Source organism: Epargyreus clarus, unplaced genomic scaffold (genome assembly GCF_041222505.1).
Source record: "Epargyreus clarus isolate Ecla_fem2 unplaced genomic scaffold, WU_Ecla_fem_2.2 ptg000032l, whole genome shotgun sequence".
Lineage (NCBI taxonomy): Eukaryota > Metazoa > Arthropoda > Insecta > Lepidoptera > Hesperiidae > Epargyreus > Epargyreus clarus.
Genome location: NW_027332237.1, coordinates 3,329,125 through 3,861,348, shown reverse-complemented (window position 1 = coordinate 3,861,348; position 532,224 = coordinate 3,329,125). Strand labels below are relative to the sequence as shown.

The 532,224-nt window shown below is 36.4% G+C and overlaps 12 protein-coding genes across 23 annotated transcripts; 8 read left to right on the top strand and 4 right to left on the bottom strand.

The window, feature by feature from the left end:
• Positions 1-34,106: 34,106 nt before the first annotated feature.
• On the top strand, positions 34,107-53,612 carry Rcd6 (Reduction in Cnn dots 6). The gene is made up of 7 exons (XM_073090293.1): positions 34,107-34,302; positions 47,771-48,205; positions 49,738-49,881; positions 50,949-51,044; positions 51,431-51,543; positions 52,025-52,137; positions 52,433-53,612. Exons 2-7 carry the CDS (start codon positions 48,074-48,076, stop codon positions 52,996-52,998), a joined length of 1,164 nt encoding a protein of 387 aa, XP_072946394.1. The 5' UTR covers positions 34,107-34,302; positions 47,771-48,073; the 3' UTR covers positions 52,999-53,612.
• Positions 53,613-55,251: 1,639 nt separating this feature from the next.
• Positions 55,252-124,567, top strand: cyst (rho guanine nucleotide exchange factor 18 cysts). Its single transcript, XM_073090076.1, is given in 34 exon segments — positions 55,252-55,732; positions 58,474-58,535; positions 77,346-77,455; positions 80,012-80,128; positions 80,631-80,751; positions 81,201-81,312; positions 82,048-82,153; positions 82,703-82,875; positions 84,147-84,290; positions 85,083-85,149; positions 85,575-85,680; positions 88,408-88,481; positions 88,672-88,757; positions 93,325-93,384; positions 94,090-94,230; positions 94,596-94,692; positions 97,319-97,532; positions 98,182-98,300; positions 98,728-98,862; positions 101,477-101,635; positions 102,713-102,985; positions 103,728-103,894; positions 104,833-104,954; positions 105,336-105,449; positions 108,717-108,838; positions 108,977-109,172; positions 109,893-110,043; positions 110,572-110,732; positions 112,936-113,043; positions 113,340-113,432; positions 113,809-113,927; positions 118,332-118,427; positions 120,929-121,008; positions 122,726-124,567. Coding segments are annotated over 33 exon segments (4,092 nt in total). The 5' UTR covers positions 55,252-55,732; positions 58,474-58,492; the 3' UTR covers positions 122,832-124,567.
• A 7,959-nt stretch (positions 124,568-132,526) lies between these two features.
• Positions 132,527-134,733, bottom strand: LOC140755044 (uncharacterized). Its single transcript, XM_073090223.1, has one exon. It carries the CDS (start codon positions 134,554-134,556, stop codon positions 133,054-133,056), a length of 1,503 nt encoding a protein of 500 aa, XP_072946324.1. The 5' UTR covers positions 134,557-134,733; the 3' UTR covers positions 132,527-133,053.
• Positions 134,734-135,026: 293 nt separating this feature from the next.
• p47 (NSFL1 cofactor p47) lies at positions 135,027-144,417 on the top strand. Its single transcript, XM_073090184.1, has 8 exons — positions 135,027-135,315; positions 136,525-136,744; positions 138,498-138,603; positions 139,018-139,162; positions 139,546-139,664; positions 139,996-140,133; positions 143,028-143,154; positions 143,891-144,417. The coding sequence occupies exons 1-8, from the start codon at positions 135,211-135,213 to the stop codon at positions 144,104-144,106; spliced, it is 1,176 nt and encodes a 391-aa protein (XP_072946285.1). The 5' UTR covers positions 135,027-135,210; the 3' UTR covers positions 144,107-144,417.
• A 2,565-nt stretch (positions 144,418-146,982) lies between these two features.
• LOC140755012 (uncharacterized) lies at positions 146,983-158,776 on the bottom strand. Its single transcript, XM_073090183.1, has 13 exons — positions 158,618-158,776; positions 158,005-158,152; positions 153,892-154,095; positions 152,082-152,268; positions 151,831-151,973; positions 151,364-151,455; positions 150,113-150,223; positions 149,855-149,951; positions 149,330-149,516; positions 148,820-148,912; positions 148,236-148,348; positions 147,744-147,837; positions 146,983-147,453 (listed from the first exon to the last, which is right to left on the bottom strand). Exons 1-13 carry the CDS (start codon positions 158,623-158,625, stop codon positions 147,371-147,373), a joined length of 1,560 nt encoding a protein of 519 aa, XP_072946284.1. The 5' UTR covers positions 158,626-158,776; the 3' UTR covers positions 146,983-147,370.
• A 4,213-nt stretch (positions 158,777-162,989) lies between these two features.
• LOC140755182 (uridine phosphorylase 1) lies at positions 162,990-173,848 on the top strand. The gene is made up of 7 exons (XM_073090401.1): positions 162,990-163,095; positions 164,671-164,794; positions 165,304-165,453; positions 166,576-166,761; positions 172,234-172,369; positions 172,740-172,933; positions 173,702-173,848. The coding sequence occupies exons 1-7, from the start codon at positions 162,992-162,994 to the stop codon at positions 173,801-173,803; spliced, it is 996 nt and encodes a 331-aa protein (XP_072946502.1). The 5' UTR covers positions 162,990-162,991; the 3' UTR covers positions 173,804-173,848.
• Positions 173,849-178,206: 4,358 nt separating this feature from the next.
• On the top strand, positions 178,207-396,353 carry Mctp (multiple C2 domain and transmembrane region protein). 8 transcript variants are annotated; one of them, XM_073090395.1, is made up of 20 exons: positions 178,207-178,469; positions 226,704-226,853; positions 268,411-268,568; positions 278,637-278,793; positions 352,625-352,725; positions 354,517-354,628; positions 357,483-357,625; positions 363,231-363,422; positions 385,333-385,484; positions 386,307-386,465; positions 387,429-387,615; positions 388,178-388,374; positions 388,982-389,195; positions 389,827-389,972; positions 390,540-390,685; positions 391,979-392,046; positions 392,136-392,242; positions 392,575-392,684; positions 392,959-393,056; positions 393,398-396,353. In XM_073090395.1, the coding sequence occupies exons 2-20, from the start codon at positions 226,823-226,825 to the stop codon at positions 393,473-393,475; spliced, it is 2,556 nt and encodes an 851-aa protein (XP_072946496.1). In that variant the 5' UTR covers positions 178,207-178,469; positions 226,704-226,822; the 3' UTR covers positions 393,476-396,353. The 8 variants fall into 8 exon arrangements, with proteins under 8 accessions (XP_072946496.1, XP_072946489.1, XP_072946490.1 ...); XM_073090388.1 differs by having other exon boundaries at positions 357,471-357,625; XM_073090389.1 differs by having other exon boundaries at positions 178,210-178,469; positions 391,979-392,055.
• Positions 253,161-257,612, top strand: LOC140755048 (uncharacterized). Of its 2 annotated transcripts, none has more exons than XM_073090231.1 (2): positions 253,161-256,355; positions 256,681-257,612. In XM_073090231.1, exons 1-2 carry the CDS (start codon positions 253,484-253,486, stop codon positions 257,367-257,369), a joined length of 3,561 nt encoding a protein of 1,186 aa, XP_072946332.1. In that variant the 5' UTR covers positions 253,161-253,483; the 3' UTR covers positions 257,370-257,612. The 2 variants fall into 2 exon arrangements, with proteins under 2 accessions (XP_072946332.1, XP_072946331.1); XM_073090230.1 differs by having other exon boundaries at positions 253,161-256,358.
• Positions 396,354-400,131: 3,778 nt separating the features above from the next.
• On the bottom strand, positions 400,132-402,084 carry LOC140755176 (uncharacterized). The gene has a single exon (XM_073090386.1). It carries the CDS (start codon positions 401,761-401,763, stop codon positions 400,630-400,632), a length of 1,134 nt encoding a protein of 377 aa, XP_072946487.1. The 5' UTR covers positions 401,764-402,084; the 3' UTR covers positions 400,132-400,629.
• A 998-nt stretch (positions 402,085-403,082) lies between these two features.
• Positions 403,083-422,267, top strand: ReepB (Receptor expression enhancing protein B). Of its 4 annotated transcripts, XR_012103726.1 has the most exons (6): positions 403,083-403,315; positions 403,383-403,615; positions 410,636-410,759; positions 412,490-412,602; positions 419,228-419,264; positions 420,882-422,267. XR_012103726.1 is itself a non-coding variant. In XM_073090171.1 (5 exons), the coding sequence occupies exons 1-4, from the start codon at positions 403,186-403,188 to the stop codon at positions 412,573-412,575; spliced, it is 573 nt and encodes a 190-aa protein (XP_072946272.1). In that variant the 5' UTR covers positions 403,083-403,185; the 3' UTR covers positions 412,576-412,602; positions 420,882-422,267. The 4 variants fall into 4 exon arrangements, 3 of the variants coding, with proteins under 3 accessions (XP_072946272.1, XP_072946274.1, XP_072946273.1); XM_073090171.1 differs by lacking the exon at positions 419,228-419,264; XM_073090173.1 differs by lacking the exon at positions 412,490-412,602 and having other exon boundaries at positions 403,084-403,315.
• Positions 422,268-423,166: 899 nt separating this feature from the next.
• Positions 423,167-425,684, bottom strand: mRpS16 (mitochondrial ribosomal protein S16). Its single transcript, XM_073090238.1, has 3 exons — positions 425,477-425,684; positions 424,891-425,050; positions 423,167-423,347 (listed from the first exon to the last, which is right to left on the bottom strand). The coding sequence occupies exons 1-3, from the start codon at positions 425,594-425,596 to the stop codon at positions 423,226-423,228; spliced, it is 402 nt and encodes a 133-aa protein (XP_072946339.1). The 5' UTR covers positions 425,597-425,684; the 3' UTR covers positions 423,167-423,225.
• Positions 425,685-430,188: 4,504 nt separating this feature from the next.
• On the top strand, positions 430,189-517,693 carry LOC140755011 (uncharacterized). Its single transcript, XM_073090182.1, has 21 exons — positions 430,189-430,454; positions 483,536-483,685; positions 483,934-484,030; positions 484,127-484,182; positions 485,116-485,379; positions 486,642-486,809; positions 488,105-488,251; positions 491,416-492,161; positions 495,392-495,602; positions 497,376-497,528; positions 504,643-504,831; positions 505,332-505,471; positions 505,584-507,753; positions 508,600-508,866; positions 509,311-509,516; positions 509,896-509,959; positions 511,158-511,841; positions 512,602-512,762; positions 513,244-513,391; positions 513,918-514,040; positions 515,010-517,693. The coding sequence occupies exons 1-21, from the start codon at positions 430,332-430,334 to the stop codon at positions 515,037-515,039; spliced, it is 6,297 nt and encodes a 2,098-aa protein (XP_072946283.1). The 5' UTR covers positions 430,189-430,331; the 3' UTR covers positions 515,040-517,693.
• Positions 517,694-532,224: the final 14,531 nt, after the last annotated feature.

The following is a 532,224-nucleotide window of genomic DNA, read 5'->3' as shown; positions in this document are numbered from 1 at the left end:
AACAGGTTAGTACCCATGAACGGGGCTAAATAGCACCCTATTTCTTGTAATGTAGGTAAATATCCAATATGTAAGGGTCATAACCTTATTTGAACGGGTGAATACCCTTTAGGTATATTCTACTCAATAGTAGATTCTTTTATGTGAGTAAATACTCAGTATAAACGGGTTAGTACCCATGCTCGGGGCTAAATAGCACCCTATTTCTATGTTCATAGCTTTATATAAGCGAGATTTATATAAGGATTTAAATAAGCGAGATCACCTAAATAGGTGACAAGCTTAGTTAATGAACATAAGACGTCAAATTCCTTGCTACAGAACAATATGGTAATCTAAAAATCCTTTGCTTGGAAAAATATATATGTAAAAATTTACCTTGTCATTCCTCATGAATATATAAGATTATCATCTTATCTTTAATAAATGAAAATAATACATTTTCAATTTGCGACGGCATTCGTAATGGCCGCCTAGTACAAGTCTTCAGAATAATTTCGTCAAAATTCTTTATTTTCCATTGTAACTTTTCTGCACAATATATCACACCTACGTCTTTTATAAATTATTAATTGAAATATTTGTTATAAATTAACAATTTTTACTATAAATTACTTATTTTATTTCTTATTTTGAAAAATCATAAATGTACACAGGCTGCACGAAAAACGATAATGACATTTACCGGTAGGGGGCGCTATAAGTAGGTTGGATATTGTTTTAAATTATTTGAATTCGAGGTTTTTAGCTCTGAATATACGTGACACAAGGCTGACGACTGGCGGTGTACTACATGTCAACATTATCATTGAAGAGACTATGCAGTGAAGTACAATTCTAATTAAGTGTCTTAATTTAGAACAGGCTTTGGTTGAGACGAGGCCTTCGGTTTTAATTGGATTTATTTACAAATAGATTGTTCAGACAGGCCTATACTTAATTACTTTCAACTCAACTTTGAAGACTTACTTTTATGTTACAAGACTAGGGGAATTGGTTGAGTTATGTGATACAAATTCACCTATTTTTCGTAGCTTTTAAGGCTATAAAAAGTTTGTCTTAAACGTTTTTAGCTTCATTTTTCACATGTTTATGAGTGTTGCGGCTTCGCGTCTGTGGCGATGGAAGGGGATGATGAACGGTCCGTGAGTTCTCACCATTAATTAAAGATTAAAAGCAATTCAAATTAAAACTGACGTTAAATGCGTCATTACATTTATAACACCTACGAGAAATATGATTTTGATGATGATATTCTGTCTAATCCTTAGTTAGATAATAATATGTTCAAATTACGAAGGTATGACTTCGTAGTTTCTTCTTAACTAGAAATTAATATTGTGTCCTACTGAAGGGTACACATACGTGTGTGACATCATATTAATGTACCTAAGACTCAACGACTATCAGCCGAACTGCCTCACATAATAGCACCAATCCACATTTCCATTACTAAACTGATTATTCGAAACAATAATTATATATATGTAACGATCCCACGCGAAAGAAAATTTCGTTACGTGGGTGCCATTTGACGTAAAATGCTCCGTAAATACGAACCTTTGACATTCAGGCTCTGCCCGGGCGAGCGTGGGCGGGACTTTGTACGGGAACGGTACAAAAGGAGAATATAAGGTTTTGTCTGCTACAAGACTCGACCAAAATATTATTAATACAAAAGAAAGTAGTAACAATATTTTTCCTTCATTACTGAGTGAAAGTCTCAGTTTTATGCTGCAAGACAACTACATAAATTTTAAAATGTTAAAATTATGTTTTGGTATAAAATATGTAAGGTACGAAGATATGAATTTCAGATTTTAAAATGTTGTTGATTGTTATGAGCGCCATATCAATAAATTAATACAGAATTGTAACATAATAAATTAAAACCACTTTACATCAGTTGAATACCTATTTTCAACTCGATACCAGACAGTAAGAGCCCAAAAAAGGTTGTTCCTTTGTATTGTTTGGTATCAAAACGAAATGTCTTACCTACATGGCCTGTACCTGTCCTTAATTAAGTTTGGAGCAAAGAAGCGCCCTTGCCCTTCTCCATAACATGCGGCCAACCTTCTTTCCAGACCGCGGATGTGCCCTTGATACAAATTTCAACTTTCGCTACTCCATCCAATGAATCGTGCGGCACTGTGATTGATTTAGATCGTAACTGACCTACAAAGTTAAGTAACGTCGAACACGGTCGGCATTAGGATGGGTGACCGGTAGTGGCTAGATTTCGTGCGCACTTCCGTGTTTTGTGGAATACGTTAATCAGGTTTTTCTACAAACCCATATTTCGCCCAGCGATGGATATCTGTAACCAACTCTAGAACACTGGTTGTACCTGAAACCGATCACGTGTATGTTGTCACTTCAGAAGACTAAAATGGTCACTTCATACGTAAGTCACGGGCATCCACAATCCTCCACTGAAATTAAGGCCTACTTTACGCTATAAATAGAGTGGTACCACCCCGGTCGCACTTACTGTTTCTGCCACCTGCAATTGCTTCGCAACCGGAATAAGTACCTAGCTAAATTTCCTAGTCATTCATAAAACGCACACGATACTTTAATGATTAAATTTTGCTAAAAGTACGTACCCAATTTATTTATAAAAGAGACTTAATTATGTGCATCTGATTAACTTGATTATGTTTAAAATATCTCCATATTGAACAAGCGATTAGTAGTAGCTTCTCGTAACAAATATATGTACATACATTTGCATGGTTGCGAAAAGAATTCTGCTCTTCGGAGGAGAAAGTCGGTTCGTATTTCGTAATGTTACAGTTATGTGTGAAAGGAAATGTTACATTTTGGCGCCGGTTGTACATTTCACTCGTAATCATCGTGAATTTAGTGTCCTACTGCTGGGAGTAATCGGCATTTATATAATTATAAGATGCAAATTTGCACGCGACTGGAGTTTCTTTCGCCGCTTCTTCTCCGTAGCGAAATACCTTCCGATGCGGTGATAGTTTGTTGATGTTGAAGTGGAGTTCTATATGAATAAATTTTAAATGAGATTTGAATCAGAATATGAGCATCGTTGGATGGTTGGATGAGGTATGATATGATGCCCTCTTAAAGTAATCTGAATTCTAAGCGCGCACTTTTTATTTTTCGAATTTAAGTGCTTATTAGAAATTAATTTGTCACATCCTTTTCGGTGTAATATCGTAACAACTGCCTGACGTGCCTCAGAGTTTGAATTAATCAAAAAATTGACAATTCTGTCTACAAAACAATTCGGAGTCGACTATGGCATAAATAGCAGAGATAGCCTAATGGTTAACAAACTCGGCACCTTAATCGAGGGAAGGTTCAAATCCCAGGTACGAACCTCTGGTTTTTCAAATTTATGTGCGTGTTTGAAATTTATTATCACTTGCTTAAACGGTGACGGAAAACATCGTGAGAAAATCTGTATACCTTATAAATCTAAAAAAATAAGTTTTCACATTTTTGAAAAGTCTACCAAATCGCATTTGGCCAGCTCAGCGGACTATCATTTTCATTCTGAGAGGAAACCCGTGCGTAGTAGTAGGACCGTAATGGGTTGTTGATGATGATGGTGTCGAGCATATGATTAATTGACAGATTTTATTGATTCAGCCCCTCCTAAAGTCATTCCACGTTAAAAGTCGTTTAATCAGATGTTTGTCAATTCCAGGTTCTACGACGTGAAGCTACAAGAAATGGTGTTTGTCGGAAACAGCTACATGGATCAAAACCCACACGCACCTATCCCAGAAGTACCTAGGTATTATTGACGAATAGTTTTTTTTATAATATAGGAGTAGCAGATTAGCATGCAGTCCAACTGATGGTAAGTGGCTACTACTGCTCATAGACATCTGTATCATATCCTACCTGAGGTCGGCCAAAGATGCGCTGCTACCCCTGTGGACTAAGCTGGAACGCCTCGGAAAAGTATGTCTCCCTTACCACACCCTTCAAACCAGAACACAGCAGTGCTTAACACTGCTATTGTGAGGCAGAAATAGGTGTGGCGGTGGTGCCACCGGAGTCGAACCACAAAGGGTTCTACCACCTTGAAATACAGATTTCCTTTCATTTTTTTTTAATAAATGTATTTTATTTTGAAAAGGCGCTCTCTACACTCTGCGCCCCACACTAGGACTCACTGTGTCATTGACGCATACATAGATGAATACACAATCATCCAAGCTCAGAACATGAATCTAAATTCACCCTTCAGATATCTGTCTGGCTGGGGATCGAACCCGGGAACCCGACGTTCTTTATCGCGTAATGAATTTCTTCCAACCGGCGCAAAAAACAATTCCACACATTCGGTGATGTATTTGCCTGTTGAAGGACATTTGTAATTAACCCCAGATAAGATAAGAGTATAGTGGGGTAAGAAAATTGTAGGACTTAGTTGGAATGCTTCTGAAAAATATGTCTCCAGGTGGTAAGACACTGGCAAATCAGAACACAACGGCGTTTAACACTGCTGTTATTAGACATAGGTATGGCGGTGGTGCCGCCGGAGTCGAACCATAAACAACAAACAACAACAACGCTTTCTACACACACAGCCCCACACTAGGATTCCCTGTGTCGTGAGTGTCATGGACACACACAAAGACCAATACACAAGCACCCAGACCCAGAAACAGAAAACTAAATTAATCATTTAGATATCTGTCTGGAAAAGGTATCAAGCTCAAACAAATGTCAATACAATGATTTTGCTTTTAATATTAAAGTACTTATGATTTCAGAGCAACGGTTGAGAGTATGGTACCACACATGCGAAGCCTCAAGAGGTTGGCCTTATTGGGCTGCAAGTTAAGCACAGCTAAGAACATGAAGCTGGAAATAAAAGACAAAGACTCGGCAAGTAATATAGTTTTTTAGTTATAAGAGTTTATCGCGCGGCTTGTCCACGTGTACTAAGAATAATAATATTAGTAGTCACGCAGAATAGATTTTTTGGAAGTTATACTTCTTTTGGGGCATTTCGGAATAATAATGAAAGTGATATTTTACAAACGTATATCTAAATAAAATTAATACTTTGAAGTTGGCTGATAAATATTGCAAGTGATGCAGGAAAAAAAAAGTATTTGTTTCATTTCTTCCGTGTGTACATAATGGTTCATGGATTTTTTTATACAGGGTGAATCTCCATAAAGTGCACATATTGAAACAGGTAAAATTAAACCGCATTTTGTCGACAAAAAAAATATAAAAAAAATAAAAAAATTTTTTTTTTGGGTTTTACGACCTTTTGAATTTTTTTTTGGGAATGCACCTGAAGTAAATAAATCGCTATAACTTTTAAACTAAGAGGGTTATCAGGTTCAAACAAAAATAACAATGATTGCCAATAATAGGCCGTACTGATCCATGAAAAAAAAAAACAAAAAAAAATGATCTTCCCAGGAAAAAAATGTCAGATTAGTGCAAAAAAGCACTTTTTTTAGGTAAAATTTTCAGTAATCATCAATTTCCTCAAAATAATCTAGGCATTTTATTTTTTTATTATTGTTTAATGCAATTCTACGTCGTATTAGCTTTCAAACACTAAAAAAACCACGCCTCTAACTCAAGTATAAAGTTTGCTAGGAACGTTTCAAAAAAGATACTCATGACGCGACGCACGTGCGCCCTAATAAAACTGGTATAGTCCGACCCATAATTAGATGTCCAAAATATAAACAAAGAAAACTATCAAAAATATGTTTCAATGGTAAATTCATGGTAGTTTCTTATTTTTGACGATATTAAAGTGATAAAACAGTAATAAAATAAATCTTTAATAATTAAAAAAAAAAACACTAGTTTGTATTAAAAATGTTATTTATTACCAACACCCTTAAAAACTGCCTTTGTTTAAGCGCTCGTAGGAAACTTTATACTTAAGTTAGAGGCATGCTTTTTTTAGTGTTTGAAAGCTAATACGACGTAGAATTACATTAAATAATAAAAATAAAATAAAAAGCCTAGATTATTTTCAGGAAATTCACGATTACTGAAATTTAACCTAAAAAAATTGCTTTTTTCACACTAATCTGACTATTTTTTTCTGGGAAGATAAACTTTTTTGTTTCTTTTTTTTCATGGATCAGTACGGCCTATAATTGGCATTCATTGTAATTTTTGTTTGAACATGATAACTCTATTAGTTCAAAAGTTATAGCGATTTATTTACTTTAGGTGCACAATTCAAAAAAAAAAAACTTCAAAAGGTCGTAAAACTCAAAAAAAAATTTTTTTATTATTTTTTTTATTTTTTTTGTCGACAAAATGCGGTTTAATTTTACCTGTTTCAATATGTGCACTTTATGGAGATTCACCCTGTATAATATAAAGTAGTGTTACTTCTTACAAGCATACATATGTAAAAGGTATTCAATTTGTTGTTGTTTTGTTGTAATGAATAGTCTTATTGACATCGGTTCAAATAAAATTTTCTTAAAAACATTTTTTAAAGAAGATTTACTTTTTAAATTACAAAATATATAGTATATGATCCTTATATTTTTTACTTTCAACATATAAATCACGTATTTACACTTAATGTGAATAAGATTAAATGTTTTCTTACAGATCCGTGGCACAGAGCGAGTGCGAATTCGAGAGTTCGTGAGCGACCCACTGCCCTGCGATTCCGTTTTATCCCGATGCAACACAGATCTTATGAAGTATTCTAGTTTACAAGTGAGATACGAATAATATATTTTATTTTTATTGTTCACACACACACATACTGAGACATAAATAGTTAAAAAGCCCAACGCCATCTATTGTTGTTTCATATAACTAAGTATTGTTTAAAATAATAAAATGAATAAAAACAATTAAAAAATAATGAACATTTGGTGGTACAGGAGCCTCCATGAGCGAGTTCGACTCGTACTTGGCGAATTATTTAATAATATAGGAGTAGCACACGAGCATGTAGCCCATCTGATGGTAAGTGGCTACTGCCGCACCTTGGCGTCATTAATCATCTCTAGATAGGATTAGGCATTCCTACCTGAGGTCGGCCACAATGCGCCACTATTCCTGAGGACTAAGCTACGTAGAGAAAAGTATGTCTCCCTTACCACACTAAGCACGACGATATAATTTTTGTTAATGACGACCCGCGTGGCGGAGCGGTCACCATACCGGCCTGACGCGCAAAGGGTTCCAGGTTCAACCCCGGCCAGACAGATATCTGAATGATGAATTTAGATATCTGTTCTGGGTCTGGGTGTTTGTGTGTTCGTCTATGGGTGTGTTCATGGCGCCCACGATACAGGGAATCCTAGTGTGGGGCTGTGAGTGTAGAAAGCGTTTAATCATTTGTTTTTGCCATTTGTTCCCAGACAATGATCCTAGACTACGAGCTGATAAACACCGAGAGCCTGGAGACGCTGTCCAAGCTGATGATGTTCAAGTACCTCACGATGGTCATCCGCGACAAGCCGCACTTCGCGCTGGAACCTATTGATTGGCTCCATCTGCAGACTGTTTACGCGAACCCACTAAACGTCACCGTTTGTTTGGTAAGCAAATACACGTAAACACACATAAAGACAATCAAAAACACATAGAAAGCAGCAAAAGACACAAAGACAAGCAAAGAACACACAAAAAGCAGCAACACACACAAGGACAAGCAAAAGACACACATAGAAGCAAATATACACGCGCAAAACTACAATAGCACACATGCACTACGAAACAGTACACAAAATCACAAACATGCTTGCAGTATTTACCCACTCACATTAAACATTTATTCAGACTCTCATTGACAAAATCGGTCGGTTAAACATATTCATTTCAATTTTTTTTTCGTTTTATACGAGCATCAACCTTAGTGTGATTACACTACAACTTTCATGAACTATATTTATTTTTACATTTTGCCAAATTAAGGTAAATAGTTCGCTCTGTAAACATGTAACTAACGCTTCGCCCATGTAACGTAATTCAAGTCAAAAATAACACTTTGGATATTATTTATATAATTTTGGGCTAATATTATCGCGGTATGATTTTATAATATAGGAGTAGCAGAAGAGCATGCAGTCCACCTGATGGTAAGGGGTCACTGCCGCTCATGGACATCTGTAATCAACCCCAGATGGGATTAGATATTTTCACTTGAGGTCGGCCAAAGATGCGCCGCTACCCCTTAGGACTAAGCTGGAACGCCTAGGAAAAGTATGTCTCCCTTACCACACTTCAAACCAGAACACAGCAGCGCTTAACACTGCTGTTATGAGGCAGAAATAGGTGTAGCGGTGGTGCCGCCGGAGTCGGACCACAAAAGTTTCTACCACCTTCAAACGAGACTTGGTCGACATATCGGCAACAAAAAATTAAAAAAGTCATATCCATGTATGTACATTTATATAGCAATGTAATATACATTTACTTATTCCAGCTCCAACTGCCACACGAGAAAATCGAGGAGATTATGGATAATGTATTCGTTCAAGGCCTGAGGCTTGTATCGTTCAAAGCTATTTTCTGCAAAACTGTAAGTATAATATTGGTATCACTATCACCAAGGGTTGACTGGTGGAGAAAATCTTTAGGTATTTTTATAGTTCATAGTTTTAGAACTTTATTACTTAATCCATCTAATTTACCCTATAAAATGTACAAGGATTGAAAATAAGTATTTTCTTACGACTGATATAGCAAGTTTAACTGCGATCATATTGCGAATTTTCTATAAGTTCGTAAGTATTTTAGCCGTGTAGCAATTTTTTCTTATTTTTAGTTGATTTTAGGCCAAAGATAAAAGGAGGAAAAAATTGACTCATTCAAAAAGTTAAATTTCTAATTATAGTTTCTAAAGAGTTAGAAAATAAAAAGCATATTTGTGTTTCGTTTCCTCAAAAAAAAGAACTAAATATCTTATTATGATAAATTTACATGTGTTTAAAAAGTTTGAAAATTAACACACACACAATCCCTTTTATGTACCATGTGAGTCCAAAAACATTAGGGAACCATCAGTAACTAACACAAAGATAACCCAACCCCCAAAACTTTGAGAACCTTGTCCACGTGACCCAAAACTTTGAGAACCTTGTCAACGTGGCCCAAAACTTTGAGAAGCATCCATAACCGCGCCCCACTTGCAGATGCACATGCAAGCGATCGTGCAGATGGCCAACATGTACAACAAGACGCTGCAGGAGTTCGTGTGGGCGGACGCGCCCGCCGCGCCGGACGCCGGACAGCGACACCTCAAAAATGTGAGACTGCCTGAAGTAAGAGATTCGTTTTCGTTTTTTGTTTTTTTACTCGCGTTGGTCGGGAAGCGAATGGACGGTATAGCGTTAAAATTATTATTAAAATTGAGAAAGAACTATAAAATGAAATGCATTATACTACGAATGTTATGATTGTCAAATTTAAATCTCATTTATTCGAGTTTGGTTGGTATAGAACTGTTTTTGAACGTCAACAATTTACCATCGCTTCGGAAGGCGTTTTGTATGGAGACGTTGGAAACCCCATACATGTCTCTTATACATACTCAAGTGATAATACATAACAAAATGTAAAAATATTGCAATAAAATTGAAACGATTAGCGTTCTAGTGCTTTATGTTAGAATGACGGAAAAAAACTTCATTAGTGCGTTCTTCAAGAGAAAATTTTGTAAAAATTTGCTTCGTAAAAGTAAATAGAAAAAAAGCTTATTATATTTTTTCATCATCACATATTAGAACTCAAATTGTGTTTAAGAAAATAATTCAAATTAAAATATTCTGAATTAAAAATTCTAACAATTCTCATTATTTTACTACAACCGACGTCCACTTGTTTCTAGATCCATGTTTTATTTTATTTTTTTACCAACTTTCTTTAAAAGAGGAGGAGGTTTTCGATTGTAAACTTACTTTATATCCAAATTATTGTTGAACTCTTATAAGCCTAAAATCTTGTAGCGTAACTTTCTTAAGGCGGAGTTAGGGGACTCAAGACTCCCAAAACCGTCCCCTTTATATGTTTTAGGTTTCCACAAAAATTGCGTAATGAATCACGCATTTTCCTGATATATTCCGACTGGGCGTTACGGTTTAATAGAAAAAAAATACGAATCTTATAGGCCTTTTATACATATTTTTAAGATTTGGTGACTTGATCGAGACTCCTCCTCTTTTAAGCTCTCTTTATAAATTACCTTTTTATTATTTAAGTATTATTAATTTGATTATTTTCACATACTTTTTTTGGTTCTCCATTATTTATAAATGTTAAGTAGATAAATGGTATAAGCATTAAAACTATATTTTTGCTTTTCAATTGAGTATTCGGTGTTGCATGTTAAAGCATGTAATAAATGTTTTTTTTTTTTTAATTTTACGAAAATCTATTTACTTTGTTTATGTGACTATAGTATACTGTAGAAGTATTGAGTTGAGTTTAGGAATGGCGATCTGAGATTGTTTAATCGAAGAAACGATTTTTAAAGCAAATAAATAAAGCAAAAATTGAATCGATTATCTCACTTCGATCGATTCAAGAATGGATCTTATTCAAAAATAATCTCCTCCTCTAGTTGAGTTATCTCCCTTTTCTTATACGCGTAGATGCATTGCATGTTTCTTGTTGGTAATGGATTTTATATATAAAATAATAAAATGTTGCAAAATACTGAGCAACAGTTGTATTTTTTTTTTATTTCATTTATTTTAATTTTTGTAGAATAAATACTTTCAAATTCGTCTAGGTTCATAATACTTAGTTTTCTTACAGGTACCTAGGCTATTTATAGGTAACTTTGTTTAAATAATAATATTCGATGTTAGTGGTATGCAATAAAATTTGATGTTGTTTCTTATATTTTTTTGCTGTCAAGATATATCGATATCGACTATGTATGTAATAGATGAGTTTTTACGCGGCAATAAAGTTTTTTGAGAAGAGTTAACCGTTTTTTAGCCGTTATTGGTTCAAATATACATATATTCGCTACTTTAAGAATGAATTGCTGAAACAATAAAGGAAAATCTCGTTAAATAAGAAACATTTTTAAAACGTATAAATAAAGCTTTAAATAATACGGTTGATTATAACTTTCGTGCTTTATTATCTTTGACCAAAAATTAAATATGAATCATTACATAGGTGATATAAAGATTGACAATAAAGATAAATAAATAGGAGTGATATTTTACTACTTTATGAGCAGGATAACTTCAAGCCCATAAAATATAAAGTCACCTACTGATGTTAAGTAGCTAGTGCCGTCCACAAATATCTGCGATCAACTTCAGACAAGACCAGATGGATTTATTTCTACCATTGGTCGGCCACAGATGCCGCTACTTCTAGGACTAAGCTGCAATGCCTCGGAAAAGTATGTACCACATGTACCACACCCTTCAAACCAGAACATAGCAGCGCTTAACACTGCTGTAAAAAGACAGAAATTATTGTGACGGGTGTTCCGCCGCAGTTGAATCTATTCTTCCACTTTTATTTATTTTTTGATAATGATAAAATATATTTTGTTTCAGTTGAACATGTGCAATGTGAACCCGTTGATACTAATGTGCTGGCAGTGCGAGCGTCTCAGACGTCTCGTCGTACACGGTATGTTATTATTTTAATATTATTGTTATCTTTACCTAATATATTTCGTTATTTTCTAAATATATATTAATACGCATTTTGTATTCGATAGTATGGTTTAATATGTACTTTAATGTCATAACTGTTTTGTATTATAAAATTGTAATTTTAGTGTTTTTAATTGTTATTTTTATAACTATTAAATATTAAAAAAAATACATTTTAGTAACTATGTAATATTAACGCAAATAAGAAAGAAATATTTGAGTGTTAAAACATAATTTTTAAATGATGTGTATATTTTCTTTAACTTACTATTTTTTGCGATATGTCTTAAAATAACCTCGTTGTATACTGGTTTATTTTATTGTACAAATTGTCTCGGATAAAAATATTGGTTTGTTTCCATTCAATAACGGTTTATTTCGGTTATAATATTACGATATGCTTCGTTATGTTTCTTTATTTATTTTGTAGTATGAACATTTTCTTCTGTATGACATAACAGGTTCATTAGTTATAACGGCTTGAATTCATTATGATATATAACGTTATAGTTATTATTATAACCGTTCGTTATAACGTTATCAATATAACGTTGGCGTTGTCATCGCGCGCAGGTTACTGGATCTGGCAGTACGACGTGCTGGGCATGGTCCGCCTGCGGCGCGGTCTCCGTCACCTGGAGGTGTCGTCGGTGTTCTCCCCGCAGGGCCGCATCGCGCGCGTGGGCGAGGGCATCTCGCGCGTGCTGCGTACGGACCCCGCGCAGCGCTGCGACGTCGACTTCCTCGAGGTGAGCCGTGACGTCACGCCCGGTGTCGCCCGGAGCTGACGTCGGTGTTCTCCCCGCAGGGCCGCATCGCGCGCGTGGGCGAGGGCATCTCGCGCGTGCTGCGTACGGACCCCGCGCAGCGCTGCGACGTCGACTTCCTCGAGGTGAGCCGTGACGTCACGCCCGGTGTCGCCCGGAGCTGACGTCGGTGTTCTCCCCGCAGGGCCGCATCGCGCGCGTGGGCGAGGGCATCTCGCGCGTGCTGCGTACGGACCCCGCGCAGCGCTGCGACGTCGACTTCCTCGAGGTGAGCCGTGACGTCACGCCCGGTGTCGCCCGGAGCTGACGTCGGTGTTCTCCCCGCAGGGCCGCATCGCGCGCGTGGGCGAGGGCATCTCGCGCGTGCTGCGTACGGACCCCGCGCAGCGCTGCGACGTCGACTTCCTCGAGGTGAGCCGTGACGTCACGCCCGGTGTCGCCCGGAGCTGACGTCGGTGTTCTCCCCGCAGGGCCGCATCGCGCGCGTGGGCGAGGGCATCTCGCGCGTGCTGCGTACGGACCCCGCGCAGCGCTGCGACGTCGACTTCCTCGAGGTGAGCCGTGACGTCACGCCCGGTGTCGCCCGGAGCTGACGTCGGTGTTCTCCCCGCAGGGCCGCATCGCGCGCGTGGGCGAGGGCATCTCGCGCGTGCTGCGTACGGACCCCGCGCAGCGCTGCGACGTCGACTTCCTCGAGGTGAGCCGTGACGTCACGCCCGGTGTCGCCCGGAGCTGACGTCGGTGTTCTCCCCGCAGGGCCGCATCGCGCGCGTGGGCGAGGGCATCTCGCGCGTGCTGCGTACGGACCCCGCGCAGCGCTGCGACGTCGACTTCCTCGAGGTGAGCCGTGACGTCACGCCCGGTGTCGCCCGGAGCTGACGTCGGTGTTCTCCCCGCAGGGCCGCATCGCGCGCGTGGGCGAGGGCATCTCGCGCGTGCTGCGTACGGACCCCGCGCAGCGCTGCGACGTCGACTTCCTCGAGGTGAGCCGTGACGTCACGCCCGGTGTCGCCCGGAGCTGACGTCGGTGTTCTCCCCGCAGGGCCGCATCGCGCGCGTGGGCGAGGGCATCTCGCGCGTGCTGCGTACGGACCCCGCGCAGCGCTGCGACGTCGACTTCCTCGAGGTGAGCCGTGACGTCACGCCCGGTGTCGCCCGGAGCTGACGTCGGTGTTCTCCCCGCAGGGCCGCATCGCGCGCGTGGGCGAGGGCATCTCGCGCGTGCTGCGTACGGACCCCGCGCAGCGCTGCGACGTCGACTTCCTCGAGGTGAGCCGTGACGTCACGCCCGGTGTCGCCCGGAGCTGACGTCGGTGTTCTCCCCGCAGGGCCGCATCGCGCGCGTGGGCGAGGGCATCTCGCGCGTGCTGCGTACGGACCCCGCGCAGCGCTGCGACGTCGACTTCCTCGAGGTGAGCCGTGACGTCACGCCCGGTGTCGCCCGGAGCTGTCGTCGGTGTTCTCCCCGCAGGGCCGCATCGCGCGCGTGGGCGAGGGCATCTCGCGCGTGCTGCGTACGGACCCCGCGCAGCGCTGCGACGTCGACTTCCTCGAGGTGAGCCGTGACGTCACGCCCGGTGTCGCCCGGAGCTGACGTCGGTGTTCTCCCCGCAGGGCCGCATCGCGCGCGTGGGCGAGGGCATCTCGCGCGTGCTGCGTACGGACCCCGCGCAGCGCTGCGACGTCGACTTCCTCGAGGTGAGCCGTGACGTCACGCCCGGTGTCGCCCGGAGCTGACGTCGGTGTTCTCCCCGCAGGGCCGCATCGCGCGCGTGGGCGAGGGCATCTCGCGCGTGCTGCGTACGGACCCCGCGCAGCGCTGCGACGTCGACTTCCTCGAGGTGAGCCGTGACGTCACGCCCGGTGTCGCCCGGAGCTGACGTCGGTGTTCTCCCCGCAGGGCCGCATCGCGCGCGTGGGCGAGGGCATCTCGCGCGTGCTGCGTACGGACCCCGCGCAGCGCTGCGACGTCGACTTCCTCGAGGTGAGCCGTGACGTCACGCCCGGTGTCGCCCGGAGCTGACGTCGGTGTTCTCCCCGCAGGGCCGCATCGCGCGCGTGGGCGAGGGCATCTCGCGCGTGCTGCGTACGGACCCCGCGCAGCGCTGCGACGTCGACTTCCTCGAGGTGAGCCGTGACGTCACGCCCGGTGTCGCCCGGAGCTGACGTCGGTGTTCTCCCCGCAGGGCCGCATCGCGCGCGTGGGCGAGGGCATCTCGCGCGTGCTGCGTACGGACCCCGCGCAGCGCTGCGACGTCGACTTCCTCGAGGTGAGCCGTGACGTCACGCCCGGTGTCGCCCGGAGCTGACGTCGGTGTTCTCCCCGCAGGGCCGCATCGCGCGCGTGGGCGAGGGCATCTCGCGCGTGCTGCGTACGGACCCCGCGCAGCGCTGCGACGTCGACTTCCTCGAGGTGAGCCGTGACGTCACGCCCGGTGTCGCCCGGAGCTGACGTCGGTGTTCTCCCCGCAGGGCCGCATCGCGCGCGTGGGCGAGGGCATCTCGCGCGTGCTGCGTACGGACCCCGCGCAGCGCTGCGACGTCGACTTCCTCGAGGTGAGCCGTGACGTCACGCCCGGTGTCGCCCGGAGCTGACGTCGGTGTTCTCCCCGCAGACAAACTTTAAAGATTCAAATTAAAATCACTTACTGTTTTTTTTATAATATAGGAGTAGCAGACGAGCATGCAGTCCACCTGATGGTAAGTGGCTACTGCCGCCCATGGACATCTGTAATCAACCACAGATAGGATTAGATATTCCTACCTGAGGTCGGCCACAGATGCGTCGCTACCCCTGAGGACTAAGCTGGAACGCCTCGGACAAGTATGTCTCAATTACCACACCCTTCAAAACGAAACACAGCAGCGGCTAACAATGCTGTTATGAGGCAGAAATAGGTGTGGCGGTAGTGCCGCCTGGTCGAACCACAAAGGGATCTACCACTTTATCATCTTAAAGTTATCTTTAACCGGCACAGATGTTGAAAGCACCTTCGGAAGCATGAAAGCTCGCGTGAAATAAAGCCACAAGCAGATTCCCATCCGGCACGTAATTGTCTCTTATGTTTATTGATCTAAAATATCTATTCGAGCCACAGGACTATGAGCCCATCATTTTATTTATTTTTATTAAGCTTCGAATCTTATTAATATCTTACCTTACATTCCAACATTATAAATAAATAAAATAAAATAAAAAATGGGGTAAATTCATCTTGATGCAACAAATCAATTCATTTACACGTATTCTTCCAGCAAATCTGCTCGTTCTCGGAGATGGCGGGCTGGACCCCGGTGCCGTGGGAGCGATTGCACCCCGGGCTGCGTAGCAACGGGACCCGAGCTGAGCGCGCGGACTACTTGCTGATGGAGACGCGCATGCCCTTCGGCGTCACGTAAGCGTAGCGCTCGTAGCACTCATAGCACACGTAGCGTGTGGCCGTAGCACGTAGCGCACGTACACCTTGCCGCGCTGTGGTGTTATCTTTGTTATAAGTGAAAGTATAGTCCGCGCCAAATTTCTAGTCCGCTGTTTAGTTAGCATATACTTCGTAATGTAAGGGCACTAACGCAGCGATGTAGCCGTGGGGGAGAGCGGGCAGTGAAGATTGCCGCGATGTCTTCGTTCCGCTAATATCTACAATTTGTTATTGCGACGCGACTCTTTTCTATATTCGGAGCGGACTACCAGTTTGGCGCGGACTATATCATAGACGTTACGTAGTTATTTACAGCTGTTTGGACTGTTACACTATATGAAAAGTTGATTGTTTACTGTGCACGTTTCAACGTCAAATTATTACATTATTGTATTATTCATGCTGTTAGAGACGCACATGCCCTTAAGCGTAGCGCTCCTAGCATATGTAGCGTGTAGTGCGTACCACGTAGCGCATATAACTGTAGGCATACACCTTACCGCACTTTACTATAAGAAGTATAACACTATAACCAAACGAACTGTAGTGTAATAGAACAGTTACACGCTATAGTTGTCTAAGCAGCGATATAACGCAATATACTGCTATTTAGACCATTATAACGTAAATAACTTACTTATGACTCGATATTTTAACTACACACCCGTCATCGTCAAAATATAACTGTTATGTAAGAACGTTAGCATACCTATAGCCTAGCATACTGTACCTAGAATGGTGAAATCGTAATTACCGGTACTGTAATTTGGTACAATAATAACTAAAGCTGGTGTTAATAAATAACGGATCTTCACAAGACAATCAGTTGTAATGTTGTTGTCAGTTGAGTAGTGATGTTGCGTAGTGAAGTGTTATGTGTAGATTTAACGATATAAGATGTTATATATTGCACTGTATCATAATATGTATTATGCATCTTGATTTATACTATTACATATCGTGTCATAATCATACGAAATGGTATCATGTAAATGTCTTATAGTGTAAAATGAATCCTGACGAACATATCTTAATGATTTAAATACGTAAAGAAAAATTATGACAATAATCAGTGTAATAATATTTTTCTAAAGCAACATAATATGTTAGCCTTTTAAAGGTTTGTAAATGTAACCAGTTATTTAAAAAGCCAATTCATATTATCTTATATATTTTCAAATGTAAAATATAGTATAAGCTGCATTATATACGTGGCACATATAAGTGATAGTATATTTTTAGGCTTCGCATGTCATTAGCGATAACCAGTTTGCAATTAATATTTGCTGTTCTGAAATTCAATATCTTGCACTATTATGCATTACTACACGAAAGAAATTCCAATTTATAGCATTTTTTTGGTTTCCGTTTGATATTCGTTTCCGTTTCCATTTGATAAGCATTTTTTTAAGATAAATTGTAACCCTGATTAGGTTTGGTACATGAAACTGTTTGTAAATGAAGTTCGACTCAATAATCTAAAATTGCTTAAAAATAATTGTCTACCTACAAAACACCTATATTTGCGAAAAAAAAAACTGCAGAATAATAACAATATAAAAATACTGTTCTATAAAAAATATTTTTCTATAAAATGAAATTATCCATTTGTAAACAGTGCCATGTATTTCGAACCTTACACTTTAAGATTGACGAAGAAAATAGATAGGCTCTTAGTGCGACATATTTTGTAATTAAAATCAATCAAATAGTTCCTATAAACACCACACGTACAAGTCGTTTTTGGTCTCATGATGAGCCAATCAGATCTCTATATAAGCCAGTAAGTCTTTAATTTCAGCCAATGAGCGTGCAGTATTCCGTCCATACGTACGAATTTCACAAATCCGTGGATTAGGAGTCTATTTAATTACTTCGTCTGCTTACTGAATAAATCTTTTGCAGGTATCCATACCCGTTCTGGCGTAATCGTTACTATGAGTACCTCGTACCGGCAACGACACAGAAATTGATGCATTAACTGATTCTCTTAATACAGTAAATTGAACGGCGATTCTTGTAACAAACAGTTTTGTAACATACTAGCAGAACTTCTCGGTTTACTTTGTTAATAATAATTAATCTAGACCCATTTTTGCCTACTTAAGTTCGATAATTTTAATTTTTAGGCAATAATTATCAAGAATTCTTTGGCAAAAATTGGTTAAAATTATTTTTTACTAACAAGTGTAAAAGTGTAATTCTAAATCCATTTTTTGTCTCACATTTATTTGACATAATCGAAAAATAACAATATATGCACATTGCACATGTCAATAATTATGAGAAACGTCTACTTAAACGGATTAACAGGATGTTCTATTTTGTTAAAAAAGTGTTTATTAATAATTTATATATTTAGCTTATACTAAAGATTATCTTTGAATTTAGCACAATTACACTTTGAGACCGATATTTGACAGTGAAGAGAATACTAATAAAGTGTTCATGTATTATTGTAATTATTTCCTCAAGAATGCAAATGTTGCAAGCTATTGAAGTGAATCTAAAACGCGACATCATATGGCGAATATTGGCAAGACTACTAATTGTCCGAATGACATCAGCTGTCTAACTCTAAGATATCGTTTTATACCGATATTGCTATATATTTTTTTAACAATATGTCTATTGATCTTATACTTTATGTGACAATATTATATCAATATTCAAATAACGAAATTTGTAACAAAATAGCTTAATTTTACTATGAATATACGATACAGATTAAATAGCAATATCGTTATAAATACTTTAATAGCCATTTTGATTTGAATAAGGGTTCGGGTCCCTAATACGAGTTTCTAACGAAAATCGCTTAAAGAACTTAATCGACGAAATAACTCGTTAACTAAATGTTTAAAAAATATTATTCTCTTGATGTGGTAGTGTAGTTAAAATATATCTTTGCTTTTAATGATCTTAAATGTTGCAGATAATATAAAAATATATATAGTAATGCGGGTAGGTATAAGGTTTTAGTTGTTAGGATTATAATCGTGTGGTGTTTTCGCATTGCGATTAACGGTAGTTAGATTAATGTTAAGTTCATTATAATCTTTGATTTTATTGTTTCAAGTTTAGTTACCTCAGCTGTAGCTATTGATGCTGATTTTGGCAAATTTCTACTAAGTTTTATTGTAGTTAAGACAAATATTGGCAAATATTCTTCGGTATTTGTGACAAATATTTAAATATATAATATATTCCAAATAAAAAATAAATTGCAAGCAGTAGTGGCATATTTATATATTCAATTATTTTTTTTAAATAAAAAGTGATATTATGTTAACTATGTTGGATATCTTTCCCGTAGTTACTTAGTGAACCGGAAACAGAGTCCCATTTTTAAGTAGTTAAATAATTAAATAAATAAATCTAATTCTTCTGATTAAATAGTATATTATGTATTCTATATAACTCTCCCGTCCTTCAATATACAATAAATATATAGTTATATTATGTTGCTAAAATGAGTACGCAGTGGCTACAGCTGATATTTTGCGTTTAAAGTCATTCTTTGTGCAGGTTGTATATAATGATATCAAAATACAAATAAAGGTTCATTCAATCATTCATTCATCAATCATTCCAGCTCGTATATTGGCATATTATACTTTAATAGGAAAAATCTTATGATTGAAATTTGAAAAAGATTTGATTACAACTTGTACATAGAACGTCATCGGTTTCAATTTTATAATTTGATTTTAATTTTTATAATTTTGATACGAAACTCACTTTTCAATATTATTTTTAAACAACTTTAAAGTGAGGTATTGTTTATTCTATATCTAGATTTAATGTTATTTAAGGGTGTAACTTTGAATTTAGGCTTCGACTTTTAATCTCTCATAAGTTTAAATTTTTTAACGTGTCTTTTTCAATTCAAACGACAATGGTAACGCCAATTTTGATTCAAAGGCCTAATTAATATCTCGAGTAACATCTTGTACTGTTAGAATCGATTCAATTTTTAATCGATATAAAAGAGAATTCTTTCTCACATGTGAATGTCACATACAAAAGCATTCTTGTCACCAAGTTCCTGCATAGTATGCATATATTATTGTTATATAAATGAAATATTTAAACCATCCACATAGTCATCAATTCGTGTTTACATATATATATTTTAACGCACTTAGCAATTGCAAAATGTCCTAGATTAACATCACTTGTACATGTTTCATAGCTTTAAATACCGCTTTCTTTAAGCGTTACTAAAATTGCATATATCATTGAAATGTACCTATTGTCAAAACTATAAAAAATGTTATATAATGTAGATAAGATATAAAGTCAATTTTCACCAAATTACTAACTGAATACTTGATAGCTGAGCCGTTTTGCGTTCACACATTGGTCTTTCGTAACAAATGTTTAAGAAATATATAAAACCCACCATACAAGACCAATGTGTGCACATGGAACGGTTCGTTCAAAAAATAGTGTCCTAGCGTTTGTACTATAATGTGTATAAAAAGTAAAAACCATTGAGAAAGGCCGAATGATATGTTTACTGGCAACATCTCAAAAGACGAATTTATCGCGTAGTTAATGTTGATCAAATTAACGTGAAACATCTTATGTATCTGTGGTTAGGGGTTATACGTAAATTGCGTCGCATATTTTACAGACAGATGGCATTTTAGCTGCCCCGAGGGTAGGTAGGCGGAGTTTAGTTCGTGATGTCAGTGATAATCTAAAATATTAATACTTCGGGGTTCAAACAGAGCAAGAGGCATTTGAAAATATGAAAGAGGAAATACATATATGAAAACGGATTTATCTAGTTTGCAAACAACGCAATGACAACTGCTTCGTGCATTGTGGGACGATGTATTGATCTTAGTGCGACATTACGTAACCTTTAATCAGCATACAATAAAAAGGTTTCCAAAAATACATTATTTGCTATAATATCATATGCAATTTAAAATAAACATGGGTGCAGATAAACATACATAATGTACACATGCTGAAATCATAACCCTCCCTTTGATGTTGCCTCCTAATCGAATAATAATAAGTAATCTTTACGCTTTGAGCCCCGAAGTGTCCATATATCTATGTGTGATAGCTATAAAGAAAGAAGTTATATGAGTATGTGTAGGTATTATAGACAAGAAAAGTTCGAATAACTATAAAATATGTGCGACGCAATTTACGTATAATCATAACACGCGCACGCCAAGAGAATGCCCGCCTACGTTCATAATCGCACAAAATAACCAATTGTCAATAATATTTTCTGAATGACAATAGCGCGATTTAAAACTATAAGATGTTGATTTTTTATTCAATCGTGTATATAAATAAATAGATGGATAAATTTATAGTCATTCCAATTTTACGAGGGAATTAATCGTCGTTCCTGTTTGATATATATAGTCTGCGGCTGTTTCGTGTAGCCACTGGTAGCCGAATTGCATGGGGGATATTATTAATGAAGAGCCGTTTTTTTTTAATATTTTATACGGTAATTATATTTCATTAGTTGAATACAAATGTAGAGTTCAATCTATAAATTGGTTTGGTTCAAAAATGTAATAATCACCTTTGTAATCCGAGATTCGCTTGGATTTCCTTGTTACGATACTTCTGTTAAAAATAATAATATAAAATGTCTAGAACTCAACGGCCTGTTAAATGCATTAATGTAAATAAAATAGGGCTCTCATGCACAAAAAGAATCCCCAGGGGACGAAATATTAATTGACATAAAGTTTTACACACGATGCGTCCATATTCTCTTTCCTTTAGAAAGAGAATATGGACGCATCGTGTGTAAAACATTAAAATGGTTTCTCAACCGATACGTAATCACGTTCAAAATATCACATTATTTGTCACTTTAAGTAACCTCTTTGAAAATTGTTTTATATTTTCCCTTCACTACTTTTCTTTATATGTAATACTTTGAATCCCATTTCTCCATTATGCTATTCTATGTAATTACCATTTAAAGTCCACTTATTCGTAACCCCCATGAGAAACAGTGCACTACAGCCAATAAACTCGTTAAAAATGTTCCCCATACGATTCGTGAGCGTACAATTATCGATAAAACAATTTAGAGAACTGAATTTAATTCCTTGGACTAATCAAACAACAAACTGAAGCTTTAAACATCTTATTAGTAGTAAAGTTATTGGTGTGGAACGCGTGTAGACTTTAACTGGAAGGGGTTATTGGAGGTGATTTCAGTAGCATCAGTATATCAGTGATATTCGTAATATACCGACGTGACATTAAATTTATGAATGTTTCAGCAGTATTCGTTTATTGTCAGCACATACATACACATTCATGGGTCTAACTAGAAATCCCTGTATCATGAGAACTATGGACATGCAAGTTTGAAAAATCGAAAACTTAAGATTGAAAAAAATACTTTAACGAATCGATTATGTGTAAACATCTACAATTGTTGAAATCTATTGCAGACCAGCGTGCTGGAGTAGTATCATATCATATCGATCTATCATGCAGAGAGTTATAAGTTCGATTACCGGCCAGGCAGATACATTAATAATTAGTTGAGATTTCTGTGTTGAATCTCCGTGTTTAGACACTCCTTGTTGTGTATGCCGATAATACTACGGGAATTCTAGTATGATCCTATGAGAGTAGAACTAATTAAAAAGAGAAGTATTTCGCCTCCAACCATCCCTTAACAGTTTTAACATCTAGTCAAGATCCGAGGGACATTGTATATATGCAGACGCGATCCCTGCGGCCGCTTACACTATCATTGCACAAACTTGTAACAAAGTATTAAAAATACATATTATAATTTATATCAACTATAGCTTTAAGAGAACAATCTCGCGACACTGTATGAGATACAGTTATTGTAAAGTGCCACTACTGTGAAAGTCTAGTTATTATTTCGAAACGAACGAATTGATTTGTTATGTATAAAACGAGTGAGATTGAGATTTTATTGTAAAGAAATATAAACGAACCTATAGAGGTTATGGGAAGTTGCGCCCCTGCATTTGTTGCTACCCTAAAAGCGATGTAACGACAACATGAGTTAGTATTTATACTATTTGTTATTATATAAAAATGTTACCAACACATTTAATGAACGAATTATATATGATAGGTTCTTGGAGTTCACATTTTGACTTTTAAGTAAACGAAAGTGATTTACATTTTTGTCAATAGTCTACACATCCGCGGCATTCCAAATTAGTCCACAGAAATGTGTCCGTGGTCAATCTCAGGGTGGAGTCCAGTCCAGTGTATTCGGTTATATACCGATGACCAAAGTGAAAAAGACACTTACATTTAGGTGGACTGCATTACTATTTATATATAAAAAAAACAAATCTCACTAGATACTCATAATGTCGTTAACGACAATACGACTTGCTCACATTGTCGTTACACCTAGCGCCTGACACCTCTATAGGTATATAATACTGTGATTGCTACGGCCAAGTCTACGAAGCGCGTGGAAGCTAAAAAAGATATATTAATGTAAAAATGTACATCTTTTATTAGTTTGACATTCGAGAATCGATCGTTAGTTGCGTGTGACGAAGAGAATCGAACGAAAATTGATCAAGTACTGAGATATTCGGCATGAATCGTTCGTTATATTCAGTATTCGAATTTCAGCAATAATTTACTTAGCAAATGAATAGTCCGTCCCCAGCGAAAAAAACTATTGCATTTGAAATATATGTATAGACAGAGATCATGCACTGGAGAATCGCTTTTCCAACACTAGAGGGCGTGTACAGTCAGCCGCAAATATCTTGTTTGAAATTATGTTTTGTTTGCAACTTGTGTTCAAAGTACAATCGGTGGCGAATTATAAATATCAATCTGGCTTGATGTTGACATTTGCTGCTCGAAGTCTAAAATGATTTTTCATTTGATCATTCGATTCAGTTATTTACATTTAAGGTGACATATCATTTTTAAAATGACCAATTACAACTTTTGCTAAAAAAAAAAACAAAATATAACTTAATTTTACTACAATTGTATATCAGTTTTGAACACTGACTGTATGCTGACCTTCAACCCTTAATGTCTAGATGTGGCGATCACATGGTATTAGTGAAATGCGAATGTGTCTAAACATTTCTCGATATATAGACACGCACAAAACAATGTGATCTTTTTAAAAGCAAATAACTCGAACATGCCTTTGAATAAAATGTACAAACAAAAACAATCGAAAATTTATTAGAGAGTTGATAATAAAAAATGAATAATTTATTGTCGATTTTGATTATATCGATTAGTGCTATAATGTGTAATCGAATAAATATTTTACTGTAGAGCAAGTGTAAGCTAAAAAAAAAGTGAAAAAAATGTAAAAAAAAATATGCTTCAAATAGATTTATAGTACTAAGTACTCTTATAATGTATAAACAAATTACTCACTATGATTATTCGAAAGCAAAATGAATAATTTTCTTCAAATATTTTTTATGACATTTATAAACGTTCGACGTGATGAACATATTTTGTAAGGCAACGAAGAGACTTACCAACAAACATTCCCTGAGACTGAGAATAAATACAAGAGGCTAAGATCAAATGCAACATCATGTTACAAAATAATTATAAGATCGAAATGTATCGACTGTCGATAGCGCAACTGAAGGACATTGAACGCTAGAAGAAAATTGGATAGCGTTTCTTTTTAGGCAGTTTTCAATTGTAAAGATCTATATTAGTAAAACTTTGTTTGATAAAGATTGTAAATCAAAATGTGGCATTTTTTATCTCTATCTGTCTCTTTTTCTCTTTAATGGTCCACGATGGAAACATACGTACTATAGAAAACCATTTTGGATTACATTTTTATTAAACAATTTTTATATCACGGCGTGCGTAAATGGACGTTTTACGCACGCTTCGCGTGCGCAAAACCCCCATTTCCGACCCCGTAATATAAAATTTTATACAACACGCGGACGAAAAATGTTTTTCTGACTCGTGTGATTGCAGTCCTCGCCTGCGGCTCGGCCTGCAAACTCACACTTGTCAGAAAAAAATTTTTCGTCCTCGTATTGTAATGTACTATTTTGTACACTGCTTTTGATCATAACAGATCAAATAATAATAAGGTCAAAACACAAAGAAAATCCATAAAACTGGTGTAAAAATGTTCGTTTGCGCTATCGACACATAAAAAGTGACATATTATGTATTAAAATGTGATACTAAATACAAATGACATCGTATTATAAGAATATTAACAACTGAACATCAGTTTCATTCCCGCCTCTTATTTTAATACTATCATTGTATCTCTGTCCTATGTAAAAATATATGTGAAATGATACACAATTATGTACATAACATATAGGAGCGAAAATTGCAAAAAAATCGAAATCTTTAATAGTATTCGAAGAATGTTATGAATCTCGTAGTAACTGTTAATTGTACAATACAATACAACATTAAGAATACATGACAATATGAATGAACATCTATATATTAAAAAAATAAAAATTGATATATAAATGATTTCGATGTATACTGTAAGATATCAAATAACTTGCAATATCGCTCACTAGTAACATATATCTTCATAAATAAAGTTATCATTAATGCAATCTCATTAACTTGAGTCTTAACGTAAAAATATGTCTGTCTGTATATAACAGTAGGTAATCTACAGTAACACCGCCAAAGATATGACAGGCATGTTTTTACATCTTAAAAATAGGACAGAGAGTGTATTATAAACAACCAAGACTTTCAAAAGGCTGTGAAACAACTTGAATTCGGTTTGGCGGCTAATAGTGAATTTTTTACTAAACTATGTATTTTAACATAAGAACATGACAATATACTAAGAAATACTAAAGAATTCTATTAAAAAAGTTTGAGGACTCGTGAATCAAACAAATATTACGTAAATTAGGTCCTAAATTGTTCTACTTTTGAAACATTGAAAATTTAAAAATTCGTGTCAATATGACAAGGTTAAAATTATTATAATATTTAAAATATAACGTATAAAATTATTTGTCATTTTCTTATGTATTGTATTTTTCGTATTCTGTACATTATACACCTTGTATCCGTAAAGCTCCGATTTTTAATTCAAGAAAGGAGACTGTAGTGACATATTTATATCGGAATCGTGTTGCCCTGTTCACAGTAAAAAGTTGCAAAGAAATATTGAATAGAGAATAGGTTAGAAGAACAAAAGTTATTTTAAATTTTTTATATTCGGTCTTTTAACCATTTACAACGCCACCTGTAAAAACATTGTAAGAACGTATGTATTATAGTATTTTTTGTCATTACTTATTTTTGGGATAAACAGAAATGTATGACACAGGCTTTCGCATTTATGACATTAGAAAGAAAGTTATATGTCAGTTTTCTCTCTTGAATTAAAAATATGTATTTGTTATGTAGCGAAATCAATACAATTTATTATTTAATATCACTTGTCATGTAAACAAAAGAGTCATCCATATTGTACCTTAAATCATTAACATGATTGAATTGAAACTCTCTAATTTAAAATTTATTGAACCGTGCTTTTTCTTTTTGCATTTATAATATCATCTGTACAGATAAATCAATGTCTAGCAACAGACTAGCGTTGGAAATTAATGTAAATACGATATTATCATTTCAAAAATATCTTTAGGGATCTAAGAATGCTCACAAACGAATAAAATAGGTAAATAAGCGTCAGCTAGCATTTTTCAACGCTAGTACTAAGTATTATGTGTATTATATAACGCTGAACCGAATTCGCTAGACATCTAGTGGTAGACCAAAATTGTTGTACTTATCCATCTATAGTGATAAAGGGAATGTGTAGGAGTGTTGAGGCCGTGGTTAACAGCCGTTATCGAGTGTGTTACGGGTCCACTTTGTTATATTTATTTTAAATCTGTTACAATATTTTTGAGACCGTATCATGTATGTGGACCCTTGTTAGTGGAGTATATTTTGATAGTTTATTTGTGTTTGAAGATCTTAAAAGTTGAAAAATTATACTTACGTCGTTTTTTCAATTGAACGTTCAATGTATATGTATGTGATTTTTGAACACAAAATGTTTTAAATGTTAGTGTATGTTTATTATTAAAATTGATGTTTTTCTGTCTTTGTCGATTTTATTCTGATGGTAATTGCATCGTAGTTTATTAATATATTTCTTATTATATAAATGTTTAATCGATACACGTGACTTATTCAAATTTTATTGTATGTAATATTATATTCTTGTTCACTCCTTTTGCCTTGAATCGCTTGTATTTTAGAGGTAATAGCTATTTTGATATAAATGTGGTTTGCCATTTGATAATACCTTTTAATAGAATGTCGGTGCGGATTTAACAGTTTTATGAGCGACCCTTTTTAACCGACTTCAAAAAGGAGGTGGTTATCAATTCGGCCGGTATCTTTTTTTTATGTATGTACACGAATTACTCCGCCGTTGGTGAACCGATTTTAATAATTTTTTTGTAATTTTAATTTTATTGTGTAGTACGCTGTCATATTAGACACGCTGTTTACATCGTTATCCAACGAAATATATAGAGCGCCGACTTCAGAAATATGTACTAATCCAACATTTATTTGAATTGATTTTTACTTTGTAGTGACATAGAAGTCGGTTGTATTTTTTTGTTAATTTTTTTTATGTCCCACTGCTGGGCGTAAATCTCTACCCACAACTAGTGAAGGTTTAGTATACGCATAAATGGAAGACAAATAAAAATAAAGTTCTGTCTCCTCTAAGTCTATTATTTTTATTTTTGGGTTTAAATCGTATAACTAATTAGGACCTATTGGACCCTTTTCTAATTAATAATTACAAAAGTAAAATAAATAACAAAAAAATATTTTAATTCGTAATATTAATATGTTATAATACATATCTATTATCTAGTATATGATGAAAAGATGCAGTCTAGTTATTCCCAATTATGTAAAGCTTGAAGTAATTCCATGAGAAATTTCAACATACTCTATTAACATAAATAAAGTAAATGAATCGCAATTTTACTATTCATTTTATTATGTATTCTAATCGAAAGTACTTGTAAGCGTAGATACCAATCAAGGAAATAGCAGAGCGCACTTCAGTCATACATAATGGGTAGAGCAACATAGGCAGAGAAAATATTTAGAAGACGTTTTTTTAAATTTGTATATGATTCGCGTTTGCAAATATGCCCTATTTATATCAAAAATCGATTATGATTTGAGCGGTTTGTTAGTACAATAGTGGTACTAACAAACCGCTCAAATCATAATCATAAAGTGGTAGTTAGTACAATACCTATTATTATCTACATTCAAAGTAAGACTGTGAGATATTTATTTTTTCATCGTGGAATTAATAATTAAAATAGAAAGGAAGTCGAAACGGCGTCCAAAAATATTGATTTATTTGTTATATACGAATTCTATATAATACTGTATTCTAAAAAGTGCACTGTAATGTCAATATCAAGTGATCTCTTATGAACAGTACCGAGGTACTATAATTTCCCTTATATGGAAGAGTGCTGAATAATTAAGATGTAATCACATCACTTTATACAGATGTTAGTAGGTTCCGATCAGACTCGTAATTAAGTAAGTATTACGGAAGACATTTGTTTGCACAGAAACTATAATGTATGTATGATGTATTTTTTTAAAATGGGTGGATGGCGTCTCTAAGAGTCATGTACCCTGACAAGATATAAAGATTGCGCTCTCTATGATTTTTTCTGGGAAAATAATTAACCTAATCAATTAAGATTGAAAATCTTGAGTAACAAATTGTAATTTATATGAAATATATATGATATTGTAGTAACAATTTCATATAAATCCGGCAATATTCGAGTCGAACAATGCAACAAAAATGGTACTAATAACCGAAACTGTGTTATGATATTAGAAATAAAGTGAAATCTATGAGAATCCAGTCTAGTAATTAAATTCATACATTTTTTTCTATGTAAACAGTAAAACAGGCGCTTCTCCATTTTCCATAAACCTAATGGATAAATAAAAATGATTTCATCAATAAGACCGGTAGTCCAAAATTTAACGATTACCGTTTACCGAGCGCTAAAAAAACTCATTAGAACAAAATTAATGTGAACTGATTATTGTACTATCGTGCAGAAAAACAGAAAATAACCAATAATACGTTATAATTAGTTTTTGAAACTGTTAAATTCGCACCGCGGTAGTTATCGCAATGTTATATTTCAAGGCCTGTACTTATTCTGATTTCTAATTCCAATGAAAATAATTTGTTGTTATTAAATGTATTTTCTGATATAATATAGAATATGTATGTCATGATTAAACATGTTCGTATGTGTAGCATATGGTGTTTTTATTTCCTTTCCTATAACATCCCTAAGAATTCCTTTTCATACCTATGTCTTTGTTTATATAACTAGAACAATAACAAAAATGTCCGTACTGGTTATTCTTGAAAACTTAAAAACACATTTTGATATAACTTCAACGCGAAGATATAGGCTTTTTTGTGACGAATATGGTAACACTAATGTTACAGGGAACAAATATACTGATGGTAACACCTGTAAAAGATGATGATGATGATGAACACCTGTAAAAGGTGGTAGAACTTTTCTTAATTAAACTGTGTTGACGTATCATTCCTGCCTTTTCTTAGAAGTCGTCATCTTAGCTACTGTAGCTTTGAATTTAACTTTCCTTTTGGGTTTGGAGAATCTGATCAAAGTAATTTATTTTTTTGAGGTACTCCAGTTTGGCTGCCAATGGGCGCCAATCAAAGATGCATTAGCAACCTAGATCCCAGACTATGGTTTATTTAGAAATGTTTTAATATCAAACCAACTGATTAAGTATTTCACTTGAGCACATAATTCTCGTGCTCCTTTATAATAAGTCATAGCTTACCTGACGTCATCGTATTTTTAATGAATTAATTATCTAATTAAGATTTCATGTCAATTACCTACAGTACTACCCAAACAGTATTAGAATGAAAAGGCCACGTCAGTAGTAGGCACTGTAGGCAGTAATCACGGACGCAGCCTTCACGTACTACAGAACTCCTACATGAGATCTGAGTGTTTAATAATAAACTAGTGTTTACTTGCGACTTTGTCTAAGTCTGTAAGGTAAAAAAATAATAGTGATAGAAGGTATAAGAGGAGAATTGCATCATACTTATGAACGTTCAATAATATTATTTTTTGGAGTCTCTAATAGCAAATTAGCCTGAAGTCCATCTAAAAGTAAGTGCTGCCGTCCATGGACTACTATAATCAACCCCAGATAAGATTAGATTCCTACCTGAGTTGGCCACAGATGCGTTGCTACCCCTAAGTACTACGTTGGGGTATCGCGTTGTGGTGCCTCCTGGTGTAGTCTCAACAAAACACAAAGTATCACAAAGGTCTCGCAGTCTCACAAAGGATTCTACCACATTTATTTATTTTCTGAATTTGTAATACACATTAAATACTTAAATTAAGTGATGTATATATATTGTAGGTATTGTATATATATTGTTAAAAAAAAACAAGGAATAACAGAAATCCGAAGGTTTAATTAATGTTATACGTATGATAAATTAATTAACTGAATTATCATATCCAAATATTTTTTCGATTCATTAATTAATCTGATTTAAATTAATAAATACAACACGTTATTTACAAAGGTACCAATTAAGATGCATAAGTGGATAAAATAATGTGAGCTTAGAAAATTATAGTAATTTTGAACCGACAAACTCGTCAATTTATTGTAAAGCTATGTATAATATAAAGATAAGATGGATAACATACAAACAATAGTTACTCGGCCTAGCCTTAACCCAATGGCTGCCGTGGGTGAATATTTTCACGTTCACAAACCGTAAAGATGCACACCTGTCTCCTACGAGAGTTGACTCACGATGAATGACTCAATTATTTACTCTGCTCCTGTGTTATTCCTTCATACAATGAATATTGGAGGGATTCCGCCAAAAGAAAAGAAATATGCATCATCATGCGTATAAGGACTCCGAAAATTATGAGACAATTTTATTATTTCGTCGTAGACTAAACATGATAGTTCAACAGCAAGGCAAATGCCTTCTCTTAGAGGGAGCGGCTAAGCCCATAATTCATCGCGCTGTTGAAGTATGAATTGATAATTTCCACACATCTTTTATAACTTTTTAACACTCAGGCAGGATACTTCATGATGTTTTCCTTTACCATTATAACAAGTGATAATAGGAGGAAGACTTGTGTAATTATATTTATTTGTGTATGGTGTGTGATTTGAAGGGTACGGAACCCTTCAAATCCCACTAAAGCGGTCAAAGCAATATTAAAAAGCACAAACTAGGATACTGTAAGGTCATTTAGGCGGTCCATTAGCCTTCATAAATCCGTAATATACGACATTACAGAAACCTTGGAGCACAGTAGGTACCTATTAATCCTCATTGTCGACAGCTAAGTGGGTCGCACGCTTAAATCATTTCTAGCACAAAGGAAGTGATGGATGTTTTCTTTAAAACATACCATTTTGGGACCTCAAGGCTTTGGGGGCGATCATCAATGCAATTGTGAATCCTATCACTTACCTGTTCTTTTAACATGGGATGGAAAGAGATAAACAGCTCATTGTTCTTCGTCGTGGGAAAACTACTGACTCACAGCCTCTGTACTTGAAGTAGGAAAACATTACCTTCGCACCAAATACGGATGAAGCAATACGCTTAAAAAATATGTGCAATGTGTTAGATAATGTATATATCCTAAGCATTACAAAAGACGAAAAGATGCAGTAACAGTATTTAATCCATCATTTTTAAAATGAAAATTAATTTCTAACTACGTAATTGTTTCATATCTTACAAGAGATTCGGTGTTCGTGGAATCCTTCGGCGGTTTTCCCCTGGATGTAATTTTGAATAAAAATGCAGTAAGCATTTATGTAGATAGAATCTACATAGGTAATAGTTTATATCATAATCTAAGAATTAAAAAAATGAAAAGACAATAAACGGAAATAGAAAATACTTCAATTTTTACTCTCAACTAAATAACAATTATGACTTTTCATTAGATTTATAATTGCTATACACTGTCAACTGACACTTTCTCTAAGTTATGTTAGCAATAAACCCGGAAAGTAATGCTTTTCTACATATTAAAAGTGGCAATGATTCTATGATGATGATATAGCTGTACTAATTACTTGTAATAATTAAATATTATTGTCATTAGTGGAGTACATACCCCACATGGCGGTAAGTAGTCACGACACGATATTTTAAGTACCTACTTAAGTTACGATTGCATTATTTTTTATAACGGTAAGTCACATGCTCAATGATGTGTTTAGTCCTCAGGGGTAGCAACACAAATGTAAGTGACTGCATTCTCGTTTACTAGTTCTACTCGTATTAAATAAGAAAGAACCTTTAAGACGTTATGCCTCATAGTTACCGTGACATTATGGACGTTAATCTTTGTCTAACTTACGTATGTATGAAGAGTTTAAATGATTTAATCACAGGTTTTTTTGAATAGCTCCATGTCATAGTGCACCTGGAATATCTCAGGAGGAAAATCATTCCAGATCGTGCACGATCGTTCGTGGCAAATCAACCATGCATACCGAACCGTTGAGGACCACCACGAATCCAGTTGGTGAGGATGAAACTTCATCCTTTGGCAAATGCTGCGATGGAAGAAGGACGACGTAGGCTTCAGTTCAAATAGTTTCTCGAAATACTCATCTTAATACTCAATACTTTGAAGGAACCTATGCCCCCGTAGTGGTTTACGTTTAGGTAGTGGTTTACGGTCTAGTCATCCCTTAGTTCAAATACCCATGATTAGCAGCATGTCATAAATATAAGAAAACTGGGTCCCCCAGTATTTCTCGAAAGCATTGCCGAGACAAACGAGCGACACAGACAGCTCATGACTCACCGATTTGAATATTAAACAGTTGTTCATACAATCGTATTGTGAGGACCCATTTTAGTTTGGAACGTTTGAAAACACATTCTAGTAACGGGAAAACTTCTGAATTAGTCACTGGTTATTACCCAATTTAGGAAACAAGTTTAATAAAATATTAATCGAATAAAAGAAAGATTTATACCTATATGTGACCGACTTCCAAAGCCTGTTGTATAAGTACATAAGCAGGTACCTGGGGACATAGACTTACAAACACCTTTTTTATGAAACTGAAGCAACAAACGACTTCAGTCCATCTATTGGTAAGTGGTAATTACTACACATGCAACTTTGTAAGGAGCCCGAAATATGATTAGTTTTTTACCTGATATCGGCCACAAGTAATAAATCAACAATATGCTAGAAGGGCAAATTGTTAATTGATAGGTACACGTTCTGTAAGTCATCATCAACCCATTACTGTCTCACTGCTGGGCACGCGTCTCCTCTCAGAATGAGAACGATTAGGCCTTAGTTCACCACGTTGGCCAAGTGCGTATTGGTAGACTTCACATACCTTTGAGATTATTTTTTTTATAAATATCTCAGGTATGCAGGTTTCTTCACGATGTTTTCCTTCACCGTTTTAGCAGGTGATAATTAATTTCTAATACGCACATAATTTCGAAAAATCAGAGGTGCGTGCCTGGGATTTGAACCTCGGACCTCTCGATCTAGAGGCCGAGTTTCTTTTTTCTGTAAGTATCTTACTGAAAGCTACACATACCCAACATACTTTACTATATCGATAAGTATTTGTAGATATGTTTTTTCTTAAACGTAAATACCGACATCTGTTGCATTAATAATCACGAATCAAATTCCATACCAGATTAACAGAGCATAACACTTTTTGTTTCGTTATTAAATATCTACATAACGCAGTTTCATAGTTCAATATCAAATCTATTAATTCTAAAAGTACTTTTGTATATAGACATTCTAAAACCATTCACGCGATTATTTTGCAAATAATTTTCAATCACGATATTCAGTTGTAGGTATATTAACGCTGCTTTTAATTAAGTATTTTTGCACTAATGCAATTAGTCCAATACAATTAGTTATCTGTAACTTACTTGCTATTGAGCAGCTAGTAAAATAATAAAGTAGTACTTGTAATTGCAAAACCTGCAAACATTAATTGCATTAGACGCTCCAATTAAATCATAGGAAATTCAGTTTAGATCGCAACACCTAAATTATAATTTTAAAGTTGCGCCATATCTGTATTTACATACTGGCCGCTGAGAACCTGTTTCAAAACGTCATATTGACATGCGCATTCCCGCGCTTTGATTACGAGAACCAATCACAAGCCAGTATCGCGTCGAGAGCCCGCGCAAGCGCGCGCGTTCTTATTTCAAAAGTTTTGTTTGCGTTCAGAAACAGCTGTTTGCTTAGGTGTTTTTTTTAATAAACAGTGACAAAGTTTAAGCGACATATTTGGTTCTATTGTTCCGTGTGTGACAATTAGTATTTTACTATTTACAGGAATTTAAACTACTTGCAGCCGAAGGTTTGTGAATGTTTTTCTTGATCGTTTGTGGGTGTAGTAACTCTGGCAAATATAAACTATTCCGATGTTCTTGCAAAATGTTTTTTGTTGGGATACCGGTGTGAAGCAAGAAGTTAATGAAACCCAATCACGGAATTTGACCTTACGTTTTTATTCTTGGAATACCTTTGCTTAGGTCCTTTTAAAAATAAATCTTGGATTTTACCTGTTGTTTAGTCAATCTACTTGGGATCTTTCCAAGTTTTTTTGTTCTCGTACATTTTCATATAAAAGACTTCAACGAGCGCAATGATAACTGAAAATTAAATTTTAGGTATTTTTTTTCAATAAATCATTGTTAATTACGATAATTATAGATTTTTTAGTAAATTTTATAAGAAATTGGTATTTGAATTGAATAGTTTCATTAAAATACAGCGTTTAACACTAATTATTATGTACAAATGTACTTTTACGTAAATTATTACATGTAATTCATGTTCTATTAGGTATTACCGAATCTTTACACAATGCAGTTCAACAAACATCAAGTTACTGACACAAGCTGCTATTATCAATACTCAAACCCTATGTATGAATGTCGGAGTTTTAATTCTAGACTATACTCGTGATTTACACCAAGTTTAATTACCCCAAGGGTGCATATTATTATAAGGTAGATCCTATTGTGATGTGGGGGTTGTGACCCCCATTACCTACACTTACAGAAAATATTGAAAACACATTTTGGCGATCAATTCTTGATGGCAGAAAATGATTTCCTTTAAGGCATTTTGCACAGTTAACTTATATGGTATTCAATACTGTATTTTAACTGTGTATCTTTAAATTTTACTATTACGTAGGTACCGCTTAGATATCATAGAGAAAAATTGGACATTGACCATTCCTAAATCAATTATTTCTAGTAATTATCATAAAATTGTAATTTATTCTATTTCTAATAACCATAGTAATTTATTCTACAATCGTAGTACATATTTTCCTGCACAAAACATGTGGCAACGTATTGTTCAAGTCAGAATGTAGCTGATCACTAGCGGATGGTCTATTAGGTCACTTACCTTCCATTGTTTTTAACTTTGACGGACAAACCTTTTTATGTAAGGATTTTTTGTCGTGTTAAATGTGTTTCAACGACCTATTCCTATTCCTTTTATTTCTTCATATTACTTCTATGACTTTGTCTTAATTGTTGATTCTTGAAAATGCGATCTAAAATACGAATAATAAGAATGAGTTTTCCTTGTAATGTTGACAGCAAAAAGGATCTCCACTATTAAATGGTCATTCATGTAGACCATCATGGTCATTCATGTAGGTCATCATCAGTCCAACATCGAATAGAGCTTCTGTATATCTTAATATAAGCTTTCGTGCGTGAGTCGTCCTTCATTTTGATTTTCAACATTTGTCGAATTAATAAATTTTTTCCTTAACATGAAAATTTCATTTTTTGTTACATTTGCGTGAGCAGACATAATACAAATACTGAAAAAGCAGAACTTTTATCGACAATTAAACATTATCTCTTATCTAAGTAGGTATTTCCATGAGTTAAGTATGAGTAATAAAACTTAGATTCTTCTGTGAGCTCTACATTTATAAAGCAGTTTAATAAATCTCTCGTCATTTTCCGTAAAGTTATAGTAACTGTTTCGTTTTTATTACTTACATATCATAAGAGGAAAATCTATTCCTAAAATGTAGGTTTTCTGGGTAAACTTATTTTTTGAATTGACCTTGGCCAGTTTCTCCACGACAGTTTTTACCCCTAAAACATGCAGACAAACATGCATTCAATAATCTTGCGTGGGGTGCAAACATGCAGAGCATCGTGATATTCGTGTTAGAATAACTATGTTTGTATGTCACACATCACATTGATGTCTACGTCGTCATACGATGAGTGATGAATGATATAACATTACTTGTATTGGTGTACGGGACTGCGCAGTTTAAGAATTATGAGTCCGCTACTCGATTTACTAACATTCTAGTTGTTGTATACGACAGTAATTGATGATACAAACATTACTATGGTACTTTTTATAAAATAGTAGTAAAAGAGCACGCAGACCACCTGATAGTTCTCGTATCTAAGTGCCCATTACCTCCCATGGACATCTAAATAACCTCAGAAAAGTTTCACTTGGTTGATGGTGGGTAGGATAAGAACTAAGTTTGAAACCTCAAATAATTATGTCACCCTTACGACACCCTTCAATACAGAACACAGCAGCGCTTAACATTGTTGTTTGATAGGCTACTTCGTTATATATCGTTGGAAACTTGGAAGTTCTAGGTTCTAGGATGGAAGTTCTATGTGCGTATCAGAAATTCACATACAATGTTCAGTTTTCAAAGGCCTTTTTTCCTAACTTTAAAAATGTTTAAACATCGGACAGAAATGTAAACATTGTTTCTTTACTACTTATACACAAGTCCTTTTATGGCACAATATGTATTAGAATGCTTTAAACAGACAGGAGCGCGATACCACGGCACAAATTATAGAACCTTATACTGTGGCGATACTTCATGACTTATTCTAATTGGAATGCGCGGCAATATTCTAATGCTAACGCGCACCGTGCAACGATTATGTGCAAATTTGTGATGGAATTCTGTCTCTAAATAAAGCAGCTAATTACGGTAAAAAATCAGAGGAATTTTATTTAGGTACTGTGTATACTTAGTTTTTTATAAAACTGTTGTAGTGCGTTGTTTTATGAGTATCTAAGTATAACATATAAGTAATTATGTTAAATATTAGTATATTTTTAAAATCCAGCTATCATTTTTCGAGAGATTGGCGTATTGCAATACTTGGAAGACCCTGGCACACAAAGTTATGTCGTGACTATGTTTTACTTCTCTACCACGTATCCTAACTACCGATAGAATAAATACCTACTTAAGATTCCACTTAAGAAGCTAAATTGGTGCGAAGTGATCAACTGTTTTCCATCATGCTAATGATGGTAATCCTCGTAGTTCGACTACGGAGACAGTATCACCTCATCTACGTCTGCCTTCACCTACTAACATACCAAACATTCTTATTAAGTTCTTGTTTGGAGAATGTGGTAAGGATGTTTTCGTTACGAGGCCTTCCAATTTAGTCTTGAATGGTAGCATCACATCGGTGTCCGACTTTAGACAGGACTGTATCTTACCATCGAGTAGACCACATACTAAAAAAATCTTCAACGTTGTCTCTATTCACTATCGTGTTATAATTAGAATTGAAATCCCAAATTAACGTTACAACAGTTACGTCAAAGGCATTTTCAATGTAACGCTGTGTACTTACTTTGTGTCACGGAATCTGGTGCACGCGGTGTTCGCGATTGAGTAAACCTTCGGAACGAGGGTAATGTGTTACGTTAATCCAGGCCGGCTAGTGCGTTTTCTTGTTTCCAAGTACCTACTGAGTTTTTTTCAGAATAACAGCCGTGAATTTGTTCGGCTTAGGCTTTTGTACATGGATTGTCCATTTAGATACTCGGCACTGCTAATGTATGTTTACATTGGGTAAATAGATAGGTACTAATTTAGTAAGATAAGAATCTCAGTTTAGAGTAGACCTATGCTGTAAACAATACTGCGTCATAAAAAGTGTCAAGTCGTGGTAAAATCGCATCCAATCAGGTTTATCCTTGTCCAAGGTCCAATCCGTATCTCATACAAACAGATGGACATTTTTTATAATCGGATTTATATAAAAATGTGTTTTAAAATCAAACATGAATGAATAATTATCAACCAAAAAGTTATCTTAAAAATATCTATTAGACCAAGGTATTAAATAAGGACTACTTAAATTCACTTCCATCTATTGAAAATCTAAAACAAAGAACAGTAGTTTCGCAGTACTTACATAAAAATACAAATTACAAATCGACAGACTTATACTTACATATTTTTTAACAATCTGCTAAACCTCCAACAGTTGATTACAGAGTGATTACAGACCTCTTGCCGATGCTATTAATACTTCATTATAATTTTAATGGCTTGATGACTCACCATATTGGTTGTCTTTGTAAGTTGCGATGTCATGTATATGATCAGTTACACAAAAAAATAATATTGATGTGGTATCCGGAATGTGAGAAATTTAGTAGCGATTAAAAGAGGTTTTGATAATGATTTATTTGTATACCCTAAAATTTTATATTAGTATATTTACTTGTTATGTTTTACACAACACGATGTATTAAGTAAAAGGCAGGTCTAAAGGCTTCAGCAGACATGCTATAATTAACATCGGCAAAAGACGACTTAGTTAAATTCTACGCGATGCATCTGTTTAACCGTCCAAAAATAATGCGCGATGCAGCATTAATGCATTCTCTGAAAGCGTGATCCAGGAACAATGAAATCGCCAAAATGCCAATCCCTGATGCTAAAAGTAAAATGTCTGCTGTGGCCGTTGTCATTAAGTACACTTTATTTGTCTTCGCTGAAAATTTTTGGACACAATTTATTCCTCACTTTTTATCAAGATAAGAGGGAAATCTTGTAGCATAGGTGAGAAAAGCAACATTAAAAATAACTGCAAAAGTTTCCGCAAGTTTCTTGGACCTATTAACAAAGCTATAGCTATGCCCATGGTAATAATATTAATGGTTATGTAATATTATGTATTCTATGATGTTACCAGCATCTCTGTAACAAAGATCTGATATGATCACATTATGAAACAGTTGTACATTACATAAAGCTATCTCACACTGATCTTGCTATCGTTCTCTGACCTTGCTTGTGAATCTAACATTGTTTATTAAATCAAGAATTCAAACTATTCTACTAAACCTGTACTGTATTGTAAAGGTGTGTAGGGTAAAGGGGTACGGATGACGAGTATAGTGTGATATAGTTAAGTTAAACAAAATCCTTGAAAAAGAGGACCTTTGTTTTTCAGCGAACAGAATAGTCCAAATAGGACAGAAGCTCTACCTGAAGCTGATTACGGCGTTACCACTCCTGAGGGAACGATGATTGCCTCATATGCAAGTCAGCCACCATCCACACCCTTCCACCACATTGCATGAATTGCTCGCGTTTGAAATAGGCATCATCATCATCAACCTACCGTCCCGCTGCTGGGCACGGGTCTCCTCTCATAATGACAAGGATTAGGCCATAGTCCACCGCGCTGGCCAAGTGCGTATTGGAGACTTCACATGCCTTTGAGATTTTTTTTTATAAATCACTCAGGTATGCAGGTTTCCTCACGATATTTTCCTTCACCGTTTAGCAAGTGATAATTAATTTATAATACGCATTTAACTTTGAAAAATCAGAGGTGCGTCTGGGATTTGAACCTCGGAACCCTCGATCGAGAGGCCGAGTTTCTTAACCACTAGGCTATCACTGCCTTGAAATAGGCGTGATGGTGGAACCTCGTTACTCGAATCTTAATTGTTTTAATTAAAGTACCTGCTTACTATGCCGACCACAGTCATATCTGTGGTGCTGACATTAAAACGGCTATAAATGCCATAATTGCATAATTGAGTGTCTGTACCTACTCACCTACCAAAATACACCTACCTTTTTCGATATCCTTAATAGGACCATAACGGTATCATTTGAAGTAGATTACATTAGTAAACCGAAAACTAAATTGGAACATTTTATACAAGTGTAATAAGTCAACTAGTTACCACACCCTTCAAACCAACATATCATACCTCCACGCTGAGGCAGAAATAGGTATACAATATTGATTTAAACGCTAGACTAGGTTACTTACCTTGAAATGCACATAATTACACATTCTCATATAAAATACTATCTACTAAATCCATTCACAGTTGTAGCAATTTACGATGTCGTATTGAAATGGAAATAACTATGAGTCAGCTGAACAGAATCTCGTGGGTATAAGTAGTAAGTTTTTCTTTTTTATGAATAACTTTACAATCAATACGATCGGTCGCGAAATTCTTCGAAGCTTCATGTGTGGGTGTAGTTTACTACTTAGGTACGTATGAACCTATCTTTACCTACGTAGCTATAACGCAGACAGAATAACAAAAGTCCATTTTTTCTTACTAATACCACAGTATAAGGATATATCCTTATACTGTGCTAATACTGGCTATAATATTTTACTAAATACGAGTATGTAAAACTTTTTTTTTACATCAATTGAGTTATCCCATCCAGCATAATCCCTATTTACTTGCTTCAGATTTTCAAGTTAAGTACTTAGTGTTTGTTTAATAAATGAAACACAATATATAGTTACGGTTATAATACATGATAAAAACGAAATCATAAATTTAAACAAAGTGATTTGTTTTATTTATAGCAGAAATAACATAATACTAACGTAAATTAAATATTTCCGTACTTAAATTCTAGTGGTTTGCTTCTAATAGTTCCACAGCTATATTTACTAACCAAGTTAGTTTTAAAAGATATTTTTACCCACAGGCTTATCTCCGTACATGTACTTTTTGGTTCAGTCTGATGTTATCAGTACCCACCTACACCCTCAGCGAAGTGGAGCGTAAAAACACAAAAAGTACACAACCTGCAGGCTTTATGAGGTTGTTAACTCTCGTGTGAAACTCGGGATAAGGTTTTAAAACGACATTGTTTGCGAAGTTTTTAATGCGTATAGTTTTCTCATATGAATATGCAAATGTCTAATTGCGTAAACAGTATAAAAACTGATCGATTATTACACAATGTTGTTGTTTTAAACATTTATTCAAATACATTCAAATGCAGATATAAAAATTGTTGTGTTTGGTGTAAATTAATTTACATTTAGCCGGTCATTATCATAGTATTTGTGTATGTCTGCAAGCCATATAAAATTGCACTTTCAGTCATTTCTAAGTGTTATATTTAACTGGCTTTAATATAAGTAATCAAAGTTGTTAATTGTTCTAATAAAGTGGAGACCGGACGTGTGTTTCACCAGTTATTATCTACTAATTAAAACGTTGATTGCTATATTTTGCTATGTTTGGGTTTAATTAAATTAAATGTAATAGACCAGTTATTTTTCGTGAGTACTTTTCTGATTACATTTCGCTGTGGCTCAGAATAATTTCTTTTTTATTTAAACCTTACGAAACATTTACAGTTTTCCATTCCCGATTGTATTTCGGGATAAAAAGTAAATATATAAAAACACTCTCATAAAGAAATGCAATGTTGTGTAAAAAAAAATATCAGCAATTTTTAATATTTTGCAAACACAAACATACAGTAGCAGAATTTTTATATATAGAGATGAGGATACAATTTACACAGCGTCACGTACTACCAGTTGGTACACACTTTAAACAACGGATCGATCTGCGTCGGCCTCGTCATGAAAACAGGGAAAGTCCTTATCTCGGTCACCGACCTCGGCTTTTACTGAATCTGATTATGTCCTACGTCTCTTTAAAGTCTCGGTAACTTTGAATATAACAATATTCAGTTAGCTATTTAACGCCAGTTCGTAATAATAATATCAATTCTAAATAACACTTAGGTATATACCAAAGATTTAAAATTGCAAATTTTTGCCTTCATAGATTGTGTAAATTCGGACTGTGTTAAGTAAAACTTGGTTAAGACGGATCATTACTTAACATCGGGCATTACTTAGTCAGTCTCAAAGTTACTAAGTAAGAAATCTTATTCGATGTAAAAAAGAAACAAAATTGTAGCCCAAATTCTAGGTTCAAGGAACATTTGAATTCTTTAATTGAGGTACTTGCCATTCATACAGGTATAAAAATATTAATTAAGGAAACGAATAATAAGGCATGAGTAAATGTCAATGTTAGCTGAGTGATTCATCTTATTCTTTACCTTAAATACCTTTGAAAGGTAAGGTAGGTATAGGTATTTTAATTCAAGTTTATATCGATCTGGTAGCAAGTCTAGTGGTCCAGGTTGGATTGACATCTTCTAGGATTCTGGAGGGTCACTAATAGCAGGAATGTGGTGGAAAAAACAAATCTTGTGCTAACTTCACGTAATTTAATGTTATTCAATCTTTACTCTACTCTAGTAGCCTAGTGGTTAAGAAACTCAGCCTCTCGATCGTGGGGTCGGAGGTTCAAATCTCAGGCATGCCTATGATTTTTTTAAATTGTTATTTACGTGTTAGATATTAATTATCACTTGCTAAACGGCGAAGGAAAACATCGTGAGAACATCTGCATACCTGAGAGATTTATAAAAAAATAAAATCTCAAAGGTATGTGAAGTCCACCAATGCACTTCATGCAATGCAACGCACTTGGCCAGCGCGGAGGACTATGGCCTAATCCTTCTTTTTATGAGAGGAGACCCGTGCCCAGCAGTGGGACAATAATGGGTTGTTGATGACTCTACTCTAAGAGTTCTGGTTCGTATGGCTCCTTACCTAATTAAAACAGTCATAAAAGACATAAGTACCTGAGTATCCATATATTCCTAATTTTACGATGACGCTAAGAGTAACGGTCTTAAAATTTTCTACCATCTAAGATTATACCCACGTTTTTGGCTAACATCTCGTATGTAGAAGATGCTAATATAAATATTTTCGCACTTACTAGAAAATTTAAAACAAAAGAAATCATAAGCCGAGCGCAACGGTTTCCAAAGAATTACCCACATTCAGCTGAACCGGTTAATTGGCCGTATTACAGCTGTTACTACACGTTTTGCCACAGAATGGCTATTTACTAGAAATACCATTTTTAAGATCGGATATTATAATATTAAGTATTTTCTATGATCATCATCATTATGCCGTTTCATATCATACATGTTATACCTAAAAGACATAAAACTCTACAATAAGTAATAAAAAATGTTTTTCTATATCAAGAAAACAAATATAAAAGAAATGAGAAATTACAAGAATAGAAATACAGTAAATAATTTAATTGACCTTTGACGCAGCCCATGTCTCGCAGTTTAGAAGTCTGCAATCGTAAACGGTGTCTTATAGATATAGCCTTATTATCATCAAATGGCCTTTCTATCGCATATCACTGCTATCATTGGTATTCGATGGCAATTAAATCGCAACACGGAAGGATGTTATGCGTCGTACGCTCTATGAGCTGCGTAAGATGCTTTCCACGCACGTGGTAGCTACAAAATATTGTTTTACGTTACAACTCTGTGTTTACGCGACTACGATATTCTATTTAAATTTACACATATTTTAAACATTTATATATTTGATGTTTTTATTTTACTGTACAGAGTACTGTTGTACAGCCCCTTGTGGGTCGGTTATAAAATTAATCATTTATTTATGGCCCCAAAATTTATAGTATTTTATGCAAAATTTTGACACTGTATTATATTATTCGAAAAGTGCATATTAAATGTGCATGGTAAATGAAACAAGTAGATAGGTATTTGTCTCATTTCCGAAGTACTTGAATAACTTAAGTACCTACTCCTATAATCTAACAATAAAAATGTTGTAAGAATTTTTTTACGAAGATGCTCAGTTATATAGGAGACAATATTATTACTCATAAACAAAGAATATATAATATAGTTAAGATAACTCCACATCTGTCTGTCTGTTGATATCGCACGTGACAGTGAAATTTCAGCCCACCACGTTTTAGGTCGTTCGGTTCTAGGCTTACGCTTTCTAACCTAAATACGAAGACAATTGAGTCCAGTTTACTAAAACGATGATTTTACAGTTACCACGACTTCCGCAGCACAATATTATGGCCGAGGACGTGGATAGAATCTAATGCTTGAAAGGTTCATTGAAACCGTGCTAAGGAACTTCACACGTGACCAGAATTGAGGGAAATAGCAAATGTGTCGGCTAGCTAGCCTATTGTCAGAGGACTTGTTGAGCATTCCCGCGTGGCTACGCTCGCAAGCACCAATTTGTCAGTTAATCTGTCAATTTTACGTAGAAACCAAGAAACCAGAAAGAAATTAATTAGTTCTTGTCACTCGCAGTAAAATCTTTGCGTGTCCAGCTGTATCCGCAATGACAAAAAACCGCGCAGAGTAATGAAACTTCAAAGTAAATTAAGATAACTATTTGGCAAAGAGCGATTTCCCACCAGACTAAACTTGTAAATATCCAAGTTGTTGAAAAAAGGTCGATACCGTGATTCAGAATTTTGTGTGGAGCCGTTTCTCGACGAGTTTAAAGTTGTCACCAAAGATTATAGTAACCTATGTCATCACAACTATTACCTATTAGGTTTGGTACAATGCAAATAAATATTTTTTTGTTTATTACAAATAAATTGTATTTTTTAACTGATACAATACAAATCTTCATGTAATTATGGATTATGTTATAACATATAGTCACAAGAAACGCAAAAAAACCTACAAGAAAAGATTAAATATCAGTGACGCGTTTTCTAAACAATACATATTCTATAAACTGCATTACCCGCCCAAAATGTGTAGGAAGTACACTTCAAGTATTTATGGCTGTGTTTTAGAACTTCCGTGTCTAAAATCACTAAATGGTATGACATTCTAAAACATTATAAGCGACATATGTACCCACTTATCTTGCTTATAAATGTTAAAAAGTACCTACTTATTTTTACTAAGCATTACAAAGTAGAGTAGCACTTTACCGTAAAACGTGCTAATTACGATTATTACTTAACACGTAAGAAACGGTGCGTTAATTACAATCGGGTTTGAAATCTATAACAGTCATAAAACTGATGGATGGTATTATAATTATTAGTGGCGATTAATTACGCGTGCATATTGTGTTGTAAGTTGCAAAGTGCGCAAGGGTCCACGATAGGCTATCGGATTATTTTCTAGCTATTAATATGAGTATGTCCATAAGGAGTACACCTATAAGTAGGTATTTCTGGTTTGAAGTGAACGTAAAACCCATATGATACATCTAGCATAGTTTCTAACTGTTGTGTTTGTGGTATACCTACGCTCTTCGGCGGCACCACCGCCACACCTATTTCTGACTAGAAACAAGTGTGGTGGTGGTGTAATAGGCATTAACAGCAGTGGCAAGCATTCCAACAGTCCTCAGTGGTAGCGGCGCATCTGTGGTCAGTCAGGTGTGATCTGATCTTTTTTGAGGTTGTTTGCAGATAGTCATGGCCGGCAGTCGCTACTTAACATGGACTGCATGCTTGTCTGCTATTTCTATTGTATATTTTTTTAAATGTAGTCCAAGGGCTTCATTTCTTAACTTATTGTACTTATATCAATTTTCGTTACATAGAATTACATAGAAAACGTACAGTTATAAATAATAACTATCAAGTTAATTGTTATGTAAGAAAGCCCTTATCTTTGTCGCCCGTAGAACCTAGTAGCGGTTCAGGAAGTTAACAACTTTCACAGTTAACTGGCACTTCCCGTAGCTTTTACTCTTAACCATAAACTACAAAATTTCATTATACTTAAATAGCTAGGTAAACATAATTATTATACATATGAAGTGAATATGTAAAACTTTATTTTTATGTCTGGCTGTAGATACGTGTGCTCTAGATATAATGGCAGAAGTAAATGCGATTAATTACGGTATGGTAACTAATTCTGGATCTGAAGTCTGAAGAGAGTAACCAAATCAAGGATTTTTAGAATTTACATTATTACAAGTACCCTTTGACACAGAACATAAAGTGCTAAATAATCTAAATATATATAACTCAAAGGTGACTAACTGACATAGTGATCTATCAACGCACAGCCCAAACCACTGGACAGATCGGACTGAAATTTGGCATGCAGGTAGATGTTATGACGAAGGCATCCGCTAAGAAAGGATTTTGATCACTTCTACCCCCAAGGGGATAAAATAGGGGATGAAAATATTACTTCGTAACGCGAGCGAAGCCGCGGGCAAAAGCTCGTTAAACATAAGAGGCAATCATCCTACAATGAGTTTTATGACGTCATAACTCACCTTAAATTCTAAAATGAGCAATGTTTAGGTGTTAGTTAGTAGCATTAGTGACTGATTAATTTAAATTAATAATAGCAGATTTAAGTACCCACGTATGCCAATGGCCTACGTGTGCTTAATTTGTAACATTTTCTAAAGTAGTTGCGATTAAGCAATCATATTAATTATGTTGGCGTGAGATAATTATTTGCAATTGAGAAATCTTTGTTTCCTCTCGGTTTCATTTGGCAGAAGATTAGTAAATGAAAAACTGAATTGGATTTCACTTTTGTTATTTTTGTGTGGCTCTATCGCGAAATCGAACAGCGGCCAGACAGACATGTAAATGATGAATTTAAAATTCTGTTGTGGTACTGTGTATTCGCCTTTTTGTATATCGGTTGCATCCAGGACAAAGTTATCCTAGTTCCTCATAATAGTTCTACTTAGTGTAGTGTAGTGTAGTGAAGAAAGCGTTTTTGTTCCCTTTAAATATGTACTTACTTAAGTTTTGTTGAAGAACTGCCGTCATACGTATAAGGTACCTACTTGCAGTACCTACTTACTACTTAATGTTGCGTTATTTGTTAAAGATGTGAGAAGCTAAATAAAACTGGCGTAGCATCTAGCGCATTATTTAAATTCTAACATATGAGGCAATCCTTCAGTCTTTAGTACAAATCATGCACAAAATTAATATAAATCTGGTAGAGCCCCCTTCATGCCGACTGCATCGGCTCCGCCGCAACTATTTCTACCTTACAATGTGTTTTGTTCTGGTTTGAAGGGTGTTAAATACATACACAAGAAGCGTTACAATTCAATTCTGACCGGACTTAGTCCTGTTTGGAGTTGATTAGTACCTATCTATTATCCGCCAATGACGACTTAAGTAATATTAGGTACCTGGAATTCGTTCTGTTACTTTAATTCCGTAAAAACTATGCTATTTATACGAACGTTATATTGTAGCAACGTCTAATTGTATAATAGAATCCCGTTCCCAGGATTGAGCATGCGTCAATCAATGGTTCCCATGCAGTCAATGGCGTTGTGTGACGCGGAAGAAACATTAAATGCATAGGAAGTGCAGATATACTGTTGTTAGAACATTGTTGATTAATGAAAGGTTGTTACTTGGAGGGCAATGTGTGTAGTAGGTACATTGTAACGTTAAATATAACCTACGAATATAGAACCTACGACCTGCTTCAATTCTGTTATCATTCTTATCAAACAAGTAACATTCTCGTGTTTATCGCTTACTTGCAAGTTTAACTATATGTATGTATGCAACTGACAGAGAATAGAAAATTTAAAGAAATTATGTAGATCGCATTCGCATAGTTGAAGCAAATTTCGTCATATTATGAGACAATATCATAGTACTGTTTTCTAAGAATGTGATTATGAAAACTGAATAGGTAATACGTGTATGATACAGAATCACTTATTGTTTTTTTACGGTACCAAATTCTTCTGAGTTTATGCAAAACTTTGATTACAATAATAAATGAAGTACCTATACTAAGTTGAAAGTCTCGTAAATAACAAAAGATTTAAAAAGTTATTTTTCTTTTAAAGATTCCAAGCCAAACGTTAGAAAAGAAACCGCCTTCTCAAGAGGATTGAGAAGATATCGTTTCCGGCCCATGACAGTCTTTCCCAATGGTTTTTGAAACAACATCACATAACATTAAAACCTCCAGAATGAAAACCGAAAACAAAAACTGAATATGAAAGTTAAGGCGCTGCAACGACGACTGAAATGATTGAAAACACAGAAAGTACACACGTTTTGAATATTTTCGACTCTTTGCAAGGGAGTCTAGTACATCTTCATTTGTGTTATATGTGGTGATGCGTGGTCTATAGGAAGTTAACAAGATGTCAACGAGCAATGAACTGAGTGACGTCGACTCGGGCTCTGGCCCGAGGCTGCGGATGAAGCCTGCAGTCAGTAGGATCTTTTGCTGCAGCGTCACGGCAGCGTCTGGATTCATCGCTGCATATGCTTTGGTAATTATTGTTTTCATAAAGCTATTTAATCACCAACCCGTAGTTATATCGATATAGTATTTTACTTTATGTACGGGGAAAACCGGCATGTAAGCCACTTGTTGTTAAACTGAAAGGTGAATGAAGCTGTTTTCGAACGAAAGAGTACCACCATCACAGCTATTTCTAGTACCTATGAAGCAGTTTTTGCCTTTAAGTGGAAGGGTGTGGATGCCGATTGATTTACATATGATGCGACCGCACGAGGCGAGTGTTCACTACCACTTATTATCAGGTGAATTCAGGTGGACTAATATTAGTATTACTACTGTATGAATTTAAGGTCGCTGGTTTTGATCCGAATTATAATTTAGATTCTTGTGCGCTAGTGACAATAAGTGTAGGTGAAAACAATAGATAAATACTGAAGAGTGGTGCTCTTTGCTCCCTTTGGCGACCGGTTCAAATTTTGAATTTACTCTTTATTTATTATTAGTATTTTAGCCGGACCGAAATACTGAAACTACCTTTATCTATACTTAGAAACAGTTGCTATCAGAGTTAATTAGAATATAGGTCGCACTCAAGTCAATGTCGTGATTGAATAACACTAATGCTTTACTTCAACCAACAGACATTAACCAATGAAACAAGAACCACAGTTCACGCCATCACTTCTAATATTATTATTGTTTTGCGAAAAGGAAAAGGCCTAAGTAGAGTGGGCAAGTCTAAGGCCACATACAAAGTTATCTCACGAGATGTCGAAACGAAGTGAGAGTACCGGATAGTTATCGCAACTGTGCGGTTAGGAATGCGTAATAAAGCTCGTTGAACGATTTCTGTACCTACGACGAAACAATACTGAGAATGACAAGTTACTTAGAGATCTTGGGCACAAAATGGTATTGTTATTTGTTTAGAAGTGCAGTAAGTAGTACTGAAGTTGTTTCATCTAATTCAGGGCAAGATAAAAGACATTTCACAGTGTGTCGCTTACTACAAGTACTTAAACATATTTTTGGGCGCATTTTAAGAATAAGTAGATAAGCCCGCGCTATAAATGTGTAGAGGACACAAACAACCATGAGCAATATTTGATGTTGTGGTCTGTTGTTACGAGTATTTGGGCCGTGGCGTAGTAGCAAGCAGGACAATAATATCCATGCCACTAATAAACATTAGTACTTAATCTACAATTGTGAAAAAATGTTTGACTTACAAGAAATGGAACTTTTATGATTGATTCGCAATACCTTGTTGTCTTACGCGTGTTAATAATAATCAAGATGAGTAAGTATTTGATTTTTGTCTACTAGAGATGGAAAATTGACAATTTCTTGTAGGCATAATTAGATAGATTAGATAGATATTAATAAAAGGCCTTTATCTATCGTCATCGATCGCTACTGCACCGTACATTTTTTTCTGGCTTATGAAACTTAAGAAATGGATTTCCTGCCAGTCAGTGTTAGAATTTTATTAATGAGATATTGTTTCGAAAGTGATTTACTTTGTTAATTGGTATTAAAGGATCATTATTCTCATTCCAGGTGGCGTACGCAATAGCTCTGATATACGAGATCGTGTGGGTGGTTGAGTCTCAGAGCGGGCTGCCGGTCGCCTCCGCGCTGCTCATGATCTGCTACTGCGTGATCATCGCTGCCACGGTCACGTTGGTCCATGGGCTCATCTCTGTAAGTACATACTACTTTCTATACTAATAGACTTATATTCTTTATTTTTCTTTGGTGACACTAACATATAGGTCCTAGGTAGAGTTAAAATAAAAATTCTGATAGATCTGTCTGGTCGAGAATTTAACCCGAACTATGACAATTTTAGCAGTGTGTTTCGCCTGGGCGCCATTTATTTGCGTTATCATAACGTTAACGTTAAAAACGGTTTATTTTTCTTATAAAAATGTTAAGTGAACGGCCGCGTAATCGATCGGTAATTTAACAAGACCTGCGTACGAAGATCTGACGACAGAAGACAGAATGCAGAATTATACTCGTGTATAATTCGGCATGCAAACATAACGCCTTTACATTAGTATATGGCACAAATAGTTCAAGTGGTGGTTTCATGACCGTCGAAAATGTTGAAGAAATCTAGGTATTACCAACTTCAGTTTTGCTAAGAATTATCTTATTTAGTTGCATTAGTTATATCATCCGTCAAACCACAATACGACTCAGATGTTGATTTTATTGTCGTCACCGACTAATCAAGATTATCTACAGATATTGATTTCATAACACACTAATGTTTACATTGTATTAGTAACTCAGTAGGAGGTATGCGTAATTATGTTTTTGTAATCATACTTATATCTTAGCTGGAAATCTAAACGTATCCGTGTTAGACAATTAACACGCAATTTTTTTTATAAAAGTTACACGTCAATCCTAAATTTAAATAAAGATTAGTTTTTATTTGTGATATTTCGTTTATGGTAACAAAATATTCTTATTTAATAAGCAGGTAGTTATAAATTTATTGCAAGAGATTTTAAGTTTAGCCTAGAGAAAAAGTACCTAACTATATACAAATCTGATTTAGTATAAGTAGGTATTTAATTTTATTTAATACATATTATTGTTTGTGTTCGTCTCCTCTATAATTTTTAATATATTGTATTTTGCATCCAACGAAATGATTTCGTCATTAATTCAATTTTATTTATGTTTAAACGTATAAACATAGTTGAAAATTTTAAAATTTCCATTTTATTAATTATTTACATTATTTATGTTTGCAGAAAAACAACACATACCTTTTGGCGTGGTTGATGGCAGTTATCCTGGTTCTAATACCAGAATGTGCTCTAGTCTTCTACATGTCTATAAGTCACTGGGTGAGTGTGTAATATAAAACTGTACCTACCCAATGAATCGGAATTGCTAAGCATAGGACATTACTATGGATGGTTTAGGTTAACCGCACATACTCACGATGGGAAAGCTTTTAATATCAAATACGCTGTTACGAGTGCAGATTTTACTATCGATCTATTAGTAAAAAAAAATGCCCAAAAATATGTCTTGCACATACTGGTGTACTATGTATTGCTGACTTATCCGTTATGTCATTATAAATCTTTTTTTTTCTATAATAATGGAATCAACAAATACTTATCCATTCGGAACTAATTTTATCTTTATTTTCCACTGTATACAGCAGAAAATTATCCCAAAAAGATTAAAACCAAACTACTTTACAAAGGATTTTATGATATTACAGGGTCTACAAGGAGTATACGGCGGTGCAGAACTAGCGTGCTATGTAGCGCGGCTGCCCGCCATCGTGTGTGGCGTGGTGCTGGTACAGTCAGCATATGCTCTAAGAGAAGCCAGGTTAGATTTTTATTCAATTATACAAGTATAGTCCGTGCAAAACTGCTAGTCCGCTCTGAATATAGAAATGTCGCGTCGGCATAGCAAATTGTATGACTACACCTGCTCGTAACAACTTCAATATTATATAATATTAAGTTCTGGTAACTTGCCGCAATTCGTCAAGAGATGGCGGCACATGTATTCTTGAATCACGCTTTGGAAGTTGTTTTTATCTATAGTATTATACATTCAATATCTATAGTATCATACATACACGCTCCGAACTCGTCCCCGATGCATGGCGAAAGAGAGTCCTACTCTCTCTATCTAAAAAGAGATCTCTCTATCGGGAGATCTCTTTTTGCTAAACATCGAAGCCAAATACACTCATTTCAAATTTTACAAAATGTGATTTATAAAGGTACAACATATATAGAGTATCTACAATATCAACACTCATGTATACTTATTATTATATTTTGTCTATTATATCTTCCAGGAAAACAGGGTACGGGAACAACGCAGCGGTCAGTGGCAGCGAGTTCGACGCCAGCCACTATGTACCGGACGCGCCCAGTGCGTTTACCAACGATGGCTTCATCACCGACAATGGTGAGTAGTACCTACTTTTGTATGTAAAGAAGTATAATATAATACATATTACTGGTTAAATTACCCCCTAAGATGTGTATCAGTAACCACTAATTCACATTCAAGCAACTGTTGAAGGATTCTCTAAGCTTCCCAGTAGTACAGAAATACGTACTCCCAGATATAACTTTAAATAGTCCATTAGTCAATTAGAGAAACCCAATGATAAAGGAGCCAATTAATCAACTTTCCAAATAATAACATTATGCAACGTTTTTAGTAATTGTGTACTTACTTTTATATTGTCCTTTTTCAGGTAAATCAGGTTCCATGCCAGACTTACGTCGGCATCTCGCAGCTCGACAATCGATGAGCTTAGGCTACCCGCCAATGATGTTGCCACAACCCCCTCCTGCTTACTGGCAACACCTAGCCGACCGCCAGTACGCCGCTAGCTTGCGGGGCTACCCTAAGTCCTACGCCGCTCCCCAAAACTTCGGTACTTGGGTAGGACCAAGATCCGGACCTTACGACAACCCTTACAAACGAAGACATTCAATAGTCGGCGCCTTCGCAACTGATGAGTACCCATCAAAAGCGTACGACTATCCCGAAGACCGTATGGACTGCAAGAGCGAAATGGCATATCCTTACTGTAGACAGTATTCGTATGACCCAAGAATGTACCCACCAGACTATGACCCCAGATTCTATCCAGAGTATAAAAGAGAGGATGCAGCGTACGGGGTCAATCTGCTCAGACATGACCCGTACCATTTTAGCGGGTCCAGAGATCGCGTGTTTTATGGCCTAAGGAACAGTCACACGTCGGTAGGAAATGAATCTGATGACCTCACGAAGTATAAAGACGTTGCTTTATAAAAACACTACTTAGTACATATTATAATCAATGTTTGTATATAAAGTGTCTTACACAGTTATTTATTAGTTTATAATGTGTCGTAATAAATTGACCACCAAATGAGTTGCAAAATTATTGCGATGTTACAAAAACTTTGAGTTTCTTGTTTTTACAGCTATCATTTTTGTTCTTGTAAATTTTACGTATTTGGTGCTATTAGTATTGTTTTCTGTAGAATTAAAATTTAATATATACTATATTATAATATGTTTTTATTTATGTATTCATTTTATTACAATTGAACTTATTTCATAAAATATCAATCTGTAGTAAATTCTTACATATGAACTCAGTTATATGTATGTAAATTGTAAACTATATTTTTTTCGTCCTATCTATGTATTTTCTAGTTTTTCTTAATAATGTCAATTATGAATAGAATAATATAATTTGTATTGTTTAAGATATTGTACCCACATCGAATATTATAACTTGATAGAAGTTAAGTTGTTTTAAGTAGTTAGTTACCTAATAACCAAAGGTTTATGATTGTGCTCGTATAAACGTAAATTTAATGATTTCCAGTCACTATTTTTTGTAAGAAATTGAATAAATATATTTGAGTATAATAAAATTATGTTCTTTTATTTCGCTTCTTTTTGTAGTTTTTACCGATAAAATTGTGCGTTTTTCATTTAACTACATATCTATATTTTTAGTGTGATTAACTTTTAGAAATTAAGTTTAGAGATGGCGCAACATATATAACGATTTCTTCTACACTCACATTCCTACAAAATTTCGTGGGTTATGTCTAGAAAACAGACACAGTTTCCCAAATCAGTACACCTGAACAACAACAGAACTTTTCTCTTCTATGCAACAGACAGATCCGAAAAATAATCTAAACTCTTCATTAATGATGGCCTGGTCAGGAATCGAGTCTGGTACTTATTACGTGTCAGACCGGTATGGTGCAGCACCAGGTGGATCTGAGGATCCACTAACATTTACTATTACGGCCCATAATGTGATATTTGTGTTATTTTTACCTTGTCTTGTGGCGTCATAGATTAGTAAAGATACTTCGCCGCCTTGAAATTGAATGAAGCCACAAACGGCTTAATAGTAAGTTCTTTTTTGGAATTCTTGACAAATAAAAACATTTTTAAAGAAAATTTACGAATAAATAACTAATACTGCGTAATTTACATAACAAATAAATAATTATTTGAAATATTTTAGGGACATTTTAGCACGGAGACGTGGCAAAACTTTTTTACGCAACTATTTCAATTCTCAAAACTGGGTACATTTTCTTGTTAGGAGTGAGTAATCTTTACTAATCTATGTGTGGTGTATGAAAATATAATAATCTATGACAGTATATTAAGATTTCAAAGTAATGGTTTCAGTATATATGAAAGTTCTTTGGGGTAAAAATTATGCCAATCTCATAAAATTACACATCAAATAATTATTATTAATCACATTTGTTACCTTAACTGTTGTAAATAAGAGTACACACGCTGCACTCAAAGAAAAATATTTTTAAAGGAATTCTACATACATTACCTTAAATTGGTAAGTACTACTTTCATATATATATTGTATAAGTAGTATAGGTTGGTTTTCAGGTATTTATTCCTTTTGAAAAATCTAAATCCAAAATAATCCAATCCATTATCATTAACTTCTTTTAATCTTTATTAACTAACTTTTAATCTTTATTCTTCTGTTCTTTTTCAAGTTTAGCGCGTAACAGCGCCTTGCAATTTCTGCATTGCACGTTTCGTTTGTGGAACTCAAGGTACTAATTAGTGAAATACAGTTTTTTATTAAAATAATTTTTCTAATTACTTTCAATAAAGAAACAAATATTGTATAAAATTTCGTTTATATAATACTGTCATTTACAACGAAATCTAAGTGATATTTCTATATAATAATATCTTAATTTAGTTTTAATGGATAATGTAAGTGCATTAACAAAAATCAATATTTAGTGTTGCCAGAACAATTTAGAAAATACTACTGGAAAAAAAATCACAATATAATATTTTAAAAAAAATGATGTGCTACATAATATAATAATCTACTTGTATTTAATTTTAAACCCTTTATTTTTTTATAATCATTTAGTTTAAGACGTTACAGACATTTTAAATGTCAAATTTGTGTTAGTTTTCCAACAATAGGCACTGTGTTGAAAAAAGACCTCTAACAGTGGCACTGTGTTAATTTTTTCGTAGTTATTTTGTTCAAAATTCGTTGTGCATTCTGTCCTTCGTTTCATATTTGTGTCGGTCGTCGGTCCGGCTTCGGCTGGCGGCTGTCGGCGTTCTCGCTCTCGTGTCAGTCAGATTTTTTGGAGTGAAGTCGTCGACATTATTTTGTTCAAAAGTTTTTGAAGTTTTCTGACATACAAACTTTTGTTTAAAAGTTATATAAAGTGTTGTAAGTTAGTTGTGGTGTAATATGAGTGTAATTTTGATAGTTACGAAGTTTTTTACGAAAGTTTTTGTGAAGTATCATGTAGAATAACTGTTTATTGTTTTGTGTAGGTGGCTATGTGGATAGGATTGTCCCGATGTGAAAGTGTATTTTCGCATAAAATTTAGATCCCATTGTTTAATTCTTTCCGGGTGGCAGTTGGGAAAAGACTGTGAGTTACTTGCGTAAGAGTTGATATGTGCTTTGTAACGTTTTGAGGAGGCGTATTTTTTGAAATTATTTCACCAAATTTCAAAATCGGTAAGTTTATTTGTAAGTATTTACTAATACTGTGTGCTTGACCGTGAGGTTTTGAAGTATTGTGTGGGATTAAGATATAAAATATTGATAAACCGGGACTACATGTTGGTTATCACATTTCTATGAAGATAAAAGTTTTCCTTAGCATTATGTATTATTGATAGCATAATTTCAATAAAATAGCACAAAAAATCCGGCAATCACAATATTAATGAGACCTTAATGAATATGTAACACAATTACTTAATTAATAATTAACTTGCAATAATATGCTCTACTGCAATGATTTAAAAATACACTATGTAATGATACATTGATACTTATTCTATTTAATAGAAAATAAAAATAAACAAATCCATAAAGATACTTACATAAAAGTGTTATCTGATTAGTGAAGATGATCTTATCTTGAAAGAGATAATGATTAAATAATATGTAGGTCAAATCTTTCAGTTTAATATGATTTATAACTTTAAAAGTTATTCAATTATCTTCATTTTATGTAATGGATGTACCATAAAAACTTCGTGAAGATAAGACATAAAGAATTTTTCTACACTTATAGCCCCACACTAGGATTCCCCGTATTGTGGGTGCCATGGACACACAAAGACACAAACGCCTAGATCCAGAAGAGATATCCAAATTGAACATTCCAATGTCTGTCTGGTCGGGGATTGGACTCAAAACCCTTTGTGCGTCAGACCAGTATGGTGACTGCTCTGCCACATGGGTCTTCAAGTGCAATTCTCTGATGTCCTGTATTTATATCCATATTTTGCCAATTTACTTAGGTGACTGTTTAATGATACCACTCAATTCCCTATGTCCGCATTTCTCAAACTGTGGTCCACGTACCCCTGAGTGTCCGCGAGTATATGTATGGGGGTCCGCCTTGTCATCTCTGGAACATACATAAATCACTCATTAAATGCAAAAGGGCTGCAAAACGAAAAATCAGCAAACTAGTTTTATTAGAAAAATGTGATCTAAGCACACGGTATTTTCAAAAATTAAAAAATTATCTATTTGATGATTATATAACAAATTGGTTTTTCAAATTTTGTTTTGGCTCTCCTGTAAAATTTAAATAAAAAAGTTATTAAGATTTAATGTAAGATTTAAAGCACGTTAATGGCAATCACCAGCCCACGGCCCATACGTGGTGTGCCTCAATTTACAATCTATCCTGCAGCATATTATAAGTCCAGTCCCACCTGATGATAAATGGCAACTGCTGTCTATGGACATCTTTTATTTACCCCAGATAAGGGACCTGTAGACCTTGTGTCCACAGGTCCCTTATCTGGTCCACAGGTCTTTAAGGACTAAATTAGAACAGAACTTGAACGTATTATGCATTTCCCATATTATATATATTTCATGTGTCTCCTGATCCCATATGACACCACTGGGCAGTAGATGTCAGTAGTGTCTCTAGAGTAGTATCAGAAAGGGTTTTACCACCTATAAAAAAATTCATAAATAAGTAATAGTATGGCATATAATAAACCATCTAAAAGCATCTGACAATATATAAGTGGCTGTAATGCAATATTCCATAATAGATAATTTATTTTATCAGTTAGAGATAAGCTCACAATTACATTGAAATAAACAGACAATTATCTGATGTATTTTTGCAATGTTTATAAATATTTTGTATCTTATTTTTATTGTCAACCCATTATTGTAACATTTCTAGATACCAGTTTCCTTAAAATGCGAAAAAGGGTAAAGATCAAAGTCATTCACCTTTTACTCTTGACATTCCTCTCCATAATTGGTCTATTGCTAATATTATATGTTACTAGCTGACACAGCAACCTTTATGTTGCCCTTATCACTTAGGGGTATGAAAAATAGATAGTAGCCGATTCTCAGACCTACTACATATGCATATAAAATTTGGTGAAAATCGGTAAAGCCGTTATGGAGGAGTACGGTAACTAACATTGTAACATGAGAATTTTATATATAAGATTATTATGTATTAGCAATACTATTTAAAAATATTGTTTTGAAATATATTATATTTCAAATGGTAAAAATAAGAAATGATGTAGTTAGGATGAAAATTTCAGATGAAAATTCAAACTGTGCACTCTATAGCGTTATAGTAGTCCCAAAGTGGTCCAAGTGGATCCCCAGGGGTCAACGTGCAACTCAAAGGTGGTCTATGTTGCTTTCAAAAAATGAGTGTCACAAGTTATAAGTGGGATTCCCAAAAAATTTATTCGATTTTAGGTAGTAAAGAAGAAATATTGACTCGTCTCTACCTATCAATGTACTATGGAGGCTTCTTTAATAATCTCTTTAGTTGTAGTACGCGCCTAACTGCTAGTCAGCTCTGAAGTTGTTGCGCACAACTACAAGCATATATTCCATAGAAACATAAGGGCATATTAACGCAACTATGTAACCATGGGTGAGAGCGGACAATAGACGGGTGCCGGGGGGTGCCCGTGCTATCTTCGTCCCGCTAATATCTACATTATAACACCATATTTAATTGACGCAACTCGTTTCCATATTCAGAGCGGACTAGCAGTTTGGCGAGGACTATAAGACACTACATATAAAAAAATATCAAAATGCCTTGCTGTCTTGATTTTGTCAGTAAAACCTTGTTTTAGCAGCATTGTGCATTTCAATGAAATAACCCCATAATTTAGTATTGATTAGTTGAATAATTATGTATGTGTAAGCGTTTATTAAAAGTTTTGTGATTTCTATTCCAGCTGTATTTCTGAAGAAACAATGAATGTGCCATCACAAGAGAATGCTGGATTATTGTCATCAGGTATGTAATTTTTTATATCTTATTTATTTATTTATATTTTGTGTCCATTTATTAATGATCAGTCTATTCAATATTTACCCGTCAAAGATAAAAAAAATATAATGTCTAGTAGAACCCTAATGTGTCTAGTAGGTCTAATGTTTTTCTTACCAAAGTTTGATCTCTGGTAGGAAATATTAACAAAATAAAGTGCTAAGTGAAACATTAATCAGATCAAATCAAATCAAAAAATTAAAGGTGGTGGTGGAAGGTCGTAAAACCCTTTGTGATTCGACTCCGGGCACCATCGCCACACCTATTTCTGCTTCATAACAGCAATGTTAAGCACTGCTGTGTTCCGGTTTGAAGGGTGTGGTAAGGGAGACATTTTTCCGAGGCGTACCACCTTAGTCCTCAGGGGTAGCGGCGCATCTGTGGCTGACTTCAGGTAGGAATATCGAATCCTATCTGGGGTTGATTACATATGTCCATGGGCGGCAGTAGCCACTTACCATCAGGTGGACTGCATGCTCGTCTGCTACTCTCATATTATAAAAAAAATTAAAACACAAATTAATATTAAACTTAAATTTTAAGTCAGAATGAAAAAAACGATACTTGTGATTGGGATTTTTTTTCTGGTAAAAATGTTCTTACATATGTTCGTACAATCTGAAAAAAGCAGTGATAGCCTAGTGGTTAAGAAACTCGGCCTCTCGATCGACGGATCCAAGGTTCAAATCCCAGGCACCACCTGATTTTTCAACGCAACCACGCACCTCTGATTTTTTCAAAGTTATGTGCGTATTAGAAATTAATTATCACTTGCTAAACGGTGAAGAGAAAACATCGTGAGGAAACCTGCATACCTGAGAGATTTATAAAAAAAAAATCACAAAGGTATGTGAAGTCTACCAATACGCACTTGGCCAGCACGGTGGACTATGGCCCAATCCTTCTCATTATGAGAGGAGACCCGTGCCCAGCAGTGAGACAGTAATGGGTTGATGATGTTGATGATGTACAATCTGAGCGTGTATTTTGGAATTCTTAGTTAGGATTTTTAATACATATTTCAACAACCAGAAGTATGTGGGTTACTTCTGACGACATAATAAACAAAACCTTTACTATACTTAACGCAATCCGCGCAAAAACCAGTGAAACCGAATACTTGTACAATACTATGGGAACACTGTCAACTATCATAGAATACTCTGTTACAGAAATATAGACCTTAAGTGATTAGTTCTACATTATACATAAGGCTAAAATTGCCCTGATTAATAACTGATAATGATTGACGGTGATTGTACTTTACCACCGTATTCAATACAGATAATGGTGATATTTCAAGAATGCAGCTCTATTGTTTACAACGAAACATATGGATTGCGTATTTACATGACCTTCTGTATTTTCCACACCTAAAACTATACTAAGTCATACAGGATACGACAGACCTGTGCTATGTTATCGGCATCTGTGCAAATAATTCGGGTATTTGAATATTTTGAATGGCTGCTTATAAATAAAAATATTTAGTTAGTATTCAAAAGTACCAGTATGGTTCGATTGGTGATCTACTACCGCCACAATTATTTCTAGATTGAAGCAGGTGAACGGGTGTGGATCTCTGCTGACTTACACATGAGGCGAGCATCTTAGTCTTCAGGATTGGCAATCTGTAATCGGCTTCTGTACCCTTACCATGAGTTTTCAAAATATCCCACGATTTTACGTTACGTTTACTCAATCCATTATTCTGTTCTGTTTGCTTCAGTAGACTGAGTAAACGTAACAATAAGTAAGTGCTCAAGTCTTTTTGTTTGCCTCACATGTTGGCAAAAAAGAGAGACGAAACATAAAGCGCCATTTTGTCAATTTAGACATTTAATGTTACGTTACTGACACTGTAGTTCTGATACAATCCGCTAGGGGCGCTGATTGGAATCTGTATGGGCAAATCCAAAACAGTCATATTTGTCAAAACGTAAAAACTCATATACGGTACTGATAGAAACCTCTGTTCTGTGTAGAGTTTGTTATTGGTTTTCATTGGCGATAGTGATAGTTTACCATCAGGTTGACTGTATTGCGTACTACTTCAGTGTTATAAAAAGTTATTTTGGCTATCCATAGGGAGTAGTCTTGAAGGTGGTAGAACTCTTTGTGGTTCGATTACGGCGGCACCACCGCCACACCTGTTTCTGCCTTATAATAACAGTGTTAAACGCTGCTGCCTGCTGTTCTAGTTTGAAGGCTGTGGTAAGGAAGACATACTTTTAAAAGGCGTTCCAGCTTAGTCCTAAGTAATACGTAATCCTATCTGGGGTTGATCACAGATGTCCATGGGCGGCAGTAGCCACTTACCATCAAGTTGACTGCATGCTCATCTGCTATTCCCATATTATATAAAAAAAAGTCTTAATATTACGGACATTTTTCACTTGTTTCACTAGAGACAACCAATGTATGACCGACGTTATGATCTGCCGTTATTATTCAAATAAGCGTGAAGATGATGCAAACAGGCATTGTTAGACAATGATGGTTTGATGTGTGTTAGAATTAATCTTTAGAAATCTCCGTAGTTCTCAGCCAGCCATTTATAGGGTACTAAATGGTATTTTTTTATTTGAGGCGCTACAGTTGGAATATATGGGTAGTACTTAGTACCTCTGCAAGAAACTGTCCATGTTAAGTAATGTTTTACTATATTTTAGATTGGCTATACTATACATGTAAATCTGGCGAAGATACCGTCTCTGGCCAAGCGCGAATGAACTTATTTATCTAAAATAAGTTTTCGTTAATAAAGTCTACTACATAAATCTCGTATTTTCTAACCACGTTTTACTATTTTCTTTAGTGTCATTAAACAAAAGGAATTTTTGATTCAATCTAATCTGAATTTTATTGCCGATCTCTATTCTTCTTAACATTTTACTACTGCGAGCGTGATACAAAATTTACCCGCAAACTTTACCTACACCGCAGACGTGAAATCGCAAATCTGGACGCCTTGACTAATTCATGGGCGAACATCTCTCTGAATTTTTCATGAGGCCGTGTGCATTTAATTTCGAAGCAACAGCGCCCTGTCCCCGAACTGGATGTGTGTCCAACTTTTTTGGAATACAATGTGGGATACATAAACATTGATGCATGCTACCTTGATAAGTGAAATAGAAAGATACTTCACTGCCTTAAAATTGAATGAAGCTACAAAAGCATAACATTATCATTAATTTTTTGAATAAAAAAGTACATTTTAGAGAAAAATTACGTATAAATAACGAATACTACGTAATTTACGTAATAAATAAAAAAGTGTTTTAAAAAAAATAGGGACATTTTAGAACGGAGACGTGGCAAAACTTGCGTGACAATTACAATTCTCAAAACTGTTTACACTTTCTTGTTAGGAGTGATCAATTTATGTATTTTATTCATATAAGCATGCTACTTTTAGCGTCGATGATTTGCTTTTTGCCGATTGCATTGATGCTGGGGTCGCGTTTTCGATACCACAAGGTATCGAAAACGCGAATATTATCGACTGCGTTGATGCTAAATCATGTTTTTACCATCCAGTTATAAATCCTTATTCCGGGCTACTTTCCTAGATACGTTTAAAAAATAAATAAATAGAAAGCAGCATATAGTTACATTTCTATTATTTTACGTACATTTCCTGCAGGACACGGGACAGTTGGTCACTTTGTTGGTGGGCCATTGAATAGTTCAGTTCGGTGTGGTTTCACACACTGACCAATTGTTGGCCCAAATGAGTTCGTCGTCAACGCAGGGTTGGCTCCAACGTTTGCGCCAACATTAGGACGGCCAGACGCTACAGTTTTTTGTGAGACGTAATAATTGAGCATGAAAATCATATTAGTTATCAAATTTATCGTTGCGAAAGAAAACATTTTTGACATCTTAAATCATAATATGAAACTGGTATAATAAAAACTTAGTTTAATGAAATTATTCTAGAAATTCTTGTAGGTATTATTAGTAAGTATGTAATAAGTATTCTAACTTCTCTAACATTCTAACAAAGGACATTACAGCATCGTATGAAACCACCCTAAAACGTAGATCAGACAGAAGGACCGTCGAACACGGACGAAGCCTATACACGAGACGTACCTAGCGACGTGAGGCACCATATGTACAGCCTGTGTGACCCTCGCCTTACAATGTGCGGTACACGAAATTCTAGTCTAAATATGACCTACCTTGGCTCGTCGTTGGCGCTGTTTGGGGCCAGGGTGACGTGGGCTTGGATCGATGGCGCGCCTGCGTAGCAACCCCGGCCCGTACAAAGGCTCGGCGGCCGCCAACTGAACTGCCCCTGTCAAAATAATACTCGGTTTTCGCGAATAAACCACGCGAATTAAACCAACTAACGTTTCTTTCGTATCAGTTAAAGAAATTAAACAGCAAACACAATAGTGGTTTATTGCGTTTGCAGGTTCACTTAATTGATTTACGCGAACTGCACTTGCGGGAAAAAAACACAGTTTCGTTAATCAATTGCTATGTGTGAGATTTAGTTGTTGCAGTGTTTTGATGTATGACTGATTGTTTCCGTGTGTCGCAATCGAAGATGTAGTCGGTTGGTAGTTCGGGTGAGTACAAAATCTACAAGTATCGTTTACTTGTTGCGCCCCGCGGTGTTACGTAATGCGACATTTTTATTTAGTGTAATGACCGTAGGTACTTGGAGTCGTAATAGATTTCTTATTGCCAACTATCTTTGTTAGTTTTGATTTGGTGGTTTAATTGATTTATTTGTATTGCGACCTCGGTTTTATAGTTTTTAGTTTAATTCAAGATTATTTATTACTCAATTAAAGCCATCTTGATGTTGTGTTCAGCCAATATTATTAATTGAAATTATTAATATTGTAACAGTATTAGTGTGCTTAGCTGTTGGAAAAATTAAAGCGAGCATACTCTCTTTAAAGTATGTCATAGGCAGTCCCCCCTTAAATGAGGGGGGGGGGGGGCATTAAGTTTCTACGACGCGTTTACCACCTTCCAAATAGGAGTAAAAGTGGAGTTGGCTGATTTGCGAATTAAAGTATCGATATGTGGACGTAGACTTGCCGTGCTCATACTTCGGTAGAAGACTAAAGAATTCATAAGCAATCAAGTTTAGTCCCAAAGGTATACTAACATTCGCGACAAGTGATTAATCCATTATTTATTGAAAAACAAAGCGATTGCATAGGTTAGCATCGTAATAATAAATAATACTAGCTTATTTATTATTATTATGTACCTTCAGGAGTTTATGTTTTCCATTTACAGGTATTTACAAGCCGTTGTATAGTTTGTTTGGAAATAAGCTAGCGTCTTTATATTTATGTTATTTAATACAATTATTGTTAAAACAATCATAATAGTTTTAGTCTTAAGCGTTTTTATATGATTATACCGAAGGTTAGAATGAAAGACAAAGGTGATGCCGCACTAATGTAGCGCTGCTCTTGAAGTGGCAAGCGATTAGAATAGGGGCTCTGGTAGTTGACTTTGCGAATCGAGATGGCGATAATCTGTAGTGGTCCCAATTTGTCGTTGATAATCGGAGCTGCTTGCACCGGGACGGGCCTAATGGACATCAAAAGCATAGTACGCCCACAAATTAGGTTCTTGTGCGTAGAAATCATACATAACCCAATATTTCCCTCAAAATATCGGGTACCTTTAGAAGATTTTCTCCCCGAAACTAAAAAACAAAAGAAAAAGGAAATATAGAGCTGTTGTGATAATGCTTTCGAACTAAGTCTTCAGGATAAATGTAGCTTTCTGTGGTCTAATTTACCTATACTAGACTTCTCTATTTGAGAGTACTTTAGCGTCCATTCGTGGCACTGACCACATAACATCAAGCGAATCAACTGCAAGTTGCTTGCTACTTTAGTTTCCAGATATTATGTGTAATTAGTATTTCAAAATTATTTATAATAATTATTTTAGGTGAATCAGTATTATATTATCTATGCATTTTTTGACACATTAGGTTCAAGATAAGCTCGGCCACGTTATTTTACCAGCAGTCATAAAACATGTTTACGTTCATCGTCATTAAATGCATTAAATAATGATTATAATCCAGAACATCCTACACGTGTAGTAGAACACGCCTATTTCTACCTAGTAACAGCAGTGTTAATTGCTATATTTCGGTTTGAAGGGTGATAAGCGAAATATACTTAGAGGCGTTCCAACTTAGTCCTCAGAGGTAATAATACATCTGTAGTCGAACTCAGGTAGGACTCTTTATCTTATCTGCGGTTCATTAAAGATGTCCACGGCAGTAGCAGCTTACATCAGGTGGCCTGCACGTTCGTTTGATACTCATTATTATAAAGAAAATATAACAAAAGGTCATTGATCCGACCTTATCAAGGATAGGATGAAAAATGAGTACCTTATAATCGTCGAAAACTACTTTTTCAAGTTATTGTTATTGTTGGTAAATGACTAATCGTCAGGCAGACTGTAATTATCCTAAGCACTTTAAAACAGACACCGTTATCATAAAGTACAACTAATAGATATGAAAAACGTCCCTCAGTGACTGCTACTGACCTCAAACACGAAGTTTGAAATCGATTCTGTACAAAATTCAGGCGCTGAACTCAGGAATACATTGCGACCTAATTGCATCGACGTATTCGAAGCTACGGATATTAACTTTGTTTGTGTACGTAGTTGAAAGTGACGGGCTTGGATGAAAGATACTTAAATTGGAGTTCTATTTGATTAGATAATTCCTATAAAGCAGTGATAGCCTAGTGGTTAAGAAACTCGGCCTCTCGATCGAGGGGTCCCAGGTTCAAATCCCAGGCACGCACCTCTGATTTTTCAGTTATGTGCGTATTAGAAATTAATTATCACTTGCTAAACGGTGAAGGAAAACATCGTGAGGAAAACCTGCATACCTGAGAGACTTAAAAAAAAAATTCAAAGGTATGTGAAGTCTACCTATACGCACTTGGCCAGCGCGGTGAACTATGGCCTAATCCTTCTCATTATGAGAGGAGACCCGTGCCCAGCAGTGGGACGTTAATGGGTTGATGATGATGATGATGAGATAATTCCTAGATGTGTTTCAGTAGAAAGTGTATTGAGGAGTACCTCAACTCATTGTTGTTTTGCTGCTGGGCGTGGGGCTTCAGATCTTAGAGTTTAGGACATAGTCCACTAAGTTTATGAAGTGCCTATTGCTACTTTGAGATAATTGATTGAAAGGGAAGTAGGTTTCCTCAATTTTTTTCCTAATACGGTATTCCAAAGTCGAAAGGAAGTTGCACGTCCAACAGAGAGGACGAAATTCATACAATTATTACCATTTTGACAAAATTCGCCCATACCATAATTTATATATTTTTGCGTACCTATTAGTGTTCTGAGCGACAAAAGTGGAGTGTCTAATATGATCAAAGTGGCATTTCTTCTTGTATTACCCGAAAAAGCGACGCTTCTCTGCTGCTAAGACAGAAATTGTGATGACAGCACTTGTGAAACAATAGTGTATAGTTGCCTGGGGATATTGAACAACTTTGTCTTTTTCATAATATAGGAGTAGCAGACGAGCATGCAGTCCACCTGATGAGAAAGTGGCTACTGCCGCCCATGGACATCTGTAATCAACCCCTGGTAGGATTAAATATTCCCACCTGAGGTCGGCCACAGATGCACCGCTACCCGTGAGGACTAAGCTGTAACGCCTCGGAAAAGTATGTCTCCCTTACCACACCCTTCAAAACGGAACACGGCAACGCCTAACACTGTAGCTGTTATTAGGCAGAAATAATCCGTCTATTAAGATACTACTCTTTCAAGTCACTACGAAAGGGTCTTTCGTTTAAGATAAAGATAAAACGTAATATCATAATCGGCCTTACTAGGTACATCCTTTTAACTAAAACCCGAAAGCGCTTCACTGACCACAAGAAAACACTAGTTGAACACTAAAACCTTTAGTTAAATATAGTAACGCCTCCAATATACTATCAATACCCGTTCTACGCTACTTTGAAATATCGATTTATGTACCAAAAGCGCTCTGTAATGTTTCAAAATGGCGGACACTTCTGACTGCACTTAGATATAACTATCCCATTCATTCCATTAGTTTTCTTGCCCTTAAGGGTCCTTACCCTTCTACAAGGGTTCTAGAAGGGTAGATAGATCTCTTTCTGATTCGAATTCGAAGGCACCACCGCCACACCTCTTTCTGCCTAATAACGTCAGTAAGCTCTGGTGTGTTTTGAAGAAGCGTTTAAAGGGTCTGGTAAGGGAGATTCACTTTTACATAACCTTCTAAATTACTCCTTAGGGACAGCTAAGCAACTATGGCATTTTTTGTAAACGAGGGCGAAACCTTCGAAAGGTAGCCGGTGCCGTGGGAGCGACACAGGGTTATGTGGGTTTCTGTCTGGCATTTACAACGCTATGCGACCACACATACTTCCTTCCCGGGGTCAGTTGCTACACGGTTCGATCTTCCACTCTCGCCGCAACTCGCAACCCCGGAGCCCACATTTAGTCGCCTCTTACGACAGGCTGGGGATACCGTAGCCCTATTCTGGTCCTAGTGCTACAGGGACAACTGTGGCCTACCTCTCTTAAGACTCGTCTTATCTGGAATTTAATAAAAAAAGACCTTGGACAGTTGCCAATTACCATCAGGTGGACTGCATGCTCGTTTGCCACAACAGTCTATAATATCAAAAAGTACTTCAGGTGCCCCTAGTTGCATAGTCAATTAAAAGGTATGAAGGTAAAAATCCAATATTGCCTCGAATCCGCTACGTAAGCTCCCGTTGGATTTTATGAAGGCTCGCTGTGTGCGCGAGTGTATCATAAAAGTGTGTGTACAATGTACGGAATGGCTTTGAGTTTTCATTTCGTTGGAGCAACAAAAAATTTTTCGTAAGCGTTTACTGAAGTATATTTTTGGTTTATGAAACACGTTTTTTTTATAAATAGGATTTTTATTCGTTGGTTTTGTAATTACGTAAATGATGAGTAGATTGATAATTTAGTTGGGGTTTTATGCAGTAATGTTCTACATAAATATTTCTATCTATTCAGGTACAGATAGATTTATAATACAAAACTTACATTACATCGAAAACTCGTCTATTTTTTTATATAGCCAATTTGCATACCTACTAAAATTATAATTACAGTTATGACTTAATAATACAAGAATGTAAGTTATCCGGAAATGATTTAAAAAGCAATGAAGTAGTAATAGCCTAGTGGTATCAATTTTGTTCTCTCCCAGTGATTTTCAGACGATCAAATCTCACACAGGCACTTAATTCGAAGCTATCTACAAGTTTATTATCTTAATTATAACAAGAATAACATTTTAACTTTTACAATATTACTTTTTTTTAAGAAACGCAGATTCGTAATAGTTTTTTTGTTTTGTGAAATGTATCCACTCGCCTTTTGCCAGCTTATTGGACTATGGCCTAAATACTCTTCAACAAGCGCTCAGGACGGCCACTGGGTTTTAGTGCGGTAAAAATCCCACGTAATTCGGCGTCGCTCCCACGTCGTCGGGTACCTTTTGAAGGTTTCCCCCTCGAAAACAAAAAAGATATGCTATGGTATTAAAAGTAAAGTAAAATAAAGGTATGTTTGCATAGCGTTTATTGACTGAATGTATAGTTAAAAACTTTACAGACAAAATAAGCTGTCTGTTGTTTGTCTTCTAGTATTTGTTGACTATAAACGATCGTCAGGGTTAAAGGTTGCGAAAAAAATGTCCCCCGGCTGTAACTTTCGTAACAAAACGTCGTAAAGATATAAACTCGACCATAAACAGAGACGTGGCCAAACCGCTTTCAGTTAGCTCACTAACATTAAAATTCTATTAAATATCACTTAGATCCTCTACTACATTGTTCCCCTGACTTTTTATGATCGAAGCTAACTATTTTGTGAAAATAGATTTTTATGGAATACTAAACTCTATTTTGCTGGATATTCGCTTATAGTTTTAACTACCGAGGCCTACAATTGTGTTCACGATTAAAGATCTAAAAAAATAAACTAGTAGGTGTTAGAAATTTTCGGCTATTGACTTTGGAGGCACTATCGTTAGGTTTATTTTTGTATAATAACTGCAATGTTGAGTGCTGCTTTGGTCAGGTTAGAAGGGGGCGTGGTTAGTGATAGTCTAGTTAACCACTAGTTAGTAGTTTTTTAACCAAAAACTCAGCCACTTGATCGAAGGGTTCGAGGTTCAAATCCCAGGCACGCATATCTGATTTTTCAATGTTATGTGCGTATTAGAAATTAATTATCACTTGCTTAAAGGGTGAAGGAAAACATCGTGTGGAAACCTGCATACCCGAAAAATCTTTAAAAAAAGTTTTTAAAGGTATATGAAGTCTACCAATACGCACTTGGCCACCGTGGTGGACTATGGTCTAATCCTTCTGAGAGGAGACCCGTGCCCAGCAGTGGGACAGTAATGGGTTCATGATGATGTTGATGATGTGGTTAGTGAAACCCGTGAAACCTACTTATACGAAGAATTCCCACTAAAGTCTTCAGGGACAGCAACGCATTTGTCCATAGGCGGCAATGGTCGCCTACCAATAGATAGTCTAAAGGTTCGTTTACTGTCTCTATATTGTAAAAGTTTGTAATCAAGGAGAATAACTAATAAATTATTCCGTAGTATTTTCTGTTATGAATTTATACTACATTTCACTACGTTAGATTACCGTGGTTTATAAAACATCACCACACTGTTTTTTCTACCATCAACAATTCTATGGAATCCATAAAGCCAATGGCTATGAACATCACAGTATTAACGAAAACGGAAAATTGCTACATCGCCACAAATACGTTTAATGTCACGTATGTCACGGAACAAAAGGGTAAAATAACACTAGCAGTAATGTCCATGTGGCACGACAAATTAGGCATGTCGGATTACGACGGGCGGAGAATGAACGCACGAAACACTTACTTAGTGAATTGTTACCAGGTGCCGCGTAATTAGGCTTAAGTGGACTAATTTTATACGGAAACCTCCGAAGTTTTTTCGAAAATAATAGACGTAAACTTCTTATCCATTTATATAAATATTTTTTTCAAGGTTGACAAACGTTTAAGACGATAATTTAATTCGAACGAATGATCATAATAAGGCATTATCTGATTATAATGCACTCATTATTGAGGAATGCAGTGTAATGAAAGACCGATACGCGACAGAAAGGCTTGCTTTACAGTTAACCGATAAGACAAACGCGCGGACGAGTGATAATGACCAGCCTTACGTAAATGAGGACATATTTAATATATGTACACTAATATGTATAGTGAAAGAACTGTAGACAATATATGAATCACCTTTGAGTAGGTTTGACCGCATAATTGACATTGTAATCTTTTGGGACTAAAAAAATCTATGAGGGCCTTACATTATAAAAATAATATTAAACTGCTGCATTTTAGTTTAAAGGAAGACATATTTATAAGAAAAATTCCAAGTTAGTCCTCAGGGCAAAGCATGTTTGACGGATCGTAGGTAGAACTTTAATCCATATTGGGGTTGAATATTAATGACCATGAGCTGTAGTTTCCACTTCAGATAAATTGCATGCTTGTCAGCTACGTGAAGAAATATTTTTGCTTTCATAACAAAAATTCAACTTTATCACCCGGTTCAATTAGACAAGCGGATAAAGTTGCATATGTAAATTGAGATAATTAATCTTGTAATCTTAAGCCGTCAGTAACGAGTGGTGTTTGTTAACATTATATATATTTAATTGGACCAAAAATTATAGGAGCTAGCGTACGATCCTGTGAAACGTTTGTTAACATTATATATATTTAATTGGACCAAAAATGATAGGAGCTAGCGTACGACCCTGTAAAACCCCTGCGTGTGAACAGGATGCTGGTTGTTGGTTTCGAGTTTCACGTCGCCGGTTTGTAGACTTATTGCCTTTGATTTAAAAACGTAAATTAATATTATGGTAACCGTTTGTGATGATTACTGATAAAATGGTTCCTTTATAGGGGTTTTGTGTAGAAAACCTATACTTTTAATAATTCTACGCAATTCGATTGTTCTGTATGCCTTATTTGTGAGTCTTTTGAATAGATAACAAGAACCCAATATTCATACAAGGAACGTATTTGTTTTAGTATTTTAAATTTTTGAGTCAATCGTAAAAGCGGTGAATTTACATCAGATTTCATATTATTTATAATCTGTTTTTGTTTTGTTACTTTATTTGCGAGTTTGCAATATATTCAAACTGCTAATACAAAATAAGTATCTGTGTATGTGTCTTGTTTTGCTACGGATCCGGAAACTAATGAAGGTGTTTTATTTAAATCTTTGTTGCGCCAGTACGACTCGAAGTTGTCCAGTTGTTTTTAGCTGAACTTATTACTTTTCTCTATTTTATATGTAAGATCAAATCTTAGTGTAATTAACTTTTAATCGGTACTTTCTTGACAAAAATGAAATCTAATATCTAAGTCATTAGCAAATTAAAGGATCATGTTTCCAAATCTATGTGTTTTCGTTTATATACTGAAATACGTATTTTCGTAAGCCGATATTTGCTTGCCGTACGCCGTAATCCGTAATATATCCACACTCGACAATTTCGTTAATTGGATCTCAGGAATCAATCTATCGGAAAATGGTTGGTATGCAAATTGGTAAACATCGAGTATTCTAATTAATGTCTCATTGCGTTACATAACTCGATAAACTGGATCAGAGGTGTCATGTCAATGGAATTGCTGATTGCAGATTAAGGATCAATCGGTCATGATCTCAGATAGACTCGTCTAATAAATATTTATGCCGTCGACTCAATCTAAATCTAAACGATCCATTATTTTATGAGCGAGAATGTCGTGTTAATAAAATATATCTCGTTGATAATAATAGAATTCTCTTAAGGTTGTGTGGGATGTTGTGGGACGATCTGGGTGTAAGACAAGGATTCGTCGTGAAAGTATAGCACTGAACTCGTAAGATTAAATTTATATAGTTTGTCAAGTTGAGTGAAGATTATGTGAATAGCGAACACAATGGTTTGGGGTTTTATCTCGCATCAAGTTTATAATACGCATTAGCAATGAAATTTAGTTACCCGACTTTCTAGTGTCTGCTTTTCTCGAATTTGATTGTGTGAAACGTTGGTTTATACGCCTTCGCAAATGTGATGCTTTACTTTTAGCTGCTTCTGTGTTAAAGTTACGTTATAACATCTTTAAAGAAACGACGTTTATTTGAGTTGTGAATACAAAAATTGTAGGGCATGAATGAGTATGAAAGGAATTACTATTTCTTTAAAAAAGACTTTTTACACTCATGGCCCCACCCTACAATTTCCTGTATCGTGGATGCCATGAACACACACAAAGGCGAATACACAAACACTCGGGCCCAGAACAGATATCTTAATTCATCATTAAAATATATGTCTGGTCGGGGATCAAATCCGGAACTCTTTGCGGTGACCGGTCCGCCACGCAGGTCCTTGGCATAATTGCATCGGTAATGAAATTTTAAAGTACTGTCGCCCGACGATATCGGTACAATTTTTAACCGATATTACCACTCACATTAACTTTGAAATGAGTGTTATCTGTATTACCTTACGTAACCATGTCTATATAATTCGATTACAATAATAGAAGCTCCAAAATCACATAAAAATACCGTTTTATGTGATTAACCTACGGCTACTAATTAACCACTTTTACATTTAATGTTGCCAAACCAAACAATTCCATTACGATTTCTCTACAAGCATCTTGTTTTGTATAAAATTGTAATTTAGATACACATTTCCTGACCGTTAGCTATTAAGTGATAAGAGTCCATGATCGACAAGATTTAGTCGCAGCTCACTGTTCGATAGAATATAGTCTTTCGCAGGACATTACGGTATGCTCAAATCTACTCGATCTCGAGATTTATTAGAGTTACAACGGAAATTATGAGTATTTTTGTAGTGTTTCAATTTCAATTTTTTCATAGTTTAACCATAGTTTTGATTTGCCTAAAACTACCTGAATACTGAATGATTTGTTGTTGTTGTGCTGAAGCTCTGTCTTTTATGCATAATCATTCATTATTTCATTATATGATCTGAAAATAATAGTTTACTTACCTACCAAGCCCAGGATTCAAAGCAGGCGTCCAATATTGAAGGCTTTATTTCATACTACTACACGCTTATTCCTTCTAACAATAATAGTGTTAAATTATGTTATTTTAATTGCATCTAACATAGTTTACCGTTTCATTACCAGATCGCGTCGCGATGAAATTTTATCGCCTATATCGTGTTGCGTGATACCCCTCTAAAGTTCCCATAAGAAAACTAGATATTTATGACATATGTCCCACTGTGGCCATTCCTGCGTCGTTCGAATGCTTTTCATCTTTATCGAGCATGTCACATTATAAAACCCTTGTCAAATAAGGTCTTGGTCGAGAATGGTTACAGTAAAATGTATTAGGTTCTGTTTTGCTATTGACTTCAAGAGAATAGCAAGGATGGATGGATTGATTTATATTAGCGGTTAAAAAAGCATATTAGATAATGAATTTACTTAGACTAATGAATTAATAGATAACCTCATTATACTCTTTCTAAAAATCTTTGTAAACATTTGTTATTTCCATCACATCACTGAAGATTCTTTGGAATATTTAAGCAAAGTGATGATTACATAGTAAAAGGGAGAGTTTGGGAGTGTTTTAAGTTACTAATTACGTACAGTTTTGCGCGTTTAATTGGGCAGTAGACACCTTGTTAACTGCTGTCGTGTTCAACAAATTTCGCTAAGTTCCCTATTTTTATAACACGATACCAAAGGGAGATATGTAAATTTACCTTATTGATTTATTCATTTATTTTTAATTTTATCTACTCAAAATAACAAATAAAGACTACGTTTTGTAATATCAAAAGAAATGACATATTTCTAATTTAAAGCAGTTTTAAATTTTTCGTTAATCTATATGCTGTAAATGAAAAGTATTAAACTGAAAGTCCAAACGGATATTTTAAGCAATGAAACAGGAGAGAAACATAGCCGATTTTTTATTAATTTGATAAATTCTATAGACTGGCATAAAAATGAATTACGCGAGGAAGCTGGATTTCATTAAAAACTAATCTTGATGAAATCAGCAAACAGACAGACAGAGCTTTCAGAACTCGACCCACGTAGACTTAGATAGTAACAAAACACATTTCATTCGGACAATTGTTCTATAACTAGAATAGAGCGCCACTAACGGAAGCTTCATAAAGTCAGTGTCCCGTTCTCTCGACCCATGAAAGGTTTTCATTTCTGATACAGTTTGGTTAGAGAATCATTGTGCTCGGAACATTGTCCACTTGACACGATAGCAGTGTTCCACTCGACAGAGTTTTGTATGGCTCGTCTTGATTTTTAGATAGCACTAAATGTAATGTCAACTTTAATACATTTAGGTTTCAAATACCATTTATGGGCATTTCATTAGAGAATGATATTTGGAAAGTTTTCAGGATGCGTTATGCTTTTTGCAATGATTGATGAATTGATCAATGTTTTAATTTATCATAAAAGCAACGCTGACTTTTAGATTTGCATCTTTTTTTATAATGTGCAATGTATTATACAAATATCACGTGATACATCGGCCAAACTAATTAATCGTACTTACTCTTATTTGAATTCAAAATATTTTATAAATCAACCAAGATAGAAGAATTATGAACGTCATTACTAAACAAAATTGATTAAAAGAATATTTATGATTTTTTCTGACGTCTCATACGCTGCTCATAAGTATATCACTGCTTTATTCGATTTGACGAGGGTCTACATCCGCTGGTCATGCCTTTACGTTTAGGGGTGTTCGTTGCAACCTTGACCCGCGTTGTAACCGGGTCATGCTCTGCCCGCTCCGTGATTACGTGCTTTGTTTGGTGTTAAGGAAGCCGAGGGGCTGTCTCGTTTGCGTTGCTAAATGGCGCACATTAGCGAAATGAATGCAATCGCTGGTAACGCTTTGTGAATTGAATTTCAGCTTTTGTAACTTTTGTGGGTCAGATAGGGCTGCATAAAGCGGGCAATGTACTTTTTTTTTGGAAATAGGCCAGCGTTTGACCTCTCGTTTGGTCTCTTACTTGATAGATAGATATTATGTGGACTAAAAAGAGGGACGGTGGCCTACAAATACTTTATTCACCCTTGTCTTAAAGGAATCCGGCACACGCCTTTTAGCAAAAATGAGAATTTTAAACTTAAAATTTATGTATTTTGCCTTTTTGGTTTCTCCATAAATCGACATAGGTCTTGTCGGGTTAGGTCTTGTCTACTCATGGGGGATTTATGGCCAGCAATTAAACATAAAAATAATTTGTTATTGTTATACCCTCATAGGTATAACAATAACATATTATTTTTATCGTACGATACGTAAAATCTTTTCAAAAAATATCCTCTACCGAAATTAAACGTCATCTACGAATTAAGAATGTGATATCGTATATCACGCTTATGCTCGGGAATACTGCAGGTATATCTTCTTACTAGGGTCGTCTTCATTGAAGCACAATTAATGACGACATCCGCTATCGCTGCCTGTCTCGTGGACGTGCACATCCGACTGGACTCAATATCCTGTTCCCGGTACTATAGCCTTGCTTCGTGACAGCAGGTGTACTTCTGAACCACATTTATTTTTGCCTAATAACAGCAGTGTTAACCGCTGCTGTGTTCCTTTTTAAATGGAGATATTCGAGGCGTTCCAACTTAGTCCTCAGGCGTATAAACGCACGTGGAAGGAATCTTATGTGGAGTTGATTATGTCCATGGGCGGCAAAACTGCCTGGCTAACTGAATGCGAACTAACGCTTAGAAGATGTTGGTGACCAGCTTTGCTCGTTGCAAAAAAAATAATGTTTTCCCAATCTTGGATATGTACAAACATTGATATGTGGATAAGTGCAAATAAATTGTAATTACGACCGCGCACTTTAACTATATTCACCTGTTTAGATTGAAAACAGATATTAGTTTCCGCTTGACGGTTGCTCCCGTCGGATAACTTCCCACCGGAGATTGCGAGGTATTATGGATTTATGAGCATCCATCTTATGGTTGTAAGTTACGCCATAATCCTTGTTTCATATCGGTTAATGCAGTAGGACAATAATGGAACTAAATTCCGTTTTCAACTATGTTTTAGTTTTCTGAGTTGTGATTGACTGAATAGAGAGTTATGGAAAAAAAGTGTTTCTTAAAATGTAATTACATCTTAACATACGATTGCTGATACAAATTAGATATGACTTTTATACGAAAATTGTGGAATTGATAGAAAAAATGTTTTACTTCAAAATATTTAGCGTTCTTGTGAAGATATCGAAAAATCGCACGGGGATGAGCGCTGAATAACGGGATGGTTACGTTTATACCCTTTGGGAGGCTTTGGGTAGGTACAGAACCCTTAAAAATTAACTAATGTCTAAACTCTAAAGTAATGATAATATATAACGCTTACTAGTTTCTTAGCCCTTAGGAAGACCTTCCTGTTCCTAGGAAGACTCAAATCCATAATTCCAAATCGTCATTTAATTAGTGCCTGACTGAAGATTAAATAATAATATCTTTACATGTACACAGTATGACGTCACGGGATCTATAAAAGTAATAGACTTTTATTTACAGTATTACGTGCTCATGAACTTCGAATCCGGAATTGTATTCAACTAGTCAACTCGGAGTTATCTGTGGAAATGGCAGTTGTTTGTCGTTTCGATACTGGCAGCCACTCTTTGTGTAACGACAGTCTACCGACGAACTTTGTTTCTTGAACTTTTGTTGCTTTGTTTGGCAGAGCTTTGTGCTCTGATGATACTCGTAGCTAGATGTAAATATGTTTTACATATCTTTATTTAATACAAAAATAATAATCCTCATCAACCCATTTAACTGTCCCACTGCTAGGCACGTGTCTCCTCTCAAATTGAGAAGGATTAGACCCTAATCCACCGTTCTGGCCAAGTGCGTATTGGTAGACTTCACATAACTTTGAAATTTTTTTTTAAGATTTCTCAAGTATGCAGGTTTAAGTAAGTAATAATTATTTCTAAAACGCACATAACTTTGAAATATCACATATGAGGGCATGGGATTTGAACTTCGGAACAGGCCGAGTTTTGAACCACTAGGCTATTACTGCTACTAAAAATTGCCCCGAATCTGGATCATTTCTATCATAATCGAGAAAGGCTTCTTTTAACCCTGAAGTTATCTGAGTTAATTCACTCAGAAAAGTAGGTTATCAATTCTACCCGTATAGATTTAATATTGCTAGATTTACATAATATTTCTAATTGTTGAATTTCAACAATAATCGCTGCTTCATTAGAGAATACGAGCAGGTTTACAAGCGTGCTCGAGTGAGTACTTGCGTGCGTGTTTGCGTGTGTGCCACCACGTATGCATGTATCAAACAAACTTGAAGAAGCGAGTAGTTTAACAGCTACCCAGGAATACAACAGGATTGGACGGATTGATATCTTCTTAAAGATGATTTATTTTTATTATTTTCAATTATAAACGGACTTTTTCGCTGGGCGAACATATCATTCCGTAAAACCACAATACAGAACAATCCATACATCATAAATTAATTATATGTACCACTATGTAAAATTATATAATATTTACGATGTAAATAGCGATGATGACGATAAATAATGTTGATTTAAAAATGAATTTGTTTGTTCGCAGACGAGGGCGGCGGCAGTTCGGACTCGCGGTCGGACAGCAGCGAGGACGAGGTGACGGAGCACGTGGCGCGCGCCACGCCGCCGCCCATCATGGCCGCCGCCAGGGCTCAGGTGATGCACCAATACTACCACTACCACTACCAATTGATTAAAATATTAGGAACAAAGGAAGTTGTAGAGAATTGCAGAGTCCGTGCGGTTAGCCACCCCCGCGGGTGCCAAGTAGGGGATATACAAAGTGTTATACTAAAGAGTGTTTGTTTAAGTGCTTTAAAAAGGGTGTGTGATGTAGATTCTTAAGGAGGTTCACCGAAGTTCCCGAGATTGATGGTAAAAAAGGGCAAATGCAGTCTACAAACAATATTACTGTTATTATTTTTATTGCCAAAATGTATAAATGGTAGGCCCAATGGAGAAGGATTTGATCAAAATAACACAACTGGTCCGCTATTGTCCGCTGTATAGCACTATTGCCACTTTGTAGCACATTGAACACGGAGGTATTAATGCGCAAACCATAAGTCAATAGTTCTAAACATTGTTTCATACGTGGGTACCATCTGACCATCTGACATCTGACATCTATACAAGTGTGACCTAGCAACTAGCCTATTCCGTGAACAGCTGTAATATGCCGGGTTAATGTCATGCTTGGGGTATAATATTAACAGCTCAACGAATAATGGGAGAACTATGGCAAAGTGGGTTTTATTTATTGCCTTAAGGACGGCCTTGTGGCGATATCGTCGCCATCCATATAAAAAGCAAAACGCATTTCTCAGAAATAGCCATTGGTTTGTCGGTGTGATGACTGCAGGCAAGAATATAGTTTTACCTCTTTGCTGATGTCCATGGACCCTGAGAAGGTGGTAGAACCCTTTGTGGGTCGACTCAGGCGGCACTACCCCCACACCTATTTCTACCTAATAACAGCAGTGTTAGGCGCTGCTGTGTTGCGGTTTGAAGGGTGCGGTAGGGAAGACAGACTTTTCCGAGGCGTTCCAGCTTAGTCCTCAGGTGTAGCAGCGCATCTGTGGCTGACCTCAGGTAGATATATCTAATCCTATCTAGGGTTGATCACATAAGTCCATGGGCGGCAGTAGCCACTTACCATCAGGTGGACTGCATGCTCGTCTGCTACTCCTATAATATAAAAAAAATGTAAAGACTGAATATAAAAATCAACCAGGCAAAATTTACTCTGGCGCAATTTTAATTTGAAAGTGGTACCTATAATCCTCTGGTTCGACTCCGGCGGCACCATCGCCACGCCTATTTCTGGCTAACAACAGCAGTGTTAAAAGTTGCTGCGTTCTAGTTAAAAGCGTGTGGTAAGGAAGAAATACTTATCCGAGGCATTCTAGCTACGTCCTCAGGTGAAGCTGCACATTTGTAGGCGAGCTCAGATAGGAATCTTATCTTATTTGGGGTTGCTTACAGATATCTATGGGCGGCAGTAGCCACTTACCATCAGTACTGGATAATCATCTGCTACTCATATATTATAAAAAAATCAAGACTCGCAAGAGGAAATGCAAATAGACTATAATTAGAATAGAGATAGAGATAGGAATTTACTTTTTTTTTAAAATCCAAACAATAATATGGCTTATATATTCAAAATATAAGTAATTTTTGCCATCTTCATAAATCAACTCACTTATAATATGGAACTAATAGGATTTATAACAATTGATAGGAATCGAATAAATTAGCTACCATTCAACGTGCATTGGTTTCATTAGAGTTATTGTATCAGAGATAAGTATTTAGGTCGATGCATTTTCAATGACGTAATAGGCATGCCCTTTTGGTTTGGTTAATTATTTTCAATGGCTTTTGATTATTTGGAATTAGTTCTCTAGCTCATGAGAGTTGTTTGATCTACTTAACTCATTATTTATTTGACGTGAGTTTGCATTATGTTGGTTTTCAGATAAAATTTAATTCGAATAATTGAGTAGTTGGGTATGGTTGGTAATGGTATATGGTATAAAATGTAATTAAGGGGTTAAAGTTAAGATTTACTGTAGGTACTCGATGGATCTATAAATGACATGTTATTTTTGAAGAACCACGCTTCAAAGCTGAATAAAGAACACTACTTGGGAACTTCTCGCAACTCATTAAGAGATGGCGTTACATGTTTCTGAATCACGCTATCAAAGTTTTGTCAACACCTTGAATATATACATGTTCTTGGACTTTTTGTTAATGTAATTACATTAGGCAAATGCTTATATAAAAAGTCATGAATTATCTTTGGAAGTAGACAAAATAATGGTATCGAAGTAACTTTGCCACATTCATACATACTTAGTTTAAGAAGAAACGGTGGTACAAACTCCACAATATACTATTTTTGAGTGTCTTGAAATACGAGTTATGTTTCACTTATCATCATCAACCCATTACTGTCCCACTGCTGGGCACGGGTCTCCTCTCATAATGAGAAGGATTAGGCCATAGTCCACCGCGCTGGCTAAGTGCGTATTGGAAGACTTCACCTACCTTTGAGATTTTTTTTTATTATAATTCCCTCAGATATGTAGGTTTCCTCACGATGTTTTCCTTCACCGTTTTAGCAAGTGCTAATTAATTTCTAATACGCACATAATTTCGAAAAATCACAATTATGTTTCACTAATAGTTTATCTTATTTTCCAGGTGCCCACGATAAGCGTGACGCCGCACAGTCCGGGCGTTTTGGACGACAGTCTGCAGCAGCTCAGGCGTCTCCATGCAGCTGTGCAGCGGATGCGCGCTGCCCCATTGCCCTTATTGGTGAGATTAATATATTAATTATACTTACATGATAATTTATAACGATCAGTAATCCATTATTGTCATACTGTTGAAAGCGGGTTTTGTGCCATATATCCTGGCCATGTGCGTATTGGTAGATTTAACACACTTTAGAGTATATTCTTTTGTAGAACTCTCAGGTATGTAGGTTCTCTCATGATGTTTTCTTTTTTTAATATGCACGTAACTGAAAAAAATAGTTGTCTAACATTTGAACATCATACCCTCGGGGCGAGAGGAAGAAACCCATTCAGGCAGTTTTATTCCATTGCTGGACAATGGCCTCTCCTAACGTGCGCCTCTCCGACCTGAGTATTCTCAATCTAGCGGTTTCCCGCCGTCCTCTTCAGATTATCAGTACTGTACTCCTGACCAGACGTCTGAAGGAGGACAAAATCCATTCTACTATGTTATGATTTCCTATGTACTTCACAGTGTAGTGCAGATTAATGTTATACATATAAAAACGATGTTATTGCAGGCAACGGGAACAAGCAGGCTCAGTACATCCTGCCCGTCTCTATGCAAGGACGGTGTGGTGGAACAAGAGTGCGCCTCGCCCACACACCTTGACTTTTACCCGCAGAGCAGAAAGGGAAGCGGTGAGTAACTACTGGGTCTGAATTCTGTTGACCCACTGCTGAACACGGGTTACCTTTCAGAGTGAAAGGAGTTTCGGCCATAGTTCATCGCGCTGGCCAAGTGTTAATTGGTAGACTTCATGCACTTTTGATAACTTAAAAAGTACTCACAGGCGTGCAGGTTTCCTAACAATGTTTTACTTTATAATTAGAGGAAGTGATTATTAATTTTAATATGCAACCATTTTCTGCTATGTTAATACGCACTGAGTATAAGACAGATATATTGAATTAAATAACACTAACACAAATTAATGTGGAATTAAATTAAAAAAAAAATGGTGACTGACAGATAATGCGTATAGACTGACAATATAGCGTTAAGTCTATGTGCCCTTACATTTGTGTAATATGTTCATAAATAATATATACTAAAATCACAGAATTCTCAATAAATTTTCGTTTTTCAGGTGAGTCCCGAACGTGGGGCATGTGGGAGCGGCGCGACGAGGGCCGCCGCAGCTCGTGGGCGGCGCTCGAGCCCGCGCCCAGAGTTGACGCACAGAGGCCGAGGAGCTCTGGGTACGTAGCCTTGATGGTACATAACTATTCTCTAGTTAATAAATGAATGAAAGAGAGTGGAAAATGAGTTGGTTAAATGCGAGTGGAACTAGCATCGCTGTGACGAAAGCCGCCGCACCTCGTGGGCGGCGCTCGAGCGCGCGACGAGAGTCGACGCGCAACGACCGAGGAGCTCTGGGTATGTAGCATTGATAGTACATAAGTTTTCTTTAGTTAATGAATAAATTAAAGATAGTGGGAAATAAGTTAATCAAATACGAGTCGAATTAGCATCGCTGCGACTACGGGCACCGGAGCTTGAGAGGACATAACTAGAGGAAGAATGAATGAAAGAGTGTTTTTTTTATAACATGGAGTAGCAGACGAGCATGCAGGCCACCTGATGGTAAATGACTCCTGCCGCCCATGGACATATGTAATCGACTCCAGATAGGCTAAGATATTCGTACCTGAGGTCGGCCACAGATGCGCCGCTACCCCTGAGGACTAAACTGGAACGCCTCGGAAAAGTCGGTCTCCCTTTCCAAACCCTTCAAAACGAACACAGCAGCGCCTAACACTGCTGTTATCAGGTAGACATAGTGCGGTGGCGGTAGTGCCGCCGGAGTCGAACCACAAAGGGATCTACCACCTTCAAAATATTTTTATTTCAATGGCTTAAATTACTTAGAACACAAATTATACAATCAATAAACACCAATTATTTTTGTTATATTATAAATATATTGTTAACAGTGCTCTAAATGGACATAGCGCGTCGTTGTCGTCGATGGAGTCGGAAGGGGAGGTGCCGCGCCCGGTCCGACACTCCACACATTCACTCAATGACAATGATCTCGCTGTAAGTAAATTTATATGATATTATTGTGATGTATTATTTTTATAATAAGGAAGGAGCAAACGAGCGCTCAGTCCCCTGATGGTAAATGGCTACGGCTGTCCATGGACATCTGACGTACAAATCACAGATATTTTGTGGTACAAATGCTTAAAATCATTTCTATTGTCTATTATCTTTTTTATATGTCAGGAGGCATAAGTACAAATAAAAAGGTAACATTATTCATCATTACATTACATTTTTACAGGTTGAAATATATGAGTATCGGTTGAATGGTAAAGACACGTGTATGTTTTCTAATAATCTTTTTTTCCTTCCCGGGGTCGCTTACGGTCGCGTACGGTTCGAGCCCCCACTCTTGTCGCCCGTAACCCCGGAAGACCTCTTTTACTCGCCTCTTACGACAGGCAGGGGATACCCTAGCCCTATTTTAATTATTTATTCTTTATGAACCTTACAGAAATGTAAAGGCCGAATATAGCATTTTCTATTCTAGTCCCGGAACTACAGGAACAATGTTCTCTTATAAGCCAATACACGAACCCCCAGAAGGAGTTCGAGAAGGTGACGGCCGCGCTCCGAGCGGGCGCGGCGAGCGGCGTGGCGAGCGGCGCGGTGGGCGGCGCGCGGCTGGCGGCGCGCCTGCCGCTGCAGAAGTCCGTCTCCACGCCGAGCATCGTCGCCGCCGTGCAGCCGCCGCAACCCCCGCCCGCGGCCAACGCGTACGTACACACACACACACGCACACACACACACACACGCTCGCTCACACACATACACACACGCGCACGCATTACACAAACTTAAACAAATCAAGTGCGTAGAGCCCTGGTATACGATAGGTACACACTCTAATCTGTACCCTTAGTACGAGTTTTAACGTTTGCTCGAAAATGGTCACAGTTGACGTTTTCGGACATACAGCGCCCCCGTGGACGGTCCACGGGGGCGGGGATATGTATATGTATGTCGGAACTAAAATTTTGCATTAAAAGTTTAAAAGTGCTGAATAGTTAACTGTAACGACATTTAATGTTACAAATATAAATACAATGCATTTATTGCATGACGCTGTGTGAACTGAAACGTGAACTGACAGTTTTCGAGCAAACGTACAAAATCATACTATGGGCACTGATTCGAACTCACGCTCGTGTACAGTGTACACACACGTGTACATAATACGAATACGAGCACGGTGCGTATGAGTGTGATATCACGCTTTATTACATGTGTCGCGTCATAAAGTTTGTCGACACCTCTATTTCCAGGATTATTTTCACTGTTTTGAAAACTCATTCAACATGAATTATACCTAATTAATGGACATGATAAAACTATCAATATTATGTATACTATAACTTTTAATTGCTTATCAAAAATATTAAATGTAATGTAAACGTCTATTTATTAAACAATTTTAAATTGTTTTTCGAAACGAATTTTAGGTATAGATATTAAATTTATCGCATGATTACTGTTATTATTATTTTAGTGCATGTAAGAGTTAAATTTTGTAAGCACTATTTGCTTCGCTCAAAACAAATGCACTAGTAAACCAGTTAAAATACTACAACTGGCCCTGTTTTTATGTTCGTTTTTTGCACTAATTAGTGAGACGTAGCCAGCCATGTACTGAATAAAATAAAGAAAAGTAATCATACCATTTTTTATAGTATGTTTTTGCTCTCTGGTATTTTTTGTCCTACATGTATTTCAGTAATTACTACGGTAAAAGTAATAATTGGCGAAAAACGTAATAATTACATTCTTTAAAATGACTGTATCGGTATCAATACACATAGACGCAAAAAAATCATTTTTAATGGTATGTGAAAAGGATATATGAATAAAGAAAAAGATAATTATTTCAAAACTACACAAATATAGCATATTAATAAAATATACACTTGTTAAAAAAGTCTCAAAATACCTCAAATACCATGGCTGGTACGTCAATCACGCACGCATTGTACGTCCCGCTCGGTGTCAGCCTGTCGGCGGGCGGTGCGAGCGAGACGGAGAGCGACGAGGACGCGTCCGCGGCAACCGAGGGCGCCGTCCCACAACTCCCGGGGAGGAGGAACAACACGCATCAGGAACACCTGGGCTTGCACCGGCTGGCATTCCTCGAACAGTAAGTAGACGTGGTATCGTGTGTCCCGCTCGGTGGCGGGCGGTGCGAGCGAGACGGACAGTGGCCGAGGGCGCTGTGCCGCAGCTCACGGGGAGACATAACAACACGCACCAGGAACACCTGGGCTTGCACCGACTGGCCTTCCTCGAACAGTGAGTAGATGTAGTATCGTGCGTCCTGCTCGGTGGCGGGCAGTCGGCGGGTAGTGCAAGCGAGACGAACAGTGGCAGAGGGCGCCGTCCCACAACTCCCGGGGAGGAGGAACAACACGCATCAAAAGCACCTGGCCTTGCAACGGCTGGCGTTCCTCGAACAGTGAGTACAGTATCTTAGAGTCCAGAGATAGTATCACGCACACACAATACGTCTCGCTCTGTTATAGCCCCTCAATCGGTGGAGCGAGAGAGACAGAAAGTGACGTGAATAGTGACTTGTTGGTAAAGTGAAGCTGGCTTGGTGTAAAGTTATACTAGCATAATTCATTAAGCGACATAGATCTGGACAAGTTGTTTTTGTGCCATATATTTCTACACATTTCTACACTTATTAAAGGTAAGATATTAAATCGTAATTGAAATTAAAAAATATCGATTTAATTTAATCAATTACAATTAAACTTCATTAAATTGTATATCAATGTAAGCATGTCAATTTCACAGAGCTTTGCTTACTGTTTGTTTTATTTTCACCATTGTTTTTATTTTGTTTGTTTTCAATATTATTTGTGCATGAGGTTAGGATATAGTGATTTAATAAAAATGTGTTTTTATTTTATATTTTTTTTTCTCACAGAGCCGCGTATGACCATCATGCCGAAAAGAGGCGTAAACGAGGCAGCTTATTCTTCAGAAAGAAGAAGGTATGTAATTACTAATTAATATAAAGTTATTATTAATGACGATTTTGTTTTTGCAATTGCTTACAGTTTCCAGATATTCGAATTGTTAAGGATAAATAATTGTGTTTAATTTTTGTGTTTGTATATTTTATTTTTATATTATAATTGAGCTGGTTAAAGATGATTAAATTCATAGTTCATTGTAAAATATTATTTAAAAAATAATAAAAAAAATGTTAGCTAGATGCGAAGCATATTTACATTTTTTAATTTCAACAGCAACATATATTTTATCGTTTTTTTATTGCTAAACAAATATCGGATTACATTCAAAATGATTACGTTATATTAGTTAAAATTCATACCAGTTTTCTCATTAAAATTATTGTATTATTTTACGAATTAATTATTTAAAATTTCCCACTGATTACGGTAAACCATTTCAGGACAAGTCCCGTAAGGCGGCCCATGCGTGGCAGGCGGCGGGCAGCGGCGGCCACTGCGACTGGTGCGCGCGGCCCGTGTGCGACGCGCCCGCGCTCTACTGCGACAGTATGTATCGCGGGAACCGTTGCAGCACGAGGCGGCGGCCACTGCGACTGGTGCGCGCGGCCCGTGTGCGACGCGCCCGCGCTCTACTGCGACAGTATGTATCGCGGGAACCGTTGCAGCACGAGGCGGCGGCCACTGCGACTGGTGCGCGCGGCCCGTGTGCGACGCGCCCGCGCTCTACTGCGACAGTATGTATCGCGGGAACCGTTGCAGCACGAGGCGGCGGCCACTGCGACTGGTGCGCGCGGCCCGTGTGCGACGCGCCCGCGCTCTACTGCGACAGTATGTATCGCGGGAACCGTTGCAGCACGAGGCGGCGGCCACTGCGACTGGTGCGCGCGGCCCGTGTGCGACGCGCCCGCGCTCTACTGCGACAGTATGTATCGCGGGAACCGTTGCAGCACGAGGCGGCGGCCACTGCGACTGGTGCGCGCGGCCCGTGTGCGACGCGCCCGCGCTCTACTGCGACAGTATGTATCGCGGGAACCGTTGCAGCACGAGGCGGCGGCCACTGCGACTGGTGCGCGCGGCCCGTGTGCGACGCGCCCGCGCTCTACTGCGACAGTATGTATCGCGGGAACCGTTGCAGCACGAGGCGGCGGCCACTGCGACTGGTGCGCGCGGCCCGTGTGCGACGCGCCCGCGCTCTACTGCGACAGTATGTATCGCGGGAACCGTTGCAGCACGAGGCGGCGGCCACTGCGACTGGTGCGCGCGGCCCGTGTGCGACGCGCCCGCGCTCTACTGCGACAGTATGTATCGCGGGAACCGTTGCAGCACGAGGCGGCGGCCACTGCGACTGGTGCGCGCGGCCCGTGTGCGACGCGCCCGCGCTCTACTGCGACAGTATGTATCGCGGGAACCGTTGCAGCACGAGGCGGCGGCCACTGCGACTGGTGCGCGCGGCCCGTGTGCGACGCGCCCGCGCTCTACTGCGACAGTATGTATCGCGGGAACCGTTGCAGCACGAGGCGGCGGCCACTGCGACTGGTGCGCGCGGCCCGTGTGCGACGCGCCCGCGCTCTACTGCGACAGTATGTATCGCGGGAACCGTTGCAGCACGAGGCGGCGGCCACTGCGACTGGTGCGCGCGGCCCGTGTGCGACGCGCCCGCGCTCTACTGCGACAGTATGTATCGCGGGAACCGTTGCAGCACGAGGCGGCGGCCACTGCGACTGGTGCGCGCGGCCCGTGTGCGACGCGCCCGCGCTCTACTGCGACAGTATGTATCGCGGGAACCGTTGCAGCACGAGGCGGCGGCCACTGCGACTGGTGCGCGCGGCCCGTGTGCGACGCGCCCGCGCTCTACTGCGACAGTATGTATCGCGGGAACCGTTGCAGCACGAGGCGGCGGCCACTGCGACTGGTGCGCGCGGCCCGTGTGCGACGCGCCCGCGCTCTACTGCGACAGTATGTATCGCGGGAACCGTTGCAGCACGAGGCGGCGGCCACTGCGACTGGTGCGCGCGGCCCGTGTGCGACGCGCCCGCGCTCTACTGCGACAGTATGTATCGCGGGAACCGTTGCAGCACGAGGCGGCGGCCACTGCGACTGGTGCGCGCGGCCCGTGTGCGACGCGCCCGCGCTCTACTGCGACAGTATGTATCGCGGGAACCGTTGCAGCACGAGGCGGCGGCCACTGCGACTGGTGCGCGCGGCCCGTGTGCGACGCGCCCGCGCTCTACTGCGACAGTATGTATCGCGGGAACCGTTGCAGCACGAGGCGGCGGCCACTGCGACTGGTGCGCGCGGCCCGTGTGCGACGCGCCCGCGCTCTACTGCGACAGTATGTATCGCGGGAACCGTTGCAGCACGAGGCGGCGGCCACTGCGACTGGTGCGCGCGGCCCGTGTGCGACGCGCCCGCGCTCTACTGCGACAGTATGTATCGCGGGAACCGTTGCAGCACGAGGCGGCGGCCACTGCGACTGGTGCGCGCGGCCCGTGTGCGACGCGCCCGCGCTCTACTGCGACAGTATGTATCGCGGGAACCGTTGCAGCACGAGGCGGCGGCCACTGCGACTGGTGCGCGCGGCCCGTGTGCGACGCGCCCGCGCTCTACTGCGACAGTATGTATCGCGGGAACCGTTGCAGCACGAGGCGGCGGCCACTGCGACTGGTGCGCGCGGCCCGTGTGCGACGCGCCCGCGCTCTACTGCGACAGTATGTATCGCGGGAACCGTTGCAGCACGAGGCGGCGGCCACTGCGACTGGTGCGCGCGGCCCGTGTGCGACGCGCCCGCGCTCTACTGCGACAGTATGTATCGCGGGAACCGTTGCAGCACGAGGCGGCGGCCACTGCGACTGGTGCGCGCGGCCCGTGTGCGACGCGCCCGCGCTCTACTGCGACAGTATGTATCGCGGGAACCGTTGCAGCACGAGGCGGCGGCCACTGCGACTGGTGCGCGCGGCCCGTGTGCGACGCGCCCGCGCTCTACTGCGACAGTATGTATCGCGGGAACCGTTGCAGCACGAGGCACGCGTGGCAGCCAACGGACACGTAGTGTTGACGATCATAGATGCGTTGCCAGTCGTGATGACTAAGATTGTCGCCTCATATGTACGCCAGTCAGCACGTTATTGCTGGGACAAATGTGGACCGATTGAATGACTCAATTGAATGAACTGAAACGGAATCCATGAAGGATGCTGTATCTCTACAGGTCTCATACTAGTTTTACAAAAATGATAATTCTATAATCTAACAATGTAATATTTTTATTTACAGATTGTACCATGACAGTACATCAAAACATATGCAAGGACTACATTGTTGAATGCAACAAACCAAAATCCTCAAAGGTATATAAATATCCTTTTATACAAGAAAAAATTGATTCATCACCCTGAAGTCGGCATATCTGTGAAAGAATCATTCGCTGATTTATATTTTTTGACCCAGTTTTGGACACGAGTTTTTCTCAAGTCCAGTAGGCTTGAAATCAAATAGTATATTTCTAAATACTAAAAGTGATATTGGTTTTTATTGTAGAGTTCAGTTGGCAAATCGTTGAGTGCTAGCAGCGGCAAAAGCAGCAAACGAAGCTCCGTCTCCGGACAATCACAAACTTCTAATAGGTAAGTACATTGCGACAATAATATATGATTCATGAATAAATTTTAGTTAATAAATATTCTAAATTTTAACTAATATTACGAGATATGTAAACTAAATGAGCCTAAAAAACCTTGTACATACAAACATAGTGGGACTAAAATTTTTAGAATTATTTGTATGAGATTTTAAAACATCCTAAATGTAATTGTAAGTAAAGTGTCGTAATTTTGACGTAATTATTTGAAATATATTGGTTTTAATTTCAAATGAACTGAAAGTAAATTAGGATTGGGGAGTCATAGTTTTAAGTATAATTTGTTTGGCATATGTTTTGCTGCTTTATTTTTTAAGTGTCGCAAGGATTTGCAAAGGTAACGTGGATTATGCCATCGGAAAACGCTACTGCATTACAAGTTTATTTGCGTGAGCTAATGTGCAAAATTTATGTGGTAATCGATTATGGAATCGATGTGTACGAGACATCGATTTTTTACTTACACTCGAAGGTTCAAAAGAAGAGAATATCATAAATGTTTTAGGTCGTCGATGTGATTTTTTATATGTTTTAATTATAAGAAGATACACAAGTATGTGACACTTTTGTTATAGAAATAACATCCGTCGCCTCTTTTAACTATATTTACACCTTCGTCGATATCTCTACTGACTATACAGTTTTGCTTTAAGTCATTGCTAGTTGTCGACATTGGTTCGTTATTTTGCCTTCTTTATTTTTTTGTTTTCGTTCCTCCTACTTTTCTTCTCGCTTTATTTCTCGTATGCTGTCGTTATGTTTGATCTATTTCGAGGTGCGGAATGTCTTGTAACGTAAAGCGTTTGACTATGTGGAAGGATTGAGGTGGTAATATGAAAAATATGTTTAAATGTTGAACGAAACTATTATGTCGCAAAATCAAATTCTATAAAAGCTAGTATCATTGTCACATTCAGAAAATATAATATCACTACTTGGTACATATATACAAGAAGTCTCAAAGGTATCTGTATACATTGATAATTACTGTTGCAGTTAGGATTTTTTGTAAAAGGTACTAGACAATATGTACGTAACCTCACTCCGTCCACATACGGTCGTACACGTCGCACGCGCTCGTACAATCGTATCGGTATCGCCAAACTCTATGGCCGCTCGGTGATTGCAGTTTCACTGCCTAGTAGGCAGTATGTATTTAGTCATCAACTCTCAAACTGCTGTACATTCTAAACTTTTGTTTAACTCTGAAGTTACAATAAAAGTGAGTTAACATATGTAGGTGACACATAACGGTAGCATGGATGGCCAAATTTGAAAGAAGGAATAGAAAACATGCTCTAAGGAGACACGCGTTTTCTTAACGATTTCATTTCTTTAGTTTGTCATTTATTATGAGTTTCCAGAATTCAATCTTTATAAGTGACATTAGATAGATAGATGAAATATTCTTTATTGCACAATTCAGTAGATCATAACAATAATACACAATTCTATAGGTTAATTGTATGCAATAGACGCCCTTATCGCTAAGCAGCTCTCTTCCAAACCTATGCATGGAAAATATATTTTCCGTGTATAGGTTGTCTTGTTTCGATAGCCTGAAAAAAAAATGGATGATTCTTTTTTATCCGACTGTCAAGGAAGAGTTACGTTTTTAATTAAATCGTCAGTTTATGTTAATTTTTAAAATGTTATTATACATTTTTAAATTTAAAATCTCAGTTTCTTTGAGCACTTTTTCGCGTATTTCGAATTTGGCTGCCACTCACTTAAAACTCCGCCCATTAACGGTCATAACGTTTGGCGCGTACACTACGTACATACAACGTGCGTACACGCGTACAACGTACAAGTGTTGGTGTTGGTTGGTCGCGCAGCAAGAAGCAGTCCTCCGGGTGCTACTCGCCGTGGCGGCGCGTCGCGACCAAGCTCGGCGTCCAGTAAGTGATGTCGCGGTACTGCTGATATCATGCAACATGACATCGGGGCTGGGGATGCTGATGAACGGTGTTGGGGATGATTTTTGTAGTCTGTTCTGTTAGCAGACTAGTAGCATCGATTCTGTTTTGTTCTTAGCAACTGATTGTAAAGCCAAGTTACAAATCAATAAAAAATGAATGTGTTCAGAGCCAAGTGACAAGTCAATATACATCGAACTAATTATAAGATCCCGCGTGAATAGGAACTGAACGCTCAATGCATTGTTCTATAAGTAAATGATGTATTTTAAATAAATAAAAAATAAATTTCCTGGACATAATGAAAAAGCAGAAATGAACATTTTACAGTGATTTTATAATCTCAAATTTAAATTTAACCATCATTTTTTAAATGTTTTATTTTATTTTACATTAATATACTTTTGATAATAGTTTTTTTAAGAAATAATGCACGTGAAAATGTACTCGTACTCTTTTAATATTCCCAAAGTCTTTACATAGCTAAGCTTTGGACATGACTATGAATAAAACGCTACATAAATCAGCCTTAATAAAATCGTGTTATTGGACATCGCCAGCTCTTATACCTTTTGTTACGATTCGCCATCGCTGTCATCTGTTCCGAATATTCCATTATCAGTAATCGATATATCGTTGTTATGCCGAATCTCAGTCATTCTCTTCATGTATTTATTTCAGTTTCGTCTGTTCTTTATTTATTATAGCTATATTGTCATATGATATGTCTTCGTTGTCTTCCTTACCTGTTATCGTGCTGTTTCTTTAGTATTTTCCGATACACTGATCTGTTGTATTATTTCCGTTCAATATTTCATAGATACACTTTTATGTAGCTCTCTAACCCTCTTTATCATTCAACAACAATGAATTACTATTTCTATATTTATATTTATTAGTAGAATTGTTAACTATGTATATTACCTATGGGATTATTTATCTGTTATTATGTAAAATAATATCTGATAAAAAGAACCGTTGAAAATTTAATAGGTTTTAATGACCTTATTTATTCTGGACATATTTCTAAAATCTCACGTCTTGTATGGTCTATCTCCTATCCTAATTTTTTTAATATCATTTTTGAGTCAGTTTTTCTTGTCTTACTATATTACTATTACATTGTTCCGATTGCCCCCAATCACTTTCGTTATATTTTTTTGCCTTTTATATTATTGTATATTTAGTTTATGTCTTCGTTTCATTATGTATTTACAAGCAGTTACGTATTATGTATCTTTGTAGTCCTTTAAATATGTAACATTTGGTGCTGTAAAAAAAATCTATAAACAAAAGAAACTATAAAGGATGGACAAATATTTAATATTGAGAAAATATATAAATAGATCAAATCATACATATATTTCAGGTCAATCGAATTGATATGACTCAAGTGTAGCAATAATATTCTAACCTAGTTAATCTTCCACATCAACGTTACTTGTTTAGAACTATCTAATATTCTTCTATCTATAATAATTATATCGCGCAATTATTACTGATATTATTATTCTACATACCATACAAATCGTGATCACACATCAAAACACAGAAACTCTTCTAGATAGTTCTCGAATCATCCACAACGCCTTACTTGTGTATCTTTCTATCTATTATGGAGGTAGTTTGACATCTCTCTTGACAACTGTTGTTGTAGTACTTGATATTACGGTTATATTTTGTTTTTGAGTTTTCGTTGAGCTGACGACTTTCCTCTGTTAAGTGCAAACTATTATGTGGTTTGTTTTCTGAGCAAGAGAAAAGCGGTTTTTTTTTAAATATTTATACTTGTAAAAAGTAAAGAAACGTATTGTATGCCTTTAGAATTAAAAATATATTAAAGAAAGTTATACAGATATCTGGAGGCACGGCAGTGCCTGCGCCAAGTCGAGCCATTTTATATATAGGTACTTTTTTTTTAGAAATACCCTATGACTTTCTTAACGTTTTCAACCGCTTGTCTCTTTGCTAAAAATCGGTCTATTAGATTTTTATATCGTGATGTAAATGTTTGTTTTCCTTGTTGAAAATGTGACGTGTTTTCTATTTTAGTTGATTGAAAAATTTACGATTAGTTCCTTAGCTGTTGTGTTTCAAAATTTGCATGTCGTTCTATCTGCGATATTACTGTGAGCGTCTGATCGAATGCTTCTTTTTATTATTTAGGCTTTGCTGAACATTGTTGAAGTTTTACGAGAGTCGAATGACTCTGCAAAGTTAGGTCTTTGTATGTGATCAAATAACTGTTCAGAGGAGTTGAAAATGTATGAAAACCTTGAATCATTGTAATCATTTGTTGCGTCGATTGAATTTGACCTTGTCTATCTTACCTTAACTACCCTACATATGGCAACACAGAATAATATTTATTTAACTCTTAAAAAAAAATGCCAATGTATCTGGAGGCACGGCAGTGCCTCCGCCAAGTCGAGCTTTATATTTTTCATGACAATTTAACCAATTTATTATGTAATTTAGAAATTTATATATTCATTTATATTTTTTTGGATATGCTATCCATAGGTTTTTTAAAGTTGCACTTTGTTACCATTTTCAAAATGTTATTCTGCAGTGTTGCCATATCATCGAACCTTATAAATGTTTAACGTTAATAGAGTACCTTTGCGTTTCTAGCACGAGTCACGCGTACAACGACGACAAAGACGGCTCCGATCATAAGCATGATCAAAGCAAGTGAGTAGACACACACACACACACACACACACACACACACAAACATACACACATACATGACCTTATCCTGTCATATGATATCAGATTCATTTGCCTACTACCTGTGTAGTAGTAATGTCTATATGTGTTGTAGTTTTGTATTAAAATTGAAATGTTGGTACATGTAATCTATGTGTAGTTTAAGTATTTGGAAAAAAATGATTGTGTGAAAAGGACGCGTATACAGATTACAGGTATAAGGAGAGATTATAGAGTACGGAAGTGACCGCTTGATAAGTTGTTATATAAATTTTTAGTCTTGTAATGTACTATGTAATGATGTACTAAGACTGTATCTAAGGTATTGACGGTCAGGAAATCAGTATTTGAAGTTTAATTTATGAAAGGTCAGATATCAATGCCGGAGATCCTACCTACAGGTGTTTAGTTAAACACAGGAAGCCGTTCTCAATGCCATGAAACTTCGACTTTGTGTTTTGTTACTGTGCCAATACTATCAAAAAATACTTTTCTATTACATTACATAGTATACCACGGCTTCCATTTACAATGTTTGATTTTACCGTCAAATGTGCTTTTTTCTTTTTTTTTTTTGCAGTTAATTTTGCAATCTCGTATAATTTGATAGAAAAGCGAAAGGATACCTTGATATCTAAGACATATGTGTAAATAACGTCAATTTTATTCAAAATATCTGTAACACAGTGCATCAGACGATGCGGGCGCGGCGGAGTGGCCCGAGGTGTACATCACTGCGGACCAGCTCGGCGAGGAGGCGATCCTGCTGGGCTTGGGCGCCACGGAGCCCGACACCTGGGCTGCTGGGGCGCCTAAGGGACTTGCTAAGTAATGTTTTTTTGTGTTATGGATGTGTGGTGGGGATACGTCATATTAAAGCGACAAGATTCTGAGGTGTTTGATCTACATGGTTATTAGGGGAGTAGAAAAAGAGAATTATTTTCATATTTTTAGTGAGAATTACGACCAGGGACTCTTTGTCTCTATTACAAATAGAATAGGGTTACTTGAAATTGATTTTAGATTTGTTGAAATTTCACTCTCTAAGCTTTTGTTGCATGTTGCATTCCCACATTTAGTAGATCTAACTTGCTGCTACGGGACGGCATTTTTGTCTTAGGAATGATAGCAATGAACACGTTTATAATATTGTAGTAATCGTGTTTATTTATGATATTGTATATTTTTTTCAGATCCCTAGGAGAAAGAGAGACAAAACGACAAGAACACATATATGAATTAATATTGACGGAGAAGCATCACTGTCTCACAATACGATTAATGCAAAAGGTAAATTGACATATTTGTATATTTTTTTAATTAACAATAATTTTATAAAGAATTTCATTATTAATAACTGCAGTTAAAGAATTAACGTGTTTTTTTAATTATTGACTGATATTAGAAAATGTTATTAGGTAGTTAAATTTAAATGTTATACGATGTCATATTCTAATACTATAACTACGAACTATAATAGCTATATGTTAACATGCTTTTGTGTGCGTGCAGATGGTCAGGGAAGGCATGAGTTAAAATTAAGTACGTTGTTATATTTTGTAATTACGAACTATAACAGCTGTACGACATAGTAAAAAAAGAGTAGTAGGTTAGCTAAGGCCTCTCGGCGAGATAATTACCTACTCTTGCAGTGATGCATAGGGTTGTCACTTTTATTTTTAGTTAAATACTAACTGACCCGGCAAAATTTTTACAGCCAAAGCATTTATTTATGAAATATATTTCATTTTTACTCACCTTTTAAACCTTCCCTGGACTTCCACAATTATTCTAAACTAAAATTAGCCAAATCGGTCCAGCCGTTCTCGAGTTTTAGCGGCGAGACTAACGAACACCAATTGATTTTTATACAGGGTGAATTTTTAAAACGGGCCTTCAGGGCCAAATCCGAAACTATAAGGATGAGCGAAAAATGCTGAAAGGAGTTACGAGGCCGATTTTGATAAAAACTAAAACTGCATCATTACTTTTTTAAAATAACTTATTCCCTAGCCGGGAATCGAACGAGTTCATTTTGAAAAAAAATTCACCCTCTATATTATTTCACTATCTGATAGTGTTGCTTATAAGGATCTAAATCTGGAAAGTAATGATAAATGACAAACTAAAGGAAAAGCCTCAATTTTAAGAAAATACATATTTTTTCATATAAATTTGGCAGTTAAGTTCCCGCCATTCATTAATTTAAACATTTCGTGTATTAACATTTTTTTTGGCTCAATGTTTCTAATCATTCGAAATGGACGTTTTGGTTCCCAATAATTTATATTTTTATGTCCGACTTAGCTAAGGTTATTTTTAGGACCAATAAAATAGATTTACTTGCTATGGGCGGAGTTTCGTTTAATACAGATGTAAAGTTGAGAATTTGCGAGAATTACTTTTTAGAGTTAAATCCTTAATCAATTACTTAAAAAAAGAGATATAGAAAATCATATTTAACGTTGAAACGAAGTTGTAAACAACAAACAATAGGAATTTACTATTTAATCAGTTATCTATTTTCATCAAAAAAATAAATCCTAAAAACGGCGGTAACTTATTTGCCAAACTATTACTTTCTCATACTAAGCCGTATGTCATAGTCATAACATCGAATAATTACTTGATTAACCAACAAATTCTTCAATGGTATGACTTATGTCTGTTTCTAAAGAATTATACATAAATCATTTGTTATGTATAATCCTTAAGGATTAGTATGCCAATGTATGGAAAAATACGTATTTTCTTCAAAATTTTCCTTTTCCTTTAATTTGTCACATAACATTACTTCCCAGAATTTGATCCTTATAAGCGACACTATCAGATAGTGGAATAATATAGAGGTGTATTTTTTTTCAAAATGAACTCGTTCGATTCCCGGCTAAGGAAAAAAATATTTAAAAAAACTAATGATGCAGTTTTAGTTTTTATCAAAATCGGCCTCGTAACTCCTTTCAGCATTTTTCGCTAATCCTTATAGTTTAGAATTTGGCCCTGAAGGCCCGTTTTAAAAATTCACCCTGTATACAGGGTGAAGGTTTTTCAAATAGGTCCTTCAGGGCCAAATCCGTAACTATAAGGATTAGCGAAAAATGCTGAAAGGAGTTACGAGGCCGATTTTGATAAAAACTAAAACTGCACTATTATTTTTTTAAAATAACTTTTTCCCTAGCCGGGAATCGAACGAGTTCATTTTGAAAAAAATACACCCTTTATATTATTCCACTACTATTCCACTATCTGATAGTGTTGCTTATAAGGATGAAATACTGGGAAGTAATGTTAAATGACAAACTCAAGGAAAAGCCTCAATTTTAAGAAAATACATATTTTTCATATTAATTTGGCAGTTAAGTTCCCGCCATTCATCGATTTAAACATTTCGCGTATTAACAATTTTTTTAGCTCAATGTTTTCATCTTGTGTAATTTACGCATTTTTTTTTGCGGAATCATGGGCAGGGCATTAGAAATAATTTAAGCTTAAATAGCTTTTATTTTTCAAATACTGAGTAAGCATTATTTTAATAGTATTGCAATGTACCTATCTAAACACCTTGTATGACGAGTACTTTTATTTACTGTCGTGTCATTGTATACATTATGTTAGTAAATATATAACTTTACGAAGTAAATATACACTCATAATCGGAATAATTACATATCTGTGAGTCAAATCCTAAATTCAGAAAACGGAATGCGGGCGATCTTACGCGGGGCGCAGCCCGTACTGAGGCAACTCTCGGCCACTCTCCTCTATTTGATTGTGTGCGTATAAAGTGCGTGCTTACATGGCGCCCGCTACTTACGCACATATTCAAACCGGCGGAAGTCGATTTGTATGAAGCTGTGCTACTACTGTTTCTTTACTACGTATACGGTGACATGCGTGTGTGTGTGTGCGTGTGCAGATGTTCGCGGAGGGCATGTCGCGGCTGGCGGGCGTGTCGGGCGCGCAGGTGGGCCGCATGTTCCCGCGCCTCGGCGAGCTGTGGGCCCTGCACGCCGCGCTGCTCGCCCGCCTGCGCGCCCGCCAGCGCGCCGCGCCCGCCGTGCCCAGCGTCGCCGACATCCTCGCCGACACCTTCGCGCCGCCGCACCACGAGCGGCTCAAGGCCGCGTACGGTGAGTGTGTCCGCCGCGCCCGCCGTGCCCAGCGTGGCCGACATCCTCGCCGACACCTTCGCGCCGCCGCACCACGAGCGGCTCAAGGCCGCGTACGGTGAGTGTGTCCGCCGCGCCCGCCGTGCCCAGCGTGGCCGACATCCTCGCCGACACCTTCGCGCCGCCGCACCACGAGCGGCTCAAGGCCGCGTACGGTGAGTGTGTCCGCCGCGCCCGCCGTGCCCAGCGTGGCCGACATCCTCGCCAACACCTTCGCCGACACCTTCGCCGACACCATCGTTAGCACCACGACAAAGATGCGCGCTGTCTTGGCTGTGGGTTTCTTTGTCACAACGCAACGTTACGGTAACGTGCCTGGCTGTCGCAATAATGACATCAGTGCCTCTTATGTTACATCGTCAAGTATTGTTCTAAATGCTTTGCATAATTTGCTACACGAATCAGCATTATTACTTAGTGTTCCAATAAATAAAACCAACATTTTGTAGCACTTTTAGTTTAGTCATATTTGAACGTATAAAGGTTATTTTATAGTATTTTTAGTATTAAATATTTTTGTACTTTTTTCTTACACTTTACACTGGACGACTTGCAGATGCTATGACAATTAATAGGTCGATAAATTCATAATAATATTTTCCGTTCGTAGGTGAGTTCTGTTCGCGGCATCGTGACGCGGTAGAAGTGTTCAAGGAGTGCTGTACGCGAGAGCCCCGCCTCGCTCGATTTATACGCAAGTGTCAGCAAAATCCTCTGCTTAGGAAAAAGGTAAGAAAAGTTACGAAGACAAAAGAGACATAGGAATATACAGTTTTCAAATTAATATTATTGTGGAACTGAGACATTTTATTATGTAACGGGTATTTTCGATACGCTGTTTCGGCGTTCGAAATATCGGCAATAAAGAAATTCAAAATCTTATCGTGTGTACCCGATACATATTAAAAATAAATATGAATGTTTTAATTTAAAACAACACACAATCAAACACTTCTAGAATTTAGACGAATGTAACGTTATCCATATTATGTTAAAATCCGTCAAGCCATTGGCTATAAGGCGTGTTAAATAATGAAACATACATACATACATACATGCATACATACATGCGCACATACATTCATTAATAACTACGTACATTCATACATACATTTACTGGAAAAAGATTACCCTTAATAATTTTTTTTTTTTTTAGGGTGTACCAGAATGTGTGCTATTCGTGGCACAACGGCTCACAAAGTACCCGTTGTTGCTAGAGCCGCTGCTAAAGACCGCGGGCGATGACGTCAACGAACGAGAGCTGTTGCAGAAAGCGTTGTGTGGTGTCAAGGTGTGTTCTTCCTATATATTTACTTATTTATTATATATATGACTTTTCTAACGCTTTTAACACAGTCGACCACGATATTCTCCTAGCTATTCTTACTCACTTACAGTTCTCGCCCTCTGCCCTGAATTGGTTCTCTTCATATCTTCGGGGGCGCCAGCAGTCCATCCGTATGGGTAATGCCTCCTCGGACTGGGCTTATTTAGATGCTGGCGTCCCTCAAGGCGGTATTCTCTCTCCTTTATTATTTTCTCTATTTATTGACTCCATCACTTCTTTCATCAACTGTTCGTATCATCTGTATGCGGATGATTTACAACTGTATGCTCAAGCCGATATTGACAATCTCCACAGTGCAATAGGTAAAATAAACACTAATTTGAGTGCTCTCCGAAGTTGGTCTATGCGCTATGGGGTATCAGTCAACCCTGCCAAATGTCAAGCTATCATCATAGGAAGCTCTAGACTGTTGGCTAGGGTTGACCGGAATTCTTTACCAGCAATAATTTATGACGGCACGCAAATTCCAATTTCGGAGTCGGTGAAGAATCTTGGACTCTACATTGACAGGTCTTTAGGATGGAGTACTCAAATTACAGAAGTGTCTCGTAAGGTCAATGTTACCTTGCGATCGTTATATCGCCATGCCTCCTCGGACTGGGCTTATTTAGATGCTGGCGTCCCTCAAGGCGGTATTCTCTCTCCTTTATTATTTTCTCTATTTATTGACTCCATCACTTCTTTCATCAACTGTTCGTATCATCTGTATGCGGATGATTTACAACTGTATGCTCAAGCCGATATTGACAATCTCCACAGTGCAATAGGTAAAATAAACACTAATTTGAGTGCTCTCCGAAGTTGGTCTATGCGCTATGGGGTATCAGTCAACCCTGCCAAATGTCAAGCTATCATCATAGGAAGCTCTAGACTGTTGGCTAGGGTTGACCGGAATTCTTTACCAGCAATAATTTATGACGGCACGCAAATTCCAATTTCGGAGTCGGTGAAGAATCTTGGACTCTACATTGACAGGTCTTTAGGATGGAGTACTCAAATTACAGAAGTGTCTCGTAAGGTCAATGTTACCTTGCGATCGTTATATCGCCTAAAGCACTTCCTTCCCGTGAAGACCAAAGTAATGCTTGTGAACACCCTTATTTTGCCTATCATCGATTATGCAGATGTGTGCTACCCAGATCTGACCGAAGCCCTTCTCAATAAACTAGAACGCCTTCTCAACAATTCTATCAGGTTCATATTTGGCCTTCGTAAATATGACCACATTTCGGAGTTTCGCAGCCAACTCAAGTGGCTTTCTATTCGTCAGAGGCGTAATTCTAGGATTCTCTTTATGTTTTACTCTATCTTGAATGATACAAATACTCCTCCTTATCTGAAGGATCACTTCCAGTATAGGTTTTTAACGCATGATAAAACGCTTCGGTCGTCTAATAATTTAAGAGCCGATGTTCCTCTGCATTCTAGCGGTTTTTTTCATTTCTCATTTTCTGTTCAGGCAGTACTGCTTTGGAACGCCTTGCCCGTGCATATCCGTAAAGCCCCCAGTAAAGCTGTGTTCAAAAAGCTTGTCCGAGAGCATTATTTAAATTCCTCTTCGAACTCGTAATCTCCTGTCGTTACTATTTATGTGTATTTATTTAATTATATATATAATAAATTTGGTTTATATAATTTAGTTTATTTATATGTATTTATATATAGGTATATATACATATATATAGGTATATATACATATATATATATTTTATAATATATACTTATTAAATCATTTTAATATGTATTTTTTCTTACTTCTAATACATATTTATAATATCTGCTGTTTTCACTATTGTTTGTCGTTTTTTTTTTTTATTTTTTCTTGCTTTGTAACACCTGCTGCAAATTCTCTACATCCACCCAGGGTTGACTGGTAGAGAATGCCATCAGGCATTATGTTTGCCCTTTTGCACATTTTTTAGAGGTGATGCAATAAATTTTAAATAAATAAATAAATATTTATGTAAAACATAAAATTCATAGGCTTGATCGGTTTCCTTTTTTGTCGTAATTTAAAATGACTTTTTCGTAATATTATACACATTTGAATTTGCACAGAATATGCATAATGTTGGCGCTAAAACATATACTAAAAATACGATTTTTTTTAAATAAATGGTCGTCGCCATACAAGAAACTGCAACTTTTCGGCATTTTTCGCTATGTATTGAATCGTACTAGGTTCAAATGTTAACAATGCATTCACTTCTATGCCTGCTATGATAAAAATACTGAAAATAAAAAAAAAAACCTTAATGACTGTTTTGTGGTGGTAATCCTCCGAGTTTTACACACTAGACCAATTATTTTGTTTGAATGATTTTTCATTTATAATTTTGGCGTTGTAAGGTGCGGATTAAGTTAAACAACTGATCGGTTCCACGTCTGCTTTATTACTCTCTTCGTTACAATTACACACTTAAATATATATATTAGCATTATAAAGGTCGTGTCACACTACAGCGTGTTGGTGACCCACCGTGTTTAGTTTGACGCACTTGGCCAATTTTACTTTAATTAAAAAAAAAAAAACATTGAAAACTGTTGCTGTCCGCAGGAGATCCTAGTGGACGTGGACAACCAAGTAGCGGCCAAGGAGCGCGAGGACCGCAAGCTGGAGATCTACCACCGCATCGACGCCAAGTCCTTCGCGCACTACCGCGGACGCAAGTTCAAGAAGAGCGACATCCTGCAGGGGAACCGGAGTCTCAAGTGAGTGCCGACGTTTAGAGATTATTATAATTGATGTACAGGCAGTCCTCGAAATAAGTCGTTTCGATTTACGTCGTTTCAAGTTACGTCGAACAATGATTTGACACTATTCCTCAAGTGTACGTCAATTGTTTCGATTTACGGCATAGGAGGATTCACTTGTCGTGAGATCAGTATAATTATTTGAAGAACTTTTAATAATAAAGCATGTACATCCTTCGTTATAAATACAGTTTTTTTTTATTTCGAGTCCGTGAAGATCCTAACCCTTGAGTTTTACATTTAAACATAATATGAAAAAATATGTCTCGACTTATGTCGTTTCGATGTAAGTTGCATTTTTCGAGAATCTAATATGCAGTAAGTACGAGGACTGCCTGTACACCGCGTAAAACTGCTAGTCCGCTCTGAATATAGAAATGAAATGCGTCGCTATAGCAAATTGTACAACTACACCTGCTCGTAACGAGTTCAGAGCGGAATACCAGTTTGGTGCGGACTATACTAAGCAGGACTAGAGGGTATAAATAAATTTCACCAATGACGCAGTGGACATCTATTCAACTTTATAGATCGATTGATGTCTACACTACTGGATTGTGAACTGGGGTTTTAATTCGATGGCATATTTATTGAGGAAGATCTAAGGCTGTTAATTATGGAAATGGAAATCGGTTATCCAGAGATGCAAAATCATATGTATACCCGATTTCAATCTTAATTTTTAATGTTTTACATATATAATAGCCTAATGGTTCATACGCGCCTCTCAATATCGATGTTCAAATCTCGGCACGCACCCCCGATTGTTATGTGCAGTTATGTGCGTATTTTAAAATATTTATCACTTGCTCTAACGGTTAACGAAAACATCATGAAAAAAAAAATGCATATCTAAGAAATCTTAATAAAAAAGCTTCCACACACCTTATGTGAAGTCTACCAATACGCACTTAGCCAGTGCGGTGGACTATGGCCTAATGCTTCTCATTTTGAGAGAAAACCCATGCCCAGCAGTGGGACAGTGATGGGCTGATAATGACTTATATAATATAACGTGTGGGAGTAGAGATTGTAAAAGAGGGGGAGGCGCTGTGAACATTTTTAACCGGTCGTGAAACGCCGCGATTTTTTTAATTCCGCTTATATTTTGGAAAATGCAATTATTTTGAAATAAGAAGTCTTTGTTTGTACTCATTTTATTCCTTTTTGTTTGTCTAGATTCGAAGGTTACGCGACCTTGATGCAAGGCCGCAGCAAGATGCAGTCGCTCATCGTGATAGTTCTGACGGACGTGCTGTTCTTCTTGCATGATAACAACAACAAGTATACTTTCTTCACGCCTGATAATAAGGTATGTAGGGTGTTTTTATAACATTATAGTAGCCTGTAGTCCATCTGACAATGAAGTAGGTAACGAGTATGCAGTCCACCTGATAGTAAGTGGTGGCTACTGCAAATGGATATCTGTAACAAAATTTATATAAAACATATGCTTCGCCTGTAATATCGTGTGTTGCAGCGTACTATGTACGCAAATGATGCTCTGTCTCGTTTTACAATGGACGATGACGAAAGACGGTGCGAGGTTTCCGTGTATGTCCGTAATAAAACCCGCCGTGGAAAGCCAGCTTTACACTAACACCGTCGCAGGTGTTACTTGTAGGGAAGGCAACATATCTTACCTACACTAGTAGTAGTAGTAGCCAAAAGTAGCAGGTTGAAGGTGGTAGAACTCTTTGTGGTTCGACTCGGGCGGCACCACCGTCATACCTATTTCTGCCTTATAACAGCAGTGTTAAGCGCTGCTGTGTTCTGGTTTGAAGGGTGTGGTAAGAGAGACATACTTTTCTGAGTTGTCACAATGTTAGTTATCGCACTCCTCCGAAACTGCTTTACCGAGTCACCAAATTTTATATGCATATTTGGTAGGTCTGAGAATTGGCTACTATCTATTTTTCATACCCTTAAGTGATAAGGGTTGTTCACGCTTAATTTTTTTATTATTTATATGGCAACACAACGTTTGCCGGGTTGCCGGTACAGGGAATACTAGTGTGGGGTGGGGCTGTGAGTTTATGTTGTTCGCGTTGCAGACGGGCGTGGTGCCGCTGTGCAAGCTGCTGGTCCGCGAGAAGGCGGGCGGCGGCGGCGCGGAGGGCCGCGGCCTGTACCTGCTGTGCTCGGGGCCGCAGGAGCCCGAGATGTTCGAGCTGCGCGCGCACCGCCCGCGCGACGTGCACGCCTGGATCACCGCCATACGGTACGCGCCGCACACGCACACAGATACACATGCACATTACACTAACGCGCACAGGCACACGCACACAGGCACACGCACACACACACGCACACACACACACACACACACACAATATGCGCACAATATGATGTTTTTTTTTTTATAATATAGTAGTAACAGACGAGCATGCAGTCCACCTGATGGTAAGTGGTTACTGTCGGCCATGGACATCTGTAATCAACCCCAGATAAGATTAGATATTCTTAACTGAGGTCGGCCACAGATGCGCCGCTACCCCTGAGGACTCAGCTGGAACACCTCGGAAAAATCTGTCTCCCTTACCACACCCTTCAAACTGGAACACAGCAGCGCCTAACACTGCTGTTATAAGGTAGAAATAGATGTGGCGGTGGTGTCGCTGGAGTCGAACCACAAAAGGATCTACCACCTTCATACATTACATTAATACACACACACACATACACACACAGATAGAGAGAGAGAAAGAGAGAGACAACCCACACACGTACACATACACGCAAGATTACACACGCATCCGTATACACACACATATGAGAGTGAGCGCGCGTATTCGCCCGCATCCGCTCGTGTGTAATGCGCACAGACTAATTAAGACACGTCCACTTACAGTTACATTATTAGTTACAAGTACTATGAACGTGCTCGCGCTTATTCGTATGCAATACATTGGGAAAACTGGTGCACTCACTCGCTCATATTCACTTGTGAGTAATCATTAATTAAATAAAAAATGTACATAAATATTACTGGCACACTCATAAAGGACTTGAGAATAAACTTCTCATTTGCACTTGTACTCAATTCACATAGCTTATATTTTCGCTCATTAAAATTATAAACAATCTCGCTACGCTGTTTCTTAATAAAATCAAATAAAAATATTTAAGTAGAAGTAACAGATAGACCTTTTTAACTAGATCTGCGGTGCAAAGTTGTCCTGAAGAAATAGAGGAGTCGGAGGCCGGAGCTCAGGCGATATCGGCCGAGGAGAGGCAACGCCTGCTGGAAGCGCGCCATGAGAATATAAGACTGATTACGGGTATGTGCTATGTTAAACACAGAAACATGACTTTTATGATTTTGTTACATAATTGTATAAAAAGATAAATATTTTATTATATAATACATTTATATTCCATTATTCATTAAAAAAACATAATCACAATACATACTTTATAAATAAAATAAAAATATTAGGATTTCATCTAGTCTCCTTCAGTTTCCTCTCTGAAAAAATACTCCACTTGTCCTTAAATTTTTGTCAGTCAAGTTCTCTGGTCCAAAATTACAGATTTTTATAAATTATAGCTTAAAAATTTCATAAAGTAATGAATTAAAAATTACTTATTCAAATATAATATCTGCGGCATTTTATTATAAGAGTACATGTGTTGTAATATAAACATTTACAATCTTGCAGAGGCGTTACGATCGAAGGACAAGGAACATGCTGTTCTACTTGAAGAGAAGATGGCGCTTCACATGAAGATGGTGGGACACACCGGCGCTTCCACGCTGGATATACCCAGCACAGGTGAGTCAATATAGATAATATTGATATCACAGTCTAAGTAAAGTATTAATTTACTATAAACTAGCTGACCAGGCATTTCACCCTTAACATTTTTTTATTTATATGGCACGTTGTGTTGCCATATAAATAAAAAAATGTTAAGGGTGAACAACCTTTATCACTTACGGGTTTAAAAAATAGATAGAATATTTGAAACTTCGATGGTAGCGAAGTCTGCCGAAGCTAATATGAAACATTCCAAAATCAACAACTACTTACGAATTAAAAATTAATTTAAAAAAAAAAACCTGTTCCCACGGACTAATTTGTGAATCTAAACCATTCTCAAGTCCCCTTGAACACACACAACAAATATCATCAAAATCAGTCCAATCGTTTAGGAGGAGTTCAGTGACATACACACGCACATAAGAAATATATATATAAAGATATAAAAAGATGAGACATGTCAAGGGATAACTGGCTGGAACGAAGTTCCTTTCGATTAATTAGTGAAGGAATTGTAATAAAATTTCTGTTCAATGTAGTGTATTTCACTGTTCAATGCGAAATAGAAAGACGAAACGAAAATACCTGGCTTGGCTTGCTTTCTATGAGAGACAATGAGACAGACAGAGAAACACGCGCACGCCGCACGGCTTACAACTATAGCAAAAAGTGTCGTTAAAACACAACAAAGTAACAAGAAACAAAATCTTTCACAAACTCAACAAAAAACAAAAAATAACTAGACGCAATTTAACAAACGAGTTATGAAAACAAGAAAACATTCGAGTTCGACCACGATCACGAAAATGAATAACATCAACTAAGAAACTTAAAATTGGCGGCACAATAGTACATTACGATACGCGTGGCCAAAGTAGCCTATTTTTGCACGGCGTGAAGTTAGCGCCCGAGCGCAGCGAGGGTGCTAAACGCCGTGCAGATAATAGGCTACTTTTGTCACAAGTATCGTATACTATTTTATAGCTCGTGTGACATAAACCCGCTTAACTTGTGAAGAAATATGAAAAAAATATGATAATTATTTTGAAACTTATAAATGATTGAAACTAAAAATTATGAACTAAAAAAGCAATAAAAATGTGACACAACAAAAACCATTGAAATTTAGAAAATTTAGTAATTATTCTGCACTTGTGATAAAGACAAATCTAACACCACACATATGTCGAAATCTATCAAGCCATTTAGGCTTACATACAGGCGTATTAAAGAAACATATGATAAGCAATCACATAATGTACTAATACATAACTAATACTAGTGATACAGTAGAAAATCGATTATCCGGACCTTAGTTATAAATATTCGCGATTGTTCGGATTGTGAAACGTGAACAAGTAACTTTGTTATAACCCTTACAGATCAGCCACATTTTGTGTGACTTGTGCATTTAAATTCCGGAAAGTCGCCAAATCGCAACAAAATAGTTACTATAAAAAACAAAAATCCCGATTGCTAAAAATATAACCTATGTTATCGCCACAATTTAGACGAATTCAGCGACACATCGTGTATCAAAATTAATGAAGTCGTTTGAGTTTGCCAAAGAATGAAAAATACATACGTAACTAGCATATAGTCGAAAAACGTCACCTTCCTAAATCGGTTTAAATAGCTTTTCTTCATAAACTCAATTATCCAAATTTTCGATAATCCGAATGCCACAAATACGACAACAAATAGGTCGCCTAGTCGAGATTCTACTGGAGTAGTATTATGGCTATTTTTGATGACGATTCCTAATTTAAATATCTCCTACTATGGTGTGTAGCGAAAATAAAACAAACACAGTCAAAACAAACAATAAAATTCGATAAAGCCCAATAGTTAGTCTTATGTGATGCTATTGCTTAGTATGTACACAATGGCAAAAACATTTATAAATACGTCCAAAATAAAATATTAAAATAATTATAGCTTTAAACAAAATACTCATTACTCACTTTTAATTTTTAAATGGCATTTAAAAGTATGAAACGTTCATAGCTATGTTTATTTTTTCCAACTGTGAGGGTAGTGTATTAATATTCGTACGGTGTAAAAATCGGCTACTTTGGACACAGAAATGCGTGGCTAAAATGCGGGTTTAGGTCTCAGAGTGTTATAAAAAATGTTTTGTATCCCGATTGTGTTACCATTATCGCATTTTAATTTTGTACCATAAATCTTGTTTTTTATTATTTTTGCCGTACGAAACAAAATTGAGTTCATATCAATATTGAAAAATGTAAATTGATGTTTATTTATTTAGATTATTATTTTATTATCGTTGTATTAATTTAATATCGTCAAAAATAAGAAACTACCATTTGAAACGTATTTTATTGATAGGTCAACAGCTATGTTTACATTTTGGACACCTAATTATGAATCGGACTATATAATGGGAGTGTTCAAATCTGTCAAATTGACAAGTGTCAGTTAATCTGTCATGTTTGACGGCTTGTAGAGCAAGATGGGACTTCATACTCACCGGTCTCTCATATGCCGCGTCTGCGTTTGCAATATGGAGGTGAGTAGGGATTATTCGGATCTCGAGGGTACCTTCTTTGTCCGGGCACGTTCTCAAGGGGGTGAATACCCCCCGGATTTTTTTAATATTCTTTCATAATAATATAATATTATAATAATAATAATATCATAATATAATGAGACAACATTAAAATTATACCAACCCCCCTGTTTAGCGGGGGGGTACGGGACTCGGTCAAATTACCAAGCTGGCAGTCCCCCTCCTGATGGTCGGAGGCGGAAACCAACCCTGGGAGCTCCCGCGGAAGCACCCATTTAGGTGGCACCGAACCCCATTTAGGTGGGAATGTGGTCCGGCCTCATCCCGCTCGTATATAGAGCGAGCTATTCGGACCACAAACTCCTCCACGGACTGCATTTTAAGGTCGCGCTCCAACAAGTCGTTCCTGACGTAGCGACCAGCCCCAACGATCGCTCGCAAGGCCAGGTTCTGCTGCGCACGGAGACGCTGCCAGTTCGACCTAGAGACCAACGCGTGTTCATAGTGTTTTTGCTTAACAATATATCTCCTCGGCCTTATACCTACAAACTGCATTTATCTTCGTGACAAATTAAGTATCTGAAGAGGCACCTGCCGTATTGCTTACATATCTACTGGCTGCTTCTACAAACAATTCTCTGGTTTAAACAAATGGTTTTGAGCCTAGGGAGAATTTATTTAAATATGTAAATAATTCATAATGTAGGTGTGAATGAGTGTAAGACGGGTGTGTTGAACGGTTCCAGGTATAACGGGTGTGAGCGGCGGCGTGTTCCCGGGCGGGCTGGTGTTCCCGGAGTACGTGCGGCTGGCCTCGCCCTCGCAGGACACGCACGCGCTGTGGCAGGAGGTCTGCCGGGTCGTTAAGGTGAGTGGCTCATGTGTTTCATGTGTTGCACGGTTTAACCTGCGGTGGGCGGCGCTGCTCATTTTGACTATGCGGCACTCCAAAGCTGTTTTGTGTCGGCGGCTTGTTTAATGTCAATATGTTATGTGGTGGCTCCAGGAGGCGTTGGAGGCGTCGAGCGCGGCGGGCGCGGCGTTGGCGGGCGGCGGCGCGCTCGGCCGCTCCACCAGCTCGGCGGGCGAGCGCCACTCCGCCGCGTACACGAGCCCCGCGCTGCCGCGCCGCGCCGACACCTTCGCCGGCTTCGACGCCGCGCGGCACCGCGGTGAGTGACACACGCACACACACACTGCGCGCACTGCACTGGTGTGTGTGCTGTATACATATTAACAGTGGGAGGCGCGACGCTGACAGAATGACACGTAATGTTACAAGTACATGCGCTCACTTGTGCTTATAGGGTGACACGTACACAAGTACATGCACACGTTTAGGCGCACGCGTACCACACGTACACGCTCACGATTCGCGAAGAGACTGCATTTAATTTATTCAAGAGTGCGACTGAGCTGCGCATGCGATCAGACACAACAGAAAAATACGTCTTGACAGATACACACATCCACAAGTAGACATATTGAGATATTAAAAAACAATTATAATTAATTGCCTGTATAATTCAGAGATTGACAAATTTTGCGTTTATTTAAATTGATTTTTAGCTGTCACATAACAGAAATGAAACACTTCACGTGCCTCTTAATTCTCTAACTTGCTGGAAATTTTATTCTTTAGTTATGAAAAAACTTAACCGTTAGTAAAAACCGCACATAACCGTGCACGTGTAATATACAAAACAGCATCATATCATTGCAGACTGATATATAAACGTTGTTCATGCCTATAATTGGCACTCATACGAACCTTATTATTATTAATACTACTATAGTGTACTTCTAAGTACTAAATAGTGTATTGTGTGTGTTGCTGTTGGCATGTTAATAAATAAATAAATTACTAAAATCGCGCACACCCGTGCACGTGTAATATACAAACGCAGCACAATTTGACGCAGGCGCGCCCCGCTTGTCGACAGAGTGCGCGGAGGGCGCGGCGGCGGCGGGCGATGCGGCGGGGGAGCCCGGCGCGGAGGCGGCGCTGCGGCTGCACCACGCCGTCTACACGCTCGCGTGCATCGTGTGGCAGCAACTCACCACTATACACAGGTGAGGGGTGTGTTGTGAATGAAGTGTTGAAAGGCGTTTATATTGAATGATGTTTTTTTTTTATTATAACTGTCGAATACTAAGGTTATCCTAACTTATGTAACTAGGAGTCAATTTTAATTGACTCCTAGTTACATAAGTAGGTAAAGAGTAGGTATTTTTTTTTCCAATAAACACTTTATTGGAAAAAAATCTGACTATTTCACAAGTGTTAAGAATGCTAGCTTTTTGTAAGGTGATGTATGTTCAGGAGTTTAAGACTGGAATGTTGTGTACCATATATTATTGTCCTTTCCATCGTAGTAGTTAGTAGTCGGTGGAGTTAGGTGACATCATTTGTTGTGAATGAATGCAGTGTAGAAGTGCAGTTTTATGTATGGCAGCATTTCGATAACTGTAACTTTGTATTGTGTGCGGTCGTAGCTAGGAGGTGCAGCTGTACGTGTGAAAATGATCGTCACGTAATATGTATGTGTGTTTGCGTGTTATACAGATAAACATTAATAATATTTGTGTGTGTGCGCGCAGTCTGGAGGCGCAGGTGTGCGCGTGGCGTGCGAGCGGCGGCAGCGCGGCGCGCACGCACGACGCGCAGCTGGAGGAGCTGCGGCACGCGCAGGCGCGCCTCACCGCCGACAGGCAGCACTTCGAGGCCACGCGCGCCGCCGACCGCCAGCAGCTCGCGGACGGTCAGTGTGTGCGCGTGTGCGTGTGTGTGTGTGTGTGTGTGTGTGTGTGTGTGCGCACGGCCGCACGCACGACGCGCAGCTGGAGGAGCTGCGGCACGCGCAGGCGCGCCTCACCGCCGACAGGCAGCACTTCGAGGCCACGCGCGCCGCCGACCGCCAGCAGCTCGCGGACGGTCAGTGTGTGCGCGTGTGCGTGTGTGTGTGTGTGTGTGTGTGTGTGTGTGTGCGCACGGCCGCACGCACGACGCGCAGCTGGAGGAGCTGCGGCACGCGCAGGCGCGCCTCACCGCCGACAGGCAGCACTTCGAGGCCACGCGCGCCGCCGACCGCCAGCAGCTCGCGGACGGTCAGTGTGTGCGCGTGTGCGTGTGTGTGTGTGTGTGTGTGTGTGTGTGTGTGCGCACGGCCGCACGCACGACGCGCAGCTGGAGGAGCTGCGGCACGCGCAGGCGCGCCTCACCGCCGACAGGCAGCACTTCGAGGCCACGCGCGCCGCCGACCGCCAGCAGCTCGCGGACGGTCAGTGTGTGCGCGTGTGCGTGTGTGTGTGTGTGTGTGTGTGTGTGTGTGTGCGCACGGCCGCACGCACGACGCGCAGCTGGAGGAGCTGCGGCACGCGCAGGCGCGCCTCACCGCCGACAGGCAGCACTTCGAGGCCACGCGCGCCGCCGACCGCCAGCAGCTCGCGGACGGTCAGTGTGTGCGCGTGTGCGTGTGTGTGTGTGTGTGTGTGTGTGTGTGTGTGCGCACGGCCGCACGCACGACGCGCAGCTGGAGGAGCTGCGGCACGCGCAGGCGCGCCTCACCGCCGACAGGCAGCACTTCGAGGCCACGCGCGCCGCCGACCGCCAGCAGCTCGCGGACGGTCAGTGTGTGCGCGTGTGCGTGTGTGTGTGTGTGTGTGTGTGTGTGTGTGTGCGCACGGCCGCACGCACGACGCGCAGCTGGAGGAGCTGCGGCACGCGCAGGCGCGCCTCACCGCCGACAGGCAGCACTTCGAGGCCACGCGCGCCGCCGACCGCCAGCAGCTCGCGGACGGTCAGTGTGTGCGCGTGTGCGTGTGTGTGTGTGTGTGTGTGTGTGTGTGTGTGCGCACGGCCGCACGCACGACGCGCAGCTGGAGGAGCTGCGGCACGCGCAGGCGCGCCTCACCGCCGACAGGCAGCACTTCGAGGCCACGCGCGCCGCCGACCGCCAGCAGCTCGCGGACGGTCAGTGTGTGCGCGTGTGCGTGTGTGTGTGTGTGTGTGTGTGTGTGTGTGTGCGCACGGCCGCACGCACGACGCGCAGCTGGAGGAGCTGCGGCACGCGCAGGCGCGCCTCACCGCCGACAGGCAGCACTTCGAGGCCACGCGCGCCGCCGACCGCCAGCAGCTCGCGGACGGTCAGTGTGTGCGCGTGTGCGTGTGTGTGTGTGTGTGTGTGTGTGTGTGTGTGCGCACGGCCGCACGCACGACGCGCAGCTGGAGGAGCTGCGGCACGCGCAGGCGCGCCTCACCGCCGACAGGCAGCACTTCGAGGCCACGCGCGCCGCCGACCGCCAGCAGCTCGCGGATGGTCAGTGTGTGCGTGTGTGTGTGTGTGTGTGTGCGCACGGCCGCACGCACGACGCGCAGCTTCAGGAGCTGCAGCACGACATGTGCTTCATATGCTGGCTCGAAGGACCAATCTGCTAAATGCAAATGAAACTGAAATACAAATAAATTCTGAAGGTGGTAGAACCCTTTGTGGTTCGACTCCGGCGGCACCACCGCCACACCTATTTCTACCTAATAACAGCAGTGTTAGGCGCTGCTGTGTTCCGGTTTGAAGGGTGTGGTTAGGGAGACATACTTTTTCGAGGCGTTCCAGCTTAGGGGTAGTCCTCAGGGGTAGCGGCAAATCTGTGGCCGACTTCATCCTATCTGGGGTTGATTACAGATGTCCCTGGGCGGCAGTAGCCACTTACCATCAGGTGGACTGCATGCTCGTCTGCTACCCTTATATAAAAAAAAATCCTTTTCCATTAGCTAAAGATCCTGTTTATTCATGGCATAACTAAGATTGATGACAAATGTGCGAGCTGATCATAATGTTCCTCTTATGCAACGTAAGTAAAGAATTATTTTGAGACTACAAGAAAATTGTCGTTATTTAAAAATAAATACATGAACTAAACTTTACAATACATAGATACTTATTTAAGTTTTGTTGTTACCTGTAGAACGACGACAGTTGCAAATAGCGAGACAAGAGCTGGAGGAGCAACAGAAAGACGTGGAGCAACAGAGGGAGAGACTGTACAGGAGGCTGGAGCTGCTACAACAACATGGTGAGTGCCAATTCATTCCAATACGGAATAAAAATAAAACGTACGTATATTAATGGTATTATCCATTTTAAAATGTGTTCATGCCTCGTTTTTAAATTTGTCAACAATAAACAATAAAGTATTCATAATAGAATTTAAGGTAAGGTTGATAGGATACAATACAAATATTAATTAATAACTGAATATTGCTTAATAATTATTAATTGGATTAAATATTTTATTATAACTAATAGGTTCATATAGTTATACGCTCAATATATTTAAATAGATTTTTAATTTTTGTACGAATATTCCAGGTGGATCTCAAGAGGAAATAGCGAGTGTTGGGACGCTGTCACCTGATTCCAGTGTTAGTGATACCATGCGACGGAAGGAACCGAAATGGAGAAGTGAGTGTTGCTTTATGTATATGTTATTAGTATTATTGATGGACACTCATAGTTTCACGTATATCTGTATTGTAAAGATAGACACTAAGACTAGTACACAAACAAATCTTGCACAGAAATTTTGTTTCTTTTTTGTAGTGACGGGTTGCCCACGCGATGAGGTTAATTTAAAAAAATATATTTTGGTTTTGAAATGTCGTCCTTTAGTATAGGATGAAAAAAATGGTCGTTGTAAATAGTCTACGAAATTTGTCAGTTAAAAACAAAACGTTCTGTCTGTCTGTTTGTCCTACGCTAAGGAGAGGGGGTGACCCCCTACCATTCTTTTCTCATATATGTCCACGTCCACGTGCTCAAGTTAACCTGCTTCCCCCAGATAACCGCGGCTCGACGGGCTCGGAGTCATCGGCACCGTCGTGCAGCGCGCTGCCGCCGCCGCAGCTGCTGTCGGCGCACAACGAGACGCGCGCCACCGTGCGCGCGCCCGCCATACAGGTACCTGTATACCGCTGCCGTGCCCCCGCCGGCAGACACAGTCAGCGGCACCGTCGTGCAGCGCGCTGCCGCCGCCGCAGCTGCTGTCGGCGCACAACGAGACGCGCGCCACCGTGCGCGCGCCCGCCATACAGGTACCTGTATACCGCTGCCGTGCCCCCGCCGGCAGACACAGTCAGCGGCACCGTCGTGCAGCGCGCTGCCGCCGCCGCAGCTGCTGTCGGCGCACAACGAGACGCGCGCCACCGTGCGCGCGCCCGCCATACAGGTACCTGTATACCGCTGCCGTGCCCCCGCCGGCAGACACAGTCAGCGGCACCGTCGTGCAGCGCGCTGCCGCCGCCGCAGCTGCTGTCGGCGCACAACGAGACGCGCGCCACCGTGCGCGCGCCCGCCATACAGGTACCTGTATACCGCTGCCGTGCCCCCGCCGGCAGACACAGTCAGCGGCACCGTCGTGCAGCGCGCTGCCGCCGCCGCAGCTGCTGTCGGCGCACAACGAGACGCGCGCCACCGTGCGCGCGCCCGCCATACAGGTACCTGTATACCGCTGCCGTGCCCCCGCCGGCAGACACAGTCAGCGGCACCGTCGTGCAGCGCGCTGCCGCCGCCGCAGCTGCTGTCGGCGCACAACGAGACGCGCGCCACCGTGCGCGCGCCCGCCATACAGGTACCTGTATACCGCTGCCGTGCCCCCGCCGGCAGACACAGTCAGCGGCACCGTCGTGCAGCGCGCTGCCGCCGCCGCAGCTGCTGTCGGCGCACAACGAGACGCGCGCCACCGTGCGCGCGCCCGCCATACAGGTACCTGTATACCGCTGCCGTGCCCCCGCCGGCAGACACAGTCAGCGGCACCGTCGTGCAGCGCGCTGCCGCCGCCGCAGCTGCTGTCGGCGCACAACGAGACGCGCGCCACCGTGCGCGCGCCCGCCATACAGGTACCTGTATACCGCTGCCGTGCCCCCGCCGGCAGACACAGTCAGCGGCACCGTCGTGCAGCGCGCTGCCGCCGCCGCAGCTGCTGTCGGCGCACAACGAGACGCGCGCCACCGTGCGCGCGCCCGCCATACAGGTACCTGTATACCGCTGCCGTGCCCCCGCCGGCAGACACAGTCAGCGGCACCGTCGTGCAGCGCGCTGCCGCCGCCGCAGCTGCTGTCGGCGCACAACGAGACGCGCGCCACCGTGCGCGCGCCCGCCATACAGGTACCTGTATACCGCTGCCGTGCCCCCGCCGGCAGACACAGTCAGCGGCACCGTCGTGCAGCGCGCTGCCGCCGCCGCAGCTGCTGTCGGCGCACAACGAGACGCGCGCCACCGTGCGCGCGCCCGCCATACAGGTACCTGTATACCGCTGCCGTGCCCCCGCCGGCAGACACAGTCAGCGGCACCGTCGTGCAGCGCGCTGCCGCCGCCGCAGCTGCTGTCGGCGCACAACGAGACGCGCGCCACCGTGCGCGCGCCCGCCATACAGGTACCTGTATACCGCTGCCGTGCCCCCGCCGGCAGACACAGTCAGCGGCACCGTCGTGCAGCGCGCTGCCGCCGCCGCAGCTGCTGTCGGCGCACAACGAGACGCGCGCCACCGTGCGCGCGCCCGCCATACAGGTACCTGTATACCGCTGCCGTGCCCCCGCCGGCAGACACAGTCAGCGGCACCGTCGTGCAGCGCGCTGCCGCCGCCGCAGCTGCTGTCGGCGCACAACGAGACGCGCGCCACCGTGCGCGCGCCCGCCATACAGGTACCTGTATACCGCTGCCGTGCCCCCGCCGGCAGACACAGTCAGCGGCACCGTCGTGCAGCGCGCTGCCGCCGCCGCAGCTGCTGTCGGCGCACAACGAGACGCGCGCCACCGTGCGCGCGCCCGCCATACAGGTACCTGTATACCGCTGCCGTGCCCCCGCCGGCAGACACAGTCAGCGGCACCGTCGTGCAGCGCGCTGCCGCCGCCGCAGCTGCTGTCGGCGCACAACGAGACGCGCGCCACCGTGCGCGCGCCCGCCATACAGGTACCTGTATACCGCTGCCGTGCCCCCGCCGGCAGACACAGTCAGCGGCACCGTCGTGCAGCGCGCTGCCGCCGCCGCAGCTGCTGTCGGCGCACAACGAGACGCGCGCCACCGTGCGCGCGCCCGCCATACAGGTACCTGTATACCGCTGCCGTGCCCCCGCCGGCAGACACAGTCAGCGGCACCGTCGTGCAGCGCGCTGCCGCCGCCGCAGCTGCTGTCGGCGCACAACGAGACGCGCGCCACCGTGCGCGCGCCCGCCATACAGGTACCTGTATACCGCTGCCGTGCCCCCGCCGGCAGACACAGTCAGCGGCACCGTCGTGCAGCGCGCTGCCGCCGCCGCAGCTGCTGTCGGCGCACAACGAGACGCGCGCCACCGTGCGCGCGCCCGCCATACAGGTACCTGTATACCGCTGCCGTGCCCCCGCCGGCAGACACAGTCAGCGGCACCGTCGTGCAGCGCGCTGCCGCCGCCGCAGCTGCTGTCGGCGCACAACGAGACGCGCGCCACCGTGCGCGCGCCCGCCATACAGGTACCTGTATACCGCTGCCGTGCCCCCGCCGGCAGACACAGTCAGCGGCACCGTCGTGCAGCGCGCTGCCGCCGCCGCAGCTGCTGTCGGCGCACAACGAGACGCGCGCCACCGTGCGCGCGCCCGCCATACAGGTACCTGTATACCGCTGCCGTGCCCCCGCCGGCAGACACAGTCAGCGGCACCGTCGTGCAGCGCGCTGCCGCCGCCGCAGCTGCTGTCGGCGCACAACGAGACGCGCGCCACCGTGCGCGCGCCCGCCATACAGGTACCTGTATACCGCTGCCGTGCCCCCGCCGGCAGACACAGTCAGCGGCACCGTCGTGCAGCGCGCTGCCGCCGCCGCAGCTGCTGTCGGCGCACAACGAGACGCGCGCCACCGTGCGCGCGCCCGCCATACAGGTACCTGTATACCGCTGCCGTGCCCCCGCCGGCAGACACAGTCAGCGGCACCGTCGTGCAGCGCGCTGCCGCCGCCGCAGCTGCTGTCGGCGCACAACGAGACGCGCGCCACCGTGCGCGCGCCCGCCATACAGGTACCTGTATACCGCTGCCGTGCCCCCGCCGGCAGACACAGTCAGCGGCACCGTCGTGCAGCGCGCTGCCGCCGCCGCAGCTGCTGTCGGCGCACAACGAGACGCGCGCCACCGTGCGCGCGCCCGCCATACAGGTACCTGTATACCGCTGCCGTGCCCCCGCCGGCAGACACAGTCAGCGGCACCGTCGTGCAGCGCGCTGCCGCCGCCGCAGCTGCTGTCGGCGCACAACGAGACGCGCGCCACCGTGCGCGCGCCCGCCATACAGGTACCTGTATACCGCTGCCGTGCCCCCGCCGGCAGACACAGTCAGCGGCACCGTCGTGCAGCGCGCTGCCGCCGCCGCAGCTGCTGTCGGCGCACAACGAGACGCGCGCCACCGTGCGCGCGCCCGCCATACAGGTACCTGTATACCGCTGCCGTGCCCCCGCCGGCAGACACAGTCAGCGGCACCGTCGTGCAGCGCGCTGCCGCCGCCGCAGCTGCTGTCGGCGCACAACGAGACGCGCGCCACCGTGCGCGCGCCCGCCATACAGGTACCTGTATACCGCTGCCGTGCCCCCGCCGGCAGACACAGTCAGCGGCACCGTCGTGCAGCGCGCTGCCGCCGCCGCAGCTGCTGTCGGCGCACAACGAGACGCGCGCCACCGTGCGCGCGCCCGCCATACAGGTACCTGTATACCGCTGCCGTGCCCCCGCCGGCAGACACAGTCAGCGGCACCGTCGTGCAGCGCGCTGCCGCCGCCGCAGCTGCTGTCGGCGCACAACGAGACGCGCGCCACCGTGCGCGCGCCCGCCATACAGGTACCTGTATACCGCTGCCGTGCCCCCGCCGGCAGACAGTCGACGATACAGTGGACGGGTTCGGAGTCATTGGCACCATCCTGCAGCGCGCTGCCTAAGTAAGTGGTAAGTGGCTACTGCCGCCCGTGAACATCTGAAATCAAGCTCTAATAAGCTTGGCCAGGGAGATGCTGACGACACCACCTCTACACCTTTTTTTGCCTAATAACAGCAGTGTTGAGTGATGCTGTCTCCTCGTTTGCAGTGTTAAAGGAAACATACTTTTCCGAGGCGTTTCAGCTTAGTCCTCAGGGGTAGCGGAGTATCTGTGGCCAACCTCAGGTAGGAATCTAATTTATCTGAGGTGGATTAAAAAGGCCCATGGGCCCATTTTTTTATCCCTCTTCCATTTATGCATCTTCATAGCACCATCCAACCCGACCTTCTAGACATAAAAAATATTTTTATTTGGAATTTATTAATAGTCACAAAATTCCAAAATACGTAAACATGTAGTAAAAACGAACATTCCACTCCAGCAGATGGTGAAACAACAGCTGCCGCTGAAGCTGGCGAGCGGCAAGGGCCAGCAGCCGCCGCCCGGCTACCATCGTCTCCACGAGTCGCCTAGCGAGGTGCGTATGTTGTAGCTATTGTGGTGTTGACGGACTTCGTGGCGGAATGGACTTCTAATGAGTTAAGCCCACTTTACATTCTCGCGGGAACGTGAGAAAATCACGAGAACGCGAGAAAAACCCGTTTCGTATAGGCTCCACATTCTTGTTTCTCGTGCTTTTCTCGCGTTCTCGCGAGATTCTCGCGAGAATGTGGAGCGAGATTAATGAGTTAGGGCGTTTGTCCACCACCGCCGTCACCGGACCGTCACCGAGACCGAGATCATTTCAGGCCAACTTTAATATGACATGACGGACGTGCGGTGGACACGGGGCTATAGTAAATGTATGTACCGCTACTTCGGCGCCGTTCTCTCGTTCTTGGTGACGGTCCGGTGACGGCGGCGGTAGACAACCACTCTTAGGATTTGTCATGTGAAACATACTCTTAATATTACCGACGGGATGTTCGGAGCTTTTAGTTTTATTAATTATTTGTGACAGATTTATTTAATTTTTTTAACCGACTTCCCAAAGGAGAGTTATCTAATCGTCGCGTGTATATATTTTTTTTAGTTCATAGAATATTGTGAGGATGATGATAAATGACTACGATGATTGGCTTCTATAGACGCGTTACAATATAAGATGACAAAATATTTGCATATCAAAAAGTACATTAGAAGTCTGTTTTGTTACTTAATCCTTGATCTTCAACTTTAAAATGTCGTGTTGACTAATTTTTAAATACTTACAATAATTGAACACTATAGAATAATAAAAATATATTTTTTATAATATTTTCTAAACTTTATTACGTAGTTTTATGAAATATATTTTTAATCTGAAACAGAATAAATGGTTGCATTTTCAGGATGTCGACTATCCCAATGTATTTTAACGTACCGCGTAAGTAAATAATTGGTGTCGAGTAGTTGTGATATTGTTTATGCATTTTCAAACGTGACGTATTGATGTTTGTGTTATACAAACATTTATGTTTTATTATAAACAACTAGAGTTTCTATCTTCTAACTACATCTTATTCTTACTGTAGGTTACATAAGTTACTTTTAATAAAGACATGTCCTCTAAATAATTTTTGCTATATTGTTAAGGTTATTGGTTCCTTAATTGAGTCAGAATTTTAGTACCAAAAATATTATAATTTAGTTACCTCTTTAATTCTTCGATAAGAACTTATCGAGTACATATAATAAGTTTATTTCACTTCCTGAAGAATTCATGAATAAATATCTGAAATAAAATTACTTTAGGCTGTCTATAGTGTGTATTAGATCGCTGTCGGTCGTGTGCTACCTTCTTTATTTGTGAATAAGGTAACATGTCGACCGTTGACTGTTAAAAGAAATATTTAATCACTTATTCCCTTATCGTGAATATAACAATCTTATATTAGAAGCTTCCTGCTTTGAAATTCTAAAAAGGTATTAGAAGTTTTTTTTTCGTTTTATTGTATTTCTTTCTTTCGTTTGATTGTTTTTGTTAATTTAAAATTGAAAAAATGGCTATCGCGTTTGAAAATGCATTTCAAAATTTACTGTTGTCTGTACACTTAATTGGCTGTCGCTTTAGTAGAAAATATATACAATAAAACACCATAATTTAAGGAGTATTATGTGGCTTCATTTCTACTTGGTTATACAAATCTATAATAAAGTCTACTAAAGGTGTAATCTTGAACTTTTTGGTGCAAATTGCATAGATGTTGTTGAAATTCTTGATATATAATCAATATCTGTATATACAACCATTTTTTCTGTTACTATTTTAGTATGCATGCTTTTTCTAATTATTTAGTGTTGTGTACATATCTTAAAGAGCAAAGTAGAGAAAGTTCTTTATATTAGAACAATCTTCTTTTATGTGGTATTGTTAAATATCTATGAAATACTTTTAAGATAAACTATAGCAATTCAAATTTTCTGAATATCGATTGTTTTATCCTAATGTGTTTAAATATATGTATGTTTTGAATTATTTTGTAGTTGATCGTTGTCGTGTGGCGTCACATTATTGGCATATGCTTTGCCGACAACAGTATTAATATAATCGCTTTATATTTCAATTATATTTATTTTTTAAGTATAATTTAATATTAACATTTTTATTTTTACACGCTTTTTATTAACTTCACCTGTATGTTTGTTTGTATGTTTGTAACCGACTTCTTTGGGCGCGATTTTTTATTTATAATGTTATTATTCCATGTTACGTAAAAGTGAATTATCATGATCGTAATCTTTATTTGTTAAATGAAGTACGATAGGTAAAGATTGAAATTATAAAGATTCATTATTTTTCAAATTTAAGTTTTAGTAATTGTTATAATTTAATATTTATTATTTTAGTTACTATGTTCAGTAAAGTTATTGTTTTTTTTACATTGTTTTAAGTTATTTCTAGAGTTAAATAACACGATCACAATATAAATATCTCCGCGTGCACATTTATTTTGGTTTCCATCGGTTGTTTGAGTTGTGTTGTGTTGTGGGTCGCAGCCGCCGCCCGTGCTGCACGCGCGCGCCGGCAGCTCGCCCGCGCCGCTGCCCGCCACACACAACAACAACAAGGCCACCAGGTAATAACACCTATATACCATCACACCTTTTTTTTTTCTTTTCGAGGGGGAAACCTTCAAATGGTACCCGACGACGTGGGAGCGACGTCGGGTTATGTGGGATTTTTACCGCACTAAAACCCCCCCGGTGCACGTCCTCGGCGCTTGTTGGAGAACTCCGGGATCTCCAACGGAACACAACCGGAGTCCTCCAAGCGCGATGCCCGAATCGGGCTCTGCCCTAGGGGAGCGTTCGCTCCTCCCACAACATCTGGTGATTACGACGGTATGCGACCACACATACCGCCGTCCTTCCCGGGGTAGCATACTGGACGGTTCGAGCTCCCACTTTTGCCGCCCGCAACCCCGGAAGCCCCCTTTTAGTCGCCTCTTACGACAGGCAGGGGATACCGTAGCCCTATTCTAATCCCGGAACTACAGGGACAACACCATCACACCTAACACACCCTCACACCGCACACACTTTGCGGTTTTATGATGTAGAAGTAGTTGCTAAGGATGCTGTCCACCTGATGGTATGGTCCGCGCCAGGCTGCTAGTCCGCTCCGAATATAGAAACTAGTCAACCCCACTCGGGGCAGCGTGAAGGCACAATTTATTCCGAAGGTCCGCCCAACAGCGGAACATAGCACCGACCCCTTGAGAATTGCTCGGGTATAGAGGGTCACCTCCAGACCCGTATACCCCACTCCTGGAGGCCCCCAGGCCACAGAGTAGGACGCCCACTTTGCTTGCTGTAGAAACGAGTCGCGTCGAATAGCAAATTGTAGATATTAGCGGGACGAACACAGCGCGGGACCCCTCCCGGCACCCGTCCGCTGCCCACTCTCACCTGCGGGCACATAGCACAGTTAGTGTGCCCTTACATTGCTACGTAATGTATGCTTGTAATTGTGCGCAACAACTTCAGAGCGGACTGGCAGTTTGGCGAGGACTATATGTGGCTACTGCCGCCCCAATCGAGTGTGTTTGACTGGTAGATGAGTGGTGTTGACAGATGTCACATTTGTCATCAACACCAGATGAAATTAGATTTCTACCTGAGATCGGCCACAGATGCTCTACGCCGGAGCACCATCGCCTCTCCTATATCTTCCTTATAGCAGCAGTGTTAAACACTGCTGCATTTTGGTTTGAAGGATGTTTATATGGGAGATAATGCTTTTCTAAAGCGTTCCAACTTAAAACTCCGAAATAGCTACACATCTGTGACCTGACAGACATCTGACAAGAATCTAATAGTATCATTACAGATGTTCTTGAACGACAGTAACCATTTACCATCACATAGACTGCATGCTCTTTTGCTACTTCTATATTATAAAAAAAGTATAATAACTTACTTCACTACATCTTATTCGAATCTTTTTGCATTACTTTTATTAGTATATCTTCACAGGTATAGTAAGGTTTGTTGAAAAGAGAAGTGTACAGGTTTGCTTACGGAATGTTTAAAGATTTTTATGATTAGTTTGTAACTTTTTTCCGTATGTCTCAGAAGTTTCATAGGACTTATTTTTTTGAGTAGTAGTAATTTCTCTAAAATCTTAAATTTTGAATGTAATGTACATAGCTAGTATAAATGAGAAGTAAGTGTAATTTTAAGTAGCATAGTCAAATCTCTTGTGAAATATGGAAAACCGATCTAAAAAATCGGTAAAAGTGCCTCACGCAATCAATACTAATTTTGCCCCTAATTTCGATTGTCCATTTCCAGAACAAACACATACCCTAAGCTGCCGGACAAGTTTCGCGTGAGGTCCCCAGAGCCGGGGGCACCCTCACCGCCCGCGCCTCCGGAGGAGGAGGTTATATACTTCTGACGCGCGCGGGACTCCTGAGACTGCCGCATCTCCTAGACGATATGGACGCCTGGTACTCTCATATCGGTATTGACTGTAAAACCTACTGTGTTGTGTGCACTTTGTATGGTGAAACATTGAATTAAGATTCCTGGATTGCCGTATTCCTTCGACAATATGGATGCCTGGTACTCTGAAATCGGTATTGACATTACATTTTGCTGTGTTATGTGAAACATTGAATCATAAAAACAAACTATATTACGCGACGGACTGAGGCGGCCGCATCTCTCCGACAATATGTACGCCTGGTACTTCATATCGGTATTGACTTTAAAATCTATTGTGTTGTGTGCGTTTAATACACATACATATATGGTGAAATACGCTGGACTCCTGAAACTGGCTCAACTCTTTGACGATATGGACGCCTGGTACTCTCACATCGGTATTGACTTTAAAACCTACTATGTTATGTGCACCTTGTATGGTGAATGAAACATTGAATTATTATACGCCGGACTCCACTCTTCGACGATATGGTCGCCTGGTACTTCATATCGGTATTGACTTATCCTACTGTGTTGTGTGCACTTTGTATGGTGAAACATTATTGAATTACGTGTCGGATTCCCGGAATTACGGCATCTCTTCGACAATACGGATGCCTGGTACTCTCATATCAATCAATATTGACTTTACATCCTATTGTGTTGTGTGCATCTGCTACTTTGATAACATTGAATTATTAGGATACGCGCCGGACTGACTACTGCTGCATCTCTTCGACAGTATGGATGCCTGGTACTTTCACATCAGTATTGACTTAACATCAGCTGTGTTGTATGCGTCCTGCTATTTTGAATAGTGAATCTAATAAATAGGATAGTACTTTGTTTACTGTTGATATCGTACTGTGTCATGTTTGCCTGGTACTTTAAATAGTAAACATTGAATATATATTAAATTAAGATTCACTATTATTATTAATTCCGACGCACACGGCACACCTGAGATTGCTGCATGTCTGATATGGACGCCTGGTACCTTTATATCATCAGTATTAACTTAACATCCTACTGTGTTATGAACACCTGGTACTTTAAACAATGAATAATTAAAACCATTGAATCATTCTATTGAGATTTTAACTATCAATCTATGCATCATATAAAAGTGGTAGATGCAAATACATACTTTAAGTACTTATCATACCATAATATAGTATATTATGTGACCCTAGTACTATTATAAATAGTGAAACATTATATGTCGCAAAACTTATAAAGACCGAATTAATAGGTGAACATAGGTTGCAATTACATCAACTTACGATTGTATTATTATTGCCAACAAGTTAGTAATTCATGCATGTAAGAACTTTGTCAAGATATTGTATGACATGCGGGCAGCTGATTTAGTATCACACCTTAAATATTATGTAACCTTGGTACTTTTAAATAGTAAAGTAGTATTATCTTCAGAAGAAACTTATCTTGTTTTTGAGGCTTCCCGTACTTTAAATATACGGCATTTCTTTTGTATTTATTTAAAAGAAATCTGATTTTGAGATGGTTGATTAAAAGTTTACACTCTATAACGTCATTGAGTGTTCTCAAAAGTTTCTATGGACTGCCTAAGTCGTTGCAATAATATGAAAAACAATAATTTGTATTTAATTTCACTAAATAACTAAATTTGTATCACTAGGTTTATCCTTTTCCTTTATTAGAAATATCTGTAGTTCAAATAACTATCCTATTTAATCTCTACGTTCGAACAAAATTTACAATTAAAGAAATAAATTGAAGGTTAGAAATATGTACAACTCAGACTCCACTGTATATGGCATTCAATTTGTGATTTTTAGGAGTATAACTCGTTTCAGTAAATGTTATATACTAAAATGACGGCATTTCTATTGACCTCTCTATCGTTGATAATGTTTGAGAGCAAACAAACAGCATTAATTGTCATTTTCGATTACGTACTTTATTGAACCGAGTTATATCACTACATCTTGTAACTGACCCTATCATAATTGATAACGAATTAACAAAAATACCTTAAAATAATAAAAATGATCTCTTTTCTCTATTCGTTAGTCCAATTTACGAGTGACCGTCGTCTTCCTTACATATCTTTAGTTTTATTACTATAAAAATTAATAACTTTTATCGATATTTTATTAATAAGTAGAAATTTTAAAGTCCTTATTTACTAAGCATAATATTAATTGGCATCTCTTTACAAACGTATTTACACTAATTCTTTACACCTGTATTATTATTTTATATACAAAACCATATTGTACGATGCGATGATGAGAAAGAGTTTTTACTATAAATTGTAAATTATGATTTGACGATATAAAACATGAAAAGTTATTGTATGAAATATTAACAAATATGCAAGAATATTACGTTTTTTTTTTCACTAGAATTGTAATCTAAAAATATCATTTTATTTTACTTAAAAAATATAAAATAATATACTACATTAGGTTTCCACGGTAGTATTCAATTATAATAACTGATTTTGAATACAAAACGATTATTATGTATCGACGAGACTTAAATTTAAGAGTGACACATTGAGGAACTATTGTCAAATTTGATTGTACTGGTAATGGTACAATATCCGCCAGATTGCTCCAGCGCGGATTGGTGGATACTGCTAAGCCTCGTTATTAATACTCAACCTATCCGAATATTTCCTACCAAAGATTGAAATTTGTCAACTTTTAGTATGAAGTAATTGTTGTCAAATGTCGATCTTTGGTAGACAAAACAATGGATAGATTGATTATTAATAATGGGTGCAATAAGATATTTCATTAACGTAAACGTCGTTAAAATTAATAAAAAAAAATCAGATAGGTTGAGAGAGTCGAAACGAATTATTTACATAGATCGCAACGGATTAAAATAAAAAAAAAATACGCGGACGGAATTTATTATAGGATGTTTTAAAAATAAAATATTGAAATATATATAATATTTTAACCGTAGAGATTATGTCTATATACTAGCGGTCTACATAGCTGTTGTTATAGATGTTTGAGACTTTGTAAATAACTTGTTGTTGACAATTATGAAGTTTTAACGTAGAATAGAATTAATGAAAAGTAATTAAAATTATAGGAAAAATACGAAGATATACATCTATGATCTTCTAGAATAAAATGTATTTTTAATCAGTTTCGAAAACAATATGCACGATAACCACTTCGAAAAATATTACATATTTAATGTTAAAAATTATTGATAAAAATATTTTTGCTATCTGAATGTTAGACGCAATAGTTTCAATAAATTTAATATAAATGCAATATTTTAATCACATTTTAATATAAAAAATAACTGTTTTTACTTAGATTTTCATATATTTGTTCAAGTACAAACCTACCACTTAAATTATATTTTTCCTATAAATTAATATACACAGAGCTTATAATTATTGAAGTATACCCACTGAAATTAATACGCACTTGTTGGATGAATTTATTAAATTAATATTTTCTGAACTGTTAGCCCCATTAGCAGCATCTTAAAATTTATATTTTGTTCAAAATCAAAATTATTTTGTAAAATAAATCATTGTTTTGTTCATATTACCGAACTGTTGTAAAAATTTTTATAACTATAACTGAATTTCTTCAACTGTTCTTAACATTGTAACAGCATAAATATTGCTCAATTTACTATATATGTGAAATCATTTTCAAGAGTTTATAATTACGTGTCTCTGAAACTGGCTTAAAATTAAATTGATATTTTTGTCAAGAATAAAGTTCTACTAGCCTGTTTTGCCGTGGACTTTACAGAAGTACTCGCAGGATTTTCCTTGGAGCTGCTGTCAAAAAGATTTTCGGAGTATAAGGATTTTTTATGCAATACAACATTCAGCTCTGTTATATTATAGGTAAATATTATTTTATGCTGTATCAATCCAAATCTTCGAGTTGAATAAAATAAAGTAAGAGCTTAATAAAATTAAGAACGTTTTAAAATTTCGTAATAACAATAAACAGTTAATATTACTATTTTAATATTACAAAATTTCAAATTTTCAAAACTTTCTGTATTTTCGACGTCTAATATAAACATTTGTAAAATAAAATTTTAAAATTTATTTTGAGTATGACAGAATCGTATATTTTTGATGCACGCCATTTCGAAAGATTCTACGGTTAAATATATTTTATTTATGTAAATCTTTTCCAAATCTTGAGTGTTTCGTAACTTAAAAATATGAAATATACCTAAACCTAAATATTTAACTCTGAAATCCCGACGTATTAATTATATAATAAGAATTAAAAACAGTACAGGTTAAAACTGTTAAGAGATCTTAATATTTAAAATAATTTCCTTGAAAATAGCGTTTCGTAACATGTAATGTTATATATGTGAATTTTGTTGTCACAAATAGGATGGGATGTTAGCATTCTCAGTAAGGAAACCAATTCTACATACATATATACGCTCAAAAACATTAACGATTGCAGTCGGATTACACTGTAATTGACATTTATTTACTTGTTACATAATAACTACATCGGGATTTCCACTTTAATAATCATAAAATTATGTAAATATGTTGAAACGTATGTATTAAAAATTATATATTATCATAACATCATGTTATACCGTTATATTCACTTTTATCACATCTACAAGAATTGAGAATGGCAATTGGATGTTTGTTGTGTACAGAACAGAGTGATAGCCTGTGATCATGTGTGTCTACATCTAGGACGTGAGGTATTGTAGGATGTAGTGACATACAATTGCTAGTCTTATGCATTTATTCTAGGTCGATTTGCAGATAATTTGTCAATATACTTCTTAAATTTAAATTTTAAACTAGGACCGACAAAGGCCGTATAATTTTTCGCAAATGAAGAGCTATTCACCGCAGACGTTCTAGATTTGTTGTATATTTTAACGGATTTTATATCATTAAAAAACAGTAGTTACTGGAAAATTGCTAGTAAAAAATAATTCATTATTGAATTAAAACATTCGAAGGATAATTTTGCCCTTATACCAGCAGTACGGGCGATAAAAAATGATACTAAGTGTAGCAGACCACGGTGTGTAGTGACATACCGTGGTCTAAGGCTTGGCTGGAGATCAAAATGTTGCTGGTACCATTGTATGCCCATTTAAATGAAGTAGACTACATGTTCTGTTACATTTTATAGTAAAAACAAGATTGCTGAAGGCAGCTCTAACAGCTGTAGCACTCGTTAAAGAAATGATATGACAGAATTTATATTTTTTTGGGCTTAAAAATCAGATGACAGTGATTTTTGTATAATCTCAGCGATTCAGTAAAGGCAAAATATCTGCAAATTCCGATTGTTTATTCACTTAGAATACTGTTATTACAAAAACTCATAAGACTATGTAACTATTTTTCGTGCATTTACTGTAATCCTTTTTACTATTTAGTCTTTAGAAATGGTGATATTTTAACTACTGTCTCGTTAAGGACATCTTTTCATACTGTATGTATATAAATATATTAATGTTGACGTTTTAATATTAATAAAAATATGTAAGATATTATGTCTCATTAAAGTTAATTCTATACTTTGTCGCAATAATGTTTGGCATAGATCAGCAATCTTTAGACATATTGTTCGTGTAATGTTTAAAAATGTGTGTCTATAATTGTTATAAAATTATAATGTTTATATTCATTACTCTACGGTCGAAGGGGCGTTTCAATTTCGACTTCAACATCATGACAATAAAACATAATGTTCTATTTTTCTGAACGATTGTGGCTTCCGGAAAATCTAGAACTATATTTTGCACTCAAAAATCACATACTACGACTCGGTAACAAATTATATATTTCATATATTCCTATACTCAGATTAATAGTATAAATAAGCTTTTGTGATGTTATTCAAAGTTGCAACAGAAATAAATTTTCAGATATGCATTTAAATATAACTGTTCCTTGTAAGTTGTAAATTTTCCCCGCACGTTGGGAGTTTTTGCTATTAGATATAAGCATAACGTTGCATTTAGCGGAAATATGAGACCGATGTAAGTTTATTTATATTTTTGAAGACCTAATTGTTGAAACAGATTGATAGTTGTGTAAGGGATTGTGACTGACTAGACTGTTGAATAAACGTCTTTGTTTTGTGTAGTGTGTTAACGTTAGTTCACAAGTTGATAGTTTGTTAGGGCCTTTTTCCCGTCACGCGTGTGTACGCATGCATTTCCTACGCACCTGTGATAACTCGCTGCAATCTTTGCAACCGACTAGCGTTTGGCATGCATGACGAAAAGTATCTATGATGATACGATAGGATTGAATTGACATGCGTGTGGGTTGGACATGCATTCGGGCGTAATCATGCGTGACTGGAAAAAGGCTCTTAATAGAGATGTTTATTTAGTAGTCTTGTGTGTATTGTGATATGTAAATATTGAGGCCCTAAATTCCTTAACCATTGTGTTGAAGTAAACCTTTTCTCTTTCGATTTTTCATTTTGTTTGATAATGGTTTTAGTAATTGCTCATAATAATGTTTGTTAAATTAGTTAAACGAATGCATTCCCGTTTTTAAAATATTGTGTTCTGTAAATGTTAAGTGAATTATTCTAAATATATTTCTTTTGCTCTGTAGTAGCAGTATTATTCTTTAATCTGTTTCGAAAGGGTCTTGGGAAAGTGTGATAAGGTACATGAAGCATTCCAATTTCTAATTTAGTCCACAGAAGTAGCAGCACATATTTTATTTGATTTTAAAAGGACTCTCCTGTCCTACTTAAAGTCGATAACATAGTTGATAGACATCAGTGGTCGGTAGTAAGTAATAACTCATTGCCTACTTCTATTTTATAAATGAATAATGAAAGACTCAATTATCCTCAAAGTCGTGCCAAATGCATACATAACCGACGGCTTACTCCTTTACAATATTATGTGACTGTAAGTCCGTTTCTTTCTATCCTGTACAACAACATTGTATACCATTTAAATTTTGTGTATTGTATGTATAATTTGAAATGAAATCGTAACATAGATTTTGATTGATTGTATGTTTCGAATGAAATTAGTTGTGGAGCCCTTGTGGTATGGCAAACAAAAGTAAATTTGTTATAATAATAAATTTAGTTTTTAATTTTGTCTTAAATTAAATATGTTCTTCGACATGTAAAGGTCTCTGTAATAGTCAATAAATATTGAAGCGTATCACAGTATTTTTATCACTAATAACTACTGTAAGCCTATGTTAGTTAGTGAGATGACATTCAGTACTTATTTTAGGTATTAAGTATTAATTTTCGTGGCAATATTTAAAGGATATGTAAGCTTTAATTGATATTTATAATTTAATGAGTTGTCAAACTCGAAATCCCTCCAAATTGTTTTCTCTCTTAATTTGTGGCAACGACAATACTAGCGTATTGCTCAAGGTTTGCTCATTATATTCCTTGTATTTAGTATTGATTGATATTAATGTTTTGTCGTACGTGTATAAATGATTTTTCAATGTGCTTGACCTTTCATTCCATTGTTTTCAACTGATCTGTGAAGTTAGCGGGCGATGTCCGCAGTGTACTTAGAATAGATGAATGAGAAATAAACATTTACTTAGAGAATAATTTTGTGTTTTATTTTTTGTTTGTTGATTAATTAAGTAACTTATACCAATTTTAATCGATTATTATTTTTTCTTAGTGCTGTAAGCAATTTCATATTATAATGCACTTTAGTTACAGTGTCTTAACAGAAAAAACTACAATAACAGAGTATTTCTTAGGTATTATAAGTAGTTGTCAGTCATTACGTTGACGGTGGTGAGGTCAATAATGCCAATTGACCCTAATTTAATTTGATTTAATAGAGCAAATTGGAAATCTACTTTAAATTAAAGGCAAATATGTTAGGAATAAAATAACTTGATACGAGTAATAAAAACATTTTATTATGTAAACATACAACTGAACAAGTGCTAACTAAAGAGTTACTATTTTACTATAAACAAAATATAATTAGTAATTAATGAAAAAGAACAAAATCTTAATTTTAAAAATAAAATTATTCATGTTCGTAAACTGTATTGTTAATTGTAACGCTTTTTTATCTCCACACATATAAATCAGTGTTGTGGGTATAATAGACAATAGCTAATAATAGACCCAGATTAGTTCATATTGTTAATAATATTAGTTTTAGAAGCAGCGCTTTAAAGCTTTTAATGATTGCCTCAGTCATAATTTAAAATGTTAAAATTTGGCGTCATTATAGTTGTACTAAAGGGACAAGTTAATTCCGATATAATTTTACTACAAGGTTTTAATGTAATCTTATTAAATAAATTTGTTTTACAGCTTACAAAATGAGCTGCTCTTTCGCCTTATTCACACATAGATTAGTAAAGATTACTCCTAACAAGAAAATGTACCCAGTTTTGAGAAGTTGCGTAAAAAGTTTTGCCACGTCTCCGTGCTAAAATGTCCCTAAAATATTTGAAATAATTATTTATTTATTATGTAAATTACGCAGTATTAGTTATTTATTCGTAAATTTTCTCTAAAAATGTTTTTATTTGTCAAGAATTCAAAAAAAGAACTTACTAATAAGCCGTTTGTGGCTTCATTCAATTTCAAGGCGGCGAAGTATCTTTACTAATCTATGTATTCACAAAACAATATTAACTAATCGAAAACAAATTTTGTGTCAATTATACTAATTATAAAAAAAAATCATACATTTTTATTTCTTCTCATTTTGTTCCTATATACTAAATAGGTATATTTCTAAATTCTAGTTGTTTGTAGGTCTGCTAGACATATCTTAAAATTATAATGATTGGTGAAAGGATGGAACACAATAGCGAAAGTTTTATGGTACGTATTTTATGAACAATATTTGTTTTAAATCAGCAATTTAATTATTTAGCCTACGTACAATCTTTAACGTAATATTCGGCTTTTGCTTGTATATATAATAGACAAAGTGAAATAGAAATCTTAAAATTGCTCCTAGATACAGTATATTGGTGATGGCAATTTGCTCAATTCGGCGATACCTTCTAATGTATATTTTTCAAAAGTAGATATGCCACAGCAGTATAAAGCTTCTCTTTTTTACTAGCTACTATTTTATTATTAAAATCTTAACATACACCAGATTAAATAATAAGGAAAGATTGCTACAATAGCCTGTAACTGTTATCACTTTAAATTTGGCAATAAAAATATTTAAAGTACAAGATTTATGCAACAAAGAAATGTTTAAAATACACCTAATGCTATGGCAGTAACAAATGTTATATATACAATTTTATTTATTAATGAACATCAATAGATCTATGAGTGCATAATAATTCTAGTTGTGACTTACATACTAATAATGAAGAATAGTTAATAACATGTTAAATACAAGCAGTCTTATGTTGTTAATAGCAAGGTATAAATAACATTATAAAGAGGATCAATTAATTATTTACCCTCAAAATTCAAGGCACAACTTTTATGTGTACAATTCACAAAGCACATGTGTTATCACAAAAGTAATTTAGTAATCTTGTTTTGGATAATACCCAACTTTTATTCTTTGTTTCGAGTGCTGTGCATATGCTAAAGCAAGCATGTCCACAAAGAATCAGCATTTCCTAATTTTGATTCTTACTTCAAAAGTTCTTTAGTAGTAGTAGTAGTAGTAGTTCTTCAGTTAACAAGAATAAAGGTTAATTAATGTAGATTTTAAAACATTAGACATGGGCCAAAGTAGACGTAATCAACACATTTTAAAACAGCTGTATTATGCTGGATATAGGTAAAATACACATTGTATAAGAGAATGCTTATGTCTACTATGACACTCATTTGACACACTTTATGTAATTGAGCTTGTAAACTTAAAATCCATGCATATCATTGTTAAGTAACGATTTTAAACCACAGTAAGTTATTTAAAATGATTAAAAGTATACCATGTAATTATTATAACATATGTTTTGTGAATTATACAACAGATATTTTCCAACAAATTATAATCAATTGTAACATTATTATTTGTAAATAACAAAATTACTTGTAAAACAATTTGTGATTTCTGCTTAAAGATTTTGTCAACAATGTATATCACAAAATCAACCCTATGTGTCCTAGATTACATTGAAAAATGCACTAATTTTGTAGAGCTACATTCTATAATATTTTCATAATGAGTATAACTTGAACAATGAACATATTATAAATAAATCACAACATATCTCTAACATTCTCGCTGGCGGTCTTTTCCCATATTTGACCTGATCTGTATAACCTGTAAATCTTATTGCTGACGAGTCGTTGACCGAACTTCATCATAGCACCTTCAAATTTATGCTGGAATACTTGCATCTGAGTTTCATTGTACCCAACACCACTCGGATGCAACTGCTTAGGATCTCTGCACTCTGTGTACTTATGAGCTCCTAAAATATCAACCGACATCTCCTTGCTACTCGACGTCAAATTAAAAAGATGATCAAATGACGTCATAGAATCTAAATTCCTGATGAGAATTGTGTTTTTCTCCAATGGGATTAAATAATAGTGTGTTTTCCTCATTATGTCTGGATATCCTAATTCTGCATTGTCATCGTCATTCTGATTCAAACAAAACAAAAGAGGCTGGACTGATGTAGTTCTGATTGATCTTGTAGGATCAAAGTCTCCCAAAGCTGCCTTAATATCATTATGTACTCGAGGTACCAAGAATTCATCCCACGAGAGTACTGCAACATGACTGACTTTATCAGCCTCCTCCTTATCGAACCTGAAATGTCTAAATAAGCAGTCAAGTTCTATGGCACTTCTCACAACCTCGTATGACTTTGAGAAAATAAATGGGTAGTTTAGAGGAAAGAATTGTATATTCCACTCAGTTATGTCTGAGGGGAAAAGATTCAGCCTCCGTATAATGTCTTCAGAAATCATGCTGTCATATATTGTGAAGTAATTGACACCCATCATATGGTGGAAGACTAGGAACTCTATGAAGGCATCTCTGGACACAATGGGCACATGGTTAGGTATGACACACAGTGCAAGTTCTATGTTATTGACAAATTTTATACTAACGCTATGTCTTGGTTTTCGTTTCGTGTTTACTTGGATCACTTTACTTATGGGCGCGTGTATGGGGTTTATGTTGTAGTCATTGACATAGAACGAGATACCTCTCGGCTTCCCCAGGTTCTTGTTCATGGAACATTGGAAGACATACAAACGGTAATTGTTAATGGGTTCAGACTGGGTTTTGTAAGTGAACCGGCCCGCTTTCGGCTTTGGCGAGTTCTCGAGCCAAACGTTGCAGCGGAAGTTAGGTGGCACGTTCGCTTTGCCGATCACTATGGTGTCGATCACATGCGCGTGAGCGGGAGTCAGCTCCCCATACTTTTGATACGAACGTAAAAATGATGAGTAAGAGTAGAAATTCTCATCTATCTCCTGGAATAACGGCGGAGTTTCGCGCACCTCCATCGACGAGTTGCGGAGAATCTCGGATAACATCGTAGCGTTGAACCCCGGCCCACAAAACTCGATCTCGGACAAACCCGGCTTCCCGAAGAAGTTAAGCACTTCCAGTACATAACGCAAGCGGTAGTATTCATGCCGGTATATCAATAATGTAATAATACTTAGAAAACACACAACCACAAGTATTAGCTGATAATATTTCCTCATGATGTTCCCTGATGATTTACGAGGAGTCTTCATTTATGGATCATTTGTAATTAAAACGAAACCGATAATGAAATTACGATCTCTAGTTACTTATCACAGTAGTTATACACTATACATAATACGTTTTATTTTAGTGTATATTTTATTACTTTAGCAAATGTCTGCATTTCATAGCCGCAAAGCAGCGATTTAATTTTATCTGTCAAAAACTTCAATGTCAAAAATATTGATTGATTCGAATTTGTTTTTAATTGTTGTTTTGTTTGCTTTGCATTCGGCCAAAAGTTATGTATTATAGTACCATTATATACGATTAGTATATTTTATGTTCATTATACTTTTTTCTATCTAATTAAATAAATAAAAATACACAAGAAAAACATTTTTAAAATCTATAAAACAGCTCTAAATGGTATACCTATCTTAATTGATAATTTATCTGTAAGTCTACACTCTATGAATTCATGCTTTCTAAAGGAACTTTGAACACTCTGTGGTTTTGTCTTCTGAGTTCTGTCAGTTTTAATGCGATCGAAAACGCCAATGATGACTTGCTTGCTTTGCTTTAAAAAAAATAATATTTTGTAATCTTGAAAATTGATAGTACATCGTTTATTGAGTGTTACGGTAAAATAAGGTCAATAAATTGGAGGATTTTACTGTTAAATACTAAAATCGTCTATAAAAATGGACGCAAACAAAGAAGATACATTGAGACAATTCTGTGACGTGACCGGCGCTGATGAGAATCGGAGTAGATTCTTCTTAGAATCGTCGAATTGGCAACTTGAGGTAAGTTAAAATAATGATTAAATTAAAGATACATTTCTGTTTTGGTGTTTGTTGAGGTCCTCACAGTATCTTTCTAAGTAGCGCCATTGTTATTATGGCCACTAAGTAAAAAGTGCACGCTACTATAATACATGAACTGCATTTAACCAGTGTGCAACACAACACGGTTACCAGTACAGCGTTGTAATGTAAGCTTTATAGTATGTTTAATCTTAGTACTTTAAAATATATTTTTTTGTTTGTTAAGACTTGAAGTCCAATTTAAATGTTTTTTTTTTTAAAGATTTTTTATCAAATTACATTAGAAATGACTTCATAAATTTATTACAAGTAGCTGTATTTAATCACAATGATTTGCTTCATTCATGGGTTTTTGTACTATACCTCTCTTACCAAAAATTAGTTATGAAGATGTTATAACTTATCCTTTTTGCACACAGTAATCACTTGTTAGATTCAGAGCACAACACAACAATTGATTGTTGATTGAACCATCATACCAACATGAAAATGATGAACTTGAAATAAATTACCATAGATTGCTATCGGCAACATTAGTCTTAACAAAATGTATTCAATCTAATGTTTGATTATCCATAACATCTATGATTGATTTATTTTTGTAGACGCTCTTGCAAACTTCTTTATATATAGTTATATAGTTAGAAGTGACCGTGGCTTCACCCATGTTTTAAAAAAAATAACATTGCATGCATATAACTGAAAATTTGTATCATCATTGAAATGACAGTGGTGCCATCTGTTGAAAATTGGTGATGCCAACTAAGAAACCTTCATGGGCTCATGCTTAACAACTTTGCTAAGGATCTTCACTTGATCATAATTATGTATATTTTACGAAACTTTGCTTTTTTATATTTGATATTTGATAAACTGTCATAAATAAAATAAAGGCAGTGATAGTCTAGTGGTTAAGAAACACTGCCTCTTGATCGAGGGATGCCAGTTTAAAGGTGTATTAGATATTGATAATCACTTGCTTAAATGGTGAAGGAAAACATATTGAGAAATCCTGCATACCTGAGAAATCTTAAAAAAAAAATTTAAAAGGTATGTGAAGTCTACCAATATGCACTTGGCCAGTGCGGTGGACTATGGCCTAATCCTCCATTATGAGAGGAGACCCGTACCCAGCAGTAGGACAGTAACGGGTTGATGATGATGAAATAAAATATTTAACAATTTCAGGTTGCCCTATCAAGTTTTTTCGAGCACGGTGGGAACATGGACGAAGGGCCCGCTAATCCTGCTCCGGCAGCGCCCTTGCCTCCGATGTCTGACAGCGACATGGAATCTCCACCAACCTCACCCGCTGCACAAAAGAAAGACAAGAAGAAGAAGCCTGCCAACACCAAGTTTGCTACGTTGGAATCCTTGCAGCATGAGAGTTCTAGTGAGGAGGAGGAAGGTAAATAGAAAATATTTTCTACACTCACAGTCCCACTCTTGGATTCCCTGTATCGTATGTTATGTATGCTATGGACACGCAGAGACATAAACAATTAGGCCCAGAAATAAAAACCAACTTCATCATTTTGATGTCAGTCTGCCGAGGATCGAGCACGGCACCCTCTGTACATGAGACTGGTATGTTGGCCGTTCCGCCATGTGGGTTTTAATGTTTTCATATTGGCTGTAGACACACAAGTCACGAAATTCTTGTTAAAGATATTGTCTAATGAATATTGATTGTATTTTGCAGTACTACAAACTTCTTTTTTCTTTGTACTATTATTAAGCGAGCAACGCACAAATTGCAGGGGCAATCTAGGGTGTAAGAGTGGGGATGATTGGCATTACCACCAAAACTGTGGTGTGTAGGAAATCTGGGGCAATTTTCTAGGTCAGCCCTGCTGCAGAGTGTCAGGGGTTTGAGACTATCCTTGGTACCGAGATTGCGCCTGGCGCCATAGCCTAAGCAAGTCAACATACTCTGGAAAACTGCACGTCATGCAAGAGTGTAGATATACTCCCGATATCTCCACGGTCCCCATGCACTCTAGATTGCCTCAGGTGTGTGAGTAGCCCATATTAGATAAGTGTTATAGGTAGACATTTGATGTTAAACTTGATGTTTATCTGAAATTTATATTTAGTTAAGTATAGCTTATAATGTATATGCCAGTTTCGTTCAGATGGATAAGTGCAAGACTAAATGAAATATTCCAAGATTATTTTTGTGATCAAGCAATGTGCTCGAAAAGATCTAATAAAGGCAGTTCAAAGTCAAAAGAAGATGTAGAGAAGGAAATAGACTTCCTAAAGAAAGAAATTGAAAAATTAAATCATGAAAATTGTGAACTGAAATGTGAAATTTCGAAATTGAAAAAAACACTTGATAATTCAGGTGTGTGTACAGTGAAAAGTTGAAAAGTAATTTGAAATTACCGCCAAAATTATTATTTTTTGTTTGTAAAATTTTTATTTTCTCATTTTCTTTAATATATTTAAAATCCAATATGTAAAATCCTTGTCTGCTCCTACATACAGTCTTATATATTAAAATGCGCTTTGTCTCATACATGAAAAACATAATATTGCTGCTATGCTAGAATAGCCATACAATTCGAAAATACATTCTTAGGTTTTTTTTTTTATAATATAAGAGTAGCAGACGAGCATGCAGTCCACCTGATGGTAAGTGGCTACTGCCGCCCATGGACATCTGTAATAAACCCCAGGTTGGGATAGATATTCCTACCTGAGGTCGGCCACAGATGCGCCGCTACCTCTGAGGACTAAGCTGGAATGCCTCGGAAAAGTCTTTCTCCCTTACCACACCCTTCAAACCGGAACACAGCAGCACCTAACACTGCAGTTATTAGGTAGAAATAGGTGTGGCGGTGGTGCCGCCGGAGTCGAACCACAAAGGGTTCTACCACCTTCAAAATTATTTTACAATTTGATCCAAAATATTTCCTATTGTATTGTGTCTACTGCTGTGGTTACATATATAACTCCTTATAATTATAACCACTTTCCATTATTTTAACTTCATTTATTAAAAAGATTTTGAAATAAAAACATTGTTTCATTCTAAACTGGCTCTCCTGGAAGTTACCTCTTTTGTGTTGTATTCTTACAAAGCAGAAATATGTTATGTACCCATTAAAGGGTTATGAGTGTTAGACAAGTATTTGAAGGTGTTTCTCTTGTTTCAGGGCAAGCATTTTATGCTGGAGGTTCTGAAAGGTCAGGCCAACAGATCCTTGGACCTGGTAAATCCAGAAAGGACATTGTTAGTGAGATGTTCAAGAGCGTTAGAGAGTAAGTTCTAAATTGTCTATTTGCTTGTTAAAAATATACTTTTAGCAAAAACATTAGGGGTCATCAAAGCATTACCAAAGAGAATGGGAGTGTCTTAGTTTCGTTTATTTTTTATGACATAGGGCTCAGAGATCTGTATGGTTACATCAGAAATATTTATTAATTATTTTTTGCATTTAGTACACTTTATTATTCTAAAAAATATGGATCTCCTATGTGTATTGAAATATACAAACAATTTTCTTGATTAAAAAATATTTTAAATGTGCAGTATATTCATATGAATAAGTAAACCTGAATTTGAGTTACTTAAATACTATACATATTATAATACTTCAATGCCCTCTGATATATTTTCAAAAATCATGTTTTTCTAAAACAATATATTTCAAATCCATATTTGAATATTTCCAGGCGTGGAGCAGTGATGTTTGACGATGAGCCTTCAACGGCCAGTAGGGGGCGTGGCGGTGGCGCCTTCAGCGGTGTGGGATATCGCTTGGGGCAAACCGATGACGATCACGAACAGGTCACACCTTCCGGAGCCGCTCAGAATCAGGTAATTTATAACCAGATATTTTTTTTCGAGAGTATGTTTTAGAGAGAGTATTGTCATACATTTTTAAGCAGTTTATATTTTCGTTTTTATAATAATTCTCAACACTATCAGTGTAAATTATTGAGTAAGTGTTTTGTAGCCCTACATTTATTAGTGGTTTCAGAAAGAGTAATTTATGTGGGTAGGTAGGTATTTGTTTCCAGTACATACGTCACTACTATCATATGGCGAATGCCGGCAGTGAGTCAGTCTGTGCTCGACCGTCGGCCCGAGCAGACATGGTGGTCCGGTAGCGAGTTAAATATTAATGATATGAGTGTCAGTGTCAGTTGCTACTATGGATTACTAGTCTTGTAGTCAACCAATTTTTTTTCGTCACACAGGAGCAAGGCCGCTCAGTGCGTCTAAGGCTGTACCGCGAGGGATTTACAGTGGACAATGGACAGCTGCGCCTGTACTCTGACCCACTTAATGCTGAGTTTCTCACTTGCATACGCCGTGGGTAAGTGTCATATGAAATATTTATATTATTTACAGGATTTTTAGATTAATATATAATTGATCTTTCGTATGTAATATTATTTTGTATATGCAAGGTAACAGATAAAACTCCTATCTTGAGTGATAATAATGGTTTGATATAACCTAATTTCATATTTTTTTATTTATATGAAATACTGATTTTCCAGCATCAGAACAGTTGTTAATGATTTTGTACTTAGTTATTTTAATTACAAATGCATGGTTTTGGCACACAGCAAAATTTAACAGCTTTTTTCCTTCTGCCCCGAGAAGCGAATGTGTTTAATTGTTACAATTGATTTCGTTTGCAGTGAAATCCCTCCCGAGCTGTCGAGCAACGGCGGCGGCGAGGTGCGGCTGAGCCTGGAGGACCGGCGGCTGGAGGAGGGCCCCCGCGTGCACGCGTCGCGCGCGCAGGCCTTCAGCGGCAAGGGGCAGATGCTCGGCAGGTGGGCCCCTACACACTGTACTGTCGAGCGACGGCGGCGGCGAGGTGCGGCTGAGCCTGGAGGACCGGCGGCTGGAGGAGGGCCCCCGCGTGCACGCGTCGCGCGCGCAGGCCTTCAGCGGCAAGGGGCAGATGCTCGGCAGGTGGGCCCCTACACACTGTACTGTCGAGCGACGGCGGCGGCGAGGTGCGGCTGAGCCTGGAGGACCGGCGGCTGGAGGAGGGCCCCCGCGTGCACGCGTCGCGCGCGCAGGCCTTCAGCGGCAAGGGGCAGATGCTCGGCAGGTGGGCCCCTACACACTGTACTGTCGAGCGACGGCGGCGGCGAGGTGCGGCTGAGCCTGGAGGACCGGCGGCTGGAGGAGGGCCCCCGCGTGCACGCGTCGCGCGCGCAGGCCTTCAGCGGCAAGGGGCAGATGCTCGGCAGGTGGGCCCCTACACACTGTACTGTCGAGCGACGGCGGCGGCGAGGTGCGGCTGAGCCTGGAGGACCGGCGGCTGGAGGAGGGCCCCCGCGTGCACGCGTCGCGCGCGCAGGCCTTCAGCGGCAAGGGGCAGATGCTCGGCAGGTGGGCCCCTACACACTGTACTGTCGAGCGACGGCGGCGGCGAGGTGCGGCTGAGCCTGGAGGACCGGCGGCTGGAGGAGGGCCCCCGCGTGCACGCGTCGCGCGCGCAGGCCTTCAGCGGCAAGGGGCAGATGCTCGGCAGGTGGGCCCCTACACACTGTACTGTCGAGCGACGGCGGCGGCGAGGTGCGGCTGAGCCTGGAGGACCGGCGGCTGGAGGAGGGCCCCCGCGTGCACGCGTCGCGCGCGCAGGCCTTCAGCGGCAAGGGGCAGATGCTCGGCAGGTGGGCCCCTACACACTGTACTGTCGAGCGACGGCGGCGGCGAGGTGCGGCTGAGCCTGGAGGACCGGCGGCTGGAGGAGGGCCCCCGCGTGCACGCGTCGCGCGCGCAGGCCTTCAGCGGCAAGGGGCAGATGCTCGGCAGGTGGGCCCCTACACACTGTACTGTCGAGCGACGGCGGCGGCGAGGTGCGGCTGAGCCTGGAGGACCGGCGGCTGGAGGAGGGCCCCCGCGTGCACGCGTCGCGCGCGCAGGCCTTCAGCGGCAAGGGGCAGATGCTCGGCAGGTGGGCCCCTACACACTGTACTGTCGAGCGACGGCGGCGGCGAGGTGCGGCTGAGCCTGGAGGACCGGCGGCTGGAGGAGGGCCCCCGCGTGCACGCGTCGCGCGCGCAGGCCTTCAGCGGCAAGGGGCAGATGCTCGGCAGGTGGGCCCCTACACACTGTACTGTCGAGCGACGGCGGCGGCGAGGTGCGGCTGAGCCTGGAGGACCGGCGGCTGGAGGAGGGCCCCCGCGTGCACGCGTCGCGCGCGCAGGCCTTCAGCGGCAAGGGGCAGATGCTCGGCAGGTGGGCCCCTACACACTGTACTGTCGAGCGACGGCGGCGGCGAGGTGCGGCTGAGCCTGGAGGACCGGCGGCTGGAGGAGGGCCCCCGCGTGCACGCGTCGCGCGCGCAGGCCTTCAGCGGCAAGGGGCAGATGCTCGGCAGGTGGGCCCCTACACACTTTTTGAAGGTGGTAGAACCCTTTGTGGTTCGACTCCGGCGGCACCACCGCCACACCTATTTCTACCTAATAACTGCAGTGTTAGGTGCTGCTGTGTTCCGGTTTGAAGGGTGTGGTAAGGGAGAAAGACTTTTCCGAGGCATTCCAGCTTAGTGCTCAGGGGTGGCGGCGCATCTGTGGCCGACCTCAGGTAGGAATATCTAATCCTATCTGGGGTTTATTACAGATGTCCATGGGCGGCAGTAGCCACTTACCATCAGGTGGACTGCATGCTCGTCTGCTACTCTTATATTATAAAAAAAAAATGTGAGCCGTCACGGGACGCCTGGCAGATGTGAAACATCGACATTATTTTGTAAAAGTAATATGCAGAAAAGAACATATTGTGATAGGAACTAAATATGTCATAATGATAAAATAAAATATTACGATTTTTTTCCAGATAACGATGACTATTTATTGAATAAACATTTATTTTCATTAAATACAAAAATTTACGAATTTATTTCAAATCGTGACTACTTAATTCGTTTAATCAGTGACTTCGGTAATAGTTATATTCGATGTTGCCTCTGAGGACGGTATTACTGTGACAATGTATGCCGCCACGGCATGCGTCGCCACGCCAGAAATCGGTTTTACGTGCGGCTATAGATGTTTCACATCAAAAAATAAAAAATAAAACACGTGCACTGTCGAGCGACGGCGGCGGCGAGGTGCGGCTGAGCCTGGAGGAGGGCCCCTTAGGTCCCTGGACCAGAATAGGGCTACTAGAGTCTAAAAGATTCCAGGATTGCGGGCGTGTCAAGAGTGGAAGTTTGATTCCGGCCAGCGTTCCCGAGAAGGACGGCGGTAGGTGTGGTCGCAAACCATCGTACCAGGTGATGCGGCGACCGTCTAGTTCACCCGGGCGGAAGCAACGCGCTAGGATGATTCCGGTTGCGTTCCTTTGGAGATGGCAAAAATAAATTGATTGATGGAATTTTCCTCTTTATTTTAAGTTTATTTTTTTAAGTTTATATTATTAATATAATTATTATTTTGTTTTTTAATAAAAATATCCGATTGCTCGTTTTATATTAGGATTAACATTAACATATATAGTATTTACTAATCGAACATTTTTATTAATATAATATAGGAACCCCTCTGAAAAGTATTTCTCCCTTACTACACCCTTCAAACCAGAACACAGCAGCGCTTAACACATTAGTGAGAAATACGTGTGGTGGTGTATTGGAGTCGAACCACAAAGGGTTCTATCACCCTCAGTTTTATTTTATAATTATTTCAACAATGTACGTTTACGTTAGCAGCCCGACGCCGGCGACAGTGGGCGCGACGGTGCCGGTTGCTGCGGCGGCAGCAGATCGCGAGGCGAACCAGCGCGCTGCGCAGGAGGCAGTAGCGCTTGATGAGACCCGACCCATCACCACTGTGCAGGTAACGATACGACACGACACGACACACGATGCGACAGGATATGATACGTCTCATGACACGACACAAAAAAGTATGCAACTCGACGAAACACACGACATAACACGTCGTGATATAAGAGACAATGCAACGCGATGTGAAACGGTACGATATGACAAGATATGACACGATTCGATTTGTCTCGATATAATATGAAATACAATATATATGTCGGATGGTCAGAATTATTGTCCCTCTCTTTAGACATTACATGGGCGTTTAGGAAGGTATTCGAGCAAAGAGATACAGAAAATAAACGTAATAAAAGTGACTTATAGTCATCATTTTGTAGCACGAAGTTTCGTTGTTGATTGACGTGGCGATGGCGATGTGCTGCCATCTACCGACACTCGTGCCACGCTTCGTTTACCGACCAAAGTAATGACCGTTTCCGACATATATGATAGATATTTTATCTTGATTCTAGACGACACGTTAAGAATGTAACACTACTGTACCACACTATAATACGATAGGGTTTTATAAAAAACGTCGTGTAAGCAAACAATATATGTCACGAAACAATGACTAATAAATCACTATACAACATGACTTCACAATATGTCGTCACATACACTATACGACGACATATGCTATAAAATTACAATATACAGCAGTTTAGTTAATTCTGTATATCATACTACTGTCTGTGGACATTTTAAACGAATTCAATGCGACAACACGCCACGTCTATCCACAGTTCCGCCTGGCGGACGGCAGCCGGCTGACGGGCCGCTTCAACCACACGCACACGGTGGCGGACCTGGCGCGCTACGTGTCGCGCGCGGAGCCCGCCTACCAGCTGCACGCCTTCGCGCTGCTCACCGCCTTCCCCAGCGCCGAGCTGGCCGACCCCGCCGCCACGCTCGAGCAGGCGCGCCTGCTCAACACCACGCTGCTGCAGCGGCTCAAGTAGCGGCATCGTATTGCATACAGTGTCTACGTCGGCTGTTTTACGATCAAGAAGCAAGTTTCAGGCCAACGTCACGCTAATGCAGCGTTACGTAGCTAACTTCAGATCAACGTCACGCTACCGCAGCGTAATGTAGCTAAGGTCACGCTGTCGTAGCGTTATGTAGCTAACTTCAGATCAATGTCACGCTTCTACATAATCAAGTAACTTCAAGTATCTTCTGACGTCATAGAAAACGTCACGTTGATCTACGACACAAACAATCCGCAACTAAATCTAGTATACGAAAAAAAAAATGTTTTTTGTTTTGTTTATTTCTTTCCTTTTTTCATTTTAAATAACGTTACTACAGTGGCTTAAGTAGCGTTCTTTATTCCGGTAAGAAACAATGCGATTTGGTTATAATGACTCAAGTGCGACTTTTACCGCGTTAAGAATCCACGTCACTATTGAAGCAACTAAGGCAGTCGTCTAACGGTCGGTCCAACCACACCCACACTGAGGCGCCGAGCTGGCCGACCCCGCCGCCACGCTGGAGCAGGCGCGCCTGACCACCACGCTGCTGCAGCGGCTCAAGTAGCGGCGCAGCGCCCGCGGTGTCGTGTCGCATAGTGTCTACGCCGGCTGTTTTAGTATCAAGAAGCTACTTTCAGACCAACGTCACGCTAATGCAGCGTTACGTAGCTGTCTTCAATTCAACGTCACGCTGCTGCTGCGTTGTGTTGCTAACTTCAATTCAACGTCACGCTGCCGCATCGTTATGTAGCTATATTCAGACCAACGTCACGCTGCCGCAGCGTTATGTAGCTAACTTCAGATCCACACCACGCTTCTATATCTAATAACGCCACAATATCAACTAAGTTCAAGTATCTTCAGACCAACGTGACGTCATTCTACGTCACGAAGTCCGCAACTAAATCTAGTATACGATAAAAATAAATGTTTTTCGTATCGCGTTGAGTGTCTACGACCGCTGTTTTAGCATCAAGCAGCTTCTTTATATCAACGTCACGCTGCTACAGCATCCATTAGCTACCTTCAGACCAATCCAACTTTGCACCAGTCCTTCAGTCTCTGACGCAGATGACTCCGACATCTGTTTACCTAATTTGGTAATTTGGTATCAGTTGGAAAGTTATAACGTCTTCTTGAGCGATATCAGCATTTTCCACGCTTACACGGCAGTGACGTAACGTAAAGTTCATTTCAGTACCCAGTACCGGTCTCCTACCAGTATATACTATACAGATGATAAATGATGACCTAAATGATAAATTTTAGATATTTTAATGTTTGGGTGTCTACTATACGAAATACGATTAGAATGTCAATATACAATTAAATTTTAAAATTCATAATCCTGTAGAATTATAAATAGTAAGAGCCTTTGTTATATTTAATTTAATAATTATATCGCTAAATTCGTATTAGTTTAATATGTACAATGATATAACAAGTTTTTGGTAGTGCGATTTTTAGTTACAATTTTAAACGTTTCTACTTAAGTGTTTTGAAAAAATGTCAAATTTGTCATTTTGCTAAAACTTAATGCACTCTACGTATGGTTTACTATTTAGATCAAATGTATTGTCTATCTAAATAGTTGCTGCTGTAAATAGTAGTATTTGAGACCTAATAAATAACTTCTATGTTATGAATGTATATGATTAATTTGTCAACCTACTTTTGAAAGTAAATGAATGTAAGTAAAAGCTGAATTTTATTTAATACTTTTTCAGAGTAATTAATTTGGAAGGTAAAATTATATATGTGCTTTTCAACGCAATCAGAATATCTTTTGTTTCATAGCCTCATGAATTCCATTAAAATAAAGTCACACAATTTATCCATACATAAGGAATCAAGTACACGTTCCTAGAATCCCATAATTTAGATTATTCAGTTTATTCAGGGCTTTTTTCTTGTCACACGCATTTATGACTGCATGTCACAAACACACGCGTGTCACTCGCTAGCCTCCGTGTCTTACATGACAAGAAAAGTAACTATGAAACGATAAGAAGCATAAATTACGTATGCCGACCAGATCAGCATACAGACACTTGTTCGCGTGACAGGAAAAAGACCCTAATATGTCGTAGCACTATCATTAAACATTATTTTCATTGAACTTTAAATTTCTTGTAATTTGATACATCTTGTATTTATTACAGTTATTGTATTTACTTAGAATTGATGACGTGCATTTCAGACATTTAAATAATCTGCAATAGCAGTTATTACTTAATAGTTGTAGTGTAGCAATCGAGAATGTTATCCACCTGATTTTGTAAATAACATGTCGCTTTGTGATCTGTATACTATATGAAGAATATATTCGTCTAGTGTTTGTACGAATGCTTCGTATTACTTCGCTTTTGTTTGAAGAACTTCGTACACCTGGGTACTCAACATTGTTATACTTTTGTATATCGACCAGTGCCATATTTAATTGGATGTTGTGTAATTAGAAATTAAATAAATGTATCGTGCTAGTCTACGTCTAGTATTGGCGAATACAGTTTATAATTATACCTTTATATTATATAGCACGCTATATCAACAAAGAATATCAAATCCATAGCTATCACTACAGTTTACAGCATTTATCATGTTATAATTGTACTAAATAACGGTTATGAGCTGTTATTTAAATAATTGTTTAAATAACGTCAATAGATTTGAAAAACACTAGTCGAGATACAGAGAATAAAGAGTATCCATATGGACGAAGTTTTCAATCACATTATTCTCCTAAATAAGATAATTAAGACACTTATTTAAAATTATTTCTATATAAAATACAGTAGTGTTATTCTGCATTAGTATATTTGTATGTAAATTTTCACTGGGCCGTTTTAAAATAAAAAAGTGAATAATCGAAATACTTTTTTATTTAAATAAATCTATAACAAAATATAATTTACCAATTATTTCTCAAAGAATTTTAATGTCTCAAAAGAATTGTGACAAATATAAATAATACTAGAACATTAATATAAACTTTAATTTAAAAATTCAAAACGGTAGAGTAGGTACCTACTCAAAAAGTTCATGTAATACCTAATAGTTTTAAATATTTTGGAAAAAAATCCTGGAAAATGATATTTAAAAAACTCCACATAATTTTGCCTTATCAAGAATTTTTAAAATTTGTACTTCAAATACAAATAACTAATTTTCGTCGCCAAACTCATGGCAATACTTACAAGACGCCATCTTGTAAACACTCGAATTTAGACCAACAAAATGGCGGATAATACGCTAGCTGCAACACGCCGCTCTTGGGAAGTTACACGCGCACGGATCCGTCGCTATGCATTCCGCCGGACATATGCAGTCGCAGGCTGGAAATAAATTAAATAATTGTTCTTAAATATATTGTAATGTTTACAGTACGCCGTGCCATCTTATCAATTTCTGCCTACAAGACATTGGAAATTTCGTATTTTTTAGGCAAATATGAATAGAGTTGTATATGCTCGTGTATTCATATCTGCCTTGTCTACCAGATTCTCCAGATCATAATACCAAGTTTGAACGCTGCTGTTGTAAAGCAGATGTGGCAATGGTTCCTCTGTAGTTGAATTTCAATTTTATACTTATTTTTGTGTGCTTATAGGGAAAAGATAATTACGTTTGCAGTCCCCATATGCGCAAGGGTCCATGTACTCCGTGCAGTCCTCTCCGGGTGGCAGGAACGATGAACGGTAAACTGTAGTGCTTTCCAACTGAAAATTAATTTAAATCACGAAATTGTAGAGTGCATAATGTAAGTATTTATAAATAGTGTTTTAACATCAAATTGTAGATTTCGTGAATTTTGGTGATCGAAGCTTAGACCTGAGTATTGAAGCGTCACACACCCGAGTCACAGGTGTGTGCGTCAAACGCCCGAAAATGATATCTGTTACCATAATTATATCTATAATCATATTATTTACCAGAGTTTTACGTCAGTAACTTCACTGCTCGAGCGTCACATATAACTGTTACATGCCCGAGTATCAAATGTCATATGCCCGAGTGTCAAATGTCATATGCCCGAGTGCCAATTATGTCACATGCCCGAGTGTCAAATAGCTTAGAAGTATTAGGGGGTATCGGTATGTCTCAAATTATTGTCTACCTTCTGGCAAGGCTGTTGGTACTGTCCCTTGCAAGCCCAAGGCGGGCGCTGCGGCTGCGGCGCGCACACCGGCTGGTACGACATCTTCTGTGTCGTCTCGCTTTCCATACGCGCTGGAAATGGTAAGTAACACTAAACGAAAAAAATACTTAATATTATAAATAATGAACGTTATTTAGTAATTAAGTAATTCACATGCGGTCCATCTGATGCAAGTGGTGAATACACATTCTAGAGTGCTGTAAGCAATTTCAAATATAAAAACAATCTTGAAATTTACGACCTCGCGTGGCGGAGCAATCACCATACCGGTCTCACGCGCAAGAGGTTCCAGGTTCCATCCCCGGCCAGACAAACATCGGAATGATGAATTTGGATATCTGTTCTGGATCTGTGTATTCGACTTTACGTGAGTCCATGGATCCCCTTGTCTCTTTATGCTGATTGTTACGAGAGCATAGGACAAATATAGAGAAGAAGCTTTGGGGCCCAGCTGGAGCAGCAATAGATCTAGTACTACATAATCGAATATGGTGCTTTTTAATTTAGTCAGAATTAGGTACTGTATGAATATAAAGGCATACCAGCAGGTTTCTCGTAACATCTGTGAGGAGCAAACGACTCTGGAGGCGCTATGGGACCAGGGTTCAAATACGACATGCGGTTTACTGTGCGATCTGAAATTGGTTATCGATAAAAATAACAGTCTTTAAATATCTTAAGATGGTTACGTTCACAAAACATAGTTCAATAGCATGATGTTTATTATTCGGTATAAAGTAGGTAATCTTGAAATAACTGATTTTGACGATATTTTTTGGAAATGGGAGATCTCCCGCCGGTATAGGTGATCATGCCCGGGGAGCGGCCGTGCCCCGACAGTCTCAGCTTGAAGCTTGTATATATACGAGATATTGAGAAAACTTCGATAGCGTGATTTAGAATACGCATGGCGCCATCTCTTGACGACTAGCGGGAAATCGCCACACTTTCATTACAATTTCGTAGTCGTTGCACGGGTAATGTGGACCCATTTCTTTGAAGGTTTGAAACATAAGACTAAGTTTCCAAGTCACCATTAATTCTTTACTCACTCTCAAACGGCTGTTCAACGCAGTGGAACTTATTCGGCGGCTTGCAAGACTCTCGCACCGCGCCCGGCTTCGGCACGTAGTCGTGTCGTTGCGTCGTGATGTTCTGCATCGGCCCCTGCCCCCACATGTCGTGGTGGCACGGCCTGATCGCCTGCGTCACGCACACCGGGTTCGGGAGGAACGAGAGCTGGGGGGCAATTGGTGGTGTTAAGAGGCTGACTTGAAATGGCGCGAAAGGAAATAGAACGCAATGCAATTTCAAATTAATTTTATTTATCAGATTACACAACAATAAAACTGTTATTAAATGGCCAACATATTAATTTTTGTAGACTTTAGCGACACTAATAAATTATCAGTTATTTTCTTATACTTCTACCGAATCTGCATATGATCTGAGTGAAAAGATTCTGCAAGAAACTTGACGGTTTTTTTTATAATTATCAATTCAAAGCTCACATCATTATCATGACATAGTTTATGGAGTTTAAGCGATGCGCTTAATGTGTTTAATAGCTTTCTTACTCTGTGTACGGTATCTCCCTCCATTTGTGCAGTGGAAGGCACCAGATTAGGAGGCGGCTTAACAGGTTGAGGAATAGGTGCCGTCGTAGGGAGATAGCTGAAAAAGACCAGTATTATAAAGGCTAAATTACAGAGGCCTGAAGAAGTCTGTACTCTCAGAAATAAGTTTTAACGCGTCATGTACCTAAGTAATTTTTAGCAACATTTCAATTCACATAGCTGTCATAATAATAGTATGGCTGTCATAAAAATAATCACCTGTTCTTGTACACAGTTTGCGTTTCGAATCTCTTGGATGGGGTGACAGGGTTTGTGCAGGTATCAGGGATGATGGCGCGTCGGCGACAATCACTCCCGGCGTCCAAATAACTGTACAGGAAATTTTACGTTACTTTTATATTATTTAACTCTTTTAAAAATTATGAGTAGGTACTTATATGGAGTGGTTCCTTTTGGTGGGTAGTGTCGGGATAGTAGTGTCACTTAAACCCCATTTGGCTCGCTGATGCACCAATACACCCGTCCTCACAGACGGTCTAGCATGACTACCCCCACACAGTCCGCTCTCATTCAGTGTCGTGTGCGCTCGAGATAAACTACCCACAAGGTATTCAGAAAACAGCTTTTTTTTTTGGTATCGAAGGGGAAACCTTCAAAAGGTACGGTATTTGACCACACATACCGTCGTCCTTCTCGGGGTTGCTCTCCGGACGGTTCGAGCTCCCACTCTTGCCGCCGGCAACCCCGGAAGCCCCCTTTTAGTCGCCTCTTACGACAGGCAGGGGATACCGTAGCCCTATTCTAGCCCCGGAACTACAGGGACAATGATGTATGATGTACCTACCTAGTTATTTCGAAAACATATTTAGTGGTAAGTTGTTATTGTTTTTTACATATTACAAAACCATTTTATCCTTTATTTTAGTTACGTGATAATCACATTTTAAACTAAAGTCAAGTCAAATTGACGTTCCGTGTGGTGGAGCGGTCACCATACCTGTCGGACACTGATGAATTTAAATTCCTGCTCTGGGTGTTTGTGTATTCGTCTTTGTATGTGTTCATGGCACCCACGCGACACGGGGAATTTTATGAATGTGAAAGTTTTTTTTTTAATCCCAGCGACGCTACAACTGCAAGCCGCAGTATTGCCGTAGATTTGTAATCAAAATCGCGCAACGTAATGCCGCAATATTAGTATACTCCGTTGATACTGTATTCATTTTATTTTTATTTATGGCCACACCGTGTTCAATATCTAGCGGGCTACATTGTAGTATACCAATAAAACAACACATTAAGAAAGTATCATTGGGGCAATATTGCCGAGTTGAAATTCTGAGCAGGATTTCCAGCTAAAAGAATCTAATTTTATTTTATAGTTCTATTAGCATTATAAAGTGGATTAATTAACGCACTTATTGAAGTAAATTCGTAATTCGTGTGTTAGTCATGTTTATAGATTTAGTTACATTTGTGTACCTATATTGAATAATCATAAATTATTACCTCATTGTGTAAGTCGTATTGCTCTCCAACTTTTGGCAAGGTTTCTGGTACTGGCCTTTGCATGCCCACGGTATTGGCTCCTTTGCTTGAATCTAGAATTGATTTTTAAAGAAGTACACTTATTTGGTTAAATAAAATCGAACCCGACAATGTTCGTCCGACAATGTTCATTAAAATGTATTGAAAAACAAATTTTGGTATTTGTTATGTTATTATATACCTAAAAAATATATTTTTGAGGCGATGAAATTCAATTACCTGCTTTAATGGGATCACCTGAAGAGCAAGTATTGCAACTAGTTGCATCTCTGTGTAAAAAAACAGGTGCAGATTTTTTATATCGATATAGCCATCGAACATACAGTTCTACCTTATAATTGAGGCCATTGCAGCTCACAGACATATTCAATTCCAAAAATAATCGAGTGCCTCCTTGAAGTCGATCCCAGAAATCTTGGTATTCTAACCTGGTTAGGCATATAGCTCATCTTTTGCGTCGTGGTGCCCTCCATCTTCGCAGCCGGCCGCTCGTAACAGCGCTCAGGTGCGAATGACTTTACCGGCGCCATTCTCTCCGGTGGTAGGTAGGACAACTTATTCACTGTTCGATCTGGAAATGCACAAGCAATTCATCCGCTTAACGAGAAAATATGCTCCGTGAATTTTAAAAGCAGTAGCATCAGGTGGACTCTACGTGCAATTGATTTACAAAAATTACTCTCAAAGGGTTGCTCCACGCAGTGAAATTTCGGCGCTGGCTTGCAGCTTTCTCGGAGCACGCTTGGTTTCGGCACGTAGTCGTGTCGTTGCGTCGTGATGTTCTGCATCGGCCCCTGCCCCCACATGTCGTGGTGGCACGGTCTGATCGCCTGCGTCACGCACACCGGGTTCGGCAGGAACGAGAGCTGGCGAGAAAGTAAAATAATTCAGCACTAAGTTATCATCAAAAGATGCAAACATTTTGCAGACAAAAGACAGATAATAGATCCGATAAATTCCTTGGTAAAAAGATAGCGGCTCCAGCAAATGCCAACTGAAGACTCAGATGAGTAAATAGTGGAAAACGGAAAATAAAAAGCAGAGAAGTGGCGCCGAAATAGGCAAGATCAGCAGTTTGTTTTTTCAGTTGAGACAGACTGTAGATGGATGTAAAATTGCGGATCTCTGCAGAAATATTGCCATTAGTATATAGACGACCTTATGGAGTATGTGATGTTCCGAAGGTACCCGCGAATTGCGCTGAGAACTAAATCAATCTGTACGAGTATACGTCTATATTGTTATGCTCTTCAAAGCTGAACACAGCAGAAATGTGCAATTGCTGCAGTTTGAAATGGGCGTCGTGATGAGGCTGCTAAGGATCTTCCTACAGATTTGTATCTCACGATAACTGCAAATCAAAACAAACAATACAACAATAAATGAAACAATACAATTTAAGTGTATTCAATAAGTTATTCAATTACTCTAAAACAAGATACTCAACTTCGTAGTAGTGTGTCGACACGTCTGCAATCTCTCGTTCATTCCTCCAGCGTGGTTCGTAGTAAGTATTTCGACAAGTTAATGATTGCGTCGAGTACATGGTACCGATCTAATTCCGTCGCAATTCTCGTATTTTGTTACCCTCTCGCCTCTCGAAGGCATCCGAGCATAAACACATCGCTTGCTAAGGTATTCGTGATTTTAGAGATTAATGAAACGTTGACAAATTGTTTAGTTTCTAGATTTAGCGAAAAGATGATTTGGAGATAATAATGGAAAATTTAGGAGTCCGAGGGCACGGCGCAGGGGGTAGGCTTCTATTTAACTATTCTACCCAATTAAATGCACTTCGATACCAATAATCTTAAATATGGATGAGCGTTGCTGGCTAAGGTTAAATTCTGTACAGTAGTAATGTTTAAGTATGCAAATCATGCCCGGAGAATTGTAGTTAAGAGGCTGATCTATTATTATGCAAACCCGGCATAACCACTTATTCAAAAAGGCAGATTATAAATAACCTAATTCATGTTTGCTCGTGACGTCACCAGTCACTTTGTTTAGGATTCGAATATTATGTAACAGTGACGCAACAGCCATTATTTGTCTTCTTGCTGTTTGGTTTGGCATCCTACCTTGAGTGGTAATATTTGAAAATAGTTTGTATTTATTCGTATACTTTGAAGAACATTATATAAAGTCACACCTACTTATTTAAACAACCGTGTTTCTTATGTGCACTTCCATGCCTTATTCTCTGAAGGTCAACTGTTAAATAGAAGCTTAATCTAATAGGCTCAACAAATTATGCGCAGCCTTGTACACACAAAGTATTAATGAATTAACTGCCACAACCATTTGAAGGTGGTTAAACCCTCTGTGATTCGACTCCGGCGGGACCTCCGCCACACCTATTTCTGCCTAATAACAGCAGGGTTAAGCTCTGTTGTGTTCTGTAAGTCTGCAGTCGGCAGCAATAGTCACTAACCTCAGGTGAGCTTTACGCTCGTTTGCTAATTGAATATTATATAAAAAACCTATACCTTTTGTATAGTGCCTCCTTCCATAGGTTCACAGCTGGGGACGAGGTTCGGCGCAGGTTTCCTGGCGATACCTCTCAGGTTCTTGCACCCATCGACAGGCAAGTACGACAGGTTGTAGGTGGTACAGGACTCCACTGGAGCTGAGGGCCTCATGTAGCATCGACGAGGTGCGTAGGAGTCGGGTATGCGTGGTTGTTTGTAACACTAGAAAAAAAAATTACTTGATTTTCCTATTATTCCTAGTACAAGACGATAAAACAATTTCTACGATACGATACGATACGATACGATACGATACGACGTACGATATTCCTAGTACAAGAAAAATAAAACAATTTCATTTGATTGTTCCTCTCATCGTCATTATCTACGATTTATTGTCTCACTGCTTGACACAGATTCTCTCATAGTGGGAAAAGTTTACTTATAGACCACCACACTGACCAAGTGCGAGTTGGTAGACTTCACACACATTCTCATAAAATAAATAAATAAACGCTTTCTACACTCATAGCCCACAGTAGAACTCCCTGTATTGTGGGTGCGATATACTTGTGTCAACAAAGACGTATACAAAACACCCAGACCCAGAACAGATATCTAAATTCATCATTCAAGTATCTGTCTAGCCGGGGATTAATCCCGTAACCCGTTGCGCGCCAGACTGTTGACCGCTCCGCCTCTCAGGTCGTCACGATGATGATGTTTAACTTCAGTTAAGGGATTAATCATTTTCAATTTATAATTAATTGTAGTAATATGATTATCACATTTTTGAATGTTAATATGTCCCCATCACAAATTTTCTTATGTAGTGAGCGTTTAGTACGTAAGATATTATGACGTAACTACAGCTTATAGACTAGGGTAGAAGCCTTTAAAAATAATAAAAAGTGAAATAAAATCGTAGTAGGATGAAACCCATTAGAAAAGGAGGGGAATATTATAAAAATGAAGGGAAAAATAATTTACGGGCGATCTGAGGTCGGGAAGGGGATGGGGGTGAGTCTTTAAGGGTAAAAAACGGTTTTTCTCGATTTCCGGCAAAACTAAAAGTCCTATCGAAAAAAGTCAAATGGCAAAGTTGTAGGTAATAAAAAGATCTAAAACTTTTGTATTTACACTTTTTTCACATAACCTCAAAATTTATGTGAAAAATTCAAAAAACCAAGTTTTTGGTTTTTTATTTTTATCTTTTACAAAAAAAATTTTTTTTTAACGAAATTTGGCGAAAACTTACCTTTTTATGTCCCAAATACGCTGTAATTTATTTGATTAAAAATATTTATTTTTTCACCTTATTTTGAATTAATATCGAAAAAACACCCTAATTTTCAATCGAAAACTCACCCGTCAAAATATCAGCTTTTTTCAAAAAGTTGGTATGTTTTCTGTTCGTTGAAATCTCTACTTTTTGATGGTGAAAAAAAAAAATATATGTTACTATAGTAAATTCTCAGAAAATGTAAAAAATCAAAAAAAACTCGAATTCGATTTTCTTTTTTAATTTTTATAAAAAATTTTGAGCTATTTATTAAAATTACCACTTTAATTACTCGAAAAACATTAGATTACATGTTACATTGATAAAAAAAAATTGCAAATAAGAATATACTACTATAATTAACAAACAAATCAGTTAATAAAATTAATATTTAATAAGACATTTACAATATTTGGAGAAAGTTGTCGAATCTTCTTTAAATTATATGCGTAGATGTCTATTTATAACTATTTTAAGAAAAATTATATACCTGAGTGACCTACGAAAAATAGTAGCCCATCAAAAGGTATTTCATGGAGAAGTGGGGAAGGGGCTAGGCGAGTCTGGGTCTTACTACATACATACCTACTATTTCGTAGCAGCTGTTACAACCGTTAGCCTAACCAGTATTCGAAATACAGTACAATATACAACATCGTTTATAAAAATACACGTGCACGCTGAGTTTCTTGAAGATAATTGTGAAAAGTTTACTTAAAAAAAAAAACTTTTCGAATCTGCATAGGAAGGTAATTACTATATCTATTTTTGTCTGTATCAATCAACTCAAACATAAAAATCGTAATATTTTCTTTAAAAAATAGTATACTTAACGTAACGTAACCTAAAGATTGAAATTAAATGATGTTTTAGTACAAGATAAAAAAATAATAATCTCCTTAATTTTGCACAAACAAATTTAGTTAATCCCATGGAAAAAAAATATTTCAAAATACATAAAAAATATTTTAAAAATCTATAAAAAATATATAAAATATATATCATAAATATATTTGTAATAACAAACTTTTGGCCGATTTTCATATATATTTTTTACATTTCAAATATATTTCAGATGTATTCAAAATATATGAAATATACTTGAAAATCAGCCAAAAGTTAGTTATTAAAAATATATTTACTATACATATTTTTTATATATTTATACATTTTAAATAGATTTTTAATATATTTTTTAGACATTTTGACATTTATTTCTTTAATACATTTTTTTTTATATTTTGGGGTATATTCACGATAAAATAGGGAAGGCATTATTAATTCGATTCTGTCTTTTCAGATTATCAGTATGGATGAATCTGTTTGTATCGTCTGCAATAAGGCAGATGATAAGCAAGTGTATGAAATAAAAAAAAGCAGCTTTGAGTCGTTTAGCAAAGTCCAGCACTTCCAAATTTCAAATTCAAATCCAAATTTCGAATTCGAGTTTTTTTTTATTTTTTGCATTTTCTGAGAAGATTTACTAAAGTAACATATATATTTTTTTTCACCATCAAAAAGTAGAGATTTCAACGAACAGAAAACATACCAACTTTTTGAAAAAAGCTGATATTTTGACGGGTGAGTTTTCGATTGAAAATTAGGGTGTTTTTTCGATATTAATTCAAAATAAGGTGAAAAAATAAATATTTTTAATCAAATAAATTACAGCGTATTTGGGACATAAAAAGGTAAGTTTTCGCCAAATTTCGTTAAAAAAAAATTTTTTTTGTAAAAGATAAAAATAAAAAACCAAAAACTTGGTTTTTTGAATTTTTCACATAAATTTTGAGGTTATGTGAAAAAAGTGTAAATACAAAAGTTTTAGATCTTTTTATTACCTACAACTTTGCCATTTGACTTTTTTCGATAGGACTTTTAGTTTTGCCGGAAATCGAGAAAAACCGTTTTTTACCCTTAAAGACTCACCCCCATCCCCTTCCCGACCTCAGATCGCCCGTAAATTATTTTTCCCTTCATTTTTATAATATTCCCCTCCTTTTCTAATGGGTTTCATCCTACTACGATTTTAATTGGTTTTAAAAATTATCGACCCTGGTCTATTAGCCTACTCGACATAGTAACCAACTCTAAATAGTATTTACAAGAAAACAGGTAAAACCAATTTCGGTCCAGACAAATCAAATTTAAATATCCCTAGGATTGCTCCTAAAAAGGATACGCTCAATTCTCTACCGTTGATCCTATCCCGTGTAACGACGATGGTTTTATTAAATTTATTTGACCCGCAAACAAGAGGACATGTACCTACGCCAATCAGAATAGAACGAGATGTACACACACGAGATGGACATCACATGCACACAAAAATGTTTTCGGGGTTTTTGTGAGATATATTTGTACCTTATATTTTAATCCAACTATTATCCTATCCTGTTAATATAATAAAGTAGTGCTTTCTACAATCATAGTTTAGAAATAGTCTTAAACTAATCCTAGTTTATCTCTCTATCGTGGATGCTACGAACGTACACAAAGACATATTTACAAATGTCTCGACCGGAACAGAAACTTAAATTTGCTATGACATTTTGATGTTTGTTTCACGGAATATCGAAAAACAATTTCGCTGGTTTCGTGTGTGCAATGTAAACATACGAATCTTCGCATATTTACATATCAACGATGTTACAGAAACCCAAAATATAAATCTAAATATTAAATCCCTTATTTAGACATGTGCCAGGCAGAAGATAGAATTGAGAATTCTTAGCATTGGTTTCAATAAAATTAACATTTTTAAATAAAATTTGAACTCTCCACAGATTGACAACATAGATTGTAGAGTCATCAACTTCAAAAATACATTGTGTTCAAACGATACCAACCGGTTTGACGGTTGGTGGTTTACCGCAGCAGCAAGATCGACAGGGACAAGGGTGTTCTTGCTTGCCATCAATGGGCTTTCCATCTCGGGGACCGGACTTGACGCCGGCGGAAGCTGCGCATGGTGCCGCCGCCGGGCATGGTACACACCTGAAGAATGCAAATTTTGTTAAGAGTTTTATGAAGAATAAAGCCTCTGAGGTTAGGTTTGAGATTTTAGGATTATATAGTATATTTGCTTATTTAAAATGAATTATTATTTTCTAGACATGGTCTAAAGCAGTGCTTGACGTATATGAAATTGAAATATTAAAGGAGCATGTAGTTCATCTGATAGAGAGTAGTTACTGCTACCGATGGAAATATGAAACAAACCTAAAAAATGGCATTTCTGCCCCACTGTGCTGGGCTGGGCAAGTGTCCCGCAACTGAAGGAGGCCTGAGGCGTACAACAGCAGGTTGTTGCAATGGATTTTATTCCAAATATTAATAATTACAAATTCGATTGTAAATGTGATCCTTTAGGTCTTTTGTTACGTATTTTTATTTGATTTCGATGATTTAGTTTTTTTTTCATAAAAATACTAAATAATTAATAATTTAAAATATACTTACTCGGGCATGATTTATAATTAAGTCCTTATTGGTCTAATTATTATGATAAAAAATTAATCTAAAACCTAATTCTAATTTGGTAATGAACTGAAAATAATTTTAGAAAAACATCCCATCAAAAAATCTATATAAAACTGACAGTTTTTTCGGAATTACTTCATTTTGTTATTATTTTTTTATTTATTATTTGCGTTGATTGATTCTGTATTCAAAATAAGTTGCCAATATTTTTTTAATTGTTAAATACTTTGTTGCACATTGATACAATTATAAGACTAAATTGACACGATATAGTGTACGGCTTATAATATTAGTACATGGTAAGACGTTCTAATTTAGTCTTCAGTAGAAACGACACATATAGTTAGATATATTGTGAATATTATATAGTATGTTGAAATTTGAATATGAGGAGGCCATCTTAATCTTCAGAAATAGCAACACATCTGTAATTTTTAGGTAGAATCCTTATTCTATATGAAATTGGTCACAACGCAGTGTTCCGGGTTCAGCCTTTAGGCACACATCTAAGTAAATTATAATTTTCTATTCTGGGTCTGTTGTGGAATTTTCTTTGTGAGATATCTATGTACATAAAAAAAGAATTCTAGAAAGCGTCTGACGTTCGTAAATATTTTCTAATTTACTTCTTAAAATTACAACTTGAGTTTAAACTGGAAATAGGAATCTTCATCTAAGAGAGCAATCTTATAACCACTGATCTATCTTTTAAGCAAAAAACTGTTACGCATGTCCTTATCAGTTTATTTGTTCAGATACATGTCTCAATGGGAGTGTATCGGTAATTGTTTTGACAATGACCTTTTTCGATAAGAACACGTTGGCCGCGTATCTGTACTAATACCATGAGTTTTCAAAACCTCCCACAATTTTACGTTACGTTTACTCAATCCATTATTCTGTTCGGTTTGCTTCAGTACACTGAGTAAACGTAACAATAAGTAAGTGGTCAAGTCTTTTTGTCTGCCTCACATGTTGGCAAAAAAGAGAGACAAAACATAAAGCGCCATTTTGTCAATTTAGACATTTAATGTTACGTTACTGACACTATAGTTCTGATACAATCCGCTAGGGTCGTTGATTGGAACTTGTATGGGCAAATACGTAAACAAATACCAAAACAGTCATATTTGTCAAAACGTAAAAACTCATGGTAAGGGTACTGATGATATCACACTTCCTATTGACTATGTTGTACAATATGAGAGCGCGTAAAATAGCGGTGTACGGCTTATATAGTCGTTTTATAGGTGTGTGAAAACAAACAAACACACCTTTGAAGGTAAGAACGCCTGTTTCTAGTCAGACTGCGAAAATACGAAGCTACATATTATATTTTGACGAGCTTTTGACCGCGGCTTCGCTCGCGTTACGAAGTAATATTTTCATCCCCTATTTTATCCCCTTGGGGGTAGAATTGATCAAAATCCTTTCCTAGCGGATGCCTACGTCATAATATCTGCATGCCAGAGTTCAGCCCGATCCGTCCAGTGGTTTGGGCTGTGCGTTGATAGATCACTATGTCAGTCAGTCACCTTTGAGTTATATACAAGTATATTTAGAATTTTAATGGGAGTGTATCGATAATTGTTTTGACAATGACCTTTTCGATAAGAACACGTTGGTCGCGTATCTGATGATATCACGCTATTGACTACAAAGGTATGTGAAGTCTATCTATTCGCACTTGGCCAGCGCGGTGGACTATGGCCTAATCCTTCTCATTCTGAGAGGAGACCTGTGCCCAGTAGTGGGACATTAATGGGTTGTTGAGGATGATGGTTATGGATCATACTCTTTTTGGCCACCTATTTCAGTCCTCAGAGACAATAATGTGACCAATTTGGAGCAAGATTGTTCTATATAAAGTTGGTTTCAGGTTATTAATGAACGAGAGTAATCACTTAACATAAGGTGGACAGCATGCTGGGTTGCTACTTCTATATTTTATTTGGCCAAGTGCGAGTTGAATTCGAACACAATTGAGCATTTTGTACTATTAAAAATCATTTTTTTAATTAATTTTAGTATTTGTTGCCATAGCAACCACCGTTATACTTATTTTGTAAAAATTCAAGTGTCTATCTATTATGGTTTACGAGATAGAGCCTTGTTGCGGACGGAGAGACGTTGGGATACCGGAGGCTTAGTATAGTTATCGCCAAACCGCTAGTCCGCTCTGAAGTTGTTCCGAGCAGGTGTAGTCATACAATTTGCTATGGCGACGCGATTCATTTCTGTATTTAGAGGGGACTAGCAGTTTTACGCGGATTATAATAGGGTTCCGTTTTATCCTTGGGTATAAACCCTAAAAACAATCAGAATATATCGATAGTTAATTGTATCAGGCGTTACTTTGCGGAAATCCATGCTATTAAGTTAAGATTAAAACTACTTCGCAACAATCCGCTACAAATATGTATGATGGTATATATTTTAAACCATGCAGTATGTACCACCCTCCCTCCCTCATAGGATGCATGCAGATGCAAAAATATACACCACCATACATACCACCACCAACACGTGTTTCGCTCCAAAACGGAGCATCATCAGGGTAAGTTGACTCTACGACGGTTAATCGCTAAGTAGCGGATTGTTGCGAAGTAGTTTTAATCTTAACTTAACAGAATATCGGTTGATACGCACACTGTTGCGTAGTATTATAAAGTGTCGTACTACTAATCGATGCGCCAGGTGTGTGAGCAGACCTTTAATAAGTACGTGAGTTTCATCCACAATATCGGTTTATCACAGGCTTAGTTAGGATTTGCGGGCACTAATTGAATCTAGATAAAATGACAAGTACCACAAGCCTTTTAGTTGCGTTTATTATTTTATTTATGTATTCCAGACACATTATTTATTATGTTATGGTTTATTATAATGTAAGAGTAGCAGACGAGCATACAGTCCACCTGATGGTAAGTGGCTACTGCCGCCCATGGACATCTGTAATCAATTCCAGATAGGATTAGATATTCCTACCTGAGGTCGGCCACAGATGCGCCGCTACCCCTGAGGACTAAGCTGGGACGCCTCGGAAAAGTCTGTCTCCCTTACCACACCCTTCAAACCGGAACACAGCAGCGCCTAACACTGCTGTTATTAGGTAGAAATAGGTGTGGCGGTGGTGCCGCCGGAGTCGACCCACAAAGGGTTCTACCACCATCAAATATGATGATATATTATACAAATGAAACAATACAATTTGATTTAAGGTAATAATTGATTGCTAAAAGATAGAAAAAGAATAAAATCTCATTGGCTGAGGAACGTTATTAATAATCAATCTATCCAATTTTTACATACCAAAGATCGAAATTTGACAATGTTTTGTATTACCCATTATCGATAATCAATCTATCCAAATTTTGTCAACCAATGATCGAAATTTGCTAATGTATTGTTTATAGAAATTGTCCACGAGTGGTGGATGATACATTGGATAGATTATCAATAATGAGCGTAAGTAGACTGCATACTTAACCACTTGGCAGTGATTTAAAAACAGAAGTGTCCTTGCCTGTGTTTGACAGCGTGATAATGTCCTGACTAGACTGTAGTGTGATTTTGAACGTAGTGTAGTTAGAACGTTATATTAGCTGTGGAGATTGAGTAAGAACTTATAATAAGTGAGTAGTTTATTAAAGTAATGCTTTTTGTTAGAACTAATTGGTCTTTTAACCTAAGAATAAAAAAAGTTTACTTTTAGTTATATCGATGCCTTTTTGTTAAGAAAGTGTATTTTAATTTAAGAATAAAAGAAGTGTTTATTTTTAGTTTCGTTTCGGATAAAATAAGGAAAAAAGTGAATTATTTTACATACCGTAGCATGTTTTTATCTTACAATACGGTATAGAACACGATATATTTTTAAATAACTGAATATAAATAAAAAATAATATCTAAAGGTCTTCTTATCATTCAAGTTGTGATATCATAAGTTGTAATTTGCAGACAATTTATAAGTTGTTATTATTATATATATTATTATGCTAATTGTGAAGATAATATCAGACGGATAGAGCCAGAGTGTGTATTATATTTAGCACATAGAGATGCGTGGCGAAAAAATGTAAGCCTATACCTTAGCATACGATAAATAATAAATAACATAAATAGGTAAATATCTAGGTAAAATAAAACATTAATACAAAACACAAAATGTAGAGAGAACGAAGTTACTTAATAGATAAAAGTTACTTTACAATTGTAGACAATAAATCGTAAAATTAATTAAAAAGAAACTTTAAATTTATTTTTTAATTTTTTTTTATGTTATAAGTAATTTTATCCCTTATTCTCTCTCGTACTTGTTATCTTTTATCTTATTTTTCTTCTTTTGTAGTAATGTGTGACTGCGACTACATGTTTCCCTCTAACGACGAGTGGGAGAAACATTACGACAATTGTAAGCTGGTGTGGGAAGAGCTTTATGATAGGACGTGTCCACGGTAAGAATCTACATTTTTGTACAATTACGTAAAATTAACTCATTTTATGTTAAATGTTTATCCGGGACTTTCAGTTTTTTTTTTATAATATAGGAGTAGCAGACGAGCATACAGTCCACCTGATGGTAAGTGGCTACTGCCGCCCATGGACATCTGTAATCAACCCCAGATAGGATTATATATTCCTACCTGAGGTCGGCCACAGATGCGCCGCTAACCCTGAGGACTAAGCTGGAACGCCTCGGAAAAAGTGTTAGGCGCTGCTGTGTTCCGGTTTGAAGGGTGTGGTAAGGGATACATACTTTTCCAAGGCATCCCAGCTTAGTCCTTAGAGGTAGCGGCGCATTTGTGTCCGACCTCAGGTAGGAATATGTAATCCTATCTGGGGTGGATTACAGACGTCCATGGGCGGCAGTAGCCACTTACCATCAGATGGACTGTATGGTCGTCTGCTACTTCTATATTATATAAAAAATGCAGTATAAAATCAAATGAAACCCATTATATTTCTAAAACAAGTGCAAAGTCGTGAGTCAGTAACTCATAATTATTTCAATTGGCACTGATAGTTATCTTGATATGTTAATACTTTATTTAAGTGCAATTATAATTGACACGACACACACTGGACACTTAGGAATGTACTTAGTGTATTTAGCACAGATATATGCAATTATTAGAATGTCTGTAATACGGTAGTCCGCGTAAAACTGCTAGTAAGCTCTGAATATAGACATGAATCGCGTCGCCATAGCAAATTGTATGACTACACCTTTATTTTTTTCGTGGTGAGACCCTTCATGGGTTCCTCTCAGCTGAGGGCAGTGAAGAGGATTGTAATGTTGTAGCAGGTTCTTATATATTGAGAGGCGTGTTTATAGGTTGACGTCTTTATTGTTACTAACTTAATACTACTCTAACACTAACTTATATAACATAAGGCTCCGCTCTACACCACACCTCCTGGGGCATCCAAACTTAAGTTTAGAAATTTGATTTTTTAACTTAAACTTTAAAATTTGATTTTTAAACTTCAACTAAAAAAATAACAAAAGAAGAAAAATATATTGTAAAATCCATATTGAAGTTGATGTAGAACAGGCCTTCTTAGACATAAGGTAATAAATGTAATTATAAAGTAATATAACATATTTAAGAGAATAAACATAATTTATAACCTTATGATATAAAACTTACAGTTACAATTATATGCCGGACTCATAAAGTTAATGTAAAATACTTTCAAAGTATTGAAAGTTATTGGATTCATCGGTATTATAAATGGTCGACTTTTTTTTTAATGCAAAATAATAAGGTCTAATATATCAAAATAGTGAATGCAATGCAATGCAATTAATACTACATAAAAATATAATCATTACATCGTATACTATGCTTTGAATAAAAAAATCCACACATTTACATATGATATCATAATAAGAATCATATAGTATTGTCTCGCATTTATATTTTTGTATAGCGTTTTTTATGTTCCATTGTCTTCTAAATAAACCGTTATCATTGCATCATACATTTACTTTTAAATAATAAGTATCTCTTTGTATTTTATTTCAGAAATAACGATGGCACATTACGCCTTTGTAATGCAAATCTTTCAAAACTAGAAACCGATTTCCTTTATCATCTGGGTTTTGACACAAAGACCCACAATCTCCCAGCTCTATTCGGAGACGTAAAGGTGTGTTTTATTTCGTATATTGCATTTAAACATAGATATTCTTTACAATGAATTCTATTTTATTATAGTGCCTTTGTTACGAGTATATACCTATAAAAATAACAACTAGAGATTTATCACAAAAATAAAAAAAAACGACTGCTGAAGAATATAATCTATGGCCGCTCCCACAATATAGATTTTTCCTATGTATATAGGAGTAGCAGACGAGTATGCAGTCCACCTGAGGGTAATTGACAACTGCCGCTCATGGCCATCTGTAATCAACTCCAGATACTATAGATTCTTACCTGAGGTCGGCCACAGATGCGCCGCTACCCCTGAGGCCTAAACAGAAGCGCCTCAGAAAAGTGTATCTTCATTACCACACCCTTCAAACCATAACACAGCAGCGCTTAACACTGCTGTTATCAGGCAAAAGTATTTACTTTGGCGGTAGCGGTGGTTCCGCCGGAATCAAACTACAAAGGGTTCTTCTTCATAATTATTATGTGTATCATTACTTTCAGTTTGTCTGCATGGGTGGAACGAAACACAGGATGCGGGATTTTGCGAAACACATAGCTAAAGAACTCAAGATAAAGTCCGATTTTGCAAATATGACAAAACAGTCCCACAGATACGCTATGTATAAAGTTGGTCCTGTGTTGTCTGTGAGCGTGAGTATACTTTTTAATTTTTATTTATTAGACTAATTTTATATGACAGACTTTTCCTGTGTTGTGTGTGCTATGCACACATACAGATAAAAGCATAAACATTCACACAAAGAACCAGAAATCTAAATTTATGATTTCGACATCTGTCTGGTTGGGAGTCGAATCCGGAAACCACTGCATGACAGACCGGTATGGTTGTTATTTTTTCTGTTGGTTTTTACGATAGAACAAACTTTTGCCCGCGGCTTCGCTCGCGTTACGAAGTAATAGCTTCATCAAATTGATCAAAATTCTTTCTTAGCGGATGCCTACGGCATAAATCTACCTGCATGCCAAATTTCAGCCCGATCCGTCCAGTGGTTTGGGCTGTGCGTTGATAGATCACTATGTCAGTAAGTCATCTTTGAGTTATATATATTTAGATAATGAGCGTGCAATCCAGGTGATAAGTGGCCATTGATGTACACGAACACTTGTAATTAAATAATAGGATTAGATTTCAACGTCAATCCGGCGACGGGTGCATATCTACTCTTAATCTATCTTTACCAATTTTTGCGTGGCAAATATAATAAAAAATTGTACATTGTTTGCATACCTAAATTGTCAAATTTCATTGAATTGAATTGTGGAGTTGACAAAATTTGATTACGATTGATTATTGACCAACAAATTTACATTACTAATGGGCGGAAGTCTCATAATTTACGAAGTTGCCACTAGATGGAGTTAGCAGTTAAAGCGGGGTTAACGCAATTAATTTGAATAAAAGGGGTATACATTTAAGGAACATTGCAGAGTATCTTGTGTAGACTCATTATTCCTGAAAGGCTATTTTATATAATAAATGATTCAATAACAACTATATTTTTTTATTTTCTCTGACAATCCATTCTATGACATCTTATTCTATAAACAGTCTTATATCCTTCTTTCTTTTATGTTTATAGTTTCCCGCTAGATTGCTACTCTCCAGCAATTAAATAGACTCTTATGAACATAAAATAATTAAAAAAGTATACTAATAAAAATATACCTTCAATTCAAACTTACATTTTAGAGGGCTATATAACAGTGTTTTGCAGAACTATTCGACGTTAATAATTCACGTTTTAATTGCAGCATGGCATCGGCATTCCATCAATGACGATTCTTCTCCAAGAAGTATTAAAGCTATTGCACTATGCCAAAGCTAAGAACCCCATCTTCTTCAGGATAGGCACGAGTGGTGGACTAAAAATACCCCCCGGATCCGTCGTGATATCGTCGTGGGGTATGAATGGGACTTTGCAGAAGACATATGATATTGTAAGTGTTATAGTTTTATGTGGAAATATAATGAATTTATCTTAAGTATATATAAAATTCTCGTGTCACAATGTTAGTTTCCGTACTCCTCCGAAACGGCTTTACCGGTTTTCACCAAATTTTATATGCATATTCAGTAGGTCTGAGAATCGGCTACTATCTATTTTTCATACCCCTAAGTGATAAGGGTTGTTCACCCTTAATTTTTTTTTATTTATATGGCAACACAACCGGGTATTCGAGAAAATGCGGTGAAATTTTCGAAAATTACCAAAAATAACAAATACCAAAACAGTCATATTTGTCAAAACGTTAAAACTCATGGTAAGGGTACTGAACACTGCAGCTCATGAATAAGGTGGACTACATGCTCGTTTCTACTTCAATCTGATAAAAAACTGTTGTAATAGATTTTTCGAAGATATGCGAGTTAGAAATTAATCATCACTTTCTTAAACGCTAAAGGAAAATATCGTAAAAAGTAATGGATTATGAAACTCTTAAACCATTAGTGAAATAGTAAATTAAAATATTTCTTGGTAGACTATGGAAACCAGCAAATAATTATAATAGTAATATGAACTCCTTACCAAACGGAAACGCCATTAATTTTAATGAGACCTTTTGTTTTATTTGGTTTAAGCTTTAGCCCTTATAATTAAAATACGTGTTGTTTGTTAATTATACTAAGTTTTAACTCGGTTAAATATTAAGTGGTGAAAATCCGGGATCTTATGTAAGCTAGAAGGTTCTCCATATTTTTAAAGTTATTCCACAGATTAATAAATAGTTACTACGTAAGTTATTACTACCTATTCTGAGGAGTTTGGTAAATTTATGATAGTGATTTTTTTGTAACGACAAATAAATAAACAAACGTGTCATATGTTTTATGTCTCTCACACGATAATAAACTCATTCGTATTTGTGTCTCACACGCACTTTGTTATTACTATTAAAAACTGAGTATATGCACGCCTTTTTGTTCTTTTTTTGTTTATAAAATATATTCAAAAACTTACATTTCATTATATTTGAAGGTGGTAGGACTCTTTGTGGCTCGACTCCGGCGGCACCACCGCCACGTGCGCCTATTTCTGCATAATAACAACATAAGGGAGACACATTTTTACGAGGCGTTCTAGCTTAGACCTCACGTAGAAATGTAAGATTTGGGGTTAGATGTCCATGGGCGACAGTAGCCACTTACCATCAGGTGCACTACATGATCTGTTACTCCCATATTATGAAAAAAAAACACTTTTTCGTTTTATGTTTTTTTAATACACCCAAGAAGTATCTTTAATACACCCAAGAAGTATCTTACGTGCCTACAAAAATAAGTACATCTATTTTTATCTATTTATCTATTTTTCGAATATCGAGACTTCATAAAGTCTTTACTATCGCGCTAAAATCTAACTTTTGTTCTATTGTGTCTGTTCCTAGAAGATCAAGTTTCCAAACGGAAGCTAGAGTTAGAGTTGCCGGAATGAAAACTATTTTGAACTAAATAGATCTTGCGTTTCGATGGATTTATAGAACTTGAACTGTTCTTTGAGATTCTAGTCTGGGCTATGCAGAGTTATGTTATATTCTAGAATGTTTAAATTAGTTTGTTATCTTCACAGACGTAGCTTTATCTTTTCTTGTCATTATTATATCTTTATTGAGCGGCAGGAGGGAGAGGGAGGTGTCTAACAGCAGTGTTTTAGACGAGGATGGCAGATTTTTTTTCTCTCTGTACAAATGCCATCGAGCATTATTAGTCTTTAAATTTATCTGACAAAAAATAAAAAAAACATGTCTTGCTGTAAAGAAATTTTCTTTTCTTTTCTAGAGGTGTTCCAACTTAGCCTTCAAGAGTAATTAATTTGTGACCGATCTCAGGCAGCACTTCTGTTCCATTTTGAGTTCATTACAGATGTGCGGCACTAACTATACCATATCTGGGGGATATGTTTCTCTGTTACTTCTATAGATTAGTAAAGATACTTCGCCGCCTTGAAATTGAATGAAGCCACAAACGGCTTATTTTAGTAAGTTCTTTTTTTGAATCCTTGACAAATAAAAACATTTTTAGAGAAAATTTACGAATAAATAACTAATTTACGTACCTAATAATTACGTAATTTAAGTAATAAATAAATAATTATTTCAAATATTTTAGGGACATTTTAGCACGGAGACGTGACAAAACTTTTTTACGCAACTATTTCAATTCTCAAAACTGGGTACATTTTCTTGTTAGGAGTGAATAATCTTTACTAATCTATGGTTACTTCAAATAAAAAAAAATCCTAAGACGAAGTCGTAGTCTTTACTAGGTTTAAATTCAATGACTCATTTACGCATTAGGAAATAGGGTACGCGTAAATAAGTGAAGTAGGCACTCGTGTCACGCAATTTTCATTTTTTAATTCCCTTTGCGTGTCGATATGCGTGATATGAGGTCATCAACCTTTTGAGTAATCGCGATACAAGTACCGTAAACAGTAACATAAAACAAGGAGAGGGAAAATAATTTTCCCTGAAAAATATTTTTCGTGAAAATATTTTCCGTGAAATATTTTCCTTAAAAATATAATATTGTTCAGTTCGCGAACGCTTCAGAGATGTTTACAGAGACCGAAGGTTACCGAGATAGCTCTTAGAATTCTGAAGTTTATCGAAATTTACTTTCAGAACCTAGATTTTTTTACTAGAACCATTTTTACTAGCTTGAGGTATTTTCACCAATGTGGATTACGGCATGGAAGATTATGCGTGACCAATAAGCGTCAGCAATAAAATGGTCGGCAAGATGAAATAGTCTTTTTATTTGTTCGCTCAGGTTGAGTACAACCATTATCATCATCATTAACCCATTACTGTCCCACCGCTGGGCACGGGTCTTCTCTCATTATGAAAAGGATTAGGCTATAGTCCGCGGATTGTTTTATAAATCTCTCAGGTATGCAGGTTTCCCAACGATGTTTTCCTTCACCGTTTAGCAAGTGATAATTAATTTCTAATACGCACATAACTTTGAGAATGCCGCAGAGGTGCCTGGGATTTGAACCTCGGACCCCTCGATCGAGAGGCCGAGTTTCTTAACCACTAGGCTATCATTGCCTCGTTGAGAATACATGTGAAGAGAGATGTGAGATTGTGGATTGTGGTGTGTTTGAAGGTGGTAAAACCCTTTGTGGTTCGACTTCGGCGGCACCACCGCCACACCTATTTCTACCTAATAACAGCAGTTTTAGGCGCTGCTGTGTTCCGTTTTGAAGGTTGTGGTAAGGGAGACAGACTTTTCCGAGGCGTTCCAATTTAGTCCTCAGGGGCGCATCTGTGGCCGACCTCAGGTAGGAATATCTAATCCTATCTGGGGTTGATTACAGATGTCCATGGGCGGCGGTAGCCACTTACCATCAGGTGGACTGCATGTTCGTCTGCTACTCCTATATTATAAAAAACTGTGAAGACAGATTAATGCTGATCTGTGTGAAGCATGCAACCAGCACAGAATTTGTCATGCTATGCAAAATTACCTGTTTAGTATGCTGAAAACGTCTCGACCTCGCATTTGCTTGCCTTCGAAATCTATGGCACTGTTAGCTGATGCCATCTACTTTGCACCTGAAATAGTAGGGATCGGTTGCACCGAGGGCCCATTTAAGGTTTGCTATATAGTTAACTATAACAATAATTTTAACGATAGCGATGCAATGTAACAATTATGTGTTGCACCAAGTTATTTGTCATTAACTTCATTAGTGTCATTGTCACCACGATTTTTAATGGAGTTAACATGTATGGAAGTTGACAAAAACAATAAATTTAATCGACCGAAATCTACCGGTTATTGTAAAGTGTTAGTTATGACGTCATCTCAACCGTAACTAAAATAGTATTTTTTTTAGATTGCTATGTCAGAGGTTGGCTACAAATGTGCCGCTACTCTTGAGGACTAAGCTGGAATACCTCGGAAATCTATGTCTTCCTAACCACACCCTTCCAACTAAAACACAGCAGCGCTTAACACTGCTGTTATAATCCGAAATAAACTAATGAATTGTTTAACCGTAGATTTAGTGTTTGCTTAGGCTTTTGTTAACGTTAAAGTTACATGGTGCCACCTTAAGCGTTGTTCCAATTGCAATTGTAATTTCCAATTTTCGTTTTCAAAAGTCCCGTTGTTGCAGAACTCATTCCGTATCTTTTGTTTTCTATTTGTATTTGTTGTTCAAGTTTCACAAGAGACTGTGAATTTTGTTACTTTAGTTTTTAATTTACAAGTCTAATTTTCTTGTTCGTATGGTAGATAATGAACCAATATACACTATTAAATAATAAGTACACATATAGTCCGCGCTAAACTGCTAGTCTGCTCTGAAGTTGTAGCGAGCAGGTGCAGTCATACAATTTGCTATGGCGACGCGATTCATTTCTATATTCAGAGCGGACTAGCAGTTTTACGCGGACTCTACTTGTATAACAGAAGAGCTGGCAGTCCATTAGAGGGTAGAATTGATCAAAATCCTTTCTTAGCGGATGCCTACGTCATAACATCTACCTGCATGCCAAATTTCAGCCCGATCCGTCCAGTGGTTTGGGCTGTGCGTTGATAGATCACTATGTCCGTCAGTCACCTTTGAGTTATGTATATTTAGATGGACCATGGACATCTGCAATCAACCCTAGGCAAGATTAAATTTAAACTTGAGATCTAACACAGATGCGTCGCTACGCCTGAGTAGCTTAACGCTGTTGTTTTAGGCAGAAATATGTGTGGCGGTGGTGCCAACGTAGTACCTAGGTATTGAAAGGCAGTGTCCCTGTAGTTCCGGGACCAGAATAGGGCTACGGCATCCCCTGCCTGTCGTAAGAGGCGACTAAAAGGGGGCTTCCGGGGTTGCCGGCGGCAAGAGTCGGAGGTCAAACCGTCCGTAGAGCCCGAGAAGGACGGCGGCATGTGTGGTCGCATGCCGTCGTAAACACCAGATGTAAGGGAGGAGCGTAAAGTGCTCCCCTCAGGGCAGAGCCCGACCAGGGCATCGCGCTCGGAGGACTCCGGTTGTGTTCCATTGGAGATCCCGGAGTTCTCCACCAAGCGCTAAGGACGGCCACCGGGGGGGTTTTAGTGCGGTAAAAATCCCACATAACCCGGCGTCGATACCACGTCGTCGGGTACCTTTTGAAGGTTTCTCCCTCGAAAACAAAAAAAAAGGTATTGAAAGGCAGAAATGCTCCCCGTTAGAAATAATAATAATAAAGGACTGAGATGGTCACCTGATATGTAAGTTTACCCGGCATCGATAGGTACACATTCTACCGTGAGACAGAATTGCTTCATTCTAGAAATAATAGAATAAAGTGTGCTTTGGTGCTTCTCCAGTCAAACCCTACTACATAGTTCCACCACATTTGCATGCTTTAAACTGTAACATTTTAAATTTCGATTTCTTTATTACCTTTTGAATATTTTAGCCAATCCTAGGAAAAGTGAGGCAAATACCGTCGTTTTTCGACAAAAGGCTGAGTCAGGAAGTACAGAGTCTTGCTTCAGATGTCGGCTTCGGGACATACATCGGAGGCACTATGGCTGCTGATGATTTTTATAGAGGTACACAATATTTACAATATATTTTTCTAATCATAAATGTGTTTTTTAATGAGCCTTTTACATTCATTTCTCGTTTATCATTGCTTCCCTGAATTCAATCCTTATAAGAGCAATACAGGTGGAACAATACAGGATGTACCTTTTTTTAAATGAAATCGCTTAATACCTGTCTGGGAAAATTAGTTACATTATTAAAATTTCTCAAATGAGCAATTCCTACTTAATCATAGGGATAGCAATGTGTGACCTTAAATAGGAATATAATTCTATCTGGGTTTGTCGTTAGAATATGTCTATCGACGTAAGTTGTCACTTACCATTATATGGATTACTTGCTTATTTTTCAATATAAAAAAAACGTTATTTTTAGGTCAAGCACGCCTCGACGGTCCTATCTGTGACCACACCGAAGACGAGAAGTTAGAGTTCCTAAACACTCTCGCTGAGCTCGGCGTGAAGAACATAGAAATGGAAGCAACAGCGTTCGCAGCGTTAACGAGCGAAGCGGGCGTGCGCGCGGCCGACGTGTGTGTTACGCTCCTTAACCGGTTGGAGGGGGATCAGGTAGATGTGAAGTCTTTGTTATTTACTAATCATTTGGAGGTTAGAGTTTTTCAATATTAAAGCAATTGGTGTGAAGAACATAGGAATAGGATCGACAGCGTTCGCGGCGCTGACGAGCGAAGCGGGTATGCCAGCAGCCGACGTGTGTGTTACACTTCTTAATCAGTTAGAGGGGCTGATAATATGTCTGGGGGAGACATATTCTCTATCTGAATTTTTTGTTGCTGTTTTTTTTATAATATAAGAGTAGCAGATGAGCATGCAATCTGATGGTAAGTGGCTACTGCCGCCCATGGACATCTTTAATCAATCCCAGATACGATTAGATATTCCTACCTTAGGTCAGACACAGATGCGCCGCTATCCCTGGGGACTAAGCTGGGACGGCTCAGAAAAGTATGTATCCCTTACCACACCCTTCAAACCAGAACACAGCAGCACTTAACGCCGCTGTTATGAGGCAGAAATAGGCATGGCAGTAAGCCATTGCGTTTTGGTTTGAATTATAAGGCATATTGAACACTTCATTGTATACCTTTGTCAGGATAATAATGCAATATCAATTTGTTATTTTTATTTTGTAGAAGATTTTTTGATATTATGATCATGAAATGATTAAGTATGAAAAAATGCGAAATGAAAAGCTTGTTTTTGAAAAGTTTTACGATAATTCATAGGAAAGTCAGTTTAAAGGAACATAAAGTACTCGTACATTTTCTTACTTATACGTTTTATTTTTTACATTGCATGACATTTTATTTTTCTCAGGTATCAATAAGCAAAGCAACGTACGCTGAGTACCAGGTTCGACCCATGCTGGTGGTCGGAAGGTATATTACAAAGTATTATGTAGATAAACTAAAGAGATAAGGAATATTTTAAATGTTATGAAAATAAAAATTACAGTTAAAAATATTTATGCATATTTATTTATTAACTATACTTTTTTAATTATATTGGAACAAAAACGTGCAACCCCGTTACTTATGTGGCGAGTTGTTACTTATATTTGTATTCATCAAGAGATGGCGCTACGGGAATTCTGAATCAAACTATCCTTGTTCGTATTGTCTGTAATTAATATTCAATCTGTCTATGTTTTGCATATCAAAGAAAAATATTTGATATTTATTACTACACATCGTCTTTGGCAGGTTAAAATAAGATAAATGTATTAATAATAACGGGCGTATATATACATATGAATTAGTTACGATCCGCGCGCCTTGCCTATCTAAAAATCTCTCTTAATCAAGTCTATCAAAGATAACAACGCATTTTGATGTGAAACATCTATAGCCGCACGTAAAACCGATTTCTGGCATGGCGACGCATGACGTGGCGACGCGCCGCCACGGCATGCGATGGTATATATACAGTCTATATGCAGTAGTGTGTACGGTGTGGCGACGCGTCGCCATGCGCAAAAATCGTAATATTTTATTTTATCATTATGACATATTTAGTTCCTATCACAATATGTTCTTTTCTGCATATTACTTTTACAAAATAATGTCGATGTTTCACATCTGCCAGGCGTCCCGTGACGGCTCACATTGTTTTTTTTTTCTATAAACCCTTTTCATTAATGTTTTTGGCAGTTAATTAAAATGTGGTTACGATGCGGATAGACCCCTCTTTGTATAATCATCAGTATGGAAATCGAATTACCCAAACAATTTATCCTTTTCACTATGGATATAGGAATAGGTATTATTTTAATATTAATTGAATAAAATATGCATATTAATGACGAATTGAAAAACGATTACTAAAATATATTGGTATATATAATACCTAATTAGTTTTATGGTAACTAATTAAATTTATTTTATTTTAACGAAATTTGTGCTAATAAACAAAATCGGAGCTCACAAAATGCTACACAGTAAAATAAACAGAAATTTATCTCTTCACATGAATATTCATTTAGGATTACGGATTTAAAACGTAAAATGTACTACACAATCTGAATTGAAAATTTAAACTTAACATTTATTTGAAAACTTTAGTAATAATTACTCGATTTTATTTTAAAGTCCATAAAACAATTACAAAATAATACATTAGTTTATAATTTAATATCACTATTTTTTTAAAAGAACATTTTATACGGTCCCTTGTATACATTAGATTTAAAATTTGTGCTAAAGTTGACAGAACTCTTTGTGGTTCAACTCCGGCGGCACCACCGTCACGCTTATTTCTGCCTTATAACAGCAATGTTAAGCGCTGTTGTGTTCTGGTTTGAAGGGTGTGGTAAAGGACACATACATATGCGAGCAATTCCAAATTATCGGTTTCAGGTAGAACTGCTATTTAATATGGAGACCACCTACCATAACGAGGACTACATCTTCTACTTTCTCTTCTTTCCTCATTTGCTATTTAATTTAAATTTAGTCTAAATTAATTTAACTCTTAATTAATTTTAGTTTTACTTAATTTAATTTTAGTCCCACTTAATTTAAAGTTTAATTATAATTAAAAAACTCCCAATAATTGAAATAAGTGATCAAGCTTCTATGAAATATTCTGATTCGAGTATATTACGATAGCATTCAACCAATCCATTTGTTGATTCCAATCTTCCCTTTATGGAATATGATCACGAAATCTGAAACATAATTGCGAAGAGTTGAAATTGAAATTGGAAAGTTTCTGCAAATCATTTTCAGATACTGAAACGGTACAATGAACAGGAAATATTGAATTTTCATTATATTTTGTATTTCAATGCCCTTTTCGTAAATGCTCTCAACTCCATATACGGTTTGTTGGTTTCGATTTATTTTCCTGTTAACGATAACGACACGAAACTATTTTTATGAATATGAAGTTTCATATTAAATTACTATACTCCTTCGTATTTTATAGCATACTAGCTGACCCGACAAACGTTGTGTTGCCATATAAATAAAAAAAAATCAGGGTGAACAACCCTAATCACTTAAAAGCAGGTAGTAGCCGATTCTCAGACCTACTGAATATGCATATAAAATTTGGTGAAAATCGGTAAAGCCGTTTCGGAGGAGTACGGTAACTAACATTGTGACACGAGAATTTTATATATAAGACGAGCTTTTGCCCGCGGCTTCGCTCGCGTTACGAAGTAATATTTTCATCTCCTATTTTATCCCCTTGGGGGTAAAATTTATCAAAATCCTTTCTTAGCGGATGCCTACGTCATAACATCTACCTGCATGCAAAATTTCAGGCCGATCCGTCCAGTGGTTATGGCTGTGCGTTGATAGATCACTATGTCAGTCAGTCACCTTTGTGTTATATATATATAGATTATTGAAATCTATTATGACATTAAAACAAAACAAATAAACGGAACCATTGATACTTTATTTCATTCATTGAGCTTATTTCTCCTCCGTCAGAAGATATTTATTAAAACCGCTGCCGTAAATAATATAATTGTTCACTGAGTTAATTGAATTCTTAGGATTCAGGTTTGAGATGAATTAATCTTTGTATTCTGTTACATTGTCTGTGAATTTAACAAATGAATTTTAGCTTAAATTGTATGAAATCAAATTAACAAGATGCTTTGTAATTTTTAAGATGCACGATATATTATTTAATTTTGAAGACTTTGCGGTTTGACTTTGGAGACACCACCGCCACACTGCATTCTGTCTTTTAAAAGCTGTGTTAAGGGCTGCTGTGTTCTGGTTTGAAGGATGTGTTAAGCGAGATATACTTATGCCAAGCTTTACGACTTAGTTCTCAGGTGAAGCAACGTATCTGTGAGACTGTGGTCGACCTTAAGTAGAATTATAGACTTAACCTTTTTTTTATAAAAAACTTGCGGCCTATCTCTCCGGTTGTGTTCCATCGGAGATCCCGGAGTTCTACAACAAGCGCTGAGGACGGCCACCGGGGGGGTTTTAGTGCGGTACAAGTCCCACATAACCCGGCGTCGCTCCCACGTCGCCGGGTACCTTTTGAAGGTTTCCTTCTCGTAAACAAAGAAAAAGGAACCACTTACGGCTTAAGTGGACTGCATGCTGAGCTGCCACTTCTTTGTTATAAAAATGTTTATAAGTACAAAAGTGATGATATATAGGCTCATGTATGTGAATCAATAATCTATGTTAAGCATGTAGATTACTGAATAGGGTGTGGATATGTGTTTAAATTAGGATGCTCATATAAAAAGTATTACTACGCCTGAAAACTAGGTAAGAAATTTTATTAAAGATAGTTAAATAATTCAGTGCTGTTATAAATTCAAAGTAGCTAAACCAAGAGGCGCTCTGATTAAAAAACAAACAATAAAATTATATAAGGAATTTCAAGAAAAGTATAAATGTGAAAGGAAGCCAAGTTTGATAGAAACGACATTGGAGGTAGACGGAAAGCTGAGGTGTAACGGATGCCAAGGCACATAGCAGTTCCTTTTGTTATAGCTGTAGGAATGTACGCTGTTCAATTTACTTACAAAACAATTTGTTCATTTTTTTGAAGGAAAATTTCTAACTAATAACTTAGGAACTAGGATTGCTTTGTTCGTGCAATTTGGGATTCTAGATTAACATCTAAGAATGATTAATTAAAAATACATATATACATTTTGAAATGTAAGTGAAATATTTTTTATTTTTGGGGGGATCAAAAGCGCTTTAAATAATTTCGTGTCATACGCACACTGACTGTTAAAGTGCTGTTATGTTTTTTCGAACTTGGCTGACACACTGTCGTGTGTCTAGGTGTAATTCTAGATTTTCTCATATTCTGGCAAACAAAGACAAAAGGTATAATTTATTCAGAACTAATCTGGACTAACCTGGTTAGTTTAGGACTTTGTACTGAAATATAATTAATTTACATAGTTATGTAGACTTAGTTATTTAATTTAAGACAATAGTACAGATAATTCAATACTAACAAAGTTAATCACTAAATAGATTGCATTTTAAATCTTTATTATTATTTTATTAATATATTAAACAGTATTATTATATTTTTTGCCATAAAATTATATATTGGTTGTTACTACATACATGAATTAAAAAATATATATATTGCACAAGTAACACGAAAAAATACGGTTCAGTTCTTTCTGTGGTTGAATTTTAAAATTTGAACAGTATCAAAAATGTACGAAAATCCCACATTTGAGCAGTACAAATGAAAATGACTCACACATACATAATTCGCTATAGCCGGGTTTATGCGCAGATACCTTTTCCCTCCAAATCGCTGCTACGTCAGTCCGTAGCATTGCTTCGTAGCGGACGGAGGGCTACGCCGTAGCGGGTTACGAGCCCCTGTCATTTTAATCACAAAATTATTTATTAAAAGTATTGTATTACAAGAAATCGACTAGTGAGTGCATATTAATGTCAATTTTGTGTATATTTTTGAATAGAAAAGTTAAAAAAGTGATTTGTGTTGTGTTTTTGGTAGCCGACCTAATCGTCGCGTGAGATTACTTGGTGGAGTGTGAAATTTTGTGTTTTTTTTATAAATACATGCAAGTATTTTTGTGTTAATGCCTGCGTGCGGATTGGAGCGATGGCGTGTAAGTAACGAGGTATTTAATTCCGTTTTTTTCGTCGTTAACTCTGTTAAGCCTTTTGTACAATGTTTTACATAATGCGTGTAGTAAAAACGTGACTTCTGATGCTAAATAACATTAAAATATTCGTTGCACGTCATATATTTCTTCGAGATAAGATTTTTTATGAAACCGGTATACGGTAGTCATAAATGAATTTTGTTGAAGTGACATAATACTGTTATATGACAGAGTATAGAGGAATTAAACTATAAAGCATTTTGTTCATGTATATTAATTATGTATATTAAATAAAAAGTATCAGTTTTCGCATTTTATTATGTTTTGATAACGAAGATACATACATCATACACGTGGTTAGTTGCTTGAGCTGCATGGTCAATATCAATATCAAATGCTGTTGACAGCAAATGCAATATGAATTACCGTGTCATATTGCAAGTTCAAAGTCATTGTTATGGTACGATGATGTTTAATACCGTGACAATATATTCACTATTGTCGAATATATATCCAATATCCGTTCATATGATACCGTTATCATTAATCTGCCTAAGTAATCACACTACCGTTAGTGTCATTACTTAGGCAGATTAACCTCTAGAATTCAGTGGGTCGTAATATTAAATTATATCAAGTTGCAATATGAATAATCATTTATCATATTGTGTCTGCAAATTTGTATCCAGGTGATATTGATGTCAAATATTTAGTCAGTCGTAACATTAGTGTCAACTTCAAATTTAATAAACCATCGATAATCATAATATATTACGCTAGTAAAATACCTGAAGCATATTGACGCCGAGTTGACTGAGTCGTAAAACTATGATGTGATCTAAAAATAATATATTCATATTGCTTCGACAATATCGTTCCTAAGTTGTAAAACTATCGTTATTGCTAGTTTAAGGCAGGAACAGATGTGGTTCATGTAAGTGCAGCTGATGTATGAAGAGTCTTATATGTGTAAGTTTAAGTTTCTTATATGTGTAAGAGTCTTATATGTGTAAGTTTAGCTAAGTGGAATAAATTTCAACTCTCATTCCGTACGTATGAAAGATGGTACTAGTATTGTTTGTCAGCAGTTCTTGTATTTCAATGGAATGGTGCAAATTTTAGCAACCTTCCACGGCGGATTCCTTACATATGAGCTGACCATATTAGACGTGGCGACACTTTGTGATTGACTTTGGATAGAGTCCTGTGTCTATAAATGGGAGATGTTAAAGGGCGACAGTGACTGATTATTGTTAGATCAACTGTAAGTTGGGTTCCTACTACTGCATCGATCTTAAAAGACCCTATATCAACGGTACATTCTAATTAATTCAACTCATTATTTATTAATTCTTACAAAAATGTTGCTGTAAATGCATAATAAACGAATTTGATTTGATTTGCTTATTTTTTCAAAGTCATGTATACATTTGACAGTTAAGTTATATATCTACAGTAATGTATGTATGGAATGGGGCCGTTACCATTTGCATAATTTAAACACAAAACACAAAATGGTCTCAAATACTTATTAAATAACATTGATAATAAAATATACTCGACTAATGAAATGATATAAGCAAATTTTCGGGACACATTTTAAGGAAATCTTCGAGGCAGAAAAATTCTTTATAATTCTTAAAGGTATGTAAAATCTACCATGCTTTACTTGGCCACCATCGCAACCCCTTCTTAGTACAAAAGATACTAGTAATAGGGCAATAGTCACATAAATTATGTCTCAAAAACATTATATTTGCAGGAACTGGAGGTTTTGCGACGTAATGTCGAGATGCAAATGGTATATTCGATTATACATGCTTATAAGTTATGCATGTTTTGAATACTAAACAGGCTTGACGAGGTATTACTCCGGCATTAATAGTCTGGCACACACATATGTATATATATACAATACACACATAAACATAGATATATGCAAATTCACACATACATTCTCACATTTACTTCTGCCTTATCTTTGCTGTGTTTTGTTTTTAAGGCGTTTTTCTTACGTCTATACCAGTGCTCTGTTATTATGTAGAAAAGGTACTGTATCTATATTTTTTGAAGTTATTCTTTTTTATTTGTCAAAATAATATATCAAAAGTTATTATTGTAAGAATGAATACGGGATCTGATTTATTAAAACAACTTCAGAGCTGTTTTTACTTCTTATTTACACAACTGCCGAAAAAAGTTTATTTTTATATGTTTTACCAGAGTATAGTCCGCGTAAAACTGTTAGTCCGCTCTGAATATAGAAATTAATCGCGTCCGTAGTAAATTGTATGACTACACCTGCTCGCAACAACTTCAAAGCGGACTAACAGCTTGGTGCGGACTATACTACATACCATAGATGCTTGAACTATGAGCTATAATTCACAATGTCTATGATTAAAGTAAGTAAAGTGATAAATTAAAGTACTAACGAATTATTTTCCGACAAAGTTTGAAGACTGAAATAAAAAATATCAATCGTTCAACCCGAACACTGCCAACTTATACATTTGTATACAAGAACGTTTCTGCAATTTTTATAGTCGGTATTCGCTCTACGAAGTTTATCTGTGACAGTCAAATCTTCCGAGATCATATGACGGAGTGAATACGAACTCGTTTATATTCTGCAGAATATTGCACGTTGTACGACAAATAAAAGATTCCTTGCATTCGTAAAGAAGGGTGAAGGTTAGAGTTGCAAACGAATGCAGTCCAACCGATGGACATTTATAGTTCGTGATAAGAGTCTGAGGTCAGCCAGAGTAGTTGCTACCCTTGAGGACGAAATTAAAATGCTTCGAAAAAGTGTGCTAGTAAAGGAGCTACCATGGAACCTTACCATCTTATCTTACTCTTACCATCTTCAAATCCGAATGCAGCAGCATTTAATATTACTTTTCTATACTAATATTATAAAGAGGAAAACTTTGTTTGTTTGTTTGTTTGATTGAATAGGCTCAAAAACTACTGGACCGATTTTAAAAATTCTTTCACCATTCGAAAGCTACATTATCCACGAGTAACATAGGCTATGTTTTATATGAAATATATTTGATAAATAGATTTTGAGGCGGTACAGACGAACATGCAGTCCATCTGATCGTAAGTGGCTACTGCCTAGTCAACCCCAGCTAGGATTAGATATTCCTAGCCGAGGTCGGCCACAATTGCGCCGCTACCCCTGAAGACAAGGAATGCCTCGGACAAGTATGTCTCAGAACACAGCAGCGTTTAACACTGCCGTTATGGGGCAGATTAGGTGTGGCAGTGGTGCCGCCGGAGTCCAACCACAAGGGATTCTACCACCTTCCTGTTCTTTTAAATAACACTTGTTATAAAGAAGAATGGCGGTGTCTCTTGAATCGAACCACAGTCCCTTACCTTTGAAGCATAAACCTACATTGTTCGAACGCAAAATTTTGGAAGTTATGAGTGATTGATGTGAAGTAATTTGGTGACTGACGGGTCGATTAATTTATACGACCCAGTTCAAAATTGGCCAATCAGTCACTAGACTCTAATATATAACATTTTTGTAATATTGACGTATCAAAAAGCATATTTTATATATTGGAATATTAGGCGAGCATGCAGCCCTCCTGCTAAAAGCAATAGCTTAGTGGTTAAAACTCGGCCTCGCGATCGAGGGGTCCTAGATTCGAATCCCAGGCTTTGATTTTTACCACGCTTTTATTAGCTTGGGTTGTATGTATGTAACGGAATCTTTGAAATCGATTTTTACTCACTTTCAACGGTTCGATTAATTTAAAATTTTGAACAATTATCAAGAACCGTTGACAATACCCGATTTTAATAATTTTGTTCCATTCTCCTCATCAGCATTGATTTACGATTAACGATTTCCCTTGTGCGATTTTAGCGTGGTTTTTAGGTTTTACCCGACTGCCAAGGAAGGGTTATGTTTTTAAGCTATAAGTATTATTTAAAGTTATTTGCGTATCTTAAATTAATTATCACTCGCGTTAAAGGTAAAGGAAAACGTAGTGAGTGAGTGGACTATGACCTAATCCTTCTCATTCTGAGAGGAGACCTGTGCCCAGCAGTGTTGACGAATTCCCCGTACCTGATAGATTCATTGTCGTATCATTGTGCACGTCATGTACCATTACCGTGCAGGAGGGAGGGAGCAGAATCACTTCTATTTCTGTCGTACTTTGTGCCGACTGCGGAGGGTTTTCTAGCGTATGTATGTCTCATTATGGGGCACACCCTACAGCCCAAACGGCTTAACGGATTTTAACATATGAGGTGTCGATCTTTCGTCTTAATTGTGGGAGTGAGTGAGAGAGAGAAATAGGCTAATATTCCTAATATAATAGGCTAATATAATAGGCTTCCTTTTTTATAATATAAGAGTAGCAGACGAGCATGCAGTCCACCTGATGGTAAGTAGCTACTGCCGCCCATGGACATCTGTAATCAACCCCAGATAGGATTAAATATTCCTACCTGAGGTCGGCCACAGATGCGCCGCTACCCCTAAGGACTAAGCTGGAACGCCTCGGAAAGTCTGTCTCCCTTACCACACCCTTCAAACCGGAACACATCAGCGCCTAACACTGCTGTTATTAGGTAGAAATAGGTGTGGTGATGGTGCCGCCGGAGTCGAACCACAAAGGGTTCTACGGTCTATCACCTTCCTTTCTTCCTTTTGTATTTACTAATTTTTAAGCCGGGTTTATTTTTTATTTTTATCATAATTACTAGTTACACTGTTTACACTGTTATTCATAAACCTTTTCTTATCTGATATAATTTATATTTCGATTAATAAATTTCACAAACGCGAATGCTAATTATTGCAGAATCATAAAGTATAACAGTAAAGCTATAAATAACTGAACTGTGACAGTCGCGTAACGTATAGACACCACCCTTGGGAAATTATAACTGCTCCCCCAAATAACAGTTGTCATTACGAAACTTCCTATTAATTTCATGCAACGGACAGTTTTCATGATATTGGAGATGTAAAATAAAGCTCAAAGGCGTGAAATGTACCAATACGCATTTGGATAGCGTTGTGGATTATGCTAGTCTCATTGCTAGAGGAGATACTTGCCCAGCAGTGGTAAATATATGTGAGATAATGATGAGCTATTAATAAGTTCAAAGCAACATCAAATTCAAATTAACATCAAACTTTGCTGTAGAGATTTTTATAAATTGTCTTATAACATAGAAGATGAAGCAGTTTGAGACTGATGCGCCGCATCCCCTGAGGACTAAGCTGTAACGCCTTTTTTTTCTCGAGGGGGAAACCTTCAAAAGGTACCCGACGACGTGGGAGCGACGCTGGGTTATGTGGGATTTTTACCGCACTAAAACCCCCCCGGTGGCCGTCCTCAACGCTTGTTGGAGAACTCCGGGATCTCCAACGGAACACAACCGGAGTCCTCCAAGCGTGATGCCCAACGGGCTCTACCCTGGGGGAGCAGTTTTCGCTCCTCCCACACCATGTAGTGTTTACGACGGTATGCGACCACACATACCGCCCGCAACCCCGAAGCCCCTTTTAGTCGCCTCTCGGAGTTTTAGTGCGGTAAAAATCTCACATATCCCCGGGACGCTTCCACGGCACCGGGTACCTTTTGAAGGTTTACCCCTCGAGATGAAAAAAAAGGAAAAAAAAAACCGGCCTCTGACCTGTACTAAATAAGTAAGTCATTTTATTTTATTTCATTTCATAATTCATACGATATCACACATCAAATTATTACCGGAATCCAGGCTCTTTTACGGTCATTTATATGTATACTCATTACACTCCCTTAAATTTTGCCACTCTAGTTACCCTTTTGATATTTCGTATTTTTTATTCATTTCATCCATTTTTTGGCACGAAGTAATAACAAAGGCTGTTAGAACAAAGAATTAAAATGCGTTGGCGGGGCGAACTTTTGTACAAATAAAACTTTAACTAGTTTTGCTTGCTCGCTAAAGTAATAGTCGTAAAATGTGTTAGTAGTGTGAAATTACAGTGTTAGACATATAACCTGCATCATCACTATCGCTGCTGGACATGGTTCTCCTCGATTAAGTGCTAGGGTATAAGTCCACCACACTGACTAAGTGCAAGTGCACAGATTTCACAAAAAAGATCTTAAAGGTCTTTTTGTTATTATTGGATACCAATACTTTACTTATATTTATATATTTTAGTCTCATACCATTGTGCGTGGAACTTACAGGTGGTAGAGTTCTCTGTTCAACACCTGTAGCACCACCGCCACATCTATTTCTTTCAAATAACAGCAGTGGTAAGCGCTGCTGTGTTCTGGTTTGAAGGGTGTAGTAAGGGAGACATACTTATTCGAGGCGATGATGGGTTCTCAGGGATGGGTATCTATGGCCGACCTCAGGTAGGAATCTAACCTTGTCTATGATTAATTGCAGATGTCCATAAGGGGCAGTAGCCACTTACCATCAAGTGGACTGCATGCTCGTCTGCTACTCTTACATGTCTTATAAAAAAAAAGAAAATATAATAGGCACGGCAGGTAATAAAAAGGTGTTCTTTATTGCATATAAATGATTGTATGTTGACGACCATATACAGTACCCTTACCATGAGTTTTCAAAACATCCCACAATTTTACGTTACGTTTACTCAATCGATTATTCTGTTCCGTTTGCTTCAGTAGACTGAGTAAACGTAACAATAAGTAAGTGCACAAGTCCTTTTGTCTTCCTCAAATGTTCGCAAAAAAGAGAGAAAAAACATAAAACGCCATTTTGTCAATTTAGACATTTAATTTTACGTTACTGGCACTATAGTTCTGATACAATCCGCTAGGGACGCTCATTGGAATTTGTATGGACAAATACGTAAGCAAATACCAAAACAGTCATATTTGTGATAACGTAAAAACTCATGGTAAGGGTACAGAGCCATTATTTCATTCTCAACACTGATAAGATCGCTTGGTTTCAACTATCAAGTGTATTTGTTTTTTAAATGTTACGTATTTCTAGCGATCAGTTTATACGTTTAAATTGAACCAGTTCCTAGTAATAAAGTTCAAGATTAAATGTTATGGGTACGATATTTAATTATAAGTTATTGCTGCTAGTAATTGTACGTTTGTAAGGAAATAAATATTTTTCTACGACATTTCTCTAAATTGTTAATTTTTTTACATTTTTTCCTAATAACATTTTATAATACAACTATAAAATATTGTTTAGTATGTAGTTGCGCAAGCTGTTCGCACCTATAATTGAGGTGGCACTTAAAAATCTCTCAATGTCTTATTAAAATAATTTGTATGCCTCAGTGTTCACCTTGTTCGTGCGACCTTTCAATAAATAAATAAACTGTACAAAACATCATCATCATCATCATCATCAACGACCCATTACTGTCCCACTGCTGGGCACGGGTCTAATCTCATAATGAGAAGGATTAGGCCATAGTCCACCGCGCTGGCCAATTGCGTATTGGTAGACTTCACACACCTTTGAGATTTTTTTTTTTAATAAATCTCTCAGATATGCAGGTTTCCTCACGATGTTTTCCTTCACCGTTTAAGCAAGTGATGACTAATTTCTAATACGCACATAATTTTGAAAAGTCGGAGGTGCGTGCCTGGGATTTGTACTGTACAAAACAAAAGAAAATAATATTAAATTTTATTTTATGTTTATATTGTTGTTGTAGCGGCCACTGTTACGCATGCTCTGTAAAAAAACAAAGTGTATATATTACGGTTCCAGAGATAGAGCCCTGTGACAGATGGACAGACGGACAGACAGCGAAGTCTTAGTAATAGGGTTGCGTTTTTACCCTTTGGGTACGGAATCCTAAGAACGACACTTTCTACACTCACAGCCCCACACTAGGCAAAGATATCTAAATTTTAATTTAGGTCTGGCCGGGGTCCGAACCCGGAACCCTTCAGAACGCGTCAGACCGGTATAGTGACCGCTCTGCCACACGGGTCATATTTATTTTGTTACTGTATTTGACATAACATTTGCTTTGCCAGGTTTGTTGTATTTTAATCATGAAATGTACATAATCATTTAATTTTAAATAATTTGATGTTTCCATCGGTTTTATCTGCATTCAAATAATTTGGCCTATAATTATGTTAATTAAGTTTATCGAGTAAATATTTTATTTTAAACGGAATAAATGTAAGCTATCTATATTGTCTATATAGTTATCTAACGCATTTGGCCAGCGCGGTGGACTATAGCTTAATCCTTCTCATTCTGAGAGGAGGCCCGTGCCCAGCAGTGGGACAGTATTGGGTTGTTGATAATGATGATCTATATTGTAGATATCAGTAAATTAGTCCTAGTTTCGGGACCAGAATAGGGCTACTATAGGGCTATAGATGATGTGGCGAGCTTTATGCTCACCAGGGTAGAGCCTGACGGGGTAACACGAGGACTTCTGTTGCGTTCCTTTGGAGATCCCGGAGTCCTCATTGCAGGACGAAGACGGTCAGGGGTGGGGTTTTAGTGCGGGAATCCCATATAATCCCGTGTCGCTCACACGGCATTGGGTACCTTTTGAAGGTTTCGTCAACACAAAAAAGAGATCAGTAACTTAATTGGTACATAACCTCACATAAAGTAAAAAAACGATTTGAATGTCTTAATATTGAAAAAGGCGTGTTAAAACCAAATTTATTTTTCGACAAAGGTGATAATGGAGCTAAAATTTGTTACGAAAAGATTCTAACTGGATAATGTAATAAAAATCCATTAAGAAAGAATGTTACATCCTATCGAAAGACGACGATAGGACTAAGTGAATGTCGCGTTACAGTTAGCAATGGTAGGTCCTTTATCACTTATCGGTTTCAATTTCCATTTGTAGGGTTGTCAGACGGGAATGGTAAAAATAATATGAAAACGCTCAGCAGTAATTCCAGAAATACATTATATTCTTCCATAATCATGAACATTTACATTAATACATCTTTATCCACTATTTTATCACATCTCCATTATAAAAGGCATTGCAAATATCAGCTGACATTTCATAACTCCAAGCAAGACTCAACATTCTAAAATATAAAATAGAAAAGTATTTAATAAGTGACGTAAAGTATTAACAACCAGCCAACCAATATAAGTGGATCAATGCGATGTGCCTGTAACAAGAAGAACAGTTCCCCTACCATGACTTTTCAAAACATCCCACAATCTTACGTTACGTTTACTCAATCCAATATTCTGTTTCGTTTGCTTCAATAGACTGAGTAAATGTAACAATAAGTAAGTGCTCAAGTCTTTCTGTCTGCCTCACATGTTTACAAAAAAGAGAGACAAAAGATATGGCGCAATTTTGTCAATTTAGACATTTAATGTTACGTTACTGACACTATAGTTCTGATACAATCCGCTAGGGGTGTGGATTGGTAATTGTATGGGCAAATACGTAAACAAATACTAAAACAGTCATATTTGTCGTTACGTAAAAACTCATGGTAAGAGTTAAAATGTTACCGTAGAAATAGACTTCTAATACATGCGACCTTCTAATACACATAAAATTTTATCAAATAAAATATAGCCTGTAAGGTGCGTGCCTGGGAATCGAACGCCGGAAGTCTATCGTGAGAGCCAACTTGGAAACTGTAGCGCACGCACAATCGTTTTGCTTAAAATAAGGCTTTCATTTCAAGGATTTAATTTCGTAAAATATAAAATAAGTAAGAAGGAAACGAGGTGTGAGCCCAAGTGTGAGCCGAGTTCATACACGGTGGGTTCCGTACCACCAATTTTTATTTGTTACTAGCTGACCCGGCAAATGTTGTTGCCATATAAATAAAAAAATGTTAAGTGTGAACAACCCTTACCACTTAGGGATATGAAAAATAGATAGTAGCCGATTCTCAGACCTACTGAATATGCTTCGTAACTAACATTGTGACACGAGAACTTTATATATAAGAAGATTTAATTTTAGTATTTGTTATCATAGCAGCTATAGAAGTGCATTGTGAAAATTTGAACCATCTACGTGGGGTAGTTTTATATTTAAACCGAAAAACACTGAAAAATAGAGGTTTCTTCTAAGGCAATCCCCATTTATTTTTAAGCATTTTTATTTTTAGTATCTGTTGTTACAGCCACCGATATACATACGCTGTAAAAATATCAAGTATCTATCTACTACAGTTCGAGAGATAGCGAGAGCGATGTGACAGACGGATAGACAGCGAAGGCTTAGTAATTCACCCTTTGGGAACGGAACCCTAAAAATAGAGTAAATGTCACTGTTATTTACAAAGAGTTGTCGATAGCATAGATGCGAATAGCGTTAGATTTTGCAAAGTCAGCTTCTATTTATCTCCTGTCGGTTTCAGTTTGCAGTGGGGCTGTGAGAAAAATGGAACAGGACGACAGATCAATTTGTCAAACTCATTGTGTTACCAATAAATAGACGTAGATTAATTTACGCTTGTGAAGTGCTGATTAGTTTGCTTATGAAGTTTTGTGCTCCTGGTGTAGAAGGTGAGGTTAGTTTATGTTATATACAAGGCATTCTATCTTAGTCACACCTCTGAGGTCGACTGCCTGCCAATGGTTTGATTTGTTTTTTCTTCTTATCTATATATATAAAAGCGAAAAGATACTCACGTTCGAAACGTATTAATCAAGGTTTTGCCGAAACTACTGAAGCTACAATCATGAAATTTGGAATATAGCTTCATTTTATAATGTAGATGCGCACTAAGAACGGATTTTTTGATATTCCACCATTAAGGGGGTTAAATGGGGGTTGAAAGTTAATATGAAAGTCCGTCAGTTTTAAAGCAAATTGGATGAAAATTGGTATTTAGCTTACTGATTTAAAGTAATAAAAATCTAACCTAAGGGTTTTTTCAAAATCAACCCTAAAGGTGGTTAAATAGGGGTTGATAGCTTATTTTAAATTTTGCCATTTTGAAAGCCAGCACTATGAAAGTTAGCCATTGCTTTACTGATTAGATATAATAGAACTTTAGTTCTACCGTTTTTGGAAAATCAACCCCTATGTGGGTTAAATAAGGGTTGTAAGTTTGTATGGAATTCCCCCAGTTTTTATGTAAACTCTATGAAAATCGGTATTTGGGGTTTCGATTAAAAATAATTAAATACCTATTTCACCATTTTTGGAAAATCAACTCTTAAGTTGGTAAAATAAGGGTTGACAGCTTATTATAAAATTTGCCAATTTGAAAGCCAGAACTATGAAAGTTAGCCATTGCTCTACTGGTTAGATATAGTGGAACTTTAATTCTACGATTTATGGAAAATCAACCCTTATGTGGGTTAAATAAGGGTTGTAAGTTTGTATGAAAATCCCCCAGTTTTGATCTAATCTCTATGAAAATCTGTATTTAGCTTTTTGGTAGAAAATAATTAAACACCTATTTCATCGTTTTTGAAAAATCAACCCTTAAGTTGGTAAAATAAGGGTTGACAGCTTATTTTAGAATTTGCCAATTTAAAAGCCAGCACTACGAAAGTTAGTCAGTGCCTTACTGATTAGATATAGTGGAACTTAAATTCTAGCGTTTTTGGGAAAATCAACCCTTATATGGGTTAAATAAGGGTTGTTAGTTTGTATGAAAGTCCCCCAGTTTTGATGTAAACTGTATGAAAATCGGTATTTGGGTTTTCGATAGAAAATAATTAATCACCTATTCATTGTTTTTGGAAAATCAACCCTTAAGGTCGTTAAATGGGGGTTGGAATTTTATTTCAAACTCCGTTAATTCGGAAGCAAGGTCTATAAAAATTTGCATTTGGCTTTCCTGTTGGAAATAATAGAACTATTTTAACACCATTTATGGAAAATCTACCCTTAAGAGGGTAAAATAGGGGTTGAAAGTTTGTTGGGAAGTCCGCAGATTTTGAAACAAAGTCTATGAAAATTGGTATTCATCTTTCTGATTGTAAATAATAGAACACCTATTTTACCGTTTTTTGGAAAATCAACCCTTAAGTTCGATTAATAGGGAGTAGAACTTTATTTAAAATCCGTTCATTTGGAAACAAGGATTGTAAAAACAGCATTTAGCGTTCTGGTTCGAAATAATAGAGCTTATTTAACACCGATTATGGAAAATCTACCCTTAAGAAGGTAAAATAGGGGTGGAAACTTCGTTTAGAAGTCCGCAGCTTTTGAGGCAAAGTCTATGAAAATTGTTATTTGGCTTTCTGGTTGTAAATAATATATCACTATTTTTCCATTTTCACACACCAAATCAACCCTTGAGGTCGTTAAATAGGGGTTGGAACTTTATATATTTTATAATCCGTTAAATTTGAAGCAACCACTATGAAAAACTATCATTGGACTTAATGAAGCATCTGAGTCACTGTTTTTTTTAGATTAACCCTTAAGACGGCTATAAAAGGGTGTATGCATCGTGCCTTTCTGTTTACACATCTGTTTCAGCATTTTTAGCAACTCAACAATCAACCCCATTAGGGTGCTATAAATAAAGAAAGTTTCTTTAAAAACCGTTATTGAAGTTACTTCCTTTGGCGTGTCTGGAAAAAGAACAGAGTGCAGAGAAGTTTAGTGTAGGGCGAAATTCCACGGGCCGTAGTAACATATATTTTTAACATGGCAATGTATTGCGCGTGCTGAAGTGCAGATCAGCGGATTTTTAGGGTTCCGTACCTAAAGGATACAAACGGAACCCTATTACTAAGACTTCGCTGTCTGTCCGTCTGTCCGTGTGTCACAGGGCTCTATCTCTGGAACCGTAATAGATAGACATTAGAAATTTTTACAGAGGTTGCATAACGGTGGCTGCTATAACAACAAATACTAAAAATAAAAATAAAAGTTGAAAACAAAAAGGGGACCCCATATAACAAACTTCTATTCGTTATTTTTCCAACTAACTTTTGAACCGTTAGAGGTAGACACTTCAAATTTTCACAATGTGTGTACTTTAATGGCTGCTGCAATATTAAATACTAGAAATTTAAAAAAATGAAAATTTTGGTTGTACTGAACCCTCCAGGTGCGGGTTTGACTTGCACTTGGCCAATTATTAGTAACGCACAGACCCGCGGGCCACAAGGGAAAGTCGCGGGCCACACACCACCCGTGGGTGTCGGGTTGCCGACCGCTGGTGTTGAATATTAGCTTCCTGAAATTTGCTGATAAAGTTTTTATTGATGCATATGTACAAAGGATGTTTTTGTAATTCTACTAAGGAGGTAAAGGAAGTGTTATATGTATGTATACGAGAATCTTTTAGGTTCGAACTTAGAAACGTGAAATTTCAGATAACGTCTATTCAGACAAATGCACGACCACGTGGACGGGTGCAAATTTTATATATGATAATGCGTAAGTTTATTCAAATTGGCCTACATTATGGTATACTGATTAGATACGTCGCAACTACTTTGGACACACTATGTGCCAACACTTTGTCCTGCCGTGGGGTATGGTTGTGGTTATGCGTGGATTAGTGATGGTGATGTGATAGATACATAGATCTTGAATTAAAATTTTGAGCTAGAACAGGGCTACAGTATCCCCTGCCTGTCGTACGAGACTAAAGAGGGACTTCTGGAATTGCGGGTAGAAAGAATGAGAGCTCTAATCGCCCAGTCAGAGATCCTGGAAAGAACCACTGTATGTAAGGCCCCATAGATGGACGGTTCCTATGGAATAGTTTAAATAATAAATATTGTATCCTACATGAAACTTATATTTTAAATAAAGTTTCATTACAGTCCACTAATTAGAGTTTTAGTGTATGTTTCTGAAGAAACCTTGACCAATTTAGGTACACAGTGACGAAAAAAAAGCTTTTATTAATTAAATATTAATGCTACTTTATCGTTAAAATTGTTAAAGGTACAAATTTACGATTACAGTTATTTGTATGTCATATCATATTTTTTGCGCGGGCGAAGCCGCGGGTTCTGCTAGTACTCGTATAATGTTGCATTTCTATAAGAGTAGTAAAGCATAGTAATTCTTCGAGGTTCGACTACGGCACCACCGCCACACTTTATATCAACAATGTTAAGCTCTCGCTATTTTGGCGGGTATATTAAGGGAGTTAACCTTTATACAAAGAATTCCAAGTTAGTCCTCAAGAGTAGCTTGTGCGCGATCATAGGTAGGACTTCATCCCATCTGGTCAGGTGGAAGACATGTTTGTTTTCTCTATATTATAAAATATCAACAAGGTTTTATACAAACCGAAATAATATCACGGGTTTAAAACCATAAGGGCGTGTTAAATGCGTTTTTGGTAACTTATGTCATTCGTTACAAAATTTGTCAATACATAATTTCTCAATGGATCCTACTTAAAGGTTAACTAGCTTTTACCCGAGGCACTGGTCGCGGTTTTTATGTATCTCCCTCAGAAACCGCAATTTTCGGAATAAAAGTTACCCTATGTCCTTCTTTGTACTCCTGAAACTTATGTAAAAAAATCACGATAATCGGTTATGTAGTTAAGGCGTGAAATTGTAGCAAACAAATTATATAAAAGAAGTAAGTAAGGATTATTGTTTAAAGAAAATAATGTAAGCTTCTACGTAAAGAAAACTTATTAAGTTTTTTGTCTGAAAACTCCTTACTTTTCCTATATTACGTATACGCGTCTGGCTTGAAGCCTGCGATATGTAAACGGTTATTTCATGAGGCGGCGACAGCTATCGACTTGGTTTTGGCAGTAACAGCCTCTATTTGTCAACTCGGTTTCAATTTGTCACTGAATTTGCTTTAAACGGACTGAAGTTGTTGAAGTTTAGCTCATTACTGTCACATCATTTTAGGATAAAGTTGAACTTTAAGGACGAACAGTTTATCCTATTTATCTTACGAGTAAATTTCGCCTGCACCCTGATTTGATTTGACTGTTTTTGTATTTGTTTACGTATTTCCCATATATTTCCAATCAGTTCTGATACAGTCCGCTAGGGACGCTGATTGGAAATGGGCAATTACGTAAACAAAAACAGGCATTTATGTAAGAATGTAAAAACTCGTACTAAGGGTACTAATTTTAATAATAATCACTATATAATTCTTAGATCAATGTAGTAACAACAATTTTTACTATATCTCACGAGATCTATATAATGTTTTCAAAGGGGTGTGGTATACTAGTGTCATAATTCATATTGTTTACTTCTCTCGTATAAATAGAACAAAGAAAATGCTTCGAAAAGTTTGTTAACATTCGTTCCCAGGTATCATTAGGAGTTTGTGCGGTTAAAACACTTTGAATACACGCAAACGAAGAAAGGTGGTTTTGAAGGTGGTAGAACCCTTTGTGGTTCGACTCCGGCGGCACCACCGCCACACCTATTTCTACCTAATAACAGCAGTGTTAGGTGCTGCTGTGTTCCGTTTTGAAGGGTGTGGTAAGGGAGACAGACTTTTCCGAGGCGATCCAGCTTAGTCCTCAGGGGTAGCGGCGCATCTGTGGCCGACCTCAGGTAGGAATATCTAATCCTATCTGGGGTTGATTACAGATGTCCATGGGCGGCAGTAGCCACTTACCATCAGGTGGACTGCATGCTCGTCTGCTACTACTATATTATAAAAAAAAAACACATTTTGTACCGTGGAATTACTTCACACTTAAGTATATATGTATGAAGTGTTGAGATAATTTGGCGTCATGGATTCTAATAAGTATAATAAAAGTTATAGTTTTATTAAGAACACAGTTGTTTTATAAAACACACTTTTTCGTCACACCACAAAGTCGTGGACATACAAGTTCATACATACATAGCGGTAAATGCAAAACTCCTTTTTGAAGTCGGTTAAAAAGAAAATGTTATTCATTATTAGTTAAAACATCGGTTTGATATTTAATTATTATCAACTCTATTAATTGATGTAAAAAGACTTTTCTCACTAACTTATGGTCCTTCTTACGTAAAAGTTCCGTGAGAATAAATTTAGGCGTTCCATTTGTAAAAGAAAACAGACATTTCGAAACAGCAGACCACCACTTCAATTTTATTTATTTCTGTACAACGTCCATGTTCAAAGCAAAGTATAGGTTCGTTCAAAAGGTTGTCATACTCCAATTCTTTTGAGACGAATTTCAAATCTTGACCCGAAGGTCGAAGGATATTTGTATAAGAAATAATTTGTTCTGAACGATATCCGATACAGCCGTATTTTGCTTATCAATATTCATCCAATGTTTAAAATCAATCTATCTTTTGACATTTTATGTTTTACGTAATTTTGTTATAAGAAATAAAATTGTCCAAGTGCAAGTCGAACTCGCACAAGGAGGGTTCCGTATCACCAACATTTTTTTTATTTTTAGCATTTGTTATTATAGCAGCCACTGAAATAAATACATTGTGAAAAATTTGGGCTGTCTACCTGTTACAGTTTAATAGATAAAATGTAAAACGTCGTGAAATACAAGAAACCCCTTGTATGACCATATTTATTTGCAACTTTTTTATTTTTAGTATTTGTTGTTATAGAGGCCACTTTTATACATATTCTGTAAAAAAAACAAGTGTCTATCTATTAAGGTTCAGGAGATAGAGTCCTGTGACAGACGGACAGACAGCGGAGCTTTAGCAATAGGGTTCCGTTTTTACCCTTTGGGTACGGAACCCTAAAAAGTTAAAGTTTGAGTAATAAGAATGTCAACCCACTGTAGTCCTACGGCTGGGAAAATCTTATCAGAGTGAGATGGTTTAAGTTTAAGTCATAGTCCACGCTAGCTAAGTTCGGATTTAGTAGCACATATATTTGATACTTGCACACTGAAGCCATCTCGTATTGTTTGACATGTTTCAGAAGAACTTATAACCAATTGGTACTAACTGGGAAACATTTATTACAGATTGGTGATCCAGTGACATTTTTCCTTATCATGGCCGATCTATTGCTACTGAATGAAGGCTGTAACCCTACTAACAACTGAATGAACCCTGATAATAACTGAATGAAGGCTGTAAACCTACTTAAGGCCTATTACTGAAAACGGATTTCTTCTTATAACTGGTGGTAGTATAGAGCATATTTTCAAGAATGATTTTTCATTATGGTATTAAGAAAGGTTGGGTTAACGGTTAACATAACATAACATTGCTTTAATACGGATAAAAAATATGGATTATCGCTTAACCGGGTTTTCTATCCAGCTTTAAGTCCCCAATATCGGTTGGATGTTTTCAAACAGGCGATTAGGCATTCGACAAAGTGTAACTGCTATCCGATGATAAAAGCCGGGATCGACCGATAGTTTAACGGCATGGAAGCACGATATAAAATAGTAGTGGTTATCTATCCAACATCCAACGCACAGATATAAGGTGGGGTGGAAGCATAAGTTTATATTATCAATCCATTGATGTTCCATCAATGTCAAATCAAATTGAGAGAGTTTTACATTGTAGTGTTATGTTCTATGTATTCAGTTCAAATTGTTGCCCAAACGCTAGTTGGTGGGCTTTTTACGTCTTCGAGAATTGAAATATTTTGTATGGGCTATAAATGGTCAGTTGCATTTTTTTCTGTGCTACTACCGCATCGGAATATGACTTCAATTGCGCAGATTCGGAGAGAGAGCAGATTTTTTAGTTATCATTATCAAATATATTAAACTTATTTAAACACTAGAGATTTTTTATAGAACTCTCAGATTGATTACTTCGCGAAAGGAAGTGACAATTTCTTTCAATATTAAAGCAAGGAGTAATTAAATGAAAAGTCTACAAAACTTTTTATATAACGTAATGAGAATTTAAACGAATTTTTAAAAGTCATCCCTTGGGGCTGAATGGGGATGAAAGCTGACCGTTTAAAGCGTTTAACTTTCAAATATCGAACATTCCACCCAGTTGACACATTTCAGAGTTCGATGTACCCTGCCTTAATTTTTTTGGCAGGATCCGTGCCCTGCTTGCAAAGATAGAACGTTAGAGCGAGATGGATATACGTTTGTAATGGGAGAGAAAGGGACAAGTAACGGATGACAGTAAAATTGGCGAATTGGATGAGTTGGGTAAGGAATTAAGTAGCATTGTATGAAATACGAGTAAATTGTGTTTACGTATGCTCCCCTGGTGGTTAAATATTTTTTTGTGGAATTGAAGTAATAAATAAAGATGTAGTTCAGCTGATGGTAAGTAGTCACTGCTGTTCTAGGACATGTAAACAATCCTAAATGATATTAGAGTTCTAACTTGGCTCAACGAATTAATTGCGACTTATAAGGATTAAGAGGATGTGAGTCGGCATCTTACAAAAAGAGTATGCATGCCGGCTGAGTTACTTATGAGGTGCCTGTGATAGGCCTCATGAGCAAAGCATTTTTGATCGCCTTCCAATAGAATTATCAGAACGAAGCAGATGATTAAATGTATACATGGGCGCAATTGTAATCAACTTCGTGTCACAAAATAAGTAAAATAATAGGTCTTTGGGAACTGCAAATAGAAGTGAAAACTAAGTATAGTATGAATATAGAAATAAATCGCGTCGCCATATCAAATTGTATGACTACACCTGCTCGGAACAACTTTAGAGCGGACTAGCAGTTTGGCGATAAATATAACTTGTCAGTTGTTTCGTCGAGCTGTTATATTTTAATTTTTGAATTATATTTGGTTTGTAAAGAAGTGAAGACCAATTTGAACTTTAATCCTTTACCATAAAGCGTTCGGTGACAATGATGCGAGTTTCATGATTTTTGTTCATCCAAAAAGCTCAACGCGCCTAAAGAAGTTTTCACTTCCGAAATTGTAGGAACAGACTCGTGCCGCTTTGGATAATAAAGTAATAAGGCAAATATAAAATAAGCATACATTACATTTTTATAACAAACTAGTGTTGCCCGCGGCTTCGCCCGCATTTTAAAGAAATAATATGACATACATAAAACGGAAAATTTGTACCTGCATTGGAATGACAGTGGTGCCATCTGTCGAAAATTGGTCTTACCAACTCCCAAACCCTCGTGGGCTCTTGGATAACAACTTTGCTAAAGTTCATCACTTGATCAAATACATAGTTTCCGATTCTATAACTACTTACGAATTAAAAAATAATTAAAAAAACCTTTTCCCACGGACTAAATTGTGAATCTAAACTATTCTCAAGTCCCCTTGAACACACACAACAAATTTCATCAAAATCATTCCAGTCGTTTAGGAGGAGTTCAGTGACATACACACGCACATAAGAAATATATATATATATATATATATATATATATATATATATATATATATATATATATATTTATGGTGGACCTTTGACTTTTTATTTAAGTTTATATTGTTTTATTGATACTTGTAAGTTTTATTTTAATATTTAAGTTGTTTTTGTCAAAAGCAAAAAATAGGTACTTCATATTTAATATTACTAAAGGTATAATATAAAACAGCAGTGATAGCCAAGTGGTAAAAGAATTCAGCCTCTTGATTGAGGCGTTCGAGGTTTAAATCTCAGGCACGCACCTCTGATTTTTCAAAGTTATATGCGTATTAGAAATTAATTATCACTTGCTTAAACGGCGAAGGAAAACATTGCGAGGAAATCTGCATACCTGAAAAATATCAAAGGTATGTGAAGTTTACCAGTACGCACTTGGCTAGCGCGGTGGAATGACCAAGTCCTTCTCGTTCTGTGAGGATACCCGTGCCCAGCAGTGGGACAGTAATGGGTTGATAATGATATAATAATGTTCCCTGCAAAATCTGTATTCTACTATAAATTACTTTTGATTGAGTAATGTGATTTCAACTTATAAATGACTTCATTAAGTTACATTTTCTAGAATATAAAGCCCTGATTAAGCTGTAAAAGCCTCGAAATGTTCCACATTTCTACATTTTGCGAGAGTAGGTCAATAATCACGAGTGTCTAGCCAAATTGTTCAGATCTGGGCGTTTATTTCTGTAATGCCTAGAAGTTGGCAAAAACCCGTTATATGTTTTGTGTACATCAAATACTATTTAAACACATGCTTTAATGAATAACTAATTAGCAATATTTGACGTAAATTATTAGATCACTGTTACATAATAATGTAGAAAAAAATCTCTATATAATAGTTGGATCATCTTTTATTAATTTTTTCTGATTTTTGAACAATTTGACTCATTAAGGTTATATATTTTAGCAAGTTCTTTTGAATATATTTTTTCGAGATAATGGATCACAGAAATCCTATCTATATAATTGGCACTAGTCATTATGGTCAGAATTATTCAATAATAGATATTTATTTACTTATTATCATAAAAATGAAAAAATGCACTATCTGAACTCGTAATACTTATAATTTTATAATTTAATACCTACGGAACTCTACAAAATAGAGTCTATCGCGCTTGTCACGATTTGGTGCAACGCCCTCATTCCCCTGGCACGGTGCCTGCCATTTAGATATTCCGTGTCACATCCAGCCTCTGTACCGAACAGTTTGTAACAAAGGAAACTCGTAACTAACTGACGAGTCAAACCTTTGCTTTGCCCTCTGTGGTTCGACTCCGGTACCACCGCTACACCTATTTCTACCTAATAACAGTACCCTTACCATGAGATTTTACGTTTTGACAAATATTACTGTTTTGGTATTTGTTTACGTATTCGCCGATACAAATTCCAATCAGCGCCCCTAGCGGATTGTGTCAGAACTATAGTTACAGTAACGTAACATTAAATGTCTAAATTGACAAAATGGCGCTTTATGTTTTGTCTCTCTTTTTTACGAACATGTGAGGCAGACAAAAAGACTTGAGCACTTACATATTGTTACGTTTACTCAGTCTACTGAAGCAAACGGAACATAATAATGGATTGAGTAAACGTAACGTAAAATTGTGGGATGTTTTGAAAACTCATGGTAGGGGTACAGCAGTGTTAAGCGCTGCTGTATTCTAGTTTGAAGAGTGTTAAGAGAGACATGTTTATCCAAGGCGTTCCAGCTGACTCCTCAGGGGTAGCAGCGCATCTGCGCCCGACCTCAGGGAGGAACTTATCTTATCTGGGGTTGATTACAGATGTCTATGGGCGGCAGTAACTTATCATTAAGTGGACTGCATGCCCGTTTGCTACTCTTATATTATAAAAAATCTACAAAATAGGGTCTGTTGCGATTGTCACAATTTGCCAACGCTCTCATTCCCCTGGCACGGTGCCTGCCATTTAGATATTCCGTATCACATCCAGCCTCTGTACCTTACAAAGGAAACTCGTAACTAATTGACGAGTCAATCCCTTGTCTTAAGATACAAGATATGAGGTGGAGTTAGTGGTGGGTTGGTGGTGGTAGAACCCTTTGTGGTTCGACTCCGGCGGCGCCACCGCCACACCTATTTCTACCTAATAACAGCAGTGTTATGCGCTGCTGTGTTCCGGTTTGAAGGGTGTGGTAAGGGAGACAGACTTTTCCGAGGCGTTCCAGCTTAGTCCTCAGGTGTAGCGGCGCATCTGTGGCCGACCACAGGTAGGAATATCTAATCCTATCTAGAGTTAATTACAGATGTCCATGGGCGGCAGTAGCCACTTACCATCAGGTGGACTGCATGCTCGTCTGCTACACTTATATTATAAAAAAAAAATATATAGAAACCAAAGACAGTAGAAACTTTGACAATTAAAATGCGGAACTTGTCTACATGTTTGTTTGTCTCTTAAGGGTTGGTATAGAAAATTATCGCTTAATGAAATTTCGTTGGCAACATAGATATGCATGGGGAAATATAAGAGTGAATAAGTATCCCCTCAAGTGAATTTACAAAGCAAAGTAAAAATATGCCTTTCGTATATTTATGATTATTAAATAGAAGGTGAACATGCAGTCAACCTAAAGATCCATTATTAATGTTGAGACCCACCCAAAGTAAGATTACAATTCTACCTGCAATTGATCACAAATGCATTTCTACGTTAAGAACTAAATTAGAATTCTTCCTGTAATTATTTTTATCTTATTACTAACTTTAAACTAGAACACAGTATTTCTGACTTATAACGACAATATTAAGCGGCTTAACACAGTTATAAGCCAGAAGTATTGCATTTATAAGCTGTCGTTCGGATTTTGTGATCGCTTGACATCACTTGACATACATCGAACCATCTCTTTTCTTCTTATGTAAAATTATAAAGTATATAACTCCTCTTTAGCATATGTGTGTGGGTAAAAAATTGAGCGTATTAGGACAATCTGAGTAATTTAAGTAAAACATAAAGTAAGCAGTAAGTAGAGCAGGGATAGTCTAATGCTTATAATTCGGTCTCTCGATCGATGGGGCCGAGGTTCGAATCCCGCATATGATTTTTCAAAGTTATGTGCGTCTTACAATTTAATTAGCACTTACTTTAATGGTGAAAGAAAATGGTGAGGAAACCTGTATACCTGAGAGATCTTTAAAAAAACTTCTCGAAGGTATGTAGTCTACCAATATGTACTTGGCCAGCATTGGATTTGACTTGTATTGGACTTAGCATTCGATTTATTGGACCACAGCATCGATTGAGTGGATTAGGCATTAACTTGATATTATAAATGTGAATGTAAGTTTGTTTGTTTCTGATTGCTATGCTTTTACACTTTAACTACCAAACTGTCATGAGTTTATATACATTGTCAGGGTTCCGAAAAAAGTACTGCTCCCGAGTGATAGACAAATGAAACTATTATAAATCATCGACTTCTGAATGCGAGTGACGCCGAGTAAAACTATAACGAGTTTACAAATATATATATTGTAAGTATCGTAAGTAAGTTGTAATTATTGTAAGTAAGTATTGTAAGTACTCACAAGTGAAATTATATTACGTTCGACAGGACACTTGACACTAAGTACACGATTGACTGCATCAAGTATGTCTTGTATTAGACTCAGCAGTCGATTTATTGGACCACGGCTTCAATTGAGTGGGTCATGTATTCATCTATTGGATTTAGCAATTCGTTTGATATATCTAGTATTAAATTTATTGGACTATTTATTCTTTGTAGTAAGACTCTACTTCTGCTGACTGCTCTCTTGGTGCAATTGCTAATAAAATGATATACCTAATTAACCTGATACAAGAAATAGAGGAGGAATTATTTATTGAACATGTAACTATTATTTACTATCTATAAGGAGGCAATAATTAGTAGGCTTATTTAAACTCGACCTCTAAATCGGAGGGTCAGGGTTCCAACCTCTCTGATTTATCATAGTTATGTGTGTTACAAATAGCGTAACGTAACGTATACGCCTGAGGGATCTTCAAAATCTCAAAGGTGTTTAAAGTCTACCAACGAAACTCTGAGAGAAGACCCATGCTGAGCAGTGGGACAGTAATGGGTAGACATACAGGAACATAATCTTGCAATTTTGGGAATCTTGCCCAAAGACAGTGATGGTGACAATTTTTTATGGTAGTGTTTCTGTTTTTATATATTTGTTTTTCATTTTTGTATATATGTAAATTTTGTAAAAGTAGTTTTATTTACCTATAGTTTATTTTATTATATTTAATTTTCTGTAAGTTTTATTATGATTGTAAATATTTTTCAGTTAATAAAGTATTCGAAAAAAAATACAGTAATTTAATATAACTAATAAATACTTAGAGGAAGTCATTGGGTAAAGTATTATAATTAAACTAATTATTTTAAAGCATTTAATTATTGCGTGATTGTACTATGTAAATGCCCAATATAGGGCATATTCTTACCGTACGCAAGGCTAGTAAGTAATCCATTTACCTCCACAATTTATTAAGGTCTTGTTATAAAAGCGGCTAGCCAATTCATTACTGTAATATATACCATTCGAAATAGGCCGTATTACTATTGTTTTCTTAACAAAGGATTGGTAATAAGGTTTGGGATCAATTAGGCATCAACTATTTATTAACATTGTTTGCTATTTATTTATTGTTTCTTTTAAATATAGTGACAACATCTTATTAAGAATGATTTATGGTGGTAAAACGGTGTGTGGCTCTACTCCGGCGGCACCATCTCCACACCTATTTCTACCTAATAACGGCAGTGTTTAGCGCTGCTGTGTTCTGGTTTGAAATGTGTGGTAAGGGAGACATATTTTTTCGAGGCATTACAGCTTAGTTCTCAGGGGTAGCGGCACATTTGTAATCGGCCTCCTGTAGGATTGTAATCTTATCTGGGGTTGATTACAGATTCCATGGGCAGCAGTAGCCAAGTGGCTACTGCTGCCCATGTAAGTACCTACCATCAAGTGGACGGTTTGCTCGTCTGCTAGTTAAATATTATTAAAATAAATCTTATTGCGAATTATTTGATACTTTAATTACTTTACTGTGGTAAAATGTGCTGTAATGTATGCAAAATTTCAGTTCAATCGATTGTGGTTAACTAATTTAAAATTCTTTACTACCAAAGCGAGTTAAAATACGCTTTTAAAAATAAAAAATAAATTTAAATAAAAAGTTTTTAAAAATAAGCTTTTATTTGTACTTAAATGAAAAGCGCCGAAAAAGTTACACAATGTAGATTAAATTGCTCCTCAGATTTTATTTGCTTGAAATAAAATTCCGTTAAAACCAATCGCTTACTGTTTACGATACAACAAAGGGCTAACCCTTCAGGGGCGTATAAACGGAATTAGCTCAGTAAATACTGAGTTTATGCGCTTAATCCAGGGATACGGACCATGTTATACGGTTCTGATATTTATGACATGAGTGTTAAGGCTTATAGTTGTGTGGACTTAAAGGGATGCTGTTATGGATTTGTTTAGTTAACTATTAGGGATGATCAACAGTGTTAAATGAAGAAGCGAATGGGTATGCAGTTTATCTGATGAAAAGCCATTGCAGACTATGAACGTCTGTAATCATTTTTTTCTTAAAATAAAAAAAATAAAAACTAAAAATTATAGGATTTTTCTTGTGCAATTATGAGTGTAACTCTTAATAAGTGTCAGCTCAAAATAGGATTGATGTCTTCCTTTTTTTTTAAATAATAATATAAGAGTAGCAGACGAGCATGCAGTCCACCTGATGGTAAGTGGCTACTGCCGCCCATGGACATCTGTAATTAACCCCAGATAGGATAAGATATTCCTACCTGAGGTCGGGCACAGATGCGCCGCTACTCCTGAGGACTAAACTGGAACGCCTCGGAAAAGTCTGTCTCCCTTACCACACCCTTCAAACCGGAACAAAGCAGCGCCTAACACTGCTGTTATTAGGTAGAAATAGGCTTACTAAAAACATTCGCAGATACGTTGTTTTAGATTATCCCTGAGGCATTCCAGCTTAGCCAGTTTGAACTGCAGGCATAATAGCACTATTCCAAGTTAGGCACAGCATAACCTAACACTGTTTTATAGGGCAGAAATGTAAAAGTGTGGCGTTACCATGTAGTTGAAACCACGTAGTCTGTATTCTTATTGTATACTTCCTACTTCAATATAATAACAACTTAATCTTATATATAAAATTCTCGGATCACAGTGCTAGTTACCGAACTCCTCCGAAACGGATTTACAGATTTTCACCAAATTTTATAGCATATTCAGTAGGTCTGAGAATCGGCTACTATATATTTTTCATACCCCTAAGTGATAAGGGTTGTTCACTCTTAACATTTTTTTTATTTATATGGCAACACAGCGTTTGCTGGGTCAGCTAGTAAAAACATAAAATTATAATTCTCTATACGAATATGATTAACGTAACATAGAACAAAGAGCGAGCCAATAGGGTCAGTAGTATATATTATACATGTATATATTATACAGACATTCATATTGTATTCCAGTTTATTTGGCAGACGGGATGTTACTCGACCGTGTTGTGACGTCATCGTGTCGCCACGCTACTAGGTCAATGTTTCCATACTAGTTTTTAAATTATACGATATATTTAACAGCACCCTCCTACAATACGGCTTTCCAGTTTTACAACATATTCCTAGATTATATTGACGTAAAAACAGCGTATATACTACAAGTTAAGTTTTTTTTTATCTTTGACTAGCTGACCCGGCAAACTTTGTACCGCCTCAAAATCTATATATCAAATAAATTTCATATAAAATATAGCCTATGTTACTCGTGGATAATATAGTTTTCGATTGGTGAAAAAATTTTTAAAATCGGTCCAGTAGTTTTTGAGCCTATTCATTACAATCAAACAAACAAACAAAGTTTTCCTCTTTATAATATTAGTATAGATAATATCTATCAAAATTGATCTAACAGTTTTAATAATTTAAGACAAAAAAAGATAATGTGTTTGTGTGCGCACCTAAAGTTTTTGGAACTTATGTGGGTAAAAAATAGTTATCACTTGCTTCAGGGCCGAAGAAAAACCTCACGACGAAATCTAGACGTCTGAGTTCTATAAAAAGTTTGTAGAACGAGCTCTGCAGTTTCACCAACGTTTTAAAAGTGTGAATATCCTGGGGATTTCATATCTTGTTAGTTTTTTACGCGGACCCCTAATTTGTTTTCTAAAATAAAATCAGCCTAACTTACCACTTAACGTTGGCTTACAGCCCGTCAAATCTCTCCAGCTCTTTCAGAGATTAGAATAAAAAGACATACAGGCAGACCGACAGACAGACAATTTTTTTATTAATATTTGTTACAAATACCGAATAAATTTTCATAATACAATTAGTAAAAACCTGTTATTTTTATATTATTATAAACAGACATTTGAATTTTATTTATTTGTGTAGATGATATAAAATACTTTAATAATGCCGACGATATGCAAAGTCGCAGTTGAAAGCCTAACGTTAAAACCACCAAAACTTTCTACTTCCTCGTTTACTTTCAGTGCAATACGAGAATGATTAATGTAAAAAGTTTGCTCGTGATTTTTCTTACGTAATTAACGAGTCTTGTTTTTCAAGTCACAAATTCTGGTATTACATCAAATAAATATGACTTATGTTTTTTGTTTTATTTAATAGCAGGAAAAGTCCTGGGGGCCTACCACCATCTTTTAAAAACCATCATAGTTAAGGAAAGTGTTATTTCAATATTGTATCAACATTATTTTTTTTCGTACCACGACCTCCTTAAAGCAATGTTGTTCCATTCCTGCCGAATGATGTGTAAGATTGAGTATTTTTTCATTCCTTATCCAAGAGGAAACGAGACATCGAAACTAGTGTCATCTTTTTCGCACCACAGTCTTGATTGTATTCCGTCATACGCAGGTGAACAAACGTAAACCCTTATTCATTTTTCGCTTATTCACTGTATAAAACCAACTAAATTGTCATATTTTGCTTAAAAAGTTTAATTTCCTGCAAAAAAATAATTAATAATTCGACCGACATAACACAAAACTGCTGTTGTAATATTATAAAAACAATCTTACTTTAACGAGGTTGGTACGAAATGTCATTGACATGATGTATGATTAAAATAATATTGTTTTAAGAGATGGTAGTAACCCCCCAGATGTAAGATGGTCGTTAGTGCCGATGTATACGTGACTAGCTTATAAGATAGAGAAGATGCAGTCTGATAAATAATAAATTGTCACTGTTGCCCATAGATAAGTATAGATATCTCACCGCCTTGTAAATGAAGGAAGCCATTAAATGGCTTACTATTTGTCTGTGTGTTACGACTCCGACTGTCATGGTGTAATTTACGCGGAACAATGCCGACATGTGCAGTTATGTGGTGCAAAAACACGAAATCGAAGAAAAAGGGCGGAGAAATATCGTTTCATTCGTAAATGCTCTAAAAACTACAAATTTTTTAATATTTTTCAAACACGAAAATAGATGACAGTGACAATTTCAATTGTCAAAACTGGTTACATTTTCTTATTAGGAGTGAGTAATCTTTATTAATCTACGCTGTTGGCAATGGATATTGCAATTCAAATTCCAAACAAAACTGAATACGTACAATTCATAGTACTTAGCAACCTTTGATGCTACTCGCTTCATTGCTTAAATCTTGGCAGATTTACATTATACCCTTTAAATCAGAACACACCAGCCTCTACTGCTGTTAAAGATAGAAACAGATATGGAGGCGGTGCCGCCGGTAATGTAAATCTACGATCGTTAATTCTTTTGAATAAATAAAAAAAAACGCTTTCTACACTCACAGCCCCACACTAGGATTCCCTGTGTCGTAGGTGCCATGGACACACACATAGACAAATACACAAACACTCAGACACAGAAATCTAAATTCATCATTTAGATATCTGTCTGGCCGGGGATCGAACCCGGGACCCTTTGCGCGTCGGACCGGTATGGTGGCCGCTCCGCCACGCGGGTCGTCAAATATTCTAACTGCAACTGTATTGGTGTCCTACTGAAGGGTAAGTGTTCCTAGTATATGGGTGTTTGTTTCTCCATAAGAAAAAAGCTTGAAATAAACGAAAGAACAAAAATAAATTCAACAAAACAAAATTGCGAAATTCAACGAACAAGGCACTTTTTCCTCCTTTTCCAATCCGCTGCGTATTTTCCATTTTGTCGCAATCTAGAGGAAATTTGTATGGAAAACTCGGAAAACTTCTGACTTTCAATGATTTGTTAAGTTCCCTCGGAATTCTAGTCGGCACCAGATATAAAGCCGTCAAATGCATGATCGTATTCTTTAAGGCTTTTGTTTATTTATTGCCCTATTAAGGCTAGATATTGGATTTGAAAATTGCACACGTTTCTCGATTTACTTTAAAATGGAAAATTCTTATATGAGTTTATTTCTGAGATGGATAGTAGTAGTCATTCCTAAGTATTTTTATCTTCGTGTAAATGTTGTATAATGTCAACTTAACGTAATGGTACATGTGGAGCTAGAGCTAATTCAGACCACACCGTTTTGTCAGTCAAATAATCACTTAGTACCTACACTTTTTTACATAGCGTTTGTTTAACGACATGTTTGAACTTTTTTCTGTGAGATTCAAAATGGTCGGATATTTTATTATAATAGCGAATACAGCTGCCCATGAAAGATCTAGCCACCTTACATAATCTATGTTTAGGAATTGCTAATTTATTTCTATTTCTAGTATTAAAGTTATGGTGGTTACTATTTTTTTCAAACATTCAGTGTGTTTTCTTACATACATAATATTTTCATAGATGTATTGACTATGTACCGTCAATATGTTATTTTACTCCTGAAACACCACCGTCACACTTATTTCTGCCTAATAATAGCAGTGTAAGCGCTGTGTTTTAAATGAATGCTTTTGGATATTTTAGACTCTAAAAAACTTTATAAAGTTTTATAATATTTGATATTCCTATAAACTATTACATTACATCTACTTCACTGAGTTTACTAAGCTAGCAAAATGATATTAATATTTACGGACTAGCGTAGGCGGACGCCTCAATTGAGATAAAACTGAGAGTTCTATTTTTAGCTAAAATGTATTACTTAATGAAGTTACAATATGTAATATAATTATTTGTAAATTGTATATTGTAAAGTTTGGTGGTGTGACGAATGTGTTAACGTAGATTAATATGAGGTATGGGAAAAGTACTTTTCCGAATCATGACGACCCGCGTGGCGGAGCGGTCACTATACCGGTCTAACGCGCAAAGGGTCCCGGGTTCGATCCCCGGCCAGACAGATATCTAAATAATGAATTTAGAATTCTATTTCTAGGTCTGGGTGTTTGTGTATTCGTCTATGTGTGTGTCCATGACGCCCACGACACAGGGAATCCTAGTGTGGGGCTGTGAGTGTAGAAAGCGTTTATTATTTTATTTATTTTTATTTTAGCTTAGTCCTAAGGGGTAGCGGCGCATCTGTGGTCGACCTTAGGTAGGAGTCTCATCTCATCAGGGTTATTACAGATTCCCATGGTGGCAGTTACCACTTGTCATCAGGTGTAGGGCATGCTCGTCTGTTACTGTTCTTATAAATTAGACGCTTTACTGATTATCTACAAAGAATGGGTATTTTCCAACTTTGGTAACCAACTTTGGTATGACTATATATAAAATAACTTTGGTATGACAATATATAGTCTGCGACGTGGTGAGTCCCTGAGAGAACTGTTTCCCACTATTAACATATTGACGGTACATAGTCAATACATCTATGAAAATATTACGTATATAAGAAAACACACTAAGATGTTTGAAAAAAATAGTAACCACCATAACTTTAATACTAGAAATAGAAATAAATTAGCAATTTCTAAACATAGATTATGCAAGGTGGCTAGATCTTTCATGGGCAACTGTATTCGCTACTACAATAAAATACCCGACCACATTTTGAATCTCATAGAAAAAAGTTCAGACATGTCGTTAAACAAACGCTATGTAAAAAGCGTACTATAAACTAACGGTCTTATTCATAAAAAATGCTTATAGGAGGTTTTAAGCACTCATTAGTTAAAGTGTTCGATAAGCTTATAAAACGTTCTATAAAATTGCTTATTCATAAACGTTCCATAAACCTTCTATAACTAATGTGTCGCTAAAGTCAACTATAAATGAAAATGTTGCCATTATAGTGAAGTTCGGCGAACAAATTGACAAATATCCATAGATAAACATCATTAAATGACATTATTTCGTACTAAAAAAATATTCTGTCTTGACATTCTTGTCAATGCGTTGTCAATAAAACCAAATAACATGTCAGTGTCATTGTATTTGTAAATACCGCGAATTTAAAAATATTTTATTTGTTAAAATAGGATATTAAGCAAAAGTTGTTAAAAGATAAAGGAGTGAAAATTGGTTGGATATAAATGTTTTGTTAAGTTTCGTTTTGTAAACATTCGCAATATCTTATGGCAGTAAACATTGTATTTCAGAAAGTGTACCAGGATCTCTGCGATCTAATTTACGATCATTACGTACGAGATCAATTATAAAATTTACTGTCGATTTATTAAACCAAAAGTCTTCGTCGTTTAAAGAAAACGGATCACTCTTTGGTGCAATGTTCTTCGAAGTGGACGGTTTTCTAGATTATTAATAATATCTAAGCTTTGTAAAATTTGCATTGTAATTTGAAATAGTGATATAATAATGTTATTTATACGATATTTAAATAAATTATTTCAAGTTTATATACAAAACGGACATTGCCATTTAAAATTTATTCAAAACATATTGTCAAATTAGGTTAGTAATCACTAATCAGCTGATGAGAGTCCGCCATCTTTGTCTTATAGCACTGTTATAGTAGGGTTCTGGCCTCTATAAGTTATAGAAGGTTTATAGAACGGTTTAGTGCCTAAAATACGTTTATGAATAACACTTTTTGACAATCGTACTATAGCAACGTTATAAGTGTGCTATAACTTTTTATGAATAAGACCGTAAGTGATTATTTGACTGACAAAACGGTGTGGTCTGAAGTAGTTCCAGCTCCACATGTACCATTAGTTTCTTTCGCCGCTTCTTCTCCATAACGATACCTTGTGAAGTGGTGGTAGTTGTATTGACATTCAAAAAATGCTCTGTAAAGAACCAATTTTGAATATTTTTTTTATTCAAAATAGGTTCTTTACAGAGCATTTTTATTTAAAGAACCTATTTTGAAAGTTAACATTTATTAGGTACGTTTGTGGAAAAGATAAATTCATTATTAGTATCATTACTAACCGGTAAAATAAGTGTTAGAACAAGAAATGGTTTCACAAATACACACACATAATGTTGCACACATACGCAAGTGTGTGTATTTACGTCAGAACGTACAAGGCGGGGGTAGTACCTTTGTTATTAACAAAATGTACAAAGCTATTTGGTTCGCAAAGTTAATGAAAAAATATAAAAGCATTGTCATGCGTATCTAATAACATAGGGTTTTGTTAATTGGTTGGCATGAATAATTGGTTGGTAATAGGGCCAAACTATAATAAGAGAGATAAAAGTATTTTTTTAATACAGGAGAAGAAGACGAACATGCAGTCGATCTGATGGTCAGTGGCCACTGTCGCTAATAGACATCTGTAATCAACCCCAATTATGACCCCTGAGTACTAAGTTGGAATACCTCGGAAAAATATGTCTCCCTTACCACACCCTTCAAACTAGAACACAGCAGCGCTTAACACTGCTGTTATTAGGCAGAAGTAGGTGTGGTAGTCGTGCCGTCGAAGTCTGCCTTCCCTCCCTTACCACACCGATAGGTTTTTACTTCATCAATCATCCAATACATCCGCTTTCTCGTTCACAGCCCCACACTAGGATTCCCTGTGTCGTAGGTGCGATGGATACACACATAGACAAATACACAAACATCCAGACCCGGAAACAGAAATCTAAATTCATCATTTAGATATCTGTCTGGCTGGGATCGAACCTGGGACCCTCTGCGAGTCCACTCCGCCACGTGGGTCGTCATTTTTTGAGACATGCTATTTTTAAACACTGACTCACTTACTATTTCTGTTATGGATTAGGGACTGTAGGGATGTTCGATACATTGTTGTAACTTTATGGATGAGTTATTTTATGGTTTCCGAACGGTTAATACTTAACTTAGTTTCCTACTGAGCTACATCATAAAGCTTTCAAGTTATTGTTTAAATAATGATGTGATGTCCCAGGCTTTACTCTTAGTAAAGTGATGAGAACTTTTTTGTTATGGACATATACGTTTTAAAATAATATTATTGTTGACGAATAAAATGGTTGTAGAATGATTTGACTTCGGCGGCACCACCGCCACACCTATTTCTGCATCATAGCAACAGTGTTAAGCGCTGCTGTGTTCCGGTTTGGAGGGTGTGGTAAGGGAGACATACTTTTCCGAGGCGTTCCAGCTTAGTCCTCAGGGGTAGCGGCGCATCTTTGGCCGACCTCAGGTAGGAATATCTAATCCTATCTGGGGTTGATTACAGATGTCCATGGGCGGCAGTTGGGCAGCCACTTACCATCAGGTGGACTGCATGCTCGTCTGCTACTCTTATATTATAAAAAAAAAATAAGAAAAAATATGTATGCAAAGTTACACCTCTTTATGTGACATAGGTCCAAATACATTGACATCTGTAAATCATCCACAAGATAACGTATTACATTACAATTATAACATTACATTATAATTATTACATTACATTACAAACAATAAAGTATCGTTCAACACGTTTAACTTCAACCATTTGATTATCCAGCTCAAACTGATAAGCCCAACATAAAGTTTTATAGGAGCCTAAAGATTTTCACGGGCTATCTTGAAATGGCATTAAGCTATAAAATTGAGTTACTGAAGGAAAATTTACCCAAGAAATGGGTCTTAAGAGATTTTAGTTATTTATTGCGTAAGATATTTGGTTACTATAAAGACGTTTATATATTAGTATTTAGATTTTCTGAATAAGAGTTACTGAATAATATCTCACTTATAAAGATAATTTCACGTTACTATGACGATGTTCTGAATTTAATTCTTCAGTCACTTCTTATGAAACCCACGGGAACTATGGAAATGGAATTTGAGGAACTTTCCGCAATCCGTTAAGAGATGGCAACACTAGTACTTCTGAATCACGCTATCAAAGTTTACTCAACATCTCTTGCATGTAACTTCTGAACTGACACTGTCGGGCCACTGAACTCCCCAGGCATTTTTACCGCGCCTGGTGCGTCATTTCCCTTTACCAAAAAACCCTAGAAAATCACCATGTCACATCACATAACGATATTTTTTTATAATATAGAAGTAGCAGATGAGCATGCAGTCCACCTGATGGTAAGTGGCTACTGCCGTACATCTGTAACCAACCCCAGATAGGACTATATATTTTTACCTAAGTCTCTCTTACCACAACCTTCAAACCAGAACACAGCAGCGCTTAACACTGCTGTTATGAGGCAGAAACAGGTGTGGCAGTGGTGCCACCGGAGTCGAACCACAAAGTGTTCTTCAATTTCCCTTTACCAAAGAACCCTAGAAGAACTGTGACATCACATAACGCTATAAACAAATTAAAACCTAATTAAGCGCGCTAGTTTCTTAAAGCACTAAATTGCATACTCAAGACCTAGTTAACTTTTGAATTCTGAGCACGAGCGATCTAGTTTTCTCATCTCCTGCTACTCGTAAACGTAAGTGTTTGCTGAACTAAGTGGAAACTGCCTTTCACATGATGCTGTTGTATGGTTAAGTAAATGTCTTAATAAAGTCATTTATGAAAGCAGTTTGAGGTGGTAGAAGCCTTTGTGGTTTGAAATCGGTTGCATTACCGCTATACTTAATTCTGCCATGTAACAGTAGTGTTAAGTGCTACTGTTTTTTGGTTTGAATGGCAAGTAAAACAGAAGTAGCAATGCGACCTGAGCTTGAAACAGACTTCAGGTAGGACTCTCATTCTCCAAAACATATAGGACAGTAGAAAAAGAATATAAGTATATGCACATATCGGCAAATCGGCAAATGTTCCGCGTAAATTACACCATGTCAGTCGGAGACGTAATCGGAGATTGGCGTCAGCCATTTTGGCATTTGTGACTTCCTTCAATTACAAGGCGGTGAGGTGTCTATACTAATCTATGGATTTTATTTGCTGAGGTTGCTTACTGATACCCATGGGCGGTAGTTGTCACTTGCCAAGTGGACTGAATGACCATTTACCACTTCGACCTTGTAAAAATCCATCATGAAAGAACGAAGAAATCTAAAATTGCATCGCCGTTAAAGAAGTTGCTAATTGCGCCACTTTTAAGAACCTCATCAAATGGCACTTCAAACGTTCAGCGTATCTTAAGTTTACGGTAAAAGTACAGTCAGATACAAAAGTAGATGAACAGATTCACGTTTCAAAAATACGTAAGCGTTCATAAATAGCTTAACATGAACATCCCTAGCATCATAATTTGAACATCGTAAAGCATCAAAATTAGATGAACACTAACGCGACAAAATTAGCTGAACACACATACATACAAAATAGCTAACCTCACTAAAATGTTACGTCATTGTTCAGTTACTTTTGACACTGTACTGTTCATCTTCTCCGTCTCGAAGCTGGTAGAACCCTTTGTGGTTCGACTCCGGCGGCACCACCGCCACACCTATTTCTACCTAATAACAGCAGTGTTAGGCGCTGCTGTGTTCCGGTTTGAAGGGTGTGGTAAGGGAGACAGACTTTCCGAGGCGTTCCAGCTTAGTTCTCAGGGGTAGCGGCGCATCTGTGGCCGACCTCAGGTAGGAATATCTAATCCTATCTAGGGTTGATTACAGATGTCCATGGGCGGCAGTAGCCACTTACCATCAGGTGGACTGCATGCTCGTCTGCTACTCTTATATTATAAAAAAATCTACTTTTGAAACTTTGTGGAATTCATCTAATTATGGTGCTAGTTGTGTTCAGCTACCTATGAACGCTTTGGTCTATAGGTATTTTTGGAACCTTTATATATTCATTTACTTTTGGTGCTGGCTGTACATTTTAACAATTTTCTACTACAAATTGATTTATAACGAGCCTGGCAAAATTGCCTTTGATTATAAGTGAAGTCTTGTTACCCAAATTATAAGTTATGTAAACGATGCTGTTACCTACTTCTTACTAATTATTATTTCTTAACATTTTCGCTTATAACTTTTTTATTTATAGTTCTACGACAAAAAGTTACTGGACCAAAGTTGTAGAGAATTTAATTTGCAACGAAGAATGCTTATATTTTTTTTTATCTGATACATAGTTTAAGAGAAGTCGTAAAAACCATTTCAACCCCTATTTTCAAGATGGCGGCCATGGGACAAGGGTGGCGACCCCACAAACTTGGTTTTAGCGTTACACTGAACCCCCTACACTTCAAAAAAATAATATTCCGTCCTCTAAAAAACGCAAGGTAAGGCCTAAGAAATGTAACATTTCAATGGACTAAATAGTATAAGCGAAAATTTGTGAAGATGGATGTTTGTTAGTCTTTCATATAAAAACTACGGATCGTATTTGGATAAAATTTGTCGCATAGATAGTTTATATCTTGGATTATTATATAGGTAGGTAACGTGGACGGGAGAAAACCTAGAGACATACTTTTTCGAAACATTCTAGCTTAGTCTCAGGGTGGCGGCGTATTTGTGGTCGACCTCATGTAGGGATCTTATTTTATCTGGGATCGATTATATATATCCATGGACGGTAGTAGCCACTTACCAGCAGGTGGACTGCATGCTCGTCTCCTATTATAGTATAGTATTATAGAAAAACACACAAAAGCTAGTTCATAAAAATGATGTTAATCAGAGTTAACAGGAATTACAGAGACGAAAACAAAGGGAACACGTTCTAAGTTCCTTTGGTCCTGATTAAAATTACAGGTTAGTAGTTTGAACTATTCTAATTCAACATTGTGGTTAGCTTTGTGATACTTCGGGGGGTCGCCTCGCTCATTTCTCCCTTTGCAAACGTGTAGAATTGTAATATTGTAGTTTTCGGGGCGAAATAAGCTACCCACTATTGCAGTAGCTCATTGTAGCGATGTATATACTCGTATTTTATAGTAATTTTAAGTTTTGTATCTTATATATAAAATTCTCGTGTCACAATGTTAGTTACCGTACTCCTCCGAAACGGCTTTACCGATTTTCACCAAATTTTATATGCATATTCAGTAGGTCTGAGAATCGGCTACTATCTATTTTTTATACCCCTAAGTGATAAGGGTTGTTCACCCTTAACATTTTTTTATTTATATAGCAACACAACATTTGCCGGGTTAGCTAGTTATTATTATAGAAATAGCAACGAGTATTAAGTTTCCCTGATGGTAAGCTACTGTCACCCGTAGGCATCTGTATTCAACTTCAAATTGAATCAACGTTGTATTTGAGTTTGGTTACAGTATCTATCTCAAAAAACTATGTTCGATCTTTATGTGTACCTTACAACGCTTGTAAGAGCAGAGCAGAGCTTATTTTATAAGGAAATGAGAAATGTAGTGTAAGGAATTAGTTGAAGGTGGTAAAACTATATGTGTGGCGGTGTTGCTGCCGGAGTCGAGCCAAAAAGGATTCTACCACCTTCAAGAGGTTTAAGGTGGTTAAAACATTTTGTCTTCCGGTACCACTGTCACACCTATTAGCATAATAACAGAAACAGTACCCTTACCATGAGTTTTTACGTTTTGAGACTGTTTTGGTATTTGTTTACGTATTTGCCCATACGAATTCCAATCAGCGCCCCTAGCGGATTGTATTAGAACTATAGCGTCAGTAACGTAACATTAAATGTCTAAATAGACAAAATGGCGCTTTATGTTTTATCTCTCTTTTTTGCGAACATGTGAGTCAGACAAAAATACTTGAGCGCTTACTTATTGTTACGTTTACTCAGTCTACTGAAGCAAACGGAACAGAATAATGGATTGAGTGAACGTAACGTAAAATTGTGGGATGTTTTGAAAATTCATGGTAAGGGAACAGTTCAGTGATTAAGTCCTATGTTATAGTTTGACGCCTACGGTAAGATACATAACTCCACCATGAAACTGTTATATAAACAAAATGTGTTATACGATCAATTTAAGTGCAAGCGGCATCTGGCACATATCCTCTATATCCCATTACCCTTTATATTCTACAATGTAACGCATTTCCTTATTCAATTTATAAACGACGGCGCTTGCAGAAGCTCTCACATAATAAAAATATTGACACAGGATTTTTCTTAGACAACGCTTTTTTATAATATAGGAATAGCAGACGAGCATGCAGCCCACCTTATGGTAAGTGGCTACTGCCGCCCATGGATATCTGTAATCAACCCCAGATAGGATTAGATATTCCTACCTGAGGTCGGCCACAGATGCGCCGCTATCTCTGAGGACTAAGCTGGAACGCCCCGGAAAAGTATGTCTCCCTTACCACACCCTTCAAAACGGAACACAGCAGCGCCTAACACTGCTGCTATTAGGCAGAAATAGGTGTGGCGGTGGTGCCGCCAGTCGCCGTCGAATCACAAAGGGTTCTACCACTTTCAGAATAATGTTGTGGTTTGAAGGTACAACCTTTGTAAATTGACTCCAAAGGTACCGTTACCACTATTTCACCGTTGTTTTGAAGGTGCTAGAAGCCTTGTGGTTCAACTCCAGAGGAACCAGTGTCACACCTATTTTTGTTTTATGTCAGTAGAGTGAATCGCTGCTATATTGAAGGGTAAGGGAGAAATACCTATATTAGGCCTTGCAACTTTGTTCCTGTAGTTCCGGGACCAGAATAGGGCTACGGTATCCCCTACCTGTCGTAAGAGGCGACTAAAAGGGGCTTCCGGGGTTGCGGGTGGCAAGAGTGGGAGCTCAAACCGCCCGCCCAGCAACCTCGGGAAGGACGGCGGTATGTGTGGTCGCATACCGTCGTGTACAACAGACGGTGCGGCGAGCGGCATGCTCACCTGGACGGAGCCCGACGGGGCAACGCGCTAAGAGGACTCCGGTTGCGTTCCTCTGGAGATCCCGGAGTCCTTTACGCAGCGCCGAGGACGGCCACCGGGGGGGGGGGGGTTTAGTGCGGTAAGAATCCCACATAACTCTGTGTCGCTCCCACGGCACCGGGTACCTTTCGAAGGTTGCCTTGCAACTTAGTCGAAAGACTTAGGGTAGCACAATTGTGCTCAACCGCAGTTAATAGTCTTATCTGGGACTGATTATCGATATCCATGGGATATCCTTACCTTCAAGCGGATTGCGGGGTCGTTTGCTACCTCAATATATAAAAAATACAAACAGAGTCAAATTACAGTAATTTGGGGGCATCTTGTTTACGAACTCAAACATCGGACATACAGGGAAAGGTACTCATAAAAGTTAGGATCAAATAAGGTATCTGTATCATTGTCATTCAGAAGCGAGAAGAGATAAAAAGTTCGCTAAATATTTACTACATAACTCAATCAAGTTATTTTTCTTTAAAAAAGACTGTGGTGGGACGATTTTTGTAGCGTATTGATCTCGACGTAGATAGAAGGTGGTAGAACCCTGTGTGGTTCGACTCCGGCAGCACCACGGCCACACCTTTTTCAGCCTAATAACAGCAGTGTTAGGCGCTACTGTGTTCCGGTTTAAAGGGTGTGGTAAGGGAGGCCGACTTTTCCGAGGCGTTCCAGCTTAGTCCTCAGGGTTAGCGGCGCATCTGTGGCCGACCTCAGGTAGGAATAACTAATCCTATCTGGGGTTGATTACAGACCTCCATGGGCGGCAGTAGCCACTTACCATCAGGTGGACTGCATGCTCGTCTGCCACTCTTATATTATAAAAAAAAAATTGGTTTGAAGGGTATTTCACCTTAGCCCTCAGGGGTCTAAACGCATTAATGGTTTGAGTTAAGACTCTGTTTGATTTTACGTTGTATTGATTACAGAAATCTATGGGCAACAGTGGCTACTTAGGCTTTCTGCATGCTCATTTTTTCACAAAAACTTTAAAAAACGTCATAAAATATACATAAAATGTGCAATTTGTAAAACCCTACGTGTTATAGCATGTTATACTGTTGTAAAAATAACATGCTATCCAACGCAGTGTTTCCCGAATAATGAAGGTGGTAGAACCCTTTGTGGTTCGACTCCGGCGGCACCACCGCCACACCTATTTCTACCTAATAACAGCAGTGTTAGGCGCTGCTGTGTTCCGGTTTGAAGGGTGTGGTATGGGAGACAGACTTTTCCGAGGCGTTCCAGCTTAGTCCTCAGGAGTAGCGGCGCATCTGTGGCCGACCTCAGGTAGGAATACTTAATCCTATCTGGGGTTGATTACAGATGTCCATGGGCGGTGGTAGCCACTTACCATCAGATGGACTGCATGCTCGTCTGCTACTCTTATATTATATAAAAAAAAAATATATGTAATATTGATGAAGATGAAGGGAATTCTGAGCATAAATTCCAAAATACACGTGATATTCACTTCCGTGTAAGGAAATCTGTAGGGATTCTGGATTCTGATACGGAAATTCAAAATAAACACCTCACAGTGTATTTTTAGTAACGGGTGTGTGTATTTTGTGAGGTTAATTTCTTCTACCACAAATTTGCAAATTGAATTCATTAAAATTGATTTATTCTTGTCTTAAGGTTTTTTCCTATACAAAGAAAGGTTAATGACCTTTAATATTTTTTTTTATAATATAGGAGTAGCAGACGAGCTTGCAGTCCACCTGATCGTAAGTGGCTACTGCCGCCCATGGACATCTGTAATCAATTTATTTACTTAATCCAGAGCTTAATGTATTAATACCGCATATTTACTTTTGTTTTCTTAGTTATTTACTGTAGATAATACATTTAGTATAGTGTAATTGGTGTGGCATCGTTGGTCAGAGTTGCACGACGTACAGGGCCGCACTGAAAACCAGTCGCCGGAGTCTGTTATTTCTCACAGGCATCGGCAGAGACTGAGTGCGACCATTTTTGCTGCTATACTGTACGGTTTACGTCACGTGTTATTTTATTTGTTATTATTTTTATTGTATCCCTTCCATTGTTATTATTTTCTTTTGTATGTTGTAACTTGTATAGCATGTAAAATAAATGGTTTCTTTCTTTCTTTCTTTCTATATTAAAGTAATAGCCAAAAATAGATTTTATTTGTCTGAATTACCTTTTGAAGGGTAAGTGAGAGGGATCGTTAAATCGCTGTAATTATTCTGTTTGCCCTTCGTACCTATTGGCTCCACGTGTGTCTATTATTTTACTTATTTTCTAAGTGAACAAATATATATATTCATTCATTAAAAAAATTATTCATTTTTACAATCTTTTGTAATTACTATAGTCTGATTCATAATTAGGTGTCCAAAATGTAAACAAAGAAATGTCACTGTCAAAATACGATTACAGGTATTGCAAACCCTAACAAATAAACAAGAAATGAAAACTTTGACATACTCAACAAAATCAAAAAGTATTAACTCAACACAATTAAAAATAACGCGCTATGAAAACTAGAAAACATTCGAGTTGGACCACGATCACGATAATGAATAATATCAACTACGAAACTTAAGAATGGCGGCATAAAAAATGTTTTGGATCCAGATTGTGTTACTATTATCACAATTTAATTTTCTACCATAAATCTTGTTTTTTATTATTATTACTGTATTAAATGAAATTGAGTTAATATAAATATTGGAAAATGTGAATTGATTTTAATTTATTTACATTATTATTTTATTATCGTTGTATTAATTTTATATCGTCAAAAATGAGAAACTACCACTTGAAACATATTTTCTTGATAGGTCAACACCTTTGTTTACATTTTGGACACCTAATTATGAATCGGACTATAAATACTAATTAATTGCACGTTATTTAATTTGTTCATGTATTTATTATTTCATTTTGCTATCATTCAATTTATCTGTTTATGATTGATTCATAAAGTGCTCTATAAAGAACGTATTTTGAATTAAAAAAAAATGATTTGAAAAAAATAAAAAACCAAACTCATTCATTATTTTATATCCTCACTTCACTATCGACTCATTCATTCTTTCTACTCAACTGTCTATTGGGCCACAAATTGATTCATTATTTCATTCATAAAAAAGTTTACTTCTCACACATTCATAAACCCATTCATTATTTCAAATACTCTTTCATTCGAATGAATGAATGTTACATAATTATTAATTATGAATGTTAATAGTAACATTATGTAACCGATAGCGTAACATGTCTGTACTGTTACATAAACTTAGCGCATAGTAGATCTTTTTTTTTATAATATAAGAGTAGCAGACGAGCATGCAGTCCACCTGATGGTAAGTGGCTACTGCCGCCCATGGACATCTGTAATCAACCCCAGATAGGATTAGATATTCCTACCTAAGGTCGGCCACAGATGCGCCGCTACCCCTGAGGACTAAGCTGGAACGCCTCGGAAAAGTCTGTCTCCCTTACAACACCCTTCAAACCGGAACACAGCAGCGCCTAACACTGCTGTTATTAGGTAGAAATAGGTGTGGCGGTGGTGCCGCCGGAGTCGAACCACAAAGGGTTCTACCACCTTCAAATCGAAATGAGAAGACGCGTAGCTACCATTAAAGTTGTCCTTAATCTATTATTATCCCGCTGGGCACGGGACTCTCATAGGCATTATTGTCTCATAGGCCTCGCATAGTCCACCGCTGACCGAGAGCGATTCGGTTCGATCGAGCGAGCGATTCATACATTTTGGGAATAACTCAATATCCAAATCCTCTTTTGGAGAGATTATCCGTGCGGTTTTGAAGAAGAAAACCTATTTTTTAGGACAAAAAGTACTTAGATACTCCCTGTAAACTCGTAAAAGTTGACAAGAGTACTTTTTTACGACTAATTTATGGGACTGTTTTTATATCTTGAGTTTAATCCCTTAATCGTAGATTACAAATACATTAACCTATTTTTTCTCCACATTACGTATTAATGTGTTCCTGATACAAACGCCAACGGAGTCCCTCAGGAGTTGAAACAACACGTTACATTGCTAAGTGATTAAAATACATATCTTACTTTTTATGTAGTATGTTTTTTGTTCGCAAATAACCATTTTTGCAACATTTAGGTACTCGAACGCCAAATAAATGCGAAAAATCCGCCAAATAACTCGACGAACAGTAACGATTATGTAAACGCTGCGCACAAATACGCATAATCAACATTCGAGCTGAAAAACGGGGAATGGAGTATCGTGGCAAGTAGCGTATACATCTAAGTAGTTATTAACATACTTGTACTTGCGTCTATTTGTCAGTATTTGACGAGTATGTGAACATTCCATTCATTTTGATAGAAGTCTTTTTCTTCTAGCCGTAGCACTATAGGTATCGGCTGTATAAAAGCAATGTTAACTGCTAAAATTAATAATAAAACACATTATTGCGTAAAAAGATTGATATTTCCAAGCCTTAAGGCCTTTATTATATTATGACCTTAATATCTTAGGGTTGCCACAATTACTAAATTTTCAAAAAAAAAAAATGTTTTTGTAATATTTGAATTGTTTTGATAATAGGATCCGGCTCTGGTGTTTAAAAGTATTTGTTATTAGTGTACATTAGTCTAAATGAATGAATTCTGCCAAAAGGCGAATAATTATGAGGAGGAAAATCACAAATTAAAAAAAAGTTATATGATGCTCAAATAAATATCACTCAAAATATAAGTCATAAAAACCCATTAGTCCCTAACTATTGGGCACGGTCTCCTCTAAGAGTGAGATTAAGATCATAATCCACTGCATTGGCTGTACGTTTTGATAGAATTCACAGACCTTTACAAACGCTTAAAAAACAAGAATTAAAATAGGATAAAAACATCAAACAGACAGCCCTATATTTTCCACAGATAAGGTCTCTCTGACGACCTCATTCTGCTTCTCGAAGCTTTTCACAGATAAGCTCGTGACGTTAACTACCTTTGTGAGTTTTGCATAAGGGCATTGTAACGGTTATAGCGTTATTATCCGCGAAATAACGTGAACTTAGAAATAGGAGTTAGAAACATATTTCTACAGTTCAGAAATAGATCTTAGAGATGTATTTCTAATGTGTATAAAATTGCAGTGGATGTAATAACGATAATTATACTTATTTGTAATTCTGTTAGATTAAAACAGTTTTATACGAATAGTATACGCGTTCTAGTAATTAAAACTTTGCCTCTTAATGAAAAATACGAGGTTCTAATCCCAGGCACGCTATTCTATGCTGTTTGGAACGTATGTGCATACTAGAAATTAATCATTACTTATTTTAATGGCGAAGGAAAACTGATTGAAATCAACATATTTATAAAAATCTTTCTAAAACATATCTACGATGGAATAACTTAGTACATTACGGTCCAGCCTTGTAGGAAGAGGTCCATGCCGAGTAGTGAGATATAAAAATAGTTGAAGCCAAATATAGACTTTACTACCTAACTTTAGGTAACTAGAAGATTCTAAGCCACAAAGAACTATATAAAGATAAGTCGAGAGATTAAGTCAAGTGACGCTTGGCATAGTTTTACAATTAAATGACTGAATTGTGGATTAATTAGATTTTTATTGGATTGCTTTCAACTAGAAGCTTGTAACTGTCGAAAGCAGTGCTTTGTGCTTGACTTAACAATTTAAGACTAGGAATTTAGTTATCTAAATTCCTATTTTATAGTACTTTAGTGATATTAGATATAGACTCTTTCTTTAGATATCCCAGGTTCGAGTCCCAGTTTAGATACTGACCTAGAGGTAGATTTGTATAGAAAGTACATTATGGTTCAGGCTTCCCACTTGTGGGGAAAGACCCATGGCCAAGGATATAAAAATATGTAGTTGGAGCCAAATATAGACTTCTTTACTACCTAACTTATAACTAGAAGATTCTATGCCACAAAGAACTATATAAAGATTAGTCGAGAGATTAAGTCAAGTGATCCTTGGCATAGTTTAACTAGAAGCTTGGGACTGTCGAAAGCACAGTGCTTTGTGTTTGACTTAGCAATTTGATGCTAGGAATTTAGATAAGCTATTTTATAGTACCTCAGTGATATTAGATATAGACTCTTCCTTTAGAGATCGCAGGTTCGAGTCCCAGTTTAGTCATCAAGCCTTCCTCTACAGATTCACACTAGTAGACTAATGCATTATCGAATCCTATTCGCAAATGGTCCAACTGTAACCTTAGGATTAAGATTTGTAATTAGGATCGGTAACTTCACGTTTGGAAAATGACACATAATGTACAATTCGCTTTCAGAAATCTGATCAAATAAGTTATGAATCTCATTCAGAAAAAGTCTAAACGTGCCATTAAAGAATCATTATAAAACATTGATCAAGAACGTGCCATTTCATGAATTGTTGTAACTGCACAGAAATATATCAAAGTTATCTTTAATTTGATCTTAATGGACTTTTTATGCAAAATTAATTGCCGAAAAAACAGCTGTAGTGGGAAGAAGGTACTGCACAAGCGCCCCTGGTGGAATAAATGTACATAATATCTATAGATATACAGTCTTGTAGTTTTCGTTTTTTATTAATTGTAATTAAACGACACTGAATTAATTAATCATTCGCATTCAGTGACCTACAATCGTCGATTAGAATTAAAAAAAAAAAGTTAACTCAAATGATGGATTTTTTCACAACTTACAGTGTTTTCAGGTTTCACACATGACGGTCAGGAATTTTTTTTGACCTATTTTGGTGTTTTTTTCCAATTCTATTGCAGTAAATCAATTTTTAAAAAGTATGGAATTAATCTCCATTAAATTATCTCGACAATAGTATGCAAAATATCTTGATTCCGTGAACTATCAAGGCTATAATAATAAAAATAGCCGCCAAAATGAAGCGAAAAAAATTTTTCGATCGTAAAGCACTCTCTGATGCTTCGCATCATGAGTCGTGCAATATTCAATTAAAAAAATCTATTTCAATTCCAGTTATACGCAAACGAGCATGTAGTACACCTGATAAAAAGTGGCCATAGCCGCCTGTAATAATATAAATAATTATTATTATATAATTATTTAATTTATTCTAATATATAATAATTAAAATAATAGACTTTTAACCATTACGGGTGTTTAAATAAATAAAAAAATACAATAAATACTTCGTAACATTTATATCGATAAACCAATATTTTAAGTCAGTAATGTGCACACAAACACAGTAAACTGTTCAATATACCAATTTGTTATACAAATAACATTGTTATTTCAGAACATAAATACCATCGCTTGCAGTGAGACAATAACGTAACAGCAATAAAACGACCATGCGGAAACCGCGTTGTAACAACTTGTACGAAATATCCAATTAACATCGTGTTCCGAATGCCAGAGTGTGTACAGTTATACAAACAGTTTATTTGCGATATGTACAGAAATCAGATTGGTCAATTCTCGTTATTTTTAAGTATGCATCGACGGTATTTGTATATACTTATGATGTAAAGTGTTCTGATGGATTTTTTAAGGTTAGAGTAGCATAAAAGCATGTAGTCCATCTGATGGTATGTGGTCATTGCCGCCTGTGGACATCTGGATCTTTGGTATCTATTTTAGTTTAGCTATTTTTGTGATTATTATGATAACGCAACAATCCCAATAACTATTTCAAATTTAAAATCAATAATTAAAATGATAGATTTTGAACTATTAAGGGTGTTTAAATAAGTAACAACAAAATAAAAATATCGATAAACCAATTACTTAAGTCAATAATTCACACACAGCGTTACAATTACAATTATAGCACAAATAACATTGTTATTTCAGAACATAAATTCATTCGCTTGCAGTGAGACAATAACGTAACAGCTATAAAACACGGCCATGCGGAAACCGCGCTGTAACAACTTGTACGAAATATCCAATTAACATCGTGTCCCGAATGCCAGAGTGTGTACAGTTATATGCAAATGGTGTATACGCGTTATGTACAGGATACAGTTGATCAATTGTGCTTATTTTTACATAAGCGCCAACAGTTATTACTTTTTTGTAATACATAATATGACATAAATGGTTCTGCTGTTTTCTCTGTAAGGTTACAGTTGCAAACGATGTACTTCACCTGATGGGAGGTAGTCATTGTCGACAAAGGCCATCTGGAATTTATGTATCTATTCTTATTAAGTTATTTTTGGTGTTATTATAATAATGCAACAGCCATAACAACTATGTAAAGTTAATCATTTAAATGATATACTTTGAAACATTAAGGGTGCTTTAAACAAATAAAATACATAAATGTGTCATAATATATTTGTCGATAAACCAATAATTTAAGGTACTAATCCGTACACTAACGCACAGTAAACTATGTAATATAGCACATTATAACAATGTGTTACACAAATAACATCGTTATTTTGGAACATAAATACTCGTAGATCCGCTTGCAGTGAGACAATAACATAACAGCAATAAAACGGCCATGAGGAAACCGCGTTGTAACAACTTGCACGAAATATCCAATTAACATCGTGTTCCGAATGCCAAAGTGTGTACATATTATACAAACGGTTTATTTGCGATATGTATAGAAATAAGATTGGTCAATTCTCGTTATTTTTAAGTATGCATCGACGGTCTTTGTATATACTTATGATGTAAGGTGTTCTGATGGATATTTTAAGGTTAGAGTAGCATAAAAGCATGTAGTCCATCTGATGGTATGTGGTCAGAACATAAATACATTCGCTTGCAGTGAGACAATAACGTAACAACTTGCACGAAATATCCAATTAACATCGTGTTCCGAATGCCAGAGTGTGTACAGCTATAGATTTAAAGTGTACATTTATGTATAAATGGCTTATACGTGTTATGTTCACAAATACGATTGGTCAATTCTCGTTAATTTTAAATTTGCGTCGACGCTCTTTTTATAGTATGTATTTATAACGGAACGGTTTTGGTGTTTTTTTTGTTTTGTTGGATTGGTTAGACTGCATAACTGCTTCAGACTAGAAAACATGGCAGTGGTAAACCTCCCTCCAAAATATATTTTGTAAAAAATAGCTTCTGCAAGATTTTAATTTAAATGTTTGTAAGAAATCAGTCACATTTAAATGAAAAGACTGCCTAATGTTAGGTGTTGATAAACGTGTGTTGTTCAAATTATGTTAGCTAATAATTATTACTAATTATAATTAATTATTTATTATCTCCGAAGTTGATTATGTTAGTAAATACAAAACAAGCCCTAAAAGAAACAATTAATGAAGCTAATTTTAATTCATAAAAGAACTTGTGCCTTGCATATAATTTATTGCTATCAAAATCATGTCTTTCATACGCAAAGGTTATATTGTGATTTATTCGTATGCAGTAAGTCAGGTACTAAATTCGGTTCAATTTCCCCGAAAGGAAATATTTCTCCGCTACAGAGTAACAACTGTAATATTGAGTACGCAGCAGAAATGCAACCGTCGATTCTATGAGCGAAATAACTGCTTTCCTGACAAAAATTTTCAGGGAATATTTTAAATCGGAAAGTCGTAGATATAAAATTGAATTTTATTTAAGTATCACACCTTACAACAGGGCTAAAATAAAAGTAAAAGGAGTAATTTATTATACATTATTCATGCATTAAATAATAAAAAAATAATAAAATATAAACAATAATTTTTTGATAAAAATAAGTTTCAACTTGTCGTGTTGTGTAAATTTTTTAAGTTTGTGTGTCGTTAATTAACGCCACGTTAATTAACGCTACGTAATTTTAGTGTGAAAATGTATGAACTAAGTGCTACGTAATAAATTAAACCTGCTCTTTCTATGCCAAAAGCGTATAATAAACACAACTAATTATGTGTATCTCTTTCCAGCATCAACAAGTGGCAACTAACCCGATCGTCAGTGCAACGGCGCGCGGCGTCCGCGGTGGCGCGCGGGCCCGATGATCTCGTGCGTGCGCTGCGACAGCTGACAGGAGCTGAGGCACATCATGTCCACCAAGAAACACTCGCCTCAAGCTAGTGAGTACCACTCGACGCGACACGACATCACGACACGACCTCACGACACGACCTCACGACACGACTCGACGACACGACATGACGACTCTAGTTAGTGAGTACCACACGACACGACACAACACGACCTCACCACACGACACGACGACACGACATAATGACTCAAGCTAGTGAGTACTACACGACACGACGACACGACACGACACGACGTCACGACACGACGACACTACACGACGACACGGCAATCATATTGGACACGCTTTTTACACTGTTATCCAACGAAATATATTGAGCGCCGACTTCAGAACTATGTACTAAATCAACATTTACTTGAATCGAATTTTCGATCAAGTCACGTGTCCTGATGCGATTTTAACATTCTTTAGCCATCACAAAGCGTACAACGCCCCTAAAGAAGTTTACACTCTAGGCAGAGGCTTGTTATTTACATTTTAGGGCCTTTGTGATACTTTTAATGGGAGTCACAGTACGTAAAAATGTAAATGTAGCAAAAATGTAATTTATATTCAGTTGTCCCCAAAAACATGGATGTTTTTCTTTAAAATGAATAACACAAAAATTCAGGCGGTCGGCACGCAAATTCTTTTGCGTTCTCTAAAAACTTTAGCAATTAACTGCGTAAGAAAGGTTCTGTTTTTAGTGTGGCACTTTGAATAATAATAAGGTTTAAGGGTGGGTACACGTGCGCGACAGTTCGTGTCGACGACTGTCGCGCTTGCAGATTTTCTAAGCTTGTCGATAGCGACTGTCACCAACGATTGCTCTTTGTCGCCACCTGTACCCTTACCATGAGTTTTTAGTTTTCGACAAATATGACTGTTTTGGTATTTGTTTACGTATTGGCCCATACAATTTCCAAGTTCTAATATAATCCGCTGGAGCGCTGTCATATTTGTTGAAACTTAAAAACTCCTGGTAAGGGTACTTTTGTCAGCGACCGTGTAGGATTTAAGGGTGGTAACACATGAGCGATTATTTGTGTCGACGGCGCACTCAGGCTTGCTTCGCTGATTTTATAATGTCGATAGTGACAATCACCGACACTCGCTCTTGGCGCTGTATGTTGTCAGCAACTCTTGTCGGTTCTCGGTCGCTAATGATAGAGACATTCGACGACAGTTGATGACAGTTGTCGTCAGCACGCGATTGTCCCTGGCAGCAGCTGTCAACAAGCGGTAACAGTTGCAGGCAGCAGCTGTCAAAAGGCGGCGACAATAGTCGTTGGCAGCCGCTGTCAACAAGCGGTAATAGTCGCTGGCAGCCGTTGTCAACAAGCGGTAACAGCCGCTGGTAGCAGCTGTCAACAGGCGGCGATTGTCAAAGATAGAAGGCGACGATCACTGACGACAAGTAGCGACAATCTGCGACGATTGTCAGCAGAACTGTCGCTCATGTAATAATTACCTTAGGCGTTAGTAAATAATGAAATGAATACAGAAAATAAAAACGGGAAACCTTGTGGGTATAGTAATTTTTATTAGCAGATAATAAATACAATTTATTTTTTCCCTCTGCAGGATTCATTATATATTCATATATGTAATGAATGCCGTATCATATATGTATTATGTTCATTTATTATAAAAGGTACAAAAATTAAACAACAATACAGTACATGCCTGAAGGTGGTAGTGGTTTGTGGTTTGATCCCGGCGGCACCACCGCCATACCTATTTCTGTCTAATAGCGTTTAAAAGTCAGCAGTGATAAGCGCTGCTGTGTTCTGGTTTGAAGGGTGTGTTAAGGGAGACATACTTTTCCGAGGCGTTCAAGCTTAGTCGTCAGGGATAGCATCTGTGGCCAACCTCAAGTAGGAATCTAACCCTATCAGAGGTTGACTACAGTTGTTCATGGGCGGCAGTAGCCACTTACCATCATGTGGACTGCATGCTCGTCTGCTACTCTTATATTATAAAAAATGTTATATCGCGTACCTTGTGTTATTTGAAACTGTAAAATATTGCCTTGTTAGTTCAAAAAACTTTTTACCGTACGATATCGGAAAATTTCTCTCTGTGACGCGCCAAAGGCAAATTTTAGTGTACACTGAAAATATTTGGGGAATTGGCGAAAAATAAAAATGTACACACTACACAGTATTATGTAACATACGAGTACATATATGTACACATACGTATTTTAGATACTTGGACGTTTTGTTACTGTATTCATCAAATGGTTCCGAGTTTGAATCCCGGCTATACAAAAATCGCAATGATGAATTTAGACATCAGTTCTGGGTCTGGGGGATTGTGTATTCATCTTTGTGTGTGTCTAAAGGAATCCTAGTGTAGGGCTGTGAGTATAGAGAGCTTTAAATATCCCGTGTAATGGGGTAAACCCCTAAATCTAACGCACAGAAATTCTACAAAATTGTTTATTATTAAATCAAAACGCGCTAAGTATTTTATTTTAAACATTATAACAAAAACAAAATGGCCTACAGTTACAAAAGTATTCAGAAAGTTTAACCATTTCTATTAACAAAACAATTGAAGAATTCGTATTTTGCATTACTTAACGGGGTTGTGGAAGTTTCTTTTAGTACCCGATAGCTTGGGGATGAATATTGAACAAGTCCACTTTGTGGTCGTTTTGAAGTTCTGAAGTCTTTACAGGAAATTTGAATAAAGAATATTCAATTAGTTTTTTATTCTGATCAATTGATGGTACAAGTACCTAATGTTAGAAAAAGGTATGCGAGTAGATGAAAGGTTTATAGCAAACTAGTTTTTGCCCGCGGCTTCGCCCGCGTTTAAAAGAAAATAATATAACATACTAACATACATAAAACTGAAAATTCGTCCCTTCAACTTTGCTAAAGATCATCACTTGATCAAATGCATAGTTTACGATTCAATCCTTGCTAATATCGATTAAAATAATCGATATGTTGGGTCCAAAGGATCGATTCTCCGATTAATCGGTCTTAGATCGCCATCCCTAATTTCCGTGGGAATTCCGGGATAATAACTATCCTATGTCCTTTCTTGGGTCTCAGACTATCTTTGTATAAAATTTCATTAAAATCGGTTCAGTGGTTTAGGCGTGAAGAAGAGACAACCAGACAGACAGACAGAGTTACTTTCGGATTTATAATATTAGTAAGCATTATAGCAAACGAATTAGCATGTGTATCTGATGGTAAATGGCAGCTACTACACATAGAAAACTGTAATCAACAATAATTAAAATTGGAGTACTATTACAGGTCCGTCACAGATGCGTCTCTGGGGATTAATATGTGTTTTAAAATAATTATAGTTTAAAAACTAAAAACCACGCTAAAATCGTACAAGGAAAATCGTTAATCTTGATTCCTGACGATTATGATTAGGTTAATGGGATAAAATTATTAAAATCGTGTATTGTCATCGGTTCTTGATAATTGTTAAAAACTTTAAATTAATCGGACCGTTCAAAGTGGGTAACAATCGAGTTCAAAGATCGAAGTTCGATCGAATCGAGTTCACCGTTACATACATACAGGTCAGGCTAATAAAAGCGTGATAATATAATTTATAATGCTATTATTATATTATGTAAATAGTTTAAGTTTTCTCATTTTAAGTGACCATGTAAGTCTTATGAGAAAATAAAGATTCTTTTAAACCCAACCCAAAATACTAAAATTTACCATTTTAACTATTAAAAGTTTGTCTTTTGAGTAAGAAACAAATGATAAAATAAAAGAAGATTTTGTAAGATATTCTTTTGTGCCTTAAAAGTTAAGAAAATTTCTTTCAGTAAACCGCTTACAAATAAGAGCACTTTTTTTAATTAGAAGAGGCGATTTTAAATAATGAAGGTATAATTAATTTACCGTCAAGCGCCTTACTAAAAGTGACTTAATGTATTTTGTGCACAAAATCTTTTTGAAAAATATGGAGAACTGTAAATATGTGCTTAGAAGCGTGGACTTTTTAAATTAATAGAATTTAAAGGTTGGATTTTTTGTGGTTCGACTCCGGCCGCACCACCGCCACAACTTCTATAACAGCAGTGTTAAGCGCTGCTGTGTTCTGGTTTGAAGGGTGTGGTAAGGGAGACGTACTTTTCCGAGGCAGACCAGCTTAGTCAGGGGTAGCGGCGCTTCTGCGGCCGACCTCAAGTAGGAAACTAATCTGATGTGAGGTAGATTACAGATGTCCATGGGCGGTGTTCGAACTCGGAGAGAGAAGTGAGGGGGTTGAGGGGTTGTTACTAACCACACTTGAATAAAACCATACTTTATGTTCCACTGAATATATATTAAAAATTTACAAGGGGCCTCTTATAGTATCTACGAAAGGTTCTCAACAGCGTGATTCAACGGCTGTTTTAGCAGCACCATCTAGTTTAATATTACGGAACTATCATATACAAATTATTTGAATATTGAACACAAATTTGAATATTGAACAGGCGGCACTAGCCATTTATCATCAGGTGCACTGTATGCTGGACTGTTACTCCTATATTATGGAAAACAATTGTATATTTCTTACTTTGTTTCTTTTAGGAAATATTTTTAGGACAGAATAAACTGCTATGATTATGAATCATAATTACTTTTTGGAGTGCAAAGCATTTAAAATTTCTTTAAAGAAATTTTATTGTAAGTCGAAAGCGTCTGCTTACAGAGGTCCAGGGGATTGAAGTTAAATTGACTTCAGAAGTTCGCTAATTTAACTAAGTTAATATTTTCGTTGCAAGAACTTTTTATTCATTTGAATTTGTTGAAATTAAAATTTCTGTTACATTTGTTGCTAGGATTTATTGTTATTTCACGGTGTTTGTTTAAATAAATTCATACCATTTATTTTGTATTTGAAGAAGCGTGGAGTTTTCTGTGCAATAATTGTTATTTTTCGTCATTTTTTTAAGTAATTTAAATAGTTTAACTAATCTTTTTATTTCAAGAATCGTTCCTTATTTGTAGGTAAAATGGTCAATCGTATCAAGAACCGAAATGTGAAAAAGGGATTGAATTACTGGAAAACACATACTCTTGAATAGGCTTTAAATCTGTCCCTTAAAAACTGGATTGTCAGTGTGTTTATACGGCATTTATTCACTATTTGGATATTCCACATTTATTCCACAACCAACTTCAATTAAGGTGGTAGAACCCTTTGTGGTTCGACTCCGGCGGCACCACCGCCACACCTATTTCTACCTAATAACAGCAGTGTTAGGCACTGCTGTGTTCCGGTTTGAAGGGTGTGGTAAGGGAGACAAACTTTTCCGAGGCGTTCCAGCTTAGTCATCAGGGGTAGCGGCGCATCTGTGGCCGACCTCAGGTAGGAATATCTAATCCTATCTGGGATTGATTAAAGATGTCCATGGGCGGCAGTAGCCACTTACCATCAGGTGGACTGCATGCTCGTCTGCTACTCTTATATTATAAAAAAATTACAACTTTTATTGGAGCAAGTACAACATAACTACATACGAAAACATTGTTCACCTTTATACTCCTGCTATAGTGCTATCGACTTTAGTGCGAGCAATTACCTTAATTATTCTTTGTTATTTGTATGGTATTACCCAAGTGACGTCATTGTCACATACGGTTACAAAAAATACACTCTTTATTGGAACAAGTTAAACATAACTACATAGTAAAAAAACATTGTTCACCTTTTTATACTTCTGCTATCCATTTTAGTGCGGGCAATCACCTTAATTATTCTTTGTATAGTGTATTACCCAAGTGACGTCATTATCACATACGGTTACAAAAAATAACACTCCACGCTTTCCACACGATAAGTAATTTGTAGCACGCAAAATTTCGTGCTAGTAACACATCGCTGCTAGCATAAATTACCGCACAACTCAAAATTCATTTTTCTGTTTAAGGTACAATTTAATCTAAAATATTTCCTACTTCATCGTCATCTACCTATTACTGTCCTACTGCTAGACACGGGTCTCCTCTCAGAATTAGAAGGATTAGACCATAGTCCTCCGCGCTGGCAAAGTGCGAATTGGTATACGTCACACATCTTTGAGATTTTGTTCTTTTGTTAAAGGTACAATTTAATCCATAATATGTCCTATTTAAATGTGTCTAACTATACTGTGGTTATATTGTAACTACTTATTAGTGTATTAGGGATGGCGGTCTAAGATCGATTAATCGAAGAATCGATTTTTCGGACTAAATATGGATTAATTTAGTTTCATCCTAGAAAATTTAAATTCGATTTTTTCGAAGTTGATTGAGTCTTAACAAATGTGTTATATACATTTTTGCTGACGGATACGTATTTCAGTAATTGTTTGGTCCTGACAACCTTTTTTTTCGCTAGCTTCGCTCTGAATAGATCAACGATCGATTTTCGGTAAACCGATTCTTTTTGTGAACCGATTTTTTACACTTCGATTCGACTTGATTCAAGAATCGATCTTTTTCGGAAAAGATCCATCTTTTAAGTGTATTTTTCATTATTTTAACTACAATTATTAAAAATATCTCGAAACAAAAACATTGTTTAATTTTAAATTGTCTTTCCTGGAAAATTACCTTTTTTGACTTGTACGGTTATTCATGCAAAGCAGCGACATGTACTTGAATATCCCTATACATGCCAATTTAGGTCCTAAGACTATGGTGGTAGATACTCAATTTATTTTTGTGGCGAAATAACATTTGTAACCATAAACGTACTTGCAAACTGTTCATGTAACTTTAGCGCCTTGTGAAATAGTCTGTTTTAAGAAGTTTACTGCTGAGCCTAGGGAAACTCCTAGCTTGCATCCTAGGGAAACTCCACCACGTTGATCATTGGAGCAACATTGCAAATTAGAAGAGTCGATAGCTAAAATGTCAGTGGGAAAAACCATTTATTGGTCTCCGACAAGGTTTAAGTAATGTAAGGAAAGTTTTCATTAAAGATTTTGCATTGTTTAATCCTACAATGCGGTCTACATTGGAATAAATTTGAATAATTGGCCTTTAAAAAGGAGAGATAGAAATAGTCCATGGACTACTGTAATAAAAAATCAAATTGGATTGAAACCCTTTCTGAGGGTATATATGCCTTGTTTCTTCTAAAGTCTAATTTGGAACGCCGCATTTTTTTTATAATATAGAATTAGCAGACGAGCATGCAGTCCACCTGATCGTAAGTGGCTACTGCCGCCCATGGACATCTGTAATCAACTCTAGATAGGATTAGATACTCCTACCTGAAATCGGCCACAGACGCGCCGCTACCCCTGAGGACTAAGCTGGAGCGCCTCGGAAAAGTATGTCTCCCTTAGTACACCCTTCAAAACGGAACACATCAGCGCCTAACACTGCTGTTATTAGGCAGAAATAGGTGTGGTGTTATGTGTTTCTGCCTTACGACTATCTTTATACTAGGACATAGTAGTAGTTAGAACTGATGATATAAGTTGGAAAAAGGTGTGAAGATTTTGCCTCTGTAGTCGAACCACGTAGGGCTTTACCTTCACACGCCTATAACGAGATATTTTTATCCCACTGTGGAACGTAATGTTTTTTAAGTGTATGTTGTACGTATATATGTATACAGGGTGAATTTTTAAAACGGGCCTTCAGGGCCAAATCCGAAACTATAAGGATTAGCGAAAAATGCTGAAAGGAGTTACGAGGCCGATTTTGATAAAAACTAAAACTGCATCATTAGTTTTTTAAAATATGTATATTTTTCCCTAGCCGGGAATCGAACGAGTTCATTTTAAAAAAAAATACACGCTCTATATTATTCCACTATCTGATAGTGTCGCTTATAAGGATCAAATTCTGGGAAGTAATGTTATGTGACAAATCAAAGGAAAGGGAAAATTTTGAAGAAAATACATATTTTTTATATTAATTTGGCAGTTAAGTTTCCATTCATAAAATTAAACATTTCGGGTATTCGGAATTTATTATAATGATTTGTTTTTGGATTCATCTAAATTGGGGAGTGAAATAGTTTATATTTTTAGCCAGTCGGGTTTATTATTTTTATAATAATCCTGTAGTAGTATAAAAAAAGATGCAAAATCGTTTTTTTTTTCAAAGCCAGCGATGCATTGGCTCTTCTGGTGTAGCTCGTCTGCATCATCGTTTAAGTGTAAATGTTTGTAAAAAAACCAGCACTCTAGCCAAAGAAATATCGAGATACATAGGTACTATCTCTATAAAACGGCAGAACTAAACACTCTCGCGTGATCGTAACAGAAAATTAGGTTAGGAAATAAACCGCATATGGCTTGAACTGTCCAAACCTTCACACAGTTCCGCCTCTAACTAGTCCAAATAGCTGCCGTTTTTGGTTGAAATTGTTTTTACAATTGCCTTGTTACGAAATGTCTAGAAAACTGCACTTTTATCTCGCAAACTAGTTTGTCGTAATAGGAATATGTTACACCAGCTGTTCTACGTTTCGCCCATGTTTAGAAGTCTAAATACTCTGAGGGTTTCATGGGTTTTTCGTGCGGATCCCTAAATATTTTTCTTTAAATAGCATAACTTACCTTATGAAATCAACTAACTAGTTGATTTAAACTAGATAGAACTTAAAGTCCAGAAAAAGTCCGTAAAAATCGGTCCAGCCTATAGTCAAAACATGAACACCTGTTGTTACAGGCGTTCATGTTATTTATGTTAGATATCTTTACTTGTATTATCTTGTTAGATATCTTTACCCGGTTGCGGAGGGTAATGTGTCTCATTCATTGATACGTCCTACGGTCCAAAAGGCTTGACGGATTTCAAAACATGAGGTGTCGTTTGATTATAAATTGTGAGAGTAACGTAGGTTATATTTTGAAGCGGTCGGATTTTTTGTTTTTATCCTGTAATTTATATACTTTGCAATATACAATCACTCCATTAGAGAGAGGAATACTATCAATAAAACAGCCCAATTATCTGTTACGATCAATCAAGAGCATTTAGTCTCTCGCGTGATCGTAACAGATAATTAGGTTGTTACGAACTAAACCGCATATGGCTTGAAAACTATCCAAACCTTCACACAGTTTCCGCCTCTAACTGGTCCAAATAGCTTATATTTTTGGTTGAAATTGTTTTTACAATTGCCTTTACAAAAAAACAGTAATATAGAAAAAATATCATAATTGTTTTTTATCATGAGTAATTGGGTATCGATTGTACTGTTATATTATGTATGATGTAAAAAGCTGTTATTTTGATATTATATACATAGTCTTCTATTTTATATATTTATTTATTTGGAAGTCTTCGGATTTTGTACCTACTTAGAATGTTGGTTTTTAATACAAACGTTTTAAAGGTGCGCTGAAATTACTTAAACAAATCCTACTTTATATGTGCTAAGTAATTACCTGCTAGTTTTGTGTTCTTTTTTCTACAAACCACTTCTACCAACATAGCAAACGAACATGTATTTCACTGGACAGTAAGTGCCTACTGCCGCTCATGAACATGAATGATGTATTGGTAAAGTTTAAAATGATACTAATAATACGTAATAAATAAGCTTGTTTTTAAAACTATTTAACATTAATTTATCTCCATTTATAAATCTCTTGCGATAAGTAAGGCAAGAAAGTACTTTAAGTTTCTACATTTAAATGAAAATAATTCATGCATTAACATAAATTTTGGCAAACTTTCATAGCTTGCAAGACTGACTTAAAATCACATTCTAGATGGAAACTATTTTCAACGAGCTCAAAATTAAGTTTCAGTAATTATCACATCTACACCGAACGGGGTTATGAACTACCGTGAATTTAATTTTGGATTTAATTATAACATATTTAGGTAAATGGAAAGCAATTTCAAGACTCCCAGAGAGTTTTGTACTACGACACCGTCGTAGAAAAGATGGTGCAAGAATAATAGGTAAGTAACGGTTTAGGTGTGGTGAGAGACATACTAGAACGTCTTGAAGGTGGTAGAACCCTTGACTTCAGCGGCACCACCGCCACACTTGTTTCTGCCTAATAACAGCAGTGTTAAACGCTGCTGTGTTCTGATTTGAAGGGTGTGGTAAGGGAAACATACTTTTCCGAGGCATTCCAGCTTATTTCTTAGGGGTAGTGACGTACTATAGCCGACCTCAGGTAGGAATCTAATCTGGGGTTGATTACAGATTTCCATGGCGGTAGAAGCCACTTCTCATAAGGACTGCATGCCCGTCTGCTACTCCTATATTATAAAATAAATTGGCACTATGGTATCATAGTATTTAGATCGTTCATTATTCATACGAGTAATATATTATTATCAGTTATTTGTTATAGCGGGTAATTTAGTTAGTAATTTAGTACAGTAATAATCATTAAGTGTGGTCAACATAATACTCAGGGACCAAGGCCAGTAAATGGGGTTTTTAATATTATATGTGTCATGTGGACCTGCCCTTATGGTCTGTACATGGCACTGAGTAAACGAAATAAAATGTAGTGAATGAATAATAATATTCAGTATAGCCTTGAGAGTAGCTGAATGAAAATTACTTTTATTAACCATATTTCACTTTTTTCTGCCTAATAACAGCAGTGTTAGGCGCTGCTGTGTTCTGGTTGAAGGGTGTGGTAAGGGAGACATACTTTTTCGAGGCGTTCCAGCTTAGTCCTCAGGGGTAGCGGCGTATCTGTAGCTAATCTCAGATAGGAGTCTTAACTTATGTGGGGATGATTATAAGTGTCCATTGGCGGCAGTACCCACTTACCGTCAGGTGGACTGCTTACTCGTTTATTAACCCTATATTATAAAGAAGTTGTGAATTAAATTAAATGATTGTATTTAACCAATTAAACTTATACTATGATCTTTAATTAGACAAAACATTGACAAAACAATGAAATTTCGTGAGATTTTAAATGTTACGATACTAATAATTTTCATAAAAAGCGTAGCAAACGTAGCACTTTCGTAGCACATTCGTAGTACATACGTAGCACTGCTACACTAGAAACAAGACATACAAATGATACTAATATACCAAGGTATAAAACATTGTAAGCGCGACGTGCGAACTTTTCAAAGGCGTCATAAAGCTTACAACTTGAACTAAGTTGTATAAAAGGGCTTAACTTTATGGAGTTTACAAAGTTTGTAATGTATTTTTTGATCTTTTTGTTTCTTTTATAGTTGTTGTGAAATGAAATGCTGAATTGTGTAATTATGTTTGATAGCTGATAGAATTCCATATTTTTTTTTCGGGGACGTATTATTTTTAGCATGAAGTAGTTCTGCATTTGGGTAGAAGGGTGTGAACACAGATATATATTTGTTGGGTGGGTGTGAATGTCAGCTGACTTACATATGAGACAAGTCCTAGTCTTCAGTATCCCTAATATGAGTTTTTACGTTTGCTTGAAAACGATCATCGTTTACGTGTTCGCTCACATGCCTTCGTAGTCAGTATTGGAACTAAAATTACGAAAACACAGTAAATTTATTTTTAAATTTTAAATTTTATTTTGACAGCAAAAGGGTACAGGAATGACCACGCATCTGCAGTCGGTTTAAGGTCGGTGGACATCAACAACTCTATAGAACATGAGAACCCATGTTCTATAGAGTTGTTGATGTCCATGGGTGATGGTTGATGAACATGGGTTCTCATGTTCTATAGAGTTGTTGATGTCCATGGGTGGCAGTGACCACTTACCGTCAGATGGACTGTCATCAGTTTTAACCGTTAGTTACATAGTCCTTAAATAAAAACGAACTATGCAAAACATATTTAAAACTTGGTAAAAGTATTTTGTAAGAGGTTTCAATAAAACTCGTAGCACCCGTAGCGGTAACGTAGCGTCGTTGTAGCATTTTCGTAGCCGAGCTACGGTAATCCCCAAGAATTACTAAGAAACAAGACTCATATGTCTTCATTTGATCCTTACAAAACTTTGTTAACTTTGACTTAGTGATGTTTTCATATCAGCGACAAATTCGCAAGTTGAACAAAGTTTCATGAAATAAGCTCGACTTTATTAAGTTTCCGAATTTCCTGTTAAAATCCTGTTTTTGCTATAAAGAGAATATATTGTATAATATAGCAATAGCAAACAATCTTGCAGTCCATCTGAGGTGGTAGCTGCTGATTGAGGATATTTATAATGTATCCCAGATAGAATTTAAGTACTATTTAAGTTGACCACAGATGTGTGGACTCTCGAGAAAAAAGTTGGAAGGTTGAGTAAGTTTCCTTTGCCCTTTAAATCAGATCAAGGCACCGCTTAACACTTGTTATAATGACGTAATAGGTACAGCGGTGGTATCTCCGTTATCAAACCACGAAGAGTCTTCGTTAACAATGTTTTTTTTTATAATATAGAAGTAGCAGACGAGCATGTAGTCCATCTGATGGTAAGTGGCTACTGCCGCCCATGGACATCCGTAATCAACTCCAGGTAGATTAGATATTCCTATCTGAGGTCGGCCATAACTGCGCCGCTACTCCTATTGACTAAGCTGGAAAGCTTCCGAAAGGTATGTCTCCCTTACCACACCCTTCAAACCAGTACACACAACGTTTAACACTGCTATTAGGCAGAAATAGGTGTGGCGGTGGTGTCGCCGGAGACGAACCACAAAGGTTTCTACCACCTTCAAATTAATTAAGCATCATTATTAGGAATTGCAGACCTCAATTCTATTACAGATGTAGGTCAAACCTTTTTTGCCTTTTGAGAGCTCTACGCGTTAGTTTAAAATCCCGTCTAGAGATTTAGTTTACTTACTAAGTTCATCTCCACTCCAGTTCAATCAGCTAAAATGCACTGCAGTATATTTCTGCGGGGCTTTAATCAAATTTTCCCACCGCTGGGCATGGGAAACCTTGAAAAATTAGAAGAGGTAAGTCATCATCACCATCAACCCATCACTGACCCACTGTTGACCACGGGTAGCTAAGCTTCGCTATAAACTTACGTCTGTAAGTATATAGATAACTTAAAAATTATGAATTTAAAAATGGCTACCAAAGTAATTAGACAATTATTCCTTGGCGAAATTATCAAAATACGAATTCTAATAAACATCGTGACTAACTAGAAGATGTTAAGTTTACTTAATCTTTCCTGCAAAGTCCAAATCATCTCATTTCGCTTTGTAGAAAATATATATGTCGGAGAAAACACGATTAGGACATCAAAGGGATACATCAGTCAGTAATTCAGTAATAATAAAATAAGTTATCATAGTCAGTCGGTCAAGTATATAGCAGAATAATCATAGCAAGGGCTATGATAGCCTATTGAAACAAATAGCGATCAAATGCGTTACTTAGGTAAGCTGACAGTTTCTTATTGGAGATGTGACCGGGTCCGTGTCTCACGGTAAACTACCCTCATTCTCGAATACGGCTCTGTCCACATGGCGCACCTTTTTTAAATAAAAGTGACGTCACGGCGTCTACCTGAGGTACAGGTACTAAGATAATAAAATTAGCAATGTTATTAAACAACGATATCGACGACATATATCTTTATAAATACACATACAATAGGCACTATTATAGGTCAGCCAACAAATAAATTTGGCTATTCAGAGAAGTAGGTAATTTTGCTAGTATTTTGGGCACACTTCCATGGGGCAACCATTACCTCATTTATATTATTAATGGTTTTAATTTAAGTGTACATTTTACATTTTCAGTAACATGATATAAATTACATAGACTGTTACAATTATCTAAAAATAATGCAAGTTTTTAGATCTTTATCTAAATAATTATTTATAAATTAACCACAAAGAGAAATCGTCTTAGAAGCTTTTGTGTAACAATTTATCCAAGTAGTCGTAAAATAACTGTTAAAAATATAAAAAAACAGGACAATTCATTTACAATCTTCTATTCTTCGATAACATTCTCCTGGTAATGATTTTTTGTCGATAGTTAGTTAGGTATGACTTAGTCATAGAATATTTTTCCAATCAGAAATCAAGTTATTATTTTTTTTAATTTTGCTGGTACTTACGGAAACCTGCTAAGTATAATTACAAAGATAATTTAATCGAAGTTGGTAAGTAATCTTAGGTTTCGTATAATCAGTTCTAACACAAACAATCTAGCAGGCTGTAACTAGGGATGGATAACTATATCGATTACACTAAGAATCGATGTTACTGTCCGATAGCATCGCGTAACAAAATCGATATTAAGCGATAAATCGGTCATTGAGTTTCAATTTGATCTATGGTCTAGTAGAAATGGATATTTGATGTTGTCTATTGCAATTACATTTACAAAATGACAAAAATATAAAAACTCACTACTTTCTTATGTCGTAATTACATTTGTATAACTCCTAAAAATAACAGCTGGGTACTTTTTTCGTATTTTTTGTCTAACAAATTTATGGATAGTACGTCATAAGTGTATTTTTTAGCTATTGTATTCCTCGAGCCGCAATAAAATTAAACGAAATCAATATTCGAGAAAATATTCTTCTCTTTTGATAACTTTTTAAATAGATTATTTCATTCGAATAGATTTAAAAATCGATCTTTTTCGGATTGAACCCCATCCCTAGCAATGTTTATTATGGTAATTCTACCTGAATTTGGAATTCCTACAATAGCATGGAGAGGTCACGAGAGGTAGCGTGTTTGATATAAAATTATTGCCGCAAAGCCTTTGCCTGTCACAATCCCGTGTTCGGAATTGTTAATAATTCGCGATATAAATCTATGTGACACTTTATTTTCACAGAATATTGGAGTTTTTGTTTATTTGCTAGAATGTTACTGATACTATGGATATGGAAGGCGAAGTAATTTAACAGTCAGTAAGAAAAGTGATAAGAAATAAACTGGGTTTGTAAACAGTTCTATGTGTATTAAAAGTTTATCTTAGGCACGGTACAAATATCCTTATACAAAGACCTTATACTGTACCTTGTACAAAGCTCCTTATACTGTGTCTTAGGCTTCTGCCTATGCATACATTAATACGTTTTTTTTATAAACAGTTAAAAATAAGTTTGTTTCGTATTCTTGTCAGATTTCGATTTAGACTTTTTCATTTAAAATCCATATGATGGGGTTGCATGGAATATAATTGGTCCGTCAAATAGCGTCCGCGTGGCTTTTAAATGACGTCACTATTCATGCATTATCGTATAAATCAACGTGTACACAAAATTAATTTCAAAATTTTGGGCCTCCATATACACAAAAAAGCTCCTAAAAGCTTGATAGAAGCTTGTAAAACGATTAACTAGCACTCCTATTCCAGCTTATAAAAAAAATATTGCTGTGTTCTAGTTTGAAGGGTCTGTAATGGAAATACTAATAACACGACACGTTCCAACTTAGTCTTCAGGGATAGCACCGCATCTGTGACCAATCTCAAGTAGGACTCCAATCCTATCTGCAGCTGATGACAGATATTCAAAGGTAGCAAATATCAAAAAATATCATAAAAAGAGTCTTTTGTAGAACAGGCTCTTAATAAAAGCTTCGACGAAGCCGAGAATTATAGAAGCTTAATTCTTGTAATATGGATTAAGCTTTTAAGCTCCTTTACTTATAACATTTTCACACGGATATTCGGATCAAAATGCTCATTAATTTCGAAGCCCTCCCGCAATCTATTAATTGGTAACCCTTTTTAGGATTATTTATTAATAAGTTTATTAACATATTTATATATTACATAGCAATAAAAGCAATAAAGGTTTTGTACAAAAAATGGTTTTACATTAATTCTCTACATAAGCCTTACTTGTGTTGTAAATGCTACGGACACACATAGACAAGACACAAACACCGAGACCCAAAATAGAAATCTCAATTTAGTTTGTGTGTATTTCTGCCTGACCGGAGATAGAACCCAGAACTAGGTATGTGTGCCTGACGGACATTGACATTGTGGCCACTTCACTATGCAGGTTTTATAACTTTATGTTTCATTTTTAAGTAATTTTATTCGATTTTTGGTAAGTCATGGTAAGTGCTGTCTACAATCTGTAATCAACCCTCGGTAAGATTAGATTACTTGGGCTTGGCAACAGATTGGTTGCTACTCCTGACAACTTAGCTGGAACGCATAGAATAAGTATATACGAGTAGCTTTCTTACGAAACTTTAAGATCTTAGATTTATTTCAATCCTTCTTCATTCAAACATAAACTTCACATTTTAATAGAGTGATAACTACATCAAAATCGTCTATGACTATTTTTCTTTAAAACGAGTTTTTCCGCGCGGTTCCCCTGCATGCGATAACAGCATTAATCTTCTAAGTTGTTGTGGTTTTTTAAAACTTCGCATTCACATAATACAATTCTTTTCTTTCTTTTATTCTTCTTAAATTATCCTTCTTCATTCCATTATTTAATGTAAAGCCTCCTCATTCTTCTGTGCCAAATGGGTCTATATTGTGTTTCTGTCAATTAAGATGTAGATGCACATACATATTATAGTAACTTTTATCAAGTTTGATCACGTAGCCATCTACAGATTTTGCCAACTAAAATAACTACGACTGCCCCTCAAATGTATGCGAGGTAGACCTCGCATACATTTGAGCGTTTGAACGTTTGATCGAATAATTCGCCAAGTACGAGTCGAACTCGCACATGGAGGCTTCCGTACTACCAAATGTTCATTATTTTAATTCATTTTATGATTTTCAACAATACTTAGTCATATGAAACAACAATAGATAGCGTTGGGGTGACAATGGGACGACGATTATACGTACCTAATCAAAGTATAATAAAATTAAAATAAGTATATTAAAATATGTTCTATGGTTCTTATTTGTATTTATTATAATACCAGTTATAGTAGTAAACGTATTATAAAAATTTCAACCGTCTTCCTAGTACAGTTTAACAGTTAGATCGAAAAATGCCGAAAAAATCCGGTTTGTTGTATGGAGACCCCCTTTAATATTCAACTTTATTATATTTTTAGTATTTGTTGTTATAGCTGCCACCGTTATGCCTCCTCTGTCAAAATTTCATGTGTCTATCTATTACGGTTTAAGCGGTAGAGCCCTGTGACAGACGGACAGACGGACAGACGGACAGACGAACAGACAGCGAAGTCTTAGTAATAGGGTTCCGTTTTTATCCTTTGGGTACGGAACCCTAAAAAACTAAAAAAAATGCTAAAAGTAGCACGTCTGCACCCCTACATATAAAGTCTAATCAAAAGACACGTATCGAATAAGATTATTTACGTGATTCGTACCTAGAATAAGGCAAGTCTTTTTTCTTTTCTTTTTTTATAATATAGGAGTAGCAGACGATCATGAAGTCCAACTGATGGTATGTGACTACTGCCGCCCATCGACATCTGTAATCTGTTAGATAGGATTAGATATTCGAACCTAAGGTCGGGCAGATGCGCCCCTACCCCTGAGGACTAAACTAGAACGTCTCGAATAAGTATGCCTCTCTTGCCACAACCTTCAAACCCGAACACAGCATCGCTATACATTGCTGCTATGAGGCAGAAATAGGTGTGGCGTTAGTGCCGCCGGAGTCGAACCACAAAGGGTTCTACCACCTTCAAAATCGCCGCTAGTTTACGAAAAACTAATAAAATGCTAAAAGTAGCACGCCTGCACCCTACATTATATAAAGTCTAATCAAAAGACACGTATTGAATAAGATTATTTACGTGATTCGTACCTAGAATAAGGCACGCGTGAACCCCAATACCTTCGTAAACATGTACGACTTTTTACGACACATCAAAGCCTGAAATACGACTGTCGGAGTAATATAGAAACAGCGTTAGGTAAATAGATTATTAAGAAAAAGAGGCTATGCGTGACATTGGGTGTAAGAGTTTTGTATTAGGGATGGCGATTATTACCGAAAATATCGATTCTTAAATTGATTCGAATCGAAATCTGATAAATCGATTGATGACAGATCGAGGCCTAAGAGTTCGATATTCCAAAACTCAATCTTATTTCGATTTGGTGATTTTCGCGACTTCAGAACTATGCACTAAACCAACATTTATTTCTTATTTTTTACTTTGTAGTGATATAGAAGTCTGTTGTATTTTTATGATAGTTATCGAAACAGAAAAATCGATTTTGATTTTCTAGGATAAAATATCGGTTCACTGGATCGAACCAGTATATCGAACTAGATATTGATTAAAATAATAGATTTTTTTGGTCCAAATAATCGATTCATCGATTAATTGATCTCAGATCGCCAACCCTATTTTGTAGAAGGTCCGGATGAACATTCATTTTAGGGAGCTAATACACGAGCGACAGTTTATGTTGACAACTGTCGCCAATTGCTACTGCCTGTTGTCAAACCAACATCGAAACGCACGGCAGCGCGACAAACAAATTTAATTTATTTATAACGAGCTATTGCTCGCGGCTTCGCTTGCTTTACGAAGTAATTATTAATTAAGAAGATTTATACAAACTTTCATCCCCTATTTTATCCCCTTGGGGGTAGAATTGATCAAAATTTTCTTAGCGGATGCCTACGTCATAACATATGCCTGCTTGCCAAATTTCAGCCCGATCCGTCCAGTGGTTTGGGCTGTGCGTTGATGGATCACTATGTCAGTCAGTTACCTGAGTTATATATATTTAGATGTTTTTTTTTTCACTTTTGTGTGACAACCAAGACAGTAATTTTTTCATTATCTTTTTAGTAAGTCATTAGGCTTATAAGACACGAAAAACTTCAAAGTAACGGATGCGTAACTTCCTATAAACGTAAGTACATAATGTTTATCGATAAATAAAAGTACATCCCTATTAATACCGGTGTCCGGAAATCCGGATCAAAATCAGAGTAAACCGTAAAATGATGTAAAATTCAACGGCTAATTTATTACATTTTGCGTATTCCTCAATTACTTCCATGCCGGTGAAAGCTTAAATTAAATTGGAAATTCGTCAAAATTAGATTTGCAAATCCTTACAGTAACCCGTGTAATAAACCCACATAATTAAATTTACATTTTTTGATACGAAACATGTATTGGGATTCTTTGGACGTAAGACTGATTTGTATATTGTGACTGGAAATGGCATAACACGTTCTTAGGGTGCTGTTTTGTCACGCGTGTTTTTGTCTGCAGGCGCGTCGAATTCGCATACAAGAATTAAGGGCTCGTACATAAAACTGCGATGCGACGCGACGAATTCGCAACGCAGAAAATTGCGACACAAATAGCTGCGATGCGATATCGTGCGGCATAGGGTCTCCCAGGGTGACCATTCTTCTGACAACCGTCAACCGTACGGAACGTATTTTGAAAATTAAGTCGTGACATGGATCGTAAAAAGAAGTGTGCTATTTTGTTATTGCTTAGGAGATACAGGAAAGAGAAACAAAGACGATTTTGGGTTCATCCATTTAGTACTATTATAAATCCCGATGGGAAGTATTTTTAACCGACTTCAAAAAAGGAGGAGGTTTCTCAATTCGACCGTATATATCTTTTCGTCTAAAATATGAAATTTGAAAAACGACGAAAATTTTTTTTTGATTATTTTAGAATGAGCATATCTTCATTTTGTAATCTTCGTTACTAGTATCCCAAAGAACAGGACGCTCCTCAATAAGTGATATAAAAAAATCAACGTCGTACTCTGACATTTTTTTACATTGAAGTATACGTCTTCCCCACACGCTGTCTCAGAGTGAACTAAAATGGCGTCAACAACTGTGAAGAAACATCGCAGGAATGCGCAATGCGAATCAATTCGCAAGTTCTTCCGATGCGTTGAGGGAGCTCGCAAATTTTTACGATGCGACGACGTATCGCAGTTTTGTGTATGAGCCCTAATTCTGGAGTCTCTTCACGATCCATGTGTGTGTGCGTATGAAACGATACGATGCAAGTGACACGTGGAATGGAACGCGCGTGTGGGAGTAAACATGCGTGACAGATTAAGTGTTTCATGCCATAATGGTCACCGCTGTTACCGCACTCTACTCCCTTATGGCGTGGCATGTAAAGTACATTATGTGTGATTCAGTATCGGTGATTTCAGTCGGTGACCCGACAGAAGAATTGGTTTTTCCAAGCCTATGTATATCTCATATTTGGCACACCCTAAAACGTAAACAAACTTGACGAATTTTGCTAATTCTATATTATAATACGCAAAAATATTTTTTTTAAACACTCGAAGGCGAAAACTTTAATCCAATGTAGGTGTTAAAACACATTTTCCATGACGCAACCGAACGCACCAATCCGCCAAAACGTAATAATATAGCGTCAATAAAATCGCAAAAACGCAAATCGCCATGCCAAATGCCAGATGCCAAAGTAGCTAGTGTGTTAGACCCGTAATTGAATGCGTAATATTTTACGAGTATGTTCATACGATTACATGAATTTTGCGTCATAAAATGAACACGGTACTTTACGGTACAGGTGAAAATAATTTATGTAAGTACGAATGTTAAAGTTAGTTATGTCATTATTTTTAATTAATACGCTTTTTTTAGCTTGGGTTGTATGTATGTATGTATGTATCTACGTAACAGTAACGGAATCTTTGAACCCGATTTCTATCCACTTTTAACGTTCAGTTTAATTCAAAATTTTGAAGAATTATCAAAAACCGATGACAATACACGATTTTAATAATTTTGTACCATTGTAAATAGTATAACTGTGGAAAAAGTGTGGGGCGCTTTTCGACCCTGTTAAGTAGAGCACCCCACGCTTTTTCTACACTTATACTGTTTACTGTTCCTTAATTGGTTCTTAGACTGAAAATTATGTTCTATTTTTTACTTGATTTTATCGTAAAAGCGCGTTTTTTAGTTGTTTGAACTATAATTATTTGTTTATTACTTAGTTGATTTGCATTTTTTAAATGTTTTGTTAACGTCTCTTGAAGAAGGTACTATTTTTAGTTATATCTCCACGTCGCCACGCAGGAACGTCAAAATGTTGTATAGGAGAATTTTATTTTGTCTGACATGACATTCCACGTCTGTATATATAAATGGGCTTAAAGTGTTGTATACTTATAGTCTGATTCATAATTAGGTGTCCAAAATGTAAACAAAGGTGTTGACCTATCAAGAAAATATGTTTCAAATGGTAGTTTCTTATTTTTGTCGATATTGAAGTTATACAACAATAATAACATAATAATCTAAATAAAATAAGATTAATTCACGTTTTCTAATATTTATATTACCTCAATTTCGTTCCATACAGTAATAATTATAAAAAACAAAGTTTATGGTAGAAAATTAAAATGTGATAATGGTAACACAATCGAAATCCAAAACATTTCTTGTGGCGTCATTTTTAAGTTTCGTAGCCGATATTATTAATTTTCGTGATTGTGATCGAACTCGTTTACATAACGCGTTTGTTAAATTGTGTATATATACGAGTATTTGTTAAAATTTTAGTGTTTTGTTGAGTTTGTTTTGGTTTTGGTTTCTTGTTAATTCTGACAGTGACATTTCTTTGTTTCATTTTGGACATTTAATTATGAATCAGACTATAGTTGTATTCGTAAAAACTTCGTTTTGACTAAACGCAGATCTACTTAGCAATGGTTATGACGGTGTTGGCTCCCTGTTCAATCCATATTGCCCTCGTAATAAAGAACGCGATCATCGATATTTTGACGCAATTCAGTTTCTTTTGCAAAAATGGCATTAAAATACTACGATGGGAAGAAAGAAAATGTTTTTTTAACTGGAAGTTGGTCAAATTGTAACGAAAAATGCAGAATTTGCACTAGATTAGATAGTAATCCTTAATTTAAATGCGTTTTTCTCAAAACTACCATTTTGGAAATACTGCGTTCTTCATTAAAACGGCAGCATACAGTACCCTTACCATGAGTTTTTAAAACATCCCACAATTTTACGTTACGTTTACTCAGTCCATTATTCTGTTGTATTTGCTTCAGTAGACTGAGTAAACGTAACAATAAGTAAGTGTTCAAGACTTTTTGTCTGCCTCACATGCTCGCAAAAAAGAAAGACGAAACATAAAGCCATTTTGTGAATTTAGACATTTAATGTTATGTTACAGACGCTATAGTTCTGATACAATCCACTAGGTGCGCTGATTCTATTGATGATCTGTATGGGCAAATAGGTAAAGAAATACCAAAATAGTCATATTTGTCAAAACGTAAAAACTCATGGTAAGGGTACAGGTCCTACCAATCTCATTTACACCAATTATGAGTTTCTTTCAGCGTCATATACTATATCAGAAACATTAATGCACTGTCTGTTTCCTAATTGCACCAACCTAATTGTCATTAGTATTCAAAAGTATCCCCCGAGTGCCCCCGACGTAGAGATACGAAATAAGTATGGACCCCCGTATACCGTGGTCCCGATGATTCTGTCCCTCGGGAAATACTGTTTCTGGCTCAGATAGGATTTTATTACCCTCCTGTACCTTACTTTCTTGGAAAGTATAATTGATATTTAATGTTAATTTAAGTGCTAGTCTTAGTAGTAAATTCTATGTTACATGTAGTATGAAGGTGGTAGAACCCTTGTGGTTCGACTCCGGCGACACCACCGCCACGCCTATTTCTGCCTAATAACAGCAGTGTTAGGCGCTGTTGTGTTTTGGTTTGAAGGGTGTAGGGAGACATACTTTACCGGGTCGTTTCAGCTTAGTCCTCAGGGGTAGCGGCGCATCTGTGGCCGACCTCAGGTAGGAATATCTAATTCTTGTTACAGATGTCCATGGGCGGCATTTTTTTAAGCAATCCAATTTTTTGTTTTATTTTTATTATTAGTTTATATATTTATTAAGGTACTCATAGGACCAGAAAAAAAGCAACCGAGGACTTAATTCTTTACTTATATAAAAATGTTGCACAATTTTCCAAATGCGTTAAAAGTTTATTATTTGCTCGGTTCGTTCCACTTCAACGGATCTCTAGTTTAATGGTCTGAACTTTACAACCGAGATAGTCGGTCAGTTTTTCTCCATTTACTTTACAGAGCGCTTAAGAGAGGTATTTATCTCTACAACCCTTTTTATGGCTGGACGTAAATCTATTCCTACAATTATTATTTTTCTTTTTTTATAATATAGGAGTAGCACACGAGCATGCAGTCCACCAGATGGCAAGTGGCTACTGCCGCCCATGGACTGTAATCAACCCCAGATAGGATTACATATTCCTACCTGAGGTGTGGTGTAACTGATTAACAAAGTTAGCATCGTCGGGCTCGGGGCTTAGGTCAGCGTAGTGACCGCTAGCAGGTTAATTAGATGTACGCTTCCGTGCTTCTGAATACAATTTGAACCGTCGGTTTTGCTTGTTATCAATAGATCGTCTTTTGCGTTATACCGTCCCATTGCTGAGGCCGAGTCTCCTCTCAGAATGAGAAAGTAGCAGACGAGCATGCAGTCCACCTGATGGTAAGTAGCTACTGCCACCCATGGACATCTGTAATCAAACCCAGTTAGGTTTAGATATTCCTACCTGGGGTCGGCCACAGATGCGCCGCTACCCCTGAGGACTAAGCTGGAACGCCTCAGAAAAGTAAGTCTCCCTTACCACACCCTTCAAACCGGAACACAGCTGTTCCCAACAATGTTGTTATGAGGCAAAAATAGGTGTGGGGTTGGTGCTGCCGGAGTCGAACCACAGAGGGTTCTTCCACCTTTAAAACCCTTTGTGGTTCGACTCCGCAAATGATAATTACTTCGTAATATGTAACTTTACATAATTACCTGAGATTTGAACCTCGAACACTTCGATTGAGTGGCCGCATTTAATACACAAGGCTATCACAGCTTATTATTATAAGATAGCCCAAAGGGCTTACAGGCTTAAAACAACTCAACACAGCTTAGCCAGTAACCCGTACCTTCCTTTAGAGGATTACTCAAATGTTGAAGTACTAAAATTATGTAACGGACTGGAAACGACAACAGATTGCAAAACATCTACTCTAAATCTCGGATAAGAGCTAAAGATTTCTGTAAAGGAAAACGATTACCATAATTGGAATCCTATCGCGTGAAAAACATCGTTTTTCGATATAACTGTGTTGAATTTATTTTGCGTAAACGAAAGGAATTTGAAGCAGGTTTGCTTTGTGATGTGGTGTGCGATGTGGAAAAATGAAATGTAATGGAACGATATTAAATGGAATTGGAATTGAATGGAATTGATCGTATTGGAACGGTAAATTTAAAAAAAAATATAATTTAGAAAGATATAACCAGTATAGACCAGAGACGTATATGAGGCATTCCAGTTTAGTCTTCAGTGGTAGCGACGTATCTCTCCGACCTCAGATAGGATTATAATTGTATCTTGGATTAATCCTAGTTTGGTTAATTTTCTTTTATAATATAGATGATATAACATGTAAAAGGTAAATGGTTTGGGTGGTAACATCATATTCACCAGCGTATTCGCTTGTTACTTCCATGTTCTTCTATTATATGTTTGCGAATTTGTAGAACAGTATTGTGAAGGTGGTCGATGTGGTTTAACTCTACACCTATTTCTACCTTATAGCAATAGTGTTAGGCGCTGCTGTGTTCTGGTTTGAAGGGTGTGGTAAGGGAGGCATACTTTTCCGAGGCGTTCCAGCTTAGACCCCAGGGGCAGCGGCGCATCTGTGGCCGACCTCAGTTAGGAATATCTAATCCTATCTGGGGTTGTTTGCGGATGTCCATGTGCGGCAGTAGCCACTTACCATCAGGTGGACTGCATGCTCGTCTGCTACTCCTATATTATAAAAAAGTAGCGTTTAACAACGTTTAATTCTTATAATGTAGAAAGAGTTTAATGTCATAAAGATTCCATGCAGGTAAATAGGGTACAACCCTAAACCTTCGTATTTGGAACGCTCTGCCAACATCGGAAGCCCATGAATGATTCAGAAGGATACCTTGAAGGGTTGGCCCTTGAATTGCATTTGCGTTGAATGTATTTAGGTCTTATTCAATGATTGAGGTTGTTGTACCTTTGGCATGTAAATGAACATTGCAATGAAAATGGCCAACACAATATCATGACTGTAGTACCGTTATGGGATTTTTTTTTATTCCACGGAAATGCAAACATGTACTTACTTTGTTTTTTTTTTTGTTGTATATTGTTTACATTATTTATAGTATTATAAGGGTTTATTTTTGGTGATTGCTGCCCATGACCGTCTGTAATCAACCCCAGATAGAATTAGAGTCGTATATAAAGTGGATTACAAATGCGTTGGTGTATTTGAGGACAAAATTAGAAGTACTCATATACTCGTAAATATTACCCTGAGAATAAAAACAGCAGCTTTTACATAGTACTCGTACTTATACATGGACATAGCTCTTATACGGCTGATAATAAGTGTCGTGGTGGGGGCTACAATGTCAAACCACGAAAGCTTCTAGCACCTATTGAAGTTGAAACTACATAAAGAGTATTAAATTTATTTTAATATGGGATTATTATTTAAAAACACGGAAAATATATTCATAAACACATACTAGAAATTATTAGGAAAGTAGGATAATGCCAGACATTTCACAGTGTCAGTTTCTCTGGTTAATGATCATGTTTCTAAGTGCTAACAGCAATTACTTGAACGTTACACACGACACTGTCCGCGTTATGTATGACATGAATGATGTCCGTGTTATTTATGTATGAAACGGTAAATTGCAAAGTATACACTTTGAAAATTGTCGTTTTATAGTGGTTAACCTATAGTCTGATTCATAATTAGGTGTCAAAAATGTAAACAAAGAAACGTCACTGTCAAAATTAACAAGAAACAAAAACTTTAATAAACTCAACAAAAAACGAAAATTTAACAAATATACACAATTTAACAAACGTGTTATGTAAACGAGAAAACATTAGAGTTCGATCACAATCACGAAAATTAATAATCAGTGTTCAATGTACATACATTGATCGGTGTTACTGGCATAGTAATGGCAGCAATTTGTCACTGGATGTCACTTGTCACATTGTTTTTCCCACCGATGCGATAGATGGCGCTACATGTATTCTGAAACGCGGTGGTGACTTGTCGTTGTAGCTGCTATAAGAGGCCAGTCAAATAAACTTTTTTGCTCTTTGATAACTTGTGTTTTATTTGGGTGCAAGAGTGCGGAGTTCCCTGAGTTACACCGGGTGTTTGAGTGTTCGACAGAGAGGTCTCTATGGATCCGATTGTGGCGTTAGTACATTGGTCCTTCGAGCCGGATTCAATTTAAAGTTTGGACCGGACTCTGATTTTTGCGCACTTCGGCGGACCGTCAGCGGCGAAACACCGCTGAGCTGGAGTGCTACCCAGGGCACGGAGGGGAGCCATTGGTGAGGCGATACCAAAAGAAGAGCAGTTCTGGCAGACTAAGGAAAGTCGTTACCGACAGGGGGCGCCACTTGCAGTAAGAACAAAGGTTTGGCAGTGAAGTGCGAGTACATTAAAGTGATAGTGATTTATTCAGTGCAATATTAGACCTTATTAGTTGGCAGTTTTGAACTTAGAAAAATTCAGTGGTAATTTGTAGAACTTAGAAAATTTCAAGTAGTGTTTAAGACTTAGAATAATTTCATAAAAAGTGTACTGACGGGGAATCCATGCCCGATTTTTATTTTTTTGTGGTATTTCTAAAACACTTGTAAAATTTTAAAATTTGTAATAACACTTAGAATAATTTAGCCTCAGTTATAGTTAAATAATTAAAGTCGACAATGGAATCATTAATAAGAGTTCAATTAGAATGTAAAAGGAACATAGAAAAATCACAAATAAACTTTAGAAAATCACCAAAAGAAAGAATTACACTGGCTTATGTACAAACAAGGTCAGAAACATTAGAACAAAAATGGAAAGAATTCATAGAAACACATAAAAGTATAATAGAAATTGCATCAAAAATAGATTTAGAAAAAAATACGTATTTTACAACAGATATATATGAAAAAATAGAAGAAATCTACATAGAATATAAAACTGAATTAAAACAACACATGATAAACTTTGAAATTTACAATAATCCCGTAGAAGTAAAACAATCAACCTTAAAGACTAATAATTTAAATGTAAAGTTGCCAAAAATTTCTTTGCCTAATTTCTCGGGGCAATACACTGAGTGGACCTCTTTTCGTGATTTGTTTTTATCGTTGATCGATAAGAATGAAGCTCTTGATGATGTCCAGAAGCTTCACTATTTAAAGGGACATCTATCGGGGGAGGCTGAACAGTTGCTCCGACATACGCCCGTTACAGCGGCTAATTATAGGGAATGTTGGACTACTTTAACAAAGCGCTATGATAATAAAAAGTTTTTATCCAACAATATGTTAAAGCGGCTAATAAATCAACCTGCTCTTACTAAGGAGTCCTCTGCGGCAATAAAGGGTTTATTGGACAACACAGTTGATTGTTTGCAGGGTTTACGTACTCTAGGAATTGATGTAGACTCATGGGATGTAATTGTTATTTTTATTATTAGCTCCAAATTGGATTTTGATTCTCGGAAATTATGGGAATCACAAATTAGCGCATGTGATAACTTACCAACTTTTAATGAATTTAAAATATTTTTAGAGTCAAGGTTTCGTGCTTTGGAGTATTTAGATCCTAAATTAATTAAGCCAATTGTTAATAGGAATAATGTTAAAATGTTTCACGTTGCCTCTGAATCATGTATTTTGTGTTCTGGAGATCACAGGTTGTATAATTGTAAGGAATTTGCAAAGCAAGACACAGACTCTCGTCGCGAGTTTGCCCGCACTAATAATATTTGTTTTAACTGCCTAGGAAAGAATCACACTGCTTATAATTGCCGCCACTCAACAAGATGCCGTTTATGTAAGAAGCGACATCATTCACTTTTGCACCCCAAAAACCTTTCTAAATCAACTGACAATGAGAAGTCAGTCGCCGATGTTGTTGCTGCAACATCTAGTTCACTAGTTGAGTCCACTAATGTTGTATCTTGTTTTTCTGATTTTCCCAGCCAGTCTTTATTGGCCACGGCATTAGTGGAGGTCAAGTCAAAGAACAGAGCCACCGTAGTTTTGAGGGCACTGCTAGACCAAGGCTCTCAAGCTTCGTTTATTACGGAATCTGCCGTTCAGCTTCTCGGTTTGAAGAAGATTCCTACCAGAGCCCACATATCCAGGCTAGGCGATGAGGAGAGCGGTACTTTACCCTCTCGAGCGATGGTTGATTTTAGATTTCACTCACGTCTAGACCCTTCTTTTGTTTTGAGCACCAAGGCGTATGTGCTTAGTAAGCTTACGTCATTACTTCCTGAAAAGAGGATCGTTTCGGTTCCATCAACTCTCTCTACCATGGATTTGGCAGACCCATCATATGGTGTGCCAAATAAGATAGATTTAATTTTAGGAGCAGGCGTATATGGCCAGATTTTGTTAGAAGGTGTAATCAAAGGTCCACCGGGAACTCCAGTCGCTCAAAAGACGACACTTGGTTGGATCCTTTCTGGTAATATACGTGATCCCCATCACCATGGTACCGAGAGGTCTTACAATGTAGTTGTAGGGTTGCATACTCAGATTAATTGCGATGACCTTCTGAAAAAGTTTTGGGAATTGGAGTCAGACCAAGAATCCTCACATAAGAAACATCTAACTGCTGATGAACAAAGGTGCGAGCAAATATTTTCTGATACAACCATTAGAGACGAGTCCGGACGATACGTGGTCAAGCTACCTTTTAGACACGAAGACCCGTCTTGTAAATATGGCAACACAGAAAATATTGCTCGCAAACGTTTTAATGCTTTGGAAAAGAAGTTCCACTATAACCCAGAATTTAGAAATCAGTACTCAAATGTTATTCAAGAGTACATAGATTTGGGTCACATGGAACGAGTTCCTGATTCAGAAATTAGAAGGTCTGATGTTGTGTATTTGCCACACCATGCTGTAGTTAGGAATGACAAAAGCACTTCCAAGTTGAGGGTCGTCTTCGATGCTTCTTGTCTTGACAGCAATGGTGTATCACTAAACAATGAATTGTTAGTAGGCCCGACACTTCAACCTGAGCTGAGACATATTATTATGCGATGGCGTCGCCATCCTGTCGCTCTAGTAGCCGACATTGTAAAGATGTACAGACAGGTTAAAGTATTTCCAGAAGATGCTGACTATCAACGTCTCCTATGGCGTGAGAAGCCAGACCTCGATTTACTGCATTTACGTTTGCTACGAGTCACATTCGGCACATCTTCAGCGCCTTATCTTGCTGTGAGAGCACTGCAGCAACTAGCCCACGATGAGGGAAAAGACTTTCCGATGATCACCGAGAGTGTGTTGAAAGATTTTTACGTTGATGACCTTATGACGGGTTGTGAATCAGTAGCTGAAGGTGTAGAAATTTATAAGAAGATGAATCAGATGCTAAATCGGGGTGGTTTCCAATTGCAGAAATGGTCAAGCAATAGTGAAAAACTTTTGAAGGAAATAAAAGAAGAATCAGGAATACAAGATAGTTTAGAAATTAAAACAGATGAAGTACTCAAAATTTTAGGTTTAACGTGGAATCGAACTACAGACGAATTTCAATACACTGTACAACTTCCTGAATTAGAAACTCCTGTTTTTTTTTTTTTTTTTTTTTTTTTATAATATAAGAGTAGCAGACGAGCATGCAGTCCACCTGATGGTAAGTGGCTACTGCCGCCCATGGACATCTGTAATCAACCCCAGATAGGATTAGATATTCCTACCTGAGGTCGGCCACAGATGCGCCGCTATCCCTGAGGACTAAGCTGGAACGCCTCGGAAAAGTCTGTCTCCCTTACCACACCCTTCAAACCGGAACACAGCAGCGCTTAACACTGCTGTTATTAGGTTGAAATAGGTGTGGCGGTGGTGCCGCCGGAGTCGAACCACAAAGGGTTCTACCACCTTCAAACCTGTTGTTAAGAGAAAGGTAATTTCTGATATTGCGAAGCTGTACGATCCTTTAGGTTGGCTTGCACCGGTCATAGTAACAGCCAAAATATTCATTCAAAAGATTTGGCTGACCGGTATCGATTGGGACGATGAGCTTCCTTCTCATTTGTTGGAAGAGTGGTTAGTATTTCGTAACACTCTTGGTCATCTTACCCAGTTTCGTATGCATCGGTGGCTAGGAACGTACGATAATGCAACATTGGAACTACAAGGATTTTGTGATGCATCCAATGGTGCATATGCAGCCGTTGTTTATGCCAGAGTAGTCGATTGTGATGGCGTCGTTCATGTAATTTTGTTATCTTCCAAGACCAAAGTGGCCCCAATAAAGCAAGTGAGTATTCCAAGATTGGAACTCTGTGGTGCGGTCTTGCTTGCGCGGTTACTTCATGAGATCTCAGAAACCTTAGAAGTTGCCAAAGAAAACGTCCACGCCTGGACGGATTCAACTGTTGTTCTGGCTTGGCTTAGGAGTCATCCTAGTAGGTGGAAGACCTTTGTGGCTAACAGGGTATCTGAGATACTCACTACTATGGATGCTCATCAGTGGTCACATGTACGATCCAATGACAACCCTGCAGATTATGCATCACGTGGCGTTTTACCATCAGCATTTGCCAAATTTAGAGATGTGGAAGTCTGGTCCTGAATGGCTAAGAAATAATCAAATACATTATAACAAAGGAGAAATGACACAAACAGAATTAGAAATAAAGACAAAAATATTTACAAATACACTTACCTGTAGTTCTGAAGATATTATTTCCAAATTTTCATCATTAAATAGACTTACCCGTGTGATTGCGTACTGTAGAAGATTCCTGAAACTTAAAAATAAAAGTAATTTTAAACCTAATTTAATATTTACAGAAATTAATGAAGCCTTATTAGCATGCATATGTCAATATGTCAATTACAAAATTTCAGAGAAGAAATAGATAGCTTAAAGAAGACAAGGAAAATAGATAAAAAAGGAAATCTTACCTCACTGAATCCGTATCTCGATCAGGATGGAGTATTGAGAGTTGGCGGAAGGCTGCAAAAAGCTAATATTCAACAGGATATGAAGCATCCTGTAATTATGCCTCACAAATCACACCTTACTACCCTTTTAATAGCAGATGCCCACGAGCGTACATTGCACGGTGGACCTCAATTAGTGCTCAATTATTTAAGATCCAAATATTGGATAATTAATGCAAAGGGGGTTGTCAGGCAATATATTCATAAGTGTGTGATTTGCATCCGTCATTCTGCTCGACCCAAGCATCCTTTAATGGGACAGTTGCCTTCAGCTCGTGTGAATGCAAGCCGACCTTTTCTCCATAGTGGTGTGGACTATGCGGGTCCAATTAGCGTTAGAACTACGAAGGGTCGTGGTTATCACTCCACAAAGGGATATATATGTTTATTTGTCTGCATGGCCACTCGGGCAATTCATTTGGAAGTCGTGAGCGATATGACTTCTCAAACCTTTATATCCGCTTTCAAACGCTTCACATCCAGACGTGGCCATTGTAGTGAACTGTGGAGCGATAACGGCACTACCTTTGTAGAAGCTAACAAGGAGCTAAAAGTCTTGTTTAAACAAGAAAGGTTCGGCGTATCCTCTGATATCGCTGATTGGCTTGCAACCAACGGCACCAACTGGAATTTTATTCCACCCCACTCTCCGAATTTCGGAGGGCTTTGGGAGGCTGGAGTGAAATCCACTAAACACCATCTAAGGCGTGTCATCGGCACTAGCACTCTTACCTTCGAAGAATTGACCACAGTGCTAGCCCAAATCGAAGCGTGCCTTAATTCAAGACCGCTCTCCTCAATTAGTTGTAGTCCGGATGATCCTTGCCCATTGACGCCAGGCCACTTCCTTGTAGGAGAACCTTTGGTACTTGTTCCCGAATCCGATTTTCAGAAGTCCAACATCAGTACTCTCAACAGGTGGCACTTTACTCAACGACTTGTCCAAGATTTTTGGCGTAGATGGTCGCACGAATACCTTACACAGTTCCATCATAGATACATGTGGTCACGCTGTATTTCTGAACCAAAGGTGGGTGATGTCGTACTGGTAATTGAAGATGATTTACCTCCAGCCAGGTGGCTCTATGGGCTGATTGTAGATAAACATCCTGGTCCGGACCAGGTGACGAGAGTGGTATCTTTGCGTTGCAAGGACTCAATCATTAAAAGACCTGTGTCTAAATTAATTGTATTGCCTGTCACAGATTGAATTTTTATGTATTATTAGTTATAGCTTTCCTTATAAGTTACATTTAAAGTCAAAGTGTCATCTAGCCCATCTTCAATTTATTTGATTTTTTGTGTGTTTGTATTTGCTAAATTGTATTTGCTGTTGAGTAGTTGATTAGCATAACTTTTACCATTGCTTTAGTCTAATTATTATTGGAGAAATTTTATACAGTCCTCTGGTATCGAAACCCCCTTGATTTTTTTGTGAATTACTTCATGGTGGGCGGTAGGATTAAAGCAATGTAAGATTATGTAGCATTTTGTATTAAAGAGATGGACGTACTGTCCATGGTGGGCGGTATGTTCAATGTACATACATTGATCGGTGTTACTGGCATAGTAATGGCAGCAATTTGTCACTGGATGTCACTTGTCACATTGTTTTTCCCACCGATGCGATAGATGGCGCTACATGTATTCTGAAACGCGGTGGTGACTTGTCGTTGTAGCTGCTATAAGAGGCCAGTCAAATAAACTTATTTGCTCTTTGATAACTTGTGTTTTATTTGGGTGCAAGAGTGCGGAGTTCCCTGAGTTACACCGGGTGTTTGAGTGTTCGACAGAGAGGTCTCTATGGATCCGATTGTGGCGTTAGTACAATCAGTTACGAAACTTAAAAATGACAGCACAAGAAATGTCTTGGATTCCGATTGAGTTACCACTATGACATTTTAATTTTCTACCATAAATTTTGTTTTTTATTATTATTACTGTACGAAACGAAATTGAGGTGATATAAATATTAGAATATGTGAATTAATCTTAATTTATTTAGATTATTATTTTATTATTGTTGTATTACTTTAATATCGACAAAAATAAAAACTACCATTTCTAACGTATTTTCTTGGTAGGTCAACACCTTTGTTTACATTTTGGACACCTAATTATGAATCAGAGTATAGTGTTTTTGGCATAATTTTACAGTACCCTTACCATGAGTTTTTACGTTATGACAAATATGACTGTTTTGGTATTTGTTTACGTATTTGCCGGTCAGTAACGTAACATTAAATGTCTAAATTGACAAAATGGCGCTTTATATTTTGTCTCCCTTTTTTTTAACATGTGAGGCAGACAGAAAGACTTGAGCACTTACTTATTGTTACGTTTACTTAGTCAACTGAAGCAAACGAAACAGAATATTGGATTGAGTAAACGTAACGTAAAATTGAGGGATATTTTGAAAACTTATGGTAAGGGTACTGTTGAATAAGTATATCCAACTATATCTTATGTTATTATTGTCTACTGTTATTCTATTCCTTGTAGTCTGCTCCACCTCTAACTTCGCACACCCTATCCTACTTTCCTTATTTGTCCTTTTCTCTTTCCCATGTATAGGTTGTCTGGAAGAGATTGCTGCTTAGGTTAAGTGCATACTCGATCTTATACAAAAAACAGGAACAAGACTAAAATAAGGAAATGACGAGAGCATATATATCTAAATAAATTAAAATGAAAGTGGGATAATGCGAGACGTTTCACAGTGTCAGTGTCTCTAGTTAATGATAATGTTTCTAAGTGCAAACAGCAATTACTTGAACGTTACATACACACGACACTGTCCGCGTTATGTTACCGTTTGTGTATAAAACGGTGACTTGCTCCAACTTCTTTTTTCCCTTACCACACCCTTTAAACCAGTAGTCATCATCATCAATCATCATCAACAACCCATTACTGTCCGACTGCTGGGCATGGGTCTCCTCTTATAATGAGAAGGATTAGGCCATAGTCCACCGCGTTGGCCAAGTGCGTATTGGTAGACTTCACATACCTTTGAGATTTTTTTTATTAACCTCTCAGGTATGCAGGTTTCCTCACGATGTTTTCCTTCACCGTTTAGCAAGTGATAATTAATTTATAATACGCACATAACTTTGAAAAATTAGAGGTGCCTGGGAATTGAACCTCAGACCCCTCGATCGAGAGGCCGAGTTTCTTAACCACTAGGCTATCGCAGCTTTTTTAAACCAGTAGTACTTCCAGAATTTAGAAGAGTTTACATTAATACAAGCATTTAATTTTTTAAATAACGCATTTATTTCAAAACAAATAATTCTGAAAGTAGGAAAATGTTAGACATTTCAGTGTCTGTAGTTAATGATAATGTTGTCTTCTAAGTGCAAAGAACAATTACTTGAACGTTACATAGACACGACACTGTTCGCGTCATGTTACCGTTTACGTATGAAACGGTAATTTGCAGTGCTGTATCCTAGTAGCATTTGCTTAAGTTTACTGGGGATTTAAGGACACTTTTTACGACTTTTCTTACTTATATTTGTATTTTTATAAGATTGGTGGTAGAACCCTTTGTGGTTCGACTCCGGCGGCACCACCGCCACACCTATTTCTGCCTAATAACAGCAGTGTTAGGCGCTGCTGTGTTCCGTTTTGAAGGAGGTGGTAAGGGAGATATACTTTACGAGGCGTTCCAGCTTAGTCCTCAGGCGTAGCGGCGCATTTTAGGCCGACCTCGGGTAGGAATGTCTAATCCTATCTGGGGTTGATTACAGATGTCCATGAGCGTCAGTAGCCACATACCATCAGGTGGACTGCATGCTAGTCTGCTACTTATGTATTATAAAAAAAATGAGGTAGTTTACGACTATGTACTCGTAATTTACCTCGCGGTCATGGACATTTGTAATCAAACCCAGATAGGATTAGAGTCATAACAGCTGCAATGAGTTGCTACCCCTGAAGACTAAGTTCAAATAACTCGTATAAGCGCTTGCCACAACCTTCAAAACCGAATCACCTTCAGAATTAAATAATACTTAAATTTAAGAAAACTCCTTTTATTTATTAAAAAACACAATATTAAATACTTATAAAATATAAATGCCACAAGAGGGTTTTGGACGACATTTTTATTTTATAAGTTTAATTTTGTTATTATTTATATTTTAATTTAAAATGGTTATGTTTAGGTAATTTAATTATTTGTATATAGTTTAATTTATTTTAATTAGTATTTAATTTCATGTTTTAAATATTAAATACTAGAAATATTTTTCACTGGTACTGCCACTGTCACTGTCTAATTAATGATAGTGCTGTCTACTAAGTGCTAATAGCAATTACTTGAACTTTACATACACACGAAACTGTTTGTACGCTACCTTTTACGTGTAGTTCCACAATTTCAAAAGGGTGGAAAAACGTAATTGTTTTTACTACGCCTTTTTACTTAATTTTACTCGTGAGTAAGTATGACTACTACTAGTTTGAAGTATTTTATGAGATTAAATTAGTAAATGAGTATGGCTTTCACCTGATGGTAAGTGGCGTCCGCCGCCCATGGACATCTGAAATTATCAGCCTCATACAAGAGTAAATTCGTACCTGAGGTTTGCCACAGATGCTCCGCTACCCATTACGACTAAGCTGGAATGCCTCAGAAAAGTATATCTCCTTTACCACACCATTCAAACCAGAAGACATCAGCGCTTACAACTGCTGTCATTAGGCAGAAATGGGAGTGGCGGTGGTGCCGCCGGAGTCGAACCAGAAAGAGTTCTACCACCTTCAAAAAATTGTCCATGAGGTCCACTTATGACTGTCTTCTTGATTGTTACTACAATTTTATAAAAATATCCAGCAAACTTAGATCACCTTTAACTTTCATTAACGGTAAAACTCAATACCTACATAGTGCATATTTGTATGTACACTGCCTAGTAATTACATTTACTCTTCAGAATATTACGGAAACCTAATTACTTAGCTCGGCAAACGTGAAACTTTAAAACAATTTCATGTTGGAACTTTGATGCGGAAAAGTTGTTTTATTTTAAGAATGTTCCTTATAAAATGTAGGTAAGAAAAGGCTTAATATAGTGGCGTTTTGGTATCTTACAGTAGAGTTGGGGGAATCTAAGTGAATTTTAGACTTGCAAAAATATTTTTTGAAATAATTTATTTATTTATTTATTTATTTATTTATTGTAACACTAACAGAAAGTTAAGCTACAAAAGGGCAAAACATAATGCCTGATGGCATTTTCTACCAGTCAACCCTTGGTGAATGCAGAAAGTTTGCGGCAGGTGTTAAATAACATAAAAAACATTATAATACTTAGTCTAAATATAAATATAAATATATTATATATATTATACATACATATATATATCTAAAATATAGCAATACATAAAAAATATATAACTATATATTATATAGGTGGTAATAAAAAATAATGTATCACGTTTTTGAAGTTGTTCTTATTTGTATGCGTTTGTGAAAATAGAACAGATTGTATTTTTGTTGTGAGACAGAGTTAGGCGTGACGATGTAACACATAATTTAAGCGCGAGGTGGAATTACGCACAACTATGTAACACATATTTTTTGCAAGTGATCTAGGGTAGCGTAGGGTAGGCAGTTGTGGCTGACTTCGGGTAAAATTTTAATCCTATCTGAAGTTGAATGGAGCTATCCATGGCAGTACCTACCATATACGATAAAGATTCAACTATTCTATAAAAGGTCAAAAGATATTATTTTCAAAACCCCCGTATAAAGCTCAAGAGCTTAATGTTATCCGCACTACCGGGAATCGTAAAGCTGAGACTCGCTAACCTAATAATAGCCTGAGGAGTCTTTTGAGAAATGGGTTCTTCCACCTTTCAATAAAGATTCAGTAGCGAGTAATATTTCGTAGATATTTACTGTTTTATTTTTGTATTTATTTATGTATGATATAGTCTCTACCAATCCTCAGTGGAGTATGTTCTATGATGAAAAAACTGTGTTAGGATCTTCTGTGTTAGAACAACGCCTCTTCAATTAGAACACGTTTTATGTGGTCTGTCAAAATGCGGGTGCGGGTCTCCTCTCAGAATGAGAAAGATAAAGCCATAGTCCACCGCGCTGGCCAAGAGGGTATTAGTAGACTTCAGTATACCTTTGAAGACATATTTTTTTCATGTATGTAGATCTCCTCACGATGTTTTCCTTCACTGTTAAGGCAACCGATTAAATTAATATAGCATATTATGCACATAACTTTGAAAAAATCAGAGGTCTTGGGATTAGAATCTCCACCAGCCAAAGCTTTCATGTGGGTTGAAATATTTTCTTCAAAATCCGACGTAAGTAAATTGTCACTCAACTTTTATTTACTCAACTGAGAAGAACTATGATTATCGAGCGTATGCATGTCTTATTCTTTGGCTTTTCCTGGAGCTGAAAGGGCTTAACGGATTTAAACCAAAAAGGTGTCGCGTGAGTCGCCTAAATTGTGGGAGTGGCGAAAACTATATTTTAAAGAAGTTGGATTTTGCTACAAGATTTCTCAAGTTATTTAAATAATAACTAACCTTTCTAAAGCAACTTCATCAAAGAAACAGTCCTGCTATGAATAAATCCACTTCATTTCAACCCACTTCAGATTTTTCTCCTAAAGTTAAATTTCATTTGGGAGACGATTTTCTTGGCGCGACATACAGGTAGAATAATGGTTTGGTATCCCATACAGGATTTTATTAGGCTATTTATCTTCCGAAAGATATAGTGCTAAAACTAACGTTAGTCTTGAAAAGGGATCGAAAAGTCGTCCATTATTCGTCCATTATTATACATTTTGTATTTTTAGGAAAGTAACGTTGTACATAGCTGTGATAGCCTAGTGGTTAAAATGGGCCTCTTGATCAAGGGATCCGAGGTTCAAATCCTAGACACGTACCTCTGATTTTTCAAAGTTATGTGCGTATTAGAAATTAATTATCACTTGCTTAAACGGCGATGGAAAACAGCACGAGAAAACCTGCATACCTGAGAAATATTAAAACAAATGTTTTCAAAGGTATTTAAATTCTACGAATTCGCATTTAGCCAGCGCGGTGGACTATGGCCTAATCCTTCTCATTCTTAGAGGAGATCCGTGCCCAGAAAGGACAATAATGGGTTGGTGATGAACGTTGTACAGCTTTTCTTATGAGCAACCAAATTCGTAATAGTATATTCTTGGACTATTATAATCTGCTAAGTCAGAGACTTACTCAAGCATTGACGATTTCGTACTTACCAAAATAATGTTTTTTTCTAATTTAAATTCGGTATTCTTACTAACCAACTTACATTCTTGTGCGAAATCTAAAAACAATGGCGGCAGACCGCTGGATCAGACGACAGAATCGGTCATTATGCCACAGGTTAGATGTCTATGTCTAACTATAGTACCAATCTACAAGGACTTACCACTAAAAAGTCCGTTTTTGGAAAGTAGCATATACTTATGTTTATTCTAATGTGTTATATTCAGTTTAGTGAAGCAATAAAAAATAATCGTAGTTTCAAAAATAAAAACCACGCTAAAACCGCTCAAGGAAAATCGTTAATTCCGATTCCTGACGATCCTGATGAGGTAAATCGGATAAAATTATTTAAATCGTGTATTGTCATCGGTTTTTGATAATTGTTCAAAATTTTAAATGAATCGGACCGGTCAAAGTGGGTAAAAATAGAGTTCAAAGATTCCGTTACATACCTACAGGACAAGGTAATAAAAACGTGGTAAAAAAGCTGAGGTAAATAGAAATACAGATATAGGTGCATAAAATATCTCTTATGAGATAAGTACCGCTTCTCAACAATTAATGTTATCGTGTAGTTGATACGAATGTAGGAAGCTACAATTTTATATTAAACGCTTTCTACATGTCCTGATTTATATTAAACGCTTTCTACACTCACAGCCCCACACTAGGATTCCCTGTATCGTGGGTGCTATGGACACACACAGAGACAAATACACAAACACCCAGACCCAGAAACAGAAATCTAAATTCATCATTTAGAAATCTGTCTGGCCGGGGATCGAACCCGGGACCCTCTGCGCGTCAGACCGGCATGGTGACCGCTCCGCCACGCGGGTCGTCAATTAGAGCAAGTCGGTGTAATTAAGTTAAACTGAACTAGGCTAGAGCAGAATTGGCTTAGCTGGTAATTGAAATGGCCGTAACGTGCTATCACGCATCCTAGCACTAAACCAGTACTCTCGATTTGTAGCTTAGCTCATGTTAGTTTTAATGCTTTTTACATAAATAAGCCACTAAATAGCTTATAAAATGAATTTTATATATTATTATATAAGCTAAACTAGCGTAAAATCATTCATGTCATTTTTGTAACATTGTAGTTTCATTACTATAATTAGAAACATCTTAATAAAAATTAAAATGATAATTGAACCATTTTTAATTTTATACAAATAAGCATTATACAGGTTATTAAAGAGCTGCCATCTTGCGGCTACATTACATATTTTCGTTATTAATTTATTTATTCTGGTAAAAAAAGATGCCAAACTTGTGGTATTAGAAGGCCTTATACTTATTATTAATGTCTGTCTCTTTCTCGCATTCTACCGATTTTTCATAATTTCAAATCATGAACGTTAACCTAGTTCTGTCCTTCTTGCTCTTGCCTTACTTTGTGTCTTTCTCTCTCTATCACTTCATTACTGTTACTTGACGTGGAATAAACGGTCGTTTCAAAACTGAAGATCAAGTATTTTTCTGGTGCAAGTTCCTGTTCCCAAGTCTTACAAAACACACATCAACCACAACTCACTATTTAATATGCACTTGTTATCGTCGTTAATACGAAGTTTGGATATTAACGATATCGCATTTTTATAATAGTACTTTAAAATAATAAGTCACTCATTTGATTACTACAGTTCAAACACAGATGCAGTGGGGATGTCAAGTGGGGATGATATCATGGCGGCGCTCGAGTTAACAGAGAGCGGCATTCTGGTCGGAGACTTCAGCAAGAACAGTTTAATAACGGGAATATAGTTATAATACCTCTAATCACTAGTGTGTACTTATTTACGTGTCGTTGTAATATTGTTACTCCGTACCGTAGGTATATGTGACTATATTTATACACCATTACCTTCAAGAAGACGTTAATTATACACTTGTTATCGTCGTTAATAAGAAGCTTGGATATTAAGGATATCACATTTTTATAACGTTACATTAAAGTAATAAGTGACTCATTTGATACTACAGTTTAAAAACAGATGCGGGTAGGTGAAGTGGGGACGACACCTTGGCGGCGCTCGAATTAACAGAGAGCGACATTCTGGTCGGAGACTTCAGCAAGAGCAGTCGAATAACGGAGATATTTGTGTAGTTATAATACTTCTAATCACTAGTGTGTACTTATTTACGTGTCGTTGTAATTTTGTTACTCCGTACCGTAGGTTTATATTTATACACCATTACCTTCAAGAAGACGTTAATTATACACTTAACTTCAAAAATCATAATAGTATTCATTCAAACCTCTAACTCGGAGGAGGCAGAAGTTTATTACACACTACACTGCATTTTTATAGTTTTATTAAAAGATTCTTCATTCAACCACATTTAAACTTTTTTTTCAATTACGAGTTTTTGAACGGGCGAGTTACTTAAACAAGTCTAAATCGAATTCAGAACATTGGTTTTGTTTTTCGAAAACGAATTTCTCGCAACCTCGTACTGAATGACAGTCCGAAATTGAAAGGAATCTCGATTATCTCGTACAAAAGTGTAATCTCGTAGGAGACAAAAAAAGGGATGTCGATAGTAGAAAACTTTCAGGCCTTTCCTAAAGCTCATTACAAAAGTTCCAACTCGGCTTTATCAAGCTTGTTTTCATCGCTCTTTCATGTATTTTGGTGGCACTTGCCGTTTTATTGGTCATTATAAGTATATTTCTCTTTTATATATCATTAAATTGTTTTGAAATAAAGCGAAACTGAAGACAGCGTGCTTGAATAGGAAAGAAAATAAATATACCTAAATAATTGAGCAATTGGACATTTCTAAAGCAATGTCGACATGTAATACCTATGTATGATGTTAAAATATGACAAGAGACGGCGCCACTGGATATTAAATCACACTTTTAATTTTATAAGCATCTCATATACAACTTGTTAAGTAACTTGATAGGTGGCTACTGCCGCCCATGGATATTTGTCATCAACTCCAGATAAGATAAAACTCGTCATTAACTTGGCAACAGAAGAATTGCTACCCCTGAGGACTAAATTGGAACGTCTCGGATAAATCTAATCACACGCTTCAACCCAGAATACAGCAGTGCTTAACAATGTTGTTATTAGATAGAGGTAAGGATGGCAGTAGTACCTCCAGGGTCAACTAATGTAATCTTGTCTGGGGTGTATTACAGACGTCCATGGGCGGCAAAAGCCACTTACCATCAGGTGGATAGCATGTTCGTCTGCTACTCTAATCTGGGAGCACGGCCGTGCCCCTGCCAAGGCGAAAATAAAAAAAAAATGCATGGCCGTACCATTCTTTTCTCAAAGCAATTCAGACCATTTTCGACCCCCTTTAACTTCATTGTGAGTAAAGCCCGAATTCTAAATTTTCACATTTTTAAAAATATAATTACTTTGTTTCAGAACGTTCAGAAGCCCTCAGCGGTCGGCTCTCGAAGTCAGCGTCGGAGTTATCATGTGCATCCCCCAAGCAAACCTCCCCCCCGCGCGCCCGCTCCGCGCACCACCACACCCCGCTGTCTGTCGTACACCGGACACAGCACTTCTTTACCAACTTAAAGGTAACTTTATGCTGTAATTTAGCCTTACACGTAGGTTAGTAAAGATACTTCGCCGCCTTGAAATTGAATGAAGCCACAAACGGCTTATTAGTAAGTTCTTTTTTTGAGTTCTTGACAAATAAAAACATTTTTATAGAAAATTTACGAATAAATAACTAATACTGCATAATTAACATAATAAATAAATAATTATTTCAAATATTTTAGGGACATTTTAGCACGGAGACGTGGCAAAACTTATTTACGCAACTATTTCAATTCTCAAAACTGGGTACATTTTCTTGTTAGGAGTGAGTAATCTTTACTAATCTATGACCTTACACAGGAAGCAACCTTTAATCTATAACCAAGCGTTACTTGTATTTTTTATAAGATTAAAATAGGAAAGGAGTAATTGGTAATCAACTCGATATAGAAGAAAGATTCTACCTGAAGCCGAACACAGATACGTTGCCATTTCGAAGGACTAAAAAAGTCATATGTAAGTCAGCTAACATTATTTCAATGAAAGGTAAGAATTACCTTCTTCACGGTAAAAATGAGTAGCAGTGTTACTTTCCCCTTCGAACCATATTAGTTCTACGTATCTCCTCTCAAGTTCATCTTTTTGATTTTTACGAAAATAAAAAATATCTTTTTGGGGTTTCAAGATTATGGCAAAAGTAAACTTTTCTAGTGCAATTAAATTAAGAAGTAATTATACATTTTTAATGCAAGGCTGCAAGTGAAGAAAGCCTTATTCTTTTATTTATAAGGAATCATTCCACAGGTGGTCCTAAAAATAGGTCTGGTAATAAAATCCTAAGGGATCACAAGTCTAACAATCTGTCTATAAAATCTAAGAACATTCAATAGATTTCCAAGACTTATTTATTTGTAAGGGTTATTTACAGCCTAGGGTAAATCCCTACAAGTTATGACCCTTAGAATAAATATCCAGAAGTATTACTATTGAAACTGGGAAAGGTCTTGACCTTAGGTCTTCAGAACAAATATAACAGATGTTCGTAAGTTAGTGGGTTGTTGTTTATGACCTAGAGTTGAGCAGTGAAAAACATTTTTGCTATTATGACAAATGTCTTAATATAAAAACGGTACAATATTTTTCAGACATAAAATATGTTCTTCGTATACAAATGTAATTGTGTTTCATATTATAGAAGTTTAGGGTGTTTAACAAATGTGTGTATATGAGGCGGAGACCGACATGGGCCGTCGATCTCTGCCACTCATGAGGTTCCGGGATGGACGGCGTGCATGTGTTCCGGCACGCCGACATCGGTGGCGGGGGAGAACATCATCCCCCCTGAGGCTAGTTCGACTACGACTCGGTCGGACAGCACTGGTGGAGTCGTGGAAGTGTGCGCAAGTGTTCCCGCGGCTCCTCCCCGTAGTGATGCGGAGGGACTTAGTCAGGTTTTTAGTCGGTTGGAGCCCGACATCACCTTCCACCGGCTCCTATGGCGGAAGGTACTCGTGCCGAGTTTTCCTGACGTTAAAAAAAAAAATGTGTGTATATGAGGAGGTGCCACCGTTACACCTATTTCTATTGTATACTAGCCGTGCCCCGCGGTTTCACCCGCGTTTTAAAGAAAACCGCGGGGCACAGCTAGTTCTAAAATATAAGTAGCCTAAGTTACTCTTTATAAAATCAGCGACCTGCCAATAAAAGTCCCGTCAAAATCGATCCAGCCATTTCAGAGATTAACCAGAACAAACAGACAGACAGACAGACAAAAATTGTAAAAAATGTTATTTTGGTGTATGTACCGTATTCATATGGATGTAGTAAAAAGCAGTTAGTTTAATATTAAAAACAGACACTCCAATTTTATTTATATATATAGAATAGATGCAATGGTGTTAATAACTGTTGGGAATAGGCCACAGGAGAACGAGAAAATAAACTATGAAATATAATAAAATAAAATTCACTCCAAAAAGATACTTTTTATTATATCGAATCATTGACAGAATGACAAATTAGAAGAAGTAAAAATATATGTTTTTCAGCTGCCAGCTTTATCATATATAACCTACTTGAATATTATACATTATAAGAGGCTTGAGTTTTTGCTATATTCCAACAGCCTCCCTCAAAAATTCAAGTATAAAACAATTTATAAATACGTTCTTTGCAGAACACTTCTTGAATGTCATTACATCTACCACCACTTCACTAGGTGTTTCGTTATGGAGAAGAAGCGGCGAAAGAAACTCCATAACACACATCTTTTTACAATAAATATAAATGTTTTTACAATGGCAAACTTAACCATGGCACATGTGGAGCTGAAGATACTTCAGACCACATCGATTTATCAGTCAAATATACAAAGAAAACTTCAAACAAAACCTTATACTCGTACTCTGCTTTAGCTGATGAGACTGCGACTGTGTCTACATTGTTTTCGTGTGTTTCACGAAATTATGCAGTTTTAATTACTTTGAACAAATAGTTTCTAATACTATGTTTGTGCGTCTCGTCGCGTTCTCAGTTTCTCAGTCAGAGTCCACATAAGCAATAATTAACTACTTATAATTACAGCTTTCATTGATTAGGTTTAACTATTTATATCTTTTATATAACATTAAAAGATGTATTAAATATTTACACATTTAAGACAAAAAATCTGGATGCGTAAGTACATTTACTTTTACATTTCTATACAATACTACTTTAATTTAACTCTACAATGTGCACCATGACATAAGTTAGTATTTAATACTGAATAATTTATAAGGAAAGTGATTAGGATAAATTACACTTATAGAATATTTTTAACACATTTTGCACATTAGTAGACTGATTAAGTGATATTGTATTTGCTATTCTTTCAACATCTATATTAAGAAATTATGTTATTTATTTTGTATTTGTAATATAAATTATTTGCATTAAAATGTTTTTGCAAATTTATAATGCTTATTTTGTTGAAATTATTAAACCATATACATACGTGTGGGACTATACATATATCTTATTATATACATATATATATTCTTATCCGTATTAATTTATCTTATATAGGTATATTTAAACATTTATCTACATGCATCTGCATGAGAATGTACCTTTAAGAGTTTTTAAACCCTATATTTAAGTATAACATGAAGACGTTCAAACCAAAGCCGAGATGTGTGCTTTAAGCCGTTAAAGCTTTTATTTAATTTACTTACTTTATTATCTTTAGGCAACCTTCTTTATCTTTAGCAACCTTTACTTTCTGGTACTACCATATAAATATTCTCTGTATGAAAACCATTATAATATATTTTTCTAATTATATCAAATGAAATTTACAAAGGTAGTATTTTCGTCCATATGGTGTACATTTAAATCTATCTAAATGTAGTAAATCTGGCTATTGGTGCGAACGTTACATCTTAATCCTGTAAAATTTCTCACTGAAACTGAATTTCTTAGTGAAACTTCGAGCAACTAAACGAGCTTTGTTATTTTTTCTGATTTAAATACTTAGTTCATTATTATTTGTGGTAAATACCCACTTGCAACTAATAATGTTAACATATTTAGGTCTGTAAACAAAATATCAGATTTGATTGCTCCTTTGTGGCTTAATTTCACTTTGTACTGCTTTTCACCATTTAATAGGCACCTTAAAATACCTTTAAATTATTTAGGTAATTATTGCAAAGTACTTAATAAAAATCAGCTATCAGGATTGTGCATCCGTATATAATAATTCAGGGATTGATCAAGTATTTAATAGTTATTGTTGACGCATTAACATTTAAGGAATGTTGTTGTTAGCTTTCAATTAGTTTCGCCGAATCAGAGTCAGGCTTTCTAAATTTTATATTGATATGTAATGCTCAATGTTTGTTGTCATTATTTTCAATATTTAATTCATCAACTACATGATCTGCTTCGCAGCTATGGACATTTCATTACTTTTAATATTTAATAATGTATATCCATTAAAATTTTTACCAACTAGGCTGGATCTAAAATATTTTTATCTTTAATCTTGCTAACTGTGTTACGAACGTAGCAGTAGCACCAAAACATTTTCATATGATCGATTTTGTTTTTACCTTGCCACAATTTACATGGTGTTTTATTTATTTATTATCAGAGCTTTAGTGGGGAATATGTATATTTTTATAAATATAAGTAGGTATATGACTGTTGTAACAGCTTCACCCCAAAAGCTTTATTTAATTTCGCATTTACAACCATTTCGGTTAATATACGATTCATTTGCTCTGTTTCACCATTTTATTGTGTTTTATAAGGTAAATTTTAATGATACATAATTATCTTGCCAACAAAAATTCCTTAAGTTCATTATTTCAGAAATATATTCTCGATCATTATCATAATGTAAATGAATAATGTTACTATAGGATACATTTTCACTTTTAGACTTTTAAAATGGTACTTATTTCCCATTTAAAATACATGTAACATAAAGACAATTTTTGTCATCAAAGGAAGTCGACGTTATCGAATCGCAAACATCACAGTGAATAATAAAAAAAAAAATGTTTTTTTTTACCATTAGCTGGTCAGTCTTGACTTTCAGAAATTCAAGATCACAGATTACATATAAGTATTCAAGATTGTCATATGACGGTCAATAATAAAATCTTTAAAAATATTCAAATTTCATCAATCCATTTATTGTCCCACTGCTGGGCATGAGTCTCCTATCAGAATGAGAAGGTTTAGGTCATAATCCATCGCGTTAGCCAAGTGAGTATTGGTAGACTCACATACCTTTCAGATTTTTTATTATATAAATCTTTCAGGTGTAGAAGATTTCTTCACGATGTTTTCCTTTACCTTTTAAGCAAGTAATAATTAATTTCTAATACACACATAACTTTGAAAAAATTCAGAGGTGATTGCCTGGGATTTGAACCTCGGACCCTTCGTTAGACAGGTCGAGTTTCTTAACCATTAGGCTATCACTGCTATTCAAATTTAATTTCTGTTTATTCAAATGACCGTTTGTGCCATAACTAATACGATTACTAACTTTGAATTAAGTTTATTTTATACTGTGATCTATCATTTTATGAAAAATAATGATACTATCATCCTTTATACTACATATTAGACATTTACTATTTTTATAAATATGCCCTTCATTTTTTAATAACCGACATACCTTTTATTATTCAATTCGATTTACTAAGAAGCTGCATAGGTACAGCTTAAGTTCCATAGAACTAAAGTTCCACAGAACTTTTGGTGAACAGTATATAATTTTAAATTCTTTGTTTTTTACCTTTACCAAATCTTTAGCTCCTCCGATTTTAAACGTAGTCTGTCATTTAATACATATTAATCCTTTGTATTTTCAAAGTGATCAGAGTTTTCAAATCTAAAAGAAAAACAAGTGTCAGGGTTAGAATTGGAACAAAAATCAAATAAATTTCATTTTTAAGACATAAAAGCGAAACTGTCCTTATTTTTATTTGCAGTGTCCAATGCATTTACAGTTATATAGCTACTACTGTCTCCATTTTGTTGCAATTAGGTACTTGATATAATGACAGTTAGCATCAGTAATAGCGACGGGTTCAGATCGCAAAAAAATATAATTTTTACACCAACAGTTTCCATGATAAAAATTCATATTAGCTTGTGTATCTGCATGATGTAGTAAGTATTCTTGTAGTAGTTTACACATTTTTCTATATTAAAATTTATATTTTTACAAGCGTGTGATATTTGAAGTTCAGTTGTTTCAGGTCTCAATTTTACTTTGAACATTTTGAATGTATTCATGGAATCTAAAAGATGAGACATTGAATTATATGCATTCCGTCGATTCGTTTCATCCTTTGATCCATAATCCGTCGATCCATTTCATCCATTGATCCATTTAATCAAGTTTAGCACCAAGTTAGTGATCATATTACTCAATCATTAAAATAAGTTGTATCAGCGTTTGATATCTGGTCGCAATTCCAAATTAAGTTGTTTCTTACGCAGTCAAAATAATTGTGTAGCCAAAAAATTCTCCATTCGTAATTTTATTTTAGTCATCCATTATTGTTTTCGCCGTAGACGGTATTGGTTTAGACACTTATATATTATTGTTTGCCATCGCCGTTCGCCATCAAACATTTTTCATGTGTCTTTTTCTTCCGCGACTCCATGTTTGAAATATTACATAAATTTTATACTTAGTAGATGACTATATTTTTCAATATTTTACGATAGCGTAGCCTGGGCCCATAACCTGTTGGGAATAGGCCACAGGAGAACGAGAAAATAAACTATGAAATATAATAAAATAAAATTCACTCCAAAAAGATACTTTTTATTATATCGAATCATTGACAGAATGACAAATTAGAAGAAGTAAAAATATATGTTTTTCAGCTGCCAGCTTTATCATATATAACCTACTTGAATATTATACATTATAAGAGGCTTGAGTTTTTGCTATATTCCAACAATAACTGTTGTATTCTTGTGTGTCGTTTAATATAATATAGAAGTAGTTAAGGAGCATCCAGCTTATAAGTGGTTTCGTCCATGGACATATCTATTCAACCCAAGATACAATTATAGTTCTTCCTAAATTTGGCAATAGATGCGTTGCTCAGGACTAAATGAGAAAACTTCGGATATACAGCTCTCACCACACCCTTTAAACCGGAACGCAGCAGCGCTTAACACTGCTGTCACTGCAAAAATAAATGTAACGGTATTGCCTTCGGAGTCAACTAAGCTATTTTTAGAGTTCAACATTTACATAGATGGTAACCGAACGAAGATCAATATCAATTTGCATCACAAACCAAGTACATGTGCCACTCAATTCAAGTTTAATGCATACAGAATCATATGGCAACAATTATGTGTGTCCATGCTAACTGGTCCTCATCTTTACACAAATATTGAGAATGTCAATAGTATTCTAATTTAGACTGTAGGTAATTAATTTACATGTCCCTGTAGTTCCGGGACTAGAATAGGGCTACGGTATCCCCTGCCTATCGTAAGAGGCGACTTAAAGGGGGCTTCCGGGGTTGCGGGCGGGCAAGAGTGGGAGCTCGAACCGTCCAGTATGCTACCCCGGGCACCAAATTCCAGGCACGTCTGATTTATGTACGTATGATTCAATGTTATGTGCGTATTAGAAATTAATTATCACTTGCTTAAACAGCGAAGAAAAACATCGTGAGGAAATCTGCATACCTGAGAAAACTAAAAAAAAATTCAAAGGTATGTGAATTCTACCAATTCGCACTTGGCCGGCGCGGTGGAATATGGCCTAGTCCTTCTCATTCAAAAATTTTCAAAGGTATCTCGTGTCGCCCACCCATTATTGTAATGATGGGTCGACGACATTAGTTGACGACGAAACTGATTAGGAAAGTTACTTATCAAATCACTTGTATACGAGTATAAGATAGAATAAGAAGAAAAAATAATAGATTTAAAATTGATACTTTACAGAAAGATAACTATTCGACTAACGGATTTATTTATGACTCCAACCCTTTTTATGTTCCCGTTTTGGGAAGGGTCTCGCCGTAAATTTCTTGAGGCTTAAAGCATCTGACACGATACCACGTTATCGGTACATTTATAATATATTGGAGAGCCTAGACAACTGCCATAAAATACCATAATAGGTGTAAGCTCCGGCGGCACTACCGCCACACCCATATATGCCTCATGACAGCAGCGTTAAGCGCTGCTGTGTTCTGGTTTAAAGGGTTTCGTAAAGGACGCATACTTTTCCGAGGCGTTTCGGCTTAGTCCTCGGGTTAGCGGCGCATCTGTGGCCGACCTCAGGTAAAAATATAATTCTATCTGATGTTGATTACGGATGTCCATGGGCGGCAGTAGCCACTTACCATCAGGACGACTGCATGCTTGTCTGCTACTCCTATATTATAAAAAAAGCTACACCGCTATTGTGCTCAGGTTTAAAGGGTGGTCTAAGAGCACGTTCTCGTAAAAAGCGCGAGCGTAGTGACGGCATTCCAACTTAGACGTGAGAAATAGCAAAATCAATAGCAAAACTCATAGTAGAAGATCCGAAGCTAAATCGAACTGGACCGAGCTGATAATAGAATGAAACTCATTTTATAACGAAATTAGTACATTGGGTAATACATTAAAAATGGGTTTGCTAAAAAAATCCTGGACAGGATAATTTTAATTATTTTTTGAAAAAATAATTTTCATTTTGCAGACAACCCTATATCAACGTGTTCACAATAAAACAGCGCTTCTACTGATATAAAATTTTATCTATTATCATCATGAGTGAAAGTAGTTGCCAGCGAAATACCTGTTTATACCTGACAACCCAGTAGTTCGTCCACGTAAATAATAGGCAACCCAAAGCCTGCACATTCTGTATGTTTTTAACATTCACTCAGAATAGAATTTTCTTATTATCTTGATGTTGCAAAATTTAATTTTCAATTAAATTTTAATTTTTCAAAAAATAATTAAAATTATCCTGTCCAGGATTTTTTTAGCAAACCCATTTTTAATGTATTACCCAATGTACTAATTTCATTATAAAATGAGTTTCATTCTATTATCAGCTCGGTCCAGTTCGATTTAGCTTCGGATCTTAGACCATCAAATCTTATCTGGGGTTAACTACAGATGTCCATGGGCAGCAGTATCCACTTATCATCAGGTGGACTTCATTCTCGTTAGCTGCTACTACATTATAAAAAACTCGATAACAGCGACACCTATCGGGTCCAAATGTACCTTATCTTACAAGTTGGACTAAATTACACAAATGTGTAAAATTTTACTAAAATCGGTTTATTAGTTTCGGAGATTAGCAAGAATAAACATCGTGATACCGATTTTTACCACGCTTTTATTAACTTGACCTGTATGTATGTAACGGAATCTTTGAACTCGATTTCTACCTACTTTGAACGGTCCGATTAATTTTAAAATTTCGAACAATTATCAAGAATTGATGACAATACACGATTTAAATAATTTTATCCCATTCACCTCATCAGGATCGTCAGGAATCAGAATTAACGATTGTCCGTGTGCGATGTTAGCGTGGTTTTTAGTTTTTATACTATAATTATTTATATAGCGAAGTAAAGAGCCAATTATTTTACAAATACAGATTCTCTTACAATTTAACAACACATTTTACAGGATAAAAAGGAACTTTAAAAGCTACAGCGCTTTACGGAAGCTTTTAGAGGCTGCACAAGCTCTTCTAAGGTTACAAAGCTTTTTCTTTGTAACGAGGACTTTACACCACTCGACTTTAGTTCTTAATTTTTTCAAATTAATTATTGTTGGAGCGTGTAAAATTTCTTTATTTTTTTAAAGAGAAGACGATTACTTTAAAGTATCCTTATATTGTTGTCATTTATTATGTTTCTCTTTTGTTTCAAACCAGATGTTAAACCTTTTAGACACCTTATTGTTATTAAATATCAGTTTTTAACTCAAAGGTATTATAAAGTCATTATTAGATATAACTAATGACAGTTGACTAATTACAAATAACATAATGTGTTGACATATCGACGTATCATGTAGGTAATGTTTTAGGGTTCCGTACCCAAAGGGTAAAAACCGAACCCTATTACTAAGACTTCGCTGTCTGTCCCTCTGTCCGTCTGGCACAGGGCTATACCTCCGGAACCGTAATAGATGATTTTTTTACAGGGGATGCATAATGGTGGCCGCTATAACAACAAATACTAAAAATAAAATAAAGTTTAATATTAAAGGGGGTCTCCATACAACAAACCAGTATTTTTCGGCATTTTTCGATCTAACTGTTAAACCGAACTAGGAAGACGGTTGAAATTTTTACAATCCGTTAGTTATTTTAATTTTATTATACGTTGTTTACGTATCATTCATCATCATCCCAACACCATCTATTCTATCTATTGTGTCATGTAACTAAGTATTGGTGAAAATAATAAAATGAATAAAAATAATGAATGGTGGTACGGAAGCCTCCGTGTGCGAGTTCAAACCTTTACAGCAGCACTAATCCCTGCTAATATTAGGCAAAAATAGGTCAAATTACAAAGATTTCCACCTTCAAATGATGTTTGTTCCAGAGCCGGTGGCAACGAAGCCGGAGCCGGGAGAGGTGTCCAGCTGGCACCATCTTCTCATTAGCACCAGGAGCTGACAGTAGTGGCACCGAGTACGCCGCGGACCAGAGCTCAGAGCACAGCACACCAGCTCATTCCCCACGACACCGGGTAAAAAAAGGTTAGATAGAATAAGAATCGTGCTAAGATATTCGCGAAAGATCTAAAATTTTAGGCGAAGGGTGGTGAATCCCTTGACTCCGTAGGCATCACTGATGATCACTTAAACACAATGTGATGATGTTCAATTAAATACAATTTGATCTATTAATACAAATGTTAGTATGCCATTACTTAAAAGAAAGATTTTTTTTAAGAAAAATCATACAACATTTTTGATATATAAAAAAACTAGTTTTTGCCCGCGGCTTCGCCCGCGTTTAAAAGAAAATAATATGACATACTAACATACATACATAAAACTGAAAATTAGTACCTTCATTGGAATGGCAGTAGCGCCATCTGGCGAAAATTGGTCGTACCAACTTTGAAACCTTCGTGGGCTCGTGAACAACTTTGCTAAAGATCATCACTTGATCAAATGCATAGTTTACGATTAAATTCTTACTAATATCGATTAAAATAATCGATTTTTTGGGCCAAAAGATCGATTCGCCGATTAATCGATCTTAGATCGCCATCCCTACTTCCCGTGGGATTTCCGGGATAAAAACTATCCTATGTCCTTTCTCGGATATCAGCCTATCTTTGTACAAAATTTCATTAAAATTGGTTCAGTGGTTTAGGCGTGAAGAAAAGACAACCAGACAGACAGACAGATAGACAGACAGAGTTACTTTCGGATTTATAATATTAGTAAGGATAAGGATAATAAAAAATACAACCGACTTCTATATCACTACAAAGTGAAAAATCATTGAAATAAATGTTGGTTTAGTACTTATTTCTAAAGTCGGCTCATATTGCGCCTCCTTTTTTGAAGTCGGTTAAGAAGAAGTGGTAAATAGATGTTTTTGTTTGAAGGTTGTTGTAGGGTATATAATATGAAGATACTGCAGGAGTAGCATACAGATGATTAATCTAAAACAAATAGGATTGGATCTTACATAACATTGACTAGATAATATAAGTATAGCTCTCCTTTGATAGTAAGTTACGTATACGAATATCTCTTTCTAATCACATTTTCTAAAACAGAATTAGCAAAGCAATGGTACCGCCACTGTTGAAAAATAAAGGGTTCTATTTATACCACTTATACACAACAACTGATCACAATTGCTTGTAATAAAAAGCGAGCAAAAAGTGCTTCAATAAAAGTACATGCCATCAAAAACAATGCTTGTAAAAAGATCCAAGTCTCGCCATTCAATTCTTCTACCGTAAAAAGTCTTAAGATCTATGTAATACCAAGCCGGTAATGTATGCAGTCCCTACTTAAGGGACCTTCTGTCTTAAGGTATTATCTCACTATCTAACCTAACAACATCTCATGGGACCATACCAATATTAAAAATATTTTATGTTCTAAATAAATTAACGTGGCAATCGTACTGCAAGTCACATTGTGTTTTCATCTTATCATATCGCATCACACAGGTAACATTAGTACGATTGCCACGTCAATTTATTTAGAACATAAAATATTTTTAATATTGGTATGGTCCCATGAGATGTTGTTAGGTTAGATAGTGAGATAATACCTTAAGACAGAAGGTCCCTTAAGTAGGGACTGCATACATTACCGGCTTGGTATTACATAGATCTTAAGACTTTTTACGGTAGAAGAATTGAATGGCGAGACTTGGATCTTTTTACAAGCATTGTTTTTGATGGCATCTCATTCCTTTTTGTAGATATTTCTACTCTTTTCCTTTCCGGTACCTTCCACTAGTTGAATCTCAACAACAGATTTTTTTAAAGGCAATTAAATTGTTTAGGTAGTCTTTGTAGTTATGTAAATAATCTTGCCATTCATCATCACTTTCATTCGAACATGACAATAAATTAAATCTAAAAAAGTTACTATTTTGACAACTGAAATTATGCCCGTTATCCTCAGGAAAAACATCTTCTAAAAACATCTCTACTGATTGTGATTTATTTATTTATTTATTGGGATTTAACGTGTCTTCGTATTAAATAATCGACATCCCTTACTTTCTTCTGAATATCCGACAAAAATCATTGGTAATCTTTCACTGACTTCGTCGGACTCCGGTTTTTGATATAAACCACAGTATTTACTGCCCTTGCTCAAATTAGTTTCAATTTATAATAGACTTCTGACTTCTGAAATGAAATGAAATATTTATTTAATAATGATAACATTCGTTTTAGACTTCTCGCATATACAATAATAGTTCTGTTAGCTGTTTCAACCACAACAATTTGTTTAGGGGTATATAGTATCGCCTTCTAATGTAGAATTCCATTTGTTGATAAGAAAATATTGAAAGCTCTATTACAAAATGTCGTCCCACCATCTGATCTCATACATTTGTTCGACTTGCTAGTTCCCTTTTCAACACTTTATATTTTTGACATTTCTTAAAGACTCACTCTTATGTTTTAGAAAATAAACATTCATCGTGTCATTCGAGAATAATAGTCGATAAATAATAACATGTACCTTGAACCGTTGAGTGAACTAGCTTCCATGGGACTACATAAATCTGTATGTACGATCTCCAGTATGTCGTTCGTTCGCGTTCAGAGGTTTGGAAATGGTTTCTCACTAGTCGTCATATCCGTCGGTAATGTTCACATTATCAAGACCAGTCATAATATTCTTTAAAATTCGCATATATTCCGGATTAATATGGGCTAGTCTTCTATGCCAATATTTATTTGACATTGTCAAATTACATATCGGTGATTTGACAAATTGTATATATACCATTTACGTTGTGGCCAGTTGCGATGATAATATCTATAGAGTTACTAATAGTGCAACCGTTTTTCAAGAAATTAACAGTAAATTCTTTTTCAGTAAGTTTACTCACCGCTAACAAATTCATACTTAAAATTATTTATATTAAAAAGGTTTCTTATAATAATTTCCACGTTTTTTCCGGGTAGGTACTACCACAAAATAAAAACTAACAGAAGTCAATCTTCATACAAAGTGGGCTGGAGTAACGCACACGTAGACACCACTTACCGACTCGTTATCTCGGGGGGACTCGAGCGCATACGTGCGCGACTGTCAGTTTATTTCTGACACGCGTTTGTAACTGTTTTGTACAAGCAATGGAGCAAAAAAAAATACCCTAATTGTGCAATGGACGGTTGTTTAAATTCAACGTTAAACTGTGGATTTTCGTTTTTTTATAGCTATCAATTATCAAGCTACTAGGAGCTGATATTTTTGGTGATCATGGCAAGAATATGTTATAAAGTGGATATCTAAGCTCGATTTATATAGTAGTTTCCTATTTCGAATCATTTGAAACGAACTTAACTAAATTTTTGTAATATTGCGTTGAAATGTTACGTACCTAATATTACGTAAGTTGAAAACATGATTTTTTGTTCGTATATATATTGGTTTGTCTTTAATGCCATTTGGTAGGTTTATGTCTAAAACGGATAGGGCAAAAGGAATTGTGTAATTAGGGTAATCCGTTTAGAAGTTATTAGGGATTTTCTATTGTGAACATTGTAATTTTTTATGTGCTTACATATAAAAATTATTTTCATAGACATTTATTTATGCTCAATAAGGCCGAAATTTGCCTAAACACTTGTTTCCTTGGAAACAAACTTATTATTATTTTATAATGCGGTGACAGTTGCTTAACCTCACGACAGTTATTGTATTTTGTGTATGTTACCGTTAGATTGTAGAATACGTTAGCATACACATTAACTAGGCTTAAGATTAGCTAGAAAATATGCAGATTAACTATGTAGTTAAAATTCGAAACATCTTTTCAGACTTGTTCTTAGGGCTAAAACACATACCTTTTTACGACACGACAACGTATCGTGACACATAGCGACATCGTGCCGCAAAGCGATATTGTTTCGTGAAAATATACAATGTTTGTCGTAAATTCATGACACGACGACGCATCATGGCATGCACGGGTCGACGTCAAGGGGTGAAAATTGATACAATCTTCGTTTTGTACTTTAGGTAGTGGGCAAGCTATCTGCGTTTTAACTGATTTAGGCACATTAGCCGTAACATCTAGTTTTTTTCTCATGACATTTGTCAGAAATTCGGAATGTTTTTGATATTATATAACTTTTTAGGGTTCCATACCCAAAGGGTAAAAACGGAACCCTATTTCTAAACTGTCCGTTTGTCTGTCTGACATAGAGCTCTATTTCTGGAACCTTAATAGATAGAAATTTAAAAATTTTACGGAATATGTATAATGGTGGCCGCTTTAACAATAAGTACTAAAAATAAAAAGAAAAACTTTCAAATAAAGGAGAGTTGCCATACAAGGGCCTTCTTTTTCTTTATGAGGAGGAAATCTTCAAAAGGTACTCGACGACGTGGGAGTGACGCCGGGTTATGTGGGACTTTAGCCGCACTAAAATCCTCCGGTGGCCGTCCTCAACGTTTGTTGGAGAACTCCGGGATCTCCGACTGAACGTAACAGAAGTCCTTTAAGCGCGATGCCCCGATCGAGCTCTGCCCTGGGAGAACAGTTTTCGCTCCTCCTAAACTATCCGGTGTTCACGACGGTATGCGACTACACATACCGCCGTCCTTCCCGGGGACACTTATTGGACGGTTCGAGCTCCCTCTTGCCACTCCCAACTCCGGAAGCCCCCTTGTAGTTGCTTCTTACGACAGGCACGGGATATCGTAACCCTTTTTTAGTCCAGGAACTACAGAGACAAACATATAAGGACCTGCTATTTTTTAGCGTTTTTCATTTGAAATGTTCACAATGCATTATATGGCTGCTATAACATCAATTAGTATAAATAAAAATAAAATAAACAAATATTTTTGTGGTACGGAACCCTCAGTGTACGAGTTCGATTCGCACTTCACCCATTATTTGAATTGAATTTAAATTGAAGTTGGAATTGAAAACGTCTTTTGTCTCGAGGATAAAAACAATTGACGTCGCCTATAATAGTAGGGGAGCCCAAGACGGGATTTCGAGAGTGACTCGAACGCGGCAGATTAAGATATGGGAGATACCTTACTTCCTATAGAGTATCTTAAACTATCCATTTGGGGGGTTCAACCAGGGAAGTCCATCAGACTATTAATAAAAAATCGTATTATCTATAGTAGCTTAATTACATGCTGAAAACAATAAATTTATAATCTGATGGTTTGAGGGCGGCGTTAGGGAGTAATAAGGTTGCAAAAAATCTATACCTGGACATACTCGAGTGCGGTATTTTTTTTAATACAAAGGAAATAATGCTAGAAAATATGCACTATCTGATTGCGCCATTTATTAGCATGGATCCCTGGAAAGTAATAGTGTACAACAAACTAAAGGAAAAGGCAAATTTTATGGAAAATACATTATTCTTTATATATTCTCATTCTATTTTTTTTTTTCAAATCGTCAGTATAAAAAACCCCTCCACTAAATCGTCACATGAAGGGTTATGATAAGTAAAACATCAGCTGGAATTTCCTGTATAATAATATTACGCCCTCGAGTGTGTCAAGATAACTTTTTTTTCCCATTTTCGAAGAGTTACAGTCTTTCGAATCGAATCGTCAGTCTTTCGAATGGGGGACTCATCTGGGGTAACTTCATATGCCCTTTGAAAATCTAATGTGCTGGTTACTTTTTTTTCCATTTTTACCTCTCGTATGGCTGTCCCCCTATGCAAACCAGCAAATAAACATATTTCCGGCATCAGAGATATATACTCTATCACTAACCTGCCGCGCCTTGAGTATGTCTGACTCTGCTTTTTACATTTTTCGAATCATCTAGAAACTATTCCCACGGTAAATCGAAAAATATCACACAACCTTTTCTTCACTCTAACGTGTAATCTACACAATCGTATACGTCCTATTGACGCTCGAGTTTCTACCCATTTAACATAATGGGCTCCCCTACTACTCGTACATTTCGCGGACAGAAACACAGATTCATTAACTGCAAATGTAACTTTGTAATCCTATATAACTTATATAGGATACAAAGTTATTTAATGTAGTTGGTGTATCTAGATAACTGGACAGAAATTGCAAAATATTTTAGTTTTTCTATGAGTTATATACTAAACACTAATTGTATTCTCAATTTCAACCTTCTATGTCTGCTGGAAGTGCCTTAAACTTTTGATGATCGGTCAGTCAGTCAGTGAGTGAGTGACAAAATTACGAACTTTAACTACTTGTAATTCTTAAACTACTGGTTCAAATTGAATGAAATTCGAAATGTACCGTGTCTATACAATGCTTGCTTGGCTCCTGAAAATTCAGGCTTCTAGCTTCATATGCAACGAAGTTACAGGGGGTCAAAAATGGGCCGAATCGCTTCGGGAAAAGTATGGTACGGCCGTGCCGCTTCTTTTGGCTCGACTTGGCGGAGGCACTGCCGTGCCTCCAGATTTAAATGAAGCAGTAAAAAACCTATTACTTACAACTGAATCAAATTACTGTGACGACGACGGGATCCATTTTATAAAATTTGAATAATTGCTACTATCAAACGCTGTTCAATAATTCCTTAGGAATTCATTAGATATTATTAGTTTTTAGGATTCCGTACTCTGAAATGAAATGAAATGAAATATATTTATTTGTATAGGTCAACGACGGCACTTACAAATTATCAGGTACAATATTTTTCTTAAACTACTACCGGATCGGAACGCGACCTCTACTGAGAAGATCCGGTAAGAAACTCAGCGGGTTTGTCTTTTTTTTTAATAATAATTATTCTCTTTTTTTAATGCCATCATTTTTACATATAATTAATAAAGCATTAGCTTCAGTATCTTGCTTTAAATTTACCTAAAAAATATGGGTATATCTCTATGGGTAAAATTACGGATTTTACCAAGCCAACGCTATCCGTCCGTCGGTTTTCACAGGAACGCGATTTGTTAACACAAATGTCATTAATTATTCTACATTTTTTACCCAATACCAGGGGTTAATGTTTATAGAGCGCTTGTATGCATATCTCATTTTATCGGACAGTTTACAGCCTTAACGACTTGAAGCATTTTAAGAAATGAAGTGGCGTTGGATTCGTCTAAATTGGGAGCAAGATAAGCCTAGAGTTTCATTTGATTATTTTTAAGCATCCCGATTTATGTTTTTCACAAGCAGTAGTTACCACGTGATAAAATCAACGAAGTACAACCTTCCTATATTATTTTAGTAATGGCAAAATGTGGAGTAGAAAAGGTTTTGCGATAGGTAATACGAGTACAAGTAACTTTTTTACTTTGGTCTCTCGATCTTATATAAAATCTTTCTAGATTTCAAGAGCAAACAGAAAAGAATTAGGCGTTGATGTATGTAACAGTTTTTAAGTGTGTGGTAAAATCCTTGTCAAATGCCTCTATAAATCAAATCAATACTATTTATTGTACCCAATAAAATAAGATACATATAAAAAATAGATAACTGATTTAAAAGACAATACAAAAGGCAGTCTTATTGCTAAAAAGCGATCTCTTCCAGACAACCTTTAAGAGAGGAGTTATAGTAGGGATGAATAGAAAAATAGGTAGGGTTAACATAAACTAAGCACCAGTAAAAGGACACTAAAATAGAATGGAAGTGATGATCGAAAAATAAAATAGCAATATATAAGTTGTTCTATTGAATTCTACCCATAAATTGTGCAGACAATGGATCTCTGTTATAGAATAATGTTCCGACCCAGCGCCCATTAGTTACGTAACCGAAGTCATAAAGTTAATCTTGTTCACTTCATCTGTTAATTGAATTAATGAGTTGTAGTGAATGATACCATCGTCACATCTATTTCTGCTTATTAATAGCAGTGTTAAGCGTTTGAAGGGTGTTTAAGTGTGACATACTTTTCCGAGGCATTCTATCTTAGTCCTCAGGGGTAGCGGCGCATCTGTGGCCGACCTCAGGTAGGAATATCTAATCCTATCTGGGGTTGATTACAGATGTCCATGGGCGGCAGTAGCCACTTACCATCAGGTGAACTGCATGCTCGTCTGCTACTTCTATATTATAAAAAATAAAAAACCGTAGTCATAAAGTTAATCTCGTTCACTTCTGTTCATTGAATGAATGAGCTATTTCATAATGTAGTTAATAGTTCTATCTAATATGACTATGACTCAGTAATTATAAGGTAGAAAGGAAAAAGAAGGTATATAAAGATTAGGTTCGACCGGGAAGATGTCAATGTGGTACAAAGAAAAAGATAAGAAAAAACTGATCTGACCGGGGAGATGTCACCGCCAAACCTATTTGTAGTGGGAAGTACTTCTTCCGTTTCGGTGTACCGATTACCACGATCTCATAATAATATATTTAATCGGCTTCGTATAGAACCTCTGTTATATACGAACATGGTTAGACTTCGCGCCAAACTTCTAGTCCGCTCTGAAGTTCTTGCGCGCAGGTGTAGTCAGAGAGCCAATGCGGTCGAACACAACTACCAGATAGCCAGATGGATTTCCCGTTTGTCACTTCAATCGTATATAAAACCTTTCTTTAATAAGAAGGGAGAAAAAAGTAACTGTTTGCTAAGAATTAAGGTAAAATACTTTGTGAAGTGCCTATCTGTAAGCTGTTTTATTGAATTCTATCCATAAATTGTGCAGACAATGAAGCTCTGTTATACAATAATGTTCCGGCCCAGTGCCCATTAGTTACGTAACCGTAGTCATAAAGTTAATCTCGTTCACTTCATCTGTTCATTGAATGAATGAGTTATAGTGAATGAGTTATCTCGAAAATAGAACACTCACACTCACTCACACAACTCCGTCGGCACCACCGCCATACCTATTTCTGCTTAATAACAGCAGTGTTAAGCTGCTGTGTTGTGTTAATGTGAGTTGATAATTAATAGATGTTTATTACCTCAATTTTATATACAAAACTTTATTTTTAGAAAGGGACCGAAAATAGTTACATGTTATGTAACAGTTTTTCAAGTCTATGATAAAATCCTTGTCAAATTCCTAGTGTACAAGCTATTCTATTGAAATCTATTAACGCTATTTACGCTTTCTACACTCACAGCCCTATGATTCCCTGTGCCATGGACACACACATAGAAAAATACACAAACACCCAGATCCAGAAACAGAAATCAAAATTCATCATTTACATATATGTCTGGCCGGGGATCGAATCCGGGACCCTTTGCGCGTCAGACTTGTGGTGACCGCTCCGCCACGTGGGTCGTCAATTAATCTATCCATAAATTGTGCAGACAATGAAGCTCTGTTATACAATAATGTTCCGCCCAGCGCCCATTAGTTACGTTACCGTAGTCATAAAGTTAATCTCGTTCACTTCAACTGTTCATTGAATGAATGAGTTGTAGTGAATGAGTTATCTCGAATCATCTGTAGGTTGACTCCAGCGGCACCAGTGTCACATCTATTTCTGCTTATTAACAGCAGTGTTAAGCGCTGCTGCGTTCTGGTTTGAAGGGTATTTAAGTGTGACTTTTCCAACTTAGTCCTCAGGGGTAGCGGCGCATCTATGGCCGACCTCAGGTAGGAATCTAATCTTATCTGGGATGGATAACAAATGTTTGCTACTTCAATCATATATAAAATATTTCTTGATTTTAAGAGGAAACACAAAAGAGTTGGGTGTTGATGTAAGTAACAGTCTATGATAAAATATTTATGAAATGTCTAGTGTACAAGTTATTATATTGAACACTATCCATAAATTGTGCAGACAATGAAGCTCTGTTATAGAATAATGTTCCGCCCCAGTGCCCATTAGTTACATAACGTTAGTCATAAAGCTAATCTCGTTCACTTCATCTGTTCATTGAATGAATGAGTTATTTTATGATGTCTATGAAATCATAGACAAAACTGTATTGTTCGTATACGTCCATTATTAAATATCAATATTTTTGTTTTGTCTACAAAAGATCGAGATTGACAATTGCATTGACAATTGAATGAAGCAACGCTTTTTTCAAAAGAGAAACAACCTGAAATAGGTAACGAAATATATTTATTAACATTTTTACTCTTATGCAAGTTATTTAGTATATTTATATTAAGTTATTTATGTGGTTGATTTGTATATAATAACTATAAGTAAATCTTCGTGGCCTTAATTATATCCAAATCGTAACTCTATCTAAAAACTCTATCTAAATTTGGCCACAGATGCGTAAAAACCTGAGACCTAAATTAGACCGCCCTCTGTTCCAAATTCATGTGTTTGCACACATTACACCAGGAACAGGTATGACAGATACAAAGGGCTCTCCCTTTGATATAATTGTGTACCTCACTGGATGTACAATATTTATAGCTACATTTTATATCTCCGTCAGCTGTTATGAGTTCGGCCATTGACAAACTTTTGGGCCATTTCGGCACCGCTATTAGAACTTTCCCTTTTGGGCACAACAGAACTATAATTTGTTTTGCACGTGATTTCCATAAAATGCCCTAATATTTGGCCGTAGTTTGGCAAACGAGTGTGATCATGTCCGTGGAGTTGGGCTCTGATAGTCTCAGTTCAAAGCTTATATATATGCAAGATGTTTATAAAACTTTGATAGCGTGATTCAGAGTTGTGACGTCATTCTTGGTGTGTAGAAAGATAGCCACCGTCACTATAATAGCTTTTAGAACTCAATGCATATATTTATATTTTTATTTGCTATTTATAAGTTTTAGTTATTTAAGATTCCGTACAAAAAAGGACAGTGTTACTAATCCTACGACATAAATGAGCACAAAGTTTACCTGATACCGGTAAGTAGCGACTGCCGTCTATAAAAATCTGTAATCATTCCCAGATAGAATACCTAAGACAACAAATGCGTTGCTGAGAAGACTAAGTTGCTATGCCTTGTATAGCAGTGTAACCAGAACATAGCTGAGCTTCATACAATTAAGATTAATTTACAGAAATTAAAATTAATTTACATAAATTAGTCTTTATGTGTGCATCTATCTTAGCACCTACAAATAGGACCCTGATGTAGAGATTTAAATATAGAAAGGGTTAATTAAGCTACATTTATATTAGGATTTCAGTTTCATGCTCGTTCCACGAATAAACCTTTTAAATAGCCCCTAAGGGGTAAATGTGCTTGCAGATTCAAGTGGTGATTAAATATCTACCTTAATATATTAAATTATTTTTAGTAACACTTGTGACAATTAAAATATAAATTGCATTACCTGTTATATGTCTTACAAAAATAAATTAGTCTTTGTGTGCACGACAAATAGGACCCTAATGTAGGGTTTTAGGTGTAGAACGGGTGTATTAAGCTTCATTTATATTAAGAGTTCGGTTTAATGCCCGTTCCGTGAATAAAGCTTTGAATAGCCCCTCAGGGGTAATTACCCCTTCCTACGTTACGTAGAAGCACAATTGTGCTTCTGAACACCTTTTGTAGGAAGTTCCTTCGTTTGAAGTTAAAGTGGGATTAAAGTGGTGATTAAATATCAATGTACCATAATATATTTAATTACTTTTAGCAGCACTTGTGACAATTAAAATATAATTAACATTACCTGTTATATATCTTAGTAGACAAATTAGTCTTTGTGTGTATCTTAGCAACGACTAATAAGACCCTAATATAGGGATTTGAGGGTAGAAAGGGTGATTCAAGCTTTATTAATATTTAGAGTTCGGTTTAATGCTCGTTCCGCGAATAAAGCTTTGAATAGCCCCTAAGGGGTAATTGTGCTTCTGAACACCTTTCGTAAGAACTTCCTTCGTTTAAGGTTTAAATGGGATTTCAGTGGCGATTAAATATGAATCTACCTTATTCTTACTATTCTTTTAATTACTTTAAGAATAGTTAAAGAAATACAGTTATAGCAACTAAGGAAATTGTTTGTGATGAAAATTATGATCGGTTAAGTAACTTTGAAAATATAATGATATTATGTTTCATTGTAGTATCTATCTCCGAGTTTTAAGTAAATCCAATAAATATAATAAAATCTATTCGCGCTTTTGTGGTTGTTGTTACTTTAATGTTGCTGTTGTTATATTTTTGTCGTTGTTGTTTCGTTGTTGTGTTGTTGTGTATGAGATATTGATTTATCAACATGTTTATATATTGTAGTTTTAAAGGTAGAGTATTCCAATATGTTGTTACCAAGAAGCTACCACCAACATCATTTCTAGCGTGACTCGAATCTGCATTTCAAATGGTGTAGATATCGGCTGACGCGCTCCCACTCGTGCCACCTGCAACCCGGGAAGCCCCCTTTTAGTCGCCTCTTACGACAGGCAGGGGAAACCGAAGCCCTATTTTAGTACCGGAATCACAGGGACCGGCTGACTTACATATGAGGTGACAATTTTAGCACAACGCATCTGCGATCGGCGTTAAAAATCTTTTTCTATACGTAATTTGCAACTGATATCCATGAGTGGTAGACCACATACCATCAGGTCGACTACTAGCGCGCTTGCTAACATCTTATACAACGCGATTCTGCAGTAGCTTTTCCCAGTTTCCTCAAGTAAAGATACGCAATCTGGCGTAGTGGTTTTAAAATCAATACTTCCAAACAATAAAAAATAAAACACAAATTTTACCTACTTCTGTATGGTTAAAATGAAGATTACAACATTCAAATTTCAAGACACTTTTTGTCACTTAATATTTATAAAACTAATATTTAATAAATCGAGCCTATCATTATTTTTCAGAAACAACGGAATTAACCTATTTATCTGTATATGCTTACCAACGCCATCTATTGATCTGTATATGAAATATTTCCCCTTCAACAGCGAATGAAGGTTAAATGGTAAACGTAAGGTAAGTGGCGCCCTCAGTAGGCAGTTTTCCGAAGTAATGTGGTTTTAGGCTGCGTTCAACTCCTGTAAGTTGAAAAACCAAGCTACAATTAGTTCTGTTCTTCACCGCTAGAGGCGCTTACAATGTCACACATTCAAATTGTCGTTATATTTTTTTTTTTAAAGAAATATTAAGAAAAAGATTGTCGTTATATTATTTTTTTAAAGAAATATTCCGCGAAGGGTGATTAAGGTATTTAATTTAAACCAAGATAGAAATCTCATAAAAAAAGCAGTGATATCCTAGTGGTTAAGAAACTCGGCCTCTCCATCGAGGGGCCCGAGGTTCAAATCCCAGGCCCTAATTTTTCAAAGTTATGTGCGTATTAGAAATTAATTGTCACTTGCTTAAAAGGTGAAGGAAAACATAGTGAGGTCTCTCAGGTGTACAGGTTTCCTGCACACCTGAGAGATTTACTACAAAAAAACCTCAAAGGTATGTGAAGTCTACTAATACGCCTTTGTCCAGCGCGGTAGACTATGGCCTTATCCTTGACACTCTGAGAGGAGACCCGTGTCCATCAGTGGGCCAAAAATTGGTTGACGATGAGAAATCTCATAACCAACGTCTTAGACTGTAGAACATAGCTATAAGTACCCAAAATAGATTCGTATAAATAGGTTCATCTAGAACCTACGTCTCCCTGAGATCAAACCTTTGGTTTAGGATATATTCGAAACGCATTGTCATATTTTTATAACATTGAAGTTGCAAACGTGGTTGCAATCCATTTAATGTAAACACCTTGTGAAGTGGTGGTAGTTGTATTGACATTCAAAAAGTGCTCTGTAAAGAACCTATTTTGAATAAAAAAAAATGATTTGATTTGATTTGATTTAAAAGTTATCACTCGTCATAACTGTGGACAACTCCATTTAGAACATGTTCTACCTTTTCTATCTCCGACGAAACACAACCGGAGTCCTCCAAGCGCGATGTCCCGATCGGACCCTGGGAGTAGCACTTTTGGCTTCTCCACACCATCTGGTGTTTACGACGGGATGCGACCACACATACCGCCCTCTTTCCCAGGGTTGCTTGCTGAACGGTTCGAGCTCCCACTCTTGCCGCCCGCAACCCCTTTTAGTCGCCTCATACGACAGGCAGGGGATACCGTAGCCCTATTCTGGTCCCGGGACACCAGGGACAAGAACAAGTTCTACCTGATGATCACAGATCTGTTGTCAATACTGAAGAGTAATGCAATGGCCTCATGTACGCTTTTATGTCATATTAGGTATATAAAAAAATATTGCTGAACATTTCAAATATTAATTTAAGCAAAATACACTTTTACGAGTAAAAAATGCCTTTTTTCAGGCCTGTTCAAAGTCGATAATACATTTAATATTTGAACTTGACCATTCAAAATGCCTAAATAAACTGAGTTATACAAATATCCAACCTTGCGACCCAATTCCTGAAGCCCGCTGAAATTCAGAACTCAAGCCTCATTTAGTGACGTCATCCGAGCGGAATCTGTTGACATTTGGTACGGATTGGCTGAAATTTTGAAGTATGAGTTTAAATTGCGTCGTTATGATTGAAAGGTGTTAAATTCTGAAAATACGTTTAATTTTTCACGTAAATCATTCGTTAATTGGCGTGGTCGCACTCAAAATGCGTCAATAGTCAATAGCATTCGTTTTTAAAAGGTGGTAGAACCCTTTATGGTTTGATTCTGGTGGCACCACCTACACACTTATTGTTGCTTAATAACAGCAGTGTTATAAGCTGCTGTGCTCTAGATTGAAGTTTGGTAATGGAAACTTTTTCGAGACATTCCAAGCTAGTTCTCAGGGTTAGCGGCGAATCTGTGGCCATCCACAGATAGTAATCTAACCGTATCTGGGGTTAATGTAATTGTCCATTAGCGGCAGTAGCCACTTACTATCAGGTGGACTGCATGCTCGTCTGCTACTCCTATAAATCTACTCGTTTGAGAATCCTTTAAAAAACCTTAAATGTGAGTGAAGTCTACCCATCTGCACTTGTCCTAGCCTAAAAGTCTTCTAATTTTGAGAGGAACCTGAGCAGAAAATAAGGGAGAAAAATACATATGATAGGTGCCAAGGCCAGCAGTGACCACAGACAAGATTACCATCTATGGTACAAATCAGAACCAATTAACTTGATAAATGTTAATTTAAACAACGCTCAGTAGATTTGATTTTAACCTCAATTGACTCGATTACGTCAGCCATTTTAGCGCTCAATACCTTGCCATTTTGAAGTCTAACAATGGCAGGAATAATTGATGGTGTTAGGAATCTGGAAGCAAACTGGGTGGTAGGAATTAGAAGCGAGGGAACTATTATTTATATGTATGGGTTGCAACTCATTTATATTTCATTGTTCGTTACGGTGTGTGGACTTGTGTGTTAGTGGAGCTTTTGAAACTCGGACTCAAAATCGAGGGTTTAAGGTTCGACTGATGCAACTGTAATTTTTCAAAGTTATGTGCTTTTGGTAAATAAATTATCACGTGTTTTGATGGTAAAGAACATTATGAAGACCTGAGAGTCGGTCCAGCGCGGTGACTTTTTTTAATATAGGAGTAGCAGTCGAGCATGCAGTCCACCTGATGGTTAGTGGCTACTGCCTATAGATATCTGTAAACAATCTCAAATAGAATTGGACATTCTTAGCTGATCGGCCATAGATGCGCCGCTACCCCTTTTTTTTTTTTTTTTGTTGACGAGGGGGAAACCTTCAAAAGGTACCCGACGCCATGGGAGTGACGCCGGGTTATGTGGGATTTTTACCACACTAAAACCCCCCCGGTGGCCGTCCTCAGCGTTTGGTGGAGAACTCCGGGATCTCCAACGGAACACAACCGGAGTCCTCCTAACGCGATGCCCTTTTAGCGGGCTCTGCCCTGGGGGGAGCAATTTACGCTCCTCTCACATCCCCTGGTGATTACAGCGATATGCGACCACACAAACCGCTGTCCTTCCCGGGGTCGCTTGCTGGACGGTTTGAGCTCCCACTCTTGCGGCCCGCAACCCCGGAAGCCCCTTTTAGTCGCCTCTTACGACAGGCAAGGGTTACCGTAGCCCTATTCTGGTCCCTGTACTACAGGGACAGCGCCGCTACCCCTAAGGACTAAGCTGGAACGCCTCGGAAAAGTATGTCGCCCTTATCACACCCTTCACACAGCAGCACTGCTTGATTAACACTGCTGTTATAGGTGTGGCGGTGGTGCCGCCGGAGTCATATCTCAAAGCCTTCTATTCTTTCTTCACCTTCAATTCCTGTATATTAAATGTCAATACAATTCACAACATGTTGACTAAAGTCAGCTACAAAAATACCTATCTCATTAATATTACGTCACATAATCTGACCCTACTGACCCAGTCACCTGACCTTCTGATGTAACAGAAATAGTACTTGCCTTCAAAATAGTCTGAGGTCAAACTGAATTGTTTATGGGTGACCAAAGTGTTTTAATTTATAATCCGTTTCTGACCAAAGAGATCATAATATATTATTTAAAGGTTTTTCAGTTCGGATTCGTATATATTTAAGCTTTTAGGACATATGAGTATATTTTATTTACTCCAAGGTGGTAGAACCCTTTGTGGTTCGACTCAAAGGTGGTAGAACCGTTTGTGGTTCGACTCCGGCGGCACCACCGCCACACCTATTTCTACCTAATAGCAGCAGTGTTAGGCGCTGCTGTGTTCCGTTTTGAAGGGTGTGGTAAGGGAGACAGACTTTTCCGAGGCGTCCAGCTTAGTCATCAGGGGTAGCGGCGCATCTGTGGCCGACCACAGGTAGGAATATCTAATCCTATCTGGGATTGATTACAGATGTCCATAGGCGGCAGTAGCCATTTACCATCAGGTAGACTGCATGCAGTGGGTACTCATGGATATCTGTTATCAACCAGGTAAGATTGCCATACCTGAAATTGGCAACAGAAGCGTTACTACCCCTCAAGACTAAGCTGGAATGCCTCAAAAAAGTATGTCTCCCTTAATACACTCTTCAAAACAGATACTACCCACACCCTTTAAGACAGCGCCAAACACTGCTGTTCTTAGGCAGAAATAGATGTGGCGGTGGTGCCGCCGGAGCCGATCCACAGAGGGTTCTACTTGTAAAAATAGCTAGTTTGGAACACATATAATGTATCCAACAATAAATTTACTAAAGTCAGTTTATGTCACGTTTTAATTAAGTCGACTGCCTTTTGCCGCAAAAGCGCTTATTTCGCTGTTTTAATATAATAAAAAGAAAAAGAAAGCTATCTTTTACAACAAAGCACTTGTGTAAGAAGTGTCTTTAACTTCAAAAAGACAAAGAAACTGATGTAAAAGACAAAGTAAGAAAAGATCTTAAAGATGGGTAAGTTTTAATAACATGAAAACAATAAAGAATTGTATATTTCGGGGAAATTGTGAGAAAAATGAACGTAAAAAAATCATTAACAATATTTTTTCTTTCCATCATTTCGTTTTATTATTTGACGGGTTACTAGGAAGATTTGGGACAAAAAATACATAAATAAGTATATACAGCAAATGTTCATAGGCCCCAGTACTAACTTTAAGTAGACTGCAAGTTGATTTGGTACTTCAATGTTTATAAAAACAAATAATTGGCCAAGTGCAAGTCAAACTTACATCGGGGGGTTCCGTACGACCAAAAAATTTATTTTTATTAATTTTTAGTATTTGTTGTTATAGCGGCCACCATTCTGTAAAAAAACTGGTGTGCAGTTCAGGAGATAGAGCCCTGTGACAGAAGGACAGACGGACTGACAGTAGAGGCTTAGTAATAGGGTTCCGATTTTACCCTCTGGGTACGGAACCCTAAAAATAATCAACTGAAAAGGGTAGTAGGTAATGTAGGTAATGTTAAAATCTTTTAGGCAATGGGTAAATTTAGTATTTTTTTATTGCACAATCAAAAACGGGCTATCTATTTAGTTTCTAAGTATACATTTCACAAAATGGCGCAGATGTTTCGGGGAAATGCAATTTTCTTTAAAAGTGAACCACGGTTATGTCCAGACTTAGGTAAAAGTTTTGTAGCAATATGTTTTTTATGGTACAAAACTTCGTGAGTATGTTGCATAATGTTATGAAGGGTGTGTGAAGTATACGTATGTACACTATAGTCTGATTCATAATTAGGTGTCCAAAATGTAAACAAAGAAATGTCATTGTCAAAATTCGATTACAGGTATTGTAAATCTTAAAAAATTAACAAGAAACGAAAAATTTTACAAAATTCAACATAAAACAAAAACTTAAAACTGCACACAATTAAAAAAAACGCGATAAGAAAACTAGAAAAAAATCGAGTTCGATCACGATTACAAAAATGAATAATATCAACTACGAAACTTAAAAATGGCGGCACAAAAAAAGGTGTTGGATGCCGATTGTGTGACCATTATCACAATTTAATTTTCTCTCATAAATCTTGTTTTTTATTATTATTACTGTATGAAATTAAATTGAGTTAATATAAATATTGGAAAATGTGAATTGATTTTAATTTATTTAGATTATTATTTTATTATCGATGTATTAATTTAATATTGTCAAAAATAAGAAACTGCCATTTGACACATATTTTCTTGATAGGTCAACACCTTTGTTTACATTTTGGACACCTAATTATGAATCGGACTATAAGTACATACGTAAACTGTAAAATGTATGTGTATAACCTGTTAAATAACTAAGTAATAGGCTGTCTTGAAATCCACCTTATATAAAATGTTCGCTATTTTCATGGACCCCTAAAATTAAATATGCTACCAACTAGCATATATTGCTACCAACGAGAAAATATAGCCTATGTCACTCTCACAATTAAATCCAAAGGCCTACTGGTATATTATTATATCCGTAAAACCGTTTTAGCTGTAGCACGTGCCTTTTTTTGTTAACGAGGGGGAAGCCTTCAAAAACCCGGTGCTGTGGGAGCGATACAGGATTATGTGGAACTCTTACCGCTTCAAACCCCCCCGGTGCCGGAATCTAACCACAGAGGGACCATCTTTAAAGTGTATTTCATTCTATTCATACTACAGTTGAATATCTTTGCAGGCAAGTGACGCCAAATGACAGCGTAGTACAAAGACCATAGAAGATTTTCTTTTGTGGAAGAAAAAATGGAACAAGCTATAAAAGCAGCCGCCTTTTGGCAAACTACCAAGGCACTATTGTTCTTTACATGATCCTTGACCAATCTCGCTAAATGTTTCACATTTGGGTTGATTAACTGAAAATTGCATACATACGAGATTTATGCGACGTTACTAAAACAAAGAATATTATCTCTTTCTACTTTTATGCCCTATTAAATTGTGAAACAAAAATTGTAACAAAAACATATAACCGACTTCTATGTCACTACAAAGTAAAAAATAATTCAAATAAATGTTGGTTTAGTACATAGTTCTGAAGTCGGCGCTCAATATATTTCGATTGATAGCGGCGTAAACAACGTGCCCAATATGAGCGCCGACTTCAGAAATGTACAATAGAAGCTTGTCTATACACAATAAAAAAAGAATAATTAAAATCGGTCCACTAACGGCGGAGTAATTCGTGTACATATATATATATATATATATATATATATATATATATACCCGCCGAATTAAGAACCACCTCCTTTTTAAGTCGGTTAAATAGATCTTTATTCTAGTTTTTCTTTAGGGCAGGAAGATATGAAATAAATATTAAGTTAGAACCAAATCGTCATGCGTTAAATAACAGATTATTTTTGATTCTGAGGTTATTAATATAGGCGACCGTTAGGCGGGATAAAATACTGTTTTCTGTTTTAGACCATTTTTTTATGTTTTAAAGCATTATTTACAATTCAATATTTGTAGCATTATTTAATGTGTATTGTATTCAGAAAGATGTATGAAAATCAATTTGCGGCACAAAATTTAAAATACTTAGGTCCTTTTTTCGGTCTTACATCTCTTTATTAATAATAATTTTATATATAAGATTATTATAGTCATACCTATTATATTTAAATATCATCTGCGTCACTGATATTTATGATATTATTAAATATAACTCGAGGAAATGTAAGTAATATGAGTATTTATAATTTATAACTTTATGTAAGATCTCTGTTGGAGTAAGATAATTGTAAGTGTGTGTAAAATTTGTTATATTGTACGAGGTAAATGTAAGTATGTATCTAAATGTATATGAGGACCACGAGAACTAAATGTGTACTGCCGACAAACTGGCCTACAGTTTGGCAGATTTTAAATTATGTTTTTTTTTCTGTAAGTTTAAATTAAATAAATAAAAAAATATGATGCACACATCCAAAAATAAACAAACAAACGATTTAAAAACATAATGAAAATCTTAATGAAGTTTCAGAACATTAGCCAAAACCCATGAACGAACTAAGATAATAGATACCGAACAACGGCACGGACTTTGTAAATAAATTGAAACCTAAGTTAACCTTAAGTTTCAAGGTGTAACTTAACTGAGAAGCCTATATTTTTAGATAAATCTATTGAATCATGTCAAAATGATAATAATGACAAATGCTAAAAATAAAAAATAATGAAAATTTGATGGTAAGGAACACTGTGTGTGAGTTTGGCTCGCACTTGGCCAATTAGTTTCGCTGGCAAATATATATGTACCTATATATATTTTTTTTTGTAATTGAATAAAATATATTTATATTTTTTTTGTATAGGCCGACGGCGGCACTTACAAATTGTCAGTTACAATATTTTTCTTAAACTATTACCGGATTGGAACGCGACCTCCTATGTGGTCCTGTCCTATACATTTTTATGCAAATAAATTCATGGAATTAGTATTAGTACATATCAATTTCTATCACAGACTCGCCTATTAGTACATATTATAAACATGGATATGTCTAAAACAATAACAAAATGAAAATCTTAATTAAGTTTACGAACATTAGCCAAAACCCATGAACGAACTATGATAATAGATACCGAACAACGGCACGGACTTTGTACATAAATTGGAACCCATTTCAACTTCTGCCATTTAGCAAACCTTGAATGGATTCGGCAACGGTTTGCAAGGTTCGAGGTAACTTAACTAAGTAACATTACTTACTTAAGTTACAAAGTTAGTTTTACTGAACTATACTTAAATAGTTAATAGAGTAAAATTACATTTATAATAAATGCTCATTAAAACATAAAATATTTTGATTACAAAAGGATTAAAAACCTTGCATTCGAGTTTTACTACTGGCAGTATTTATGGTATAGTCAGCGTAAACTGCTAATCCGTTCTGAATATACCAATGAATCGCGTCGCCATAGTAAATTGTATGACTACACCTGCTCGCAACAACTTCAGAGCGAGCTAGCAGTTTGACGCGGACTATACTTTAAAAGGAATAAAAAAATAATGAGCATTTCGCGCGGGAACAGAGATGAAAAACAGAAACAAAAATATGTTGTTTGTGAAGTTTTATACGTCTTAGAAAAAACAAAATTATTGTCTTGACTTGTATTTGAGACTTTGAATAAAATTATACTTCTATTATACGTATAAGTAACTCGGTCCAGTTGTTTAATGTCAAAGTTAGTAGTTTTAATAGTATAGCCAGCTCCAAAAGTAGATGAACACTACAGTGTTAAAATAAGCTGAACAATGACATATCATATTAGTGACGTTAGCTATATGGTATTTTTGAAACCTTAATTTTTTCATCTACTTTTGAAGTTGACTGTACAATTGCCACACTTATATAGACTAATACACAAACACCCAGATCCAAATACCTAAAGACAGAATTTTGGTCGCGTTTTAGTCAAATAATGACTCATTAACAAATAATTTTACTTAAATCCGACCGAACTGTCCTTGGTTGCGTGGTTTCCAATTCTGGTCTTTTAAAACCAAAACAGAATATGTGAATGTGAATTTTCAATAGAATCCCAGCTAGCGTAAATTAGTTGAACGTTTGAATCTGTCCTCACTCGTATGAAGTGGATACCAAGGTTATATAAATTTCAGTAATTGAGTCGTTTGCTAGAAGACCGATTTTACTTCACTGGAATAGTTGAAATTAGATACTTAAGCTTGTTCTAGCGGTATTCAACCTTTTTCTATCAGTGGACTAAAACAATATGATTTTAAACTACGAGTATATACAAAAAAAATAAGACGGTAATTTGAAAAGGATTTTTTTCAACCAATTCTTAAAAAAAAAGATTAACGATAATGACGTTTTTTTTAAAATAAAAACTTCATTATCATTAAAATAAATACTTTTTCAACTATTTGTTTTTATCTGCCACTGCAATTTGATTTTCTTAAATAACATAAAATAATTATCTTTTAACATACGTTTAAACTTAGTTTAAAGTGAAAGTAAATATCACACATTTTGAATAAGTGTTTATGAGGTTACTAAAATAAATTTCATGTACTTATTTTAGTCTTGAATCAAAATCTGAACAATACCAAGATTATTAATCAGTATTGAACAAATCTATTCACTCTAACCATAAATAAGTATAGATATCTCACAGCCTTGTAATTGAAGGAAGCCATTAAATGAATTAAACGGCTGACAATTTTGTCAGCCGTTTAATGGCTGTCATGGTGTAATTTACCCGGAACAATGCCGACATGTACAGTTAAGTGGTGCAAAAACACAAAATCGAAGAAAATGTGCGGAGAAATATCGTTTCTTTCGTAAATGATCTAAAAACTACATTTTTTATTTATTTTATATTTTTCAAACGAAAATAGATGACAGTGACAATTTCAATTGTCAAAATTGGTTACATTTTCTTGTTAGGAGTGAGTAATCTTTACTAATCTATGGCTCTAACCATAAAGTTGAGTATGCTAGAAGCAATGATTAACTCAATTAACGGAAGTATGTCGCAGTTACGCAGTTACTTTGAACCGTGGTTGAAGTAACGCTTCGGTTTATAAAACAAATTATTTTGAAATAAACGGATTGTTTGGTATATTTTAAATTGCATTTGGATTGAAATTGTATGTAACAAGAATTAGTGCTTAAAATAATTTTAAAATTTACGAAACAGTCCATCGTTTTATATGTGGGTGATGTGCGGATTTTGAAAGAATCTATTTTAAATCTATTTTATAATTATTATAACGACTAATTCTGTATTTACAAATAATTTCGATGCACACGTTGCAATTGAAAATATCCAATTTAGTGTAATTTAGTCAAAATGCAGTGATTTTTTGTTGTTTACTTATCAAGAAGTCTTGATCTACATTTTACAAAATCTGAGTGGTATCTTGTACGTAATTGACAAGTATGTTGTGTTATAAAAATCAAGATTTTTTAATCAAAAATAAAGTTCAATAACATTTCGTGATACATTTAAGAAGTGAATAATATACAGCAATGAATTGATATCGACAGTTTTATAATATTGTTGTGAGTGTAACTAAATATAAATCAATTGTGTTATTAGAAGTATATAATAATAGTAAAATAATGGACTTGGTGGACTTAATTTTGGAATTAGCTGGTAAGTACAATTAATTAAAGTTTATCATCAAAAATATATACAATTTAATACATCTGATCTTCGGAGGATAGCAGTGTTCAAATGACGATATATTTTAATTAATTTAGAAGTTATGGGAAAATAATATGAAGTCATAGGCATTTTAACTGTGAGTTGAAAAAAAAATCTTTATTTATATATCTTTTATCTACAGCAGTAGTCAGATAAAAAGGCTGTACATTGAAGAAAAAACTCCTGATATTTTATAATTTAAAGCATATTAAAATTTATTTTAATTATCATAAATCAAAATTATGAAAGTGCTTTCAGATGCCTAAATATTACTGCAATTCCAAAAAGTATCTCGTTCTTATTAAATATTAATGAGATATTTTTTAAAACAGTAAAAAGTATAGTCCACGTAAGACTGCTCTGATTATAATAATGAATCGCTTCGCCATAGCAAATTGTGCAACTACACATGCTCGCAACAACTTCAGAGTGGACTAGCTGTTTGGCGCGGACTACACTCAATTTCTTGAAGCTTCGTAGCCTAGTAACATAGATTAGTAAAGATTACTCACTCCTAACAAGAAAATGTACCCAGTTTTGAGAATTGAAATACTTGCGTAAAAAAGTTTTGCCACGTCTCCGTGCTAATATGTCCCTAAAATATTTGAAATAATTATTTATTTATTATGTAAATTGTACATTGTAATTGTAAATTACGCAGTATTCGTTATTTATTCGTAAATTGTCTCTATAAATGTTTTTATTTGTCAAGAATTCAAAAAAAGAACTTACTATAATAAGCCATTTGTGGCTTCATTCAATTTTAGGGCGGCGAAGTATCTTTACTAATCTATGACTAGTAAGTATAATTTTGTTTCCGAAATTTATAATACATTTATGAATTCCAATAAGCAAGGGTATTTGGAGTTGGTATGCAAATAATAACCAATTTTGAATTGCAAAACGTGATTAATATGCAGATTTTACTAGAAATTTTCGTACATTTATTGAATTTATCTTCGGGTTCTATCCCAGCTGTTAAAATATTATCTGTGGTTACAAAATGATTGGTTTTTGCGGTTATGTCCGTAGATTTGTTTAACCATATTTGTCGACTTTTAACACAATCATTATTGACATAGTGTTTGTGTTGAATCTATTATAATATAGGAATAGTAGACAAGCATGCAATCTACTTGGTAAGTAGCTACTGCCGCCCATGGACACCTGTAATCAACTCCAGTTTCCTACGTAGTCATTACCGAGGACTAAGTTAGAATGCCTTGGAAAAGAATGTTTCCCTTACATTCGTTCAATCTACTGTCCTGCGAACTAAAACACAGCAGCGATTAACATAGATGTTATTAAGCAGAAATAATCTATTTGTTGTTGTGGTGGTACCGCCGAGACCGAACCATTCAGCGTTCTAACACCTTCAAGCAGCACTTAATATTTTTAATGAACAAATTAATAGTCACAATATACTTATTTTCTAATTTCTTCTACCGCATCAGAATACGAATTCAACTAAAAAGATCCGGCAAGAAACCTTGTCTTTATTTTTACATCTAAGATTGACAATTAAAATTAACCATTCCGAACAAAAGAAATATTACGGTTTGAAATGAACGATAGGTATAGTCCGTTGAAAAATCCAATCTCATTCCAATTCAAGAGTCTTTGAGACAATAACTACTGGAGAGCATCGCTGTAGAGTCTCTTCTCTGTAGCTCTACATTAGGGTAGAGCATAATGAGAATTGGAGCTCAGTAAATCTTGGAAACGCAGATTTTATTAAACTACAGTATTAAAAAATCATATACTTAACATTGTAAACCCACTCTTATATAAACGCTATGTACGCTCTCTACACTCACAGCCCCACACTAGGATTCCCTGTGACGTGGGTGCCATGGACACACACAGAGACAAATACACAAACACCCAGACCCAGAAACAGACATCTCATCATCATTTAAATATCTGTCTGGCCGGGGATCGAACCCGGGACCCTTTGCGCATCAGATATTTTCAGACACATATGTTTCAAAAGATCTGATCTTATCTAGATCTTTTGATAAGATGTGATGGACTCATCAATACTTATTTAGACACCAGCTCTAAGCCAGAGATCACAACTGCGATTCTACTGTTTAGGATTAAGTTTGAAGATGGTAGAACCCTCGGTGGTTCGACTCCGGCTGCATCCCCACACCTTTTTCAGCCTAATAACAGAATTGTTAAGCGATGCAATGTTCTGGTTTGACGGGTATGGTAAGGGAGACATACTTTTCCGAGGCGTTTCAGCTTAGTCCAGGGGTAGCGGCGTATCTGTGGCTCAGATAGGAACATAATCTTATCTTGGGTTGAACATATATGTCCATAGGCGGCAGTAGCCACTTAACATCAGGTGGACTGCATGCTAGTCGCCTCACACGTAAATCAGTCGGCTTCCAACGCAATAATGTTAAAATATTTAGCTCGAAAACTCATTTTTAGATTACGGTACCAAATTAGAATAGCTAATGTATTTATCCTATTTTTAATCCTTCCCTCTATAAATCTAACGTAATCGTACCAACGACCGGGTTTAATTAAGATATATTAGCAAGGTACTACCCTTAAATTTATTGTAAGTACATAATTCTTTAACGAAAGGCTTACTAACTTTAACAAGTAAATTAACCACAAATAAAATGTATGTGTGTGAAATAAGAGATTCAGGTTCGGTTCCCGATATTTAAAAATTAAATTAAATATGTTTTCTGGGTTTCTGTCTTTGTGTGTGTGGGTACGTGTGCAAACTATAAGGAATACTTGTATAGGTCTCTTAGTGTGGAAAAAATATTTACTACTAGCTGACCCGGCAAACTTTGTACCGCCTCAAAATCTATTTATCAAATATATTTCATTTAAAATATAGCCTATGTTACTCGTGGATAATGTAGCTTTCGAATAGTGAAAGAATTTTTAAAATCGGTCCAGTAGTTTTTGAGCCTATTCATTACAACCAAACAAACAAAGTTTTCCTCTTTATAATATTAATGTAGATTACTGAAGAAGTTTCATGTGTTATAATATATTCAATTATATTATATCTGTCATAGGCGGCAGTTAACACATGAAGTGTTGTTAAATTCGTAAAAAATATGGGAGTGACATAGATAACATTTCTTTCCTTTTCAGTTCAATATTTTAAGCAATATTTTCAATCGTTATTTAGCTCACATAAAGTAGGAATTAACAAAAACCTTTTTGGTACTCATTTAGATTATTTTTAAGGAATATTTATGCTTCCGAACCCACCGATATATATGTATATAATGTTAATATTAATGTTTCTCTAATTAGTTTCTTTTTCCTTTTAGGCAGTTGGTTTATTTTATTTTTATAATAATTACTACTTACATTTGTTGTACACTTTCAGTATTCGCAATTACAATAAAGCGACGACATCAGCAACCAGGTCAATAGGCTTATTAGGCTGCTTAACATTTCAAAGCTCAATTTTCAGAATTCATAATAATGTCAGAAGCAAACACGAACGAACGAATATATTCACCTAACAACGACGGAAGCAAATATGAAAATGTTTGAGTTGTTTGCATTGCAAATAAATTAAACGTCGTTTAAAATTGTATGTTTGTCTTTGTAGCGTTTGCCCCTGTGTCTGTCTGTGTGTGTGTGTTTGTGTTTGTATCTTTTGCTATCTCTGTGTTATGAAAAACAATGAAAATGTTTCATGTTCTTTCTCTAAATTGAACTTTATACTTTGCGTCATCATCATCATCATCAACAACCCATCACTGTCTCACTGCTGGGCAGGGATCTCCTCTCAGAATGAGAAGGATTAGGCCATAGTCCACCGCGCTGGCCAAGTGCGAATTGGAAGACTTCACATAGGTACCTTTGAGATAAGAGTGGGAGCTCAAACCGTCCAGCAAGAGACCCCGGGAAGGACATCGGTTTGTGTGGTCGCATTTCGCTGTAATCACCAGGGCATGTGAGAGGAGCGTAAATTGCTCCCCCCAGGGCAGAGCCCGATAAAAGGGCATCGCGTTAGGAGGACTCCGGTTGTGTTTCGTTGGAGATCCCGGAGTTCTTCACCAAACGCTGAGGACGGCCACCGGGGGGGCTTTAGTGCGGTAAAAATTCCACATAACCCGGCGGCACTCCCATGGGGTCGGGTACCTTTTGAAGGTTTCCCCCTCGTCAACAAAAAAAAAAGGTACCTTTGAGATATTTTTATTAAATTCTCTCAGGCGAGTAGTTTATTCTCACGATGTTTTACTTTGCAGTTTAAGCAAGTAATAATTAATTTGAAATACGCACATAACTCTAGGATTTGGATCTTGGACTCTCACTGCTATACTTATTTTATTTATTTATTTCCATTTAACTCAGACATAGTCCATATTTTGTTAGTATTTACCTACATTGAACATAAATACCTATGTTAGTAAAATTTATTATAATTAAAAAGAAACAAAAAATAATAATAATAAATAACAAAGATAACAATACCAATACTTATATACTTCGCGTAATTGTTATCAATTTAGTCGTTTCTTAACATCGCAATGTACACAAATCCCAAATAACAAGGTATTAAAACGAAATTATTTTTGGAGGTTTATTTATAATGACATATTTTTAAACATGCTCGCAGGCTGTAAAGGTCAGGCTTTATTTAACGTTCTATATTAAAATACAACATTTGACCTGCTTTTTCATTGAGTGAAATGGAAATTAATTTGTATTTTAAATGCCTATAGAGGGTATTGACAAGATTATTATTGCATTATATTCCCTGAGGTCAGCCACATATATGCCAACACCTTTGAGGACTGAACTGAAAAGCCTCGGTAAAGTATGTATCCTTTACCACACCCTTCAAACCAGAACACAGCAACGCTTAACACTGTTGTTTAAGCAGAAATGGGTGTGGTGCGGTGGTGCCGCCGGAGTCGAACCACCGAGGGTTCTTCTACCTTTATTTTATTTCATTTCTTTATTATTATTGACAACATTTAAAGGTGGTAAAACCCTTTGTGGTTCGACTCCGGCGGCACCACCGCCACACCTATTTCTGCCTCATGACAGCAGTGTTAAGCGCTTCTGTGTTTTGGTATACATACTTTTCCGAGGCGTTCCAGCTTATTCCTCAGGGGTAGCGGCGCATCTGTGCCGACCTCAGGAAGGAATATCTAATCCTGTCTGGGGTTGATTACTGATGTCCACGGGCGGCAGTAGCCACTTACCATCAGGTGGACTGCATGCTCATCTACTACTCCTATATTATAAAAAGAAAGAAAAGAAAATCACACTAACTCACCACAATACCCCGAGATAACTTGAAAAGACGCTAAACAAGTAACATCAAAGGAAGCCCTTAAATTTCCGAATGTCAAGAGTAAAGGGAAATATCTTTGGAATTTCGGAATCAAAATAAATGAAGCGAAGGGTCCGGATTTCTAATCCCTCAATTTGTACTTCTGCTTACGGGATATTTATTGCTTTATTTCGTCCTGGAATCGGGTTTCGCGCGATTCCCCCGGGATTGGCCCAAGTAAATGTTTCGGACAAGTAAATTGAGATGACAGATGAGTAAATAGGGAGAAACTTGGGAAAAACACCTTACTTATTGGATGGATATTCGGATGTGGTAAACAGTAATATACTCGTATTAGCTGATCCGCCAAACGTCGTATTGCCATATAAATAAAAAGATGTTAAGGGTGAACAATTCTTATCACTTGGGGTATGAAAAATAAATAGTAGCCGATTCTCAGACCTACTGAATATGCATATAAAATTAGGTGAAAATCGGTAGAGCTTCGGAGGAGTACGGTAACTAACATTGTGACACGAGAATTTTATTTATAAGATATATAGGATGTTGATTTATTACAGGAGTAGCTAATATGCCGTCTATTTGATCACACGATCAAAATATATTTAAAGATAGATAGAATATGGTGCCACATGGAAGGTACTGCCACACCTATTTGTAGCGTCATGCGATTCTTGCGTGGAAAGGTGTGAATGCCGGCTCACGTACATAATTATGAGTTAGCCATTTTAATCATCTCAAAAATGGAACACTTGTTCTATGTAGAGTTGGTTAGGATCCATGAGTGGCAGTGACTACTCACCACACTGGATTGCGTTTTTTTTTATAATATAAGAGTAGCAGACGAGCATGCAGTCCACCTGATGGTAAGTGGCTACTGCCGCCCATGGACATCTGTAATCAACCCCAAATAGGATAGATATTCCTACCTGAGGTCGGCCACAGATGCGCCGCTACCCCTGAGGACTAAGCTGGAACGCCTCGGAAAAGTCTGTCTCCCTTACCACACCCTTTAAACCCGAACACAGCAGCGCCTAACAATGTTGTTATTAGGTAGAAATAGGTGTGCGGTGGTGCCGCCGGAGTCGAACAACAAAGGGTTCTACCACCTTCCAAGAAAATAAACAGGTCAGCGATAAGGTTTTCCTGAGGAAATATACATTATGTAATACCACAGTATAAGGATAAGGATCTTTATTTGTACTGTGGTAATACGATGTGGAATAAACTTCCTAAGGCATTCCCGGAGCTTTTAAAAAAAGGAGCAATAAAAGCTCTTCTTTACAGTCAGCAATTTTAGAATTCTTTGATGTTGCAAATGTCCACAGGCGACGGTAACTAGTTTTCATCTGGAAGCCCGTCTTCCTTGTCCCTAGTTTTAATTACAAAAAAGTAGATAGCTATTTTTTATCATTTAAAAAAAATGCATAATTTTGTTGTGTAATGCCAGAATTTCATGTAGTGAATGCAATGGACACACCATCTCACATAGCAATATCTTTTAACCAGGGCCGGATTTAAGGGAGGGAATTTATTCCACAAAAGAGGGGCCCCCACAATAGAGACGTCGGATTTTTTTAAATTTCGACTAGTAAATACTAGTAAAAAAATTATATATCTTTTCCTTTGATATTGTTTTTCGATGTTTTACCTTTATCTACAGTACTTTGTACAAACATGAATACTAGAAGAATCGACCTGCGTTTCACAATAAAATATTTATTGAAAAACTGAACTGAAAAATAAATTGTTCATTTTATTCGAAAAATAATTTAGGGCCAGAGGGCCTCCACTCCTTTGTTGCACCAAGGCCTCTAGACCTCTAAATCCGGCCCTGTCTTAACATATAAATGTCTGTCTAGGCGGGGATTGAACCCAGAACCTTCTACAAGTCCAGTCGCTATCGTAATATTAGAGACTGCCAGTCATAAAGAATTTAACTCCAATTAGTGATCCCTTGAATTCAACCACCGACTTTGAATTCAATTAAATCTTTATAGCACTGAGCTAACACAACCATATTTTTTTTATAATATAAGACGAGCATGCAGTCCACCTGATGGTAAGTGGCTACTGCCGCCCATGGACATTTGTAATCAACCCCAGATAGGATTAGATATTCTTACCTGAGGTCGGCCACAGATGCCCCGCTACCCCTGAGGACTAAGCTGGAACGCCTCCAAAAAGTCTGTCTCCCTTACCACACCCTTCAAACCGGAACACAGCGGCATCTAACACTGTTGTTATTAGGTAGAAATAGGTGTGGCGGTGGTGCCGCCGAAGGCGTACCACAAAGGGTTCTACCATCTATAATTTAATAACAATTCACATAAAATACGTACAGCAATTTTGAGAAACTTCTGAACTGAATCAAAGTTTTAACACTTGCTTGATTAAACGATGTTTTTAAAATCAGCTTTTAAATTTTAATGTCGCCGCCTCTTCGTAGAGGCAATGTTGACAGCTGCAGAACGAACATTGCGGTACCGTTGGGAAAACTGCCTTTCTTCATTGTACCAATAATTAAATGTTTGCACAGGCAAATCTTTGCACAGATCAACATTTAAAATTTATTTGTTTCAAAGTAGCCTAATTTATTTGACGTGCTTATAAATAAACACATTTTGCATATCTGGATAGAAGATTAATTATTATTTAGCCTAATTGAAGTCAGAAGCTTTATTACAAGTTCTAGACTAGTATTAAGTAGCGTAGCACTGTAGTTTTAATATTAAAGCCTTCCACACTGTTTCTCGTATATTTATTCAAGGAATCTTCTTTTTACTATAATTAGTAGTAGTAAAAATATTTTCAAAGATTGCAGTCAATTCGTGGTAGAACATTCTGTGGTTCGACTCCGAAGGTGCCACTGCCAAATCTCTCACTACCTAATGACAGTGTTAAGCGCTACTGTATTCCGTTTAAAGGATGTGTGCATTTATCCGAGGCATTCCAACTAAGTCATCAGGTATAGAAACATATCTGTGATCAACCTCAGGTAGAAACCTAATACTATCGGGGATTGATTACAAATGTCAACTGGTAGCAGTAGCCTTTTATGGTCTGGTGGAATGCTTGGTCATTTTCTACATTAGTATAATTAAAAAAACAGCATGGTACGAGTATGTTATAATAACCATTTCTATAATGAGGCAAAAATGGGTGCGGAAACTATCTCCATTTAGTATAATTAATAAAATAATTAAATAGTCAAGGCCGTGTTTAAAAATCGAAAGCCGATATACCGAGCCCCATTTCACTTTTCCCACGGGTAAAGAATCCATTATCATTAAAATGTGCCAAATAGAATGCGAAGTTTCGTTACCAACCTAGCAACACTGTAGATGTCATTTATCCAGACTTCAGTGCGCTTTCGGGCTTCAAGAGGGGAGGTTGTGTCGCTCCCCGTTCGAATATTTTATTTATGAAATTCCCGCGCTTCGTTTAACAAGACATTTGCTTCAATTTATGCTTAACGTTAATTATTATGTGTATGGTGCGATGTTTTAAGTGAACATTTCAAAAGTGATCAGTATTAAAGTGTATTTGGATGCAGTGAAACAATAGTGGCAGTTTATTCCAAAATATTTATTTATTGTGTCGTATTTTACATAATGTGTTATTAGCAAACGAATATCTTTCTATGGTCGTAAGAGATTTTGCATGCGAAAAATAACAAAGCAATGAAATTCTGCTCCGTTCTTATAATGTTAATGTGAAGGTTGTATGCTTAATTCTTGATATGTGGGCTTTATGTAATTACTTAATTCTGGAATTACATTGTAAATGTCGTTTTATACGCAGTTCACGTAATGACTTTATGTCCTAATATTTCTTTTTTATAATATGGGAGTAGCAGACGAGCATGCAGTCCACCTGATGGTAAGTGGCTACTGCCGTACGGACATCTGTAATCAACCCAAGATAGGATAAGATATTCCTACCAGAGGTCGGCCACAGATGCGCCGCTACCCCTGAGGACTAAGCTGGTACGCCCCGGAAAAGTCTGTCTCCCTTACCACACCCTTCAAAACGAAACAGCAGCGCCTAACACTGCTGTTATTAGGTAGAAATAGGTAATACAATGTTTATGTATTTAAGGACTTATTTATTGAGTCTTTTTTGTATAAAATTGTAACGGAAGTTCCCTGCTGAGAAGCCTCTCCAAGAATAAGGTTTTAGTTACCGCGTAACAAAAGATTTCCCGATTGTTCAAATATTGCAATATTGAACAACACAATACTCGTATATATACCTAACGTTGATAAAATAAAACAGTTGAGTAATAAAACATAACAAGAGTGGTGGCAAAAAGGTGTTTTTTTATTTATTTATTTATTGCACCTCTATGATAATAAAAAGATACAATAGGGCAAACTTAATGCCTGATGGCATCCTCTGCCAGTCAACCCTGGGTGGAAGGAGAGAATAGCGGCAGGTGTTAATTACATATACATAAAATAAATTATGTTATTTATTATTAGGTTTTATACTTCGATCACTAATAAGAACGTTTTATAGTTAGAATAGCAATAACTTCAAGCGATTTGGGTAGGAAGTGTGGTATTTCTGAAATTTCCATTATAATAGACCATTTAATATAATTTATTTGACTGTAAACCACTCCTTATTTTGTCTTTGTTTACTTTCGTATATAAAAGTTGTCGTGAAAAATATTTCGTTCATTTAAAACTGGATCACCCGTGGTCTGAGGACCATTTGAACCATTCAGAAACGCCGGATAGAACATTCAAGAAATTGTAGTTATCTAAAAACATCGACGCGATCTTTACATTGTATGACTATAGCCTAATATTATCGCGGAATTGAGACATATTATATCGAAAATATCGGTAATAAAAAAGTTTAGCACTACGTGTCGTGAGTACCCTTTTCTGATTCTGGCTCTAGTTTCTGGTAGAACCCTTTGTGGTTCAACTCCGGTGGCACCACCGCCATACCTAACTCTGCCTATTAACAATAGTGTCAAGCGCTGCTGTGTTCTGGTTTGAAGAGTGTGGAAAGGGAACATACTTTTCCGAGGCGTACCGGAAGTCCTCAGGGGTAGCGGCGTAGTGACCGACCCCAGGAAGGTAACTAATATTATATGTGGTTGATTACATAATATGTCCATGGGCGGCAATAACCACTTACCATCAAGTGGACTGCATGCTCGCCTGCTACTCCTATATTATATGTAAAAAATATCCTTTCATATGGATCTTTACATTTTTTATATTTAAGTACAAGATCACGTTTACGTACTATTTCCACCTTATAACTGTATTTTGTTATAGCAGCAGTTATAAAAGGAAGCATACATGAAACATTCCAACTTAGTCCCCAGGAGTAGCAATATGTCAATTTTCAACCACAAAAGCGACTTCAAACCTATGTAGTCTTAATCAAAAATGCCTAAATTTTTGTGAGTGTTGATTATTTACCATCATAACAGCAATCTTGTTTCCTACATCAGTCTTATAAAAAACATGAATCAAGTATAAGCTAAGAACATAAGCTAAAAGCAGTGATAGCCTAGTGGTTGAGGAACTCGGCCTCTTGATCAGGGGATCCGAAGCTCAAATCCCAGACATCTCTGTTTTTTAAAGTTATGTGTGTATTAGAAATTAATTATCACTTGCTTAAACAGTGAAGAAAAACATCGTGAGAATACCTGCATACCTTAGAGATCTAAAAAACAAAAAAGTTTTCAAGGTATGTGAAGTCTACCCAAGTCTGGCCAAGTGCGTGGCCAGCGCGGTGGGCTATGGCCTAATCCTTCTCAAACTGAGAAGAGACCCGTACCCAGCAGTGGAACTAGAAACTAGAACGTAGTGAAGCTAAGAGAAGGTACGAAGATTTCGCATTAAGTGAAATGCCTATGTAAGTGTTCGCCAAATGATTCGCCAGTTCTCTTTAATCACACTCTGGGGCTAACGTTAGATAACTATCGAATCGCAGATCAAATAGAGAACCATTGGAGCAATCAGCTAGATTAAATCTATTGCGGACTAGTCTGTTTTATTGGTTGGTTTTTCTGTGGTATTGTTTGATTCTAGATTAAACCTGTCGATTATTTCACGAATAATACTTTACTGTCGCTCCCACGACACTGGGTACTTTTTGAAGGTTTCCCCCTTGTCAACAAAAAAAAGGCAGGACTCTAAACTCATCTGAAGTTGATTATAAATATTTGCGGGCGGCAGTACCCACCCACTTCCCATAAGGTGGACTGCTTGCGCCGTCTGCTTGTATATTATTAAATAAAATTCTAACCGAACATAGCAGTAATGTAGTAGTAGGTTTATCTGTGGTACGGTATTGAACGATTTCTACGAAGTTAATTGACTAATTCATATAAAAGTTACGACATTTTTTAAGAAAATATGATATTCAATAATACTATCGACCGTCCTTTAAAGTTTGAAAGTTATACGTTATTAGTTTTAGAAAGTATTACAAATATAAAAAAGTTAAAATGTTATATCATTTTCAAGTAAACAGTTTTCTTGGCATATTTAAAGTATCAATTACACTTAACTGTTTTCAGAAATATTTCAATGGAAAAGCTTTTCAATTGGTCGTTTTGTTTCAAAAATAATCTTAGATCGTAGTAATTTTGATTAAAAGTAGAGACCTATTTATAGTTTCTTTGCAGCAGTAGGTATAGTCCGCGTAAAACTGCTAGTCCGCTCTGAATATAGAAAAGAATCGCGTCGCCATAGCAAATTGTATGCCTACACCTGGTCGCAACAACTTCAGAGCAGTCTAGAAGTTTGACGCGGACCCTACCACTGTCATCGTTTTTATTTTGGCTTAAAAGTAATAGACCTCTGGCTGATGCATAAAGAGTACCATAGTGTTCCAAAAGTAGTATTGGAGCTATATTTTTTTCATTTGAAAATTGAAGAAAATTGGTAAATATTAATGGAGGCATTCCAACTAAGTGTTATGGAGTAGCGTCGCATTTGTGGTCAATCTCAGTTAGGACTCATATCTGGGATTGATTACAAATGCTCATTAGCAGCAGTACCGGGTATGTTTCACTTAACATGAAGTGGACTGCATGCTCGTTTGCTATTTCTATATTTGTTCATTTCAAATAATCTAATAACAAAATCGATTACAGTTGAACGTTTTGTTTTTGTCATTGTAAGTTTTGGATCTATAGAATCTTCGTGCACGAACAAACGATTTATTATCAATACTTGGTACCGTCATTAATCTTACAAACTGGCGACATTTCTAATAATGTGCTGACGTCATCTTTAATGATAACAATTCACAGTTTGTTGATCGATTTGTTCAACAGTAATTGATCATCATCATCATTATCATCAAGCTATTACTGTCCCACTGCTGGGCACGTGTCTCCTCTCAGAATGAGAAGGATTAGGCCATAGTCCACCGCGCTGGCCAAGTGCGTATTGGTAGACTTCACATAGCTTTGAGATTATTTTTTTTATAAATCTCTCAGGTATGCAGGTTTCCTCACGATGTTTTCCTTTACCGTTTAAGCAAGTGATAATTAATTTCTAATACGCACATAAACTTAAAAATCAGCGGTGCGTGCCTGGGATTTGAAACTCGGACCCCTCGATCGAGAGGCCGCGTTTCTTAACCACTAGGCTATCACTGCATACAACAGTAATTATAGTATGTATAATATAATGATTGTTAGTACTTATGCATTGAAGGCGGTATAGCCCTTTGTGATTCGACTCCAGCGGCACCACCGTCACACCTATTTCTGCCTAATAACAGCAGCGTTAAACGCTATTGTGTTCTGGTTTGGGTGTTTAAGAGAGATATACTTTTCCGAGGCGTTCCAGCTTAGTCCTCAGGGGTAGCTGCGCATCTGTGGCCGACCTCAAGTAAGAAACTAATCTTATCTGGAATTGATTACAGATTTTCATGGGCGACAGTAGCCACTTACCACCAGGTGGACTGCATGCCCGTTTGCTACTTCTATATTAAAAAAAAATCCTTTTCATAAAAGTCACATATTGATACCTTAATTCGCAAACCAGCCAACTCCACTTTTTTCAAAATGTTGTTTTTTGTTTATTTTGAGTTCGTTCAACGTCAATTTTTATCAAAATAAATAAAAAAAAACATTTTAAAAAAAAGTGGAGTTGGCTGATTTGCGAATTAAGACATCGATATGTTATTTTCAAATACGAAAGCCAATAACAAAATCGATTACAGTTGATCGTTTTGTTTTTGTCATTCCAAGTTTTGGATCTCTTGAATCTTCGGGCTCGAACAAACGATTTATCATCAATACTTGAAACCGTCCTTAGATGAGTAAATACATAGATTAATCACTACTAACAAGAAAGTGTAACCAGTACCCTTAGTATGAGTTTTTACTTTTTTACAAAACATGACTGTTTTTGTATTTGTTTACGTATTTGCCCATACAGTTCCAATCAGCGCCCCCAGCGGACGGTATCAGAACTGATTGAAAATGTATGTAAAATACGTAAACAAATACAAAAATAATATTTTTTGTAAAAACGTAAAAACTCATACCAAGGGTACAGTTTTAGATAGAATAGAAATTGGTTGCGTAAATAAAGTGTTGCCAGGTCACCGTTCTAAAATGTCCTAAAATGTTTAAAATACTATTTATGACATAAATTACTTAGTATTACTTATTTATATGTAAATTTTCTCTAAATTGTTTTTTATTTGTCAAGAATTCAGTCAATAAATGATACAATCATCTTCTTGTGGCTTCGTTCAATTTCAAAGGTAAAGTATCTTTCTATTTTACTAATCAAAGGTGCAGTCATTAATCTTACAAACTGGTGACATTTGTAATAACGTGCTGATGTCATCTTCAATAGCAATTCATGCTTTGTTGGTCGATTTGTTCAACAGTAATCATATCATGTTTTCCTTTCACATCACATCATCCTTTACTTTTTTTATAATATAGTAGTAGCAGACGAGCATGCAATCCACCTGATGGTAAGTGGCTACTGCCGCCCATGGACATCTCTAATCAACCCCAGACAGGATTAGATATTCCTATCTGAGGTCGCCACAGATGCGCCGCTACCCCTGAGGACTAAGCTGGAACGCCTCGGAAAAGTCTGTCTCCCTTACCACACCGTTCAAACCGAAACACAGCAGCGCCTAACACTGCTGTTATTAGGTAGAAATAGGTGTGTCGAACCACAAAAGGTTCTACCACCTTCAATCTATTCATCATCATAAGATATTATCATTATTTGCCTCTCCTAAATTCGGGAACCCTGTCATGGTCTTTTTAATATATATTTTAATTTTAAAGTAAGACAAAAATAATCATCGCGGTATTTGTAATGTTATACTTGATCAACAAAATTAAGCAACGTCGGGAGTGGTCGGTAGTTGGATGGGTTACCGCCAGTGGCTAAGTTTAAGTATCCTTTGGTGGTTCCAAGAACACAGTATAAATAGATGGCGGTAGCTAGCGTAGTCTAACTATAAAGAGGATATGAAGTAGACCTTTTTTTTTCTCGAGGGGAAACCTTCAAAAGGTACCCGACGACGTGGGAGCGACGCCGGGTTATGTGGGATTTTTACCGCACTAAAACCCCCCCGGTGGCCGTCCTCAACGCTTGTTGGAGAACTCCGGGATCTCCAACGGAACACAACCGGAGCCCTGGGGGAGCAGTCCTTCCCGGGGTCGCTTGCTCGATGGTTCGAGCTCCCACTCTTGCCGCCCGCAACCCCGGAAGCCCCATTTTAGTCGCCACCTACGACAGGCAGGGGATACCGTAGCCCTATTCTAGTCCCGGAACTACAGGGACAAGATATGAAGTATACCTACACAACCTATTTTCCGTAGTTACAGAGTATAAATAATGAGACCGTTACACATTACTTATGCCTATAGAAAAGCTATTATGTCGAGGTTGAGAACAGATGAGACGCCGGCTGTAAGGTCGAGGGGCAATTAACTCGGGTGTTTATGACCGGGGCCTCTAAGATGTTTACGATTATAACTCATGTGTTTAGGTTATGTTATCCTGGTAGTTTAGTGATTGATTTGAAGGGTAGATAAAAGAAAGAGAGTAAAGAAAAATAATGTTGTTTTAGTATATCATGATAAAGTCGCAATCAGTAAAATTGTATCTAAGGGACCTTTTTTTCGGAATTTATATTTTGGAATACTTGTTTTGGGAATAGCCTGCTGGGTTCCTCTCAACTGCAGGAGCAGTGAAGAGGATACGCCGGACTCCAACCGGCTAAAACCCCACGTGAGCCTGACAAATCTAAGGCATATAAAATAACTAAAGGAAATAAATAATCAAAATGTAACAAATTCCACATAGCTGTTTTGCGTACAACGAATGAGTAAGTAAGTAAGGGAGCAAATTAATAAGAAAGTAAAAATTTTGCAGGAAAAATAATAAAAATTACTCATCTTTATTGTAGCGTTGAAGGAAAACATCACGAGAAAACTATATATTATAGTATTTATTCTGGTTGGTAAAAAATGATGTGAAATGTACGATAACCAAGTGAAATGTAAATATCAATCCGCACTTTTCTCGAATTTTCCTAAAAGAAAACCGTGCCCGTTTTGAAAGTAAATCCGATCTCTTGAGAACAAAATTGTTGTGATTATGAAGAAAAGTAATAAACTTTGCTTTAGTAAAAATCCTGAATAGTATAATGGTTATTCTTGTAAATCTTCATAAGTTTGTACTAAAATGGGACATTGTACCAAAACTGTTGCTTTTAAACCGTTTTTCACTTTCTAGTTAAGTTAATTACACTTTTATGTAAACTAGAAGGACATAAATCTTAGAAAAAGGTTTGACCTTTAGATATTACGACTTTCATTCACGATTTAAAGTTCATTAAACTTGGAAAGAATTATTAGGTGTGAATGGCCATTTTATAATTAATTCGAGAAATAAGGCCAATTTCCGTTCTTGGTTGCTTCAACCCTTTTTGGAAATTAAGAGGTTTCGTTCATAATGCAATCCAAAAAGAGTTGCACTCTTTACTACACAAGGCTTTTACATTTATGGACAAAATATAAGCTTCTATTTTTTCTTTCTGATGCTGTGTGTCAGATTCTTTCGCTTTCCTACAGTTCTACGTTACGTTATCATTTGTTCTGGTTACCACTTCACTACTTCTGGAGGCATCTAGACCACTTTATCGAGGGCTTGATCTATATTCATTTTTAGTTTATTCGTAAATGCAAAGTCTTTAGCCATCTTTATATCCGTTAAATAGTAATTGCAAAGAGTATCAACGTCAACCCTTATCTTAAATATTCCCTTTCCCTTTGCATTACCCCGAAGGAAAGTAAGGAACTAATTCGGGAGATTGGTATCAAAGGCCTCCAATGATATTATTAATTTAATACGGCCATGAATACATATTAATACATTGGAACAGTAATTACATCTACTAGGAAAGATATGCCTGGATCCAGTAGTATAATTATAAAAACTGATATATAAACACACATTCCTCTGTCATGCTCACTTCGTATCTCTAGTTTTCAAAATGCAATTTGTATTTCATACGAAACATGAAGCGGAATTTCCATCTCTAGCTTCAGTAGCGTGAGATTAAATGTGGTTTCTGGATATGGTCTCATCTGTAGGTAAAATTATATTACGTCCACGATCCATTCGGGAAATGCATTTTCAGATGGAAGATAATTTTAGATTGGAACGAGAAATTTTTAAAGACTTGAATTTACAGTAAAAGGATCTAACGAGCATGCTTCACTTAATGATAATTCACACCCAGCCATACTTGTTGTTTGTATCATGAGCTGTTTTGTATCTAAATATATATAACTCAAAGGTGACTGACTGACATAGTGATCTATCAACGCACAGTCCAAACCACTGGACGGATCGGGCTGAAATTTGGCATGCAGGTAGATGTTATGACATAGGCATCCGCTAAGAAAGGATTTTGATCAATTCTACCCCCAAGGGGATAAAATAGGGGATGAAAATATTACTTCGTAACGCGAGCGAAGCCGCGGGCAAATGCTCGTTGAGCTTATAAAAATGACTGACTGACTCAAGGATGCCACACAGCACAGACAATGCCACTGAAATTTGCCAATAGATTATTTACCTATATAGTAAGTGAGCGCTGGCCAAGTGCGATTTGGTAGACTTCATACACCTCTGAAAACTTTATTTTTATTTGTCAGGTATTCTGTTTTCCTCGTGATGTTTTCCTTCACCGTTTAAGCGAGTGATAATTAATTATTATTACGCACATAACTTTGAAAATACCTTTTTTTTCGAGGGGCAATCCTTTTAAAGTTACCCGACGACGTGGGAGCGACAGAACCCCTCCGGTGGGTGGAGAACTCCGGGATCTCCGATGGAACACAACCGGAGTCCTCCGAGCGCGATGCCCCGGTCGGGCTCTGCCCTGGGGAGAGCATTTTACGCTGCTCCCGCACACCTAGTGTTTACGACGGCCTGCGACTACACATGCCGCCGTCCTTCCCGGGGTTGCTTGCCGGACGGTACGAGCTCCACTCTTGCCGCCGGCAACCCCGGAAGTCCCCTTTTAGTCGCCCTCTTACGACAGGCAGGGGATACCGTAACCCTATCCTAGGCTCGGAACTACAGGGATAAGAGCTGCGTACCTGGGATTTCAACTTTGGACTCCTCGATCAGAGTTTTTTAACCACTGGGATAACCGGATATTCGGTTAAATTAAAATTTATGTAAAATTTTGGAACATTAATGTTAAGATTAAACAGCTTACCGGACTAGCGGTTTCAATGGAATTTATCGGTAGCTTTATTTTACTCTTATAAATTTTAATAATTTTAACATTTCGACTTATTTTTGCAATTTTTATAGTATAGGAAGAATAAAAGCGAACAAACTTGCAGCAATCTGAAAGTAAGTATGCCAATGTCGTCCATGAACTTCAGTAATCAAACCCAGATAAGATTAGATTTCTACCGGAGGTCGGCCACAGTCGCGTTGCCACAATTACGTCTCCTATACCACACCCTTCGGACCAGAACACAACAGCGCTAACACTTCTGTTATTAGGCAGAAATAAGTGAGGCAGTGATGCCTCCGGAGTCAGACCATGAAGGGTTTTACCACCTTCAAAATTCTATGTGTTTTTTTAAAGGCTAAATAATTAATTAATGAATTCTCTCTACTTTAAGCAGTCTATATGTATCAAAGATAAGTATAGATATCTCACCGTCTTATAATTGAAGGAAGCCATTATAATGGCTTAAATGGCTGACAATTCTGTCAGCCAGATAAGATACTGCCTCACTGACAGTTATGTCAGCCATTTAATGGCTGTCATGGTGTAATGTACGCGAAACAATGTCGACATGCGCAGTTAAGTGGTGCAAGAACACGAAATCGAAGAAAAAGTGCGGAGAAATATCGTTTCATTCGTAAATGAACTAAAAATATATTTTTTTTAATATTTCGCATATATGAAAATGGATGACAATTTCAATTAACAAAACTGGTTATATTTTCTTGTTAGGAGTGAGTAATCTTTATTAATCTAAGTATTTATAAAACCACACCTTAGATACAGTTCTGTAGCACTACCATGAGTTGGCATAGAAAGGCCACTATAGAAATTGTAAATAGAAAACTATTGTAATTTTGCTAGTGAATAACATAACTACTATCGTTACGGTATTTCTTGACAACGTCTGTCAAATTAATGACTCATGGGACCGAATTTGTATGGCAATAGATCATAATGACATTCGCTAGCGATTTGATTTCGATAGGTTTTTTTACGTTACGAGTGGCTCACACTACGGAATTTAGTTCTACGAGTAACCACCAGAGGCGCTGTACAATTTTTCATAGTTTTATTTTACGCAGTCGCTAGCGAGTAATACTTTTGTAAACTCATGGTAGTGCTATTGTTGTAGCTAAGTATACGATTACTCGTAACTTAGCAGTCTATATGTTTCATACAAGGAGAATATTCCCGTTTCCCGAATTCCGTGTTCAGCGGACATTGAAGGTCAAAGGATCGATAACAGCAAAACAGGCTTATCAAGTACATCGGCTAATAAAGTATGGAATACACTTTTTATTGTTCTGTATTTTCTACGTTTTGTCTTTTGATCGCTGTTTTATTGGAAACATTCTTGTTATTTTTTATTGTCACGAAGCAGTGCAGGTTTTTATACATATTTTACTTTCCTATATTTTCAGTAATGCGATTTTCTGTGATGATTTGAAATAGCGGAATTTATTTCTTATTATTTTGATAATATATCATCATGAATTATTTTGTTTTGGTACAATGAGTCCCGTAAAACTAAATAGTTCTGTAAATAGTGGATAACCTTTTAACACTACTTAAGTAAGTCCAGAGTCAGTCAGAATTTGACATTTTAGTGGAAATAGTTTTGGTTTTTTTTTTTTTGTAAGAATAAACGAATACAACATTGTTTATCATATTCATAAATTGACAGTAGTTATGTAGATTTTGTCCCTGTGGTTCTGGGACCAGAATAGGGCTACGGTATCCCCTGCCTGCCTTTTGAGGATTTCCTCCTCGAGAAAAAAATAAAAAAGTTATGTAGATTTCATAAATTATTCTATGGTCGCTATCTATTGAATCTATCGAACATAAAGCATAATTCTCTAAAGTCAAATTGTCATTATCGCCCGTTATTAATAATCAATCTATTCAAGTCCAAATATTTGGCATTTGCCGTTTACTGCAAATTGCCAAAGGTCGAACTTTGGTAGGCTATTGCTTTGAATATTAATAAGAGGGTGTTATAAGGGTGTGAGTAGTACCCGCCATACTAATATTTCTTCGCTTTGTCGAATATACCGATACTTTAAAAATAGTTGGTAATATTGTGAACGTTTTGACATTTGAAACAAAGGAAATATGGAGAGTGACATGTTATTTCGCTGACATTTCAGAAACAAACATCGGTGGTGATACAAACTTGTGTCTATACGAATTTGGTTGAACTAAATTGGTTTGTAAATTTTATTGCTTGTAACATGCTTCAAGATATAATTATATTAATATACACAACCATTATTGCCCTACTAGGGAAATATGGACTCTTCTTAAAATGATTTGAGTTTAGATTTTTTTACAATTAAGAAGCAGCATGTAGTCCACCTGTCGGTAAGTGGCAAAGCCTATGGACGGCTGCAATCAACCCCAGATAGAATTAAATACTCTTACCTGAGGTCGGCAACAGATACGCCGCTACCCCTGAGGACTAAGGAATCCCTCAAAAATTATGTCTCCTTTGCCAACCCTTTAAACCAGAACACAGCACCTAACACTGCTGTTATTAGGCAGAAATAGGTGAGACGGTAGCGCCTGCTAGTCCGCTCTGAAGTTGTTGCGAGCAGGTGTAGTCATACAATCTGCTATGGCGACGCCATTCGTTTATATATTCAGAGCGGACTAGCAGATTTACGCGGACTATACCTTCGAACATATAACATAGTATATAGCAAAGAATGAGCGAACCGTCTTTATGCCTGTTTTTAATTTCCTCTCTAAGGCAGTATGTGTAATGTAATATTATAGCACTTGTAAAGCAGCATGTGTATTTGTGTAATGTTTTCTATTTTACGCAAATAGAGACAGCTCCAGTAAAATATATTAAGCGGGCTAGCCTCCAACAATGTACGTAGCATTTTCATTTTATTGTAGTTTTGTTTTTATGTTTATTCATATCCTCGTGAGGTTAATAAAATAGATGAGTAAGAATGGGTAGCAAATATTTATAATTAAGTTAATTATGTTTTTACCAAGAATAAGATTTTAACAATTTGTCACTGTACTATATCATATTGTATATAGTTATACTCGTATTATGAAACCTATATCAGGTTTAAGTTAAAAATTTCAGGATTTTGAATCTTTGTTATACTCTGATGATTGGTTTTCGATGATTTGACAGAGGGTTTAAACATAAAGTTGGGACTGATTATTCTTTTTAATGTAAATTAATTTGATAATCCTCCCTTGGCAGACGGGTAGAAAGCAGAGATCGTATTTTTGCCTTGTATTTTTTTTAATATAGGAGTAGCAGTGGTTACTGTCGCCCATGGACATCTGTAATCAATCCCAGATAGGCTGAGCTGGAATGCCTCGGAAAAGTATATCGCCCTTACCACACCCTTCAAAACGGAACACGGCAACGCCTTACACTGCTGTTATTAGGCAGAAAACGTGTGGCGGTGGTGCCGCCGGAGTCTAACCACAAAGAGTTCTACCACCTTCATTAAAATAACATACATGTATTGTGGTCTTTCGGATTGTAAGTGTATCAATCTGCGATTCCTCCAGAATAAGGTTGGTATCTTTCTTATTTTCGGTCACAGATGCGACCTTAAGAACTAAGTTGGAAAATCTCATATGTCTAACTAATAAAGTCATTTTTTACACCAAAAAAGAAGCAACTAATTTTGCTACAATATGACAGAAATTTGTATGAAATTGCCTTCAAAGTTAAACCACGAAACGTTACACAACCTTTTTACAAAATTTCTTTTTTAACAGAATGTTCGTCGCATTCACCTTGAAATTTAAACACATTTTCTACTTTCTTTATAAGCTGAAAACTCAAGTAGGCTCATGCAGACTCGAAAAGGCAGCTTATTTTCCGTAATCCGTCATGAAAAGAACTATTTCCGTGTCTTGTTTCATTTCTGTAGAGCCTTCCTTTTAGGCCTTAGATGGTAGGAAATTCTGAAAGCTTTGAGCTTGATTTGAGAGTCAATAACTTAGATGGAAAAATAGGGAAAAGCTTCAAAAACAAGAACAAACGTATATTTTTTAAGCAAAGAAGATAAATGAAAATTTTCAGATTAACTCCACTTTTCTATTGGTGTGGATTTGCTTGTAACGCCTCGTATGATTCTTGATGATTATGATGATGATTCATGATGATCTTTATGATTCTTTCTAACTCGCTCTGTCTCACATATTAAAAACTGGTAGCCTACAGAAATTGCATACGTTTTCATAAGCAGGTCGGCGACTGCGTTGACACGGTGTCCACGGACCGCTACGAATTCAAATTCGTAGCTTCATAGCCACAACTTCAGTTTCGTAGAAGCGTGCTACGACATATTTACATAGTGAATGTGTGTCAGGAATGCTGAGTTTTCACATGTTTATGGCTATATTAAGACGTAAGAAATATTAAAGCAAGCAATAGAAATAGCTACGAGATGCTCTCGTGCAAACAAACAATTCAAACAACAACAACACAATCGACAACAACAAAATCGACAACAACAACAAAGTTCCCCGGGTACAAAGGAAGAGTCCCGTTAATACAATAAAAGTAATAAAAGCTGTCGTAATCGATTTATCAAACCGAAATACCAAGACGCATTTTTTATGGGGAAAATGCCATAGATCTTTTTAGAATACAGAATTACCTAACGAGAATGTTTATCTGATGACGAGCTTTTGCCCGCGGCTTCGCTCGCGTTACGAAGTAATATTTTCATCCCCTATTTTATCCCCTTGGGGGTAGAATTGATCAAAATCCTTTGTTAGCGGAAGCGTACGTCATAACATCTACCTGCATGCCAAATTTCAGCCCGATCCGTCCAGTGGTTTCGGCTGTGCGTTGATACATCACTATGTCAGTCAGTCACCTTTGAGTTATATGTGTGATGATAACTGGCTATTGCCGCCCAAAAATAATAATTAACCGCAGATAAGACCCCGTAAAGACTAAGTTGGAAGACCTCGAGTAACAATGTCTCCCATACCTCACTCTTTAAATAAACCAGAACACAGCGGCGCTTAACACTGCTATTATTAGGCAGAAATAGGTGTCAACAAAAGGTTTTAAGTATACATCTTATTTTTTTCAATGTTCCTCGAAAACTACGTCAAAAATGTGACGTAAAATAAGTGACATCCCATCTCATTATTGGATATCGGAAAAACATTACGTGAACTTTCAGGTGGAGCTTTACTTGGTGTAAGGTACTTATTTGCAAAATGTTTAATAGGCTTATTAAATTTCATTAAAAAAGTTATATAAACGTTATCCCAACTAACATACTTTTCTGAGGCGTTTCAGCTTTGTCCTCAGGTGTAGCGGTGCATCTTTGGGCGATGTCGGGTCCAAATCCTATCTGGGGTTGACAGATGTCCACCGCAGTAGCCACTTACCATCTGTTGGACTGCATGCTTGTCTGCTACTCATAGTACTGTTATTAGGTAGAAATAGTCGCGGTAGTACCGGAACCGAATGGACAATTATGTAATGTTTATTTATAAGAATAAAACAAAGACTTGTACACCGGATCAACCGGTAGAGTATGCCGATGCAATTAATATGTAGGAACTACTTTATAAACGCATGCTCTTACAAATAAATAAATTCATTCATTCATTCATTCACCGAACCACAGACGGTTCTACCATCTTTAAACGCCTGTGCCTGTATTGGTATTCGCCAATCTTTATAGAAACCACCAAGTGAAGTTCCACTTTAAGTTGCTACGTGTACTACATTACCGATGCAGACTCGTAGAATATCACTGATATTTTAAAATATATTTTGCAAAATTCGACGTTACGTGGTCTCTACGAGGGTAATACAAAATTCAACCGGGTAATACATGGTCCCAATACATTATGTGACATAAATTTTATAGTTTTTCGATAACTTCCCGTTCATGTTAGCACGTTTTACCCTACTGCGGAGGGTAAGTTTTTCCAACGTATGTACTATCGGTCTTAGGGTTCGTACACAAAACTGCGATGCGACGTCGCATCGCAAAAATCTGCGAGCTCCCTCGACGCATCGCAAGAACTTGCGAATTGATTCGCATCGCACAGTGGTTGTTGTTGTTGGTCACCCTGAGAGACGCTACGCCGCACGATATCGCATCGCAGCAATTCGCATCGCAATTTTCTGCGTTGCGAATTCGCATCGCGTCGCATCGCAGTTTTGTGTTCGAGCCCTTATTCATAAAAAGTTATAGCACACTTATAACGTTGCTATAGTACGATTGTCAAAAATTGTTATTCATAAACGCATTTTAGACACTAAACCGTTCTTTAAACCTTCTATAACTTATAGAGGCCAGAACCCTACTATAACAGTGCTATAAGGCAAAGATGGCCGACTCTCAACAGCTGATTCGTGATTACTAACCTAATTTGACAATACGTTTTTAATAAATTATGTCATGTCCATTTTGTATACAAACTTGAAATAATTTATTTTAATATCCGATAAATAACATTATTATATCACTATTTTAAATTACAATGCAAATTTTACAAAGCTTAGATTATTAAAAATCTAGAAAACCGTCCACTTCGAAGAACATTGCACCAAAGAGTGATCTGTTTTCATTAGACTATAGGAAGCGTTATCGCTTTAATAAATCGACAGTAAATTTTATAATTGATCTCGTACGTAATGATCGTAAATTAGATCGCAGAGGTCCTGGTACACCTTCTGAAATACAGGGTTCACTGCCATAAGATATTGCGAATGTTTACGAAACGAAACTTAATTGAATTTAACTTTATATAATTATATCAATATTACATAAAACATTAATATCCAACCAATTTTCACTCCTTTATCTTTTAACAACTTTTGCTTCACATCCCATTTTAACAAATAAAATATTTTTAAATTCGCGGTATTTACAAATACAACGACACTGACATGTGATTTGGTTTTATCGACAACCCATTGACAATAATGTCAAGACAGAATATTTTTTAGTACGAAATAATGTCATTTAATGATGTTTATTGTTTATCTATAGATATTCGTCAATTTGTTCGCCGAACTTCACTATAATGGCAACATTTTCGTTTATAGTTGACTTTAGCGACACATTAGTTATAGAAGGTTTATGGAACGTTCATGAATAAGCAATTTTATAGAACGTTTTATAAGCTTATTGAACACTTTAACTAATGAGTGCTTAAAACCTTCTATAAGCATTTTTTATGAATAAGACCGTATGTATATAATATCTCTTTTACACGCCCTGCAGCCCAGACGGCTTAACAATTTTTAACATGTGAGGTACCGTTGGCTTCATCTAAATAATGATAATGACATAAACATTTCAAAGTACTCATGTTTTTTGTTATTTAATATCTTCGTCGTTGTATTCTGATGTTGGTTAAAATATCTGAAATTACGTGTCGTGACGTTACGAAGTTTAAAACTTCTGCTAATATTCTAATATCTTTTGTAATTACTGTAGTTCCGGGACTAGAATAGGGCTACGGTATTCGCTGCTTGTCGTAAGAGGCGACTAAAAGGGGGCTTCCGAGGTTGCGGATGGCAATAGTGGCAGCTCGAGCCACTCGGCCAGCGACCCCGGGAAGGACAGCTGTATGTGTGGTCGCATACAGTCTTGTACACCAGACGGTGTGGCGAGCGCCATGCTCACCTACGCGGAGCCCAACGGGGCAACGCTCTAAGAGAACTCCGGTTGCGTTGCTTTGGGGATCCCGGAGTCCTTTACGCAGCGCCGAGGACGGTTAGGGGGGGTTTTAGTGCGGTAAGAATTCCACATATATGTGTCGCTTTCAAGGCATCGGATTTTAAAGGTTTCTACTTCGATAACAAAAAAAGATACAAGTCCTCTGACCGCGAACGAACAGGGGTAAGAGCTAGTTTACGATATTTCCGCATATAACTTATAGAATTTCTATCACTTAGTCTAAGTTCCATCCTATCTACGTCTTCCAGTGGATTGCCTTGTTCCACAGTTTACAAGGGAAATTATAAGCGTGCTGAATTACAAAGTTTAATGAAACCGTCCTTTCTTCTAAAGTCTTGAATCTTCAAAGACAAATTAAGCTTCGCTCTGAACTTGTCTTCGTTTTCAACAAGTATTTAACTTAGTTTACACCGAAAAGTCTATGTTCCTCTGGAATTGTAATGAAACAAAAGGAGATTACTAATTAGATGGAGGAAAAGAGAGGATAAAAGGAAAGGAGAGATAAGTAAAAGGAAAGGTAGTGGTAGAAGGCAGACAGCAGAGTAGAAGGCAGAAAGAAAGGTAAGGCAGAAAGAAAGAAAGGTATGGAAGAAGATGCGATGAAGAAAGTGGATGTGAGACAGACAGAGAGAGATCTTTCTCTATCAGATAGAAGAAGACGAAGAGATTAAGGTAGGAGAGAGATATATAGAGAGAGGAAAGGAGACAAAAAAATCACCACTGTGTGTACTCCGTGCATTTGTTTGAATATGGTCACATTGCAGCACTACTTTTATGTTTTTGTCGGCCTTTGAGGCAACTGTGTTAAGCTCTGCCGTGTTCGGGTTTAAAGAGTATGGTAAGGGAGATATACTTATTTGATGTGTTCCAACTTGGTCTTCACAGGGTAGAAACCCATCTGTGGCCGACCTCAAGGTGGAACTCTAATCTTATTTGCGGTTGATTACAAATGTCCATGGGCGGCAGTAGCCACTCACCATTACGTGGACTGAACGCTGTTTGTTACATCTATAATATTAAAATGTGAATCAATTTCCAAGGATAGTAGTATTATTATAATCGAGACTGTTTACATTTTATTGCATAAATAGCATACGAGTACATTAAGAAAAGCGACCCCATATGTCTGGAATGGTACAACTTCGCCGCTCTCTGAAACTTTGTCTGACCTAGATTTTATACCGAGACAATAGACGGAAGTACATTTGAGTGCAAATCGGGATGGTCGATAATGTTCTTGACACTTAAAGTTACAGATTTAGACACAGATAGGGTTTCGAAAGCCCAGATATATTTCTAGGACAGAAAGCATAGGGTATGTTTATAAATAGAAATATACGTAAAACTTTTATATTAAAACATTAAAAAATTAGGATTTTTGTATTCTTGTCAGCAACTCTTTCGTTCCATTTCCTTGTTGTAGGATTAGTTAAGAAAAGGTTTAATGGAGTATCCAAAATCTTAAATCTATGACCAACGCCATTTTTACCATGCTTTTATTAGCTTGGGTTGTATGTATGTATGTTTGTATGCATGTATGTATGTATGTTTGTATGTATGTATGTTTGTATGTATGTATGTATGTATGTATATATGTATAATTTTTTTTTTTCGTATTCTTTCCAGAACACCCTTTTATTCCATACCCATATTCATATTATTATGATCATGTATGCAAATAATGTGCCTGCCATCTAGGGTAGTCTTTCATTTAGCTAATTATGCATTGTCATCCAAACCACATATTTCATCTTCATTACCTTAAAATTCATTTGCTAGATATGGACTAACAGGACAAGTTAAATAAAAGTCACTCCCGTAATTTTGACTAATCCAACGATACCACATAATATATCTTCAAAACAATCAAGCTATTTGGACTGTAGGGAGTGCCAAAGTATAAGGCAAACATGCTTGAAAACATTACTCTCTGCAATCCGGTAAAAATTTAAACTAACTGCAAGAACGTACACAAAAACGTACTTAGTTGTTGAAAAGGCGAGGCCGTCATACGTTCATTACTATAGTTCATGTATGAAAACAACTCCGAAAGTTTAATTTCAAACTTTGACCATAAATTTGATTTTGTCCATAAATTCTGCACTTGTAACTAAAATTTGCCTTCCAAAGTTTCAGAACTACATTGAGTGAACTTTCAAGTTAACCAAAATAAAACTCCTTGAAAGCACTATCTTTTTCTTCTCTTGTATTTCTTGATTTTTTATATCTTTTACATTTCATGTGACATTCAGTATGACATGCGAAAGATTCCAGGTTCGATTCCCGGCTAGGTAGGCATCAAATTGTACTTTTATATTTCTATTCTCTTCATGGATTCATGTCCATGGCACTCATCATGATCATCATCATCAACTCATTAATGTCCCACTGCTGGGCACGGGTCTCCTCTCAGAATGAGAAGGATTCGACCATAGTCCACCGCGCTGGCCAAGTGCGTATTGGTAGACTTCACATACCTTTGAACACTTTGTTTTTTTTAAGATTCCTCGCGATGTTTTCCTTCACCGTTTAAGCTTGTGATAATTAATTTCTCATACGCTCATGACTTCGAAAAATCAGAGGTGAGTGCCTAGGATTTGAACCTCGCAACCCTCGAGCGAGGCCGAGTTTCTTAACCACTAGGCTATCACTGCTTCATGGCACTCATCTGACAGGAAATTCTATGGTGATATATGAATATAGAAAACATTATTTTTCATGCGTATTTTTTGGGGTTGATTGCAGACGTCCATGACTTGCATTAATCACGATTAGTTGGACTATGCGATTATTCGCCACTTCTATGTTACATGGAAAACTGAACTAAAAGTCAGAATTTCAATTCAACCACAATGAAATCAGCCGGCAATCTGGATTGTAAAGTTGAATGCATTGAATTCAAATAAAACTGGCCAATAGAAATGAATGCGGCCATTTTCGCTTTCAACGTAAAACTCATTTTGAATAGTTTTAATAGTGAGGTTTTGTTTTAAATGCTTTTTGTTTAACTTAAATGCGGTGGAAAGCAGAGCTTTTAAAAGCTCAACATTATGTACTGTTTAAGTTTGAAGTAAATCTTGCAGAACATCTTACTAAATTTTTAAAAGTAAAATTTCACTTGCGGTAAAGTTGATAATCATCAGTAGCACTACCATGAGTTTACAAAAGTATTACTCGCTAGCGACTGCGTAAAATAAATGTATGAAAAATTGTACAGCGCCTCTGGTGGTTACTCGTAGAACTAAATTCCGTAGTGTGAGCCACTCGTAACGTAAAAAAGTTTGGAAAATCCAAAAGTGCACGACTCATAATGCTCATTTAATTATGAAATATAAAAAAAAAAAAAAAAAAAAACTTAAGTCGTTCAAAATTAATTGCCGAAAAAACAGCTGTAGTAGGAAGAAGGACAAGCACAAGCGCCCCTGGTGGAATAAATGTACATAATATCTATAGATATACAGTCTTGTAGTTTGCGTTTTTTATTAATTGCAATTAAACGACACTGAATTAATTAATCATTCGCATTCAGTGACCTACAATCGTCAATTAGAATTAAAAAAAAAAAATAATAACTTAAATGATGGATTTTTTCACAAGTTACAGTGTTATCAGGTTTCACACATGACGGACAGGAAAATTTTTTGACCTATTTTGGTGTTTTTTTCCAATTCTATTGCAGTAAATCAATTTTTAAAAAGTATGGAATTAATCTCCATTAAATTATCTCGACAATAGTATGCAAAATATCTTGATTCTGTGAACTATCAAGGCTATAATAATAAAAATAGCCGCCAAAATGAAGCGAAAAAAATTTTTCGATCGTAAAGCACTCTCTGATGCTTCGCATCATAAGTCGTGCAAAACCTATCGAAATCAAATCGCTAGCGAATGTCATTATGATCTATTGCCATACAAATTCGGTCCCATGAGTCATTAATTTAACAGACGTTGTCAAAAAATACCGTAACGATAGTAGTTATGTTATTCACTAGCAAAATGACAATAGTTTTCTATTTACAATTTCTATAGTGGCGTTTCTATGCCAACTCATGGTAGTGCTACAGAAGTCGATAATAGTTGTTTATATATAACCCTCGGGAACAGGACTTGTTCGGGATATAAGCTACCCTATGAAGCACATAGGACACATCTGGACCCCTGACAACGTGTGTACAAAATTTCATGACAATCGGTTTTGTTGTCAAGACGTGAAAGCGTAACAAACAAACGAACAAACAAACAGACAAACTCACATTCTCATTTATAATATTACTTGGGATTGGAATAAGAATAATGTTACGTAGAATTAATTGCGCGTATCAAGTTTTACCCTTAAGTTTACTTATTAATCTCAGTACTAATTATCTTCTTACTAATTCCTTCGCCATTTTAATTAGCGAAGAGAATCCTAAAGCAATTACGTAGTCACAGAACATCTACTAAGTAGGTCGATGTCCTATAATTTACTCCGCAAAATCTGTCTCTGGTTTCCTCTTTGCGAAAGTAACTTGCTTAGGGCATACAAACTAAGTTTATTGGTACTTCTGGGTATGTAAATGACATTGTTATGTCAGCGGTTTAAGAATATCTGAAAAATACAGGTCCATTACTGTCCCACTGTTGGCCGCGGGTTTCCTTCTGGAAGCCTTCAGTGTTTAATAAATGACAATTAAATTTTAAAATACACATAATAAGGGGTATACTCCGCGCCAATCTGCTAGTCCGCTCTGAAGTTGTTGCGAGCAGATGTAGTTATACAATTTGCTATGGCGACGCGATTAATCGAAACTGCTAGTTCGCTCTGAATATAGAAATATTCAGAGCGAACTAGCGTTTTACGCGGACTATACATGCCTAGAATTTGAAACTCGGAAGTCTCGGATGAGAGACCGTGTTTCAACTCCCATAATATCACTACCACCCATAATATCATCTGCTTTCAAAAGTGGTAGAACCTTTTGTGGTTCGACTCCAGCGGCACCACGGCACACCTATTTCTACCTAATAACAGTAGTGTGAGGCGCTGCTGTGTTCCGGTTTGAAGGGTGTGGTAAGGGAGACAGACTTTTCCGAGGTGTTCCAGCTTAGTCCTCAGGGGTAGCGGCGCATCTGTGCCCGACCTCAGGTAGGAATATCTAATCCTATCTGGGATTGATTACAGATGTCCATGGGCGGCAGTAGTCACTTACCATCAGGTGGACTGCATGATCGTCTGCTACTCACATATTATAAAAAAAAAATCGAAAATTATTACTATTTATTAATAATTACCAATTATTTTTTATATACCCCCGTAATATGGGTGTCAAAGGGTTAACGGAGAAGAATATTAAAAATATAATGATGTTATTAAAAAGCTTGTTATAAAAGGTCACGATGCTTTTTAATTATTTTTTATTTTTACTATTTGTTATTATGTATTTATAGTCTATGGCACGTAAAGAGGGAATCCTAATTATATTTACCGTAATTTTATTTACCGTAGCTTTGACCTCAATCCGTAAGGAAGGTCATACCTCAGTAGGACAGTAGTATGTGGTGTATGATATATGTGTTTCACAAAACGTGGAAATAAATACATGAATAAAAGAATTGTTCGTCATGCTCACATATGTCCGCGCTTTGAAATATTAATGTCATCGCGGACAGCGCTTCTCAACTTTTACACACGTCATGTTACTTTGTCGCAGCTTTTTAATTTAGTCTTTTTTATATAATACACTATATATATATATATTTATAAAATACGAGTAGCAAATGAGCATGCAGTCCATCTGATGGTGAGTAGCTCTTACGGCCCGGCGACATCTTTATTCAACCCCAGATATGATTAGATTCTTAAATGATATTAGCCATATATGCACTACCGCTGAGGACTAAGCTGAAACATACACACTCGAACACACACACGCGCGCGCGCGCACACACACGCACACACACACACACACACACACACACAGACTCGAACACACACACGCGCGCGCACACATGCACGCACAAACACAAACATAGACAGAGAGACACGCCATTCATTTCAACGGAGTCAGCAAAAGATATATGAGCAAATGTCTACCATTTGCTAAACGCTAAAACTACTATTATACTAAAACAGTTGTTTAACCCGCTGACGTGGAAATATTCATTAGTTTGTAAACGTCAGATAAGGGTTAATGCATTTCGCTTGGGGTGGAGCGACCTCGCCTAACATGGCATGTTGTGAAGAGCTATTAGTATGTGTGTTGTGCTACCCACTGTTTGTATGATAAAATAAATAAAAAATAATCTTTCTACGCTTACAGCCTCAAACTAGGATTATCTTCGTCATGGGTGCAATGGACACACAAAGATGAAAACATAAATACCCAGACCGAGATAAAAATATCCAGATTCATCATTCAGATGTCTATCTGGCTGAGAATCGAACGTGGAACTCCTTGCGCGTCAGACCGGCATGGTCACCGCTCCATTACGCGGATCGTCCAATTGTACTACCCGCTGTTTACTAAATGCATTACTACCCCTCAGTCAACTCGAGTCAGTCTTACTTCGGTAGCGGCAAGAGACGGACGGACGTGTCATAAGCTTACTTACAAAAAGATTTATTTTCTTGAGTTCCGACCACTGTGGTCCCAATCACAATACATGTAAATGTACAAAGTTAATGGAAGCTTTGTTATAGAAAAGATGAAAAAGCAATCAGTTAAGCATTTTGATATATAACGTAGTGAACTTTCGTTTTAGTAGTGTAGATAAATCTCGCCTTTTAGTGATGATTGAGCTATGATTTCGAGAAAAGTAAGGTATGAACTGCTCCAATTTGGGGATCATAAATCTCAACTCACCTATGACCGACTTTTGGCAGAATTCCGCACTTGTATTATTAATGCCCAATACAAAAAACCAATTACCGTCAGGTGAAAAAACAATGATTCGTTTATTTGGGTCACTAACCACAAACATTATGCCTTTTCCTGCTTAAGGTTTTTGAATCATTCAATAATATCCATGATTCAAATCTTTTTAAAAACAGTTAAATAATACAGTTTTTTAATAAGAGTTTAAAAAACCTTTTCAAACTATTTATGGTTTAGTAACAAAAATAAATTGTTGAATCTTCATCCATAATAATTAAGGTCTTCCGGTTTATTAAACACAGTAACAATAGCTCAGTAAGCTCCGTAAGTTATTTATGGGGCAAAAAACAAGCAATTATCTTTTTAGGTCAAGATACACAGCATTTAGCTTGTTTCCTTTGAGTCTTACTTATTCGCCTGCCCACTGGAATTGTACCTCAGTGTGAAATAAAAATAATTAAATCCCGTCATAACTTGTAACACAAGCAATTTATCTTTTTGGGCCAAGAATTAAAATATTAACCATTTTTCTTTTAGCTTTAGGTTGTTTAAATTGAAAAATATTATAATATTTTTTTAAGTTAGTCATTAGGCAAAAAGTCAAACAATTAAAAAATAAAGAATTAATGTTTGCGTCATAAGTCACTATTTCTTTTTCTTTCATTCTTACATTAATCCTAACACAATAGTATCCCAGTAAGCTCCGTAAGTTATTTATGAGGCAAAAAACAAGCAATTTATCTTTTTAGGTCAAGATACACAGCATTTAGCTTGTTTCCTTTGGGCCTTACTTATTCGCTTGCCGACTGGCATTGTATCTCTGGCAGAAATAAAAGTGTACTTTACACGAAATGCACTCGTGTGGCATTCAGGGTCAAAGTTCCTTTGGTCAGTTTTTGTAGGAGTTTTGTGCTACATATGTGTACATTTTTATGTTCTTAGTGGTGTTATAAAAAGTAGTTGTTCAGAGACAGAATGTATTTACAAGAAAATATAAATGTATATGTAGATGCATGTCAGTTGAGTTCACATAAGTACATTTAAGAATGTTTTAAGAATAAGGAACTCTTAGATATGTAACGTTTTGACAATGTTTTGCTTCACCGTTTAGTTTAATGATAACTTATGATCTCAATCGATTCCATTTCACGACGTGAAGTGAGTTCAAAGTGACGTCAAGAAATTAGTATTGCATGAATTTATAAGCGTTTGTTTAGTTTACTACTATTTCATATTATTCATCATCATCATAAACCCACTGTTGGGCACGGGGCCCTCTCAGGCTGCAAAGGATAATCCACCGTGCTGGCCAAGTGCGTATTGGTAGACTTCACATACCTTTGAGATATTTTCTATAAATTTCTCAGGTGTACAGGTTTCCTCACGATGTTTTCTTTCACCGTTTAAGCAAGTGATAATTAATTTCTAATACTCACATAACTTTGAAAAATCAGAGGCGCGTGCCTTTGAGCGATAGGGCCAAAAAATAAGCCTTACATTAATACATACACCTCAAAAACATTACTCTCCGCAGTCTTCAGCAAACAATAAGAACAAATCATTTTAAATAACTACAATAATTAAATTAAAACAGTGTTCAATATAAGCAAATGTTCATTTATTCACTATCACAGGGACAATACAACGGTACCTCATACATATTCATGAGCTGAGCATGACTTTAGTCTGAATGAGGGACTCGGTGAATATTGAATTAGCGCTAATCTAATTCAATATTCACTGAGCTTCTTCAGGGTGAGTTGATAGATATATGTCTTATTATGCTGTAAAAAGTCGGGCTTTCCATAGGTATAAGGCAGGAAAATATGACCCTTAGAATATATATACTCTTGAATTGATGACAGCAGTGATAGCCTTGTCATTGTAACTCAAGTTCTCAATGGGAAGTCCGAGATACGAAATCTAGACACACTCCTCTGATTTTTCAAAATTATGGGCCGAAATAATGCCTACCTATGGCTTGTAGTGGGAGTGAAGGAAAAGATCGTGTGGAAACCTGTACATCCAGGAATTCTTAATAAAAACTTAATATGTGTGTAGTTATAGATATATAAGCTCTAAAATGTTAGCCTTTGTAATCGGGTAAAAAATATTACATGCTTATTATTAATTTCCTTATTCCGTAAAAAATAAGCACTAAACATTGTAATTTCAATAATTAAATTAAAACAGTCTTCAATAGCAAATGTTCATTTATTCATTATCACAGACAATACAACGCTACCTCATACATATTCATGAGCTAAGCATAGCTTTCGTCTGAATGAGGGAATCTGCGCTAATCTAATTCAATATTCACTGCGCTTCTTCAGTTGTTGTTGAGTTGTGTCTCAGTTGTTGAGTTGAAAAATAAAGATACATGTTTAGATAAAGGTATGGCTTTCTAAATAGAGCGGTGTAACGATATAGAATATTAACATCGATGAATAGGGCGGTATATGTCACAATATACAATATTGACATCTATAAACATAGATTAGTAAAGATACTTCGCCGCCTTGAAATTGAATGAAGCCCAAAAAGGCCGATTTGTCAGTTATTTTTTTATAGATATTGTCCCTGTAGTTCCGGGACTAGAATAGGGCTACGGTATCCCCTGCCTGTCGTAGGAGGCGACTAAAAGGGAGCTTCCGGGGTTGCGGGCGGCAAGAGTGGGAGCTCGAACCGTCCAGCAAGCGACCCCGGGAAGGACGGCGGTATGTGTGGTCGCGGACCGTCCTAAGCACTACATGGTGTGGGAGGAGCGAAAACAGCTCCCCCATGGTACGCCCGTTGGGCATCGCGCTTGGAGGGCTCCGGTTGTGTTCCGTTGGAGATCCCGGAGTTCTCCAACAAGCGTTGAGGATGGCCACCGGGGGGTTTTAGTGCGGTAAAAGTCCCACATAACCCGGCGTCGCTCCCACGTCGTCGGGTACCTATTGAAGGTTTCCCCCTCAAGGAAAAAAAAAGGTACAATAGATGTGGAGGTGGTGCCTCCGGAGTCGTACCACACAGGGTGCAACTATCTCCTGAGTGCCCATGGGTCCTGAGTGCCCATAGTAACTACTTATTGTAGTACGATTAATGATATTTCAAAAAAATTTGGGAACTTGCTTTAGTGTTTTTAACGTCTATGTGTCGGTAACATCCTCGATTCCTTTACTAGCATTGTAGCATGGTTTAAGTGTAAAAAGGTATTTTATTATTATTCACTTAAATCAGAAAATATAACCCCTTTGTACCTCCAACAAGCAAAATACTGATAAAATCTAATGGATTGAGATTAGCCCCGAGATTAGATTATGTTAAGCTCTTTATTTTCAACAAGGCAACAGGAAAATACACAATTGAATGAACTTAGCCTTTTTATAATGTATATAAACATGTTGATCAAACTACGCTCGGGAATATGAAATTGTTTTTATACCCGAGGGTGTAAAAAACAGGGCTAGCGTAGTTTCAAATTCGGTCTCTGAGGTTCGATTCTCAGGAACGATTTGATTTTTCGTAATTTTGCGCATATTAGAAAGTGATTATTACTCGTTTAAAAGATGAAGGAAAATAATGTGTGAAACATGAGATTTTTAAAAAGAATGTTCTTAAAGGTGAATTCTGCCAATCAGCACTTGGCCAGCGCGGTGTACTATGGCCATAAACAAATCCAAATCTGAGAGGAGACCTATTCCCAGCAATGTGACACTAGTTGGTTGTTATAAATAACTATAGGTGGTACATATAAGTGGCGGTACATATAGTGTTATGTCACTGCATGCTAGATTTCTTAAACTTAAACAATCCTAATTTTCCTTTGGTCTCCCATAATTTCTTTAATCTTTTTAACCGACTTTCTCAGTAACTCTTAGTTGTAACTGACCTTATTTTCATGTCCTTTTTACTCTAATTAAGAATAGTTGACACTTAAGAACATATCTAAACGCTTCATGTTAAGCTTTTATGAGCTAGCCATTAGACAAAAGTAGACTAGACTTTATCTCTCGTATCTAGGGATGTTGGATACAAAGTTTCGGATCTAGATACGCATACGGATATATAAAATATTTTACCAGTTTCGAATATGTACTCGTAATTATTTCGGACAAGTTTTTGCCCGCGGCTTCGCCCGCGTTTAAAAGAAAATAATATAATATACTAACATATATAAATCTGAAAATTCGTACCTTCAACTTTGCTAAAGATCATCACTTGGTCAAATGCATAGTTTACGATTAAATCCTTACTAATGTCGATTTACACTCCTGTCCTATCCAAAATTATTCGAAACTTTTATATCAGATTTGTTTCGTATATCCGGATATCCGATAGTTTCGGATACGGTTACGGACCTCCATACATCCCTTGTATCTAGGTCGACTGGGTGACAACCTACCGAGTATAAAAGGTCTATTCACACCAAGTCTACCTAACTCATTTCGTCTAAGATTTATCTTGAGCCGAAATCCGAAAACCGTTTTCATTGAAAACAGGATTTTATCTATCAATACCTAAGACTAGTTATATAGATTTTTTTATAATATTGAAGAAGCAAAGAAGCACGCAGTCAATGAACATCTGCAGGTAATCAACCCCAGATAAAATTAGATTTGTACTTGAGGTTGGCCGCAGGCGCTGTTACCCGTGCTAAGTTGGAATGCCTTGGATAAGATCTCCCTTGTCACATCCTTCAAAGCGGAACACTGTGTCAAGCACTGCTGTTATTAAGCAGAAATACCGCTGTTACCGCTGGAACCACAGAGGGTTCTACCTCTTAAAAAAGGTATGGAAAAATTGGGTATATTCCGTACAATATTGTGACACGCAAAGCACCATATTTAGGTTAGGTTAAGTTAGGTTTATTAAATTTTCTAGAACACTTATTTGCCACGACACGTGTCTGAAACGTTCTATATCTGTAAATGTAAATAAACCCTTATTATTGACACTTCGCTGTCGTTTCAACAGTATGAGTGACGAACCCTGTGTCAAGATAACTTTAGGGATGGAATAGGCTTAAGGGACCCGCCCGTAACCTCATGAATTTTTATAAAGAATTTGGGGTATTTGAGAGGAAATGACGAAGGTAGCCTTTGTAGAACTTTTTGCGTGTCTGCTTTAATTTCAAGGGACAGGGACAATACAACGGTACCTCATACATATTCATGAGCTGAGCATGACTTTAGTCTGAATGAGGGACTCGGTGAATATTGAATTAGCGCTAATCTAATTCAATATTCGCTGCGCTTCTTCAGGATGAGTTGATAGATATATGTCTTATTATTCTGTAAAAAGTCGGGCTTTCCTTAGGTATACCTAAGGCAAGAAAATATGACCCTTAGAATTTATATACTCTTGAATTGATTACAGCAGTGATAGTCTTGTCATTGAAACTCAGGTTCTCAATGGGAAGTCCGAGATACAAAATCCAGACACACTCCTCTGATTCTTCAAAAGTATGCGCAGAAATAATGCCTACCTATGGCTTGTATTGGGGGTGAAGGAAAAGATCGTGTGGAAACCTGTCCATCCAGGAATTCTTAATAAAAACTTAATATGTGTGGTTAAAAACATATAAAAACTTAATAAGTTATAGATATATAAGCTCTAAAATGTTAGCCTTTGTAATCGGGTAAAAAATATTACATACTTATTATTAATTTCCTTATTCCGTAAAAAATAAGCACTAAACATTGTAATTTCAATAATTAAATTAAAACAGTCTTCAATAGCAAATGTTCATTTATTCATTATCACGGACAATACAACGCTACCTCATACATATTCATGAGCTAAGCATAGCTTTCGTCTGAATGAGGGAATCTGCGCTAATCTAATTCAATATTCACTGCGCTTCTTCAGTTGTTGTTGAGTTGTGTTTCAGTTATTGAGTTGATAAATAAAGATACATGTTTAGATAAAGGTACGGCTTTCTAAATAGAGCGGTGTAACGACATAGAATATTAACATCGATGAATAGGGCGGTATATGTCACAAAATACAATATTGACATCTGTAAACATAGATCAGTACTTCGCCGCCTTGAAATTGAATGAAGCCACAAACGGCTAATTTGTTAGTTATTTTTTTGAATTATTGACAAATAAAAAACATTTTTAGAGGAAATTTACGAATAAATAAATAAGTATTTAAACAATTTTAGGGACATTATAGCACAGAGACGGGGCAAAATTTATTCTCAAAACTGGTTACATTTTCATGTTAGGAGTGACTAATATTTACTAATCTATATATAGTCTACAAACAAGGGATCTATGAACAAGACATAGAATATATGTCTCTCTTTATTTTATTTTATGAGGGATTTTTATAGATGTCGCAGTGGCAACGGTCCCCCATGGACATTTATTAACCTTAGATAAGATTAGAGCCCTACATGCAGTCTATCACAGATGCATTACCTGTAAGGGCTAAGTTAGTACGCCTCAGATAAGTCTCCCTTATCACACACTTCAAATCGCAACACAGTAGCACTTAACACTGATGTAATACACAAAATAGGTGTGAGTGGTGTGACGGTGGTACCTCACCTACTACATTTAAGTATTCCAATTTCATCCTCAGGAATAGCAACGCATCTGTAACTTAATGTTTAAGTTGCAACTTTAAGTCGAAAACCAATCCTCTTTGGAGCTATCTTCTAAATGCCCTTAGGCTGTAACAACTTATTTTAGTCCGATTAGTAAGATATATACATTTTTGAGAAGTTGATTTCTTGTTTTTAAACATATATGGGAGAAAATGCTATTTAGCATTAAGTCCGCCTTTTGCACCACATTGTTTGTAACATGGTCAATAAACAGTAAATAAATAAATAAATATATGTGTTGGTAACATCCTCGATTCCTTTACTACCATCGTAGCATGGTGTTCAATGTATGTATAAGTGTCAAAAGGTATTTTATTATTATTCACTTAAATCAGAAAATATAACCCCTTTGTACCTCCAACAAGCAAACACTGATAAAATCTAATGGATTGAGATTAGCCCCGAGATTAGATTATGTTTAGCTCTTTATTTTCAACACGGCAACAGGAAAATACACTATTGAATGAACTTAGCCTATAATGTCTATAAACATGTTGATCAAACTACGCTCGGGAATATAAAATTGTTTTTATACCCGAGGGTGTAAAAAACAGGGATAGCGTAGTTTCAAATCCGGTCTCTGAGGGCCCAAGGTTCGATTCTCAGGAACGATTTGATTTTTCGAAGTTTTGCGCATATTAGAAAGTGATTATTACTTGTTTTAAAGATGAAGGAAAATAATGTGTGAAGTTAGTTGGTTGTTATAAATAACTATAGACAGTACATATAAGTGGCAGTACATATAGTGTAATGACACTACATGCTAAATTTCTTGAACTTAAACAATCCTAATTTTCTTTTGTTCTCCTATAATTTCTTTACATATGTTTAATCTTATTAACAGACTTTCTTAGTAACTCTTAGTTGTAACTGACCTTATTTTCATTTCCTTTTTACTCTAATTAAGAAGAGTTGAAACTTAAGACCATATCTAAACGCTTCATGTTAAGCTTTTATGAGCTAGCCATTAGACAAAAGTAGACTAGACTTTATCTCTTGTATCTAGGGATGTTGGATACAATGTTTCGGATCTAGATACGCATACGGATATACAAAAATATTTTACCAGTTTCGAATATGTACTCGTAATTATTTCGGACTAGTTTTTGCCCGCGGTTTCGCCCGCGTTAAAAAGAAAGTAATATAATATACTAACATATATAAAACTGAAAATTCGTACCTTCAACTTTGCTAAAGATCATCACTTAGTCAAATGCATAGTTTACGATTCAATCCTTACTTCCATTCAAATAATCGATGTTTTGGGTCCAAAAGATCGATTCTCCGATTAATCGATCTTAGATCGCCATCCCTAGTTCCCGTGGGATTTCCGGGATAAAAACTATCCTATGTCCTTTCTCGGGTCTCAGACTATCTTTGTACAAAATTTCATTAAAATCGGTTCAGTGGTTTATTCGTGAAGAAGAGACAACCAGACAGACAGACAGAGTTAATTTCGGATTTATAATATTAGTAATTATTATTCGACAGTTTCAAGTAATCAATAGATTTTTAAGACATGAGAAAAGGAAAGGAAATACTATATTAGGCATATATTTGACGACCGGCGTGGCGAAACGGTCAGCATACCAGCCTGACACGCAATGGATTTCAGGTTCTATCCCCGGCCGGACAGATATCTGAATGAGGAAGTTATATTTGGAACGCCTCGGAAAAGTCTGTCTCCCTTACCACACCCTTCAAACCGGAACACAGCACCGCCTAACACTGCTGTTATTAGGTAGAAATAGGTGTGGCGGTGGTACCGGCGGAGTCGAACCACAAAGGGTTCTACGACCTTCAAATGTATGTGCCCATGCCACCCACGACACAAGGAATCCTAGTGTGGGGCTGTGTGTATCGAGAGCGTCTTTTTCATTTGTAATACGAGTAAAACATGCGTGGCAACTGTATCTTTGATTCAATAATTTAGACTCCTGTCCTATCCGAAATTATTCGAAACTTTTATATCAGATTTGTTTACGGTTTCGGATATATTTGTCCGGATATCCGATAGTTTCGGATATAGTTACGGAGCTTCACACATCCCTGCTCGTATCTAGGTCGACTGGGTGACGACCTACCCAGTATAAAAGGTCTATTCACACCAAGTCTACCTAACTCATTTCGTCTAAGATTTATCTTGAGTCGAAATCCGAAAACCGTTTTCATTGAAAACAGGATTTTATCTATCAATACCTAAGACTAGTTATATAGATTTTTTTATAATATTGAAGAAGCAAAGAAGCACGCAGTCAATGAACATCTGCAGGTAATCAACCCCAGATAAAATTAGATTTGTACTTGAGGTTGGCCGCAGGCGCTGTTACCCGTGCTAAGTTGGAATGCCTCGGATAAGATCTCCCTTGTCACATCCTTCAAAGCGAAACACTGTCAAGCACTGCTGTTATTAAGCAGAAATAGGTTTGGCTGGAACCACAGAGGGCTCTACCTCTTAAAAAAGTATGGCAAAATAGGGTATATTCCGTACAATATTGTGACACGCAAAGCCCCATATTTAGGTTGGGTTAAGTTAGGTTAGGTAACACTTATTTGCCACGACACGTGTCTGAAACGTTCTATATCTGTAGATGTAAATAAACCCTTATTATTGACACTTCGCTGTCGTTTCAACAGTATGAGTGACGAACCCTGTGTCAAGATAACTTTAGGGACGGAATGGGCTTAAGGGACCCGCCCGTAACCTCATGAATTTTTATAAAGAATTTGGGCTATTTGAGAGGAAATGACGAAGGTAGCCTTTGTAGAACTTTTTGCGTGTCTGCTTTAATTTCCTGGAGGCTTTTATTAGACTCGTATGAATATAGAAAATGTTTTCATCTTTTATTTATTATATAAACTAGTAGTGCCCGCGGCTTCATAAAAAAATTCAAGGTGACTTATATATAACCGAAAATGTGTACCTTCATTGGAATGAAAGTGGTGCCATATATCGAATATTGGTCGTACCAACTCAGAAACCTTCGTGGGCTCGTGCACAACAACTTTGATAAAGATCCTCACATGATTACATGCATAGTTTACGATTCTATAAAGGACATACTCAAGCTCAAGGCTCTACAAAAAAAATGTGAGTCGTCACGGGACGCCTGGCAGATGTGAAACATCGACATTATTTTGTAAAAGTAATATGCAGAAAAGAACATATTGTGATAGGAACTAAATATGTCATAATGATAAAATAAAATATTACGATTTTTTTCCAGATAACGATGACTATTTATTGAATAAACATTTATTTTCATTTCATTTTCAAAAATTTACGAATTTATTTCAAATCGTGACTACTTAATTCGTTTAATCAGTGACATCGGTAATAGTTATTGCGCATGGCGACGCGTCGCCACACCGTACACACTACTGCATATAGACTGTATATATATACCATCGTATAGCGTGGCGACGCGCCACGGCATGCGTCGCCACGCCAGAAATCGGTTTTACGTGCGGCTATAGATGTTTCACGTCAAAAAGTGCAAAAAGAGCTCTCATCCAAAGCCGGCGATGCATTGACGACTCCGTCTAATTAATCGTTAGGTTAATCAATAAAAAAATACAGACAAACATTCATTTTTATAACTATTATTTGTTACCCGCGTAGAATATACCATTCCACCCTTATTTTACCAAGGGTTGAAACAGGTGAATTCCAAAAACATTGTAACAGGTGTCACACTATTTCTAACCAGAAAGCCAAATAGTAATACTCAGCTTGCTTCAAAATTGTCAGATTTTCAAACAAACAAATAGATTTACAATGTGATAAAACACCATGTCAAAATTGTGAAGGAGTACCTTTCTACTCAATAAATCAGATTTGCATGTATTTCTGTTTGTTAATCTGTAAATTGAGTATGACATAGTAAACCGAAGTAAATGGAAGGTAGTAAAACCTTTGTGGTTCAACTCCGGCGGTTCCACCGCCACCCTTATTTCTGCCTCAAGTGTGTTAAGCGCTGCTGTGTTCTGGTTTGAAGGGTGTGGTAAGGGAGACTTACTTGTCCGAGGCGTTTCAAGTTAGTCCTCCGGGATAGCGGCGTATCTTTTGCCGACCTCAGGTAGGAATATCTAATCCTATCTGGGGTTGATTACAGATGTCCATGGCCGGCAGTCACCACCATCAGGTGGACTGCTCGCTCATGTGCTAGTCCTAAATTATAAAAAAGTAAATCCGAAATGTAGTAACCCAACCCACCAAACCAAAAACCAACCCAACCTAACTCGGCTTTCACAAATAATTACCAAACTCCAATTTGGGTTACTAAACGTCCTTCTTAGGATGTATTTGGATCCCATAAACGCATTGGCAAAGCGCCAACGGGTCAGGGACGCTGTACTTAATATACTTGGATGTTTTGAGATGGGAGAAGTCGCATATCAAATAGTTATATTTTGATATGTGCAATGACAACACAAGCAGTGATAACCTAGTGGCTGAAACACGGCCTCTCATCGAGCGGTCCGAGGTTCGTATCCTAGGAGAACCTCTGATTTTAAACGTCATGTGCATATTGGAAATTTAGTAATTAATTATCTCATGCTCTTACGGTGAAGGAATAAAACGAGGGGAAACTTGCGTACCTGAGAGATTTATAAAAAAAATCTCAGAGGTAAAGTCTACCAATACGCACTTGGCCAACCCCGTGGTCCATGGTCTAATCCTTTTTATTCTGAGAGGAGACCTGTGCCCAGCAGAGGGACATTAATGGGTTGACGACAACCAAGTAGACTGATAGACAATAGTATCGTAAAAATATTATCAAAACAATACGCTCAATGAAAAAAATATTCCGAAGTTTTGCAGTGGTTATCAACTCACCAACTTAACCACGGAAACATGACATCCTATTTTAGATAATAATGTGTTAGTGATATCACAGTAACCTTCATTATAAAACAGGTCGATAGACATACATAGACTGGAATGGAAGTTTATTATATTATAGTCAGAACAATAACTAGTGTTCTGAGATATTATACAAAAACTAGCTGACCCGGCAAACGTTATGTTGCCATATAAATAAAAAATACGTGTGGCACTCGGAGACTGCCGCGGTAAAGCTATTGCATAGCATTTTTTATGCTATGAAAACGCTCAGAAGGAATTCCAGAAATACAATATATTCTTCCATAATCATCAACATTTACATTAATACATCTTTATCCACTATTTTATCATATCTCCATTATATAAGACATTGCAAATATCAGCTGACATTTCATAACTCCAAGCAAGACTGAACATTCTAAAATATAAAATAGAAAAGTATTTAATAAGTGACGTAAAGTATTAACAACCAGCAATATAAATGGATCAATGCGATGTGCCTGTAACATTTGGCCGAATGTTACAGGTACATCGCATTTTTCATTAATAAATGCACTTTGTTTATTCATATTTAAAACACTTTGTACACAAATTATTTGTACCATAAATTATATTGGCGGTTGGATTTTTTGTAATTGTACGTTTAAAAATTACAAACACTCTTTTACGTTATTTTATCAATCCAGAATTCAACATAGCTTATGTTGATAAAACATAGTATTTGGATAATATGGTAATGTAATTTTGAATTTTATAATGGGAATATAAAATATACTTCACGCAATTTTAAGATTTCCGCACGGATTATAAAAAAATGTGTACTACTGCCATCTGTGTTCAAGTTAACGAATTTACGTACAATAATACTTTGTTCAATTATATCCATATTTTTCTATTGACAGTCAACAACTCGGTTGCCTGGAGACTTGATATCCAACAGTCCTCCACCGCTATTTTCACTTACACCACCAGGGGCGCCGGCAGCATTTGGTCAAGGTGACGGCGCACCAGTATGCCATTTTCAGTTCTGACTTCATAATGGAGTCTACCTAATCTTCGGATGACTCCGAACTCCCATTTAACTCTTGGGTTGGTGTAACTGCGGACTTGTACCTTATCACCTTGTCCGAACTCCTTCGTTGCATTGTAATGTAATCTGGATAGTGGGGCGGATTTCTTAAATAAGGCATGCATATAGGTTCTTACCTCACTGCCGAACATTAACTGATAAGGTGATAACTCTTTTGTATTAGGTGTACGTCTCAAGCGTGCCTTCACAGTTAACAGTTTATCAAATAAACTTCCGCTCTTGCCGATATAAAAGAACATTCAGGTATTAGCCGATTATTTTATTTTTGTACATTCAAAAATTTAAATTTTAGCTTTATATATATTTCTTCAAATTCGTACCTGTATTTTATTTCCTCTTCTAAATTTTCTTCTTCTGTAAGCCATTCAATTTTTTCTTGAATCGCGTAGAATTTGTTCAAATTTTCTTGTAAAGAATTCAGTCGTATATTTATTTCTTAAAAGTCAATTTTTTGTATTCCCGAAATGTAATTTTCGGTTCGTTTCATTAACCCACGTAATGTGGCTCGCATTTTCTTATTGTTTTTTAGTTCATTCGACATCTCGTCGCCAATATCAAATAAAATAATAAGGAATGTAAAATAATACTTTATTCAATTATATCCATATTTTTCTATTGACAGTCAACAACTCGGTTGCCTGGAGACTTGATATCCAACAAAGGTGTTATTAATTTTCGTTACGGAATTTCTCGATTCGATCGCCGCGCTCAAAGCCCGCGATAAAAGCTATGCAATAGCTTAAAAATGTTGAGGGTGAACAACCCTTATCACTTAGGGGTATGAAAAATAGATAGTATATTCTCAGACCTAATGATAATATAAAATTTAGTGAAAATCCGTAAAGCCGTTTCGGAATAGTACGGTAACTAACATTGGGACACGAGAATTTTATATATAAGATATAAAAATTGATCTGATTAGAGTGATATTGACGAATGACACTTATTTCTAACTTTTAATTGCGATGTTGGAGGGGAGAACGAAAGCACGAAATTCAATTGTAGTCAGGATAACCATGCATACGTTATCGACCTCAGGTGGAAGTCTAATCCCATCTGAGGTCGATTATAGATCTCCATGGACAAGACATATTACTTAGAAGTAGAAGTAACTAATCTCATCATGGTTTATAATTAAAACACACATGCAAAATTTTAGCTCAATCAATTAAGGTACTGTTTTGAAATTAAATTGTAAGTCTCTTAAATACATAACGAGTTTTAGGCAAGTTAAATAAAATCTTATAAAATTATGATTATTTTCTTTTTAATCGACTGTACTCAAATATTGACACGAACCAAAGTAAATAAACAAAATAAACTTACAGTCGCATAAATTACTCGTGCTAACGGGATATATGCAATCAACCAATCAGATGAATCGATCTCGTATTATTAGGTCATCGAAGCGATTACTTGCATTGGACCAAAGTAAATAAACATAAATGCAATTTAAAGTTGCATAAATTACTCCTGCAAACGGGATATTTGCAATCAACCAATCAGATTTATAGATCTCGTATTATTGGGTCATCGATGCGATTACTTAAATTAAACTTTGGTTTAATGTAAGTAACGTAATATTAGTAATGTTTATTTACCTTGGTAAATATTTACCAAAGTAACTAAACATGAATGAAATTTAAAGTTGCATAAATTATTCGTGCAAGCGGGACATTCGCAAACAACCAATCAGATTCATCGATCTCGTATTGGATCATTGATTCGTTTATTTATACTGAACCAAAGTAAATAAACATAAATACAATTTAAAGGTGCATAAATTACTCTTGCAAACGGGATATTCGCAATCAACCAATCAGATTAATCGATCTCGTATTATTGGATCATCCATCAGTAAATAATTAATAGGTCAGTGATGAAACTGATGAAAGATGATATTCTCAAAATAGCCTGGAGTCCGATAAATGACTGCTGTGGTCATAAATTTGCACCATCTACATTTGTACTATTATCTCATCGTTCCATTGCTGAGTATTAGTCTCGTCTAAAAAGGAGGAAAATGCTTAAAATTATATACAGGATGAATTTTTCAAACGGCCCTTCAGGGCCAAATCCGAATCTATAAGGATTAGCGAAAGATTCTGGGCACAGCAACACTATCAGATAGTGGAATAATATAGAGGGTGTATTTTTTTTCAAAATGAACTCGTTTGATCCCCGGTTAGGGAAAAAGTTATTTTAAAAAAGTAATGATGCCTTTATAGTTTTTATCAAAATCGGGCTCATAACTCCTTTCAGCATTTTTCGCTAATCCATATAGTTTCGGAGTTGGCCCTGAAGGCCCATTTGAAAAATTCACCCCGTATATAGATTTCGATATTTTACTATAAGGCGTCTTTATTAGTAGTATATCGATGCTATAAGGGCTAAAATATATATATATTCCGATAATATCGAAAATTTCACAAGGATAATATCGATTATTTTGTTTTCCTGCCAATAATAGTAAATAAGTTAGTATGTATGTATGTGTTTATGTATTTAAAAATGTGAAAACAATGTTTTATAAGTGCAGTTAATAGTAGGCATATTACAATATTGTTATTTTGGCATACAAACTCATCTTTTTAGACTCTCTGTTGAAAAAAATATTTTGATATTAATTGTCATTAGTAAGCCATAGAAAGATACGTTGTAACGATAATTAACACATTTATGATAATAATTGTAGATACGGAAAATGTTTAGTAACTCTATTAAAACGAACACTGCAGGTATTGTAAACATTTTATCGGCAAGTTTCTAAATCAATGGACTTCTTTTAAAACGAACTAAATAAATCGAAACGAATACATTATTAAACGGTAGTAGAAGGTATAAGGGTAGGGAAGATAAACATTTGGTCAAGTAAAGATGACACTACGAAACGAAAGCTAGTTCAGAATGGGTATATCAAATACTCGGCTTTGAGCAGTCGATGTGTGAAGTATGGAGACGCAGAGTTGTGAAAGCATTTCTGAACTGTGCGCTGATGAAGAAACTTAAGACCGCCGTGAGGAAGTGGCGGAGAATGCGCCTCTTCCGTAAGCGTGATGGTAAGTTCGTCAGTCATCTTATTCACTATTTTAAAGAAATTCATTGTACAATTACAAGGTTCAAAGGTGTGTGTTTTTAACAGCGCTGTAAATTATTTGCGTATTTTTGCATCTGCCTTGAAATAATGTAAGCCTTACACGCTACGGTGTACAAGACACTTTACCTGCGCAGATTTATGTGGTGGCGAGTGTGGGGACGTTCCGGTGTACCGGAACGATGTTTAGTTCTGTTTGCGAAGGCATCGATTGAAGACGATTACGTGACGTACGGTGTCACACGAAAGAATTGATTTCTGGTCTTCAGCAGGTCGCCTGCACAAGCTCAAAAACTGCACAGATCTATTCCCGGTCTATCCGCGCAGGCATACCTGAAAAGGTAGATGTCTCCGATGCACCGTAGTGTGTAGGGCAGGCATAAGACAGGTGCATTACCGTCCCTGTAGTTCCGGGAGTAGAATAGGACTACGGTATCTCCTGCCTGTCGTAAGAGGCGACTAAAAGGGGGCTTCCGGGGTTGCGGGTGGCAAGAGTGGGAGCTCGAAACGCCCGTCGGCGACCGCGGGAAGGACGGCTGTATGTGTGGTCGCATACCGTCATACACACCAGACGGTGTGGCGAGTGCCAAGCTCAATGGGCAATGCGGTAAAAGTCCCACATAACCAGGCGTCACTCCCATGGCGTCGGGTACCTTTTGAAGGTTCCCCCTCGTAAAAAAAAAGTGCATTATCTCACTAGTCATTCCATTTATTGTTTTTGGTTTGGCAGGCTTTATGATCACCTCCAAGAAGGATTCCTGTTCTATTTGAAATTGAATATCAACAGTTGGTGATGATCTGTTTCCATGCTTGCCTGGTTTCTAATTTTTGGAAGGTTTTCATATTCTCTTACGTAATCTGCAATTTCATTTTCAAGAAGCAACTCAGGTAGGAAGTTATTATTGATTGCAGTAACTCCAAATAATAATTACTGATCATGTTCATAATGATTAAGTAACATAGTCATAGGCGTTCGAATTTAGTTTTAGAGAAAAAAGTAGTTTAACATTTTTCTAATAGACATTAAATAATGGTGATCGGTAGACATCGATTAAATAGGAAAAAAGAGGAAGATTTCATACTAATACCCATAAATATTCATAGATGAATGCATTAACAATAGAAGCCATTAATCCCATTTGGTAATAATTAAATTCTCCAGAACAATTCATTGAGACGCAATAATGCGATAGACATTTTCATTAAGCCATTGAAAGTCAGTGCAATATCTCCGAATAGACGTAAATGGATTGTTGTGGTGTCTTTGTTAGCAAATTACTGCAGTTCATCTGATTCAATTCAGATTTAACCATTTGGAGGTAAATTAAAGAATCAACTGTCTCTGTAAATAACGGTGTAAAACAGTGGCGTAGCTTGGGGTAGGGTGGGGTAGCCGCTTGAGATGCAAGGTAAATTTACTACCCCGGGTATAAATCGAAAAAGAGGTCTTAAATAAGGCCTTAATTAATTTGTACACGAACCTATTAAGAAAGAAATAAATATTACAAAATGATTGTAAATAATTATCATTTGGCATCGTATCATGTTTATAATTAAATATTAATATCATAACGTAACCCTCTTACGTAACCATTTCCGTTACAACAATCGTCTCAATACTTCTTCCCTCTCATGACTCGTCTAAATAAATATAACTTCAAAAATATAATTTTAGTCTTGCTATTTATATTACATTATTATCAATCTATTTACTTATCGTATGTACGTTGTACTGTAAATATCTATATATGATCCATACGGTCGGCCCGGTACGGTTATGGCCGGTTACAGGAATATAATGTAAATTGTGAGAAATGAAACCATTTTATAAAACAAAACACGACATGATGCGATTTGTATTGTTTTTGTATTCTTTTTATTTGTTCTAGTTATTGTATTGTATTCTTTTTATTGTATTGAAGTAAATTAGCGTAGCGGCGATGGGGGAATGAACTGTTCACTCCCCAAACAACATCAGAGGGAGAGGGAGAGTCTAAAAAACAGCGCTGCACGAGGTAACCCGTGCTAGCACAAGCTGAGACTCCGCCTTTGCTTACAACAAAATATTACTGTGTAAATTAGATTTAAGTTTACTATCATTTTTTGTATCTTGTGTGACAATAAAGTATTATTATTATTATTGTATTGTTGGTATTGTATTGTATTCTTGTCACCAGATGCATCAGTGACACGGCAGCCCTCGATCGACCCAGTGCCGTCCACATCGGGCACGCCCGCCCATCATGCCCGAGCGCCACCACCCGAGTTATTGCAATTGGTATGTAATTGAACGATAAAACTATATGGTCTTAAAAGGCTCCAGCTCCACATGCTTAATAAAAATATATCGTTTTAAAGGGCCCAAGCTCCACATAGTATAAGTTACAGTAAAGTGATATGTTTATGGAGGGAAAAGTACTAAAAGTCATCCATGTTGGAACTCAGGTTGCATTATCCCTTCACCTATTCTATTATTAATTATATATGAGGTATTATAAGGCCTCAGGGAAAAAATGCCTCTACGGCCCGTAAAAATAAACAAGAAGTCTATTTATTTTATTTTCATGATCAACTAATTGACTTATAGCGTGTGCGTCTGTGTACAAAATTGCAGTCATTTCACATATAATGGAAGTATTATGAAGCATCATCGTCGTCAACTCATTACTATTCCACTGCTGGGCACAGGTCTCCTCCTAGAGTGAAAGATTCGGGCCATTGTCCACCGCGCTTGCCAAGTGTACATTGGTAAATGTTATGAAGCATAAAGATGAGTTATTTAGAAAATAAGTCAATTCTTTCAAATATTTTATTAGAGTGGTAGTACCTGGCCCTTTTAGTAAATTCTTCCATGAAATGTATATTTCATTAAATCAAGTAAGCCGTACACTATACGGAGTGAGAGTGGCTTATTTTGGCTTATTCGTAGTGCCTGTAACTCCCGAGCGATATTGCTCGGGCGCTTTACTAAGGCGTCGTGACGAGGGTTGCCAAATGAACATAACAGAAATTATGCCACTGATAAGACCCTGATTTGAATAAGTTGCTTATAATAAAAAAAATAAAGGCTGAGATTTTTAATTATTTTTTATAATGAACGTTAGGACATTGAAAATATAGTAGATATTTTATTTTGTTTTAGATTAAAAATGTAAATAAAAAGATATAAAATGTTCAAGTAAAATTTATGAGAATATGGTGCAAAGTATGCAGATTTAAATAAATTCTAAATAAAGACGAAAATAAAATCGCTCATTATTATTTTTCGAAATGTGTAAGAGTTACATGTCCAAAAAAACATTGAAATTCCATTTTATTAGCTGATATTAATAATTGTAAGGAATAAAATATAAGCGTTTTAAAAAGCTCACTGCTGTAATATTTATTTTTCACGTAATAAAAAATACAGATTGTTGGTTACTTTTATGCAAAAAACAATCAATATTGCATTTTGTACTTATAATATTGTGTGACAACCCTAGTTCTGAATATTATAAGTGAAACTGCGGATAACAATGGTCGTATTAAGGTGGAGTACTATTGTACCTGTATTGTACCAAGTACAATATTCCCCTGAATATTATATACGCGAGATTCTTGTATGACTTGGGCATTGGGCATACTTTATGTAATTGGATTTTTGCGAACACCGCTAACAAACTTTATGAGGGTTCTACCTTGAAGAGGTATTTGAACCCGATTGTAGATTATCTTACGGGAAGCGGTGGGGATCCCGGAATTAGGTAATTAGAACGAAAACTACTGAAGAGTAGTTTGTAGTTTTATTACGTTATTTGTGTTGTATCATCATTTTTTAAATTGCCCGAACCTGTACTCTGAACAACTCACATGTTAAATTCGATTTTCATATACAAAAAGTTTCAGGTTTCCATGGGTACGCAACATCAAAAATTCAATTTATTTTTTTGCATAGTCTATATGTAAGTGCTGTCTTGGTCTGTTCTCACTATTTATTTATTCTTCTTAAATCTAAAAAATGCTATAAGCATTCTCTACCAACCAATCTTTAGGCAAACACACTTTCAGAATTTTCTTCTCATTTTACCAGGAGCCCGACGAAGGTCAAAGACTGAGAGAGCAGCAGCTGAGGCAGCATGCCTTCTTCCAACTGAAGATCCACTTGAAGAGAGGCCAGAACCTAATGGCGATGGACAAGAACGGTGTGTATGACGTCACTCACCTCACAACACTGTCGTGATGTCGTCAAAATCGGGAAATATGTTTTATTTTACACATACATCGCGAGTCAGTTTTGGGCCTTTTTATGTCAACGAAGTTCTGTATTATTTTGCGAAAATTGTGCGGAAAAATCTAGGTTGTGCCGCTTCCTAACTTCCCGTACCTGTCATGAAAATTTAAATTAATGAACTCGCCCGCCATTAATTGTTCGATTTGTTTTTTCCCGCAATTTCATACTACCAACCAATAAATATTATGCAATTATATTAAAATTATAATTAACATTCAATAAAACACTGTTTACCACTCGTCATCAATCCCAGGTATTGACTTCCAAAGAATGAAATTTGACAATTGTAGTTGATAAATAATTATACATAGTTTAAAAACTAAAAACCACGCTAAAATCGCACAACGAAAATCGTTATTCCTGATTCCTGAAGATCCTGACGAGGACAATGGGATAAAATTATTAAAATCGTGTATTGTCATCGGTTCTTGATAATTGTTCAAAATTATATATTAATCGGACTGTTCAAAGTAGGTAAAAATCGAGTTCAAAGATTCCGTTACATAGATACATATACATACAGCCCAAGCTAATAAAAGCGTGGTAAAAATGCAAAACTTAGAAGATTTTTGCTACTAGAAAATGTAAAATTTTGACATTGGTAGACAAACATTGAATAGATTAATTATTAATAACTATTCGAAATAATAAAGATTTATAGATAAATAGAAAAAAGGCGTAAGTCACGCACCAGGTACAATACAGGTTTGTGGTGTAAGAACACCAAATTATAATCTTTTTAATAATAATAATAATAGTAATTTATTTATTTCAGAAAATTAAAATCCGCATGAATATATTAGTAGGTACCTTAAGAACTATTAATTAGACCTACCACAAACAACTTGTTTAATCGGAAAAGTCGATTAAACAAAACCCTTTAACGACATGACATTGTTGGTATACGAATAATCGATTTTGACGATATCACAGCGACAATACACCCACACCCACACACACGTAGAGGCACTTTAAAGCGTTGAAAAGCCGCTTACCACGAAATTAAAAATGTATACCGCTTTTATACTCACAGTGGATGATAAAAGGCACATAAAATTGGAATTGGAATGAAATATGGATGAGTTTATTATGGCGAAGGATGGGACCACTCTATTTCGTTGTCGGATCTATGAAATTAGGAATATCATCAAGGTCTTTTTATGAGCAGATTCTGATGGTAAGTGCATACATACTACCGCCCATGGACATTTTTTATCAACCCCAGATGATTCCTACTTGAGGTCTGCCTTGAGAAGTATGTCTCCCTTACCATGTGAACACTTCAATCTAGAACACAACAGCCCTTAACACTGATGTTATTAGGTAGAAATAGGTGCGGACGTTGCTGCCGAAGTCGAACCACTTTGTGGTTTACCAACGTGTGCTTATAGTCGAATCTGGTAACTATAATAAACTTAACGGAAAATGTTTCTTATTTTTTTTTCTATATACACATAGCAGTTTCATGAAGGTGGTAGAACCCTTTGTGGTTCGACTCCGGCGGCACCACCGCCACAACTATTTCTGCCTAATAACAGCAGTGTTAGGCGCTGCTGTGTTCCGGTTTGAAGGGTGTGGTAAGGGAGACAGACTTTTCCAAGGCGTTCCAGCTTATTCCTCAGGGGAAGCGGCGCATCTGTAGCCGACCTCAGGTAGAAATGTCTGATCCTATCTGGGGTTGATTACAGATGTCCATGGGCGGCAGTAGTCACTTACCATCAGGTGGACTGCATGCTCGTCTGCTACTCCTATATTATAAAAAAAGTAGTGTCACCTGTACCGTATGTATTTATTATACATATGTTTATAACAAATATTTTAAAGGTTTGCATTATATTGCAATAACATTTATTGTTTGTTCCGTTTCTTCGTAAGAGAAGATTGTATATACAGACCCATAGACGAAAAATGTAATAACTTATTTCATTTCGTTTATTTAATTTACAACCAGATGTTTTAATGTCTTTGTATGTTTTTATCTAAATTTCAAATCATAACTAAACGGGATGGGGACTACGTACTTAGAATACTTAATAAATATTTCAGGCATAAAATTTTCTCTATAAGTAAATGCTTAATAAAACGATCAATCTAACGCAATAATAAAGCTTTTAAGCATTAAAGCACACACTACTTAAAAGCTAAAATATCCACTGTTATTCAATTTTGAAAATCAGTTATTAACTTAACAAGCTACAAAGAACACTTTTACACATAATCACCAAAATACATATATTTATATTATTATGTTTATTTGGCACGTTTATTCTTTTGCAAGTATTTAGAGCTTTTGCTTTTGAGATTTTTAATTTAAAGCACTAAGGAGCACTAAAAGACGCTTAACACCTGAATGAAATGAAAAATATTTATATAAAAATCACATTGGCACAAAACAAATAATATAACACCTAAAAGTGTGTATTGGTCTTTAATTAATTATACGATTTTTCAAACATTCAAATTCATCAAAACTGTAACCTTATGAACAAAATTGGAAGTAACTTCAAAATTATGACTTATATTAAATACTTTTATTAAAATTATAAAGACATTATTGAATACTCTAATAAATAAAAAACATATTTCAAGGGGTAAAATTGTATCAAATTAATAATTTCAAATTGGCATTTCCAAACAAAAGTCTATACACAAAAGTATTGGACCCAAAGTAGCTCCTTGGTCAAATAGGTTTTATTTTATTATCCTAAGTTCGCTTCTTTTCTAATAGTATACTTTGTGGGGTCGAAAACCAGGTTTGTTGTCAGGCACCAGCGATCCCTACGTGAAGTTCAAGGCTGGAGGGCGACTACTCCACAAGTCCAGGATTGTGTATCGGGAATTGAATCCGGTGTGGGACGAGTGTTTCACCGTGCCTATTGAAGATCCTTTCGTTCCTGTTCAACTTAAGGTAAGTTGAGTTCTGCATTTTTCTTTAATTTTTTTACTGACTGTGGAAGGTAATGTTTGTCTCATTTGACATTTACAATCTACGTGACAAACAGCTTGACAAATTTTAACATATGGGATGTCTTTAGATTCGTCTAAATTGTGGAAGTAACATAGGCTATATAGTAATATAGGCTATATAGCCTTTAACTAGTGTTATTTTTTTATTTTTATAATAGTAACTTTATGTTATTATGCGAATCTGACTTAAAGCAGATCCCATAATGAATATTAATTGAGGGAGATACGATTATCCATCCAAACTGTATCAATATTAATAATTACTTTGGTTTTACTGAGTTAACTTACATATATGGTATTTATTTCATAGTTAAGTATATATTTTCATTTGATAAATAGATTTTGAGGCGGTACAAAGTTTGCCGGGTCAGCTAGTATTGTGTATAAAAGATATTTGTTAATTAATAACTAGTTATATAATCATTTGCGTGCTTTAACTGACTAGAATTGATTAATAGATTGCAAACAAACGTTCATTCAATTCATCTAATTGATTTATTAGTATACTGCATTCAGATCAATCATGATATAATTGTAATAACAACAATAAAACATTTTGATTTAGTTTCTACTAAAGGTAAAATAGTGTTAGAACATTTTATCAGACAGAATTTACTTGAGGCGTTCTATTTTAGTCCACAAGAGCACACATACCATCGACATCAAATAAATCTCTCGTCTTTATTAACCTACTTCAAAAATGGAGGTTCTGTACCATTAGTATGAATTTTTACGTTTTTTTTAAATGACTTTATGCATTTACTAGCTGACCCGGCAAACTTTGTACCGCCTCAAAATCTATTTACCAAATATATTTCATATAAAATATAGCCTATGTTACTCGTGGATAATGTAGCTTTCGAATGGTGAAAGAATTTTTAAAATCGGTCCAGTAGTTGTTGAGCCTATTCATTACAATCAAACAAAGTTTTCTTTTTTATAGTATTAGTATAGATTTACATATTTGTCCATACATTTCCAATCAGCACTCCTAGCGGACTGTATGGGTAAATACGTAAACAACTACAAAAACCGTCATTTTTGTAAAAACGTGAAAACTCATACTTACGCTGTTTGTCCACCAACCACGATACCGAGCCGATACCGATAATTAATGACGGCGCCGAAGTAACGTACACATACATTTACTAGTGACGGTGCAGTGGACAAACAGCGTAAGGGTACGGTTTTCGATCGCTATGTATGTATGTATCTAAACTTATATCCCCGATTTTCTCAGAAACTACTGATCCTGATTTTGACTAAACGTTTCTTGTAAGTTTCCCTGTTTTACTTTAGCAATTAAGTTAATGACCAGTACTTACGACTTTTTAAGGCGACAAATCCATTATTTCTTTGCGACCATTTTTCTCATTCATTTTTACTTTTGCTAAAATGATCGACAACACTTATCTTCAGAAGTGATATCAAAAGCCAAATATTCAAAAGAATTCACGAAATGATGAGCAACAAAAAAGCTTGAATAGAATTCCAATCCGGTGTTGGAATGAAACGAGCGAAAGTTAATGGGGTACCGGAATTCAATTTTCTGAGAATGAAAATACTATTGCCCGTTTAGACGGTAATTTAATATATTATGCCCGCTTCACATTCTCGCAAGAATCTCGCGAGAATACGAGAAAAGCACGAGGAACGAGAATGTGGAGCTTATACGAGTCGGGGTTTTCTCGCGTTCTCACGAGAATCTCGCAGCATTCTCGCGAGAATGTGGAGCGGGCTTTATACCTTTGAAGCCGTGATTTGTGTGTGGGTTTTCAGAACTTGTGGAATCCTTAAAATGTTCTACTCAAAAGTTAATGTTGGAAAATAAAGTTAGTAACTTTAAAAGTGGCAGAATTCTTTAATCACTTGTATAATTAAGTTATATTCTGATTTTAACGGTGGTGTTAAATTGATGAATACTTTAAGACTTCTTAGGGATAACTAAAATTCCTATACCCATAAAGTTTTATCCTGTGACGTGTAAGATCTTATCCTCTCGTATATAACTGGTCTACTGAACTAGTTTCAGTTTTCGCTAGAAGTCTACCACTCTTAGAAAGTAGTTTTCTTTATGTTTTCTTATGCTAGTACCGAGATAAATGATATTTTAGGGCAAGAAGCTAAAGGTTTAAAGGTGGTAGAACCCTTTGTGGTTCGTCTCCGGCGGCACCACCGCCACACCTATTTCTACCTAATAACAGCAGTGTTAAGCGCTGCTGTGTTCCGGTTTGAAGGGTGTGGTAAGGGAGACAGACTTTTCCGAGGCGTTCCAGCTTAGTCCTCAAGGGTAGCGGCGCATCTGTGGCCGACCTCAGGTAGGAACATCTAATCCTATCTGGGGTTGATTACAGATGTCCATGGGCGGCAGTAGCCACTTACCATCAGGTGGACTGCATGCTCGTCTGCTACTCTTATATTATAAAAAAAAAAAGAAGCTTCATATTATTTGGCTTAAATATACACCTTTTTTAATGAGATCAAAAACAAAAAACAATCATAACAATGCTCAGCTCAGCTCAGGCAATGACATTTTATACTACAGGACTCTGTTTTGTTACTTCGTCCATGTTTAAAGCAACCTGACTAAAGTATTTAACTCAGAAGACGGGATTTCCGCACAATTTGTCCACACGGGAATATTTGCACGGAAAAATCTTTTTCCTTAAGCTCTCGACCTCTGTAATATTAAGTTGTCTTTCGCACATCAAGGTCAGGAGTCCTAGAAACTTGCAAAGTATTACAGGAATGGAGAAAACAAAGAATATAGGAATAATAATAAGAGAACAAAAATTTCTCCAAATTTTATTTTGTTTACTGGCTTGTGTCCGAAGTTTTTAATTAAGTAACACTTGGTACACTTAGCTACACTAGGATTCTTTGTGACACGAGAATAACACATATTTACCCATATATTTTTCATGTTGATGGAACCCTTGGTGGTTCGACTCCGACGGTACCACAGCCATAACTATATCTACCTAATAAAGCCAGTGTTACGATGCGTGCCCTGCTTTACATGGTGGTAAAGGAGACATACGTATTCAACGCGTTCCAACTAAGTCCTTAGGGGTATTGATTATTACATCCCTGAACACTAATCGACTTCACGACGTTGGCAAAGTGCAAGTAGGAAGACTTTGACAGCTTTGTAAAATCCTTACAATGTTTTTCTTCACCTTAAGGTCGTTTGTCCACTGCGCCGTCACCGAGCCGATACCGAGAACGAGATTATTTCGGGCCGATTTTAATATGTCGTGACGGCGATAGTTTGTCCACCGCGACCGATATCGGCGGTTTATTTTTTTCGGTCGATATCAGCCTGTGACGGCAGTGTATGCAGGACAAGTTCCAAGGTGTTTTATATTGCCGGCACATGTGCCCGACAAAAACTCGGCGCCGATCTAGCGGTCACGCCGATCTACTCGAAATACCGGCGGCTGGGATGACGGTGCTCGGGTGACGGGCGTGCGGTGGACAAGCTGCTATAGTAATTGTATTTACGCTACTTCGGCGACGTCATTAATTATCAGTATCGGCTCGGTGACGGTTGCGGTGGACAAACGGCGTAACGGTTAATATTTATCAATTGTTAATTTCGAAATGTACCTTCAAGACACATTCGAATTCATTCAAACCTTGCATTTCATTCCCAAATTCCTTCACATTTATCACAAATTCCCAAGTCTTCCGCAATATTCCTGATATATCGTAGCGTAATCCATCTTTAAAGCTGTCTTTAGCAGTAATATCTCTAGCTTTAAATCTTTAAAGCTAGAGATATTACTGCTACAAACTACAAACTTACTACGAAACGATACGGGGATATCTCTGAAAGCTGGCTCAGCTATGGATTAGGACGTATATTACCTTACTTATTATAGGAATTTCTAAGCTTGTAATATATTTCATCGCTAATAATATTGAAACTTATTGTTTATAGCTGACATCGTCTTGCATTTGTAATCTTGAGTGTTATTGGCTTGCGATTATTGTCCGATATCCGTGTTTCATCAGCCCATTATTGTCCCACTGCTGGGCACAGGTATGACAGGATATCTGTGAAAATCTTAGGTCAATTTTTCTGCGTTGGCCAAGTATGAATTGACAGGATTCCACACACGTTTAAGAACAATTTTAAGGGAATCATGTAGGTTTTATTACGACAGTCACGACGTTTTCTTTAAACATTAAAACAAGTTCTACTTTTTTTTAAGACGCATTACTTGAACTGCGGTAAATCTCTTGAAAAATCTAACCTGGAATATGAATCTTGGACCCCAGACTGTGGGCCTATTTCAACAACTAGATATATCGAACTTCTCTACTTAGAGGATTTCAACCATTAGATACAAAAGCTAAATCCCTGTAGTTCCGGGACAAGAACAGGGCTACGGTATCCCCTGCCTGTCGTAAGAGGCGACTAAAAGGGGGCTTCTGGGGTCGTGGGTGGCAAGAGTGGGAGCTCGAACCGCCCGGCCAACGGCCCCGGGAAGGACGGACTCCCGAGGTTTTCTCCTCGTGAACAAAAGATACAAAAGCTTTGAACATGTGAAATATGTATGTATATAAAACTGTACGGTATGAATTCCCTATAAAGATATGAATATATTTAATGGCAGCCATTTAGGGTGGGGTTACAAATGATAATAGCCGCTCACTACACCTTTATCAGGAAATTGTAACATTTTATTGTAATCAAGCTAAAAGCTACATTTTTGTTTATTTTTATATTTCGCTTTCCATAAAATGGATGCCAACCCGCTTCACATATTCGTCACATAAAAGACTTTGAGATCAGAAATAAATCTCTCGATATTATGTTATATTCTCTGGATATAAGATCAATCCCTTGGGGACTAAGATCAAATGCCTTTTATACATACATAATGTATAAATAATGTATAAAAAATGCTGCTCTACTAGTCTGAAATAAACGTGACGATGGTGCCGCTAAAATGAACCACAGAATATATTATATTTACTGATGTAGAATTATAAAGATTTTTTTATAAGATTACTTCAATTTTATAAAAAAATTCAAACGAACATAAGGTCCACTTTGAGACTTGTTTACTGCCACTCATGGATACATGATGAACTCCATATAGGTCAGGAGTTCTATGTACTGCTCCTGAGATGAAATCGGATGGTCGTTTCATATACAGGGTGTCCCATAAGTACCACGACAGACTTGGGGAGAACACAGGTGCTATTTAGTGCTAAAACGGTGACACTTTTACAAAGGTATTTTTTTTTTCCAGAGAGGTCAGACCCTCACCTATGTTCCCCCCAAATCTGTCGTGGTACTTACGGGACACCCTGTATAACTAAGCTGGACACACTTTACCAATAAAACTTTCTAATGTATAACTTATGTTCTAATGTATACTAATGTATAACTTTCTAATGTATTACTATGGCGACGCGATTCATTTCGATATTCAGAGCAGACTAGCAGTTTTACGCGGACTATACCATTGTAAGGATGAAGAATTTTTAACTTGAACAAAGTTGTTAATTTATAATAAACTATTTGTCTCCAGGTCTTCGATTACGACTGGGGTCTTCAAGACGACTTCATGGGCTCCTGTCAGCTGGACCTCAGGGCGTTAGAACTAGGAAGACCTCAAGACCTGGTGCTATGTCTACGGGACCCCAACAAACCCACCCTGGACATGGGGGAAATTGTCCTCAACGTCACGCTGTGGCCCAAAACGCAAGAAGACAAGGATCAGGTTAGTGAATCCATATTTTTTTGAATAGAGGTAGTTTTCGTCAGAATCGAAATGACGACAGAACCCGCGTGGCGGAGTCACCATACCACGACGTACAAAGTCCCGGATTTGATCCCCGGCCAGAGTGTTCTAAATGATGAATTTAGGTTTCTGGGTCTGGGTGTTTGTGTATTTGTCTCTGTGTGACCATAGCACCCACGATACAGGAAATGCTAACCAACCGTCAAATTCATGGTGAAAAAATGCATTAGTTGCACAATTTTAATTTAAGGTTGAAGTTACGTCATAACTAACATTTAACACTTACTGCTCTATTTCGATCGGTTAAAGTTACAGTTTTTGTCATCTGCCAACGTCGACTACTTGACGTGGTGACAGCGACATAAATGACGTTAATAACAAAGTAAATCGGTGCAACAGAATTGTTACATACCATCGCTACCGTCCAAGTTATTGTTATAATTAACTTTAACGCTAACTTTACGAGCTTTCGATGCAACCAGTGTTGCCAGGTCAGATTTGTAATTACAATGCACTGATGAAAAAAATACAGTAGATGACAAGAAAATACAGTGAATCATAAAGTCAAAATCATAAAGTTAAATACACACAGTATTTGACTTTATGATTCAGTCAAATACAATCAAATACACTGTAAATTTGTCATACATTATAAAGTAAATACAGTAAAATAAAGTAACATTACAGTGAATCGCATCTGGCAACACTGGATGCAACCCACCCTTAATGTCGTTAGTTTGTCAAAACTACTTAAACAGCGGAAAACTTTCACTAATAAATTTTATGCATTCCAAAAATATGCTTCTCTAAGAAGTGAGCTAACAATTTATTAAACTTGAACAAAATTAAAAAATAAGCTTTATGAAATTAACGTTAAAACTAAAAAAAAAAATCTGGAGACATAAAAAAAAACTTGAACGTTAAAACTAGACCGAAGCTATTTTTAAGAACCGCCGAGCACAGACTTGTCGAACTTTATTCATCTTTACTGACGTCTCAGTTGAACTCTAACTTGCGGGAGAAACCTGAACAAAATATGAAATTCGTTTAAATTTTAACGTTTCTTTGGCTTTCGGCTCACGATTTCCCGAAATATTTTTGTTTTTTTATAATATAAGAATATCATAAGAGCATGCAGTCCAGCTGATGGTAAGTGGCAACTGCCGCTCATGGACATCTCTAATCAATTCCAGATAGGATTAGATATTCCTACTTGAGGTCAGCCACAGATGCGTATCTACCCTAAAGCACTAAGCTGGGACGCCCCGGAAAAGTATGTCTCCCTTACCACACCCGTCAAACCGGAACACAGCAGCGCTTAACACTGCTGTTATGAGGCAGAAATAGGTGTGGCGGTGCTGCCGGAGTCGAACCACAAAGAGTTCAGATCGGTCGATCGAGAAGTCGGTTAAAAACCGCCACACGCAGATAAGTTTGTTGACTATATTTATCTTTACAGACATCTTACTTGAGCTCTAACTTACGTATACGTGAACGAAATACGAAACTCGTGTAAATTTTAATGTTACTTGGGCTTTCGGCTCACGGCTTCCCGAAATAATTTATCGGGAACCTCTGACGAGCCTAATTGAATTGGATTTCTGGTCCGATCGATATCTAAGCAATGAGTGACGGAAGCTAAGGTAAATGTAATTGAATTGTCGTAATTGCTTCTAAGTTTGGATATTGTGAATATTATTTTTGAGACTTATTTATCTCTATTAAGGCGTGATTTTGTAAATTCCTGAACGATTTTTCCATTACCAAAGCAAATCTAGGATTTTCACTTTTCACTTTACTTCATGCAGTCCACCTTTTTTATAATATGGGAGTAGCAGACGAGCATGCAGTCCACCTGATGGTAAGTGGCTACTGCCGCCCATGGACATCTGTAATCAACCCCAGATATTGCTGCGCTGACAGATAGACAGATGCGCTGCTACCCCTAAGGACTAAGGTGGTACGCCTCGGAAAGTACATCCCTTACCACACCCTTCAAACCAGAACACAGCAGCGTATATTACTGCTGTTATGAGGCAGAAATAGGTGTGGTGGTGGTGCCGTCAGAGTCGAACCACAAACGGTTCTACCATCTTTTGAAAAAGGGTATCGCCGCACATTGTCATCTGTCATTTATTCAAGATCAGATTAGGAAACTTACCTGAAGTCGGCCACAGACGCTACCCCAGAGAACTAAGTTGTGACGCCCCGGATAAATATAGTGAATAGTCGGTGGTGAAATAGTTTCCTCAAGTATTCTGTCTACATTCCTGGGAATAGTAAAACCCTATTTAGGGCTCACTGAATCCAAATACTGATGGGCCAACTATGGACTGCATAATCATTTCCCTTCAGTTACATAAAACAAAAAAATTAAAAGGAATGACGCTACAATAATATTTACCGCGCCATCAATCTTCCAAACATCACACATTCACAACAAAGAAAATCTCCAAGGTAAGTATCTAGGTGTATCGAAATGATTGTACTTTCTTGGTCATTTCCCTAGAGAATACCGGTTTAGTCTTGCCATAAACTATTCTAGGTTTATTATGTTTACTACTACTATTATAGTATACAATTCTGATTATCAAAATAGTTATAATACTTTCTTTATAATATAGGAGTAGCAGACAAGCATTCACCTTGTGGTAAGTGGGTACTGCTGCCTATGGACATCTGTAATCAACCCCAGATAGGCTTTGATATACCTGAGGTCGGCCACATATACGCCGCTACCCTTCAACCCAGAGCACAGCAGCGCTTGACACTGCTGTAATGAGGCAGAAATAGGTGTGGCGGTGATGCCGCTGGAGTCCAACCACAAAGGGTTCTACTAACTTCTTATTCTTGACATGATTGTACTTTGTCATTTCCCTAGAGAATCCCGCTGTAGTCGTTTTAGCAATAAACTATTCTAGGTTTACTGTATTTGTTTACTACTAGTAAATAATTTTGATCATCAAAATAATAATATCACAATATTTTTTTACGAGCAACAATGAACCACTTCTTTATAGACTTGTTTACTAGTATGGGTAACAGAGATTTCTTATAGTACAGTACTTTCGCGTACGAAGATAAAATAATGGAAAGGATTTGTGGATTAATGTAAGTAAGAAGTTATAATTATTTGGCGTAATAATAAAGAATTTAAATTAAATTAAAAAAGTTTTTTAAGCCAACCTATTTATTGTACTAAATACCTAACTATCATTAATTAATTCAATTGTAAGTTTGAAAATCATCAGTTATTTTAATCCACACAGCAACTTTAAAAATCCACTGATTTTGAATCAAGCACTTTCGAAAAATCTATATTTAACCCCAGATAGGATTAGATATTTCTACCTAAGGTCGGCCACAAATGCGCCGCTATCCCTGAAGTTAGTCTTCAGGCTGGAACGCCTCGGAAATGTATGTCTCCCTTACTTCAAACCCGAACACGACAGCGCTTAAAACTATTGTTAGGCAGAAATAGGTGTCGGTGGTGCCATCTAATACGGGGACTTAGTTTATAGCTTATATAAATTTTGTTAAATCCATTTGTAGAATCCGTTGTAGTCTAACAGATCGACCGTCAAAGCCTCAAACAAAGGGGTGCCAGCGGTGATTCATGCTAATGGTCTTCGCGAAATCGCTTTAGCACGCAGAATAGCTCTAGGTATGTCTGTGACGTCAATGATTTGATGACGTCACATGAATTAATGTAACAATGTAACTAAATAGTAAGATTATGTTAACTCTCGACCGTTATTCTTAACTTTAATTTAATGTAAAATCAACTTGCACTTGAGATATAGGCGGTTTCGACTCTCGACTGTGTAGCTTAACACGCACCTTTGATTGTTGGAATTCATGTTGTCCACAACCAATTATTGTGCCACTGCTGGGCGTTATCATCACATCACATCATCATCAACCCATTACTGTCCCACTGCTGGGAATGGGTCTCTCATTTCAGAATGAGAAGCATTAGGCTATAGTCCACCGCGCTGGTCAAGTGCGTATTGGTAGCCTTCAAATACTTTTAAAATCTTAATTTAGTAAAATAAATCTCAGGTATGTAGTTTTCCTCACAAACCGGGTATGGATAAACCCAGTCATAATTATAGTTTCCCTGACACATTCTTTAGCGTTGTATTAAAAGATAATAATTTTCTAACGCACATGAAACTTCTTAAACTTCGCCGGGGGTCGAACCCCATATCTTTCTCTACAGAGCTTCACGTCTATCTACCCGTCCGAGTAGACACTAATGTAATAAAGCTAGTTCGCATATCAAAATCACTCGCACGACAGTAACTGAAGATCAATCAAGTCTAGAATAGATCAATAGACCCGGTGTACGATGTACGGTAGTGTCGTAAAGGGTGCGAACTTAATGTGTATAGAGCGTTGTAGAGCTACATAGAGATTAGAAACGTTTGTAGAACTCTATTTGGAGATTCGAAGAGTAGTGGTCACTATGTTAGTTTGAATTCACGGTTTCGGGTTCGATCCCCGGTGGTTCTGGGTCTTGGGTTTGTGTATGTGTGTGACTGTGTGTGTTTGTGTGTAGGACACGGGAAAATCCTAGTGTGAACCTATGAATGCAGAAGATGATGTATAAAAGACTACTAAAGTTACATACATAATGAGAAATATTAACGCAACAAACTTTTGTTAGATATTTTCAAATTTAATAAATTAATGACGAATTAAAATAATTTCATGTTTGTTGCATATAATGTGTAATTTTAATATACCTATAACCTAGAAAGGAGCCATAAAATGTTAAACATAGATAAGTGTATTATAGATAAAATGGTAGAGTTTTTATTTTTATTTATATATTTGGGCCCCACATGTTGTGTGCCCTGCGCCCCCGGCATTCCTTAAGGCGGCCCCTCATCTCTGCTATACATATAATAAAGGCTATTTGAAGGTGGTAGAACCCTTTGCGGTTCGACTCTGGCAGCACCACCGCCACACCTATTTCTGCCTCATGACAGCAGCGTTGAGCGCTGCGTTCTGGTTTGAAGGGTGCGGTAAGGGAGACATACTTTTCCGAGGCGTTCCAGCTTAGTCCTAAGGGGTACCGGCACATCTGTGGCCGACCTCAGGTAGGAATATCTAATCTTATCTGACCGCTTACCATCAGCTGGACCGCATGCTCGTTTGCTACCCTTATATTATAAAAAAAAGTCTATCGGACTATTATACATAGTAATATCAATATGACTCGCTATTAAAATTCATGTAGCCTGCTAAATGTTACCTAAATACTTCTGGGAAAGTGAAAATGGTATAGCATTACAAGGATAGTGAAATATTTACAACTTGGCAAATATCCAAAATGCTACATCGAAATGTTTAGTTCAATGTAACAGGTATTGAAATGATTTGTAGCTAAGCCTACTAATGTTTGTATTTAACTCCCCTAAAAATAAAACAATAAATAAAATAGAGAATGGCTTTATTTCAAAAGGGTCATATTGACCCCGGTCTGACGCGCTAAGGTCTCCGGGTTCGATCTCCGGTCAGAACGATATCTGAATTATTTCGATGTCTTTAAATGTGGTAGAACCCTTTGTGGTTCGACTCCGGCGACAGCACCGCCACACCTATTTCTGCCTTATTACAGTAATGTTAAGCGCTTCTGTGTTCTGGTTTGAAGCGTGTGGTAAGAGAGACATACTTTTCCGAGGTGTTTCAGTTTAGTCCTCAGGGGTAGCGGCGTCTCTGCACTCAGGTAAGAATATCTAATCCTATCTGGGGTTGATAGCAGATGTCCATGGGCGGCAGTAGCCACTTACTATCAGGTGTACCTACTGCATGCTCGTCTAGAATACATAAACAATCTATTTCTCTAGTCGGGAATCGATCGAATTCTATTTCAAAATAAAGAAATGCACAAACGGTATTATCGGATACCGTCGCATATAGACAAAGTAAACAAAATGCATTTTTTAAGATAACACATTTATTCATATTAGGTTATTATAAACTTAGTATTATGTAGGTTTAACGATAAATTATATTTATGTTTTATTGATCTTTAAAACAATAAAAACTGCCGAACAGTTTCTCAGAAGTTACAAAATTTATTGCAAAATAACTTGATTCAATAAGTTTACGTATAGGTACGTAGTACGTACCATAATATATTCGATGCGTTCATTTTTCCTTACGACACAGAGTAGTTATAACACAGAGGCGCTTTAAGTAATGAAAAAGTTATAATGTTATAATATGTAATATGTTATGTTAATGTTGAATTGTGTTAAGATGTTTGACTATTCGCATGGCGGAGCGGTCGCTGTACCAGTCTACGGCGCAAAGAGTTCCGGGTTCGATTCCCGGCCAGACAGATATCTGATTGATGAATTTAGATACCTGTTCCGGGTCTTTGTGTTTGTGTATTCTTTTTGTGCGTCTCTCGTCTTTGTGTGTGTCCATGGCACCCGCGACACAGGGAATCCTAATGTGGGGCTGTGAGTGTAGAAAGCGTTTGTTTATTATGTTGAATTGTTATTTTGAACACAGGGGCATGGTAATGTTAAGTCATGTTAAGTTATAATATTAAAACTTGATGAGCGGTCACTACAACTATTTTCAATCCAATTAAAACTGTCAATAAATCTAAATCGGGTCTAAACCCGATTTAGACTGAAGTCTTGGTCGTGAGAGCTATGTTAAAACGCTTAACATAAAGTAAGTCATACCTATTAAAAGTATGATCCTTTTGAACTTCAAACAGTGCAAAAAGAAAGACGCGAATAGTATTGTCTCTTTTGTTCCTCTGAAACACTGATTGCTTTCTCTTTCCAGTTAGTCATATTTTTTTTGCCGTATCTACAACAAAACATTTGATAGTTACACGAGCTTTTGTCCGCGGCTTCGCTCGCGTTACGAAGTAATATTATTAACTAAGAAGATTTATAAAAACTCATCCCCTATTTTATCCTACCCGATTGATCAAAATCCTTTCTTAGCGGATGCCTACGTCATAATCTAAATTAGAGGTAGATGTACCTACATGCCAAATTTCAGCCCGATCCGTCCAGTGGTTTGGGCTGTGCGTTGATAGATCACTATGTCAGTCAGTTGCCTTTGAGTTATATATATTTAGATCTCTTATTGTTTTTCTCATATATTTTAGTCAATTAACACCTTAATTCAAATACAAAATACGTAATTATCTGTATTTAAAACAAAACATCCGATTTAATAGTACTTGACCTAGACATTATTTAGACCCAGTAATTGCTTTACTAATGAGGTTAATGGATTTTAAAACATTACGCATTTAATTTGAATGGTAGTGGCATGAATTGAATACAAATAATTTTCTTTTCTTTGATGTTTATTATGAGATCATCCGAAATTGATTTAAAATTTTAGAGGAATTCTCTATTTCCGTTATTTTGATACATTTTTGAATGTCAATGCAATTTGAAACTTTATTTATTAGTCCCATCTACCTTTCCGTCAATTATCACAGTATTAGTATTATAATATTAGGTATAAAGTATAAACTTATCTTATATTTAATTCTTATACAAATTAGTTTTGGTTTAAAGGCGATTTTGTTATGAATAAATATTTACTTATTTGCCAACTCATGTATGTGATAAATCCCTGCCTTATTACGAATCTCATATTAATGTTATAAATATACATATATAACAACAAACAATATAATTGCTAGTTTTTAAGATCATCATTAAAATAAACGTAAATAACTAAAAAACTTTCCTCGGGGAAATTGAAAATTTGCTAATTAAGTTGAAATGAAAGGAGTGTTTCCGAAAACCGCCACACGCACAGTAAACTTTGTCAGACCGTAAAATATTTACTTTCCTATTATGTATGCAATAATCAATATCTACTTAAACCACAAATTGTGGTTTACCTACTGTTTTATTACTCTGTACACTGTTATGTTGCAAAACGCGATCTCATTTCGCTCAGTTACAAAACGGCAGTCACGGTGGAAGCACGTCTGTACCTTTCTTACGAAAAACATTACCTCGAGTGCGAAAACATAATAAACAAACCGTTAAAGTGATAAAGTGCCGCGTGTTCTGTGATTCAAAACATCGATGTTCTATTCCGATTGGTATTCTAAATTCAAATTGGTTTTGTTCCAAATTGAAATAAATCGTCGGGTGCATTTAATCAAAACGCAGCTTTCCTGCCAGTGTTTATATCTTGATTTGTGCTCGAAATAGTGTGATTGAATATTTATTTGTTTACGTATCTGTGTATCTTATAATTCTTGTTTACTTTGCCGTTATAACTTTACTTACACCGAGGATGATTTGTCCCTGGACAATGGCGGCGTAAGACCTAAATTTTATGTTGGCAAAATACATTTTGCGGGGCCCTCTGTCACAATACAATGGAAACAGTGGCGAACTAAGGTAGTCGGAGGCCCGGGGTAGAAAGTGAAATGGAGGCTCCTAGTCTAAAAAGTTGATTTGATTTAACAAAATTATGTCACATAGACTTATTCGCCGAAGAATACGTATTTCAGTGACGGGCTCATTCCTTTTTTTTTCGTTGACCGCTAAGGCACGAGGCTCCCTTGGTCTCGAGGCCGTAGGCGGTGGCCCACGTCGCCCACGCCTTACGCTGCCACTGGAATAATAGTAATGCCCAAGGGAAACATCACTCTGTTCCCCATAGTTATACGTAAGACAGCTACAGAGGGAATTTAAGTAAAATCTCTCATTACCCGATCTTTCCCCAAAATGTTGGGTATTAAGATTTTTCCCCTAAACAAAAATATACTATTCAAATCAGCTAGACTAATTGATCATAGAACCTACGTGACCAAACTCCTGATTGGTCGATTAATCGATTGATCGGTTGAGCGACCGATCGTTATTGGCTACACACAAAACATTTTTCGCGTCTCATACTAGAAATATAATATTACATTTTAGTTTTTACGTATGGCCTTGAATCCTCAAGTTTGTTATAGGTCATAGACACACAGACAACCTAAAATAAATATCAAAATCGTAATCGAGAACTTTATACGAAATCCACATCAGGCGGATACTACGAAAAACGTAAGCTTATATATAAAATTCTCGTGTCACAATGTTAGTTACCGTACTCCTCCGAAACGGCTTTACCGACTCACCAAATTTAATATGCATATTCAGTAGGTCTGAGAATCGGCTTCTATCTATTTTTCATACCCCTAAGCGATAAGGGTTGTTCATCCTTAATTTTTTTTATTTATATGGCAACACAACGTTTGCCGGGTCAGCTAGTTTATTTATAATATTCAACAATGGCCAACTAATCACGTTTGGCACGTAAAAAACAATAGACCGGCCGTTCCCTATATGGAAGTTCCTTTGTTTCTCGTATTTGTACAGTATTGTGTATATTTGTGAGCAAGTCAATCGTGCAAAAGTAATTATTCAAGCTAATTTGATGATAGATTTTGCAGAATGACCAGTAATGTACAAGTGGGTTCGTCCGAGTTTTTAGTACTACATGTTTTTAAGACAAAATCTAGTCCATATTCACGTGAAGTCCTAATTTTAGTTAGTGTCTAAAAAGCAGTTAGGACGTTCTCAAAATTTGCAAATTTGTTAAAAATATTTTCCAACTTCTATTTGGGCATTTAACAAAAACATAAAAGTGAGATTTTAACGTAATACATATAAGACTCACCGTTACATTCAAATAACAGATGAGCCCATAAGAAGCCCATAAAAATACAAAGATAATTATTTTATGTACTAGAACATCATATTCCAATATAAAATACTTACAAAAATAAACAAAATAATCGACAAAAGATAAAAAAAAACGCAATCGAAGTCTCAAAAAAGCATCACGATGTACCAAGACAACATAAATCCATAGGAGATATTAACAACATTATAAGTAAATAAACTTCATAGGCTCTCTCGCTCTAACACGTTATAAGTGATCATAATGTATCTAACAATTAACATGTGATTATGCAAACAATATTATAACTTCAACTATTCATTACTCATTTTTTTTTCATTTGTATAATTTTATTGAGAACATCACTGATATAAGTGCTGGTCACTTTATGTGCTGGTCTATTTGATTAATTTTAGTAGACAGTACTATCATCATCAACCCATTACAGTCCCACTGCTGGGCACGGGTCTCCCCTTAGAATGAGAAGGATTAGGCCATAGTCCACCGCGCTGGCCAAGTGCGTATTGGTAGACTTCACATACCTTTGAGATTTTTTTTTTTGTATAAATCTCTCAGGTATGCAGGTTTCCTCACGATGTTTTCCTTCACCGTTTAAGCAAGTGATAATTATTTTCTAATACGCACATAAATTTGAAAATCAGAGGTGCGTGCCTGGGAATTGAACCTCGGACCCCTCGATCGAAAGGGCGGCGTTTCTTAACCACTAGGCTATCACTGCTTTTTCAGACAGTACTAATCTTTATATATATATATATATATTATACTTTATATATATATATATATATTTCTTATGTGAGTGTGTATGTCACTGAACTCCTCCTAAACGACTGGATTGATTTTGATGAAATTTGTTGTGTGTGTTCAAGGGGACTTGAGAATGGCTTAGATTCACAATTTAGTCCGTGGGAAAAGGTTTTTTTAATTAATTTTTAATTCGTAAGTAGTTGATGATTTAGGAATGTTTCACATTGGATTCGACAGACTTCGCTACCATAGCAGTTTCAAATATTCTATCTATTTTTCAAACCCGTAAGTGAGAAGGGTTGTTCACCCTTAACATTTTTTTATTTATATGGCAACACAACGTTTGGCGGGTCAGCTAGTATATTATATAATAATTATTCTTTTCTCGCGTGGTATTTTTGAATTTTAACGCTACTTCTATACAGGAATATAATTACACTGTACTATACTGTATGTATTATCCTCAATAATTGCTTAATTATAAAACACGTGTAAGGTATGTGCTATATATTTTGTGTATGTATTTTTCCGGTTCAAATAAACAGGAAGATTATTTTAATTGTTAGTTACAAATGTTTTAATTTGTGATTCGACTACGGCGGCACCACCGCCACACTTATTTCTGCCTCATAACAGCAGTGTTGAATGATGTTGTGTTCTGGTTTGAAGGGTGTGGTAAGGGAGACAAACTTTTCCGAGGCGTTCCAGCTTAGTCCTCAGGGGTAGCGGCGCATCTGTGGCCGACCTCAGGTAGGAATATCTATTCCTATCTGTGGTTGATTACAGATGTCCATGGGCGGCAGTAGTCACTTACCATCAGGTGGATGGCAAGTTCGTCTGCTACTCCTGTATTATAAAAAAATGATTTGAATAAGATTACAACAATTGTACTTTAGCACCTTTAAGATGCCTACCTAAAGTGCCTACTCTCTCTCGTATATCTTGATATTCAACAAATTCAGTAATGTAAAGAAGTGCAGATGACGTTATAAGCGCACCAACGCAGTAACGATTAAACGCCAGATTATTGGTTGATATCCGTACAATAAATCTGTTTTATACCCAATGTTTCTTCCAACTTCAAAGGCTGAACAAATGTTTACATTTAGTCTCGTGATTCTTGCGTCCGTTCAAATTTAATTCGCACTTGCAACAGTCATTAGCTATCAATTAAAAACGATAAATCAGTGTTCGTAAATAGATTTGATGGTAGACTTTGTTTTGTGTTATGTTCACTATCCATTACTACCATAAAATTCTTTGCGAAAACTAGTCTATTTTTAGCAAACGAGTATGCAACCCACATGGCATAAATGTCAAGTGCTTCTCATGAATATTAACAGATTAGATACTCAATAAGCAATGAAAATATGACAAATAATCATCATCATCATCTTCAGCCCACGTTAGTCCACTGCTGGACATAGGCCTCTCCCAAGGTACGCCACTGAGTCCGACCTTCGGCTCTTCTCATCCAACTAGCTCCCGCCGCCCGGCGCAGATTGTCGCGCCACCTTGCAGGAGGGCGTTCCACACTACGTTTGCCTAGACGCAGTCACAAATAATAAATTACCTTTATAGCAGCAATTACCGTACTATTGTTTCACTCTTATAAATAGTACCTAATATGATTATGAACCAATACAGTGTTCGGTAGGTTGATGATTAGCGAATCATTACCTTTCCACTGCTGCTTACATATCTTCTTGTAGCATGAATAAAGTTTTGATTCAATCCATACAATCATTAATGATACAACAATAGAATGCGGTCATTAGATATTACTTACGCAGAATTTTAGTATCTTTAACCCTCAACTCTTTCTCAACAAAAGTAAGTAAAACTCTTAGCTCCCCCCAATATAAACATGGAAATTAGAATCAAACTAATTAAAAGAAAAGAATAATAAAAAATATTGCCTACGAATCACGGCTTAAGCTGGTCTAATAAATTATAAGTACTTTCATGATGCGGTCATTCCTAGCAAACATTATTATCAAGATAGTCATAAACACTAGTAAACAATGATTATCTCGTACTATTAAACCATTACGTTATAAGTACGTCACATCAGACGACATTACTGGTCAGTGATAAATAAATACAGTGCCTTCACATTATTTTTATTATGTTTTATTATTATTATATTATTTAGTACATATCTTCATCTTCATTAGTAGTGGTAGTAGTGTTCGCAGCAGCAAAAATTGACAAATTTGAATCTAGGAAGCAATATTGTTAAAAAAAACAATCTCATACAAATAGTATCAGTAGTTTTTGAGGAAATCGCGGACATACAAGTACATACATACATACATAACAATCGAGTACAGAAGTTATTTTGAGGTCGGTTAAAAATAGAATAGATTGATGTTATTAATAAATATAGTTTAAAAACTAAAAACCACGCTAAAATCGCACAAGGAAAATCGATAATCCTGATTCCTGACGATCCTAATGAGGAGAATGGGATAAAACTATTAAAATCTTGTATTGTCATCGGTTCTTGATAATTGTTCAAAATTATAATTAAACGGACCGTTCAAAGTGGGTAAAAATCGAGTTTAAAGATTCCGTTACGTACATACATACATAGATACAACCCAAGGTAATAAAAGCGTGTTAAAAACTGACATAAATAGTGTAAAATTCATTTTTCTACACGAAGACACCATCTCTAAATCTACCTCATTATCCTGTGTTAAAAACTGCTGTTTTCTGGTTTATAGTGGGTGGTAAGGGACAAATTTGTAGCAGGCGTACCAATTTAGTTTTCAAGGTAGCAACGCAGCTCCAATTCTGTGATGCGTCTTTTCTGTTTTATTAAAGAAGAAATATTTTCCTGACATCAGTTGAAGGAAATAATTCCCTTAAAGCAAAAGGAAATTGTCGCTTCGCGTAAAATGTCAGAGCGGGAATTCCCAAGGGAAGAAAGTTCTAAAACGTTCTCTCAAGTAGTTTGTTTATTATTTTCCTTTACTTGAAAAGTTGAAATACATTTCTATTCTGAATAACTTTTCCATTCAAAAATATGATTTATACATTTATGTCTATAAATTAATTAAATAAGAAATATTCATAACAAATAAGCAGTGCCTTTGCACTTAATTTTAAATATAAGCTCTATTATGTACTATATTTTGTGTGCATAAACAAATAAAAAAAAAGAAATAAATAAATAAAATTGAAATTATTTCATTACACAATTCAATCGGTCAAATTATAATCTGGAGTGTAATCTTAATAATTAACATGTATATTATAAGCATGGAATCCACCTGATGGTGAGTGGTAGCAGTACCCATTTATAATCAACCCCAGATAAGATTAGATTCCTACCTGAGATTTGCCTCAGATGCACTACTACCCCGGAGGCCTAAGCTGAAATGCCCAGAAAAATTATGGCTCTCTTACCACACCCTTCAAACCAGAACACAGCAGCTCTTAACACTGCTATTATCATGCAAAAATAGGTGTGTTTGAAACATATTTAAAATCCGTATATTAAATTGAGAAACTGCATATTACGTGCATATTAGCTGATCTTGTAAATGGCACATGGGATTTTGACGAAGCTTCCATCACAAATATAGATTTTGCAATTTTATGAGCAATAAATAACTTCTTTATACACGGAAATAGCTAGAGTTCCTAGAAAAATTGAAGGCCGCCCGCAATCTAGTTATCTTTTACGAAATAAATCGAATTTTCCGCTGCAAATTTTTAAATTACTCCGATTTTCTTAGTTTGTTCGGTTACTTTCACGGCGCCAAAATATAAAATTGTTAATGTAGTTACTATTCTGTCCTGTAATGTTGAAAACTGAAATAATTAAGACGAGAATATTTTTTGCCAATGTCTGCCATAGCGAAAAAGTTACTAAAAATTGAACAAAAGTAATATATGTTTTTCGAATCAAAATAGTATAGTCCGCGTAAAACTGCTAGTCCGCTCTGAATATAGAAATTAATCGCGTCGCCACAGCAAATTGTATGCACCTGCTCGCAACAACTTCAAAGCGTAGCAGTTTGGCGCGGACTATAATGTAATGGGCGGCAGTAGCCATTTCCATCACGTGGACTGCATGCTCGTCTGCTATTCCTATATTATAAAAAAAAAAATCAATGTGAGCCGTCACGAGACGCCTGGCAGATGTGAAACATCGACATTATTTTGTAAAAGTAATATGCAGAAAAGAACATATTGTGAAAGGAACTAAATATGTCATAATGATAAAATAAAATATTACGATTTTTGCGCATGGCGACGCGTCGCCACACCGTACACACTACTGCATATAGACTGTATATATATACCATCGTATAGCGTGGGCATGCGTCGCCACGCCAGAAATCGGTTTTACGTGCGGCTATAGATGTTTCACATCAAAAGAAAACTTTTCTAACAAAAAATCCTGCAAATTATCTCTTTACCATAAGCAACAGTTAGTAATTACGTATAGCGATGGCTTGCGATAACCCTAATGCAAATTAGTTACTCGCAAATACTAACCTTGGCTAAGTTAGATCTATGGTGATAAGGATGTCGTTTTAATGATAATGCGTTTTCAAGTACAATAGAATACCCATGGTAATTCAATGGTACTCTATAGTAATAGTTGTAATTTATGTGACTTCCTATGTCTAGCTGTTTAGCTTATATGTTTATGACTTTTTATGTTATGGTATGCATCCCTTTGTGATTCATTTTTCGAAGTTACCATAGATATTTTTGGGGTACAGGTTGCTTAAAATATACTTACTAATAGCACTTTAATATATATATATATATATATATATATATATATATATATATATAATAAAGTGCTTCGAGGTCCCACTCTTACCACCCGCGACCCCGAAAGTCCCCTTTTAGTCGCGCCTTACGACAGGCAGGGGATACCGTAGCCCTATTCTAGTCGTAGTGGTACTTATATGTATTTTACTATTTCTTTTTTAACACAATGAATTCATTTACCTTTTTTTGAGGCAATTCATCTTTATACTCGAGTATAGCAATGTATATGTAAACAATTTGACCCCCAATTTTTATTTTATTTGTAATTGATTATAGACGTCATTTAGACAATATCAGGTGGACTGCGTGCTTGATTGCCACTTCAATTAAATTAAATATGTGGTTTGCGGTTATGTTCGACCGGCGTGCCGAGCGGTCACCAAACCGGTCTGACGCACAAAGGGCTGAACCCTTCGACAACGGGTTCGATCTCCGGCCAGACTTGTATTTTACTGATGAATTTAGATATATGTTCTGGGTATGTTTGTGTGTTTGTTTCTGTGTGTCCAAGGCACAGTGGACAAAAAATCCTAGTGTGGTGCTATGAGTGTAGAAAGCGTCTTTTTCACGTTGAGGTAAATGAATCTGTTGATATAAGATGTGAAATAATACAACTACTTCTTCAACCAATTCACAATTTTTATTATATCCGGTCAAAATACAACTCAAACGTAAAGGATCGTTCTTTTTCTTTTTTATGCGAACTCATACAATCGTATCAGCCAGTGACTATATAAATGAGAACTTATTATTATTAAAAGAAACTTTAAAATATTTTAATAGATTTCTAACAAATTTAATCCTTACTAATATTATAAATCCGAAAGTAACTCTGTCTGTCTGTCTGTCTGGTTGTCTCTTCTTCACGCTTAAACCACTGAACCGATTTTAATGAAATTTTGTACAAAGATAGTCTGAGACCCGAAAAAGGACATAGGATAGTTTTTATCCCGGAAATCCCACGGGAACTAGGGATGGTGATCTAAGATCGATTAATCGGAGAATCGACCTTTCGGACCAAAAACATTATTTTAATCGACATTAGTAAGAATTGAATCGTAAACTATGCATTTGATCAAGTGACGATCTTTAGCAAAGTTGTTGTCCATGAGCCCACGAAGGTTTCAGAGTTGGTACGACCAATTTTCGCCAGATGGCGCCATTGTCATTCCAATGAAAGTACGAATTTTCAGTTTTATGTATGTTATTATGTCATATTAATAAAACGCGGGCGAAGCCGCGGGCAAAAACTAGTACACAATAAAATTACTACAAAATACATACTACAAAATGCATACTAACGTATAACACTAATGAATCTTCGCGTCATGCTCTAAAGGTTAAGATTGTGTGGTTTGTGTCATGTGTGACGGGAAACATAATTATAGTTGTTAGACAGAGTTATTATGTATAGTTTACTGATCTAAACGGTGTAGAACACAAATAAGGGGAAACTTAGACCTAATCCGCAAATTTAGCGATTTCATTCGAACTTATCTTCAAATATCACTTATTTGTGAAAGAAATAACTTTGAGTGATACTCATATATCCATTATTAATAATCAATCTGTCCAATGTTTTGCCTACCAATGATCGATATTTTATAATTGGTTTAATACTAGACAATATCAATTTAGAAGTTTGGTATAGTCCGCGCCAAACTGCTAGTCCGCTCTGAAGTTGCTGCGAGCCATACAATTGGCTATGGCGACGCGATTCATTTCTATATTCAGAGCGGACTAGCAGTTTTACGCGGAGTATACGCAAAAAATGGATAGATTGATTATCAATAACCGAGCTAATGTTACTTTGGAATCACAAGCGCCAGACAAAATAAACGAATAAATAATACTTCACTTCTACAAAGCGATACTCAAAAACAATAATATTTACATTAGAACCAAAACTACTATGTACTATGCTATAGTCAGCGCCAAACTGCTAGTCCGCTCTGAAGTTGTTCCGAGCAGGTGTAGTACAATTTGCTATGGCGACGCGATTCATTTCTATATTCAGAGCGGACTAGCAGTTTTACGCGGACTATACCAAATTCATTATACCTTTCAACGCTTCCAGTAACCTACATACACATATGATACAAAACATTTTTATTACACGCGCTACAAAAAACCGGCATCTGTTTTCCATTCGTAACATATACAATGCAGACCGTTCTTGGTACAATATTATTTTCGATTTCATCTAACTTCTTGGTATGTAATTTATTGAGTGTTAGTGTTATTTGTACCCAAAACTAATCCGCGATTCCCAAAAGTTGAATTATTTACGCCACGGATACGAAAAACATGAAATATAAAGCTTAGATTCGCGGTAATATGTTTAAGTGAACAGATAGTTGGAAGAGAAACGATAAACTTTAGGTTAATATACGAAACAGTGATAAAACAATAATGTCTGATAAAGAAAACAAGATGGGGAAACTCAAAAACCGTCTTATAAAACTGCATGAGAAGATACAAGACCACGTAGAAGACTTTCAAGATCAAATCCAAACTAAGATCGAAAAATCGAGGATATCCCGCTTTGTATCACATATATCTGATGACAGGAGTTCCATAGATGATTCGATTGGTGAAAGAGATACCACAGATTATGAGAAAACGTCCTCAGAATCACCAGAGCTAACAAAGCGCAAAGGTTTGCTTGGTGTTACTAAATCGCTGAGTATCCCGTCTGTTGTGGTCGATGAACCAGAGGTACATAAAGACCCTAAGGATCTCTGTAAGGAGTTTATTAAAGTTGAGAAGAATGGGGTTTTCTACAGGCGATGCCTGTCCACGTCAAATCTGGCGCTAGAAGATGAGTCGAACCATTACAGCTCGAGCGATTCGTGCTTGTCCTGTGTTTCGTCCAGTGATGAGAGGTAAGATGAATTGTATTTTTATTTTAATGACTTTTTGGCGCCACAGTCACCGTCAATGTAGGAACTGATTCAATATTTTCTTTCATAGCAGCAAAGTGATATTTTATGATAAAAGGAAAATTTAAGAAGTCTGTTAACAAAGATAATGTAGGAACTGATTCAACTATGAATATGATTTTTTTTACTATTATAATTAAAGATAATATTTTCTTTCATGGCAGCAAAGTGATTTTTTATGATACTTTCTGTCTCATAAAAAAATACTGCTAGGATTATTTTCATATAACTATGTATATATTTTTCATTAGGTTCCAGGCTTCCTCTATTAATATCCTATATAACAGGGCCTAATATAATGTAGAAGTACTTTAATTAACCTTTAGACTGAAATTAATCAAACTGTTTATTTGACTTTTTAATCGAAGGAACGCTTATTTATTATGGATAATTATGACATTTTAAGATTAACAACGAGGTCAATATTCTCATTAATTTAATGTATTACTTACACCACAAACCACTTGACGTGATAATGACAATTTAATTACATGTCACATATTGGACAACAGCCATATATTAATTACATTGCTAAGTTATTAATAATGAATATTACTAATGACTCATATGTATCATATTTACCATATCATTACGGTAAATATAACGGAAAAGAATTTTAGAAGCTTTCGTTTAAATACAGAAATTGACATTATCTGTACGAAACATTGTAATTACCTGGAACGAAGTTGAAGGTGTTCAAAAATGGCCTGAATTGCTTCGAGGAAAGAATGCTACGGCCGTGCCGCTTTTTTATTTTTTTGTTCGACTTGCGGAAGCACTACCGTACCTCCAGATTTTCTGTGTGATCTTTATTTCTAAGTTCCTTACTTAAACTGATTGTAATTTAAAGGCATAGATTAGTAAAGATTACTCACTCCTAACAAGAAAAAGTAACCAGTTTTGAGAATGGAAATAGTTGCGTAAAAAAGTTTTGCCACGTCTCCGAGCTGAAATGTCCCTAAAATATTTGAAATAATTAATTATTTATTATGTAAATTAAGCAGTATTAGTTATTTATTCGTAAATTTTCTCTTAAAATGTTTTTATTCGTCAAAAATTCAAAAAAAGATCTTACTAATAAGCCGTTCGTGGCTTCATTCAATTTCAAGGCGGCGAAGTATCTTTACTAATCTATGTTTAAAGGTAGAAAACTTTCGTAGTTTAATTCCGGTGGTATCATTCTCACACTTATTTCTGCCTTATCAATGATGCGTTGCTTTATGCTGATTGGATGGAGTTAAGAAGGGACACTAACACAAGGCATTCTATTAGTCCGTTGAGGTCACATATCTGTTACCAATCTTAGGCAGGACTCCAACCCTATGTAACATATCCTTGCTGGTTTATCGCTTATTTTCTGGAATTTAAGCATCTCATCCTAATTTCCAACAAACTCTGGTGACAGAAACAAAGAAATGCGACCACGATCTGGAAGTCTACCACCAAGCGCGGCCACAGACTTGCAATCCACGTGTTCGGACATCATAGAGAAGATTGGCAACCACTTCCCAAGACTCATGAGCAGAGGCGACAGATTCCATAGGGTATTCCGCAAAATGCAATGTAGTATGGTGATTGCACGTGGTATTGTTTGATTAAATGTCTTGTAAATAACCTATTAATATGTGTTTGTTGTTCCTGCTTTGGGTGTTGTAGAAACTAATTTGGTGGTACATCTTTTTAAGGCGGTAGAACCCTTTGTGGTTCGACTCAGGCGGCACCACCGTCACACGTATTTCTGTCTAATAACAACAGTGTTAAGCACTACCGTGTCCTGGTTTAAGGGGTGTGGTAAGGGAGACACTTTCTAAGGCGTTCCAGCTTAGTTCTCAGGGGTAGCAGCGCATCTGTGGCCGACCTCAGGTAGGAATATCTAATCCTACCTGGGGTTGATCACAGATGTCCGTGGGCGGCAGTAGCCACTTACCATCAGATGGACTGCATGCTCGTTTGGTACTTCTGTATTATAAAAAAAGAACTACTAACACGTATCCTTTAATTTTTTGTTGCTTCTGCTTTGGTGTTGTGGAAACTAATTTAGAAAAGTGACAACTTAACCCAAAGGGCATACGAACTCAGCATATTCATCAAGGAAGATTCGTAACGTAATTCGTCGAAAGTCCGTTTTTTAACTTTTTAACTGAATATTCTTAACTAACAGATTCTGCAGGGGGATTATATTTGCCATTCATTCCCTATAAAATAGTCAATATTTTTGTAAAATAATTAATACAAAAATAGAATAATAAAAATAGAATTAGAGATGATGCAGTTTCGTAATTGATTTTTTAAGCTAAAAATCCGTTCTTTTTTCCAAAGGTCAATTTCACATTTAATATCGCAAATTTTTCATTTTTAGCATAATTCCATTAAACATTTACTCGCAAAATATATAAAGTTATTCTTTATTCCGGAATAAATTTCTCCGTTACAATCCCTATGAAATGAACCTAAACATCATTTACATAAAATTCTTATGAATATTTTTATAATGGTATATTTTTTTATTGTCATAATTTGAAGATCTGAATTTTCGACAGAATGAATAACATAGATGCTGTTTAGTAGAGTTGTCAGTTACCTTAATCTTTTATATTTTTTACGTATACCTAATATAAAAGAGATAGAAGTTTAACTGTTAAATAACAATACGATTTTAACTACAATAAAAGCATATGTATTAAACAAAAAATATTGAAATTAAACATATTTTTATATCCGTAATTAAATTTATTCCTTCTCATTCTGAGAGGAGAATGCCCAGCAGTGGGACATTAATGGGTTGATGTTGATGACGAATTTAATTCAACGTATAACTATAACATTTTATTGGCGGTAAAATTCGTAGATAAATCTACTTTTACTGTTTTCCGAATTGATCATAAACTATCGAAACGTCCCCACAATGGTTGGGATATATTTCAGCGACTTAGAATTTATGATGCTTAGAAATGCGAATTGAGAAATTTATTGAATTCTATATTTTGATAAAATTATAAAACTACATACGTTGACTTATTTTACGACTGCCTTTTCGTCCATGGTTTGTATGACTCATGTATTTATTTATCTTTATTCTAAATCATAAACTTCTCTGAAAGCCTTTGTTCAGTTTAAACATAGTCTAATTTCAAATCAATAAGTTACATTGGAAAATATATGACAATTAACAAACAACTTACTACCGACTTTGTTATTTATATACCTGAGGGAAATTAGCCACTGTCTAAACAATTACAACACCAAAGGACTCGCCAATGCATTGACAGCCTTTAAGAACTATTTTTGTACCCTTTTTGAAAATGGTAGAATCCTCGGTGTTTCGAGTCAGCGGCACCACCGCCCAGCTCTTTCTACCTAATAACAGCAGTGTTAGGCCTTGCTGTGTTCTGGTTTGAAGGATGTGGTAAGAGAGACATAAGTTTCCGAGGCGATCCAGCCAGCTTAGACCTTAAGGGTAGTAGCGCGTCTGTGGCCGCCCTGAAGATATTAATTCGTCTTATCTGAGGTTGATTACAGATGTCCCTGGGCGGCAGTAGGTACTTATCATCAGGTGAACTGCATGCTCCTTCTATATTATAAATTAAATAAAAAAAACTTATTGAAATTCCCTTTATCATTTACTATGGATTTAGCGTCTCGACAATCAGCAACTTATTTCCAAAAATATTTTCAAGATATTAAACAAAATCCATTATTTCCAGTACCTGCTCAAGAACACAAGACTGAGTGACGTGAACAAGCGCCTAAAAGCACAGATCTGGAGCTCCGTGGTCACCATCGTGCTGGTCGAAGCCAAGAACCTGCCGGCGATGGACCTGGATACCAGATCTAGCGACCCTTACTGCAAGTTTAGGTAAGAACTAAATATGGAATATATTTTATAATATAGAAGTGGTAGACGAGCATGCAGTCCATCTGATAAATGGCTAATGCCGCCCATGGACATCTTTAAACAACCACAGATAGGATATGTGCTGCTATTCCTGAGGATTAAGCTGGGACGCCACGGAAAAGTATGTCTCCCTTAGAATACCCTTCAAACCAGAACACAGCGATGCTTAACACTGCTGTTATTAGGCAGAAGTAAGTGTAGCGGTGGTGCCGCCGGAGTTGAACCATAATGAGTTCTACCACCTTCAAATTCACCTTCAATTTTGTTTTATAATTACAACTGTTGTCGACTAACGAGATGTTTTGATGTGTGCAATGCATACATGACTTTGAAAAGACATATGGTACGGAAAATCCGTGTGGCCAAACTGTTTTATGTCTGATTCTAATATATTTGGAGACATATTTTCAAACTACGCCTATTTAATATAATTTGTTTTTTTAAATACAATATGCAGTGTACCTGATGGTAAGTGGCGTTAACCAAGTCAGACTACACTAGTTTTTTTTTTTTTTTTATAACATAGGAGTAACAGACGAGCATGCAGTCCACCTGATGGTAAGTGGCTACGGCCGCCCATGGACATCTGTAATCAATCCCAGACAGGATTAGATATTCCTGTCTGAGGTCGGCCACAGATGCGCCACTACCCCTGAGGACTAAGCTGGAACGCCTCGGAAAAGTATGTCTCCCTTACCACACCCGTTAGTTATACCGTTATAGCGTTTAACACTACTTTTAAAACCCTGAAACATTTTGTTACATACTTACCGAATATTACAGATTAGGCAACGAGAAATACAAAAGCAAGGTTGTCTGGAAGTCGCTACACCCATCCTGGCTGGAGCAGTTCGACCTTCATCTCTATGACGACCAGGAACAGGTCCTAGAGGTCACGGTGTGGGATAAGGACAAACAGACCAAAGACGACTTTCTAGGCAGGTATGTTGTATGGATTTTGTAGTCAACAGAAGTAGTAAGGATAGAAGTGTAAATAAATTGATAAGAAGCAAAGATTCAGAAAGAAGTGTTAATGAATGAAATAGAAGTGTGTGTTGAAATTTTGAATTACTATATATCAGACGGTTAGACCATGCCATTAACGTTCATGCACGTTATTTAGATTAAACACGACTTTTTAGGCAGGTATATTGTATGGATTTTGTAGTCAACAGAAGTAGTAAGGATAGAAGTGTAAATTAATTGTCCAGAAGCAAAAAAGATAAAGAAAGAAGTACATATAAAATATTGAAATAGAGGTGAGGTCTGTAATTTCAAATTACAATATATGTAATTGATTTATTTAATGAGTTATTTCATACAGACAAACAGACAGTATGTTGTATGGATTTTGTAGTTACGGACAGAAAAGATAGAAGTGTTAATCAATTGAAAAGATGTAAAAAATACAGAGAAAGAAGTATAAATTAATGAAATAGAAGTGTGTGTTGAAATTTCAAATGACAATGTATGTGAATGTGGTTTAAGTAATGTATGTAAGTAATGTATTGCGGGATTTCATAATACCTTGAGATTCATAAGCGTTTATGTGTGATGGTTATACTACGATATAAATACGTAAGTTTTTAAATTTAAAATATAATCGACCATAGTTTACCTTTGGCACAAACAGTGTTGTAGCGCCTTCTTACAATTCTTTAAGAAATGGCACCATGTGTTTCTGAATCACGCTACCGAAGTTTTCTCAATATCTCGTATATATACAAGCTCTGAACTGATACTGTCGTTACAGGCGCTTCTCAGGCATGATTGAATAACCTGACTAGATATATCCCTTTGCTACAATGTTATTTACTATCAATGATTAGTTACAAAATTTAAATTATTAATGATTATAAATTGAATTTAAAAATTACTCAATAATAACATTATAATTAATTCCAGGTGTACAATCGATTTATCGCAGTTAGAAAGGGAGAAAACCCACAGCATATGGCAAGAGTTAGAAGACGGGAACGGGCAGATATTCCTCCTGCTCACCATCAGTGGGACCACGCAATCTGAAACCATTACGGATTTGGCCAGCTATAGAGAAAACCCGCGGGATATCGAAATTATTGAGAGGAGATACGTAAGTCATTACTATTCCTATTGTTTCTATTGCAAAAAAGTAAGAAAGTTAGGAAAATAGAGAAAAAGAGAGATGGAGGTAGAAAGTTATCAAAATAAAAGTAAAAATGTATCTAATAAAAATAATATTCGAGTGTTATTGTATTTTAAGATCTCTCTGATAAGGAACTTTTAGTCTTTATTGTACTCAAAAAGGGAAAACTATATAAAACCGATTAATAAACTAATAATACGACGTATAAAGCACGATTTAATTCAAACAATTAACCCTTGGAAAAGTTTCCAAAACGCCGATAATAATGCGAAGAGTTCAGACAACTGTAATATTTTGTGTTGCATTTCAAATATATTTGAAAGATCAAGCTTGTTATTATTTTTATAGTGTTTTTTTATCTGGAAGTCACTAGAACTTCCAGAGATATATTTCTAGAGAAAGACTTTTAGAAATAGACGTCTAATCTTCGTTGCTTTTACGGATCACTTCTTCAGACTTTCATTCGAAACTATATTAAAATATCCATACTAATATGCACGGAGTACTAATACTGTACTTGCCCTTTCAGACGTGGTACCGACTAAATGAGAACTCGAGTGGCGTTGGCTGGCTTTGCGTGAAGGTCTACGGTGCTAAGGGTCTAGCTGCCGCAGACCTCGGTGGAAAGTCTGACCCCTTCTGTGTACTCGAACTAGGCAACGCCAGGCTACAGACCCACACGGAGTATAAGACACTAGCTCCAAATTGGATGAAGATTTTTACTTTGTGAGTAGGTTTGCTAATATTATCAATTCTCATTTCTGTCTCACTGAGCACCGGGCTTTTATTTCTGAAGCCACCAGCATGCAGTCTACCTTATGGTAAGTGGCTACTGCCGCCTAGACATTTGTAATCAACCCCAGATAGGATTAGAAATTCCTACCTGAGCACGGCCACAGATGCGCCGCTACCCCTGAGGACTAAGCTGGAACGTCTCGGAATAGTATGTCTCCCTTACGACACCCTTTGAACAAGAAGATAGCAGAGTTTAACACTGCTGTTGTTAGGCAGAAATAGGCGTGGCGGTGGTGCCGCTGGAGTCGAACCACAAAGGGCCACAAGAACCACAAACCACAAACTAATTTATTACTAACGAGCTTTTGCCCGCGGCTTCGCTCGCGTTACGAAGTAATATTTTCATCCCCTATTTTATCCCCTTGGGGGTAGAATTGATCAAAATCCTTTCATAGCGCATGCCTACGTCATAACATCTACCTGCATGGCAAATTTCAGCCCGATCCGTCCAGTGGTTTGGGCTGTGCGTTGATAGATCACTATGTCAGTCAGACACCTTTGAGTTATATATATTTAGATACAACGTCTTAATTTTCAGTACAGTGAAAGACATAAGCTCAATATTGGAACTAACGGTGTACGACGAAGATCATGACCACAAGGTGGAGTTTCTTGGTAAATTGGCAGTGCCACTTTTGAACATACGGAATGGGGAGAAGAGATGGTTTGCCCTAAAGGACAAGAAGATGAGGGCTCGAGCGAAAGGAAACTACCCTCAGATACTGTTGGAAATGACTGTTATATGGAATGTGGTAAGTATATTTTAAAGAAAGAAAAAAATAAAGAAAAATCTGTATTCGGATAATTGCAACGTAAACAAAGAAAAGAAAAAAAAAAGAAAATCTAAATACGAAAAAATTATCAAACATAATTTTATTAAAAATCGTACAATGATAATTGGGTTGTTGAGAGACAATAAACATTGACTAGTTTAGTGACGTCATTCTAAATCCAATATGGCCGATGCTTATCCCCATGGTTTTCTGGGAATGAAAACGTATAATCGTTGCCAACCCAAGCTAGTAGGGCCATTTGATGACAATGGTTACTGTCGTTAACATTTATAATCAACCCCAGATAGGATGGGAGTCTAAGAACAGCCACAGAAGCAATGTCACCCGAGGACTAAATTTGAACGCCTCATTTAAGTATTACTCTTACCACACCCTTCAAACTAGAACACAGCCGCCCTTAACATTGTTATTAGGCAGAAATATATATGACGATGGAGCCTTCGTATCCCAACCACGCAGAATATCTTGGGCATAAATAGGTGTGACCGTAACGCCTCCGGAATCGAATCACAAAGGGTTGTACCATATTTATTATGCGTAAATTTTAATTTTGGTTCCTTAAAAATAACTAAATATTGATTGATTACAGTTAAAAGGGGCAATACGAGTGGTGAATCCGAAAGAGCCAAAGTACATGCATCAAGAGGCCAAATTTAAGAGGCAGCTCTTCATACGCAATGTGATGAGGCTAAAAGCAATCATCATGTGGTTTATAGAAGTTGGCAAAATTTTACAGTGAGTATATAGATACTATCCAATACTATACCAATGTACACAGGTACATTGGGTATTATTTTAAAGCTGTAAAAAATATTTTAATGTAAATGTATTGGACTAAATAAGTAAATAGTAGTCGAATTAAAAAAATATTTGAGGGAGGATTTTAAGTGTCATTTTCTTAAAAATGAGCCATTTCCTATAGTTTGTCATTTTATCCTTATAAGCCACACTGCACGATGGTGAAATAATACAGGGTGTTAAGTTTTTCAAAACGAATTCCTTCGATTTCCGGTTAAGGAAAATATTTTTTACAAAAACAATGATGCCATTTAAATTGTTATCAAAATAGGTCCCGTAACTTAATTCAGCATTTTCACTTAAGTTTACTTATAGTTTCAAATTTGGCCATAAAACTCGCTTGAAAAATTCTCCCTGTATATACAAGTTTAGAAAACTTCGATAGCGTGTTTTAGAATAAATACTTATGGCGCCATCTGTTGACAAGTTGTGGAAAGTTACCACATGCAAAATCTAAGCCTATCTTATATTTTTGTGTTTTTACTAAACTTTGATTATTTTCAGAGACTGTTTCGAATGGGAGTCCCGGATTCGATCCTTCCTTGGTCTGTTGGCGTGGCTGGCGTTCTGCTACTACTACGAGATGTGGATGCTGCCTTTTCTCATGCTAATCTTCTTTTTTCGGAACTGGCTCATCTACAGGCTCACAGGTAGAGTTTTTTGAATGTGTTTATTTCTGATATTAGATATTATATGTCTTCGGCCACAGATGTCTTGATATTGATGGCTTAGGATTTAAATAGATACATATAATAAGGCGTTAGGGTCATGTCGTGGAAATATACGACGTGCAACGTAAAAATTGACGACATTATGGTTATTTCTTTGGTTACATTGAGGTCATTGGAATGAAATTACTTATATTTATTTTGTATAGGCCAACGGCCAACGGCGGCAACTTACTTACAAATTGTCAGTTACAATATTTTCTTAAACTACTACTGAAGTTAATTGGTGGAGGATCTATAGGCATTATAAATCTTTATGATATAATAAACAAGGTGAAGGGAGTCAGTTAACCCTAGACCCGTTTCAACTTAAGTATATCTTATTTTAACCTTTTGTTATTTTTTTATTTATTTTATGGTTTTTGCTATTCACTTAATCACATACTATTATAATTATATTTATGAATATTCAATATGTTTGATATGTATCTATGTTATGTACGTATTGTTCTAAGAAAAGATGTGTTTTTTATTTTCTTATTTCAATCAATGTCATTCATAAATTATCTTATAAATTATTCGTTAAAAATAAGTCGATTGCTACAGAATTTGTTTACGTTATAGTTTATACATTATATATTACATTATTATTTTGTTTATTTATTTTTTATTTATTATTTTAGACCCAATAAAACGTTTCCGCAGTAGTCCATGGGAGTATATAAAATCTTGTTTCTGTAGTAAGTCCAATATAATTATAAATTGTATGTTCTGTGTCCTGTTTGCATGTATTGAATGTTGTGGAAACTAATTTAATCGTATTGATCATACTAATCCGAGTCTGTACTAAGCCACTGCTCATACAGGGTAGAGTATATAGGGTGAATTTTTCAAATGGGCCTTCAAGGCTAAATCCGAAACTATAAGAAATAGCGAAATTGCCGAAATGAATCACGAGACAGACTTTAATACAAAATGCTTCATTCGATAATTTGAAAATGTATTTCCGTAGCCGGGCATCAAATTATTTAATTTGGAAAAAAGTAGTACGTGTACGTTGCATGCATTGGTGGTGCTACTAGGGATAAAATTTATAATTTATACTTTATTGTTGCTAGTGTTATAAAGATTGTATGATGCATAATAGCAAACAGTTGCGAAACAGCAGGAACGGTAACGATATAACGCGTTATACGGCATAATATAACGTTATAACATTAAAAATATTATAACGGTCTATATTTTGGTTACAAATACGTTATTTAATATTTTTAGGAGGAAATCCTTTGCTGCTACCAGTTGATGATGACGACTTATTGGCTGAAGAAGATGATGAAGAAGAGGTAGATAAGGTAATTTCTATATTTTTTTGCTAAAAATCAACTATACGTGTTTCAGTAACAAACTATGTTTTTTAATTTTATTGTTTTAGGAGGAGAAGAAATCACTCAAAGAAAGATTGCAAGCAATACAAGAGGTAACGCAGACTGTGCAAAACGCAATTGGATACGTTGCTTCTTTAGGGGAAGCTGTGAAAAAGTAAGTTTGAACCTAATACAAAAATATATGTTTCGAATTTTCTCGTGATATTTTCTATAAAGCTTAATAAACAGTAGCATTCTAAGTTATGCAATTAAGTTATTAGTTGTCACTTTTTAACATGGGACAGGTTGTATTCAGTTTTGCTGAAATATAATTAAGTAGCTAATTTTAAATTATTATTTGGTATATTAAATACTCCTTTGAATTATAAGTTATGTTCGAATAATTTTAATCGAACTAACACGTTTTAAAAACTTAATCGACACTACTCTATATTTTCTTGAATAAAATAATTAAAATTGTCCATTCAATATGGTTAATGGTTTCAGCTTAATGAATTTCACGGTGCCCTACCTGAGCTATATAGCAATAATCATGTTGTTTGGTGCTATGCTCGTGCTGTATATAATTCCCCTGAGGTATCTACTAATGGCGTGGGGTGAGTTAAAGCCATTGTTATAATTTATAATATAGGTTATATAGAATTGTATTAATGTTGTTAAATGGATTGGTAAGTCGTAATAATGAAGTTGTCGAAAATTTTATTATTTACTTAAGAAAGTTGAAGGCCTATTTTTTCCTTGCGTTTATATGAGAAGTAAACGACATTGATTTATTTTAGTTAGTATTTTTTATTTAATAATACTTTGTGTTATTTTGATTAGTGTGTATATTATTAGAGTAAAATGATGAACACTGGTATTATTTTGCAGGTATAAATAAGTTTACAAGAAAAATACTTAGGCCTCACACAATACCCAACAATGAAGTTCTAGACTTATTATCCAGGGTACCTGATGACGAAGTATTAGTAAGTATAGACAACTATTTACATCTTAGACCCCATTATATCTTCAGACATTCATCGTAAAAATATTAGCCCATATAAAGTTTTGACAAGCACTGCCCCTCATTGAGCGGTTGCGTTTCAGAAAACATAAATACGATAAAACACATTATATAGAACGATATCATTATGTTTTTCCACGGCCCGTGGCTGACACACATCTTTAGATATAAATGTTCCATTATATGTTTAGATTCGTATTGATTTAACTTAAAATCTCAGTTACCAGGTAAAATTACAGATATTCATGGGTAGCAGAAGTCACTTACCATCATTTAGCTACTAATGACAGTATTGTTCCTCAGCTCGACATCAGGGAGTTGAAGCCACACCCACCAAACGAGCACAGAAGGGACGCAAGAAAGAAGCACAAAGCAGCGTAACACTACCAAGACATTCGGCACCGAATCGAAACCATAGCTGAAGAAAACTTAAGACCCCTTAAGTTATCATTTAGAAAACGCAGTGAAAGAAAAGATTCAAGTGCCGAATAAGGACTATAAAGCGGTAGATAAAACAATAACTCTTATACTTTGTTCAGTGTGTTTTCTATTCGCATTTAATTAGCCAAACTTAACTTTACTTCCCTATAGTTAATTCTGTGTTAATTATTAGGGAAGAGAATGCAATTGAATTGTATTTGTCGAAAAGCAATTGGAGGGTAGAGTAAAGGAGAATTATCTCATATGGAGGATCTGTTGATATTGTTGATCTGATGTGTCCAGCTCTAAACAGTAAACGATAGTTCGAAAATCCTACAAAATTGCGGTAGTATAGCAAAAGGGTATAAAATGAACTTAGCATGAAAAATGCGATGCTATAGCTATCCAGTATCAAATTAATTATATGTCTATTTCATTGAATTTACATGTTATAGACTAACATAAATATAATACCCACAAATGCGAAATATAAATGAACCAAGTATGCATTCTTTATTTTTTTAGCAGAAATGGTCTTTCGAGCCGAGTGCTTCTTTATAAAGTTCATAACATTTTATTTAAGATTAACTGTGTACGTTTTCAAATAAGACTCTTATTTTAGTTAGCATTAGGTGCATTTCCGTTTCGTATAATATTACATCAAAAGTTAAACTGTGGCGAAATATTTTTATAGAAAAATATTTCTATAAAAGTATTTCGTAATGTAATTCAATGACCCCCGAACGTAACCAAAGAAACATTCTCTAAAACATGTCTCAAATTATTATGTTATAAGCGCATTAGGGCGGTGCTACAGTTGCGAATTGCAAGCGGGTTTTTGGAGCTAAAAATGGTAACAACTGAATATAGCACGCTAATTGCAATTACGTGAAAATAACGGCCAAGTAGCGTTGTCGCGTCAAACGCAATGAGCTCGGTGCGAGTGCGTATAGGATAGAAAAAAGTCGTAAGTGTGAAAGGTCCCTTAGCTTCACATTAGTTAATTAAGTTTAAGCATGCAATTAAGTTATATATGTTCATGCATTTTTATATTTGTAGATAAAATCTGTGATGACAAAAGATCTGTAAAATATGTTTAAAATTTTGTAACAATGAATACATATACTTATTACAAAATAATAATTACATTATATAGATAGAAATATTACAGAAGAATATATATAATATTACTGGAAAATATAACGCAATAATATATTCAGTAATATTTTCCGTATCGTTATATCGTTATAATATATTATTATTCTATTCAAAGTTGCAAAAATTGACTGCAGTTTTCTTATGTTAGTTAAAAAATCATGACACCAAATCGTATGTAATTAGGTTATTATGGTCCAAATTAGATAATGGCCATGTATAAATTTCTTCCATTTGTTTCTAAGAATATTATTTCAATAGTTAGAGGTTTATCCTTAGCTAGATTTTGCTAGTTAAAATATCTTAGCGAGAGCCGATTTTTATAACGTAAATGTAAATATGGAGCTTGCAGAGGCATAATGTATTTACATTGTTGAACGAAAGCTGAATTTACACTGTTGAAACAGGAACGATATTTACATTATAACAGTACATTTAATTTAATAAAATGAAGGCTAAAATTTTGTCGAATCATAATTATTTGCATGTATTATTACATTAATTTCATTGTTATTTTATATCTTTAATAATTTGGATGTAGATAACGATAAACGTTTTACGTTATATAACAGTTACGTTACGTTATAACTGTTGGTAAACTATTGTTATAATAAAATGCATATAATTTGAGATAGTTTGTAACGTCAGGTGGTCTTTAAAAATAAATTCATAGATGCATGTTTACGAGACTATTTTACAGTTTGTATAGCTATAGCTTAGTTTTGAATCTTTTTTGTTATTTTCATTAGTGTTAATGTAAATCCAATGAAACAATGTAAATTCAGCTGTCAATTAGTAACGAAATGTAAGAGTTGCTCCAATATTAATATATAGAATTGTTGCATTTATTCCCATACTGTATAAAATCAAATTAAGTACGGATAGATAGGATTTTTAATATGGTCGTTTTTGTATCAAATGTTACATTTTGTTCTTTGTTTGTTAACGTTGACAGTTTTTGAAGGATGAGTTATTTTACATTTCATAAAATTTATTCAATTATATACACACATAGTAGAATAAGACTGAGACCAATCTCATTAAAGTAGCGTCATTAAATATAGTGAAAATGAAAATACTTATCTCAGATTCTATTTATAAAATCGAAATATTCTTGTCTTGTCTTTGAAATTTCCTTGCCATCTTTAAAATATAAATATTTAACCTGGCTATCCTGCCTTTTATTAGCAAAGTCGCGAGAAATAAAAGCAAATTATGTATAAGTATGTGAATGATTCATTAAATGATGGAGAAAGGATATTCATAATATATTTTTAAGATGATACAATGTTTTTTTTTTTTCATTTTATATTATTAGAAATTGAAAAATATTGTTGTAAAGAACACATTCTAAGAGAATTCAGAATGGCATGTCCATGCCAAAAAGCTTAACGAAAATCTATAATAAGCTATCTACTCAACTTTAAAATATCTAGGTATTTTGCTTTGATTCTGATTGTATTGCAAATAAGGTTATTTATGTTTTTTGGATTATGTTGGAATGAGCTAAGGGCTGATGAATTCGATTGCTTCAATTTATTTCTCGCGATAGTGTTGCCAGCCGTCAGGTATGCGATACTACAAAAATAAAGAATATCTATTTATTTATGTAATAAGATATTATGAAATAGCTACATTCATATATACGATGAAGTTATTTAGCTACTTTATTTTGTATTATTAATAAAGATCACCTACTACATTCTATAAAGTTACATTTAAACTTAAACTAATGAAAAATTGTATTCTTAATATATATTTAAATGTAAGTAACTAGCAAGACTACGAATCACTTGTAGTAGAAAAGTTATTAAATCTTATTCTGTAAAAAAATCATTAGCATTTTTACAAAGTTATTCTAACCTATCTTACTTCACGTTCTTTTAAAAATTTAAATTTTCTAAACCTCATAAACATATATTTGATATCACACAAATTCACCTGTTGGATTGTATTCACATATTTACAGCAGGCATTAATTGTAGCCAAAAATGTTCGTCCCATATTATTAAGTTTTAACAAATAATTTGCATCAATCATCATTATATTTAGTAACGCAATAGTGACATCTGGTGAATGCGAAGCATAGTGCATTTAATTCTAATTCCTATTCAATTTAACATGATATGTAACTACATACCTATTATTTCTAGTCATCAGCTTATTATGTTTTTATTCTATAAGAGTAATATATAGGATTACTTGTATACAGCACAATTATATTTATGCACTATTTTCTACTGTACATTGCGCACATTTGCACGTTGAAAAATATAATAATAAATATGTCTACAGTAAATTTTATTTGAAATGTGATATTATAAACTGTTGTATAGTGAAACGAAAAATATTGTATTATATGCCGAAATTCAGTTATTCATAAACATTAGATAGAAATTATTTCATATTTTATTACGTTAATACCAATTTATTTACGCCATCGCCTATGTCGAAAGCATTACAATATATATAATAATGATCTTTCTTGTGGAAAAGAAAACGAAATTTGTTGTTCTGTAAAATAGAAATTTTATTCTATTAATCTATATTCTATGTACAATAAAAAATTAAAATGATATAAATGATTAAATAAATAAACAAACCTGTAAAATAGAAAAACGACATTAAACGTTTTTTATTCCACTAAAACATTTGTCTATTTAAATATATGTGACATAGAATTTAATGTCTCAAATAAATAGACAATAGAGAAAAAGTTCATAGATAATAAAAATAAATTAACTTTTTCTTTACATCTCCCCCCCTGGAGAAAGAAAATAATAATAATAATATTAATAATAATTACAATTAAAGTTAACTTAATTCATCTTCTTATCTTTCATTTTACTCATCTTCGTTTTCCTCTTCTTCTTCATCTTCTATTCTCATTCTAGGAACTGGAATCAGTTTTGTAATATGGAATAGATTTGATTCAGATTTATTGTGACCTGTTTCAATTTTGTATATTGAGTTTGAAATCTTTTCAGTAATTTTATATGGTCCAATCTTTAGTTCATCTAATTTCTTCCTGTTTAATTTATTTCCATTTTCAACATACACCATATCTCCTACATGGAATTCATGGTGTTTTCGATTTTTGTCGAATAAAGTTTTATTATAGTTATGTGATTTCATCGTGTTATCCAGTGCTGTTTGTCTGTCTTTGATCCAATCATTATTAGATTTGTTTTCCTTCAATTCTTCTGGTAGAATTCTACTATCCGTACCATATAAAAGATAACTTGGAGTAAAGCCAGTAACCGTGTGATTAGTATCATTATATTTATTCACGCACTCTCGAGCTATTGTTGTCCACGCCATTTTCTTTCCTTTTTCATTTATTTTGCATCTGATTTTATTCACCAATGTTTGATTCAGTCTTTCATTTAGACCATTCGAGAATGGTGCATTTACTGCCGTAAAAACCACTGGTATTCTTTTTTCATTCAGAAAATTCTTAAATTCTTTCGAATTGATACCCGGGTATTGATCAGTGAGAAGCATACCAATATCTCCTGTTTCCAATGTATCTTTGACCAATTTTATAAAATCTCTTGCATTCTGGGTCTTTGAAGTCAAAATAAACGCATATCTTGTGAAATGATCTACCAACAGGTGTAGATATTTTTTTGTTGACCGTGAACCTCCGAAACCTCCAATTGTATCTATTGAGACAATTTCAAAAGGTTTTGTTGCTGGCCCTAAATGGGACATCAAGCCAAATTTCTTAAGTCCTCTTGATTTATTTTTTAAACAAATCTCACAACTTTTACAAATTATTTTTATATTTTTTGTCAAATTTTTTGCTGTATAGAGTGGACAAATTGTCTTTTGCATTTGTCGAATTCCAATATGGCATAAGTTTTCATGTATATTTCTAACGAGTTTAATGCTAAATTCTTCTGATAGTATTATCTTTTGCTGCCTCCTAAAATTTTTAAAATATATACCCTTATTTTCAATTAACTTGTTTATGTTATTTTGTATTTCCATATTCTTATTCTGATCCTTTAAAATATCTTCCATCTTTATTAAATTGACAATTTTTAATTGTTCATCTTTATTCTCATCGGGTTCTAATACGGGATTCCTGCTTAAACAGTCAGCTTCTAAATTTGTTTTACCTGGAGCATATTTGATTTGAAAATCATATTGAGATAAATAATATGTCAAATCTCCTAACTCTTCATCTGTTCTAGATTTTAGGTTCATATTTTCCAACGGTTTGTGGTCTGAATAAACTGTAAATGTTTTACCTATCAACCAATATTGCCAATATCTCACAGCTTCTTTGATAGCTAAACATTCCAAGTATATTGCTTTCTTTTTCTTTTGAGCTTCATTGAGTTTTTTCGAAAAGTAAGCTACTGGTTTTTCTTTTCCGTCTGTTTGTATTTGTTTTAAAATAGCACCAATACCTTCTAAAGAAGCATCAGTATAAATATTTATGGGTAAATCTTGATCGAATATTTCTAAGACTGGTTGTGAACATAATAGGTTTTTCATCATCTCAAATGCTTTCTGGCATTCAGCAGACCAAACAAACTTTTGATTTTTCCTGAGTAATTTATGTAATGGGTCTAATACTATTGCACTCCTTGGTATATATTCATGGTAAAAATTTATCTTTCCTAGAAATTGTCTTATATTTTTTTGCGTCTTTGGAACAGGAAATTTTTTTATCGAAACTAAATTGTCTTTTATTGGTCTTATACAATTATTTTGTATTATATGGCCCAAATATTTCACTGAATCTGTGGCAAATGTGCATTTTGTAAATTTTAACCTAAAACCTTCTACCTTAATAGCTTCTAACAACTGCGATAGGTGATTAATATGTTCGGGAAAAGTCTTTGAGAATATAAGAATGTCATCTATGTAATTAACACAAAAATCTGTAAGTTTATACTTTCTCAAAATATTTGATAATATCCTCTGAAAAATTGCTGGTGAAGTCTTAAGTCCAAAAGGTAGGCATGTCCATTGGAAATGTCCTTCCTGTGTTACGAATGCAGTCTTATTCCTATCTTCAATTCTTAGAGGAATCGACCAAAAGGCAGAATTAATGTCGAGAGCGGAAAAAAATTTACAATTCCTCGTCTTTAACATTAGATCATCAATTAACGGAAATGGTTGAGCTTGGGGTACTACTATTTTATTCAAGTCTCGGAAATCTATACACAACCTAGATTTCCTGTTATCTTCTTTCTTGAATGCTAAAGTCACAGGTGCAGCAAATGGACTGTAGGATTCTTCTATCAACTTATTGTCTAGTAATTTTGCTATTTGTTCTTCTATTTCCTTTTTATCCTCTACCGTGCATCTATACGGTCTCTTACTGCAATATTTATCCACTAATAAATCTATTCTCGCTTCATATCCATTGACAGTACCAATGTCATACTTACTTTTTGCAAAAACGGACTTATATTTGGAAACCAACATATCTGTTTCAGATTTTTGATAAAGATTCAAATGATCAGTTTTTATTTCAAAATTGTCCTCTTTCACATGTTCATTAAAATTTATTTTGAATTCCTGTATAGTGCTGCAGTTCTCTCTATTTATTAAGTCAGTCTCTTGTTTTATATTGGCTATAACCTCTTGTTCAATATTTAGACCACTTTTCTGAGTGATTTTTAAATGTTCGTCTTGGATTAGTTTAAAGTGTATTATTAAATCTAATCCAATCAAAAAGTCGTATTTAAAATGTTCTCTATCCATGATGTATACATCAACCTTTTTTTCTATGTCAAAAATCTTTATTCTTAGAGTTGTCAAACCGTTTGTCTTTTTAACACCATTAATAGTTACTAAATTAGCTTCATTCAAAATATTTCTTTTTCCTTTTATTTTTAATAACTTAGAATTAATCAAAGAAACATTTGAACCTGAATCATAGACTCCATATATTTCTAAATCATTATTTACTAATAGTTTGACCTTTATTAATGGTGTGGTTATTCGTTTTTTTGATCGGTTTCATTCAACTCTGCTTCTATTACTGAATTGTTTACATGTTTGATGAAGTTCTTCTTCATATTAGCGTCTTCTTTTCTTTTAAACCAGCATGTGGCTTCAGGATGATAACGAATCCCTTTATTTAGATCTTCACAAATCTTACATGGACTTTTATTATCATATTTTGTCTCGTCTCTTACATATACATTACTTTTTTTACATGAGAACCTTTTTTTATTAACTATGTATTCATATTTGCTTAATTCATTAAACAAATCCTCTGTCTCTTTTAATATTCCTCTATCAATTCTATTAAGGATAAATTCAGGTAAACCGGCTGCAATGAGATCCAATAAAGTACCTGTGTCAATTGATCTTCGCATGTCCAATAGAAGCTTTTCTTTTCGTATAGCATAATCCAACAAGGACCCATCTTTATATTTGAATAATAATGCATAGGTAACAGGGTTCCATCCCTTGTTGACAAATGAATCACAAAATTTCTCTTTCCATATTGACCATTCTGAATTCATAGATAGTTTTATCATCATTGAGCCATACCAATCCACACAAGACTTATCCATGAACAATCTAAGAATTTCAATTTTCCTTTCATCTGTTGTTATATCAAACCTCAAACATTCTTTTTCAAAAAACTCAATCCACTGCTTTGCATTATAATTTTTGCTAGTAAACTTTTCAATCACAAACTTTTCTGCAATATGTTTTAGACTCTGTTGTTTATTAGTCTGTGTACTCTCTATAATTTTTTCAAATAAGCTTTCTAATTGACTAGTTTTTTGTGAAACAGCAAACTGATTTTCATCATGTATCGCTTCTTCTAGAAATTGATCTCTAAACTGTAAATTACCATCGTCATCTAAATATGTCTTTCTTAAATCTTCTGTCATAGTTATCCAAATTCTTCTTACTTGGTATCTTTTTGTTAAACTATTTTTAACTTTATTATAAACAGTACTTTTCACTATTTCCTTGTGGTGTCCCACAGATTGCAGTTCTTCTGGTATTGTATATATTTTATTATCAATAGTTGCTATTGATGTAATAGAATAAATATTAGATTTACCATCGCTTGTAGGCAATAACGTAAATTCAAAACGAAGTTTTTCCATCGTAAATGAAATGTCAAACAAAATGTCGTTTTATAATAATGATCTTTCTTGTGGAAAAGAAAACGAAATTTGTTGTTCTGTAAAATAGAAATTTTATTCTATTAATCTATATTCTATGTACAATAAAAAATTAAAATGATATAAATGATTAAATAAATAAACAAACCTGTAAAATAGAAAAACGACATTAAACGTTTTTTATTCCACTAAAACATTTGTCTATTTAAATATATGTGACATAGAATTTAATGTCTCAAATAAATAGACAATAGAGAAAAAGTTCATAGATAATAAAAATAAATTAACTTTTTCTTTACATATATATAAACAAACGTCTACTATATTATGAATAACATCAATTACTATTTGAATAAAAGAGGAATTTAATGTCGACTACATTTTCCTTTCCCCTAATCATGAGTTTTCGAGTCCGGAATCTAGGCATATAATATCTGTGGTGGTAATGTAATATACTTAGAAAAACATGTGTTAATCAAGCATTTTATGATTTTTTTATAAATAAATATATTAAATATGTAACAGCTAGATAGAGTAAACGGAATTTGTAACATTTATTTAAATTATTTGACCATACTGTACATTTCATCACCAGGTTGCAATGTCGCCTTTCCTTATTATATAAAATATCATAATTATTCTGTTTTTTATACTTAAAAATCACCGTGTTTTCACTTTGCGTCACCGACGTTCTAAATCTTCAAAACACCACACGGTTTTACTATTTTTAAGCCATTTACGACAACATAATTATTGTCTTATACAAGAAAATTCAATTTATGCTATTCTTAGAACATTATTATAATGTACCTCAACGTATGTACCTCTCTCTAATATTTATCTTTGTTAATTTAGTCGATTCTTCCGTTTTCTCTTTAAAATAAAATAAATGGAAATAAAATATTTTTTAAGAAGCACAAAAGTGATGATCAATGTTAACGCTTTTCATATTTTAAAAGAATAAAACATTATAAATACAATTGCATTTTATTTTCTCAACCAAACTTTTACGCAAACTTAAATAAAACATTGTAGGTTTCATGCTTACAGCTATATAATGAGGTCATGACGTATACACTGTAAATAAATATATTTTATACCTATTATTGAAAAGTATAACTATATAACAACGTAATTTATAACACGTTATATTTCACAGCTATGAAAATAACGTTATACTATAGTTGTTATAACCGTTATATGCTAGAACTATTATTCTAAAAATGGCAATATTTTAAACAATTTTACATATAGCAACATTAGCGGAATACCGACCGCCATTGCCATATTTGCCATTGTCATTTCTGTTCTGTCATTCATTGTCTGTCAATAAGTCGTGGCCGTGGGTTGACTGTGACCGTGCCAAAGCCAAAATTCAACAGACCCCAGACCGCCATCACCATCATGAGTTCAAAATTGCAGGAGTACAGAAACACGCTAGAGCGGAACTTGGTCGATAAGAGTAAACCATGGACAAAGTACTTCGATAAGGCAGAACAAAGTACCGGTGTGAACAGGGTGTATCTATTCGTCGGTGAGTTGGATTTTCATACGCGTTTATTTATATCCTTAGCGGTGGATTGACGTTTGTTTTGTCGCAGGCTTGGTCGCGTTCACCGGTTTATATTTAGTGTTCGGATTCGGCGCGGAGCTAATATGCAACTCGATTGGCTTCGTGTACCCGGCGTATATGTCGATGAAGGCGTTGGAATCGCCGCAGAAAGACGATGACACGAAGTGGCTGACGTACTGGGTGGTGTACGCGTGCTTCTCTATCGTGGAGTACTTCTCAGACTTCATCGTCGGCTGGTTCCCTCTCTACTGGCTGATTAAGGTGAGTCAGCATGCCATATGTTTGGAAGCCATTTTGCTTTTTGACCTTTGACTCTTTTTTTTTAATTATTATTACACTGCAATAACCCTACTTGCAATTCCATTATGTATGTAAGGCAAATATTTGCAATGAAAGAAAAAATAAATTATGTGCATAAAATATGGTGATTATTCAAATTTAATACCTTGCTGCACATTATTACTAACAGAATTGTGAAACAGTATTGATTAAAATTGATAAGTATGTAGATAATTTTTTAGTATGTTTAACATTTGAGGAAAAAGCAGTTACATTGGAACTCAGGTATTTTAAAATTGAACATTGAGGCTACCATGTGCTTTTTCTACATTTAACTGTCTACATTTTCCTTAAACAAAAACTTTTAAAACCAATTGCAACTTTAACATGTGCATATGAATCATAAAATTGGACAAAATCCTTTAAAAATCATGTTAATGTCTAAAGTTACATCATGTCATAGCCATAATAATCTGAATGAATTATTCCTAAGCAAACAGCCATCCATTTTGTTACAACAAGAAGGGTTTGTTAAGCACAATAATAAATCAACATTGGTTCTAGTCTCATTAAATTTTAAAGTAAATTTTATTGCAGCTTTATTTGTAAGGCACAGTCCTTTACATTTATAATTTTATAAGTCACTCAATCACTATGATAAGCAAGATTGACCACTATCTGTTCAATCCACTTTTTATTACTCCAATTTTGAGAAAAAAAACTAATGTCATATTGGAATAGAAGACTTATGCAAAATTATACTATTTAAAAATGAAATGATGCCTAGAAAAATAAAATAGTGGAAATATATGTATAGTCTGATTCATAATTAGGTGTCCAAAATGTAAACAAAGAAATGTCACTGTCAAAATTAACACGAAACAAAAACTTTAACAAACTCAACAAAAAACGAAAATTTAACAAATATACACAATTTAACAAACGTGTTATGTAAACGAGAAAACATTCGGATTCAATCACAATATTCTTTCCTTCCTGTTACTTATCATAGACTAAAAAACCATTATTGTATTTAATAATGATTGTTCAGATCTTTATTATGTTATCTTAATTCATTCTGTGTTCTTCGACTTAATGACAGACTATTGTTTTTATGATTACCTAAGACGAGTTAAATACATAGATTAATCACTCATAACAAGAAAGTGTAAATAAAGTGTTGCCATGTGCATAAATAAAGCGTCGCCATGTCTATGTTGTAAAATGTCCCCAAAAATGTTTGAAAGCTTATTTAATTATTACATAAATTATGTACTATTAGTTATTTGTACTAAAATTTTCTTGAAAAATGTTCTTTATTTGTCATGAACTCAAACAATAAATGATAAAATCATCCTTCAATTCAATTTCAAGCTGCTAAAGTATCTTTCTATTTTACTTATCAAAGATGATTAGTTAAGTTGATGACAATGGAGAGTTACTAATTTAACAACTATGCTACCATTTTTCTAACAGAATCTATACCTACATAAAAATTGTTGTAGAGTTGAGAAATATAATATAGTTTGCACAACTTTGCTTGACTATTTTATAGCTTAGATATATATTTTTTAAAGAAATAAAGACATTTCTTGTGGTTTGTGAGATAATTTAGTACTTTATAACTAGTTTATAAGATGATAATAAGAAATATAAGTACTAAAATAATGACATCGGCACTATTTATAGTTTATGGGCAGTAAACATAGGGCAGACAAAGTTAATATATAAATGATTGTTGTATAGCTTAGCACTTAGCTGACAATGAGAAATACCTAGATTAACAGTTATGATATCATTTTAAAAAAAGGTGTAAGAATATAAACTGGTAAATTTAATGATGTCAGCAATCCATTATTTTTTTTTATAATATAGTAGTAATATAGGAGCAAGCAGTCCACTTGATGGTAAGTGTCTACTGCCCCATGTAAAATTGTAATCAACCCCAGAATAGGAGTCCTATGATGGTCCCAGATGTGTTGCTACTCTTACTAAAGTACTTTTATTAATCCAAAACATTACAATAATTGAAATTTATAAAAAAGATACAGTATCCAATGTAAGAATATTTTAAATAAAATATAAAAACCACATCCAAATTCTTGTTCTTAGGATGAGTTCTCCGAATGCTAGGAACATTCCCTCATTGGATAGAGAGGTTAATTTAAGTAAGTTAAAATGCCTCATATAAGTATGTCTTTGCCATATAAGGGGTCTTACATACAAGGCAGTTTTCTTTTAGGTAACAGTTAAAAAAGAGCCTTGAGTCTTTTAGTAAAATACTTTCTTTAGTTCAAACTTAATTTAATTGACAAATAATATCCAACTTATGATGTTTGGTCTCATTATATCAGAATTAACTTACAATTTTGCAAATATTTTACAAAATTACTGTCCCATTTTTCGACTCAGAATTTCTTTCATTATAAAAAAAGTTTAAGTAGGGTCCATCATCTTGGCGAAGTACAGATTGGTAAATTTACATATTTTTTAAACTTTTTCTTATATTATTGAAAAATTCAATAATATAAAAACCTATTATTGAAAAACCAATTAATCAAAACCTATTATTGAAAAATTTTATTCATAATATCTTTTTAATTTACTGCAAAAAAAAATAGATATTTTTGTTTTTTCATTTGTTTCTAAAGTCTACACATAATCTCACGGACCATGAAAAAGTTCAAGTATTTTTTAAGAAAACAATTTAAAATCTTTTCACCTAAAGAAATGTATTTTTTTTTTTGTATTCTACAAGAAAGGGTATTATTGTAAAATCTTTTTTTAATATTTCCACCATTCATATTTAGACTAATAATATTCCATAATTAAACATTCCATTACACATACCAATCAACCAATGGTATTTTCAATTCATGTTAATTAACTTATCACGACCATTAAGCGAGGTTGTTACTGACTCACTATTCTATGTACCTTAATCAATTTTTAACTGTTGTACACATTACTTTACTGTAGTTAAAAATTATAGACTACAAATACAGATTTTTTAAACTACGCTTCTTAAAAGTAAAATGATAACGTTCGTTTTAAACGGCCTCAGAATTGGTGGATTTGAAGTTCGATTCCTAGACTCTTTTGATTTTGAAACTTATCTTATATAAGCATATTATAAATTAATTGTGCCCTATTTTAAACTGTGAAACTGAAATAAGTTCATTAAAAAGAAAATGTTCTGAAGTGTATGTGAAGTCTACCAATTCACACTTGGCCAGCGTGATGGACTATGGTCTAAACACCTTTCTCTCCGAGAGAAGACCAAGTCAGTAGTAGAACTGACAGCTTGCATTGCTTCCTAATAGCACAGATACCGTATTATTAAGTATACTCATATAAAAAAGTTACAGTTACTCCATTGGTAAAAAGATTTTTATTCACTAGTAGTGAAGTAAAAAGATTTTTATTATCTAGTAATATTAAATGTGGTAGAACCCTTTGGGATTCATAAGCAGCGGCACCACCGCCACACCTATTTCTGTATAATAACGGCAGTGTTAAACGCTGCTGTATTCGGATTGGAAAGGTATGGTAAGGGAGACAGACATACTTATCTGAGGCATCCCAGCTTAGTCCTTGGAGGTAGCGGCGCATTTGTAAGCAACCTTTGGTAAGAATCTAATTTTATCTGGGTTTGATTACAGATGTCGCCATCAGCCACTTATCATCAGGTGGACTGCATGCTCGTCTGCCACTCTTATTTTTTTTAAATACATTGACATGTGCAATTTATTGCAGATTTTATAGTAGTTTTACATGAAATCCACAACACAAAGGATCCTTATGAGAGTGAGCGAGTAAATAAATTGTATCTCATATATTTTGTATTTATCTTGTGAAAGTACAAACGAAAGTCATTTTTATCAATACCTTTATGTATATGACGCATATTGGACATATTGCACTTATCTATATGTTTATCCAACTTATCAGTGTTTGGGATGAGTCAAGTTTTACTCAATATTTAAGATAATTTTGAACACACTTATACTTTGTTTTTTGTTAATACAAATATTTGCATATAATAAATAAGAATTAGTAATAAACATTCACATTTGGGTTTTAATACATTGAAATTCAATTGTATACAAAAAATACAAGTCTCGGCACAGTTCTCAAAGTTAACAATGGTAATATTTTTTATACATTTTTTAATCGGCGTTTAACGAATCTATGTTTTCAGAATCTAATTAACATAACTTACTCATGATGATTTATTTTTCACATGACATCAATTTTATAAAATGAATTAATGTTATTTCTATAATTATCTTAAGTGCTATTTGTTCGTTTATTTTTATTTAATGATTCAACAATCATAATTGAACTTAAAGTAATATTTTTAAAAATCTTTTGATCTATTACAGTTAGATTAGTATATTACAAAAATGCATACACTACAAAATTTTATTTTTTAATATTAAAAGTGACGCATTGTAGAGGGACTGCCTTAAAACACAGACAAATTTATATAAAATACATTATTTAAAGAAATCTGTGAATTTTACAAGTTGACATAACTCACCTATTGTAGGAAATAATATATACAGATATATGAAGGGCACTAAAGGACCTTGTAGCCCTATTCTTTGTTGTAGACTGCGATGCGTGACGTACCTTTGTGTAAAGTAGATAAGTAATTAGTACACATGTAAAATACGTAGAAACACTAATACATATGTAGGTACCTACTTATAGTCTAATTCATAATTAGGTGTCCAAAATGTAAACAAAGAAATGTCATTGTCAAAATACGATTACAGATATTGTTAACGTTTACAATTTAACTTCGGCTACGAAACTTAAAAATGGCGGCACAAAAAATGTTTTGAATCCCGATTGTGTTACCAAAAAAAAAAATGAAAAAGAGAATAATTATTTTTAAATTAAAAAAGTCCAACCAACTGAGTTTCTTACCGGATCTTCTCAGTAGGGGTCGCGTTCCGATCCGGTAGTAGTTTAAGAAAATATTGTACCTGACAATTTGTAAGTGCCGCCGTTGGCCTATACAAAATAAATATATTTCATTTCATTTCATTATCATATTTTAATTTTCTACCATAAACTTGATTTTTTTATTATAACTGTATGGAACGAAATTGAGTTAATATAAATATTTGAAAATGTGAATTGGTCCTAATTTGTTTAGTTTATTATTTTATTATCATTGTATTACATTAATATCGTCAAAAATAATCAACTATCATCTGAAAGGTATGTTCTTGATAGGTCAACCTTTGTTTACATTTTGGACACGTACTTATGAATCGGACTATGTCGAAGTATGGTATATGTACTAACGAAATAAATTTTATGAAAGTGGTAGGACCCTCTGTGGTACGACTCCGGCGGCGCCACTGCACACCTATTTCTGCTTAATATAGTGTTAAGCGCTGCTGTGTTCTGGTTTGAAGGGTGTGGTAAGGGAGACAGACTTTTCCGAGGCGTTCCAACTTAGTCCTCAGGGGTAGCGGCGCATCTGTGGCCGACCTTAGGTAGGAATATCTAATCAGATGCAGATATTGCAGATGTCCATGGACGGTAGCAGCCACTTAAGATCTTAGGCGCGCATTTTTTGGCCGACCTTTATTTGGGAATCCGACCTTATCTAGTTGTTAGATGTAAATGAGCAATATTTACTTAATATAGTGCACTGCATGTTCGTCTGCTACTATTAGATTACATAAAAGATATGAGTGTGTAAAATCGTGAGTAGATTACCCGTTTTTAGCTAGTTTCAGTACCCTTACCAGGAGTTTTTAGGTTTCGACAAATATGACTGTTTTGGTATTTATTTACGTACTTGCCCATACAAATTCCAATCAGCGCCCCTAGCGGATTGTGTCAGAACTAGGAAATCGTATGGGCCAATACATAAACAAATACCAAAACAGTCAAATTTGTCGAAACGTAAAAACTCCTGGTAAGGGTACAGTTCCAAGTCTTATAGTAACATAAAAATGTTCAGTATATTTCCTACCTACATATATATACTACCTACACATCTTGTGTAATATGATGTAGAGCTCGATAAGGCATACAAAGACTTGTTATCTAATGCACTTGAACCTCAACACTAATTAATTTAACTTTCCTTAACATTTTAATGTCGGTCATTCGAGTTATCTATTCCAATGTTATGTAAATGCTAACTAGCTTTTTTAGCCGTTCAATTAACTGCCTAGCCTCTTTAAACTCACCAAATGCTTTAAAATTATTTTTAACTTCTTAATTTTAAAATGTTAAGTACTATTTTACTTTTAGCTGTTATATCAATATTTAATTATATTCCTTTGTAAGCATCACATTGAATTCTATTAATTAATTAGCATTATTTATGTATAGTCCGCGCCGAAATGCTAGTCCGCTCCGAATATAGAAACGAGTCGCGTCGCAATATTAAATTGTAGATATTAGCGGGATGACAGCGCGGGGTCCCCCGGCACCCTCCGTTGTCCGCTCTTGCCTACGGGTACATAGTTGCGATAGTGTGCCCTTACGATACAGAGTTTTAATTAAATTTGAAGGTGGTAGAACCCTTTGTGGTTCGACTCTGGCGGCACCAACGCCACACTTATTTCTACCTAATGATAGCAGTGTTAGGCGCTGCTGTGTTCCGTTTTGAAGGGTGTGGTAAGGGAGACAGACTTTGCCTAGGCGTTCCAGCTTAGTCCTCAGGGGTAGCGGCGCACCTGTGGCGTCAGCCACAGATGCGCGCCAGATAAGATCAGATATTCCTCCCTGATGTCGATCAGGGAGGAATATCTGATCTTATCTGGGGTTGATTACAAATGTCCATGGGCGGCAGTAGCCACTTACCATCAGGTGGACTGCATGCTCGTCTGCTACTCCTATATTATAAAAAAAAAACCAGCGTGCACCAACTTCAGAGCGGACTAGCAGTTTGACGCGGACTATCTCTAATTAACAATAAATAAAATTATATCTCTTATTAAGTAATCGTTTGATATTTTCGGCTTTCAGTGCATCTTTGTGATATGGTGCTACCTGCCGACCGACTACAACGGTTCGCTGATCATCTACCACCGTCTCATCCGCCCCTACTACCAAAAGCACCATGGCCGTATCGATGACATTGCCAGTTCTGGTAAGAATAGATTTATATAACTAAGCATAGATGTACTCCTAAATAGATTGTTATATAGAGTATCATTATAGTCATGATGACATTTTCATAGCTAATGATAAGATTATCAAGTGACATTCTGTTCGTCATAGTGATATTGTTTTTTTTTTTTTAATATGGAACGGGCATTCGGATATGGAACTTTAGGAATTAAAAATAAGGTCCAATGGCCGCCATTACATTTTAAGCTTAGTAAAATAAACGATAGAAATCAAGAAACTGGCTGAAATTAATTGGGTAGCTTATATAACTTACAAATTTATATAAATACTAGCTGACCCGGCAAACGTTGTGTTGCCATATAAATAAAAAAATGTTAAGGGTGAACTTATCACTTAGGGGTATGAAAAATAGATAGTAGCCGATTCTCAGACCTACTGAATATGCATATAAAATTTGGTGAAAATCGGTCAAGCCGTTTGGGAGGAGTACGGAAACTAACATTGTGACACGAGAATTCTATGTACAAGGTAAAGAGAATAAAGAATTAGACCAGAGTCAGATAGATTTATCAACCATAAGGGTCTAAAATTAGTTTCTCCCCGCCCACCCTATGACCACGATTCACCCTACAGGATATAAATATATCGACACTAAATAAAAAACCCGCCCGAATACCCGTTACATAATAAACTAACTAAAATCCGCGATGAAACTACTTCAAAATCATTATGACTGTCAAATGTAAAACAAATGAATGTCACTTGAATTTAAATTTAAAAAAATCGTATTCGTACTATCATCATTCACTCTTTAGGAAGAGTAAATTGGCCAATTTTTATTACTTATTGATAAAGAATATTATATTTGGGTAAAATTTTGATTATTGATATGAAATTTATAAACATTATGTGCTTAGACCACACATTATTATAATAAAATATTATATTTGACATATTATGTAACAAAAAAATATTTTATATCACGGCGTGCGTAAATGGACGTTTTACGCACGCTTCGCGTGCGCAAAACCCCCATTTCCGACCCCGTAATATAAAATTTTATACAACACGCGGACGAAAATAGTACATTACAATACGAGGACGAAAAATTTTTTTCTGACAAGTGTGAGTTTGCAGGCCGAGCCGCAGGCGAGGACTGCAATCACACGAGTCAGAAAAACATTTTTCGTCCGCGTGTTGTATAAAATTTTATATTACGGGGTCGGAAATGGGGGTTTTGCGCACGCGAAGCGTGCGTAAAACGTCCATTTACGCACGCCGTGATATAAATGTTTTTCTGACTCGTGTGATTGCAGTCCACGAGTCAGAAAAACATTTTTCGTCCGCGTGTTGTATAAAATTTTATATTACGGGGTCGGAAATGGGGGTTTTGCGCACGCGAAGCGTGCGTAAAACGTCCATTTACGCACGCCGTGATATAAATGTTTTTCTGACTCGTGTGATTGCAGTCCTCGCCTGCGGCTCGGCCTGCAAACTCACACTTGTCAGAAAAAAATTTTTCGTCCTCGTATTGTAATGTACTATTTTCATACATTTTCAAAAATACAACATCACACTCCACTCTTGTGACTCGTGTGATTGCAGTCCTCGCCTGCGGCTCGGCCTGCAAACTCACACTTGTCAGAAAAAAATTTTTCGTCCTCGTATTGTAATGTACTATTTTCATACATTTTCAAAAATACAACATCACACTCCACTCTTGAACATGATTTTTGCGTATTTTTGTAGACATTCTGGAAGAAATAGTGAAGAATGCCAACAAAAACATTGATAAAACCATGAAGGAATTTAAGAAAACACTCAAAGAGTTGTAAAATGGTTAAATTTTTACCGCTTTTCAGGTAAATAAATATGGTTAATATTAGCAAGCTTTGCATGGTTCGGGATGCTTTGCAATGACAGCTATATATGTCATATACACAGCTAGAGTAGATGGCAACATTAATACCAAATCACCATTCAAATTGGATCAGTGGTTTCTGAGAAAATCGCGAACATACAAACTTGCATACATTCATACGTGCATACATAGCGGTCGAATAGAGAACCTCCTTTTTTAAAGTCGGTTTACAAAAGGTTTTTCTTGTATGAGACGAAGCATACCTGCAAAGTCCGCCATTTTGAAAACAAAACCATTACTTTTGACAGAGAGTAATAAAATGTTTAATCGATTGAACTATCACTATTTAAGTGATGACAATGAAAAGTGTTCAGTGATGAAATGTAAGTGATATAATTTCTGACACATTTGCTTTTCAAAGCAACTTGATTATTTCAAAATGTGGGACTTGTAGATATGCCGAAAAGGTAATATGGCCGTTAGGAACGAATGACATGGTTAGGTTGGTGTATGCTAGGTTATAATGACAATGTTCGCTTAGATTTATAGTACAGACAGTGTAACGCCCGCATTTTTTTTAATCTATCCAAAAATCTAGATAATATACAGGTAAACATTTGCCAAATCTCATTTAAACTTTAATAAGTTCTGTCCAAATTTGTTTATACATAGAGTAAGACTTGAAAAAAAATATTTTTTACTTTAATCGTCTTGTAAATAAATTATTAAATATAACAGAAATATTTTACACATAGGTATCATAATAGATAATATTGAACATGATTATAATTATATATCACATATCACTGCTTTATACATCTGTTATTTAGATTATTGCTATTTGCAATTAAATAATAGATATCACAATATATTAACATATATGTAATTGTTAACATCACAAAATGTATACATTTTGCACTATACTATTCTGTTAACTCAGTGTGTATATAATGTAATGTTATCTTTATACCACATACATGTACCTTAGATGAGTAAAATACATAGATTGATCACTCCTAACTAGATAGTGTAACCAGTTTTGAGTATTGAAAATGTGTGCCCCATCACCGTTCTAAAATGCCCCTAAAATCTTTGAAATACTTATTTATTTATTACGTAAATTTTCTCTAAAAATGTTCTTTATTTGTCAAGAATTTAAACAATAAATGATAAAAGCATCCTTTTGTGGCTTAATTCAATTTCAAGGCGGTCAAGTATCTATTTATTTTGCTTATCAATGGTAAGTATATACAATATTGTGCCCGTAATAATGTTACATCAGTATAAATAGTTAAAACATGGGTTAATATTATTAGAATTTAGGAAATGTATATTTAATTATTTTGATAGATAGCGGGTATTAATAGAAGCCATAGATTAGTAAAGGTGACTCACTCCTAACAAGAAAATGTAACCAGTTTTGACAATTGAAATAGTTGCGTAAAAAAGTTTTGCCACGTCCTCGTGCTAAAATGTCCCTAAAATATTTGAAATAATTATTTATTTATTATGTAAATTACGCAGTATTAGTTATTTACATTGATCTATAAATATAAAGATCCGCCACAAACGGGCAAAACTTGAAACATACAAAATACGGCAAGTGGTGTAAAACGACTCCAGCCAAGTCCAGTCGCTCTCGCGCGGCGTAGTAATACACACGAATGTCACTGAACACGTTGAACGTCATTATTTTGAATTTAAAGCCTCAAAATGCCTTCTTGTGCAATGCGTAAATGCAAAAATTATGCTCGAAAAAGAAACAAACTTCATGGAATCACCTATCACACGTAAATGAAGAGAAATTATTAAATTTTGTTTATTTTTCGTGTTCGATCCGCCATGATTACGTGAGTAACCAGAAAGAGACAAAGTATGTTTTTGTCAATGAAAGTGATAAAGACGCAAAATGCATGGTCATAGATCAACAGAACAGAAGTGACATTTTATTGAATCTGACGATGTTCATATGTCGTATGTTATAGTTTAAGATCCCACTGCTTAATTTTTATATTAGTGTGTTTTTAGTCAAAATATAACATTTTGGTTTATTTTAATAAAATAAAATCGATATATGGGAAATTCTGTATCCTAATCTTTAAATTTCCTTCGATACCTGTGGTAAATAATAAAAAATATTACCATAAAATTTATATAGGATAGTATACGGTATTTTAAAATTTCTTTAATTGAATATATATTTCAATCATTAAGGTCGTATTTCTTCCTTAACCTAAACATAATTTAATAAATAATCTTTGTATAGCCAGAAATTAATCCTCAAAAAGACCACGGTAAAATTAGAATCTTATATATAAAATTCTCATGTCACAATGTTAGTTACTGTACATACTCCTGCGAAACGGCTTTACTGATTTTCACCAAAATTTATATGCATATTCAGTAAGTCTGAGAATTATATTTTTATTTAATAATTATTTATTTAGTTAAACTGTACTATAACATTTCTACGTAAACGACGTACTAAAACTATTATCGACAGTTTTGGACATTTTTTACCTTCTGTTCCATTATTTCATTGTCTTTGACAAGCATGCGGATCAATGGGATAGCCACCATACGTCCCGTTTTTAACGGGACAGTCCCTTTTTCCGATGCTTCGTGCCGTTGTCTCCGAAATGAACCGTTGCCATTGTCAATTAAGTAACAGTATATAGTATAATTATGAAAAAAAACATGGGGTGCTCCATTTACCAGTTTTGTAAAAAGCGCCCCACATTTTTTCCACAATTATACTATTTACTGTTCCTTAAATGATTCATAGATTGAAAATTATTTTCTACTTTTTAGTTAATTTTATCATAAAAGCGTGTTTTTTAGTATTTAACTATATTTTTTCAAGTAAAAAGTATTTGACATAAAAAAATCGATGTCCCGTTTTGACTGAAGTAATTATTGGTCACTATATTCCATGGTCAATATTTACGTTTGCGTAGACTTGAAACGCAAGGTCAAACACTAGTTGTCTTTTTTTATCACATTGTTCTAATAGCTCTGTCCTTTATAGAACATTTGTCTATGTAGTAAAGGTAAGTAAAATAAAAAACGTGCATGTGTGCTATCAAAGCAGTTTCGCTCAAGTTTTCTCTTAAGTTAGCGGGCGTATAACGTGTCTAGTATAAAATGTCATTGGTTATTTATTCGTAAATTTTATCTAAAAATGTTTTTATTTGTCAAGAATTCAAAAAAAGAACTTACTAATAAGCCGTTTGTGGCTTCATTCAATTTCAAGGCGGCGAGGTATCTTTACTAATCTATGTTAGTAGCCATCAAGAGTGGATGTGTTTTGTCTCTGGTATATATTGTTGTTTTGGGAATTCCTAGTTTATTTATAGTTTAGGGTGCTTAGAAATATAAGATTTTATTAGACTAATATGTGTGAATAACTTTTTCAATTTTATTATTTATTTTTTACTCGCCGGCGAAGAGTAATGTTTTTTAACCACCGTGGGAGTTTTATTGACTATAATTTTAAGGAACACAGGCAGATTAAAGTAGAGAGCAGGGGGCCTACCACCATCTTTTACAAACCATCATAGTTCAGGAAAGATTTATTTCCTCCTTAAAACAGAAAAATATTCCGTCATACACAGTTGAACAAACTTAAACCCTTATTAATTTTTCGCTTATCCATTGTATAAAATCAACTGAAATTGTCATATTTTGCTTAAAAAGTTAAAATTCCTGCCAAAAATAAGTAAAAGTATGATTAAAATAATATTGTTTTAAGAGATGGTAGTAAACCCCCAGGGGGTGTCTGCCCCTGGCCTTGGTCCTGGTGTCAACAAGTTCTCTTGTAGACAACTTCTTACACTGTTTGTTAGAGTTGCGCAAAATGTATCACTAAAGTGAAAAGAGTGATATATATCTTTTGAACTCAGTGATATATATCACTCTTTTAGCTCAATAGCTCACTTTAGCTCAGTAGCTCTGTAAAGATATAAGCGACAAAAATAAAACACGAAGACTTAAAATTAGTAACGATGGAAAAAAGTTTTATAAAATTAAATGACTTACTTACACATTAACAGACACAATAGTCTGCAAGACAAAATTGTTTTGACATTTTTGATTCTTATAATTAATACAAAACTAGCAAGAAATTATATATGAATTATCACAGCCAACGCTATTTGTATATCCCGGTTTCCATGTTCTTAGCAATAAAATATTTTAATTTAGTGTTTAATACGTAACCGTAACTGTTATATATCTCAATCAACGCATTTGACTCGAATCAGGCTCACTACTCACTCTCAGTCAGTCGCTCATTTGACTCATCGCTCACTCGCGAGCTAGTATAACACTGTTGAGTTGAAGAAGATCTTATATCCGGAATCGTTTGAATCTATGAACTAAACCATGTGATGCGGATATAAAGATATAATTCAAATCCGTCGGAGTTGATGAGTGATTAGCTCTTTGGTGAAGATATATATCTTTTATATCACTCACTCGCGAGCTACACAATTCTACTGTTTGTCCACCAACCACCGATACCGATAATTAATTAATGACGGCGCCGAAGTAGCGTACATACATTTACTATAGCCGCTTCTCCACCGAACGTCCGTCACCCGAGCACCGTCATCCCGGCCGCCGATATTCCGAGTAGATCGGTGTGACCGCTAGATCGGCACCGAGTTTTTGACGGGCCGATGTGCCGGCAATGTAAAACACATTAGAACTTGTGCCGTCACACGAGTGACAGCTGGAACAAAATAAACCGCCGATATCGGTCGCAGTGGATAAACTATCGCCGACACTACATAATTAAAATCGACCCGAAATAATCTTGTTCTCGGTATCGGCTCGGTGACGGTGCAGTGGACAAACAGCCTTAGACTCATTTAACATTGCCGCCCATGTAACATTGCCGCCCATGTAACATTGCCGCCCATGTAACATTGCCGCCCCTGTAACTTTGCCGCCCCGGGCGCCCGACGAGCTTAGTCACAACCGTTAACTAGTCGTTTTTTTTTAGTTTTATTAAGTCTGTTTTTATTGATTATATATTTTTCTTACAAACCAGTAAATATCCTTGAGTTGGTGCAAGATACAAAAAGGAAGATAAATTTTTCGATGGACAAATTGAACAATTGAATCATTCGCTTTTTGTTCCAATGTTAGTTAACTTTCATTGTTTTTGTAGTATTAAGCATAGTAAAGTAAATATATAAAATTGTAGTAAAGTTATAGTTTGTGTATATATATTTAAGTTTTATTTGTAATAGCTTTATATATTTACTAGCGGACCCGGCAAACGTTGTGTTGCCATATAAATAAAAAAAATGTTAAGGGTGAACAACCCTTATCACTTAGGGATATGAAAAATAGATAGTAGCCGATTCTCAGACCTACTGAAAATGCATATAAAATTTGGTTAAAATCGGTAAAGCCGTTTCGGAGGAGTACGGTAACTAACATTGTGACACGAGAATTTTATATATAAGATATAATTTTTAAGTTAATAAAAATGTCATAAAATTAAGTGTAGCTAACCCATTAATGTCCCACTGCTGGCCATGGACCCCCTTTTGAGAGTGAGAGGAGTAACTATAGACCATAGTCTACCGGCCTAGTGAAAGTTTGTAGATTTCACACACCTTTGAGAACATCTTATATATAAAATTCTCGTGTCACAATGTTTGTTACCGTACTCCTCCGAAACGGCTTTACACAAAATTTTATATGCATATTCAGTAGGTCTGAGACGATTCACAGATCAGTAGCCGATGCTACTATCTATTTTTCATACCCCTAAGTGATAAGGGTTATTCACCCTTAACATTTTTGATATGGCAACACAACGTTTGTCGAGTCAGATAGTTTTTTATAAGAACCCTCGGATATGTAGGTATCCTCCTGTTTTCCTTCACCGTTTGAGCAAGTGGTAATTTATTTTAATATGCACATAAATTAAAAAATCATGATTTAATCAATCAACCAGTCTTTTAAAATGGCAACTTAGATTTTTGCTTTCAAATTTATAACATATAAAATTGTTTAAATTCGCTTCTACCACTGCATCTTGAATGATGATTTCAATATGTAGCCATATCTATAATTGTAATCTATCTACCTTTCACATAAGTATATAGTTTGACACATATCATGATAACATCTATTGACTATGATAAAACTTGATAACGTCGCGACGTTTAGTATAAGTATGTCTAGATCTAAATTTATTGTGTAGCAGTGCTTTTCAAAGTTTTGGTACACCCTGGGGGGTCGCAAAAGTTATTAGAGTTTGGGCCGCGGATCGTCGCGAAGTCTCAGTTAATAAGGCGCCGCACCTGGAGGGTTGTAAAAATTCTTATGTAATATTTATTTATTTATTTATCGCATCAAATATGGTACACAAGATATTATGTTTATGATAATAACCTTCATATTTGGCCCAATTTGGGCATGCAATGTCAAAAAAATGTTAAATAAATTAAAGTTACTGGCAATATTACTGAGTTAGTGAACTATTACTTCCTTAAATTTGATTTTAACCCTTTATTTTTCGTTTGCATCCAATTCCCTTTTTATTTAATAGTCTCATCAATTTTGTTTGTCATTGAGATATACCCTGACACCCCTATCCTTGATTTTAGGTAAACAAGAGTAGTACAGTCACCCCATACACTCAAAGTAAGTAACGCCTGTGAGACAGGAAAGCTTTCAATGTCGCTTCTTAACTAAACAGCGCTGATATTAGTGTGTGTATTAACAACATAACATATCCTGGCTATATATGTGTCGTATATGATCCGTTTTTACCCAAAAAGTTATATATGTGTGTCGTATATGATCCATTTTTACCCAAGAAGTTATATGTGTCGTATATGATTAATTTTTACCCAAGAAGTTATATATGTTTGTCGTATATGATCCGTTTTTACCCAAGAAGTTATACATGTGTCATATATGATCCGTTTTTACCCAAGAAGTTATATATGTTTGGGTTAAAAGCTTACTGTCATTGTGAAGTCTTGTATAAGAGTCCTGTTCTAAATGGTTGATTTGTTTAATATTTGCAAGGATGAATAATGGCTTATAGCAGTCCAAAGGTTAGAGTTTTTTGCGATATATCTTATGAATCCAAAATATAGCAAATATGCAAAATATAAAATAAGTATGTTAATTACAGATTGCCATGTCGATTATTTTATTTAAAAAAAAGTATTCTTTCTTAATTGTAAGTTGTAATTTATATATATTGTGATTCCTTTATTTTTAATCAGCACACATTCCATAAAGGGAGTCCCCTTAGGGCACACAATCTTGTATTATATAAATTTAGAAAATAATATGTAAAACAACTGACTCACTAACATAATATCTTAATCTTACAATATTTGTTTATTTATTCACTCACAATACGTATCTTTATCATAAATACATATATTTATATAAATACTTCATAATAATTTAGTAAGTAGTAACGAAATGGAAGCCCAAAAATAACATTAGATCTATTTGACTGATATGAAACAATAACAGAAAGGGCATGTTTTGAACTATTGAGTCTATTTAATTACTAGTTCCGAGTTGTAGAATTTAGACTAAATCATTATAAAACATTACCATTTTAAAAGTATTTTCAATTATTATATAGCTAAAGTTGTTTAAAGAAAGAACTTAGTAATAAAATGTTATTTTGGATAATATTTTTTTAATTTTTCTTGCATCAAATCTTTCCAATAAATAATATTTTATGAGTGAATCAAAGCGAAATAGTGACTCGAGATCTCTAGTAATTCTAAATCAGTTTATCGAGTGTTAAGTAAAGAAAAATATAGCTAGCAAACAAAAAAAAATGCACACTCGAATTTTTTCTTATTTTTTTTTTTATGTATTTCTAACAAAACAATGTTGTGATACTTAAATGCTAAATTTGGTTTAGAATTATTTAACAATTAATAAAAAAGTAACCAAGAAATCGTTATTTTCAAACTATCTTACGTCAGTAATAAGTGGCATTTTTTTTCCTACTAGTATAAATTTTACATTCGATATCAGAAATGTAATGTCAGATATTTATAAAAAGACTAAATAAATGCACTCGAGTCGCTTTTTCGTTTTTTATTCGGGTCAATTTGTTTGTTTTAGCTCTTGTCTATGTTTTAAATACTTAAAGATAAAAATAAATAATTTGTATGTGTATATGTAAATTTTATATATACTTTCCTATCAACAAGGTGGCTGTCTAAGGGTTGCTTTTATAATTATTGTCAGAAATGTATTATTATTTTTTTTATTTTTCAGCTGGACGTCTAGTAGCGGACGCAGTGAGGAAGAATAACTAAATCCCTAAGTTTTTACCGCGAAGGGAAAGTACAAAACTATATACTGCACCCGCTTTTTTAAACGCTTAGCCGAAACACTGGCAGCAAAAAAAAATCGAAAACAAAAAATTTAAACATCGAACGTTAGCTGGACGCTGTCTATAGTTGTAAAGGGACTTGCAAACGATTATACTTGTTTGTCAATTGATTTTCTGAGTACTCGAGAAATTAATATTTAGAAGTTTTGGAAACGTTTGGCAAACATTTGCAATATTTTAAATGTGTTTGTCAAATTATTGTCAATTATAATTTCTTACGAACAAAAATACTTGGCTTGTTTAATTTAAACATTAAATAAAGCCATAGACAATTTATAATAACTAAAATTGTCAAACTGTTCAATCGTTTGTATGCCGCTTAATTTGAGCTAAGTGTTACAATTATAAAAAATAAAATAATATTAGCTTCTATGGACTCGGTATTGTGGGCTTTTGGTAATTTCACGTTTTTAATATGGACCCAATTTTGTATTATTGTGTATTAGTTGAGTGGTTTTGTATGATCGTGACTGTTTTAAAAGTTTAGTTTAAAATCATTAGTCTATCTCCCCTCCTTTTCGTCCTAAAATTATTTTAGATGACTAAGCAAAGGTAGGTAAGGCCTAGTAGAACAATGGATTTCTTGATTTTTATTTTTACATTAGATTTGCTCAAGGAATGTTAGTTTTTTATCCACTGTTGCGTAGTTAAGTTCGGTTCTAGCGGACGTGGTACTTTTAACATTGGCGTTTCGTTTTGGCGATTGTATGGATGTTTTATTATATTTTGGGGATTTGCTGCATTCAATCGCGGTATTAAAAACGCGTTTTAGCGACTGAATTCCGTTTTTCGCGTTCGGTTCGCATCAAGCATCGAATAGTAGCTGCGATCGGCGCTTAAGTGCGTTTAATCTCTGCATCGATTTCTACCTAATAACAGCAGTGTTAAGCGCTCTTATATAAAAAAAAATAGCTTTCGAAAACCAACTAAATCGTCGATACTAAAAGTACGAAGTCTCCTAGGACCCTTACATCTAAAAAGACCATGTTATTGTATTTAGGTATAGTTTTTATGAGTTGTTTGTCGCGAAGAATGCCTTGAATTTTTAAAATTTTATAAGCATTTAATTTTTTGGTGAGTAAAGTAATATTTTTGTAAGATTAAAATTACTGTTTATACGCATTTCGAATCGTGTTTTTTCATGTATTGCTTGTGATTTTTAAATCCATTAGTGTGCCTTGAAATTTTGGCAATCTGTAGGTATATTGTATTCACGAAGGAATTGTTAATCTTGTCATTTTTTCACGTAATAAAAGGAATTCATTGTACATGTTGTTTTATTTTTTAATAATCTTTGATAAAAAAAAAATCCCCAGGCCAGTTTTACTTGTAAATTATGCTTGGAAAGCAAACTTGTTTTGTTAAACCTGTAATATGGAGTTATGTAGATTTTTAGAAACCGCAGAGTTAGGTTATAATACCCGAGGAGTAGCCGTAAACCAACAGTCTATGGAAAGAGATAAGAAACTTCGATAGCGTGATTCAGAAAAGTGTAGCGCCATCTCTTGACCAGTTGCGTGAAGAGAAAGACCAGTTGCGTGAAAACAAAGACACTTAACATTTTATGTATTTAAAATATTTACTCCTTGTGTATGCAAGTGTGTGTGTGTCCTTGTGTGTGCAAGTGAGTTGAAGTTACTAACTAGATATAAATGATTATAATTTTATTATTTCCTTTGTTACCAATTTTTTTCTTCTAGATAATATGACATGACTACTTTACAACTGAGAAAACTTATGGTCAATTAGTAAAAATGTACTCATTGTAAGGTCTCGCCTACCTTTAATTGACCAGAGGCAATTTATGACTAACCCTTCTTATAAACTTCCATCAGCATATACCTACTGAATGTGTTGCCCCTTTTTTGCAAGAAGAATGGCACAACTCAAAACTAATTTTTCTGTTAGGATACAATTTAATCCCAAATATTTCCTATTTTAATGTGTCCTAACTGTACTGTGGTGGTTACATACATAACTACATAGAATTGTATTTATCATTATTTTAATTCTCATTTAAATAAAAGATTTCGAAACAAAAACATTGTTTAATTAAACTGGCTCTTCTGGAAAATTGCCTTTTTTACTTGTGCCATTATTCTTGCAAAGAAGCGGTATGTAGGACTTTGAAATAAATAGGTCTTTAGTAAATAATTAGCCACAACTATTGAATTTGTATTATGTAACTATATTAAAAACGAAACTATTAATTAACATATTCTAGAATTATGATGACTCTGCTTTGGCCTTCTCTGCTTCTTCAGCTGCTACTCTTTCCTTCTCTGTTTTTCTATTTCTCCATGCCGTCATGTATGATCTAGGGTGGATAGGGAAGAATCCTGCAAGACCTGTAAAATAAAAATAAAATTTATTACTATATTAAAACTTTAGACCATAATATTTAGTTTTACTTTATTTGTTGCCTTATACATATATTTTGATTTTTCTCATATATTGCTACTAAAAAGGCTTATTACTCAAAGATACATATTTTAAGACATACCAAATAGAGTAACTTGACAATTACTTAAATAAATAAAAATGACAATACAATATTTCTTTTATACACCAAACCCCACACCACAGTGTCACCTGCATTAGATTCCAGGTTCTAAACCTGGCTGGCCGTATATTTGGTAAGGGAGACACACTTTTCCAAGGTTTTCCGACTTGGTCCCCAGGGGTATCATCTATCCTATCAAGTGTTGATTACAGATGTCCATGAGCAGCAGTAGCCACTTACCATCAGGTATACTGCATGCTTCTCTTCTACTCCCATATGTAAATAAATATAGTTCAAAAAACTAAAAACACGCTTTTATGATAAAATCGACTAAAAAGTAGAAAATAATTTTTAATCTAGGAATCAATTAAGGAACAGTAAATAGTTGTAAATAGTTTTTAGTTTTTTGAAATATATTCATTTTATAAATTTTTAGTATTTGTTGTTATAGCGACCATCATTATGCATCGTCTGTAAAATAATATTGTGTTTATTACGGTTTAAGAGATAAAGCCCTATGACTCACGAACAGACAGCGGAGGGTCCTTTGAGTACGGAATCCTAAAAATCATTCTACAAGATGGCATTATAGATATATTTCAGTACATTTGAGTTATAGGGAAATAACATTATTATTTTTCAAAACTTAAAATCAATCTAGTAACTTTGCCTGAACTCTCCCTAAGGCGCTTTCTCTTGCCTCTAAAATCGTTAATCCTGAGGATATTGATAAGGACAATGGTACAAAATTATTAAAATCGTGTTTTGTCATCGGTTTTTGATAATTTTTCAAAATTTTGAATTAAACTGAACGTTCAAAGTGGATAGAAATCGGGTTCAAAGATTCCGTTACTGTTATGTACATACATACATACATACAACCCAAGCTAATAAAAGAGTGTTAAAAAAAGGAATCTGAGAGGTCTGTGTCCAGCAGTGGGAGCAGTCATAGGATGATGAACTACAATATTGTAGTAAACTACGGAATAAATAGCAGAGCAGTCATCATAACATGACTGTATTATACTGACCAGGTTTGAGTGTCAAATCTAAGGCAGATGCAGGCAGGCTAAAGGATGAATTTAGCCATAGTCATAGATTAGTAAAGATACTTCGCCGCCTTGAAAATGAATGAAGTCACAAACGGCTTATTTTAGTAAAATAATTATTTCAAATATTTTAGGGACATTTTAGCACGGAGACATGGCAAAACTTTTTTACGTAACTATTTCAATTTTCAAAACTGGGTACATTTTCTTGTTAGGAGTGATTAATCTTTACTAATCTATGGCCATAGTTAGTGCTATTCTAGACCGATTTGTGTATTGTTGCGTATATTAGTCGTACTGTGTGGATATACAAAAATATTATTTGAAAAAGAATCTCACCAAGTAGTTCCGCAACAGGATTGGTAACATGAGCTCCATTGCCGAGCCAGAACTTCAGCCTCTCCAAGTTGAGTGCCACTAGCTTCTCATTGTACATGTTCGGCATGGGGTCATAGGAACCCAGTTGCTCTATCACTGGCTGGCTGTTCAGCCTCTTTCGCTAAAAAATAAATGTAATTGTAGATAATCTTAATAAAAATAAATACACATTATATATTTTTTCAATAACGTATGAGTAGAAAGATGATGGAACCCTCTGTGGTTCGACACCGGCGGCACTACCGACACACCTATTGCTGCCTAATAATAGCAGTGTTAAGCGCAGCTGTTCTCTGGTTTGAAGGGCGTGGTAAAGGAGACATACTTCCGAGGCTTCCCAGCTTAGCCCTCAGGGATATCGGTGCAACTGTGGCAGACCTCAGGTAGGAATCTAATCCTATCTGGGGTTGATTACAGATGTCCATGAGCGGCAGGAGTCACTTACAGGTGGACTGCGTGCTCGTCTGCTTCAACTATATTATAAAGAAAAGGAATTGTAGAATGGAATAAATAAGTTTAAATATGGAAAAATCAATTGCATCCTTACATGTGTAACAGATATATGATAAAATGGTCTATTAGTACATCCTTGGCGAATGAGGCGGATTGATTTAGCAGCCCGCATATAATACATCCCTGTTCCACTAGCTGAGGGTAACGACGGCATCGTGAAATTTACAAAATTTATTTATTAGTTTTAGAAGGTAAATATAACCTCAAAAATACTTAAAAATAAAATAGTGACAGTCTGACAGTGACAGCAACATTTTTAAATTAATGATAAATTACATTTATGATCAAAGATATTCAAAGTATTCAACCGTCATAGTATTCTTTGAATAAAGTTTACTCAAGTAATAAATAATTCGTATTTATACATAACTGAATACAAAATGTACGTTAAATAATTAATAAGTTCATTTTGAAATGGAATTTATTAACAACATTTATGTTGTATTTATATAAAACGACAATTAATTAAAACATTTCTTATGATGTTTTAAAACTCGCATGATAAAGTTCCAATTTGTGATTTTTCCTTATTGTGAATTACTTTCAATTCTCTAGGACTTCAATTGTAAGTTTTATTTATTGTTAATTAATATAATAATAGTCTGTGATTGTCTTGTTGAGGTCTTAAAAAAGCTTTCCTGGCTTTTAAAATAAATATACGCTTTCCACCAATGATATATAATATATATCACTGCTTATTAGATATACATACTAAATAGACTTTATAGGTAGATTGCTATTCTATCAACTTCATAAAAAAAGTAAAGTTCTTACTTCAAAAACCTTATAATGAATGTTAATAAAAAGCAGCTGCCAGGGTAGTCAGCAACAAGCAACTTGAAAACTGGGATACGTATCGCCTGAAGCAAGGGTGAAGGGACTGAGTGCATGATTCAAAGGCGCCTGAATTTAGGTCCGCTCACTGTATTAGGTAACATGGTAATGATTTACTTGGCTTCTATTTCAATCGGAGTTACTTTGAATTTTCTTCTTTGAGCATAATAATAAAATTACTGTTAAGTACTGTCTTTTGTCTTTAAAGTTTACTAATTTTATTTTCATAAAAACGACACTATTTGATGTTTTAAAATATATGTAGCAAAAGAGCATGCAATCCACCAGATGCTAAGTTACTATTACCGTCTTATGAACATTTGTCATCAATCCCAGATAAGATTAGAGTCCTACCTGGGGTCGATCACAGATACGTTGCTACCCCTGAGAATTAAGTAGAACGCCTAGGACGGTTGTAGATATCCCTTACTCCAACCATCCCGGGACACTGCAACGTTGAACATTGATTTTATCAGGCAATAGGCATTTATCAGAAATAGGTGTGACGATTATGCTTCAGAAGTCGAAAAACCAAGGGCCCTTTGATTTCTCTCAACCAGGATGTAAAACAAGAGTTTCCTACTGTTATTCATCACAATATATATCATACAGAGCCAATGCAGTAACTGCAGCAAATCCATTCGTAGATGAAGGCTATGACTTCTAAGGTTGAAACAAATTACAAATAAATCATATAATAAAATCAGTGCAACCGACCGTCTAAAGTGCTTCTACCCAACTTTAAAATTACACTTTAAAAAGGAGGTCGTTGAACTTATGACACAAGTTACACACTTAAAATGATGCCTACAGCTAACTAGATTTTGCGAGCGGATCTCCTTGTGTGTATTTTTTGATACGTATATTATTTTATTATAAATTTTAGCTTTACCCTGCCTGACAACGACAAATTAAATTAAATCGTCCTATCATATGTAGACCAGCTCCAGACTTTCAATATCCTTAAAAAGACACAAGGGTTAGAGTGGGACGTTTTTTTTGTTTACGAGGGGGAAACCTTCACAATCCGTGGGAGCGACGCAGGGTTATGTGGAATCCTTACCGCACTAAAACCTCCCGGTGGCCGTCTTCGGCACTGCGTAGAGGGCTCCGGGATCTCCAAAGGAACGCAACTGGAGTCCTCTTAGCGCGTTACCCCGTCGGGTTCCATCCAGGTGAGCTTGACACTCGCCACACCGTCTGGTGCGTCGCCTCTTACGACAGGCAGGGGATATCGTAGCCTGGTCTCGAAACTATGAGGACAAGAGTTGGAACCTCAAAAGGGTTGCATCCAATTTATGCGAACACGCCGACAAACCACCCTCATTTAATATAGAGACGAGTTTAGATATTAATGTCTCGTAGGGGTTGTTTATAGTGGCAGCTTAAACCATTATATGTGTAGGTATGGCCAACATGACCATATTTCCTGTTTTAGGTGGGATTGTCCCGTTTTAAGGCGCTGTCTCAAGCCAGAACAAATAGATCCCACTTTTGCAAAGAAATCAAATTATTGATGAGCCATGCAAACAAAATCTAAAAAACTCAAAAGATGTCGAAAAATTTTAGAATCGATGAAACGTATATTCCTCGATGTCGGTTAGTATTTCGTCCTTACAAATGTTGATTTCTTAAAAACAAATAAGAAAGAAAAGAAAACTTTCCGTTTTTTAAAATAACACAAAAAATAGGTACATTTTGCAAGAAAATTTCCTAATCCTCATTGATTTAACGGTTTCAGTGTAAAATGGCAGATGAAAAAAATCATTCATGGATTACTTTTTGTCGCGAACTTATTTTTATTTTTTTATTTATATACAAAATTTATTAGACGTCCGTCCTTCGTTGACACGAAAAAAATGGTCACGTTAAATATGTCCCAGTCTTGTAGTGGTATGGCGTAGTTCCAGAGTAAAAGAATGTAGTATTTATGCCTAGTTTAAGACATTCAACTTTGTGTCTTAAAACCATATGAGAGCTAGAACAAATTAACTTTGGGCTTTCATTTTGACTGCAACTTGCTTTTAAGCCCGATGAAGGCTGGCTTAATGACTTTAGAAAGGACTTAGCTTTTGTAGGTTTGTTTGTGTTCTAAAAACAAAGAATTTGACTGCGTCTATTTCTCCTTTATACTATGAAGTTTGCGTCACTTGTATTCTGGTTTCAAATATGTGGTCGACATGTATTTCTGCGTAATAAAAAAGTGTTAAGCGCTGCTGTATTCCGCTTTCAAGGGTGTGGTAATGGTAAGACGTTGGAACATGAGTCTTAGGGCTAAGCAACGCATCTGTGACCAACCTCAGGTAGGAATGTTATTTTATCTGGTACTGATTACAGATTTCAATGGGCAGCAGTAGCAACTTATCATCAGATGGACTGAATATTCGTTTCCTACATGAATATTGTAAAAGCAAACTTTTTAAAGGATTAAAAAAACACTTAAAGCACTGTTATGTTATGGTTCGAAAAATGTGGTAATTAAGGACACTTATGACACGAGGCTAACCAACTTAATCATCAAGGAAGGGTAAGGATAGGTCCATAAACGCTTGCTAATATTGCCTTTATATCCCCAGAAATGAGACAAATAATATCTTCCTAACAGTCTGTAGAAAGCAAAAATTCCCAGCGCTACGAAAAAATTCCCACAAAATCACAATTACGATTACGTGAAGTGTCGATGTTACTTCACATCACTACCTCTTCCCGGTTGCAACCCGCGTCTGACCGACATAACGACGACCTTACTATAGAGCGGGACAAACATACAGAAATAGCGTGAAACAGAAAAGGACAGAAGATGTAAGTGGGTCATGGGATAAGAGGGACTTGAGGCGCTAAGAAAGCGCTGTTCCGCTGCAAGATCACAGCACGGGAGGCTGAAAACTGAGGTCTAAAAATAGACAGCATCTTTTAGGCAGATGACATAATTAATAATCTTATAATACGAGTTTTGCTTTGAATTTGAAACACGTTTGATTATGTAGGTGTCGAATTAAATAGCTGTACGGTCTTAGCGTTATCTAAAAATAGAGAAGAGGTGCGGTCTTATTTTAGATGTCTTAATATAGACGTTAGGGATGTTAAGTTTATGAAAATTTGGAAAAATTGTTGTACATAACTATTAATGGAAACTGGTTAGAATCAATGTACCCACATTAACATTGTTAAAACATTCTATTTTTATAAGATTACCCTATTTTTATTTCTATTTCCAGTGTTTATTAAGAATAGTTAATCAATTTAGTTGCATAATAATTTATTAATTATATATAAGTTTTTTGATTTACTTTAGTGCTTGTGTAAGTGAAGAGTCAATTGAGATTGTATTTATACGGGGATGTGTATTTTTTTTTGTAGGCATAAATGTAGGTCTGATTAGATATTCTAGTACCCGTTTAAAATGCAATTTCGTGAGTATCGATCACATCCTAGATTCGCGTGCATGACCGAGGAAATTTATAGAGGAGCGCGTGTTCAGTGCGAATCAATGGGCGCTTAAACCGCTGAGTTGCCGGGCCACGGCGCATGCGTAGCGTGTGGACGATCGATGAGCCGGGCGTCCCGTTCAGTGGTAGCACACCCGTCACCCAGTCCAGTGCACAATGCGTTCGAATTGACGCGGGAAACACGCCAAGCTGTATCTCCGCGAGTACGCCGCGGAGGAGGAGCGGCCGCCGTGCCGGGAGGAGTGGCGCCGGCAGGACTGGCCCGGCACGCGCGGTCGCTTGCCCCAAGTGGACCGCAGCCCCTCCCGTCGGAGCCCGTACCTCGCGCGCGATGACGAGCCCTCCCCGGCGCCCGACGAGCGGGGCCGCTCGGCCTCCGCCGGCGCCCACCACCGCGCCAGGCCGCGCCCGCTCCGCTACCAGTCCCTCGAGCGGGAGTACGACCGCTCGTACGCACCGCCGCCGCCCCCCGAGGACGACTACTACAGGCGAGAGCCCCCTCCTCTCTTCCTCGGCGAGCTCCAATCGCAGAATTCCGATCTGCAGCGGGAGCTCGGCAATCTCAAGAAGGAGCTGGAACTGACCAACCAGAAGCTGGGCTCCAGCATGCACAGCATAAAGACCTTCTGGAGCCCAGAGCTGAAGAAGGAGCGGGCGCTAAGGAAGGAGGAGAGCGCCAAGTACAGCCTCATAAACGACCAACTGAAACTGCTCAACCAAGAAAACCAGGTCAGTGATGCATTTGTTCACCGCCTTTGTAAGGGAAAGTATGTGTCTCTGCCTTCATCGATTTTCTGTTAAAGGGTTGACATAGTTCCTGTATTTTTAACGCAAAACGGTAGTATATGTAGTTTTATGTTATACGTTAGTCGTCGTACTTTTTACGTTCTGTAGTTTTATGTCATTTTTTTCTTAACCTAATTTTACGTTGGTAAAGATTCCGTTTTACACCAAACCCTACGACCGACACTGTCATAGGTAAAAATTCCCACGCCAACAAAAATTCCCATTTATCTTATTAGTCACCTCGTCATTTTCCTGGCTCGTATAATACTGAGTAAAACACATAAAACGTTGAACGAATTACATTAATCTACGCCTGGCAATCGGCGCCGTGCGCGGTACGCATGCTTGGGAACTCTTCATTGATGTTACGCGATAGGTCAATGGATCATTCTCTGTTCTACTTACATCTTGCGCCGAATTTAGGAATACTTAATTAAAATATTGTCATGCCGTTTTTACGGAGATGAAATTAGACTTTCGTACTTCTAATAATTATATACGTAAAAATTAAAATGGAAGCAAGAAATAAACTCTGAATCTCATTTTTCTTTATTTTAATGTTTCTTCTTTTCTTTTTTATAATTATCGTGTGCTGCACGAAAACTATAATTAATTACACTTCTTGACTGGTTAATAGCTAGTAACAATTGTGTTAATAACAGCAGTTCTAACCTTTAAAACGACGTTTTTATACGTAGTAATGTTAACATTAAGCAATGAGTTTTCAAAGCATTTAATATAATAAAGGAAAGTAGAATAATCGTACAGGAATATAAATGATTCCCATATCGGATTAAATGACATAACGTTACGTTACTGTTTGAAACAAAAGTTCCTTGAACTGAGTATAAATTAAAAATGTAATTAAAATGCTAAGGGTTCTTCTTCATCGAGGTTACGCTGGTAGGTCACCGGGAGCATCATTCTCTGTCCCAGTTACATGTTGTATGGAATTTATTATATTTTACATAACGCGCATAATTTTTCAGGTATTTTTTCGATTTAAATTAAAAAATATATGAAAGTAAAAGCTACATATGTCGTGTAGAAATTGTTTTTTTTACAAGATATGAAATTTTTTAAGTGTTTCCTAAAATTACATAATATACAAAATATTCCCGAATTACCATATCAAAACAATTAATTATTTTGTTCCTTAGTTATCTTCGAGAGATACTGTTGAATAATTTTATTTAATTTAGTAATTTCTATGCATTTGCACATTTCATGCGTATATAAATATGTAAATTATAGAGATATGAATATCTCTTCCTCATTTTTCTTGTGAAAAGCATCTTGAGGGAATGTAAGCAAAAATCAACCTTTCTAGACATGCGCACTAAGGACAGTAGTACGAGTTAATGGGGGCGTCATTCCGTTTCAATCTGGGAATTTAATAAATTCCCGTGTCCATATTGCCTGACACTGACAATATTATTCACTCCGTTATTTTGAACTTTTTATTATATTTGTCGGTTTTCCTAAAATAGCTTACGTTTTTCCTCAGCTCATACCCTATTTTATAATAAGCGAAAAAAACGAAAAAAAGATAAAAACTATATTAAAATTTTGTTCGTCTGTCTGTCGAAAGGAGATATATTTTAGAAAACTCAAAAAAAAATAAGCTGTCTGCATTAAAATAAAAAAAATTACAACGACTATATACAACATAACCTCTAAAAATGTGGACTAAACTGATGTCAAAACACAGACTAAAAAAGTCACTTATCGCAAAAGTCAATCTTTTCTCACACTGATCACCCCTTTTCACATCTTTTTTCTTTCCACTTTTCTCTTCACCGTTTCATACAAGCCAACAGAATGTATAATGAATGCAAGGTACTCAATGGAAGTCATTTTCCGCCGCACTTCGCGTCTCGGAATTTAATAAATTCCTCGTTATGTAACAATGTGGAATGTTTGTAGCTATTTGAATTCTGAAATTTAATTACGGCGTTTCCGTGACTGTTGAGCTCACTTATTTCTCGAGGTCACGGAATTATTTTTTTAGGTATTAACGAGATTTCACAAAGAATATTGGGTATGGAAATATATTTCGTATTGACTTTTTTGAGAATTTTATTATATATGGTGGTAGAACTCTTAGTGGTTAGACTTTGACGCCACCACCGACACACCAATTTCTACCTAATAATGGCAGTGTTAAACGCTGCTGTGTTTTGGTTTAAAGAGTGTGGTAAGGGAAACATACCTTTTCGAAGCAGCCCAAACCTCAGGGGTAGCGGCGCATCTGTAGTCGACCTCGGGTAGGACTCTCGTCTTATCTGGGGTTGATTACAAATGTCCTGAGCAGCCGTAGCCAATTACCTAATATTATATAAAAATATAAAATATTTTACGTATTAAAATGAGTTTCAGATTTTTCTATCTGCATAAGTAGTATATAATGAACATAAAACTAGTAATGTATGTTAAGAGCCCATTATTTTAACTTTCTACAAAGAACTCTACAATGCGTGCACGTATCTTGTATCTAATTAGAACAAAAATTAATTGGAAATTGTATCACTTCAAAACAGTAGTGGTGACATTATTAACGTAATTTATGCTTATTAGTGTATTCCGTTATAAAGGGTGTAGTAGATACCGGCTCTTACTAAGGTAGTAGAAGTTACATAGAAGGTATTTCAACCTGTTCAGGGGTAGAAACATATTTCTAGACGACCCTCAGGTCAGGCCCTGTAGTTCCGGGACTAGAATAGGGCTACGGTATCCCCTGCCTGTCGTAGGAGGCGACTAAAGGGGGCTTCCGGGGTTGCGGGCGGCAAGAGTGGGATCTCGAACCGTCCAGCAAGCGGGAAGGACGGCGGTATGTGTGGTCGCATACCGTCGTAAACACTACATGGTGTGGGAGGAGCGAAATCTGCTCCCCCAGGGTGGAGCCCGATCGGGGCATAGCGCTTGGAGGGCTCCGGTTGTGTTCCGTCGGAGATCCCGGAGTTCTCCAACAAGCGTTGAGGACGGCCACCGGGGGGGTTTTAGTGCGGTAAAAATCCCACATAACCCGGCGTCGCTCCCACGTCGTCGGGTACCTTTTGAAGGTTTCCCCCTCGAGAAGAAAAAAAAAGGTCCAGTGACCTCTTCCCAACAGACGAACTGTAACTTTTTTATATTTCTGTAACATAAAAATATTTTATATAAAATTACTTGGCCTATTATAATAAATTGAGCATATTTTAATAAATGAAATAGCATCCCTTACAATGCACGCGTATAGTTTATTTAGATCGTACGTAATACTTACGTAACGTCGAAGGCTTTATACAAGAAGAACCTTCTCCGGTTACTAAGTCACCAATTGTTACATTTTACTTTAATTATACGTTACAATAATAAATTCCCATTAATAAATAAATTCCCAAGTTAATTACACGTTAAAATAATATTTAAATTAAGATATTTTTTGTTATGAACAAATAAGGAAAAATATCAGTTTTTGAAAACACGCGTTTATGTATTTTTCAGTGGTGTTTTTTTAAAGTTATGAATTTGAAGGTGGTAGAGACTTTTGTGGTTTGATTCCGGTTTGAACCATTATAGGAAGTGTTTCAACTTAGTTCTCAGAAGTAACAATGCACCCGTAGCCGACCTTAAGTAGGATTCTAATCGCTTGCTACCTTCTTTTATAAATAACTTATAATAAATAAATAAAAATCAGACACAATAATATAAAAAATACATTAAAATTATTCTTTGGAATATTAATAATTGACTTAATTGTACTTAGGCAAAGGATTTGTCACACTGTTACTTACGAGTATAAAATTTCACTGACAAGTTTTAATTAAAAATACAATCAGCATTAAATTAAATGTTCTACCAATAAACTGCCTGAACAAAGAACATTATGTGGACAATAGGGAATTCGTGAACCTTATTTATAGTCTGTGAAGACAGACTATAAATTTAACAAACGTTCGAAGTTCGAATACTTTACTTGTGTCTTATTTTACGTTTTCGAATTTCGAATTCGTTAAAGTCGGTTAAAGAGTAGCTTAAGTGCAACGGCACCACATACCTATTTTTGCCTTACAGTTGCTAGATTCTGCATTTTTAGATCTACTCATATAGTACAAAAATGAATACAGATTAATTTCTTATCACAGAACTGCAATATACCTATTGAAGAAATAAAATGAAATCAAATATATGTATTTTGTTTAGGCATGCGGAGACACTTAAAATTGTCAATTACGATATTATTTCTTAGTAGTATAATTGTATATTAGTAGTCTACCGGATCTGAACGCTACTTTTATTGCTTTGTTATTTAAAGTAGGTATGTTGTAAGACACCTGAGGCGTGCTAACTTAGTCCTAAGGATTGGCAAATCATCTTTGATAGAATCTTAGTGGCAGACTTCAGGTCGGCAAACCTATAGAGTTGATTACAAAAGTCCAAGAATAGCAGTGAAAATTGTGACCATCAGGTGCACAGCGACATGCTACATAATACCATTAAATAAATACACATTTGAAGGTGGTAGAACACTTTGTGGTTCGAATCCGGCGGCAACACCGCTACACTTATATCTGCCTAATAACAACAGTGCTAGAAGTTGCTGTGTTCCGTTTTGAAGGGTGTGGTAAGGGAGACACACTTTTTCGAGGCGTTGCAGCTTAGTCCTCAGGGGTAGCGGCGCATCTGTGGCCGACCACAGACAGGAATATCTAATCCTATCTGGGGTTGATTACAGATGTCCATGGGCGGCAGTAGCCACTTACCATCAGGTGGACTACATGCTCGTCTGCTACTCCTATATTATAAAAAAAATCCATAACTTTAAATTACGCAATTACCTTTTACCATCAGAGAGCAAGCTCGCAATTTAATTTATAAAAAGCACCACGTTAGAATAATATTAAAAGACTCACAAACTCATAAATTTAATAAAACCTCAGCACTTAAAAACCCTACAGGGTAGATAAAAATCATACTCTGCGCAGTGAATTTCATACGTGACAATTATATTCCCAAAGAACACGCGATAAAAGTAAATAAGGCGGCATTATACGCGTTAGGAATATTCCCGCGTTTGAAAAATTCCCAGGAGCGAATAAACTTGGCTTTGGGATTGGAGAGAGAATGTTTTGATGGAAATGAAGTAAAAATAGGGTGTGATGTTATAAAATTGGAGTATAACTTGATAATTTGTACTAAGGTAGCCCAGCGAAATGGTGGGTTTTAACGATTATAACAATAACATTTTAGATTTTAGCATGAGTCTCCCAGAAATAGAAATTTAAATAATTAAACAATTTTTTTGAAGGTACAACCCTTTGTAGTTCGACTCCGGCGGCACCACCGTCACACTTATTTCTGCCTAATGCCTTAACAGCAGTGAAAAGCGCTGCTGTTCTAGGTTGAAGGGTGTGGTAAGGGACATACTCGTACTTTTCTGAACCGTTCCAGCTTAGTCCTCAGGGGTAGCGGTGCATCTGTGGTCGACCTCAGGTAGGAATCTAATCCTATCTGGGGTTGATTACTGATTCCCATGGGCGGCAGTAGCAACTTACTTTCAGGTGGACTGCATGCTCGTTACTCCAATAAGATAAAAAACAACGCAATGTAAAAAGCGTATTGTAAAAATGTAAAGAACGTATAAAAAAAGTGATTACTTGTTTGACCTTTGTGTTGTCTGAAGTAGCTCCAGCTCTAAATGTTTTTTTTTTTAACTTTTGCTTGTATCTTTGGAGTGTCTACTTAAGCTTCGTTCAAAATATTCGATCTACTCCACCGTCTAAAACTTTCAATTAAAAACTATTTCACCACAAACGTTTTAATGTACACAATATTGCTTTACGTTCACTATAAATGTCGAAAAGAACGAAATTACAACAATTAAAATCACCCAAAAAACAGGGAAAATTCGAATTGCTGGCAACACTACCCGTCATTATACAGACAATAAGACGCGAAACTTCGAAGAAAGGCAGGCTTTTTATCCCCACTAACGGTTCAATTCAGGCTGTTGTACTTAATTTCCTTGTTCGACATTAAATATTCAGCACCATGCCAGAATCCGTTGGCAAATGTTCAAAATGGACCCTTCAAGCCTAAATAATATCACATCTTTGCCTGGGCTGTGTTTGCCAACGACATGTGTGAATTATTGTCTACATCCATGTTGTTTTTCCTTGGTTAATGTATGACTTAATCTGGTTAATAAAATAATATTGAGTGACAAAATGTCTTGGTCAAATAGGTTGGAAGGTGGTAAACCTTTGTGGTCTGATTTCGAAGGCACAACCACCAACTCTGTAACAGCAGTGTTAAGTGATGCTGTGTTCCGCTTTGAAGAATGTTGTCAGGGTGACAAACTTATTCGAGGCATTCTAACTTACTCCTCATAGAGGAGTTGATGACAGATGTCCATGGACAGCTGGAACTTATTACTTAAGCTGGAACACCTCAAAGTCTTTCCCCACAAAACCTTAAAAAGCTAGAGGTCCTGTGAGGTCAGATTTGAAACTGACCTTTCGATCAAGAGGCCGAGTTTCTTAACCACTAAGCTAGCACTGTTTTAGTATAGTTCGCTTAATTAAAAATATTATTTCTTGTAAAGCTATAAAACTTTACGAGTAGTCGAATACCATCAGAAAGAATTGCTTGTTTGTCTCAGTATAACAAAACAAGACTGGATCACGTTATACAAACATCATACAGACTAAACCTTGCCAAATTCGCTTCAAGGCCGCTTCGTGGATCTTATGCTTGCTTTAAGCAAATCAGGGTTGTTGTATAACGCTTTCTACGCTCACAGCAACACCATACACGCATAGCATAGCAATAAAAGCTGCTCTATCATCACCATACCTATTTCTGTTTAATAGCAATGTTAAGCGCTGCTGTTAAGGGAGAACATACTTCTGCACACGTATGGAGTTTCTTGCGCCGCTTCTTCTCCATAGCGAAATACCTTCCGAAGCGGTGGTAGTTTGTTGACTTTCAAAAAGTATTCTATATGAATCAATTTTGAATAAATGAGATTTGAATTTGAATTTGAATTTACTTTGACATATATCCATAGCTTAGTCACCTCATGCATCTTTGATGGAAAGATACCTTTACACTTCTCTCACTAGAATTCCATATATCTTCAGTTACATGGACATAAGAAAAACACTAAGACCATATTAACAAGGTCATATACTTTTTGTCAGTATTGGTCAAAAGCGAACATTCATGAAAATAGTGATATTTGATGCCAAATTGGCGAGGATAACTTGTCTAGACTACTAGGCAGACATCGGGGTTAGTGCTCTGTGTATCTAGGTTACCTAACGAATCTTAAGATGGCCTTACATAAATCCATTATTCAAGAAGTTTCAGATTTATTTCTGGTCGCTACTGGGTTTGAAATGTAAGTGGATCAGGGAGATAGGTTGTAAGCTATTTGGAAACTGCCCTGACTATGTTTAGTCGAAAGTACTAAACCAATTATTGGCAGATTTATATACTAAAGTAATATTGTAATTAAAGTAACCAATTTTTGCAACAAAAGTTCGAAATTTCAGTTTAATAAATTTGATTGTCTTTAAGAAATTATCTTATATATAAAATTCTCGTGTCACTATATTAGTTACAGTACTCCTCCGAAACGGCTTTACCGATTTTCACCAAATTTTATACGCATATTCAGTAGATCTGAGAATCAGCTACTATCTATTTTTCATACCACTAAGTGATAAGGGTTGTTCACCCTTAATATTTTAAGCTATTGTATAGCTTCTATCGTGGGCCTTGAGCGTGGAGACCAAATCCAGAAATTCCGTAACGAAAAAACCTAACACTCGACCGGCACAGCGGTGATACTTTTTAGTAGCGATCTGTGCGCCCCGAGGCGCACACGCCAGTTGACGGGTAAATGACTTTTTGCATACTGCATAAATAAAATAAATATATAATTGTAATTGCATAAGTTGATAAAAGATGCTATGCAATAGCTTTACCGCGGCAGTCTCCGAGTGCCACACATATTTTTTTTATTTATATGGCAACACAACGTTTGCCGGGTCAGCTAGTAACATGTAAAATTACGGACATCAGTTGATAAATGATTAAGTTTGATTTTAGTAGTAACGGGCGCTGTAATGAATAAAAATCTTTAGAATTTTGCATTTTATCTTTAAATAAAGTGAAAATATGAAAAACTTTGTTTCTACTTAGATTTTGCTATGACATCTGTTATATTATTTAAATGCATTTGCTATTGCGTTCGATAAGATTATTATAAAAACAAAATCTATTATAGATCTTAAACTGAATACAGATATTTAATTAGGTATTATCCTTATGGACTGTATATTTACGAAAACGAGTACAAACAATAGAAATAATTTAGATTTCCATTTAATAAATCTAAGAAACCACGAATAACAATTAAACTATGCATTAGAGTGAGAATTACTCAAGGTTACCCCTGAGGACTAAAATAACAGAAAAAGGTGTGGCGGTGTCGCCAGACTCGAACCACAGAAGATTTTCCCTTATAACCACAATAGATATAGAATTTGAAGGTGGTAGAACCCTTTGTGGTTCAACTCCGGCGGCACCACCGCCACACGTATGTCTACCTAATAACAGCAGTGTCAGGCGCTGCTGTGTTCCGTTCTGAAGGGTGTGGTAAGGAACACAGACTTTTCCGAGGCGTTCCAGCTTAGTCCTCAGGGGTAGCGGCGCATCTGTGGCCGTCATCAGGTAGGAATATCTAATCCTATTAGGGGTTGATCACAGATGTCCATGGGCGGCAGTAGCTACTTACCATCAGGTGAACTGCATGCTCGTCTGCTACTATATTATAAAAAAGGATAAAACACATAACTAACGATGGTATCGCCATTTTTGAATTGTGTAGCATATTTTGTACGTACTCATAAAGGAGATCATTACCTAGTCTAGCACGGAATTCACTCATTATAATAAATATTCACCTGGAGACCAAATGGTCTAATTCGTCGCAGGCGCGAAGCCAGGAAACTGGTCATTACTGTCAGTTAAATAGGGTTGTCGATTTTGAGTTTAAATTATATTTGCAATACTTTTTATCACATTGGTGTAGAGGCAGATTTGTATAGACAATTATCAATGAATAAATTTCCGATGTAGTAAAGATGTAGGTTGTTGTATGGATCTGAGTATGTTTACCCAGGAGTAGGTAGAAATAAACAAAATTAATTTGTATTGTATAATTTTATTTGTATATTTTACTGTTTTGTTTACCTACTTGAAATAGAATCAAGTGACATAAATTACTAACATAAGTAATAAAAAAGAAAATCTAAACAAATAAGTGAATTTCAAGAACTTAATATTTTTGAAAAAAAATTAAAGTGTCTTCTTTGGGTTGTTCTGATTAGAAAGCTACGACACTGGCTATAATAATAATGATAAATATCTTATAGGGTGTAAATTACTATTCCGAGGTATTTCAACTTAGTCATCATTCGTGGCCCACCTCAGGTAGTAATAATCTTATCAACGGTAGATTACAGAATTACAGAGTGGCTGCTGACAGGGTGGCAGCAGCCACTTACCAACAGGTGCACTGCATGCTCGTCTGCTACTTCTGTATTAAAAATAAAAAGGAGTTGACAACCCTGAATACAGGCTGCATAGAAGAGGATCCACAGTAAATAGTAGACACCGACATTCAATTAATTAAATCAAGCGCCGTTCTAACTAACCGGAAATTTAGTCTAACTGAGCAGTAATACCTCCATTTAGTTTTAATTTTCTAGGCTTTTTTTACCTTTTCTACAGCTGGCGCTGCGCAGCTTCGCTTTTTTAAAGCCAAGTTACTGAAGGGTTTTCTATTTCAAAGCTAAATTCATATTTGTATTTGCATTTCGAATCACTCTAGACTTTTTTGGAAATTCAAAAAATTAAATTGACGTTGTTTAGTACTTGGCGGTCAGCATGCAATGTACCTGACGAAGAAGACAAATTCTTTTATACGTTAATACAACAAGATAAGCGTAAATATGTATCCATCATAGATCGACAATTTAACGGAATACCACGAAAAAAATACATTATTTATTCCTTTCCTTATTTATAGAAATTAATATCCAACCAACAGTCAATTAACAAGTACAAAGAGAAAAAGAGGGAAGGAAAAATAAGACTTTTATTTTTCCTCAAACGATTTGTATTTCGTACGTTTAAGGTTTCTAAATCCGTCACAAACAACACAAAAATATATTTTGTGTGCGTAATTAAATCAGAAGCTGTGAAAGAGATTTCCTACAATACAATTCCAGTAACTTTCTCCATTAGGAAGCGGAGAATTCCAATTCCCTTTTGTGGAATCCAGGAACTGGTATTATGCGATTTGGATGGCTCAATGACGCGTTTATTATTTCCTAGTGTTACGTCAGTGCGTTTGTTTCTTGTAAGACTTTTTGCTTTTCTGGTTGAAAAGCCTTTTCTTCTAGCTCATTTCTTGTTTCGGCTTTCCTCTTATCATTACGGACTTTTTTATCCTTTTCCCTACCATCTCTTGGAATGTCTTCTATTTTTTGATGACCAACGTTTTAAAGCTTACTTATAAATGATATGGACTTCTATGTTACTGTGAGCTAGATCTCTGGCAGCGACAACATCCTAATATCACGAAGTGGAAAATGGAATCTAAGAGTTAAGGGTTAATCACATATTCTTTCACTCTGTATTTCTCTTTGTATTTTCAAAATCTTTTTGAGATGGAACAGTCCGGGTTTTATGAGCGTTCTGGTCCATGAATTTGAAGGAGGCAAATGAAGTACCATACCTGTTAGTGTTGTTTGTGCTCCTCGTAACAATTGCAATTATTTTGTTTGAACTAGATGACTAGATTTTTATCTTTATCTATCTTAGGCTTTGAAAAAAGTTTTGAACCAATGAAGGCTACCTGTAAAACAGTTTTTTAAATCTTCCTTAATCTAGATGCCAAGAGAGATGAACAAGAGAAACGCTACAAAATTGCCATGGTAGTGACAATACCTATAAAAAACTTTAATAAAATAAAATTGTATCACCATCAAGATAGCGCTATAATATATAAAACTTATTATTCTGCATCGAAAGAGTTAGTCACAAATCACAATCTCAGATAAAAGGCTGACATTTTCAGAGCGCGGTATTGTCCAAAGTTTACGAGGAGCGTAGTGTTGAGAATAAAAATATACAGATAGTTTTGTTCGGATTTCTGAATATAATTTTAATATTATATATCTTATGTATACGATAATAGACAGTATATTTAGAAAGTATTAAATAAAAATTAAAAACGTTGTCTTTACCTTTTTGATTCTGAGATTTCTTGACTTGCTCTTTCATGCAGTTTACCTGTTGGTATGTGGTAAATGCCGACCGCAGGCATCTACAATCCATTCCCGATAGGATTGATGTCCTATCTGAGGTTGGCCACAGTTGCGTAGCAACCCCTGAGGACTAAGGTGGAATAGGTAGAGTGTGATAAGGGAGAAAAACCTATACAAGGTTGTATAAGTGTCTTAACACAGCTGGGCTTAAAACATCTGTTATTAGGCTAACAGGCGATAATACCTGAAGGATTCTACCACTTAATGAGTAATTATTTATTAAAGTTTATTAATTATATCATAACTTTATATAAACTATACCCGCGTTTCCCAACCTGTGGTCCGCGGATCCCTGGGGGTCCGCGAGTATATGTATGGGGGACCGCGGTGTCATCTCTGGACCATACATAAATCGCTCTTTCAATGCAAAAGGGCCGCTTTACTGCTTTTTTCAACCACATACCTATGTGAAAAGGCACTCTCTACTCTTGTTTATACAAAAAAAAAACATAAACAGAAACAGATTACAAGTAAAATCTGATTTGAGATTACAGCTTAGTAGCAATATCAACCCAACCCTTATTTAGTTGCAAAAATCAACACCAACATTCACATTTTTTTTTCATATTTTTCATTTCTAAGGGGGTCCGTGAAAACTATGCTTGATTTCCTAAGGGTCCGTGGACTGAAAAAGGCTGGGAAACGCTGAACTACACTATAAAAATAGCAAAGCTAAAGCACTTATCTACAAATTCAAAATTAAACAAGAGAACAATTCACAAACTTACACTATGAATATTTCCTAATTAGGTTAACAATCTTCACTCATGTTTGGGCGGGGGCGCCATTACCGTTGTCACTTGGCGCGAAGCCAGCGCCATGACAGCTACGTTCGGAAACCGTAACACCTGTTGGCTACAGCTAAATTCTGAATCGCTAATCAGCACCTTGAGTTTGTAGTTTTTATCACTTTAAAAGACGACGGTACTTGAAAACTTAGTGTCGTAAAAAATTGTTTTATTTTTTCTTTTGGAAGTTTCAATACTCAAGGGTAGAAACGCGTCTGTGGTCAACCTTGAAAGTAATTTAATTTTATTTGGGGTCGATTACAAATGTTCATGTGCGGCAGTGGCCACTTACCATAAGGTGAACTATATGATCGTTTACTACTTAAAAAATACAAGATGATTCCTAAATAGTCTGCAACAATGGATCGAGAAGTTTATTTTTCCAAAATCTGATACCGTCTTCTTGCGCGAATTCTGTGCTATTCAATCCGTATCGTTATCGAAGTTTAGCAGGGACCAAACCCGGAACCTCGCAAATTTCGGTCAGTTATCATTATAATTCATCTCTACACCCAGATTTGGGTACAGGCCTCTCCCGTGCCACTGAGCACAAACAAAGCAACCTTTGTGTGTCTAATATAGGTTTAGTTCGTTGGTTCGGAAATATCAGCCACTTTCAGCATCATAATTTTTCCCCTAATAGCTTTTAATTTTTACGTCAATAATTATTGATGCATGAAATTCGTTAAGCTTTGAATCAAGTTCAATTTTAGTCATTATTTTAATATAAGTTTTAATATAAGATTTCATTGTACTCATACTCAATTCTAAAACTCGGAAAATTTAAATAATATTAGAGGATTTTTAAATTGCTTTTATTAATACTTTTAGCTGTGATTGAAAAGGACTCTTACAAACACTAAAAACACTCATTTTTCTTTAAATAACTCGTCTAGTGTCTCAGAGATTAGACAACATAATTGTAACGGTGGATATGACATCATCATCAACCCTTTACTGTTTCACTGCTGGGCACGGGTCTCCTCTCAGAATGAGTAGGATTAGGCCATAGTCCACCGCGCTGGACAAGTGCGTATTGGTAGCCTTCACATACCTTTTAATTTTTTTTAAGACTTCTCAGGTATGCAGGTTTTCTCATGATGTTTTCCTTCTTCAATTAATTTCTAATACGCACATAGGTTACCAAAATCAGAGGTACCTGGGATTTGAAACTCGGATCCTTCGATCAAGAGGCCGAGTTTCTTAACCACTGGGTTATCACAGCTTAGTATAATATAAACCAATCTTAGTTATAAAACTGCTTTTCCAGCAGCTTTATTACACCCTACACTACAATCCAAGCTGACAAGTCATGTGTCAGGACCAACGTTAATCATAATGCCTTGGGGATTCCAATTGTCCTTCATACGACACTTGGAGACTTCTTGAAGAATAATACAGTAGATTCAGAAAATGTCACGTTTCCATGACAAATGATGTGTGGAATTACGTGGGAACGTTGCTAGATTTTTGGTTTGTTTTTAGTAGATTATATCCTCGTGTCGTTAAATTACAGATTGTTTTATTAACTTTTATCTTCGTATTGTATTATAGGTGGTAGAACCGTTGTAATTCAACTCCAGAGGCATCATCGTTACCTATTTCTGACTAATATTAGCTGTGTTAATCGCTGCTGTGTTCAGTTTTGAAGGGCGTAAAGAGGTAGACATGCTTATCCGAGGCAATTTTTTATAATATAAGAGTAGCAGACGAGCATGCAGTCCATGTGATGGTAAGTGGCCGCCCCCACCAGATAAGATTAGGTTCCTACCTGAGGTCGGCCACAGATGTCACTTCTAACGACTAAGCTGGAACACTTCGGAAAGTTTGTCTCCCTTACTTACACCCATCAAACCAGAACACAGCAGCGCTTAGCACTGTTGTTATTAGGCTGAAACAGGCGTGGCAGTGGTGATGCCGGACACGAGACACAGAGGGTTTTACCACCTTCACAATGTGTATGTGTTAAAATGTGCGTGTGTGTGTGTGTGTGAGAGAGAGAGAGAGATAAACTTCTATCGTCTATCTATCTATCATCCATAGATTAGTAAAGAAACTCCTAAGAAGAATATGTACCCAGTTTTGAGAATTGAAATAGTTGCGTAAAAAAGTTTTGCCACGTTTCCGTGGTATTTATGTATTATGTAAATTACGCAGTATTAGTTATTTATTCATAAATTTTCTCTAAAAATGTTTTTATTTGTCAAGAATTCAAAAAAAGAACTTACTAATAAGCCGTTTGTGGCTTCATTCAATTTCAAGGCGGCGAAGTATCTTTACTAATCTATGCTATCATCTATCAATATCTAGATATCAGCGGCCGATTTGTACGAAGCTGTGCTACTATTCTTATTTTACTATGCTTCTATCTTCAGCTTGTATCTATATTTCTTTCTTCGACTCAATAACGTGAGCTCGCATGAATGCGTGTCTTACATAACAAATCTTCCAAGGTCTCCCCATAAATAGTTATAGCTCATATTCGCTATCACTATCTTCACGGTATTCGGGTTAGTACGCAATGCGGTTACAGCCGTTATTACATTCCTTAATGCCGCAGCTGTGCCTTGTAACTGAGGATCTGAATTGAAGAGGTTTTTTGTGTAGATCAGTAAAGTTCCGTTTTCGTAATGGATCGTTTGACTCGACGACTTTGTGACGATCTTGCAGGGATTCGGTCCGATATGGTCGGTCTAAGGCGCAGAGGGGTCCGGGTTATTTTTTTTGTAAAAATCTCTCAAGCGTTCATGTTATGTTCATTTATCTTAACAAGTGATAATTAATTTATGAAACACACAATTTTGAAGAGGTGCGTGCTCATTTGGCGTACCGGGGATATGAACCTTGAGGAACCCAAGATTGAATAATGAAATGATCTATCTCTCATTTTGGTTTGTCTTTACAAATTACAGAAGAAAAAGAAAAACGAACTAGACGTAGGGTAGATAGTTTATCTACCACTAGTACTTGTCAACGGTTTCTCCCCTCCACCTCAGTTTCGCCGTGACCACGATCCATGCAACTGGGTCGAAATATCGGCAATAAAAAACGCATATCGTGAGTACCCGTTACATAATAGTATGTCTACAGATTCATTAGATACTTATTAATAAATTACCTTTCACATTAATTAAAAAGCTCATCCACGAAAAATCTTAAAGTCTTCGAATTTTTTTTAATCATCGGATATTTGCAAAAGTAGATGAGTTGCAATATGAAAGTTAAGTCCTTCTGCGGCCATCGAAGCATAGATCGCCGGTAAAATTACCTCACTCACTTTCGTATATTATTTTTAGGGTACGGTGGCTAAATGATTAAAACCGTTACAATTATGATTTACCTATTCGTCCGTACATTACTAAATAATCTTTCGGTTTTTTACATTTTTATATTATTCCGTTGATAAAATAAAATTATTTTCTGATTGTGTGTTAATTTTTGTGTTTCCGTGTCTGCCACGACAACGGAAAATTCCTAGTGTGGAAAGTGTTCAAAAATAATTTCATATTTTATTAGACGAAGCGAAAAATTAGATATATTATATTATATCAACATATAAAATTATATTATTATAATTATTTTCCACAGCATTCAACCATCTCGCATTTTTCCCTTCTCTTCATTTCACTATATAGCCAACAAGAATGACCATCAATCTTTTCATTTGCCATATAGCATTCATAAGCTTGATCCACAAGAACTTCCATTATCCTTGGATATACTCAAGTGGATTACGTGTTAATAAGTATATTATACAAGCTGTGCCTATGAATTCGTACGCGGGGCTTCAGAATATACATTCAATTATACAACAGCATCTAACAAGCTCACAGACCACACCGGTAAACTGAAAATCTCCACTTCGTATATATCATGCAATGTTAGAAAAGTTACTGTTGACTTTAAATTGTAATAACTTTTGATTGAGAAGATCGATTTTAATGAAATCAGACCTAAATGTTAAGTTATGATACGATCAATTAATATATTGCTGAACCATTGATTTCAGTCAAGTACTTTTGGTTTGATGCGATTTCAAACATACAGACAAACAGACTGTCAAAAATGATGAAAACTATAGAAATTGCTATTACTTAACTTCAGTTCTACTAACTTTCTTGCAAATACATTCCTACAGACACGCCAAACTTACATTCTTATCACATGTATAGATATAGATAGATACATAGCTGGATATGATATTAAATGGCGTTCGCTCGTCCATCATACACATGACGTGTCGTGGGCATCTCAGATATTACATTACATTAGATATCAAATTCTCCGCCCAATATCTTCGGAAGTAAGGAAACTTTGCACGAAGTAAACATTCGAGTATGGTTGCTGTATTGCTCCTGGTTGTGGTGTTTAGGGAGTTTGGGAAAAATGATCAGTGGTTTTTTACAAATCCTATTTACACGTATTTATAAAATTGACCCAATGATGTTTTAAAAACATTATAAATTTTAAAAGAAACGTTATGTAACGTTACGTTGTGTTTTTATTTTATTTTATTACTTCATTGAAGGTGGTTCGACTCCGGCGGCACCACCGCCACACCTATCTACCTAAAAACAGCAGTGTTAAGCGTTGCTGTGTTCTGGTTCGAAGAAACATATTTTTCTGAGGCAATTCCAGCTTAGTCCTCAGGGGTAGTGGAGCATTTGTGGGCGACCTCAGGTATATCTAATCCTATCTGGAGTTGATCACAGATATCCATGGGCGACAAGCCCTTACCATCAGGTGAACTGCGTGCGTGTCCGCTACTCTTAAATTGTATAAAAAACCCTTTAATATTAAGAGGAGATCAGTACCCAGCAGTGATAATGAAAAGTTATTTTTATCTCTTTCACGACCCCCCAGGGGGTCACCAACACTTTGACAAACACTGCCCTGCAATAAGCGTAAGTCAACAAGAAATCCACATGCAGATTTTAACGAGTAAAAATATAGTTTTTAATTTACATCCGCTCCCGCAGGCTGGAGTATTCGGGCGCCATACTCGAAACATACATTTTTAATTGAAACATTGCGCGTGATATTTTTCAGAATCTATGCCGTTTTAGTTGTACGAGTATATGCAACACTTTGAAAAGCGCTGGGTTATTGTTCGTTTTAATTGGGAGATGGATTGGTTTTATTTATAATCTATCCAAGATTGCTTTTTATTGAACTAAAAAAGTGTGGTTACTATCATGAACATTTATAAGAAGGTGGTATAAAAGTGATAGGTTAGAAAAAAAACGCTTTAAACACAGCCCCACACTAGGATTCCCTGTATCGTGTATGCTATGGACACACACAGAGATAAATACACAAACACCCAGACCCAGAAACAGATAAATTCATCATTTAGAAATCTGTCTGGCCGGGGATCGAACCCGGGACCCTCTGCGCGTCAGACTGGTATGGCGACCGCTCAGCCACGCGGCTCGTCGAGGGTTAGAAGGTGGTAGAACGTGAGTTGCTCCCTCAAGACTATCGCCCATTATTAAAAATCAATCTAATAGCTATATTTTACTTACGTACCAAAAGAAATCATCTGTTATTAAAAATCACTCTGTCTGCTTGTTTCTTTCGTTGCAGATAAGCTACAGAAGCTGCTTAAAAGTAAACATTCGTTATTGAAAATCAATCTGTTAATAGGTATATTCCTTCGCTGCAGATGAACTACAGGAGCTACTTAAAAGCAGATTCTGTACTCTCAGTACATCAATTACTAGCAAACGCTTGTATTGAGTGGCACTCAAGCTAACTACGTTTTAATTCTGCGTGCTAGACGCCACCCGGCCATCTTTGTTTTGTGTCGTTGAACTGTTGTTGTGTGTTACAATTTATGTGTGACGAGCGGATTTAGGTTCAAAATTTTATACGTCGCAAATTTTTGTGTTATAAATAATAGTGATTTTGAGTATTTTTAATGTTAATAAAATAGTATTAAGTGTTTTTTTTTAACAAGTTTTTAAATTATGTTGTTAGTTAGTTTGTTTAAATGAAAGGTGGTAAATTCATAATGGTTTAACCAGGAAGATATCAGCGCTATACCTATTTCTAGCGTGAATTAGTTCTACGTTTCTTTGGAAGTTGGACTTACAAATGAGATGACCATGTTAGTCATAAACGCATGTTAGTAACGCAAGTGTGATCATCTATGTAGAATCACTGTTCTATGTGGAGCTGGATACGAATGTCCATGAGTGGCAAAAACGACTTACCATCAGGTGGACTGCATGCTCGTTTACTACAATATTATAAAAAAATCGACGGGTGGCACACAGGCACAACATGAGTGTCGACAGAAGTGAAAACTTTCGAAATCTAACCTGAATAATAAATAAAATATATTAAATAAAAAATGAAACTGACACCCATTGATATTTTCTCTATGCTGACGCCGGATGACATCTTGACTTTTGCAGATCTTTGCCTTACGAATTTTCGATCAGGTCACGTGTCCTGAAGCGATTTTAACATTTTTACCCATCACATAAAGCTCACAATGCCGCTAAAGAAGTTTTCACTTCAAAAAATGTTCTTTTTCCATATATACTTATCATGTTAAGCCAACACCAGCGTTAAAAGTAGGCTTCATGTTGTGATTACATTAATACACTTGTAAAATAGAAACCGTATACGTGAGAGATTATAACTTAATTCAAAATACGAATAAACTCTTTTAAACCGTTACTTTAAACGTTATCCGGGCTTAAACTCGTATGAGATTTATTTTTATCCAATTTGTGTATCAGCGTTCAACTATTTACCACGTTTTTATCAGCCTGACCTGTATGTATGCATGTAACGGAATCATTCACCTCTATTTTTACCCACTTTGAACGGTCCGATTAATTTAAAATTTTGAACAATAATCAAGAACCGATGACAATATGCGATTTTAATAATTTTATCCCAATCTTCTCATCAGGATCGTCAGGAATCAGAATTAACGATTTTCCTTGTGCGATTTTAACGTGGTTTTTAGGTTTTAAACTAAATTTGATAATTTTCATAACAATATTTATCAGATTTACATGTGAATTTTTGCGTTTTTGTATAAGATAAATAGTTAATGGTTAATTCCAGTGGTTACTGCAAATTATGCAATGTAAACAACCCAAAATTGGATTTATTAAAACAGTTATTGATGTATTGAATTTCTATAAGCTAGAGCATTATTATAACAAATAACCGACTGCCTAAAAATGTAACCTGTCACTTGCACTATTACATATGCTCAAAAACATTATTATTCGCAGTTGCATAAGTTATAATAAATTATGTAATCTGCTATCACAGTTTAATGTGAAGGTGGTAGAACCCTTTGTGGTTCCAATCCGGCGGCACCACCGCCACTCCTATTTCTACCTAATAACAGCAGTGTTAGGCGCTGCTGTGTTCCGTTTTGAAGGGTGTGGTAAGGGAGACAGACTTTTCCGAGGCGTTCCAGCTTAGTCCAGAGGGGTACCGGCGCATCTGTGGCCGACCTCCGGCAGGAATATCTAATCCTATCTGGGGTTGATTACAGATGGGCGGCAGTAGCCTCTTGCCATCAGTTGGGCTGCATGCTCGTCTACTTTTATATTATAAAAAAAAGTATAATGATGTGATAGCCAATAACACAACGTTCGTCCTTCTAGTTTCATAGTTAGATATCTTCGAGGGCTGAAGCCAATTCAGGCATTATGACATATTTTCTTCTTGCTTAAAAGTGAAGGAGAATTACGAGAACAAATTCATAGCTAGTTGTACGTAACGTCGTTTAAAACGCGTCAAAAATATATACCAATCTTAAATTATTCAGAAAATCGTAATCCCTTGATCTTAATCATTCTGGGAAAGATCCAGCAGTGGGAAGGGAGATACAAAATGTATGGTTTTAGTTAATGTATGTATTTGAGAAGTAATTACATAAGAACAATTTGCTTATACGAAAATGTTATTCTTAACTATCATTTTCATATAGTTAACAATTTTAATAAAACTCTCTGTTTCAACGATTTTAATAATTTCAAAATTAATAATATCTGCCTGTCTTTCTTCAAAATATTTTTTTCTTTAAATAAAACGTTTTCTACACTCACAGCCCACACTAGGATTCCCTGTATCGTGGGTGCTGAGACACATACATAGATAAATACACAAACACCCAGACCCAGAAACAGAAACCTAAATTCATCATTTAGATATCTGTCTGGCCGGGGATCGATCCCGGGACCCTCTGCGACCGGTTTGCTAACCGCTCCGCCACGCGGATCGTCAAATCGCTCATCACTTGCACCACGCTATGTAAATACATGCACTTAGTGGCGTTTCCGCTTATTGAATCGCCTAACTTAATTCATGTGTAAAAGCCTACTGGATGCTCAGTGCAAACAGTAATTATGGCATAGAATAATATAGAATTATGTAGAGATGTTTTGCAATAAGTTGTAGTGATTTAGAAGCGTAGAATAATAAAATTGAGGGTTTATAGGGGTGCGGGGGAGCCCAATTATTAATATAACATTTCAGTTTTTTGCTAACTATCAATATAACGAAAATAATAAAACGAAAATTTATAAAAGTGTATTCTTGCCAGAGTATCTGTAAGTAAGAATACACATGTTTTTTAAATATTTTAAAATATTCATTTTAATTTATGGAGGGAAATAATTGGAGTCAAGTCTTCTTTAAAATTTCTTCTCTTCTTTAAATGTTTCTTTCTTTCTTTCTTTCAAAAAGATCTTCAGTCATTGAGCAAGGGAGCCCAAAATCCATGATTAGCTCATGCTTACTTTATTTTGTCATTCGTCACACAAATTTCATAGACAATTTATTCCGGGAAGCCTGTAATAAAGGGTGAGAAAAGAAACGGAATCTTTTTAATCTTTTCTCGCATTCGGATCTGATCTCACCTGCACATAGCTCCACAAATGTAGTATCATATCCCAGTTGCCATCACTGGTGTGATAATGCATATCACATTTAAACCGGACTAAGATATGACTAAATGTCAGATCATATCGGCCATAGCACGGAGTTACGCTGTTTGTCCACCGCCACCGAGCCGATACCGATAATTAATGACGGCGCCGAAGTAGCGTACATACATTTACTATAGCCGCTTGTCCACTGCACGTCCGTCACCCGAGCACCGTCATCCTGACCGCCTGTTTCGAGTAGATCGGCGTGACCGCTAAATCGGCACCGAGTTTTTGACGGGCCGATGTGCCGACGATAAAAAAACGTTGGAACTTGTCCATACACTGCCGTCACACGCGTGAGTGCTACATCAAAATAAACCGCCGATATCGGTCGCAGTGGACAAACTATCGCCGTCACGACATATTAAAAATCGGTTGAAATAATCTCGTTCTCGGTATCGGCTCGGTGACGGTGCGGTGGACAAACGACCTTCCGGTCCGAATATTTAACGGGCGATAAAAAATATTGTAGCAGTAAAACGGATAACGCCCGATTGGTTATAACGTCACAGATACGTCGCTATGGCGTATAAATATTTTTGACGACCGAAATAGATATCCGGCTCGAAGGACCAGGATTGGTTTTTATTATTTTAAGCAAGGTTCAATTGTTTTTGAGTAGATTGATTCAAATTTTTTATTTCAGTTTTTTTACATTTTAAATAATACACGCGATTTTACTAAAATATAGACAGACAAGATTTTAGAAAATTTGATATAAATTTGCGTCGCCCATTACTGTCCCACAGCTGGGCACGGGTCTTCTTTTGGAGTAAGGAGGACTTAGGCCATAGTCCAATACAGTGGACAAACGTGAATTGGTAGACTTCACAAATTACAATTAATTTTGAATACACAAATAACTTCTAAAAATAAAAGGTGCAAATCGGGAATTTGAACTTTGCGCCTCGAGATTGAGAAACCCAATTATAACTACTACTTTTATGAATATCGTCACTTAGGAATAAATACGTAGATATAAGGAAAATGCACGTAAAATGTTGATTCAACTATCGATAGTATAAATAAATTAGAATCCGTAGATATTTGAAGCGAATGCAAATAGAACGGCTAACTTATTCTAAATGTTATATCTAACTTCGTTCAAAGCGAAACTTTTAAGTGCGTAGTCAGTTCGGATTTATATAACTAACCTACCGCTCACAACTTTGTTAATAGAACTATGTTGAAATACATATTTTTATGATTTTAGATACTAAAACTACTACATTTTTTATAATAATAATATGAATTGACGGCGTGAATGGTAGACACTTTTCCGAGCCATCCCAGCATATTCCTCAGGGGTAGCAGCGCATATTTTGAGGTTGATTATACATGTCCACGGGCAGCAATAGCCAGGCTTGTCTGCTTATTCTATATTATACAAAAAATGAAAGTAATAAGCGAGCATACAGTCTGCCTGCTGTTAAGAGTCTACTGTAGCCCATGGATATCTGTATTCAATTCTAGATAGGATTGGAATCCTACTTGTTGTCGGCCTCAGATGCGTTATCATCCTATTAGGACAAAATTTGCACTTGTTCTACGATATCTCCTTTACCCATTAAACCAGAACACAGCAGCGCTTAACACTGCTGTAGGCAGGAATAGGTGAAACCACAAAGGGTTCTACCACCTTCTAAAATTTCAAATTACCAATTATCAAAACTAGGAGATATTTAGGAGTAGGTGGAAATAGGTGTAGCGGGTTTGCCTTCGGTGTCGCCCCAAAATTGGTTCTACCAGCTTCTGAAATTACCAATTATCTATAGTAGGAAATATTTTGGCAATAACATCAGCTTCATATTCATATTTGAAGTTTGTGCAAATAGACGAACTATTCTATATTTAACGCTGCTAGCATAGATGTCATTTTTATACTTCAAAAACGTGCAATTAGAGCCATTTATAGTCTTCGCCCCCGTGAGTCCTTACGAGAACTGTTTAAATCTATAAATACTTTGACAGTGCCTAGTCAATATATTTATGAAAATATCTTATATGCTCGCAAAAATTATTCTTCTTTGGAAAAAAAATATAATAGGCACAGTCATAATACTAGAAATAAAGATAAATTGGCCATACCTCAATTTAGATTAAGCAAAGTCTGTAATTCTTTTATGGGGAACTGTATTCGTTTCTACAATAAAATACCAAAAGACATTATCGATCTATCCGAGAAAAGGTTTAAATCTACTATAAAATTAACTTTATGTAAAAAAGCTTATTATAATGTAAATCAGTACTTAAATGATAAATCCGTATGGTATGACAACTCCAGCTCCAACAGCAAAAATTAATTATATGTACCACTATGTAAAATTGTATATTATTTACCCTTTAAAAGATGCAAATATGCACACGTATGGAGTTTCTTGCGCCGCTTCTTCTCCATAGCGAAATACCTTCCGAAGCGGTGGTAGTTTGTTGACTTTCAAAAAGTATTCTATATGAATCAATTTTGAATAAATGAGATTTGAATTTGAATTGAATTTGAATATATGTTATATCTAACTTCGTTCAAAGCGAAACTTTTAAGTGCGAAGTCAGTTCGGATTTATATAACTAACCTACCGCTCACAACTTTGTTAATAGAACTATGTTTTATGATTTTAGATACTAAAACTACTACATTTTTAAAACTGGTAGTTTGTTTGCAGAGGGTAATGTTTTTCGAACGTAAGTAAGTATGATGTTTACTTCCGAAAAGCGCATACCGCCGATCGACCTAAAATTTGGTAGACTAACGTATTTTTACCTCCTGATCACGAATATCATAACGAAAATGGCGCAAACGCCATTTTGAATAAGCAAAACGAAGGAGAACCTCTTTTCGTTCGGTGTGCATGATCGCGCATTCCTAACCGATTTAGACTATTTTTTTAGCTTTCTCCAGAAACCTTACACAGCTTAACACTGCTGTTATGAGGCAGAAATAGGTGTGGCGATGGTGCCGCCGGAATCGAACCACAAAGGCTTCTACCACCTTCGACATTATTCATTGTTCACAACTAGATGGAGATTCATACATTCGTTAAAAAAACATTCCTCTGGACAGTTGCTTAAAAAACCCACGCGGTTAAAATCAAAAGCGTAAAAATAGACAGTAATAATCATCGAACCCTTTGGCAGATCAAAACAATTACATAACGACAAATTTCGATATGTTTCGTAATGGGAGACATTACGTTCCACACTGTTACATCGAATAATACTGGTGATATGATTGTGTAACTTCATGCTTCATTAACAGCATATTTGTAGGGTCATGAACTTAGTATTATGTTGGGTACGCGTCCGTTCAATAAGATTTTTATACTATTGAACTAGCAAATGAGCATTCAGTCAATGGTAAGTGGCTACCGCCGTTTGTGGACATCAGGAAATAACCCATAGATAAGTATAGATATCTCACCTCCTTGTAATTGAAGGAAGCCATTAAATGGCTTAAACGGCTGTCAATTCTGTCAGCCATTTAATGGCTGACATTGTGTAATTTACGCGGAATACTGCCGACATGCGCAGTTAAGTGGTGCAAAAACACGAAATCGAAGAAAAAGTGCGGAGAAATATCGTTTCATTCATAAATGATCTAAAAACTACAATATTTTAAATATTTTTCAAACACGTTAATAGATGGCTGAAAATTTCAATTGTCAAAACTGGTTACATTTTCTTGTTATCAGTGAGTAATCTTTACTAATCTATGAAATAAACTTATAAAATATCAGAGTCGTACCTGAAGTCGGCTATAGGTGCGTTGCTACCCTTGAGGATTATGTTGGATTTCCTCGAAAAAATAAGTCTCCCATACCACACCCTTCAAACCAGAACACAGCAGCGCTTAACACTGCTGTTTTTAGGCAGATATAGGTGTGCGGCTCAGGTAGGAATCTAATTTCATCTGGGGTTGATTACAGGTGACTATGGGCGGCAGTAGCCTTATCATCAGGTGAACTGCATGCTCTACTGCTACTCTTATGGTATGGTAACCTAAACACCGAACAACTGCTTGCTCGGTGGCAACTTCCAATCTAATTCCATCTACAAGAAAATATATGATGCAATTCTAGAACATTACACAACAAAACTTATTTTATTTCTACCTCCTAATATTAGAGAGGTTCTCGCAGTTCCTATCTTCCTTACGCGAAATTCCCGTCTATTAATAGTCTCCTCTTGAAGCTGACGACATTTCGTATTAATAAATGTTTGCGATACTTCTGTGAAATTCGCGTATTCTTACTTATGATATACTTTGTTATGGCTCGTAGGTTATTTTTAAAATAGAACTCTTCGTGGGTCGAAACCTTTTTATGTAATGGAAAAGATAACGAGCATTTACTTTTTTAATGTTCATGTTTTTTTTATAATATCGGAGTAGTAGCCGATATTATAAAATCCTCGTGATATAGATAAAGATATCGTGCAGTCCTCGTGGCTACTGCCGCCTACATCTATAATCAACAATGTGACCAATTGTGTTATACGATTAAAACAAAGTAGGTTAACATAAAATTAAGTTTATAACCATATTTGCACGCCGAAATGGTAAATTAAGAGGACTCTTGTATCTTAGGACAGATTTCACCAGAGTTTTGTACCTTATTTGGCAAATAAAGATGTTTGATTTGATTTGAACCCCAAATAAGATTAGATACCCTGAAGTTAGCCACAGACCACAGTCCTCAGAGGTAGCGGCGACCTCTGAGGACTAAGCTGGAACGCCTCGGAAAAGTAAGTCAAACCGGTTCAAACCGGATAACAGAAGCGCTTAACATTGCTGTTATGTGGCAGAAATTGACAAATGTCAATCTTTGGTAGGCAAGACATTGCATAGATTGAATATTAAATGGTCGTAAGATAGTCTCCTCATATGTAAGCCGTCAGATACTTTAAAAATGTAAAAGGTCCTCTGATTACGGAGTCTACCCTTCAATTAACACGTAAATGATCATTATTCAGAAGCCTTCAGATAAGCCAGTCGTAATTAAAATGAATCATTAAATCATGGCTCGAATATAACCGAAGTAAAACAAAAGCACATTGTTACCGACTATGGAATGGCGCAGATAAAAAATGGCCGAATCGTTGGCTGTTTCGTTAATCTGTGGATATTTTTCTCGTTTTGATATTTTGTATCTGCTGTACTGTTTTTGGATTGTACGCAAAGTCCTATTGTTTTCGGGATAACCAGTAGCTTGATTTTGAGTGAAATCCTTTAAAATCTGTCTCGTTTATCTCTAATGGTATGTAAGCCATACACGCTACGGTCTACCGGACGGTTTACCTGCGCAGGTTTACCTGTACAGTACCCTTACCATGAGTTTTCACATCCCACAATTTTACGTTACGTTTACTCATTATTTTGTTCCATTTGATTCAGTAGACTGAGCAAACGTAACAATAAGTAAGAGCTCAAGTGACGATGAACTTTTTGTCTACATGTTCGCAAAAAAGAGAGACAAAACATAAAGCGCCATTTTGTCAATTTAGACATTTAATGTTACGTTACTGACACTATAGTTCTAATACAATTCGCTAGGGGCGCTGATTGGAATTTGTATGGGAAAATACGTTAAAAATACCAAAACAATCATATTCGTCAAAACGTAAAAACTTATGGTAAGGGTCACAATATGAGTATTATAAGTAATATGTTTTTCTGACTGTTAACAGGACTATGAAGTCGTTTTTTTTTTAAGAAAAGCGATTCCTGTTCAGTCCTCAGAATGAGGACGAATTTGTATATCACACTCGTACTTTAACTTCATGACTAAAAGGAAATTGATTGTCAAGTTCTTTATTAGTAGAAATTCATTATTTAGATATTTGTCTGGCTGGGGATTGAATCCGGAACGAGAATTTTATATATAAGATTAAGTTCTTTCGTACCTAAAACAATTTAAAATACATTTTATACAGCCATTTCATTATTTATTCTGAACCCGTCTAATTAATATAATGCGTACTGGGAAAGTCTAAACATTTCACGAGGCTGACAACTCTGCCCATTTTAATAAGCTGTTGGCAACTCTCTTGGGGGTAACGTCATGACGTTGAGATATTTTTAGGGTTCCGTACTCAAATGGTAAAAACGGAACCCTATTACTAAGCTTCCGTTGTCTGTCCGTCTGTCACAAGGCTCTGTGTATTGAACTTGAAATTACAGAGTATGTTTATAGGTGGTAGTTATGAAAACAATTAATGTTAAAAATAAAAGAGATTGCAAATACTACTACTACATATACTACTACTACTACTACAATACTAGAAAAAGCTACTTTTAGGTGTTTTTCGCTTTATCTATTAAACCGTAATAGGTAGAGGGTTTAAATTTTCACAATTTATTTACTTCTATGGCTGCTATTATAACAAATACTAAAACTTGAGAATAAATTATATTCGGTGGTACAGAACCCACCGTGTGCGAGTTCGACTCACACTTGGCCAATTATTTTTATTTTTTAAAGTTTCTAGTTAGTGCGACTAGTTACTCGAAGTACTGTATATATATATTACGTAAAGCCCACGCTTCGTTATGGCTGTCTATTATTATGGAAGTAAATAAAAGTTCCCTTCTTGTTCCTGTGGGAGTTTTGAGACAAAAAGTATACACCTACATATAAAAACTCTTATAGAAATACAATGTTGTCGACGACAGTACATCGTATATATTCTGAGTTTAAAGGCACAATACATCGAAGCTGTATTATAGTACATAAAGACGGTGTGGAGAGCGTCACGCTCACCTGGGCGGAGCCCGATGGGGCAACGCGCTAAGAGGACTCCGGTTGCGTTCCTTTGGAGATCCCAGAGTCCTCTACGCAGCGCCGAAGACGGCCACCGGGGGTTTTAGGGCGGAAAAATCCCACAAAAAAAGAATAGATGATTGGTTAAAGAGTCGATTTTAATAATACATCTATCTATTGAACACGTATTTCAACAACAAGTAGTGATAATATACTTATAACTAGAATAAGCATATCATAACGTAAGCGATCCCCTTTATGACGTAATATACAAAGAAAATGTGAACTACTCACGCGATCCAGCTAAAATAAGAACAATATGAAAGAATTCACTCTTCTTAAAGGTTTATTTTGATATTATAAGATACGCGTAAAAGACGCCCAAAAGTTATTCGATATTTACCAAAAAAATCCTTAATATTTTGCGATTTAAAGTGGTTTTAACAGAACGTTATCACATTTTATTTTGTGACGTTACTAAGTATAGAAAAAAGATATACTTAATTACATTATCCTTACCGATTTAGTAATTTTTAAAATTCAATGACAGGTACAAGCAAATTATGCAGAAAAAAATGTGTCCCTGTTAATTTTGGTATCTACGAAGGGTAAAATGGCGGTTTTTTTTTTAATTAAAAAAGAATTTTAATTTACTTTTTATATACATTTTTTTCAGGCAAGGTAAGCTTTTACCGACATCTGTAAAACGTAAATAATACATATTAATTTCAACCATAGACTGAAATTTGTTTTTCTCTATATCTATGGTTACGAAACGTGTTTAAGAAACATCGCTGAGCACGTAATAAAATAAAAGTTTCTTACTTATAGCTTTTAATCTTAAAATCACATTAGCATTTAGAAGAAACGTTCTCTTGAAATTGACCGCCGGCATATTACTAAGGGTTTTTAGAACTGAATGGCACTCAAGAACCTACGTTGAAGAAATATGGCGCCTCGGGCAAAATGGCGTCGACCTGTCAAGTGTTTTGCCGCGAAAACGTCAAGTTTTCAGGCTTCGACCAAGGTGTACATGTAAAGCCGTTTGAGATTTTTATGTTTTAGGTAGAAAATGCATGTGTTTTGAGTTTCTTAAAATGTACTAATGAGTCAGCTTTGTCCAAGTTGGAAATTTAAAAAAATAATGATTTTTTAAGAACTCAGCCTTAGTCATTATAACGGTTAGACAAAAGTGTTAGATTTAAAAGTTGAAATTTTGTGCTTGCGACGTCATTTTCGCAATCGTGTTTTTGTAAATAAATAGAACTGACGTCAAACCCTAAATACACCATTGTATAACCAAGGTCACATTGATCGTGTCCCATAACCGACGGTGAAATGAAAGAAGACGAAAATTATAGGTACGAGTACATGTTGTGTCAACCAACATGTCCTTGGTTGTACGACCGTTTCATTATTCAATATAAGTATTATATATTTAGGTGAGGCATTCTTTTTATAATAAAGAAGTAGCAAACACCATGCAGATCATCTGATGGAAAGTGACTACTGCTGCCCATGGACATCTGTATTCAACCCAGATAAGATAAAATTCCTACCTGAGATTGGCCATTAATACTAGTCTGATACTCTTAGATTATAAAAATGAAACATTGTTTAAATAACTCAAGTTTCCATAAATACGAGTAAAATTGTTTTACACAAACAATTTTCGAAAACAGACTGCTAATGAACATAAGCCTGTTAAATTGGCTTCGCGGAACGAGAAAGGTCTAGATTAAATAAATATTACCTTATTTATGGCAGTATAAATATTTATGCCCATATTTTACCTTGTAGAATCCCTTGAGAATCATTTTTACAATATAGGAATAACAGACGAGCATGTTTTTTAAGGTGGTAGAACCCTTTGTGGTTCGACTCCGGCAGCACCACCGCCACACCTATTTCTACCTAATAACAGCGGTGTTAGGCGGTGCTGTGTTCCGTCAAATTTGACCTTCAAATTTGACGGTACCACCGCCATGTATATTTTTATTAGTGTTAATGATAGTGTTAAGTGTTGCTGTGTTCTGGTTTGTAAGGTGGGGTAAGGGAGACATACTTATCCGAGTATACTATAAAATATTCTGTGAAATTCAGGCAAGACTGTCTAAAATAGATTTCTATAGCGATTGCGAAAATAGCTAGCACCGTATCGAGAGAGATCAATGTACGAGACTCGTAAAATCGATACTCTACCGCCGGCCCTACGTGGGATCAACTCACTAGCAACTAGGGATGTGCGATAGTATATAAATAAGGCTTTCTGTTCACGTTAACCCTTGTGCAAGCGTAAAGGTACCTATATAGATAAGGATTTCTGTTCACGTTAAACATATGCAACTTTTGTTTTTAAATGTTTAAAAGTAGCATTAAAACATTATTTTTCTGTCCTCCATATTTCTTCTTCTCATATTTCGTATTCTTTTGCATCAAAGATTTAAGATATTTCCAAAATTATACAGTAGGGATATAAATTACTATCAGTCATGTAAGTTTAGTAGTGAACTTTTAAACTGCTTACTTATTTATGCTTTCGTATTTTTAATAGTAATTGTAGATAATTTAATCGCTAAAGTAATAAATCCCTTTTTTTCATTCTAAATAATATTCTTCATTCTCTCGTCTATCACTCTTTCTTTTCACTTCTTTCCTCTTGATTAGTTCTTGATTGATTCGTTTGTAGTTAATTTAAATTAAAATATTTTACAAATACTTAAAATAATAGCGGTGAGAATAATTTCTAATTTGTCTTGCTAAATTCGTACCTCCCGTAAGATGATAGAAACCTAAGATTTAGGTACCGGTTAAACCTAAAATTTACCAACTCATAGAGGTAAAACTTTTACCACCAATTTCTTGGTAAATTCTAGGATTTACCGTAGTTTTAATGGTAACATAAAATCATTTACATGATAATCGGTGGCGTTCCGAAACTTATCTCGTCCGTTCTGAAATCTTTCCCACAAAAAAGACTCCGAAGTACCAAGGAAAAACCACTAACTACTGTCACGAAGTTCTACTTCTAACTAACAAGCGTAGTTTTGTATTTGCACTGATAAATCTATTAAGTTTCTACTGAATTGGTCAGTCGGTCATGATTTCTATCAAGATCTATCTATTTTATACTGTCTAAATATCTAAGCTGTTATAGAGTGGTCATTTCGGTTTCTCACATTGGTCCAAGGTTCAAATCCCAGGCATGATTTTTTTAAACTTCTGTTGTGTTGAATCTGGTGGTAGAACCCTTTGTGGTTCGACTCCGGCGGCACTACTGCCACACCTATTTCTACTAACACCAGCGTTTAGCACTGCTGTGTTCTGGTTTGAATGGTGTGGTAAGGTAGACAGACTTTTCCGAGGTGTTCCAGCTTAGTCTTCAGGGGTAGCGGCGCATCTGTGGCCGACCTCAGGTAGGAATATATAATCCTATCTAGGGTTGATTACAGATGTCCTTGGGTGGCAGTAGCCACTTATCATCAGGTGGACTGCATGCTAGTCTGCTATTCCTATATTATAAAAAAAAGTCGCCTCCATTCCCATGGATTGTCGGGCGGTCATGCCTCTCCAATCATTGGATCTCCTCCATGAATTGTCGGTCGCTCATCCTTCCAGTCCGGAGGTCCCATGTTCGAATCCCAGGTACGCACCTCGAATTCAAAGTTATGCGCCAAATATTTAGTCATTGCGATGGATTATAGCCTAAATTCCTTTCACTCTCAGAGATCCTTACCCAACTGTGGGAAAATAATTGACAATTTATAGAGTTACGTGACGACGTTGATCTTGATAATCTTCTAATTTTTTTTTTTATAATATAGCAGTAGCAGACGAGCATGCAGTCCACCTGATAGTAAGTGGTTACTGCCACCCATGGACATCTGTAATCAACCCCAGATAGGAATAGATATTCCTACCTGAGGTCGGCCACAGATGCGCTGCTACCCCTGAGGACTAAGCTGGAACGCTTCGAAAAAGTATGTCTCCCTTACCACACCCTTCAAACGGAACACAGCAGCGCCTAACACTGCTATTATTAGGCAGAAATAGGTGTGGCGGTGGTGCCGCCGGAGTCGAACCACAAAGGGTTCTACCACCTTCAAATTTTCATAAGGATAATAAATTTAAACGATGTCCCCAAGATAATAAATGTACAGAATGTTTCCAAGACGCAATATTATTTTCCGCCTATGGTACATCGATAATACATATTATATATAGTTTATGTACAACGTATACCAAGCATATAAGCTATCCCTGTAGCCTACAAACAAGTATAAACTCTCGGAGGAACCAACACAACCTTTAAGCCTATGTTTGCACTCTGAATAGATTCTATCCCGGCTTCCATCCACACAGACGGTCTTAAGTAAGCTTAGCAATGCTTTCAAAGGAACCTAGTATACTAACTGTTATCATCGTTAATAAGAAGCTTGGATATTAACGATATCACATTTTTATAACGTTACATTAAAGTAATATGTTACTCATTTGACACTACAGTTTAAAAACAGATGCGGGTAGGTGAAGTGGGGACGACACCTTGGCGGCGCTCGAATTAACAGAGAGCGACATTCTGGTCGGAGACTTCAGCAAGAACAGTCGAATAACGGAGATACTTGTGTAGTTATAATACTTCTAATCACTAGTGTGAACTTACTTACGTATAGTTATTATATCGTTACTCTGTACCTTTTATGTGACTATAAGATTACACGCCTTCAAGACCTTCAAGATGACTATTATTTAATATCAGAAGTGCAAGAATCCAGCTCGCAATCATGAACGGCGATTCGTAAGTACGAACATCCTTGACACAGGACTAAAAACCGTGAGTTAAAACATTATTTTGTCATATGTGAGTTCAATCTCGGTAATAAGTAAAAATGAAGGTAGATAAATGTCTTTGATGTAAGGGCAAAGTATTTAAATGGATAGATTGAGACTAGTATGTTGAAAACAAGATATAATTGATTAATATAATTATTGTTGCTATTATAATTGGAGGCTCAATTTAAAATATATATATATATATATATATATATATAATATATATATAGTACAATTGTGCATACCGATAATTCTTAATACTGGAACGAATTGTCCTAATTGTTACATAAATTAACTAATAATTAAATGATATGTTAATACCCTCTGAAAACAATATTCTTAAATTTTGTGAACAAACTTTACTCTTCTCAAATTACTTGTTAACATTATAAACTGAAGAGTTTACTTCAAAATAAGTTCATTTTCTGTGAAAGTGTCTAAAAAAAAAAATTTTGCAAAGCAGTTCTTATGGTAACTCTGATCATTTGGCTATAGTCTGTGGTGTGAAAAGTAAATCCTAATTGGTCTAAAGGTACACCTACTTATGAAATATATATAAATACACCAACTTATGAAAATATTTTAAGGGTCTTTATTCTTAAATGTCAGGCTGTATAGATATAGAGAGGCATATATGGGAATCTAATGGTTGTTAATATAGGCTAATGTACGCCATAAATTGCATACAGATTAGATTTGTATTTATTTTTGATAACTTTTAATGTTGAATCAACTGGATTTACGTATATGCGTTTGTTATTATTGTATGGAAGGGACTATGCGGTAACAACAAGTGCAGTTACAGAGTACAGTATACCTACTTGATATAACTGACACGTTTATTAGGTTGCAAAATTTTGATTATTCATAATTGTACAGAAATGTATAATATCTACGTGGTAAATATTTAACTGGCTGCAAATAAGTATCACGACCACCGTATTAAGTGGCTGATTGTACCCACGAGGGAAATGGTCTATGAGTTTAAGGTTTTATGTTTATATGGATATAAATTGGCTTTATTTAAAAATAAACTGGCATTCACATCTACATTGTTCACATTTTCATTTTATAGATCAATGAAAGTTTCCTTTTGATTTCATATACTTGATACGTATTTGTTATGAAAGAAGCAAGGAGTACGTCGCCAAATTTGAGCTTTCCATCAATTCTAGGCGATCTCGCGCAGTACTGTGTACTACTGTGTTTTGACACCCATAAAGTATAAATGCACATCAGTTAATGATCTATAAGAAAACTGAGAAACTTATACGCTGCGGTCTTTGGAATATTATATTTAAAAAAAAATAGTCTCCCATTCTACTTCTGACTGACTCACTTATACAGAATATTAGATGTCTGTTTTAAATCAATTATGCAACGCTTCGTTTTGTATTAATATTTCATTACATCTCTTAATTTGAAAACTTTAAATTTGAATTTGAAACATTACACGTCCTTTTTGTTTGAAAATTGGGCACTATCAAATACTGGTAAATGAAGTTTTGTACCTTAAACGTTGAGACGCTTAAACTATCGATATTATCAATTATGTGAGCCACTTACGAAATGATAAACGGGATCCACTTTGTATGGGATTCAGAATAAATAATTTTAAGTAAAATAATAATAATAATAATAAATTTATGCTTTTATAACTTGAGCTTAGTTCTATTTACAAGTAACAGAAATTAAGTTATTATACGTATTAAGTGAGAAACGGTCACTGAAGCCTACATAAATTTAGATATACCATATTTAAAATGAGTCTTGCCTGCGACTGTTCATGTGGATTCAGAATATAATTTGAATTGCATTTTTAAAACGAGTCTTGCCTGCGACTTTGTTCATGTGGATTCAAAATATAATGTGAATTATACAATGCCGTCTGTCAAGATCACGGAGTACGTTGGTAATTTGGAATGCTCCATTACCTGGTCATATAATGTTTAAAAAAAATGTATACTTTTGACATCAACTTCGTAGTTTCGGTTTTAATGCAAACATACAAACCGACAGACAAAAATTTTTCTTTTTCAAATATATTCGATGTAAACACGTGAAGATTTCATTCTTATTATAGGTATATCATAGCCAAATGAATAATAATGTTGTTTAATAATATAATCAAATATAAGCATAGGTACATTTCGATGGGATTTTCTTATACAATAATTTACTTTTCATATAAATTTCATACGGTTCACAATTGCGTCATGTCTAGGTTTTCTCTATAGAAACATCGAGCGTCTCCTTGAGAGTGTTGGTTGTAAATGATACATATTATATTAACATAATCTATACAGATATTACGCACTAATATATTTTTTATTACAAACTATATAAAAGTCAGGTGAAGCCGAGGCGTTTGAAATATATATAATAAATATGAATTGTTCGGTAATAAGGTGCATCATAAGATAGTTTGACTAACTGTTTGTTTGGCTGGCTGGTATAAAATCATGATCAACTTTAAAATAGCTTTTTCAGGTCATAGAAATTTTAGGTTGTGATTGATAAGGAGCCACATGTTATGTAAAACAGTTATAGTTTTAAATCTGACGATCCTGATGAGACAAAATTAAAATTGGACAAGATTATTAAAATCATGTCATGTCATAAGTATTCAAAAATTTTAAATTAATCAGACCGTTCAAAGTAGGTAAAAATAGGATTCAAATATTCCGTTACATACATACAGGTCAAGTTAATAAAAGCGAGGCAAAAATAAAAGCGTGTTTAAAAAATATATTTTATCAGTTGTAGACACAAATAAGTATAGTTAAATAATGGCCGGTTTCTGAAGTCATGTTTCTTGGTAGGTAGTTTACGAGTATGTATTCAATAACACTATCCGTTTGATAACTACGGAAAAAAAAATCCGCTTCCGAGGAACTCAATGTAAGACAAGCTCTGTTTAAACTCCGTTTAGATTAACGGACCATTTTAATGTGTTTATTCTTTCCATAACATTATTTGATATTTAAAAAAAAAAAAAAAACGATGTTTTACGTAAAGTCTAGCAAATCTTTCTTAGTATAATGCATAACTTTTACAATAAAATAGCCCAAACCATAATTTCCTTATGGGAATCTTAATTTAAAACTTTTGGTGAAATAAAAAAAAAGTTAAGTAGTTAAGCTTATTGCACAATTGACAAGTATGTCGCTGACGTGAACGCATGGGTCCGTTAAGTTTTGTTAATTAAATTTTGAAATTCATGTAATAGTATTTATTATTATAACTGAATATAAATTCAATTTAATGTAATTCTTTCTGACTTTCAAGTGGGTTATGTAGCCCTACTTTGAAAAAAATAATTTGAATTTGTGATAAATAACGTAAAAAAAAATGGGTTCATACAACTTATTACGTGTTATATTGTGTGAAATTCATGGTTTATCATTATTTAGTCTTTAACTTTGATATAGTTCATTTCAAATATAAACGATATATTATTATTTTGATACTGCTTCATCAGTTGATAAAAGACGTACGTTGGAAAGGCAATTATTTGTATAAAATAACATTGTAATAATTAAAAGAAGTACTAAGTAGTAATATAATAATGTTATAATAGTATTTTGAGTCGCACAGATTCATTTAGTGGCCAACTATAGATCTATCTATCTATCAGTATAACAGTTATTGAACAGGTTGTTGAGCATTCCGAAATGCACTAATAAGATAAACGTCGTTATTCTGATGCGTAACTTTATCGAATCAATAGTTGTTGGAGATTTAACTATTGGACTTAGAATCCAGGCATAAATAAAGTGGGCAGCTAGATGTTGTCATTACTGTAGGTGTTGGAAACTTTGTGGTTTGATTTTTATTTATCTGGAGTTAAGATGGATTAGTGCAGATGCCTCGAGCAGTGTGATGTTCGCGGGTGTCTCTTGGTGATGCATATGGTTGGTTTGACCCAAGGCATCTAGTACCTTGAAGACACTAAGTGAATATTGCATTTTTGGAGTAAATTTGAGTTGAGCACTGGCCGAATGTTATCGTAAACAAGGTATAAAAACTGCGGTGATACATGACTAGAGTGATCCTATATGAACATCACCTAGTTATAACCGTGTTTTTTATTATTTAACAATGGTCTCATGCATTCGCTTCAATACCTGTCGCGCATATAACATTTATGTAAAGAGTCCTTATGAACTATGTCCGCAACAGAAATCCGTGGTGAACACTGTTGGGGCAGATTTATAACCGGGGTAATACACAACTAGTGTGATTCTATATGAACATCACCTAGTTTAAGCCTTGGTTCGGATCAACAGTTCGGGCCTTTTACATGCGAGTCGGTATTGCAAGAAAATGCGTAAAGTTTAAGCCATGTTTTTGATAAACAGTTCGGCCTCTTACGTGCGAGTCGGTATTACAAGAAAATGTGTAATTCTTCTGGACTTGGGCATTAAACAACTGATTTTCTTTTGCAGCTCTTGCATCAGACCATACACGATCGAGGACGAACGTGTGAGCAGGACGGCCGAATGTTATCATCGTTAATAAGAAGCTTGGATATTAACGATATCACATTTTTATAACGTTACATTAAAGTAATATGTTACTCATTTGACACTACAGTTTAAAAACAGATGCGGGTAGGTGAAGTGGGGACGACACCTTGGCGGCGCTCGAATTAACAGAGAGCGACATTCTGGTCGGAGACTTCAGCAAGAACAGTCGAATAACGGAGATACTTGTGTAGTTATAATACTTCTAATCACTAGTGTGAACTTACTTACGTATAGTTATTATATCGTTACTCTGTACCTTTTATGTGACTATAAGATTACACGCCTTCAAGACCTTCAAGATGACTATTATTTAATATAACTATATGGAATTCATATATTCATGTGCAGATATTGAAGGTAGGACCATTTATAGTTCGACTCTGGAAGCGCCACGACTACACCTATTTATACCTCACTAGCTGACCCGGCAAACTTTGTACCGCCTCAAAATCTATTTATCAAATATATTTCATATAAAATATAGTCTCATATAAAATATAGCCTATGTTACTCGAGGATAATGTAGCTTTCGAATGGTGAAAGAATTTTTAAAATCGGTCCAGTAGTTTTTGAGTCTATTCATTACAATCAAACAAACAAACAAAGTTTTCCTCTTTATAATATTAGTATAGATAGAAGTATAGATAAAAGCAACGTTAAGCGCTAATAATTACTATACTATTTCCATTTCTTCATTTTCTCGATGACAGTTCTTTGTAGTGTTGTGACCAAAATATGTATTTTGAACAAAGACAAATACAACAAAGCTTACGCCGTAAAAAAAATAAGACATAATAATAAGTTTCGAAAATTTTAAAGAAGTAGGCATTATCACTCAAAAATTTATACGTGTAACATCTTGTAATGATATAAAATATTTTAATATATGTAATATAATATTATACTTAATAAATTTGTACAAAAGTATACGGCAGTAGCTTAGTTTTATAAAACGGGTCTGTTATCGTGTTACGTTTATCGTTATAGCTCCTATAGTAATCATTATGTATAGCACATCACTACCTGTCCATGAAGTACAGTATTATCTGTGTGAAATTTTAACGTAAACAACACAATAATATTCTAAAAGGTTACTATTTAAAACATACCCCACAGCGTGTTACCATATGATAATTAATTCAATAGAAAATCTTTCTATCCACGCGTCGTGAATGTTTGATACGAATAAACGGTAAAGCCTTGAAAGTATCGATTCATATTAAGGAGGAAAACGGGCCAAAGGGAACAAGGGTCGCGTGGGGTGAGACTATGTTACAGCGGAATAAAAATATTGGAAATGAGCTGTGCTTGCTTCGTTCTCGTGGATTCATATTAGTCATGAGCTGTGCTTCGTTTCTGTGGATTTAGGATGAGTTCCTAGGCCGTATGTTATTCTATCCGTTTGCTATAAGTACAGGCTCTATTTAGCCACATAATCTGGATTATGGAAAAAATAATTATTAGTATTTATACTAGGAGGAATTTATTTATTTATTTGCATGACAACAGCAGTACACACAATTCTTTCTATAAGTATTATACTATTGGTATTAGACACGTGTGCATGCCAATTATAGGCGTGCGCAAATTTTACAGATTTTGCAACAGATATACAATATAAATTTAATAGCAAACAAACAAGGAATTTCTTCTAAAATGTACCTATGTCTATAATGTCTTTATCTACCAGTTTAAGCTATGCATTGCTTGACACATTTTTTTATTAAATAGACATTTGTCTTTATACTTTAGCTATGAAATATAAAATGACGTTAGAGTCCCAATTGGCTACAGGTTGCTACCTCTGAGGTCTAAGTTTCAAGCTACACTAATATTATAAAGAGGAAAACTTTGTTTGTTTGTTTGTTTGCGGTACAAAGTTTGCCGGATCAGCTAGTACCTTATATATGTATGCCCGACGATCTTTCTTCAAACTAGAACACAGTAGCGTTAAACGCTGCTTTTTAAGGCAGAAATAGGCAAAATATGCCAGGAGTAGGTAAAAAATGCCAGAAATCGCTACAGCTCATTACCATACGTTAGCTCACGCCCGTTCCACGTAGCGACAATATCGTGTATGTAGATTACACAAATATAACCATTGTTTCCTTTTGCGTAGGCCCGAGACAGATGTTTGATTTATGCCAAAGAATGAACCATACATATAAACGTACTCGAAAAACGATACGCACTACGCAGTCAGGTGACGGTGTTTGAAAACTTAAAATAACATCTCAAAAGTTTCATACAAAAATATTATTTGAGTCATACTTTTATTATAGAAAATCCCAGAAATAGGCAAAAAATACAAGAAATCGCTACAGCTCATTACCATACGTTAGCTCACGCCCGTTCCACGTAGCGACAATATCGTGTATGTAGATTACACAAATATTACCATTGTTTCCTTTTGCGTAGGCCCGAGACAGATGTTTGATTTATACAACAGTACAGTCAGCGAAATAGGTCTGCGTTTGTTTTATTTTGCGATTACGCTATGTGCTGGTATTTTTTGTATGATATAAGAAGATATTTCTGGTTTGTACTGAACCTTATTATAAGAACTTAGCTGTTTATTTTCTGGAAATCTAGATTTTATTGTCTAAGAGCGAAATGTTTGTGAGATAAGTATGATTTAAAAAAATAAGTGTATATTATTATTGTGTATTAATTCCAATAAGCTAATGTCAGAATGTTTCTATTTATTTGTTTATGCTTTTTTTTACTTTTATATTGTTATTTCTTGTAAGAAAGTGACATAATCCTTTCCATCCCTAAAATAACTAGGAATCTAGAATCGCTGAAAGAAAATAGAAATACAACGAGAATTACCTCAAGCAGAGAAGCGTAGAGAATTAACTAAAATATAGAAAAAGGAACATCTCCCCAAAAGTCTTCAAAAAATTTTCAAATTATGCCCGCAAATTACATTATTGTAGTTACATTACAATTCGAAGGTGGTAGAAACCTTTGTGGTTCGACTCCGGCGGCATCTCCGCCACACCTATTTCTGCCTCATAACAGCAGTGTAAGGCGCTGCTGTGTTCCGTTTTGAAGGATGTGGTAAGGGAGACAGACTTCTCCGAAGACTTCCAGCTTAGTCCTCAGGGGTAGCCTATCTGGGGTTGATTACAGATGTCCATGGGCGGCAGTAGACACTTACCATCAGGCTGCATGCTCGTCTGCTACTTCTATATTACAAAAAAAAAAAGTAATTTACATTACATTTTTGTAATTTAGTTAATGATGTAATTATTTACATAAAAATCAGGCACAACGCTTATTGTTTTGCTCATTAGCGGTTGTGGCAGTACCACCTGTCGTGTAACCTACATGACTAATGACCACTGGGTAAACATGTATAGGGTGAATTTAGTCGTCGATGGCTGAAGTTGATGGTAAAACGGTCAAAAGAGTTGGGGGTGATTTTTATACATATTAAACTCTATACGATGTCCAAAAATCTTTTGTAATTGAGGCTCATTAAAAAATCTGTATTATTGCGCTACCTGATAGTGTCGCTTATATGGATCATACATACGAGTAGCATAAATCAAATCAAATCATTTTTTTTTAATAGGTTTTTTACAGAGGACTTTTTGAATGTCAATACAACTTCAAAAGGTGTTTCTTTATTGAAAAGAAACGGCGAAAGAAACTCCATAACACACATGTTTTTTTAAAAATATAAATGTTTTATACAATGGCAACCTCACCTAATGTGGAGCTGTTACATGTGGAGCTGGAGTTATTTCAGACCACACCGTTTTACTCATATCATTCAAATAATGTCATAGATGGCATCATGGCCTATAAAACAATAATAATAGCAACAAAAACCCGATTGTTTAAGATAATTACAAGATAGAAGTAATGTAGCCGTAGTTACTTTCATAATTTAGATAAATCTAAGGAGGAAGGTATGTTAAAATCTGTCAAGCCATTTGGGCTGTAGGGTGTGCTGAACAATGAGACATACCTAAATAAATACATACGGTAAAAAAACTTTAACCGCCGCAGTAGAGTAGAAAAATTTTAGGTACTTCCCAAAGGAAGACATTATACGACATAAATAAACATACCAAGAAGAAAGGAACAGATTTCCAAGAGGTTATTCTAGATATAAAAACATATATATTTATACATCAGTCATAGAATCTATCATTCAGTGTACTTCAACCGCCTACATTCATTAATCCAGATGATGTCACGTTATGTACGGTTACATAAGCTGATGTGAATTTATCACATATACCCGTACAAATGAGTACTCAGTAAATATTACACATCGCGTTTCAGAAAGAGATTTGCTTCGGTTTTGTAGAGCGTTGTCCCTTTCCCTCATATCTGTATGAGTATACTCGCATCTACTTTAATATAATATGTAATATAGAGTTGTAAACACCACCCAAAAATAAGAGTTACAATATCTTCATAAATATAATAAATTCAAGTGTTGTAACAACTCATAACGGATAAAGTATTTCGGGCGACGGAAACGGCGCTGTATAAATCCGATGACACCCGATTACAGCCGAAGACATTTTTAAACTCGGGTCACAATTTTTATCGACCATATCTATCTCTTTTTTATAATGTCGGAGTAGCAAATAGTAGCACGTGATGGTAAGTGGCTACTGCCGCCCAGGATGGACATCTGTAATGAACCCCAGATAGGATCAGATATTCCAACCTGAGGTCTGACTACCTGCCTAAGCTGGAACGCCACGGAAACGTATGTCTCCCTTAGTACACCCTGCAAACCAAAACACAGCAGCGTTTAACCACAAAATATTTAGTTTTTGTTTTGTGGTTTAACTCTGCTGTTATGAGGTAGAAATAGGTGTGGCGGTGCCGCCGGAGTCGAACTACAAAGGGTACTACCACCTTCAAAAAATAAAGATGAAAATGAAGCTATAACTAGGTTTAATACATGTATATTGTATAGAGTCTCTAGACATTATAAAATCGGTTCTAATTATATCGACTCAGCTAACACACGATATGTCTAAACCATTGTTTAATTAATCAGCATTACTTGTAAGTCTGTTGACGGCCGTTACAATAGATTGGTACTCGATGACTTGCAGGCATCTTTGTTTTTGACAGACATAATAGTCTTATTAATTATGTGGATGATTTGAGAATTGCAAACAATCTTAAAACTATATTTCTATTAAAGGATGACGTCACTTTAATTTACTCGATTTTAGTAAATGAATGTAATTGACGTCATCGTCGACCCATGACTGTCCTATTGAACTCTCAGGGGTCTTCTGACGATATTTAACAGTAGAACCCTCCTTGGTTCGACTTCAGCGGCACCACCGTCACACCTATTTCTGCCTAACAACAACAGTGTTAAGCGCTGCTGTATTCTTATTTGAAGGTGGACCTCTAAAAAAGTTTTCGAGGCATTCCAGCTTAATCCTCTGGGGTCGCGGCGCATTTGTAGCTGACCTTCTGGTAGGAATCTAATCTTATCTGAGGTTAATTACAGATTTCAATGGGCGGCAGTAGCTACTTACCATCAGGTAAACTGGATGCTTGTCTGCTACTCCTATATTAAAAAAAATATCTAAGTGAGGAATCACTAATTTCCACACACATAATTTTGGAAAAATCAGAGATTTGGGATTCAAACCTTGGGCTCCCCTATTGAGTGGCAAAGTTTCAAACAGCTACGTTGACACTTTTATATATAAAATTTCTCGTGTCACAATGTTAGTTACCGTACTCCTCCGAAACGGCTTTACCGATTTTCACCAAATTTTATATGCATATTCAGTAGGTCTGAGAATCGGCTACTACCTATTTTTCATACCCCTAAGTGATAACGGTTGTTCACCCTTAACATTTTTATTTACATGGCAACATAACGTTTGCCGGATCAGCTAGTTTAAATATAAGTCTTGTAAGTATATTGAAGTTTAAAATGGCAGACCCGTCATGATCTACGGTGGTACCTTATAACAACAGTGCACAAAAGTAGGACAGTAATGGGTTGACACCGATTTGAACTATTGCTATAACTTTTAACGATTTAGCTTTAACTACATAAGCCTGAATAGATATACGAGTACATAGTATTCAATTGATTGAAACAACATCGTGCCTGCATCATCAATGCAAAATCAGTTAACCAACACGCGACTTGCATTTTAACTGAACTGTATCCTTTGTATGAGTTACGGTTTTACAAAAATGACTGTTTTTGTATTTCTTTACGTATTTCCCCTACATTTCCAATCAGATCTGATACTATTTGCGCTAGAGGCGCTGATTGGAAATGTGTGAGCGAATACGTAAAGAAATACAAAAACAGTCATTTTTGTAAAAACGTCAAAACTCATGCTCAGGGTACTAACTGTTGTTTGTTATTTTTATCAGCGAACATATTGATTATAAATGGTATGTTTTTAAAAGTTCAAAAAAGAAGGTTCTGTATTCGACCGCTATTTACGTATCAATGTTTGTATGTCCGCGATTTTCTGAAAAACTACCGATCCTATTTGGATGATTTCTTTTTTTAATCTTATTTATATAATATAGGAGTAGCAATCGAGCATGCAGTCCATCTGATGATAAGTGTCGACTGCCATGGACATTTGTAATCAACCTCAGATAAGATTAGATTCCTACGATTAGACACAAATGCGCCCTTACCCCTGAGGACTTAACTGGAATGACTCAGTATGTATGTCTCCCTTACCACACCCTTCAAACCAGAACCCAGCTTTTAACACTGCTGTTATTAGGCAGAAATAGGTATAGCGGTGGTGCCGGAGTCGAACCACAGGGGGTTCTACCACCTTTAAAGAATTTGCCACAAGCGATTGCAAAGCATTCAAACTTTTTTGCGTTCGTACAGAAATGATGCACCATAAAGTTTCATTGTGACTGAGTCTGATATCCATAATTAGAGAAGTATATAAAAGTTTAGTTTCCGCAGAAACTTTGGTATAAAAATAAGTTATATGAAAAACTCTTACGCAGAAATGCAACTATGTGAAACTTTCAAGTAAGTCCATCGAATAGTTTTCACGAATACGCACACATGTTTACTATTATTTTTTGTATTATTACTCTACTGCAGAGTGTAATGTTTTTCGAGTATATTTTAAGCACTTGTTTAAAAAAAGAAAATATTTATTTCATATATATTTTGTTCATAGAATAATAATCGTTAATTTCACCTTTTTCTAAAAAAAATACATTCCTATATGTTGAAATAAGAACCTCATTTCTAGAAGTCTATTAAAATAGTAAATAAAACGACATACAGGAAGTTTGTAAAAGGAAATAGAAGACAAGCCAATAAAAAGTAGGCACATATTTTTATTTGTAGCATATACGCTACAATTTCCTGTAGCTAAGAAACTTCAGGTAAAAGGAAAACGTTCCCAAGATTAAGCTTCACACTTCCCGTTGATTGTCGACAACTCATTACTGTCCTGTCCCACTGCTGGGCACGGGTCTCCTCTCAGAATGAGAAGGATTAGGCCATAGTCCACCGCGCTGCCGAAGTGCGTATTGGTAGACTTCACATAACTTAGAGATTTTTTTAATTCCTTAGGTATGCAGGTTTCTCACGCTGTTTTCTTTCACTGATACAACATGTGATAATTAATTCCTTTTACGCACATAACTTTGAAAATCAGAAGTGCGTGACTGGGATTTGAACCCCTCGAACGACAGGTCGAGTTTCAGCCACCATACTATAACTTATTTTTTAAATTCCTGCTCCCATTAATTAATTTTCCTTAATTCATTTTTCTTTCCCTTGGACTTTTATGTTTTCCTATTTTAGTAATCCGACGTTTATTTTCAACGCCTTCCGTATTCAACAGGACTGTTAAACCGTTTGTTGAATTTTATGATTAATTACTTTATTTTTATTAAACCTGGTATTTTTGGTTCGAAGTGTTTCAGCAGTGATTCAATGGTAGATATTTTTACGTAAGGAAAAAGTGTTATGCTTCTCCATGCGACTTTCTGTCTCTCTCTCTCTCTTCCTCTCTCTCTCTCTCTCTCTCTTTACTCTTCTCTCTTGTGTCAGTATGTTATAATTTCAGTATGTTTAAATTTTACTTTTGACGGATAAATGAAAAAGTTTTCAAGTATTATTTTCTTGGTCGAATGTAGGGTAACCTGTAACAACACACACCGTAAAAATGTTATGTAAAAAAGATTTTAAAACGTAGATTTGACTACTGATTGGACTTTTTTATAATATAGAAGTACTTAAACGACGAGCATGCAGTCCGCCTTGTAAGTAGCTACTGCCGCCCATAAACATCTGTAATCAATCCTAGATAGGATTAGATATTCCTACCTGAGGTCAGCCACAGATGCGCCGCGACCCCTGAGGACTAAGCTGGAACGCCTCGGAACAGTCTGTCTCCCTTACCACACCCCTCAAACCAGAACACAGCAGCGTTTAACACTGCTGTTATGAGGCAGAAATAGGTGTGGTGGTGGTGCCGCCGGAGTTGAACCACAGAGGGTTGTACCACCTTCAAATATAGATTTTAGTTAGTGTCAAAGTCACATGGTGCAACCCATCCTTACTCTTCAAATAAAAACTTCTACACACATGTTAACTGTTACAGTCGTGAGTTTTGCAAAATGAAACGCCGAGATGATATTACACCGTATATTGCACGGGCAGAATAACGCCCTACACCATAATCGTATCTCGAATGCCCTTTAATAATAACCTACCCAATTTATATAATTTTATCATTGAGAGTCAAATATCGACTAATTACATTTACAATTACTAAATTACTAAAAAAATAAGTAGAAATACAAATTAATAATTATAGAAATAATAACAATGTAAATATGTAATTATAATGTACAGATCAACTTTAATACTCCATATCCGGTGTAGGTCTATTGAGTAGTTGGTAACACACAGCTACTAACACATAACACTACACATAACTAACACACACTCTAATAAAAAGTTCTGGAATGGTCCACAACTCCCCAAACTTTAATTAAAATCTTCAATCCTTGTGGCAACACGCCAACGATAGGATGAGATGGAATTGGGATGACAATCGAATTTTATGATGTGACTAATTGGTAAGTAGTTTGTGGAGTAATTGTAGAACTCTTCAGTTTTATTTATTTACTAGCTGACCCGGCAAACGTTGTGTTGCCATATAAATAAAAAATGTTAAGGGTGAACAACTTATCACTTAGGGGTATGAAAAATAGATAGTAGCCGATTCTCAGACCTACTGAGTATGCATATAAAATTTGGTGAAAATCGGTAAAGCCGTTATCGTCATTATCGGTAATTGCGTATTGTTTAAATTCAACAGTAAGTATGCAATAAAGAGTATTCTATCTATCTATTTTATAGGACCTAATGAGTTTACGTCAACCTAGTGGATACTAGTGGTAAGTGGCTAATGCCGCCAAAATTATGGTAAATGTATCAAGTGTGCGTGTGGGTGGCGGAAACCGATACTATAAAGAATATCAAAAAAACAGAGCAGGAATTACAAGGCGGGTTTTGATAAAAAAAAATCAATTATATCATTCGATTTATCTTTTTCTTTTTCCCTAGCTTACAATACAACGACTTTATTTTAGAAAAAAAACATTCTCCAATATTGCGTCCTCGAGTAGTGTCGCTTATATTAACCAAATTATCAAAAAATGATAAATGACAAGTAGGTAAAGAAAAGTTTATTTTAGTGGAAATGAATTCGTAACACAGGCATTTTACCTGATATTTGAACCCCGGTCCCTCATAAAACTCTTTAAAACTACTAGGCTATCATAAGGAAACTTACCCACACTTAATTCAGCATTTACACCGCATGACTTCTCAGTAATGTTCCCGTGTAGATCTTAAGCAGCGTCCTCGTTTAAACAAAGGCCTACTTTCACGAAAATTACAGCTTCAGGTGCGAAATTTTACATGCCTTCATTCTCAGAATTCTCCCGTTTTTTCCGTTGTTACAACTATATTTCATTTAAGCATCTATAAAATGCTCACATTTTGTTTTTATAATAGTTCAACTGATTTATGAGTAAGTAAATCATTGAGTTATACTCGTACTAATTAGTACGGTATTTTATAATATAGGTGTAGCAGAAGAGCATGCAGTCTGCCTGGTTGGTAAGTTGATACTGCCGCCCATAGACACCTGTAATCAACCCCGGATAAGATTAGATTCCTACCAGAGGCTGATTACAGTTCTGTTGCTACCTCTGATAAAGATGTTGGAACGCCTCAAATAAGTCTCTTTCTGTACTCTAAATACCAGAACACAGCAGCGCTTAACACTGCTGTTATTGATTTCGTGTGTTGCCAGTCGAGATTTCGACTGGCAACACTCGCGTCAGCTGATCGTCCCGGTCCTTAATTAACATTAATTTAATATTTTAACTGATTAAAACAGTTTATTTATAATAATAAGTCGCAGTATATTTGTAAATAAGGTCAAGTAAATGTTAATTTTGTAAAATAACTAGAAATACAATTAAATTTCGTGTAAACATATCTGACGTATAACTGTGAGGATACGTTAGGTTATGTGTTTTTAAAATTACAGTGAAGTTAACAGTTAAAACGGATTGTCATTATAATAACTGGGTAAGTGTTCATTAACCATTAGTCATTTATCTGTTTTGTAACGAAACAGACATAATTTGACGAGTTTGTAGATTGATTACTTGCCCGGCATAACCTCTCTCGCTGTCAGACTTACCGGAGCAATCTTTCATACTAAATATCAATACTAGCCTCGGTTTCACCTGTAAACCGAGTTAATTAGTTCATATAACGCAACGATGACGACCCGCAAGGCGTTCGCTAACCAGAAGGAGTCCCAGCTCCAGGTCGCGTTGCAGGAATTAAAGATTGCTAGGGACAGGTGTGATCAGCTGAATAACGAGAGAGATGATAACGAGCGGGAACTGTTGGAAATTCTAGATAAAAATAAATTGTTAAGAAGTGAATTAACCGATATTCACTTACAGTATAGTACTGTATGTGAAGAGCGGGATAAACTTGTAGGTATTGTTGAAGGGTTTAATAAATGTTGTGAGGACTATGAGGTAGCATTGAAAACCATAACCTCGTTAGAAAAACAATTGCATGAAGCCCACCAACAAATTATGAGGCTTGAATCAGTTACCCATAAGTCCGAGGAACAAAAAACCCAAAGCTTGTTCGATGAATTAATAAATTGTGACCATGTTTCTGTTACTGCTGCTTCTAGTAATCCCAACAACATAAGTGTCATAGATTTAACAGGCAATGATACAATATATTCTGCCTCTACGAAGGGGATTACTCGATGCAGCAAAAACAAGTTAAAAAAATATGTAAAAATCAATAGATATATACATAAAACCCAAACTTTGTTAAATACTCAAAAGAAATTCCTTAAAACTGTGCCAACCACAAAGAAGAGGTTGCACTTACTACAAGAGCTTAATACATGTACAATTGAATTAGAAAACAATAGATTAAAATATGAAGCTGAAACACAGACACTAAATTCCGAAATAACAAATTTAGAATCCTCACTGCAGATGATGACCTGCATGTATGAGAAAGCTCAGGCTTTGGTCGAGAGGCACTCTCAGGCTCTGACCGACCTCTTAGAATTAAATAAGTTTAATGCTGCCCGTTTGCAACTGTTGGAAAGTGATTTTTTGTCATGTGGTTGCAAATGTGCCAGCGAGTCACAGCCGGGGTGTGGGCTTTCACCTCCATCTTCTACAAAAATAAAACCTCAGTCATCACTGTGTGTCAGCTCGAGTTCATTAAATGTAAACAACAGTTCCCTCAAATACAGTAATGATAATGTAATGATATACTGCGATGAAATTGGTAAGGACATGGGAAGTTTACTAAGTTCTCTCTCGGGACGATCAGTATTAAATAATTGTATGCCTAATGCATCTTTCCATGAGATTATGCATAATGTATGTAATACTGAATTAAAGAATAATACAAGCTTAGTTATCTTTATAGGAAATAGGGGAAATGTGAACAAAAAGCATTTATTACATTACTTGGATACTTTGTTAAAACTTAATTTAAAGGAAATTGTAATGTTTACATTCCCCTATAGTAAAAGTTTGCCAGTCGAAGAGAATGATATTAGATATAAGTTAAATATGACTTTGCACACTGCAATGTGCAATAATAATAAATTTCATTTGATTGATACTAACTCGTTTAGTATGAATTTTTATTTGACAGGGGATAATTACTATCTCCCTAGATTTTATAAAAGACGGATAGCTGTTGTGCTAGAATTTTATTTTGACATTTCTGCCAAAAACTTGGCAACCAAACCTGCTTCTATTGAGCAGAATAATAATTTAAAATTATTGACATCCAATAATTTAAATTTGACATTGGAAAATTTAAATTAAATGATAGGACAACAGAGTGCACCTCTGGCAAATTATTTAATTTACAACCATTGTCAAATAGTAATTCATTTAATAACATTGACATATCAATAAATAATTATGTAAGTAATTCATATGAATATAATAATAATAAGCAAATTAAGAGACATATTTCAAATAAATGTCTTCATATGGGTAAATTTAGTAATAATAAAACTAGCAATAAAAAGTTTTCATCTCTAAAAATATTGCACCAGAATATCCAGGGTTTTTCAAGTAAGGAACTGGAACTGGAGTTATTTTTAGAGAGTAACAATTATGATATAATTTGTTTAACAGAGCACTGGTTAAAACAAGGTGAAACACAAATAAACTATATAAATCACTTTATTGCTAGTTCGTTCAGCCGTGAGTCAGCTATCCATGGTGGCTCATTAATAATAACTCGTAAAGGTTTAAAATCAAGAGAACGCTTGGATATAGTGGGGCTCTCGGTTGAACGTGTTATTGAATTATCATGTGTCGAGCTGGATAGCCTTATTGTGGTTAGCGTGTATAGGCCCCCTAACATAGAAACATTTTCTAGATTTGAAGGTGTAATGGAAAATGTTTTGGATATTATTTGCAAATGTAAGAAATATGTTGTTGTTTGTGGTGATTTTAATGTGAATATTTTAGAAAACACCACATTGAAAGTAAAATTACTTTCCTTATTTAGATCATACAACTTAGAATATAGTTTTTTTGAGCCAACCAGGGTGACTTCATCCTCTGCTACTTGCATCGATAACATTTTCTGTAACTGCTCTGTAGTTGAAAAATCTATAATAAATCAGATTAAATCTGATCACAAGGGGCAGTCTGTCCATATCCAATATAACATATCCAAGGAAGGGAACATAAAGTTTCTTCATAGACCAATTACAAGTCACCGTTTATTAAAATATAATAAAGTGCTACTAAATAAGTCGTCAGTTCTGAACCATAGCGCTTGTGTTAATAATTTATATTCTGCATTTTTCTCCACAGTGCACACAGAGTTTAAAAAAATATTTTCTGAAGTTAGGTATGAAAAGAGTACTAGACTTAGTTTTTGTGAATGGGCTACTAAAGGTATTCGTCTAAGTAGAAGTAAACTTTTCGAGCTTTATAGTGAAAGAGAGAATAACTGTAGCCCTCACTTCAATGAATATGTTCGTAAATATTCTAAAATATTTAAATCAGTTTGTATGACAGCTAAATCTAAGTTCATACATAATAAAATAAAAAAATCTGATAATAAAATTAAAACAATCTGGAAAATAATTAATGCCGAAACACGAACTTGCAGATTAAGTATCAGTAAAGTATCTCTTACTACTGAACGTGGTCAGATTACCTCAGATAAAGAAATTGCACAAGAATTTGAAACTTTTTTCTCGAATATACCATTTAATACTACTAAATTTTTAAAATCATCCCCAATTAAAGCAGTGACCATCCTTAAAGAGAATTTAAGTCAGTGTCACATTAAATTTAAATTTAGACATATTTTAATTAATGACATATTAAAAGCTTTTAAAGAATTAACTGTTAAAAATACAGAGGACATTTGGGGAATGTCAGTAAAAGTTTGTATATCAATCATTAAAACTTTAGCTCCCTACTTAGTCACTATTTTTAATATGTGTGTTGATCAGGGCTGTTTCCCTGATTTAATGAAACATAGCAAAATAATTCCATTGTTTAAGGCAGGTGATACTAAAGATCCCAACAATTATAGACCCATCTCAGTACTGCCTGTTCTAAGTAAAATTTTTGAAAAGATCCTCTTACAGCAAATGTTGCTTCATTTTAAACTAAATAATCTTTTACATCAAAAGCAATTTGGCTTTACTAAAGGCCGTTCTACCACAGATGCTGGTGTTCAATTGCTGCGACATATTTTTGATTGTTGGGAACAAGCACATGATGCTATAGGTATTTTTTGTGACTTGTCTAAAGCTTTTGATTGTGTTGATCATAAAACCTTATTGTTAAAATTACAATATTATGGTATTCAGGGAAATTCTCTAAAGTTGATAAATTCTTATTTAAACAATAGAGTCCAACGAGTGCAAGTAAATGGAGCATTATCAGCAGGTTCTAATATTAAAATAGGTGTACCTCAGGGCTCCATCCTAGGTCCGTTTCTATTTTTAGTTTATATAAATGATTTGCCAAATGTAGTAAAGGATTTATCTGAGGTTGTTTTGTTTGCTGATGACACTTCCTTGGTGTTTAGAGTAAAACGACAAACACAGGATACGAACGATATTAATAAAACTCTTTGCTTGATTCAGAACTGGTTTGATGCAAACAACCTACTCTTAAATTCTAATAAAACTAAATGTATTAAATTTATGCTACCAAATGTAAGGAGTATGGGGATGAATGTCGCTCTAAATGGTGAGACTTTGCAATTCGTCAATGAAACTGTTTTCTTGGGGATTACCATTGATTCTAAACTCCAGTGGGGTCCCCACATCTCTGCTTTGTCCAGCAGACTTAGTACTGCAGCTTTTGCAGTCAGAAGAATTAGACAGTTAACAGACATACCCACTGCCAGACTTGTCTATTTCAGTTACTTTCACAGCATTATGTCTTATGGCATTCTACTGTGGGGCAGTGCTGCTGACATAGACTCTATATTTACTATTCAAAAAAGAGCAATAAGGTCAATATATAGTCTGCGGCGTGGTGAGTCCCTAAGAGAACTGTTTCCCACTATTAATATATTGACGGTGCATAGTCAATACATTTATGAAAATATTATGTATGTAAGAAAACACACTGATATGTTTGAAAGAAATAGTAACCACCATAACTTTAATACCAGAAATAGAAATAAATTAGTAATTCCTAAACGTAGATTATGTAAGGTGGCTAGATCTTTCGTGGGCAACTGTATTCGCTACTACAATAAAATACCCGACCACATTTTGAATCTCACAGAAAAAAAGTTTAAACATGTCGTTAAACTAACGCTATGTAAAAAAGCGTACTATAAAGTAAGTGATTATTTGACTGACAAAACGGTTTGGTCTGAATTAGCTCCAGCTCCACATGTACCATTACGTTAAGTTAACATTGTCAAAACATTTTTTTTAAAAGATGTGTGTTATGGAGTTTCTTTCGCCGCTTCTTCTCCATAACGAAACACCTTGTGAAGTGGTGGTAGTTGCTTTGACATTCAAAAAGTGATCTGTAAAGAACCTATTTTGAATAAAAAATTTTGATTTGATTTGATTTGATTTGATTGGGTAGAAATAGGTGTAGCGTTGGTGACTCCAGATTTGAACTAAAATGACATGACATCTATCATCTATCAATATATAAACATACTTCTCTTTCTTTACAGAAACAAGCAATGCTAGTACGACAATTGGAGGAAGAACTAAGACTGCGTATGCGCCAACCCGCTCCAGAACTACAACAACAACTAGAGGCCTTGTACGCGGAAAACGAACACCTGCAGAGAGAGATAGCAATACTAAGAGACACCATAAAGGTGAGAGGGATGGAGATATAGGTAAAAGTAACTATAGCTTATCAAAATCCTACTACAGGATTGTTACAGAATTCTATAATAATGAACGACACCTCTTAATAAATAAAGCAAAGGTAAGAGATGAAGGAATAAAACTATTCATAAATCCGGGAAAGATATTTCAATATCTTGTGAATTAACTATTCACTATGAAGTTACGTTTCGTAGTCGAAAAGTTTTAATTAAATTTCTTGAAATTTCGAAACCAGGAACTAGAGTTGCGGATTGAAACACAGAAGCAAACTCTACAAGCGAGGGATGAAAGCATCAAAAAGTTGCTCGAAATGCTTCAGAATAAGGGAATGGGTACGTAACGCTAAAGCAGTAGTTAAATGGTAAACAAAGCTTAAACATAACCATTGCGCCCGTGAATGAAGAAATGTAATGGATAATAACTTTCAGGTAAAGAGGAGGAAAGGCAAATGTTCCAACAAATGCAAGCCATGGCACAAAAACAGGTAATTATCGATTGCGGAATGGTGTCTGTGTTGCATGCCGGCTCAGTTTGGCTCATTTTCCATACCATCACCGAGAAAGACAGGATCTTTGGAAAATTTGCTGGCTGTTAGAATGTCTCCTGCACCTAGTCGTATATTGTGCACGTCACTCTGCTTTCTCATGTTGTTGTATGAACTGTATCGTATTCCACATGGGCGTTTTATTTTGTGATACCTTTATCAATCACTGTTTCTCTTAGAGTTGCTCTTGATAGTTTCATTTCATTCATTTGTTGACTCTTAAGCCGAATGTTATTGTCGCGACGCCTGTTATGTGTTCTTTGAACAACTCTGTCCTTTGGCTTCATTCTACTTGATCAGTTTCGCTTACTCTTCACTTCCACAGTCTTTCAAAGCCTTTCTGTGACACTTCGAGCTTGATCCCTCAGCACTAGTTTACCATTTTCTTCTTCTCCCTCTATAATCACCACACTCCAATCAATCAAAAACAAATATTTTGACTCAAAATCAAACGAAATAAATTCGGCCAAAACACCCAAAAATAAAAAATAAAACTAAACGACACGAACACAAATAATCACGACATTGCATGTTTAGCAGCTCATTATGTCCCCGTCACATGAACCTTAGCGAAGACCGTCTCGTGTAAATTATTGGGAACTTAGTTTGAGTAATCATTTAGTATCAAAAATTTCATTATCGCCTTCTGGGGCTGCGTCGTCACGACAACGGAAAGTTATCTGTTTATCGTACGTGCACTGTGTACATTCAGCCGTAGCGTATAGCGTTTAGCGTATCGCGTATCGGGCGCACCGCAGCCCCAGCGGGGCGAGACGAGACGCGTCGCGGCAGTAGGCAGGTTGTATGTAGAGCGGGGCCGCCGTCGGTGGCGGCGGGCGGCGGCGGCGGCTGACCGTCTCGCGTGACTGGCAGGAGCTCAAGGCGACGGCGGACACGCTGCGGGCGCTGCAGATTCAGCTGGAGCGCGCGCTGGCCGCGGCCGGGCTGCCCGGCGGCAGCGCGGGCGCCACGCTCACCGCGGTGCTCGAGACCAAGGAAGCGCGCATCGCCACGCTGGAGCGACAGGTCGCCTTGCTGGAAAGCGAGCTGGCCGCGCTCGTGTCGCCGCCGCCGCCGTCCCTCGCGCCTTCCCACACTTCGCTTTACGATAAGGCCGATCCTCCCTTCAAGAGACAAGTAAGTTTTCTGCTGAACGACGTGCACGTGACCAAGGACGGGCGCACGAGCGTGCCGCCGCGGGCGCCGCGCTCGGCCCTGCGCACGCCCTCCGCGCACGCGCAGCGGCCCTACTATAGTGCCACCACTCTGTGACTCCGTCACCGACGACCGACGTTACCGTGTCAATTTTTCGCTTTAAGTCCGAACTTAGTCGAAGTCGTCGCCGACTGTGTTGACTCGTAATATTTTTATGTAAACTTGTTCATTGTTAAAGCTATTTTTATTGAAATAAGAGGAATTATATTCTTGAACTGTCGAATGATTATATTTTTGTTAAATAGGGTCTTAGATGCGAATATATTAACTTAGGTGTAAATTGTATGGTTATTGAAACATGTGAGATTGATTACGTTAACACCAAGTTGATTGACGATATAGAGATAGACTGTTATGAATAAAGACTGTTGAGGTCGTTTGCATCGAATGATTCTTCGAGTGCGTTTTCTGTGAAAATCCTTTAAAATATGTTTTGATCATGTATCGCTTTCGGTGTTGATCGCAACTCATCGTCCAGTATAGCTTTGGTCCCGCGTCACATGTCATCAACTAGAATAGTCTCACGACCCGACCTCTTCATGTAGAGCCATGTGTCATCAGTCTCTCTCACAGTATCGGTAGATAAATGTATCACAACGTAGGCGCCCGTGCATTCGATGATGTCATCTTCAAATACTTTGATATTCTTCCATACTGGAGACTGGAAAACTTTCTACAGACGTTCATCAGTAAGCTTTTGAGTTACCGTATCAGCTAGAGATAGTTTACAATAGAAAGTTTTCCAGCGTTATGTGTCGAATTTTGTCCATTTGAATTTTGATGATTGGGTGCGATTTTTGATATTTGTAAAATTGATTAAAAAATGATTGAAAAAATGCATGTAGTTAAAGAGTATGAGATATGTCGAAATGTCTTCCATGGCACGGTGTTTATTGTAAAGTGTTAATTAGGTGCTGGAAACATTTCCCTACCAACTAGATATAACTAAAGGAGCTTGGTTCGCTTTCTCATCGATACTAACATCAGCTCGATCTTTTCTCTGGTGATCGATAACAGTATTAATATGTAGATTAACAATTTTAACATCGATATCATTTCCGCCATCACTATTTGCCTTAGTAGATAGATTTTGTTTATCTTTTCTGAATCGATACCTTAGTTCTACTAATCACATGTTTTGGATTTATTTAATTCTATACCGACTTTCGGGTGGGCTTGAGCAGCTGGATGAGTTCCGTCTGGAGATCCAGAGACGAGACCAGGAGATCCTGGCGATGGCTGCGAAGATGAAAGCCCTGGAGGAGCAGCATCAGGACTATCAGCGCCACATAGCGGTCCTCAAGGAGTCGCTCTGTGCGAAAGAAGAACATTATAGTATGCTGCAAACAGATGTAAGCATTTTAAATCCAATTTTTAGATTAATCAACGTGTTCATGAAATTAAAAAGGGAACTAAGTGCGTTTATATAGACGCTGAAATGGGCTTTTCCATAAACAGCACCTGGAGTGTGGTTAATGTGCCAATTATTTCTGTAGTATGTAGTTGAGAAGAATATATTTTTGACATCAATTCTATTTTCGGACCTTTCTAAATGAAAGGTTTTATATTAACGTGAATTTAGTTTTCGAAAATTTTTAGTGATAAGATGTACCGTACAAAAAGGTTTTTTGTTTTATTACAAAGAATAAGGTCTGGGTGTTCGATGAAAAAGAGTTTGGTCGAATAGATATATTTTTCAAGAAAATCAGAACCTTATGATACAACTATAGTACAAACTAAAGCTGTTATATTCAATTTAATAATTATAGTACCTTACGCTCAAAGCGTCTAAAGAATGTTAAGTTAATTAACAGTAGATATAATATATTTTTCTACGTAAATAAAAAGAAGAGAATTAAAATATTACTTTCTTTTTCTCCGAATACACAGACTTTTCTTACAATTCTTTTGAATTTGGCAAAAAGGGAATTAAAAGATTCTCAATTTAAAAGAAACTTTGCCATTTATTTTTGTAGTAATTAGTCCAGTTATTGTGTTCAATGGCATAATTAATAAAAGCGTGTTAAAAATAGCAAGATTATAATAAGCACGTTAATAAACAAGGCAAGGATGTTATAATGTCTACGAATTTCCAAAAAGAGTTTTATCAGACCATTTCCCAAGGAAAGGTTTGCGCTTTCATGAAAAAGTGAAAGTTAATGCAAGATGTAATGTGTGGATCATCAGAACAGTTAGAAATATTTTTTAAAATACCACTCCATACATTACATTACTTCCGCAATTCCGGTTCACTGGTATATTTGCAATATAATCTTGTATAGAAGATAAAAGAACTTTCCGTGGATCTACGGCGGCTACTACAGCAGAATAAGCCATTGGGATCCTTTGTACGATGTGGTAACACAGTGTTCTTACTGCAAGGGGATTGTGACATTTTTCACCAGAACTGTACATAATTATATTAAAAATTTTGGGAAAATGAATTTCATTGATAAAAACACTTTAAACTTCATTATTTACTTTTAGGCTTGTGCTTTTCACTAACATGTCATTTCTTTACACGTGAATGATGAAAAAACAATCATTTTCCCAAAATTTAAAATTTTCATTTTCAAGCAGCATTTAGCCAAGGAGTGGTACCAAAATCGTAGTACCTATAGTAAAATGACTTAAGTTGTGGCCACAGGTGGAAGAGCTCAAGGCTCGACTCGAGGAGAAGAGCCGGCTGGTGGAGAAGAAGACAGCAGCAGCGCTAGCCGCGGCTCATGAGCTCGCTGAGCTACGTGATCACTCAGAGATCAAAGATCGGAAGATCAATGTACTGCAGCGGAAGGTAACATTAGCTGAACGCTTGTGTCGAAGTCTTCTTTATGTTCCTAAATAAGTATATGTAGTCTGTAACAAAGTAGTATTGGTACTACTAGTAGAAAATGCTATTTTGTTCTATTTATAACGTCAAGTTAACGATAATAAGTATCATGTATGATTTAGTCACAGAAAAGTATAGTACTGGCATTGATACTACCAGTAGAGAATGCCATTTTGTTCTCTTTGAACCACCAAATTATCTAAACTAAATACCATGTAATTCTATACGAAGTAGCATTTAATTTGGGGAAGTCTCAAGGCATTTTATTATCTTTGGAACGCCAAGTTATCGATATTGTAGTTAATAGGAGAACATACCTAGTTTTTCTAGTAGATAATGCTATTTTGTCATTTGAATTGATCATATTTATGTTGTAAAGTAATAATACTGTGGTCATGCGAGGGATACATAGTGTACATTTTTATTACGAAAAAGAAATAGTACGTGATGCTTTTTTATCACCTATGATTTATCAATAATGTTACTATGATTTGCTAGTAGTGGAAGAGATCTAAAGCTTATGAATAAAATACCTGAAGTTCTAGTACAGAATGCTATTTTCTGTCTTCTATATATATTACTAGTAGATATTAACTTCAAGCTAAATATAAAAATCTTTAGTAAATCAAAAACATAAGTACGCTTGAGTAAGCTTCTCTAATTTTTAAAGTAATTTACTTCCTTATTCCACTTTGATCTCATTCTTATTTATACTAAAACGTAACTAAAATATTTATATTTTAACTAATGTTTATACAATTTTAATGGATAAGTTGAAAGCTTACCTTAAACGTACACTGTAGCTATAATATTTAATTTTAACTTTACGTAAATTATATGAAGTAGATATTTGATGTCTTTTTAAACATTTTTTTCAATGTTATACTTTTTTTTGTTACTATTATTATTTTTGTATTACTTTTATATGTACATTTTGTTGTAGAATAGATTATTTATTTTGTTTTTTGCATCTTTTAATTTATTTTAGATAAAAAAACCATTAGATTTTATTTTATATTTATATTAGTAAGGCTATCAAAATATCTCGTTTATTATAAAAAAAATGCAATGATGATAAAATGTAAAGTGTAATATTTAAAAAAACAACCAATCAGAGTTAAATTTCTCTATTGATAAATAAAAGTGCTCTAAAAATATTGTTAGTACATACCTAACTTATATTTTCAGGCTGTTCACGGTGTATTTTTCAAAGTAAAGAACAAAAACTGTAATGTATAAAGTTTGCTATAATTAATTTTCTGTGTACAAAAACTTATAAATAAATAAATAAATAAGCACATTACAAATAGGCATAAATACTAAAGAAAAATCAAAGGAAATAGTAACTTTTCACATAAATCTCTGTTTTCTGGTCCGTAACAGTCACCCTAATAGCTTACACGTCCCATGTGTCACGATATTGTGCATTCGGTTCACTGAAGCTATCAACTTTGTTAGGGTGACAAATCAAGTTTTACATAGGCAGGATATTCTTTTTTAAGTAAGTTTAGGTAAAAGCAGCAATTTGTAGTTGTAATCTTAGTAATTTGAAGTTCGGTCCTTCGAGCCGGATAACCCCAATTTAAAAATTTATAGATAAAAATGTTATATTTAAATATAACGCTTCACGTCGTATCGTTTGCACGATTAAATCCAAAAAATCCAAAAAGTTCATCAATTAAGAACACTAAAAGAGAATGACCAATGATATTGGAGCACCTCTCCTGTCACGCGTGTTCTTGTCCCCACGCACGTACCCATCTCACGGGCGTCACTGAATCCTATATTTTTATATGTATACGCGTCGCAAGGAGACTGCAGGTTGCTAGAAATAATACGTGGGCCGTAGTGAGGTGCCATGTAACTTTCGAGTCCCTACTGTGTACATCCCTACTTTACTTACGTGTAACAGCTTTAGTAAATATAATTTTAATGGAGTAATTTATACGATTTTCATAATAAATTTAACCTTACTCACAACATTATTATGAAATTCTGATTTTTAGAGACACAAGACTAAAATACTTAAAGTCTCTCCTTAAGTAAATAAAAGCATATGTGCATGATCCATTAATGAATTATGACGTCACGTCAATCAAGATTATTACGACGAAAAAAGAAAGAAAAACTTCAGAAAATATAATGTATGGTTTAGTGACTCCAGTAGCAACAGTTTTTAAAACATGGAAAGCTTTTACGATAATCACAATTAAATAAAGATCTATTAACTATCAATGTTAATTTCAAACCACAGTATTCAAAAATTAAAACAAAGTAATCGATAAAAATAAATACTATTACTTAATGAAATGACGGTTTCCTTGTAATTAAACATTTATCAGATTACTACTAACATTTAGTAGTGACGTTATATACATGGTTCGACTTCGAAGGACTTAGTGCTGTGTTTTTGTTAGAAGGGTGTGGTAAAGAGAAACTAATACGAAATGTTTCAACTTAGCCCTCAGAGATTGCACCACAACTGTAGATAGCCTCAGGTAGGACTAATCCTATCCAGTATTAATAAGCAAAAAAAAAAAGATTTACCAATTTACTAACATGAAAATCACAAAGAATTATTAACCCCACGACACAAAAAATAACATAAAGAAAGATTAACCAATAAAATAACCTTTTAAAATAAAGTGCCTAGACAAATCACTTAAAATTGCAACGTCAAACTTTGTCAAATATTAAATAACTTTTAACTTAGCGATAACCGTCACCATTGCAGCATTATCTACACGAAATCAAGTTCCCCAACAATAGTGTTAAAACGTCAAGTGAGAATTCCAGTAGCCACCAACAAAATTTTATTTAAGCACGCGAATAATATAAGAAATATTTTCATATTCAGTGAACAGTGATTATTATTTTTCTCTCCATTCGTAGAAATGGCTCCCGCTCGTTGCCTTCGTTATATGTTTCCATTGTTGCGTTATTGTGCTTGTGAAGTTCATTTTGTTTATTTTATTTCATGTAGTGGTTGTTCAGTTTATTATTTAGTGCTAGTCTTTATTTGCGGTAAGTTTTTAGTTTTTTTCTTTTGCTTTTTACTTCCGTTATTATATTTGTTTCTTTGTTCTTAATCTTGAAAAATTGGATGTGAAATACAATGTTGTTTTCAGATCGAAAATCTTGAAGATCTACTTAAAGAAAAAGACAATCAAGTAGATATGGCAAGAGCTAGGCTTAATGCGATGCAAGCGCACCATTGCTCATCTGAAGGAGCGTTGTCATCTCTCGAAGAAGTGATTGGAGACAAAGAAAAGCAAATCCAACAACTTAGAGAGCAAAGAGATAGAGCTGAACACGAAAAGAATGAAGAACGGGAGCTCCACGAGAGAGAAATTGCCGATTACAAGATGAAACTCCACGCTCTTGAAAGCGAAGTTGAAAAACTTGGCGCTAGACTCGAGCGAGCTCAAGCCGAGAAAGATAGGCTCGAAGCCAAATTGGAGAGCTCTCAATCCGAACTTGGTAAATCTAAAGCCGAGCTCGATAAAGCTGCTAGTGAAGTCGGTAGATCTGGTGCGGACTGGGAAGCCGCGAAACAACGCTTAGCAAGATTGGAACTCGAGAACGAAAGACTCAAACATGAGCTAGAGCGGTCTCAGACAACGTTTGGTAGAAGCACATTAACGACTTCGCAAGAGCTTGACAGAGTACAAGAGAAAGCAGATAAGAGTGCGGCTGAGCTGAGGAGGACGTTGGCTGAGCTGAGAGTGACGCAAGCGGACGCGGAGAGAGCTAGATCAGAGGCTAGTGCGTTACAAGACAAGCTGGAAAAGTCCCAAGGAGAAGTCTACCGTCTCAAGGCTAAGCTGGAAAATGCACAAACCGAGCAAGACAGCTTGAAGGAAGAATACGATCGGTAGGTATTTTTATACATACATTTATAAATTAAAGTCAATTAAGTATCGTTTTCAGTGGTTGACATATTGGTCTGTTATAAAAAGGCAGATATCTATAACTAAATGAAATTTTGTGTTTTAGATCTTTGTGTCCATAATATCTACAGTATATAAATGTCAGATAGGCTACGATCGTAAAAAAGTCTAATTTATTCCCTCGTGGCTTTGCTAGTTTTTACACGTTTTCAATGATAAAAGAAAACCCTAAATATTTTCAAGTAATAGTAAGTACCTATATGTATCAACAGCCTATCTAGTACAATCCTATCTTTACAAGAAAGTCCGGTAAAAACCAGTTAGATAATTTTTGAAGGACAGACAAAGATTTTAAAAAGATTTTTGTGTTTTAATATCCTACACACAACACTTGAAAATCGCAGATTTGAGATTATAGACAAACATTTAAAATTCGAACATTTTAAATTTTAAAGGTGAAAGAGACTTGTGGTTTGTCTCCAGCAGCACCACCGCGACACTATTTCTGCTTAATAACATTCGTTGTTCATCTCAATTTCACTTAGCCTTCGTACAGATATAAAGCTCCAGTTTAAAGTTACGATCAAAACGATTATGCAAAATGGTTCAGAGTAATTTAATTACCCGTAATAGCCTTAGATGAGTAAAATATATAGATTGATCACTCCTAACAAGACAGTGTAACCTGTTTCGAGAATTGAAATTGTTACGTAGATAAAGTTTGACCACGTGTCCGTTCTAAAATGTCCCTAAAATGTTTGAAATACTTATTTATTTATCACGTAAATTATGTAGATTCGTAATGTTTGTCTAAAAATGTATTATTTTGTCAAGAATTTAAAAAATAAATGTGAAATTCAACCTTTTGTGGCTGCATTGAATTTCAACGCGGTGAAGTATCTTTCTATTTTACTTTTCAATGGTATATCATATTTTATTGCTCGATGACTAACTTCGAAGTTAAATTCAAAGTACCGTAGTTATAATCATTAGTCTTTAAATCAAGGATTTTCTTATCGAGTTAGATTCTGGCATTTCCAAACTTTAAGTTTGTTGTATCTTTAGGTAAAGTTAAAATTAGGGATGGCGATTTTTTCCGGAAAATATCGATTTTAAAAAGAACTCGAATTCGAAGTCTGAAAAAGCGATTATCGAAAATCGAAAACTACAGTATCCATTTGTTGAAAAATGATTTTCGAATTATGTTATTGCTGCTTTAGAAACCAAAAAATATGTGCAACCTACCAATTTAATCGACAAAAATGAAAAGAGTATAACACGAAAAATTTGAAGCTTTTTTGTAATTCGAAGAGAAAATCTCATGTCGAATTGTCGCTGAATGTTCATTTATCTCGATCGATTCATAGTTTAGTATCGATAAAAGCAATCCAAAAAATACTATTCGGTTTATCGACACAGATTCACATCCGTAGTTAAAATTCAGGAATGACTCTGATTTAAATTTGACTTACCGATATTACTTGGATTGAACTTTGGAATTGGATATCAATGATAGAGTATCTTTAATTTAATTTCCAATTTACGTGACTAGTGACTCGGCTTGACTTTATTATAGATAGATAGATATTATAAAACTATAGGTAGGTGTAGTAGTGATAGCCTAGTGGTTAAGAAACTTGGCCTCTTGATCAAGGGGTCCGAGGTTCGTAATCCTAGGCATGCAATTATGTGCCTATTACAAATTAATAATCACTTTAACTGTGAAAGAAAACATCGCGAGGTAACCTGTATGATCTTAAAAAAAGTTCTAAACTGTGAAGTCTACCAATACGCACTTGGCCAGCGCGGTGGACTATGGCCGAATCCTTCTCATTCTGAGAGGAGACCCGTGCCCAGCAGTGGGACAGTAATAGGTTGGTGATGATGAAGAATATATACATTAATAGAAATAAATAGACTTTTATACAAGTACAATTTAATATTTTAACACTTTGAAAGTAACGTTGTATTAGAATACTTAAACGTTTAAGTTAGTAATCTAAAATGTTCAGCCAAACTTTAGTTTGAAATAATTTTGATACAGACTTTCGATTCGAAATTGGAAGTATGGAATTTTGAACTAAATTAAGTTTTCATGGCTTCTTTGTTTCATTTTAACTATTTATCTATATATTAAAAAATAAATGTTAGTCAGTATGTCCTTCATAGAATTGTAAATTATGTATTTGATCATGTGACGATCTTTGGCAAAGTGGTTGTGCATGAGCCCACAAAGGTTTCTGAGTTGCTACTCATACGACAAATTTTTGACACATCGCGCCTCTGTCATTCCAATGAAGGTACCAATTTTCAGTTATATGGAGGTATGTCATGTTATTTTTTTTAAAACGCGGGCGAAGCTGCGGGCAATACTAGAGCTATATATCGTTGCTGTTGCCATCTTTTTCCTTAAACCCTTTATTTATAATCAATCTGTTGAATGTTTTGCCTACCAAAGACATTTTCTTCAAAGTAGACATGAAATTTCGATCTTTGATAGATTACAATTGGATAGATTGAATATTAATAACGATTCAAAATATTGACTAGTGTGTGAAATAAAATAGCAAAGATACATAGAGAATAAAATAGAAAAAGATAAAGATAAAGAGATATTTTATTTACACATAACTAAATGTTAAAGAGATACAACATTGCTATCATAAAATAGTCTCCATAACTGACTTTGGGAAATAGGCACTCAAGGTAATGGGAACACTTACGTTGTATGGTTATACCAAAGGGCTGATAGGGCGCGGAATATCGTTGTATAACTTCATGTAGCAATTGCCGATTCTACTGAGATACGAGATGTCTGCAAATACTTTAGTATAGAAATCACTTTTATTTCAAAGGTTACCCATACTTTTATTGCGAATCTTTTTTGGAAGAAAATGGTTGTGTTTCAAGAAAACATTATTTCATTATCAAATCTACAGAATACATAATTATAACCATTATTCATCACAAAACAAAAAGCTACAAACACTTGATGAAAATCATCATTTTGCTATTCTTTTCATAACTTTGCAAATCAGGATTAAAGTTTAGAAATTTATGTTATACTTTCTTTTTTTAATGTATGTATCGTCTTATAACTCCCCTGGGATAGTTCGAAACTCCTGATCTTCTAAAAACATAAACCTATCTTCTCCTTAAAGATAGTTTCCAAACTGTTTGACACAAAATCTCACGAATCCATCTTCCTCCTCAGTGTACAGTCCTCAATCAGCCGTCTCCACTCCGAGCGAGACAAAGCCATCGCTGAGCTGGACAAGGCCCGTGAAGAGCTGGAGAGGACCCAGGCCACGCTCGGCAAGGCCCAGCTGCAACAAGACAAGCTTCAAGCCTCCCTCGACTCTGCGCACTCGGAGATCGACAAACTCCAAGAGAAACTGGATAAGGCTGCTGTTGAGAATCGGAAGGTTAGTTTGACCATTAAAAAAATTCTAGAAAATAGATAGATAGATAGAAATATATATAGTTGACGAAGATTAAGAGTGTAGTGACGCAGGTCTACTTATAACTTTCCTTTCTTCGTTCTAAGTTCTAGTGTCAAAGATATGGTAATGTTTGATTGACTGATGACGAACGAGATATTCCTACATGCTGTTCAGAAGTAGCTACACATCTACGACTGATCTTCTATTGAACAACTGACCTTCCCATGTCTATTTAATATTACAGAAATCAAATTGTCCATAAGGATCAGTACATCCTCTTTTCCTAATTCAGCGCAGTTTTAAAATATAATCTAAATGTAACTCCAGGATCTGTTTATAAAAATAAAAGACTAAAAGATAAAGCAATAAAGCACAATTTTAACAAAATGGTTTACTATTTACTAGAAACTTTAACATTGACTTTAGAAAAACTCATTACAAAACTAAAACGTGCTTTGAGTAGCCTCTCGCCACTTAGAAAATAAATTAAATAATCTCATTGAAAGAGTTTAAAGTTAAAGTAAGCATAAAGTTAGCAACGTAATTATGTTTTGCGTTTGTGTGGTACAAATTTAAATTCGTCGTACATTGAAGTTGGATTATGGAAATAGTTCTTCGAGCAGCATAGGAGGGAACACATGAGTGACAGTAAGTTGGTATACCAATGATTGTTCATGTTGACGAATGTTGTATTCGCTGACGATAGTTGGCGACATTTGATGACAGTTTGCGACGACGACAAATGGCCGTCGACAACAGTTGGTGACAGTCGCTAAGAGGATGTACCCATACTACGTGACCAATTTTTTTAATATTTTTCGACCCCTCCCCCCCTCCGGTGACCACCCGTAGTATATGTTAAGACCCCTCCCCCTCCTCAAATTGTTACGTAGTATTGCGAATGTGATTTTTTAGTGAAACTTTATACAGCCGATCATACAACGACATTATTGTATACGCTTGTAGCACGGATTCTCGTCGACTTACTTGCATGCAAGATTTCTCTCGATGAATTCGACTACGAGACAAAAATCTAAGACCCCCCCCTCGCTCCTGTGATTTAGCGTAATATTTTAAAGACCTCCCTCCCCCCCCCCCCCTAAATGGGTCACGTAGTTTCTAACAGGTAGTGACTGTCGACGACTGTTGACAACGACCAATGAGGATAGGTGGCGTCAGTCGATGACAGTTGCCGATGGTCCATGATGTCAAGTAGTGACAGACGACGAGAGTTGACGACGGTCGCAGACTACATAGCTACAGTCACCGACAGTCGCTGGCGGTCACTTACATCAATCGGCGACAATAAGCTGTGACTCATGTATCAATTAGTTCTCTTAGATTATATGAAAAGCAGTAAACATTTTAACGTATGAACAGCTTGTATGCAAATCTCAACAGCTTTCGCGACATTTCGATTTTGCAACGTATTCCGTGGCAGATGAAGAGGTGGCAGTTATTTTAAATTTGCGTCTATCTTTACATGAAAGATCGCAAATAAGATAATATCATTAAACTATATTTTGACTTAGTTCTTCATAATAAAAGTCTGTAATTTATACAATGTTTTGATAATAGGAAAATACAAGGTTTTTCAAGATAAAATTGAAACTACAAAACAGCTCAAAACATCCGTATATTGAACAAAAAAAATCAATTACACAAAAAAGTGAACAACACAACAAAGATATCAACAACTCGACAAAAAAAATTAAAAACCCAACAAATTCAATAACAGCCATCTTTTCTTTCCAGTTGCAAGTGGACCGTGAGAAGCAGGCGTACGACTTCGAATCCATCCAATCACAGCTGGACAAGGCCTTGGGACAAGCGGGCAGGCTGCAAAAGGAACGCGACACCGCTCAACTGGACGCTGATAGATTCCACGATAAGCACGAGAAGGCACAAGTAAGTGGATATTATAATTAATGGATTGTGGTATATAATCGGTTTAGCAGCAATTTGCTGGTAGAGGATGGATTTCCCGCGTGGATCTTGATGTGTTGGTTACAGCGGCAATTTTCTGCCCGGGCGTGGGATGAATTTGCCGTCTGGAAGGATGGATGAATTTACCACCTATGCGCATTATGATTTTACCGCCCGAGTACTAGTCCAGTTTACTAATCGGGGCAAAGGATGAATTTGTAACTCCTATCGTTGAGCTTACCACTTGGGCTGCAGGATGAACTTGCAACCTTTTACACGACAAGGTAAATCTTCCACCCCAGGTGCAAAATATACTTGCCGCCTGGGTACAGGATGTATTTGCCGCCTACAGTATATACAGTATAGCCCTTATTTTGATACAAACAAATTAAGGATTCCGTGCAAAAGAACTGCTTTAGCTTATTTTTGTTTTCATTAGGACTATACAATTTCTGCTGATGCTGCCGTATTCCCCTGTTTTTCATTCAAGCCAGAATACAATAACAATTAACACAGCAAAAGGCAAAAATAAATGAAATGTGAGTATTTTTATAAAATTACTGTGTTAAAAATAAAAAGTGGACTGCTGAACATACACGCAAAAGCATAATTTACATATGATTAGTAACAACAGTGACCTGTTACTAGAAATAAACAATTAAGTACCTATTACTTAACGTTTTCCTTGAAGTAGGTTTTTATTTCTTTCTTAAAGACAGATAGATTCTGTCATTCATCATATTGAAGGTACTCGTAGTTGAAACCTATGTGGTTTGACTCCGTCGGCACCACCGCCCCACCTATTTCTACCTCATAACAGCAGTGTTAAGCACTGCTGTGTTCTGTTTCAAAGGGTGTGTTAAGGGAGACATACTTATCCGAGGCGTTCCAGCTTAGTCCTCAGGGGTAGCGGCGGATCTGTAGCCGACCTCAAGCAGGAATATCTAATCCTATCTGGGGTTGATTACTGATGCCAATGGGCGGCAGTAGCCACTTATCAGGTGGACATGTCTGCTTCTTTTAATAACAAAAATATAACCGCTTTAGGTACAGTTTATTTTTTCGAATTTAAACTTCTTATGGCGCGTTTTGGAAATAGATCAAAGAGTAGCTATATTTAGTATGGGACGAAGTTGTAAGTAGGATGGTGTTATAGTCCGCGAAAAACTGCTAGTCCGCTCTGAATGAATCGAGTCGCCATAGCAAATTGTATGACTACACCTGCTCGCAGCAACTTCAGAGATGACTAGCAGTTTGGCGCGGACTATACATAATTTATCGGAACGATGTAACACATTTTATTCTTGTGCTTATTAACTCTCGTCTAGTGATCATTTGCTCAGTAAATATGATTTGAATGCTTAAAAATATTCTATTAATTACACCAAAGAAGTTAAACTTCTTACATGAGTATATGAGTACCCACATAAAAAATCTTTACTACGCGAATTCGTATAGTACTTACTCGTATGTACTATACTTCGTACATACTAACGTAGCGAGCTTTTTTCATGTTTCTAAACATAAGTAAACATGCAGCTAAAAATAATTTTAGCTGTACATTATTTGACAGACAGTGTAGATTAAAGAATAACAAACACTGAGTAATATCAATGATACCGTAATGCCTAGACGTCTAGACGAAACATTTCAGTCTAAAATGTAAACATCTTTATATACCAAGTCATTCAACATTAGTATATTATGGCGCACTGTATAAAATGAATTTGTGTCCTAAATTGCGAAATTCATTAATGACATAATAAGTAAAAATACTAAGATGTATGTGCTACCTTCAGTCATATAACTAAACGCCCAGAAAATAGGTTTAGTGGAAAAATCATAGATGATTCTAGATTTATACATAGATAGAATTGAAAGAAAAATGAATGAAAACGCCGTGAAGAAACCCACATGCCTGAGGTTTCTAAAATATAATGATCTCGACGGTGTCTACCAATTCATATTTGGCCAGCGTGCCACAGGTCTCCTCTCAAGGCATAGCTACTGCTGCATAGCAGTAAGGGCATCCTTAGTCCATGTTTAATGAAAAAACGGGCCTTTAATAATAATAAATATCTGTTACATAATACTACTTAAATCCAAATAAAGTAGTGATAGGTTAAGAAACTCTTGATCGAGGGGTCCGAGGTTCAAACCTCACACACCTCGGATTTTTCAAAGTTATGTGCGTATTAAAAAATTAGAAATTAATTATCACTTGTTAAACGGCGAAGGAGACCATCGTGAGGAAACCTGCATACCTGAGAAATCTTTAAGTTTTCAAGGGCATGTGAAGTTTACCAATACGCAATTGGCAGCGCGGTGGACTATGGCCTAATCCTTCTCATTCTGAGACGAGACCCGCGCCCAGCAGTGGGACAGTAATGATTGACTTAAATCGTAAGTTTGTGGTTCTCGTAAGAATGTATGTGTCAACCACAGATATAATAGCGTAGAGATTTCATTTCTGATGTGGGTCTGGGTATTTCTGTGTTTATCTTTGTGTGTGTGTCCATACAATCCACGTCATGGAATCCTAGTGTGGGGCTGTGAGTGTAAAAAGTCTGTAAACCTAAGTCTCTGGTATAAACAGTGTGTTATTTTCGTTCTGATATCTTTAAAGAAATTGCGATCTATTTTGAACGCTTGATAAAAATAAACGTCTGCTCTGTTTATTAGATGAAAATATATTTAAGCTGCGTAGATATGTTTTTCAATGTAATCTATTAATAAACGCGTTGGTAGTATTCGTTTCTGTGGAAAATCAACATAACTATTTTATGTGAACTTAGACTTTTTGGAAAAACATGTTGTTAGGGTTCCGTAGAGTACCCAAAGAGTAAAAACGGAACCGTATTACTAAGCCTCCGCTGACCATCCGTCTGTCACAGGCTTCTATTTTTACTTCTTCACTGTTTGTCTGCACGAATTGGTCTTACAACTAATTTTAAAATAAATTTCTCAAAAAAATGTAGTACAATTATAAATTCAAATATCATCATCATCATCAACCCATTATTGTTGCACTGCTGGGCACGGGTCTTCCTCAGAATGAGAAGGATTAGGCCGTAGTCTACCGCGCTGGCCAAGTGTATTGGTAGACTTCACATACCTTTGAGATTTGTTTATATAAAAATCTTACGTAATTTATTTCTAATACGCACATAACTAAATCAGAGGTGCGTGCCTAGGAATTTTAACCTCGGACCCCTCGATCGAGTCGCCAAGTTTTTTAAGCCTAGTGCTAAATTCAAATATGCTTAAATTTAAAGCGTAATATTAGAATATCTTTTTTTTGAAAACATATTTCTGCAAGCGAAAGAAAATAAAATCTAGGTCTAAGACCTACATAGTGTGTGAATCAGCAATGCATAAATAATTCTAGATTGATTGCCAGGACGGCGCCTAACGTCGCGACGTCTAGTCTAGTTAGGTAACTTGGCAAGTTTCTGTTGTCAACCATTACTGTCCTACTAGGTACTGGGCACGGGTCTCCTCTCAGTGTGAGGAGTTTAAGCCATAGTCCATAGCGCTGGCCAGATGATATTTTTTATAGTATCAAAATATAGGAGTATATAATATACGAGTAGCAGACAAGCATGCAGTCCACCTGATTGTAAATGGCTACTTCCGCCCATGGACATCTGTAATCAACCCCAGATAGGATTAGATTCCTACTTGAGTTCCGAAACAGATCCGCGGCTACCCCTAAAGCCTAAACCGGAATGCTTTGGAAAAGTATGTTTCCGTTACCACACCCTTCAAACCAGAACACAGCTTAAGGCTGCTATTATGAGGCAGAATTAGGTGCGGCGGTGGTGTCGCCGGAGTCGAACCACAGAAGGTCCTACCACTTTTAAAACTTATCTCAAAACTAAAATCAATAGGATTTGATGCCGTTTTAAAGGACTACAGTTACAATTATTGATATTATCATATAATGGTCATACGTTGATATACGAGTATAAATATAAAAATACGACTCGACTCTAATATAAAAATAACAATTGCGTTACCAAAATACCTGAGAGATATATAAAAAAAATCTCAAAAGTATGTGAAGTCTACCAATACGCACTTGGCCAGCGCGGTGGACTATGGCCTATTCCTTCTCACTCTGAGAGGAGACCCGTGCCCAGCAGTGGGACAGTAATGGGTTGATGATGATGATTATGATGAATTGCGTTACCAATGAAGCAAATTACGCGTTTTATAATCTAGATAAAATCGGAGAACCATCGAATTTATCATTATACCTACTCCGCCTACAAAAGACCTTTCTATTTGAAGTTTAAACGATTATCAATAACCATATTTTTATCGATTACCTTTCATAAATACGTAATTATCGGGCCGGTTGGTTCTTAAACGTCGTCGTGGGGGCGACGCCGGGTTATGTGTGATTTTTACCGCACCAAAACCGACGGCCGTTCTCAGCTCTGCGTAGGATCTCTAATGGAACACAACCGGAGTCCTCTTAGCGCGTTGCCCCGACGGGCTCCGCCCAGGTGAGCATGTCGCTCGCCATATCGTCTTGTGTACACAACGGAACACGATCACACATACCACCGTCCATCCCGGGCTCGCTGGCCGGGCGGTTCGAGCTCCCACTCTGGCCACCCGCGACCCCAGGAGCTCCCTTTTAGTCGCCTCTTACAACAGGCAGGGAATACCGTATTCTGGTCCCGAAACGACAGGGACGCACCTAGATTGGCCTACGCGATACATCGTTATTTCCAAATCCACGCGAACGAAGTCGCAGGCAAATCTCATACAGATTTTTCCATTGATTCCCTGTACGCAGAGTACTGAGTACATAAATAAGGTTACAAATATACCCTTATATGTGGGTTTACAGTGTAAATCAGGGTATATAGGAACCGGGTGTAAATATTTGATGTGAAGGTGGCACGGGTCGCCATACTTTTTTTAGACTGTCCTTTTCGAATTGATTTCGTATATTTTATTGGATATGTAGGTTTAACCCTTTGTGGTTTGTTACAATGCCCTGAAGGTTTATAGTATGCAACTTTTTATAGTCGTCATCCAGCGATTACTGTTCCACTGTTGGGAACAAGTCTAATCTGAGGGAAAGGGATTTTTTTTTCTTTATAATATAGGAGTAGCAGACGAGCATGCAGTCCACCTGATGGTAAGTGGCTACTGCCGCCCATGGACATCTGTAATCAACCCCAGATAGGATTAGATGTTCCTACCAGAGGTCGGCCACACATGCGCCGCTACCCCTGAGGACTAAGCTGGAAAGCCTCGGAAAAGTCTGTCTCCCTTATCACACCCTTCAAACCGAAACACAGCAGCGCCTAACACTGTTGTTATTAGGATTTATCCTATAGTTCATCGTGCTGGCCAAGTGCATTAGTAGACTTCACACAACTTAAGAATTGATTTTAAGAACTTTCAAGCGTATAGGTATCCTCAAGATGATTTCCTTCACCGTTTAAACAAGTGATAAATAATTTCTGAAACGTACATAACTTCGAAAAAATCTGATATCTGGAACTCCTTAGACTCCTCGATTGAGAGGTCAAGTTCAAAAGCTCCACACTAGAATTCCCTGTGGGTGCTATGGACATACACAGAGACAAATACACAAATCTAGATTCATCATTTAGTGATACGTCTGGCCAGGATTCGAATCCGGGACCCGCTTCGCCACGCATGTCGTCATGTTAGAGCCTTAACTAACAATTAAAAGCTTCTAGAACGAAACTGTGTACAAAATACGATACAATACAATACAAAATACAATCTTTAACCCATTTAGAACGGGGGGAACGCCCTCACAACTCTGGCAAGCAATACAGCTTATTGAAGCAAAGCATATAAATATAGCCTATTGATTCCTTAGTGACATGAAATGACAACGGCGTTTGGTGGAAGCGTGCCAACTTAGGCTGTGTTCACATGGGACGTTTTTGTCATATTTGGTTTACGCATGTTATTTAAAATCAAGCTTTATAATAATTTGACTACCAACGATCGAAACGACGAAAAATTTTTAACTTATTTCTGCCTGCTTTCGATCTTTTGTAATCAAACTTTGGATAAATTAATTATAAATATTAATAACGGGTACTACAAAACGCAATCAGTTTCACATATAATAATACGTGATTCATACTTAAATTAGTTGTATTTTTTATTGGTATCGAATCAAGTTTCGAGTATTTTTAGGTCATTCGGTATCATGATCCGGCAGCCTGCATTTTTTAATTTTTATCCGGCATTCGATATTTATTTCAAATATCGGGAGCTACTTATAATAAGTATTTTAATCCGGCACATCCGGCACTTTTCATGCAGCATCCGGTTCATACGATATTAATCGTATCCGGATTTGATCACCGGACTAAAACTTTTTTAATATTACTCATAAAATTACTATGCCAGAAGTATGCGCCACTGATTTTCTCGTCACAAAAACGTGCAGTATATTCCATGTGAATCGAGCCTAAGGTAGTTTAGCTTTCGAGAGATTTCCTGACTTATGATTTATTGGTCGCCTACTTACAAACAATATCTGCAGAGCGAAATGGAAAGTCATGGGATCCAAGGTTTTATTATGGTCTTATATAAACGTCTAGCAATTTTTTCTATCGGTAATATCCATCAGTAAAGTAGACTATAGTGTTTTGGGTTTAAGTAATGAAGCTTATTAATAAAACGCGCAGTCTCCCGTGTGTAGATCGTAACTGATCTGCAACGTTAAGCAACATTGGTTGCGGTCGAGAAATGAATGGGTGACCGCTAGTGGCTATAGCGCTACAGGACTTCCATCCGGCTTCCATTCCATGCGTTATCCTGTGATATTGAATAGCAGTAAACCTCGGTTTGAAAAACATCAAACACGAGAAAGGGCCCACTAACCCTTTCTTGTCTTTATCAATCCGCATTAAAAAAACATGGTGAAATATGCCCTAGGTCTTCCTAATATAAAGAGACAACCATTTTCAACGACATAAAAAAGTTAAAGTTTAATGATAGCCAAAACACAGTTGTTTTCGTTATACGTTCAAAAACGATACTTACCAAACACCACAAGCTTCTTACATTAATCTACCATCCCTTTCAGGCACTGGTCGCGCGTATCCAGAAAGAGCGGGACGCAGCACTCGCTGAAGCAGCAAGTTGCCGCGAGAGAGCAGAAGCGGCGGCGGCTGCGGCAAACAGGGCAGCGAGGGACCGTGACAGTGCTGCTACAGAGCTGGACGTGCTGAGGGAGAGATGGGAGAAGGCGCATCAACAACACCAGAAGCTTACGGTAGATATTTTTGATAATACGCAAGAAATATGTCAAAGGTTTAGAAAATTTTGATAGCGTGATTCAGGATGCCTGACGCCATCTATTATTAGTAAGTAGAAAATCGCCACAAAATACTGTAAATTAATATGAAAAAGCAATTCTTGGAGATCACTCTTAAATATAAAGAAACTATGAAGGTTACTACGTTGACCCAATATATTTTGGCTTGACAATTCTTTAGTACATCGGTAGATATCGGTTGACAAAATTGTATCAAAAACATTGTCAATAGTTATCAAAGAAAGAAAGAAAACACAATATATTATACGAGTACATGGGATTTTTTACAAACAATTCCTCTTATTTACAAAAAGCTTAATTTTCACAATATATTTGTCGCCAGAAACAACCTGTTAGGAATGCATTCTTTCAGCGGGCAATCTATAACTCGTTTAACTTTGTTAAAAATACAATGTCTATAAAATAATGTAAAGTAATAATTCCATGATTTGTTTCAGATGGAACGAGACGATGCTCTCACGGAACTAGAGATATTGAAGGAAAAACTCGACAAAGCTCTGTACTCTACACAAAAGACCATAGAAGAAAAGGAGACCGCGCACAAAGAATACGAGAAAATGCTTGAAAAGTATGATAGGTACATTTCGTTTATATGTCGTCTTGTGGTATTGGGTGTGGATGTCTGTGAGTAGTTGCATGAAGTTATTGAAGTTTCGATCATTAACTAATATGTTCCTGTTTCTTTTCAGGTCTCAGAATGAAATATACAGACTGCAAAACAAGATAGACATCCTCGAAGCGGATAAGGATCGCTTGGAATTAGAACTAGAAAAGAACGTACACTTATCGACCAAATCCAGAGATGACCAACGGAAACTCCAAGACGAATTGGCTAGATTACAGGAAATGTATGACAGAGCATCGTTGCAACTTGGCAGGACTAAAGAACAAGAGGAAAAAGCCAAGGAAGACATGGACAGGTTAAGTGTTGATATAGAAATGGTACGGGAGCGCTACGAAAAGGGTCAAATTGAATTGCGAAGGCTCCAAGTCGAGAAAGAAAAGCTGGTGGCCGATAACGAAAGACTGCAATTCGAATACGATAGAGCTATGACACAGTGTGGTAAGGCACAAGCGACCAATGAGAAGACGCAAGAAGAGATGGCAAGAGTGCAGATCGAACTGGAGAAAATGTACGACAAACATGACAAAGTATCAGCAGAGTTGAGACGAGTTCAGGCTGAGCTTGACAAAGTTAAAGCAGACGCCAGCGGAGCTAGAGAAGAGGCGGAGCGGTACGCAGCGCGCTACGGAAAGTACCACGACTCCAAAGAAGAACACGAGAGAACGAAGTTGGAGGTGGAACGTCTACGAACACGCTTAGAGAAGACAACGCTCGAGCTCGATCGGGCTCGCAAGGCTGAAGAAGAAGTAACCCGGCTGCGCTCGGAGCTCGAACGCGTCGAGGGCCTCCGAGGTAAATACCAATTCGAACAGGATAAGTGGAATAATGAAATAAGTCGACTGCAGGCAGAATTAGACAAACATCGCGAACGGCAAGACGCAACACAGGGCGATATACAACGTCTACAAAGCGAAAAGGAGCAAGCAGAGACTAAGCTACACGAACTGAATATCCAACTTGAGTTGTCTAAGGGTGAGGTAACGAAGCTTAACGCTGCGTTAGAAAAGCAACGCACTGATCTCGAACGCGCTCATATTGAGTGTGAGAAGTTTAGGGATCGATGCGAAAAACTCAAGTTGCGATCCGAGCAATTGGATAAAGACAATGAAAGGCTCAAAGGAGAGTTGCAACAGATTGAGAGGATGAAGTTACAAGCGGTCGCTGGTGACAAAGCTAGGACTGAAGATCGACTCGAAATTGAACGTCTACGAGACAAACTTGAAAAGGCTATCCAAGCCCGAGATGCAACTGAGATGGAGGCTGGTAGGTTAGCTAAGGAGCTAGAGAAGTCTCAGATGCATCTTGCCAAGTACCAAGAGACTAATGAGTCGACACGAGTAGAGTACGATCGCATGACCAATGAGTTAGGTAGAATGCACGAGCGCCTTGAAAGGACAATACTAGAAATGCGACAGGTCGAACAAGAAAGAGACGCGCTGAGGGCTGAGATTCAGAACATGAGACGCAACGTAGAACAGCAACAGAGAACTTTGGATCATCGAACACAAGAAACGTTGGTCAAACTACAACAAGAATTGGCACAATCGGTACGAGACAGAGAAAAAATGGCTTCTATATTAGAACAAAGGGACAAACAGGCGGATGCTATAGAAAAGCAAATAGTGAAGCTAGAAGCGGACACGAAACAGCTTACTATCGAACGAGACCAGTTAGTGGCTCAGTTAGAAAAATCCCAGGACATGCTTGTAAACTTCCAGAGAGAACTGAATTCATCAGAGACAGAGTTACAGAAACAACGCGAGGAAGTGCGCAAAGTAAAAGAAGAACAAAGAAAAATGGCTCAGGATTCAGAGCGTGGTGCAAAGTCCGTTATCGAGAACCGCGAGCGAGAAATCACCAAATTGCAGCAACAGATGCAAGCTGTTACCAAAGAGAAAGATGCTTTCAGGCAACGGGCCGAGAAGGCAGAGAAGGAGGCACAAAAGGTTGCAGAGATCGACAAATGGCGCGCGGCCGTCGAAGCCGAGAAGACGAAAGCAATCGCAGCGGAAAAAGCGCTGTCAGAATGTCAACAACGTTTACAATCTTTGGAGAAACAGTTCCAGGCACAGCAGCAGCAATTGCAGCAGCTGCAAGCGCGCGGGCCGTCCGACACGCGCGAAGTGCAAAAGCAGCTTGAAGCGGCGCAAGCGGAGGCGCGGTCGCTCGCCGTCGAGAGGGAGCGATGCCAGTCACAGCTCGAGATGCTCGTTCAGGAATTGGAGAAGAGCCAGGTCAGTTGGAGGATCGCCCGGCGACGAGCGGCTATCGGGACGGCTTCGCGTGGTTGAATCGAGTTTGAGCACTATCACTTTACTGTTTGTAAGTCTGCTCGTGACTTTGGCCTTTCCGCTTTGAATGTTTTTTACGAGAACAAACTCGATTGAACCGCCACCGAGTCGCGTACGTCGTCTGCTTATCATTGCACCGGTGTTATGAAGTAGATGTTTTGATTTCGATGTTCATACATTTGACTTTTTATTTGGGACCATCTTCGCCGGTTGTCATGTACATTGTTGTTGCATAGTAGCATGCCTCCCAAAGCCCGCTGGGCATCCTCCAACCCCTCATTATAAATATTCGTATTTATTTTATTAGTTTCATCATTGCAGTGTATTTGGACTTCAAAGATCATGAGATTAAATGTTGTGTTCGACAATTGCACCAGACATTTCAAATCACATGCGCACATCCAAATGCAACTCTCTCGGTATTGTGTCAAATGTTCGGTGCAAGGATACAAAAGGCTTACGTATTTGCGTCGATATTAATTTTACTTGTCTTTTTCAGCCATGTTTGCTATCGTTTCGACTGTGTATTGCAATTCATGTTCGTCATTAAAGATGTTTTGGGAGAACTTATTTTTGTCATTGACTTCGTTGCTGCGTTTATATTTTGCCGAATTACGTGTATAAAGTTACGCTTTTGTAATATTGAGCTATTTTGATGATTTCTCGTCATCGATTTTGCGAATTAAGCTTAGAGGAATACTTGTTGCTAAATATGTACACTTTGACTGTACTTGTTAGTTGGGTGGTGTGTTGTTTAGCGTATATCTGACATTACTTTTTCGGTAACAGCTCGATCTCCGAGAAGCGAACAAGAAACTTCAATCGGCTGGCGCTCAGAACGCCAGAGCTGGGGAAGAAACAGCGCAAGCTAAACGGCAACTGCAAGAAGAATTTAAGAAGCTTGAAGACGCAAGAAAACAGTTTGAAGAGAACAGAAGAACGTTCGAGAACAAGAGGAAAGACGTGGAGGAGAAGGAGAAATCGTTAACGGAATTGGATCGACAATTAAAGAAGAGGAAAGAGCAAATGGACCAAATGGAAGCATCTTTGAGGAAGGTAATACATTACATTATCTTTTCTATTAAATTTTAATTAAACAAAACAATTAGTAACATGTAAAAATAATTTCTGTAAAAAAGCATTATACTTTTCTTTTGTCAGAACAAAATTATTTCCATGAATTATAATTGATTATTAATAAATGAATTATAACTTTTCATAAACTAGGTATATTTTATATTTCATTTTTATTGTTGGTTTTTAGTTTTACCGTAGGTATGTTTTTTTTATAAGTCCCTAAATACCTAAATTAAAATATACTATAAGTTTTAACAAGTAAAGATTCCAAATGATAAGCTTTTTTAGTTAGTTATTACCATTGAGTCCACAGAGTTGCAAAAACGCTTGAAAAACCAAAGTATAATTTTAAGACAATTTATTAGTGATGTAATTTTTATATTTGGAATCATGGACAATAATTAACCTCTAAATAATTCGCAGGCTGGCGGCAGCGCAGCAGCGGTATCAGATCTCAACCGCAAGCTGACAGACTCGCAGAAGGACGCCGAGCAGCTGAAGAGCAAGCTGACACAGAGCGAGGAGGAGTCCAAGCGGCTGGCCGCGGAGACGGAGAGGTTGCTGCAGTTGGTGCAAATGTCCCAGGAGGAACAGGCGCAGAAGGAGAAACAGATTATGGATCTGCAACAGTAAGTAGCAGTAATAATATTAGTTGTAAAAGTCAAAGAATATACTTGCGTAAAATAGAATTAAGAGCTTTAGAATGTAAATTGTAGGTTTCAATGTGTAGGTTATAGGATCAAGTGGGTCCGCTTGAACAAGAAAATACAATACATATAAAAAACAATACAATACAAAAGAGGACAAATATGGGAATAACACAAAAACCCAGTGCTATTACAATGTGTGGTTGAGAAGATTCTGATGATGGTGAAGATAAAAAAAGCCGATGCATGAAGCAAGATAAATCCACTTGTTAGCAAAGCCGTTGAAGAATGGGGTGAAAGATTGTAAACTATGTTAATAGTGTTGTATAGTATTATAATTACAAATATTTTTTTTTACCAGGTCTGTGAGGAACCTCCAAGCCAAACTGAAAAGTCAGCAGCAAGCACAAGCACAAAGAGAAGAGGTAAAAACAAATAACAGTATCATTCGAATCACAATTCTTATTTATTTTAAAACTGCATTTATCTCATTTAAGATTTGACGGGGTTTGTGAATAATATATTGTGTACTAACATACTTTTTAATAAAAATGTAATTAAGACTTAATATTTTGATTAAGTTAACAAATTCATAAAAATATCCATTGATTTTAATTTAATATTACATTGGACAATGCTTTTCTTCATTAAATGATTTTGTTAAAAATGAAACGAAAACTAGGAAATATAGTCATTATTCACGAGTGAGCTTATTAATTATCTAAAGTATTCATTAGAAAATCAGAATTTATTATAAAACTAGAGCAGCAGGTATCATTAATCTGATTGAATACAACATTTTTAAAATTAATTATTAATGTTAATGATATATTTTACACTCAAGCAACATTACGTTCACTCGTGAAATATACGCAAAGTAATTAACAATTAATTTTATCTCAATACTAACACACTAACTTTCTTTTTCATGCTCCACCAGGCCGGACCGACTGGCTTCCTCAAAAGCTTTTTCTAAGTTAGTTCTTCACACCAAGACTGTCATTAATTTATTTTCTCTTTTCCTTTAAATTTTCTTTAACTGTCGCCATTAACAATTCCGTGAGCGACATCTCCAGACTCTACGTCTTTTGGTAAAATATCATCAGTCTTAAGCTTTACAATCGCATCGTTATAAGTAATATTATCGGTATTTGTATTGAATATATATATTATAATGAAGTGTTCAGATAATAATAACATTCATCTCTTGTTGATAATCCGAGATAGACATGTATACAGGTTAAAGCTCTTCAGTTATTTGTAACCAGCACACAACTAAGATAATTATTAGTTTAGCGATAATTTTAAGTGATGTTTAAAAAATTAAATAATCGTGTTCAACGGGAATTATTTTTTAAGTATTAATAAAAAAAAAACAATATTGTAAAACTGTTAAGTAATCATGTATCTAGATAGATCAAGTAAGTTGTCCACTAGTCGATGTTATCCAGCTTTTTATCTTGTATGCGATATACGATTGACTATAAATAAAAGAAAATCTATGTTTACCTTGCTCGAGTTATTTTTGAGTTTATACTGTTGAAATTTGGTTGAAGTAAAACGGTTCGTTTTTATTCATTTACTTTTTGTTTTTCTTTCCATCTTTCGACCCTTAACGTGTAGGAACTGTTGCGAGCGAGACAGAGTGAAATAGAAGCTATCGGTGACTTAACGAATACTTTGAAAGAAAGGGATAGACTAAAAACGAAATTGGAAGAGAATAAGATGAGGATAATAGATTTAGAGATAGAGCTAAACGAGTCATCACTTATACTTTCTGAAGTACTCAAAATATCTGACAGTCAAGAGCTTAATAGTATAAAGAAAAGTAAAAGTTTTTTCGAACTTCAAAAAAGTGGTAAGGTAGTGGATAGGCTTGACAAATGCAGGTTTACCAGGAGTTTTAATGATTTGAATAATATAAGTGGAGAGAACATGAGTATGCCTTGGCAGCCAAATATACACAAGCTTACGCGAAAGATAGCGGATTTAACAAAGGAAATAGAGATTAAGAACTCAAAAATAATAGAACAGCAAAGATGTATATCGATTTTAGAAGAGGCGTTGAGAGAAAACAATAATATAGCTGAGTTTGAGCAACTACTAGCTGTAGTGAGAAGTAAAGATGAAAGAATTGATGAGCTGGAACTCATACTTAATAAGAAATCTGGTTCTGTGTCGACGGCTTATAAAGATAAAAGGATATTAGAACTAGAGGAGGCTTTGAAAGAATCTTTCATGATAGCGGCCGAAAGAGAGAAAGTATTTTATGAAGAGGAACAGAGGAGAATCGAAACATTACGCAAGGTCAGAATTATATACAACTATTTAAGATATAATAATTAAACAAGCTAGTGGAAGTAGTTACTGCAGTCTGTAAATTGTGATGAAAATTAATCTATTTTCTTAATAATATATTATTCCCTTTAAGTATATATTCCACGAGGGGGCCAATACCTTTAAAAAATGTTTGCACATTAATTAAATCATCTGGCCAATGAAGCATTAAACTAAATTGCCCATGACAGTGGTCACTAAAGAATTATCGTAGGATCAACGACCTAACAAAAATGACTTTGACATTGGTCTCACAAATTGGCCACGCCGTTAACAATTTAAAAATAATTGACCAAATGTTGGCCTTGGCATTGGCTACATCGCAAATGATGATTTTAAAACTGCCATTTTATCCGATGTTGACATTGGCTGCGTTTTTATAATATGCAACAGCATGCAATCCTGATGGTCAGTGGTAACTGCCGCACATGGACATCTGTAATCGATCCCAGATTAGCTTACCATCTGAGATCGGCTACAGATGCGCTGCTACCCCTGAAGACTAAGCCGTTATGCCTCGGAAAAGTATTTCTCCCTTACCACATCCTTCAAACCAGAACACTGTAGCGATTAACACTGCTATTATAAAGCAGAAATTGGTGTGGCGGTGGTGCCAACGGAGTCCAATCACAAAGGGTTCTAACACTCTTGTCCTATTATCGTTATCCTTAATATTGTTTTTTACCAAATGTCCACCTTAACGTCAGCCACCTACTTAAACCACTTTCAGATGAGCAAAATGGAGCAACGCATCAGATCGCTTCAGAATGCTTCGGCGCTGAGCTGTGCGACCTGCTCGGCGGTGCTGAAACGGCTCAAGCAGCTGGAAAACGCCTTGTTGGAGAGCCAGGCGAAACGAGACGCGATGTTACGTCACATGTCACATGTCGTGTATGTTGTTTGTGATATCTTGTAGGACGTAGATTACACAGTAATCTTTGATAGATTCAATCATCGTCACAATAGTTGATAATAATATCCGGTCATTTGTCGTCATCAACTTTGAATAGAACTGCAGTGTTAAAAGATCATAGATGCGTTTTTATTCTTAAAAATTTAGTTGTATATCGGATACAACAGAAACGCACATAGTCTCACCATCTATAGATCATAAACTATGATCATAAACAACCGTAATGAAGTCTGAAATTAATTTTAGACTTCGATCCGCGCTTTTTTTATAAATAGAACAGATTAGACAGACGAGCTACCAATGCATCGCCAGCTTTGAAAAAAAGCTCTTTTTGCACCCTCTGGGAATACCTCAGTTCATATTTGATGACGTTTCGAACCATAAGATACGAATAGTTGTATCAGTTTTAAAATTTTCACGAATAAAAGTAATTCTAAATAACAATATTTTTACCCCTAGTCAAGACATTTTGGAGAGTGCGATCAGCGAAAAGGATACCCAGATAGCAGAGCTGGAGATGACAGGAGTGCTGGGTGAGACGGAGACGGCTACATGCGACACGCTCAAGAGCGAAAGAGACAAACTGCTCAATAGGCTTAAGATTGAGGTAACGTGATTTATATTTGAGTAACAATGTATTTGAATATATAGCTCAAACGAAAAATTCGTAGAAACAGGATCTTTTTTCACCAATTATAAGACGTTTATAACCCTAACGTAGACCCTTTCGCTGAACAATTTAAAAAATACATCTATTGCACTAAGCGACACGAACTCTGAACTACAAGCTATTCAAACAAAAATCTTGGGTCCGTCACTACAGTCAACGTCATCGATGCATTACTGTCCCACTGCTGGGCACGGGTCTCCTCTCAGAATACAAGGATTGGGCCATAGTCCAAAATGATAATTAATTTCTAATAAGCACAAAATTTTGAAAAATCAGAGGTGCCTGTGTGTCGTATTTCAACCTCGGACCCCTCGATCGAGTTGCCGAGTTTCAATCATTATAACTTATAACTCAGTACTTATTGTATTTTTACATTATTGTATTTTTATTATCAATGCATATTATTATGTATTTATTGTACATTATTGTAAATTATTAACAAGAAAACAAATTTCACTTCCAGAACGAGAAAATAGTAGAATTCGAGAGGAAGAGCCCACCAGCGCAAGAGGCCGCGGGCTCTCTACCAGAGCTCACGCTGGCAGATGACCTGATAGCCGTCTGCGATGACAATGTAATTGTCTGGGTATCGTAATATTACGTATTGAGAATGGTTTGAGTAAAGCTTGGTTAAGTGCGAACTAATTTCAATATGTTTGATGTTTGGTGCTTTCACCCTATAGTAATTAATGTGTGCAGCGCCATCTGTTATCATATCCTTAATTGAGTTTAGACGCTTTTTGATATTTATCGTAGTAAATATTTGTATTTTAATGAAAAGATAGGTCTGGAAATTATTAATAATTTGTGTTTTAAGAGTGCCAAAGGTTTTGAGAGAGCGAATTTTAAATTGACATCGAAAAAATACTCCATTAAATAAAATAATAATATAAAGATTTTAGATGAAAATTTGATGCTTGAATAACGTCAAATATGTACAAAACCATTTATTATCAACCCAATTAAGATTCAACTGCGCCAATGGTTAATACTTTGACCTTGATTTATTGCAATTGATTAAAAATCCAACGCTATTTTAATAATGACTTCTTATGCAGCATTAACTGCAACTTTATTTTGCGTTTTAAATAGGAATGCTGTTTTATGGTTTGTATTGATATAATATGCACTTGTTTAATATATTAATAAGGACTTATTTTCATTTATTTCGTACCATTTAAACTAGAACACGAATCGCATTCGACTCTTACTGATTTCATTAATTATTACGTTATTCATAACAATGAAACTCATTGAGAAACGAATGGTTAGTACTCTTATTAGTTAGAAGATTAGAAATAAAGCCGTTAACTTGATTCAGAATTTATTACAGCGCCATCTGTATTATAAGCTACGCATTCGCCAATTAATATTTTTAGAAAAATCTTTTTTTTATGATTAAAGACAAAAGCACTCTATATTCACCGACATAGTATTTTCTAAATATATGTAAGATTTTATGTAAATCTATTAGTTCGTTGTAACAACGTAACAAAGAAAAAGTCGCTCATATTTATAATATTGTAAGATAAGTAAGATATATCTGGTGTTACAGGAGGAGGACATCCCAGCGACTGTTCTGTGACGCCGCAAAGCTAAGTCTGAATGTACCATACCATATGTTTTGGCATCTCCATCGTCATTTCCACTGTCATCTCATCTGCTACCTTACCATTGCTTATCACTCCCAATTAAAAACACCCGCTTCCAAAGACAACGCCATAAACCAAAGATAATTTTAAAACTTTTTTAATTGTAAATACTTTGATTTATACTTTTCATTTCACTTAAGGCCTCAAATTTTAAGAATAATATTTTTTTAACCAACTCGTTTGATAATACCAAATTATTAATTAATGCCTAGTGAATAACCGATTTCTGCACTTGTTAAAGAAATGTATACCTATTATATTCTAGAGCAATAATAACCGATATATATAGCTATATCCACAGTCGGTGTCTATTTTTATCCTAATCCTAGTCAAATTTATAACGTTTTACCGCTTAACTATAATTTAATATAATACCTACTTGTTATATTTGAATGATTGTTTTAATATATAAGATTGTTTTAAGGTTACGTGAGGTTACCTGACGCTCACCTTGAGTTATTTAAGGCTTGGACATTTATGCTACTTGAACTTCCTAGATGGCATACGTACTAACGTTTATAGGTCATAAAACGCAATGCTAGATTAGATACACGATTTATTTCTAGAAATTGTCGAGATAAATTGCAAATATCTGCTAGTGAAGCTCTGTCTTGTAGAGGTCTAATTTCTCAAAGTTACATATCATGCACAAAGTAATATAGCCAGGTCGGCATATCATTATGTTACAGTTTAGCTTCAAAATAGGATGTTTACTGTTGATGTTCAATTGTGAAACGCTTGTAAAATATCAACAACAGCACTGCCTTAAATTCTAAGTAAATTAATCGTTTGTTTTCTGTTAAGCGAGCCTATGTTAAGCTTACGACGTCGAAGAGACGTCTGCTCTCTTCGACTGCTAGCGTCGAAATGAGTTAAACCGGCGTCAAGAGCCCACTTCCGTTACGGCAGCTATTTTACATAATCCTGATCGAATTAAAAAAGTATTTTAGAAAAATATGTATCGTGAGCTTTTTATAATGTCTTTACAGTATTGCATTTGTGATAAACCGGTGATTACGTAATCCAATTTGTGAAAACAATATTTTTGTGAGGATTTCTATATTTTATTACGGAGCGAAAATTTATTTGTAACCTAGTTGAATTTGTAAATTATTTAGTTAAGTTATATTTGAATGGATTTGTTAATGTTTTACAAATTTTATTACGGATTTAAAAAATGTTGCCCCCGATTTCATAAATTGGATTATCGGCCCCCTGATTAAAATATAAATAACATCGAAATTATTCAATTTCTCCATATAATTAATCGTTCTCTATTTATAAAAGGGCAGTGGACTTTTTCTAGACTTTATTGTGACAGAAAATAAACAGGAAACATCCAAATCAAAACCAATACTTTTTTCTCTGGTAATCGTAATTTTCGTTTAGAAAAATTACGAGTATCGGTTGAAAATACGTTAAAAATATTCAAATGATTGCAACCCTTTCCATTATCCATTTCCAAATGAAATTATTTTTGTAATGTTTAAATTTAATGATTAGTTGTTGGGTCCAAATCCAAAATGGCCACTGTCCTTGTTAGTTGTAAGCTGTCAACTTATCCAACTTCAAACTTCTGCTAATGTATCTGTTACCACAGATAATAAATATAACGTTGGCTTTTATACACGTCGCTGTAGAATGTATTTGTATCGTAGGTGGAATGTATAGAGTGGAAAGTTGCAAAGTTTCGTTGACTAGCGTTACTTTGTTAACTAATTAAACTTTAAAGGATCTGTGAATGATCAAACTTAGTATCACAATTTAATTTGACCACATAGTAACGATATAAGTGAAATTTGTATTTTACTTAAAACTGATGTTTTTTGACAAAATAATAATGTATGTAATTCGTATTAATAAATATAATTACCAATATGGCGTCATTTCTGTTTATCTTGCTCTTTCTCAATATTGTATGAGCGAGACGGGTAAACAAGATCTTTTTTGGATTATCTTAATTAAAGTAACCTATATCGTACGTTCTAAGAATGTGTAACAATTGATGATAGTTAATAACTATTACAATTTTCAAAATAACTTCTCTTTTCGATTCCCATACTCAATTTTACAGTATTCTGTAATATACTGTCAATACTTTGTTAACAATATTATATATAATGATTGTATTATTACAAAAGTCATTGTCAATATTATAGTCAAAATTCTTCCATACTTATGACTACATATAAAATAATTAAGAACTTGCAAACCTATTACTTAAGTAAATCTTTCACAGTTCCTTGCAAAAGTCATTGTCAATATTGTAGTCAAAATTATTCCATACTAATGACCACCTATAAAATTAGTTTGAACTCCCAAAACGTTTTACTAGAGTAAATCTTTACAGATCCTTTAGCGTTATCAGAGTCAACTAAACTTTGTAGCACATCTTTTTGTATCGACTAACGTGTGTAGCTGAATTGTATGATCAAACACAATAATTACTATGGTATTAAAGTAAAATTAGTTACTTGTTATATTATAATATTGGGTCGTTTGTTTCACAAGTTGTTTGACCGAACTATGCTGATATGAAATACATGTTCTTTAAAAATATAATATCTTCATATTATACGGAACAGTATCGTGTGTATTATTTTATTTAAACCCTTCGTAAGTTTAATTCTGTGTAGATTTTAAATAACATTTAAGTGACAACTGAACTTAGATGATGTTTTTATAATATAGGAGTAGCAGACGAGCATGCAGTCCACCGGATGGTAAGTGGCTACTGCCGCCCATGGACATCTGTAATCAATCCCAGATAGAATTAGATATATCTACCTGAGGTCGTCCACAGATGCGCCGCTACGCCTGAGGACTAAGCTGGAACGCCTCGGAAAAGTCTGTCTCCCTTACTACAACCTTCAAACCGGAACACAGCAGCGCTTAACACTGCTGTTATTAGGTAGAAATAGGTGTGGCGGTGGTGCCGCTGGAGTCGAACCACAAAGGGTTCTACTTTCAAAATGGTGACTGCCGCCCATGGACATCTTTTATTATTGAAGTAAATAAAGCATAATATATATTATATTATGATGGCGATGGTAAACGTCCACTACCGTCTATCATCGACATCTGTAACCAACTACATATAGGTTTAAAGTAAAGGCGATCACAGTTGCATTGTCAAAAGACTAATTAACAATTTATGCCTACTATAAAATTACTACTACTACCATAGATTAGTAAAGATACTTCGCCGCCTTGAAATTGAATGAAGCCACAAACGACTTATTAATAAGTTCTTAACAAATAAAAACATTTTTAGAGAAAATTTTCGAATAAATAACTAATACTGCGTAATTTACATACTAAATAAATAATTATTTCAAATATTTTAGGGACATTTTAGCACGGAGACGTGGCAAAACTTTTTTACGCAACTATTTCAATTCTCAAAACTGGGTACATTTTCTTGTTAGGAGTGAGTAATCTTTACTTATCTATGAGTTCTACTATAAATCTATAATACTACTATAAATCTTTCAAGTTACGAAATAATTTATTTTCTTTTATCCTTTTTATTAAATCTTTAGATGATTTAGAAAGAAATTAAAAAAATATTCTGTTAACAAAATATTAAGTATTCTATACAATACAATATGGAGTTGTAATCGGTTTGTCGTAAAAATCGGTTTCTTTGGTTATCGATTTGTTTATCACATGCTTAGTGCCGTAGCGATGGCATGTGTCAAAATGGGCCTATTAAATTGTGACGACTATAGACATTATCAAATTTCGATCTTTATTTGGCAAAGATTGGATAGATTGATTATTTTAATAAAGAGGGTTAGATCGTCTTCCACAACCTATCACCAAAATGTAAGAATTGAATGAATACTACTTAATAGAATTAATTAAAACTGAAATTCTTCTGGGCCACAAATCTACATACCAAAATAAAGAGCTTACGATAAAAATAGAATATTTATTGAAAAAGGTATTGAAAACAATGAAATAAGAATGCATCAGAATATTTTTAAAATGTTTTCGTGAACAGCGCCATCTATTGTCAAGTAGCAATACTATGTCGTCAGACAGCCATGTTTATCATGTGTCGTCCAATCTACATGCTATTCAACACTAGATGGCGTTAGTAGTCTTATTTCAACTACATGGAAAAACTAAAATGTACGTTAAGCTTTTTTTCATAATATGCAATTTCAGTCGTTTAAAACTGTAGAAGTAAAAATATAATTAACATGTAAGAAAGTGCCTAATATTTCCTTTAAAAATGTAGAAATTGTACCTATATGGAATGTTGACTTATATATAAAATTCTCGTGTCACAATGTTAGTTACCGTACTCCTCCGAAACGGCTTTACCGATTTTCACTAAATTTTATATGCATATTTAGTAGGTCTGAGAATCGACTATCTATTTTTCATATCCCTAAGTGATATGGGTTTCATAACATTTTTTTATTTATATGGTAACAACGTTTGCCGGGTCAGCTAGTAAATGTCTATAAGTAGTATTCCTGCATTAATTTATTTAATTTATAATAGTAACAAGTTACCAGGCTAGAACCTAAACTACTACCAACTGCATACCTCTCGTATTATGTACTTAATTCGTAAACTCGAGTCGTATTCAACAGAATTTATGAACTTTACGATAATTGCTTTTAATCTGTAGGGATATGTGATATCTTAAATGTTTAGCAGAATACCTGAGTAGGCACTGATTAGCATTAGGGATGTCCATCTGATATCGATCTGAAAATCGATTTTCTTGATTAAAAATAATTAATCGATACCGAGCAATTAATCGAACTATTTATCTATTCATTGTAGATATCTGAAAATTTATTCGGTTTTTTGTTGCTTTTTTAAACTTGTCATTTTATTGTGTTCAACTTGTTTTTTTAACTTGATGAATTTTCTAGGTAGCACAAAGACAGAATAAGAGCAATTATAAAATAAATCGGAGATGAAGATTTGCAGTTGTTATTAATCAAATCAGATCTTTTTTTATTAAAAATAGGTTCTTTACAGAGCACTTTTTCAATGTCAATACAACTACCACCACTTCACAAGGTGTTTCGTTATGGAGAAGAAGCGGCGAAAGAAACTTCATAAAACACATCTTTTAAAAAAATGTTTTTACAATGTCAAACTTAATCTAATGGTACATGTGGAGCTGGAGCTACTTCAGACCACACCGTTTTATCAGTCAAATAATCACTCAGACTATAGTATGCTTTTTTACGAGTTAATGGATATGGATACTAAATATGGATATTATACAACTTATGCATACTAGTATTTGACATACTTCGAGTATCAAACGGTATGTACTCGTACATACCGTTTGATACTCAACTTATCTAAATTTTGCCATTTCAACCAAAGATCGAAGAATGTCAAATGCTAGTATGCATAAGTTGTATAATATCCATATTTAGTATCCATATCCATTTCAAGGATTAATTTTCAATAACGGGCGTTGAAGAATCAAATCTCTCTTTGAAATATCGATTCTTTAGATATGAATCGATTACAAAATCGATTGTTTCGAAAAGAATTCCTAATTAGCATGTAATGAGGTAAAACCAATACAAATATTCTGGTGGCTAATGCTAATCCATTTTATGGGATTATAAATTACACCCGAATTCATTTAAAATCCAATCAATATGCTATGGTTAATAGTGATTTTATACCAAATGCATATTAATATCTTTATGCTAAGTTCAATCGGGTTTTTATCGATAAAATTATCATTATCGAATAACAAATGTTTTTAGTTTCGGTTTAGGTTATATTGACCTGTTTTAAAATTTATAATAAGACTAGAAGACCCGGCAAATGTTGTGTTGCCATAAAAATAAAAAAAATGTTAAGGGTGAACAACCCTTATCACTTAGGATGAAAAAAGATAGTAGCCGATTCTCAGACCTACTGAATATGCATATAAAATTTGGTGAAAATCGGTAAAGCCGTTTCGGAGGAGTACGGTAACCAAAATTGTGACACGAGAATTTCATATATAAGATTATATGATTTAGAGTGTTTAGGAAAAATGATAAAAGTAATGTATTTAGAAAATCAACAGTTTAAATCAACACTGTGAAGTTGTCTAGTAAATAGAAAATTTTGCTGGTGGTATTTCAAATTTTGCAATATACGCAGAACCCTAGCGTTTCTTTTTACTTTTTTTGTTTATTTTAAGCCAGAGAGTTTTAATTTTTAGCGAAGAAATCTTAAAAATAAATTAACAGTCAAATTTATTTGCTTGTGAAAAATCTTGTCTTTATTGGCTGGGCTGTTTAGAAATCCTTATAAAATTATCCTTATAAATTATTATATATTTTTATATTGACATCTAAATTCTGAATCTGAATTGACTTAACGATTAACCGTCGTAGAGTCAACTTACCCTGATGATGCTCCGTTTTGGAGCGAAACACTTGTTGGTGGTGGTATGTATGGTGGTGTATATTTTTAATTTTTGCATTTGCACGCATCCTTTGGGAGGGAGGGTGGTACATACTGCATGGTTTGAAATATATACCATCATACATATTTGTAGCGGATTGTTGCGAAGTAGTTTTAATCTTAACTTAATATCTAAATTCCTTCAAATTCAAGTTGTTGTAAATTCCTAAGAAGCCCATGTGGCTTCTTAGGAATTTCAATATGTCATAATTGGAGCAACCAATAAAATTGAAATTATAGTTTCATCACAGTAAGTTTATAAGAATAAAAAAACGAAATAAACTTTCGCTGCCAAATACCTTTCACTTAAGGTACGTTCCCATGGTCGAAATTAATACCTCCTGCAATAAAATGGCGGAACCAGCAGTGATTAAAAAGTGCTTGTTCGAATGCTGGTTACAGAGTAGTTACAAGCAGAGATCTTGTGAGACTTTTGTGCGATTTTTTTAAAATATAGAATAGCAAAGGGTCATGCAGTCTGTATGATAGGTATAGTCCGTGTAAAACTGCTAGTCCGCTCTGAATATAGAAATGAATCGCGTCGCCATACCCTATTGTATGACTACACCTGCTCGCAACAACTTCAGAGCGGACTAACAGTTTAGCGCGGATTGTAAGTGGCTAATGCTGCACATACTGTCAGTGCATCTAATGGTAAGAGGTTACTGCTGCGCATAAACTGTAATTAACCCCGGATAGGATTAGAACCCTATCTGAGGTTGGTTATAGATGCTACCCGTAAGGTCTAAGCGAGAATGGATTCTAGTAGTTCTAGTAAAAGGCCATAAAAACCTGGAAGTGATGTAGATGTATGAGAGTTTACAAAAAGTTTTCAATGATGTGTAGAAGAAGTCGCTAAGCGCATGCTTGGCGGCTTCTCCTCCATCTCTCTCCATCAGGTCTCCATCAGATGGACTGCATAGTCCACCTGATGGTAAGTGGCTGCTGCCGCCCATGAACATCTTTCTAAAACGCTTTCTAAAACGCTTTCTACACTCACACCCCCACACTAGGATTCCCTGTGTCGTGGGTGCCATGGACACACACATAGACAAATACACAAACACCCAGACCCAGAAACAGAAATCTAAATTCATCATTTAAATATCTGTCTGGCCGGGGATCGAATCCGGGACCCTTTGCGCGTCAGACCGGTATGGTGACCGCTCCGCCACGGTCGATCTGTAATCAGCCCCAGATCAAGTTAGCCGACAGTAGCCACTTACCATCAGGTGGATTGCATGCTCATCTGCTACTCCTATATTATAAAAATACTATGATACATATTCGTTTTTATTATCTTTATATTACGTAGTAACTATTTGTTCGTGGACTATACCATGAGGCAATAGTGTTGATACGGTGGTACGGCGGAAGTGCGTCGCCGGAAGCAGGTGCGTGCGAGTTCCGGCGGCACACAGGGGTGTAGAGACACCCTTATTACGGACATTGTAGGATATGCCGTGTGAGATAGTATGAGGTTGATGGTAATTATTTTTAAGGTTAGATTTTATGTTGAGCCACACAGTTCGATTTTGAAGAGAACCTATTTCTCTTTTTTAACAATTTTCAACGCAGTTAATTTATGAGTGCAAATTCGCTTCTTTTAAATAGTTAAATATTATACAAATTTACATAGTGGTACATATAACTAATTATTTATAATGGCTGGATTATTTTGTATTGTCGATTTACGCGGCGGACATATCGTCAAGACATGTAAATTCATGTAAAATATCACTTGCTAAACGGTGAAGGAAAACAACGTGAGGAAAGCTGCATACCTGAGAGACTTATAAAAGAAAATCTCAAAGGTATGTGAAGTCTACCTATACGCACTTGGCCCGCGCGGTGGACTATGGCCTAACCCTTCTCATTATGAGAGGAGACCCGTGCCCTGCAGTGGGACAGTAATGGGTTGCTGATGATGATGATGACATACCTTGAAAATAGGTGTCGTCTGGGATTCAAACCTCTCACTACCTAAAGGAGACGCCGATTATAGAAACATAGAGACAATTAAACAATTAAACAACAATTAAACAATTATTTAAGGGACATTTTATTATCCTGCAATTTATGTTACAAATATGGTCACATTAAGACCAGTGAACTACAAAGCTTATCGGTCACACGGGACGCTCATCTCATGATGATAACTAGTGAATTAGATGAATCATGTACCTATCTCCTACCTCAGATCAAAAACATAGACTTAACCTTTCGAACTAAGTTTTGTAATCAAATTCTACATACTTGTGTAGTATAAAATAATGACATGATTATTGTAATCGATCAAGGCGATAGTCGACGACAGATCACAGAAGAGTAAAAAGTTAACAATAATAATAATAGATTAAATAATAATTTAGGAAAAAAAAGTTTTTATATTTTTTAAAGTCTTGTTCCAAAAAAATAACATCAAAGCTATACTTGGACTAAGCTGGAACGTCGCGGAAAAGTATGTCTCCCTTACCACACTCTTCAGACCAGAACACAGCAGCACCTAACACTGCTGTTATGAGGCAGAAATAGGTGTGGCGGTGGTGCCGCTCGAGTCGAACCAAAAAGAGTTCTACCACCTTCAGGCCGAACATTTCAAAGGATTGTATAGGGCAAATGAAAAATATCAGTTACAATATGCTACCACCGGATCGTATCACTGTTTTTATAAAAAATCTTTTAAAACATGTTAACAGTCCACCTTACATGCAACACTATTTTATAAACAGCAAGACAAAAAACCAGGTCGATAATATTAAACTAAGTTTTTGCGCTCAAAATCCGTTTAAATTAACACAATCGACGCCGAGGGGAAGCTCAACCCTGTAATCAGGCTATCGAAATTTACGATGCCTCAAAATGAACATAAATAACATACAAGAATTACTATAATCGTTTTTTAATCCGTTTTGGTCAAGTTCCTAAACTGGGAGGCTGGGTACGGTTGATGCATTCGATACTTTTGATCGGAAGTATTGTTTTTAAGTGTGTGTGTGTCTCATTCTTTGCGGTTTTTTGGAGCGACAGAATTTTAAAACAGTTGACTTTTATACGTCGTGTCGAATTCTTTTCATAATTTCATTTGGGTATTTTTATTTCATTGGTTTGGTTTTTATTTCATCGAAAGCTACATGTTTTTCAGGATACACATTTTGTCTCGCCTTGAAATGTCTTAATCTTTGACGATATTAGTGGACATAAAATTAAAACATAAAATGTGGATTTTTACGAGTATATATTTTTATCGCGTACATTTTGTCCAAAATATACATAACTAATTTGTAATAATAAGGATACAATGGCAATATACAGGGAACATAAATTTAGGGAAATAAAATGAAAGTAAGAAAGAAAGAAATATGTATATTTATTGAGAAAATTATGTATATTTATTGTATAGATTTATTTTATTTTCTTTTCTTAGTAACTTACATTATATGCATAGATATGACGTCTCTATTTCTATAAATGTTGTACATGCCTATAATTGGCTTGCATACCAGTGTATCTTATTATATCACAATGTTATTTATAAAATTTATGTATGTTATAAATAAATAATTCTGTATGTAATAAATAAATAAAAGGACATTGTACAAATTAATGATCAGATTTATTTTAGGTCTAATACACCAACCATAACAGGAATACAGGTCGGCTCCCGGGGCGTCGCCTGTCCGCCTGCAATTAGGATAACTACACGCTGCAAGTAAGGTAACACCGGCTCGCAACTCTACACTGCGTTAAACTCTACATTTTAAACTAGTGAAGGGAGCTATTTTATTATACATTTTTGTAAAAGGATTTTTGTAGTAAAAGAACGCGCGGACCAAAGTTGAAAGAATCCTTCCTAGTTGGACTTCCAGGGTACCATTGTCACACCTATTTCTGCCTAATAACAGCAGTGTCAAGCGCTGCTGTGGTCCGGTTTGAAGGGTGGATAAGGGAGACGTAGGTATATCCGAGGGGCTTAATTTAGTCCTCAGGGCTAGTTGCCGCATCTGTTGCCAATATTTGGTCGAAATCTATTCTTATCAGGGTTGAAAGCACATGTCCATGACCGGCAGTAGCCACTCACTATCAGGTGCACCGCATGCTCGTCTGCGGAAATTAAAAAAAAAATCTTTGGATTGCAAGCTCGTCTGCTATATTTAAAAATGTATATTGTTTTGTATTTATCATAGGTTTAATGCACCAACCATAACAGGAATACAAGTCGGATCCCCGGGCGTCGCCTGTCCGCCTGCAATTAGGATAACTACACGCTGCAGTAAGGTAACACCGGCTCGCAACTCTACACTGCGTTAAACTCTACATTTTAAACTAGTGAATAACTACCAAGTTTAAGTCAATGTACATTTTTATCATAATTTTTTTAATTGTAAAAAGTTTTAATACTAAGATTCGTAGAACGCTTTGTGGTTCGACTTCTGAGGCACCACTGTCACACCTATTTCTGCCTTAAAACAGCAGTGTTAAGTGTTGCTTAAGTCTGGTTTAAAGAGTGTTGTAAGGGAGATATACTTTTGAGGCATTGCAGCTTAGTTCTCAGGGCTAGTACCGCATCTGTTGCCAACCTTTGGTCGGAATCTGAGGTTGATTACAGATGTCCAGTGTCGGCAGTAGCCATTTACCATGAAATGGACTGCATGCCCGTTTGTTACTCATATATAAAAAAAAATAATGTTGTTATATTTGTATTTATCATAAGTCTAATACACCAACAATAACAGGAATACAAGTCGGCTCCCCGGGCGTCGCCTGTCCGCCTGCAATTAGGATAACTACACGCTGCAGTAAGGTAACACCGGCTCGCAACTCTACACTGCGTTAAACTCTACATTTTATACTAGTGAAGAGAGCTATTTTATTATTCATTTTTGTAAAAGGATTTTTGTAGTAAAAGAACCACTGTACTAAAGTTTGAGAAACCCTTTGTGGTTCAACTTCCGAGGCACTTTTGTCACACCTATTTTTGTCATGTAATAACAGTGTTAAATGCAGCTATCTGCTTTGTAGCGTGTTGGTGTTGTAGCGTTGAGGCGTTATAACTTAGTCCTCAGGGGTAGTTGCATCTGTTACCGATCTCAGGTAGGAATATAATCTTTTCTGAAGTTGATTACAGACGTCCATGGACGGCAATAGCTTACCATCACTAGGCTATCACTTCTTTCATTTTACTTATTTATTTAAAATTTTACCAACCACCACTTGACTTCTAGACCATGTCCTCTACCCTCATTCTGACATACCCTCGCCTAGCAGTGGGACAGTTGGAACAATAATTTCATTTTAATTATATGTAAAACTAAAGTGAAATGCACTTTCCAAAATCTCTCAGTATCCAGCTCGATACATATCATGTTTTACATAAGCCTATGTGCTCGTATGTATGGCCATTTAATCTGCCCATATGTCACTCATGGTGGTATATGTGCGTAAATGCATCTAAGGGTGACGCTAAGTAGCAGCGGAATGTACGCTTATGATTATTTTATTTGGAGCGGATTAAAATGCGTGGAAAATTTGAAGACACGTTACATTATGAAGGTGGTAGAACCCTTTGTGGTTCGACTCCGGCGGCACCACCGCCCCACCTCTTTCTACCTAATGACAGCAGTGTTGGGCGCTACTGTGTTCCGGTTTGAAGGGTGTGGTAAGGGAGACAGACTTTTCCGACGCGTTCCAGCTTAGTACTCAGAGGTAGCGGCGCATCTGTGGCCAACCTCAGGTAGGAATATGTAATCCTATCTGGGGTTGATTACAGATGTCCATGGGCGGCAGTAGCCACTTACAATCAGGTGAACTGCATGCTCGTCTGCTACTCGTATATTATAAAAAAAAATAACCACAATATACATATGAGCGGGCTTTCGTATAAATGTACTAAAAAGTACTTTCGATCTCTGTTCATATCTCTAACCGTAATGCCGAATATTAGTACTCAATCTATCTGAATTTAGCCAATTGAAGATGGTGACATTATCTAACAGTCTATAGTAGGCAGAAATTGTCAAATGTCGATCTTTAGATTGAATATTAATAACGGATGATACAACGGGAGAGAGCAGAGATCTTTGTGGTTCAACTTTAATAATTACATTGTAATTATTAATTAAATGAATACAATTAATACTTATGAATGTAAATTATGATAATGACAATTTTTTTCTTCTTTAATGATTTGTAATAAGACTTGTAAATTATGATATTTGTATACCTGAAAGGGTCGAATATAGCGCACTTTATATAACCATTCTAATACCTGTAAGACCTATATTCACAAATAAAGAGATTTGATTTGAAAACTCCAAAGACACCACCGTCACACTTATTTTTGTTTATAAACAAATGAATTAAGCGCTGCTGTATTCCAATTAGGAGGGTATGGTAAAGTAGCGCTGCAACCTAGTCCTCAGAGGTAGAGATATATCTATTGCCGCCCTTATGTGTGATTTATCTTATCAAGGGTTGATTACAGTTGTTCTTGGACCGCAAATCCACTTACCATTCATGATTTGCTCCTTCTACATTATAAAAAAGATAATATAAATGTTATTGAAACTTGTTTTCATTTATTAAGCAGAGCGATTCGCTACGCTACCTTACCCGCTTTATATTAACCGAATCCTTAATGAGCTGGACTGTTGTGTGAAAAATACACAACTATACCCGAACAGCCTGCGAAGAGCTTTCAAATCAGTTGGCTGGCCACGGTATTATGGCCTTTATGTGTATGTATTAAAGCATATAATAGCGTATACTATATATTGTGGTGAATTGAAGTACTTATGCAGTATGGATGGACGGTGGATACTGTGATTGAGAGTTTTGATCGTTTTATTTATTTTAAGTTCCTCGTGCTGAGGGTCCGGGTTCGAATCACAAGCATAAGCTTCGAATATTTCAATTTGTATGTTAACATAGAATTATCGTTGTATACACGCTGTTCGTCACAAACATGTTTGTTAAATATACAATTGTCACCCAAATCGTAACCAAACACACGTACATTCTTGACAAATACATGGTATTCACAAACATGTTTGCTAAACACACAGTGCGTTAATAACATAGTATGTTATACATGTTATTCCTCACAAATATGTTTGTCACACACTCAATTCGACACGAACATAATTTGCCACACATACCGTTCGTCATGGACATAATCTGCCATATATGCAGTTAGTTACAAAAATAATTTGTCAAACATGTCGTTCGTCACCAACATAGTTTGTCATAAATGCCATTCGTTACCTATGCCGTTCGTCGTGAAAATAATTTGTCATACAAGGTTTGTTTGTATTGTATTGTAACAAATTGTTTGGTTCGACTCCGGCGGCACCACCGCCACACCTATTTCTACCTAATAACAGCAGTGTTAAGCGCTGCTGTGTTCCGGTTTGAAGGGTGTGGTAAGGGAGACAGACTTTTCCGAGGCGTTCCAGCTTAGTCCTCAGGGGTAGCGGCGCATCTGTGGCCGACCTCAGGTAGGAATATCTAATCCTATCTGGGGTTGATTACAGATGTCCATGGGCGGCAGTAGCCACTTACCATCAGGTGGACCGCATGCTCGTCTGCTACTCTTATATTATAAAAAAGGCGTTTGTCAAAAACATTGTTTATCATACACGTACTTCGTCACGGACATAATTTGCCATACGTGCAGTTCGTCACAAAAATAATTTGTCATACACGTCGTCAATTTATTTTAAGTAGCATAGTAATTTAAAGTATTAACACGGTTTAGTCCCTAATATAGTACCTATGTCACACACGCGCAGTTGCGTACCGACGTGTACCTAACTATATACAGATGTATATTGTATAACTATTTAACTATACAATTTAATGTATAGGTAACACATACTAGATATTATGTAATCAGCTTGTATTTAATTTAAAACTAATGAACGAATATGCTTGTCAAATACACAGTAATCACAAATATTTTTTCCAAACACGCAGTTCGTCACGTTTTTTTACCAGACCCACAGTACGTCATGAACATAGTTTGTCACAAATGCCATAATATCAAACATGTTTGTCAAAAACGATCACAATCATAATTTGTCGAACATGCCACATAGCTTGTTAAACATACCGTTTGTCTAAAACTTGGTTTGTCAATCATGCCATTCGTCACAAATATACTTTGTCATTCGTCACAAACATAGTTTCTGTATTTTCGTAGCAATATTTATTGGTTACACATATATTTCTTTTAAGTAGTTTTATTTAAAGTATTAAGACTATTTAGTCCCCAATATAGTACCTATGTCACACAGGCGCAGTTGCGTACTGACATGTACCTAACTATATTCAGATGTATATTGTATAGCTATTTAACTATACAATTTAATTTATAGGTAAAACATGCTGGATATTATGTAATCAGCTTGTATGAACGAACATGATTGTCAAATACACAGTGGTCACAAATATGTTTGCCAAACACGCAGTTCGTCACATTTTTTTTTACCAGACCCACAGTACGTCATGAACGTAGTTTGTCACAAATGCCATAACATCAAACATGTTTGTCATAAACGATCACAATCATAATTTGTCGAACATGCCACATAACTTGTCAAACATACCGTTTGTCTAAAACTTGATTTGTCAATCATGCCATTCGTCACGAATATAATTTGTCATACATGTCATTCGTCACAAACATAGTTTCCGTATTTTCGTAGCAATATTTATTTTTACACATTTATTTCTTTAAAGTAGTTTTATTTTAAGTATTAAGACTATTTAGTCCCCAATATAGTACCTATGTCACACACGCGCAGTTGCGTACCGACATGTACCTAACTATATACACATGTATATTGTATAACTATTAACTATACAATTTAATGTATAGGTAACACACATTGGCTATTATGTAACGATATTGAATTTTAAAAGGTATAAATGGTAGAACTCTATGTAATACGAGTGATAGCACTACCGTCACACTTATTTCTGGCTAATATCAGTAGTGTAGCGCTGCTTGGTTCTGGTTTGAAGCGTGTGGTAAAGAGAGAATTATGAGGCGTTGCTACTTAGTCATCAGGGTAAGCAGACTATGACCGACTCCAAAGTCCACAGCAAGGTTAAAGGTTCCATATCGAGGCACCTTAGATTTTTCAAAGTTATGTGCCAATAAGAAATTAATTATCAATTGCCTAAATGGTGAAGAAAATATTGCGAGGATACCTATATACCTAAGAGTAGTAAAAATTTTTCAAAGATATGTGAAATTTAACAATCGGAACTTGGTCACTGTGATGAACTATGGGAATATGGGATAATTATGAGAATGATTGGGCATTCTCATTCTGAGAGGAGATCCGTGCCCAGCAATGGGACAATAATGGGTCGACGATATTCATGGGTCATTCATTCATGGACAACTTACCATTAGAAAAGCCTCGGAAAACTATGTCTCCCTTACCACACCCTTCAAACCAGAACAGCAGCGCTTAACACTGCTGTTATGAGGCTGAAATAGGTGTAGCGCTGGTGCCGCAGTCTAATCTTAAATCCAATCTTAGTCTTCTACCATAGGAAGACAGGAGTGCTATTTTAGTCCACCACACGGCATTCCGACCACTTGGCGTTTATTTTGGACCGCCATTTTTAGATTGCTCCATTTTCGAAAGTTTTATTTTTAAAATTGCCGGCGATATGATGAATGAGGTTGCCTCTTTTATAAATTTGTTTTTTTGACACGTGAAAATGATTTAGTGACATTTTTGAAAAATTGAACAATGGCATTGGTTTTAAGGTGGTAGGATATTAAGACCACTCAAGGGATTTTAGTGAGGAGAAATCTCATAACTCCATCTTTTTCTCAGAAGGTCCGGTTAGATTTCCCACCGATGTCAAAAACTAATCTATACTGTTTTATCACAGCAGTGTTTAGCGCTGCTGTGTTTTGGTTTGAAGGGTGTGGTAAGGGAGACATACTTTTCCGAGGCGTTCCAACTTAGTCCTCACTCCTCAGGAGCAACGCATCTGTGGCCGACCGTAGGACTATCTGAGGTCGATTATAGGTGTCTATAGGCAGCACTTACCATCACGTGGACTGCATGTTCTTTTTACACTTAGGAACAACAAGGCATTTTTGGCCGACCGTAGTACTAATCCTATCTGAGGTTGATTATAGATTTTTATAGGCACCAGTTGCCACTTGCCATCAGGTGGATTGCATGCTGCATGCAATTTTTGTAATATTAAAAATTATCACTTACTATTATTTCCTCATAAACATATCTATGTACACAAAACCCACGACCAACAATATTATACAACATATCGAATATTTCCAACGCAACAATATTAGGTAAATACACCCAATATCGTCCGAAATATAAAAACAATAACGGTCGTTCGGCGATATGCAAAAATTTAACGAAAATAAAACAAGGGAATAAGAGGGAATAAATAAAATGATAAAAAATATAAATCCAAATCCAGTGTTTTGTCCCGCGCCCCGGCTCCGGAGCCCGTCTCTAGACAGCCGACGGGCTTACAACATAAGGACGTTACTGAATATTTGAAATGTGACATTATTTTTTTATAATTGTTGAATATATTTTAGTTGTAGCTGTTTATTTTTAATGTCGGGTTTTTATCTTTTTTTTTAGTTGTAGTGTGTGTTTTTAGAAATAG

Coding starts and splice junctions, on each gene's coding strand:
- LOC140755182 (XM_073090401.1), top strand. CDS start 162,992: ATGTGTGACTGCGACTACATGTTTCCCTCTAACGACGAGTGGGAGAAA. Junction 172,370..172,739: donor TGCTGATGATTTTTATAGAG/GTACACAATATT, acceptor CGTTATTTTTAG/GTCAAGCACGCCTCGACGGT. Junction 172,934..173,701: donor ACCGGTTGGAGGGGGATCAG/GTAGATGTGAAG, acceptor TATTTTTCTCAG/GTATCAATAAGCAAAGCAAC.
- LOC140755044 (XM_073090223.1), bottom strand. CDS start 134,556: ATGAAGACTCCTCGTAAATCATCAGGGAACATCATGAGGAAATATTAT.
- LOC140755011 (XM_073090182.1), top strand. CDS start 430,332: ATGCACAGCATAAAGACCTTCTGGAGCCCAGAGCTGAAGAAGGAGCGG. Junction 483,686..483,933: donor TACTAAGAGACACCATAAAG/GTGAGAGGGATG, acceptor TTTCGAAACCAG/GAACTAGAGTTGCGGATTGA. Junction 504,832..505,331: donor AACAACACCAGAAGCTTACG/GTAGATATTTTT, acceptor GATTTGTTTCAG/ATGGAACGAGACGATGCTCT.
- LOC140755176 (XM_073090386.1), bottom strand. CDS start 401,763: ATGGAAAAACTTCGTTTTGAATTTACGTTATTGCCTACAAGCGATGGT.
- mRpS16 (XM_073090238.1), bottom strand. CDS start 425,596: ATGCCGTCGTTACCCTCAGCTAGTGGAACAGGGATGTATTATATGCGG. Junction 425,051..425,476: donor ATCATATATCTGTTACACAT/GTAAGGATGCAA, acceptor TTTATTTTTTAG/CGAAAGAGGCTGAACAGCCA. Junction 423,348..424,890: donor TCCTGTTGCGGAACTACTTG/GTGAGATTCTTT, acceptor TTTATTTTACAG/GTCTTGCAGGATTCTTCCCT.
- p47 (XM_073090184.1), top strand. CDS start 135,211: ATGGACGCAAACAAAGAAGATACATTGAGACAATTCTGTGACGTGACC. Junction 135,316..136,524: donor CGTCGAATTGGCAACTTGAG/GTAAGTTAAAAT, acceptor TAACAATTTCAG/GTTGCCCTATCAAGTTTTTT. Junction 143,155..143,890: donor GACCCATCACCACTGTGCAG/GTAACGATACGA, acceptor GTCTATCCACAG/TTCCGCCTGGCGGACGGCAG.
- Mctp (XM_073090387.1), top strand. CDS start 226,823: ATGTCCACCAAGAAACACTCGCCTCAAGCTA. Junction 385,485..386,306: donor GACCCTTACTGCAAGTTTAG/GTAAGAACTAAA, acceptor CGAATATTACAG/ATTAGGCAACGAGAAATACA. Junction 389,196..389,826: donor TGACTGTTATATGGAATGTG/GTAAGTATATTT, acceptor GATTGATTACAG/TTAAAAGGGGCAATACGAGT.
- ReepB (XM_073090171.1), top strand. CDS start 403,186: ATGAGTTCAAAATTGCAGGAGTACAGAAACACGCTAGAGCGGAACTTG. Junction 403,616..410,635: donor CTCTCTACTGGCTGATTAAG/GTGAGTCAGCAT, acceptor TTCGGCTTTCAG/TGCATCTTTGTGATATGGTG. Junction 410,760..412,489: donor CGATGACATTGCCAGTTCTG/GTAAGAATAGAT, acceptor GTATTTTTGTAG/ACATTCTGGAAGAAATAGTG.
- LOC140755012 (XM_073090183.1), bottom strand. Junction 151,974..152,081: donor CGTGGAGCAACCCTTTGAGA/GTAATTTTTGTA, acceptor GTGCATTTCCAG/ATCGAACAGTGAATAAGTTG. Junction 148,913..149,329: donor CGTTGAACAGCCGTTTGAGA/GTGAGTAAAGAA, acceptor AACCAATTTCAG/ATCGCACAGTAAACCGCATG.
- LOC140755048 (XM_073090230.1), top strand. CDS start 253,484: ATGGAATCATTAATAAGAGTTCAATTAGAATGTAAAAGGAACATAGAA. Junction 256,359..256,680: donor ACTTCCTGAATTAGAAACTC/CTGTTTTTTTTT, acceptor CCACCTTCAAAC/CTGTTGTTAAGAGAAAGGTA.
- Rcd6 (XM_073090293.1), top strand. CDS start 48,074: ATGTCAACGAGCAATGAACTGAGTGACGTCGACTCGGGCTCTGGCCCG. Junction 48,206..49,737: donor TCATCGCTGCATATGCTTTG/GTAATTATTGTT, acceptor TTCTCATTCCAG/GTGGCGTACGCAATAGCTCT. Junction 52,138..52,432: donor TGGCTTCATCACCGACAATG/GTGAGTAGTACC, acceptor GTCCTTTTTCAG/GTAAATCAGGTTCCATGCCA.